Below are 545,963 nucleotides of genomic sequence, written 5' to 3'. Positions count from 1 at the left end.
CATGTCTCTTCATGGTATCCAGGGTAAAATCCAAACTCAGCACACCAAGCCCCATAGTGTGGCCCTGCCTACATCTTCCACCACTCCCATTTCCTCTGCCTCCTAGCAGGTGTCCTGTGTACTACAGAATCCAGTCTACCAGATGCTAACAGCCACCAGGCCATGAGGCCATCTGCCCCTTCTTCCCCTGGGCCTACAGTGCTCTCCACACTTTTAAGCTGTAGTGTCCAGGCACTCCAGAGGGCCTGACTGCTCTGTGCCATAATAAACACCCCTCGGGTCTCCTCCAGACCTCTGCTGCAGGGCCCAGGGCTGGAGGCTCTAGAGTCAGACCGCCTGGGTCCCAATTCTGCCCCTGTTACCAACTGTGTGGCCTCAGGCAACTCCTAACCTCTCAGAACCTTAGTTTCCCCATTTGTAAGCCAGGTGTAGTTCTTGCCTCACGGGGTTATTGGGTAGATCACTTGGCACAATGCCTATTAAACCAAAGGTTGAGCTCTTCATTATCAAATTTTTATAATTTTTGGTTTTCAAGCTTCTCTTCTCCACTAGCCTGTGGGCTTCTTGATAAGAGATTTGTTTTCAGCTCAGTAACTCCAACACTTAACATTGGTCAAACTCCAACACTTAGCATTGGTCAGCTCCACTCCTGCCCAGCCCCACCTGGTCATAGCCCTGACTGTTAGTTAAAATGAAATGAGGCTGCGGGTAGACCTTCCTTGGCAGGACCATTAACAAACCAACCTGCCTGGCTTTAGAATAAACCTGGGGAAGTGGGTTTGATTGTTGCTGTGTTTTAACATAGATCATAGATGAGTCTTCAGAGTAAGGCAAACAGGCTGGTCACGCATCTTCCAAGAGCAGTGGAACACCTTGCTCCCTGGTTCACAAACATTCTTGGGAGTAGGGTGGTGAACTGAGTACACAGATAACCAACAATCTGTCTTTTAAGGACCCCATTTCTATCGAGAGGAGATTCTACCTTCAATCCCATTTGCTAGAGTTCAGGCCCCATTATGAACCCCAAGAACTATTCCAGCCCCTCTGTTGTATCGGAATGCTGTCACAAAAAAAAATCTGTTGAATAGGAGAATTGACCAGGGCCCATAGGCTGTTAGGCAGGGATTTGGCCACAAGGCTGGGGAAATTGAGCAGGTTTTTTCTAACTTCGTCTTTGCATCAATTCACTCTTGCTCCTATTCTACTTAGAAATCTGCTGTCTGTTAACCTGGTCTTTAGCTGTAGGTTATTATTTTATATTCTATTTACTTTTGGAGCACAGTGTTTCTTAAGATGGCGATGGTCAGGCCAAGAGAAAATCAACCAGAAATACCTGTATTCTTTCCCTGGAGGAAAAAGGACTGTCTGGTTGGGGGAAACATTTACCGTTCAGTTCTGACACTGTTGTTTCTTTTTAACTCTGTTAATATTTTTTAAAAAGAAAACAAACAAACAGGTGATGACAAGGAAAATCTCCGAATAGTCCAGATGGTCAGCTGCCCCCCGGTGGGACCAACTGCCTCAAACACAAGCATCTGCTGAGGCACAGAAATGGGCTTTTCAAAGGACAGGTGACCCGGCCACAAATATTTTCCTAAGCATATTTGCTCTTTCCCAGATTGGATTTTTTTTTTAAAGGTCATATTTCACAGAGGTATTTCAAAAGTCTGTAAAAAGTGCCACAGATAATGATGGATAATACCTTAGATACGGGCAGCACTAGACTTTTTTCAGGGGAGTCAAGTTTATTACGGCATATTTTACATACAGTAAAATCCACCCTTTTTAAGTGTACAATTCAATGAATTTTGTTAAATGTGTAGTCATGTAACCACCACGACAATCAAGATATAAAATATCTATCACCCCAAAAAAGATCCCTCGCGAGACTTTAGAGTCAGTCCCCTCCCCTCACCCCCAGTGTTGGCAGCCACTGACCTGATTCCTAGCCCCAGTTTGCCTTTTCCAGAATGTTGTATAAATGGAATAATTCACTATATAGTCTTTTATGCTTAGCTTCTTCTCCTAAGCATAGTAATTATCTATGTTATTGACATGTCAGTAGTTTTTTTCCTTTTTAAGCCTGGCTTGTATTCTATAATATGGATACATCCCAGTTTTTGTTTTTTGTTTCATCTGTTTTTATAAAGATTTTAAAAAATATTTTATTTATTTTTAGAGAGAGGGGAAGAAAAGGAGAAAGAGAGGGAGAGCAACATCAATGTGTAGTTGCCTCTTGTGCACCCCCAACAAGGGACCTGGCCTGCAACCCAGGCACGTGCCCTGACTGGGTATCAAACTGGAGACCCTTTGGTTCACAGGCTGGCATTCAATCCACTGAACCACATTAGCCAGAGATATTTTCTTTAAGATTTTATTTATTTATTTTAGAGAGATGGGAAGGGAGAGAGGGAGAGAAACATTGATGTGCAAGAAATACATCAATCTATTGCCTCTCGCATGCCCCCAACTGGGGACCTGGCCTGCAAGCCAGGCATGTGCCCTGACTGGGAAATGAAACGGCGACCTTTTGGTTCAAAGGCCGGCACTCAGTCCACTGAGCTACACCAGCCAGGGCTTTCTGGTCTATTTACCAGTGTCCAATGGACTGGGTTGTTTCCTGCTTCGGTGATTATGACCAAAAAACAACTATAGTTTCTGGCATTCATCCCATCACATACATAATCTTGTTTGAAGATCAGGACACCCTGAGAGTTGGGTGGTGTCATACCAGTGTCTGAGAAAAAGGACACACCAAGGGTTACACTTGCATGAGGTCACATGACATTAATTGGAACTTTGGTCTTCTAACTCCCAACTGGAAAGGATATTGTTTGTTTTTTTACTAAGATGTAATCCACATTCCATAAAATTCCAGTAAGAAAGGTTTAATAGAACTTACATAAATTAGGAAGTATTACAAAGTATTACACCCCCATTGAAACATCTCCAAGAATATTTTATTTCTCATTCTGTGTTAAAGCAGGAGGTATCTTAAAATATCATCTCCTGATTCAAATGGGGCTCTTTTGAACCATGGGCAAGTCCACAATGAATAAAATCTAGTCCAAAATAAACTAAAATTTAGCAAATAATTGAAAACAATATAGTATCTGGCAATAGAGGTTTACTTATATACTTTATGGTATAGGTATATAATGGAACAAAATGCAACCACTGAAACTAATATTGAGGAAGACAATATTATGAAAAGGATAATGATCATGATGTGAGGCCTAAAAAGGTTACAAAGTAGTAAGATCAATATGAACCTACTCTTTTTTTAAAGATCATATTTATTTATCTTTAGAGAGAGGGAAATGGAGGGAGAAAGAGAAGGAGAGAAACATCCATGTGAGAAACATCAATCGGTTGCCTCTCATATGCCCCCAAACAGGAACCAGACCCACAACCCATGCATGTGCCGTGACCAGGAATTGAACTAGCAACCTTTCACTTTGCGGGATGACACTTAACAAACCAAGCCACACTGGTCAGGGCAAGGTGAACGTACTCTTGTAAAAAATGTTTACACTGATTAACTAAGTGGATATAAAGAAAAACATTATTAGTAGTTACTTCTGGGTCATGGACGTGCACATTTTTTTTTTCTTTTGCTTATTTGTAGTTTCCAACTTTTTCTTTTTAAAATTTTTTCTCTTTTTCTTGCTCTATTACAGTTGTCCCCATTTCCCCCACATTGTTCTCCCCTGCCCCATCCACCCCTGTCCCTCTTCCACTAAAATTTTCAACATAAGCATAAATTAGTGTGCTTTATTTATAGAGATAATACCTGAAGGGTACACAATAATACATTCAAACAGAACTGAAAAAGAGCCCTGGCTGGTGTGGTTCAGTGGATTGAATACTGGCCTGGGAACCAAAAGGTTGCCAGTTTGATTTCCAGTCAGGGTACATGTCTGTGTTGTGGGCCAGGTCACTGGTTGGGTGTGTGCGAGAAGCAACCATACATTGATGTTTCTCTCCCTTTCTTTCTCCCTCTCTTTTCTTCTCTCTAAAAATAAATAAAATATTTTTAAAAAGAACTGAAAGAAGATAAAAAGTTCAAACAACTTCCTTCCCTGCCCCCTAGATTGCTAAGAACATCTATTATATTTGTAAAAAATACATTTTTTCAAACCTAAACAATAGAATTTCCTCCACACCAACCACCTGAATTATTTCTAGGTGCCTTGTCCCTAACAAGGCCCTGATGATTCTCTAGGCCCATACCTGGGAGTCATCAGTCCCTCCAGCCGATGGTCCCACTTCTCTCTCAAGGACCCTCTGGAACAAGCTCCTTACCATTTCTTTGCATTGCCTGTCCCATCTTGACAGTCAACAGCAGATTCAGAAAAGCTTAGTCATAACACTATTTTCATAAAATCCAGCAGTTAGAAAAAGGGAAAGGAAAGCGAGGGGAGGAAAGGGGAGAAGGAAGGGAAGAAGGGAAGGAAAGAAGAGAGGAAAGAAGCTTTAATTCTTTCCTTCTCAGAGCTTGCATTACTTCTTTTATTTTTTTTAAGATTTTATTTACTTATTTTTAGAGAAAGGGGAAGGGAGAGAGAAGGAGGGAGAGAAACCTCAATGTGCCATGCTCCCAACTGGGGACCTGACTGGGAATCAAACCAGCGACGTTTTGGTTCGCAGACTGGTACCCAATCCACTAAACACCAGCCAGAGCTACGTTACTTCTTTTAATGCTTCCTGCTAATGTAGAATGAGTTTGAGTTTTGAAGTCAGACTTGGGTTCAAATCCACCTCTTACCACCTGTGTTCACAAATGCAGTCATTCAATGAGAATATTGGCCACTTGCTGTGTACCAGCTCCAGAGCTAAGCTGTGTGTGATATTTACTTCCCTGTACCTTTGAGGCTCATCTAAAAGGGAGAAAGTGTTTACCTTACAGGGTAATTGTGAGGATTGAATGAGGTGTCTCTGTAAACCACCAAGCCCAGTGCCTACTTCAGAGCGGAACTTCATCTATCTTTGGGTTGTTAGGTTTAAGCCACAGTATTTGGAGAAAAAGGAAAATGAAACATAATAAAAATTTTCACCTCAGGACTAAATGAATAGCTAAACCAGCAGTTTTTGACATGTGGTTTCTAGACCAACATCAACATTACCTGGGAACTTGTTAGAAATGCACATTCTTGGGCTCCACCCTAGACCTACTAAGTCGAGAACTCTGCAGGAGAGACACAGTGATCCGTTTTTTTAACTAGTCTTTGGAGGGTGATTTTGATGCATGCTCCAGTGTGAGAACCACTGGGCTACATACACCATCCCCTACCTTAGAGAGACCCCTGAATAGGTCTTTATCAATATACAATATGACCAGCCTATGGGACTCTGCCAAGAGATGCCTCTGGACTGTGGGCTGTGCAGCCTTGAAATAAACCTGAAGTTAGGGACATCCCTGAAAACACCCTGGTGTTCTCTGAGTTGCTCAACCAGTGTACAGCAGCCTCAGCATCAAATATTCTCAATATCACATATTCTGCCTCCTTGTCCCTTTGAGAACTCTTTTTTTTTTAAAGATATTATTTATTTATTTTCAGAGAAAGGGGAAGGGAGGGAGAAAGTGAGGGAGAGAAACATCGATGTGAGAGATAAACATCAGTTGGCTGCCTCTTGAAGGCTCCCAAATGGGGGACCTGGCCCACAACCCAGGCATGTGCCCTGACTGGAAATTGAACTGGCAACTTTATGGTTCACAGGCTGACACTCTATCCACTGAGCCACACCAGCCAGGGCCCTTTGAGAACTCTTATACTGGTTAGATCTTTTTCATGGGTTTTTGATTTGGAAATAATTGTCCTTGTAACTATGCGCAAGGCACGGTGCCAGGGCTATGGGGGCGCAGTGAATTAGGAGACTTGGCCTCTCATCGTTGAGGAACTTGGAAGTCAACTTCAAGAAACTAGAGCAACACACAGTAAATCGTCAATTCCTGTGGACGCACTGTGAGTGGTGAACGAGGAGGACGCTGGGGTACAGTGCCCAGTGAAGAGAAGGGGCGAGTTGTTGAGGGGGCCCCACTGCAGGCCCTGACAGCCCAGGAGAAGGGGGTCCTAGGGCCACACTTCCCTTCCACAGGGCCCCTGTGTAGAGGAGATCATGAAGCTGCCCCTGACCTCTTTGGAGAGCCCCGTTTACCTACTGTTGACTAAATAAAGGCTTAGAGAGGCTTATGGAATAAGGCAGCTTTCACATCAAAGGGCTCTTACAAAACAGCCTGGTGATGAGTTAAGTACAAATGAATCAGAAACAGATGGACTCAATTTCCTAGAAAATACCCCTGGGCTTCCACAAGAAGAGGGAAAGTGCTCAGCTGAAGGAATTGTGGGTTTTTGCTGATCCTAAAATATGCTCAGTGATTTTGCCTGAAACAGAGCCGAGATGTTGGGACTCCGTCAGGCTCCAAGTCATCAGAAACCCCAGGCTGGAATCCCGCCTGCCCATCAGCTGATTCCTAGCAGCCCCCTCACCAGCTCTCATCAGTGACTCTGATAGAGACCCCCATCAACTTCGTCCTGCTCTGGGTTTAAAAGGTTGGACAGAAGTGCCAGTGAGACTATCCTCTCTTCTGTGTTGGCTACCCGGCTATAAAATTCAGGAGTTAATTTAGATGATCTCTTAAGGCCTTTTCAGCATGCATGTTCCATGAGTAATAATAGCAAGAATTGCCAATATTTACTGGGTGATTCCTTATGCTAGGCACTGTCTTGAGTGCTTTGTATACAATTAAGGACTGCAGCGAGGGTGTCTTCATTCACACCAGATCCGATGGCAAGCTCTACAACCTGGCCCGTCTACGAGCCAAGAACAAAGTCAAAGAGGTGCTCATCCGTGAGATGCTCTTCGCCAACGACGCAGCTTTGACATCACACTCCGAAGAGGGACTCCAGCAGCTAGTCACTTGCCTTTCCCACGCATGCAAGGAGTTCGGACTAGCCATCAGCCTGACGAAGACGAATGTTATGGCTCAAGGCACGGGGACTCCCCCATGCATCACCATCGACGGGTACACCCTGGAGGTTGTCAACGACTTCACTTACCTCGGGTCCACCATCTCGAGCTCTCTGTCAGTCGACTTGGAGGTCAACCGGAGAATCGCCAGGGCAGCCACAGTTATGGCCAGACTGAACCGGCGAGCGTGGAACAATTCCAGCCTCACTGAGAAAACCAGACTGCGCATCTACCAAGCCTGCGTACTCAGCACTCTCCTCTATGGCAGCGAGACGTGGACCACCTACGCAAGGCACGAAAGGAAACTCAACAGCTTCCACATGAGGTGCCTGCGACGCGTCCTGCATGTCGCCTGGCAGGATAAGGTCCCCAACACCGAGGTGCTGAAGCGAGCCAACATGAGCAGTTTGCATGCAGTTCTTAGTGAGAGACGCCTCAGGTGGCTCGGCCATGTCAAAAGAATGGATGCAGGCCGTATCCCCAAAGACCTCCTCTACGGCAAGCTAGCAGAAGGCAAGAGGATGACAGGGCGCCCAAAACTGCGGTTCAAAGACATCTGCAAAAAGGACATGACACAATGCTCCATCAATCTCAACACATGGGAAGTTCAAGCAGACGACCGCCTAGCCTGGAGGCTCGCGGTCAGGCAAGGTACGTCAGGTGCAGAGGCTGCGCGCAACGAGGAGGCGGTCCAGAAAAGATCGAGGCGGAAGCAGCGTCAACAGCAGCAACAACGGCCATCTGCCTTCACCTGTAACAAGTGTGGCAGGGATTGTCACTCCCGAGTCGGACTGCACAGCCATTCTCGGCGGTGCAGATAGACTCTCAAGAAGCTACGCCATCGTCTCTCGAGACGGACGGCTGCCGACGACGACGACGACGACGATTCCTTATGCTAGGCACTGTCTTGAGTGCTTTGTATACAATAGCTTGCTTTACTGCTTTTAGCAACCCTGAGTCAGAACTATAATTATCTCCATTATACAGATGAGGAAACTGAGGCTCAGAGAGTAAATAACTTTCCCAAAGGCCCACATCTGGTGTACAGTATAATCTGGATTTTAACCAAGTGACAAGGCACCTCTTGCCAATTTCTAGACTGTCAATTCCTGGATTTGCATTCTTGTGACAACCTTCTAGTCCTTGGGTTGGTACTGAATAGTCAGTCCCCTCTCTGACTGCCCTGCCTAAGGCTCCTGTTCTCTCAAAAGGTTTTTGCACCTGGCCAAAGTCACCTGAAAATGCACCTTACCTTTGCTTACCCTCTGCTCCCCCAGATTCCTATGTGCTTGTGTTTAGATGCTGGGGACACACAGCTTTGCTCTCAGGGAGGGGACATCAACTCCAGGGCAGTGTGACAGATGCCCACTGGGGGAGGTGTGTGGGACACAACCTAGGAGCCCAGAAGGGACATGTCTGGCTGACTGGGGAGAGGCACCAACATGAGTGAGGTAAGCAGGCAAGATGGGGTGCTGGTGCCGCTGCGGTGGGGAGCGTTGCCTTGCAGGGGGGTGGGGAGGGGCATGGCACTTGTGGAAGAATTAGATGCAGAGTAAGATGACAGGGGCTGCCTGGGGTGAGTGTTAGGAAAAATGGCAGGAGAGGAGGTCAGGAAAAGAGTCAGGGGCCAGATTGTACCAGGAAAGCCTTAGGACTTGGTTCTTCTTTTTTTTTTTTAAGAATGGAAAAATGAGAAACTGATGGACAGTTCATTTCTTTAAAAAAAAATTATTTATTTATTTGTTTATTTATTTTATTTTACTTTTTGAGAGAGAGGGGAAAGGAGAAAGAGAGGCAGAGAAACATCACTGTGTGGTTGCCTCTCATTCGCGTCCCCAACTGGGGACCTGACGTGCAACCTAGTCATGTGCCCTGACTGGGAATCGAACCAGTGACACTTGGCGGACTTGGTTCTAAAAGGAATCATGGGCAGGCGTCAAACAGGAGAGTGACAGGAGCATCTGTGTCCTGCCTTCTGGTCTTGCCCCCCTTGCTGTCTCCCAGCTCAAGTGGGAGTGAAGGCATTAAGGGCAGGGGATGTGTCCAAAGCATTTCGTAAGAAGAGCTCAGGCAGGGTTCACTAACAGTGCTGGTGATGGCAGTTGGGTGGCCTTGACCCTGAACATCCACCTCCTGCAAGCTGACCCAGGTCCTCTGACTTGAGACAGCTAGAATAGTCCAGAAAGCAAGCATCTGGGCAGTGGTCCCTAACCCTGGCTGCACCGTAGAATCACCTGGGGAATGGTTGAAGAACACCAGTGTAGGATCTCTGCTAGCAGAAGGGTCTGGCATCAGCATTTTCAGAAGTTCCTCAGATCATTCCAGGGCATGGCCAGGGCTTGGAATCGCTGACCACCCCTGGTGTGGTGTGCATCAGAGTCTCCCTGGGCACTTGCTTTACTCCAGCTCAGACCTGTGAAATCAGCATGGAGTGGAATGGGGAGGGATCAGGGCAGCTGCGTTTTTAACATGCTCCCTAGGTGATTTTAATGTCTGTACAATATTGAGAACCCTTGATCCTATCATTTGGATATATTTGCTTTGGCTCCTAATGTCCTCTGAGTCCTGGTGGGTGCATGGTAAATGCTGATTAGAGATTGATCAGGAAGGTGACTCAGATTCAGTTTGAAACCCCTCTCATGAATCGGCAAGTGTTTGATGACTCCTCCACTCTTGGAGGCGCAAGTAGAAATAATGGCAGTTTGCGGAGTGTGTTACAGAATGCTCTCGTACGCCATCCACTGTCAGGGCGCTTATCTGAGTGGGTGGGGCAGAGTAGCCCTGTACCTGGGCTCCAAACTCCTGGCTCCACCCTGACCCTTTGTGTTGCTCTTCTGAGCCTCTCTCTCATGAAGAGAATGTGTTTGATCATTTTAACTGGTTGATTTGGTGGTTGCTATGGTCAGAGGACAGAGGAACCTGAGTGCCAGCCTCAGGGGTTCTGTTCATATACAGTGAGAAGTCATTCAGTTTTCATATAACGAATATTTACCGAGGGTGTGCTAGGCACCAGGCATGTGCTAGGCCTTGGGGGCACCATGTGAGAAAAATCAACATCATGGGATTACTCTACATGTGGAGACAGACAGTAGATAGGTAAAGAAGTACATAATTAACTTGCTATGGGCTAGGATAGGAACTATTTTCATGCAAGGATAGGGAATGTGTGAAGGGGGCTTCTTATGGTGGTCAGGGAAGGTCTCTTTGAGGAGGAACCTAGCCCTGCAGAATGATAGGAGCCTGACATGTAATGAATGGAAGAGAGACCAGGTGGCATGTGCAAAGGCCCTGAGGCATGCTTGGTGTAATTGAGAAACAAGGAGGCCAGAGTTGCTGGAGAAGAGGAGCATGGGGAAGTGTAAGGAGGGTGGAGGTTAGCAGGGTCCAGGCATGCAGGGCTGGTTAAGGAATTCATTCTTCAGCAGGAAAGCAGCCAGCATTTTATCTCCCAGGTAAGAGAGTCCATCAAGGGTTTAAATGATGGGGAATGAAAAGAACAACAGGGAATATCATCACAATTCAGGCACGTGTCTAGCAAGGTATCCTGAGAGCCTCTAGCCGTCCAACATAAACTGAAGATAAAGAAGTGCCACCACTGGCATGGCCATGACAGCGCAAACCTTTTGGAAGCCTTGTTGCTGCCATTTGTTCATAACTGAGTGAAGTCGTTGCTCTTCTTGACTCTGCCATTGTGCCCAGGGTAGACGACCAGTAAATTCTGATTTACCGAGGCTGAGCTGGCCTCATTTCATGGTGGTCTCATTCTTCTTTATTCCAGGAGAGAAGTGTCAAGTGGCTGGGGGAAAGGTGAGAGGGAGGGGGCTGGAGGCAGTGTGCTTGTGTGGTTGGCTGGGGACAGTGGTTGGGGTGAGACTGGGAGCTGGGTGCTGGGACGGTGTCATATTTTATGAATGATTTCCTGACAGGTAGAGAGGCTGACTCAGCTGGCAGCCTCCCGAGGGCTGGTGTGTGGGGCCTGCTTTTCCGGAGCCGAATACTAATCAGCCTGGGGCAGCTGGCTCAGGGAAGGAAGGGCCTCCAGCTCAGTGGGGAGGACAACCATGCATCCTTGGCGGTTTTTCTCCCCAGAGCTTTTCTTAGCTTTTCTGTGGTGGGCTGTGCGGGAGGGAGCAGGACCCACCTGCCCTCTCTCCTCCTCCTCCTCTTTCTTTCCCTTCTGGCTGCTGCTCCTCCCCACCACGCTCCTCCTCAGAGGCCTGCTGTCAGCAGCTTTCAGCTCCATCGCACCTCATACATAGCACACACACGGCACTGCCTTCAGCAGACCTGTGTCTATGGGAGAGGGTGAAGGCTGCTCTCCAAGAAGCCCTCTGCGCAGCTAGCCTCTGCCCTCAGGAGGCTCTGGGGGATGGGGCTGAGCTCTCAGCAACCTGGGAGGAGGAAGAGAGGAGGGATTCTGCTTTCTCCATCCCTGCACCAGCCCCTGGGAGTTCGCTCCCCAGAGAATTCCCTCTCTGACTGTGCCATCTCCCCCAGGTCAGAGGGGTCGTTCCAGAGAGAAGCCTGTGCTGGGGGGCAGGGTGGGAGGATTTCCAAGCCTGCCTCAGAGCCTGGGAAGAAGATGTGTGTTTCTGCGCATGGGTGTGTTTGCCACCAGAGAGGGAAGGGAATCTGTGGAATGACTGTCCAGCTACCCAGTACGTGTCAGCGAGGCCTGTCATCTCCTGCCAGAGGCCCAGGCAGAATTTTCCATTCTGTAGGGGTTTTTCATTGAGTTATTACTACAAAAGAAAGCAGCAGTTATTATTTTCCTCATTTTACAGATGAAGAAACAATCTCAGAGAGGTGACTCCCTAACTCCAGCTTTGCCTGGAAGAGTCTGCACGACCTTGGGAAAGTCACTGGCCTTCCTGGGCCTCAGAGAAAGAGGTCCACGACTCACATCCTGCCTCAGTCCTAAGGGCTCAGGGGAGATAAGGATGCCTCAGTCCTAAGGGCTCAGGGGAGATAAGGATGTCAGGGACACCCAGTTTCCTCCCTCTCAGGTGGTGATTAGACTGGGCCTGCTGTAATTATCAACACTCGGAAGCAATTTGCAGGCGACTGCAGGTGGTGGGAGCAGAGGGGAGGGGGACGCCTCTGGGACCCTAGGAAATCTAGTTGCTGTGGAGCATGTGGGTCAGGGTGTTGTCCAGGATTGTCTGCAGGCAGGGTCAGGCCTGCCCCCTCATCCTGCTCTTTGCGCCTCACCCCTGGGAACGGGCCCACCCTGCTGGCTGGGAGGGATCAGAAGTAGCAAGGGTGGCTGGTGATGCTAGAACTAAGAGGAAATAAGTTGGCAAAGGTACACACACTGGATCCCTGGAAGCCCCTGTCACTGCTACCTCGGAACCAGCATGTGGCCTTTCCTCTTTTCAGACCTACGCTTATGCCTGGGGGCCCATGGGCCAGTCACTCACCTCTCTGTGCCTCAGTTCCCCCATCTCTCAAACGGGAGCAATGTCAGCCCTGGGGCTGTTGGAGGAGTACATGAAGCTAGTCTGTGTCCTGGGCGCCTACAGTGAGCCAGTCAGTGACAGCCATCGCTGCTGGGTGGCTGTTATTGCCATTGGCCTTACACCACCTCACCTGACACACCTCTTGCATTATTTTGAATGCTGTGCTGGATGGCGGTGACTGTCTCCTTTGTCTCCTGACAGTACCCTGATGGGACTTCCATCTGAGCACCGGAACTGTACCTGAACTGTAGTTGCTTCTTTATGCACGTATCCCAACGAGGTGGTGGCCTCTTGGAATTCTAGGGCCATGCACACCACTGCAGACTCCAGTTATTGTAGATGGATGTTTTGTCAGTTGTAGCAGGTGGAAGAGGGGCAGCAGGGCTTCTCCTTTGGCCTGGTGTCTTGCCAGCTTCTCCATCACTTCTGCTGTGCTGGCCTCCTGTGGCCTCCCAGGCTAACTCCTCGTTCATCAGGCCTCAGCACAGATGTCGTGTCCTCCAAGAGGCTTCCCCTCAAATTCCCCACTGTTCTTTATGACAGCAGGTGCAACAGTATGCTTATGTGTTTCCCCCTTTAAAATTTTTTTAAATTTTTATTTATTTTAAAGAAAGAGAGGAAAGGAGAGAGAAAGAGAAATATCAACTTGTTCCACTCATTTATGCATTTATTGGTTGATTCTTATATGTGCCCTGACTAGGTATTGAACCCGCAACTTTGGTGTGTTGGGACGACGCTCTAACCAACTGAGCAACCTGGCCAGGGTGACCCCTTTAAAAAAAATTTTTTTTTAATTTATTGATTTTAGAGAGAGGGAGGAAGGGAGCGAGCGAAAGAGAGAGAGATAGAAACATCAGTTTGTTGTTCCAGTCACTTATGCACTCATTGGTTGATTCTTGTATGTGCCCTGACCAAGTATCAAACCCTCAACCTTGGCGTGTTGGGACCACACTCTAACCCCCTGTGCTACCCAGCCAGGGCTATGTATTAGCCCTTTTATCATCTGTCTCTCCTTAGCCCAGAGCTTGACACTGAATAATGATTGATGAGTGAATGAATGAATGAATGAATGAGTACTACAATTAGATGGATACAAACTGGAGGTGAAACTGATGTGAGGAGCCAGATCTCATGGGGCCTTGCTCCCCACAGCAAGCACCGCTCCTGGAGGGTGGGAAGGCCAGAAGGATCTTAAATGAGGCAACAACACCACAACCAGAATTGTGTTGTTAAAGGTCTTCCTGTCACCTCCCGAGGGTTGAGGAGAGAGAAAGGCTGGAGACCAGACTGGAGGCTGCTACAGTCTCTTTATTCCCTTCCTCCTTCCTCTCTAGGTCTCACCCTTTCTAGAAGGGTGTTTTGTCAGCTCAAAGCCCAGGTCCTCCTGAACTGTCATTCTAAACATCCCGGGGGCCAGGAAGATGGTTCTTTTTCATTCTCTTCTCCTCCTTGAAAACCTAGCTAAAAGGAAAACCACTGCACTGGGGATAGAGAAGGAGAAAGTGCAGCCGCCCAAGCCCAAGCCCAAGCGAGAGGGGAGTGTGGACCTTCTAGACTGGGGACCAAGGCCCAGAAGGAGGCATCCTGGTGCCTGGAGCAGCCCTGTGCACCTCAGGGTGGATAGGTGCTGATGCACCATGTGATTGGAAAGTAAGTGTAGTGTGTGTCCCTGCCCCAGAGCAGCCTGGCCCTGACCGGAAGGGAAGGGGCTGCAGGAAGCCCACAGGCTTTTGGGGGTGGGGAGCGGCGGGGGCAGGAAGAAAGCCTGGAAGAGACTGGGTCCTGTGAGGTGGCATCCTCACTTCCTGTCGCTGAGTGGGAGTCGGACTGATTCTCTGGGTGAGCCTTGGGTCCTGTCGTTAACTAGCTTTAGGCAAGCCCCTGCATACTCTGCACTGACCTCTGTGTCCTGGCCTTTAGCAGAGGCTGTGGGGGTGGGAATGGAACCTGTTGGTGGATGGTGCCATCTAAGCCCCTCCCATGGAGGTGAGGAACCCTTGCCTAGACTCTTTGAGGCAGAGACACAGTACTGTGTGTTGAGGGGTGGGGGTGGGGGCAAGGTGGCCCAATGGGAGGGCCCCAGACCTGAGGAAGACAGAGGACACAGAGACAGGGGCCTGAGGGGAAAGGATAAGTGGCAGACTCACAGGAGGTGGGAAGGAAAGACTGTGCTGAGAGGTGTGGAAACAGGTGAAGACCCAGAGAGCAGTGGAGGCAGCTGGAGAAGTTAGAGGCTGAGAACGCACCCTCAGTCTGAGGCCAGCACTTAATTCATTTATTCAGGTCACTCTGGGACCCAGGTTCTGCCATTGTCTATTTTATGGCCTTTGCTGTGCAGGACCTCAGCTTCCTCACCTGCTTATAGGGTTTGTAGGAATAATAAGATTTATAGCATCAGTTTGTTATGAAGCCCACAAAACACATTGTACAAGTCAAGTTTCAAATTCTAACAAACTGAATTTTGACTGAGGAGCTTTGAGAGATGAGGACCTGGACAGAAATAAGCCCAGCAGAACAATATAAGGATTTAAGAGTTAGAACTGCCTTATTTTGGTAAGGAGCATTATTTGTGAGAAAGGTCAGTGAGGATGTAAAATATGTAGATACTGTCTGTGACAAAAGCTTGGAGCCCTGGCTCGTGTGGCTCAGTGGGTTGAGCGTGGGCCTATGAACTGAAAGGTCGTCAGTTTGATTCCTGGTCCGGGCACCTGCCTGGGTTGTGGGCCAGGTCCCCAGTTGGGGGCACGTGAGAGGCAGTCAATTGTTTCTCTCGCTCATCGATATTTCTCTCCCTCCCTTTCTCTTTTTCTTCCTCTCTCTCTCTAAAAATAAATAAGTAAAATTTAAAAAAAATAAAAAGCTTGTGGAGAGCGGGATGATGTCCTTTGAGAAGGGCTGGATATTGTCATTTAAATCCAGGTATGCTGGGTTAACCTGACAGATCCCTGACCTAAAGGCGCCTCCTAGTGGTTAGTTCTAAAAATACTGAATGTTCTTTAGCTTGTTTTTTCTCTCCTAATAAAACAGTACATTGTACAACATATTTTCTGTAGGAAAAATTCCTAGAAGAACAAGGCTGGATTTGTGGACACAAGCATTTTACATATAGGCAGGTGACATCTAATTCTTTTTTCAAAAACGTTTGCACCAATCTGTGTTCCCGTTTTGGCTTATTTAAATGTTCATACCAAGATGAGACTGGATGGATCACTACCCCGCAGTGTCCTGTGCATAAATTGAAAGAGCTAGGTTAAAAAAAAAGAGAAAATGTTAGGGAGCCAATCTTTTCTAAGGAATATGGACCCTGCTTTGCACTCATAGAGGTGGGTGTGGTCAGACCCATCTACAGCTGGGCTGGCAAAGGCTCCGAGACAGCTGCTGGGAGACAGCCCGAGGTCACACAGCTAGTGGGTCTCAGCTGGCTTTGCTTCCCAAGCCTCTCTTATCTCCAAACCCTTTGCTGCCCCTACTCTCCCACTCCCATCCCCAGCTTCTTCATTCATTCCACCAACAAACAACTAAGTTGCTACTGTAGCCAGTCTCTCTTCTTCATGCTGGGGATGCCACAGGGAGCAAAAGTAGATGTGTCCCTGTGCACTTGAAGGATCTCACAGATAAACATGCAATTGCAAATGGAGCCGAATGGCCAGCTGAGGCAAGAGGTACAGATGAGTGCAGCATGGGGGATGTCTGCAGTTGGCCAGGCACAGCCCCTGTCTGCACCCCGAGAGCATAGAGTGGCCACGAGTTTTAAGCAGTTGGGGGGTGACCAAATGACAGATGGAGCAGAAAGATCAGAGCCTGCTTTTGAAGCTGCTAAGTCTCCCTGTCCCTCACAGGCCCCATATGGGCCTCCTGGCCCACAGGACCTGCTGTGGCTGGGGTTCCCCAAATGTGGGGAGCGGGCAGCCGTTATGCCCACCTCCAGCAGCTAAGTCTGAAGCACTGGCCACTTCCTCCCTTTGCTCTCCTTGCGGTTTGCTGGTGGGGCTGAGACATCTCAGGCATCTCAGTGTTGAAGGGAGTGGGAGGGGGCAGCCAGACTGTCTTAAGAGGGACGATGGATTTGTCCCTGGTTCTGAAGGCCCAGCTCAGCCTCTTCCTATCATTTGTCCCAGCCCTGGTCTTATCAGGAGGGAATCTTTCCAGAGCTTCTCCCTGTTTCCGTCCGTCCGCATCCTCCCCACAGGCTGTGAGGTGAGACAGAGAGATATCTGGCCTTCACTGCAGAGAGGTCTTGCAGCTGGGGGCTGGGAGCGTGAGAGCGCTTCTTACCAACACTCATTTTCAGCCCTGTTGTTTTTCCTGGTTTCTATTCTTCCCCTTCTGAAGTCCTGGGTCTCCCAGGCCTAATACATGCCTCAGTCAGAATCCATTTGCCACCCAGCAATATTTACTAGGCTCCTACCCCATGCCAGTTCTGGTTAGATTGGGGGAACAGAAGGGTGGGACACGCCCAGCCTTCTGAAGCTCACAGCCCAGTGGACAGACAGCAGAGCCAGGCCAAGATGGTGAGAGAAGTGTTTTTCGGGAACTGTGTGTTCCGCGCTGTGGCCTTGGGTGAAGGTGGGGAAGGAGGAGAGGCGGTCAGAGCAGAGTCCGTGGCTTTCTCCCCTGGACTTCCAAGGACGTGTCCTGGTGCAATGAGAAGTTAGGGAGAGGGAGAGAGAAAGGGAGCATGAGATAGAGAAACACACACTATGGTTAATATTTCCCCACAAAACCAAACTATTTAATTTGAAGGACTTTTCTTTACTCTAAGATGATGGCCTTCCTAAATTTCAGTGTTTTAATGTCCTTTCCAGAAAATATCTTGTTGTCTGTTTTTTATTGTGGTAAAAGCGTAACATCAGATCTGCCCTCTTAGCAAAATTTTATATGTGTGGTATAGTATTATTAACTAAATGCACCATGTTGTACAGCAGACCCTAGAACTTATTTATCTTGCATAACTGGAACTCTAGACCCAGTGAACAACAACTCCCCATTTCCTCCTCCCTCCAGCCCCTTGCAACCACCATTTTACTTCTGTTTCTATGAGTCTGACTACTTTATTTTTTAAAAATATTTTACTTATTTTTAGGGAAAGTGGGGAGGGAGAAAGAGAGGGAGAGAAACATTGATCGGGGTTGCCTCTTGCATGTCCACAAATGGGGATCTGCCCTGGAACCCAGACATACACCCTGCTTAGGAATCAAACCTGTGATCTTCTGGTTCACAGGCCAGCACTCAATCCACTGAGCCACACCAGCCAAGGCAAGTCTGGTTGCTTTAGATGCCTCATATGAATGGACTCATGGCTGAATAATATTCCACCATATGTATATACCCCGTTTTCTTTATCCATTCATCAGTTGATGGACATGTAAGTTGTTTCCATTCTTGGCTACTGTGAATAATGCTGCAATGAACATGAGAGTGCAGATAATCTCTTTAAGGTCCAGATTTGCTAAGATCAGAGAGGTCATCCACATCACTGAGCAGCCCAGGCAGAGGCAGGCCCAGCCCAGGGTCTCCCAGTTTTGGGGCCAGCACTGGTTTGACTGCCCTGTCATCAGCATGTGGCCCCCTGTCTTCACTAATAAAGCCTTCCTCCTGCTCTGGCCCAGAGTGGTTGAAATAGTGGTTTGAATCCATCTTGGTGGGGCTTCTACCATCTTAGTGTCTCCCTGAGCTGGCAGCTTGGTAGTGTCTGAAGGAAGGGATAACCATCAATTTCAATTGTAAGAGCCAGAAATTAGAAAATGTAGATTCTGCTTCCTGTTGTGCCTCAGGTTTGCTGCGTGACATTGGACAGGTCCTTTCCTGTCCCTAGGCTTTAATGATTTCATCTGTTAATAGTAACAATAATCGATAACACGTAATGAGTGCTTTCAATATGTCAGGCGCTGCTCTTAAGCACTTTTATAGGTAAAACCTCATTTATTTCTCCCAGTCACAACCAGATACAGAGATTATTAATGCCTCTAGTGTACAGATGAGGAAACAAAACAGAAGCCCAGACAGGTTAGGTATCTCATCCAAGGTCACACAGCTAGTTAGAGGGGCAGCAGGGATTCAAATGCAGGCAGGCTGGCCCCAGAGACCACTGAATGACTATATGATACTGAGCATCTAGAAGGTTTATTTTTTCTTGCTCAGAAGTGCTATGACTCTATGAGATGCAGAAAGTGGCAGCTGTTTCAGTTCTAGGCCCTTAGCAAAATGTTTCTGGTTGAGTTCCTTGAGGCTTTGTTAAATAGTAACCATGCAGCTCTCTTCCTAGAAGGAAGGCAACTGTTGGGACAGGGTTACTTGGGAGGAATTTTGGCAGAGGGGAAGAAAAAAAGCAGGAAAAAGGCACAAAGCCTGTCTCGCTGCCTCTCCACGGCCACTTCAGTGTTCCCTGTGGCTCCACTGGGACCACCCTCAATACTAGGTCCAGGCCACTTTGGCCTTCACCTGGGTGTCTCTGTGGGTAGCCAGTCTCAGGCTCTGAAGCATTCCAAGTGATGCCAGAGTCAGCCTCTCAAGACAGCAATCAGTCACATCAGACCCCTGTTAAAGTCCTCCCATGACTTTTTCAAGCTCCTGGAATAAAACCCAAGGTGACCCCTGCACACCTCTCAGCTCAGCTCACACCTCCTCTGCTGTGCAGTCCCAGCCAGTGGCCACTAACCATATGGGGCTGCTGAGCACTTGAAATGAGGCCAGTCTGAATTGAGATGTGCTCGTCCATCTAAAATGCACACCAGATCTCAACGCCGTAGTACCAAAACAAGGGATTGTAAAATATCTCAATAATTTACATATTGATTGTATGTTGAAATGACAATGTTTTAATATGTTGGGTTAAATAAAATCTATTATTAAAATTAATTTCATCTATATTATTGAAATTAATTGGTTACTAGAAAATTGTAAATTCCATGTGCAGACAGCACTAGGTGCATTGGCTTCCCTTCAGTTCCTGGACCACCAAGCTCTTCCCAGCCTCAGGCAGGGCTTTGCATCCCTATCCCTCTTCCCACTGCTCTTTCACCACCCCCTTTCAGACGCCCCTCCCTCCCCCTCCACCCCCCAGCAACTTCTTCTTCCTGACGTCATCACTGAGAATTCTACATACCCTTTGCATGTTTATTGTCTTCCCCATAGAATGGAGCCCCTGCCCTCATCCCTCCCAGCAGACGCTCTGCCCTTGGCCCAGCAACGTGCTCTAGGCTGGCAGTCAGTCAGAGACTGGTGTTGGGGCGGGGGTGGGGGGTGGAGTCAGGGGTCGTGGGGTCAGGGAGAAGGAAGGATGGGAACGAGCCTGAATTTCTCGGCCTGGATCTGTGGGAAGGAGTCTTCATAGCCAGAGGGCTCTCCCTGCTGCTGGTCAGGGTTTAGCGGAAGGAGGAACAGTGATCAACGGCTCTAAGCAGAACACACAGGCTATAAGAGAGAGACTTTGGGGTTTGCTGTGTCTTGCTCCCCAGTCCAGCTGAGGTGGACTTGGACTTTGCTGAGGCTCCCCAGGGTCCATCTCAGCGCTGCTGCTCACCTCATGGTGACCTTGGCTGGTCATCCAGCTCCACCCTAAATGAAGATTGGGTCCTTGCCTAGGGCGGGTGAGGACCAGAGGGAGGGCTGTGTGAGCCGGGGACACATAGCACCCCTCCCCTCTGTCAGCTGGGCACCGGCCACAATGGAGGCAGACGAATGCATGCCCTCGGTCCCTGAGCAAACGACCTCTCTGCAGGAGGACCTCCAAGTCACTGCCTTGGTCTCTGTTCTCACCCTGAGGACTCCAACTTCGGCAGGATCCGGAGGAGGGGGTGCCACCATTTCTGTGAAAAAAAGCCTGTGGGTTTTAATTGACTGCAAGCTCAGAGTGAGCCAGCGGTGACTGGATTGCTAAAGTAGCCCAGGAGAGCAGGAGCTTCCAGGACCAGGAGGGGCGGCTGGGATCGCCACTGGGAAGAAGTGAGGGCACTGTTCCGGAACTCACCTAATTTGATGACTGGCTCTAAAGATGAGGGAGCCCCTTCTCTGTAAACCTCTGCTGTGGTGCAGACCTGGAGGGTGAGAACAGGGTGGGGCAGGAGGAGGTGCCAGCCAGAGGCAGGGCTGGACCCTCTCTGAGTGTAGAGGAGAGCAAATGCTGTGTTCTGTCCTTCTCCGAACACTGACCTTAAATGGACCCAGGCAGCTTTTCTAAGACGGGGGGCCAGCACCCCTGGGCCTTTACCTCTCATGTTAGAAGAAACCCAGAACATTGGGGTTGGAAGAGCCCAGGGAGACCAGGTGGACTGGGTGCTCCCGTCCCACATCAGGAAGCTGAGAACTTGCCATGGTGAGAGGGGGTAAAGCTTAGCTCTGCTCCAGGCCTCCTGCTACACTCAGCAGCTTCAAAAGAAATGCAGGGAACCCAGAAGATGGCTTCTCTCATACAGTAGATAATGAATGTTCTGATCTCAGCTTCGTGAGGAAATTTACAGGCTCCAATTGACCCCTCCAGACGGCCTGGGAAGGCCTGGTCTCTGAGTGGGCAGTGACTGGTTGCTGGTTCCTCCGTGGGCAGAGATGGCCGGTGAATCCTCTGCGCCAGCCGCCCTCGGCTCCAGTGCCCGGGCCGGGTCTCCTGCAGCTCTGACTGGGTCTGGGCCAGCTCAGTGTGGACGGGGGTGGGGAAAGGCCGGGGGGAAGAGCTCCAGCAAGGGCAGCCCCTTACTCTGCTTTTTATTCTTTGTCTAATTATAAAAGCAATTTATACTCATCGTAAAATTTAGAAACTACAGAAAAGGAAGAAGGAAAAAATTAAAATCGTCTGTCATCCCACCACCCAGGTTTAACTGTGGTTGCTACTTTTTGTACTTCTCTCCAGTTCTTTTTTTCTATAAGGATCGTATATACGTATTTATGTGTATATCTTAATTGTAATCATACTCTATAACTGGCTTTTTCTTCCCCACATTACATTATACTGTGAGCACTTTCCCATAACATTAAAATTTTCTTTAAAGTTATTTAATGGCTATATCACAGTCTGTTAATAATTTATTTAGCCATTCTTTTTCTTTTTTTCATCTTGATCCTCTTTATTTTTAACCAAGGGAATTTGGCAGTTTTTAAAATTTTACTTAACAATGTAAGTCCAACATTTTTGGCTGCAGAGTCGGAGCAGTTCTGGGGTATCCTATCTGCCATTCACACTTAGGGGGACCCCCTCAGTTTAACATCTGGGGTGATGGCAAAGGTTGAACACTTGGAAAATCCTCAAAATAAAACCCATCCTCACTGGAGAGGTTTAAGGTCTGCCTGAGGCCATGCCAAGCCCTGACCGGAGTGCTGTCCAGCGTCACCTGCGTGGGTCTGAAGGTGCCTGTCCGCCTGGGCCGCATCCTGGGATGTGAGCTGCTGGAAAGGGCCGAGCAGTCCCCAGCTCACATTTTGCCTCTGCCACGAGTTGACAGTGTGATCTTGGGCAAGTCCTTTCACTGCTCTGCTTCTTCACTTCCTAGGCTATAAAGTGGGCCTTATGCTGGAGTGGCTGGAATCGAATGCCATAATACTGCCTCTGAGCCAGTATTCTGTCAGTGGGGAGCATGGGAACAGAGGCCTGGTGGGGGCTGGGTGTAAGAGCTGTGGAGCCCCTCCCAGGTCTGAGACTCTCTGATGTGTCCCGGCCCCTCGAGTCTGTGGCTACACCCTGAGTGACTGGCCCTTGTGGCCTTCCGTTGTCCAGACGCCAGACCCCTTTGACAGCTCCAGCCTCCCCAGGGCCTTGGTTTAGTCCCTGGGGAAGGCACTAATCAATTCCCACCCTTCCTGATCCCTGCTCCATAGCTTGGAACCAGGCTTGAGTGTGACTCATGGAGGACCCCTAGGTCTGCTGTGTCCCCTAATCCTTCCAGAGGAATTAATTCCCCACTGCATTCAGACTTAGGGCTGTGCATGCAGGGTTTCTGGAGGTTTGGGGCTGAACACAACTAGAATATATGCTCCAGGAGGTCAGGAGCCTTGTATTTCTTATTTACTTGGCACCATCAGTGCCTAGCACTGGGCCCAGCCTACGGTAGACCCTCAGTAAATACTAGCAGACCCAGGCAAGTGTTGGCCTCTGCCTACCTCAGTTTCCCTTTCCATTCTGCCTTGCTAGGCAGTAAACTCTGTGAGAGCAGAGATGTGCGTGGTTTACCTGAGGCCTCAATGCTCAGCATGTGGAGAGGGTCTATGAATTTTGTAAACGAACATAGAACAGATAGATTGAGGAGTAAGTCATGGCCCAAGAGAGTGAGAGCTCTCCCTTCTCCCCACCTCCCTTCACAGAGGTCCCTTCCTTCCCTCTGAAGGATTTTGGATGGTCCTTTCCTCTGTCCCTCCTTGGTTGAAACTGGCCACTGGGAACCTCTGAGGCTTCCTGGCTGTGTGACTTTGGAAAAGTCACTCAACCTCTCTGAGGCTACATTGCCTCCTCTGTGAAACAGGGCTGATATGACTCATTGAAAGGATTTTGTGAGGCTTGGCGCTGGATTGTCCAGCAAGGTCTGTGCCTGGCAGGTAGTGGGCACTTGGGCAGAAGCAGCTCCGCTTGTTGGCAGTGGTTGGCCCTCTGTCCATGGTAGGAGCTCTCTGGTGAACTGGCTGACTGATGGCCGGTTGACTGATGGAGGGGCATGGGTTGATCTTGGGCCAGGAGAGGAAGCAGTGAGGGGTTATGGTTCCCCTGAGGCCCTGGCAGCTGTCCCTGGCGCTTTGCCCTTGGCTGTGTCATTTGATGTCCTTTCCCCTGCTGGGAAGGCATAAACTGTGACTGGGCGGCTCGGCAGGGGGATGGGCGCAGCTCCCCAGGAGAGCTGCTCTCCTGTCTCCTCTGCACACCAGCCTGCACCGTACGGGACTGGACAGCAGCTGCATAATGCAGGCTGCCAGGCCCTCTTAGCCTGTCATTCTCTGGGCCTCCAGACTTTGAAATGGAGGAAATACAATCAAATTGAAGATTTACAAGACTGATGAGAGGAGCAAATGAGATAGTGTATATGAAAGCGCTTTGGCCTCTGTCATGCATACTCCCAAGGTAATAATACAATAACTCTATTAACATCACAAGGAGCCAATCCACAGTGGTGGGGGACATGCCCATGGCCCCTAGCAGCCCAGGAGGCCCTGACTGGCCCTGACACGGGGTTGCTGGGGGATGTGGACAAGTGACTTTCTTCTCTCAACCTCAGTGTTCTCATCTGCAAAATATGGCAGCCACCCTTTTGGGTGCCTGGAAGGACCCACTGAGGCCACAGGAGGGGTTTGGTCAAGTCCACTCTCAGAGATAGTGACTGTGCCAGGTGCCTCTGCTTTTGGAACCTCAGTTTGCCCACCTGTAATATGAAGATAATGATCCCACCCATCACTCAGGCCATTAGGAGGACTCAAGAAATTGAACCACATAATCTGTGTAGCATGAGTGCCAGGCATATAGAAAGCACTCATTTAGCCCTGGCTGGTGCAGCTCAGCAGATTGAGCGCCAGCCTGTGAGCCGGGGGGTCAATGGTTCGATTCCCAGTCAGGGCACATGCCTGTTACAGGCCAGGTCTGCAGTTGAGGGCATGTGAGAGGCAACCACCCATTGATGTTTCTCTCCTCTCTTTCTCCCTTTCTTCTCTTCTCCCTAAAAATAAATTTAAAAAATATTTTTAAAAAATTAAAAAGAAAAAAAGAAAAAGAAAGCACTCATTCAGCTATTATTTTTTGTTTGTTTGTTTTGTTTTTTTGCTGGTTGTAGCAAAGCCAGGCAGAATGAGAACCTGCTCCCACCCTTACCTTCTCCCTACCTAGGGTGTCTCCTCCTTGCTCATGATAGAGACTAATACAGATGGGAGCAGAGTGGCCCCCCATCAGGCTTACCAAGCCAGAAGTGCATTTCCAGCGTCTTTGAAGCACAAGGGCATGGGTGGGAAGGCTCTACAGCAGCTGCCACGAGCAGACTGAAGTGAATAGAGTCTCCAGGAAGCCACGATGGGGGCTGGACCTTGTGGTCTTCACCAGACCCTGGGGGCCTGAGCAGGCAGTGAACCTTGATCTTCTCCAAACATGCACCTGCGCCATCTCCCAGCTGCTCCAGCTGCTCACAATCCACCTTCCTGCTCACACAATGTCAGACCTCCAAGGGAACCCCTGAAACACAGCAATTAGCTTTATCTTTTTTTCTGGCTATAAAAGTAATTCCTAGTCATTGTAGAAAACTAATATGAAAGTTCAGAAAAATATACATTAAGAGCACCCTAAATCCCAAGCTTCCAGGTGATTTTGTGCATATACACATAGATATGTAATTCTATTTAACCTCTGGATGAACTGGACATTTCATACAAGAATGGAATCTTATAACACTTGGGTTTGTTTGTTTTTTTAGTATATGTCATTGATTATGTTATTAAGTTGTCTCACATTTTCCCTCTTTCCATTCCTCCTCCTGGTACCCCCTTTCCTCCAGCAATTCTCCACTTAGTTCCTGTCCATGGGTTGTGCGTATAAGTTCTTTGGCTTCTCCATTTCCTATAGTGTTCTTAACATTCCCCTGGCTATTCTGTACCTACCAATTATACTTCTTAATCCCTGCACCACTTCTCCATTTCTCCCCCTTCCCCCTTACAGCTGATAACCCTCCAACTGATTCCTATATCTATGATTCTGTTCCTATTCTGGTTGTTTGCTTAGTTAGTTTGATTTTTAGATTCAATTTTTGATAGCTGTGATTTCGTTGCCTTTTTAATGTTCATAGTTTTGATCTTCTTTTTCTTAAATAAATCCCTTTAACATTTCATGTAATAATGGCTTGGTGATGATGAACTCCTTTAGCTTTACCTTGTCTAGGAAGCACTTCATCTGGCCTTCCACTCTAAATGATAGCTTTGCTGGATAGAGTAGTCTTGGCTGTAGGTCCTTGCTTTTCATCACATTGAATACTTCTTGCCTGTCCCTTCTTGCCTGCAAAGTTTCTTTTGAGAAATCAACTGATAGTCTTATAGGCACCCCTTTGTAGGTAACTCTCTGCTTTTCTTTTGCTGCTTTTAAGATTCTCTCTTTCTCTCTAACCTTTAGCATTTTAATTATGATGTGTCTTGGTGTGGTCTTCTTTGGGTCTAGTTTGTTTGGGACTCTCTGTGCTTCCTGGACTTGTATGTCTATTTCCTTCCCCAAATTTTGGAAGTTTTTCTTCATTATTTTTTCACATAAGCTTTTGATTTCTTGCTCTTCTTCTCCTCTGGCACCTCTATGATTCAGATGTTGTCCCAGAGGTTCCTAAGCCTCTCCTCACTTTTTTTCAATTCTTGTTTCCTCATTTTGTACTGGTTGACTTTTTTTTCTTCCTTATATTCCAAATCATTGATTTGAACCCCAGTTTCCTTCTCTTCACCATTGGTTTTGTGTGGATTTTTCTTTGTTTCATTTAGCATAGCCTTCTCTTCTGCGTTTTTCATACTCAAGCATATATTTCAAGTCTGTGAGCATCTTTATCAACAGTGTTTTGAACTCTTCGTCTGTTAGGTTGGCTATCTCCTCGTTTATTAGGTTGACTATCTCCTCGTCGCTTAGTTCTCCAACTGGAACCTTGATCTATTCCCTCTTTTGGACCATACTTCTCTGTCTTCTCATTTTGACAGGCTCCTGTGTTTGTTTGCCTCTGTGTCTTAGGTAAAGCTGTCACACCTGTTATGTTGTAAGGGGCAGAGCCTTAGGAATTTGTCAATACAGGGTGACCCCGTTTCACCACGTTGTGGTGCTGTATGTGGGGGCGGGGTCTGAAAGGGAACAATGCCGCTTGCTCAGCACTCGCCCCTTTTCCAGGCACCTCTCCCACTTCCGTATGGGACTGGTGCCTCTTTAGCTGTTGTCCTGGCTGTCATTCCCAGAGTGGGTGGGTTGGCAGATGTTCTAGGACCATGGGGACCCTTTAAACAAGCAGATTCTCCTGAGAGACCAGCAGTTTCTTCCTCTGCCCCAACCCGCACTGGTTTGCACAGTCAAAAGCAGTGAGGCTTTATTGTCCCCAGCACTAGAACCATGAGCTGTGCAGTCTGGTCTGGTGCTGGGAGTGCTCCCCAGGTGTCCCTCTTGACTTTTTTTAAATGTTTGACTGCACTTTCTGCTGGCCTGCTGCTGCCGCCACCATGCTGCATCCTCTCTACCCTGGCTCCGCCCCTCCTATCTGTCTGGATGAGTATTTCTTTTTTATGTCTTTGTTTGTTGGACTTCCATGCAGCTTGGTTTTTCTGGAACTTCTGGTTGTCTCTAGTTTTGAGGTAGTTGTATTCCTTCTTAGTTTTGGAGGGAGATGCAGTGTGTCTGTCTAGGCCTCCATCTTGGCTGGAAGTCCAGATTTTTCATTGTTTCACTTAGTATAAACTTCATTTCTTCCTTTATGTTGTTCCCATACTCAATGAGTTCTCTGAGCATTCTTATCACCAGTGTTTTGAACTCTGTATCTGATAGGTTGGTTATTTCTGTTTTGTTTAGGTCTTTTTCTAGGGTTTTATTCTGTTCTTTCATTTGGGCCATATTTCTTTCTCTCCTCAATTTGGCAGCCTCTCTGTGTTTGTTTCTGTGTTTTAGGTAGAGCTGCTTTGACTTCCTGTAAAAAGGCACCTGTAAATTGTGTGAGGGTGAAGCCTTAGGTAATTGCCCAGGTGGGACAACATGCTTCACCACTTTATGACTCTGTGTGGGGAGAGGGCTCAGAGTAGGGACTGTGTTGCTGCCTGGCTTCTGGGGATTGGCCTGGCACTTGCCCCATTTCCAGTCATTTCACCTGCTCCCCGTATGCTACTGGCCCTTCAAACTATTTTCCCTGGTGTTGAATCCCAGAGTGGGTGGGTTTACATATGTTTTAAGACTGTGTGGGCCCTTTAAGTGAAGTTTTCTGAAAATCCAGTAGTTTTTTTTCCACTGCCCCAACTCCCACTTGTTTTTACAGCCAGAAGTTATGGCAATTTATCTTCTGGCGCTGGAACCCTGGGATGTGCAGTCTGGCCTGGGGCTGGGATCACTCACTCTCAAGGCATTCCTCCCAATTTTTATCCATCACACGTGAATGTGGGACCACCTGTGCCCTTCCGCAGCTGCCGCCGCCTCTCTGCACCATGCAGTGTCTCCTCCCCTCTCTGCCCCATCTCCACATCTGCCCCTCCTACCTGTCTGGATGAATGTGGCTTCTTTAAATCCTTGGTTGATGGACTTACATACAATTCCATTCTCTTAAAGTTCTGGGTGTTATTTGTTTTGAGATTTAGTTGCAATTCCTTTTTGTGGTTGAGTGAGGAGGCTAAGTGTGTCTACCTATGCCTTCATCTTGATTGGAAACCCAACACTTGGTTTTAAAAAATTGAAATGAGTGTACTTTATTTTTAAAACCTTTCTATTATAAAATATGACACATACAAAAGACCATATAAATTAATAATTCAGTTGATGAATTACTATAAGGCAAACACTCTTGTAACCACTGCCCCAGTGGAGAACTCTGATAGCCCCAAAGAAGCCCTCGGTGTGCCCCATCTCCCTACTGCCCCCCCCCAAATGTTACCATTATCCTAAATTTTAAGATAATCATTTTCACTCTGGTTAGTGTGACTCAGTATGTTGAGCACCAGCCTGTGAACCAAAGGGTGGCCAGTTCGATTCCCAGTCAGGGCATTTGCCTGGGTTGCAGGCCAGATCCCCAGTTGGGAGCATGTGAGAGGCAACCACACATTGATGTTTCTCTCCCTCGCTTTCTCCCTCCCTTCCCCCCTCTCTAAAAATAAATAAATAAAATCTTTAACAAAAAGGATAATCACTTTCTTGCTTATCAACCAAGTGTGCATCCCTAGATGCTATAATTTTGTCTTTTTTAAAAATATATTTTTTAATAAAGTTTTTTAAAAATTGATCTTGGAGAGATAGAGAAAGAGAGAGAGAGAGAGAGAGAGAAACATCAATTTGTTTTTCCACTTACTTGCCTATTCATTTTTTGCTTCTTGTGTGAACCCACAGTCTTGGTATATCGGGACAATGCTCTAATTGAGCTACTGAGCCAGTGCTAAGAAAATCTTTTATGTCCCTTTTAATTAATTAATGTTTATGGACTATTTTTGATTTGAGAGATATTTGTTGTTCCATTTATTTATGCATTCATTGATTCTTTTTTTAAAAAGATTTTATTTATTTATTTTTAGAGAGGGAAGTGAGGGAGAGAAACATCAATATGTGATTGCCTCTCGCATCCTCCCAACAGGGGACCTGGGCCACAACCCAGGCATATGCCCTGACTGGGAATTGAACTGGAGACTCTTTGGTTTGCAGGCTGACACTCAATCCACTGAGCCACACCAGTCAGGGCTGATTCTTTTTTTTTTTTTTTTCTTTAGATCATCACTTGAGGACATGCTTACTTCAATTGATTGCCTCTCACATGCACCTCAACTGGCACTGAACCTGCAGCCCAGACATGTGCCCTAACTGGGATCAAACCCACAGCCTTGGCATATCAGATGACAGTCTAACCAAGTGAGCTACCCAGCCAGGGCCAAAGTTTTTTATTTTGACGATGTCTAATTTATCTATTTTTTATTTTGTTGCTGTGTTTTCGGTGTCCATGTCATATTTAAAAAACTAATTCTAATGCTTATTCCTAGGTCATGAAAATTTATGCCTATCTTTTCTTTCAAGAGTTTTGTAGTTTTAACTGTTACATTTAGATCTGTCATCCATTTTGAATTAATTTTTGTGTAGGGTGTGAGGAAGGAGTCCAGCTTCCTTCTTTTGCATGTGTTTGACCAGATGCTCCTGTACCATTTGTTGAAAAGACTGTCCCTTCCTCATTGAATGGCCTTGGCACCCGGGTTGAAAACCAGTTACTGTAAATCTGAGGGTTTATTTTGGAATTTCAATTTAATCCCATTAATTTATTGGTCTATCTTTATGTCAGTACCACACTGTTCTGATTACTGTGGTTTTATAGAACATTTTGAAATCAGAAATGTGGGTCTTCCAACATTGTTCTTCTTTTTTCAATATTATATTGGCTATTGAGAGTCACTTGAATTTCCATATGAATTTTATGATCAGCTTGTCAGTGTCTACAAAGAAGCAGGTTGGACTTTTTTTTCAAATACTTTATTTTCAGAGAGACAAAAGGAGGGAGAAAGAGAGGGAGAGAAACACTGGTATGTGAGAGAAACATCAATTGGTTGCCTCTTGCATGCCCCCAAATTGGAACCTGGCCCCGACCCAGGCATGTGTCCTGACAGGGAATTGAAGTGGTGACCTTTTGGTTCTCAGGCCAGTGCTCAATCTGCTGAGCCACACTGGTCAGGTCCCTAAGCATTCTTTTTGATGCTAATGTAAATGGAATTATTTTATTAATTACACTTTGAAGTGTTCATTGCAATTGACTTTTGCGTGTTCATCTTGTATCTTGCAACCTTGCTGAACTCATTTATTGGTTCATATATATGAACTACACACACACACACACACACACACACACACACTAGATTCTTTAGGATTTCTTCTTCCTTTGCAATGTGGATCCCTTCTTTTTCAGCCTGAGTGCCCTGGCTGGAACCTCCAGTACTATGTTGAATAGAAATGGCCAGGACATCTTTGTCTTGTTCCTGATCTCAGGGAGAAAGCATCCAGTCTTTCATTATTAGATATGGTACTACTGTATAAGGCTTGTTTTTGTATTTCCTGAAAGGTTGGCTGTTTATAGCCTCATTACTAACTGCATATGAGAAGGAACCCTGTCCTTTCGCCCCTTGTAAGATGGTAGCCCCAAATTTTAGAGGTGAGAACCCAAGGTCAGGGAGGGGAAGTGCTGCATGCCTCGTCATACAGTTACTCAGCTCTCTTCCATCCAGGCACCATCTATCTGTCCATAGTCACTGGGTAATGAGCCTCCTGGAAACACAGCCTTCCCTTCTCTGGTGGGGATGCCTTGAGACCCACGGAGAGCAGCCACTGGTACAGAGGGAGGTCTGGGTTCTGTTCTGGGCTCCGTTCTGGGCTTGGCCACTGACTTGCTGTATTAACTTGGGCCTCCGTTTTCCCAGCTGTGCCGTGGAAGCGGTGGTATTGTATGATACATTTTGAAGTCCTCTAATCTTGACCACCCACGTTAAACCCACAGTTGCGTCTACCACTGCCCATAGTTGCCACCAGAGGGCGCCCCAGACCAGAATTTGGCCCTGCTCACAGCACAGGGGTCCTGGGGAAGCTGAAAGGCAGGGCATATTTTCCAGGGGCCACTAGTTTTGCTTGCATGGGCTTCCTTGTGGCTAGACCTGTCCAGGCCCTCTGGCTGCGTGCTGATCCCTAAGGAGGGAGGACGGAGACATTGTCGTCAATGCCAATGACCTTGCACTCATCCCTGCCTGCTTTGGGTTGGCTGCCTAAGGCCAGGCATCCCAGTGTCAGGACCAAAAGCCTTGAGTTTCTCTCAAAAGGTTTCCACTGTCTCTGGGCCTCTTACAGGCACTGCATTCTTTCCCTACTGTAGTGTCCGGAAGTAGAAAGCTCCCATCCTGGTGGGCGCCTGGTGTCCTGGAAAGGGCACATCAGAACACATTTCAGATGTGGACAGTGTAGCCTCTGAAACCGTAGTGTCCCAGATCCCTGGGTATCTTGTGTGACAGACCCCAGAATCACAAAAGCAGGCACCATGGACAACAGGGACCACCTGGCACTTATCAGAGCAGAGTATCTGACCCCACCAGTCTTCCCCAAGGCTGATTTTACCTTCCAAATAGAAGCAGAATTTTTGTTTTGCAAATCAAACTAACTCCAAGACAAAGTGGCATCTCTCAGTCCCTTGCTCAGAGGGTTACCTTGGCTGCCGAATCTGCCTTGCATTTTCACTGCTTGTATATATATATTTCTCTCCTCTTCCAGGCTGGGTTCCCTCAAAGGCAAAGTGGGTCTCACATTCCCTCAGTTCCTTCGATGGTGGCTGGTTCAGGACTTGGAGTCCAGTAGAAGGTCAACAAACCTTGGAAACACCACCAAACCCATCCTCTCCTCCCACTCAAGAGTTCCAGGCTGCTTCTGACCCTTACTTAGCTGTGTGACTTTGGCCCAGTCACTTAACCTCTCTGAGCATCCATTTTGTTTTCTTCTTTGATATTCTGCTTCCCTCCAAAGGTTGCTGACATCAGGGAGGATGTGAGAGCCTGTATACAAAAGGTGACATGCTCTCCCTGTTTTGGATCGGAGGGCTGGACTTGCAGCCAGGGAGGTCACATGGAGGAGAGGTGGGTGGTGGGCCATGCCTGTCGAATGCCCCAAGTTGTCAAATTATAACAGCCAACATTCCCTGGCTTGTATAGACCAGACACACTGTGCTGAGTACCTCACCTGGATTATCTTTCTTGATGCCCTCAGTGACCCTTTGAATAGACAGAATTATTGTCCCCAGCTTTGCAGGTGGGGAAACTGAGGCACAGAGCAATTATCTACCATGCTGTGGTCACACAGCTGGCAAACTGTGGGGCTGGGACTTGTACCCAGGCATCTGGTCCCTGGAGGCCATGCTTTTAGCCACTGAGACATTTGAGCTGATGCAGGGCAGAGACAGGTGGCTCTGGTTTTTTTGTTTTGTTTTGTTTTGTTTTAACATTTTATTTTATTTATTTTTAGAGTGAGGGGAAGGGAGGGAGACAGAGAGGGAGAGAAACACTGTACATGAGAAACACTGAGCAGTTGCCTCTCCCATGCCCCCAACTGGGGACCTGGCCTGCAACCTGGGCATGTGCCCTGACTAGGAATTGAACCAGTGACCTTTCTGTTCACGTAGGCCAGCACTCAATTCACTGATCCATACCAGCCTGGGCTTTCTGTCCTGGGGTCTTTCCGTCCACTATACAGGGATCTCCAGGGGTCAGAGACCGTTTGTTCTAATCTTCCCTTTTCCAGACTGCAGTGCTGAGGCCAGAAGCACAGTCTGTCTCACTCACACACACCAGGGCATCTGGGGCAAAGCGGGACCCTGACTAACATCAAGTGTTGTTACAGCAGAGAAATTGGGTGATGCCTAAAGCCCCCAAGTGTCTCAGAATCTACGGTTCTAAAAGTTGTCTCAGGGCCTCATTCCCACAGCCGGCCTCTGTCTTGGTTGAATTCATTGTCCAATTTGGGGTCTAGGGAGTGAGGTGGGAGGGAGTACCTCAAAGGCTCTAAATGATGCCCACCCTCCAGTCCAGACACTGGGCACCAATAGGCCCCTCCTCCCCAACACAGGACCCTTATCAGGAAAGCAATTTGGGTTGCTGGGGAGGGGGAAGTCCGAGGCCTCAGGCTCCGGCAAGGTGGGTAGAAGAGATAGGGAAGTGGGGAGGGGGCTGTGGGGCTCAGCTGGGAGGGCCTGAGGATGGAAGACATGCCCAGAGCCAACATGGTGGGGGGCTTTTGCCAAGTGCTGTCCTTGCTGGCCTGGCCCCTCAACATGGTTCCAGTGCTGCTCCTGCCTCCCATACTTGCCAGGCAAGACGCCCGCTTCTTTAATTAGCAAGCAGCAGCCTCTCCCGATTCATCACAGTCACTGTTTAATTAGCCGCGCACAAGGCGCCCCTACCCCCCAGCTCTGGGTCGAGCAGCCTGCCTCTCTCACGGATGCTGCTACCACCCCATGGTGTCCCCTGTCACCCCCCCATACTTATTCTGCTCCCCAGATGGGGGGATGGGGTGGGCACGCCTGGCTGAAACCTCAAGGAGATCTGGGCACTGATGCTTGTATTCAAGGCATCCAGCAAACATTATTAGGGCCTCCAGCCTGCACCAGGCTGGCGCTGGGCAGAACCCAGGCTGGACAGAGGCGTCTGGCCTCCGTCCTGTCTGACTACTCAGAAATGGCTTTTCCCTTTGGGAGGTGTGGGGATATCTCTTCGGCTGGTCCCAGGGTGTTGGAAAAAGACAGAAATGATCCTCTATGTCGCCCCCACCCAGAAAGGAACAACCATTTCTCCTCCCCCACCTTCTGTCCCAGAGGCCAGCAGGGTCCCCTGAGAAAGCTGCATCCTCTGGGATGGAGAGAGCCTATCCCCCAAGCCACCTCCTCCAGTGACCAGATCCTGGAGGCCAGGCCCGGACCACAGGCGAAGGGAGATGGTGGGGCTTTCACTTGGTCAGCCAGGGTCTTTGTCTGCACGTCCCTGGGGAGTCAAGGGCACAGGAAGGAGTGAGCCTCCGTCTGTCACTGAACTTGCTGCTTTCCATTTCCTGAAGCAGGGCGGTGTTGGTGGCCCTGGGAGAGGCCTCACACCCTTCCGGGCAGAGCTGGGGCAGCCACTGCCTGTGGCAGCCAGCTGGAGGCAGGAAGCTCAGGTTCCATCCCAGCCCTGTGCTCAGTTCTGTCCTGTGGCTTCAGGCAAATCAGCTGCACTGGGAGCTCAGTGTTCTGGCGAGAACAGCGCGCTGACCCTCCTGCTCCGCTGTGGACTGAGCACGGGGAAGGACCGGCAGTTATTCCGGTGCCCAAGGAAGGTGCTAGAGCCCATGCACTCCGGCACAGCTACCAAACTGCGCCGCACCTCAGGTTCCCTGCAGTTAGTAGCTATCTCGTGTATTCTCACGAGGAGTAAATGATTTACAATGTTGAATGCACTCAGAACAGTGCCTGGCGGAGGGAGTCCTCAGCGGTCATTGGCTGTTTTCACCATGATTTCCCCTCCTTTTACCCATCACCATTTACTGCCAGGTGTGAGGGAACGGGTGGTAAGAGAGGTAACGTCCTGGGAGTTTTTCTTCCAGTGGGGGAAGCAGCTGAAAACAAGTCAGTAAATAAAGAAAAGTGCAATTTCATCTGAAGAACATCTGTAGTTTAGTTCATGGTAATGCACGAGCGTTCATTTCTCGTTTGTGACAAAAGTACCACAGTTAGGCCCTGGGCCTTAGGGAAACTGGGTGAAGCATATATAGGAACCCCCTGGACTGTCTTTGCAAGTTTTCTGTGAATCTAAAACTATTCCATCAAAAAAGCTTATTTAAAAAAATATAATTTCAGGTAATGGTACAAACCATGAAGAAAATAAATGGTCAAGATAGAGAGAAGGGGGTGTGGGTCATTTCAGACAGGGTGATCTGGGAGGGCCTCTCTGAGGGGGCACCATTTGTGGGAAACTGAGTAATGGGAAGGAGCCAGCCTTAAGGAGATCAGGGAAGGGCCTGACCGGAGGAGGGAGCAGCAAGTACAAAGACCTGGAGGCAGGCGTGGCTGATGAGGTTTGATGTCCCCGGGCAGGGTAGGAGGGGGCTCAGGGGCTACAGATGAGCTCTGAGAAGCAGGCAGCTCTCCTTCAGTATCATTTGTCCTTTCAAAGGACAGGAAGGAGGAGGGACACTCTGGGCCGGAAACTGTATGTAGCACTTTCCGTGAATTAGTACCTCATCTTAGTCCTTAGAATTACTCTGTGGGGGAGATACCGTTATCTCATTTACAGGTGAGATGGTGGAGGAGCAGCCATCAGCCCATGTCACCTGGTAAATGACAGGCCTATGCTTGGAAGGAGGGACCTCACGGACCTGGAGGCTGCACCAGGGCTTGTTGCGAGATAGGGAGTGGGCTGCCCTGGCCAGTGTGGCTCAGTCAATTGGGCATCGTCCTGCAAAGCGAAAGGTCACTGTTTCAGTCCCTGGGTCAGGGCACATGCCTGGGTTGTGGCCTGGTACCCTGTTAGGTTGCATGCAAGGAGCAACTAATGGATGTCTCTCTCTCTCTCTTTGTTCCTTGCTTCCCCTCTTTCTAAAAATAAATAAACAAAATCATTAAAAACAAACAAACAAAGACAGGGAGTGGGCTAAAAGGCAGGGCCAGGACAAAGGCCTGGGTGTGGCTACAAACAGGTGGGAGCAGGGACACGGAGAGATGGGGGTCTCTGGCCAGCATGAGACACTGTGTCAGGGCAAGAGAGCATCTTTATACCAGTGACATCATTAACTTCAATAATGGTAACACTGCATGTATGTCATACAAAATTCTGAAGGTACAACATAACATATAGGGACCAGTTTGGTCCCCTGTCACCCACCTTTCCTCCCCAGTGATGCCCTCTGGGACCTGTCTCTTGTGCATCCTTTTGGAGCCAGTCTGGATGGCAGCATCTTGACTGGAACACCAGTAAACAGTTAGCAGGCCCCGGGGCCTGCCAGGCACCATCTGCCAGAAAGTCTGAGGGGCACTGAAATCTTAATCCTCTACCAACCCTTACCGTATGTGTGTCAGGCTCTCTGTTTTAAATTGAAGTAAATGGAGGCACAGACAGGTTAAGCCACTCACCGAAGGTCACACAGCTAATACAGGGTTTAGACTCAGGGACTCTCTAGTAGCACTGTATAGATGAGAAAACTAAGGCACAGCCCCAGGTGACCCAGCAAGGAGGTTGAGGAGCCATGACTTGAGTCGGGCAGTCTCATTCCAGAACCCACAACCGTGAGCACTGCACTGTACTGGGAGAAAGGACCCCCCAAAATTCAGTCAGCCGGACCTGGGAATGACGCCCATCACTGCCTAGGTGCACGGCTGTGGGCAACTCACTGACTTTCCTGCCTCCATCTTGCCCATCAGGATGGGGAAGAGGAAGATTGCCTCTCAGATGGCTTAGGAACGAACTAGAGCACTGGAAGGGCCTGCGGTGCACAGTGGTGTTCAGGACTGGCCCTCTCCCATGGCCACCTCCTGTGATGGGCAGGATGAAGGGTGCTGCCAGGAGGATGTTTCAGGGGGCCCAAAGCTCAAGGCGGGGCTTTTCTTCCCTTTGGCTATGCAGACAGAGTAGGTGAGGGGCCTCCCCAGGAGAGGAATGGCCTGAGCCCCACCTCTGCCTTGACCTCCTACCCAGCTAACAGCCATGGCACTGAACGAGAAATTCTTCAGAGTCAGAAGAGGGAAAGGGGTTTCCAAAGGCTTTCTCTAAAGGTGATGGACCCAGTCCTTAACCTCTACCCCCAGGATGAGTGCTGGGACCCTGCAAGGCTGGTGGGCGGGTGAGCGCATGGAGCAGGATGCAGGGAAGGAAGCTGCAGGCAGGAATCACACAGAAATAAGTGACCCAGTCCAGGGGCCCTCAGTCTGGGTTTCCAGGGAGGTCTTCACATCAGCAAGGTCCCCTCAGGCTGGTGGGCTGGCATTCAGCTCAGCAGACCCAGAAAAATGATTTGTCTACCTGTGCCTCCCCCCAACACACACTCGCCCGAGGGTGGTCAGATTAAGGGGTCTGAAACAGCCAGATTCTCAGAACATGGAGACAAACCCACATGTCAGTTTCATCTACAAGTGGGCCAGACCATGCAGAACCAAGCTACATTAGCCTTCCAGCTGATCCCCTTCTTTATACTCCATGCCCTGAGAACCTGGGTTAGTGATGAGCAGGGGCCTGGGGACCACACATGGAAGGGTCCTGGAGCATTTGTTGGCCACCTCAGCCAGGCTCTTGCAGAAGGCTCAGTGGAGTGGGGAAGCGCTGGGGCTGGGGAGGTAAAACCAGGCTTGCATTTGGATCCCAGCTCCGCTGTGTCCCCGGCCATATTAATGCACCCCTGTGAGCCTCAGTTTTCCCATCTGTAAAATGGGGTTGTTGCCAGAATTGAGATCTCCTCATAAACATAGAGCTGCTGCCACAGTGCAAGCTCTGTAGTAGGTGCTCAGTAAATGTCATCCCCCTCCACTGACTAGCTGATTAATCTTATTTTCCAAACTCCACAGGGCCTAGAGACAAACTTTGGCATGTACCCGTGTTCACGCAGCAGCCTGGGAGATGTACTTTTGTTGCCAAATGCTGGAATTGCTGAAACATTTAGAGAGAGATGGGAGAGACTGGGAGTGTTATTGGGCCTGGTGGCTCTACGGCCTCCCCTACAGGTGCCAAGAGACTCCTGATCCTGCATACACACCTCCTTTGCCAGAGGCTGGGCTGGCTCAGCCCACAAAGGCTCCTTTTTGGCAACTCTTTTTTTCTAGAAGGATCCTGGAATCCTGACAATGTTCTGGGTGTTCCCTCTGGTCTGTGGGAGCCAGAGATGGCTGCAGGGGGTGGAAGGAAGCATGGCCACGCCTCAGTGGATGTCCCTGAGGGGTCTTTCCTGCTCCCATCCTCTCTGACCCCTGGAGCAGAGCTGGGAGCCCATCACACGGACTGGTGCTCTCCTGTGGGTGTGTGTGAAAGTGCTTGAAAAATTAGAAGGGGCTTTTCAAAGGCAGAGATGATGATTTTTAGGAAAGCTTCCGTCTTTTCTGTGAGACAGAAACTACAAGCTAGAAATGACCTTGACTATCAGTGGTTTTCTAGGAGGATGTTAAATTGATATTGGGTAGAAAAAGGTGTTCACGGTCAAATAAATTTGGGAAACACCAGCTTAAGCATCTGAAGAGGTTCTCTGCAGGGCTTCTCAGAGCCTTTCCTGTGCGTTTGTGAAGTTCTAAAAGGCAGCGGCTCTGTCTACGCCAGCAGCCAGGCCTATTTGATGTGTACTTTCCGATTGTCCTGGAGCACCTTGTCAGTTCAGAGAGCTATAAAAACCACTTTGGGAAATGCCAAAATAGTTGAAAACCCCCAACCCCGCCCGCCCCCTGCCCCACGTACCACAGAAGGAAGAATCTTGGGGATGCTGATGGTCTCTGGGGGGAATATGGGGTTTAAATAAGTTTAAAGGATTCAGAGGATGCTTCAGCCTTTATTTTAAAGCTAAGACTTTAATTCTTAGTTTACCTATATTAACACATTTAATCTTCACAGCTACACACTGTTGTCCTGTCCACTTTCCACAGGGTAAACCAAGAGACAGGCAGCCCTGACCCACGGTTCACAGCTGGTAAGTGGCAGTGCTGGGGTTTGAACCCAGGCTGCTGGAGTGAGGGGCTGCATTCATAAGCATTGCACAGTCTGCCTTCACTATGGAGGGAGGCAAAACTGCTCCCCGATCCCCATCGGCAGTCGCACACTTAAGCTCCTGACTGAGGGTGAAGCTTCCTGCAAGTAGCTGGTTTCAAGTGTTCTCAGGAGAGTCTGTGGTTTCCATTTCACAGGGTGACAGTTTTCTAGCTCAGAGTTCAGGGCCTGGGGATGCCCCCTGGGTGAGTCCTGCTGGGCACAGCCTCCCTACCACCAGCCTGGGTCCCTCTAGGAGACTGTGTTATGGTCTCATTTCATCCTCACCCTGGTTATCTTTATTCCACAGGGGAGGCTCCAAAGGGAACCAACACTAGGAGAGGGCCCTGGCTGGTGTGGCTCAGTTGGCTGGGCGTTGTTCAATAAGCGAAAGGTCTCCGGTTTGGTTCCCAGTCAGGGCACATGCCTGGGTTGCAGGCCATGTCCCTGGATCGGGGTGTGTGAGAGGTAACTGATGTTTCTCTCATGCATCAATGTCTCTCTCCCTCTCTTTCTCCCTGCCTTCCTCTCTCTCTCTAAAAAACAAACAAAAAAACCACACCCACACCCACACCCACCCACCCACCCACCCACACACACACACACACACACACACACACAACCCAGAGAGGGGAATAACTTGCCCAGAGTGACGCAGCAAGGAGATGATGAGGCTGGAATTTGAACCCAGTGTGCTGGACTCCAGAGCTGTGTGCTCTTGGGGATGAAGCTGTGGATTTCTGGGATCAGGGCAGTGGCACAGCTGTAGGGCCACACTCCACCAGTCCTCTGTTCTCCTCTGACTAGCTGCCGCCCCTGCAGACCACTGCACTCCCCTCTCCCTACAGGTATGCTCTTGGGCTCCCTGCTAATCTCCCCAGGCCTCCCCTTCCCAGCCTCACGTGGGCCAACAGTCAGTAACATAAAAGCAAGAAGATAGGTCACCACTACTGCAGACGCAAGAAGCAGTTGTCATGGTGGCCTCTCAGCTTCTTGGGGCTTTATCTCTACCTGCTGGAGTACAGCCTTGGTTGTTTCCTCCTTTTGGGGTGAGGACTTTTAGTTCTGGGTGGGTTTTTTTTTTCCCCTTTGGCTCATTGGTTCCTAGAGATACACTTGTTTGCCATCTGTCCATCTGTAGACAGTAACCAGGCACCTCACTGAGCTTGTTTCTGTAGTGGCTATGCTGACCCTCACCTGCCCAGCAGGTGAGCGGGACTCGAGGGTGCTTCCAGATCCCATTAGAGGCAGGCTGCATGCCTGTTCATGCAGGATCTACTGTTTGATGGTAGTATAGGACCTGGTTCAAATTCTACTTCCAACAACTGAGTAATAAAGCCACAGCCCAGGTTTTAAAATGAACAAAGGATCTGACTAGACATTTCTCAAGGAAGGTATACAAATAGCCATCAAGCACACAAAAGATGCTCAACATCATTAGCCATCAGGGAAATGCAAATCAAACCCACAATGAGATATGACTTCACGCCCACTAGGATGGCTACAATTAGAAAGACAGATAATAGCAAGTGTTGGAGGATGTGGAGAAGTTGGGACCCTCATGCATTGCTGGCGGGAATAGAAAATGGTGTGATCATTTTGGAAAACAGTATGACAGTTCCTTAAAATGTTAAATATAAAATTACTGCATGACCCAGCAATTCCACTCCTAGGTATATATACCCAAGAGAGTTGAAAACACATGTCTACAGAAAAAGTACACATATGCTAACAGGAGCATTATTCTTAACAGCCAAAAAGTGGAAATAGCATGAATGTTTTTCAACTGATGAATTGATAAATGTAATATGGAATTTTATTCACCATAAAAAAGGAATGAAGTACTGATACATGCTAAAACATGTATGATACGGGATTGATGATAATAGTCAAAGTAGTGGTGATGGTTGCATAATTCTGTGAATATGCTAAAACCACTGGATTGGACACTAAATGAGTGAATTGTAGGATATGTAAATTTTATCTCCATAAAGTTGCTATAAAAAATTAGAAAATACACCCTGGCTGGGTAGCTCAATTGGTTACATTGTCGTCCTGATACCCCAAGGTTGTGGATTCAATCCCTGGTCAGGGAACATATAAGAATCAACCAATGAACGCATAAATAAGTGGAACAACAAATCAATACCTGCCTCAAATTGACAAATTAAGAAATTAGAAAATGCAAATAAGTATATGAAAAATGAAAAAAAAAATTGTGAGGCCCATAATCCTACCACCTAGAGACAACCACTATTACATTTTAATGATACTCTCCCAAATTATATTCTGTTGCCTATTACATTTTCATTTAATAATATATTGTAAACACTTTTCCATGTTAATAACTATACCTCTACGTAAAAACCAAATCCTGTTTCTATACTCACTGGCTATAGACCTTGGGGAAGCCACTTTGCCTCTCGGTCTCTTTATTTCTAAGGGAGGAGTAACTGAATGATCTGTCTCCAGAGGAAGTCGTGAGGACCGAAAGGAAGGAAGTCATACACCTACAGCACCTGGTACAGACCCCAGTCAGAGGAAAACCCTCTGAAAGGGGAGGTCCTGTGAGGATGACCTGTGTGCCAGCATTGAGTGCTCCAACCAGAGTCAGCTCATTTCTGTACCATTCTGTATATTTCAAACACAGACACACACAATGGAAAGAAACCACCCTTCTGAGCACCTACTGTGTGCCTAGCACTGGCTTCTGTTGTCTTCTCACAATGGCCATTATCAACTCCATGTGACGGGGGGAAACTGAGGCTGGGGGCCGTGCAGCGAATTGCCTTTGCAAACAGCTGTGCGTGGAGCTGGGGTTCACTTCCAGGTTTGCCTGGTTGAAAGCCAGTTTTCTTGTCACTTCTCTGTGCTCTGAGGAAAGGATGGCTTCGAAAAGGCTGGAGTCCTGTCCAAGTGAGGGACTCCGTTGTTATTCCCCAGGCCTGGAGGCTGGCATCCCAAGGGGAGAATCACTGCTCCTAGATTTTAAGTCAGAAGGATGTGTTCATGTGTGCCCCCTGGGCACTGAGCCTGCCACTGGGCTGTGGGGACACAGCGGGGGCTCGAGTGTGGTGTCTGCGTCCTGCACTGTGCGGGCTGGCAGTGTGGAAACCAGGCTGAGCCAGAGCCCCGTGTGCTGGTTGACATAGTGCATAGGCTCTGGAGTCAGTCGGGATGGCATCCCCTCCGCTGTGATGTGGACAGCTACCTCACTGCGTGAGCCGTCTATAAAAGGTGGCGAGAGAATTAAATAAGCCAGAGCACCTCATGTGGCCCAGCGCCACTGCCGACACGGGGTAAGCTATGCTGTCACCAAGGTGAGTCAGGTGGGTGGATGTAGGGAAGCCAGGAGGAGTGGCCAGAAATGGAGCTGCTGCTCAGTGGATGGGCAGCCAGCCCACATGAGGGGCTGGGAATGAGTCACTCATGACTTTCATACCCATTTATTGGGAGAGAGGAGGGAGGGGGGACACTTCCACCGAGAATTCTGCCCCCATGTCCCTCACCAGGCCAGATCCCTCATTCCTTCTCTGAAGAAAGGGTTCCAGAGATTAATTCTGACTCTGTTTACTCAGTGTGGCTCCCTGAGAAAGTTACTCAGCCTCACCAGCCTCAATCTCCTTATCTGCAAAGCAGGATGACAAATGCATCTTAGAGATGTGAGAATTAACTATATGTGGCCGTGGTTACTATGATCCTGGCCTTTTAGGGCTGTTGCAGCATGTATGGTTCTGCCCCAGAGGCCTCATCCCCAAACGCCAGGTCCTTGGCCTCACATACAACCAGGCATGATGACTGTTTGGGTCCTTATCCTGGCCCCTGCTTCTCCCACCATCAGGCCATCAGACTGGGCACGGGCACTCTGCTTTGCACAACCCCCTTCTCGCCATTTGACACAGTGGGTGCTAATGTCTGGTGAACAAACTAAACAAAAGACCAAATGCACAAGAAGGCTACCAGGCTCCACCTTTCCCAGGAAAATGAAGGGCTCACTTACTTGTTTATTGAACTAATAGCTGCTGAGCACCTACTGTTCTAGGCACTGGGGATATGGTGGGAAACAAACCATGCAGAACCTCTGCCCTGGTGGGAGAGATGGGTCCCAAAGGGAATGAACAATGACACGTGGAGAATGTCAGGTAGTGACAGGTGCTGGAGAAACATGTTCAGGGGAGGAAGTTGTCATTTGTGACAGCGAGACCAGGGAAGGCCCCCTGGACAAAGCGACATTTGAGCAAACATTCAAAGAGGTGACATTATTGTTCACTCATTCATTCATTCATTCATTCATTCATTCCTTTCTTCCTTCCTCCAGAGAATCAGCCAGCATCAGCAAACATTTCCTTTGGCCTTTTCTGTGGCCTTGGCAGGGCATGGGGAGGTGGACTCACCCAGAGTGGCTCACACACAGGTATCTCCCAGCACTGGGGCCAAAGCACATTCTGCCCACCCTGGAAGAGTCAACAGAAGCTAGGGTGTCCACCATCACAGTTTGCCCAGGACTAAAGGGCTCCTGAGAGGTGGCACTTTCAGTGCTAAACCAGAAAGTTCTGGGCAAACCGGGATGAGCGGTCACCCACAGAGAGGCTGATTGAGGATTGATCAGTCAAGGAAATGACCTTTTTGGAGGGATGTGGAAGGGGGAGGCCACGTGCCCTTGCCAAGTGAGTGAGGAGGGCAGAGGCTCCAAGGCCCAAATGCGAGAGCATGTGGACAGTGCAGGCCAGGGTCGGGACAAGGCTGTCTTCCGGGGATCTGTGGATGATGAGGCGGGAAGGGCAGGGCCCTCGAAGGGGCTGCACTGACAGCAGGCAGCCAGCCGTTGAGCAGAGGGGCTACTCAATTGCATCTGCATTTTAGAAAGAGCAATGCTTTATCCTGCAAGGTTATTTCCCAGGGCAGAGGACAGAGAAAGGAGCAACACCGTGTCCTTGTTCCTTTTTTCCTTCATTCCGGGGGGCACTGAGCACCTTCCAAGTCTCCAGCCCCAGCCAAGATGTCTGGTCTGCACTGGGTCAGTAAATGAATGAGAGAGAGGAAGCAGATAGTGGAGACTCTAAGTAGAGGCTGTATGGGTGTTTGTTGTATTATTTTCTGTAGGTTTAGGCATTTCAAAATACGATGTTGATGGGGAATAAATAAAAATAAATCCTGGGCCTCATGTGAAGCATCTGGCGAGTGTGGAGATATTGTAGGGTTCTTCTCCCAGCAGCTCAGGGTCCAGTGAAGAAACTGGGTGTGTAAACTCATCCTTCAGGGGCGTGAGGGCTCAGTGTGCATGAGGGCCTCACTGGAAGGACCCCGAGGCAGGTCTGCGACGCTGGGGGAAGTTTGCTGGATGGAGAGGGAAAGCGAAGGGCATTGGGACGGGAAAAAGGAACAGCAGAGGCAGCAGCACGGAGGCTGGAGGTACAGCGGTGTTGAGGCAAGAGATCATTCTCTGTGGATCAATGGAGGGCCCTTGGTGGGCCTGGAGGTGCGGTTCAGAGGAGGCTGGAAAGGGAAGTCAGGGCCTCATGGAGTTTGTCTCCTGGAATCGGTCCCTGAAAATAAAATGAGGCTGGTCCACTGTTACAAAATCAGAGAACACAGGAAATTATTTTTAAAAGGAAATACAACCCCTATGTTAGCCCATCATCAGAGATAACCACTGTGAAGCATTTGATACATTTCTCCCTAATATTATCATATATAGGTATATATATGCCTCCTTAGAGTTATAAAATAGGATGCATCTTGCTTTTGTTTTTTTTTTTTAACTTAAAATTACTTCAGATGCATTTTCCAGTACCATTAAATAGTCCCTAGCAACCTGAGTTTTAAGCCCTTTGGGGATCACTCCAGCCAGCGGTGGATCTTGGCTAAGTGGCCATTCCCATGGCTGGGCACTGAGGCTGTTTCCACTTGTTTGCTATAACAAAGACACGTGATAAACATCCTCCATACGTATGTAACCCCATGTTTCTTCTTGATCAATTCCTGGACACGAGATTCTTGGAAGCCCTGCTGGGCGCAGAGCTGGCTGGGTAACCAGGAGAAGGGGTGGGTCTCCCGGGACCACGTGTCCCCACTTGAGGACAGCCTGGGGCTCAGCTATAAGGAACAACTGGCACTTTCTGACTGTCTCACGCTCTCTCCTACCTCCAGGTCCATTTGTCTGGTGTTATAGTCCCCATCCCCAACCTTCTCTCTCTGCTCACTCTTCCTCATCTTCCCAGACTTCAGCATAACCTTCTCCGGGGAGCTCTCCTGGAGTCCCCAGGCTGGAAGCACTTGCTCCCACCCCCTTTGTAGCTGTGCCAGGCCACCTCCATCAGAGCTGCTTTCTTGCTGGGTTAGGAGTGCTGTTTCTTTGTCTGGTTTCTTTGTCTCCCGAGGACAAGGTCCAGGCTGGATTCATCTTTGAATTTTCAGTACCAGTGGCTGAGCTGGCTCATTTGGGTTTAAATAAATGTTTGCTGAGCAAAGGAGTGAAGAGTTGGGCAAGTGAATGAACAAATGAAACTGAGTCCATGAGGGAAGGCTGAAGCTCAGACATGGGGCTCTGGACGAGCATCCAGTCCAGGGGAGCACAGTGGGGTGCAGAGCAGGCCCCTGAGGCAGGAGTGGGAAGCAGGGAAGCCAAGGCTTCTGTGAAGGGGAGCTGGGACCAGGGGCACCTAGAGCTAACTGGGGGGCTGATCTGAGGAGTTAGAAGGAGGAGGCACCAATAGGTAATGCGGACAAGAACATTCCAGAAGAGGGAAAGGCATCATGGTCTCTAGAGCCTCGGCCTGGGTTCAAATCCTAACCCTGCTGCTTATGGACTGTGTGACCCTGACGGGTGATTGAGCTCTGTTCCCCCGTTTTTCCACCTATAAAATGAGGCTAATTAATGTTTATACTTCATTCATTTCCTTTTTTCACTTAACAAACACTTTCTGTGAGTCTTCCCTGGCCCCAGAGAGGACACTGACTGCCACAGCCACCCCTGCAGCAAGCCCTGTGGCTGAGATCAAACCCAGGCTTGCTGGTCACAGTTGTCTCCACGACGCCCTGCAGTCCATGTCCTGGGCTGTTGTGAGGACAAGATAAGGTGCTCACACAGAGGAAACGCTTGCTAAGCAGTAGATGCTGTCATTGTCCTCCTATGGTATCGTCCTCATCGGACAGAATTTAGTTGCAGTGTCAGGCCAGTGCTGACCAACCACAAGGTCATGGAGAATGTCCCTACCCCTCCGAGCTTCAGTTTCCTGTAAGGTGACCAACTTCCTGATTTGCCTGGGAATGAGGGTGTTCCCAGCATACAGGACTCTCAGCGCTAAAATGGGACAGTCCTGGGCAAACAGGGATTGTTGGACATCCTAGTTTCCCCATCTGTAACATGGTGAACCGCCTGCCTCCCAGGGCTCTAGTGCAGAACAGAAGTAAGCACACGAGAAAGGCAGGAAAACGTGGGACCAGAATTCTAGATTTGTGTCCATGAATATTAAAGAATTCTGAGTGCCATGGAAATCCAGGCATGAAACAGAATGAGCCAGCTCACAGGTACTACTATGGAAGATGCTCTGAGATACATATTTTTAGGGAAAAAAGCAAGGTACAGGATACTTAGTGTGGTGTGCTTCCGCTAGCGTCAGAGGAGGGGTGTCAACAGACACGTGCGTGCTGGTTCGTGTGAAAATTCTCCCAGGAGGGAACTGGGTAGCTGGGAGAAAAGGTGGGAAGAAGGTTTGCTTTTTACTCTATATCCTTTTGCATTTCATTGTTGGCATTATTTTAATGCTTTGTTTTCATTATCTGGCCAAAAAAACTTCCAATTTTTGTCATCACCACCCCCTCCCTGAACAAAATTAAAAGGTCAAAGTGACAGTGTAGGAAGCGGGCCTAGCTCAGGGCCCTGCACCCAGGAAATGCTCCATGAATGGCCTTCTCCCCCGTCCCAACCATGACCTCGTTGACCACTGGGCTGGGCGTGCAGGGGCACAAGTGGACTGCTGGCTCATCTAATGCAGTGTTTGCCAGGCTAAGGTACAAATGCAGTCTGGGAAGGCACCTGTAGACTCCATACATCATCCACACACAGATCTGGGGGCTCCTGGGGCCCCTCACCCGCTTCTCTGCCTGCATGTCCAAGATTGCCCTCTGCCAGGGTCTGAAGGCCTGCCCTGCCTGCAGGGGGAGAAGTGGCCTGTCTTGCAGAGTAAATGGTCCAGTTTCACAAACTTCCAGACTAGGGAAGCTGTGCCTGCTGTGGCTGCTGCCAAATCCTGTTCTCTCTGCCTCTGGCCTTCAGGAGAAGGAGTCACAGCTGGTTTAGGGAAAGGCTCCAGGCACAGCCGGAGACTACAAGCAGGCCGACCCCACAGACCATGGCTCCTGGGAGCTCTCAGTCCGGTCCTGCCTCAAGCTCCCAGTCATGTGGCCAGGCTCTTCTTTTTAAATTTTTAGCATCATGTACATATTTCAGGAAAATATTCTCTTTTCTTTTTGAAGATTTTATTTATTTATTTTTAGAGAGATGGGAAGGGAGGAAGAAAGAGAGGGAGAGAAACATCCATGTGCGAGAGAGACATTGATGGGTTGCCTCTCACATACCCCCAACTGGGGACCCAGCCTGCAACCCAGGCATGTGCCCTGACTGGGAATTGAACTGGAGACCATTTGGTTTGCAGTGTGGTGCTCAATCCACTGAGTCACACCAGCCAGGGCTCGGAAAAATATTCTTGTAATATCTCAAATGAATAAAATGTAGCAGGAAAAAAAAAACGCCCTAGTAATTCCCCAGCAATTCCTGACTCCCATTCCCCTCAAACATTCTTGTAAGTTGGTGGGTATCTTTTCAAATGTTTTACTGTCACATGTCTGTATTTATATCTATTCCCTACCTATATTTCTATTTATACCTCTGTCTCTACCTATACCTCTATTTATACCTATCCCTTTACCTGTATCCCTAGCATCTCTGCCTATAACTATGTATTACATAACCCTGGCTGGTTTGGCTCAGTGGATTGAGCGTTGGCCTGCGAGCTAAGTGTCGCTGGTTCGATCTTCCAGTCAGGGCACATCAGAGAAGGAAAACTCTGACTCCAAAAAACCTCTGCTGCCTTGTGGCATACCTCTTCAGGGGAAAGGCTAAGGGAGTAAACCCCGACAGAAAATCCGGAGCCGGAGTCCCTAAGGCGGTTTGACGTTGTAGTCAACACCGGCAACTCCTGCGGCGCACCTGAAGCCAAGCTGTATTGACTCCGTCTTTCCCTTGGATCCTTCAGCTGCGAAGAGAGGGGGGGTCTGCTGCATGGGCAACAGCAGACCCTCCATATCACCCTGCCCAGGCTCTGTAGCTTCAGTTTCACTGGAGAGGACACTCCAGTGTCATCACAAGATGTCGATTCAACACGGGAGGAGACAGATACCGTGTCACTCCCGAGTTGGACTGCATAGCCATTCTCGGCGGTGCAGATAGACTCTTAAGAAGCTACACCATCGTCTCTCGAGACGGACGGCTGCCGACGACGACGACGACATATGTGTGTAGTGTTTAAGTGTGTTTCTCATAGAAATGCTAACATTCTGCATGTTTTATTCTGCGAGATGCCTTATTGTTCACTGCCCATGTCACGGACATTGTTTGGGTCAGTACGTATACAACCACCTTCTTCCATAATGAGGCGCCTATCATTTCATGGTCTGTTCTCCTACTGATGAATATTTAAATCGTTCCATTGTTTCACTTTCACGCACAGACTTGGGCAGGCCTCATTGTGCACAAGAGTGATTTCTCCAGGACAGGTACCCGGCTAACCCTCTGGCACTACTGAAGGGGATGGGTACTGAATTTGTGACAGTTACTCACAAATTTCATTCCAGAAAGCCTGAGCCAAGCCCCGCAGGACATGAGCTACCCGTTTCTGTGCGTGTCGCCAACACTAAGTTGTCTAGTGTCACATTTTTTTGCATTAGGTCATCTTTCCCTAGCACAATCCTCACTCCACTGGATTGGCTTTGAGACCTGGGCCACAGAGAACTTTCCAGCCATCTTAGCTTGCTCTGCTGTTGAGTGGCCTCCTGCCTGGATGATTTCAGGGAGGAGGGGAGAATCCCCCAGCACCCAAATTTCTACCCCATCTAAAGGCCACCCCTCCTGAAATTCCTCCACGAGGTGGGCAGTTTGGTGAAGGCCCTGTCCCCTTTGGGAGCCCTTTGACCTAAGGCTTCCTACCACATAGGCAGTATGGGGCAAAGAAGGATGGGCTCAGGGGCTGGAAAACCCAGGTGGTACCAAGAGAAATAGAACCGTAATAATGGCCTGTTCCTTACAAACTATCTCCCCTGCGCCCGGCACCACACCAAGCTTGAGGCACACACTCTAGAGTGGGTGCTATAATCACCCACACCCTGCAAGTGAGGGAGTGGAGGCCCACTGGGAGGGGAACTCAGGATTTGAACTCAGGCCTATATCACCCCAGAACCGGGCCCTGTAATCACAAGGAGCTAAGACACGTGCTAGAAGATTGTGTTGACTCCTTCGAGAGCCTGAGATAAATGAAGGCTAGAGAAGTATGTGTTCACGAGGACGGGGGACTGGAGAGATGGGTGGGACTTGGGGAGGAAGGGAAGGGCCTTCCAGTGGGTAGAACAGCCCCAACAAGAGCCTGGGGTGGGAGTGAACCTGGCATGTTTATGGTGGAGCTGCCTGATCTGGGTCATGGTTCAACTTGGAGAGCTGGAAGCAGCGGGGACCAGGCCTGCACTGTGGGCTCAGAATGCTAGGCAGGGGATTAGTTCAAAACTAATTACCACCCTCATTATTATCTACGGTCAAGGAAACCTCCGTTACTAATGCAGTTGCAGTCACTCTGGGGCTTCCACACCCGTGAAACTTACTCTTCCAGGAATTCTAGGAGATGAACTCTGTGATGTCCATTTCACAGCTGAGGAAACTGACTAGACTGGGAGCCCCACGGGGGCTGTGACTCACCCTGTAGCACTGGGGCTGCCTTACAGGAGGAGTGGAATGAAGGGAGGGAGGGAGGGAGGGAGGAAAGAAGGAAGGAAGGAAGGAAGGAAGGAAGGAAGGAAGACGGGTGATGGGTGAATGGATGTATCTGAGCCTCCATTTCTTAGTCTCTAAAATAGAGAGAATACTAGAGCCTCCCTCAGAGTCTTTATGAGGATGAAGTGAGAAAAATCCAGGACAGGGACCTCGTGAAGAAGGACAACAACAATAACAACAATCATGGCGAGTGTATCCTGCAGCCTCATGCCATGCCAGGCGCTCTGTAGAGGGCCTCACTTTCACGTCCTCATTATGGTGACCAATGCACACCATCGTTGTCACTTGGGCCATTTCGATTCCTGCAGATGGCTGGCGCTGTCTGTGATGGGCCCGCCTCATCCCTCTTGATTCAAGTCGCTTTACCCAGTAACCCATGTGTCTCCAGGGCTGATGAGAACTGCAGGACTGGCCCAGAACCCTCTCTCCTGAATTTGCATTCAGAGTTCTTTCTCCCACATTCCAAATGAAAACCCATGTGTTGCTGGACAGCTGGACCCCACAGAGCTCTGGGGAGCAGTGGGGCTTACCGACCCAGACCTGGCTACTCCAGGATTGGGAAACAGAAGGCTCCTCGGGTCTGGACCTGGCCAGAGCCTCAGTTTCCCCATCTTGTAAGGTGGACGTGGACTGGATAACTCCTAAGGGCATTTCTGTTGGTCTTAGGCTCCCTGCCCCTCTGGCTTTTCGTCTCAGAAAACATGCTGCTAAAAGGAGTGGAGCCTGACCCAGCCTCAGGCCCCTGGGTGGCCTTTGTCTTGGGAGGACAGGGCTCCCCTGGACCAGGGGTCAACTGTGAGTTCAAGTTCTGTTCCTGACATGTTCTAGCTGTGTGCAAGATTCCTGCCACTTAGTGGGTACTTGACACTGTGACCCCTTTCTCCCTTTGCCTCCTGGGTAAATCAGCTTCCTTCTCTCTGAGCCTCAGTCTTCTTCCTGCCCAGCCCAGTCCAGGGCTGTTTGAAGCGAGTGGAAGATCCTAAGATGGGAAAGAGCTTTGCAGATGGAAAACTTTGGCCCATCAGGAAGATTTGTGCTGTATCTGTAAGTGTGAGGTCCAAAGGCCATCGGGGCTGCGCGGCCCCTACCCAGAAGGCCATACTGGAGCCCAGCCTGCTCTTTCTCCGTCAGCGGTGGAGGGGCAGACAACCTTCTTCCTGAGGTCCTGACATCTGGCAGCACCTTGGGGCTGGCCCTCTTTCAACAAACACTTCCCTTTCTACTTTAGTGTGCCTAGCCCCATGGGGGGCCTGGGCAGCACCTAGATGACGGAGGACTGGGGAGGGGCCCAGGCAGTCTGAATCCCTGGGTAAGTCTGGGGAGGCAGATCAAGTCCTCCCTCTCTCTCCCCGCCTAGTCCTATTACTTTCTTTCCTCTTCCCCTCTAACCTGCTGCCTCAGGGCCCTTGCCTCACCCACAGCCAGCTTCCCACCTCTGTCACACCCCCTCCGTTTCTACCCCAGCCACCAGGGACCTGTGGAAATCAAGGATCTGGCAGATCTCTCCTGCTGAGTGCTCTCCAGGTGCCCCCTGCCGTGTGTCAGCCTGTGTAGAGCCCCAAGGGTGACAGGGGCCAAAGGGAGGTAAAGGGATGCCCCTTGCTCTATGGCCTGCTGGAGTGGCCTCCCACTGCCCCTAAACCCTGTGTCCTGCCTGAGGTGCAACTCACACTCCTACCCACATAAGGCTGCCCCTCTGCCCGGTCACCCCCCTCCCCTTCCCTCAGTCCTGACATCTCACCTACATCAAGTCTCGCTCAGGCCCCTCTTCCCAGTCTGCTTGAGGGAGCCCTTTTTTATGTCCCCTCCACAGAGTGAGCTCCTGTGTCATAGCTATGTGTCTCTCTGAGGGGTCTGACAGCTCCTGGAAGGCAGAAGCACACCTGCTTCACTGCTGGGACTCTGAATGGTGCCCGGAACCAACAGCGGCTCCCAAAATGCCTGATGGACCCACAAGCAAACGTACACCATTCGCCGCCCTCCACATGGCCACCCCAGGCAGCTGGGAGTGTGTGTGACCTCAGACTCAGCCAGGCTGAGCTATATTTAGATGCAAGGGCCAGGGAGAGTTTCTGGGGCTGAGGAGGTGGCGGGGCCCACAGTGGGGCCCCAGGGGGAGCCTCTTATCTAGGGGGTCTGTGTGAGAGTCCAGAGCCCAGACGAGAGGCCCTTGGCTCCCTCTGTCCCCAAAAAAGCTGAGGAAAGAGTCCATCAGAACAAAGGAGGCTCTCTGGCTGGTTGTGTGTGTGGCGTGTGTGTTTATAGCTAGAAAAAATAAGTTCCGGGCTAGTTGGTCCACTCCCAGGGTGGGCCGGGGGTAGGGGGCAGGGGTGAAAGTGGGGGTCTCCTTGTCAACCCCGTGCTGGCCCCTGGAGGAGCTGGCCTGTCTGTCTGCTCCTGCTGTCTGCACGCTTTCCTCCCCTTCATACCTCTGGTGGGCACAGTGCCAAGCCAGGGTGTGGCCACCCGGCGGGTGAGGAGGGGCTACCCTGGCCTGGCTGCTCGCTCCCCTGCTCTCTGGGGCGGGCAGGAGGCAGGATGGATGTTCGCAATAATTACCCAGCTGCAGCTTCCCCAGAGCTGCCGCCATAGCAACGGTGCTGGGCGCCCCAGCAGAGCGGCCAAGTGGCAGGAGGGGGTGTGGGCGCTCTGGGCAGGTCGGAAAGGGGGGTGGCATGAGCCCCAAGCGCAGTCCCACTGGCTGTCTTTGTCAGCTCCCTCACCCACTCACCCCTCCCCAGAGGCCAGAGGGCAGGGGCTTGTTTAGGCACAGGGAGGTTGGCATGGCCCAGAGGAGGCTCCAGGGAGGCTCCAGCAGATGCCCTGTTCCCACTGCCAGGGCCCGTGGGGCGAGGGGAGCAGGTGTCAGGAGAGCTGGGGGCTCTCAGGGTCCCTGCGGCTCAGGGCCCAACTTGGGGCACGGTGGTACCCCCACCCGTTGCACACCGCAGGACCCCTGGGTGTAATCACTCTGATGCCGCCTTCCCTCTCCAGAGAGGGGCATGTCACTGGGGGCTTTCTGGGAAGGGTGTTTATAACTCCACTCACCCTGCCCTCCAAGGATCTTCTCGGAGCCAGGCATAGCCTTGGACAGGACTGGCTTTGGGTGGGGGAGGGGGTTTACTTGTCACAGAGGTCAGGGGTCCAGTGTCTAGGGACCCCCCCAGAATCCTGCCCTCCCGGCATCTATCTTTCTCTGTAGCAGAGGGCCCGTTGACTTCCCTCCTATACAATTCAGTCTAATGAAGGGGATTGTGTTCATCTCCACTTTACAGAGGCAGAAACTAAGGTCAGAGAGGTCATGTGACCTAAGGTCGCACAGCTAAAAAGGTGGAACCTCAACCCAGTTCAGTCTTGTTACTGCCCTACCGTTTATGTGGTATCCGATGTGGTTATTCCCATCCCTCTGTGACCTGGCAGTGTACCCGGTGGTTTGCTAAGAGTTTAGGCTCTGTGTCCTGGGGGCGGGGTGGTGAGTCAACCTCTCCCGGCCTCAGCGTTTCCCTCTGTAAAATGGGGATATAACTGAACCTCCCCTTCGGAGCTGTTGTGAGAAGTAAAGAAAACAGCATGAACAGTGTGGCACCTGGCACGTGGGAAGGGGTAGCTGTTGTTATTGTTGGAATTATGATTATTTTTATTATTGTTGTTACAACACGAGAAAACAGACCTCGATGCTCACCAAGGGCCCTTTGGCTCTGGCCCCAGGCAGCTTTCTGAAGGCGAGGCCTTTCCAGCAGGCGCGCCAGTCAGGATGGGCGAGCTGGGAAGTGGGGAGTTCACAGTCTGGTGAGGAGGCGGACGCTAATCGCCTAATCCCACAAGGGGGTCTGGGGTGTGGGCTGTGAGAGCGAGGGAGGAGATGAACATGAACACAAGGCCGATATGGAGCCGGGTCTGGCAGGGTGAGACCCCATTTACAAGAGAGGATCAGGGAGGGCCTCTTGGGGGAAGCAGCTGGCCTGGAAAGTCAGGAGAAGGACATTCTACAACATGGTATTGCTTGAGGAACCGAAAGGAGGCCAGAGCTTTAGAGCACAGAGGGGAACAGAGAGGGACAGGGAGACGAGGTGGGCGAGGTCACTTAGGATTGAATCTCCAAGGTTTTGTGGAACATGGAGGGGAGTTTTGAATGTAATTTTAAAAGCTGTGGAAAGTTAGCAAGTGGCTTTTGGTAGAGAATGAAGTCAATATATATTTGTTAAGTGAGTAAGTGAATGAATGAGTGATTAAATGAATGGACGGTTTATTCTGCACTGGCTCACCACAGAGCCCCCCTTCTTCTATCTCCCCCCTCCCCCATCACCGCAGCCCTCCCTGGCTGGTTCAGTTCAGTCATTTGTCAGCTGCTGCCCTGGGAGCCCACAGTCATATGCTGGAGATTCAACAAGTAAATGGAAAAATTCCAGATCAGCTGTTTGGTCAATGTGGAGAAATGTTCTGAGGAAAGAGAGATCACATTAGTCAGGGCGCTGCCCAAAAGGGGTGTTGAAGGATCAATAAGAGTTCACTAGGCTGCCACGGGAGAGGACACAGCACTGGCACAGGGTCAGAGATAGGAAATAGCACAGCATGGTGAGGTGTTTTGTTTTCTTTTTAAATTTGTTTCATAGGGCCATTGATAAATAAGGATAGCTACCTTTATTGAACATTGGCTGTATGCCCAGCCCCGGGCTACAGCTATGATCTTGGAATCACACAATTTAAATCCTGTTCCCTTTGTGGCAGAAGCCTATTTCATTTTTGTGAATGAGGAATTGCAGTTCAGATAAGTTAAGTAACTTGCCCACAATCACACAGCAACCATAGAGCCCATGCTCTCAAAACCCTGGAGTGGGGTCAAATAGGTAGTCCAAGTTGGGCCATGAAAGGCCCTGAAGGCCAAGCTAAAGGATCAGGACACAATCCTGGGGTGGCTGAAGGAAGAGCCATAGTAAGGTTTTGAGTGTGGGGAGGGAGATCAGAGCTGTGTTTGAGAGAGAAGACTCTGACCTCTGCGGAGGGTTGAAGGAGACCGGCTAGGGGACTACTCAACCGTCCAGGTGAGGGAGGCTGAGGGCTTGACTCCAGGGAGTGCCTGGGGAAGGGGAGAAAAGGATGCCTCTGAGGGGGGCCAAAAGGCAGAGGTGATGATAGAGGGAGCGGAGAGAAGCCACCATCGTATGGATCATGATTAGAATTCATGTCCAATGAGTCAAACAGGAAGTTGATGCTCTTTCTTCCCCTCTGCCTGGTTATTATTTTACTGATTTGGAAAAGACTTGGCATTTTCTCCCTTGTAAGATTATAGGAGACTTAAAACAAAAAAAAGAAGGTAGCTAGGTCAAGGCAAATTTTAATCCAAAATGATGGTGGCTGGGGGTGACATTTTAGGCACAGCGGCTCCACTGTGGTTTTTCCCCAGAGTCTCCAAGGCCCCTAACAAGCCAAAGGCAGAAAGCATCACTCTTGGTGGCAGCGTGTGTGCGTGAGGGAGTCGGCACTTGTGAGGGGGTCTGGGCAGAGGTCAAGCTGCCTGGGTCCATTCTCGAAGTTTCTGGGCCTGCAGAAATTGGAGAAGCTTCTGGAAGCCTGGCAGCAGCATTCCTGACCTCCCTCTTTGGACTTCCTAAGGCTGAGCCAGTGAACCAAAGCCTGCCTGCCTGCTGCTCTGGGAATATTGTAGCTGGCAGGCCAGGCAGGCAGTGGGTGGCTCAGGCTGCAGGTGCTGTGTCACCTTAGCTCGGGTCATGGCTGCTCCACGGGGAGGGAGCTATGTTCCCGCACAGCCTGGTGACTGGCCCTCTTCCTCACTGTCATCAGAACCTGGAATGAAGGGATTGCTTTGTCAACCCGCCACCCTGACTCCAAGCCCCTTCCAGGTATTTGGTGTCACCAAGAATTGGGATTTAGTAGAAAGTGCTGGTCTGGAACCCACCAGTCCCAGGTTTAAATCCTGGCTTTGCTTCTTAACACAGAGGTGGCCTTGGGCAAGCCACCATTTTCTCAGAGCCTCAGTTTTAGCACCTGTAAGGGGGGACAGAACGAGATGATGAATGTCAAGGCCAGCTCAATTCCTGCAGAGCAGACAGGAAGTGTGAGCGCCTTTCTCCCCGCCCTTTCTCTGTCAGTGCCACTGGAGAGGAGATGGGCCAGAAAAACAAAACAAAACAAAACAAAATCACTGGAAGCCTGATGAATCTGCGAATGATTGCTCGTAAGATGCCCTGCTTGAGCCGGATGTGCTGTCAGCTTGGTGTCCAGATGGGCACCCAGAGCAGGACACGCCTGGCCAGCCGCAGTGCACAGATGGCCAAAGCACAGGAGGCCAAACCCAGGTCTCCGGAGCCAGAGCCCTGACTGCGGTGGGAGAGCCAATGGAGGTAGCCGGGGGCTCCATCAGCCTCCAGGCCCTCTCTTCCTCCTGGGGGGCCTCAGCTGTCAGGGTCAGTCTCTACTGGGGGCAGTTGCACTGCTGATATTGGCGCTAAGTGTCACCAGCCTTTGGGAGCCCTTCTCCTTTTGTGACCTTGTGCCCCTGTGACAAAGCAGACAGCTGAAGCCCTGGGAGTGGACACCAGCTTCTGTCAGTGTGGCTAGGTCCTCTCCAGAAAGCCCCAGGATCCTCAAAGGATGGGACAGCTCCTCTTGGCCTCACCACTCAGGGATTTTCTCCTCCCAGAATCCTTTGCAAGGCAGCCAGTGCAGCTTAGGCCACTGTTGTCCCCATGCCATGAACAGTATAGAGGGGGCAGCCTTATTCATTTGAAACCTTACCTGGAGCATGTCAAGGCCCTGCTCAGAGCCCTCCAAAGTGTCTGTATCATCTCTGTAGTAATCCAGTGCCTGGCAGGCCTGTACGGCCCTGTCTGGCCGCCTCCCCCTCCACCCCCCAGCACTCTGCTCCACCCTTTGCCATCCCTCAAACCCCCCAAGCAGGATCCCGCCTCCTGCCTTTGCACCTACCGTTCCCTCTGCCTGCAATGGTCTTCCACTAGATCCCACAGCACCAGCTCCTATATTTCCTTGAAGCCTCTGCTCTAATGCCCCCTCCTCAGAGGAGCCCTCGCTGACCATCTACAGGCATTTCCCCCTCTCTTGTTACCCCTCTGCTTTGCTTTCATTTTCTTCGCAGCCCTTGAGTTATACGTATTTCAGTTCACATGTAACTATCGCCCCCTGAGAATGTGAGCACCATGAAAGTGGGGTTTCATCTTGTTCATGGCTAAATCCTGAGGCCTAGCACAGTGCCTGGCACAGAGAAAGCACTTGATACCATAGTTGAATGAATGAAAGATGAATGCGCAAACATACAAGTGAATGAATTCGTCACTCAGCAGACATTTATGAGCACCTACTGTGGGCAAGATCTTGCTGTTGGTACAGGGCCTGGGAACCAAATTCCCCACACTTGGGTCTCACTGGGCAGAAGATCCAAGGACACTGAGCAGAGAACAGAAGGGAGACAGTGAGAAACCTGGCAGGCCTGGGTTCTCTTTTGAGCCCCTTCTCCATTTTCTAGCTCTGTGGTTTGGGGCTCAGCACTTGCCCTCTCTGACCCCACAGTCTTCATTTGTAAACTGGAGCTAAAGACACTAACCAAGGAGCCCTAGCCTCCTTCCAATCACCCTACTGGCTGCTATCTTGGTGCGTCTAGAATCTATTATCCACATAGCAGCCAGAGGGGCCTTCTTTTCCTTTTCCTTTTCTTTCTTCTTTTGCTTCCAAAAAAGTATTTATTTATTTTTTAAATAAGTAACAAATTTGCACGGCTAAGATTCAAAAGGTACTACAAAAAATGTAAAAAGAAGAAAGTAGCCCTCCCACCCAGTCCCAGCCAGCCAGAACTCCTCCCCAGAGGCAAGCACTGTTTCCTCCTATTTTCATCTATCATGCCAAAGATAATTTTATGCATATACAAGCCAATGCATACCTTTATCTCTCTCTTTTTTTGAATAGGCAGTAGCACACTGTGCACATGGTTCTGCCCCATGTTTTTTTCACTTGACAATCTAATCTGGAGAATTTTCAGGGGGAGTCTTTTAAAAACATATACTATAACTGGTTCTTCCCCTGCAAACTAGCACTCTGGTGGGTCCCCAGCATTCTCAGAATAAAATCTAGAGTTCTACGGGGTCTTCTGTGATCTGGCCACTGCTGGATCTCTGGCTTTACCTCCTGGCTCTCTTGTACCAGTTCACTTCACTCCAGCCACGATGGCCTCCTCACTGCTCCTCCAAAACAGCAGGCACAGTCCAACCCCAGGGCCTTTGCACTTGCTGCTCCTTCTTCCCTCTTCCTCCAGAAATCCTCTTGGCTCCCTCTTTTGTTTTCAGGTCACTGCTCAACTCTCACCTACCTGGACAGGCTCTTCCTAAATATCTTAACGGAAGTATTCACTCTCCCACCCTGTCCCTTATTCTCTTTATCTTTCTTGATAGTATTGATTACTATTTTGGATGGGATGCATTTATTTGTTCATTGTTTGACTCTTCCACCAGACTGAGCTCCATGGAAATGAGCACTGGATCTGTCATAGTCACACTCCATTCCAACACCTGGATTTTAACAACTACTCCATAAATATGTGTTGTCTGAGTTAATAAACAGGTCCCCGTTTTCCTGATGAGAAAACTGAAGCACGGAGGAGGGGAATCCCTTGCCCAAAGTCAGGGTGGATTCATTACAATTCAATCACCCCAATATGGGTCCCCATGTGAGCCCCCTCCTCCGTTTATTAGCTGTGTGGTCTTGGGCTGTGCTCTTGCCCTCTCTGAGCCCCATAGTCCTCACCTCCCCACCACCGCCCGGGGACTGTGAGGAAAATGAGATGGGTGTCCATGGTGCTCTCCTGGGGAGCACAGCTTTCCTCACACACCACGATGGGTCACCGTGTCACCGCCCTTGGCCTTCCACCAGGAGCCCCACCCAGGCTGGCCCATTATGGTCTTCCAATGTGATGAGAAGGTTCCTGGCCATTAACAGTATTTTTAAACAACGAACCCATGGAAATATTTTTTTAAATCCCGCATTGTGCTGGAAAGCAGCTCTGAATTATTAACTATCCGGCAGCCCTGCTATATTTCTTGACAGTTTATTCCGACACACACAGTTTTCCTCCTGGTAATTTATGAAAAGCGTGTTCTCTTCTTCAGGAAATCACACTCCCTTCTGAGCACTGCCTCCCCACACCCCAGCTGAAATGTTTACTGGGTAAACTCAACAAACTTTTGTCTTAAAGAGTATCTGCTCGCTTGCCTGATGTCAGAGGACATTTCCTGGGAGACACTGCAACCGTGTTTTCCGAAATGCCCCACCTGGGGCTTTTTAGGAATTCAATAAAACCCTGTCAATTAGGGTGAATTAATCATCGGAAGGTTTTTGCTCACATCCCCCAGCAATGCCCCCTTCCCCTCAGCCTCACACTGTGACACCTGGTGAGGAGAGTGCATACCTGCCTCTCATCCAGGTGGTCACAGGTTCAAGTCCTGGAGGAATCCTGTTTCCTGGGATCCAGCTACTCTCCGTCTCCCTCTGCTTTGCCCATCCTGTCCCAGGGCTTGGCAGTCGAGGGCACAGAGTTAAATGAACCCAGATTTAGAGGCAGAAGCTCTAGGTTCTAGTCCTAGCGAAGTGACTTTGGGTAAGTCACCAAACCTCTCTGATCAAGTTTTTGGGTTTTTTTTCCTGACCCAGTTTTCTTACCTGTAAAGCAGGGAGTGGTGATCTGAATTCTAATGTGATGAGAAGGTTCCTGGTCATGAACAGTATTCTAATACAACCATTCATCAAATATATAGAGTGTCCTGTGCTGGGCACAGGGCATCCAAGCCAGTGCCCACCTTCATGGAGTTCCATCCAGGTGGGGAGTCAGAGCAGCTAAACATACCAGTGAACTAAGGAAATGTTGGATTCTGCTAAGGGAGAAAATAAAGCTGGAGGTGGGCACTGTGTTTCGTAGGAGGTCTAGGACAGACGTGGGAGGGGCAGAATGGGGAAGATTTGGTAGGGCAGTGCAGTGGTTTCTAATTCCCCACCCCGCCCCGGCAGGATTTTGCCCCCCTGTTCAAGAGACAGCCATGGCAGTGTCTGGAGAGCTTTGGTTGTCACAGCTGGGGGTGGGGTGCTGCTGGCATCTAGTGGGCAGAGCCCAGGGCTGCTGCTGCTGACACTCTGCAGCGCATAGCACAGCCCAGCAGTGAGAACCATCAGCAGTGTCACTAGCGTGAGGTGGGGAAGCCCTGTTGTAGGGCCTGGGGCCATTGCAAGGCCTTTGGCTTTTACTCCAAGAGATCCAGAAGCCACGGGAGGATTTTAAGCAGAGGGAGAACATGGCCTGACTGGGTAGAAAACGGGCCATACCAGGGAGAGGTATGGCAGGTGTCCCCTCAGGTCCCTGCAGAAGGACTACTCAGCCACTCCTCAAATCCATATATACTACTTTGAGTGGGCACCAGGTGCTCTGTATACAGCAGGAACAAGGCAGACTGGGGCCTGCCATCGCTGAGCATTTGTGCCACTTGGAAGAAGCCACTGCTCTGCTCAGAGCCCTTGAAAGACTCCTCCCATCTCACTTGGGACAAGCGCCAGGGTTCTCAGACCTGCCTGACCTCTCTCTGCCCTCTCCTGCTCTGTGCTCCTCCTCACTCTCTCCTGGGACCCATGGAGTCACTAGGTGTGCTGGCCCCTGTAGGTCTATGCAGTGCTCTTCCCTCTGCTTAGACAACCCCCCTTCATGACTCTTCTTAAATGTCCCCTCCTTACCCAGGGTCCCCAGCCCCCACCTCGCCCTTCCCCTTCTGGCTCCTTCCTCTGCTTCCTCCCATCCATCTGTCCTTCCATCTATTCATTTGTTCATTCATTCATTTAACAGATACTCAGTGAGTCCCGACTGTGTGTTGGACCCTGTGCTGGGTGCAAGGGACCTGGCAGGGAATGAGACAGACAGGGCCCTGGCCAGTGCAGATCCACATGGCCAGGAGGATAGAGCCTATTAGTCCACCAGCACAGGCCTAAAGCAGTAAGGAGAGCTATGCAAGAAAGGTCCAGGGGCCACGAGAGCACATAGTGGCAGTGCCTAGTACAGGTGAAGGAGGGCTTTTGTGAGGAAGTGGCCACTGGGCTGCAACCTCAAAGAGAGTAGGAGTTAAATGGGTAACGTGTGGGTGCTTCGGTCAGGGCTGCGGGGCTAGGAGAGGAAGTGTTCCGAGCCTCTGAGGTGGGCGAGAGTGTGATGCAGGTGAGGAACTGCAAGGAGACCAGTCCTTGTGGAGGTGACAGAGGGATTGGGAGGTGGGTGGGGGCAGGAAATGAGGTCCAGATGTAACTGGGGGCTTGATTGTGTGAGGTCTGTGGACTTGGGTAAGCAGGACCAGGGGAGACTTGAGGAAGGGGAAAGTGGGGGCTAACTAACATCCTAACTTCTCCTGTTTTCGGACAATGATCTGAAGGGGGGTGAGGGAAGCAGCAGGGAGCCCAGTGAGAGGAGTGCTTTGGTTGTCCAGGCAGAGGGTAGTGGCCTTAGTCAGGAGGTAGCAGGGGAGACAGAGAGAAAGTTAGAGGTAACATATACGGTCCTGAGGATGGAGGACATGTGAGGCTAACAGAAAGTCAAGGACCTCCTAATTGCCCCTTCCCACGTGGGCCCAGGCAGGCCCATTGCTGGGTACTGAGGAGTCCATCCATCCATCCATTTATCTAGCCATCCATCCATACTTCTTCTGTTCCTCAGCACCTACCGTGTATCAGGCTGAGTGCTGAAACCCAGGGCACAGGCTGTCACTGGGAATCCAGAAGTTTTGTTCACTTAAAGGATCTCAGCAAGGCTGGAAGGGGCCAGAGAGTTCAGAGAGGCCAGACGTCATTGCTCCAGGGACACTGAGGCCTGGGACCGGTGCAAGTCCCCATCCAAGGTAACGTGGCCAAGAAGCAAGAGAATGGGGCTTGGAATAAGACGGCCCCCATGCCTCCCACTGCAGCCCCTCTTGCAGGTCTCCTGGAAGTCCTGCCAAGGACCTGTCAATCCCCAAGGAGGCCTTGCAACCAGGAGGGGAGCAGCCTTCTGGGGCCCATAGGCCCCTCCTTGCAGATCTCCCTGTCCCACCTCCCCGCACCCATCCAACAGCAGCAGAAGGGGCCTGGCTGGGAAAATGCTTCTGTGCCACCAGGAGGGCCCCTGGGATGCTGATTCATAGCTCACAGGAGCTGCTTATTAAACATGCAGAGCTGGGCTGTGGCCTGTGCCTGTCACTTTAAGGAGGGCTTGGGCTTCCTTACCCAGTCAGCATTCCCTAGGGAACAGGAACTGAGCAGGCCTGGTGTCTCCTCTGGCAGAAACTACTGACTCCAACCTGTTAAGGCAGCCTGGGGTGGGGTCCACAGATCTCTGGGTGGGGCAGGAAGGAACATGGGCTCAGGGGGCCTTCCCTTTTTCAGGCTCACACCTCCAGGAAGGGAGGGATTCTGGATCCCAAACCAGGCTGCTGGACTCCAAAGCCTGGGTCTGTGGCACCTAGGAGGTCCTGAGTGAGGGTGACCGACTGCCTAGTTTGCCTGGGTCTGAGGGGAGCAAACCAGGTGGCTCTATAGTGAGCACTCCATTAAGGCCGAAGCCATCTCCATGCTGCTGACAGCTCTGTGGGGTTGGGGTGCAAAATCCTTGAATTCCCCCCACTGCTCCCTCCACACACACATAGAGGTGCGACCTTGGCCAGAGCCCCTAATCTCTGTGAACTTCATTTCCTCCCTTGTAACATGAGGGCGTGGCCACTGCCCTGCCTCCCTCAGGCCAGTGGGAGTGTCTGAGCTGCCAGAGTGACTTTGATCCTTCATTTGCATCCATCTCTGTGCGTTGGGGTCAGATGTCCTCAGGGACCTCTGGACTGGCCAATGTCAGGAGGGAATCCATTGCTTCACCCAGCTCAGAGCGTGGCATATAAGAGGCCTGGCTCAGGGCATGTTGGAAAAATGAATGTAAGCATGAATGAATGACCAGAAAGTTAGACGTGTCTGTGCCTCCTCTGCACAGAGCTGAAGGAGCAGGAGAACCAGACCTGTCTTGACATCAAGGTAGACCGGTCAATGTTCAGAGTAGCCCCTTCTGAGCTTTTGGGTTATACTACTTACCAGCCAGGGAACTCGGAAAGATCTGTGCCTGAGTAGTCCCCATCAACAACGGCCCCTTCCTCACAGGTTGTTGGAAGAAGTAAATAAGAGAATGCATGGAGAGCTCAGTAGCTGCACAGTGTCCGTGGTTATTGTTGCGATTGTTATGTGAGGGAAGTAGATGGCAGGAGGAGAGAAAAGTTGGCAGGAGGAGGGGGCAGTGTGTGGGGAGAGCCAGAAACCTGTAAGGGTGACCTTGGAGAAGGCCCCAGCATCTGTCTCTGGGCCATTGCAGAGGGAGTTGGGAGAAGCAGCTCTCAGGTCTCTGGGGTCTGCTGATTGGTGAGTTTGCATAGAACCTTCAGGAAGCTGAACTCCTGGCCTTGTGGGGCAGGGAATGGGTGGGAGGCGGGGAATCCTCTCAGGCACAAGCCAAGCCGCAAGCAAGCCCCTTGGCCCTGCCCACAGCTCAGCTGGCAGAGGTTGGATCCAAGGATAAACCATGTGATTGACCACAGTGCCAAGCAGCCGCCAGCCCTTCCGGGGACCACGCTTTGCAGGTTATGAATCCATGGCAGCTTGAGGTGCACCAGCTCTGAAGAGGAAGGGTGGGGCAACCATTTCCTGACCCAGAGCCACCTCTTCCCTGACCCTGTCCCACGCAGAACTCCTTCAGTGGTGCCAAGGAGACACTCTTATCCTGCATGGACGGATGGGGACTGAAGCTCTGGGGCCGGTGGGCCACCTGCGTTGCCCAGTGAACGGACAGACCAGAGAGGACAGAACTCAGGCAGTGAATCTCCACCTGCTGCCTCAGGGGCTCCATAGGACCCATGGAGGCAAGGAAGGGTGACCGGGCTTCTCCCTAGGGGAGGATGCAGAGGCACCAGGGCATTATCAGAGTCCACCACTCGTGCCACTGGCCCTCTGCCCTCAGGCTACGGTGCCCAAGGCTGCCAGTACCTACCCTGCTCTAGCGTTTCCAGGAGCCCCATAGGCAGGCCCATTCTTTGTGCAAAGGCCAAGGTGGCTACGGCTGACTCCCCGTCATAATGTCCAGGAGTTGAAGCCTGGGGATAGGGTCCTCGGTGAATCAGCCAGGTGAGGGGCCTGTGGCCTGCCACTGCACTGGGTGGACAAGGGTCCTGAGCCACTTCTGGGTACCGCTTACTCGCTCGACAGCATTTGCCATAATTATCCAGCCATCCCCTTCAAGTGTATGGCAACCATAGCAACAGACAGATGTTCTGTCCCAGCCACAGTCCACAGTGAGCCAGGAGCCAAGCACGAAATTTAACCCCTTCTAGCTCAGGCAGGCAAGGGCAAGCCTGAACTGTGCGCCTAGGAGCCCAGAGGCCCCAGACCAGGCACCCAACCTCTCTGGACCCCGTTAGATGGGACCAGGTGACTCCTGAGGACCCATCCGTCTCTGACACTCACTGTGTTTGCCCCCTTCCACTGTTTCTACCCACTTATTTCTTCTCCCCAGAACTGAAAGCTAGTGAGGAGCAGAGGTCTTATCTGAAAGGCTGAGGTGGGACTGGCTGAGCCCTGAGTGCTAGTTATGGTACAGGAGGAAGAGCACTGGACACAGTCAGGTGAGCTGAGCTGGACTGCTGCCCTGGTTCTGACTCTGGTTTTCTGTGTGACTTTAGGCAAGTGACTCACCCTCTCTGAACCTCAATAGCTACCTCTGAACAGTGAGAAGGTAGGCTCTCATGCCTTCACTCCACAGATATTTGTGGATCATCTACTGTGTGCCAGGCCCAGTGGTAGGCCCTGAGAAGACACTGACAACAGACAGGTATACAATGCATAGGCCTACTGTCACTTTTGTTAAATGCCACTAAAGCCCTGAAAGTGCTTTAAAAGTAAGAAGTGGTGGGGTGGGGGCTGACCTGCTTTAGACAGGTGGTCGGGGAAGCCCTCTGAGGAAGGTGACATTTGAGCTAAGGCCTGAGGCTAAGCAGGAAGCAGCCACGTGGTACTGGGGGAGGAGGGTACCTGGCAGAGGGATCAGCAAAGGCAAAAGTCCTGTTGGGGGTGGGGGGCGGTTGAGTGAGCGTGGCCTGCCTCACCGGCAGGGCATGAGCACAGAGGCCAGGGGAGGGAGAAAGCTGGAGAGGACAGATAGCCCCAGCCCCAGTGCCTCATGGGCCCACCTGCCCCAGGAAGGTTCTGAGCAGGAGCAACCTGGTCTGATTTCTCAAAGTCCCTAAGCCCTTGGCTCTGATTGGGCCTCTCTGAATGGTCATGGCTCAATTCAAGGGGGTAGGAGACAATGGCTTCAGCAGCTCCCCAGCAGGCCCCTTGCCACTCACTCACTCACTGGGTTTGCTCCAGAGGCCACAGGGCTGAGCCAATACCTGGAGGCTCCTGACCCAGCAGGGCCCCACCTGGGTTAGCTATTAATGAGCACAGCCTGGGTGAGTCCCAGAGAGCAGTGGGGTGGGCCCCACCAGGGGAGGGGAACCCTGAGTCTCTGGCCCCACATCCCCGCAGGCCCAAGTCCAGTCCCAGCCCAGCCACTTTCTTGTTTTGTGGCCTTCAACAAGTCACTTAGCTTCCCTAAGCCTCAGCTGACCCTCTGGAAAAGGGCCTAGGAAGACTTCTCCCCTTGCCCTCACCGCCCCCTCCTCACCTCTGGTTCAGTCAGCTCCACCCCAAGCTCGGCCCTGTCTCAGGGCCTTTGTAATTCACCGCTTCTTCCACCTGGAACATTCTTCTTCAGACTTAGTCTTCATTTCCTTAAGTCTGCTCAATGCCACCTCCTTGGAGAGGCCTCCGGAACCACCGCAGTCCAAATAGAGCCGCGCCCTCACCCTGCATCTCTGCTTTATGTACTCACAGGGCTGCTAGATTGCACCCCTTTAGTCAACACCTATTTCCTCAGTGCCTGGCACTGTCCTAGGTGCTGGGGAAAGAGCAGAGAATAGAACTGACCACCCCTGACTGCCCTTCCCAGAGGGCAGTGGGTGAGACAGAGGAAAACAAAGACGGGAGGGAGAGGGGAGAGGAGCTTACTGGGTCTGGGCCCCACAGCGACAGTGACATCGAAGCAGAGACCTGAAGAAGCAAAGAGGCAGAGGTGGGGGATCTGTGGGAAAGTAAGGCCTCCTCTTACTTTTGAGGACCAGGATTGTCTTCATTACGACTCCATTCTGGGCACCTGGCACATAGCAGGTGCTCAATAAGTCTGGTGTTGCCACAGTGGGCGGCTGGAGGACCAGGACCACCACAGAGTGTCTTGCGTGGGGCCTGCTCACAGAGGCCCTCAGGAAGCACACCCACCCTCACCGGGGTCTAATGACCAGCGTGAGGGAGCATGCTGGAGGGCCTTCCACAGGGAGACAGAGGAAGGGGTGGTGGCTGGGGCTGGTCTTCAGGGGTCACCCATGCCATGTAGGGAACTGGGACATTATACAGGGGGCCATGTGCAGCCCCCGAAGGGCTGGAGGTAGTGCACAACATGATTAGATCCAGGCTTTAAAATCCCTTCTGGCATCCATTGAGGAGAATAGAGTGGATTTGACTGGGGCTAAGGGACAGATTACGGGAGGCAGGGAACCAGTGAGAAGCAGGAAAGGGCCCTGGGAGAGAAGGAAGGCCTCGAGGAGGCCCCAGCGTGGCTGGGGTGGAAATTGGGTCACATTTATCATACACAGAGCTCAGGCTCCCACCTCCCACGTCCATCAGTGCTGTTCCCACTCACTCATTTCACCAAGTGCATCTGAGCCCCTGACTGCAGGCCAGGCCCTGTTGTAGACTGGGGGGAGGCCGCAGGAACCCTGGAGGGAAATCCCTGCCCTCCTGGGAGGGACCAACCATAATAAACATGATAAGTAAGAAGGTTTGTGAGAGTGTCAGTAAGTGCTAAGGGAAAATAAGAAAAATGGGAGAATAGGACAGGAAGTGTCAGGTGGTAGGTTGAAATTGTGGATAAGGTGCCAGGAAAGCCCAAGGAGACTTCTGCATGCATGTGTGCTGCTCCCTGAAAGCACTCCAGGAAGCCAGCACCCTGAGGCAGGAGCAGAGCGAGTGAACCTGGGGCAGGGGCTGCGACAGGAGGGGCGCGTGCCAGGATTCGGAGGTCTTTCTCAGGGCTCGGCTTCTCTGAGTGGCAGGAGGCTCTGTGGGACTCTCCTTGGAATAGGGTCCCTCTGGCTGCCACATGGAGAATAGACTGCAGGCAGCAGGGGCAGAAGCCTGAGAGCAGGTAGGCAGCTGGGGTGAAGATCTAGGCGAGAGATGAGATGAAGGAGGCTGGTCCAGGGGGAGGCTGAGGGGATGGTGAGGAGTGCTGGAAACTGTGATGAATTTAGAAGTTCGAGCTGGCAGGATTTGCTGATATTTCCCGAGTGGGCTATGAGACAGAGAGCGACAGAATCGGGGAGAGGGAGGGGGCCGGACAGCAGCAATGTCTTGGCACGGGCTTTGGGAAGAAGGCAGTTGCCATTCACAGGATGAGTAAGGTTGAGGGTGGAACAGGTCATTGTGCAAATATCAGGAGATCCGACTGGAAGAGAGTAAAGTGGAGAGGCCGCCAGGGGCTGTGGAGGAGGGCGGTGGGCACAGGCTTTGGAGCGCAGGGGAGATACCAGTGTGGGGGTGGCCCACAGGGAAGGCATCTTTAAAGTCAGGCATGGAGGAGGGTGGGTGGAAAGAAAGAGAGGACCAGAGACTGAGGCTGGGCCCCCAACTGAAGAGGGGGCTCCTGAGAGGTGGGGGCGAGATGGAGGAAGAAGCTTTCAGAAAAGGGACTGAGAAGGGGCAGTCAGAGAAGTAGGAGGAAAACCAGAGAGTTCTGACAGACAGCAAGGGGGGCAATGAAGGAGCAGGGAGAGATAACTACGCAGAACGCGCCTGATGAGGGCCACGAGGTGGCTTTGGGTTCAGCAACGTGGAGGTCCCTGGTTCCCTGGGCGGAGGAAGTAAAAAGCTCAGGGGGTGGGGTGGGGGAAGTGGGTTCAGGCAGGAGTGGGAACGCTAGGATAGACATGTTTTTAAGGAGCTCCTGTGAGGGCAGGAGAGAAAGGGGGCAGCAGGGGAGGCGTGTGGGCTCAGAGAAGCAGTTTTTTAAAGAGAGAAATCTGCAGTTTGTATGTTGTTAGGGTTGCTCAGGTAGATAGGAAAAGGCTGATGAGATCTAAGAGCTGGGGTGAGTTGCTTGAGCAATATTTTAGGGAAGACAGAGGGAAGAGGTCACTGAATCACCCTCATCACTCTAGGAGATGAGTGATGTTATTATTTCCACTTTGTGTGGAAACTGCAGCCCAGAGAAGTTGGTTCTCCTACCTGAGGTCACACAGCTGGGCAATGCTAGTGAATCTCCGTCACTGTACTGTACTCTTCGCAGGCCTGGCCTGTTATCCTGTTGGCTAGATAAGGCCCAGAAAGTCTCACAGAGCAATTGGGTAACCAGGTTAGGAGGTTGGTTTGACAGGATGTGGGGGCCACGAAGCCATGGGAGGGGGGCTGTCAGGAGTGACTCCTGCTCTCAGTCAGGGAGGTTGCCTGGGGGCATCAGGCGTCACTGCCTAGATGGAAACTGGGAGAGAAGCAGGTTTTCAGAAGACATTGAGCTCAGTCTGGGATGTGTGTGAGTTTTCCCATGTGTAAAATGGGGCTAATCATAGAGTTGACCTCAAGGAGTTATTGTGACTCAAAGGAGTTGATGTAAGTAAAGCCCTTAGAGCAGGCAGGGCCCAGTACCCAGTAAATGCCATGTAGGGTATCTGTTCTCATTATTCTGAGTCTGCCTAGTTGGATGCACGATAGGACTTCCAAATGTGCACCAGCAACAGGGTCATGGGTGAGCCAAGCAGGACAAGAGAGCTGATGGACACGGACCCTTCCAGGTCCTTTGTGGAGGAGCCTTAGCTCTGAGTTTAGTTCCTGGGTTTGAAGGTCCAGCCTTCAAGGAAACCCAGGTACTCCCACCCCTTATAAAGATTTTATTTATTTATTTCTAGAAAGAGAGGAAGGAAGGGAGAAAGAGAGGGAGAGAAACATGAATGTGTGGTTACCTCTTGCATGCCCCCAACTGGGGATCTGGCCCACAACCCAGGCATGTGCCCTGGCTGGGAATCGAACTGGTGACCCCTTGGTTGGTGCTCAACCTACTGAGCCACACCAGCCAGGGCCCAGGAACCCTTAAAAAGATCCAAGGGTAGGGACTTTGGAGAATGGCAAAGGTTCTGGGAAAGACACTTCTCTTCTCGAAGCCTGAGGTCTTCATCTGTACGACGGTGTCCTGATTCTCACTTTGTGCTGATGTGGTGACTGTAAGATGTGCTGAGGGAGCCCTGGGACTGCGAGTGAGAAGAACTGGGCACCCTACCTGCTCTGCCCTAATTTGCTCTGTGACCTTGAACAAGTAGCCTAACCTCTTTGAGCTTTATTTGTAAAACCTGGGTGATGTGAAGGCCCCTGCAGACTAATAACTATATCATTATTTATAATTTCTTGATTTTATTAGGTGGCAAATCCCCAGCTATACCTGAGAAGTTTTTCAGCTTTGGAGGTTAGTTTGTCATCAGGGCAGGACAAGGACTGGGGCAAGTAGAATGCAGGGCCACCTGGGTCTGAACGGTCCCACCTTGGGACAGTTTTGTTTCAGGCACACTCTGAGGTGTCTGGGTGGTATCTTGGGTGGCCCATGTCTTATTGATTTGGGACAGAGAAGCTGTGGGTTTCATTTTCCAAGTGTCCCCATTTTACAGATGAGTAAACGGAGGCTCAGAGGAGACAAAAATTACCTACCTTCAGAGCCTTCCTCTTGCCACAACTCCAGGCCACCCTGAGGAGTTGCCTCTTGGGGTGCAGACCTTAGACCCTCCAGAGCATACATCAGGCTCTGCCCTTGGTTCCCTTGTTCAGCCCCACTGTGTGCCATGTCTTAGCTGTCAGACTCTGTTCTGGGCACTGAGGACACTAAGAGTACTTGGATGGGGTCCTGGCTTCAGTTAGTGGAAAAGACACATGTGAACAGAAACAAAGAGAACTTGAAAGGGATTGGGGCACTGGGAAAGAGAGATTCATTCTGATTTAAGGATCTGGGGAGGCTTCCTGGAGGAGGAAGCACCTGAGATAGGTCTGGAACAGGAATAGTAACTATTACTATCTTTTGAGCAACAGTGCTGGGCTTCAGGGCATGGCTTATCACACCTCCCCAGCCCCCAGTGAGGTAGTTTACTACCCTTAGTCCCATTTTAAAGATGAGAAGACTGAGGGTCGGAGAAGTCAAGTGACATGTCCAGCATCACATGGCTTGTGAGAGAAAGAGGCCTGAGCTTACTTCCAAGACCCACCCTCCCCAGGCTGAGGAGACAGGGGAAGATACCCCCCCTCCAACAGCCTCAGCCCAGGAGGCCCAGGCCTTCCTCTGGCCCAGTGTCCCTAGCACCCACTTTCACTTCCCAAAACATAGACCTATTTTGGATTCTGCTAACTTCCTTTTTCACCCATAGCCGTTCAGACTCTGAGTACTGGGCAACCGTAGAATGGACCTGGTGCCCCTGGGCCTTTCCCAATGCCCCTCTTACACCACCGCCCAGGAGCCTTCTCCCTGCTCTGCTTGCCCTGCCCCTGGGAGGAGGGCACTGACAGCAGGGGGGCTGGTGGGAGCTCTTCCCCCCACCCCATGAGCCAGCTCAGAGGTCCAGCTCCTAGCCCATGCTCAGCCTGAAATGGTCAGTGTGGGAGGTGTGGCCCAGGATCCAAGTCCCACCCCCACTGTGTCCTGGCCTTGTGACCTCAAGCAAGTCATTTCCCTCCCTGAGCCTCAGTGCCCTTTTCTGGGACAGGGGACTAAGGCAGCCTCCCACCCAGAGTTGTTAGAACTGTGAGAGGATGAGTTGAGTTTAACTCCTCTGCGCCAGACCCTGTTCTAGGCACTGGCAATTCAAAGATTCTTGCCCTCAGGAAGCTGAAATCCTAATGCGGGGTGAGGGGACCCGAGGGAGCTGAGAATAAATAATATGAATAGGTCAGTTAAATAATGTATTAAATGTAAATTGTGGAGACAATGAAGCTGAGAAAGGGATGTGTGATGTGTGTTTCATGGGACGGGGGGTGTGATAGGTGGCAGTTGCTGTTTTAAATAGGGTTGTCACAGGAGACCTCCTGAGAAGGTGACGTCTGATGACTTGAAAGAGGTGATGGAGCTGGCCCTGCAGACATCTGGGGAAGGGCAGAGGGAACAGCATGTACGAATGCCTTGAGGCAAGGAGGAGAGTGTGCAGCAGCAGCAGAGTGAGGGTGAGAGATTCGAGTCAGAGGGCCAGAGCATGAGGGCCCCCTGGGCTGAGGTCAGGACTTCACTCTGAGGGAGGTGGGGAGCCACAAAAGGCTTCAGAGCAGGGCAGGGACATGATCTGACTTGTGTTTTACTGGTTTCCCTCTGGCTGCCTGACAGAGGGTATATTGCAGGGGTCAGGCTGGGGGCAGGGAGAGGCTGGTACAGCTGTCCTGCTGGTGACCAGGGGCAGCAGCAGGGTGGTGAGACGTGGTCAGATTCCAGTTATATTGTGAAGGTGCTGCCAAAGGGATTTACTGATGGATCAGGTACAGGGGGTGAGAGAAGGGGGGCAAGGATGACTCCCAGGTTTTTGGCCTGAGCAATAGGAGAATGGAGTTTGTGTTTACTGAGAAGGGGAGGCAGTGGGAGCAGCAGACATGGGGGTGGATATCAGGAACTCGGGCTTGGATACATTCCGCTGAGGTGTCCTCAGCTCACTAAGTGGGGTCCTGTCAGCAGGTAGGCAAGCAGATCTGGAGGCTGGGGAGAGGAGCAGACTGGGCACAGTGTCAGCCCCCCTCTTCTGGGTCTCTCTAGTCCCATCCCACCCTCCTGTAGGCCAGTCAGTCCCTGGCTGCCAGATGGGTCTCTTAAGAACTGAAGCCAGGTGGCAGATAGACCTTTCCAGTCCAATGACTTCCCACTGCTCTGGCCTAGAGGCCAACCTCCTAGCATGGCCCATCTCTCCAGCCTCCTCTCCCTTCTGCCTGCGGGGCCTTTGCATTTGCTCTGCTGGATTCTGCTCTGTCCCTTACCTGTTTGGTGGCCATGGATGTGACTCATCCTCTTCCTGGGTCTCAGTTTCCCCATCTGCAAAAGGGGGAGCTTGGACTTCTTGAACCCTAAAAACTGTCCTTAAATGTCCACATTTGGGGGGCTTTTGGAAGCCATGAAGAAGCTGCCCTTCTTTGCTCTGTTCGTACCTGATTAGACCTTGGGGCAAGGTGTGTCATGTTCCCCAAGCCCCTTGGTCTTACTTGCCTTCTGGGGTCTGTTGCAGGTGCTGATGGCTGGAGGAGGGGAAGCATGGTCCTTGGAAGAGAAAAGATTCCGACAGACCTGTGTGTCCCAGGGCAAGCTCCGTCCCTGCTCTGAGACTCAGCTTCCTCACCTTTAGAATGTTGCTCATGATTGCTGGGAGGTCTGACAACCGCAGTGCAGGGTGCCTGGAACTCACTGAACGCCTGCCCAGGGCCTGCACTGGGGGTCCTGACTGTGGGGAAGAGAGACTGGGCCCTTCCCTCGCTGCCAGGCTTGCCCAGTGAGCACCAGGCAGGTGGTGTGACTGCCAAACAGGCACACCCAGGATTCTGGTCAGGGCATGTGGGAGCTCTAGTAGCACCTTCCACCAGCAACCCCCGTCCAGTTTTCCTCAGCCTACAAGGCCCGCCCCAGGACCTCCCTCCAGGAGTTTGCTCCCTAGGCCAGCACATTTCTCTTCATCCTTTGGCCCCAGGCCCTTCCAAGCTGAGCTATCACCAGAGCAGGCTGTGGGCCTGAGCCCCCTTCTGCAGGTCACAAGCTGTGGAACTTGGACAAGTCACTTACCTAGGCCTTGATTTTCACATCTGTAAAATGGGATAATGTTAGAGTCTGCTTCCTAGGGGGGTTATGAGGATTCAGTGGGTTATAAAGTACGAAAGGACTAAAAACTGGTCCATATGATTATTGAAGCCCTTCTCATCCATTTCCTCTGGTGGACCTGAGGGCAAGAAACAGAAACCCCATTCCTTTGGTATGTAAAGGGGAATGAATCACTTCCTCCTTCTCTAGCCAGGTCAGCTCTACAGTTCACATGTATTAGAAATGGCCCCCTACCACTCCTTGCTTTGTTCTATTTATGTGCGTACCCAGATTTCCTCCATCTTACATATGAGGCACAGAGAAGTAAAGCGCCCCATCAAAGATCACACAGCTGGTGAGTGGTACAGCTTGGGTTCAAACCCAGGTAGCCTAATGCTGTGCCAGTACTCAAACCCTTAGGGTCCTTCTCGTCAGCACCATCTACTCCCAGAGGTCACCTTGTGGCATTATTCATCATCTGAAGCCACAACGTCACCTCAGGGTTAAACCCAGGGAAACTCTTCCTCAGCCCAGTGGGAGAAAGAGCTATGAGGTCAAGAACCACAATTCCCATCCCCACCTTGCTGCTGCCTGGCCAGGAAAACCTTGGGCGAAGCCCTTCCCACTCCATGCCTCAATTTCCACCACTGTCAAAAGGAGAATAGAAAAAAGTTAAAAAAAAGAATGGACTTCCAGTCAAGATTGTGGCATAGTTGAACATGGCGTACCTCCTCACACAACCACATCAAAATTACAACTAAAATATAGAACAACTGTCACTCAGAACCATCAGAAATTGAATTGAATGGAAAAGTCTGACAACTACGGAATTAAAGAAACCACATCCATCCAGACTGATAGGAGGAGCAGAGAGGCGGAGAAGCGGAGAGGCGGAGAAGCGGAGAAGCGGAGAGGCGGAATGGGCTAGTCCCACACCCATGTGTGGTGGATAAAAATTCGGAAGGGTTATCTCAGGAGCAAGGAGTCCCAGCCCCACACCAGGCCCCTCAGCCCAGTGTTTCCGTTCCAGGAAGATGAAGTCCCTATAACTTCTGGCTGCAAAAATCAGCAGGGATTGAGTTGGTGGAAGAAACTGCTGGAGTTGCAAGCAGTTCCCCTTAAAGAACTCACATGGGAACTTATTCAGATTCACTCCCTCTAAGCTGCAGCACTGAGGTAGGAGCTTGAAAGGCACCAGTGGCATACAGGGAGGAACTGAAGTGTCTAGTGGGAGCTGGGGGCAGCTTTCTCCCAGACAGAAAGGCAGAGGCCATTGTCCCTTTTCTGAACACTCCCCCAACAGAGCCACAGAGCTGGCAGGTGGGTGTCATATCTGAAACTCCATCAGCCTGGATAACCCTGAGACTCCCTCCCACCCAACTTATGGGCCCACCCAGACTGTTAACCATGACTTTTCCATATGAATGGCTGGTCTTGGTTCATGTTTCACAACTTCTAAATCCTATCAAACAAGCAACAGCCAGCCTCAGTAAACTCCAGACCCCAGAACTCTTGCTAAATGGCCCCAGGCCCAGTACTAGCAGCAGCTAGCCTGGATTCACACCTTGGCTTCGCTTGGAAATCTCCAAGCTTAGCACAAGTAGCAGCCATCTCAGATTGCTTTATAGCTCAGGCAGGCTGGCCTGGGGCAGAACACAGGTCAGGGCTGACCTTGACCTGCACCACCTGTGAAACCCCAGAGCCTGCGCACCCAGTGGACAGCTACATAACACACTGAAGCATGACCACCCTGCCTCTACACAGCTGATCCTCCACAGAGTGCAGATATTGGTGGTCAGTGGTCACAGCCAGTCCTTGCAGCTGACTGGCCTGGGTAAATCCCTTCCAATGACCTGCCAACAGCAGCCAAGGCTCAATTACAAGAGGAGGGTGACTTAGCTCACATGAAGGATGCACCTTGAATACCCTGTTTGGCTGAGGGGGGAGGCTGTGCCACTGGTCCCTACAGGACACCTACTACATTAAGTCATGATACCAAGACAGGGAGTCATAGAAGTCCAACCTAATACATAGAAACAAACACAAGGAGGCTGCCAAAATGAGAAGACAAAGAAACATGGCCCAAATAAAAGAAAAGGTCAAAACTCAAGAAAAAGAACTAAACAAAATGGAGATAAGCAATCTATCAGCTGCAGAGTTCAAAACACTGGTTATAAGGATGCTTAAGGAACTTAGTGAGGATCTCAAAAGCATAAAAGAGATCCAATCAGGAACAAAGGATACACTAATTGAAATAAAGAACAATTTATAGGAAAAAAAACAGTAGCGTGGATGAAGCTGAGAATCAAATCAATGATTTGGAACATAAGGAAGCAAAAAAACAAACAATTAGAACAAGAAGAAGAAAAAATAATTAAAATAAACTAGGATAGTGTAGCAGCCTCTGGGACAAATTCAAGTGTTCCAACATTTGCATCATAGGGGTATCGGGAGGAGAAGAGAAAGAACAAGAAATTGGAAATCTGTTTAAAGAAACAATGGAAGAAAACTTTCCTAATTTGGTGAAGGAAATAGACATGCAAGTCCAGGAAGCACTGAGAGTCAAAAACAAGATGGATGCAAAGAAGCCCACACCAAACACATCATAATTAAAATGCCAAAGGTTAGACGGGAGTAAAAAAAAAAAAAAAAGTGCCAAAGGTTAAAGACAGAGAGAGAATCTTAAAAGCAGTAAGAGAAAATAAGTTAGTTATCCGTAAGCAGGAATTCCCATAAGACTGTCAGCTGATTTCTCAAAAGAAATTTTGCAGGATAGAAAGGATTGACAAGAAATATTCCAAGTCATGAAAAGCAGGGACCTACAGCCAAGATTGCTCTACCCAGCAAAGCTATCCTTTAGTACAAAGGGCAGATACAGAGCTTCCCAAACAAGAAAAAACTAAAGGAGTTCATCATCACCAAACCATTATTATATGAAATGTTAAAGGGACTTATTTAAGAAAAAGAAGATCAAAACAATGAACAATAAAAAGGCAATAAATACATATCTATCAACAATTGAATCTAAAAAACAAGCTAAGCAAACAAGAAGAACAGAGACAGAATCATGGATATGGAGAGCATTTTGATGGTTGTCAGGTGGGAGGGAGTCTGAGGGAATGGGTGAGGGGATTAAGAAGTATAAATAGGTAGTTACAGAATAGCCATGGAGATGTAAAGTACAGTACAGGAAATGCAGTAGCTAAAGAACTTATACACATAACCCGTGGATATGGACAATGGTGGTGGGATTGTCTGAGGAAGTGGGGGTGCTGGGTGGAGGGAGGTAAAGGTAGAAAAATTGAGACAACTGTAATAGCATAATCAATAAAATATGATTTTTAAAAATAGGACCTTGGGGAAACATATCCCCCAAAATAAAATAAATGAATAAATAAATCAATAAAAATAACTTAAAAAAAAAAAAAAAGAAAAGAAAAAATGGAGAATAGAAAACCCTTCCAGCTTTGTAACCCTGGGGTGGGGTCCTTCCCCAGCCCTGTCACGTATTTGCTATGTGACCTTCCTCCAGCCAAAATGTCCCTTAGGGCTGCTTCCTTCATCTGCTACATGGAGCTGATGGTGACTGGTTTTTTGCAGCTCTCATGATGGCGGAAGAGCCCCTCTAGACCTGGGTGTGGGTGTGAACTGCAAACAGCTAACACCATCAAGGACTCCTGACATACCCTAGCCCATTTTCTGAAGGTAGGGTCTGTCGGTAGCTCAGCTCCTGATGGAGAATGGGGAGGTCATCCATCCAACCATCCACCCATCCATTTAATAATTGTTTGTTGAGCATCTATTCTGTGCCAGGCCCTGTGCTGGGCACTGGGGACATAATGGGACCAAGATAGATCCAGTCCCTGTCCTCATAGAATTCACGGTATTGGAGAGAACGGATATCAATAAGGAAATCACATAAATGTGAAATGCACAGGTGGCTACTAAGTATTACAAAGAAGGGTTATGAGGGAGTACCCCAGGAGAGGGAGTAGCCCAGGAGAGGGAGTCATGGAAGGGAAGTGATAATTCAGCTGAGAGCTGTTGGGCAAGTTGGAGTTAATTAGGTGAACTTGTGACAAGGGGAAAGGGTTTGAGCAAAGGTCCTAGGGAGGGAGGGAGTGACATGTCCAGGGTTGCATGGCTTGTGACAGGGGCCTGAGACCATTCTCAAGGCCCTGGCAAATTCAAGGAAACAAGGGAAGTTCCATGTATCTGAAACCAATGACTGGCGGAGAGGTGAGGGGGCTGTCGTCAGACTGTACTGGATCAGACATGGGTTTCAGTTTCAGGAGAGAAGGGATCTTGTAATCCGTCTACACTCATTATCATGCAGAAGGGGAAACTGAACTACAGTTGGGTAAGAGACAGGCCAAGGTCAAAGCAAGTTAGGGGCAGACCCAGGATTAGAACCTAGACTTCTTAACATCAGCCAAAGCTCTTTCTGCACTGGAGAGTGGCTCAAGAGAAGGGAGAGAAACTCAAACATGAATTTAGCTCCTATTATGTGACCTAGAGTCCTGCTCATGGGTGATGCGTGCACACGCACATTTTCCTGAGCCTAAGGCCAGGCCCATGGCCTGGGAATTCCTTCCAAAAAAGAGAGGAAAGGAACTGAGGGAGGTCATTTGATCCAGCCCGCTGTCACTGGCTTCAAGTCATCCCATTGTCTCATTTAAAATCCTCATGGTAAATAGAAATTATAACCCCTATTTTGTAGATGAGCAAACTAAGGGAAGGAGAAAGTAAGGCAGTGACTTAAAAAGTCCCACATTATTCATCAGCCAAAGCTGCCTTGACTCTTACTTTCATACTCTTTCTGAGAGCCTAGCCCAGGTGTGAGCCATGTGTCAAGGAGGAAGTTCTCCTGCTGGGTAATTGAAGTCTCTCCTGCTTTTCTTCCTTTTTTCTTTTCTTTTCTTTCTTTTTTTAAAAAAGATTTTTATTTATTTATTTTTAGAGAGAGGGGAAGGAGGGAGAAAGAGAGGAAGAGAAACATCAATGTGTGTTTGCCTCTTGCATGCCCCCAACTGGGAACCTGGTCTACAACCCACGCATGTGCCCTGACTGGGAATTGAACCAGTGACCCTTTGGTTCACATGCCAGTGCTCAATCCACCGAACCACACCAGCCAGGGCTCTCTTGCTTTTCTATATCAACTTCCCCTTTGTTTGAGTGGCTGAAGATGTGGAGAAGCACTGTGATCCTTCTCATGGTCTGTGATTAGCATTTTGAAGGAGATTGAGCTGGGAGAAGGATACTTAGAGACACTCCCCTCCACCATGCATCTGAAACCAGAGTGCTGGTTTGCTTGGTGAGGTGGGGAAGGTAGCCAGGTATTTGCCATTGGGGCCTTCCTTCTAAGGGAAGGTTCTGGGAAACCTCTAGAAAGAATTCCCTGGGGAAGAAGTCCTTCTGGATCACCCCAAGGACAAACCCTCTCCCCAGGATGTCATGTCCAAGGGCTGAGCTCAGGGCCAGCAACCAGCAGAACCCAAGGCCTCAGATCCAAGCCCGTGGCCAGAGGCAGCCTTGCGTTTCCTCCACACATGTGCCTGCTCGATTTGCTTGTCAGAAACCACTCCATAAAATCCAATATGAAATGGAAGAAAATCTCTCTAAACAAAAAGTCTTTTTTCCAATCAGGGAGGAGGAAAGCTTGATGGTTGGGCATCCAGATGGGCAGTCCCCATGAGGAGACCCAGATTCAAACCCTGTGGAGGGAAGCCGAGCCCAGACCTGGCATCTGGTTGGCATCCTTCTCCAGAAGGACCCATAGCTTCCCAAAGATATCAGGGTTCGGTGTGCCCAGTATGTCCTGAGAAAGGAAGGTCATAGAGATGCCTGCTTTGCGCTGGGCCCTGTGCACCATTAGCAAGTGAAAGGCTCTGAGAAGTCCTGAAGCACCCCCCCCCCCAAAAAAAAACCTCAGTGAGTGGTTAACTAGAAGAGTTGGTCAACAAAAATAGTTACCTAATGGCTCACAAGGCCTCAAGGCAGTATGACCTTGGGTTCAGCCCCAGTCAGTATATTAGTCAGTTGACAATTATTCATTGGCTCTTTGAGAGATAAGAAGTGAATAAGACCCTATCTTAGAGGTGCTCATCTGGGGAGAAGGTAGCCAAGCAGAAGATAATAACCATACCGTGTGGTCGTGGCTCTGAAGGAGACCATCTGGGGAGCCTGAGATGCCAGAGGGAAGAGACGTTTCACCTTGTCTGGGGGTCAAGAGAAGTACGGCAGACAGGGTGACAGTCGTATGGGGTTCCGAAGGATGAGTAGAAGTTCTCCAGGAAGAAAACTGGGGGAGAGATGGCAGTGCCAGTGAGGGAAACAGCATATGTAAATCATAGTCATGTAAAAAGTTTGTTGTTCAGAGAAATGAGGAGTTCAGTGTGGCTGGAAACAGAGAGGACTAGGCCGAAACATGATGGCGAAAGGCCTTGAATGCTAAGACTTTATTCTGGGGAAGAGTTGAAGTCATAATTAAGGGAAGTCATCATTGGGTTGGGGTGAAGGGGGAAACCTACAGGCCAGTGAGGTGGTTGGTGAAGCTGCCTGGGCCAGACCAGGTAGTGCATCTGACAAGGATCCTTAGTTTGCAAGATAGCCAAGCACGAAGAGACCTACCTGGAAATAAGAGCTATCAGGCACAACTAAATCCAGGGCCTCAAAGGGTATTGTCAGAAATCTGGCTGCCGTCATAGTGGTCAAGGGGATAAAGTGCTTTCAATGGCCAGGATTCAGGTCAGTCCTGCTTCAGCTATAGGCACTGAATACAGAAAAGGGACTGTTCCTCAAAGGAATTGCAGCCTACAGGAGTAGTGCTACCAGGCACCATCTGTGGATGGTGAGGGCTACAGCTTAGCAAAGGATGGGCCCTGCCCCAGCTGGGGCCTCTGAGGCAGAGGCGTGAAACTGAGGGCTTGTAGGGTCGTGGCAGGCTTCATGGGGGTTATGGGCTGGGAGGAGACCTGAGCAGTGGGTAGGATCTGGGCAGACGGAGGTCACTTGTGGGGAGGAATCTGTGAGAACAGAGGTATGGAGGTGAGCACGAGAGGTGTATTCTGGAGCCAGTGAACCTGCCAGGCCCAGAGGGCTGGTGAAGGGGAGTGGAGGGAGATGAGGCTGCAGCTGGACCTTAGAGCTCCTTGTGTGCCAGCCCCCCTGTGTCCTAACTGGCCGGTCAGGGGGAAACAGTGGCTTCATTGCTCAACAAATTCCCATGGCTCCCTGTAGCCCACCCAGTGAAGCCCAAAGCCTGGCCAGGCATTCGGGACCCCAGAATGCCCATTGTCCCCTTAGAGGGCCCCTTTGCTCTTCCAAGTGGGCATGTTTACCACACTCTAAACACCATTCCCATTCCGTTTTCCACCTTCAAGCCTTTACTTCAGCTGTTTCCCTGCCCTGAAATGCTCTCCCTCTCAGGCATTTTCACCTACCCTCTAAAGGCCAGGGAAAGTCCTCGGCTGCGAAAAACCTTCAGTGGGGTAGGCCTCCTCTCGCTTTTGAACTCCCAGAGCTCTTTATTTAGTTTGGGTTTTTGTTTATGTTTTTTTTACATGCTCCCTTAGTCCAGCCAGCCTGATGGGGGCAGGGTGTCAATAAGATGTGCCTGGGCTTTAGAACGAGTCAGATCTGGGTTCAGATCCTCCCTCAGCCACTCACTAGCTGTGTTACCTTGAGCACATTATCTTTTCAATGACATTTTATGACCTAAATATATGAACAAGACCTCACTGAGGCTTAAATGTGGTTACATGTACAAGCTTCCTGGAATGCAGTAAGTCCTGCTGCAGCTCTCACTGTTTTTGTGGTTGTTCAAATTGTGAATTATGTCCATCTCACCCTCTAGGAGCTCAGGCCAGGAGGCAGGGAATGCATCTTTTTTTCCCCTAGTCTTCCAGTGCCTGGCACATAGTAGGATACTTGTAAGGGCTGACCTATCAGTTTCCTGGGCCATGCAGACCCACTCTCCCCACTCCGCCCCACCTGGGTGAGGCTGGGGGTAGGCCCCAATAACCTGCATCTCCTCCCCTGAGGCTGACCCGGCAAGCTGCTAGATGCCAGCATTCAGCATCAATAAATTACTGGCGAGTTCAGGTGACGGGACAGATCCAGTGTCAGCTTCCTCTGTGTCCTGCAGGAAGGCTCAGGCCCTGGGGATCCCCCTCCAGAAGCTTCCCCAACCAAGGGTTCCATCAGAATAACAGAGCTGTCCACATGGCTCCTACTATGTGTCAGGTCCCATCTGGCACTTTGTACCACATCTGATTTATGTCTCACAATGATTCTACAAAGTCGGTACTAGTTCCATTTTACAAATGAGGAAACTGAGGCCCAGTGAAGGGAAGTGACTTGCAATAGACAAAATTAATAACAGACTATAGAGCCCCCTTCCTTTTCAATTTGACGTAAATGTTCCTGGATTTCAGTGCAATTTTAGTTATAACATGTGAACATACAGTCACATATACACTTGAGCTATATCCTCAATAAACTCATTCATTTATTCAACCAAATATGTATTGAACACCTACTGTGTGCCAGCTGTTCTGCCCTTTTAGAACATATATTCCAGTGCACGAGATGAACAGAAACAAGGAAACAAATAGATATTAAAATGGGAGGTGGTGCTGAGTCTGGGAAGGTAGATAAAGCAGGGCAGGGGATAGAGAGTGACTGGAGACTATTTTAAAAGGGCAGTCAAGGAGGGCACCTCTGGGGAGGTGATAAGTGAATGAAATCCTTGGTTTTCAGAAAGGAGAGATCCAGGACTCAAAGGGTTCTCAAACTCTGCGAGGTGAACCGAATGTTTTCCCACTTGGTTATGGTTTCATAGGCACCATGGGCCATTGTAGGTGCAGAGATATTTTTCTCCTTTCCCTTGTCTTTGCCCTGAGTGCCTCTGTCCAAGGAACCCTCAGGGTAGGGCTTCTCAAATGTATTCATCTAAGCCCCCATCATGTGATCTTCCAGCACCTTTTTGTTTCCCAATTTTCAACCCATTTGTCACAGTACTGTAAGTCAGCTAGTCCCTGAGCTTCACCAGGGGTGGGGCCAGGTCCCTCTTGTTTATGGCTATATTCCCAATACCAGACATGGATCTGACACACAGAGGATCCACAAACATCAGAATGAATAGTAGATGGACAGAGTGATAATAGGAGCTAACATTTATCGAGTGCTTATGCTTACAACAGCCCAGCGAGTTAAGAAAAATTATTATCCCCGGTTTACCGACATTGAAACTGAGGCTGGGAGAAACCAAGGGGCTCATCTAAGATCACTCAATGGCAGAGTCTGTTGGGACGAGCACACTAAATGCTGATAGACTGAGTAATTGGGAGGAGGCTCAGGAGTGTGGTGGAAAATTCTGTAGACCTCAGTCTGAGATGCGCATTTCGAGAGCCAGCTCATTCATTCATTCATTTGCTTGGTTATTCAGAATTATTAAACCTTAGCCCCTGCGCTGGGTACTGGTAGGTATAAGCAACCAGGTAATCATGATATTGTGTGGTCCAAGCTGGGATGGGAAAGGCCCAGGGGTCTGTGGGAACCACTGAAGTCCTTCAACCAAACGGAAGGGTCAGGAAGCCTTTTTTGGTGAGGTGGACCTGGAGCAGCAGGTTGGTGTGGCCAGGAAGACTGCAGAGGGAGATGCTCTGAAATGGGGGATGGCAGTGGCTGCACTAGCCCAGGATGGAGGTGGCACCAGTATCTGGCAGTGAAAACTGCCTCTCTGCAAGGCTCTGGGGCCTCCTCCCAGCCTTTGGTGGACAGGCCACAGTTGGTGCCTGGTCACTCTGCCCTACCCCAGGCCTGGAACTCTGCTCTATCTCAGGCCAGGCTGGGACAACCTCACCTCTGAGTTACAGTCGTTCCTGCTCATCTGGGCCCAGAGTCAGAGTTCAGTGAAAAGCAGGTAATTTAGGCCAAACCAGACAAAGGCCAGATGCTTCACTGATGCCTGTGGCCCTGAGCTTATTCCCTTCTATGGAACTCAGTTTACCCACCTGTAAAGCAGTTTAAACTATACACTCTGCAGACCCTTTATCACTTACTTCTTGAAGTGGACGTGAGCCCTGGGGGTCAGGACGCCTGCTTCAAACCCAGCCTCCATTGGACATCTGAACTAAAGGTTAAAAAAATATATCCAGGGGCTCCACTGACCTATGATTAATGAGGCAACCTACTATGCATGTCCTTTCAGCAGGCTTCTGGGATGGGAAGAAAGGAGGAACAGTTGTCCCCTTAGGATCACGATTGCCCACCCCACCCCCAAGCTGGCATTGTGAGAAGCTTACCTCCCACCCAGCATGCTCTGGGGCAGGACCTCTGCTAAAGGATGCCATTGACATGGACAAGCCAGAGGTCTAGGGATCCATTTCCACAGAAGTGGGGATGGGCTGCAGCAGGCTGTTCTCACTCCCTGATTCGGCCATCTCCACATGGGGCAAGAGGCTGAGATGTGGCTGGTGTAGAGTGAGGTGACACATGGGAGGAGAAACCAAGGCCTCTGACCTGCAAGCCCCTCAACCGCAGACACCTGGGCTACTGTAGCTGACCTCCACTTCTCATATCCTCTCTACTCCTCGGTCTTTCCTCTATTTAAAACTCACCAGTGGCTTCCCACCACATCTAGAATGCAATCCCAAGTTTTCCCCATGGTATTCTGCCTTCCAACCCCTCCTCACTCTAGCCACACTGGCTTACTTTCAGCTTCTGGAAAATGCTAGTCTCTTTCCCATTTCAGGGCCTTTGCACATGCTGTTCCCTCTGCCTCGAACGCTCTTCCCTCATAGCTGGCTCCTTTTCACTTAAGTCATTGCTCAAATCTACCTCCTCAGACGGGTCTGTCCTGATCCCCCTAAGAAAAGCAGTCCATCCCGTCCACTATTTGTTTGCACAGCTCTCCATTTCCTCCATGGTGCTTTCTCCAAGCTGTAATCATTGACAGCTGGTTTGTTCAATGGTCTTTTTCCCAACCCATCGGTTAGCTCCAAGAGGGCAAGGACCTTGGGATCCCATGGCTATATCTCAGCACCTGGTGCATAATGGCTGTTCAAGAAATGTTTCTTGAATGAATGAAACATGAAAAGTATCAACAACACTCACCTTCCTCCTTGAATACTCTGTAGCCTTTATGAAGGAGAAAATGGCATTTATTAGGTATCTGTTATATATAATGCTTTCTCACATATTTTATTTTGCTGAGTCTTTACATCCATGACATGCTGTCCATTGTCCAGAAGATGACGTTGGGGTTCAGTGGCCTGCCTGAGGTCACACAGCAAAGGGTGGACTGATGGGTTCATTCAGTTGGGAGGCATCCAATGGGCATGAAGGGCATGGAGAATGCCATGATAAATGGTGGGTCAGGATGTAATCCCAAGTCTGTTTGACTCTACCCAAAGCCTATGCTTTTTTTCACTATACCACGTGGGCCTTCTGCTACACTAGAACTCAGCCCAAGAATGACAACCAAGTTTTTAGATTCTGAAAGGCAGGGTAAGGCCCAGATTGCATGGAGAGGTGGTCTGACTTAATGGTTATTCAGGTGGGTCTTGGAATTGAACAGACACCTGGGCTCAAATGGGGACTCTACCATCTAGGCAGCAGGGCACCCTTGCTGGAAGTGACCATTAATATTGCTAGGCTAGAGCATCTTTGCTCTCAGGAAGGAAGTCAGCTGTGGGGGTGTCAAGGGGTATATTGGAAAACTCAAGGCATGGGCTTCCAAATCAGGTAGGAGTCCCTGCACCTCTGGAGTTGGGTGGCCTTTGGGTAGTGCCTTCTCCTCTCTGAGCCTCAGTGGTCATCTTTGAAAAATTGGCATGCCAGCATGGAATCAAAAAGAGTTCTTAGGAAGATAAAGAGGAAAAATGGCTGTGGAGTTGTTGGTGTATATAAATAAAGTAACATGGAAATGTAAATTATCTAAAAATAAGTCTATGTGAAATGCAGAGAGAGGTTGGGACTTGGACGACCTATTGGGTTCTTTCTGCACTTATTGGCACCTACTGTGTGCCAGGTGCTGTGCTAGGGCCTGGGCTATAGAAATGAGTCAGACATGGGCCCTAAGCCACCTATCTACTAGGGGAAGGAAGCTAGGCACATACAGTGTTGGGATTCCTCTCATCGGGATGGTAGGGGGAGACTTATAGTGCGATGTGGTGGCAAGAGCCAGACAGACCTGAGCTGAAATCTCCCCTCCTCCCTGCATGACCTTGAACAGGTCAGGCCACGTCTCCAAGCTCCAGGCCTTTATCTATAAAAATGGGCCAGTCCCCTTTACATCTCAGAGTTGCCAGGACATGGCACACTGTAAGTACCAGGATGGGAGACCTTGGGATGGAGGGGGGGGTAGCCATAGTTCCCAGGCAGAAAATGGCCCTACACTGGACACAATTTGAGCCTCAGGTTTGGGCAGTGACTTGCAGCAGAGGCCTGAGGACCTGCGGGCTAGGCCCCAGGGGGCAGCAGGGCAAGAAACATAACAATTCCTCACAACCTGTTAAGAAAGGAGGGCAGAAATTCTGGGAAATTGGCTTGTGCCTTTATTTATGTTGGTAATTTCATTAAGGGGGAGGGGGCTGGCTCTACCCAAGCTAAGTCCTGCCCCAGGAGGAGGTGGATGGCCAGCCACCTGAGTTTAACTCAGCAAGAGATTCTAGGCCAAGGTGCACCCACGAGGACAGAGTATTTTAGGCTGAATTTATGGGTGTGTTGAGTGTTGCCTGAAGCCTTGGTGGGGTTGGCCTGAGTGAGGCATAGGCCAATGTTGATGACTTCCCTGGGGCCTGGGGTTGTCCCAAAGCAGTGGGGCTGGCAGAAGCAAGGCTGGCCAAACTGGGGAATTTGGGGTGAGGCTGAGGGGAGAAAGTTGGGGGACCCCATGGACGGCCGTTCCCCCTAGGGGAACACTGCTCTTCTGTCTCAGGGCTCACACCACAGGTCAGGGCAGTTGCCGCGAGGGAAGGGGCCCTGTGTCGGGCTAAAATCGGGCGGGGACGCTAGTGGCCGAGCAGGGTCTGTGCCCTGCTCCCTGTGAGACTGCCAGGTCCGGTCGGAGCTCGGGCTGGGAGGCTTGGGCCAGGCCTGGCCAGAGGAAACTCAGTCCCTGGACTGAGCACTGCGCGCCTGCGGCTCCTGCCCTCTCAGTGGCTGCGGGCGCGGCAGCCTCCGCGCCCCCAGGGGCCTGGCCGGGGCGGAGGCTGGGCCCCGCGGGCGGGCGCGGGAGGGTGGGGGGGGACGGCGGCGGAGGCTGCGACGCTCTAACAGGTGGGATCCCGCGGCGTGGTGGAGGCGGGAGCGGGAGGAGGAGGAGGAGGAAGAGCGGCGGCAGCGGGAGCCTGAGCAAGAGCAGGCTGAGCCGCGCGAGCTGACAGCCGCCGCCGCCGCCGCCGCCCGCGCCCAGGCTCGGTCTCGCTCTCCGCGCCCGGGGCCGCTCCCCGCCTCCCGCCTCCCCCTGCCGCCCGCGGGGCGGCCCGCCCCCTCTGCACCTCCGGGCCCGGAGCTGCCTCCATCGCTCCTGCATCCCGGCCGGGGGGGAGGAGGAGGCGGAGCAGGAGGCGAGCCGGAGCCGCCGCCGCCAACGCCGCCGCCGCCGCCCGAGCAGGACAGAGCGCGCCGCAGCCCCGTGCGTCCGGCCGCCGCCCGTGCCCATCAGGCAGCCGCGCCGGAGCCACACCGCGGGACAGCCCGGGCCGCGGCGCGCCCCAGCCCGGCCCAGCCCAGCCCAGCCCAGCCCAGTCCCGGCACCGGGCCGCCCGGTGGCCGGCCCGCCCCCGAGGGCGCCGGGCGCGGCGGGAGGATGCCGAAGCCGACGCTGCTGCTGCGCGGGGGCTGGGAGCGCGAGCGCAGTCCCGGGGACTCGGAGCTGGGCCGCCAGTTCCGGGACTGGTGCTTGCGCACCTACGGCGACTCGGCCAAAACCAAGACGGTGACACGCAGCAAATACCAGCGGATCACCGAGGTCCTGCAGGGCGGCGGCGGGACGGGCGCGGGCAGCGGCCCGGCGGCCGGCGAGAAAGGCAAGTTCCAGTTCTGGGTGCGCTCCAAAGGCTTCCGCCTGGGCAGCAGCCGGGAACCCAAGATGGGCCAAGTGGTGTATGTGCCGGTCAAGACGGGCTCGGTGAGTGCGAGCGCGGCGGCCGCGGGCTGGTCCCGCCGCGGGGCTCGGGGCAGGCGGGGGCGGGGTGGGGGTGTGGATGTTGTCCGAACCTGTGTCCCTGAGGCTGTCCGTGTGTCTGGCTCGCCCGGGGCGCACGCGTCCCTGCTCACCCGCCCGCCCCGGCCCGCCCCGGCTGCGCTCCGGGTTCGGGGCGTCCCTGCCCCCCTCTGCGCCGCTGCCCGGGCCGGGGCCGTGCGGAGCGGGCTGTCCCGGGCTGCTCACCCCAGCATGTTCCGTCCTCCTGTCCCCTCCCCCCGCCAGCAGGCGGCTTCTCCGTAGCCCGAACCGCCAACCGCCCCCCCCCCCCGCCGCCGCCCGCCCCAGGGCTGCCTGTCCCGGGCGCCTCGCGCTCCCGCCCCCGGGCCGGCTGGGCGGTGTGTGTGTGTGTGTGTGTGTGTGTGTGCGCGCGCGCGCGTGTGTATGTGTGTGGAGGGTGGTGCCGCGGGAGCGGGGGGCAGGGGCAGCCACGGGACGGGGAGTCCACTCGCCTTCCCAGTGCCCGGGGAAGGGGCCCGCCCGGGCACTGTCTCCCCGACCCCACCCGGGGCTGGCCCGGGGAGGGGCAGCCCGAGCCGCAGCCTGGCGCAGGAGCAGCCTCCCGCGGGTGGGTGGGGCGCCCCCTCCGCCCTCCGGGCCCCAGCTCCCCCTCCCTGGGACGGGGGCGGCCTGACCTATCCATCCCTTCCCCTCCCCCGTCCTCGGGGCCGGCAGGGTCCGGGAGGGGTGGTGTAGGGGAGGGGGTGGGGAACCGCAGCAGCCCGGAGGGAGGAGGCAGGCTCCCGGGCGGGGGCGTCCCCTCCGGCCCGGGGCGCCCTGGAGAGGGCGTGCGGCGCGGGCCCCGCGGCTCCCCCGCCGGGACCTCATTGTTCTGCAGCGGGTGGGGGCTGGGGGGGGCAGCTGTTCCCGGGGCGCTGCTGAGCTTTGAACTTTCCGCCGCGGAGACCCTCCATTAGTGCGTTCAGCCCCTGGCCCGCTCGGGCCGGGCCAGCCTTCCTCCCTGCCCCCCTCACTCCCTCCCTGGCTTCGCCCGGCCGGAGCGAGCGAGCGGGGCCGCCCCGAGCCGGCCTCCCTCCCTCTCTCGCTCTCCTGCTCCCCCCTCTGTGCTCCTCCCCCGTCCGGCCCGCCCGCCCCGCGCTCAGCCCGGTCCCCGGCCAGAGCGGGCTCTTCACACACAATTGATTCGGTCGTTACGAAAAGTGCACTTGTCCCCTCCCCCTCCTCCTCCACCCCCGGCGGCCGCCGGGGCCGGCCCGCGGGGTGAGGGGGCCGCGAGGGAGGGAGGCGGGAGCCAGGGAGCGGATCCGGAGGCGCCTCCCCCCTCGCCCAGGGGACGGGGCTGCAGGCCGCGGGGAGTGGGGAGCCGCGAGCGCGGAGGGCGGGCGGCCCATCTGCGAGGAGCGCTGATAACCGCGCGGCTGCCACTGCGGCCGCCAGCAGCCCATCTGCGCCGCTGCCGCCTCGGGCCGGACCCAGAGCAGAGGGCCAGGCCGGGGGCGCGCCGGGGCCCAATTCCTGACGGGGAAGGCTGGGGCAGTGTCCCACCCAGCGAGAGTCAAGGACCCCCTTGCCCCGAACCTAAATCAGTGCTCTCCCCCAGACCCAGAGCGTCTGGGTCATTGTCCCCTTCCCCGATCGAGTCAGGGACCCATCCCCCAACCTAAATCAGTGCCCGTTTTCCCACGCGAGGAATATGGGTCATTGCCTCTCCCCAGCCTAGGTCAGCCCCTCCCACCCTGCCAGTTCCTACCCCTCTCGTTTCTCCCCTATCTTAGGCTCGTGTCCCTAGCCAAGGGTGGTTTTTGGAGGTCAGTGAGCCACCAGATGGTTGGCTGGGTCTGTGCCCCCTATCTTGGGTCATTGCCCTGAGCCATCTAGGCTTCCCAGATCACTTAGTGCCACCCCCCACCCACCACATCAGGGTTACCCCTCCCTAGGGAGCTGGGAGTTTTGCCCGAGTCTTCGTAGTCTGAGGCAGGAGCCCTTGCTGCACCCACTCCTGGAGTTGGGGGGCAGTGACCCTGAGACTTGGCAGCTGGTTCACTGGTTGGTTCTCTGTGTGGATCGACCTCTCTAGGGAGTGGGTATGATGGAGCAGTGCCTCTAACCCCTTAGCCTCATAGCTGTCTAGTTGGAGCAAGAACACACATGCCCATCCAGGCCACATGCAGAAATCGGGTGGTAGGTCTGGGCCCTTGGTCCGCCAGCCCAGCCAGTCTCTTCATAACCTTCCTGAGGCCCACAGTGACCCGCCCCAGGAGCAGAGGCCTCCCAAGCCTCCCCAACCAATAATAAGCCTTCCCCAGGGGACCACTTGCCTGGGAGGCAGAGAAAGGGGACCCAGGCCTCCCTGCCCAGGCTGCCAGAAGGATGACAAACACAACAGACATGCCCTCCTGTGACAACCCACCCCTCGAGCTCTCCATGCCCGCCTGCCTGGCCTGCTGGTCCCCAGAGAGCCTGTTAGTTACCTGCCACTTGCCCAGCCAACCGGAGCCAGCGGCAGGAGCTGCCCCTAGTCTTGCCAACCCCATCTTCAAGCACCTTCCTGGGGCTCGGTTATTATTTTTACATTTCCATTTTCCTTTTCACTGATCTAAGAGGAATGAATCCTGCTGGGAATTCAGGGGCAGCCATTGGCTCTTCCTGGGAGGGGCTGAATGGGACCTTCTTTGAAAGGGACATTCCCCACCTTCACTGGCCTACACACACACACACACACACACACACACACACACACACACACACACACTCACACACTCACAGTCACACACACTTAAAGTTACCATTGCCTCTGGTGGCAGTTGGGAGAGATCCTTTAGTTTTGTCCTGGGTGGGTTTTATGAAGGTCATTGGGCCATAAACCTTTGTCCAAGGCATTTGTTTAGCACCCACAGGCCTTGTGGGGGGGATGGGGGGCACTGGGACTTTGGGATGGGTTGGACTCTGTGCCTTCTCCTGGGGCACCCAGCTGGTGCGGGAGGTGGGAAGTGGAGAGGATATGATCAGGAAGCCAAGCAAAACAGTTTCAGGAGAGAGGAGGTGTGGGAGTTTGGTCATCCAGCAGCTGAACAAGGGTCCCCTGCATGGGCTCAGGCCCCAAGGGTAGCTGTGGTGTGTCTTCTGTCTTCCATGTTGCTCCCCTCTCCATGGGCCCCCTTTCCTCCTCCCACAGCCATATGTGGCGTTGTGGTCGGGGCCCTTCCCTGAGTCCCGGCCAGCAGCGGGTCGATGATCTGACACCACTTGTCCTGTCCCATCTGGCCCTGAGCTTTTCTGGGTGTGTGTGACAAAGGCTTAATCTGTCCGGACCGGCCGAGGGCTGAGAGGAGGGCAAGGGGAATTACACTCTGCCTGGGCCTCCTGCAGCTGGGGCCCTGGTGGGGGGCGGGGCAGGGCGGGGGTCGAGCAGAAGCCTGGGCGTGGGGGGGTAGGGGGAGAGGCAAGTTGGTCTTCAGTTTGCAGGTTGTCACAGGAAATAGAAGTGGAGGCGGAGGGCTGAGGGGAGGAGGGCGGAGTCCTCTGCACTGGGCACAGGGTGCTCATGGGGATAAGATCTTTTTATGACAAGAGCCAGCCAGGCCTCCTGGCTGGGCAGAGCCTGGGTAGGATTTATTATTTCTTGTGTTTGGACTGCTCTGGTCTCCATGGCCTGCCAAGCAGGGGAAGCAAACCCCTTTGCAGGCAAGACCCTAATTCCGTTCCAGTGTCAGCCACAAAGTGAACCAACCCCCTTTCCTCTTCCTCTGGTCTCTCAGAATGGGACTACCCCAGGGCCTGCAAGGGACACAGGTTATGTCTGGGGTGGGGCCCTGGGCCATCTGTCATCTCCCTGGACCGGAGAGCCCTAGGGCTTTCTTGGAGAAAGATGTTCTCAGCCCAACTCTACCATCTTCCAGATGGGAAAACTGAGGCCCTCAAGAGAGGAAGTTTCTGTTGCTAGGGAGCCAGAACTGGAACACAGATCTCTCTGCTCCACTGTGGCTTCTCTGTGGCCCATCACATGCCAGGATCCCCCCCCACCCAATTAGAGCCCCATTCCCTGAGGGGAAACTCCAGATTGCCAAACTCCATTCTCAACACCAGGCTCTTGCAAGCTGGACCCCAGGTGTTCTGCTGACCAAATTGACTAATGGTGGTCTTTTCCCAGTTTGTAGACAACGTTCATTTAGTGGAGAGCATTTTCACAGTCTTCAGTCTTTCTCCCCAGAGCTTTTGTGTAAACCTTTGGCACCTGCGGCCGCTGGTCTGGGCGGGAAATGGCCTCTGACTTAGCAAAGTGTAATATATTCTGTGACCTTCGATTGAATACCTTAATATTTCCTTCTTTTCTTCAAATTATCACCACAGTGACCCTTTCTGAGTTACTGCTCTGTGCCCATCACTGTGCTGAGACGCTGAGAAGCTGTGACTTACAGAATTCTCACAGCAGCCCAGATCAGTGCTGTTATTGTTGCCATCCTTCAGCTGAGTAAACTGAGGCTTAGGGAGGCTTAGAACTCCGAGCTTGTGTACTGCCTTCACACGTGTCCATCGGACCCTGTCTGAGGTGTCATGCATCCTGACCCAATTTGAAAGCCTAGGTTCATGACAAGCTTTTAGTCCATTACACTTTAATCTGAAGGAGTTTAGAAGAATCCCTCTGGTCAACATGTCTGTAATCATAGCCAGCTGCTTCAGGCAGGATTGGCTCTGTGTGAGGAGGTGTCTGAGGGCTTTGCTGGGGTTCACTAGGATGGGTATGGGGTAAGAAGAAGGGAGGAGGCTTCTGTTGTCCGGGGTCCTGCGGGACTTCGGGGAGAAGGTTGAGAATGGCGTCTGGCATGAACCCCATTTGGGTTTCTCATGGCAGACGTGGGCTATTTTGTTAATTAAGCCTCAGTAATTCTGGTGAATATGGTCTTGGGGATTTGGGGACTGTATTTTGGAGCTTGGGTGATGCTGGAGGATCAGGTTCTGCCTTCCTGGGACCTCCCTTCTGGGTCCTGGGTCACTGGCTGCTGGAAGTGGAGACAGCATGCTCCCTTCTCCTTTGGGTCGGACCTGGCATGAACATCCTCTTCCTCATGGTCCCCTGTGGGCAGCCTTCCCATCCCTGAGTATCTGGGAACCAGAAAGCCCATCTGGTGTCTTAAAAATGCTTCTGGGAGGACTGGGGCTTAGGAAGTCTGTGGCTTGGGGTGCCCAGGGACAGAGTGACGTGGCCTCAGGCAAATCTGGGTTTCTTCAAGCCAGCTCTTACCTTGGGGGTGGGGGGATTGAGTACTGTGCACGTGTGTGTGAACTCGTGGTAGAGCATGTGTGTGCACGTGGGTGCTGTGTGCATGTGCGGGCAGAAGTGTGACTGTGCGGGCGTGAGTGTGCATGTGCCTGTCCATGTGCAGGGTGGGGATGCTGTGTGCCTGGGGCAGTGTGTGTGTGTGTGTGTGTGTGTGTGTGTGTGTACAGGTGGAGGGGAGACTGTGCTTGTGAATGTGTGTGATTGTGAACGTCTGCATTGGCAGATGTGTAAGCACCTGGGGTGTGGGCATTGGCAGACCATGAGTGTAACTGTGTGTGCATGCACACATGTTCGGGATCCTATTGAAAAAACCCCATTAGTCTGGCAGTATCATGTTGACAGGGGTGTCCTTCATCATAACACAGCCAGCCTGAGCTGCTGCCCTGGCCGCTGCTGCCCCTGGGGTCTCAGCAGCTGCTGAAGCCAAGTGCGAGGGAGGAAGTGGAGAGAGGACAGTGGCCCAGGCACCCCCCTGTTCCTAGCCTTATTCCTCTTCCTCCCCTACACCCTGCCCTACAAGGCAGGGAAAAGCTTGTGACCTTTGCCATGGTGGCACTTAGTAAGCCCAAAGCCAGGCACCTTGGGGCGGGGGTGGGGTGGGGGATGTCCCTCTGGGAGAGAGGGCCAGGACCTGTGGCATCCCAGCTCAGCTACTTCCTTGCATGTGCTTGACCTCTCCAAGTCTCAGTTTTCTCATCTGGAAAACGGGCTCCAAAGCCCCACTCCCAGGAGACTTGGCAAACTGGAAAAGGCTCTACTGTCATTTGAGGAAGTCACTCTGCTTACTTGTGTCAGAACAGGCCTGGCCCCTGGCCCCTGAAGCAAGAGAGGGAGCAGAAGGAAGCTGGGTGCGGGCCCACCAAGACAGGCAGCTTATTAGAACAAGGGCCCCTGAGTCTGCTCTTTGTCCTGGCCCAGTTAGACATAGAGGGGAGGTCAAGGGCTTGGGGTTTCAAGCTGCAGGGCCCTGGTTTCAAATCCCAGCTCTGCCCTTTTACCAATTTCACCTTAGTGTTTGCATCAGTAAAATGGAGCTCATAATCCTGTCTCCTTCATAGGACAGGTGTGAAGCATGGGTGTGAAGATGAATGTGTGAATGCATATAGAGCCTGAGGCATGTAAATAAGAAGTCCTAGGACATGTTAGCTGCTCTGTGATCTCACTGAGCCTCACTTTTCTCATCTGGAAAATGGGGGTGGTGATTAAAGGCATCGTGGATATTAAATGGGACAGTGGAAATAAAGTACCCAGCAAAGTTCCCGGCACGTAGTAAGTGGGCAGCAACTGTTAGTTCACTAGAGATTGTGTCTCAGTCACTTCTTTATCTTCAATGCCATTGGGAGCCTGGTTGATGTTGTACTGAATTGCACAGAACCGCAGGGTAGTCTTGGTGAAGAACACAGGTTTGGCATAAGCCCCAGAGCTGGGGACATGAAGGCTCAGGGTCTCTCTCTGCCCTCGCTGGCTCCTGCCCTGCTCTGAGCCTCAGTTTCCCTAGTTACTGCACAGGGAAGTCTCCTGTGATTCCTTCTGTCTCCGGATCCCTTTCTGGTGCTGGAGGTGCCAGATCCCAGAGGTCAGGGTGCTACAGGGAAGAGGGTGGGGGCTTTACCAAGGTCTCTAGTCACTCGCCAGGTAGAAAGGTAGAAGGATAAGCCTCCTGGAGGCCTCTCACCCACACACCCATTCCCACCCCTGCCCCAGTACCTGCCCAGAAACCTGAGCTCTGGCCTCTGGGATCTTACAGAGAACACAGTGAGGCCGTTGTAACGATGACCTCCCTTGGACAGGGGTCTGAGCACATCTCCCATGTTTTCAAGCCCCTGACATGTGCCAGACACTTTTATTTCATTTACTGCCCCCTGGATTCTGTGAGGTAGATGAGAGAACCTGGGAGGGCGTGGGTTCCATGGCTGTTGAACACTCTACACCCCAGGCCGTGGAGGCAGGGGTCCACAGGTGCCGCAGCCCACCTCCCCACCCCAGCCTCGTGACCCCCCCCCCCCCTCATCTGAGGGCACTCCACAAAGGCTTCACAGAGCTCAAAGCAGTCCTCCCACTGGCCCAGACCCAGCCTGGTGGAAGACAGATGCCGCCCCTCCCCCTTGCCCCTTCCCTTCTCATCTCAACTGCAGCCTGGGCAGGCTGCCCAGGGTAGGGGGGAGAGGGGAGTTGGGAGGCTGGGCCTGTCCTCTCCCCACAAGGTCGTCGACCCCTCAGCTTCCAGTCCTCTTGGCCACCCTGGGACATGGGGCCTCTCAGCTGCAGATGGGGAAACTAGGGTTGAAAGTGGAGAGAACTCACTCACGGTCCCGCAGAGCACCAGTGCTGGGTGTGTGCTCATCTGGGCCATTCATTCATTCACTCGCTCACTCATTTGCATCTTCCACCGTCCTCCCCATCACAGCAGTTCCATCCTTCTTTCGCTCCGGTCATGCCTCGAGTCATTTCTGACTTTTTTCTCTTACCAACTGCACAGCCTCATCCAACCATTTTCAAATTTGTCGATTCTACCTTCTAAGTACATCTCACATTTCACCCTCTCACCACCGCCACTGCCACTGTCACCAGCCTTGTCCACGCCAGGAGATGCATCCACGTCCCCACTAGGCTTCCTGTGTCCACTCTAGCCCCACTGTAATCACCTCTGTAATACAGATGAAACTTCGCAAAACGCAAATCGGATTCTTTGCCTCCTTTGCTCAGAACCCTGCAAGGCTCCTCTCTCACTCAAAGCAAGAGCCAAAGTCTTTCCCGGAGCCTACAAGGCCCTGCCTAATCTGGCCCTGGCTGCCTGCCCCCTTCACCTCCTTTCTCTCTCTCCTTGCTCATTCAGGCTCAGCCACACTGGCCTCCTTGTTATCCTGCAAACCGCCAAACACAATCCTGCCCCAGGGTCCTTGCACTGGTTATTCTGCCAGCCTGGAACACTCTCCCCTAGATCTCTACCTGGCCGGGGTCTTTGCTCAAATGTTACCTCCTCCCTGATCACCTAGTCAAGACCACCTTAGGTAGCTTGGACCTTTCCCATCCACCCTTTTGTACTTAATTTTTCTCCTTTGCCCTTATCAACCTCTGATATCAGATAGATAGGTAGATAGATATAAATATTTTTACTAGTTTCTGTGTTTAGTACAGTATGTTTATTTCCACAAGGCTATGAGCTCCATCAGGGCAGACCTGTCTGTTTTGTTCACTCCTGTAGCCCCGAGGCCCAGAATAGCGCCTGCCCCTAGGGGGCTCCCTACTGGGGTGGGGTGGAGGGAACAGCAGTGCCAGCAGCTGTCTCAGAGCTGGAGTCTGAACCATTCATCCAGTTTCGCACTCAGAGGGCCTCAGGAGCCCCAGGGCCCACACTCATCCTCCTGCTCTAGGGTGTCCAGGGAGTCGTCTGGGAGGTGACATTTGAGCTGGACCTTGAGGGCCAAAACAAATTTGTCAGCAAGAGCAGAGCAGGGGCAGCTCATGCCATGGAGTGGAAATGCGAACAAGGGCTGGGACGTGGGACAGGTTCAGGCCGCGTTCCTGGAGAAGCCTGTTCTGTGGTACATTTTAAATGGGGTAGGGGTGGGTAACTGGTTAGATCAGCCTGGGAACCGCTGTGGGATACAGAAGAAATGAGCTGGTGAAATTGGTTCCAGCCAGATGGAAGAGAAGGATCTGGAAAGCCATTCAAAGGAGCTCATGTGTCGTCATCAAGGAGAGCAAGGAGTTCACAGGGGGTAGGAGGGGTTAAGTAGAGGGGAGATAAGGTCAGATATGGATTTTAGAAGAAATCTTCAAAATGCTGTGGCAAGAGGGAGATGTGTTCCAGAGCAGAGACAGGAGGCTGAGGAATAGGTGCAGAGAGAGGCCAGATGCAGAAGCTGGCGACAGAGCTGGGACCCAAATGCAGGTCTGTGGCTGGCCATGTCACCCTCTGGCCTTCCTGGTGGTTGCTCTGCCTGGCAGAGCCCCTGTTGCCTGGGCAGACCACTCTCCACACCCCCACGAAAACGAGAACCCCAGTTTAAGCCTTTCACATCATTCTCCACCTTGGGATGAAGAGAAGGGGCTGGTTTCCTCATAGGACAAGAGGTTGAGTGACTAGGCCTGGGTAACCTGGGAGGTGGGAGGCTAAAAAGGCTCAAGGGTCATGGTTGACCCTGTATTCTTGGGTGGAAAGAGAGGTGTTTATGACATCGTAACTGTAGACAGATGCACAGGTCTGGGCTGAAGGCATAGGGGCAGGGTTCAGTGGGCAAAATCCAGGTGCCACCCTCCAGGCTGGTAGGGTGTGGTATGGGAGAGCCTGGAGGGGACCCGGTGACTCAGGCCTCCAGGGGGCGGCTCGGGAGTCGTCATGTTCCTGGGGCCCCCTTCCCAGCTTGGAACCTTTCCCACCCTGGCTGGGACCTGATGCAGGCTCCTGGGAGGCCTGTGCTTGGGTGGATGACTCACAGTTTTCTCAACATCCCTGGGCAGAGGAAATGTTCAAGGAGACATGGGCCCTTCTTTTGGCAGACCAGGCCCTGACTGGATGCTGGTGGGTCGAAGAAAAAAGCACTCGGGCCTCGAGCTTGTCTGGGAGCATCCTGAGGGAGTGTCTCCAAGAGTCCCTGGCTTCACAATCTTGCATAGTCCTCAGTCACCCTGGGAGGCCATTATGACCCCCTTCTACAGGTTAGCAAACTGAGGCACAGCCTCTGCTAGGCACCCAGCTAAGGACCTACTTGGTGCTTCAGTTCCTTCATCTAAAAAATGGATCTGATGATTGTCCTATCCCTACAGGGTTGTTGGGAAAACCAAAGGAGAGGATTATGGGAAGTGCTTAAACAGTGGGGTTGTCATTTTTGTGGGGGCGTGGAGGGGGGTCTGCCCAGTCAACAGGGCCTCTGCCAGGTAGAGCAGCCATGGGAAAGGAAGGCCAGAGGGTGACATGACCAACAACAGACCCACATTTGAATCCCAGCTCTGCCACCAGCTTCCTGGTTCTGGGCAAATGGCTTGCCTGCTCTGATCCCCTGGCCCATTCTGTGTAAGTGGGGATCACTCACCTGCTGTGGGGTGCCTGGGAAGATGGCATAAAACCAAGCTGGCGAGGCAGGCCACAGAGAAGGATCCCCTCCCCACTGGTTAGGAGACCCTGTGTGGGGTGATAGGAAAGCCTGGGCCAAGGTGGGGAGAGGAGACTTCAGGCTGGGAAGCTATGTGGGGATCGGGCCTCCCTGGGAGACCGGGAGGCTGAGACAGGAGCAGGCTGGGGGGCAAAGGGTTTGATGTCGAAGGTGAGGATCCTGCACGTCTGCAGAGCAGGAGGGGAGTACGGAGGCAGAGGCTGGGTCCAGGCTCAGCCATTTACTGATGTGCAATCTCGGGCAAGTCTCTTCTTCACTCTGAGCCTATTTCCTCATCTGTAAGATGGGACTGTAATAGTTGTGGCTTCACTTATATCCTCCTTGTATTCTATATTCTATATATATACTACTGTAATCTGTAGTGTAGAAGCAGCTGTACTAGGGTGTGGACACATAGTCAAGCTCTCAAGAAAATGAAGCTATAATTAAGATTAGAATGAGGATTGTGATCAAATCAGTAACTCTAGAATCTATCACAAGGCCATGTGGAGCAGTGCTGCTGACTTGGGCTTTGGAGCTCAGACCGGTCCTGGGTTTGAACTGAGCTCCACAACTCACTAGCTGGATGACCTTGAAACAAGTAGTTTTTCCTTCCTGGGCCTCAGTTTCTTCCTCCATAAAATAGGCTCAGTATGAGTATTTCCCATCACACAGGGTTGCTACGAGGATGTGAAGAGATTCCATGTCGGTTGTTTAACACAGGAAACAGAAGTGTTCTCTGCTTGTGCCTGTGCTGTGACCAGTGGCATTAGATCTAAGGATGCAGAGTCTGGGCAGGACCAGGGGACACTGGAGCAGAGAACTGCAGAAGGGGCAGTGGACAGAGGTAGAAGAGAATGAAGGAGGGGTATGTGCAGGAAAACTGGAGGGGAAGGCTTCCAGGAGGAGGGGTAGTCAGCTGGGTCTGTTCCCGAGGATTGACAGACCTGTGCCCCCCAGATCTGGATGAGAGAAGATCTTGGTGGAAGCCAGGGGGCAGAGAGAAGGCACTGAGTCAAACAGGTGGGAAGGAGAGGCCAGAAGTCAGGCTGGTCCAATCAGAAGTTGGCTGTAAGGGAGGGAGGGCAAGGGGGAACTGGGCTTCAGGGTCCAGGCTGCCCATTATGGGACTACAAGTGGACATTCTTTCTGGCAGAGAGAGCCCTGGGTTCAAATCCTGCCTTACCGACCAGCTGTGAAAAACCATGGACACACTTCAACCTCTCTGAGGCTCCATTTCCACATCTGTAAAATGGGGATAATAGTATCAATTATGTTTTAGGGTTGTTGTGCGGATAATCTGACATACATAAAGCACTCAGTCAATGCCTGCTACCAAGTGAAAATGACAGTCATGACACAGCTAGTATTTGTTGAATGCTTACGAAGTGCCAGGCGCTCTGCTAAATCCTTTACGCCTATGACTCCATATGACTGTTCAAACATGGTTATCATTATGGTCCTCATCTTGCTGATGAGAATGTTGAGGCTCAGAGAGGTTAAGTAACATGCCCAAGGTCACATAGCTGGTAAGAACCAGAACAGGGACTTGAGCCCATGCAGCAGAGAAGTGTGTCCTCGGCTCCCTAAATCACCCAGCCTCTTGAGAGCAAGGCTCAGACCCGGGGGTCCCCTCTCAGATCTTGGACAATGGCTCTTCCCAGGATGGGGAGGCAGGCATGGGTCTGTCTGGCAGACAGTGCTGACAGTGGGACATGTTGCTTAGGCACAAACAGGATCTACTGGTGGGGTTGACGCTCGGGGATCACCAAGGGATTCTATGATTAAGGGAAGGCCAGGGAGTGGTGTAGAGCCCCACAGCCAGCCAGCCCCACTTCAGCTGATACTGGGGGAACCTTGTGCCCACCTTCATGAGACAAGGCTCAGCCTTACACCCAGGCCACAGCCAGCTGCCAGCAGTCCCAAAAAGAGTTGGGTGGTCAGTGCCTGCTCTGCATGGCACTGATGGGGCTCAGGGCAGGAAGAGGGTGCCACAGAAGCTGGGGAGGAACTAGGGAGGGCACTTATGAAGAGGGGAGATATGAAATGAGAGAGGAGGGGAGATAGGGCCTCCCAAGATGGGGCAAGAGGCACTGTGGACAAAGGAACACAAAGGAGCACAGAGGTTTGTTTTCAAGGTAACACATATGACTTAAAGCCACAACAACCACAAAATAGCAGCCCCAAGGGGGGTGAGAACTGCCCAGACCACCCATCCCCCTCCACCTAGGTCCTCTGTCAGAGGGGGTTCAGGGTTCAGTCCTTTATGTGTCAACCCCTCCCTGATATACATGGCCCTGGAGCTGGGCTGTCTGGGTTTGAATCCGGAATCCTTCATATACTTGCTGTGTGACTCACTCAACTTACTCAACTTCTCTGTGCTTCAGTTGCTGCATTTAGATAGTGGGGGTAATGATAGGACCCGCTTCTCTGGGTCATTGTGAGAATCAAGGGCTTCTAAAGCCTAGCAGAGGGCAGGGCCCTTGGTTAAGTGCTCTGTGCACACTGCCCCTTGTTACTGTTCCTGTGATTACTGTTGTGCATGTGTCCAGCCCTGCTTGCAGGTCCTAAAGCTCATTTTTTGTGGCTTCTGCCCTTTTAGGCAGAGGTAAGAGGTCAGCCTGTAGGTCAGCCCAGTGACCCCGGATCTTGAGACAGGTCTTTGGTATGGAGGGGTTTTTGATCATCAGCTGAGCCCCAGGAATTAGCCACTGCCTTGTCCAAGGCTCCTGACGTGGGGACTCAATCTGCTGGCCCTTTGTGGTGTTTTGGGGGCACAGGTAAGAGAGACTGAGCCTGGGGCCTGGCTCATGGTAAGGCTCTGTGAAGTGCAGCAGTTGCAATTATTTTAAGGAACTTGGACTAACAGGAGAAATTACCAGCAAACAATAGAAGGCTGCTGGCCATCCCTTCATTCACTGATTCGTTCAGCAAACTTTTGTTGGCACCTGCTCTGTATCAGGTCCTGCTCATACACGTCACAAAGATGTACTGAGCACCTGCTCTGGTAGCAGTGGTGAATAGGACACACTTGATCTCTGCCCCTCCAGAGCTGGGGGTCCCAGGTCCCCCACTGGCTGGTGGTCAGGGCACACTAGGGCCTGAGCGCCATCCAGCTAGTTGGCTCAGGCAGCCTGGCCCTTGTCTAGTTGTGCCAGGCTTGCTGAGCTCAAGGGGCCGGTTCTGCCCGGGCTCCCCAAGCTAGCTCTGCTACCCCCAGGTCCAGCTCCTCTGAGTCCCCCTTTCTCAGGGAAGTAGGACTCTGGGGGTGTGGGGAGTACAGGGCCCTTCCCATTAACTCCCCTCTCACCCCAGTTCTTGTCAATTCCTCCCCAGCAATAACACTCATTGTCCTTTCTCCTACTTTCTTCCCTTTTCACACAGCTGCCAAAGTGGTGTGTTAAAAAGTAAACCTGACCATATTCCTTCTCTGCTCAAAACCTTCTAGTGTATCCCCATTACCCCCTGAGAAAAAGCCACCAAGGCCCATGAGGCTCAGCTCTGGTCCCTCTCTCCACTTTCTGGGCTCCTGCTCACTGCCCTTCAGCCTTATTGGCCTCCAGGCCTGCTCCCCCAGCCCTCACTGGGCCTTGGTGAAATGTCACCTCCTCTGTGAGGCCTTCCCTGACTGCCTTTTAAAAATGCCCATCATTCTCAACCCTTTACTCTAACTTAAGAGCCCTATCAACCTCTGACAAAACTGTGATTTTGTATGTGTTCCTCATGGGTTCCACGAGGACAGGGATATTTACTGTCTTGCTAACGGCTGTGTTCCCAGCACCTGGGGCATAGTAGGCAGTCAGTAAATATTTATTCAATGAATGCCTCAAGCCTTTCCATTCTCCTTTTTGTGCCTCCATTTCCTCCTCTGAAAAATGGAGGCTCAGGGCTATTATGGGGATTACATGAGGGCTGTCTGACCTGTCCACCAAACAGGCACCTCTAGTCCGAAGGCTGAGAGAGCCAGAGGAGGCTGGTAGGTCAGCAGGTGGTTACAAAGGCCCCAAGCCCCTCGCAGAAGCAGCTGGACTCATTCCTGGCCAGATAGGAAGCCCAGGCAGGGCAGGGACACGGCTGTGGGAAGATGGGAAGAGAAGCTGGCTTGAAGGGAGCCCTGGGGCTGGGGAGATATGGTTAGGAGGTCCCTTAATGGGGCCTCAGAAAGCCCGATCTCAGGCAGTGAGAGCTGTGAGTATTGCAGAGCAGGGGAACACAGGGGTGGAGGCATTTAGAGGCTGAGTCTGGTCCATTGTGCGCAGAGCAGAGACTGGAGTCTGAGGCTCAGGGAGGCTCTAGGTCCTAGGGCACAACAGCGCAAATGGGGGCAGAAGCTGGAAAACTGAGGTGGAGAGGGCTGGGAATCCAAAGGACTGGATCTAACATTCCCCTTCTCCTCCTGTCAGCTGCTTTGTTCTCCATAAAAGTCTCTTAATCATTCATTCATTAATTCATTCAATCATCTATTCCTTCAACAACTTGACGAGAGCTTTCTAGCATACAGTGGTGAGCCCCACAGATGCGGGGTGTGAGGAGTGCAGGTCCTTTTCTACCATGTGGGGTAGAGCTCAGGATGTACTGTGAGGGACAGATGCTATGGGACATGGTGATGGTGGTGGTGGTGGTAATGATGGTAATTACGGTAGTGACAGTGATGACGATGGTAATTGTGATAGTAGTGATGGTGGTGGTGGTGGTGGTAGTGATGATGGGGATGGCGATGATGGTAATTACAGTAGTGACGGTGATGACGATGGTAATTGTGATGGTGATGGTGATGATGATGGTGGTGGTCATGGTGGTGGTGGTGGTGTGTCAGCTCACATTTATTGAGTGCTCACTAGGTGCTGGGCCTGCTCTAAGTGCTTCCTGTGTGTTTGCACAATGGGCTCCTGCAACAACCCTGTGAACCACTGAGATCTTAAGCAACTTACCCGAAACCCTCCTGTGAGCGAAGGGCAGCACCCGGATGTGAGCCCAGGCCGGCTGGCTGACCAGCAGCTGAGCCCGCCTCTGGCCACCTGCCACTTCAGCTGCAGCTCCCTCCCTCAGGTCCCTTTTTTGCCTCGTGGACCCCGCATGGGGCCCAGTGCAGGGGCAAGTGCATGAGTCTGACTTGCCTGGGCACGGTTTGAAGTCTGGCATTGCCCCAGCAAGCCTGGGCGATTGGCGCCCTCACTCCTCTGCCCTGAGAACCACCCTCCAGGGAGGTGACCAGCAAGGCAAGGAACCATCACCCACACTGTGGCAGTGGAGGCTGCCAGGGGGAGATCCCATTTTCTAAATCAGGATGCAAGAAAGAAAAGAAGGTGCTATTCTGAGCCCTGCCTCTGGCATCTGGGATGGGAGGGGGGGCAAGTGGGGAGCCAGGGTCTCCTAGATGGACAGCTGTACACACCGCCCCCCTTGCTGCTTCCCTTACACAAGCCCTGGGAAGGGGCTGCTCTCCCACCCCCCAACCCCCTGCTGACACCCATGCCTCTGGAAAGGGGAGGGAGGCAGGATCCAGGATCCTGCTCCCCCAGTTCTAGCAGACCCAAGCAGATCCTGTGCCAGTGAAGGGAGGAGACAGAAGGTGGGGGCCAGAGCAGAAGGCCTGAACACAAATGCTGCCTCTGGGCTCCCTGTGTGCCCTGGGGCCCACCACTTTCCTTTATGGGCTTCAGTTTTATTTAGTCCTACACATACAGAGGTGGGCAAAAGTCGGTTTACAGTTGTAAGTACACAAAACACAGAGTTTATTCTTGTATTATTATTTATTAATTATTGTATTATTTATTTGTATTGCAACTATAAAATGACTTTTGCCCACCTCTGTATTTATGAAGTGGCTGCTCTGTGGAGACACAAATGAAAATCTCTGCCCTCAGAGAACTGCTGGTCTAACAGGGGCAGATCCCTGGATAAGAACCAAGGAGAGCGCCCAGCTGTTCAGAGGCTGGTAAGTGCTGTGGGGAAAAAATCCAACAGAGTGAGGAGGGTTGAAGATACCGAGGTGGGAGGTAGGGGAATTTTTAAAAGAGTGTCAGAGAGGGTCTCCCTGGGGAGGTGACATTTTAAACAAAGCTCTGAAGGAGGTGTGGAGCAAGTTACGCAGGTATTTGGTGCAAAAGCATTCCAAGGAGTGGGAACAGTAGGTGCAAAGGCCCTGAGGCAGGAGTGTGTCTGGTGGGTTTGAGGAACAGCAAGGAGACCAGTGTCCCCACCCCCTGTATTTGGAAATCAAAAGGCCACATTTTACCCCTTGAGATCTCTTTAACAAAATTTTTATTTATTTATTTTTGGAGAGAGGGAGAAAAAGAGGTAGAGAAACATTGACATGTGACAAAAACATGGATTGGCTGCCTCTCACACATCCCCAACTGGGAACTGGGCCCACAACTCAGGCATGTGCCCTGACCAGGAATTGAACTGGTGATCTTTCAGTTCCAGGCCAGGACTCAATCCACTGAGCCACACCAGCCAGGGCTCTGCCTGGAGATCTTACTCCTTAGGACAAAATTCCTTCTGGGCCCTCATAGCCCATCCCAGTGAGAGCTGGTGATGCCAGCTTCCTGGATGGGGCTGGGGCAGGGGACCCAGCTGCCTGTTTCTCCAGCCAGTAGTGGAGATTTTAAGACCCACTGGGGCTTGGAAAGGAGGACACCATCATCCTGACTCCTTACTCCAAGTGGCTGATTCTCAAACAATTCTGGCTTCCAATCCTGGGTCCAACCACTTTCCGGCTGTGTGACCTTAGGCACATCATTCTCTGAGCCTCAGTGCCCTCATCCACAGAATGGGGATACAATGCCTCTATATTAGGTTGTAGCAAACATACCAGGAAGTGTATGTAAGTGCCCAGCCTTGTACCTGCCCGTGGGAGGTGCTCAGTAAATGTTTAAAACCGGAACCTAACATTTGTATGGCTTTGAATTGTTTTCACGACTATTGGGAATTTATCCTATCACTTGAGTCTTCTAAGAACTCCAGAGGAAGAGGGGTCTGGAAGTAATAGCCTGACTTACAGAGGGGGTAAACTGAGGCCTGGAGAGGGTGAGTGAGTTGCCCAAAGTCACAGTGAGGCAGGGCCGATGGAGGGCTAAGACATGGGTCTCCTAGCTCAGGGAACCCCGGGGATTCAGGGAGAGTGGAAATGGTCCAGAGCCTGCCCTCCCTCACGAGCACATGTGCACCCATGCACACGCATCACCATGCAATAAGAGCGACTTTCAGATTTGTGGTCCCCAAGCAGGTTTTGTAAGGCATGGCTCGGTGGGCTGGGAGGTCTGTTGTAAGGATGTTGCAAAGCTCAGAGGGTGAGGAAGCTCAGGCCGCAGGCAGGCAGAGTCTGGGGCAGGTCCCTGAGAAGAGGAAGAGGTCTGGGCTCATGTGATTGTCCACTCGGCCTTTTTGTCCATCCAGTGTCTGGCCCTGCTGAGCAGGTCAGTCTGGGTCTCCAGACTGGTCTCCCAGCAGCCTGGCCCCCAGTGTCTGTCGTCCAGATGACCGTCTCAATCAGCCTGCAGACCTCGGGACAGCCCTGGGGTGAGGGGCATTACCAATGAGGAAGCTGAGCGTCAGAGGGGAGCGTGCCCAGCGGACGTGGGGGCGGCCAGGGTTTGGATCCGGGTTTACCTGACCTCGCCCCAGCACTGGCCATTCCTCTGGGGGAGCTAGTCCATAGCCCAGCCAGGTGCTGGCAGGTGGGCTTTGTGCAGGAGGACTCCTTCCTCCCCTTGCCCACCCTCCTGGCCCTACCAGTTTTGGCTCCTTAGCTGCTGCAGCCTCAGCCCTCCTCTCACGGGCTCAGGGCCACGGGTTCGGGCCCCACCTAGCATCAGCCTGCTGTGGGCACAAGAAGTCAGAGAGTCCAGCCTTCTTCAGAGCCTTTGACCCTAGAGGGCCTTTCCCCAGTGTCCACACAGCTCTGGGGCTGCTAGGCTCATTTTCTAGATGAAGAAACTGAGGCACAAATGGGACAGGTCATGTCCTGAAGTACACAGGACCTGAGAGCGGGGCTGGATTCCGAAGCCCGTGCTCTTTCTGTAACATTGCCTCGTGCTCTCAGTTTCTTCAGCTGCGATACAGGAGGGTGGAACCGGGCGGACCCAGTTTTAGGGTGCAGTGGAGAGAGCACAAACTCTGCAGTGAGCCAGGCTGAGCTCACACCCTAGCTCCCGCACTTCCTAGCAGGGTGGCCTTGGGGAGTCACTTCGTGTCCCCGTGCCTCAGCTTTCTCACCTGTTCATGGGGCTGAAAGCCATATCAGCCCTTGAGCCACTATCAGGGAAATGATGGGACGCCTACGCGGTCATTAGTTTTGCAGTCACTGGGTTCCTTCTGTCCCTCCCTGAGGGGCTCGAGAGGATGGCAGGAGACATTTTCATGGGCCCTTTTGCTCTTCCTGGGGTGCGGCCCAGTGACTCAGACTGAATGGGGACTGTGCGTGGATGTGCCCTGTGGACAGACAGACATCTAGGGAGCCTGTCATGGTGGGTGGCAAGAGGCAGGTAGTTCTGTGACGTGGACACGATGCTGCACTGGGCAGCAAAGGGCGCCTTTGTCCCCTTTGTCTCCTCTCGTGCAAATTAGCAATTACCTTCTCTGCTCCTGCAAGCTTGGCCTTTCCTGGGAGAATTGCTCCAAAGCAGCCACTGAGCAAGCAGAGCCGCCTGGCTAATTAGCGGGTATCCACCGGGGACAGGCACAGGGCCTGGTGGCCAGAATTGGGGCTACAGATGCTTGCCGCTAGTGCCAGTTCAGCTGGGAGACTAGGCGATGTCCTGGGCTCCAGAACATCATTGATTTTCCATCATGGGGTTCAGATACTGGCTATGTGGCTTTTTAGCTGCAGGACCTAGGGAAGTCCCTTTCTGTCTCTGGGTGACAGTTTCTTCATCTTTAACTTCAAGACTGTGTGGGTTTGGAGCCCGGCACCTAAATGGTGTCCGTTATCAGCAGGTAGTGTTACTACCCCTGTTATTGTCACCACTGCCACAGCCTGTGCTGGCTCAGGTGGGAGAATACAAGAAACGCAAGCCCAGTGACGACTCTTGGGGACTCTGAATTGCTACCTTAGCATCACAGGCAGCAGAGCCCAGCTAGGCCTCAGGCCCTTAGGCAAGAGAGAGGCTTAATCTCTGCAACCAACCTTCCTTTTGCTCCCCTAAGGATGGAGTACGTAATCCAGATTCTGTGTAGTCAGGTGCCTAGAATAGGGCCTGATGTGGAATGAGTTCTAATAAACGTGGAGCTCCTCTGCCCCTCCTCCTGCCCCCTGCCCCAGTCTGTTCTTCCCACCCCAACCCCAGGCCTCAGGAACATACAAGAGGGAGGCAGCAGTAACTCCTGCAGGAAAAGCAGGTTGAAAGGCTACCTGTGGCTTGGGGTGGTCAGGAAAAGCCTCCAGAGAAGGGAAGATCTGAACTGGACTCGGCGGGACCTGGTGGAGGACAGTGTGGTGGGGATCCTGTGTGAACAGAGAAGAGGAGCATAAATGGTAGTCTGCTCGGGGGCCATGAGGCTATGAGGCTGGTGACCCAGGACAAAGGCCACAACCAGGCAGCTATGGCACATTAAGGTGGAGCAGAGATTCAGGATACAGGGTCTGGATGCCAGGCCAGGTGCATTTTCCACTTGGCCCAGAACCCCACGAAGGGGATCTTCCAGGGCCGGGGGAGGTAGGGCTTGGGGGGTGAACAGAGCTCCTGGAGCATAGGAGAAGGAATCCCTGGCTTGTCCTGGGGACCAATGAGCTGGGAAGTGAACCTGAAGGCTAAGAGTCTGCCAGGAGCTCAGCTAGGCTGGGCATCCAGGCAGAGGTGACAGCCTCGCAGAGGCACAAAGAATGGTTCAGAGCTCAGGTGAGCCGGGACACATTATAGAGGCCTCTAATGCCCACAAATGAGCCTGGATTTTATCCAGGTACTGGGGAGCCAAGGAAGGTTCAGGGCAGGCAGCATTAAGATCTGATTTTCAAAGTCAAAGAGCGGCTCCATTAGTTAGGGAGCGTGAGAAAGTGGTTGTGCAAACTGGAAACCTGACCGGGGGTAGAAGTCAGCTTGGCATCTTACCCTCCTGGGTGTCCCACCGGGATGACCCCTGTCCCTGTGCAGTCTCAGCTTCTGCATATGTCCAGCAAGTGGGCTGTAGATCTCCTGCCTCCCTGAGTGCCTGAGGCTAGAATGAAATCATCCTTATGAAACATCTGGGGCAGGGCACCCTGCGTCATCTCAGTGAAAAGGCACCCAAGATCTCTCCTGAAGCACTCACTGTGTGCTAGGCATTTTATAGGGATTACTGTATATTCCTTCCCTCCCCACACCCACTCCTTTAGGCAGGTACTCCCCATTGGTTGGGGAGGAAACCGAGGCACAGAGAAGAGACATGACTTGCCCAAGGGGCAGAGCTGGGATTTGAACCCAGGCTGGCCTGGCCCCAGAGTCCTTGCTGTTAGCCCCTCCATACACCTGTCCCCAAGCAGGGCGGCCCCGCTGGGGCATCGCCCCATCCCCAGCCAGTTCCCCAGGGCCCAGTTAATCACCTATCAGGGCCCCCGATCACAAGAGCCAATTAGTGCTTGCTGTGCACGGGGCGCCACGCCTGCCCCCCTGCCCTGGGCCCCCCAGAGGCCCCATCCTTCCCAGATATCTTTGGCACCACCCTCAGCTCCAAAAGCTGATACTATCTGTAATGCAGCATTAAGAAAAAGGACTAAGGCTAATTTTTGGTCAGAGAACCTGGGAGACATAAAGGCAGTGAGAGAAGCATCCCAGCGTCAGGATTTTTCTGAGCCTTGGCTGGGCCGCCCGGGGAGCCCTGTCTCCCCAGCTACAGGCTCCCTGTCTCTCCTGCATCTGCCTCCCTCTCCCCAGCCTGGGGCCAGGGACCCACTGTGGGCCGCCTGTGATGGGGCTGCTGGTAGCGTTGGCTGCACCTTCTCACCTGCATGCGGGGTCTGCCTCCAGTGAGAAAGGAGGAGGAGGAAAAAGGTCCTTGAGATGGTGACAAAGGTCTGAGTGTGGGCTGCCAGAGCAGCCTGTTTCCAGGCAACTGCTCTACCCCAGGCTCCCTGCGGCGGCGGGCACATCCGTCATGCCGCTGCTTGGCTCAGTGAGGGAGCTCGGGTGCCCCAGCAGCCTGGGCACACAGCCCAGGTCCCCCAAGCTCCAGCCCTGCCGTGGACACGAGGCCCCTTCAGCAGGAGCTCCAGGAGAAAACACAGCATCGTCATGGCTTCTGCCTGCCAAGCACCTACTGGGTGCCCAGCCATGGACTTGGTGCACACAGAGCAGAGCTCCCATTTATTAGTCAATCTGTTCGTCCATCCATCTGTCCGTCTATCCATTTATCTATCCATTCAGGATAGAATGGTAGCTTAGTGTGCCCACTCCGATGGCTGGGTTGAAATGGGTTGAAATCCCGCTTCATTACATACTCACTGTTTAGTCTTGATCAAGTTACTTTACCTTGCTGAGCCTCAGTTTCTTCATCTGTTCAATGGGCATGATAGTAGTTCTTATTATAAGGTTGTCTTGAGGTTTAAATGACTTAGTATAGGCAATGTCCTAGACACAGTGCCTGGCACATATTAAATACTCAATAAATATTAGTTGTTGTTTCTATTTTTATCATTAATCAATTATTTATAAAGAGGCAGTCAAGGCAGTGGGAAGCATTTGGTCTGTTATAATCAGATAGACCTGGGAGGGGTTCATGTTTTCCCGCTCCCAACTGTGTGACTTTAGGCAAATCACTTGGTCTCTCTGAACCTGTTTCCTCTTGGCTAAATTGGGGACATAATTAATAGATACCTCAATATCAGCTCTCTTTTGTGGAAGTCTGAAGCCCCATCTCTTGTGGGGAGGATCAGTACTGCTCAGTGCCGAGGTCCCCACCCCACCCCCACCTGCCAGCAGCACTCAGTACCCAGAGTGGTCATTATTCAGTAACCTTGATTGGCACCTGCTGGGTTCCCAGGTCGGGGCAGTCCTCGCCAGTCCCCACCCACCTGATTTCTGGGCTGCTCAGCCCTGCAGGACTGCCTTGCTCTTTCTAATTGCTTCATCCTCTGCCCTCGGGGCTGCCTGGCCGTGTCCCTCATTCTTTCATCCACCTGCTTTTTGAAAACAACCTCTGCTAGTGCCCCCAACACAGGCCCTGGAGGGAGAGGAGGAGGAGGCAGCCTGAGTGCCAGAGGGATGAGCACCACTGCACGCCTTTGTCTGGGCCGCCCAGCGGGCAGCAGAGGCTCAGTCCCCTGGGGCAGGCCACGTTGCCGGGCTGCTGGTGGTTCAGGGAACGCCATGTGGGCAGCAGAGCCCGGGCAGGCCTGGCCTGGCAGCATCTCCCTGGGGCAGCCTGGCCCCTCGAGTGGGAGAGAGTCCCAAGTCTTGGAGGTCAATGGGATCATACTGCGGCTCCCTATGGTAGCCGGGTTGGGGGTAACTCTGTCCTCCTGGGGCCCACTACAGACCAGTCTCAGCACCTAGTATGTGCCAGGAATTATGGTAACTGCTGGGCCCTCAGAACAGGGCACATACTCCAGTTCTGAAGCTTGACAGCCTGGGTTCAAATCCCTGCTCCTCTATTTGACAACTGTGTGGCCTAAGCAAATTCTCATACTTTTCTTGGCCTCCATTAGCTGGTCTAAAAAATAAACATAGTAGTCCTACCTCAAGTGCTTAGAGCAGTGCCAGCACCTAGTAGGTATTACTATTATTGTTGATTCTGCCCTTGAGAAGAAGGGGCTGTGTTAGATCTGCTGAAGAGACGATCCATTTTAAGAAACATGTACTGAGCACCTATACTCTATGCTAGTATCTGGACTGGGCATTGGGGATACCCAAATGAAAGACCTGTAAGAAGGGGTGTTGGGGAGAGAAGGAAAAGGAAAGGAGAGGAAGTGATGTATGAGGTCCTACTGTGTGCCAGTCTCTTTGCTGAGCACTGGGAATCCAGAAAGAAGAAAAGTGGCCCCTGTCTTCATGGTGGGGAAGGGCACAGAAATCTGGAAACCAACAGTTATGATCCAGGATAATCAGTGCTGTGATTGGGAACACCAAAGGGCTGCCAACCCAGCCTTTAGAGTCAGAGAAGGCTTCCTGGAGGAGGTGACATGGGATCTTGGCATTGTGATCCAATTTATCAAGTCCCTGCTGGAACAGTTCTGTCATGTAGTGGTCTGGGCTTGATTTAAACATGTCCATGGGCAAGGGACTCACTATCCAAGGAGGAATATAATTTTTCCATTTGCAATCAGCCGCCCCTCCCTTGGACGTATTCACTGCTCTGGTCCCCCCTCTGATTCAGGCTGCAGCTGCTCTGCATCGGTCTCCTGTTCCCTCTTATCCCTCCAGTCCATTCTTCACCCAGCAGCCAGAGCAATCTTCTGAAACATAAATCAGACAACATCAGTTCCTAGCCTAAAACCCTTCAGTGGCTCCCCAGGGGCTGTTAGGACAAAGACCAGACTCCATACCACAGCCTATAAGGTCCAGCCAGACCCTGCACAGCTGACCCTCCAACCTCTCTGGGCTGCAGACAGGGCCACGTCCAGCCCAGATGCTGCACCTGCCCATGCAGCCTGTCGAGGGTGCAAGGATGAATTTAGCACAGACCCCACCCCCTGACTGTGGCTGTCAGGGGATATAAGTGGTGCAGCATGATGGGGCGGTGATGTGCCTGGCCTGGCCGTGCCCTCTGGGCACTTCGTCCCTTTCCAGCTCCATGCCTCGGTTCCCCCATCAGAAAAGCAAGGGCGCTGGCTGCCTGGATGATGCCCTCAACAGTCTCATTCAGAGTGCTGGGCTACTTGGGCTTTCACGAGCCCCCCCCCCAACACACACACACACCATGGCTTCTGAGATGGAATGTTTCACACCTTTCCCACATCCGATCCAAAGAGGAGACTAACACGTCCAGGGTTCGATGGTGATGTGGATTTTGGTAGCTGTCTTGATCCTGTGGAGACACTGAGGCCCATGAAGTGAAATGAGCCTGATTGTGCTGACTCTGTATTAGCCCAGCCCCTCTGGCCAGTTGTCATTAATCTGTAGTGAGGACAGAAGGGTCATGCAGACTCCCTCCACCCAGAATCCTAGGTTCAGTTAATTTTAATTTTAATTTTGTTTTAAGTACACGATGCATTCACATAATTTGGAATTTGAAAATTTAAAAGCCATGGTAAAAAACCCCTTTCCCATTCCTTTTCTTTCCCCCAGTTGCTCAGTTCCCTTCTCTGAAGGCACCACTGTGACCAGCTTCTGTCTGTCTTTCCAAAGACCTCCGATGCACATGTAGGCAAATGTACAGAACCTGTTTTTAGAGCTAGAAAGAACTGGTCGGTGTCCAAGTTTGCCCCCATCCACTGGGAAGGGCTTGCCAGCGTTTAGCAGATCTTGGTAGGGTGCAGCGCCCGCTCTCCCCTGCCCAAGCGCTGGGCATGCCCAAGTGGGGAGATTCGGGAAGCTGCTGGGTTGCTCCTGACTCCCCTGCAAAGAGGCTAAGGATCCTGCTTTCAGAATGTGTCTCTTTGAGAGTAGGAAGTAGAGACCAAGGAGATGCTGAGAACATTCTGAGTAGCTAACCCAAGCATCTTCAGCACTATCCACAAAGCGAGTGGTGAGGAGAGTTAGTGCCATGACTCAGCAGCTGAGACCACAAGGAAGCTCAGCAGCAAGGGACCCGCTCACCCATGGGGTCAGCGGGGAGTGCGGATGGGGGTTGCAGAGGTGGACCCTGTTTTATGGAATAGGCTGAGCAAGTGGACCCAGAGGCGGATTTAATGGTGGACGCACTGGGCGCGCGCCCTGGGCCCCGACTTCTGAAGGGCCCCGCAAAACCCCAACTTTACACTTTTTTCTAATGACACCAAATTTGGTTTCATTACTACACTGCATAAAATATGGTTAACATGTATTTTTATTTTCCCCGTCTCTCTTTTTTTTAAGTGGCCCAATATTTTCTTCTGCACCCAGGGCCTCAACCAACCTTAAACTGCCTCTGAGTGGACTCCACTTTATGTGACAGACAGGCCCTATTTTAGTGACTTCACCCTTAACATTGACATTAATGAATGAATGTTAACTTAACATTGTCTCATTTAACCCTCACCACATCCCGACCAGGCAGATACCATTAACCCCATGTTACAGTTGTGGAAATACCACCAGACAGATGAGTCTCTTGCCTAAGATCACTTGGCTGGATTTGACTCAGGTCTGCCTGATTCCTAAGATTCCTTATCTGCTCTGCTTCGGGAGTTTGATCAATAGTACATAACCCAGTTCCTGGGAACGGGGTGGCTGTGTGGTCAGCGGCTCAGACTTCAGGGTTTCCAGTTCCGGCTCCACTATTTCCCAGCTGTGTGGCCTCGGGCAGGTCATGTTCTCTCTGTGCCCCAGGACCTTTGCTGCACCACCTGAGGTCAGCTCCTGTCAGTCCCTTCTCAGTCCAGATTGGATATGCTGAGTGGGGTAAATAAAGGGGTGGGGCAGTTTCCCCAGGGCTGATGACACTAGAGGCAGATGCCACAGCTGATGCCCCAAGGGACAGGACCGGGCCCTGAGCCAAGATTCACAGATACACCAGCCCCTGCGTGGCCGTGTGATTTCGGGCCACTCTCCTTTTCTGAGCCTCCACTTTACGTCTCCAGGCTCCTGAAGACGAGCTTTTCAGGGAGGGAAGCGTTTGGATGCAGCCTCAGGGAGTTGGCAGGATTTGGGCAGGGCTGAAACTGGGGAGCAGGAATAACAGGGCTGGGGGAAGACCAGGGACAGGTGGCAGAGGGTGAGGCACCTTTTCTTCTACTGACTCTGGGAATGAATTTTACATCTTTCAACAAGGATTTGATTTAAAGTTGCTGGGCAAACCTGAACCTGGCAGAGCCGAAGCCCCTCAAAAAGAAATATTTGCTTCGAAGAGGAATGAAGTGTGAAAGCTTCACAGGCCTTGGGTTTGCTGTTTCATGGCCAGGAAAGCAAACACTCAAAGGGAGGCAAGGAGTTCCCCAAGGCCATAGGCCTTTGCTTGTACCTTACTCCTTTATCTCCTTGCTCAGCATGTGTTTATTGAGTACCTACTATGTGCAGGCCCTGTGCTGGTCCTGGTAGAGACCTAACGATGCCCACTGTCAACCAGGGGAGATAACTGTTAACCAGTCATCCAAGTAAACAGAGCATTGCCACCATGAGAGTCACTATGAAGGAAATGGTGCTCACAAGGGCCTAATCTGGGTGTTAGGGTCAGAGAGGGCCTCTCTGAGACAAATTTTTTCATTTGTTAGGGCCACCATAGCAAACTACCACTGACTGGGGGCCTTATGAGGGCTCTTCCTTGGCTTCTCCCTGTGTCTTTACATGGTCTGCCCTCTTTGGGTCTCTCTGTCCTCATCCCCTCTTCTTATAACGGCACCAGTCATATTGGGCTAGGGCCTATCTCTGTGACCTCATTTAACCTTAGTTGCCTCTTTAAAGACCCGCTCTCCAAATACAGTGACATTCTGAGGTGCAGGGGTTAGGACTTCAACATAGGAATTTGTAGTGAGGGGAAACACACAATTTAGCCCATATCAGGCAGTAACACTTGAGCTGAGGCCTGAAGGTCAAGTAGAAGTTAACCTAGTCATAGGGAAGAAAGGGTGTTTCAGGCAGAGGGGAGAGCATGGGCAAAGGCAGGAGGAAGATATGGTACAGGTGTGCTTCTGAGAGGAGCCAGTGTAGCTAGAGTGCAGGGAGGGTATGGAGAGGGGTTCAAGATGAGGCCCAGGAGATCACACCTCAGTGCGGCTGCTTCGTCGCCGTGTAACTGCATCCCTTCCTGGTCACTGCTTTTCTCAGCAGTGAAATGGGAATAACCAAACCAGCCTTGGGGGGCTGAGAGCCCAGAATGAGGTCACAGAGGTCTAAAATGTCTTGCCATGTTCCAGATCCTTGTAGGTACTCAAGACAAATTGTCCCTTTTCTCTTGCCTTCCCAGACTACCCTTAGTCTCCTCTAGTCTCCTTCTTGTCCCCTACTTTGAGTTGTATGACCCAGCTTGAGATTCTGATCTACAGGGCCAAGAACCCTCGGCAAACAATATTATGAACTGGAGAGGCTATTTGGGCCTCCTGGGAGCCAAGGAGAAAAGGACAGGAATTCCTGGGGAGGTGCACGGGAGAGCATGCCTGACTTAGGAGCTCTACAGGACCAGGCGTGGATTCTCAATAGAAAGTCTGAGCCTCCTGTGATGTTTGGAAAGAAAAGCTCCGCCCTCCTCCAATACGACATTGCCCTTTATTGCAATGTAAATGGATCACCAGTGGCAGGGGCCTCCTTCTCTTGGGGATGTTTGCCAGGTCTCTCTGCCCATGAGCCACTGCTTTTCATTGGCTCTGTAGCCTGTGCTTTCACTCAAGACATTTTTAAAATTTAAATAAATGGTTCATTTTAGAACAATTTTAGATTTACTAATAAGTTACAAAGCTATCCCAGCGAGTTCCTATAGATCCCTTACCCTGTTTCCCCCATGTGAACCTTTGACATTATTGTGATGTGTTTGTCACAACGAAGGAGCTCACATGGGTATATCATTATTAGCCCACACTATTTTCAGATTTCACAAGGTTTTTCCTAATGTTCATTTTCTGTCCCAGGATCTCAGTCAAGATACCACATCACAGCGCTGGCCGGTGTGGCTCAGTTGGTTGGGCATCGTCCCGCAAACCAAAAGGTCATGAGATTGATTCCTGGTCAGGGCACAGGCCTGAGCTGTGGGTTTGGTTCCCGATGGGGATGGGTACAAGAGGCAACCTATCGATCTTTCTCTCTCTCTCTTTTTCCCACCCTTCCCCTCTCTCTGAAATCAATACAAGAGGGGGGAAAAAAGATACATTACATTTAGTCATCATGTCTCCATAACCCCTCCGGTCTGTGACAATTTCTTAGGATAATTTATTTTGACAACATTTTTTGAGGACCTATAAAGGGCATTGTTTTGGGTCCTTGAGAAAGAAACAGTATACTGCCTTTCATGGAGCCTACATTTGGGTGTGGGGAGACAGACAACAAACAAACAAATGTAAATATTTACTATGTCAGATGTTATACAAACAAATAAAGCAGGAAGGGAGATAGAGCTGGGGACTCGATAGGGAGGTCTGAGAAGGCCTCCTTCAGGGTCGGGATGGGGACAGGTGGGGACAGAGCAGAGATGTGTAGAAGGTGAGGAGGCCTCCATGCAGGTATCTGGTGGGAGAGTATTCCAGACAAAGGGCAGAGCAAGCATAATGCAAAGGTCCTGAGGGCAGGAAGTGCCTGGTAAGTCTGAAAAACAGGGAGGCCAGTGGGTTGGAGCCCATGGGGGTTGGGGAGCTTGGGGTGCAGGGAAGCAAGAGCAGATTTGTATGGAGAATAGACTGGAGGGTGGAAGTTGGGAGTAGGCTGGTGTGAGCCAGGTGAGTCAGGTGGAGGGTGAGAAAGGGGCAGATTCCAGGCCTGTTTTGAAGGAAGAGCCCCAGGATTTGCTGGTGGAAACAGGGTTGGTATTGAAACCTTCTGGCAGGGCTTGTGTGAGGAATAAAGAGGATGGACGGCTTAGAAAACTGTTAAGTTGGGTTTCTCTCTGGATCTCTCATGTCTCAGAACCACCTAGCCCAACATATCTTCTGGCTGAAGGCCAGTAATAAACCACTGGTTTATTTTATTTTTAAGTGTAATGCTTTGAAAAGGTAATAAAATCTTATTATTTTAAAAAAAATCATCAGTTACCAATGCATAGTGAAAAAAAGGTCTCCCTTGTAGCTCTGCCTGTCAGTCACGCAGTTCAACGTATGTTTTGGGTATCCTTCCAAGGGTATTTGATACATATATGAGCACATATGCACATATATTTGGGGATTTTGTTTCTATTTTTACACAAAATATGTTGTACACTGTTCTGTAGGTTGCTTTGTTTTCTTATAAAGGCTTTATTGAGATATAATTCACATACTACACAATTCACCCACTTAAAACACAATTAAGTGGATATTAGTATATTCACAGTTGTGCAGCCATCACCACAATCATTTTCATCACCCCCGAGAGAAACTCCATACCCATTAGGAGTCATTCCCCATTTCCCCTGACTGCCCCACCCCACCCCTAGGCAACCACCAATCTGCTTCTTTCTCTGTAGTTTTGCCTTCTCTGGACATTTCCTATAAATGGAATCATATAATATGTCGTCTTTGTGCCTGACTGCTTTCACTTAGTATACTTTTTTCAAGGTTTGTCTGTATTGTAGCATGTAATTAATTCCTTTTTATTACCAAATAATATTCCATTGTATAGATATACCATGATTTATTTATTTATTCAACAGTTGGTGGATATTTGAGTTGTTCCCACATTTTGACTGTTACAAGTAATGGTGCTTTGAACAGTCATGTCCTAGTTTTCATGTGGTTATGTTTTTTTCTTCTGTTCTACCTAGAAGTAGAATTCTGGGACATATGTAAACATGTTTAACCTTTTGAGGAACTGCCAAACTGTTTTCCCAAGTGGTTGTACCATTTACAATCCTACCAGCAGTGTATAAGGCTTCTGATTTCCCCACATCTTCACCAACACTTACTATGACCTGTCTTTTGATTAGAATTTAGTGTTTGTGAAGTCGTATCTCTTTGGTTTTGATTTGCATTTCCCTGATGGCTGATGGTGTTGAGCATCTTTTCATGTGCTTATTAGCCATTTGTATATCATCTTTGAAGAAATGTCTATTCACATCCTTTTATTATTTTTAATTGTGTTATTTTTTATTATTTAATTATAAGAGTTCTTTATATATTCTAGATATAAGTACCTTATGAGATGTATGATCTGCAAATATTTTCTTCCAGTCTGTCAGTTGCCTTTTCTTTCTTTCTTTTTTTTTTGATGATGTCCATTGGAGCACAAAAGTTTTTAATTTTGATGAAGTCCAATTTGTCTCTTTTTTCTGTTGCTGCTTGTACTTTTGGTATCATTATCTAAGAAACCATTGCTTAATCCAAGGTCATGAAGATTTTGCCTATGTTTTCTTTTAAGAGATTTCTAGTTTTAGCTCTTACATCCTGCAGGTTGTTTTTTCATTAAACAGTATATCTACCAGTCAATCTATGTGCTGTCAGTACATAAGTGTATCAGAACATAAAGAACTTTCTGATTCTTTGTTATAGCTGCATGAGCATTCCATTTTATGGATGTGCCATATCTTTTTAATTTTAAAAAAGACTTTATTATTTTTAAAGAGAAGGGAAGGGAGGGAGAAAGCGAGGGAGAGAAACATCAGTGTGAGAGAGAAACACTGATTGGTTGCCTCTCCTACGCGCCCTGTGCAGGGACCGAACCCAAAACTCAGGCACGTGCCCTGACCGAGAATCGAACCAGCGACCTTTCTCTTTGCAGAATGACGCCCAACCAACTGAGCCACACCGATCAGGGCTGGATGTACCATAATTTATTTACCTAGTTTTCTGTGGATGGACATTTAGGTTTCTTTCAATATTTCATTCTCATAACAAGATTTCAGTAAACATTCTTGAACATAGATGGCCATTTCATATACACGTGAGTGTATACCAGGGAGTAGAATTGCTGGGTCTGAGAAAATATACTTTTGGTCTTTAATAGATAATGCCAGATTGCCCTCCAATCCTGGCATCAATGTCTAGACTATGAACTATTAATTAATAACCAGGGTTACTGTATATCGAGTGCTCATTATATACTGGCACTGTTCACCCCTGCACAATGACCCTGAAGGTCAGAATTAAAATTTCCTCTTTACAGTGATCTTAGGTCATAGGGTTTGTCTGACTCCAGATCCTACAGACTTCCCATCATCCTATTCAGCTCCTATGCCTTCAGAGTAACTACAGAAAGAATGTAAATTCAGCATGTGATGCCTGGAAAGTCTCTTCCTAAGACCACACTCAATTTGAGGGCAGAGTCTATTCAGTCATGAAGGAATCTTGAAGGAGCACCTGTTGCATGCTTGGTTCCTCTGCTCTCAGGCTGCATCCTCTTAGTGAGGCAGCTAAAACCCAGACAGACTTCTGGAGACGTGGGCTGACTCCGCGGTTTGGAGATCTAGCTCTGGGTCAGTCCTGATTTTGTCCCATGTCATTTTGGGCAACTCACTTGCCTTCTTGGTGCCTCAGTTTTCTCATCTATAAAATGGCATTGTTAATAGTACCTACTGGGGTATCTCAAGACACATTAGTGATACCTTGTTGACAAAGTGCTATAGGAAATTGGAGGCAAGAAATATGGCTGGAGGTCAGGGAAGTCGTGTGGAAGGGCAGGTGGGGTGGGTGGGAGGACAGTGGAAGTTAGAGGGGGCAAGACTCAGAAGCCAGGTGATGGCATTCTAGGCAGAGGGAACAGAGGCAAGACAAGGCAGCCTCTGGGTTAATGGGGTAGAGAAGCAGCTAGGGCTGCTTGGGTGTCAGGCTTGTACTGAGGCCTGAGGGAGAAGGAGATGCAGCTGGAGCCACTTCCAGAGGACTCGAGTCCAGAGGGGGTTACCTGGTTGTTATTTGACTAGCAGTAGGGGGCCACAGAAGGATTGCTGCCACAGAAGGACTGTTGAGCTGGCAGTCCTGCCCAGCACATTCCCATCTGCAACTTGGGCTCCTTCTCAAAGCAGGCTTCTTCAAACCTCATTTCTTCTTGAAGGGCTGCCTGGAACAGTGTTTAAGAATGAGAGTTCTGGCCCTGGCTGGTATGGCTCAGTTGGTTGGAGTGTTGCCTATAACCTAAGGGTTGTAGGTTTGATTCCCAGTCAGAGCACACACTTGGGTTGCAGGTTTGATCCGCAGTCCAGGCGTGTACAAGAGGCAGCTAATCAGAGCTTCTCTCTCACATTACTGTTTCTGTCTCTCCCTTCATCTCTCTAAAAGCAATGGAAAAAATGTCCTCAGGTGAGGATTAAAAAAAAAGAATGAGAGTTCTGGGGCCAGGCTGGTTGGGTTGGTCTCTGGCTTAGGCATTTACAAGCTGTGTGACCTTGTTTATGTCACTTAACTTCTCTGGGTCTCAATTTTCTCAACCATAAAAGGGAATTGTGTTCCTGTTTCCTGGGGTTACGGTGAAGATTAAATGAGTTAATATATGTAAAGTGCTTAGACCAGTCCCTGGCACATAGTGTTGAATAAATGTTATGGTTACAGAGAAGGCAAGGCATTAGGTTATTCTGTTTCTCAGATGGGAAAATCAAGGCCCTCTGAAAGTGAGTGAATGCCCAGAGTCCCTTTGGAGGGCCTGGATAGTTTGTTCATTCATTCATTCATTCATTCATTCATTCAGTGTTTCCTAAGAACTATTCTATCTAGATATTGGGAATCCAGTCAGTGGTGAACAAGACAGGTTTATACCCCAGGGAGCTCCTGACCCCCATCCCACCCCCCCGGTTGTTAAAAATCATAACAATCATTGCCTCAGACACCCACACTCTCGTCCCATGTCCCACCTGTGTCCTGCCCAGGCCAGAAGGCAATGAGAATTTAAACATGAAGTACCTTGTGGCCCTCTTTGTCCCACCCTCTGTACAGATGAAGAAACTGAGACCTAAGGAGGAAGAGCAGGAGCCAGGCTCCAGGGCTCTCACGGCAGCATCTGCTCTGCCCTGTGCCCCGCAGGCCCTGGGCCAGAGGGCAGAGAAGGGGAAGTGGTAGAGTGCAGTCAGATTCTGGATACAGTTTAAAGGCGGAACCAACAGGATTTGCTGCTGGTCGGGATGGGCGTGGAGGGATGTGTAAGAAAGAGGAAGCAATCAAGATGGAGAGGCTTCTGGGGGGTGATATTTGGTGGCAATGACTGAGCCGTGGACGGGGTGGTGGTGGTCCACACACTTGAATAAATGGGTCCCTTTCCCTGGCCCTTTGACACACACCCACTTTCAGATATGTCCAGGCATTTGAATGGAGGAGAGGACCAGCTGGAGGCGTGGCCCTGGGGCCATGACACGAGATTCCAGGACAACAAGATCTGGCAATATCAGGAAGGTCCATCCAAAGTTCAGGTTTTCTTCTATGGAATGTCCCAACTTTTAAATATTAGCAATAAATTCAAATTTTAATAAACCTCTGTTTGCCCCTCAAAATATGTCCATAAGCCCATTTGGCTTATGGCCTGGTTGGACCTCTGGTGTGTGGGTCTGGAGGCAGACTTCCTCCAGAGCCTGGATCCCACTTCCCAGCTGGGTGCCCTTAGGCGAGTGACTCTCAGAGCCTTGGTTTCCTCGTTTATGAAATGGGAATGATAATAGCACCCACCTTCTGGGCTAAGGGTTCTGTAGCTGACAGTTATGATGAAACATGACTTATGGTGGATTTTGCTAGTGACCGAGACTTAATTTTTTTTGCTAGATCCCTAGGGTGGGATCTCTTCTCTGTCTTGACAAGCTCTGTGACCTGGGACTAATTTTTAGACCTCTCTGAGGGAGAAGTTGGTTGCTCTTGGAGTTGGGCAATGGCCAGGGTGCCTGTTGAGGCCTCTGAGTCCCCACAACCACTCTCCCTCCCTGCCTCCTTCCCTCTAGCCTCGCCCACCTGCCACCTGCAGCCCTTCCGCCCTGCAGCCAAAACGATCTTTGGAAAGCACAAATCCCAGCGTGGTCTTTCTCTACCTTGAGAAATATGGTGTTGGCTTCCTGCTGACTTCAAGAAAATGCCCAAGAGCCTCAGCCTGGTGTGGGGAGGTGGGAGGTGGCCCTCACCTCTCTCTGTCATCTCCCTCGACCAGCTCTGCTTAAGTACCAGCTGCACACAGCCCCTCATCAGGCTGAGAGCCCGTGTTCCTCTGCCTGCCCATCATCCATCTAACACATAACAAGCACTGCTATTTCTCTAACCCAGCTACCTACCTCCCCATGGTGATCCTGCTGCTTGCCTGTGGTCTTCCTGAGTTCCCTCTTATCCCTTCCTTTTTGCAGCCCATTTTCCACAAGCAACCAGAGGGATCCTTAGGAAATTAATTTGGATGGTGTCACCCACATGCTTAAATCCATCCATAGCTGCTCATTTCACTGTGAGTAAAGCCACAACCCTATCCCATCTCTCCAGCCACATCCCCCCCCAGATGCCACTGTCTGGCCTGCTCTCCTGAGGGCCTTTGCACATGCTGCTTCCCTTCGTAGATGCTTTCAACAAGCTCCTTCAGGAGGGTTTCCTTGACCACCCGCCCACAGATACAGATCACTTACTCGGGAGGTGTGGCCTGTGACTAGCAGCAGTGCCTGGCAAGTGCTATCCACCTTAACCTTGGCAAAAATGCCACTCATCCTTCAAAGCCCAGCCAAAAATGCCACCTACTCTGTGATGCCTTCTTTCTTTTACAGAGCCCCATGCCCTACCCTGTTCCCGAGGCCCTTCCTCCTGATCATTCCCTCCTGGGCAGCCCCTGACAGGGGGCACAGCTCCATCCTAGCTTCCTGGGAGTCTTTTTTTCTTCCCCTTCTGTCTCCCACACTCAGAACTATAATTATCACTGGATGGCGAGCTCCTCAAGGCCAAGGAGCACCTCAGTGAAGAGGGCTAATGTTTATGGAGCTTGTGCCGACTCTGTGCTAAGTACTTTCCTGCATCGTCTCCTTAAATATTCACAACCCTATGGTGTCGGTACTCCTCAAAGTCCCACCTTAAGGAGAAGCTAGTGGAAGTTTCAAGAGGTTAAGACACATGCCCACAGTCACCCAGCAAACCTGACACCAGAGAGCTGGAGCTTTTAATCAACAGTGGTAATAACTTACATACAGCACCTTCCACCTGCCAGGCCCTCTGCTGATCCCTGTTCAGGTGTTTCCTGCTCATAATAGCTTTTATTGCAACTCCATTTTGTGGCTGGGGAAACAGAGGCACAGGGAGTTAAACAGCTTGCTGAAGCCCTGGAAGCTAGTAAGGAGTGTGCTGCCTGGCTCTGAGTCATGTTCTCAGAACTCACGCTAGCGATTGTACCCGCTCCCTCTGATCTGCCTGGGAGGGTTCTCTGTTATCTCGGCATCCTCAACAACTGGAGTATTAGCCAGTCCTCAGGTGGCACTAGTTAGTGAGTGGTAGTGAATGAGGGAGTAGGGAAGCCAGTGGTCATGGGACTGTACCCCAGCCATCCCAGAGCCCTGTGTCTGGAAGCCCAAAGCTGTCGCGCAGCCCCTCTCCCAGGCTCTGTGCTCCCCACCACCGCCCAGTTGCCCAGACAGCCCCCAGGGAAGGACCAGATCCATAAACATGAGGCTCCACTTGGGCCCAGGAGGGGCTTTGGGCACTGTACAAGTCTTCAATATTATTGCTTTATTGTCATTTAAATGGAGCCTGCCTCAAACAGGCCACCCAGTTCTAGCCACCAGCACTGGACAAAACCCCCATTGAAAAGCCAATTACAATCACTCCATCTAAATTGTCATGGATTTGTATAGAAAATTACATCTCCATTTAGTCCTGAAGCGACATCCTGGGCATGGACAGAGGGGAGGCTGACTCATTTACCCTGCCGGCTCAGTGTGGGTGCCGCAGGCAGAGAGAAAGCCCAAGCTGCTAGGTCTTGGCCGGCCTGGGGAACAAAGGCCAGTTTGTGGGGGCCCAGAGAGAAGCTGGGCCTCTCAGGGCGGCTCAGATTCCAGGCCTGGGCCGATGGACCCTGCACCGCCAGCTGGTCTCCCCTGCTGGCGGCTGTGGCCAGACGAGCTCCTGACAGCCGGCTCAGGCGGCCCTCAACCCCAGCACCATCCAAGGTGGCTTGGCTCACATCCACACTGCCAGGAAATGAAGGCAGTTTGCCTAGGGAACACTAGACTGGGATCCTGAGATCTTGGTTTCATTCTTTCATTCATTCATTCACGAATTATTAAGTGCCTGCTGGTGGCCATGAGAATCGCGATAGGGTAGAAGTGAGCTCTGGCTTCTGAGTGCCCTGAGTTTGGTTCCAGACTCTTTTTTTCAGTGGGTATGAAGAGCAGGCCACTTCATTTATTCATGTTGTTCTGAAGTTGTTGAGCACCTATTATGTGCCAGCAGACAGGACAAAATGGTCCTGACTCTTGACCCGTAAAGTCCAGTGGAGACCCACTGTCTGGCAAATGGGAAGTGTTCTGAGGGAAGTGACATGGGCTTTTGGGAAGGGCTATGTAAGTAAGGAGGTAGTTTTGGAGCTGGTCACGACAACAGCAAGTGGCCAGGGCATTCCAGGCAGAGGCAACAGTGTGCGTGTGGGCGGGTAGTGAGGCAGACTGGAGCAACAGAGTGAGCATGTGGTGGGAGTCAAGGTCCATGGGCGCACCCTGAGGACTCTGTGGGCCTCCTCTCTGAGCCTCAGTTTCCTTATCTGCAAACACAGGACTGATGACCTTAGCCTCCGAGGGCTCAGGCCAGGACTCAGGGAGGTACTGTATGTAAGATCTTGGTGGGAGCTAGGCACAGGATGCTCCTGGCTAGCTAAGATAGCCTCACTCAGAGGGCACGCTCCATGAGCCAGACAGGGACAGGGGCTCTCCATGTTGTCGCTCATTAACCCTCCCAACAACGCTATGGGGTGGGGCTGTTATCCCTGTTTCACAGATAAGGAAACTGAGGGAACGGCACGGGTCAGCTAAATTATCTGTTGCAATTCCAATCATTGATACTCTCGGTTAGCCCAAGGCCTGACACAGAGCAGACCCTCTAACAGTATTTGTTCAATCAGTGACTACATCTGGAAGGGGGGTGCTGGGCGAGTGTGGGGAGCTCGGTTGCAGATTTCTATCTGTGTGCATATGTATGAGTGACTGAGACTGGGTGTATCTGACTGATGACTGTATGGTTGCATGTGCCTGAGCACAAGTGACTGTCTGACAATGTCACACACTTGACTTCTGGATCCCAAATACCCAGTGGCTGTGGGGACTGTCAGACCAAATGTGTGTGTGTGGCTGTGTCAGACTGTGTATCACCGTCTACACATGTCTGTCTGGGCCGAAAGGGCAGGATGGCTGGCAGGCCCAGAAGCTACTGAGGGGGCAGGATGGGCCGTTTCAGAGGTGAGCAGAGCAGAGTCCCTATCCACCCCCACCGATCACCACCAGGTATACAGACAAATGGAAAAAACGCTCACACCCAGAGCAGACGGGTGGCCGCCCCACCAGGGACTACTCTGTGCACAGAAAACAAGTTCTTCTGGTATCAGCTCAAGTTTGGCAGGAAGTGGCTTTTGGGTGGCAGGAAGTTGGATTCAGCTCATATCAGCCCCGGCCGAGGGGCAGGAGAGCAGTTATCTGGGGTTAAACAGAGTAACCGAGAAGCAGGGCCCCCACACCCCATACCCGATAGAGCTGAGGACACAGCCCACCTCTCCTGGTCATTTGGGATGGTGGGTGGGGAGGAGGGAGACCTTGTAAAGAAGAGCTACTATTCATCAAGTGGGTATTGGGCCCCAGACCCTGACAGAGCTCATCATCCACCTTCCATTACCTCCATTTAGCAGATGTGCAGACTGAGACTCAGAGGCAGTGACTTGCCTGAGGTCACCAAGACGAGTGGAGAGAAAGGGAGGAGAGAGACTTCAAGAAATTTACAACTATCTACAGACAAGAGAAAAACCAGCACTGAAAGCAAAGAGGAGAGGGGGGATGGGAATAGGATAAAGTAGTTAAATGAATGCAGAGAGCAATGAGGCTACACCAATGGGAAGACTTCTGGGGTGTGCCACTGCTTGCCAGGCCCTCACATGGAATCAAAGCTGACCTGGAGATCCTGAACCCATTTTCCAGATGAGGGGAGTGAGACCTACAGAGCCTTGATGGCGGATACTGTGTTCTTTCAGGCCATGCCCCTATGTGCTAAAACAGATGCCCAATTCTACTAGCCATTTGCCTGGGTACACTGTTGAGGAATTCACCCAGTTTGCCCATGGAGAGCCAGGGTTCAAACCTGGGCAAGGTGGCTCCAAAATTCACGTGCTTAACCATGTGACATGGTGTGCAAGCACTATGCCAGAGCAGGCAGAGAAAGCCATGGCTTTGCCCTCAGGCTGGAATCCAGAGGGACCAGCTGCTGATCCGAAGCCCCAAAGTTACACCTGGCAAGAAACCAAGTCTCCCAACTCCCAGCCCTGGACACCCTGAAACCCCCACCCAGCCCCCACTGGAGCCTCTGGGGAGTGGGCCACTTGTCCTTCTGTTCTCATCCCAAAAGCAGCACCCAAGCTGTTCCCTGGCTGAGATGCCGATTTGAAGCTCAGTTTGCATGTCGTTTGCACATTACTCAGTGCATGTCAGAAGGTACGAACATCTCCCTTTTGGGGGAGGGCTGCTGGGCCCCCTGCCCTCCTCCAGACAGCAAAAATGCCAGCCGGCTAGACAGGGAGCTGCGCCCTGGCCTCTGACAGCACCCGCCTGCTGCCACCTCCCCCATTCCCTCCTGGAGCCAAATTTAGGCAGCTCTGCTACTGAGAGATGGGGAAAGCGGAGGCAGTAAACTGTGAGGTTGGAGGCAGCTCAGCCTTGGCCCTTGAAGGGTGGGGCAGCCCCATGGGTGCCCCTGTCCCTAAAGCCTTTGGCCCAGCCTCCCCCCCATTCCTCCTCCCACAGGAATGCAGGCTGGGTTAGAGAACGCTGGGTTCTCAGTTGTAGCCCAGGGTGCTGGCTACTCTGGCTATGAGGGAGGAGGGAGAGATGGAGGGAGGGAGGAGGTCATGGCCAGGGCAGTGGGGAAGGGATCGGATAGCCTCCTCCTGTCCCAGACACCGCAGCCACTAGGGACAGGAGCCTGCTCTGCTTCTCAGTACTTCCTGCCCCTTCTCGTCATGCCCCCTCCCCCCAGGCCTGACTGTGGGGTGGGAGGTAGGAGGCACAGCTGGGCCTGTGGGGGCTGAACTCCCCACAAAAAGCCCTATCAGGCCATCTCCTCCTAGGGCTACCCTTTGGCCTTGGGGCCTTAGCCTACCTGGGAAGTGGAAAGGCTGGCCTAGAATGACTTCCAAGTGACTAACCACGCTAAGAGCAAGGGTTTTTGGGATTCCTGGCAGAAATTAGGGACATGGCAGTGGCTTAAGGCCTAGGAACTTCTTAGAAATCTAAGATTTCACAGGTGTGACTAAGAAAGGCATCCCTACTGTGACGCTGAGACAGGATGCGGTGGGCTGAATAGTGAAAAGAGAAGACCTGGACTGGATTCCAGCCACCATGAACCCAAGGTGAAGTTATTAGTGCCCAGTAGCTGGGACTATGGATCAAAGGGTCTGAATGCCTGGGTTTGACCTGCCCTGACTCTGTTCTTCGTGACTGTGGGCAAGTTGCTTCAGCTTTCTGTGCCTCAGTTTTCTCACCTGTAAAATGGGGGTTAACAAACCTCTCAGGACTGCTGGGAAAGTGAAATGAGGCAGTGAAGCCTTGGCGCACATGAAGTGCACCACGATACCGGCCACCAGTGTGATTGTTTTGTCCCTCTGAGCTGTTGAGAGGCCACCCGGAGCTATAACGGACGTGGACGCGATGGGAGGCGCTGTAGCTTGGTGGTTTAATGGGCTTCGGGATGGGAGTTCAAGTGTGCATGACCCTGGGCAAATGGCCACACCCCGCTGCGCCTTGGGCGGGGAACAGTAAAGGAGTCTACCACAGAGGGTCTGTGAGGATTACACAGATCAGGCTTTGGCACGGCGCCTGGTATAAAGCGGGCGCTCCCTGAAGGAGAGCTGGCCAGATCGAATGGTACCGCCCCGCACAAAGGACAGGTGGGCAGCGTCCCGGGGGTGGCGGGGCGAGAGCAGGGCAGGTGCGCCGGGAATACAGTAGGCGGGACCGAGAGAGGGGGAAACGCGAGGGCGGGCGGGCGCGCGCGCAGCAGGTGCGTGAGGAGTGGGCGGAGCCCCGCGCGGGCGGGGTCTCCAGGTGAGCGGGCGCGCGCCCGGAGGCCTGAGACTGGTGGAGGGGCGCCGCCCGTCCACCGCGGGAAAGCGTCCCTGTGTCTTTAACGCCCTCCTCCTCGCTTCCCCTCCACCCCTTTTGTGCGCCCCCCCAGCCAAGCTGCAGCCGAGGAGCCGTCCCCCCTGCACTGACAGCTGGTATCTAATTACTGTGTGAGAATGGAAAGTCAGGCTGTCCCAGCTCGGGGGAGAGGGGATTAACGTCTCCTGCAGAATACACTTCCTCTGGTGGGTTGCCATGGTTACTCTCATTACCTGCCTGCCCGCGAGGAGCCCGCGCGAGCCGCTCCAGCAGACCCTCCGATCCCGGGCCCGGCGCGCGCGCGCGCGCGCGTGTCACCGCCTTTCCCCGCCAAGGCGCACGCGCGTGCGTCGTTGGGGGAGTGCGAGCTACTTCACCCGGGACCCGCGCCGGGCGCCCCGCCCCTGGTCCCCGGTCCCCCGCCCAAGCAGCTGTCAGAGGCGCGCGCTGCCCGGTCGGCCCCAGCGCGCGCTGTCAACAGTCATTAGAGCGCGGGCCGCTCCCCTCCTCTTCCAGCCCCTCCTCCTCCCCCGCCCCTGAGTCCGGGGTGGGGCCCGCACCTGGGGCTCCTGCTCGTTAGCGCTCCCCGGCCGCCCGCCGCGGCCCCGGAGGGACCCGCCCACCGGGCCTGCTTGGCTCAGGGCAGCCTCCTTCCGCCTAGAACCCGCTCCCCCTCAGCGCCCCCATTACCTGTCCTTAGCCGCGGCGCCCAAAGGAGGCGGGTCCCCAGAGTCCTGGAGCGCGCCTCTTCGGAGTAGTGGTGACAGCGGTCATTTATAGGTGCCTCGCCCAGGGCGGGCGTTATTTATGTATCATTCGGGTTCCCACAGCCGTCTTGTGAGGTGGTGAAAGCCACTGTGCATATTTTGTCACCTCAACACAGGAGGAAAGTGAGGCTGAGGCAGACCAGCCCCTTGCCCAGGGTCAGGGCTGAATTGTCCTCAGGCCTGTGACTTCATCCCTAGAGCACCTCCTTCCTCCTGACATCCCTGAACTAGAATCCCTGAAGCCAGGCCCTGACCTTTTCCTGCCTGAGAGTGCCACTAGCTACTCCTTCCTTCCATTTCTTGACCCTGGCTCCTCTCCTGCTATTGGCCCGTTGCATCCCTTCTCTTCCTACTCCTTCCCTCCTCACCCTTTCCAGACAACTCAGAATTAGCAAAACCAAAAAAGGAAAAATATATTCAGAGCTGCTTGAAGGATATGGCATCTCTCAAAGGTAGTGCTGTTATTTGGGGGCTGATCCGACCCACCTTTCTCTGTGGCCCTAGCTGTACATTTGGGTCCCCCGCGTGATTTGAAAGAAGATGGAGATTCATCGAAGCAGAAAGGAGGTCTTGGAATATGCGAGGCCTGTTCCAGATGGCAGGTGCGACGCCGTGACGGCTCCACGCTAACAGTTGGAGATTGTGAACAGGGCTAGAGAAGAGGCAGGTGCTACACTGAGTCCTCAGAGCCTTGTTTATGTATTTATTTGTTTATTGGGGGGGGTCTCATCCCTCTGCCCCATACAGACCTACAGAGCTCAGTGCAACTACGGGTCATAAAATTTTGGTATGAATCTTAATTTTGGACTTTTTTTCCAGTCAACAGTAGGTAATATTCATGATCAAGAGAAATGCAAATACTGTCTTAGTCCCATTTAAGCATTACCCTCTTCTCAGTCATCTGATTGCCCGTTACAAATTATGACTGGCTTCTCTTGGGGATTATAAAGAGAGAATTCTGGAGATTTGGGTGAGGGTTTTCATCCTGGTTTCTATTCTTTTTGTTCTCTCCATTTTGTGTCATTTTAAAATTTCTCTCCACCCCTTTCCTTTTCATCTTAGGTCCCTTTGCAAGAAGCTGGCTCCTCCCCTCCAGTCTTCTTTCAGTCCTGCCAGTAGTTGAAACAGGACTTTCTAGGAACCCCTCAAAACTGCTACCCAAACTTCCAAAATGCTGGTCCTGCCTGATTTTTTTTCAAGTGTGGTTTGAATGACAGGAGGAGAAGTTAGGGGAGCATGCAGCTCATATTTACAAGAGCCTCTGCCCGTAATCTCAGCCACTTAGCTGGCTGGCCCAGATGGGATGGGGCAGCATACTCACATTTCCCTGTGCAATCAACCCCCTGCCACACAAGTGGTTGTCAGAGGTGTGTTTCCACTGGGATGGGTTCTGCTGACTGACCTTCTCCTCTGATGGCAATCTCATTGATTTTTACACCTTGTCGAGTGCTGGGTCTGAAATGCACCAAAAGCCACATCCTAAGAACTTTCTCTGTGGTTTCTTCCTCTATTGTAGGAACCCAGTTGAGACATGTCCCCACTATTTAGCAACATCCTCTCAACCATAGCTTCTTCATTGCTGGAAGACATATGCCACTAATATAGTGATGGTGGTGCACTAAATGGTACCCTGCTGGACTGAAACAGCCCACCTTGATAGGTATAAAACTTACTTTCAGCAAGTGGCTTGGAAGTTCTAATGGAAATGACAGAACTGCAATCCATTAGCATTTGGACCTCACCTGCCATAAAGGGCAGGGGTCCATTTAATTGAATTAATGGGAGACAGAGAAAACACAGTCAGATTCAGGAGCTCACCTGAGGGATGACCCGTGACAATAGCTCATGAGGTCACCCCGGCACAGGCCTGTCTAATGGCCTGGTAGGACACGCTGTCTGTCTCCCTTGTAGGTCTGCAGCCCTAGAGGTAACAACCTTCCTTGTGCTGAGGATTCAGATCATTTGAGGAAAGTGAGGAAGCCAGAAAAGATCTGTCAAGGGATGACCTGCTTAAGTATTAATTAACTGTGCCATAGAGGACTTGAAAATCTGATGCCAGGATGCTGGGCACTCCTGCCCTTTCTATTCATAAGTTTCCGGGGGGGGGGGGATATTCTTAGTTTCTACTAATGTTACCCAATACAATTCTTTTGTTCTCACCATTAGGAAAATTGGCCTTCACTGGAGAAGAAAATATTAATATGTTAGGCCTAGAAACACAGGAGCATGTCTGTATCTAATGAGCCAGTGCTGGTTTCCCAGTAGTTACCTTCCTGTCTCAGTCATGCACATTTCAGTCATCAATTCTCAAATCTGCTGTGCATCAAATTATTTGATGCCTTTTAAAACCACCCATATTTGATAGGTCTTGGTTGGGGCCTGAGAATTTGTGTTTCTAATGAGTTCCCAGATGATGCTGATGCTGGTGACCTAGGGACCACACTTTGAGGATCTCTGTTCTAAATACTCTGAAATATCAGTAATATTTAAGTAGACATTTGATGATTTCTTCAATGCCTTGCAATCTGGTCTTTAATTTAGAACCCAAATGGGCTGGGTTTAAGAAAGATAGTGTTGTCCAAGAAAATGAGTGGTGCCATAAATTAATAAAAACAATTGCCATGTTTGAGTTTGCGTTTGCCTGGGTCTGGCTAGCTGTTTGGAGGTGGCTTGTTCCAAAGGATGGAGTGTGTTACCATGGTGATAGCCTTCCCCATTTAGGAAGGCCCCAGAGGTCTGTCCTTTGCAAATGACCGTGTGTTTTTTCATGGCTTTTCCCGTGGGGTGCTGCAGGGTTCCATGCCATCACTTCTGGTTGGTGTTTCCAGGAAGCTGGGGCTAGTCAGGAGGCTCCAGGCCCCCTCTTCATCCAACCTGTAAATGAAGTGAGCTTCCTTTGTCAATCCAAGGCCCAGCGTGCTGAGGGCAGTGGATTAGATTAAGCTCATCTGGGTACAAAGCAGAAGTGGTTGGCAGGGGCATCCCAAGGCTATGGGGAAGGTGCTTTCCACTCCCTTAATTAGCAGCTCTTGCCCTGAAGAGCTGTGTCTAGATTCTCAGCTCGGGAAGGCATGCTTCTCCTTCAGCATTTAGCATGAAGGTTATTACCTCTATGGATGCCGGGCATGGCAGAGATGTCTGTGGCACGTGACTGCCATGGGATTTCTTTGTTCTCCTGCCAGCGTTCTCCTTGAAGGCCACACAGATATCCTGGTGTTCTTCCCTTAGGGTGTAGCACACATGGTGTCCAGGTGGCCACAGTCCAGCAGAGGACAGTTCAAGGTGTGGCTCTGCATACCTTGTGTGGGGTTGAATTCTGGTTGCTACAGGCCTCTTTTCCTGTGTACATCTCTGCAATTGAGATAGACCAATCACAGAACCCCGGTTTGAGCATCAGGGGACATCACAATCAATTTTTAAACAGAAGGCTACTAAAAATGTTCCCCTGAAGTGTTTCTCGGGTAATTTTATGGTCACATTAGACCAGGTGCAAAGCTGTTGGTTATTACCTGTGTCTACCGAAGAATGGAGGTGGAGGTGGAGGTGGAGGTGGAGGTGGGAAGCTGGGACAGGCACAGGATAGGCACTGGGCAGTGTTTTGCAGTTTAATCCGGTTGGCCAAATACACCTTGACTTTAGGAAAGCTTATCCCAAGTTTTATGACAGCCTTAGCATGCAATTAGGACTTACATATGACTATGCATCTCTTTTTGTTTTGGGTGTTACCTTAGGGGGACATGTTCTGTAGCCTGAATGGATGAGAGTGTCCAGAAATAAGAGCAGATTCCTAAACATAAAATGTTCAAACTCGGTGGGTCCAAAAGGAAAAGACAGACATTTACCAGCTTATATGTGACAAATGCCTGATGTACAAATTCTTACATGCTCTTTGGAACATCCAACTAGGACTTCTTAGGCTCATTTTGTAGGAGAGGAAACAGAGTTTCAAGAGGTCACCTGTCTAAAATACTGTTTTTCACCAGATTTTCTTTCTCCATTCCTTCCCACCAAATTTTATCTCCTTTTCCCAGGAGTATCTGTGGCCTAAAACAATTTTATGAGCAGAGAGGGCTATTTACATTTTTTTAAGATTATTTTTTTAGAGAGGGGGAAGGAAGGAAGAGAGGGAGAGAAACACCAAAGTGTGGTTGCCTCTTGTGCACCCCCAACTGGGGACCTGGCCCACAACCCAGGCATGTGCCCTGACTGGGAAAGGAATCGGCGACACTTTGGTTCATAGGCCGGTCGCTCAATCCACTGAACCACATCAGCCAGGGTGAGGGCTGTTTACTTTTCTTTTTTTTTTTTTAAGATTTTATTTATTTATTTTTAGAGAGAGGGGAAGGGAGGGAGAAAAAAGGGAGAGAAACATCACATGTGAGAGATCCATTGATCGGTCGCCTCTCACATGCTCCCAATTGGGGACCTGGCCCGCAACCCAGGCATGTGCCCTGACTGCGGGGAATCAAACAGGCAACCTTTTGGTTCGCAGGCCAGCGCTCAATCCACTGAGCCACACCAGGCAGGGCAGGACTATTTACTTTAAAGTAGCTAAATCCATCATTATGACTCTGGATTCAGATTATCAAAATGTTGTGGAACTACCCACTATACTTTTTTAATACACATTTTTAAAATCAAATTTTAACAGATATACAGAAAAGTACACAGATTATAAATGTTCAGATTAATGAATGGCTTTTTGTAGACTGAACTGACCTATATAATCACCACCAAATCAAGAAATGGAAACCCAGTTATATTTTCATTCTTAAGGTTCTTTTGTTTATTTTTGCCAATATGAACCTCTAGTTAGAAGTGTATCTTATTACTGACCTGTCATAATATTTGTCCCATCCAACTCTGTCACAGCAATATATGAAGATCCTCCAAATGCTAGGTAGTTAGAAGTCAGCTAGTGAATGAGTTAGACACTGATAAGCCCTGTTTTCAGGTGGTCCAGAACTTCAGAGGGGGCCTTCAGATACCCACAAGAAAGAGGGAACAGTAAGTCCTGAGAGAGCTTGAGAGCAGAAGAGTCATGGAATTTTACAGCTCATCTCATAAGTGGAGCTCAGGGAGGCTGAAGAGGTTGCCCACAGTCTTATAATAAGGAAGGAAGCGCGCGCGCACACACACACGTGCTGCTATCTGAGAAGTCCCCATTGAAATGGATCCTGACCAGGAAGGAAGCCATTGGCAAGACTGCTTGTACAGGACCAGTGAGGTCACCACCCACGGTCACCACTCACAAATGCTGCCCACTAGCTCTACGGTTTGGTACCCTATACCCCAGATGCCCAGGTGCCCTTCCTCCCCTATTTGCTCTCAAGTGGGTCACTGGCACAGAGACAACCCTGTTCGCCCATCAGGGCATGTTATGAAAGTTGCTGGATAAAAGTACACCCTGTCTGTGGCCAGAATGTGTTGTGAGCGAGGATCCATTCAGCAGTTTGTATTCTCCTCAGACTCCAAGCACCGAAGTACTAAGCCAGCAGTGCCACCAGCCACCATACCACAGACAGGTTCTGACACTAACCATCTCCCAGCCTTGCAATGTTTAGCTCTATCATAGCTAGGAGAAACTTGGCAAATGGCATAGCACTTCTTAATGACAATGTTTATCCAGCAGCTCCTGCGGGCTGGATTGGTGCTAAGTGCTGCACATGTATCTCATTTATTCCTCTTTGTAGCTCAAGGGAACGGTGCTGCTGTTATCCCCATTCCCAGATAAAGGATCTGAGGCTCAGAGAAGCAAATTAGCTGCTCAGGTCACACAATCACTTAAATGATGGGGCCTTATTCAAAGTAGGGAAGAGTGTGTCTAAACTACACTGCCTGGCTGCCGGTTATAACCAGTCAGTCATTCAGTAATTATAGATTGAGTCTGCTATGTGTCAGGCATTGTTCTAGGTGCTGGGGAGACAGCAGTGAGCTAATAGGTGAAGCCTACACCCTCACAAGGGCTGACTGTTTCTGACCTGAATCCTTTGAGGAAGAATTATCTTGCAAGTTTGTGTTTCAGGAACTTCTAGAGAAAAGCCTTTTTCTTAAATTCTGCCCCTAGCTTCCCCTTCATCTTTGAAGCCCCCCAAGTCTCCCCTTAGGGAGATGATAGCTGAGAGCCAGGTGTACCTGAGGCTGTGTATAGCCCTTGCCCTATGAGTAAGGAACTCACTTAGCAGTCTGCTCCCTTAAGGACCCTGCCCCATCCTTGCTCCCGCAGCCTCACGCCCTGCAATCTTCCCCCATCTCCATGCCAGCCCTACTGGTCAGGGAGGGCAGGTGTTGGCCCAGCAGCTCTTCTGTTGAAGGACCCAATCACAATCCTGGCACACCTTGTCAGGGCCAGCTGATAGCTCTCATGCCAGCCTGACAAGAGGGGGGGACGGCCACTCCGCTCACACGGCCCTGCCACCTCCACGTGGCCTTATGTCTGTTATTCTCTACATCACACACAAAGAGCCCGGGTGCTGTTGCTGGCGCTCAGCTGCTGGAGTGGGAAAGGCGAGCAGTGGTGGACAGCTTTTCTGAAAGGCCAGGGTGGAGGCAGGAGTCACCCAGGTGATCCAAGCTGGTCCCCTGGGACCCCAGCCCGGGACCACAGTGAAAGGTTGCTGCTAATTGGTGAGCTCCTGATGGGGCTGCATCTATTTAGCACTCCCCCCTCCCCAGAGACTTCTAGGATGGTCTTGGCACAGCGTGTGATTCGAGAGCTCCCGCCTGAGTCTGGCACAATCTGTCTGAAATTGTGAACATGGAGCCTCTTGGTTTTTTAATTTGTATTTTCGTTGTTGTCATTCTCTGCCCATTGTTTCCAGTAGATTTAGTAGCAGCAGCCATCCTGACTCTGGTACCCCCTCCCTGGGGCCCTCTCAGTGGGCTCCTTCGACCCCTAGCCCCTCCCCCCTCATTTACTATCAGAGCCCTCGCTGGAGTCAGGGAAAAGCACTGTCCTGCCCCGACTCCCGGCCTCAGGGCCAGCTCTCACCCCGCCATCATCCCTGACACTAACACAGCTTTCCACCCTGTCACAGGGGGCAGATGGCCTGTCGGAGCCGGAGGGCATCTCTCTGAAGCGGGTCGCTGTGGTGGAAGATTTCTTTGACATCATCTACTCGATGCATGTGGAGAGCTCAGCAGAGCCAGGCAAAGCCCCCAAGCACGCTGGGCAGAAGAAAACCTACCGAGCGGTGAGATTTCTGTCCCTTTGCCTCTGCTGGCAGCCCCAGGCCTTGGCAGGAGGCCATGGGCTCCGCACATGTTGGGCAGGGGCGGGGCAGGGAGCTGAGGCGTGATGAAACGGCCTTTGGGGACCCAGGGGGGCACAGGGCAAGGGCATGGCAGCCAGAGATGGCTCACAGGGCCAGGGGGCGGATTCTGTGGTCTGAGCACAAAGAAGAAGCAGGTTGAAGGGAGTGGGGGTGGGGGGCGGATGGGGCAGGAGGGAAGCCCTTCTCTCCCCGTTTCTGCTTCACTCATTTCCTCCCCAGCCCCTCGCAGCCTGCTCTGGGGCTGTGGGGGGCGGGGGGTGGCTAGATTATAATAATTGTAGGGGCAGATGCTTCCATGGCATTTACTGTGTGCCAGACCTGTCCTGAATGCTTGCTATGTGTGAGTTTTTTTGATCCCCTACTGCCTTGTGAAGTCAGAACTGGGAGTTCCCCAGGGGAAGTCTGAGGACCTGGTTCCCAGCCTCAAGGAAATCAGTTTGATTTGGGGTGGGGAGTTTTGAGAGCAAAACCAACACAGAAGAAACAGAAATGTCCCTTAAGACGATCTTTGAGGGAACAAGAACGTAGGTACCTGGGCATTCAGCAGAGGCACCCCCAGATACTGCACTAAGCCAGGGGGCTTCATGGAGAAGGTGGCGTGTAAGCCAGCATTCTAAATTTTGGGTAGGCAGAAGGTGCAGAGACAGCTGGATTGCTAGGGGCGGGAATGTCTCACATGGAGAGGTAGAGGGGATGGTGGCTTGAGCACAAGGGGCCTGACTGCATTCTGGTCCCATCTCCCTCTTGATCTCCATCGCCATGGCTTATGCACAGCTTTGAATCGTTTGTCCAGTGCCCACCACCAAGGCAATGAAGCCAAGCATTTAACATTCGTTGAAGCCCGACAGCCGTCCTGTGACAAACTCTGGTCCTGTTTCACAGTTAAGGACACTGAGACCCAGAGAGTTGAGATACTTGTCTAAGGTCACACAGCACCTGAGTGGCAGTCAGCCAGTGTCCCCGTGCCCCCTCTGTGTTGGCTTTTTCTTCGCCCTCCTAGAGGACCTTTCTCCCTGTGATTAGGCTTCCCCACCCCACGCTCTTTGTGTAACAGCCTTAGGCTGCAGTGCAGGTGGCCGGTGTAAGTCTCTAATTTCTACATATGGCCTGATTTTTTTAAAAAAGTCCAACAATCTCATGTGCCCTTGTCCTCAGGAGATGGCCTTTGCCATAAATGAGCCTTAAGGACGGACCCTTGTGCCAAGGACCTCAGAGAAATGAGGGGTCGGCTGAGGGAAGCAAATGATTATACCATCTGGCCCACCCTCCTGTTCTCAATACACATGGGAAACGACTTGTGGGAAGGGAGTTCTGAGGTTATTTCCACCAGTGGGACATGAGCGCAGGGAGGGACACCCAGGCTGGGGCCAACATGGGCCCTTTGGTATCAATGAGACCCAGCGCATTTGCTCAGTGTTAAATTTCTCAGAGCTGGCCAGGGAGCATGTTCCAGGCCCTGTGCTCAGCTTCCCATGCACCCACTCTCTGAGCCCTTACACATATGAAGGCTGTATGTATGAAGCAGTGCTGGTATCCCCGTTGTATATATAAGGAAAATGGAGCTCAGAGAGATGTATAATCTTCCTGAGGTCACCCAGCCTACATGCAAAGCCAGGCAGCTGGCCCCAGAGCCTGCACTGTGACCACTACATCTCCTGCCTTTCTATAAACCCCTGCGGTCAGCCAGTAAGGCCAATGACTTGCTCTGTTGTCCAGGTAGATGGGCTTGAGCCAGCCAGACCATGTGATTTCCCTGATCCCCTTGGTGCCCGGCACCAAGCCTCACCTGCAGGCACTCCCTGGATATTTATGAAGGCCAGGGGCCATGGCCTCCATGCTGTGAAGAGCGCAGAGCCGGGCTGGCCCTGGCAGCGTTTGCATGCCTGGACCCAGTGGACATCTAGCCCTTTGCTCTGCATTTCCTGGCTTCTCGTCCATATGCCCGCCGCGTGCCCCACTTCCCGCTGCCCAGCCTGGAGCTGGCACACGACTGGCGGCAAGCCAGCTGGGCTGCACACAGAGCTGGAATTTCAGCAGCAGGGCCAAGGCTGAGTGGAGCAGGCCAGGGCCATCCTGCAGTGGGTGTGAGGCCAGGGGGGCTGTTGCACCTCCCTCCCCCTGTATGTCTCCTCTCCCTCCCCGCTTTCTCCATCTGTCACCCTTTTCCATGCCACTCTTTTCCTTTCGGGGGGGGGGGGTTGGTACCTGGATGTTTTTGTCCCCCTCTTTTCATCTACTGCCGTTTCTTCAATCCAAGCCTAGCTCTTTAACCTCACTCATGGACATGCCCCACCTGACCTGGGCCTATGGAAAGGGAGCTGCCATGGAAACTCTGTGCTGATGGCTGCAGAAGGGCACAGCCTGGCTCCACAGGGTTTGCATTGGCTCCTGGATGAGGTGTTTGGCGACCTGTCTCTGTGTTTTGCCAAGCCTGAATCCTGGTACTGCCTCATCATCTCCAGGGCACCTGGGACTTTCAGATCCTTACAGGCCTGGGGTGCCTGTAGGAAGCAGGGGACTGGAAAGGAGACGGGTAAACTTGTTCAGGACCTTAAAGGAGGCACATTCTTCAATGGGAAAAAGAACTTTCTAGCATCTACCACTGTTCAGCAGTGGATCAGGATCCAGGTAATGAGCTTTCTGAAGCTGGAAATATATGAGCAAAGGGTAGATGGCCATTTATAATGGCTAATGCGGGGGGATTCCCATTTGGCATAGGAAGCCCCCCTGCCTTACTTTTTGTCTCTGATGCAGTGTGACCTGAGGGCTAGAGGATCCCAGGAGCTCTTGCCAATGCCAGGGTCTGGGAAGGGTTCCAAGTGGTTCTACAAAGTTCCCTGAACCTATATTGAGGGCTGGTCCTTTTTCAAGGGGTTTTTCTGGTGTGTGCACCCATCTGGGTTAGAGTGAGCTCATTTGCTTCCTCCCTCACTCCCAGGGTGCTGGTAGGCTGGATCAGGTTCCAGGGTCCGGATGTGGATGCCCAGACCCCTTTGGAGTTGGGGCCAGATGTGGTCAGCAGCTACTCCAGGCCCCACGTGCTAATCCCCTTGCAGGGCAGAAGGAGGATCTGTACGGTGGTGCAAATCCCCCCAATTGGCCTCATCTGTCTTTGTCGGCCTCTGAGTTGGGAAGCGAAATGGAGCCTTACAAGTCGGCGACTCTGCAAATAGCTTCTGCTCTTCCTGCCAGCAAAACCTCTCTCAGTTTTTACCACTAGGAAAAACATAAAAGGTGAATTCATGTATGGGTCCCAGGGTCCAGGCAGGAGGCCGCCCAGGGCAGCTGAGGAAAGCTGGTTGGAGAGGGGTCCTGGAGCTTCCCCTTCTTAAACACAGCAGCTCTATCTTTATCTGTTTCATGTTTTGGGCTTCAGCATAAGAGTCTATTTCCAGAACAGTGCCTGTAGCTCTAAAACTATCAGAAAACCACCATCCCACTTACTAGAGCATCCACTGGGATTGTCCTCCTCATTTTACCCCAGCCTGTGGTCCTGTGGCCTTGGGCGCTATGCAGGCAAAAAGAAATGGAACTTCCATTTCTCATGTGGACAGGCCAGGAGGGTAAACCAAAAGATACCGGCAAAAGGTTGCAGACCCCCGTGGGGGGGAGGCATCCTCCTCTGTGTCCGTCTCTATAGGTCCCTGCAGCCATGCAGAGCTAGCTGACTCCCCAGGGAGCTCTTAGCAAGGCTGCAGACATTCCAGCCATGCAGGGCAGGCCTTCCCTCCCTGGCCTTTGGACAGCTCCAAGGACTTCTCACCTATCTGCCTTTGGTCCACCCCTCCTGCCCCACTGTGGAGCTCTCAGGGCCAAAAGGGGATACACCCAGCACTCCCCCTGCATGTGGTACTCTAGCCAGCCTTTGCATACCGCCGGGCCTCTGCAAGGCCAGGAGAGCTGGGGCTACAGTTCTGGCCCCTGGTCAGGGCCCTCTCTGGGAATTACCCCTATACCCTCAGCGGACCAGTGGGCAGCCCTCAGCTGAACAGCCAGGCCAGGAAGACCCTCCCTGAGCTCTGTAAAAATGGTTTCTCCGCCCAGCGGCAGGTGAGCTCCTTGTAGAGAAGTAGGACTGTCCCTATGGTATGAATCTCCTTTCCTTTTCCCAGCAGGCTGTCATCCTCCTCCCCAAGTCCTCTGCTCAGCAATTCTGAGGCCTGACCTGGAATGCCGTGCCTCGGGGCACCTATGAGGCCATCTGTTGGTCCAAGTTAGCCATCGCCCTTCCCTTTGCTCAGCAGACGCCTTCTCTCCGCCTTCTCTCCTGCCCGTTTACTCCTACAGCCATTAGCCTTTCAGCAAGGCCCATCCCCCCGAACGCTGCAGGTCCGAGAGGGATGTTCTTCCCTTAAAACTTCCAGGAAGTTCTGGACTGGGATGAAGATGTGCATGTGGGTTGCAGGAAAGCCCCTGTCCCTCAGCCCTTACAGCCAAGGAGGACTGGTACATTGCTGACCATCACCTTCCCACCCACCAGTTCCAATCAGAAACTAGGGTTTTGCCCTTGTGTTTGACCTCCAAAAGGAGGCAGGGAATTTGGAAGGGAGATATCTCATTGAGGAGCCCGCCTGCTCCTCAGAGCATCAAATCAGCTGAGAAATAACAACTGTGCTACCAAAATTAACTGCAATTGCAGCCGGCTACCAGGCAGGAGTGGCCCCTGAAGCTCCACAGGCCCGTTGACCTGGGAGTACAGCCTGAGCTGATCCTCTGAGGGCTCAGCCACAGCCTGGGACATCCCAAGCCTCCTACATTCCTACCCCCAACCCCGCCCTGCCCTACCCAACCCCCTGGCCAAAACGGAGATGGAGCAGGGTGCTTGGGCATCCCTAAGGAGCCACAGGGCCAACTTTCCCAGCTGGGCTGCGGCGAGGACCATGGAATGCTGGGATGATGCTGCCCCTTAGTGGAGAGGAGTGGGAGGGCCCAGGCTCTGGGAAATGTGCAAAAACCAGCAGTTGGGTGGCTATTGGCCTCAGCCAGGGATCCTGGGCTTAAGGAGTCCCTCTGATCCCCTCAGGCAGCCAAACCAGAGCAAGAGGAAACCCAGAGCAAGAGGAAAGGGCTGGGCTTCAGGACCCACTCTCCCTCTTTCCCACTCCCCCACCCAGCCCCTTTCTTGTGTTCCCTCCCATGTCCCCCTTCTCTTCTCCCTAGCTAGAGGAGGCCCTCTAGAGGCAGGTATGGGGCAGTGTGATCTGGAACATGGGCTTTAGTGTGGTACTGCCTCTAAGGAGCTGTGTGACCTTGGGCAAAAGGGTTCACCTCTCTGGGCCTTGTGACCTAACCTGGAACGTCGTGGTCCTAAGAGCCTATCCAGTTTGAAAAATCTGATCCCTTGTCATCAGCCTTTCATAGCTCTCCCTTGATCTGTGAATTATTACAGGAAATAATTTATAGAACTTTTGGTTCAGTTTCCAGATCCAGAGCCTGTGGATTATATATAAGTGGATCTCAGTTTATCCATCTCTAGGAGGGAAAGTCATTTCATCATTTCCTAGAGCAATGTTTACAAGTTTATTTTTCAGTAACAGCAATAAAGTGTTCTGAATATTAGTTATTTGAATATAGGTTAAAGAGTAGATGATGTTTAAATGCTTTGCTTTTTTAATTTTTAAGCTCCTTTATTCAAAATTTTTTAAACAAATAGTTTTCTGCAAAAGTAATGACTCATTTCCATGGCTGAGAATCGAGGACACATGTCCCTTGTCTCTCAAATACCTGCCCTTCCTGGCAAAGGCCAAGTGCCTACCACCAAAGCACAGCCCTTGGTGACCCAGTGACTACGGCACCCCCGCCCCCCAGCACGGAGCCACATAACAAGCAACCTCCTCTCTCCTCCAGATTGCAGAGACCTACGCCTTCCTTCCACGAGAGGCTGTGACCCGGTTTCTGATGAGCTGCACCGAATGTCAGAAGAGGATGCACTTCAACTCCAACGGCCTGGAGCCCAAAGGTAGGGTTGGGGGTGGGCGGTGCTGGAGGCTCGCAGGGGAAGCTGTGCAGCGAGAGGCTCTCCCACCAGAAGGGCCTGCGCTTTGCAGGTGCAGACAGGACAGCGCATGTCCAGCAATTGTCACGATTCCCAGAGGCCAGTGTGGGTCCATGGGGCTACCCAGAGAGTCTCATTTGTTTTGTTTTGTTTTGTTTTGTTTTCTGTTTTTAAACTAACAGTACATTCCTACTGCACTTCAAGGCCTAGGCCACACCCTCTTCTCCCACTGAGGTTCTGGGCAGAAATGTCCACATCACCCCATTCCGTAAGCTCTGTAATTCTTGCCACCCAGGTCTCACTCTCACCCTCAGCGGTGTCCCTGTGGGTCTGGTCTTGCTGACCGTAATGTAAGCTCTTGAAGGACAGGAGCACAGCCTTCGAAGCATGCACCCTCCTACCCTGTAGCCACATAGTTGCCAGTAGTAGGTCCTCCTCCCTAAGTGTTTGGCCCTCCCTGTGCACAAATCAGAACACTAGAGGGATTGGTTAGAACTTAAAATGCCAAGAGCATGTATGACCAGCCAACATTGGTCCCTTGGGCCAACATCCATGCTCTCCAGCCCTGCCCTTCACAGTGAGATGCAGCAAAGACCCCCACTTTAGTCCCCCTACACCCATAACCTGAATGTCCCAGAGGCTTCCAGTAAATCTTGGGCCCATCTGTTCGCAGGTGGCTTTGGCACAGTGAGATGGGCCAGTACATTTGACTGGTGTGATATATATCTGCCCTGAGAAATGGTGCCCACGTGGGTGGTTTATCAGGGCTCCTAGGCTGCTCCTGGGCTTCAGGCCTGCAAAGGTTGCTGAAGTCCAGGGAATCAAGGATGAGCCTTTTACTCAGGTGGCATCGTCCAAATCTGGGGAAGGGAAAATCAGCAATGAAGCCTGAGGAGGTGACCACAGAGGAACTGGAGCACAGGAGTAGAGTGGGGCTTTCTTCTCATTTTGGTTATCTCTGATGCCCATGAGCACCTTTTGATGTCAGCCAATGCACCCGATCCAGAGACTTTCCTGCCCATGGAGGCCATTAGGCCTCAGCTGCTTCATCAGGTACACCAGAGAGCTTCTAAAGCTTGAGGGACAGGAACAGATCTAGTTATTCCCTTAAGTGCTGGATTCCTGGTTTATGAGCAGGTCTCTAGGGCCACACTGGATGAGTTCAAATCCCAGCTCTGCAGCTCAGTGGATGTGTGTCCTGAACAAGTGACTTCATCTCTCGGAGTCTTAGTCTCCTCATCTGTGAAATGGGGTTAATACTGGTAGCTACATCAGGGGCTGATGAGGTGTGAGAGTTAGTCCCTGTCCCTGGTGCAGGGCAGCCATGCAGGAGGGCTGACCTGCAGCTGTTGCAGTTAATGCGGTAATGCTGGATGCTAGAGTGAGGCCCCTGCCCTGCATAGCCTGGCCCTGACTGACCAGCTACCACCCCTGGGCCAAGATAGCATTTGTTACCTGCAGATGGGCCAGGAGGGCTTTCCCTGCTGCATTCCCCACCCTGCCTGGGTCTGGGTCCCAGGGGTACCCACCCATCCACCTGTCCCCTCCTGTTCTGTCCTAATCGTTTCCATAGCAACTGGGATAGTCAGACACAGAATCTGTTCACCTGGGAGAACAGAGGCAAGGCCAAGAAAGACCATGTTTGTGGGCTGCTCTGGGGTGTCTGCAGGCTCCATCTCTGCTGCCCCCTTGCTCCCTGCTGGCCTGGAGGACATTCTCACCTCCCCCACTCCTCTGAGAAGGCTGCGAAGTCTCCAGGGCTGCAGTTCCACGCTTCCTCATCTGTGGGCTTCCGCATGGCCGGGAGGGCGATGCCAGCACAGCAGCAGCCTGTTTCTTGTCTGTTTCTTCTTCTTGCTGCTGCTGCCACCCCAGGGTAGAAGGAGGGAGGAGGAAGAAGGGAGGGAGGTGGCGAGGGAGAGAGCACAGCCTGAAAGGAGCCGCCTAGAATATAAACCAGCTCTGTGGGCTCTGGGCTGAAGCCTCTCTTAACAGGGGCTTGCTCCAGGCAGGACAGAGGGCAGACAGAGGGAGGCTTTGCCTTGCCCATCCTTGCTTGTCCTTGGGTGGGATGCTACTTCTTTGTCCTCAGGAGCTGAGCTTTCCATGCAGGTAGAGGGGGAGACACTGAGGTAGCCAGAGACAGCGTGGCCCATGGAAGGTCAGGCAGGCCTGGGTGTGCCACCCTGTTCCCTGCTGTGTGTCCCTCAGCAGGTTAGAGGACCTCCCTGAACTTTGCCTGCTCATAGCAGCTCCTGAGAGCCTATGAGGTATCTGTCTTAGTTTACAGCTGAGGCAATGAGGCACAGAGTTGTTATGGTGAAATCACTTCCCCAAGGTCCCCAGAAGGCACTAGCATTAATCTCCTCATCAGCAAAATAGGAATAACACTTTCCTCTTGGAGCTGTTGTAAGGACACTTGGGTCAAAGAGCCTGTACCCCATGTGGTTATACGCGGAGCCTAGACACAAGGCTGCCAAAGTCCAGGTGGTCCCATGGGGAGACACACAGTGAGTCACCCCACCCAGGTGAGCACCCTGGGTGCACAACCTGGATGCTGGGCAAAGGGAAGAGTTTGGTTTCTGGCAGCTGCCTGTGGAGAGCCTCAGATTCTGAAAGGCTTGCCTGTCTGCTTAATGGCCAGAGGCATTGGCCGCCTGGACCACCCTCGCCAGCTGGCAGGCTCTCCCTTCTCCTGCCCCAGCTGAGAGCCTGGAGATCCTATCTCCGCCCGCCATGTTGCATCGCTGGATGCGGTCAGCTGCGCCTACCCCTTTTTCACAGGGACCCCTGCCATGCCAGCCCTCCCTGCTGCCTCTCCCACCCGCCCACCCGCCCGCCCACAGGGAAATCAGAGCCTGCATCTGGCCCCAGAGGCAGGCCCTGTGTTCCTGTCCCAGGAAGGTGGGGCAGGAGGGGGACAGGGAACAGGATGGAGACTTCTCGAGGGGCTTCTGGAAGAATGCCTCCCTTCCTGGCCGAGGGTTAAAAAGAAAGAAAGGAAGCAAAGCAGCCTCCCCTGCTCAGCAGTTTGTCCCCGGCAGAGTGTGGGGGCCTGGACAGTCCCAGGCCCTCCCCCAGCGCCAGGAGCACAAACAAAGGAGGCTGCTGAGGATCAGGAAGTCTGAGGATGGGAAATTCCAGGGCCTCCCGACTCCACATTCTTTTTCTACCAGCCCCTGAGCAAGTCCAGGTGGAGAGGAGACAGAAAATGAAAACCGGTGGGTCTTCAGTCCAGCCCTGGCTCCTGGGGAGAGGGGCCTCTGGGGGCATGATTCTTTTTCTCTGATGTGACAAAATATTGTTTATATGGCTGCAAACTAGGAGTTAGCAGTGCGCAATGCTAACTAGTTACCTCTAGAAAGGTTGCTTCCTCCACGACAGAGTCGTCCACTCAGATGGAGGCTGCTTTGCTACCAGGTCCAGACTCCTCTGTGTGGTTTCCAAGTCCCTCATGCCTGACTCTCCAGATCCCCTTCTTCCAGCCCGTTCCTTTGCCCCTGCAGAGGCTCTGTGTTGGTCTGCTTGCTGGCCTGTCCTCTCCCAGCTCCCATCCTCACTTGCCGGGTGGCATGTGAGGTTGCATCGCCTCCCCACATGCTGTTGACTCTTCTGTAAGGGGCATATTAATACTAGCACCCACCACATGGAATTCTTGGAAGCATCAAGCAGAAGGGTCTGTGTTGAACTCCTGGCAAGTGCTCAGTAGCTGTCAGCTGAGTGATTGAACACAAGTCCTGTTCAGATCCTCTCTCCACAGAGCTGCCTTGAGTTCTTTCCTCTGAGCTCTAATGGACTCGCCATCAGTCCCACCCTGCTGAGCACAGGGGCTGTTCCTACAGGGTTCCCCCACCTTCCCCTCCCTGAATGCATACACATCAGTACTCTCTGAAGACTTGCTGATCCACTGATTTACTTCCCTCTTAAAGAGGCGTTTTTCATCACCTTCTGAGTTGGCCCCAGGCCTTGATCTCTATTTCCAAATCTGAGACCCATGACAAGCCGGCTGGTCTCAGGGCTCCTCTGTGCCAGGCCTTCGTCACATGCACGTCCTTCAACACCCAGCTCTGCGAGAGACAGCTCTTGCCACTGGCATGCAGAACCAAGGGGCTCTTCCATTCTGTGGGTGAAGCTCATGAGAACTGCCACCTCGTGTTCCATCTGGAGGAATGAAGGCCACCACTTCAGCTGAAATTTGCATTGATTAATGGATGCCAGCGGAGCCCAGCTGTGGAGGTCAGCACTCGGCTCAGCCTGTGTGGCTTGGCCTGGGTAAAGCCTCTGCGTCACTGATTATTTTCAAGGCCTGTAAAACTAGGTCTTGTGCTTGGGCTGGTTTCAATTTTCCTTGGCAAAGAGGCGTTGAAACATTGCTTTGAGTGGTTCCTCTGCCTCTCTCACCAGCAGCCTGTCTGATTATTTCGGCCCCATGACCCTTGCTAGCTCCTAACTCACCGGTGGTATCCGGCTAGTTGTGGTGGTTTGAGCATGGCCACTCTATGTGTTGATCACAGCAGGGACCTGGCCTTTCAGCAAAGCCCAGGGAAGCCACTTTTCCGCATTCACGTGTCTATCTTAGCTCATCCCTCATCCTGGCATTTACCTCACCTGTGAGCACCTGACTCCTCCACGGAGCTCCCACTGGTCCCTGCTCCTTATCTCTTTCTCACTAAGCTGATCCACTCTGTGTGCAGCATTTATCACCTCCAGAGGCGTGGGGCTCCCCACTGCCAGAAAACCCCACCTGCCTTTCTCTTTGCTGTGCTGTGGCCGAGTCCCGACCTCCCACAGCCAGCTCTCTGGCGCATTCCCTCACCTGGAATGCCCCCTGCCCACCAAGGTCCTGCCTCCCTGACAGAACTCTCACTTCCGGAACTGCAGACGTGAGCATGTCACTGCACCCCGACCTCTGATGGGAGTGCGTGTGCTTCAGGATGTCCCATATTTTCCCGACAAGGGCTCCTACCCCCTCTTCTTGAGCCCTCTGGGCTCACCTCTGGGCACAAGGAGCGGTTCCTCCTCTGTGGACATGCTGCAGAGGGAACAGGCCAAGGAAGACCCCTTCTCCACCTTCTAAGAGTGCATCTCAGCCGCTGTTTGCTTTTTTCTAAACCAAGTTCTGCCTGGCTTTATTAAAGAGACTTTCACATAAGTAGCCGTGGCCTTTCAGGCAGGACATGGGTGACTGTCAGTACAAGAACACAGTGTCTGGCTTTTGTGAATAACCAGGTGCTGAGCCGCCATGACAGGAGAGAAGTCTTCGCTGGTGGCTCTGACTAGGGACCCTCTCACATACCATGTTGTCTAACAGTTTTTCACCAGAAGCCCCATCTGTGAGGAAATGAAATGGAAACGGCAGACTGCTCCATCTGAAGACCCAGGATCTGAAAACAGGAACCGTGGCTTTTTTGAGGGGCACCACGTCAGTGCCATTGCTGCAATGTCTGCCTCACATACCGCCTCCATCCCTGTTGATTTTGGGGGGCCAGGTCCCAACGTGCGCCTGGGATTTCAGAGGTCAAGTCTGGGTGCATGGAGGGGCAGCAAGGAGAAGAGGTCATAAGGACACTGGAACCCATTGTAGTTTCCCCACAGCACTGGGTGCATGGGCATTTGTGTCTGGTGGCCCTTCTGCCACCAAACCAAGGGGCATTCTGAGGCAGTCTTTATTAGCGACATTTACCTCTTCCTCAAGAACAACAATCTTCCTCAAAGAACACAAAAATTGTTTGTGTGACAACACAGCTTTAAAAAACTGAACAAAGGTCTGCACTTTTACACGTTTGGTAAGGAATGTTGTTCAGGCGGTGCAGTCCCAGCTGCACACCACCTCAGAATGGCGCCCCTAGTCCCGGGCCCTGTCTGCGCGCACCCCATTCTCTGCAGGGCTGTTTCCCTTCTTGCCAAGTGGGAGCTTCCCTTCTCCCCTTTGTGTAGTTTTCTCCCTCTTGTTTGCAGGGGACTTTTTTCCTTATTCTGGGGAAATATTTCTAACGTAAAACTTGCCATTTTAATAATTTTAAGTGTACGGTTCAGTGGCATTTGTTAGTTATATCCACATCATTGAGCAACGCTCACCACGGTCTGTTTCCAAAACCTTTTCATCACCCCAGACAGAGGCTGTGTATCCATGAAGCAATAACTTCCCATCCCCACTCCCCGGCCCTAACAACTCGATTCTCCTTCTTCCTCTGAATGCGTCTGTTCTAGAGATGCCATTTAAGCGGAATCCCATGGTATTTGTCCTTTTGTGTCTGGCTTCTTTCACTCTGCATAGTGTTTTTGAGGTTGCAGGGGCCTTCCTGACCCGGGCCCCAGTGCTTGAGTGGCGGGTTTTAGCAGATCATGTCTGATGTCCTCTGCATTCCTCCACTTCGGCCCTGTCGCTTGCTTCCCCTCCAGCCTGTCTCTTGGACATGGCAGTGGCGGTGGAAGGCCAGCTTTGGCTCCTCTAGGAGTTGCTCGTGCACTCAAGTCGCAGCTCATGCACAGAACTATGCACCAGGGAGAACTTTGGTTCAAAGCAGGAGAAAGGGCTAGAGAACAGATAACCAAGGTAGAGGGGGAAGCAGGGTCAAGTGACTAAATGACTAAAGGAGGAGGCTCCAGGGCTTCAAGCATGGTCACAGCTGGAGACATCCAAAGGGGAAGTTGGACTGAGGAGAAGTGACAGGCTCTCCTTTAATCATGCTCCCCATCTTCCTTATTCCTGTGCCACCAACAGTGGTACTTAAGATGCAGAACTATTGGCTGAGCAGTGTCCTTTGCAGAAGGCAGCTTGGCCAGAGATTCTAAGAGGTACCAAATATTCCTACCCTTCGACCCATGAATTCCATTTCTTGGACTCTGTTTTGAAATGGAGATTATCAGAAATTTGGATCAATAGCCACACACAAATATGTTCCTTGCAGTGTTGTTTATAATAACCAACAATGGGAAACAACATAAATAGCTATTCATAAGGAAATGTCTTATGTAAACTATGATCAAATAGCAAATAGTACATGGCTGTAAAAATTGTATTTGTAAAGCAAAACAAGATTTTTGATGGTGAAGGAAATGCTGATGACAAAATGTTAAGCCAAAAAAAATTGTTTTTAAAAGCAGACTACAATTTTCTGCATGCGTTATGATAGCAAGGACATAAAGAAGAGAAATCACAGGAAAAAAATAAACAGAAGCATATGCCAAGCTGCTTAGTGCAATTACGGGGTTTTTAATTTTTCTTTACATCTTTCCACACTTTGCAAATGCTTTACAAAAAGAACACACGTTACTTTGATCTTGAGGATGACAAAGCAATAAATGGGAGGAACAATGCTCCATGTGATTATTGGAGGAGCCAGAATTTTGGGGGTGGGGACCCAGAGCTGTGAGCCATATGGTACCTGACAGTACTTTTAGGGGATGCTGTGGGGGTAGGAGATGGGTGGGGTGGTGGCAGCATGTGTGCACCAGGAGGAGAGTTGCCTTAGCTCAGGGTTGGAAACATAAGTGCCTTCAAGGGCCTGGCCAGTATCAGAACTGAGTGAACGTGTACAGGACAATAGGGAGTGGTGGGGACTATGGCAAAACAGAGAACTCACACCCTATCGGAAAGAAGTGGCTGCTGCACTGCTGTCGTAGTTGTTTGCTATGTGGGATTACAGGCCCTGTGTGGTCAGACCTTCTGTTTTTTAAATGTGAACTCTCTTATGAAACACTGGCACCTAATTGAAAAATACTTTCAGTGCCATGCAGTCCACACCTACGGGCCAGATACGGTGGGCAAGTTGCCCATTTGTGACCTCTGGCCTGTTCTTTCCTGCTTTTAGGCTCTGTTGAGTTCTCCATGTGGGTGACAGGGTGTGCTGCCCCGTTGGTGGCCCACAGCACAGACTGAAAGGGATTCCTTTTGTTCTTTCTGCCAGAAAACGAGCCTCCTTCTCCTCTGGTCTCCGGGATTATTGATTACAACATGCCCCTCACCTCCACGTACCTGAAGCAGATGAAGTTGCGTGTGATGAATTCCCAGGAGCAGGTAAGGCATCCGTCCCCCCTCGCCCCACCTGGAGGTGTCTTAACTTGCCTGGATGTGGTTGATCCGTCCCAAGATGTGGGGCCACAGCCTGTGTAAACACGAAATCAAAGAGGCCCTTATCTGGTTATCTGGGCTGTGCAGTCCAGGCTGAGAGGGGAGGGTAGGAATGTGTTTCTAGTTAAAGGGTCTGCTTGGCAGACAGGCCTGCTAGGTCTTCAGTGAAACCCAGGGAGCTCCCGCTTCACAAAACTTTCCCCCAAGGGCAGGGACAAGGGAGGGGGAGGGTAGAGCTGCAGACCGTGGCTGTTGCGTGGCTCTGACTCTGCTCTGCCCTTTGTCTGCTACACCACTCACCTCCTTTCCCCAGGGAGAGGAAAGAGGAGGGGCCCTGGCTGCCAGCCTTGGCCTCTGTCACTCTTGGGGCCCAGACAGGACAGGAGGATGGGTGTTGGCGGGTGGCCCACGTAAGATAAGGCCCCTGGCTGTCCGAGGCTCCCAAGCCATGGGCTGCCAAGGGTTGTCAGGCACCGTGGAAACAGGCTATTAAAAGAAAACCACTCTCGCCTGCCTCCCAGCACAGTCCTGCCTCCCTCTAGCCCTTTGCAAAGCAAGTAGCCTGACTGTCTTTCAAAGGAGGACAAGAGAGTGCTACCTCCTTCCTCCAGCACTGCCTAAAACCAGGGTAACAAGCTCTCACTTTCAGCTTCAAGTGTTCCTGTTTGTTGTGACCTCTGAGCCCACAATGTTTTCATGGCCTGACCTGGGGAATGGGTTCTTTCAGGGAAAGTCTGACTTTTAGCCCTGGGTGCATGCTGCCTCGTTTAGGTTGGTCTCCTTGACAACCTGAGCATGCATTGTAAGGGAGTGGGGGATGGTGAAGGGGAGATGGCTCCAAAGCCAGCTCCGAGGGGATGTAGCAGGACGTGTTCAGGTGGTACCTGGGGCTATGGCACCCAGTTTGAGGATCTGAGCAGGTTGGCTTGAACATACCAAGTTTACACTCCCCTAAGGAGAAGGGATGGTATGCCCACCACAACCAGCTCTTAAAGGTTGAGTAAAGTAAGCTTTGCTCTGGGTGACAGAGCTGTTTGCACCCGTGTCACTTGCGTTTTCTCTCCTGAGGGTGTTCTGTGACAGTTGCCTCCCTAAGAAACTTCAAGGAATCAAAGATAACGGTGGGGAAAGTGGTGTTGGGGTTTTATACTCACAATGGCAATGTTGGTTCTATGCAGGAATGTTAGTAGTAAGGGTGGTAATAGTTAAAATCTGAACACTATGGCGGAAGTTGAGCATGAGAGCTCCTCTGACTGCCACTGAAGAGGAACTCAACGCCTTTCTTTCCTGTAACCATCCACACTGTCACGGGCACCTGGCTTCTCACATATTCTTACCCCCATTCTCACCCGTCCCCTTGAGGAGTGAAGGCATAGCCAACTTGAACAGCCCTTTGTCTGCTACAAAATGGTGTTAGACCCAGGCCTCCGCCGGGGCCCACAGTGGTCGGCATAGCCCACATGTGGCCTCTCATCAATGGATCCTGTTATGTCTCGTTTGGTTGTACAGATTCTTACTGTCTGTGGGGGATTAAGACTGTTGGCTCAGTGCATTAGCAAGGATGCAGGCATTCAACACAAATTTATGGAGCCCTACTCTGTGAGCTGTGGATGAGCAAAGAAAGCACAAAAATACCCGCTCATAGCAGGTAGCCATAAACAATTGAGGGAGAGGTTCGTCAGCCATCATGGTGCAGCAGTGACAAGTGCCATGCAGTGGGACACATGCTGCTGTGTCAGTATTTAGATGTGGATGGGGTGGATCGAGGCAGAGGTCAGGGAAGTTTGCCTCAGAAAGGGATGTTTTATCTGAGATCAAGATCTGAAGGGAACAGTGCTCCAAGCTGAGGGAACAGCTTATGCAAGGACCCTGTGGCTCGAGGGAAGTGGCTCCCATGAGACCCTGAGAGGCTGGTGTGGCCGTTGCATAAACTGAGGAGTTCTACGCTGAACAAAGGGGAAAGCACAGTGTTAGGCACTTGATGGACAGCTGTGAATGAACTGAGGTTCACGAGGTTGGGGCTCTCCCAAAGGAGGGGAGGATTGCGGGCAGGCCTCTATCCCCAGGGTGCTCTGAGAGTCCAGCTGGGGCCAAGGCCGAGAATGGGGTGGCCTCTGCCCACAGTGGAGTTGACTGTGTCTTCCTTGCCTTCACGCACAGCTTCCCCGATGGGGGGCCCTCTGAAAGTGGCCAACTTTCTCCTGTGTGCTGCTGGAGATCAAAGGGACAGACCCTCCTTGCACACCTGGCAGAAGCAGCATCCCGTCTCCTGCCTAGGGCCTTTCATCTGTCAGTCTCCAGCACTCTGTGCACAGCAATGAACTCTCAAGGCCTCAGCCTCTCAGGCAGTACTGTTATCCCCCTTTTGCCAGGCCCGTGGCAAAACAAAAAATCACATTGCTCACCAGATTATTTATCTGCAGCAGCAAGGAAGGGCCAAGGACCCAGAAGTCTTTGATTCTTCAGCTTGTAAAAATACATATATTTGAATTAGTTGCTTTTTTTCTGTAGCACAATCAGAGCAGAGCTCCCCTTGAGGTGGTGGGGGAGTGGCCCCCTAATTCAAACACAGCCTCGGGACTGGCTCCGCTGGTGTCAAATTCCATGTCCCAAGACCAGGTTCCGAAAGTGGTTTCATTCCTTGCTCATCACTCTGACACCTGTCGTGTTTGTAAATCACTCACACAGGCTACATGGGAAATAAACCAAATCTAAACTCATTGGGGGCCAGGATAAATGATATTTTATTAATGCTGCACAAAGTGGGGTGGGTGTTATTTCAGGGAGGTGGAAAAACAACCCAATAATTCATTTTTCATCTAGTATTAGATATCCAAGAGACAAACAGTAAAGCAAGTAGAACACCTCCCTTCACTTTGTTTTGAGCAGACAACAAACATGTGGTGGGTTTTTCTGTGAAATGGACAGAACCACGTTGCTGGCCCTGGCTTGGCGGCTCATTTGGTTAGAGCCACATCTTGACACTCCAAGGTTGTGGGTTCAGTCTCTGGTCAGGGCACATAAAACAATCAGCCAATGAATGCATAAATAAGTGGAACAACAAATTGATGTCTCTCAAATCAATAAAAAAAAGAACTTTCAAAAGAATCACATTGCTTATTGCCCAGTCATGTCAGATTAATAAGCTGGGAAATGGGTTCTTCTCCACGAGGGTATTAGGTGATATGAAAGTCCAATAGCAACATTCACACAAAGAGGAAAGATTCTTCTTGAAGTTGGATTCAGTGTGTCCAAACTTTATGGTGTCCTCAGTGTGCAAGATATTTTAGGGTCAGACTTCATGCACACAGGACCTCCATCCTAAGAGACAGACCCCCAGGAGCTGTCACCTTGGTGGCCACATTGAGCTGAAAATAGGAGAATGTACCCTGATAAAATCTTTTTTGTTGTTGTTCTTACGTGTGAAAATTCTTATAAAGATATAAAACTGACCTCACATCAGTTGTACTGAGAATGAATACATTTTCTTGCAGGGGCAGGGTAGGAAGCTTTCATGAATGTGAACTGGCTCCACGCAGTCTCTGATGAGATGAGGTTCTTCTAGAAGGGGTGCAGGTGGCACTCGTAGGGCTAGGGGTGGTCAGCGAGCACCACCCCTGCAGCTGGTCTTTCAAAGACCTTTCAGGGCTGTGTGCAGGATACATCCAGAGGAGTGCTGTGTCGGCGGCCACTAGTTTTGTTTTCTGTGTCATTCGTGTCCCCCCCCCCATACTTTTAAATTAACAAATAATACACAGCCTCAGTAGAAAAATTGGTAGCCAAAAAGGCAAAAGCGTGGTGACAAAAGTCACCATCACCCACCATTCAGATCACTGTGAATATTTCGGTGTCCACCCTTCCAGACCATTGAATGGAAAGAGGATTATCTTGTATACACCATTTTAAAACCTGCTGTGTTTTCCTGGTGATGAGTCTCCATATTATTTGGAGTCTCTTTGCTCTCTGGGTCTTGATGTTTCCACCTATCAGATTAGCTGGTTATGTAATTTTCCTTCCTTCACTCACTTCTTTGCCCATATCCATCCATCCATCCATCTGCCCATCCATTGTGTACCTGAGCCAGGTGCCAAGGAGACGGTGATGAACAGAGCCAAGTCTCTGCCCAGCCAGCTCTCACAGTTCAGTGAGAGAGACAAGGAGAACCAAAATCAATGCTTAGGTCCATAGGAAGAGCTTAGGGGAGCAGGGGACAAGGGAGCAAGCAGGGTGGGTGCTATTTCAGGCAGGTGGGTCATTAATGGGGCAACTCTTCTGTGTCCAGCACTTTACACACTTTGCCCTTCACCCTTACAATTCTGCAGGGTCCTGTTATTATCCTCATTTAACAGATGCCATAGCTGAAGCTCAAAGAGGGTCAGCACTTGCTCAAGGTCACACAATCACTAACATGAATTGAAACTCAGATCTTCTCCATCCCTGAACCTGTGCACCTGCCAGGGCCCCAAGCCCTGTTTCTCTTCACACTTCCTGGATGAGGATGTACTCATTAGGATAGAGTATCGCCCATGGCGCTGGTGGAGGGAGAACGTCCTTGGCAGAGATGCTGGCAGAGCAGGCTTTGTTTGGCCTCAGAACTGGAACCGCCTTAAATATACGATGCCTAAGAAAATACCCAAAGAGGAATCTGGCACGGGACTGGGGTTGAGGTGAGAAGGTCTCCCCAACCTTAGGAAGGCTCAGTTATCTGCTGTAGCACAAATGTAATTTGATATCCACATTATGGATGACGTTCTCCTGATTGTTCCTGAGATCGCAATGTTTGAACCCGTTGTAGAAATCAGATCCAGATCCGGAAAGAGAGAGACAAATCATCTGTGTTCCTTCCCGGATACATCCTTTCATTTTATAGATGCAGAGGCCAAGACTCCTGGAGGTTCGGCGACTTTCCCAGGGCACCCAACTCCTGGCTCTGCCCCAGAGTCGGGGGGCTGTCAGCACCTTCCTCCGCCTCCCCTCTCTCCTGCTCTTGGAGCAGCGCTAATGTCCTGCTAATGGTTTTAATGGTTCTCCCAGCAGCATGTGAAGTGGTGCACGGCTCCATTGTTTAAGCAAGCCGGGGTGATGGAGGCTCTTAACTTGCTTCCATTAACCTCTGCCTCCCTCTTCTCTGCCGCGTGCTCCTGGCCCAGAGTTTTCCTTGGCTTCTGGGGGGTTGGGGAGGAGAAGCAGAACTCCTCCCCCTGACACACATGTGAGGTCTATAGGGGTCCTGGAATTGCCAAAATATTGGCCCTCCTGCTCCTTTCAGGGGGCTAGTGTAGAGCAGCACTGCTCTCAGCCAGGTCCAGTGCTGAGCACAGTGCCAGGGACATTAGAAGCAGGGAGGAAGTTTCAATGACCTCTGCTGCTATTGACAGTAATATTATTATGCAACTTGTGTTTAATAGATACAGTGAATGACCTTGTACAAGAAACCAGGGCCATAAAAAGGAATAAGACAATGTGGTTGCTCTCAGGGAGCTCTTCTTAGTAGAGAGGACAAGACAGCAGCCATGAACTATGACCCAGGACAGAAACCAGAAACCAGAAGGGGCCGGGAACCTGCCAGGTGTTTCAGGGGACAGGGACTTATTTCAAGTGGGATTTGAACAGTCAAAGAGGGTCCAGGTGAGGGAAGCTGAGAGGTTAACACCTCTAGGAGGACCTGGGCTGGGGAAGGCCAGAACCAGTTTGTCAAAAGGAAGAGAGGCAGAGGAAAAAGAAAGAGGAGGAGGAGGAGACAGAGCATGGCCTTTCTGGTAAGTGAGGCCATGAAACAGCTCTTCCTCAGTCAGCACTGGGGAGCCAGGCAAGGATTTGGACAGGAAATGAGCACAATCAAGGGTGGAGCTTTCTCAGTCCCCCATCTCTCTAAATGGAGATGGAAGCCAGCCCACTTTGAAGATCTTGCCACATTCACTTTATTTTTAATTGTGGTAAAATATATGTAACATAAAATTAGCCGTTTTGACCATTTGAAATGTATAATTCAGTGGCAGTAAGTACATTCCCAGTGCTGTGCAACCATCACCGCTGTCTGTCTGTTTCCAAAATTTTTCCATCACCCCAAACAAACTCTGTAGCCATTAAGCAATAATTCCCCATTGTCCCCTTTCCCAGCCCCTGGTAACCACCATTTTACTTTCTGTTTCTATAAAGTTGACTGTCTAGGTACCTTTATAAGTGGAATCATACATTTGTCCTTCTTTGTCTGGCTTATTTCACTTAATGTTTCCAAGGTCCATGTGTGTTGTAGCATATGACAGAACTGTTCTTTTCATGGCTGAATAATATTCCATTGTATGACTGGATCACATTGTGTTTATCCATTCATTCATTGATGGACCTTTGGGTTATTTTCATATTTTTGGCTAACCACATTCACTTTTTTATCATTATCTTTTGGACCAGGAGTGGGACACAGATGGATTAAAGCAGGGTTCTGTTCCTTCTTCTGAGTCCTTACCTCTTTTTGTGACTTTCTTTTCTCATGGACACTGTTAACCTCTCGCCTGCTCAGAAGAGCCCCAAGAAAATGGGCATACCCAATGGAGACCACAGTTACCAGGTTTTATAGTGAAAACCTATCACTTACCTAAACAGTGCCTGACTCACAGAACTCTTAACCTGTAGAGAACCACTGTACCAGAGTGCTGACTCTGACACCCAGATTTTAGAGTTGGATAGCAACGATGATTTCCTCCTTCTCCGTCCTCAGACTGCCCTGCAGCTCAGGCAAGGTATGAGCTCACAGAAGAAACAGCAGAATGAAAACTTGGCTGTGTCCCCTGCTTCAGCTTAGTGTGTGTAAAGCTTTGGTGACCTCTTAAGAAAGCAGAGGCTCTGATGTGTTTCTTTAAAATTAAAGAGTAATCTTCATGGAACAGAAATAGAATGTAGAACTTCTAAACCACTAAAGAGAATTAAAAACAACAACAAAAAAAGAAAAAGAAAAATTGACCAGCCCAGCAAGAATAAGGAAATGGGGGGCCCTGGCTGCTGTGGCTCAGTGGATTGAGTGTTGGCCTGTGAGCCAAGTGTCGCTGGTTCGATTCCCAGTCAGGGCACATGACTAGGTTGCACATCAGGTCCCCAGTTGGGGGCGCGAGTGAGAGGCAACCACACAGTAATGTTTCTCTCCCTTTCTTTCTCCTTCCCTCTCTCTAAAAATAAATAAATAAATAAATAACCAAAAATAAAATAAATAAATAATTAAAAAAAAAAAAGAATAAGGAAATGGGGAGATGAAAGAAGAAAGAACCAAAAGAGATACTGAAGAGAAAACACAAGTAAGCTAACAGGAACAAGACCAAACACCAGTAAATCACAATAAATGTAAATGGGTTAAATTTTACTAGAGCCAAAAACATTCAGATGGGTTTTTTAAATGGCAAAATCAATTTGGTATTTATAAAAGACATATTTTTATAAGTAAATATTCAAGCCCCCCCCCCAAAGGCATTATACAGGGCAAAGAGAGATACTTTATGTTGATCAGAGGCATAGTTTCCCAGTATGATTTCAGAGCCTCTTGACCTTGGAGGTCTGTCCTTGGGGTGGTTAAGGAGGTCAGTTGGTCCTCTTGAACATAAAAAACATCTTAGACTTCACCATGAGAAGCAGCATCTTTCTTTCACAGCCCTCAGCATCTTCCCCATCATTCACAGTAGTAATTTTTACAACCGTCTTGCTGTAGTCTCTTCTCTAGACCAGTATCTTCAACATTGAGCATCTGTGTCTGATCCCTAGAAATGTTCATGGTGTGGACTCTGTAGGATTTGTGAGAATGTGGGGTCTGCTGCCTTAGCCACCTAGGCCCTCATCCTCTTCCCACCGAGGTATGCTGGGACCACTCTCAGTTTCCAGCCTCTTTATCTTCTTCCTGATTCCTAGCCTTTGTGCCTCTTAGACACTGTCAATACGCCTCTTGGGAACTACCTGCCTGTTACTTGTTTTTTCTTTTATTTTTTAATTTCTATTTATTGATTTTCTTTTTTAAGAGAGAGATGGTGAGAGGGAGAGAGGCATCAATTTGCTGTTCCACTTATTTATGCATTCATTGGGTGATTTTTGTATGTACCCTGACCAGGGATCAAGCCACAACCTTGGCATATCAGGACGATGCTGTAACCAATGGAGCTACTCGGCCAGGGTATATTTTTCATAGCTGAGCCAGTTAGCATACTGTGATTACAATTCCTTTCGTTTGATTCCCTGGAGTTGGCCATTGCCTCTTTTTTATTTTTTCAACTTTAGCCCTCTATCTGGTACTCTTGCTTATGGTATGCCTGTGTTTTGTCATTTTTACTTTTATATACTCAAATACATCAATTTTTTTTTCTTTAATGGATTCTGTATTTAAGTCTTTAAAGGGCTAACTTCTTCACCTCCATGTTTTCTTCTAGTATTATGGTTTCTTTTTTCTTAATAGACTGGGTTTTTTTAGAACAGTTTTAGATTTACAGAAAAATTGAGAAGATAGTACATAATTCTTATATTACCCATTCTCCCATTTTCCCCTATCATCAACATCTTACATTAGTATGATACATTTGTTACAACTAATGAACCCAATATTGCTACAGCCTTGTTACCTAAAGCCCATAGTTTACTTAGATTTCCTTAGTTTTCACCTAGTGTTCTTTTTCTGTTCCATAGTCCTATCTGGGATACAACATTGCACTTAGTTGTCATGTCTCCTTAGGCTCCTCTTGTCTGTGACAATTTCTCAGACTTTCTTTGTTTTTGATGACTTGGACAGTTATGAAGTGTACTGGTCAGGTATTTTATAGAATTTTGGGATTTGTCTGATGTTAGTCTCAATATATAAAATTGGAGTTATGGGTTATTAGGAGGAAGACCACAGACATAAAGTGCCATTTGTACCACTTCACATCAAGGGTACATAGTGTTAACGTGATTCATGACTATTGGGGCTGGCCTTTGTCAGACCTGACTGTGATAATGCCTGTCAGGTTTCATCCCTGTAAAGTTACTTGTTTCCCCCCATTCCATAATGTGTACTCTGGAAGGAAGTCACTGTGTGCAGCCCACACCTACGGAGTGGGGGCATTACGGTTTCTTTCCTTGAGGTGAGGTATCCACATACATTATTTGGAATTCTTGTGCATGGGAGAGTTCTCACTCCTTCCTCATTTATAAATTCATTCTATCATTTATTTACATGGTTACTTTATATTTGGGTTATAATTAAATACTTCTTCATTTTATTGCTCAAATTGTTTTATCTTTGGCCATTAGGAGTGCTTTCAGTTGGCTCCTGTGCTATTTTGACAACACCCTCACTGTTTTTTGGTTGGGGTTTTTTTTTTTTTTCTGTAGGATTTCATTTCATTTTATTTTGTTTTAATATTTTTTAACTTTCTGGCACTACACTCCAGGCTCATCTTATATATCTTCTGCCCCAATCCTAGACTCAGCCACCTCTCCAAGGAGCTCTGATTCCTTAAATTGGAGAGTCGTATTAAAAACCAAGATCTGGGTGTTAGGTGTGCTTATTGCTACTGGGGCGTCCTTTCGTTTAGACCCTCTCCGCTGACGGAGCAAAAAGTAAACATATTTTTATTTTTGACATTTAATCTTTGATCTATTTGGGTGTTATCCTGGTATATTCTGAGGTGTGGACCCTGCTTTACCCTTTTGTATCAGCAGCACCCATTAAAGAATCTATTTTCTTTCCACTGATTCAAGTTGCCATCTTTACAATTTACTAAATTCCCATCTGAAACAGAATCTACATCTATTCAGTCCATTGATCTCTTTGTCTATTCATGTGGTTTAATATTTAGTAGAAATGGTTTCCCTTTGTTGTCCTTCTTTTTGAAAGTTTTCTTGGCTTGAAAAAAAAAAAGTTATTTGGGAAAATTGTTTAATGCCTAAAAATGTCTGCATGTCCTTCTGATTGGAGAAAAAATGCTGTGTAGGCACCGTTGATCTGACCATATAAACAAGACACTTACTTTTACTGCAGGCCTTTCTGTTCATGCAAAAACGGGGGCCGGGGAGGGGGGCACTGTGAGCCAGGACCATCAGGAACCCAGTGTTGGAATCTGGGGGCTATAAATATTGACAGCCCAGTGTTCTCATCCTCCTAAAGATAGTGTCAAGCAAAACAGGGCATTTCTGAACTTGAGAGGGAATGTTTTCTTAGAGACCTCTATTTGGAGAAGACAAGAGAGGAGTGTGAAACCCATTTTTATATCAATATATATCACTGAGATTCTTCAGGTGCTTTCTGGAAACTTGCTGCGGCTTCCAAACACTCAAAGAAAACGAGCCTTGCCAGGGCAGCCTGGTTCAGAGAGGTCTGCAGCTCTTCCTCCTTCCTGCTTCCCTGAGGCTGTGGGGACAAAAGCAGAAAACAACTAGCATCCTGTCCTGAAAGCCAGTTGCCTGATGGAATTAGTAGCTACCCCCGCCCCCTGAACCTAAACAGCTCATTGTCCCCATCAGCTCCTAAAGACTCAGTCCCCTTCCAGACTGCCGACATCCACCCCCTACATGCAAGGATGCCGATGTGGCCTTTCAACTTCATTATCCAGGAAAAAAATGCACACAGTGCCCATAATTTACTGATGCAGGCAGGAGAGCTGCCTGGTGCCGTGAGCAGAATCCTGCATGCAGGGCTGGCCTGGGGATGCTTTATCTGTGTCAGGGGAAAAGCCAGGAGCAAGGTCAGGAGCTGCTTGCTACATGGGCCTCCATAAATGGGAGGCAGCAGCTCTTCTCGGATCTCTCACTGTAAACACCCCTGCGAGGCTCCCTGGGCAGCTGACTCCCTGCTCTGTCTCTAAGGATAAGAGAGATCCAACAGGAAAGGAGGTGTCTTTCCTGGGCTGAGCCAGGAAGGGGTGGCCTGAAACATCCAGATGGTCACTGAACCTACTGGGGACCTTGTGACCCACCCCCAACTCTGGGCCGGGCCTGACTGAAACCCAGAGGGGCCTCGGTGTGTTGTGGCTAAGTCCTGTTGGATTTTTGTTGATGTTTTTAATAACTAATCTTCTAACTCCAGTTTTCAGAATGTCTGCTTCATCTAGAGCAAGTGGGATGTTTTGGGCAGGGCAGTTTTTCTCGGTCTTCCTCATCTTTGTCACATATTTTCGAGGACAGGACCCTTAGTGGCTTTGAAGAGACTTAAGGCTCTGAAATACAGGCTGCTTGGCTCTGGCTGAGCATTCGTGTCGGTTGTGGCTTTTACACAGGTTCTTGACCTGCCCTGACTCTTCCCAGTCTGATGGTCCCTTCTCATGTGGGGCCCAGATGGTTCCCAGCACCCCAGCAAAGAGCTGCTCCGGGAGACCTGACCCCACTCGGTGGGTGGGTGGGCTGGGGCTTTGTAACCAGACCTGGAGGACACAGGAGGGTTTCAGAGGCTTCAGCAGCTGATGTCTGGAGATCAATTAGAGATAATGGCTTTGGGTAGACTCGAAGAAGCACAGCCAAGGTTTTTCCTGGTTGTGATTGTGTTTACCTCCTTAATGGGCCTTAGCTGGGCTTGTAGCTCCCCCGCCTCCACTCAGAAGGAGCAGACAGAGGCTTCTGCTCACAGTCCTCCAGACCCTTGCCCTCCTTGTGACCCAGTGTTTGTATAGTTTTAAAAAATTGTCCTCCTTCGTTCATTCAAAAATCATTTAAGTTCTTACTATGTCCTGGACACTGTTCTAAGCACTGAGGATTCAGCAGTGAGTGAGACAGATAAGAAACCTAGTCTCGGAGCTTACAGACTGTAGAGATGATAAACAGGTCAATCAGGAAAACACACACACACACACACAAAAGTGAAGAGTTTAGGACAGAGAATTAAAACAGGGTTAGTTGATAAATTGCACCTCCAGGTGAGAAGGCCTCTCTGAAGGGGTGGCTTCAAGCCCAGACCCCAATGATAAGAAGTGACAGGCCCTGTGGTGATGAAGGGGAAAGGGCTTTGCAGGTGGAGTAGACAGTGAGTGCAAAGGCCCTGGGGCAGGAACAACAAGAACAACAAGGGGACTAGGACAGAGGGAGTGAGGGGGTGGCAGGCTTGGGATAAGCTTGCGCAGTCTGCAGAGGACAGTGCGCTCAGGGCCTGCCAGCTGGGTACCAAGTTTGTATGTGCAATGTGAAGCCTTATGGGGCATCTTCCTCTGGCAGAGGAGAGCAGATGCATAACTCAGGGTGATTGCAAGTGGAGACGAGCACCCAAGAAGGAGTGTAGTGACTCTGGTTCGTTCTAGGTGAGGCCCTGCCCCTGACCAGCTGTCTAACTTTCATTTCTCCATGCTGCAGCTTCCCTGTTAGTGGAACAGCAGTTTGGGCTGGACTCTAGTGGTTTTCAAAGTTTGTTTTTTTGACAGAGGAACCCCTTTCTTCAAGGAACCTCTTCAGGGGAGGAAGTCCAGTGTATGAAGTGTCAGCAGCAGGCGGACATGTCACTGGCAGAGCTGAGAAAGGGGACCAGAGCTCCACCCATCTGCCCCTTCTACCCTCAGGCAGCCCCTCTTCAGCTTTCTTCAGTACCCCAATAACAGGGTCTGGATAGCCCTAAGCTTTGGGCTGGATACAGAAGACAGCCAGAGAGAGAGGCTCCGTCCGCCATGACCACAAACCGCCTGACATCAGGCTGGGCACTCCTCCCTCTCCCGCAGTTTTCTCCCTGGAAGAAATGAGTGACAGACCCCATGCCTTGCCAGGCCCATGGTCATTTTAAGGCTTGGATGTCTGGAATGGCTTTAAGTGTCTAAAGAAAAAGTAGGAGTGAAACAGAAGAAACTCTTTAATTGGAACATTGCTGTAGCTCAGGAAGTGCCCACGCATACCTGTGCAGTAGCATTGACATCTTTTGCTCCTGCGGAGTCCAGAGGTAATGGAAATAAGTGCTTGTCTCCCCCAAAGAACCACAGCATGCACAACAGGTGCCCAAACACAGCCCCCTTCTCAGTCTCTTCAAGAAGTTGACACTCTAGAGAAAAGGCCACCTGGTAGTGGGGTTTCTTGCTGTCCAGTTCATCCACAAATAGGAGGACTGCGAACCAGTCAGAGGTGATTTTGAGTAAAAAAGTACAAAATCCCAGTTGACTGCACAGCAAAACATGAAGGTTTTTTTCCTCTTAAAACAAGAATGAAGGGACCACTATTAGCACTAAGGTTGGCAATGTTGGGTTGGTGTCTCTGTGATATTGTTGGCCTTTTCCTCATGGTTGCAAGTTGGCTGCTATTGCTCCACCCATTTTGTCCACATTCAAGGTGAGAGGAAGATGGGAAGGGGTGGTATAAGCTTAGTCCAGCAAAGCGAAAGCTTTCCCAGAAAGTTGCCGATAGACTTTTGTTGACATCTCATTGGCCAGAACAGGGTCACATGGCTACCTCCAGCTGTAAGGGGGGCTGAGCAAGAAAGAAATGCATTTCCCGGCTCTCTGTAGTTGAGAAAGGAAAGGGAGAAGTGTTGAGTCTGGGTACCAGGTAAGTTAGTTCACAGTATCTGCATGACCTAGGCACCATGACCTGCGTTTGACGATGCCCATGGGTGTTAAGTTGCCAAGGCACCACAGGACAACACAACAGGTACCCAGACGCAGCAGGAAAAAGAACAGTAAAAGAAACAGAGGAAGTGGGAAGGACAGAGAATAGAGGACAGGGAGGCAAGGAAGAGAACAGGAACAACTGCTGAGGGCCTTCTGTGTATCAGGTCTCTCACAGAGAATATGCAGAAACAGAGGCTCAGTTTCAGAGAGCTTAAGTAACTTGTCCAAAGTCACAGAGTTAGCGAGAGAAAGAGCCCTATTCCCTCCAACATTAATGCTATTATTTCCCAAGGGAAGGGGAGGGAGAAGAGAAAGGAAAAAAAGTGCCAGCGAGGGTGGGGACAGGCCAAGGCTCTCAGCTGAGCCAGTGCCATCAGCGTCATGGGGACAGGCCCAGGTCTGCTTATCTTACCACCACAGTCCCTGCGCCTGGGCCAGGCCCCAGCACATAGTAGGGGCTCAATAAATGTTTGTGTTGACTGATGTCTGTAATGTTAATTACTTGTTTTTCACATTATCTTCATCATTAATGATAACTAAGTTTTGGACGGGTGCTCTGAGCTGGGTACCAGGCCAGCTCCCTGCAGGCATCACTGCATTTAAGCCTTACGGCAGCCTTTCAGAACCAAGTTCCTGTTGTTACCCCCTATTTTAGAGATGAGAAACCCAAGGCTTGGAGCGGTTAAGTCACCACCTGCCTGAGGTCACACTGAGGAAAGGGCTGAATGCAAACAAAGCACATCCCCAGTCACCTGCTCCCTACTCTGCTCCCCCACCGGAGCTGCTGACCACCTGTCACATGACTCCAGGCACCAGCAGCTCTGGCTCCAGAACCCTTAGCCATTACCCACCCACCCACACATCACCTGTGGGTTCCGTCATAACCGGATTTCAGCCGAAATGGGAAGTGCTGCCTGTCCCTTTCTCTTGGTAGCCTGCTCCCATTCCCCAGCATGTCTTTCTTGAAGCAGCAGATTAATTTAGCATTTTCCAGCCTGCAGAGGGGCCCTCTTCTGGCCCCCAGCCACCTGCCGAAGAGCCAGCTAGCATTTCCCCAGCAGACTTCCCGGTCCCAGCCTCCCTCTGGGGTTGCCCAGAGTAGCCTGGGGGTCTGGCCAGAGGTTGAAGGCCTCCAGCAGCCCAGCCCACCCCAATTCCAGCCTGAGGGGAACCTCTGGCTGTGCTGTGGGCCCAGACTGGCTCTGGAGACTTCCTCTCCCTGCTCTGCTAGAGGTCAGTGAGGCGCAGCGTCACACAGTTCAGCTCAGTGGTCCCACCTTAGCAGGGCCCACCGCGAGCTCCCACCTAGCATGGCCACTAGCTCCCAGTGTTGTGACTGTGGGCGTGTCCCCAGAGTGCTGTATCCTCGCTATTGGGTGACTGGATGAGTCATTTAATCTCCCTCAAAGAGCCCCTACTCCAGGTATAAAATGGCAATTAATATAGACCTTGTTATTTGGCTGATTAAATAAGGTAACATACTACCATCCAGCATGGGTCCTGGTGCAGTTATTGATTATGCTGAGCTCTAAGCTGCTCAGCTGTGGTAACTAGCCTTGGCTTTTTTTTTTCTTCAAACTTTTATTGAAGTATAACACAAGTACAGAAGAGAGCATGTATCATTAAGTGGATATCTCAGTAAGTTTTTACAAACCGAATCCACCTCCTGTGACCAATTCTTGGATCAAGAAATAGAACAGCCCTGGCCGGTATGGCTCAGTTGGTTGAAGCATTGTCCTGTAAATTGAGAGGTCGAGGGTTCAATTCCCGGTCAGTGCACGTAGCTGGGTTGCAGGTTCAGTCCCCAGTTGGGGCTCCTGTGAGAGGCAGCCAATCAACATTTCTCTCACATTGATGTTTTTCTTCTTATCTTTCTCCCGTCCTTCCTCTCTCTCTAAAATCTATAAGCATATCCTCAGGTGAGGATTAAAGAAAAGGAAATAGAACATTTGTCAGTACCTCGAAGACCCTTTGTGCACCCCTTCTAGTCAGTACCCCTCAGCCTGGGTGACCACTGTCCTGACCTCTAATAGCATAGATTCATGTGGTGTGTGCGCTTTTTTGCTCACAAGGATAAGTTTGTGAGAGTCTTCTGTGTTGAGGTGTGCAGAGCTAGTCTGTGCTTTTCTATTGCTGAGTAGTATTCCATGGTGTAGATGTACCACAATTATCCATTCCCTGTTGATAGACAATGGGGGCTGCTGTGAATAGTGCTGCTATGATCGTTCGAAATGTATTCTTTGGGAACCACCAGTACTTGTTTCTGTTGTGTGTACATGTAGGAGTGGGAGTGCTAGTTTGTGTCTGGTCTTGGAGTTTTGGCTGGGCCTCTTGCAAAGTGTTAGAAAGGAAGGAAGGAAAAGAGAAGAGGTAGGAGTGCACTTTGTGGGAGTTACCAAGTGTGGCCCATGTTGAGGGTGGTATGATTAATTCAGAGCTCTGTCGCAGACCTCAGGGCTGTGCTGGGCAGTGGGCAAGACCGGGTCCTGAGTCATGCAGTGTGGGATGCCACAGGGACTTTGCCACCTAAGAGCCTGTCCCAGCCCAAGAGCTCACTTCCGTTGGGGAAATGAGGTGTAACACAGAAAATGGGAAGAACCACAGTGATTAAGTGACAGAAGACTAAGAGAAGCCCATTACCAGAGCCAGCTGGTGGTCTGTGAGATTGACATTGCGAGTTCAGGGGGCATAGTTTGGCAGGGTTGAAGGGTGTCTTTGCCAACTGCCCAAAGCATCTTTCCACATAGTGAATACCTGTGCATTCCTCAGTGCCCAACTTACGTGTCACAGCTTCAAGGGAACCCTCCAGGATCCACTATGTCCTTCTCACATGCTGGGTACTTCCTTCCTAGCAGGTCCCACAACTCTCAAGTACAAACTTAGTATATATCCTGTGACCAGAAACTGTATGGTCATTTGTTTAATCTCTTTCCTGCTGGCCTGCAGGCTCCAAGTGGGCAGACCTGTGTCTGTATTGTTCATTGCTTCATTCATACTTATGGTGCCTGGCATGTGGTGGTGGGTTGATACATATTTGGGGAAAGAACATGGGCCTGAAAGCATGCATGATCAAAGGCATGGAGAGGGTCACTCACGCATGGGTGACTGAGGGGCAGAAGAAGGTGAGTCTGTTTGAAGCCCAGGTCACTGTTTGAAACAGAAGGATATACAGCCAGCAGAGCTGTGGAAGGCCTCGAACACCAGGCCAGAGAACTATAATTTGATTCTGCCAGCAACTGGGAACTGTTGAAGGTTTTGGAGTAGGAGAGTGACATGAACAGAGACTAATTGATGACATTTTAAAGCAACACAAAAGATAGATGAAACTAATTTGACTATTGTTGTGGCTGTTAGGAGAGTGCATTTCAACAAGTCAGGCTCTTTTAGTTGTATTCATTGTGGGAAATTATCTAAATAGAATAGAAATGAGGAAACAGTATTGGACAGGGTCTCCTAATTTCAGCAAAGGTATCAAAGTAGGAGATTGCAGCTACCTGCGCAAAAATCAGCAAATACGAAGCATAAATGGATAAGCTTGAGCTACAACCCAGCCTGCAGACCAAGTATTTTGAATCAGGCACACGTGAAACCATTGGTGCTTCTATCCAGGCTCCTCTTTCTGCCTGGCCACCTGCCCCACTTGCCACCTGTCACATTCCTCCTGCCTTCTTTTGGTTCAGAGTAGATGTCACCTCCCTTTTCCCCAGCCCCTCAGGTGGAAACATCCCTCCTTTCTCCATAATTGTGCCTCACCTAGAGTGTCTCTCTGCTGTGGCATGGGTTTAATTGTCTTTATTATGCTGGGGTAGAGACAGTTCATTGGGGTAGATATTAAAATATATTCTAGAGCTATACTATTGGGACAGGAGTAGATAAATAGAATAGAATAGACAATTCCAAAAATAATGTGAAATTAATGTAGTATAAAGATGGCATTTTCAATCAGTGGGTAAAGATGAGTTATTTCAAGGGTGGTATTGGGACAACTTGGATAGCCATTAAAAATATAAGCTAGATCCTCACCTCACTACTTATATGGAGATAAATAACAGATGGAATAAAGATTTAACTGTAATGAAGCTATAAATGCTCTAGAAGAAAATATGGGTGAATTACTTTTATCATCTTAAAGTGGAAAAAGAAAACGTTCATTTTGACCAGAAGCCCTAAAGTCCTAAAGGAAAAAAATTAATGGGATGATATAAAATTTCCATATGGCAAAAAATCCCTTCATAAACAAAATAAAAAGACAACAAAAGGAAAACATATTTGTAAAATATATGACAAAAGGTTCATTTCCAAGGACATCTTACAAAAATTTTTAAAGATAGGACTGCTAACCCAAGTACCCAAGTAGAGAAATGGACGAAGAATATGAACAGGTTGTTAGAAAGAAAGAGAGAAAGAAAGTGTAAGAGGGGTAGGGTGGGGGAAGGAAGGAAAATACAAGTGACCAATAAACATGAAACACATAAACATTTGCTCACATTCCCAAATGAAAGAGGCAAAGGAAAATAAGAGATGCCATTTTTCACCTTTCAGATGGGTAGAGATAAAAGAAATTGCACTGACAAGTGTGTAGTGAAATGAGAACTGCCAGATATTGCTGGTGGCTGAGTAAACGACTTTGTGGAGAGGGATATGACCATCATAGTGAAAATCTAGAATCCTGGTGATGACAAAAGTTCCCATTTACCAAGTACTTCTTCTGGGGAAAAGATCAAGCTGTATCTTATGACCTAACTTCAGAAGGCATACACCCGCATTTTCAAGCTATTCCATTGGTTTCACAGCCCCGTTCATTGAGACAGGGTCTAGGGTGTGACACCAGGAAGTGAGGATCATTAGGGACCCTCTTGGAGGCTGGCTACTACAGTTTCTAATTTCAAAGGGGACACTTTGGTGTCAAATGCTACCTTAAACACACTACTCTATTATCCACTTTGTATGTGAGGAAATTGAGGCTTACAGAGGTTTAAGTATGGTGCCCAAGGTCACTTGTCTGGTGTCAGAGCCAGAATTTGAACCGATTCCATTTGGCTAGACTCTCTAGACTCTTGGCTAGACCTCCTTACTGGTCTCCCCACTGCCACTCTTGCTTCCTTATAATCTCATTCTCCTCTGATCTAAAAACAATTCATATTGCATCATTTCCTCACTCTTAGAATAAAATCCACACACCTCACAGTGGTGTACGAGGCTCTGTGTGCCGGGCCCTGTGTGCCTTCTCAGCTGCATCTGCCCCCATCCTCCTCTTTGCCCACTGCCATCGGTCATTTTCCTATTCCTCAAGCATGCCAAGCCCCTTCCCACCTCAGAGTCTTTACACTAGCTGTTCTCTCTGCCTGAAAGATTGTACCCCAGCCCTTCACCCAGTTGTCCACTTCGGCCATCCCAGGGGCAGGGCACATGTTGGACTCCCCTGACCACTGAGCCCGGAGTTCACACTTGTCTCCCCCCTCAATCCCTGTCTCTACTCTGTCCCTCATTCCTCCATCCTCTGCCTCTCCTTGACGCCGTCTGTACCTCAATCCTTCTGTCTCAGATACAACCAAGATTCCAACTTAGCATTTAGCTGCTATTTCTCTTTAGTCTCGTAATTTAGAACAGCCAGATTAATGACAGTGGATCTTTTGAAGAGTTCAGGACAAATCCAGGTTAAGCATTTTGGGGGAGAACACAACAGAAGTGATGCTCTGTCCTCCTACTGCATCCCTTCAGGAGGTGAGCACATCATGTCTGGTGGCCCCACTTGGCTCAATTTGATCACTTGGTTGGGGCATGTCTGGCACATCTCTCCATTGTGCAGGTACATGTTTCCTTCTGTCGTTAATAAGTAATTTCTAGGGATAAGTGGGGTTTTGTTTTTTTTTTAATGCTTTGAGATGCTTAAACAGCATCTGCTCTGGTCACACTAAGATCCTGTTATTCCCAATAATAATGACCTGGTTCCCATGGCCAGGTCCCCACTTGTGGAGCAGGCCCATTTCATATAGGAAGCTACAAGGAGGGGCTGCTGCTTAAAAAGCACCATAGGGCAAATGCCCCACCAGCTGTTTATTTACAAAAGCACCCACTGTTTGCAGAGCCTGGAGGAGACATGAAGGCAGTACTGCCCCCTTAAGCAGATGGTAACAGCCTTCTCTGCCATGATCTCCCACCAGACTGGGACACATCATTGGGAGAATTAGTGGTCAGAAAACTAGGCCATGCCATTCCTTGTTAGGACCCCGTGCTGTGGCCACTTTAAGGATGGAGGGAGCTGTCTAGAGGCACAAGGACACTAAAAGCAACCTATACAAGGTTACTCAAGGAGTGGCAGGCAGCTCCTGCAGGAGATTTCTGCAGGCTTCAGCACACATAAAACTTGCCTAATTCCCGGTGCTACTAAACAGCCAGGTTATTCCAGGGTTCCCAACTGCTTTGGTGGATTGAGTGGGGCTGGGGCTGTTTTATCGCAAGGATGGTAGATGAGTTCACATTTCATGCTTAGAGAAAATCACTGCTCTGCCCTTTTGGGCAGCGCTATCTCTCTTTTATTAGTCAGAGAAGAACTGGGTTATCTGGGTTCAATTCCACCTTTGAACTTCAGTTGGATTTGGCATTATATTTCAAGCTCAAACGTCCACCACTGCTGTGAAATAGTGACTCAGGCCAGCAGAAGTCAAAGGTCTCTGGAAATGTGGTGGGAAGAGATGGGAAATCCTGGGCCTGAATTACCTCACTTTCAGTGTGGAAGGACACTTTCCGTGTTTGAAACACCTACGTTTCTCTGGATGAGCTGAAGAGCTGTGGCTACTAATTCTAAAAATCATTACTGGGCACCAACATGTGTGGACTTTCAGGTAATGAAGCCTCCAAACTGGCTCCCACCGCAGAGGATGCAAAGTCAAGATCTCACAGAGAAAACTGGTAAGAGTGAATTGGTTTGAAAACGCACTTGATTTCAGGGATAAAAGGTGCTAGTGAGTAACATGGGAGTGGTATACTGACACGAAAGTCTTCGGCGTGTGAGGAAGGAAGTCTATGTGCCTTAATTTGATGTGTTGTCATCTTTTCATTTTTCTAGTGGGTGAAATATACTGAGCTCTGAACCTGTACTGTTGCACTTCCAAGTCTCACCTGTAGAGGGAGCCTTGTTTACCTCGGGTTGTTCACAATGCAAAGGTTCAGTGGAAGAAAGAAAAGGATTTTTACAAAAAAAAAAAAGTTGTAAGGTTAAAGGCAGTCTGTTTCAAAATTGCAAACAATTGCAGTAGCTGTCTCGCTTTCTCTTCTTTGTTGGTTCCACTGTGAATAAGTTGTAGCGTAAAGTCAGTAGAAATTGCCCTTCCTCCTCGGATGCGACCAGAGGAACCGGGAGGTGGGATCGTTATTAGGTTTTGTTTTGGTGTTTGGCCATTTCCTTATAGAATTTCACGAGAGCAGCTCCCCATCCCTGTTAATGCACAAGATTTTTCTGAAGGCTGATCTGATGTAACGGAGACTGTGAATTTGGGGAGGGGGGTATCTGCCCTGACCCATCTTCTCTGTCGGCTCCAATTCTGCTGTTTGGGGAAGAGCGTGTTATGTTTCAAGGCGGAATTTGAGGTTAGCTCGGAGATCCGAGGCCCCCCACCCTCACCCCGCGACGCCCCATGCCGCCTTCTCCAGCACCCCAGGCTGACGAGGTGTGTCCGCGCGGAGGACGGCGTCTCTGATCCGCGTGGATCATTCCCCGCCTGCGATGCTGTGTCTCCGCGTACAGTGCGCGCCCAGGTCTGAGATAGAGCTGCATTCTTGATATTATCCCATTACTTTACAACTGTAGCTGGCGCTCAGTTAGGAGCCCGCACGGTGTGGTCTAGAGGAAGCACAATGACGGGTGGGAGGGAGCCGGGAGGGAGCCGGGAGCGAGCCCGTGGCAAGCTCTCGGGATCGCTGAAATGTTTGAGTCGGACAGGTGAACCCAGCTTGGACTCTTAGGCGCCCGCCTGGAGGAAGGAGGGGTGCAAGGGTGGGTGTAAAATAAGTGGTGGGAAAGAGACAAAGGAAGAGTGAAGAGGCGAGGTGGTGCGGAATAGAGGGAGGGGGAGGGGAGTGAGCAGCGAGCCGAGGAGCCCGAGCTTGAACTTGATCAAGAAAAGGGGGCCCTGAGGTGGGATGGGGGGCCCGGCAGAGAGCCAGACACGTGCCTGGCTTTTCCAGACCTGAGTCTCGCTCCCACAGCCCAGGGACCCAGCCCCTGGCCCAGCAGCCCCGCCCAGCGAGGGCCCACGTCCCCCGGGAACCGGGAGACTCGCCGGGATCGAGGGCTGCCCGAAGGCCCCGGGGGCGCCGAGTTCCTAAAGGTGCCTGAGTCACTTTCTTTGGGCGAAGTCTCTCCTCTCCTGGCCTGAACGCGGAGAGCCGGCTGTGTGCCCTCCAACCCCCGCCCGAGACTCGAAGACTGCGGCCTCCGGGAGCAAGGGGAGGGCACAGACCCCACAGCCTTCTTTCCCGGGCTCAGACCCCGGCTGGGATCTTCCTCGAAGCGCTTCCCCCTTAAGAGCGCTTTCGCCCCAGAAGCGCACGGCGGTGCGTCCAGTGCGCCCTCATCACCACCTCCCTACCTGGCCTAGCACCCCCTCCTTTCTCTTCTTTTCCCCCCACCCGCCTCTCCCTCCTTTCTCCTCTCCCGGGGTGCCTTCTTTTCCTCTCCCCCTCCCCCCGTGCCCACTCCTCCGTCTCGCCCGCCCCTCCACCTCCTCTTCCTGCTGCTCCTCCTACTCCCCTAGCGTGCGCCCTCCCGGCGCTCCCCTCCCCCGGCCCCCGCCCCGTGCCGGGTCCCGCCCCCCTCCCCCGCCTCCCCGTGCCCGGTGCCCCCCTCCCCCTTCCTCCCTCTCGGCCTCGGCGCCGCCGCTGCCGCCGCCGCTTGCCTGGGCCCTCCTCCTGGCCACCCCCGCCCCCGGGCCGGGCAGTGACGCGCCGCGGCGGTGCCAGCCCCTCTCTCCGGGCGGCCGCGGCGGCAGCAGCAGCAGCAGCAGCAGCTGGAGCTGTGGGGCTGTCACCGCCGCTCACTCGCGGAGCCCGACCGCCCGTCTCCGCCTCGCCTCGCCTCCCGCCCAGGTACGGAGTCCGGCCCAGATCGCCGAGATAGGGCAGTTTCTGGGCCCCTGGCCACCGCCGCCCTCCTCCCACCGCTGCCGCCGGCCGTTGAGCTGCGGTTAAGGGGGCGGGGGTTGGGGGGGTTCCGGGGAGGGGGCCGCGGGGGAGCTTCCTGCGCCAAGGCTGAGCAGAGGGGCGTAGGGAAGCGGCTGCGCCCTGGGCGGAGTGCGCTGGGGCGGGGGGCGGGTGAGTGTGACCGAGTGGCGGGGGCAGCGGAGGCTGCACTCCGTGAGGTGCCCGAGAGGTGTGCCCAGCCCGGAGTGCCGGGGGTCGCCGGGCGCACTGCACTTCTGGGCTGCGCGCGCCGCCGGTCCTGGGGGGCGGTGATTGTGTGCGCCGCGCCGCGGTATTGTGCGGCGGCCACACCGTTTGCAGCGAGCCGGGCACCGCGTCCCGGGGAGGAAGGCGTCCTCGGGCGGCGGCGTGGGGGCCGGGCTCGGGTTGCCGCCGCCGCGGCCGCGAGAAGGGAAGTGGACTGTGTTTAGGGATGTGAGGACGGGAAGCGTTAAGTGGCAGGGAGGGGCTCCCTGCCTGGGCGCGGGGAGTTGGGACTAGGTTCGCAGAGTTGGACCCACTTCGGCAGGCCCCTCCCTGTCCGTGCTCGGAACGAGCGGACCCGGTGTCCCGCTCAGGTGTAGGTGGGAGCGAGAGCCGGGGGCGTCGGCGGCCCTCGCTGAAGGGGCAGTTCCTTCGTGAAGGGGGCACATGGGGCGGGGGCAGCCGTCCGGAGTGAGGGCGCGCGCCCGGGCTAAGTTAGGTTTTTACGCCGCCGCTCGCCGCTCTTCACCTAGTCCTCCAGGGCTCCCGACACTTTGTCGTGGGGCGGGTTGGCGAGTGCCATTTGCATTTTCATTACAGCTGCTGGGGTTCAGAAGTGACCTCCCCTCCCGTCCTCCGCTACTCCCACCTGGAGCTGCGTTTGCCTGAGCCTGGTCGCCCCTACCGGGCGGTGCTTCCTGAGGGAAGTTCTCATTAAGCCTCGCTAATTAGCGTTATTCCTGGAGAAAGGTTAAGGTTAGACTGTCCTTTTCCTTCTCGGGAGCCCCCCCCCCATTCCCTTCTCCCTCCTTCCTCCCCAAGAACACAAAAGCACAAAAAGAAAGTGTGAAAAGGCGCAGATCAATTGAGAAGCCACAAACCCATTAATTCAAATAGAATCTTTTTTTCCCCCTCTAAAACATTGATTTTTCTTTCTGTCTGCTCTGAGGGGAGATTAATAACCTCCTGATTTCACCTGAAATGGTGTTTGGACTCTGTGATTTCCTCCTCTTTCTGAGAAGGATTGTGGCTTGAAATAGATTCTCCCTTGAGATAAAGCCCTACTTATCCCAGAATCAGCTGGAAACCCCAGCCTGGGCCCCACCAGGTGGGGCTTGTGACAGGGAGTTGAGGGGGCCGGAGGAGGGGCTCACCCAACTCTGGGAAAGCCATCTGTAGATGAGACCAGGGGCCCCATCTTGCCCCCTGCTTCTGGGCTTTGGATTGGTGTGGAGGGAAGGCCTCTTTATGGCCCAGGCCCCAGTGGTAGTTTAACCCCCAGGTAGTAAATTACCCCTTCATTGGAAAACCATTAGGGCCTAAATGTGCCCTTGAATAATATCAAGCTTCTGTCTAATCCCACCTCAAGCTGTGCTTGTCTTACAGAGTAAGGTTTTAGGGCACCACCTCCTCCTACACCCTCTGCACCAAGGCTGGGTGATGCCCCATTCAGCACCTTCCTGTTTCTGAAGCTGGAGTTAGGGCACCCCAGGACCTTTCTCCCAGCTGAGAAGGCTGACTTTGGGGAACTTCCCCAGCCTGGGCCACCCTGGGGCCATGTGGAGCTGGACTGCCCCTGAGTTGCTTAAGAACTTTTTTGTTTCGTCTGGGCTCTTTTCTTGGAAAGAAACTCCCGCAGGGCATTGTGTCAGAGTGGTTCCTCTGCAGCCCTCCTTTCGGCTGGAAGAACCTTGTCTGCTAGAGCCCATTTCTCCAACCTCCTTTTAAAGAGACCCCTGTTAATGGCAGGGCCTGGGGTATCAGTGAGGCCCTAGTGGTGAGGAGTGCTGGGAAAACAGCCAGTTGCCTTTACTGAGGAAACAAAAGCCTGTTTTACACTTGATACACTAGTAGGAAGGTGTTGAAAATGCTCACTCCCAGCATCCAGCGTCCATGACAGCAAGGACAACAGAGCATTCCCATGTATATGTGAATATGTTTCTGGCAGACCCTGTGTGTTTGAGAGAGAGAGACAAGAGGATACCTCAGATGTGGTAGGTGATTGGCTACGTCTCAGCCCTCCCCACTTCACATTTCCCAGAAGAGCTGTGCCTGTAAGCACAGGAGCTATGTGAGCAGGAAGGAGTAGAATTGTGCAGGGTGTGTCCCTGGAAGGCTGGCCTCCTCCCCTGGTGGCCAGATGGGCTTGGGATGTAGCATAAAGCAGCAGTCTTGGGACCCCACAGCTCCCAGGAGCAGTGGGTGACTCAGACCACCCTAAGATTTCATTTGTGCAGTCCTTTCACAACGGGGATTTGAACCCTGGTTCCTTTAGATCCTGAAAGGGGGTGTCGGCGGGGTTGTCTCCCATTAATAAGCCATCTGATGAACTGAAGTGGTTAAGTTGGGGTCAAATGTGGTTCAGTACCTTCTTGGCATGCTGAGAAGGCTGTGTGTGTAATGCTTGCTGACATGAAGACAAGGGGAGGAATTGCCTCGTCCTAAAGAATTTCCAGGGCTGGGGAGGGCCTGCTCACTTTCTACATCTTAGTGCCTGCCTGCTTGGCTAGAGCTGGTGCTGGAGCAACTGCCCAGCCTGGTGGGCTTTTGGCAGGAGCTTCAGCCTCTCATCAAATAGACCCAGAGGCTGGACAGAGAGGGGTCTGTTTCATGCCCGGCCCAGAAACAGCCCCTGCATGTCCGTACCCACTACCCCTCTTCTGAAATACATACCCAAGGCTCCTGGTCAGGGCTTGTGGCTTACAATTGTACGAAATTCTCAGCAAATCCTCCTCCTTTTCTTTCTCAAAGCAAGTGGTAGAGATAGAGTTACAAGCTCTGGGGAAAGGCCTGGAAAATGTTGTGTGAGGCACGCCCCAGGATCCCTGTCCTGGAGGATGCAAATGGCTCAACTTCAGAGACACCAGGAACCCAGTTCCAGAGAAATTGACCCCAGTTGTAAAATAATCAGGTTACTGATAGCACCTGCCCATAGTTACATGCCATGGATACAGGCGCGCTTCCACCATTTCCCCTCTGGTCTCCCATTTTCTCCTCCTCCTGGGCTGGGCAGTGGTTGGTGCTAGTTTGCTTGCAAAGGAGGAAGGGCATCAGAACCTGGGTGGAGAGAAACTGAATCTGCCCATGAATTTTGGACTGCAGATAAGAGCAGGGCAGGCTCCTCTCTTTCTGCCCAGATTGGGGTGTGTCCCAGGGGCTGGCTGGGTACTGCCCGCCTGCCCCCCCCCCCCCACTCCTGAGTTCCCTTTTCAGAAGGGCAGTTGGCTGTATCATTCTGTGAACCACCATGGCTCAGGCCCTTTGGTGCCGAATAAATGGTGGACTTCACCGATATGTGGGCAAGGCTGCAGGCTTCAGGGTGTCTGAGGGCAGAGGTAAGAGGAGTCAGGGGCAGCTAGCCAGCCAGTCACATGGCGTCTGGAGAGAGGGGCCCAGAAGCAATGGATTGTACATGCATTTTCTAATGAAAGTTTCACTGAAGTTTGTTTACAGAAAGAGAGAAATTAGTAGACCCAAATCCCTTGAAATTCCAGGAGGGGAAAGCAAGAAGCACCTGACCTGTGAGTTATGACCTCTGGGTGAGCGTGGGGAGCACTCTAGGTCTATGCACAGGCCCGGGGCTCTGCCGCTTGCAAACCTGCGCTACCCACCTTCTACAGGTCCCTCTGGACTTGGGTGTATTTTGCCCCTCTGCACAGTTGTTGATGGGCTCTGAACTGTGTGTGCTGGTAATTGCCTGTGTAATTAGCTTGCTCCTGGAGCCTTGGCTCAGTGTAAGTGGGTGAAGTTACAGACTACCCATTGCAGCTGGGGGTTCTGCTCTAGCAGATGCATTGCAAAGGGATCTTGGGAAGGCTTCTCTCCTAGGTCAGCCCTGAAGGTGAAGGTGTGGAAACTAAGGTTGATTGGAACTTACTCTTAATGGACTTGATTGCTCACTTTAAAAAATTGCTGTAGCAGTAGTGTCAAAATCTTAGAACAAGCACTTAGAAAATAGGGAGTCATGTGGCAAAACCCTGGGGGCCATGAGAAAACTTGCTGGGGACAGCGAGGCTGTCAGTAGATAACCGTGGAGGGGGTTCCACAGCCCCCTTCTCCTTCCCTAGATAACAAGTCCTGGAGGAAAGGAGCCCTGCCTCAGTTGTCTTTGTCCCTAGCACCACCCCAGCACATAGTGTATGCTTGGTAAGTGTGTGTCAACTCTGAAGAGAGACAGTGAGCTTGTGGGTGAGTGTGTGTAATTGTAGCTTTATCTCCCATGAGTTCCCTTTGGGCCTCATCTTGAGAAACATTGTTAAGGAATTGGTTCTCTCCACTGAAGGGAGGAAGTGTGGTGAGGCAGCCTCTTGGTGTGGGCACGCTGTGATGTGGGCTCTCGGTGGACGCCCTGGCTTCGGGTCTCAGCTCTCCCTCCAGCTATGGAGCACTCAGGCAGCTGGGGCAGGTACCAGATCTGGAGCTAGGCCTGGCATGGGTGCTGGTTTTTTGAAGGGGGGCTGTTACAAAGAAATCTCCTAAGACCCTTGCCCTGAAACCCTTTGTGTGTGGGCACTGGCTGCCCTTCATTATTAGGTAATTGCAATGTCAATGTAAAATGTAGCCCATCTCTTCCCAATTTGAGCTGCCAGAGCAGGGGGAGAATGGAGGGGGATCATTTGGGTACATAGTTAAGTGAATTTGAGCCAGTGAACCCCTAGGTTCTGCTGTAGGAAGGAGACCTTGCAAGGCAGCTCTGCTGCTAGCTCGCCCGCCCACTAGGGTCTGGGTTTCATATGGTCTCCACTCGAGAACTGTGTGCGATGGGACCAAGTCCTTAATTGTCAAACTAATGCCACACTGTCATTAAATACCAGTATCGTGCCAGGCAATTCAGCCAATTCAGTGAGTCTCCCTGGCTTTGCAGGGGTTCCAGAAACATACAGCCTAGTCCCCACTTTTGAAAGGACTTAAGGTTTTCTGGAGAAAGACAGGGCAGAGATCCATAGTGTGTTGACATGCTACAGCTGAGGGCTGTGTGCCTGACTAACTGCTGGGGCTAATGGTACAGGGAGACAGACTGTGTAAAAGAGTAACAATGGAGATTGAGCTGGAGTTGATGGAGAGGCGGGGTGTGTTTAGAATTTGGGTCATGGAGCACCACGGTAGTATGGGCATTCCAGGTGAGAGGGGCAGTGAGCAGAGGTTTGAAAGCAGGAAAGTGTGTGTCTGGGCCTTCAGGATCGTACACATCTGGCTCTGCCTCTTGTTAGCTCCTGACCTTGGGCGAGTGCCTTAACCTCTTGGAGCCTCAGTTTTCTCACCTGTAGAATGGGTCTGGTAACTACCTACCTGGTCAGCTGTGATAAGGGTGAAATGAGATAATCCAAGGGGAGCACTTGGCACGTGATAAACTTTGGCTTCTGTTGTTACTATTTTAAACTGGCTGAGGGGAGGTAGAGTGTGGGAGCGCCTCCGTGCTGCACCTAGGGGTTCTGACTTTGTCCTGCTCCTCGGTGAGAACCCTGTGTGTTGAGTGGAACACTCTGCAAGCCTGCCCAAGGTCAATGCACCTTGGGAGGGGACACTCCTGTGTGGCTACTCCTCAAAGCCACCAGCATGTGCTGGGGCCTGGAATGCTCCCCGTGTGGACCACCACACAGTCACCTTCCTCACTTCCCACAGGCCTCTGCGCAATGTTCCCTGGCCATGGGGGGGGCCTCCTTGGCCACCCAGGCAGACTGCCCTGCAGCTACCTCTCCCCTCTCAGTTGGCTTCATTTTGGTATGTAACCCTCATCACCACCAACATTATGTGTTTTTCCTGTTGATTGTCCATCTCCCCAGCGGGCACTGAGCACCAGGAAGATCAGGATTTGCCTTGTCCACAGCTGAATTTCCCAGCACCTGGAAAGGTGCTTGGTGTATACTAGGTATCCAGTAAATGCTGTTGAATGAATGGATGGAGCCTTTTGTGGAGGTGGTGCTTCCAGATATTCATAGAATACTCAATCTTTTAAAAATAATGAGTGTTTCAACAATACCCAGAGCCAGGAGAGGGCTTTCCTCCCTCAACCATGACTTCAGGTCCTACCCTGACCACAGTGTCCCTTAGGCAGCAAGGAAGGAGCAGGGGGCCCAAGCAAGGATGCCCCTCTGGTCCTGACTCCCAGAGCCTGGAATGGGCTCTATCTCTAAAGGTCCTTCTCCCCTACCTAACAGCCTCCCTTCTCACTCTTGGGTTTTATCCAGTTGACATAGGGGAGAGTTTTGTTGTCTCTTTGGACTCTTTGTGCAGAGAGAGCTATATATATATATATATATATATTTAGATTTGTTTATTTACTTTTAGAAAGAGAGGAAGAAAGAGCGAAAGACAGGGAGAGAAACATCGAAGATTGGTTGCCTCTCTCTACGCGCCCCAGCAACCCTTCTGTTTGCAGGATGATGCCCAACCAATGGAGCCACACCGGTCAGGGCCAGAGAGAGATTTTTCAATGTGTGTGTGTGTCCCTCCGGGTGTAAGAACACTGTCAGAGCAAATATGAGTGAGCGTGTTTTCACCCAAGGAAAAATGTGGGTGGATGTGCTTGTGTATAAGGACCAGGGTGGCCTGTGGTGGTGGTGGTGGGGGGGGATGTAGGCAGAGTAAGTGTGCGCGGCACACGGGGAGAGGGGGCACAGGGACCACATGGTTTCTATCCCTGGAGACTCTGAGTGTGCTGTGTGGGGACCCCTGAGCTGGGCAGAGCTGGTGTCCTGGCCCAACTTGCGTCCTCTGGATTCAGCCACAGAGGGTACACACTTGTTCGTGCTGCACAGAAGCTGTAAATTCCAGGAAACTCCCAGCCAGCCCTGCTTTGTGGGGGAGGGACTGGAGGCTAAGCCACGCTGGTTCCCTAGCACTTGGGGAGCAGATGTGTCTGCCTCTGGGACAGCAGCAGAAGAAAGTTCAAACTGAAGTGTGTTTGCTCACTATAAAAGAGATGTTTGTGAGGAGGCCCTGGAGGGGAGGCTTTGGTGGGGGGGGGGTGCTCTGCCAGAAGTCCTTACTGGGGGCCCACAGAGGACATTGTATCTTGCTGGAGGGGACAAGGGAGGGGGCAAAGCCAGAGATCTGGGGTGTGGGAACCACTGGGTCATCGTCCTTGCATTTTACAGCCAGCTCCCAAACGCAGTTGCTTGTTGCTCCTGAAAGAGGCTGGGCCAGAAGGAGGTGGGGTCCTTTCCCACTGGAAGGCTGGATTGAAGGGGGCCCCGCCCTGAGGGTTCCCGGATGACTGGCCAAGGGCTCACTGAAGCCAGTAGGGGAGAGGAGGCAGGCGTGGTCCTCTCTAGCAGGCCCTACGGCTGTTTGGAAGGCCCTGGCGGCCCCCCAGGCCCTTGAGCCGAACCCCCTTTGCGGTCTGATCTGAACCCTTGCCTGCCCCACCCCCTTCCGTCTCTAGACTTCTGGGGCTGGCCTTTTCAGCTCTGGAAGCTGCCCAAGAGCATATCTTTGAAGCACAGCAAAGGTTAGGAAGAAGGAAGACAGAAATGTCCTCTGGGCTGGGGGAGTGGGAGAAAGGAATTCCATGCATGCTCCATGGGAGTCAGGGCGGCAGGCCTGGCGGGCCGGTTGGCTTGGCCTAGGAGGTGCCTGGCATGTCCTGCTCCCCACTGCTGGCTGGCTGGCCCTGTGCACAGTGAGCCCTCTTTCCCAGGCTGTGGGTAGGGAGCAGGGAGCCATGGCCCTTGTTTACAGAGCTTGTCTCAACCTTGGCTCACAAGGGTAAGAGCCAGGCTCTGCCATCCGCCCCTCCAGGATGCAAGACCTCGTAATTGTCTTCAATTACAGAGTGCCGGCCCTCAGCTCTGGCTTCCGACAGGAACCAGAGCCTGAGCCACTTCCATGGGGGGCAGGGGAGCAGCTCAGTGCCTTCTGCAAGGTTTGGGGGCTTCCTCTGGTCCCCAGGGCACTTCCAAGTGCCCACAGGCCCTAGGGCTCACCCATAAGGCAGCCTGGGGGCTGCGGAGAACCTGTCCGTGTTCAACACCCACCTTCTTTGTCCCTGATCAGGATGAAACTTCTGTGAGCAGTGAAGATTTTGATATGAACGACTCCACATGGATGTCAGCTGACCCACACCTGGCCTCCAGCCTGAGTCCCAGCCAGGAAGAGAGGATGCGGAGCCCGCAGAACCTCCACAGCCAAGAGGACGGTGAGTGACCCTCCGTGGCTGGCGGGGGAGGGGACACGCAAGACCACAGGGGCCTAAGAATCTGGGGTGTTGGAATCTGGGCTAGAGGCCCTGGGGGTGGCCCAGGCTTATTCCTGCCCCTCACCCAGTGTTCTCCGCACCTCCGTGGGCCCCACTTCCCAGCTCCTGGTTCCATGGAGACCAAGTCATTTCTCCCAAAGATAAATGAATGGAGCTCTCAGGTACTGGCAGCTGGACGGGCATCATGCTGGTTTGTTTGCCCTGATGCTCATGGGCTGATGTGATATGGATTTTGAAGTGATCATGACTTGGGTCTGGGAAGGTTAACAGTGTGCCTGACCCGGAACAGTTCAGCTGTCCAGCAGTGAAAACGAGAGATGGGCTTCTGCAGCTCTGATGGAAGGCTGTAGGGACTGGGTCCCTGCTTATCACCTGGTGGTCGAGCAGTCAGTGCACTTGTTTGGGTGCCCCCAGCCCCTCGGGATGCGATGCGGCCCAGGGTGAGAAGCTGTTGGGCTTTCCCCTACTCCAGGGCCTGCCCAGCAAGGCTCCAGCCTCCTTGAGAGCAGGGACTTCCTTTTTGGGGTGGGAGAGTTGGGGTCAGAAGTTACACTCCAGAAATCTACTCCAGAGCTCTCTTGTGGAGGCCCCGGGGTGCTGCGCTTTGGGGCTCCAGTTCCTACCTCAGCCAGGTGCATTTGTTGGCCTCAGGTAGCACCTATGGCCCGAGTGTTCTGGCCAGGCTCTGTTTTCCTGGGTGGAGGTGACTGGGGAGAGGGGATGAGCCACACCAGGCCTCAGAGAACTGGGGTGTAGAGCTGGCAATTAGGAGAGGTCAAAGGTCGGGGCCTGGAATGTGAGAGGGAGGTAAAGGGTTAAAAGGGGGTGTAGTGTTAACTCTGAAATGGGTTAGCCTTAAAGAGTAAATAAGGGGAAGGAGCCTTGCAGTTTGGGTCAAAGTTCATCTCCATGGCAGAACGGCACACCTCTGACTGTCCTCTTGGGCCTGAATCCGGCTTTGTCTGAGAGGAGTCCCAGCCTGGAGGCAGCTGGGGTGGCTGGGCCAGGGGCTGGGGATCCCAGAGGGTGGTTCTTTGAGAGTGGGTGCAAGACTACTGGGAAAGAAAAGGCTTTTGTGCCTTGCTGCCTTGTGCTTGGAGCCTCCCAGACCAATACTGCCTTTCAGCCATCCCACCAGGTGGGGACCTGGGGCAGAGGCAGCCACATGCTGCTGGTGGCTCTGGGGCTGGGAAGTGCCCAACAGCTGACCTCTCTCATCTGAGCTGATTGAGAGCCACACCCAAAGGCTGAACCGAGGGCCCCTACAGCAGAACTCAGCCAAGGGTGTCCATTCTGCCTTCCCAAGAAGGATCCAGAACTTTTTTTTTTTTTTTTTAAATTCAGAATAGTGGGACTGAATGGGGGCCTTATTCCCCCAACTCATTCTCCAAAAACTGTTGTGGTATTGTTCCTCACAACCACCCTTTGGGGGTCTGGCCTCTGTTGGAGACACTTCCCGGGAGACTTGGTGATGTGGGGGGCCTCCAGGATCAGGGAGCAGAAGAGTATTTCCGTGGGGGTCACGGGGCTTCCTCAGCATCGTTGGCCGACTGCCCGGAGGTGGGCCGAACATGAAGATGAAGTGGAGAGAAGCAAAGAGGCTGGTAGGGTCAGCATGCCCTGCAGCTGGTCCCATGGGAGCCTTGAGGGGGTGGCGCAGCCTGGGTGTAGTCATGAATACTGCCCCCGCCTCACCCTGCCACTCAGCTCCCTCCCAGCTCTGGTGCTGGGGCCGAGGCAGGCTGGCCTGCTGACAGGACAGGGGTGTTTATCAGGGCGGGCAGCCAGAGCTGGAGACGGGGAGGATGGTGTTGACCATGATACCATCAATTTAATTATTTAATCAGAGGCTGTGTCTGGAGGCTGTGGGCTGATGTGCTGGCCAGAGGCCAGCCAAGACCCAATGCAGGGGGTCGCAGGCCTTGAGAATGCCCAGCCTGCTGGCCTGGTCTCTGCTGCCCCTTCTGGTCCCAGGTCTGCTGGTGACTGCCATGTCTGACCAGAGCAGTGGGTTCCCAAAAGGCTTTGGCTGGGCACAGACCCAGCCCGGAGTCCTCGTCCAGCCCCCCAGTTCCCATAGTGGCATGCAGCCAGCTTCCTTCTCTGAAGGTACTTAGAGTGCAGACACCGGCTGAGATCCTGCTCCCGTCATTGAGTCAGTGGGAGACCATTGGGGGCTGCAGGGTGTTCTCCTGCCCCTTCTTGTTAACGAGGGAGGACGAGGTGGGGACAGCCCAAACAGGAGCTCTAGTTGGCCCAGCCACAGCCCTGCACAGCCTCCACTCCCCGCTTTGGTGCCTTCATCCGGAAGCTTCCCCTGCCCCATTGACGCCCCAGGATGGCTTAGTGTGTAGTCTCTGACCCTGGGTCCTTCATGGAAGTGGCAGGCTGGAAAGCTGAACTGTGAGCTCTGTGAGATGTGGCTCATGTCAGTACTGCTCTCTGTTCTGCCCGGCATGCTGAGCAGGGCCTGCTGAATATATGTGGCTCACGTGAATAGACGAGCAACAACTGTTTAATGAGCCCGACCCTCGAGCACACCATCCAGAAAGGGTGTAGGTCTGCCCCGTGTTAGGTACAAGTTAGGTTTTTGTTCCTGGGGGCACCCCGAAGTTGAGCATCTGAGTATTTTCTCTTAGCTAGGAAGTGTGGGTACCCCAAGGCTGCGCTGCTGGCCGGTGATGCAGCCCTGAAGCAATTCAAGAAGCCAGGCGGTTTGCACAGATTCTCATCTGTTGATGGATGTGTGGGGGCCACTGCTGCCCTCCTCCTCCTCTTTCTTTTTTCAAGTTTTAACAAAGGCAGATGAAGGCAGGGCCTTGGCAGGGCAGGTCCCAGGGCTGAGATTAGGAATGAGTGATCAACAGGCCCACACACCCCCACCGCCACCACCAGCTTGTCTCCGAGGTTTGCCAGCCAGTGGGAGAGTGCCTGCAGTGAAACAAGCCTAGTTTCCTTCCCCCAAGCCCGCCACCGCCTGCAGGGCCCCACTTCCCTGATCTCTCTTACAGCCCACTCCCAGCTCCCTGAAATTGCAGCAGCTTAGCCAGGGAGCCCCACCTGCAAGGCACCTCCTCACGGGGGGCTGTAGCTGCCATGGCGAGCCCATCACCCTTGTCTCATGTCACGAGAGGTAACAGGATCAGGGAGCGGATTTGGGCCATCTGGCCGCAGTCAGGAGGTACTGAGGCTGCAGTCTTCCTCTTTGGCAGGTGTCAAAGCCATGTGTGAGGTTCCAGGGACCCGTCTCAATAAACAGTTGTCCCTGTATTCCCCAGAAATGGGCAGGGAAGTCTGGGAACCAGAGGAGGCTCCCCCCACATTCTCAAGCATGGCCTTTTCAGGGGCCCAGAGTGATCCGCTCCTGTGCTGCCCACACACAGCCAAGTCCCCTCCAGACCCACTTCTCAGCTGGCTGAGACTTTGGGCTTCTGAGACTCTGGTCTCATCACAGCTGCCTGGAAAAACACTCTGGCCCAGGGGCTGCCTCTTGGGGGTGGAGAGAGGATGCCTGGGAGAAGTCAGCTGTGGAGACTTGACCCGCAGACACGAGCCTGGTGCTGACTGGGGACTGCGCAGCACAGCGGTCTGTAATTACGCCGCCGGTGGGTTATCTGATGGCCCTCTCTTCCCCAGATACCATGAGCACCCTGAGAGCCAGGACTGCAGCGCCCTGCATAGGGCCTGGCCCAGAGCGGGCAGGTTGACGTGTCGGTTGAATGAATGAGTGAATGAAAAGGTGAAGGAGGGCAGGCACACAGGCAGGTGAGCCAGCCGGCCTCCTGACCGTCAGATATGAGGCTAGGCCAAGGTCCTGACTACAGCAGGCAGCGCCACTCCTGTCATTTCCCCTTGGTGTGCTTCACCAGGCCTCTTGCTCTCCCCCTTCCTGAACGGAAAATGTGAGGCCTGGCCTCCAGAAGGGACGCATGGGGGTGGGGAGCGGACATTACTCACCTCTTGGGCAGACAGGAAACCAGCACCAGGGAGAGCCGAGGGTCCTGCTTCCTTTTTCCTGCAGGGTCATCAGGAGTTGCTGGGCTCTGTGGCGCCCTGGGGCATTTTGGTGTCTCTTGTTTGAGTCTCTCAGATGAGACCCTCCTCCAGCTGGGGCCTCTGGGATCCACTGGGCCTTGGAGCTTCCCTGTCTCTGGGGATATGGTGCCAGCACTTTCTGCCTGCTGCTAGGAGGCTGGACAAAGGCATGGAGGGTCCCGGCTGAAGCCTTTGCTTCTTTCAGGGCTCTTGGTCAGGTTTGTCATGCAAATAGTGAACCACTGTCGATGACAAGCAAGGTTGGTGAGCCCACCCTTGCCTTCAAGGAGCCTGTGGTTTGGAAAGGGACGGACACACAGCACATGGTATCCCTGCTGGGCTATGAGCTTTCTGAGGGCAGAAGGGGTATCTCTGTAGAAATGTATCTTATGTTTCCCTTTATTTCAAAAGTATTATGTTCATTATAAAAAATTTAGAAAAAATAGAGGAGAAAAAAAAAAAGAAAATAAAAAATACCAATGTATGGGGCATATTTTTCCTTTAAAAAAATATTTTTATTTATTTATTTTTAGAGAGGGGGAGGGAGGAAGAGAGGGAGAGAAACATGCGAGAGAAACATCAGTTGCCCCGACTAGGGACTGAACCTACAACCCAGGCATGTGCCCTGACTGGGAATCAAAGCGGTAGCCTTTTGCTTTGCAGAACAACACACAACCAACTGAGCCAAACCAGTCAGGGTCAGGCTTTTTTTTTTTTTTTTTTCTTTCTTTTTAAAAAATCTTTTTGGGAATAATAAGTCTCATTTTCTTAAAAATCAGAGGAAGGAATTGTGTAGTGTTGCAACCACCTGTTTTCATCACTTAATGTGACTTGCGCCTGCCACTGAAGTGGTGTTTTTAAAAGGTGTTCCAGTGACTAGGGGCCCCTTCTGGGCCCACTGTGTGCTTGGTCCCAAGCTGGTGACAGGTTGGGACACTGTGAGCTCAGGGCTATGACTATGCCTTTCCTGCAGAAAAGAAAGGAACTTGCCCAGACCATAGGGGTCTCTGTGACTCCAGAGCCAAGGTTTGGGCCACTTATGGGGAAGGACATTGAAGTCCCTCTTTTATGTCATTAAAAGCACTGCCACGGGGAGCATCCTCAGGGCTAAGTTGCTCAACAACAGCGGCTGTTGAATAAATGGGGTCAGAGACAGGGCCCAGTGAAAGCCTCTTGGAGCAGCAGTCCATGTTGAGTGTGATGTTGAAGGCAGATGGAGCGGGTCCACGGCGTGCCTGGGAAGCTCAGGCAGCATGTCAGGAGGAGGCTAGGAAGGGAGGAAGGGGCTGGGTGCCAGGGCTGAGGGTCTCCTAGGTCCCATGTCTCTAGAAACTTCCTACAATCCCCAGCTCCAACCAGGAGAGATGGGGCAGGGAGGCTACAGCCTGGCAAGAGTCTGGCCTGCGAGGAATCTGGAAGTATGGAGAGAGGTGGGCTCAACCCTGTGGGCCTGGGGTCTCAGCTGGAAACGCTGTAGGCAGGCCCCTAAAACTCTGCTGTGGATCTCCTGAGCGGGCCCTGGCCTGCCCTGTCCCTGCACCATGGTCTTAAGCTAGTTACTCACCCTCTGATCCCTAGTTTGGCCTTAGTGACTGTGACTATTAATCCTCATGTGTCCTCAGGAGCTCTTTGTGAGAAGTCCAAGGCTTCCTGCCTCCTGGCTCTTGCTACTCTCGGGTGGGGTATGGGGCCCTCCCCTGCCCAGAAATGCAAAATGGGCGGCAGGGCAGTCACCTGGGGAGCAGGTGTGTGACTTGCTTGTTCAGGGCTGCCTCTCCTCTCCTTGGTGGCAGGGCTTCTGCTCCCCACTGTGACCTTTCCCCTGGTCTCCGCAGAGTGGTCTGCGGGAGGTGTGCAGGCCCTAGCCACATTGCCCAGCTCCTGCCTCTACTCCCCCCTCACTCTGTGGCCCAGGGCAAATCACATCCTCTTACTGGGTGGCAAGTGAGGACTGGATGCTGTGTGGACAGGGCTCAGCACACACCTGGTGCAGGGGAAGGCTCAGTGAATGGTTCTGGGGTCATTACCTCTGAGGTGGCCAGGCCGGTGCAAGGGGCAGTGCTGAGGTCCAGGGCCACAGGCTGAGGGGCCATAGGTGGGTCATGGGCCTCCCTTGAAGGACCAAGGAATCGTCCTCCTTACCTCTCCCACTTTGGTCCAGTCCTGTTTCCTCATCCGTTCAGGTCTCTCTTGGTGTCCTCTCCCCACTGAGCCCTGTGGGGTCCTGATCACAGCTTTCTTTTCAACACTCATACCATGCCCTGTGCCCCTGTTCTCAGTCTCCAAGAGCCTTACCCTCTTTGGAAAGGGAGCTGGGCTTGGAGGGCCTGGGCACAGTTTGTCTTCATTTCTCCCGAGTTCCTGTCCCACTCCTCACCTACACGTGCCAGAGCCTGTTGGGGGACCCTGAGTCCCCCAAGACCCTGTTGCGTGATCTGCAAACCCCAGACCTGTCCCAAGCTCCTGTGCTGGCAGACAGCTCACTCGTTCTGCTGTCCATGGAGAAGGCATGTGGGCAATCACTGCTGGGCACCAAGGATATCATAGGAATGTTCTCGGCCGGTGGTGGAACGTTTGGTGTGAGGGAGCAGGCAGGGGAACACATTGCTAGTGTGAAAGGGGCGAGCAGGAATTGGGACCAGGCCCTTCGGACTCAGAGACAGCCACTGGCGTTAGCCCTGAGCCCTGGCTCCACCTGGTGCTCTCTGCAGATGTGCCCACCCTCCCACATGCTCACCATGCAGCTGCCTCCCCACCAGGGGCTGCAGGGTTCCATGGCCCTTACAGCCAGCTCCCCACGGACTGAACACTCGTGGTGGGGCATCCACCCTGGTCATTGTCACATGGGGGGAACATTCTGGCCCCCTCACCACAGCCACCCTGAGATGTCTTCTGAGGTACTTTGCCTGCAGTGGGCCTTTAGTCTAAGTCTTCTCTCCCTCACACCTGCAGATGTTGTCCCCCTCCTTGCCCCTGACCCTACTTGTCTGAGATGAGGCTGGAAACTGGGTCTGGGCCACCTCCTCTGGTTCCAGGTCACCCCCCCCCCCTCATTCCAGAGCAAGAGCTATTGCTCCTGCTTAAGGCTCTAAATATTCACACCGGATGGAGAGCCGGTGGCCTCCTGCCCTCCCATCCCCCCAGGAGCAGAGAACCGGGGGCCCAAGCCTTTCCGGCAATTGGCTGTAGGCCACCCTGGCAGCCCTGGGTCACAGGAAAGTGCCCGTCATCAGCTGGGCTGCAGGCGGCACAGACAATGCTGGACTGTCCTGGCCTCTGGCCACTGAAGACTGAGAGAGGCTGGGAGACAGCACCGAGGGACCCCTTTATCCCAGGAGCAGGCTGGGCCGGCACAGCCCAGCCTTGTGCAGGCTGCCAGGGTCTCAGGCCCCTTCATGCTCCCAGACACCTGGTGAGGACTTTAGTGCAGAACAAGCTCCAGGACCGCAGAGGTCCTGATGATTTGTCTGGGTCTTCTAGGCCATTAGGTCATCAGACCCCTGCCATTCCCTGTGCTCCTTGGCCCAGGACACATGTGGACCCCAACTGCCTATTGACCCTCTCTGAAGGAAGGCCCTGCTGTGCTGGTGAGGAGGCTGGGGGAGGGATATGAAGAAGAGGCATTGCCACCCTGAGCCTGTCCAAGGGCAGTTTTCCCAGGAACCAGGAAGTAACCAGAGCCACGTTGGCGTCATCACTCTGACCTAAGGACTGGGATGCACCGAACCCAGACCGGCTTCCGGGGCCCTCAGACGCTGCGCATGTGCACACACGCGCGCACACACACACACACTCTTTCTCTCTCGGGCAGGGCCCTGCCCCATGAATCATTCACACATGGCTGCCCCAAGTAGCTTTGTTTGCTCTCAAAGCACATGATTTGTTTTGGGGTGGGAGGGTGCAGTGGGCATCTCATCTAGAGCTTTGCACACTGAATTAGCATTGATTTCCCACTGCTTGGCCCAGAGGGTGGGGCCAGGGAGACGCAGACCCAGGCAGTCTGTGCTGGGAGTGTTTCCTCCTGGGCACGTCGGGCCAGTGTATGGTGGGGGAGACGCTGCACTGCAGGACATGTGGTGGTGGCAGGGGTGGGGTCTGTCCCGTAGTATGGGGAGGCACACTGAGGCCTAGAAAAGAGGCCAGGGGCGAGTCAGGCAGTCAGTACTGAGGCCCATTGGCTCTGCTGCTCACTCAGTGGGACGGCCAGGGACTTCCCTCTGTGGGCTTCTGCTTCCTCCCTGATGCTGCTCTGGGGGGGTGGGAGGGGGTGGTCGTGCACATCAGGCATAATGAGTATGCTGGGCACCAGCACAGATGTGGCATCCACCTCACCAAAGGGGTGCCCATCCCACCCCCAATGCTTTGCCATCAGCTCTGCTCTGCTCAGGTCACCTGTCCCAAAGCCCAAACTCTGTCCTCTTCAGCTTGACACATCTTCAGGGGCCAGGTCCTGCACCAAGAGAAATAATTTTAGTTTTAGATTAAAATCAGAAAAATCTAGGTCTGCACTGTTCATTCAATACAGTAGCCACAGACGGCTATTGGAAAGGGCTCATGCAAAAAAATATACATGGAGTTTCAGAGTTAGTATGAGAAAAGAATGTAAACTATCAGTTTTAACACAGTATTGGTAACTTGTTGAAATGATGATGTTTTAGATGTATTGGGTTAAATAAAGTAGGTTATTAAAATTTCATTCTGTTTCTTTTGACTTTTTTAATGTGGCTACCAGGAAACTGAACACGCCCTAGCAGCAGGCTCTCCTGCTTCTGCTGGGCAGCACCGCTCCGGACTCTGAGAGCCCCAGGAGCTGGCACCTGTTTCAGGAATGAGTCACAAAAGCTCAGGCAGGAAGGCGGGTGCTGTGCAATAAAGGTGCTGGTGTCCCCGAGCTGGTGGCATTGGGTGAGAGTGAAGCCTTTGGAACCACAGGGATGGGGTAGGGTGCACAGGAGGGGCAAACAGGTGGGCAGCTGGGACCTGAAGGCCAGACGGCGGGGGCTGGCGCCCAGTGTGACCCCCTCACCCAAGATGCTGGCATCCCAGTGGCACTGCCTCACCCAGCCCGAGTGTCCCCCACCCTCCTTGAGCCCGGGGCCCTCCCCATTCCTTCCGGGAGGAACAGGATAGCCGGCCAGGAGCCCAGTGCTCCCGGGAACTATGCATCATATAAACACGGCCTAGGCCACTGGCCTTTGTCAGAGCAGGCAGAGGCCAGCCCTGTGAGGTGCACACCCCAGATTCAGAGCAAAGTCTGCCCAGACTGTGGCCCAAAGCCACAGTGGCTGAGGGAGGAGAAAGGGACCAGCTCTTCAGGCATCCAGCTGAGCCACCTGGTGTCCACGCATCCCGGGCCCATGGTGTGGCCGCTGGCTCCAGCGCTGTACGCCGCCCCCCCTTCTCCTTTGTGTGTGAATTATTGATGCCCCTGTTGTCCCCTGCCTGGCTGCTGTGACAGAGCCCATGAAGGAGGGAGGCACTACCTCCCGCGGCCGCACCTTGGCCCCCAGAAAGCGGCCTGCACCAGGCTTGCTGGGCTGGTGTGGCCATGTGCCTGGCCTGTGGTCCCAGGGAAGGCGGACCATCCCGCCTTTCCCCTGCCTGCCTTGAGAGCCAGCGTGGGTCAGCCACCGGGAGAGGGTGCCACTGGCTGTGGCCCCAGAGCCTGGTGTGGCGATTGGTGGCTTGCACAGAGCTGGGCTTGTGCGGCTGCAGGGCGCTGGCGCCCACATAAGGGCATTGTTTGCCGAGGTAAAAGGGGTTTTTGTCTTCTTCTGGAGACGGGACAGAGGGAGAAACAATTTCCCCCATTCATCACTAATTCCCCCATTTGAATAGCAGCACATCGCCCCACGTTAAATAGATGTGGACGGCAGCCCTCTGCCCGCAGGCATTCCGGGCACAGGTGGTGGGCTGTGTCTTGCCGGAGTGCAGCTAGGGACCCCTGGCCTGGTGGGGATGCCCAGAAGTGGAAATTCCCTGGCTGCTTTCCTGCATCCCTCAGCGCGCCCTTCTCTCTGTGGCTCGGACAGTCACAGGTTGGGGGCACTCTTGTCCTGCTGGCATTGTTCTGGGCTCTACAAGCTGGCCTCAGTGGAGTGTCCATCCCAGAAGGGCCTTCTGGCACTGCAGCACAGGTGGGGACAGGAGGGTCACCTCCAGCTCCAGGTCTGGGGCGGACCTAACCAGAACACCTGCCTGCCCCAAGATCCCTGAGGCTGGAGGCCTGCACCCCTGGGAGACCCGCACCCCTGGGAGACCCGACTCCTGCACCCTAGCTCCCGGCCCTCAGTGCGTGCGGGGCCAGCTGGGTTCTTTCACAGGGTCATAAAGTGTCAGAGCCCAATAGGGCGTCAGTGGTAACTCCCTAGACTGCAGATAAGAGTTGCCAAGGAGGCGGCTGTGCCCAAGGTCGGGAGGCAGCAAGGCCCGCACCTGCCCCCTGCCTGCGCAGCTGCATTTCCTTGGGGCACGGGCTTGGGTGTGTATCTGTGTTTCCCTTAAATCACTTTTTTTGTAGAGGGGGGTTAGGATGAGGAAAGAATTAGGAATGGGCTGGAACCCAGTTTGTCCAGCCTGCGATACTGACAGTTCTCTTTGTTCCTTCTGTCCCCACACAGTGACAGGCCAGCTGTCCATGCTGGGTGTTGTGCTGGGTGCTGTGCTAGGTGCTGTGGGAGGGGTCCTGAAGCTGCCCCTTCTGGAGGTGCCAGCCACCTCAGGACTGAGCTGGGGAGGTGGGCCGGAGCCGTGGTGGGCCGCAATAAGGAGAGAGCCTGCTCGGGCTCTAGGCCCTCAGCCCTTGGGGGTGGGGGTGAGGGGCATGAATTACTCAAGAGACCAAACCAGACACGTGACAAAAACCTGCCTTCACCTGGCTCCAGCCTTAAGGACATTACTGGCTCCCATAACTGAACAGTCTAGGGCGTCCTTTGGCTTTGGGCACAGATGGGTTTGAGGGATTATTTGCCCATGCCAGCCTGTCAGCCCTGCCTTCCAGGTGTGGGCCAAGTGGGTTCAGCTCCGATGAGAGCAGCCCCTCTTCCCAGCCATTTCAGGAGAAGCCCCAAGACTGACGTCCTGGGCTGAGACCGGCTGTGCCGAGTGGACAGGCCTGGAACACCAGGGACCCCTGACCAGATGGGGAGGGGCATGGTTTCTGGAGAGGCAGGGATGACCCAGGCTCCCCAGGACAGCCCTGCCACCCTTGGGTCTGACCGTGGACACAGTACATGAGGAGGTGATGAACGCTCTAGGAAACATAGGTAAAGGGGTCAGCATGTCAGAGTGAGTGCAGGGGGCTAGGCGGGGGAGGTCTTACTGAGAAGGTGACCTTTAAGCAAAGCCCTGGAGGGGAGGGAATGCACAGAGAGAAGGAGAGAGCAGGTGAGCTGGGGACAGTGTCAGGAGGAGCAGGGACAGTGTCAGGAGGAGCGGGGACAGCGAGTGCAAAGGCCCCGAGCACGTGGAGCTGGGGTGGAAGAATGGACCAGAGCTCTCAGCATTCCTTCGCAGCCCGGTGTCCTTTAGGACCCTTACATTTGGCCTCTTGCTTACTAAAGCATGAGTCCCCAGGACGGTGGCCCCCACTGTCTTTTCATCACTGGAAGAGACCAGGGTGGAAGCAGCATCTTCCAGGTGGTGTTCTCTCCCACCTCCCCTCACTGTGCCCTCCTCAAATTTGGCACCGGCTCTGAGAGGTCCTCAGAAGCCCACGTTCCAGTCTGGGAAAGATGTGTGTATAGGAAGGAGGTCAGTTTTGAAGTGAGAAAGTGGGGTGTAGGGAATTCCTTTTTTTTTTTTTTTTTAGTGACTACTGTTTATACCAGGTATGTATATACCTTACAAATCCTATTTTACTAACATGACTCCCATTTGGAAAGGAAACTGAGGCTCAAGGAGATGAAGTAGTGCAGTGGAGCAGACCCAACCTGTGTCCACCCCCTTTGCCTTCTGCCTAAGACCCAGTTGGCAGCAAGAGGACCTGAGTTGTAGGCAGCCATGAGCAGGTGGCGCTGGGCAGGCAGGTGGTTAGCATTCCAGGTCGAGGGGCCCGAGCACCGTGATTGGGCAGCACCAGTTCTAGTGACTCTTGTCCCTCTGCTGTGGACTCTGTGCCGTGTGGAGGTAGGAGCGACTTGGCCTTTGGGTAAAGGGGGTGGGAGGAAATGGAGCTTATGAACCAGAGCCCACAAAAGATTTCTTTTGTTTGTTTTGGTGGGATTTTTCTTTGTGGTGAAATATGTAAAAAATTTTCTCTTTGAGCCATTTTTAAGCATCCATTTCAGCACCATTAAGTACATCGACAGTTGTGTATCCAGCACCATTATTTCCAAAATACAGCAGATCTAATAACATCCATCATTTTTCTCAATGTCATTTTTTTTACAATAGGAAAAAATCGATTCTGGGTCAGGGCCACTGTCTGCACAGGTTTGCTCTGGCCACTCACGACCCCTGAACTGGAATAAGTGGTTTCTTAAATGTATTTATAGCTCACATTTATTTGAGTGTTTAATGTTAGAAGTCTTTTGAGTCTTTAATTAGAAGCTTGGTGATTCTTTTTGTGACCAGAAATATGCAGTAGGAACTTAGCTCTTGTTCATATCAATTAGCCTATGGTATAATCAGTTTTTCTTATACATTGTTTTGAATCGGTTTTCTTATACATTGTTTCACTTAAAGTTCCAGTTTCCAAGAACCTAAAGATTACTGTAGAGTTAGTATCACTCTGAACAGAAACCCTGTATCCATTAAGCAGTCATTTTCATCCCCTCCCTCTTCCAGGCCTGGGTAACTGCTAATATATTTTTTGTCTCAATGAATATGCCTATTCTAGATACTGTACATAACTGGATTCATTTAGTTTTTGTGTTTTTTATGTCTGGCTTATTTTACTGAACATAATGCTTTGAGTTCATCCATATTGTAGCATATGTCAGAATTTCATTTCTTTTTAATGGTTAAATAATATTCCACTGCACAGGTAGATCACATTATTTTTATCTGGCAAACTTTTACAAAATGTAAACATTGTATGTCAGTCACCAATATTTTAAAATCTGGATATTTACATACTGTTTCTAGTTTCTTCTAAAAGCTTGCAATGTGTGGCCACATGAGGTCTGCGCTCCTGGAGTCTCACGGGTTCCATCTGCCCAGCTACTTTGCTTACCAGAGTGGGGTGACATCCAAGTAGTGGAGTGGGGGTGTGTGTGGCTGGGTAGCCCTGAGGTGCGGGGCATTGGCGGCTTAAGAGTCTGGGCGCCCATCCTGGGCTTCTGAGCTAGGAGTGCCTGCCCATGTATTCTTACAGCACCTGAGTCTCCTGCTCACTCAAGCCTGGGGAAGCATAGTTGGGCAAAAGGGGGTGCATATTCCTGGGAGAAAACCTGGTCAGGGAGGCAGGTTGTTGGGGTGTTGCCTCTGGACCCATACAGGGTGTGGCACTGCAGGGGGCCATGGGCCTCATCCTCATGCTGAGTGACAGCTCCCTGTGGACCAGATGTGGTACCTGCTGACCCTCCTAGCAACCCCCTCCTTCCAAAGGAGGAAGACAGTGCCCTCCAAGGTCAAGCAAGTGTCTTGTTGGGGATGGTACCAGGTTGTAAAGTGACACCCACAAGGTGGGCTAAGAATAGGCACCTGCCCAGAGCTCAGATCCTTGCCTGGCAGGGGGCCTCTCCAGCAGCATACACTGCCCTGGTGGGAGGAGGGCGGCTCTTGGGAGCAGTTCTGGACATGAAGGAGACAGGAAGTATCCCTAGGCAGGGGTCAGGGCTTGAGTACCTCCTTCCTGGGAATAGTGGAAGGGGGAGGGCAGCTTTGAGCCACGCCTGAAGGTTGACGGACATTTACTGAACTAGAAGCCACATGGCAGGCAGGCAGTAGCTCCCAAGCAAAGGTCTGGAAATGTGAGGTCCAGCAGTGGCCAGTGTAGTGGGACCCGGGCTGGGGACAGGCTGCAGAGGTCATGGGACCAAAAATACACTGGGCAGGAGTTTGTACCGTATTCAGCAGGCTGTGGGGAAGAGGAAGGTTACTGAACAGGGCAGTGATAACGATGCTAGTGCTGGAAAACTGGGGGGTGGAGACGCGCCTAAAGGAAAGAAGCTGGGGTGTTAGAGGGGGGCCACCGAGGATGTTGCATGGGGTGGGTGTGGTCTAGAAGTTGGAGGTGGTTGTGGCCCATTTTTATGTGGTTCAGTGACTCACATTTGCCCCCCTGGGAGGGCCCTCACCTTGGTTGTAGTCACTACTTTGTTTCCCAGCTGGGACAGGGCCAGCATGCAGGAGGTGCTCAGTAAATACTGCTGGGTAATTTGTTCGTTCCACAAACGTCTTGATGGGTGCTGGGGGTGCTGCCAGAAGACCAGACTGTCCCCTCTGTGATGGAGGAGTAGAGGATGGGTGGTGAGGTCCTAGAGGTAGCAGGACCAAAGGCCTGGGGACCCCCGGGGGTGTAGCTGAAGGAGGGGGAGCGGTGGGGTGGCTTTAAGCAGAAGCTGGATCTGCCCTGCAGAAGGATAGAGGGAGCTGTGGCTGCGCGGAAGAGGGCAGGCAGCCTGGCCCAGGGGACCTGCAGTAGCCGAGGGGGAGGGGTGCCACTGCGCCTAGGCCTTTCCCATCCCCCTCTGCCCAGGGCCCCGACTGCTTGATGGGCAGCCCGGCCCCGCCCCCGGGCTGCCGGGAGGCCAGCGATTGGTTGGGGCTCTAGAGCCTCTCGGTCGCCATGGGGACGCTCTGGCGGCGCGCGTGCCCAGCGCCCAGCACTGGGGACTAAATCTTCATAATCTGCCGGCTGGGAGGGTGGGGGTGGGGTCCTGCGCGACCCTGGCCTGGGGGAAGGGGTGGCCTGGGATTCGGTCAGGGCTCACTGTGGCCGCCCCTTTCCCAGCCACTCTGGGTGCAGGTACAGGTGTAGAGCCGCTCGGGCACCAGGGCACCATGGGGAACCACATGGTATTCACCTGACAGTGACCCTGGAGCCTTGGCCTCTTGTCGCCTCAGATCAGGCAGGAGACTGGGGCTGAGTGAGGAATAGGGACCTGGAATTGATCTGAAAATGTCTAGCCCATCAGTTAGTTTGTCCTTCCGAATCCCTAGGTAATGCTGTGCTCTCCGCAGCAGGGGGCGCCCACGACAGAGTTTTGTTGAGTTGTCACCTCTGAAAGCTGGGATGGCCCAATGAGGTGCAGGGCATGCAGACCCCATACCCTGGAGCCTGTGTCCTGTGTCCAAGGTTACTGGGCCATGCACAGAGGGCAAGTCTGGGGCGCGCAGTGTGACTTCTTCAGGCAGAGGAAGGAAAAACTCAAGGGCTGCTGTGCAGAAAAGGTCCGGGGTGGGGAGGGGGGGTGTAGGGTGTGAAGGGACAAGGGAGGGGAGAGCCAGAGGAAGAAAGGGGCACTGGCCAGAACCCACGCAGCACCTGGGATGTCCAAGGACCTCGGACAGGCATCAGGCTGGTCAGACCTGATGTCACAGCCACTCACTCCCAGACCCTTGAAGCTGGGCCTCCCATGAGCCTGGATGTGGCATTTATGGGTGTGGAATGCGGGAGACCACCACACCCTGCACACTCGTGGCCACTCTGGTTCTGTGGGCCCAAGTTTGTGCCAGAGGGATCCTGTCCCCACCTCCAGCAAGGGGACAGCAGTGCTTACCTCCTGCCCAGGAATGCTTGTGAGGACAATGCAGGCCAAGTCCTTCCTGGGGCTCTCTTGCCCACCATACACTGGTGCGGAGGTGTCTTAGGGGACAGTAGGTGCTGGGGTGGGGCCTCACACCCAGGCCTCTCATTTCAGATGATTCCTCCTCCGAGAGTGGCAGCGGCAACGGCTCCTCCACCCTGAACCCATCCACATCTAGCAGCACGCAGGGTGACCCTGCCTTCCCCGAGATGAATGGCAACGGTGCTGTGGCCCCCATGGACTTCACGGCCACAGCTGAGGATCAGCCCATCAACCTGTGTGATAAGCTCCCGCCAGGCACGACACTCGGCACACCCTCCTACCCTTCAGACAGCTGCAGCACAGATGGACTGCGGAGCCGCGTCAAGTACGGGGTGAAGACCACTCCTGAGGTTTGTGAGGCTGTGGGCCCACCTGAGCCAGAACCCTGCGGAGTGTGCGAGGCTGAAGTGAAATCGTGTGGATGCCAAGTCAGGGTGGTGGCCAGGGCTGCTGTGCCATCATTTTCCTGGGGAGGCTCTGGGAGACCACATTGGGTGCTCTCAGCAAGGCCCTCGCTTCTCTGAGCCTGTGTCCCCATGTGTGTAGCAGGGTTGACAGCCCCCACCTTGGAGGAGGTGGTGGGTGATGTGTGGTGTGTCCCCTTCCATTCAAGACAGAGTCTGCTGTGAAGAACAGCAGCAAGTGGCCACTGCCAGCAGAGCCCCAAGGCCTCATGTTTCCTGGCTACTCTGCTGGCCCATCCCCGATTTCACAGGTGGTATAGGACAAGGGCAAGGCCTTCGTTTGTGGCCCAAGGGATGCAGATATGCGTAACTCAGTAGACCCGGGCTGATGGAGGGTGGGGGAAGGGAGGGCAGGGCAGGTGCTCCCACCATTTGGCACACCCCCCACCCCCACCCCGCCCTTCTGCAAGCTGCCTCTGAGCACTAAGGGTTCCAGCAGTGTCGCAGTGCAGCGCCTGGTGCACAAGCTGTCCAGTAGCACCTTCTCCTGCCAGGGCTGCGGGCCAGAGGCGCCTTCTCAGAGCCCTGTGTATGTGGGCGCTGGCCGTGTACCCCTGCACAGGTTCCTTTCCTTCCCTCGGCCTGTTTTCTCTTCCGCAGGGGGATGGCGTGTCTCGTGGGAAAATTCTGTATGAATGGCTGGGTGTTTAGTTGTTGCTGTGTGTCTGAGCTCTGGCTGTGGAGCGGGTACTGGCCAGAGCATGGCCTTCCCTCTTTGACTGGGTCTAAGGAAAACGCATAGCTGCTGTCCCCAGTAGGCAAAGAGCTGAAGAGGGAGAGTTGTCGCCATAACCTCAGGCCACATGTTTGGGCCCAGGAAGTGAGATGTGAGCGTGAACACTGCCAGCAGCTCTGTCTTAGTCTCTCTGTCTCCTCTGACCCTGGCAGAGGATCGGCTAAGGAGCAGCCTGGGAATGTGACTTGCACAGGTCTTTTGAGTCTCCATTGCAAGTCTGGAATGAGAGCCAGCAGGAGGCCAGAGGACCTGCGTGTCCCTGTCCCTTTTAAGGTCTGTGCATGGATCAAGAGATGGGCACTAGGCCAGCAGCTCTGGGGAGGCTGCCCTCCGTGGAAATGGTCACAGGGAGGCCTGGTGGTGGCAGTTTCTGTGGGGCCCGGGAACCACTGTCCATTTTCTCCCCTTTGTTCATCAGCGAGAGTTGTGTTCCCCTTCTGGGTCTGACCTGCAGCTCTTTGTTTCCTGGGCCCAGCTCCCTGCTTGATGTCCATCTCCTTGAGGACAGGGACCGTGTTCCCAGGACACTGCTAGTCAGGAACCCAGTGAGTGAAGTCAGGACTCACCAAAGACACAGACTTTATAAAAGGCCAATGATAGTGGTCATCAGGTGGCAGCTGAGCTGCAGAGGGTGAAAAAGACGAAGAAAATCGGGAAGAGAATGGGGAGAGCATTCCAGGTGGGGCACGGTGGGAGTAGAGGGCTGGGTACCTTCTCTGTAGGACAGGGTGAACACCCCGGGGCTGCCCCTGGTTTCCTCTCCTGCCTTGTGTACTCGCACTCTGTATCGGGGCTCACAGCGTCTTCCTGGGATGGTGGCAGACAGGAGAACCCAGGACTGGGAGCTTTGGGAATGCGCTTTGCCTAATGGACCTGTAGCCTTGTCTGGTTCCCTCTCCCAGCCCATCTGTTCCTCCTCCTCAACAGACAGCACACTGGCTGCTCTTGTGACAGCTCGGTTGTCAGCTCAGGGTTGCAGCCCCTCGGGGGTCAGGGGAAAAAACCTTGAAGCCAGAACAGATCTTGGCACAACCGGAAGAGGCTGGCTGTCGGTGGGAGCGCTTTTTGTGTCTGCCTTTCCCTCCCACAAGGTGGCAGGCTATGGCATGAGCACTGTAACTTAGAAAAGTGTGGCGCCCGTCACCCGGTGCCTCCATGGTGCCAGGACTCCGTGTGAATTGTTGTCGGCAGTCCTTTGTACAGCCACCAGGGAGAGGGTGGCAGCATGGTTGTCCCCGGTTCACAGATGAAGGCAGTGGGGACAGAAGGTGACTTGCTCGGGGCCTCGCAGCTGTGCTTGCCATCCCAGGCCTCGTACCCTGTCGGAGGCCACGGGAAGGCCTAGCCTGACGCCCCGGCCCTCTCTCAGTCCCCCCCCTACAGCTCGGGGAGCTACGATTCTATCAAGACCGAGGTCAGTGGCTGCCCTGAGGACCTGACTGTGGGCCGGGCTCCCACTGCGGACGATGACGATGATGACCATGATGACCACGAGGACAATGACAAGATGAACGACTCTGAGGGCATGGACCCAGAGCGCCTCAAGGCCTTCAACGTGAGTGCCAGCGAGGGACCGGCGGGGCGGGGCGGCGCGGCAGCCACAGCCAGCCCTGCCGACAGCCTCTCTCTCCCGCAGATGTTTGTGCGTCTCTTTGTGGATGAGAACCTGGACCGCATGGTGCCCATCTCCAAGCAGCCCAAGGAGAAGATCCAGGCCATCATAGAGTCCTGCAGCCGGCAGTTCCCAGAGTTCCAGGAGCGGGCCCGCAAGCGCATCCGCACGTACCTCAAGTCCTGCCGGCGCATGAAGAAGAACGGCATGGAAATGGTGAGGCCCTCCTCCTGGCCCGGGCCTTCCCCTGCACCGCCACTGACCTCTGCCACACCAGGGTTATCAGGTGTCCCCCTGGCCCGACATTTTACCCATAACCATCCCAGTGTCCCAGAAGTAGGCCCCATGACCCCAGTTCCACAGAGTGGGGAAGTAAGGTCCAGAGAAATGGCTTAGCTCCATAGGAAACGGCACCAAAGCCTGAACCCCAGCCCTGCACCAGCCACCGCTAGGGCAGGGTCTCTGAGTCCAGCACTGCTCTGTTCCCACCCTGCCCGCAGACCAGACCCACACCCCCACACCTGACCTCAGCCATGGCAGAAAACATCCTGGCAGCTGCCTGCGAGAGCGAGACAAGAAAAGCAGCCAAGAGGATGCGCCTGGAAATCTACCAGTCCTCACAGGTATCTGCTCACTGCCGGCCACATCCTGGGGGTGCTCCCAGGCAGGTGAACATCAGTCATTACAGACACCGGGGCCCTGAGTGCAGAGGGACCGGGGAGAGCAGTCCTTGGGGGGCAGTGGAACTGCCAAGCAAGTAGCAGTGATGGAGTGGGGTGGGGAGGAGCCTGGCCCCCATGGCTCTGCAGACCCAGGAAGGACATCTGGACTTTGTCCCGAGCCCCAGGGCCCTGGGAGGGTCTTCGGTGGAGCAGAAACAGATCAAACCTGCTCCACAGAGAGAAACAGATGGGGAGGCCCTGGGCAAGAAGTGACCAGAGGGAGGAAGCAGTCCCGCAGGACACAGCACTGGGTTCCAGGAACTCAGGGGCCACAGTCTCCATCCACCCCGTCCAGGGCCAGGGGCCACGGGCCACGGCTTGCTGCCCCTCTGGTTCCCCAGCACCTCCTCCCCCCACAGGACGAGCCCATAGCCCTGGACAAGCAGCACTCCCGGGATTCCGCAGCCATCACCCACTCCACCTACTCACTGCCAGCCTCCTCCTACTCCCAGGACCCCGTGTATGTCAATGGCGGCCTCAACTACAGTTACCGCGGTTACGGGGCCTTGGGCAGCAACCTGCAGCCCCCAGCCTCCCTGCAAACAGGAAATCACAGTAATGGTGAGTGTGGGGGTTCTGCAGCCTTGGGAAGGGGAGAAGTGACTCCTCAGCTCAGGGACCCTCCCCATCTCATCCTCTCAGCCAATCCTCAGATTGGAAAGCAAGGAAAACTGCAGCCAATGAAGGGGGAAAGCCTCCTCCCTCCTCTCTGGTCTCTAAGGAGGCGCGCTTCGCTCATTGCACTGCTGGGCCTCTCTCTGGCTCTGCTCCCCCTCATGGCTACTGTGAGCTGAGCACTGAGTGCCACCCAGCCAAGGCCTTCCTGTTTACCTGCACCTTGTTTTACCCACACTGACCAAGCTCAGTGCAATGGTGGCGGGGCCAGGATTTGATCCAGATCAGGCTCGGGTCACTTGCAGCCTCAGCTCAGGAGCTCACGTGTGAGATGAAGATTCTCTTGCTTGGTTGCAGGGCCTCAGCCCTTGTCCCATCTAGGTCACCTGGAGCCGTGATCCCCCCATGTACTCCCTGGTAACTCTTCCCAAGTGACTGCTGCTGGCTATACATAGCGCAGTACTGGAGAAACAAGTGAGGTGCTGCCCTGAGCCAGAACTGGGGTGCAGACCTCAGGCCCGTTCAGGGGTTGGGGCAGGGGGACAGCAGGGCACCAGCAGGCCCCACGGGTGGAAAACAGGCTGGTGGCCTCAGGTAGCTGGCAGGGATGGCTGGGGTGACTTCTGGGGCCTGGCACTTGGATTCTGTTCTGTTTGCAGTGGGACGCGCGGATAGATTTTAAGCAAAGGAGGCTGTAACTTGTGCTCTGTCTGCCCCTGTGATGACAGGTGAATAGGGAGGGCAAAAGCAGTGCACTTTGGGGGGTGGGGGTCACTGGGAGGGGAGCCAAGGGTAGCACCAAGTTGCTACTTGAGTACATTGGAGGAAGGTACCACCCACAGGCCAGGGAACCCTGGTTCTAGGTCCTCAGAATTCCTCTTAAGCCCTCAGCTGCAGGAGACCCCTGGGTGTTCCTAGGCAGCGAGGGAGGGCACTGGTCCCTGCCCATAGCAGAAAGCCCAGGCGCGCTCCACTCGCCTGGACGCCTTCCCTGCACCAGGAAGTGTGTGCAGGCCCCTGGAAGAGTCCTGCCTGGGCTTAATTCCTCATCCCTTCCTAATGCCTCTTAACCTAAAAATAAGAGGCTGCCTGGGCCTAATCCCCAAGACTGGGGTGGAATGGCTGTCTGGGCAGGTTGCTTTCCTTCCAGAAAGAAAAGCCATCTGAGAGGCTGGCTTAATGGGGACCCTGTTAGTGTGTGTCTGAAGGGGTCCTGGGGTAGGGAGGCTAGGACCCCTCAGTATGCGTGGGGAGTCTGGGGCCCCGCCCTTCCCCGGCAGCAGGATGGGGAGGAGCCTCCGCCTGGCGCCATGGTGCAGGGCTGTCTAGGGGCTGCAGCTGTCAGGGTTGCTATGGCCGCTTAGGGGCACCGGGCCGGCGTGCTCCCGCCCTGCTCACACCTGCCAGGGGCTTGAGGGAGCCCTGGCTTTGCCCCTGCACGTCCCGAGCCTCGGTCTCCCGTCTGGGAGCACCCTTGTTCCTAGAAGGTGGGTGGTAACATCACCAAGCACATCTGCTCCTCCAGCCCCCGGCCCCAGCAGTGCGTCCTGTGGGCCCCGGGCTGGGGTCACCGAGTCAGAGAGAAGCAGCAGAGTGGCGGCAGCCTCTCCAGGGCTGCTCAGTCCGTGAGAGACGAGGCGGGGCAGCCACATGGGGGCTCAGCACCCGCGCGCTCCTCAGGCTACCATCCGGGGATGCGAATCAGTTTAGCAGGGGGCTTCGCTTTCCTTGCCTGGTGCGGGGACAGCTCAAGAGGTCCCTCCAGCAGCCACATGGCTCCTGGAGCCTGTAACCGGAGCCTGGGAGGACCGCTCCAGATCAGATTGGCGGCAGGAAACAGGGACATTCTCCTTTCTGGGCTGCAGTGAAAGCCCAGGGGGGATGAAGGACAGCTCTGGGCAGAGGGGTGAAAAGGAGGAGACCAGGGGTAGGGAGGAGAGGGGAAGCCCAGGATCCGTCATCACCTGCAGCAAGCGGCTCAGGCCCTCCTCTGCTGTCCCCAAGCATTGTCTGGTGGGGACTGGGAGCAGCCCCGACCCCCTGCCCCTCAGGGTCCAGCCCCTCAGCATCAGGGGGCTGGCGGAGGCAGCCAGTCTCCTGCCCCGCCCATCTCAGCCACAGCATGGGCGTCAGTCACCTGCTGGGCTGCTGTTCCCAGCCAGTCCCAGACCCACTTCTTCCCCCTGGTTTCATTTGAACAGATGCAACTGTTCCCTTGACTCACAGTTCCAGGGACCTCCTCCCGGACGTCCATGTTCTCTAGAGAGAAAATAATCCCATGTGACAAGTTGTCCCATCTTAGATTCCAACTTCCTTCCCCATTCAGGGTCTGCACCAGCTTCCCTTTAGCAGCAGCCCGGTTTCCATCATTTCTCTCAAGACGTTACCTCTGGTCTGTATGTCTCCAATGACAAGAGCTTGTCAGCGGCATAAAAACGGCTACTGTCAGTGCAATGACGTGCAGCCACTCAGAACCTGTGGGTGGCGGGCGATGGCGGGTGAGGGAGAGCAGCCTCGCTGGCTCGCTGTGAGAGAACCCGTCTTCAGGCCACGGGAGGGGACGGGGCCTGGACCAGCCTCGCTGGGCCAGAGTCGGCCTCCACAGGAAGCTGCAGCTCCCGCAGCCTCAGAGTCTCACTTCTTGGCTATTCTCTTACTGAACACCCCACAAAGGTGCTTCAGATTCCAGGAGCTTCCATGTCTCCCGAGAGCCCATTCAGAAGGCCTGACACCGTCTGAAAGCCCCTGCTGTGCTGAGGGTGTCACAGGCACAGCCGTCTCATGTTGTGCAAGTGGGGGACCTAGGCTCAGGGAAGTGAGATGACCTAAGTCCAGGCCCGCCCTGCCCCAAAGCCAGTGGCCCACCCCGCAGCACTGCTAGGGAAAGGCGGAGAGGAAACAGAGCCTGCTGGGCCTCTGGCAAGTTGCAGCAGCTTTCTGGCCTTCTCTTTACTGCAAAGGGGGTTTCCTGAGACAGCGCTTCTGGGTCCTGTCCTGACCATTCTGACCCTCACACACCCATCCCACACTCGGTCCTCGTCCCAGCATTAAACTTCCCCTCACAGGAGCACAAAAGACCTCCTCAGAGTACGGGGGTGCAAGGTGCCGTGGCCCCCAGAGACAGGCTTAACATTCCCAGCTCTCTCCCCTGTGGCTGCTCCCGCAGCCAAGCAGGGCAGTGGGCCTTTCCCCTCCTCTCCAGCGGGATAGAAGCCCCTTCCCTTTCTGAACACACATACACATGTACACACGCACACACACGTTTCTTTTCCTGGTCTTCTGTGGCTCCACGCTGGGCTCTGGGGACTGCACACTCATCCCTCCCAGGGGTCAGGCTCCTGCCTGCCTGCAGCACCTGGCCTACCACCTCTGCGGGACAGCCTCTGTGTTGGGGAAGGATCACACGCATGCTCGCATTCCACCAGACATGCCACTAGTTCCGTTGCAGCTCTGCTCACCACACTGGGGAGTTGGGAATTTCTTTGCTTCGAGGCTGTCTCCTCACTTGGAGACCAGAGCCCGGCTGCATGCCTGGTGGGGAAACAATGTCTACATGACGATCCTCAGAAAGCATCAGAGGGGTGATCGGTGCCAGGGAGCCCTGTTCCCCACCTGATGCCAGAGCCCATGCCCTTGTCACGTGTCATCCTGCCCTGAATGCAGAACCATGTGTACATGTGATCTTGGTTAAACCTCTCAACCGCTAGGCCTCAGCTTCTTCCACCCGTCACATGGTGACAACAGGTCTCCCTCCTGGAAGGACCACCCTGAAGGTTAATGAGAACCCCATGTCTCAGCCGCTGGTGCCAGGCCCCATTCTAGGCACTAGAGTACAACTGTCAAGATAGACAAGGACCTCAGGCCCAAGTGCCTCAGGACCACGGAAAGGATGACAGCACCTCCCAGGTGCCACACAAGGTGCCCACCACCCTCACCCTCCCTCTCCCTTTCCACAGGGCCCACGGACCTCAGCATGAAAGGCGGGGCCTCCGCCACCCCCACCACGCCCGCGCCCACGCCCCCCAGCAACAGCACCAGCAGGACCATGCCCACCGCCCAGCTCAGCCCCACAGAGATCAGCGCTGTGCGGCAGCTCATTGCCGGCTACCGGGAGTCCGCAGCCTTCCTGCTGCGCTCGGCAGATGAACTGGAAAACCTCATTTTGCAGCAGAACTGACCCCGCGGCACCTGGAGCGCACTGCCCTAGGGAAGGGGGCCGGCACGGCCTGGACTCCGCTCCCTGCCTCACCAGTTGGTACATTTTGGTTTTTGAAAGAGGTGGGATCCAAAAGCGCTGTTTCTAGCCACACTCCAAGCACCTGAGACTTTGGGCACAAGGACACTTTTTTTTTGGAATCTCACCACACGGGTGCTCTGACCTGCTTGGAAGAGGCTGATGGGGCAGCTTTGGAAGGGCTGGGCTCCCCTGACAGGGCGCTGGGGCCGCAGCTCTATTTAGTATCATCTTCGTGGACCCTGATGTTAGAATCCCACTCCCAGATAATTACCTTTCAAGTCTTAGGTGAGCAGAATTGCATATTTATTGAGAAAAACAAAGTGGACCCTTTCTTCCTCTCCCCTTAGTAATTTATTTTTCTGAAAATGGATTCTTTTGTGTTTGTACAGATTGCCAGTCTGTGTCTGTCTGATCAGGATATCTCCCTGTGACCTAACATTCCATATCACTACACAAGCGTGGGCGGGGGCTGCGGAGGGGCTGCTGTGGGCAGGGTGCCAGGCGGGCTGTGCCTCTTGAGTGCCCAGCACCACCGAGCAGGAGGACCTCACCCACACCCACTGCAAAGACAAACACACGCCCCTCCCCCATCCACCCCCCATTCCACGGCCACCTGTATTCTACCTCACACTCCAGCAGGGGCTTTTTCCAGGATGTGCCCCGAGCCTGTTCTGAATGGCTGTCTCCCAACTCCCCACGCAGTGTATCTGTCGGGAGGTAAGTCCAGATGGGTGGCAGGAGCAGCTGGAGCCCACAGAGGGATGCAGCCCTGGCCTGCCCAGCTGCTAGACAGGACAGAGCCCTGGGGGACAGCAGCCAGGGTCCTTGCCCTTGCCCTGCCTCCAGGGAGTTAGGCGGACCTTCTCCGCACAGACCCAGGGTTCTCTGACACCTGCTGGGGAGGGTTCTTCAGAGTGAGCCCCCGGGTGTCAGGCAGCCACTGGACAGGAAAGGCAGCTGTGAGCTCCTGGGCGGACTTGGGCTCCCATATCCTGCCCCCCTGGCTGAAATATAAAGGGACCATCAACAACCGGAGAAGCCCATTGGGTTCTCCTACGACCAGCCCTCCTGGAGGGACCAGTCCTGGAAGAAACCTATAATCCCTGGAGTGTGAAAAGGGGCAGAAAGTAAAGGCTGGCCTAGTTTCCTTCCTCCCGATAGGCACTTCCTCTTGCTCAGTGCAATACCTACCAGTGCTGCTAAAACCAGGGATTTGCCCAGACCTCAGAAGGCCCGAGGGGCCTCTCCGTGCAACACTCCGTAGCCATGGCAGCAGCCCTCTGCTGCCTGCCCCTGCCCAGAGCCAGCAGAAGCCCTCTGCTGCCTTTCCTCCCTCAGAGCAAAGAGGGCCCAGGGGAGCCAGGGCCGGGTGAGTACACCCTAGGATGGTTACTGAGAGCCACCTGACCCCAGAGCAGGCACCCCTTCTCAAACCAGCTTCTCTGCAGCCAGCTGCCTCCCCGCACTGTGGCAGACCACCCCCAGGAGGCCGGGGCCGGGGCTGCAGTGTGGCTGTCCTACCCTGCCTCAGGTCCAGAAACTGAAAGGTGGCATGCCCCACTCCGTGCTTAGGTCCAGCCCCTAGAGGTTGGGGGTGGTCGTTTTTTTTTTTTTTAAATCTCTCAAGTGGCCTCCAGCACCCCACCTCACTGCCCCACCCCTGCCTTCCATCTGACCCGCCCACAGGCCCCTGGTCAGGGCCAGGACACCCCAAACTCCCCCTCAGCACAGCACAAATTCCAGTGTCCAAGGCCTCTCCCACAGCTCCGCCACCCACACGCCCACCCTCCCCCTGCTCAGTACACTCCCTAAATTCGCGTTTGTGTAAATATTTTTTTGTGTGAACAATATTACAAAGTAATCAGTAGATCTTTTGCAAAATGTTACCCCAGGCAATTTGTGAAATCTTAATGTTAAAAACTGGCAGAGACAATCGCCGCCTTAGAATCCCTGGTATCAGTTGCTTAACATGTCATCTCTCCTCCCAGAGGCAGGACCGAGCCAGGCACGAAATGGTTCGCTTTTATTGACAGACAGGAGTGAGGACTGGGCAAGGGGCTCCCGCCACCACCACCAAGGGATCAGATCTCGAGATCACATAAGCTACAGTTTCCAGTCGCGTTTTTCTGAGTTCAGGCTGCCCTAGCTGACAACCTTCCACCCACCTAGTGCTGCGGTAAGAGCGGAGGTTCCATGTGTTCTAAAGAGAGGAAAGGAGTGTCAGTGTCCACGGGGCCCCCAGCAGCCCCTCCAGGATGCACTCTTGAGGCGCGGGCCTTCCCACTGAAGCTACGCCAGGAGCCCCTGGGGATGGCAGCATCAGGAGCAAGTTACTGTGTGGAAACAGGATTCCATTAGCTAGTTCAGTCAGGGAACTTGTTCTGTTTGGTTTTTTGTTTTAAAAGATGCAGCTTCAACCCAGTCCCTACCCCTCGACTTGTAGAGCACCCAAGGGCTGGTTCTGCTGACCCCAGGGATGGCCTTCTCCCAAAGCCCTGCCCCAAAACCATTTAAAACTCTTAAGGAGGGAGAGCCTAGGGCACAAATTAAGTCATTTGGGATCCAAAGTTTAAGAGGTGAGAGTAGAACACACAGATTCCAGAGTCTTTGCAGGGGCCTAACGGCGAGAGAACGGCAGAATCCAGAGAGCAGGGATTAGTCTCACTGCGGGTCATGTCGGAGACCAGCAACAGTGGGACCCATCTGAAGTCATTCACCCTCTCCACTCATACAGATGGACAGTGCACATCCAAGGCCGCACAGAAGTGGGGACAGGCAGGGGCTGGGAGGCTTTTAGAGCATTTCAAACAGGTGGATCCGGCCATCCCTATTCCCAAGGGCCACTTACGACTCCAGGGTGGTTACAGGATTAACTACCAGTTCATTTCAAAATGCTGCTTTGAACTCAGAGGGTTGATACATTTAATTTGTAATTTTTTGTAAAACTTTTTACAAGATAGTAAAGTATTTCACCAGAATACCAGTTTCAATCCGTCCATGGTCTGATTTTTATATAATTTAGTGGTGCTTTAGAAATGTTGTTTTTGTTGTTTCTGAGCTAAACAGCTCAATCTTTTTTCGCCTGTATCTACCTAAGACCAATGTGAACCTTTGTATTTTTGCTCCTAATTTTGGACTCAGTGAAAGTGTACTGTTTACATGTACAGATGCCCCAGCCCCTGTGTGTTCCGCAAGACTCGCTCTTGAGGAGGAAGGTTCACCTCACTAAGCTCACCTGCTTAGCAAAGCCACAAGACAAAACCTCTCACTTTTTACCTACGTTTCCACCTAAAAACAAAAACAACCAACCTACACCACACAGAAGTCAGATTTACTGAAAAACGCTTTTCTAAGCTCAGAAAAATCTCTGTGCAGCAGATGCCCGTGTGTCTACCACTGGTCCATGTAGAAGCAAAGGTCAGAGCAGAGACCTGCCATGGCCGTTGGTGGGAGGCTTCGTGGGCAGATGAAAAGTGAAAGCAAGACTTGACTGCAGAGCTGTGGGAGGGATCCAGTTCTCCCAGCAGCCTGGGGAGGGGAAGATCAAGGTGGCTCATGTGACCTTCAGGATCAAGCCACCCAGCTTTAGGGACAACCCAAGGTCGTCAGTCCTCTGGCATAACTCAGACAGGTTTTGGAAGAGCGTGAGTTCCCTGAGGCGAGATTTTAAGGCTCCCCAGTGCAGATGGCACCAGCCCTTCTGGGTTCCCCTGGAGGCAGCTCAGGCTGAGGCATCACCTCTGGGGAGGGGCAGGGGGTTCCAGACAGTAACCATATGGCACTTATGGCAAACAGTGGATGGCACCAACTTTTAAAGGTGACTCTTTAGCACTTAATCAATGGCTTCATCTCTAAATTATATTTTTACAGATATGCACCTATGCAACTTAATGTGGCTCTTCTAAGCAGGTGAGGACTTCCTCTTCAATGCTCTATAAAAATTGTGTTCTATATAGTGAGTTTTTCCAGTACATGTGGCTTAATACTTTAATTCTTAGACTGTGTCTTCTCTATGTGATGCAACTAAATTCTGTTTTGTGGAATGACTAGCACAGGCCAACTCCCTCTCCCTTCACTTAACAAAAGACCAATGAGCTGTTAATCGAGCTGTTATCTCCATGGTATTACTTGCTAAATGCACTGATTTCATAAGTATGTGGAATCCTTTTTCTTTTGGATCTGTATATCATATATAAGACTGAATCTACTTAATAAACACTGAATAACAAACCGAATCCTTTATATCCACTATGTCCTCTAAATAGCAGCATACGGGAGGTCCTTGGTAACTTTCCTTCAACCAATGAACTTGTCATTTCCTTCCTTGGCGTACACCAAGCACCAGCAGGCACCTCACCTAAATTCAGCCAGTAGCCCAGCCAGGTCTTAGACTCAGCTGTTTCCCTGTAAATAGCTCCCTTCCCACTCTCCTCGCCCAGTGCGCAGCTCTTCCATGGACAGAAACTAAACTTACCTACCAGCCCTCAAATGCTGGCTTGGAAAACTAAGGAAATGCCATCCCTGGTCCTGAACCTTCACTGCATGGCACCCACTGGGCCCAAAGCCTTAGATCCCTCCTTGAAGGAAACATAAGGGCTGCTTTTCCCAAAGACATTTACTCATGCACAGACTTCCTCATCCTATATATATCATTAAGGTTAAACTTTTAAAAGAAAACTTGCAGGAATATGGGTAGGAACAAAATTGTCACGAGTTTAAAAACAACTTTGACCATGTGGGTTAAATGCAAAAACACAAGTTTTACACACACACACACACACACTATATAGAAGTTATTTTGAAAACATTTAGTTTTTGTAATGGCAGAAGAATCTCTTTAAAATAGAAATTCTGTGCTGCTGCCAAATATATAGAAGGAGTGGGGCCAATAGTTTAAAGCCATTGTACCCATGGAGTGCACTCTGTGGCCAAGATTCATAAGGACAGTAGCAAGTGGGCACCCTATCTTTTCACATGCATGTGCCGATCACGTGCAGCAAACCCTCAGTACTACCATGAAAACTGATCCTACCGAATCTACTGCTGCTGAGAACCATCGAGGGACCATAAACCCCCACAACATGGGACAACACATCCAGAACCCAGAGCAGCCACGCGCAGACCGTGCTGGTGTACTGGGGCAGCACTCACCTCGGATGAAGCACTGTCGCTCTGAGAAGTGGCCGGAGGCCGGAGAAGCGCAGCTCAGTCCCCTCTGGCTTCTCTCATGGAGCTCCGGGCTGCTGCTGTTAACAGTGCACAGAACATCAAAATGGGAACGCCCCCTTAGAGCAGGGACATCAAATTTACACAGTGACCAAGCAGGCGACCCTCTCGTCACTCAGTGACAGACAGGGAAGATCATGCACGTCACCACAAAAATAATTTAAAATGCACTATGGAAGCTTAACAGTTACAGGAAATTTAAGAATCCTTTGCAGTCATCTCTCCCCTCCTTGGTCTTTTGTATAAACCCAGATTAGGTTTATCATTTTGTATAAACCCAGATTAGGTTTATCATCAGTCAGGGGGCTCTTCAATGAAGGGCCCCAGCTGCCTAAGCTCTCGCGCCATCTGAAATAGGCGTGCATGTGCATTCCTGCGGGGAGAGGGCCCAGACCTCCCGTAAGGCTCTCAAAGGAGCCTGTTCCCTGAAAGGCCAAGAGCCACTGCACTGACAGCTGTCTTTTTGTTACGTAGAAGAAAAAAAAAATAGAGCTTCTGTCTCCATCTTTTGGTACTTACAGATGTTCATTCCAGGCTTTCAAATTGATGCAAAGAGATGACAGGAAGCAAAGGGCACTGTCAAGGTTTGGTTTCAACTTTTAATCTCTAAGGTCACAAAGCCCACCCTCTGTCACAAGGTACCCACACACAAAGGCAACACAGCCTGTGCCCCCCCCTCTCAGGGGACAGGGCAGGCAGATGCTTGGCCCCTCATATGGCTCCAGGTGCAGGAGGGCTATTCTGTTACGCGCATACCCCCCCTCAAGCAAGGTCCGACTTCCTCAAGAGCAGGTTGGACAAAAAGCCAATGAGCACCTCAACAGGCTGGTAAGACATTCTTTTCATATTCTGAAACATTAGGTTTCCTCATCCTTTGGACCAGGAGTAAAAATGCCTCCCCTACCCCTCAGTCTCTGAACTCTGTGCTGTGCATTCAATAGCTGCAGCGCAAGGCCACAAGCCAGACATCCACCTTGAGGCCTGCAGCTCCCCTCTGGGGTAAGGGTCAAGCATGTGAGCTGACAGGAGCCCCACAGGTTTTCCCGTAAACTGATGTACTGATCGGCTGCTGGGTGCACGCCAACAGTGCAGAGGAAGTACTTCTATGCGCCAGGCCCTAACAACTTGGTGAAGTGGGAACCACTATCTCCATTCAGCAATGGAAAAGCTGGCAGAGGCCGAGTAACCCAACTACAGCAGTGGCGGCTGCCAGGGCCTGTCCTCGAACCCGCTGCACTACTCTGCCTCCCTGATGAAATTCACTCTGGATTCTAATGGATTCTGAACTCCCGCCGACATGCAGGCAGATTCTGTGACAGGAAGGCACGTGTACACGTCTTCACCACCAGGCAGCTGTCCAGTGACCACGGAGCCCAGCCAGAGCTTCTCCAACTGCACCTGTAATGCAGAACAAGACTGCAACTTGAACTGCCCCCAAAGATATTCCACCACACAAAGCCGATTTTCTCCAATTTGCAGGAAACAAATTAATGGATCCTTTTTTTTAGTTCATCTTTACTTCCTATCATTTTTTTTTTTTTTTACTTTTAGTGTATGTATATACCAAGATCCTGCCATGCAAAAAACCATGTATTTAAGTGCTTCATGTGTAAGTGTGAGGACTGAGAAGCGAACCCCTGCAGGATGGCACCCACTCAGCCTCACTTAAGCAGCATCAGACCCCACCTTGAGCCAGTGCCCACCTCTCTGCTGCCTGCTGCTGTTGTGCAGAGGCGCTGCGTTTATGGCCCTTCAAGGTTGAAACTGTTCACCCTCCCCACACATCATCAGCCATCAGGAAGCTCTTGGGCAATCCCAGTCTCATGGAAGCAGTGAGATGAGCACCCTCATCATTTTCATTACTTTCTGCTTCCCAGGGCACACGTGGGAAAGTTTGCCACATCATGCAGTCTCAAGACCAGTGAAACTGACAAGCTGTGCCTGTAGGTCTCACCGCACTGTAGAGCTCCTTCCAACATCACAAGCCCCAGAGCCGAGGTGAGCGAGCTGACATTTGCCCCTGCAATGCAGCTTCTACACTCCAGCCTGACCTTCCATCCCAACCCAGTGGGGCAGCCACAGATGACTTAGACCACAGTGCAGGTTGTACAGGTTTATTTTTCCAATACCACAGAGACATACAGGAGCAGCGCTTTCCCTGGGCAGCCCCTCGGACCAGACCAGTTTCAGACTGTGCCCTAGAGTGGCCCCAAAGGTCACAATGTTAGGAAGAAGAGGATCAAACACACTTGGGCCTCTGCTCCTTGTCTTTGGTAAACACTCTTGAAGTTCACAACTTGGATTTGGCCAATACTGCATTTAAATCACCACCACACCACTGCCAACTTCTCATTCACGCTTCAGATGACAAAAGTGCCACACTGGATGAAATGGGAGAAAAAAATAAAGACCTTCCAGATGAAATGAGATCTGCTGAAGTCACACCCATTTTATACTTCAGACGGAAGCGCTCACACAGGGAGACTAAAGTTAAACGAGGACTCAACTCTGCAACAAGTCGAGATACAAGGAATAAGGGAGCAGGGTGAGGAAAAACAACTATGGAGACATCTGTTTGTTAGAAATGTGTTAGGAGACAGGCAGGCAGCAGACCAGGCTGTTTCTTCCCCAATCTTCTGTCAAAAGGAGCCCTGTGGCCCCAGGAGAGCACGGTCCCAGGTACTGCTGACAGGCAGTGGCCCTGAGCTAAGTCTAGAAGGCCCATCTCGGGGCTGCCCAGGGCACTCACCCTTGAATTCAGAAGCACTTAACACTGGTGGTGGTGGTGGTGGTTTGTCACATATGGCAGTGAGCAGCCAGTAAAGGCTGGAGAAGAGATGTGAGGAGCAAGACGTAATTGCTCAGTAGTGGGCAGGCAGGCAGGTGACTATGGCTCTGCAGGCTAGAGCAGGTCCACCAGGTGACCCATGACAAGGCACCAGACCAACCTGGCAGATCACAAGTCAATCACTCCGCCCTCAGGTCGGGCAGCACAGCACGCAGTGGCTCTGACGCAGGTGGAGAGAGGTCTAATACACCATTTTAATGCAATGATGCCCAAGACATAAAATAAGAGAGAGACGTTCATGTTCTCTGTACATTACATCCATTTACAGAATCGGCCAGTACTGTGTACAACATATAAATACATGATAAAACATTAGAGGTGCATAGAGCATACTTACAGAAGCCAAAAATTTCACTTTATACATCCAAGGATAAAGAGTTAAAAATATAAAAATAAGAAACACACACTGCTTTGAAATGTAAAATGACTTTCACATATACAGGTGCGTGGAGATGCCCGCTCCCATGAGTCCAAAGTGACGAGGAGGGTGTCAGGCAGAGGCATTCACTTGCCAAACATCTGGACATCTGACTTACAAGGTCTACAGATGGCATTTGAAGACAGACAACCTTATGCCCGACCCCACTGTCCAAGCAGGTCTAGTCAAGGTTCCAAAAGCTTTTGTGGGTCAGTGGATTGTAACAAGACAGCGAAGTCCCAAATCTGCTTCATCAACAGAACCAAAGCTTAAAGGGCTCCTCAACTGGCATCAGAATGAACTCTGACCCTGAGGTCAGCAGGTGCTTGAGCCCCCTGGTGGGCACTGCTGGGAATTACCTAAACCCTGTGCTGGTTCTTCCCCCACCATCAGCTCCCCCAGTAGCATAAGGAAAGGTGGCAGGGAGGGAGCAATGGAAGACTGACATTTCTACTTAGTTCAGGTAGGTTCGTACCCTCCATGGGGAACACAACCTTCTTTCTTCAGTTCCAAGTCCCTCTGGCTTTCAGGCAGGCTCCCCACACCACACCAAGCTCTAACTGTCTACACGAGGGCTCGGCTGGCATGTTGGGCTCTAGAGAAAAGCCCAGTGAGTTGCCCTGTGGGAAACCCTTCCCGCAAGACAGGAAGGTTGGTAAGTGACACAGAGGGCCTTTAGCACTATAAATTTTAGGGAGAGGCAAGAGTGTTCCTGCCTAAAGAGACAGAGTCTATATATCAATGATATTCTGTATACAGATTTAAGATCAATCATTATCAAAATACACACACTAAATGTACAATTTTTCCCATGGCCATAATTTATTATCTCACCACAAGGCACAATACACAGAGCTTTGAGGGTCCAATACAGTCATCATGACAGAATGCACCACAGCCCTGGCACATGATCATGGCTTTCAGGCTGCACGCACACTGGAGCGAGATGCCCTCCACTGTGCTGCTGTCGGTGAACATCTGCAAGGAGAGTGATGCACTGTGGCGCGCACCGAAGTTAGCTTTGTGGCTCAGCTGCACCACACTTCCAGCAAGGCCTTTGGGAAAGGGGGGGGAGCTGGAGGAGTAATTAAAGCTGGTGGAACTTAGCTGGAGTTTGGAGAGCTTCCCATAAAATGCCTGTTTGATGTTGAATTGGGAGGGAATAGAAGAAGGCTCCAGAGGCTGACTGAGCCCTTTCCCAGGCTCTCGGGGCAACTTCCAGAAGGGCAGGTCAAGGACAAAGGGCATCGCTTGCAAGTGATCCACCAGATCCCGAGGACCAGGTCCAGCTGCGTTTCTGTTCTCTGTATTTGCCTTGAGAGGCACCCCCACAAAAGTCTTCTCACTCTTGATGCTGCCAACAGAGGCAGGCGGTGGCTTTGGAGCCCAGTCTTCCCTGGCAGTCTGTACTCCACCAGATCCAGAGTTTTTACTTGATCCTAGCTTCCTACTGGGAAAACCAGGAGGGGCATCAGCGGGCAACGGTGTTGGCTCCACAGGCCGGGGGCACTGAAGGGCTGCAGCCAGGTTTCTGGAGCCAAAGAGCTTCTTCCCTTGGCCCCCAGCACTGTTCTGATCACCCAGGGCCTGACCTGTCTGATCGGGACCCAAGGAAACCACGTTTGGAGATGAGGAACAAGGGGCTTTCGAGGTAGTGAGATTTCCTGGACTCCTGCCTGGGGCAGCGTTTGAATTACTGCACTGGGACATATCACAGCCTTCCTTGTGTCCTTCAAAACTAAAGGGGGAGAACTGCTCTTTGGAATCCACTTCTCCTTTCCCAAAGGCAGCAGTCAGGTTTGTCCCTGGGTATAGGGAGTCTAAACTTGGGACTGTCTTGGAAATCTTTTGGGGTGTTCCTGGAGTCTGGGTGGCCTCCAGCCTGGCAAGACCAGCGTTTGCTTCACGGCTGTCGAGGCTGCTCCTGCCAACCACGCAACTGTCACTCCCAGGCTCTTGCAAAGACCCTGCCCCCTGCTCTTTTGCCAGTGGGAGCCCTGGGCATTCGGGTTTGCTGCCAGAGAGGGCTGGAGGAAGAACCTTCTCTAGGGGCAAGTTTCCCTGCAGTAACTGCATCACGAGTGGATTAGTGGCCTCCACTGAGGACCCAGGCCTGCCCAGGGACACGGGTCTTGGCTGGTACTCTGTACTGGCCAGCAGCAGGGAATCTGGGATCTTTTGGGGGACCGCACATACACGAGATACCCAACTCTGAGGAGCAACTACCCTGTCTGTCCTTGTAACCAGACTCTGGTCACCACTCATCTTAGAGAGGGAGGCAGAGCAGTTCCGATCTAGCTTCTCCTCCTGATCCCCCACTGAGGGTCTCCTCATCACCGTGGCTTCACCAGGCTCAGCCTCACTGCTCTCCTCAGACAGGTGGCCTTCAAAGTCAGAGGCTGTGTCTGTGGACTCGCTGTGAGGACTTAGTGCTTCCGAGTCTCCATTGATTTTTAGCTTTTCAATTTCCACCTGTCTGCAGTCATTGCCTGTGCCATCTGTGCACCTGAGAGATGTCACTGCCCAGAGTGAAGGACGGCAGGGGAGATCTAGACCCTCTTCAGCTGTCGACCCCTCAGGCAATGAAGGAATGAGGGGAGCAGCCTCCTCCCACTCTTCTTCAACCTGGGGTTCAACAGGCGGAACGTTCTCTCTGGAGCCTGGTTCGGGCTGTCCTGCTGCCTCATCACTTGACAGGCCAGGCACCCAAGGAGCAGCACCATCGGAGACAAGAGCCTCAGTTTTCAAGTCTTCTTTTCTAGTAGCACTTTCCCTCAAGGGTGGGCATGAGTCACCAAGTCCTAATTCGTCATCAAATTGTCTGTCCTGTAGGCAACCAGCCAATAACTCAGGTGTGGAACTGGGGGTCACATACACATGATCCTTCATGGCTGGGTTACTGTCAATGTCCGGAGCCCGGCCAGTTCTGTCTTCTAATACAACATTCCCCACCAGAGACTGAACAGGACCATTGCTGGTTGGAAGAGCAGGTCCTTGCTCCTCATTATCTCTTTCCCAGGAAGTGGTATCAGCCTCACATTCAGTTCCGACATCGAGATGCAATGGAGACTGCTCAGCTAATTTCTCAGGTGCTGGGGTTTTGGAGGAGAGTGCGGGCAAAGCCTGGCACGGCTGGTCCCCAGTGGGAGCAGCTGGAAGCTGGGAGGCGTCTCCAGGCCCACTCACATCTGGCGCCCTCTGTAGTGGGCAGCTCTCTTCCTCTCCGAGAGAAGTCAGGTGTTCCCGCCTGGGCCTGGGCGCAGCGGTGCCAGCCTGCATGTGCTCCCCAGTTAGAGGATAAGGCGGCAGTAGTTGTGTTCGCTGTAGATCTGACGCACACTCTCCAGGGGTTCCTGGGGCTCCATCGGGCTCAGGGTGGCCACAGGCCTCACCACCATCACCACTGCTGCTGCCTCTGACACCTCCCTCATTGGTGGCCCTGCCGCCACCTCCACCCGGGCCACCCCCCCCTCCGATGGCAGTGGTGGCCGTCTCTCGATGGCAGTGGTGGCCTCTCGCCCCTCGGACCTGCAGAGCACGGGCTTTAATGTCTGCGAGGGTCCTGGCGCCAGTCCAGCCCCGGCAGGAGGACTCCGTGATGGGGACAATGCGGGGGCATATCTGGTAAGTGGGCTGACCTTTAACCACCCAGGGTGGTTTGATACGTGAAAGTTGTATCTGCAAGAGAAGAATTAGAAAAAAGTTTTAATTGACTGGGTGTTTAGAACTAGGCACTGTCAAACAAAATTGGGATTCTAGTAGCTTAGGGGCTATGGCCTAGACAAGCAAATAATTTTCCTTAAAAATTAAATCATGCCCTGGATGGTGTGGCTCAGTGGACTGAGCGCCGGCCTGTGAACCAAAGAGTGCCAGTTTGATTCCCAGTCAGGTAATATGCCCGAGTTGCAGGTCGGATCCCAAGTTGGGGGCACATGAGAGGCAAGCACACATTGATACTTCTCTCCCTTTCCCCCTCCCTTTCCCTCTCTCTAAAAATAATCTTAAAAATAAAATAAAATACATTAAATCATCATGGTAAAATGACTGACCACACCACCACACCATTTCAAAAAGGTTCTGCTCAAGGGCTGTTATATGCCATACTTCTAAATTTAGTTTCTGGTGGGACTATGCGAGTCACTATACAAAGAATCTAACACCACCTAATAAAAAACTTCAAAACCCCACAGAACTCTGACCTCTAGAGATAACGTCAACAGAGTGAACAAACAAGTGAAGCAGAAAAGGCCCTCATTCCCCTGATTGTCAAATCCATCTGCGGAATGACTCTCTTGTAGAGTGCGCTACACGCCCACATAATCAACACGAGGGCCCGGCAAAGGGGCTCCACTAATCTCCTGGCCCTCAAGGGGAAAGAGCCTCCTACCCGGATGGGCGGGACTTTGGGCTCCTCTTTGGTGGGCTGTGGCTTTTCGGAGTGAACACTTTCAATTGTGTTACGAAAGGACTGACGATCTTCAAGCCGGGGCTTCTTTTCGGGAAAGGATGCAGAGGCTGCCTCCTCAAAGGACTTCCTCTTCTGATCCTTGGGTTCCTGATCAACAGTCTCCTGGTGCAAGCTGGGAATTCTGTCTGAAGAGGGAGAGGCCCGTGCCAGGTCGTCCGGATCGGTCTGGATTCGAGAAGCCCCAGTTTCCACTGCGAATCTGGGACCCTCAGGGTCAGGTGCTGTAGAGGACGCGCTGGGCAGGTGGGGACTGCCCACCCCTGCGGAGTCAGTCTTAGCCTCCCCATCCTTACAGAGGGGAATGTCTGGGGTTATAGACTGTACATCTTTAACAACCCCTCCTTGGTCTAGCTCCTGCTTTTTGTACAGATTCCTTCTGGCTCTGGTTCGGAGATCTGGCCGAGAGCGTTTCTTGAAATGCCCATCTCGCTGCCGGGTGGCTGGACCACGCTGTGGCCGTGTTAATTCTCCTGGGACACACAAGTCACCCTTGATTCCAGCCTCCTCTTGGCCCACGTTCTGCTGCAACAAGTCCTCTCTGGTCAAACCCAATCTGCAAACCGAACGCACACCATCAGTTACAGGTCAGAGAAGGCATGTCTATTTTCTTTCTATGAATGACATACACCCAGATAGTATGTATCTCAGAACAAAAGAAATCTGCATGGTGTGTAACACATGTAACCATAGGAAAACCCTTGGTAGCTTCCTCGTGAATGGCATGAAGCTAAACGAGCCAATTCACTGCAGTCTCCACATTCCCACCCAACAGAGAAGCATGCGTGACTGAGAATACCCCCCAAAGCCCAGACCCACACCCACAGCCACCGAGTGCGCCTTACTTCTGTCCATAGTAGTCCTCGAAGAATTTTTCTTTCCATTGTTCCACTTTCTTTTCCTTCTCCATTTCCTGTCGTATCCTGACTTGCATTTCATGAGTGAATTCGCCTAGAGAGAAATATAACTTTCTGAGTACATGTGTTCAAGGGTATTGAGATGTCTTATGGGAAGCAGTTCTACCTTCTCAGTTTTCAAAATACATGTGACTTTGGTGAATTTAGAGATCTTTTCTTTACCCTCACTATCTTCATGCTGGTTCCCGTCTCCTCCAAAGAATCTCCAACAACATCATGCTCTTACTCAGGACAGAACTACCATGTCTGTTACAAGGAAAATTCATTCTTCCCTAGGGTGATTAGTCATAAAGCAGCAAGCAACACACTGTTCAAAAAAGCAAAACGAAAAACAAACAAACAAAAGAACCATTGTTGCTTTCTGTGCAGAAAGAAGTTAACCTAGCAGGCCTGACGACCACACACCCTTCCCTTGGCTGACACCTAGGAACCTGGATTTGGGGAGGGTTCCCACCCCCTAACTGATATGAATGGCTCACTGTGCCTAAACTGTTTCTGCCAACAAGATGGTTTATGACGAGCACCTGCTTTCCTTTGGGGACTCTGGAATTTGGGTCTGTGCCAGGCACAGGCATGCTCCATGATTAGCTCCCAATAAAATCCTGGGCACCAAGTCTTTAATGAGCTTCCCCGGCAGACGACATTTCACACGTGCTGTCTCAGCTTGTCGGTGAGGGAGCTGAGCGCAACCTGTGTGACTCCCCTGGGAGAGGGCCTTGGACGCTTGCTCCTGGCTCCTCTGGTCTTCACCCCAGGAGTCTTTTCCCCTTGCTGATTTTGTTCTGCATTCTTTTGCTGTAATAAACTACAGCTGTGAAGAGGACTCTATGTTGAGTGCTGTGAGTCCTCCTAATGAAACAATGAACCTGGAGGGGGTGCCAGGGACCTTCCAACACACTCCCCTTGTTGCTTCCCCACAAAATTATACTAAGAGAAGCTAACAATCACTCCAAGTGACAATGTCTAAAAATAGAGCATCTAGTGAAAATTAACGTGTAGGTCAATGCCACATTGCACTTTCTTCCACCCAACCAGACAACACGCTTACTGGAAAGAATAGGAGTGGACAGTTTTAACGATGAAGAGGCAAATGCAGATGGATATAGATACACACAAAATAGTGGAAGCCCCAATACTCTGAACCTTCTTGAGAGCTATGGAGTGAGCACATTTAAGAACCTGCCACATTTGTTAGTATTGTGAGAAAAGCCCGCCTTACACTAAATATCCCTTGGGAAAAAAGGAGCAATAGGTGAAAATGAGTGGCTGAGTTTTAAATACCAGGAGACGAGTGACAGCAAGCACAGCAGGCACCTCTGAAGCCGTCTGAGATGAGAACCTCTACTCACCATCAGCCAGGCGCTCACGCCAGCTCTGGGCTGCATGGGTGAAGAACTCATTATTCAGTGCACTGCTGCTGAGACGCGGCAGGCCATCTGTCCCCACCTAGAAGGATCAGGCAAATAAGCCAATAAATAAAAAACTTACTGAGACAACAGAAGCTCGCCCAGAGAGAAGCAAAGAGAAAGCCACCTATCCGTACCTGTCTGTCCACTTCAGGCAGGAGGAAGAGGAGTTGCTGCTGGAAGTGGGATGGCAGGGCATGAAAGGTCCGGGAGTTTATCAGGGCCCGGAGGTTGGTGTTGACAAGAATGGACCCAGGTGTCTCAAAATCTATCTCTTCCCCTCTGTTGCGCTTCATCTGACCTGTGATTTTTGAAGCAGTAAAAAGCAAGGTACAGATTTTCAGCTTCTTAAAGTAAAAAGCAAATGCTGACTGAGGGGGGAAACTTTGGTGGCAGCACCCAAGCTACCCAGAACTTATCAGCACACAACTTGCTCAACTATTCGGTCCATCCTAACCTGTATGTTACAATTATTCTTTCCAGGTTACTGTCATTGCCACCAAACCTAAGAGAACACTTGGGCCTGCATCCTCTCAGACAAGACTGTACCATGCTGTGTCACAGCCTGAAGAAGACACTCTTGTCACAGAAAACCAGGCGGGGGCAGGCTCTGATGTTCCCTCCAAAGCTGGAGAAAGACTCCACATGTCAACTGGTGAAATGATGGAAGCTGTCTAAAAGCACGGCCGGTGAGCAACCACAGGAAATCTGCAGAAGCCTTACTGTGACTGCACTGAAGAGGTATGATCTCCACGCAGGAAGGTACTAAGGGTTGTTTAAAGCCCACTGAAATGTCAATACCTCTCACAGAAGCCTCAGCAAATGTTACTTTTATTTTAAAAATCACTTAGAATAGAGACCTGTGAGACCTTAGATTTAGCACTGCTGATCAGCTGGAAAATCAGACTTACTTCCCACTTCGGCAATGGTTTATTCTAATCTTCACAAGTGTAGCTAGTCCTCTTAATGGTTTCTTGTCACCCATCTACAAAAAGCCAGCATGTGGGCTTTGAGATATAAATCCTGAAACAGCACATCCTGGCCTTGCAAGTAGCCCTACAAGTGTGGGAGGCGCACACTACTGAGTTTGTTTGCATCTCCCAGATCCAACTTAAGCTTCCATTCAACTTGCTGACTGGCTTGTAGAAAAGGGCATCTGACAGAGGCTAAATGTTGGAACACATGTGGCAGGATGCTGTCAAAGAAAGGAAATGGATGCTGGAATTCTTCACAGAGAAGCTCAGAAGCAGTTTTCACTCACTCCAACACTGACTAAGCAGTGCCACCAAGGCAAGCACAGACTAGGCCCTTACAGGGACATATAAGGAGCAATGTGACACCATCTCTGCCCACAACGAGCTCTCACAGTCTAGCAGAGAAGATCTATATATGGAATAAGCGAAATGCAAGGTGAAAAAAAAAAAAAAAAATAGAGGGCTACCCAAGATAGGCTGGTAAAAGAAGTGGAGTAGACTACATGTCACTTGGCTTGCAGGGGCCCCCTTTACAGGCAGAGAAACAAGTGCCAAGCCACTCACCTGTGGCTGGCTTCCGGAAGCCTCTCAGGAGCGGGGCAGGGTCCCGGGCGACCTCGGCCTGGCCACGAATAGCAGCGCTGCCCAGGGCCAGAGAGCCGCTGCTGCTGCTGGATGGGCTGCCGCTCTCGCCATCGGCGTGGCGGCCCGAGAACCCTGAAGGCACAGCATTCCTCTGGTCAAAAGTATCACCCACCACGCCCACATCTCTCAGACAAGCTTCCTTCTCCCAGCTCTCCCCGAGATGCTGCCAGCGACCCTGGGGCTTCCGCAGCCCACCTTGGGCTGTCACAACTCAGCACCCCATGCTCTGGCTGGCTTTACCACGTCACTAAGAATGCCACGCTGCCATCTCAGCGTGTACAGCACCGCACCTTTCACAGAGCACTGGCACACTCCTTCGTTGGACCCTCACGACCGCCCTGACAGGCCAATGGGAGGGCATGGCAGAGGCCAGCACTGGCACTGAGGCCACTGCCTGCCAGAGGAGGGTCTCCTGACGCTACTGGCACCGCACTACCCAGGGAACTGCTGCCGGAGGGAGGCCAGCGCCCAGGGCCTGAGGAAGGAGTGCCACAACCAGGAGTTTGCACATACCTGATGCCGATTCCACGTGGGCCCCGTTTACCTTCAGAGGAGTCAGGACAACGCGAGGCAGCATCACCCCAGTCTTCTTCTTCTGCTTGTTTGCCTATGTTCCCACAGGGAATACAGAAAGAGCCCGAGTCACCTGCAGGGCCAAAGGAGCCGCCCCTCGCGACTACGTCTCCTCTCACTGTCTTGTATGCGACCAGCTTGGCAGGTGATGCCGACAGCAGCACTGACTGTTGCTGGGCCAGGTGCCGGCCCCTGTGCCAAGCATCACCCGAGTGGAAAAGAACCTATCATCACCCCCATTTTACAGAGAAGGAAGTTGCCCAAGGTCCCAAAGCCAGTGAGTGAGCAAAAGGGCCGTTATTCAAACCACGGACTCCCAGGCTCGTGTCCACACCACTCTGCACCATGCTCTACTTCTCCCCGGATCACCCAGCCACAGTAAAACAAATCACTCTGCTCTCAGACCTATGACCCACTTTTTCTATGACCCACTTTTAAATGGTACTAACAGGTGGAGACCAAACTGACGTTCTCCGCTCTTCAAACGCGCTCTCGGTTAGCTGCAGGGGGGAGTCCTGCCTGTGCCTGACCTCACTTATCCCCCAACTGGTCACCAACTCGCCTCCCTACCTGGGAGGAAGCTCTGTAGCTGTCCCTGGGATTGGAAAGAGGCCGACTCTGAGATTCTGTAGAACAGGATGCATTCGAAGATGTTTCGTCAAGTGATACTGGAAGGGAGGGAAATAAAAGTTAGTTCCTGGCAACTGCTTGTGGCTCTTCACCCCCCTTGCTGAGGGCACTTACCATCATTTTCACCACTCACTGTGCTGGTCTCATTAGACCCGCAGCTCTCCACGTCAGCTGTGTCCTCTGGCTCTTCTCCCTCCCCCGCAGCCGGACTGCGAGACCACTGCAGGGCGTCCTTCTGTGACAGCCAAGGGAAACTCGGGTGGGCAAAACCCTCCAAGCACAGCAGTCACTTCTAGACGTGTCCTGCTTTCCCCCTTTCTCATCAACCATTTTCAGCAAGTTCTTTTCATACATATGTCAAGAAAGTTAAAGTTTGCATCCAATCATTCAACATGTATGAGGTGTCTCCTATAAGCTACACCACACTAGTGTCTGGGGGGTAGGGAGAATTATTAGGAGTGGGAAACAGGGCCCTGCCCTCAAGGAGCTGAACTGAGCAGAGGAGAAAATCAGATCTACTGTAGTACAAAGCACAGCTAGAGGTACGCAGAGAAAAGTAGCTCAGAGGAGGCGGCTTTTAAATCATTTAAGTTTGACCGAAGAGGGCATGGAGTACAGAAAAGAGGGAGCTGAGCTTTAAAAGATGTTAGCTAAAAAAAATTAAATTAAAAAATTGCTCTGGCTCATGTGGCTCACTGGATTGAGCGCCAGGCCTGAGAACCAAAAGGTCAGAGGTTTGATTCCCAGTCAGCGCACGTGCCTGGGTTGCAGGCCAGGTCCCCACTTGGGGGCCTACAAGAGGCAACCACACACTGATGCTTCTCTTCCTCTCCCCTTCTCTTCCCCTCTCTCTAGAAATAAATAAAAGTCTTTTCATTAGTTAAAAAAAATTAAAATGTAAATAGAAGACATTAACTAGTAGGCAAATGAGTTGGCAGTGGGGAGAAAGGAGGGAATTCTGGATAATGGGATGAGCAATGTGGAAGAACATTCCAAACTCAAAGAAGCCAGAGATTTCAGTAGGTGTGTGGGGAACTGGATATGTGAGGAGGCTACAGATCTCTCTAGCAAGAGGACAGATAAGACCCTGTGTGCTAGAGCAACAGGGGGAAAACTGGGACAACTGTAATAGAAAAACAATAAAAATAAATAAAATAAACTTAAAAAAATATATACCGTGTGCTGAGGGATTAAGATTTTGATTGTTCTGGAGTCTCTGTAGTCAGGGGAATGGGGTGAGTTTTAGGGATTTCATTCTGTTAAGCATGGGAAGTCTGGAGGCAGGAAGAAGAGTTAAGACTGACAGAAGTGAAAATAATGAAGATCCAAACTAAAGACAGATAGGGGGAACAAAACTAGAGAGTAGAGGAGGGCTCCATCCAAGCTGCATCTAACAAATGCTTCTTCCAACAGGCTCTGTTAGAGAGTCTCAGGATTAAATCCCACCCATTCCCAAGGAAAACTCAGGAGCTACCTCACACCTAGAAACTAGGAAGGAGTAGAAATGAATACTGGAGTTTGGAGAGAAGAGGCGCGGATAGAAGTTAGGATGGGTTGTCGTCTTCTTTAAATAAAAGTGTGTGGAAGAGGGTAAGTAAAATGATTGTCCCTCATAAATATATGAGAAATTTGTAAAGTGAATCACAAAATTCTAACTCATCCATTTCATGGGTCGCTTTATCTACTACATTAAGTTTTCATCAATTTATTTTTAAGTCCAAATCAGGCTGACTTAAATTTAAAAAGAAAATGGCTTTTTCCATCTTTATCTCTTTTCTCTACTGGCTGGAAATGTTCCTCAGAATCAAAAGCTAAAGAACATTTTTAGTATTAAGCTTGCAATTTTACTTATTAACTGTTACATTCTTGGAATGATGCAACAAATGTATCTTTGGTCCCACAGGCAAACTAACATTAGAGAAGGTCTACTCATGGGCAAAACTGACCCTAAGGCGCTCTGGCGAAAGCATGGGGCAATTGTGCATGTACTGTCGGTGAGTGAAAATGGTACCAACAGGTTCAGACACTGCCAGTGGGAAAGTAAACTGTAAGCAAAAATCTAAAAAAAGTACATACCTTTAAGCAACACTTCTATTTCTGAGACTTACACAGAATAATGTGTTTAAATATAATAAACTTTAAAAAATACTCCTTCAAAGAAGAAAATTAATCAACTGAACTACATTAAGATCCTCTGTTTGGCAAAAGACACCATTAAGGGAATAAAAAAGGGCAAGTTACCTATGGAGTTGGAGAAGGTATTTGCAACTCATATAACCAATAAACTTACATCTAGACCATATAAGTGAGTTTTAAAAAAGAAAAATAGGCAAAAGGTGTGAATTAGGCACTGTACCAAAGAGGATATGCAGAAGGCCAACATTCACATTAAAAGGCATTTACCCTAACAATGAGGAAGACACAAAATTATGCAAATTAAAACCATAATGAAGTATCATCACATCTTTAAGAACAGTTAAAATTAAAGTTTAACAATAGCAAGTAGCATTAGGGAGGATGTAAAACAGGTACAGTGAAAATGATCCAACCATTTGAGAATATAGTTTGGCATTATCTGGTCAAGTTGAAGATACACATCCTATGACCCAGCAATGTCAGTCCTAGGTTTGGATTCCCTAAGAGAAATACACATAAAATTCACATCCAGATGTTAATAGCAGCACCAAAGTGCCCATCATCAATAGAATCAATACATGGTTAGTATACTCAATAAGTGGACATTATAAAATAAAAAATGAATGAACTACAGCTACTTAGAACAATATGGATGATTCTTAAAAACAAAATACGGCAGAATAGAACAAAAGAATGCATACTGTAATAATTCCATCTATAAAAATTTCACAGGCAGACAAACGTACACTATAGTGTTGGGGGATGCAAATACAAATGGGAAACAATAAAGAAAAACAAGAAAATAGCCTCCATAAAGTCAGGATAGCAGTTACCTTTACGGGGACGAAGGGAGCTATAATTAGAAAAAGACATGCAGTGGCTCCTGACTACTGGCCATGTTAGATGTCCTGATCTGAGTAGCAGTTACAAAGGTGTTTTACAGGCATACCTCAGAGATATTGCAGGTTCACAGTTCCAGACCACCACAATAAAGCAATAAAAAGTCATGTGAACTTTTTGGCTTCCAAACAATATAAAAGTTATGTTTACACTATATTGTAGTCTATTAAGTATGCAATAAATAGCACTGCCTAAAAAAAAATGTACATGCCTTAATTACAAAACATTTTATTGCTAAAAAATGCTAACCATCACCTGAGCCTTCAGCAAGCCATAATCTTTTTTGCTGATAGAGGGCCTTACTGACTGACTAGGGTAGTGGCTGCTGAAGGGTGGCGTGGCCGTTGCAATTTTTTAAGACAACAATGAAGTCTGTGGTATCAACCAATTCTTCCTTTCATGGACTATTTCTCTGTAGCATAAGATGCTATTTGATAGCCTTTTACCCACAGCAGAACTTTTTACAAAATTGGAGCCAATCCTCTCAAAACTCTGCAACTGCTTTATCAACTAAGTTTATATAATATTCTAAATCCTTTGTCGTCACGGGGAGTAGATTCTATCTCAAGAAACCACTTTCTTTGCCCATCCTGGAGAAACAACTTCTCATCTGTTAAAGTTTTGGCAAGAGATTACAGCAATTCGGTCACATCTTCAGGTTCTGTTTCTTATTCTAGTTCTCTTGCTGTTTCCACCATATCTGTAGGTACTTTCTCCACTGAAGTTTTGAACTTATCCATGAAGTTATCCATGAGGGTGGAAATCAACTTCTTCCAAAGTCCTGTTAACGTGGGTATTTTGACCTCTTCCCATGAATCACCTAAGTCTTAATGGCATCTGGGATGATGAATTCTTTCCAGAAGGTTTTCAATTTATGTTGCCCGGACCCATTAGAGGAATCACTCTCTACAACAGCTATTGCTTTACCAAATGTATTGCTTAAATAACAAGACTTGAAAGTCGAAATTGCCCCTTGATCCATGGGCTGCAGAATGGATGTTGTGTTGGTAGGCATGGAAACAACATTAATCTCGCTATACCTCTCCATCAGAGCTCTTGGGTAATCAGGTGCACTGTCACTGAACAGTAATATTTTGAAAAGAATCTTTTTTTCCGAGCAATAGGTCTCAACAGTGGGCTTAAAATATTCAGTTAACCAAGATAAACAGATGTGCTGTCATCCAGGCTTTGTCATTCCATTTATAGAACACAAGCAGAGTAGATTTAGCATAATTCTTAAGGGTCCTAGGATTTCTGGAATGGCATTATCAGCATTGGCTTCAACTTCAAGTCACCAGCCATGTTAGCCCCTACTAAGAGTCAGCCTGTCCTCTGAAGCTTTGAGGCCAGGCACTGACTTCTCTCTAGCTGTGAAAGTCCTAGATGGCATCTCCTTCTAATATACGGCTGTTGCATCCACATTGAAAACCTGTTGTTTAGTGTCGCCACCTTCAATCATTAACTTAGCTAGATCTTCTGAATAACTTGCTGCAGCTTCTTATATCAGCTGCTTCATTTTATACTTTAATGTTACAGAGACAGATTCTTTTCTTAAACCTCACAAACCAACCTCTGCCAGCTTCAGACTTTTCTTCTGAAGTTTTCTCATCTCTCTCAGCCTTCACAGAATTGAAGAGAAGGCCTTGCTCTGGATAAGGCACTGGCGTAAGGAGTGCTGTGGCTGGTCTGATCTTCTATCCAGACGACTGGAAGTTTCTCTATACTAACAGTAAGGCTGTTTGCTCCCTTATCATTTGTGCTTTTAATCTCCTTCAAGAACTTCTCCTTTGCATTCACAACATGGCTAACTGGAACAAGAGGCCCAGCTTTTGGTCTACCTATGCTTTCAATAAGCCTTCCTCAATAAGCTTAATCATATCTAGTTTCTGATTTAAAGTGAGAGATGTGCATCTCTTCCTTTCCCTTGAACATTTAAGAGGCCATTGTAGTCACAAATTGGCCCAATTTCAATTATTCTTGTGTCACAAGGACCAGGGAGGCCCAAGGAGGAGGAGAGAGATGGGGTAACAGCCATTTGGAACAGTCAGAACATACACAACATTTATCAATTAAGTTTGCCATCTTATATGATGAATGCAGTTCATGACACCTCAAAACTATGACAATAGTATAGCATCAAAGATCACCTTAACAAGTATAATAATAAAGTCTGAAATATCGTTGAGAATTACCAAAATGTGACAAAGAGACACAAAATGAGCAAATGCTGTTGGAAAAATGGCACTGACTTGCTAGATGTGAGGCTGTCATAAACCTCCGTTTAAAAAAAAAAAAGCATGTCTGTGAAGTGCAAGAAAGCAAAGCACGAAATATGCCTGTACAGTAGTATTTCCATCAAGCAACACTGCCATACAGTCATTTGACAAAAAGTTGCAGAATATTTAATAAGAGAAGTGTTGATGAAGCAAGTGAACTAAGCAATTAAATTCATACAGTACGATTCCATCATGTCTTTAAAAATAAAAATTGTGTGAATGCATTTGCACAGACAAAAGACAAAAGAAATATAACTAAGGTGTTAACCATCACCACCTCTAAGTGGTGGAGTTGTGAGTACTTCACTTTCTTCTTGACTTTGGGTATTTCCTACAATTAACTTGGTTTTTGTTTGTTTGTTTTTTGGTGTTCAAGAAAATAACACTTAAAAAAAAAAAATTAGGATGCTAAGCACCCGACCACCAGCTCAGCCCAATTTCCTTCCTCTAGATCCCAGAATCTAGGGGGCACCCAGTGGTGATTACAAATCTCATTAATTAAAGAAACAGAAATACTGTCCACTTGTTTGTAATTCAAACTACCTAAAGTTTTTAAAGTCATGCATTTCCAGTAAAAAGCAAACAGGAGAACAACACTTTTTTAAAAGATTTCATTGATTTTACTTTTTAGAGAGAAGGGAAGGGAGGGAGAAAGAGAGGGAGAGAAACAGCAATGTGCAAGAGATACATCAATTGGTTGTCTCTTGTACACCCCCAACTGGGGCATGGCCTGCAACACAGGCATGTGCCCTGACTGGGAATGGAACCAGCAACCTTTCAGCGCCTTTCAGTTCACAGGCTGGTGCTCAATCCACTGAGCCACACCAGCCAGGGCAGGAACAAAACTTTTATGAAAATAAAAGCAAGATGTGCTATTCTATTTCTACATTTTAAAATTGTTAATCTTAAGTTTGATACAATTAACTTTCCAAGCCTGAATATAAAAAATAATATAAAAGGCAACATTGGGACATTTCAACGTGAACCTCATAGCAGATGGCAGGCTGGCACTGATGTTAAATTTCCTGAGTGCAGTAACCATACTGTGCTGTGTAGGAGCATGCCCTTGGATTCATGTATGCCCCTGTGTCCTTTGCTTCATTTAAAAAAAATGAGGTATAATTTTTACAGAGTGAAATGCAGAATTTAAGTATACTATCTGATAAGTTTTGACAAACACACATCAAGCTACAGAACATATCCAACATCCCTAAAAGTTCCTTTGTGCCTCCTCCTAGTCAACCAATCCACATTCTACACTGCACCTTCCACCCACTGAGACAATGGTGGTTCTCATTTCTATCTCAAAAATTTGTCTCGCCTGTTCTTGGTCTTCATGTGAATGAAATCATACAGCATGTACTGCTCTGTGTACGGCTTCTTTCACTCCGTCTAACGTCTCTATCTAATGTTTATAAGACTCATCTGTGCTGTTGCTGCCTCTATGGTTCATTGTTTCTTATTACAGGGTGGTACTCATATATAACCTTTTATTTCTTCTCTGTTGAAGGACATCTGGGTTATTTCCAGATTTTGGCTATTATGAATAAAGCTACTATGAACATTCTTGTACACAACTTCTTATGGAAATGTTTTTCATTTCTTGTGGGTTAGTATCTAATAGTAGAATTGTTGGGTATAGGATAAACGTTTCACTTGATTTTTTTAAATCGCCAGACATTTCTAAAAAGTTAACACTCCCAAAAGCACTGCATGGAGTTCTAAATGCTCCACATCCTCACCAACACTTGGTGTTGTCAGTCTTATTCTGGACATTCTAGAGGGGGTGCAGTGGTACCTGACTGTGGTTTTAATTTTCCTTTTCCTGATGACAAAAGATACTGAGCACTTTTTCATGGGCTTATTGGCCATTCTCATCTCTTCCTTTAAGTATCTATTCAAGTCTTCTGCTAATTTTTTGAGTTGTCTTTTTTTATTATACTTGTAAGAATTCTTTATTCTAATTGATCATGGGCATGTATTATGTTCACAATCACACTTTAGAAACTTTTATTTAGAAGTAATTATGCAGTACAAAGAATACTTGCCATACACTTTTTACCTATATTCACCTATTAACACAAACAAATGTTTTAAAATACATAAAGTAGGACTTCCGGCCAGGATGGAGGCTTAGACTGACACGCTCTGTCTCCCTCCACAATTGAGTAGGACTACAACTACCGCACAACCAGAAATAACCACAAATTCCAGAAAATAAAACTCCATGGAAGCCCAACATATGAAGTTATAAGCCAGCGGTGCTCGTCAGGACGGGTAGGAGGGGCGACCGGAGCGGGAAAGTCGGGCGGTGCCGTCTGTGCTGGCAGCGGGGATGGCGCGGGACTGCGAGAAACGCCAGGGGAGCGGTCCCGGCTGCAGTCGAGACCCCTCAGCTCCCGATTCCAGATTCCAACGCTGGGGGAGGCTGACTCCCATTGCACCCAACTGTGAGGCCCAGAGGGCAAGGGGACAGAGGAGAAGACTCCTGGTCTCTCAGAGGAGTGTAACGGCAGGAATCCATCTTGGACCCCTGCCCCTGCACAAAGCGCCACAGAGCAGTGAAAAAGGTCGCGGGTTGCTGGGTAGTGACGAGTGCACGGGGCTCTGCCCCCTACAGCCCTCACAGGAAGCAAAGGCAAACAAAAAACTGTCAGAATGAAGCAGACATTGAAATCCCAGTGACGCAGCTCACCAGGCAGCAGATGAGGGACCTAACGGATGAGCAAATAGGAAATCTTTCTGAGGCTCAGTTCAGAGCTATAGTCATAAGGTGGCTTACAGAATTAACAAAAGATTTGGAACAAGACGGGGAAGGAATGAAAGCTAGTCACACTGAAACGAACGAAAACACATACGAGACAAGTGGTGAGGAAATAAAAACCAGAGATCAAATCAACAAATTGGAACATAGGAGAGGAACAGTCAACCAGTGCAGAGAGAGGAAACAAAAAGTGAGGAATACGAGGAGAGGCTCAGAAACCTCTGGGACAGCTATAAGCAAACGAACATTCGAATTATAGGATTGCCAGAGGGCGAAGAAGAACTAGAAATAGAAAAATTATGTGAAAAAAATAATGAAGCAGAACTTCCCGAACTTGGGGAAGGAAGGAAGACTTACAGGTCCAGGAAGCAGAGTTCCACAAAAACTGGACCCAGGGAGAACCACTCCAAGACACATTATAATCAAATTGTCAAAAATTAAAGATAAAGAGAGAATCTTAAAAGCAGCAAGAGAGAAGAAGAGAATATGTACAAAGGGGTCCCAATTAGACTGTCAGCTGATTTCTCAAAGGAGACCCTGCAGGCAAGAAGGGACTGGCAAGAAATATTCCAAGTAATGAAAATCAAAAACCTACAGCCACGAATACTCTATTCAGTGAAACTGTCATTCAGAATAGAAGGACAGAGAAAGTGCTTCCAGGACAAAGTAAAACAGAAGGAGTTCATTAGATCCAAACCACTGTTATATGAGATGTTAAAGGGACTTGTTTAGAAGGAGGATCAAACTATGAACATTAAAATGAAAACTGCATTACACCAACCAACAACAGAAGCTAAGGAATTGGAACAAAGGCAAACTAAGTAGGCAACGAGAGTGGAAAAAGAATTATAGGTAGGGGGAACATATTCGGGGAAGGTCAGCAGGGAGGGGGAATGGGGAAAGGGAAGGAGATGGTACAGGAATTAAGAAGCATAGTAGGAGGGAGTGGAGTAGACAGGAAGAGGTTGAGAAGAACTATATATGCACAACCAATGGGCATGGACTAAGTGGGGGGACAACTGGAGAGGGGGTGGTCACGGGATGGAGGGGAGCAGAGGGATAAAATATTGGGATAACTGTAACAGTATAATCAATAAAACATATTAAAAATAAAAATAAAATACATAAAGTATTTTAATTTGGCAAGTCAACTGGAAAAGACACTAGTAATGGGGGATAAAAAGCAACCAGTAGTAATAAATAAACCTCAACAAAACATTTCTCCAAAAGTCAAATGTTTTTAAAAACAAAGGGCACTGTGAATTTAACAAGCCCCAAATATGAACAACACTAAAATTTAAACTAATTAAGTTTAAACTGCTGCTATTAGGTAGGTTCTCAAGTTAAAAAAAAAAAAAAAAAAGACAAGCAAATCTCAGGTATGTCTTTTCTTTCTTTATGGGTCTCATTCCTGAGCAAGGAATGAGTACTGTTTCTTAGGGAAGGCTGGTCTGAGGGCTATTTAACATAAACTGTTAAAAACTAAAAACATACTGACCATTCAACAGTATACTAAAGTTCCTAACCAATGCATAAGTTAAAAAAAAAAAAAAAAGAATTACAAAAGTGTCTTAATTTCCAGAAAGCATAATTACTAACATTGAAGATCCAAGAGATTCAGACCTAGTAAGAAATTCAGCAAGGTTGTGAGATTCAAGATCATATTAAAAACTTAAGTCATCCTAACATCAGCGATATCACCAATTAGAAAATGTAATTTAAGACCACAAAGAACATAAGTTACTCAGGAATAAATTTAACAAAACAAATACAGTCATCTTACGAAGAGAACAAAATTTCACCAAGAAAGCCCAAATAAATGGAGAGCTACAACATGTCCTTGATTAAAAAGACTCAACGCATTGTAAAAATGTCAAACCTCTCAAACTGATTTGTAAATTCAATGAAATTGCAATAAAACAAGGCTTTTTTTTAAAAAAACTTGGAATATGTGGAATACCAAGGGCCACAAATGGACAACACTCCTGAAGAAGGATAAGATGGGAGGACCTGCTTTTTAAAAAAGCTCTAGTAATTAAGTAAGTAGATCAGCAGTTACTAGGGGACAGGAAGAGAGAACAGAAAGACTGCTAAAGGGGATAGGGTTTCTTTGGGGCAATGAAAATGTTCTGGCATTATGTAATGATAAGGGTTGTGTAATTTTATAAATTACTCAAAGGCACTGAACTGTACACGTTATTTTTATTTTATTTTATTTAGAGAGAGGACACGAGAGGGAGAAAGAGGAGAGAAACATCAAAGTGAGAGAGAAACATGGATCACTTGCCTCTCATCCACTGCCCCCCATCCTCCGCAGGGCACCAAACCCACAACCTAGGCATGTACCAGGAAGTTGAACTAGCAACTTTTGGTTTGTGGGACGACGCCCAACCAGCTGAGCCACACTGGTCAAAGTTGAACTGTACACTTTAAATGGCAGAATTGTATGATTTGTGAGTTATATTCCAATTAAACTAGATAAAAAATGGCTTACTCAATTTAACAACAGTTCTGAAAACATAAGTGAATTTAATCAAAATTTGTAAAAACATTACAAACATGTATGTATACAGAAGTTTATAGATCAAAAGTTAAAATTCAACATTAGACAATGGAGGCTAAAATGGTCTATTAGTGATGTTTTAATTTTGTTATATGAATCCCAAAGAATTAAAACTAGTAAAGCAACCTCTGTGTATACTTGAGAAAAGGCTTCAGCATTTTTTGAAATACTTTACATAGAAGAAAAGTTCCATTGAATTTAAAATCCATTTGCATTATCACAAGCACTTTCACTATTACAGCTATCACAGAAAATAACTGTTATTTAAAAATAAACACTCTTGGCACACAATTTAAAGAGAAGAAATTGAGTTCTCATTAATGACAAAAACGTTTCCATCAACTATAAATAAAACAAATTTTTATCTGTGATTTGGCACTCACACCTGCCAACACAGCTTCTAGTCAATGGTGACCACAGGCCCATGACTCCTCCTCTGAAACCCCTGGGTCTAGATGTGTTTTAAAATTCAGGATTTCTTGAATTTTAGAATGGCAATAAAGCGATACAGTTTTAATATATCATAAATCAACACCACCAGCAATCCATTAATATTTTTGAAATAACATATATATACACATACCAAGTGAAATAAATAGGTTTAAATTAGCGCTGTCAGTCTAGGTCAGAGTTTTGCCACCAAAACTGAAAAGATTTGGAATAATTCTCCTTTTCTCATCATAGGCATAAAATCTAAAGAAAATTTAATGCAATGTTTTCCTCAAGTCTCAGAGAGAGCCTTGAGATAACCTCCACTGTACCCATTAAAAGGTAAAGAAGTAGTCTCCTGGGAAAATTCTCTGGCATTTGCACATGAAACCACAAAAATAAAAGGATGATTACTGCCACAGTGAAAAACTGGGAAAATAGTGGAAAATGTCCACAACAGAGGACTGGATAAAATGAGGTACACTGATATGGTACATTACTAAACAGTAGTTAGAAGGAATAAAAATACACATTCTTCATGGATACATGTGAATAGGAAGGATTCACATTAAATTAATGACAGTGGTTGCTACTGTAAAGCAACAAGGGTTACAGGCCTGGGTGGCAGGTGGGGTTATAGGGGTGGGTTTGGTGTAGAAATCGGCGCATTTCCCACGTTCTCTGCACAAAGGCTAGGCTTCCATTTCAAACGGCAAAATAGACACACTGTTCTTTGCATCCTCCCGAAGCCTCATTATAATGGCTATAAGGAAGTAACAAAAGTATAAATGCACAAAGACAAAGAGAAAGGAGGAGGAAAAGGCAGCAGATGAGAAATGTCAACAGAACTCTGGCAGATGGATTGCAGGAAGACAAGAAGTAACTGACTCAGCAGGAGAAGAAAGCTGAAGTCTAAAAGCTAAAGGAAAAAGCCACAAACAAGCAAGCCAGTTAGTACGACAAAACCCTGAGGGCGCAGGGACTAAGAGGAGCCGCACAGACAGAGAATGAGGCATGAGAATGGAAACAGGACAACTGACTGTAAGTCTGAACAAGAAATTGGTCCCCTTCAGGTCCCCTCTCTGTCCCCAACAAAAACCAGATTTCTATTCTGGTTGGACCAAAGGTCCTGGAATAGAAGACACCAGGCACAGTTCAAAGAGCTGAGGGAGGAGTGTGGTGCCACTCGGAATGGGAGCAGTGAGTCAGAGACAAGGTACGAAGCTCCCTCCCCAGACTTGACTCCTAAAGCCCTGCAAACAGTGGCAGTCCAACAACTCCAGCCCCAGCCTACTCCCAGCTAGCTGGCATGAGATGAGAGGACTTCTCCTTCTGGAAAAAATGACCAGACTAAAAAGAAAACCTTCAGGCACAGATAATTGGGGGATTCCAAAGAAGCATCTGGGACCCCACTCTGCATCACAGCCAGCAGACCCCACCAACACTGAGTCCGCCAGTTCTCTCACTGAGAATGACCTAACAAGGACCAACATATATTTGAGCACAACTGTTATATGAGAGATAGCAACTGAAAGAAGAGGATTTAAAAGAAAACAGATAAAAGTTCATAGTAACTGTTTTCAGAGAGATAGCCCAAATGCCAGTACAGAACACTATATTTTAAAAGTAAAGGAATATCAGAGAACATGAGCAATCTGCTAGAAATTAGAAATGAAATAAGAAAAAACCCCACACACAAACCAGCAACAACAAATAGGTTATTTCCCATAGATCTGATTCAAAGAAAAAGAAAGCTGGAGGCACCAAGAAAATCCCACATCCAACAAACAGAAGTTCCAGAAAGAGAAACCGGGAAAAGACGGAACTTATGTTTTTCCAAAATGAAAAGACCCAAGTTTTCAGGTTGAATAAGCCAAAATGCCCAGCACGATGGTATGAAAAAGACCCATCCCACAGTACCACACCATGACATTTTGTAACACAGGGCTGAAACCGAGATCCTAAGATCTTCCAGCCAGAGGAAACATCACAAAGAAATAAGAACAGCCTCCCTCTTCCCCAGGGCAGTTCTGGACAATGTAGTAGATTACTTACAATCTTCTGGAATTGAGTCAAACCAATAATCCAGCATAGGATTTAGGATTAAGACATGTAAGATTCTCAATTTACCTGCTATGCACCTTTTCTCAGGAAGCAACTGGAGAATGTGTGTTACATATATAAAGAAGTAACAACAAAACCAAAAACAACAAAACAAAAACCAAGTTCCACATGAGGCATGGGAAAGAGAGGATGTAACAGGAGAAAAGATAAAAAAGAAATCCCAAGGTGAGGAATTCTGGGAAAAGAGTTATATTCATGTCAAACAGGCCAACCAACTTGCCTCAGCCTGCCTGGGACTTCCCTGGTTTTAGCAACAGACATCCTGTGCCCTAAGAAATTTATCAGTCCTGGGCAAAACCTACCAAGAGTCCATACTGGGCTGGGAACAGAAGAAAGGACAGCTCCAGGACTGACCTTCAAAGAATTTTAGTTAAGCATTAGGCTTTATCTTTTCTGTTTGTAATCCATTTTGTTTTTCGTTTCTCATCTTCATCATTTTACATATTTATTTTTAAGAATGTAAAACATAACAGGATTATAAAAGTTAAATCTATATAAAAGGTTATACTCCAAGAATTGACACTGACCCCCATTCTTTCTCTTCCCACTGTCTCCCAACTTTTCCACTCCATTCTACCCACCTTGTTAGGTAACCAATCATATTATCTCTGGTTTATTCTTGTGTTTCTTTTTCCACCGATGATAAAATACACATCTATGTTATTTCCCCTCCATCCTTAGGGGGAAAATTGCATGCCGTGTAGTATTTTGCACTTTGCTTTTTTTACTTCACAATACATCCTGGAAGTCACTGCCATTTCATAGACAGTCTTTCTCATTCACTTCTCAGCTGCACATCCATGATGCAGATACATACCCAAGTTCATTTATATAACCACGCCCCCAGCATTTAGATGGTTTTTAATATCGTGCATATAGAAACACTACTGCCTCGAATAACCTTGTGAATTTGTATCTTTGTATTGCTGAAGGTATATCTTCAGGGTAAATCCTTGGAGTGGAAATGGTAAATTAAAAGATAGATGCAAGTGTAATTTTGTTAATAATGCCGAATTCCCCTTTTAAAAAAGTTGTACTGATTTGTGTTCCTAATGGCTATGTATGAGTGCCTGTTTCCCCACAGCCATTAAAAGAAAAACTGTAATGATACCTTAACATTTTTTTGCTAATATGTATTTCAAATGACTAACAACCACACAGAAGTGGGGCAGGGATGGATCTAATCCAAGTAACTCTTGAACACAGTATTTTAACTATGTACATTTAAGCTAAAGAACTAAATGAACTATAAACAAATACTGAGCTGTGAGCTCTGGTTAGTAGATTTGTTTTTCCACAGTGGAATGGGTTGGCAATTCTGACACTATTAAATGTTTATTCTAGAACTAAGCAAATAAGTAGATAATGGGAGGCAGGTTTCTCACTGTTTTGAGTAGCACATTACTATGTAAAGGGGTAAAGCCAGAATAAGTCTTATAGTAAGAGACTGGAATTGAAACTATCAGTAAGAACCGAGATATGTAGAGACAAATGCAGGAATAGACAGAGATGTGTACACGCACACTGTTCTAAACTAAAAGGACCTAGAGTTCCCTGGGAAACAGCTGATTCCAGAGCGGGGGCTGTGAAAATACAAGCTAAACCCAGACATCTTATTGGGCCAGAAAGCAAGTAAAAATTTTTAAATAATGTTCAGAATGGGGGACTTGTTAGAAGGACACAAAAACTAGAGTGAAAGGAGACCCACTGGGCAACTCTGTACACTTCGTATATTTAAGTTAAAAATGATAGCAACAGATAACTCAACAATAAAATAAGAACCCATTAGTCCATAATGAATAAACAAATGGGGAAGAAATGAAGGCTCTTCCTTACTGCTGAATGTCAGTTAATAAATGTCAAATGAATGGTGGAATTTTAAAAAGCACCACTTGACCGCCACTACAGTAATAATGATTGTTTCAGGAAAGAATCATTCATCACTGAAACTAGTGAATGGAAGTTTGACGAGAGCATCTATATCTCACACGTAATTGTATTTATAGTGGAGAAACAGGACAGACACTTACTTAACCAAGTGACTCAAGTTATCATTATCAGAAATCAGACAAATAGAAATCATTTGTCTCCTGATACAATTCACTGAGAAGAAACATCACTTCTGAAATTGTCCTGTCAAAACACTACCTAAATATGATAATGAAAAAACATCAGATAAACCCAAACCGGGGAACTTTCTAAAAAACAAATGGCCTGTACCCTTGAAAAAATGTTAAGGTCACAATAATACTGTAATAACTATGCATGGTGGGTACTTTTGTAAGTTATATAAATGTCTAATCACTATGTCATACACATGAAATTAATGGTATTTAATGCCACATGTAACTGAAAAATGAAAAAAAAAATGTAATATTAAGGTCACGAAAAAATTGTGGGAACTTTTCCAGATTAGAAGAAATGAGCCCTGTCTGGTGTGGCTCAGTGGACTGGGCATCATCCCACAAGCCCAAAGGTCTGATTTGATTCCCGTGGTCGGGGCACAGGCCTGGGTTGCAGGCTGGCCCACTGGTGGGTGCGTGAGAGAGGCAACCGATTAACGGGCAAAACGACGTTTCCCTCGCTTTCTCTCTCTCTTGCCCTCTCTCTATAAAGAAATAAAATATATATTTTTTAAATGAAAAGAAAGGAAGGAAAATAAATGCGCCTTTCTGGTTGGTGGGGAAGCAAAAGAACCTGCATGCTGGTGAAGGAAGACTCTGGGTGGGACAACAGTTGAACTCTAACGTAAAAACCATGCTGGTCCAAGTTGTCCTGCAGGCTATAACATACAGTTTAATCAAGAGTGCTATTTTTTTGTCATTAAAATTATTTTAATTACTAGAATGCACAATTTTTAACATGTAAATAGTTTTAAAACCTGAAAAAATAAAATGAAAGAGACTTGACAACCACACCATATGATCCAGATTTTTATTTAATTTTATAATTAGCATCAGTAAAATAGTAGGCACATTTTGACTAAAGTATGCAGATTAGAGAGCAAGCAGTACTGTGTCAATGTTAATTCTTTGATTTTGATAACTGCAATGGGGTTATTAAAGAGAATTTCCTTGTTTATTAAGTATTTAGTGATAGAGGGGCAGTAATACCTACAACTTTACTCTGGTACAAAACATAATATGTAGAGAGAAGAATGATAAAGCAAATATGATGTCAGAAATTATATAAAAATTAAGTTAAAGAAATCAACTATGTATATGCTAAAGCAAAAAAAAAAGAAAAACTATTTCCACTTTCAATAGTATCAAAATTTAAAAATACTATGGAACTATAAAACACTGCTAATAAAAAGTAAAGACCTACACAAATGAAGAGATGTACCATATTCATGAATTAGAAAAATCAATTTTGTTAAGATTAATATTCCCCAAACAGATCTATGGATTCAACACAACTCCCAATCAAAACCTCAAACAGACATTGTTTTTGGTAAAAAGTCACAAGATGATTTTAAATTTTATATAACAATATAAAGTCTTGAACAGTCAAAACAATCTTGAAAAGGAAGAACAAAGAAGACTCAAACTACTAGCACTATTTGATTTAATGACCTAAACATATCCACACAAGTACAGTCAACTGATTTTTGACAATGGTGTCAAGACTACTCATTAGGGAAAGCACAAGTCATTTCCACAAAGAATGCTGGAACCAGATAAACAAACACACAAACCCGAATCACTACCTCAAACTACACACAAAAATTAAATATGAACCAAAAAAACATAGGGGTCAGAGATATAAAGCTTCTAGAAGATTTCTAAAAACATTAACAATATATATTTTTAATTTAATAAAATGGACTTTCTCAAAATCAAACACTTCTAATCAAAGACACCTTAATGAAAACTGAAAACGCAGTTAACAGGTTGAGAAAAATGTTTGTAATACATATATCTGACAAAGGACTTGTATCCAGAGTATATATTTTTAAAAAGTCAACAAATTAGAAACAAAAAACAAACAAACTACTTTTTTAATAAAGGGAGGAGCCGCCATTTTCTTCCCCAAACGAATCTTTCCTTCCAATGGGAGAGTAGGATGTGGTGTGACGGCAGCAGCAGGCCAGCGGAAACCATAGTCACATGTTTTTAAAAGTCAGGAGGGACATCTGGGGAGCAATCCCAGCCCCAGACCAGACCACGCAGCTATGGGTCCCAGCACCAGGGAAAATCAAGCCTCGTTGCTTCTGACTGTGCAAACCAGTGGGGGCTGGGGTGGAGGCAGAAACTGCCGATCTGTCAGCAGAGTCCACCTGTTTAAAGGGCCCCCACGGTCCTACAAGGTCCGCAGACCCACCCACACTGGGAACAATGGCCAGTGCAACAGCTAGGGAGGCACCAGTCCCATAAAGAAGGGGGAGATATGCCTGGAAAAGGGGTGAGTGCTGAGCAAGCGACATTGTTTCCTCTCAGACCCCTTCCCTACATACAGCGCCACAACGTGGTGAAACGGGTCACCCTGTACTGACAAATCCCTAAGGCTCCGCCCCTTACAATGTCACAGGTGCAACAGCTCTACCTAAGATATAGAGGCAAACACAGGAGCCTGTCCAGTTGAGGATACAGAGAAGTATGGCCCAAAAGAAAGAACAGATCAAGGTTCCAGTGGGAGAACTAAGGGATGAGGAGATAGCCAACCTAACAGATGCAGAATTCAAGACACTGGTGATGAAGATGCTCACAGACTTGACAGACATGCTTCAATGCGGCAAACGTGTAAGGGAAGAAGTGAAGGCTATGCTAACTGAAATGAAGCAAAATTCACACAAAACCAATGGTGAAGGAAAGGAAACTGGGGTTCAAATCAATGATTTGGAACATAAAGAAGAAAAAACAGTCAACCAGTACAGAATGAGGAAACAAGAATTGAAAAAAGTGAGGAGAGGCTTGGGAACCTCTGGGACGACTTTAAATGTGCCAATATCCGAATCATACGGGTTCCAGAAGAAGAGGACGAGCAAGAAATTGAAAACTTATGTGAAAAAATAATGAAGTAAAACTTTCCAAATCTGGTGAAGGAAATAGACTTACAAGTCCAGGAAGCTCAGAGTCCCAAATAAGCTAGACCCAAGAGGACTACATCAGGACACGTCATAATTAAAATGCCAGTGGTTCAAGATAAAGAGAGAATCTTAAAAGCAGCAAGAGAAAAGCAGAGTTACCTACAAAGGGGTGCCTATAAGACTATCAGTTCATTTCTCAAAGGAAACTTTGCAGGCAGGAAGAGACTGGCAAGAAGTATTTAATGTGATGAAAAGCAAGGACCTACAACCAAGATTGCTCTATCCAGCAAAGCTCTCACTTAGAATGAAAAGGTAGATGAAGAGCTCCCGAGACAAGGTAAAGCTAAAGGAGTTCATCATCACCAAGCCATTATTATATGAAATGTTAAAGTGACTTATTTAAATGGGACTACTGTAACAACATAATCAATAAAGTATACTTAAAGAAAAAGAAATAATACAATATGACTGTACATTAAAAGCACCAAGGCTCTGTGGAGAAATGGAACAGTAAAGGCTAAGGCAGGGAAAGTACACAGTGAGTCTAGATCACCAGAAAGTGCTAGCACTTCCGGAATGATGGGAGTATGTCAGAGAAACAAAGAAGCCAGACTCACAAAAGTCCTACAAGCTCAATCAGGAACAATCTGAACATCTAAATAAGCAATAATAATAGACTATAATTTACTGAATAAAACAGAAAACTGTGATTTCATACAGATATAAATAAGTAAACCAAAATTTAGGAGAATGAGATGATCACACAACTTCAAAGCCCCTCCCCACAAAATAGTTATTAAAAGGGGTTGGAAAAAGGTGTTTTACAGTAATAAAGTCTCTCAGATGCTACTTAACCAGGTGATGATAAAGTGGACATTATTAGTAACAGGACAAATTGAAATAATGAGTCAGGTGACAGGATGCACTAAGAATATAGCATCACTTCTTTGATATATGACAAGAATGCATAATCTGAATCTAATCATGAGAAAACCCAAACTCAACAACCTTCTATGAAATAACTGATCTGTAATCTTTAATCAAGGTCCTGAAAGTCAAGGAAAAATGTAAGAATTGTTCTAGACTGGAGATCAAAGACTTATGAAACTACAGGAAATGTGTAATTCTGAACAGGATCCTTTAGGCATAAAGAACATTACAGAAACAATAGTAAAACTTTAATAGAATCTAAAGATTAGATAATAAAAATACCTCAATGTAATGTTTTGAATTTGATGGATGTATTTTGGACAAGTAACGTATGTCCTAAATTGTAACACATACTAAAGTATTAAGGTGTAATGGGGCATTAAAATGGTCTGGGAAAAGAGAAGTTCTTTGTACTGTACTAAAACTTTTCTGAAAGTTTGTCAATGTTACAAAATAAAAACAAAATAATCAATGAGCACATGAAAGGGTATTTATCACCATTTATTATCAAAGAAACGTAAATTAAAACAATGAGATATGAAGAAAAAAAGATCACATTCATTAATGCGAAAAATATGACAAAATTTAACACATGTTCATGATAAAAATTTCAACAAACTAGTAATAGAAGGAAACTTCCTAAACTTGAAAAATACCTACACAAAATATTTATAGCTAACATCATACTAATGTTGAAAGACTGAATGCTTTTCCTCTAAGACTGTGAAAGAAGGTAAGGCTGTCTCGGCACTCATCACTCCTACTCAACATAGCACCTGAATCCTAGCCAGTGAGATTAGTCAAAAAAAAGGAAATAAAAGACAAACAGATCAAAGGAATATCTATAACAGGATAGGAGGGAGGGCATCCCCAAAATCCCCACAGCCCGTGGTTTTGGGGATGGGGGAGGGAGACAGTACAGCTTTTAAGGTACTTTGAATCTCTATGGCAGGCTTGTAGCTAGGGCTGGTAAAATGGAGGGTGATACTGTTTAAGGTACTTTGCATATCAATGACAAGAAGATAGGAGAGCCATAAGGGCAGGCCATGCAGTTTAAAAGGATGTAGAAGGACACTGTCCGTCATGAGAAGAAGAAGCACGATGGAAGGAACATGATGGAGCAGGTTGTAGCAGCTCTGTGAGAAGCAGCAAGCAGCTATGCAGTTCGTAGGGATGATTCGGCCATGCGGCCTGGGCTAGTAAGGAAGCTGACACGCTCCAGCTAACTCCAGAGCCACTAAGGACTCTGCCTTGCAGACCTGGACTCTATTTGGACTCTGGGAAGTCAACACATATGGAGAGGACACTCTCTTAGGATTTGTGCCTTACCTGGACTCCACCATGATCCAGTGTAACATGGCACATGCTTTCCTGGACTATAATACAGAGGCCTAAGACAATGTACCCCAGATCCTGAAGGAGGGAGCTGATAGATAAGGGATGGGGAACTACTGGGCTTGATTTTGGCTTATAGCCTTTTGAGGAGCAAGGGAAGTGCTGGGTCTTGTGGGAAAGCAGGGCTCCAAGCTGAAGTGCTCACTGCCCTCCCCAAGCTGGTATACTGTAAATAAAGACCTGTTTTTCTCAACACTAACTGTTGAGTCTTACACCGAGGTGCCACATGAATGAGCCCCACTTTGCTTGGTAACATATATAAAACTGGCCCTATTAACAGATGACATGACAGTTTACAGTGAAAAGCCCCAAGGAATTCAGAGAAAAAAACTTCTAGGAATAATGAGTTTATCAAGTTAACAGAATATAGTGAACAGACAAAAATCAATAAGTACACTATGTGCTAGCAACCAACACTTAAAAACAAAGTTAAAAGCACAATACCATTTATAATAACTTCCCCCAAAATTAAATACTAAGGTATAGCTCTAACAAAACATGCAGAATCTGTATACTAAGAACTACAAAATGCCGATCAAATGTGAGAAGTATCACCCGGGCTACTTTGCGAAAGTTGGTATGAGGCATTACCACTTAAAGAGGAACCAGAGCTTCTGCCCCACTGCCATCCTTGATAAACTGTGGACCTTGGTCAGTGAGCAGACATTGGTGAATACTGCCAAAAACAAGACTAGAGCTGTTCCTCTCACTGATGTGGTGTGATCGGCTACTACAAACTTCTGAGGAAGGGAAAGCTCCCAAAGCAGCCTGTCATTGTAAAGGCCAAATTCTTCAGCAGAAGAGCTGAGAAGAAGATTAAGGTGTTGGGGGGGCCAGTGTCCTGATAGCTTGAAAAGCCACACAGAGAGGAGTTCATTAAATACAAGTACTTTTGTCCTCTGGTCTGAGTGTAGGTTCTTTGGCACCTCTACCTCCCTACCTGTGTGTCAAAAACCTGCCTGACAGGTTCTAGGATTTAAGGGTATGAGGGCCTGGGATCCTCTGCCAACTCCCCTGCACGTGTGCAAGAGACAGCACCAACACCTAAGAGGCCTTGGTCCATCACCTGACTTGAACGTTTCATTTATAAAGTGAGATTGATAAAAAACAGTTTTTTAAAAATAGTGCTGATACACAGCTTGGACACATCTCAAAGGTATTACACTAAGTGGAAAAAAAGCCAATCTCAAAGGGTAAACATACTGCATGGTTTTTATTTATATGACATTCTGAAAAGGATATTATAGTGACCATCCTACACCATCCAGTATTTTTCTATACTTGTATAGCAAATTACCACAAACTTAGTGGCTTAAAACACATTTATTATCTCAAGTTTCCAGGGGTGAGGAGTATGGGTGTGGTTTGGCTGGCTCTGCTCAGGGGCTCAGAAGGTTCACATCGAAGTGTCAACTTAGCTCTTTTTATGGAGCTCAGTGTCCTTTGCCAAGTTCACATTGTTATTGGCAGAAAACAATTTCTTGTGGTTCTAAGACTAAGGTCACTTTCTTGCTGGCTGTCAACTGGGGTCTGAACTCAGGGATCACTGCAGTTCTTGCCATATGGCCCTCTCACAAAATGACAGCTTGCTTCTTCAAAGCCAGTACAACTGCTCACTTCTTTCATCTCTGACCTTCAGGTCCTCTTTTAAAGGGCTTGCCTGACTGGGCCAAGCCAACTCAAGATAACCTCTTTGGTTTAACTTAAAGTCAACTGACCTTAAGATCTGCTAAATCTCTTCACTTTTGCCACATCCAATTGTAAGAAGCAAATTACAGCTCTCATCCCATGCCAGAGAGATTATAGAAAGACATGTGTTATTAGGGATCACCTGAGAATTCTGCCTAACATATCTAGCTTCTAGCCATCCCTCCAGCTGACAAGTTATTGTACACGAGAGAACCCAGCACAGATAATCTCATATAATTTGGGCCAGGCCAGACCAGAAAAATTGCCCATCCAACCCCCAGGGAACTGTTAGTTAAATATACAATTGTTATTTTAAGTCACCAAGTTTTGGGACCATCTGTTACACTGCAAAAGCTAACTGATACAAAACACATAAAATAATCAGCCATCCAGAATAATCAGGAAAGGCTCAAGGATCAGGCAGGTGTATCTATTAATAGGTCAGTCAAAATTAAATGTATATATACACAAATTTCTAATCTAAAGATAAAACAAGAAATTAAGCTTCAACCATTTAGTATATGGTTTGACACTGGCCCTTCTGCAATTCCTGCATCAGTCCTACATCATATTCAGTATTCTTAAATTCACTTATTTGTTTTCAGAATGTTTCTTAAGGCTAGTCAGGTGGATTAACAGACTTTACCTGGTTTTAATAAGGCTTAAAAACATTACTATAAAGAAAAGGCAGTCTGGAGAAAATACTGATAATGCAAGTACAAGAGACATTAAGAAAAGAACATTTTTACACCGAGTCTATATAAACTCTTCATCAGATACGTTATCAGGTAAAAATCAACAAAAGAGCATCCAAAATTAGATAGAACTAGTTGAAATGTAATATATCCTCTATCATTTAATAATTTCATTTTAATGTTAACTATTATCTTTTTAAAAAGTATAATTTAAAAAGTTTTATATTTGAGAGTATTTCATAATGGACATATTATAAAAGAATATATGCTAACTTACATCTAGCAGTATGTATATATAACGTATAAATAAACATGTGTGTATATGTGTACACACACTGAGGATATGAACTCAAAAAATTTTTAAAGATTTTATTTATTTACTTTTAGAGAGGGGAAGGGAAAGAGAAAGAGAGGGAGAGAAACCTCAATGTGCAAGACATACATCGATTGTTGCCTCTCACACGCCTTCACCTGAGGACCTGGTCCACAATCCAGGTATGTGCTCTGACTGGGTATCGAACCAGTGACCTTTAGGTTCGCAAGCCAGAGCTCAATCCACTGAACCACAGCAGTCAAGGATAAACTCAAAATTTTTTTACCACCACTAGGGGAATAATTTTAAAAATGTGAATCCCACTACTATAGGTTTTGAAAAGCTATGTAGTGACTTGATCAGAGATGTGCTTTAGAATCATTCTGACAGCAATTTGAACGCTGCATTAGTGATGGAAAGAGTCTGAAAACTAGAATACTAATTAAGAGACTACTGCGATATTCAGGCCACAGGTAATTACTGCCAGAGTAAGAATGTAAGAACTATAAAAAGCTAAGTAGCATTAAATAAAAATGAAAGAAAAGAACATATAGGCTATTTGTTTAAAAAAATAAAATAAATCATATTGTATAGCTTTACAAAATTAAACACAGTAGGATAAACCCCACCTAACAACTGAAAAGCAAGACTCAAAAGGAAACATTTCCAAGTAACTTTATCCACATTCCAGAACAAAGCTCAAAAGTACTGAGATGAATACAAAAATGTTCAGAACCCAAAATATAATTCACAATGTCTGTCACCCAATCAAAAAATTTTAACAATGCAGAGAATAAGAGAAATTTGACCCATGATGACAAAAAAAAATTTAATAGAAACTCAAAAATGGTATAGTAAATAAAAGTTATTATAACTATAACGTTAGATATTAAAATCACCCAAACAGAACTTCTAGAAATAAAAAAGACAATGTCTGCATTAACAGTAGATTTAACATTGCAGGAGAAAAGATTAATGAACGTGAAGGTATGCCAGTATAGACTACCCAAAACGAAGGGAGTAAAAAGGCTGAAAAAAATATGAACAGTTCATTAGTAAGTTGCAGGACAACCTCAAGTGGTCAAATAGACATGAAATTAAAGTCCCCCAAGAGGAAGTGGAGGTGTAGGAGAAAAATATTTGAAGAAATAATGCTGAATATGTACCAAATTTGATCCAAAAGCTTAGCAAAATCCAGGCACAAGAAACATGAAACAAACCACACCAAAGCACATCTTAATCAAACTGCTAGAAAGCAGTGATAAAAAGAAAACATTAAAATTAAACCAAAGGAGGACGATAAGATACATTCCCCACTGAGGAACAAAGATTAAAACAACAGAAGTCTCATCAGAAATAATGCAAGCCAGACACAACGTGGAGGGAATCTTTAAAGTACAGAATGAAAAAACTATCAACCTAGAATTCTGCATCAATGAAAATATCTTTTAAAATAGAAAATAAGCCCTGGCTGGGGAGCTCAGTTGGTTAGAGCACTGTCATCCCCATATGCCAAGGTTGTGGGTTCGATTCCCAGTTAGGGCACATATAGGAACCAACTGAGTGCACAGATTAGTGGAACAATAAGCCAGTATTTCTCTCTCCCCTCTTCTGCTCTAAAATCAATACATTTTTGAAAATTATAAAATTAAAAATAAAATAAGTACTACAACATTAAAGGAAGTCCTGGCAGAATGAAAATGATACCAGATGGGAATCTGGATCTGCACATAAGAAATAAAGAACACCAGGAATGAAAAACATGTAAATGCAAATAAGATTTTTAAAATTTCTTAAATCTCTTAAAAAGACAATTGACTATTTAAATGAAAAGCAGTACCAATGTACTGTGGGATTTACTACATATGTGTAGGTGGCATGTACAACAACAGCACAAGGACTGAGGGGGGTGGAAGTATACTGTTGTAAAGGTTCTTAAAATACAGGTAAAGTGGTGTAATATTACTTGAAGGCAGACTGTGATAAATTACTGTATTTTTCGCACTATAAGACACACCTGACCATAAGACACACCTAGGTTTAGAGGAAAACAAGAAAAAAAATATTCTGAACCAAATGGTGTACTAAAGTATTTCATATAATAGAATATTTCAACCATGTAAAGTGAACAGCAGTCAACAGTGGTAGTAAGAACCATCATCACTGTCATTAACAAATGAGGAGAGACTTTAAGGTTCAACTACTCGTCTAGTTTTCTGGGAACCCCAAGAACTCATCATCGCCAGTGTCAGAATTTATGAAGTTCAGTTGTTCACAACCACTGATATCACTTTCTTCACTATCTTCATACTGCCCAGAAGCCCTGAGATTCAGCAGTAAAGTCGGACATTTTAAGCATCTCCAGGGCTTTCGCATGGGCCACCGCTTCCTCTTCTAACAGCTGTCGCCACCACTGACAGGTCAGGTAATACACATCACAGTCTGTGACGCAATATTTGCTCCATAAGATGCACAGACATTCCCCCCCTTCTGGGGAAAAGAACCTGCGTCTTATGGAGTGAAAAATACAGTAAGTATCTAATAAACACTAAAGCAACCTCTAAAACAATAAAATAAAGTTATGACTAAGACAAAAAGATGTATACAAACTCCTGAGAGAATAGTAGTGGCCACTGCAACAATTCTTTCGCTTAAGAACTGACGAAGAGAAAGAACTGCACTATAGCACAAGACAATCAAAGGCACTCTTACCAATCAAGGCGCAGCATTAGTGATGTCAACCGACATGCCCCTTCAGCCTGATAATGCTTTATAGACAAAATGAAACAATCTCAGCAGTTCCACTGCTGTATCACCAGTAGCATATGAATTCTGACAGAACTCAGAAACTTGTATACTTCAGTGAGTTACACCTGTTTTACAGTCTATATCTACAAATCAGCAATTTGTCATAAGAGCTTCCAGTGAATATACAGGCCTGACATAAAAACACTCATTTCCCAATCCAAATACATAGAAAAGCTGTATAAAATGTAACACATATACACAGGCAATCTCAAAAGCAAGAAAGAAAAATTCCCTGATGCTATAAACAATGAAGCTACTCAAAGCCAAATAACTCACAGGGCTACTAAAATGAGATACAGGTCTTAGGGCTTAGGACAGGTATTTTAATGCCTACAGAAGACTAACAGATAAGAAACTGAAAATCAGTTAGATGCATCAGATACCAAGACGCAAAGAACTACACGAAATAATATGAATTCCAATTTCCAGATCATGAAAGAGACATTTGTCATTTGACAGAAGTCAGAAGTGAAAGTCACCTTTGAGAAACTGAAACTCCATGCCCCAAGTATAGGTTCCAAAATCACTCCATCCAAGTAGTCCAGGAACCCCAATCTAAGAAACTAGCCTAAGAACAGATAGGGCACTAAGGAAACCCGTCGGTTCAGCAGGAACTCACAACTACCCTAGAAGGGCATCCTCTACCACATGACTCACATAAAATATAAATCCCTTCAACAGAAAAAGATCAATACTATGAACATTAAAATGACAACAAATTGCCCTGGCTGGTGTGGCTCAGTGGATTGAGCGCCAGCCTGCGAACCAAAGGGTCACCAGTTCGATTCCCAGTCAGGGCACGTGCCTGGGTTCCAGGTCAGGTTCCCAGTTAGGGGCATGAGAGAGGCAACCACACATTGATGATTTTCTCCCTCTCTTTCTCCCTCCATTCTCCTCTCTCTAAAAATAAAGAAGTAAAATATTTTTAAAATAAATAAAAAATAAAACGACAACAAACTCACAACTATCAACTGAATCTAAAATATAAAAACAAAAACAAACTAATCAAACAACGAGAACAGGAACAGAATCATAATCATAGATAAGGAGATCATTTGGAGGGTCATCAGCTGGGAGGCAGAAGGGGGAGAAATGGGGAAAAGGTGCAGGGATCAAGAAGCATAATTGGTTGGTACAAAATAGACAGGGGGAAGTTAAGAATAATATAGGAAAGGGTGAAGCCGAAGAACTTACATGCACGACCCATGGACATGAACTAAGGAGGGTGGGATTGCTGGAGGGAATGGGGGTACTGGGCAGAGGGGGGCAAAGGGAAAAAAATTGGGACAACTCTAACAGCATAATCAATAAAATGTACTTAAAAAAAATAAACCCCACAGATGATAAGCAGTAGTCAATATTTTCAAATTAATAAAGAAATGAACCAGCAAAGCAGGGGGGGGTTTTCAGCAGATACAACGAAGCTGCAAATTTAGACATCAAGATCTAGGAAGAATAGAATAAAGAGGCTTTAAAATGTACAGAGATAAAAAAAGTAAAAACCACAAGACAAGAACAGGACAGAATGAGAAAAATAGTCAAATTTCAAAAAAGAATCAGGTAGAAAAATCTAGAAATAAAAATGTCATAAAAAGCTGAATCTTCAGTCAAAACTGAAGAATTATTGAACTATATTATTGATGTGAAATAATCACAAAGAATGTAGCACAAAAAGAGATGGAAACTATGTAAATCTCAGAAGCGCAAACAGGAAAGATATTCCAAAACATACTGGCCATAATTAAAGAAATGAGTCTTCAGATTGCCAGGGTAATTTACTGAAATATACACTACAGCAAAACTGCAGAATAAAGACAAACAAAAAACAGTAACAGCAATCAAAAAGAAAAGAGTAACAATAAAGCAAAAATTAAATACCAGACTCCTCAAATGTAACAATAGATGCCAGAAAACAAACAAGCAATGACATCTTCCCCTGAGGGAAAACAAGGCAGTGGGAAATCACTGCAGAGCTAAAATACCATCTAATAGTAAGGGCATAATAGAAGCCTTAAGATAGACAAAGGTAATTTATTACTTACAGATCCTTACTGAGTGAACTTGATAAATGATGTACATTAATTCAAAAGAAATTAAACAACAGAATAAAGGAGCGGGATGCAAGGAGCAATAGTTAGCCAAGAAATCTGAAATATCTCAACATAAATACTAACTTTGAAATTTTTTAATTAATGCCTAGCTTTAAGAGATCTAAATGTAAGGTGAAGCCGCAAAATTAGACAAGAGCATGGAAGATAAAGTGAAACGTTTAGAATTAAAACATTTTGAAATGCAAGTATTGTTCATGAGTTATTCACTTTAGAATGCCAAATTCCATGCTGAAAAATATAAAGGTGACCAGTATTATAATAGAATAAATACATAACTTCCAAGCCAGCAGAGGGTAAAAAGAAAATTTAAAAAATGACTCCGTTCTATAACAGGATGAACACCAAAGACATTATGCTAAGTGAAACAGCCAGTCATGAAAGGACAAATATTATATGATTTCACTTAAGTGAGGAACCTAGAGTAGTTAAATTAATAAAGAAATTGTAGAAAGTAGAATGGTGCTTGCCAGGAGCTCGGTGGAAGAGAGAATAGGAAGTTAGTGTTTAATGGGTACCAAGTTACAGCTGGAGAAGGTTCTGGAAATGGATGATTGGTGATAACTGCACAACACCAATGTACTTGTCAACACCACAAAACTGCACACTTAAAAATAGTTAAAATGGTGAATCTTATGTATATTAGTTTTTTAAAAGGTGGTAATTTTTAAAAAAGAAACAAGTCCAATAAAAACTATAAAAGGATCAACATAAGATAAAGCATGGCTAATTATTAAAACAAAACAAAGCAGACAAAAATAATTAACCACTTCTTTAAAAAACATATTAATCACAATCAAAGTAAATAGACTTAATTCACTTACTAAATCCAGCTATAACCTATTCATAAGCAACAAAAACAGCAACATGAAGTTTAAAAAGTTGAAAGACTTAAGGATCATATGGCAACCATATCCCACCCAAAAGATAAAAAGAATTTAAAGCAAAATCCATTAATATAAAAAGGAATTTTTTTAAACAATAAAGAAGCAATCCAAAATCTGTAATAAAAAACCTGAATGCTTGTTGTAGTAGCTAGTCTCCAAAAATGACCCCAATGAATGCCTCATATTTCTGTCCTTTAATAACCCCTCTAACACTGAATTTGGGCTGACTCCTTGATTTGCTTTACACGAAACAATGTGGTACAAGTAGTTCTGTGCCAGTTCTGGGCTTGACACTTAAGAATGTCTGGCAACTTCTGCTTTCCCACTTTGGAGAGCCCTGATCTGCCCTATAAGAAAGTTGGATATCCCTGCTAGAAAAACAGCATAGAAAGGACTGTGGGAAAGGGAAAAGCCCGGGACCCCATAGAAAGCAAGACCAGCCGTCTCAGCATCCAAGCTAAGCCCTGCCTTCCAGTCATCCCTGGCTGCCAAACCTGTGAAATGTCATGTACATTTCAATCTAAAGAGGTGCTATGTCTGCAACTTCAGTCAATCGCAGATAGAGGAGGCAAGATAAAAAGGTTATTGTTTTAAGATACTAAGATTTGGTGTGGTTTACTACACCATAATACGTATCTAAAAGCATCAATAGTACCGCCTCAAAATATATAAAGGAAGAACTGTCTGACCTCAAGAAGAAATATACAAATCCACAATAAAACGGACATTTCAAGTTGATACATAAAGCAGATTAAAAATTAAAAGAAAATTTAAAACAATGTAAAATCTTGACTGATAATACATATACAGAATACTGTGATAAAGAAAGACAAGTAGAAAATACACATACTATTAAAGCATGCCTTAAACATTCAAAAACCTGACTGCATATTAAGAGAGAAAAGAAGTCTCAACAAAATCCAAACACACATCCCAGTTCTTTAACATTGACTTAATAAAAACAGGTAAAATGGAAGGAAGGAGATACACCATGTATTGGGAAACTTAAAAACAAAACAAAACAAACCACTTAATTCATAAATTAAATTTCCTAATAGAAATCTCAAAATATCTAGAACTGAAGAAACATAAAAGCATACGTCAAAACTTGTGGGGTCATGTCTACCAACAGGGTAATTCAGCGTAAATACACTCCTCTCAATCCATCTGGGGTAAAGGACCAGTTTTGGTTTTCTCTCCAACCCATCAAAAGCCAGTATGTGATCCAACCTACCACATGTGACTTGTACAATGTTTGTGCCACATGTGTCTTGTACAATGTTTGTGCCACATGTGTATCACTGTGTGATCTTGAAAACACATAAGCTGATCTATACTCTCTTCTAGAGTAAGGAATAAGTCCATTGATCATCCTCAGGCATGTGGCAATGTCAAAATGGCAACAGAAGTTTCTAGCCCTGGCTGGTGTGGCTCAGTGGATTGAGTCCCGGCCTGCGAACCAAGTATGATTCCTAGTCTTGGCACAAGCCTCAGTTGCAGGTCAGGTCCCCACTTGCGGACATGCAAAAGGCAACCACATGTTGATGTTCCTCTCCTTCTCTTTTGCCATCCTTTCCCCTCTCTCTAAAAGTAAATAAAATCTTTAAATAAAAAATAAAAGTTTCAAAACACTCCCAATTTCTGTCCTGACCAGAGAAAGGTCACCTGTTCAATTCCCGGTCAGGGCATATGCCTGCATTGCAGGTTTGATTCCTGGTTGGAGTGCATTCAAGAGACAATGGATTGATATTTCTCTCTCACACTGATGTTTCTCTCCCTCTCTTTACCTCTAAAAATAAAATTTTTAAAAATAAACAAATACTCCCAATTTCTGTACTTAAATCATCACAGACTGGAGCAACAGTTCACAAACTGACACTGGTCTGTGGATCTCACTCTGATTAGCACTGACAATGGTAAATCCACAAAATACAGTACTATATTCCTGCAAAGAGGAATCAAGGACATCTCTACGTATGGCTATGGAGTAATCTCTTAAGACATATTAAGTAAAAAAAGTAGAGCGCGGAAAAGTGTGCATGACGCCATTCTAAGAAAGGAGGAAGATACAAATATGTTAGGAAAGAAGGAAAAGAATTTTAAAAAATGAAATGCTTACCCATGGGGAGGTGATTTTCAACTTGTTTCATCTTACAGCACACACAAACTAAAGTTCTCAGCATACCAAAAATATATGTATTTTGTTGATCTGACAAAAAATAGGTATAATTTCGAGTGACTTACTACTACGGCTGCTGCTGCTGCTACTACTACTACTACTACTACTACTACTACTACTACTACTACTACTACGAATACTGGGTTTGCCAAAAAGTCTATTATGTTTTTTTCCATACGATGGCTCTAGTAAGTGCTTGGTTGTCTTTAACTTCATTTGAAAATTTTTTCTTAGATTGTACTGTAGCAGCTGTCCTAACAGCGTGCATTTAAAAAATAAATCAAAATTTGTGAATTTTTGTGCGGCCATTTTAATATTGAAGATTGAAGAAAATCTGCAACATTTTCAGCATATTATGATTATTTCAAGAAAGGTAAGAAATCAACTGAAACACAAAAAAAGATTTGTGCAGTGTATGGACTGTGGCTGACTGAACATTTCTAAAGTGGTTTGAGAAATTTCCTAGTACTGTTGACATTTTGGCCAAATAATTATTTTCTGTGGGCCTATCCTTATGCATTGGAAGATGTTTAGCAGCACCCCTGGCCTCTACCGACCCACTATAAGCCAATAAGGGAGAAATAAGCCAACATACTCAAATACCAAAATCAAGTCATTGGTGAGAATGAAGAACGTGTATGCAATTTTACAGAAAACACCATATGAACTTTTTTGGCCAACCCAATAATAATAACCTACCCATTTTGCTCCAGAGTGACTTTTTAAAAAATCAGATGCCTATATCTGTATATAAGGATTTCTGGTACCAAGAATTAACCAATCAGATTTATGCAACATGACTGCAAGATGCAACTCTGTTATATGACCTATATATTTATGGTTCAAGGCAGGGCATTCACACCAAATGGCTATTATCGTTGGCTGATGTCATTTTTTAATCTGACAATCTAAGGGAAAAGAGGTCAGTGCCCCTGACTAGTCAGATATTGCATGGGGCACACTGGTTGAAAATCGCTGCCATAGGGAAAAGAGACAGGTGGAAGGGACTAGATATGAGCTAGACTTCACTGAATAAATGTTGTACTGTGTATTTAAACATAAACAAATATCTTACATCATTATAAAGCAAATTTAAATTTATAGAAGCACTCCATAAAAAAAAACAAGTGGATAAAATGAATAAACCAAACTGTATCAACTGGATGGCACAACCATGTACAAGTAAATTATTTCAAGTGACTTTAAGTTGCAGTAATGTGTAAACCCTAATGAGATATACCCTAAGACCAACAAAAACAACCCTTTAGAGTAATCATATTGTTGGTGATAGCATGCTATTTTCATTCTGAGGCTGTTGAAAAAAGCAAATGAGTAATTATGTGGCTTCACTGGGAAGCAGAACTTTCACATGAGAGAAAGGAGGCACACATGTAAGACTGAGAAAAGGTCAAACAAAAACTCTAGTCTTAAATTTAAATCAGTACTACAATAAGAAGTCCTGAAATAGTTTCTTAAAATACTAGTACATACAGAGGCTTCCAATCAAGATGGCAGAGTAGGTAAATGCAGTATGTACTTGCATCCTCCCACGAGCACCTCAAAATTACAACTGAACTACAGAACCACCACCACTGAGAACCACCTGAAGTCCAGCTGAACAGAAGTCCTATAACCAAGGATATACAAAAGCAGCCACATCAAGACTGGTAAAAAAAACAGAGACTCGGAATGGGCTGGTCCCACACACACTGTGTGGCTGTTAAAAATCAGGAGGGATATCACTGCTGTAGAGATTCCTCCCCTCCCCACCACAAGGATCAAGGAGGAGTCCCAGCCCCAAACCAGGCTGTCCAGCTCCTATTTCCAGTGCTGGAAAGACAAGTTCCCATAACTTCTGGCAGTCAAAGGCAGAAGAGATTGTGGGTGAGTGAGATGGCGGGCTTCTAGAGTCCCAGGCTTTCCTCTTAAAGGGCCCTTTGCAAGGACTTCCTCGAACTCACTGTGAGCTCTAGCACTGGGGCTGCGGCTCCAAAGATGCCAGGGACTAGAATTATACGGCTTCAGGGCAGCTTTCTCCCAGACAGAAAAGTGCCAGCAGGGGCCACTGCTCCTTTGCTGAGCCCTCCCCCCACAGAACAAGCAGACAGATGCCATATTTGAATCTCCACCAGCCTGGCTAACACCATTTGCCCTGCCCCGGTGATTCCAAGCCATTTCCCCACCCAGTTTGCAGGCCCTCCCAAGCAGCTTCCAGTGCTGTTTCCTACGAAGGCCTGTCTTGGCTCATGCTGCAGTCTCCTAAAATCTCTCAAAGATCCATGAACCCCAACAAGCAGCATCTGGCTTCAGTGTGCCCATACCTCTTACTAAGAAAGCCACAAGCCCGATATTAGCAGCAGCTGAACTTGGTTTAAAGCCTGGACTATCCCAGGCACCTCTAAGCCCAGCACAAGTGGCAACCATCTGCAGATCACTTTGTAGATCATGCCGGGGGACCACAGGCAGGGCACAGGCAGCAGCTGACCTTAACCTGCACTTCCCAAGAGGCCCCAGAGCCAGCACACCCAGCAGATAGCTTCAGACCAGGCCAGAGCACCACCCAACCATCTCTACCAATGACGCAGTTAAGAAGTAGACTCGGCAGGCACCAGAGCCCTGCAGCTCTTCCAGCGTAGATGCAGCAGTACTTGCAACTGATAGGCCTAGAGGTCAATCCCTTCCATTGACATGCCAACAGAAGTCAAGGCTCAACTACAACAGGAGGGTGCACACAGCCCACATGGAGGGGGAGGGGGCACCTGAAGTGCCCTGCTGGGGTGACAGGGGAGACTATACAAGACACCTACTACATAAGGCCACTCTACCAAGACTGGGAGCCGTAGCCGCTCTACCTAATACATAGAAAGAAACACAGGGAAACAGCCAAAATGAGGAGACAAAGAAACATGTCCCAAATGAAAGAACAGGACAAAGCTCCAGAATGGAGTTTAAACAAAATAGAGACAAGCAATCTACCAGATGCAAAGCTGAAAACACTGGTTATAAGGATGCTCAATAAACTCAGGGGAAGATAAGATTCACTCAGTGAGAACTTCAGCAGAAAGAAAACAAAAATGAAGATAGAAAACATAAAGAAGGACCATTCAGAATTGCAGAATACAATAACTGAAATAAATACACTAGAAAGAATTAGATGAAGCAGAGGATCGAATTAGCAATTTGGAAAATAAGGAACAGAAAACAGCCCATCACAACAGCAAAAAGAAAAAAGAATACCCCCCCCCCAAATATAGGAGGATAGGTTAAGGGGTTTCTCGGACAATATTCTCATTATGGGGGTACCAGAAGGAAAAGAGAGCAAGGAATTAAAAATCTATTTGAGACACACTGGAGACTCCCAGCCAAGATGGAGGCCTAGACTGACATGCTCCATCTCCCTCCACAACTAAGAAGGACCACAACTACCGCAAAACCAGAAATAACCAGAAGTTCCAGAAAATAAACGGAAGTCCAACGTATAAAGTTATAAAGAAGTGGTGCTTGTCTGGATGGGTAGGAGGGGCAAAGCCGGAGCAGAGAGGTCCAGCTGTGCTGGCGGCAGCGGCAGCAGCAGCAATAGCAATGGTGGCGGGACTGCAGTAAGCACTGACACCGTATTTAAGGGGAGGCGAGAAGCCCCTGGGGAGCACCCCTGGCTGCAGACCAGACCCATCAGTTTGCAATTCCAATGCCAGGGAAGGCAGACCCCCATTGTCTTGGACTGTGAGGCCCAGAGGGAGTGGGGATGAAGGAGGAGGCTCCTGGTCTCTTGGTGGAGAGTGAACGGCAGGAATCCATCTTGGACCCCCACCCCCACAAAAAATGCCACAGTGTGGTGAAAGGGTCGCCCAGCTGTGAGAGTGCATGGGGCTCAGCCCCCTATAGTATAGGAGGTGTGACAGGAGGTGTGCCCAGGAAGCAAAGGTAATCACAAAACTGTCAGGATGGCACAGATCATAATAGAGATCCCAATCACGCAGCTGACCAGACAGGAAATATCTAATCTAACAAAGCAGCAGATAGGAAATCTTTCTGAGGCACAGTTCAGAGCTTTGGTTATAAAAATGCTTACAGACCTAACAGCAGATCTTAAACAAGATGGGGAAGGAATGAAGGCTAGTCCTCCTGAAATGAACAAAAACACATACAAAACTAGGCGAGACAAAGAAAACCAGGGATCAAATCAACAAATCGGAACACAGTTAACCAGTGTAGAAAGAGGAAACAAAAAGTGAGAAAAATGAGGAGAGGCTCAGAAACCTACGGGACAGCTATAAGCAGGCCAACATCCAAATCATAGGGTTGCCAGAAGGTGAAGAAGCACTAGAAATTGAAAAATTATGTGAAAAAATAATGAAGCAGAACTTCCCAAACTTGGGGAAGGAAATACTTACAAGTCCAGGAAGCACAGAGTTCCAAAAAAACTGGACCCAGGGAGAACCACACCAAGACACATTGTAATCAAAATGTCAAATATTAAGGGTAAAGAGAGAATCTTAAAAGCAGCAAGAGAGAAGAAGAGAATTATGTACAAAGGGGTCCCAATAAGACTATCAGCTGATTTCTCAAAGGAGACCCTGCAGGCAAGAAGGGACTGGCAAGAAATATTCAAAATAATGAAAAGCAAAAACCTACAACCATGATTACTCTATCCAGTGAAGCTGTCATTCAGAATAGAAGGGCAGAGAAAGTGCTTCCAGGACAAAGTAAAACTGAAGGCATTCATCAGATCCAAACCACTGTTATATGAGATGTTAAAGGGACTTCTTTAGGAGAAAGAGGGTCAAAACTATGAACATTAAAATTAAAACTATCACAACAACCAACAACAGAAGCTAGGGAACTGAGACAAAGGCAAACTATGCAACGAGAGTGGGAAAAGAATTACAAGGTATGGGGAACATTATGGGGGGAGGTCAGCAGGGAAGGGGAAGGGGGAAAGGAAGGGAGATGGTACAGGAATTAAGAAGCATAGTAAAAGGGAGTGGAGTAGACAGGAAGAGAGAGGGTGAGAAGAACTATATGCACAACCAATGGGCATGGACTAAGGCGGGGGACAACTGGAGGGAGGGTGGTCACTGGGTGGAGGGGAAAAAAGGGAAAATAAATTGGGACAACTGTAACAACATAACCAATAAAGCATATTTAAAAAATCTATTTGAAAATAATAATGACAAAATTTTTCTCACTTGACATAGGAAATAAGACACCCAAGTCCAGGAAGTGCAGTCCCAAACAAGATGAACCACTCAAAGAGGCCCAAGACCAAGACACATCATAATTAAAATGAAAAAGATTAAAGAAAAGAATCTTACAAGCAGCAAGAGAAATACAGTTAAGTTACCTAAAAGGGAGCTCCCATAAGACTGACAGCTGTTTTCTCAACAGAAACTCTGCAGGCCAGAAGGGACTGGCACAAAATATTCAGAGTGATAAAAAGCCAAGGACCTACAACCAAGATTACTCTGCCCAGCAAGCTATCATTTAGAATCAAAGGACAGAGAAATAGTTCCCCAGAAAAGAAAAAGCTGAAACAACTCATCACCACCAAACCAGTATTACAAGGATTTTTAAAGGGTCTTCTTTAAGAAGAAGAAGAAAAAAAAAAAGAGAGACAAAGAAGGGCCCAGCAATTCCACTTCTGGTCATTCATCCAAAGAAACCCAAAACACTAATTCAAAAAGAAACATGCATCCATATAGTCACTGCAGCATTATTTACAACAGCCAAGATATGGAAGCAACCTAAGTGCCCATCAATAGACAAATGGATAAGGAAGATGTGGTACATATACAAGTATATGATGGAATATTACTTGGCCATAAAAAAGAACAAAATCTTAACATCTGTGATAACATGGGTGACCTAGAAGGTATTATGCTTAGTGAAGTCAGACAGAAAAAGACAAATACCGTATGATTTCACTAATATGTGGAAATCTAAAGAACAAATAAATTAGAAACAAACTCATAGATATAGAGAACATTTTGATGGTTGCCAGGGAGGGAGGTTAGGGAACTGGGTGCAAAAGTGAAGGGATTAACTACAAATTGGTAGTTACAAAATAGCCATGGGGATGTAAAATATAGCATAGGGAACATAGTCAATAATGTAAAAATTATATATGGTGCCAGATGGGTACTAGATTTAAAGAGGTGATCAATTCATGGTTATATATATGTCTAATCTTGCCCTGGCTGGTTTGGCTCAGTGGATTGAGCGTCGGCCTGCGAGCTAAGTGTCGCTGGTTCGATCTTCCAGTCAGGGTACATCAGAGAAGGAAAACTCTGACTCCAAAAAACCTCCGCTGCCTTGCGGCATACCTCTTCAGGGGAAAGGCTAAGGGAGTAAACCCCGACAGAAAATCCGGAGCCGGAGTCCCTAAGGCGGTTTGACGCTGTAGTCAACACCGGCAACTCCTGCGGCGCACCTGAAGCCAAGCTGTATTGACTCCGTCTTTCCCTTGGACCCTTCAGCTGCGAAGAGAGGAGGGGTCCGCTGCATGGGCAACAGCAGACCCTCCATATCACCCTGCCCAGGCTCTGTAGCTTCAGCTTCACTGGAGAGGACACTCCAGCGTCATCGCAAGATGTCGATTCAACACGGGAGGAGGCAGATACCGTGTCACTCCCGAGTCGGACTGCACAACCATTCTCGGCGGTGCAGATAGACTCTTAAGAAGCTACACCATCCTCTCTCGAGACGGACGGCTGCCGACGATATGTCTAATCACTTGGTCATACACCTGAAACTAATATAATATTGTACGTAAACTGTAATTGTAAAGTTGAAAATTACTGAAATATATATACACTCACAGAGATGCTCCTTGATGAACCCATTATAAGTTAAAAATACTGTTAAGTCAAAAATGCATTTAATACCTAAGCTACCGAACATCACAGATTAAATACTCATCTCTCAAACATGCTTATTACATTTACATTAGCCTACAGTTGGACAAAATCAAACTGCTGCTGCTGCTCAGCATCACAAGAGTATCATACCACACATATCACTGACCCAAGAGAAGATAAAAATTCAAAGTACAATTTCCATTGAAAAGTTGAAAAATTGTTAAGTTCGGGACTGTTTACATAGATATAGATACACATACACGTATATGTGTGTAGCAACTTCTGTTTTAGGACATGATAGACTAACAGTTGTCGAATTTATCCTCCCACCATAAACTAAGAAAATGGGCAAAATACATGAAGCAACTGTTTTCAACATTTGAAAACAGGCAGCCCAAGACTGTGATCCGAAAGATAAGAAAAACAAATAATCTGAATCCTGTTGTTCGTTGTCCTGGGTTTCTGCTTGGAGATACAATCCAGGCTACAGAGAAGGGGGGAATCCCAAGCAGAGCACAATTTTCCTAAATTGAGACAGAGACCAAAGTTCTGGGAGGCTGAGGGGGCTGAAGCTGCACAGCAGAATTCCAAAGAGGAGGAAGCTATGCAGAAAAAGGACCGTCAGAACTCTGCAGGGGGTCTCTGCATATGTCTAGGGTGAAATTCCACAAGGCCGGCAATGAATGAATGGCTGAATAATTCCCAGAGCAGAAGGCCAGGAAGCAAAGAATTAATTACAACCAGCCACCGTGGAAAGACATTGTTAAACATCTGAGGCATTTAGTAGAGACCCTAGAAGGGAATATCTTAGTAGTAAAACTATCCTTAGAGGTAGACTTGCCCTAACAAAGCTTAAAAATGAAGTCTCCAAGGTGAGTAAAGTCCATGGTCAGGTGTTCAGTTGGTTAGAGAGTTGTCCCAATACGCCAAGGTTGAGTACTCGATTGCCAGTCAAGGGCACATACAAGAATTAACCAGTGAATGCATACATAAGTGTAACAACAAATGGGTGTTTTTCTTTCTCTATGCACCCCTCCTACTTCTCTCTCTCTAAAATTAGTAAATAAAAAACTTTTTTTAAGGGAATAAAGGAATCCATATGTAACAAGCTACCAAAATAAAGCCCAACACTCTTGAAAGAAAAATAAATTATAACACTAAAATGTAAAATTCACATTGTTGAGCATGCAAACAAAAACTACTAGATATGCCAAGAAGCAGGAATGTTTGAATCATAAGCAGAACAATCGGTCAATAGCAACAGACCCAGAAATGAGAGATGGAATTAAAACAGCTACTATAAATGCATACACTATGATCAAGTATTAAAGGAAAGAATGAACATGAGGAGAAAAATGAAAGGTAAAGTAAAAAACAAATGGAACCTCTTTTTCTTTTTTATTGAGTCCACTGGGGTGACACTGGTTACAAAGTTATATAGGTTTCAGGTGTACAGTTCTATAACACATCATCTGTATATTGTATTGTGTGTTCACCACCCCATGTCAAGTCTCCCTGGAAACTCTAAAGATAAAAATGCAACGTCTGTAATGAAAAATTCACTGGATGAGACTAACAGCAAATTAGACACTACAGAAGGTCAGCAGCAACTGAAAGTATCCAAAGTGACTGGAAGTAATTAAGAGCATCAGTGATTTATGGGGCAATAAAAAGTGGTCAAACATATATATCGTCCAAAAAGAAACAGGACAACAGAAAAAATAAAAGATGGAATAATGGCTGAAAATATTTCAAATTTGACCCACAGATTTGAGAAGTTCACCAACATACATCATATTCATACTGTCAAAATCTATGATACTGAAAAAAAATTTAAAACATGCAACAGAAAAGAGAAATATAAGAAAACAGAATTATCCTCGGAAACTACGGTATCTTTAAAATGCTGAATGAAAAAAAAAGTATCAACCTACAATTCAGTACCTAGCAAAAATATCCTTCAATACAAAATACTTTTTCTTAAAAGCTAAGAAATTTGTCAAAGGAAGTGTTAAAGAATGTGCTTCAGAAAGGAAAACGGTAACAAATGAAAACTTGGGCCTCCACAAAGGAATAAAGAATACCAGAAATGGTAAATACGTAGATAAAAATAAGACCTCTGCCATTTTAAAATTACTTTAAAAGAACTGTTTAAAGCAAAAGTAGTAATAACCTAAGTAGAAATAGAGGTATGAAAAAAGAATAGCACAAAGGTTAGGAGAGAGAAAATGGAAGACTAGTATCAAAAGGATCTTACATTTTAGGTGAAATGGTATAATAATATTTAAAGGTGGTCTCTTAACAAGTTAAAGATGCATTTTGTAATAAAATTGTATCTCCCTGGGGGAAGGAGAGATACAATTAAGCCAATCATGGTGATAAAAGGAAATGCTAAAAAAAAAATCCAAAAGGCTGCAGAAAAAGAAAAAAGGAAAGAAAGCAGGACAAATAGAAAACATTCAATTTTTATTTCTTTTTTTCTGAATGAGGTTGAGCTTCTTTTCAGGTTAAAGAGCTACTTGTATAATTTAATATATATACAAGATCTGTCCATAAAGTCAAACCACTGTCAATATAACAAGAACAGTTTGTGTGACATCGATGTAACCTGGCAGCCAAGGAGAGTGGACTGGAATGCGCATGCATGAACAACAATGACTTCAATGTGTAGTCAGTGGGAGCAGTAGACACCACTGAGTGAGCATGTGTACTGTGTGGCCATTGCATTCAAAAGACTGAGTGAGTAGAGCAATGAATCTGCATCAAATTTTGCGTTAAGCTTGAACATTCTTCCACGGAAACTATTCAAACAGTTCAGAAGGCCACTGCTATGGGCAACTGGTAACTAGCAGCTTCATCATGACAACGTGCCTGCTCACAAATGATGTCTCATGCACAGTTTTTTGACAAAACATCAAATCATCCAGGTGACTCAGCCCCACTACAGCCCAGATTTCTGGCTTTTCCCAAACCTAAAATCACCTTTGAAAGGGAAGAAACTTCAGACAATCGAGATTCAGGAAAATACAACAGGGTGGCTGATGACAAATGGGAGAACTATGTGAGGTTCCAAGGTGCCTACTTTGAGGGGGACTGAGGCGTCACTGTCCTCTGTACAATGTTTCTTGTATCGTGTATCTTCTTCAATAAATGTCTATTTGTCATAGTACATGGTGGGTACTTTCTGGATAGACCTTGTATATGCCTAGTTTGCTACTGGGTTATTGACCTTTTTTATTATTAATTTGGGCTACTTATGTTTTTTTTAAATATTTACTTATTTATTTATAGAGAGAGGGGAAAGGAGGGAGAGAAACATCGATGTGCAAAAGAATACATCAATCGGATGCTTCGCGCACACCCCCAACTGGGGACTGGATGCAAACCAGTTTGATGCCCTCACCAGGAATCAAACTAGGGACCTTTTGGTTTGCAGGCCAGCACTCAATCAACTGAGCCACACCAGCCAGGGCTGGGCTATTTATGTATTAAAGAAATGAGCATTTTTGTCAATGATATGAGTTACAAAATTTTCCCCAGATTATGACTGTATTTGATTTTATGGTTCACCTAACTGAGCCATTTTTACTTTATGAAATTGAATTAAATATTAATGTTTTCTTTAAAAAAAAAAAAAAAGGAAACAAAGAGCTAGATGGCCAACTAAATCCAACCATATCAGGAATTAAAAGCAATAGTCAACCAGAAATATAAAGAAACCTTAAATAAAAAGACAGATTAACAATAAAAAAATAGAAAAACTACACCATGAAAAAACTAATTGTAAGACAGCAGGATCAGCTATATCAATATCAAAGTAGATATCAAGGGAGGGAAGTAGTGGGGGGGATAATATTCGCCAGGGAGAAAAAGGATATATTTTATTGAAGAACAAAAAACTTGAGTGTAAGATGGTATAACCACTTTGGAAAACAGCTGGGCTGTTTCTTAGAGAAGTTAAATAAAAATTATGACACAATTCAGCAATTCCATTCCCAGGTATCTCAAGAGAAATAAAAATGTAAGTCTACACACACATAGCCTTGTGTGAAAATATTGACAGCATTACTCTTAATAGTCAAAAGGAAGAAACAGCCCTTGATGGGTAGCTCAGCTGGTTAGAGCATGGTCCTGATATATCAAAGTTGTGGGTTCAATCCCAGGTCAGGGCACATAGAAGAAGCAACCAATGAATGCATAAATAAGTGGAACAACAAATTGATGTTTCTCTCCGCCCCCCGCCCCCATCAAAAAAAAAAAAAAAACCCTTAAAAAAAATTATTTTAAAGGAAGAATAATCAATCCAAATATCTATCAACCGAGGAATGGATAAGTGTGGTAGATCCATGCAATGAGATGCTGCTCAGCAATAAAAAGGAATGAACATTATTACAAGATGGCTAAATCTCAGATAACTCACACTAAGTAAAGGAAGCCAGACTCAGAGGGCTACATAATATATGATTCCATTAATAGGACATTCTGAAAAAAGCAGAACTGCAAGAATAGAAAACAGATCCAGGACTGCCAGGAGCTGGTGTGGGGAGAATAGCTGACTACAAAAAGGCATATGGGAAGTTTCTGGGGTGATAGAACTATTCTATATCTTAATGATGGTAGGAATTACACATCTGTATGTATTTGTCAAAACTCAAAGGATTATAATCTACGAAGGATGAATTTTACAGTATGTAAATGTAAAACTGAATTTAGGGGAGGGAGAAGCATGTTAGCACCAACATTTACCATAGTAACTGCATTCAAGCCATAGATGGCATACCTTTAAATAGCACTGTAAAACCGCCAAATAAAGTGTCAAACAAATGTGAACCCTAAAAAAAAAAAAAAAAAAGTCAAACACATTTTTAAAAAAGCCCATAGAACTGCTCTGGCCGGGTGGCTCAGTTAGTTGGAGCATCATCCTGCACATCAAAAGGCTACAGGTTCGATCCCCAGTTAAGGCACATAACTAGGTGGCGGTTCAATCTCTGGTCAGGGTGTGTGTGGGAGGCAACTGACTGATGTCTGTCTCTCTCTCTCTCAAATCATACACACATCCTCGGGTGAGAATTAAAAAAAAAAAAGCCTTCATAGAACTGTCCACTGTGTGCAAATAATGCCATAATTTAAATATAGGGGGAATAAACAAACACACAAAATACTGTTTTACACCTACAATCCTCAGGCCGAGGAGCAACAGGAATTCCCATATACCACGGAAGGAGTATAAATTCATACGCTCATTTTGAAAAACAGCTGTACTACCTAATAATGATGACCAGGTGCAAAACCTACTAGTCAGTCCCATTCCCAGCAATACAGACACCCTAGGGAAGCTGCTGCACACATGCACCAGGAGACATGTACAAGAGTACTCAATGCAGCCTTGTTACAGTGAGAACTGGAAACAACCCAAATGCACACCAAGTGCAGAATGGACAAATAAATCAAGGTATAGTCATACCATAAGATAGCATATAGCAGAAAATACAATGTATTTCAATTAAATGCACCAACATAGACCAAGCTCAGAAATAATAAGCAAAAGCAGCAAGTCAAAGAAAACTACACACAGTATCACACAGTACGATTCCTTCACATAAAGATATTTGTATAAAGAATGTTCAGCAATACATACATGTAGGTAAACCTGGAAATAAAAGCAAGGGAATGATTAATATGAAAATCAGAATAGTGGTTACCTTCAGCAGGGAAAGAAAGGGATATGCTCAGACTTCAAAGAGTGTAAAGGATGTTCTGTTCTTGAGCTGGCTGCTGGATACAAGAGTGTGCAGTTCATTTTTTAGCTATTATTATTTAAAATAACACAAACTTGGTATATGCTCCTCTTGTATAAATTACGTATTTCACAATTTTAAAAAGTAAAAACAATATATTCTCAAAATAAAACACACCATGCCCAGCAGGTTTTATACGTATGTTTTATGAAAAAGAACAAATAATCTCTTTCTTAAAGAGACTGCTGCAGAATCCAAAGAAGGAAAACAGCACAGCTTGTTTTGATGCCAAAACAGGGTAAGGTTTGAAATAGAAATATCACAGATATGTCACTTATGAATACAAATGTAAAAATCCTAAATAAAGTATTCACACTCTAAATCCAGCAATATGTATTTAAAAAGAAAACCAAGTCAAAGTGACATTTATCCTAGGAATACAAGGATGCTTGAGCCCTGGCAAAAGATATCTATTAACATAATTCACATTACCAAATTAAAATAAATAACTGATTCATCACATTACCAAATTAAAAGAAATAAACTGTGATTCATTTACTCACAAATATTTGAGTGCCTACTCTTCTCCTAGAGCTGGAGAGACAACAGTAACTAAAATTAAAAACCCCTCTCCTAGTGGAGCTTCTGTTACAGTCAAAGGAGACAGACAACAATAAACAAAACATATGCATAATATAGTATACCAAACAGCAGTAAATCCTGGAAAGGAAAACCGTAAGGTAGGAAACAGGGATTAGGAGTGCTATGGGGTATGGAGTGGTCAGGGTGCAATCTGAGCAAAGACTCAAAGCAAGGCATGCAGGTATTAATTGGGGGGAAATTGTTTCAGACAGCTGAAACAGCAAGGGCAAAAGGCCCGTGAGAAGTAATTGAGGCATGTTTACGGATCATGAAGGAGGCCACTGTGTTTACCAAGCAAAGTGAACCAGGGGAAAGACTAAGAAAAAAAGGCATGGAGTGAGGGTGGAAAGCAGATCCCATAAGGGTGTGCAAGCAACTCAGGATTTTGGCCCTTACCCTGAGTGAAGAGGGGCGGGGGTTAGGATGGGGGATAGTGGAAAGTTTTAAGCATAGGAATGACATGTTCTGATTGATGTTTTTTTGTTTTCATTTTTAAATCTTCCTAGCTCCAGTACTGAGGAGCATGGCAGGAACGAAAGCAAGGGAAACAGTTAGGAAGCTACAATAACCCAGGAGAAAGATAATGGTGGCTTAAACCGGGGTGGGGGGGTGGGGGTGGGGTGGGGTGAAACGGGATATATTCTGAAAGTTAAGCCAATAGGATCTATTGATGATTACATGTGCCATGAGAGCAAAAGAAAGGAATCAAAGAAAATTCCAAGGTTTCTAACCTAAGCAACTTAAAAAGTGGAATTCCCACTAATTAATACATATAGGGAAGTGAAGGGTAAAACAGGTTTGAGGTGGGAAACTCATGAGATTGTTTTGTACATGTAAATTGTGAGACATCCTTAGCATCCAAATAAAGATAATGAATAGGCAATTGAATACATGCAAGTTTGATGCTCAGGGAGGAATATCCAGAGTAGGAATATAATTTGGAAGTTGTCAGTGACATAGAAACAGAGAAGCAAAGAAGACGAATTAGCAAAACAAAGGAAGGTGAAATCTAAGTGTTGCAAAGAGAGATACTAAAAAGAACCGAGTATTCATCTCCTAAATTCCAGACAGGATCAGAACTTAAATTAGGTATTGGACAAGGATTGAGATAGGATGAGTTATGGAGTAGAGAAGCCACAAAACGACAACGCACTGAATTTCCCACTAGTGACCCTGGCAGGGTAGCTCAGTTGGTTAGAGCATTGTTCCAATACGCCAAGGCTGTGGGTTCTATCCTAGTCAGGGCACATACAAGCAGCAAATGATGAATGCATAAGTAAGTGGGACAACAAATCAAAATTCTCTTTCTCTCTCAAATCAATAAAATTTTTTTAAAAAATTCCACTAGTATTTAAGATCCTAACTCTCAAGACAGGCCCCTCAATCAAGGATAATTAAACATTTGAGTAAGGCACATGGGATGTAAAAATACCCACACTAAAGTATATAATCATGGAAAAGAACAGAGAAGCTATTAGGGAGAGGCAGTTAAAAAAAAATGGAGGGGCACATATAGAAGATCAGGAATCAATATGACACTAGATTTCGAAAGCTACATTGGACATTATTTTTTTTCTTTGGAGAAAATAAAGCCTACACTTTGGAGGTTTTCAAATACTCCATTCCTTGGAAAAGAGATCTTGATAAACACTCTATACTATATAATTCAATTTTAATACTAAAAATTACTATCCTGAATCAATTAAACTGTTTGGCATAGATAACTGCTACCAATCAGGTTATAATAATCTCTTTCTATATATTTGTCCACTGCACTTATCCAGCAAACATTTACTGAACACCTACTATGATAGATGTTGAGGATATAGCCAAAAACAAAATAATACAGATTTTCTGCCCCTAAGGCTTAGTCCCAGACACTTCAAATGATTAAGCAAATAATTATATAATTATAAATCTATAAGTGATAAGAAGTAAAGTTCAGGGCACCACAAGAAAATCCAATTTAGAGATAAGGCTCTGCTAAGGAACTGATATTTAAGTTGAGACCAGGCAAAAGTGGAAGGAAGAGAGTTCCAAATGGAGACCCTAAAACTGGAAAGAGCTCCAGGAATTCAAACAATTGAAAGAACAATATGGGAGCAAGGTTTGGATTTTGGGGATATATGCCATAGGAAACCATCAACAGGTATCAAAACAGAAATGTGTTATGATCAAGTTGTTGTTGTTTTTAAATCTCTCTTGCCCTGGCTGGTGTGGCTCAGTTGGTTGGAATGTCACATCATTCATAAACTGAAAGGTCATGAGTTCGATTCCCAATCAGGGCACATGCTTGGGTTATGGGGTCAGTTGCTAGTTGGGGCACATGTGAGAGACAATCGATCATCTCTCTCACACCGATGTTTCTCTCCCTCTCTCCCTCCTTTCCCCTCTCTAAAAATTAATAAGCATGTCCTCTTAGAGGATAAACAACAACAACAATAATAAAATATAAAACTAAAAAATTCCTCTTGTTGCTGTGTGGATTACAAAGGAGCAAAATGGATTCTTGAGGGGCAAAAGTGAAAGAAAGCAAGTAGACCAAGCAGGAGCTAGTTCATATCCAGTACATGGGGATAACTTAGACTAAGGTAGTGACAATGAAAATGGAAACAAAAAAAAAAAAGAAGTTCTAAAAGGACTATTGCCAGGGACTCATTTACCAAAGAATAACTGACAGCAAGAGTCAAAGAGAAGTCTAAAACAAAAGGACTAGCCGACACTTACAGGCATACATTTCAAAGTCCATCTAGTACAACTGAATCGAAGAAGACAGAAGCTTCACAAACAGAAAAAAAGACATCTTTTTTTTGCTCCATATTCTCTTCCAACCCATGGTGAACAAAGAACTTAAAAAGTTATTTGTTCAAAATCTTGAGTCTGAGAACCAACTCATTTAGTTGAAACTTAAAACCTCCAAACTTGTCCTCCATGTGTTAAATTCAAATCACTCAAAGAACCAAAAATGTGACTTTGTACCATTTATTTAAACTCTCCTGGGCTGTTTCCCCATTAGCAGACGTAGAAAACATATTTATGCTTCTAAAAGACTAATGTGAAGACCATGATGCCTGGCTGGAATCTAGTTAAAACTCAAACATGAGTTTCCATCTTTTCTTCCAGATTTAGCTATGCTAGATTAAAAAGCAACTTTCTTAGACTAAACAAGTTCCTCAAATAACTCTCCCAAAAAGTCTGATCTGAAGGACTGAAGAGATCAAATGCAGTTTTCATTTTGGCTGACCTAAAGAAAAGTATTTTTCAAATACAGTCGCAAGGAAGCCTGCAGCATGTAGTCTCTTCATCTTCCTAGAACCCTGGTCCTTTAATATCAGACTTTAAAAATGTTTATATCTTTGTTTTAAAAAATGCTCTAGCAACCCTAAAATTATCATCCTGCCACACACACCCTCCCCCCAGCTGTGACAAAATCATCCCAGTTGGTAGTGCTCTCCAAGTCTGCTACCTGACCGTTACCAATTTGTTCTTACAGGTCTTTGAACTTCAAGACAAAAGGCAGTTCATCTCTTAGGAATAGAACTCGAGTCTGACCAGGGCCCCCAAAACAATCAAGTTCTCTCTTCTCTCTGAGCTGGTTTGGAACCCTGTCAGATAATGGAATATCCCTTTTATCAAAGGCAGTTCTAGACATCCCTTGAGAATCACTCCAACAAATAAGGGAAAACTTTTATTGATGAGAGCTCAAAGCCTTCATCAAAACTCAACTGTTGCCACCACTATCCAGAGCAAATGGCACTGTCCTACTCACCAGGCCTCCTGTGCAATGAAGCAGTCAGCCTCCAGTACATACCAAGTGCATTACAAAAGAACAGGAGAGAAAAACATCCAGGGCTGCCTTACTTTTCACGCAAAATAGTCAAGATATGAGAATGTGAGTGCAATGAGTATCTTGACTGAATGTTTACTCTAGGAGATTGTCAACAGAGCTCCTGGTCCAGGAAAGATGCCTGGGGCACTTGGCTCATGGGGTGGGAATGGCAGAACCCAGAGATGGAGAAGCAGGGCCCTCAAGCTTGTTGCAGGCAGCGCAGTTTCAGTCATCTATATTTCGCAGTTCCACTTTATGAGATAAAAAGGTCTTTTACTTGATGTATTTAAATAACCAATTTAAATCAATTTCAGTTCCTTAACGTTAAGGAAAAAGTCATATAAATGGAGATATCTGGTAAGACGTGAGGCGCTGTGCTTGGAGCCTTGACTCCTGGAGTCCAGGTGCTCTGACTACCACCATGTATCACTCATTCTGCCATAGGAAAGAACACCTGTGGTCAGGAATGCCCCAGTATAATTAATGCAGAGTGCAGACATTCAAACTAACCAGCCATAATAACTCAAGAGTTTATACCTAAGGATATGAAACACTGCTTTTGCTGAACAAGAATTTTCATTACAGAGAGTAAAACGAACATTTTGAGAAATACCAAGCAACTCAACTCACAAGATGCCTCAAAAAGGTGACGTGGCCAAAGGTCATGAAACCTGAAGAAAAACTTTTTATTCTAAATTGGCATAATGAAGAGAAATCAAATTCAAAACGTGGGGCCCTGGGTTTTAATCCCAACTCAGCCACCTGTTATTTGTCACACAATGTATGATCACAGATAAATTATTTGATTTGTTTGTTACAAGCTCAGTTTTCAACCTGCACAATAAAGATGATTTGAGAGCCCCTGCTACACTAAAATTCTAGGATTCTAAGCATTTAAAAGATCATATAGTTAATAAGGCTAACATAGATTATAAAAGATATTGTCTAAGAATGTCACTACCATTTTAAGTGAAACTAGAAATTCATTTTTCTAACAAACAATATAAAAGTTCAAAACTCTAAAAGGAATAACAACATGATAACTAAAATATGCATAGCCCTGGCTGGTGTGGCTCAGTGGATTGAGCGCTGGCCTGGGAACAGAAAGGTTGCTGATTTAATTTCTAGTCAGGACACATGTCTGGACTGTGGGCCAGGTCCCCAGGTGCGAGTGTTTGAGAGGCAACTAATCGATGTATCTCTTGCACACTGATGTTTCTTTCCCTTTCTCCCTCCCTTCCTCCCTCTCTAAAATAAGTAAAATCTTTAAAAAATAAAAATAAATAAAACATACCTAAAATTTCAAATTTTATCTAATGATTCAGTTTCTGCCTTCAGCAATTAAGAGGAACCAGATTATGGCCACAGCCTGGGAAAGATTTGTTTCTAATGTCAGGTTTTTCCAGATTTATGTGGAACTGCTCAAACAGGGCAAGGAAAAAAAGGGTTTTTCAAAGACAACTTGCCAAGTGGAAGAAAAAATAACCCAAAAATACGCACATTCTATAATAAAAGTGATATAAAAGGTGAGTTACAAGAACTAGCTGGCTAAAGATTTTGATGATGCCATCTTCTACTTTCCATTCAGCCAGTATATGTTAAGTACCTATTATGTGCCAGACAGGAGACACAGTGAAAACAAGTTCCCTGCACTTACATTCTAATGAGGGAAGCTCAGGATAACCAAGTAAGCAAACAAATGAGGTAATTCCTGATACTGATATGAAACACGTTTAAAAACCTCATAATGTTGTGGAATTAGATTGTAGATTGATAGTATCTGAGAAGATACTTGTGGACAAAGAACCAAATGAGAAGAAGTTACCACAGAGCTTTCCAGGTAGAGAGGCTAGCAAGTGCAAGGGCTGAAATAGGGAAACAAATTTTGGATATTTGAGAAACAGAGTAAAGGCCAGGTGGCTGAAGTATAATAACCAAGGAGAAAATGCTAGGAGAGCAGATCAGAGAGATAGGCCAAGGGCCAGTCAGGATAGTGGCATGATGTGAATTGCATTCTTAAAAGACTACTCACTATGTTTGCTGTGTACCTATCAAAAATCAAAATGCATTCTGTTACAGCCTTTCAAATGATAGACTGTAATTTTACTGTATCTAAGTCTAGGATTACTCCATTTGTTCTCAGTATTTAATGGAAATATAAATAGTTTTGAAACTGCCATAAATGTGGAGTTACACATGAATATTTTAATTGTAGTTCTATAAATAACAGTGTGAGACTGCAATAATTATTTCCCTCTCTTCCTCCAATTGCTTTTCCCTTTCTTTTGTTTGCAAACTATGGATTTTAATGGATGAACATTTCAAATGCAGTTTTCTATTTATCAAAAAGATGTTTTTTATTTTTTTTAATTCTATATTATATATTAAAAAGCTTCAACTGAGCTTGACAAGTGACTTAAAAGACCTTGAATGCTCAACCCTATTATCCCCACATGAGGTATAATAGTGCAAATAGCCTTAAGTGACCTAAGTGACATTTTGATTTCAGCAACATCCCACAATAAAACTGAACAATGTTCAGGTGACTGCCGCAATGCCTGACAGTGGGCGCTAGAATGACTCTGCACCAATACAGGTTAAACTCACCAGTGACACAACCACCAGGTCACAAAAGCACAGTAGTTCAACATGAAGGTCCTAAAAATGTAGAACACTATGAAGAACTCACAGCGGTTTTATAGGAGAGTAAATCCCAACTGTAAAAAATGATATAAATCCTACCTCTAACCAAGCAATGATGGGCACCGACAGCTGACTTCAGGAACAGTTTAAGGAAAACAACTCAAATCAAGAATTCCAAGCATGGATAGACTGCATCTACCCCATGCAACCCTGAGGACTAGCTCTGTGGACTGATGCAAGCATCTACAACAGACTCACAGAGACAGAGAAGAGACTGACAGCTGTCAAAGGGGAAGCAGGTTAGGGAGCTGAGTAAAAAAGTGAAGGGATTAAGGGAAAAAACGTTCACAGACACAGACAACAGTATAGTGATTACCACAGGGAAAGGAGGGATAATGGTGACGGAAGGAGACTCGACTTGGAATGGCGAACACACAGTACAATATACAGATGATGTATTACAGAACTGTACACATGAAACCTATACAATTTTATTAACCAATGTCACCCCAATAAGTTCAATAAAAATTTAAAATAAATAACTAAATAAATAATAAAACAAAGTGCCAAACGTACCATCGCATTATCCAGGACAACTTTTATCAGACAAGGAACCCGTGGCATGCCTTAAAAAGCCTGCAGCTTATCAGAAAACCTTTGTTAATCATGACCAAGGCTACACAAATGTACCCAAACTGAAAAAACTCCCATTTTCAACTAAGTAGCAAAACCATATAGATAAATATAATTCTGACCTCGATGGCCCACTGGAAGAGGGTGGGGCAAGACTACCAAGCCATTCTGGCCGTGCTTTTTTCCTTAACACACAAGAGAAAACTTAGACCAAAGAAAAAGAAAAAAGCCACGAGATTTCAGAGGTGTCACTACCACCTTCAAAAGGAAAAATGAGAAATAGGAGTTAAATAATCTGTGTTTTCTTGTCCCTCATTACAGGCAAGAACCTGACCCTTAAGTAGACCACCCCACAAAATATTCCATCACTTCCATCCTTCACTGCTTAGTGGCTCTGGGCGACAACCTAGAACAACAGACTTGAACTAGCAATACAAACATAAAGGAGTCTGGAAATAACCAAGACCTCTACACTTTCATTAGTCTTTTAAAAACGTATTTACTTCTACAAGACAACTGACCTGGACTATTCAAAAATATCAATGCCATGAAAGACAGAAACAGCAAGGGAACTGTCCTACGTTAAAGGAGATTAAAGAGACATGAAAACCAAATGCAATACATGAGTTTGACAATGCTAGAGTTAATAAGCTATGAAGAATATTTTTAGAACCAGAAAAAATCTGAATACAGACTATATATTATATTCTACTGTATCAATGTTAAGTCTCTTTTTTTTTCTTTTTATTGGGGTGACACTGGTTAACAAAATTATACAGGTTTCAGGTACACAACTCCACAGCACATCATCTGTACTGTATTTTATGTTTACTACCCCAAGTCTCCATCCATTCAATTTTGTTTCTTGAATGTCATACTGATATTGTGGTTATGTAGGATAATATCCTTGCTCTTAAAACATACTTTCTAAAATATTTAGGGGTGAAGTACTAGTACTAGTTAACACTTCCAAATGGTTCTGATTAAAACAAACAAACAAAAAATACCCTATGTAGAGAGGGATAAAACAAATGTGGCAAATTTGTACCAATCAGTAAGAAACTTAGATAGGTGGGGTATTCACTGTAGTGCACCCTCCATTTTACTGTAGGTTTGAAAGTTTTTCAAAATAATAAAATGAAGGATAAAAAATGTTTAGAAAGTACTTAACACCGCCTTGAACTTGAGTGCTTTTTGGGCAGGCCTGGGTTCTCAGATGACCAGCATGGTAATCAGCTGGATCAGATTTTTGGTACCTTTCTCATTTACTCTTGAATAATAATAATAAATACCTGTACAAGTTTTGGGAGATAATGTGGTGATAATAAGGCATTTAACAAGAACTAGTAATTAACACATACTCATAACCTGAAATCTAGAATCCTACAAGAGTTTTTAATAATAATAAGGCATCTCTACAAGTATCAACATGGCAAATATACTAACAGAATAAAGGAAACAGCAAAACTTAAGAAAAGTATGATCCATTTTTTCAAATATTAATACAAATTATTACTTAAGTTGCAGACAGCAGAATTTATGGGTTATTTTTATTTTTTCTGTTGCTTTTGCATATATTGCTTTTATAACAGATTAAAATCAAAAGACACACACAGATAATTAATCAAACAAAAGTTCTACCAAGCCATTAACAGTAAAACCTTTCATTTTAGCTGAGATATGAGCCAGATGCCAAAGGCAGATCTAGGAATAGTTTCATCAAAATTATGAGCTGTATTAACGTCAAATGTCAAAACAAAAGGATAATAAAGTATAAGAATATAGCCATTATGTACTAATTCATTCATTAAATATGATTTGGCAGCTTCTAGTGGACACTGAAATGAGTAAGAACTAGTCTCTGCCCTCAAGGAGTTTAGTCTCCCTAGGGAAACCAGACAAGCAAACCATTAGCCAAGAAAGAGCACAAAGAATATCAGAGGGGTGATAGTCAACAATCAAGACACTATGAAGACTAACCAACAAACCCAAAGGCCAATGAGAGGACATGCTGAGCACATGTTCAATCAACTCATCTCAGACAGGGTGCTGCAGACCAACAGAACACCCCCAAGCTTACAGCAGATTCATACAATGTTTATTCAGATACATTAAAATTAAAATGAAAAATTTAATTCAGTTCAAATATTTATCAAGTATGGACTATGCCAAGAATTCTGCCAAGAGACAAATGACAAAGACAGATAAAACTCAGTTCCTACCCTTCATAGAAAAAGGTATTTCCCCTCCCTCTTAAAATAAAAACATGCCATTAACAAGCATACTGCAATATATATAATATGGATAATTATAATTATACATAATTACATCATATATAACAACATGTAATAAAAAACTGCCATTAATAAGCAATTATGGTTGAAGAACTTGTATAAAGACATAAAAGCTACCATTTATTAAGAACTGATCCTAAAAAAAAAAAAAAAAAAAAAAAAGAACCTGATTCTGTGTCAGGAATGTATATACTACCATAAGAGGGACTAAATTGTCCCGGGTTACAAACTGAGGTTTTGAACTCAAGGCTGTCTCTCCCAAAGCTCAGTTCCTACCATTATATTGGGTTGGGCAAAAAGTCTGTATGGTTTTTACCATAACATTAAAGGCACATTTTTCATTTTCACCAATAACTTGATTGATTTGGATATTTTGAGTATGGTGACTATCTCCTGCTATTGGCTTCTAGTGGTAGAGGCCAAGGGTGCTGTTAAACAACTTCTAATGCATAAGACAGCCCCACAGCAAAGAATTATTTGGCCAAAATGTCAACAGTACCAAGAAACTTCACAAACCACTTTGACACATGCAATCAGTCACAGCACCTTCTCCGTAACACTGCACAAATTTCTTTGTGTTCCAGTGGATTTTTACCTTTCTTAAAATAACAAAAAGCACTATATGCCGAAAATGTCCCACATTTTCTTCCATCTTCAATATTAAAATAGTTGCACAAAAATTCACCAATTTTGGTAAATTTTTTTAAATGTATACTGATGTAACAGCTGTCACAATACAATCTAACAACATTGTTTGGAATGAAGTTAAAGCCAACTAAGCACGACTAGAGCCATCATACGGAAAAAACTTAAAAGACTTTTTAGCCAACCCAATATTATACTGCCTCTTAACAAAAAAAAAAGTCCAAAATATTAGAAATAAAAATATAGAAAACATCACAGATATCCACAGACACACTTGATGTGACATTAAAGATCAAGTTTTATGACTACAGGTTATATAGTTGATATTTGCTCGTTTTTAACTTTGAATTCAAGAAAAGTCACGAAAACAATCTGGAAGAGAAAAGGTTATAGACTACTGCAATTTATAACTACATTATGGAAGAGCATAAGGGTCAGCATCCAATTTTCAGTTTCCTCACCATCAACAGGTCATCTTATGTCTACACCAGGAGTCAGGAAACTAGAGCCCTATGCCAAATCTGTCCTGTTGCTGTTTTTGTAAGTAAAGTTTTTTGGGAACACAGCCCGGCCCATTCATTGGTGCACTGTCTATGGCTGCTTTCCTGCTGCAGGGACAGAGCTGAATAGTTATGATAGAGATAGTATGGTCCATAAAATCGAACATATTTATTATCTGGCCCTCCACAGAAAAAGTTTGCCAACTCCTTTTTTAAATGATAGCTATCTATATCACAAACAGTTGAAAAATACAGAGGCTGCTCATTTCAGCTTTATTATGAACTCTACCTGATTTAAATTCTCTTCCTTTGTAATTAATTAGTGTCACTTAGTAAATGCTAACGAGTTTTTGAAAATCTACATGTTCACATTTCAGTTATTTTCCACAGAGTAGGTCTTCCTTTAGCTGCCCAGTAATTTATCCTTCACAATATTATTACAAACAAAATACTAATTAAGGCACATTTGCAATTACCCCACACGTACTTATCCCTCTATTGCATACAACCTACAAAGACATAGTCAAGGAAAAGCTGAATATAGTCATAACAGCTGATATGACTAAATGTTTCCTAATATCCTGTTCATACTAGAACATCTCAGTCAACTGCCATTTAGGACCAACAGCATCAGCCATCACCTGCTTGCTTATTAGAAATGCAAATTCCTGGGCCTCATTCCAGACCTACCAGGTGATTCTTATGTACACTAAAAGCTTAAGAATCACTGCACTAAAATAGAGTTTATATTACTTACCTTGAGTGTGAAAAGGCTGATTCGGCCAGGCAGTTTATAAAATAGCCCCTCCCCTCCTCTTGAATTGGAATGTAGCATAGCATTGAGACATGCGAGAGGGGATGTCCCGCTGTAAAAACATACAAGGATGAGTGAGTCACATAAATCCATACATCTACTTACTCAAAGATCTAAGACCCTCTGACTCATTCTTAAATCAGTAAGAACCAGAGCAAGAAATACAGAAAAAAAAAGATCCCATAGTAACAATTCCACTTTAAAAGCAGCAAAAGAGTGCCCTGGACAGTGTGGCTCAGTTGATTGAGCACCATCCTATAAACCGAAGGGTCGCCAGTTTAATTCCCGATTTAGGGCGCATGCCTAGGTTCCAGGTTTGGTCCCAGGTCAGGGTGCATGTAAAGGGCAACCAATTGATGTTTCTCTCCCTCTCTTTCTCCCCAACTTCCCCCCTCTCTAAAAACAAAAAGAAAAAAAGGGGGGCAGGTAGTGGAAAGAGTAACAGATGAAATTCACATAAATCACACCCAGAGAACTCAGAGGAGTTTTGAAAAAACCCATTACCCTATATTTAAATTAAAATTTTTAAATTAAAATTTAATAGTAATTAAAAACAATACCAAATGTGTCCTAGCCTCTATATCTCAACCAGCATCTGATGCCTGGAAACTGCCACATGACATAAACACAAAGACCACAGAATCAATGGTGCTGTCCTAAGAAAACAAGCACACCTGTTTTCCCCCTCAGTTAAATATTTTCTAATAAGCACACAAAAGAACATTATTTCATATGCTTTTTCTCCGTTGGGAAGAGGGAAGGAGGTGTTTTATTCTACACTTACCCAGGAGCAATCGTTTAAATTCAAATATAAAAAGAAAAGTCAAATGGATTTGTTACCCAATAGCACTCAAACATTAAACCAGAAAAAGTTATTTCATGGTCCTGCTATAACAATAGGCAGCAAAACAATGACAATTCAGTGAATCTGAGGCTACTTACTGGATCTTAAAATAGAAAAGCTGTCAAAAATACAGACCACTGCCCGTTATTAATGGTAACTGAGCTTGGCACTATAATGTGCTTAGTGGCAGGGTTCACCTGTGCATTTTTTCTTCCCTCTCCTCAGCATGTTAAATATATATATAAATGTATTAAGTAAAGCCTCTTAGCGTTTTTCAGAACTAGAGGCCCTAATTTATACAGAGTGTTAAAAATAATTTCTGAATCTAAAAAAGCCATTACAAAATCTATTACTTATTCAGCTTTGGAACACACTGGATACTAAAAAAATTTCCACCAAGAAACCAATCTCTAAAAGGAACCTTGAGCAGAATCTGGAGTATCAAGTGGGTGTGCTAAAATCTCTGTTACAAGGGGGAACAGCATGCTGGCAGAATCCTTCTGCGAACAGTGTGACTCCTACACACTATACCCCTGTCTACAAATGACAGAGCTGCTCACTCATCACAGCCACCATGACTGCTTTCAGAATTCCTATAAGAGCAAGAAGCAGAAACAAGTTAAGGTTCTTAATGCCATTTGTCCCAAAGGGACTAATTTACCTTCTATAGGCATAGTGGTCCAACAGCAGTGCAGACAGCAGCATGATGGGAAATAGCCCATAAAAACAAAAATAAAGCACAATTATAACACGACACAGTGCACAATCTTCCCTCCCCACAAAATGTCAATTTAAGAATGTCTGAACTGACAACTGGAAAGTGACCCTATAAAAGGTCATTTCCAAGAAGCTAAAGCTTAACCAGTGAAAACATATGCTGTTTATTCTGAGGCCCAAGAAGTGACTGTGTTGAACTCTCCTCTTTCATTAAAAAACAAACAAACAAACAAAAAAAAAACCAGTTACTGGTTTTCATGACTGCAATTCTTTTTGTGTTTCTAACTTGTTGCTTCTCCAGGAAAACTACCTCATAGGATAACAAAATCAAGGTCACCCCAGAATTTACTATATCATGAATGGCTAGAATCAGTAAGAGGAAAAAAAAAGGTTTTATGATGATGAGATCACCCTTCTTTGATTCTAAAACAAAGAACTTCAGAGATACAATATAAAGAGAAAGGTAACTTTTAATAAAGCCTATCAGAGTCCACCCCTTCTCTATTACCGAAACTTATAAAACAGTACAAGAGAAAATGTGCAGACTCTTACACAAACACACACACACACACACACACACACACACACACACAAAAGCTCTATGTCAAGATTTAAGGAAGAGCAAGGATGGGGAAAGCCACTGGACCTCTGATGAAAACAAAGGGATGTTCACACTCCCACCCTATACTTGGGAGGACACACAACCTGAGAAATTCCACATCACCACTAGATACAAGTGAGAGTATGTGTGTGTCTGTGTGTGTACCTGTATGCACGTGTGAACTTATCACTACATAACTACAGAAAGACACATGTACTATGAAACCCTCACATTAAGCAACAAAAGCAATACAAACCTCATTTCCTTTAGTCCTTCTGCTTCTATGACCTGCAGAATCTGTTTTGGTGTCATTGGAGCATCTGAGTAGTTTTCTAGTACCTGAAGAAATATAAATGTTCTGAATTCAGTATACTATTTCCATTTATAGCCATCAATCTATATCCTGGGCTACAGTTCTGCTATGAGGTATCACTGATGACAACTTAGATATTTCCAGTTAAAATTACTTCAAAAACCCAATTACACAGTTGCTGAAAATGACTGCAATTAGCTGAAAGATTCTAATTCTCAATTCTAAAAACATACATCTTAGCACACTTGTTAAGGTATGTAGGGTCTTAGTAATGTTGGTTACTGCTTAAGTTGATAATGTTAATATGACTAAACCAAAGAATACATAGTACTACACAATAATTTATAAGACAGAAATGCATTCAGATTTTAATTCCCAAGGAAGTTTGATTAGTACCCACATTTTTAAATGGTTTTTGCCACCGAGTTGTGAAATTCTGGTGTAAACTGCCATAACACAATTTGCCAGCCGGCAACATGAAGCTATGTTTCTACATGATTGGTGGGAGCAGAACAATGAGAGCTAGAACATCCCATTTATGTTAGAAGCATCTATAAGTCACGGTAGTAATTTCTCAGGGAGCAACTGCAGCTCTCGCTCAGACTTGAAGAGGTTCAGTTGTTTTAGAAATGTTGTCCTTCTCAGTGTCTCTGTACTGTCTACCCACGCAGGTGCTAAGGTTACTCCAAACCATGCTAACATCCCGCAGTCCTTCAGCAACTGTAACGAAGTGCTGCTCTGTCACAAATGCTGAGACAGCGTCAAACAGACCGACAGGACTGCTGGTCCAGGTTCCCACTGTGGAGAACGTGCGCCCTCAGCACAAAAAAAGTCACGTTTTGAAGAAGTAGGTGCTCAGATAAAACCCCTGTTCTTTGTTTCTCTCTTTCTTATTTTTATTCTTCTTGAGTAATATTATCATCTCTCACAATTTCAACTACTACCTAAACTCTGATAACTCCCAAATACTCTAGCCCGGATTTCTCCCCAAACTCTACGCTCACATCTTCAGTTCTGTACTGAGCACCCCACCTGGACTGTCTTCTCTAATTCCCCAGCCCTCTTCTTCCAATATTCCCCACCTAAGGCAGAAACCCAAGTGTCACCTGTCCTTCCATTCCCACAGCTAGTTTCACGCCAGACCCACCTCAACAGCCTCTTCGCTGGTGTCCCTGTAACCAGGCCTGCTTTCCTCAAATCCATTCTTACTCTGCTGCCATCCTTCATTCAATAAATACACAAATACTTTGTGCCAGGAACAATTCTAGGAATTCATCAGCAAACAAGACCAAATCCCTGTTCCAGCAGAACTCACCTGCTGTAGCCGGAGGGCAACCCAACAAAACAAACATGCCCTCACCACTTTCCTGCTTTAAAATCCCTCAGCAGCAGCCTAGCTTCCGGAGGACCCACTGGCCCACCAGAAAAACAGAACTGAAGTCAACTTCTGGCCTTCTGAACTGCGGAAGTAAGCTACCCAATCTCAGCCAAAGGTCCCTCATTTATAAAGGAAGGACACTGATGTTTTCCTCTCAAGAGTTCTAAACATCAGAGTTAATATAAGTGCCTACAGTGCCTGGCACAAAGTGGGTGGCCACTGGCCTGGCATACAAGGCCCTAATAATATGGTCTCTTTGCCAAACATGCTACACAAACTTTATGTTCCAATAACGACATGTCGTTCCACCCAACTCCCATACTCCCGACCCTGCAAATTCTCTCATTTTCCCTCTCTCTCATCTCTGTGATGGGACTAACTCCTACTCATCCTTCAAGATTCAGTTTGGAAAGCACCTTCCTCCAGGAAGCCTTTTCTAATCTCTGCCAGGCAGAGGTAAATTGTCTTTTCAGTGTCCCCATAGTTCCACAACTAATTTATCTTCCAAAGCAGGGCACTTGGAAGTGAAAGGAGGAACGGTTCAAAATGATGCCTGGACAATAAGCAAGAACCAGGATGTCTGTTTACCTGTATACATCTATCATGGCATTTATCATGCCTGCAGTAAAATTCTATTCATGTATCTGGATCTCCCCCATACACAGGGGACCATAAGCTCCTCAGGAGCAAGTCTTACACATCTTTGTATTCCAAGAACCTAACTAAGTACCAAGTCAGGCGCTGTTGACTAAACCCACAACACATCCTGGGACAAACTATCATGTACAATGCCACAGACAGAGTTCTTTGCTACTAATTAAAGTGTGAGCTGAGCCAGTGAATTTTTGTAGGATAACTTTTTTTAAAGAAGCACGAATCTGAAAAATCAATTACCAATTATTTAAACAATAATTAAGAAGAACCTGAGAATCTAAGACAGAGGAAACAAAATCTCTAAGGGGAAGTTGCATGAAAAGGTACAAAGTATTCACTTTTCTCAAAACTGTATATGCCTCCAGCTTTTAGTATAAGAACAATCCAGCAGTGTTCTATTCCTAGTCTGTCTTTCTAGAGGACACTTTAAAGAAAAGGGGAAAAAAACCTCTCTCCTCCTACTTCAAAGGGGAAAAAAAATGTTTGATGTAAGAATGGTCAGTCATGAATCAAAGTGAAAGATAAAGCCCTGCAATGAAGAGTTTCTCAAAGCCAGGGGAATCCATTTAAGGGCATTCAATCTAAAGGGAAATCCCCTTGGCCATTTTTCCCAAACAAATTGTCCCTAAGAAGCAGGAGGATTTACACCCACCCAACCCCCTAATGTCTACCTCTTAGTCTAAGAAAGACAATACTAAAAAAATGTTTGCAAGAAGAACAACTACCTCTCAGCAACATAATTAACATTTGCTAAAATCAGTCCCCTGGGGCACACTGCTCCACGGAAATTCTCCAGAAGTCTTTTCTTTCCTACCAAAATACTTGTCTAAAGAGATCCCAGGATCATGCTCTCCACACTTGAGCAAGGTCAGAAGCAGGTTGCAACGCTCCCAGGCAAGTGCACTGATTGCCCCGTTAGGCACTGCACCTTCACCTGTCCCAAGAGTAATTGAATCTACTGTCCTCCTGTGTGAGCTTACTCTAGTCAAGTTTCTCTGTCCTGTGTGAGCTCCCGCAAACTCTCCAGCACTCATTTAGTTACAGCGTTTTTTTTTTTTTTATGGGGAGGACTCTGAAAGTTCTCCCTCACCCACCAACAAAAATTCTAAAACGAAAAACAGCAAGATATGCAAAATTACGAACCACGTTCTCACGCGTTGTCTCCCATTTTTAGGTGCACCACAAAGTCATTTCTATTTGTATTATTATTTTTTAATAAAAAGTCACAGAAGAAAAAGAAGAGAAAGAAGTTATTCAGATAACCCGGCATAAAGTTGAGCTAATGATAAAACAGAAATAGCAACCTGGATACTGAAGTTCAGATCACAGTCAACTGAAGAACCTAAATAAAGAAGCTTAATAGGTCAGTGGACCCCAAATTCCTAAAATCTTTCAACTATAAGAGCCAAACCAGCAGAGCTTTGAGACAAACAGACTTCAGAATTTTGTCAGAACATAAATAACAGGATTTAAAGGTACTTTCACCTACTGCTAACAAGTAAAACTCTGGCAAGCAAATTTCCTTTTGGTGCCCAGGGCCTTAAACACCTGCATAACAGAAACTCAGAGGAGAATTTCAGTGAACACCCAACCTGGAGGGGAAAGAGAGCACCTCCTTTTGGCTCTCCTCTACTCTCCTTTAGGCCTAAATCTGTTTTTTGGTGGAGCAAAACTGGCAAAATCCTGAAAGCTAGCAAAGCTTTCCGTTTTGATTCAATCAGAAAAAAATAACTCAGGAACTTTCAACTTCATATGCCAAAACAAATGAACTGAAGCACAGAACTTCAGCATTCAAACAATTAATTATTTGTTTCGTGGGCAACAAATGCCCAGGGAAAATGACCAGGAACACCAGTGAATATTCTCCTATAAACCAGACAGCTTTAATTCTTGCAAGTCAATAACTGAGTTTTACAGGCTTCAAGCAAGAAAAAGGTGTACCACAGGTTTGTAACAACCCCCAACACATCTTGCATGCACACCTTTGAGGCAGGAACCACACTTCCCAATAAAATACATGATTAGAAGGTTAAGCTTCATTCACCACTGAAAGTGAACGATAGTAATTAATATAAACTACAGGATGGCAATGTCAAGAGACAAGTAATGCCTATCTGCACTATAACCCTGCTCTGTGACAGTTCTGAAGAGGTGACATCTCTGGGAGAAGTAAAACCCGTTACTACTGTCATCAGCAAGATTTTCTTACGAACATGTCCCAGAGTGTTGGATTTTTGGGTGCAAATTCAAAAGGAAGACTTTTCACTCACAAGGCCTCTGAGACTTTGAAAACAGAAAATGCACAACTCTCCTCACCAGGCAGCTTTCCTCAAACGACTCTCTCCCTTGCTAAATCCTCCACGAGCAGTGTCTTCAAACAGACACTTGGTCTTTGTCCAACACTTCATGTATACATGCACCAGGACACGAAGGAATAGAGAACACACAGATACATTCCTTGCAAAATGTAGTCAGTCCTCTGTCTACCTCGTCTGGTTTATGAAGTAAAACACCCTGGTGAGCGTTTCTCAAAGTGCGGGCCGTGCGCCACCTTCCTTAGAAATCCACCTGGGCAGATGGTTACAATGAAGATAGGCAGGCAGGACTCCAGAACCTCACACTCAGGTCTTAAGCAGGCCTTTGAACGAGCATTCCTAACCACCTCCCCAGGTGTCCCCACAAAGCACTCAAGTTTAAGGACCACTGCTCAGGGTTCAAGCTGGGAGTCAACACTTGCTTCCTTCCACACACCTGGTTTAGATTGTGAAAGCTCAAAATGCCACTCGCGTCCTTGCAACTGGGGGCGCTTCCCCACCCCTGGAGTCAAACGCACCACCCCACAGCCCACCAGGAAGCAAGGGAGGAGCTTCCGACCCTTCCCGGAAACCTAACTCCCCCGGAGTCCATAAACCAAGCTTCCCCAGACCCCCAGACGCTGCCAAATAATGGGGGAGGGGAAGCTGGGGCCTCACCGCCCAGAGGGGGAGGAGCCAGCCTGCCAGCTCGCCCCTCCGCAGGAATTTAGAGGTGGGGGGGTCGTGCAGAAAAAGGCGCGACATCCAACCCGGCGGGGGACCTTTCCCCACCCAACGCTTTTGGGGGTTGTCGAGTTCTTGAGGATAACCCCGCCCATTTTGCGGTGGGCAGGGCTTCGCCCTTCCCCCTCCCGATGGGGGTGCGCGGCAGGATCACCCCCACGCCCTCAACCGAGCCCCCTTGGGCGTCCCGCCTCACCAAGCGCGCGGCCTCGGCCCACGTGCGCTCCTTCTTCCTCTTCTGTTTGTCCTTCATCCTCCTCCTCCTCCTCCCTGGCGGCGGCAGCAGCGGCTCCACGCGGGACCTCCGGGCGGGGCGGACTGGGGGGGCGACGGTGCGGGGCGGCGGCGGGGGGCGCGTGGCGGCGGCGGCGCGCGCGAGAACTCGGGTGCGGCCGGGGATAGGGGACGGGTGCGCGGGGACCGGCTGGAGCAAGACCCGGCGCCAAGAGCGGTGATGGGGGAGGGGTGGCGGCGGCGACTCCACGCGCCCGCGCTGCGTCAGTCACCCACGGCGGCGGCGGCGGCAGCAGCAGCAGCCCCACGATCGCTAAGGAATGCGGCGGCTCTGCATAACCACGGGGTCAGAGGTCACTGCTCCGGCCTCCGCTTTCCCGCTCTGCTGAGGTGCCAAGACAAGACTGGCGGCGGAGCAGGAAGGCGAGACGCGGCTTTCCTTTCGGCGCCCGGGTGTGTGAGTGTCTGCTGTGGGTGTGTGTGAGTGTGTGTGAAGAGTGAGGCGGGCGGGGGGGAGTGTGGGGTTTTTTTTTTTGAACAAAAACAAACCGAAAGGGCTACTGGGAATCGTAGTGCCGGCTGCCTCTCTGGCCTCCTCCGCTCCGGAAGAATATGGCTGCACGAAACGCTTTGGACCACACTTCCCAGCGTGCCTTGCGCTTTCCCTTTCCGCCCTCCCCTCCTTTAGTCGGCCTCTCAGAGCTCGGTAAGGAAAAGAGACCGGCAGACGTTCGGGGAAGGCTGGGCGGAGTCTCGCGAGGTGCGGGAATTGGCTGGGGGCCTAAGGCATTCTGGGAGGCGATGCTGGGAAGAGGCGGTGGCTGGGCTCCCCCAGCCACGTTTAACCCCTTCGGTGTGTTTCGCTACCAAGCCGCTGGGCGTGTTAGGGTATGGATCGAGAGTTTATAGCTCCACTCCCCAGCATCCACTTTGTGTCTGTATCCGCCTAAGTGGTTCTCACTGACATTTCTCTTCGCTGACATGAGGCAGGACTTTTTTTCCCTTATGGTCCTCCCATAAATGACTCACTGCTGCATAATAATGAGACAAAAACATTCATATCAGTAAAACGGTTATTCCACAATTGAGGGACCTAAACAGTCCCCCATTTTTTCCTGTACCTTCCTGTTGCTGTTTGCAGAAGCTGCCCTCAGCAGCCTAGAGCGTTGGTGAATTCGGTGATATGGTGACAAGTAAAGAACTCGGATTTGGGTGCCATACTGCACAGAATGCGCCTGAGGCCTTTTTCGAGGTGGTACCCTAGAGAGTAGAAGGTCCTGGAGTCAAACACCTAGACTGAATCCTGGCTAAGCCATTCCCTGGCTATCGGCCTAAAATTAGGGGCTTAACCTCTCTGAGCCTCAATTTTATAGTCTACATAAGTCTAATACCTCAGCACTATTTGTATTAAAATTAACATAAACTTAACTGTCTGATTGGAAGAGGATGTGAAGGGGAACCTTGATCTTAGGTCCACATAACTTGGCTGCTGGCATAGAACAAGTGTTTAATCATTGGTAGCAGCTGAGAGACAATGGGCAATGGTACTTCGCCTCTTCGAGCCTTGGTCAAAGCATGAAATGAAATGCGGTAACCAACACATCCGTTTTCTGTTCCTATTCGTTGAATCAATGTCCAGAAACATGCCTAGCATCAGTCCTAAACTGGATTTATGACCAGCTCTTAAGTAATAGGGAGGCAGAGTCAATGGCCACATTTTAAAGGTTTTTCTGAGTGAGGAAACACGCCCTCTACTCCCTAGTGTCAGCACAGGGGAGAGTCAGTGCAGAGAAAAGGCATCCTGCATGGCCCAACACCACAGAGTTCCATGCTCTTGCTTCTAATGCTTGTCACACAGGCTTCCATAAAATCCTGCAAAGTGAATAGACTGTAGAAGGTGAAATAAGGCATATTTTTAAGTCTTCTCTCCCTATCTAACTTGACCCCAAGATGGAGGAAAGGAAGAACAACCAAACCCTCTCCCCCCACCCCAGCCATCAAAAAATGGTTAGCCTAATTTTTTACAAAGAGTTTTTGTTTTTAATTTACATCTGACACAGTAACCCAATTTGACAAGTCATTAGGCTTGTTTCAAACATTTTCTTCTTGAGTAGCTTCCCTGCCTCTAACTTCCAGGGAGTAACAAGATTCACCCTAAAATGTACATGTTTACTACAGGCTCTGGTAGAATAATGTCCCCCCTCACCCCACCCAAAACTATCTATGCCCTAGTCCCTGGAACCTGTAAATGTGTTACATTCCATGGCAAAAGGGGCTTTGCAGATGGAATTAAGGACCTTAAGATTGGGTGATGATCCTGGATTATCTGGGTAAACCCAAAGTAACCATATGGACCCTTAAAAGCAGAAGAGGAAGGCAGAGAAGAATCAGATTCCAAGTTTAAGAGGAACTCAACCCACTGTTCTGACTTTGAAGGAGGCCATGAGCCTGGCAATGTAGGCAGCCTCAGCAGCTGACAACAAACCCTGCCAACAAGTAATAAATAGGACCTCAGTCCTACAACCTCTTGGAACTGAATTATGACAACCTGAATGAGCAGGAAGTAGGCTCTCCCACACTATCTAGAGTCTGCAGAAAGGAACACAATCCTGCCAACACCTTGATTTTAACCTTTTCTGACTCAAAGCAGTGAACCAACTGAGTAGCACTGTGGTCAACTTCTGGCCCACAGAAAGTGTAAGATGTAAATGGATGTTGTTTTAAGCCCCTCTATTCGTGGTAACTCAAAATAGCTAAGGAAAGCTAATAAAGGCACTGTGAAAAACGCCTTTATCTAATTTGCAGCCAACACTGCCTAGTTTTCATAGTTGAGAGACAAGCAATGGTAGAATCCAGGTGTGAATATTTCAAGGTTTCTGTCCTTGCAGAATCAAACAGAAACTAATGACGACATCATAGTTTAAAAACAGTCTGTTGAGAAGACTGTACAAGATGTGTTGAAAAATTGGCTTTAGTCATTAAACCTTAAATAGCTGGGGGGTTTTCTTTATTTTTTTAAAGCCAATGACACTAGTGAGACTTGTCTGAAGCACCAAAAAACAAACCTATATATTTTTTGGTGTCTGTTTTTCCATTTTTATCACAGTGCTTTTATTACAAAGTATCTTTGAAGTCAAACAGGTGTCACAGGACAGTAAGATAAACAGGGCTGATATTCAACCCTGTTCCGTTTGGGGATGAGTCACTTCAAACTGCAGTTATGAGCAAAGCACACACTGAGGAATCTGAATAACAAATACACCACCAGCAGACACCTAAGAATTCCCAAGAGGACACATCCCCTCCCAACCTCACTATGAGATAATGTATTGCCACTATGAGATAATGAACTCCAGCAAGCCTAGGTTTCAATCTTGCAGTCATTGCCCAGTTGTGTGGCCTTGGTCAAGTTATGAAACCTCTTATTGACTCAGTGCCATCATTTAGACAACAGGGTATATCACAACTCAAAGGATGGAACTGGGATTAAATGGGATCTTTGTAAAGCGTTTTTGCACACAGTAGACTCAATAAATGCCAGTCCTCTTTGATTCGGAGAAGGTTTAGTGTCTGAAGTGTAAAAAGTGCTTCATTTTTTAAAAAAAATATGTATTTTTTTAGAGAGGGGAAGGCAGGGAGAAATACATCAATGTATGAGAGAAACATCAATGGGTTGCCTCTCGCATGCCCCCAACCGGAGACTTGGTCTGAAACCCAAGCATGTGCCCTGACCAGGAACTGAACCAGGGACCTTTCAGTTTGCAGGCTGGCGCTCAACCCACTGAGCCACACCAGTGGGGGGCAAAAAGTGCCTTATTTACATATCTCAGTGAACCAAGCCCCAGAACAGTTTGCCACCCTAACAATGTTCTCTCTCAATAATTCCACTTTGAAATGAAGGTGAAGTTCAGAGAGGTCAACTTATCTCCCTTAGGTCCAAGATGATTAAATGAGATCACATTTACTAAACTTCCAGCATAGCAGATGATCAACAAATGCGTATCTCTTCTGGTCCCTCCCTTACTTCATTTCTTTGTATGATCTTTGGTTTGGTGTCCGTGCTCTTGCTTTCATCTCATCACACTCCCAACATCTGGCACAGTCTTGGTGTAAGGTGAGCACTCAGTTGTGGAATGAATGACCTTACTCAATAATTAGTGCACAAATTCCCAGGGGACTAATTCCCCATTGAATGAGCCCTAAACAGTATTTAGAACCTGCCCAAAAAGAATTGGGAAAGAATAAGGCAAGATTACGCCCAAATACATTTATGCAAGTTGTAAAGGTGCTCAGTAATAGAGACTTCATGACTCCTTTGTCTTTAAGCACTGTGTCTGCTCCTGTAATGGACGGCCCTAACTCAGCTTACCTGCTATTCATCATTTAAATCCACTCCTGTTTTTCAGTCTCCCATTTTACTCCTTCAAAATGTTAATCATGGTTATTTCTGGGCCGTAAGACTATTGTTGATTTTTTTTTTCCTACAAAGGATTACATTTTTTAATTTAAAAAATTATTTTTCCATTGACCCACAAAACAGCATTCAGAATAAGCTAGTAGATGCAATGTTTTTTGCTTCTTTACACTTGTCTTTATTTTTCAGATCTTCTAGAATGAGTATGTGCTACTCATACTCATGTGACGAAAAAATAAAAATTTTAATGCTCAACAGTGTGTGAATGTTTTTAATAATAAATTATTTTCATTTTACTTTAAAGAATTTGTGAGAGCACCCCCACAAAGTGGCCACAAAGGATGACCTGAGCGAGTTTTCAACAAAACTGTGGAAAATTACAGCCCCCACTTGATTCTTTAAGGTGTTCAGGTGGAGATTTCAGGACTTGACTAAGGAGCTTATCCCAATTTTTAATCTCTCCTAATACCAGAGATAAAGATGTACTCGTGTCTACCACAAACCTTACTGGCCTCAGTTTAAGCCAGTTTCTCTATTCTTTCTCCGTGAAGAAGGAAAAGAAACTTTAAATTGCATTTTAACACCAGAATTCTAAAAGTGATGGTGCTAATGTAATAAGATTGTTAGATGGGTTATTTCTTCATTTTTAATGTTCTATTATGAAAATATTAACTTATACCCTGCCCCTAATGGCTTTTCTTCCTCCTCTTCTTTGATTGCTAATGTCTGAATGGGAAGTTAAGGGTTTTTGCAGGCCCTAACTCTTGAATGCCACAACCACCATGTGAGGGGAGTGAGAAAACTGGCAGGACCAGTAAAGCGAAGGAAGTTACCCAAGATTACACATTTTGTTGCTGGAATCAAGATTCCAACCCAAAATTCATTCCAAATTCTTCCTAAAGGCACTGCGGTCAGAAGCCAGCCTTCAAAACAGGCCTTGACATCTACATCCTTTCTAGTCCCCCCCACCCCCACTTCAAATTGGGCTGAATTGTGGAAGCAACAAATATTGTGGAAGTGACCATGTGAGGCTTCTCTGGGGCTAAGTCATCAAAGTCATTGCAGCTTCTGCTTTGTTCTGTGGATCCCATACTCTGGGGGAAGCCAGCCACAATGTCATAAGGACACTTAAGAAGTCCTGTGGAGAAGTCCACAGGGCAGTAAATTTAATCACTCCACCCTACTGCTGAGAAAACTTTGAAGAAGAGTAATGAGTTGGGACTTGTTCTAGATATTAAAATGCACTAGGTAGCTACACCAACTGAAACAGTGCAATTTTGACAAAGGTACAAACAACATATTAAACCTAACAGTACAGAAATAGGGCCAAGCATGTAAGGAATTGTAACATGATAAAGCTAACATTTCAGACTGGTGGAGAAAAAATGTAAGTTAATGAACAGAACAGGACCACTTAGTAGCCATCTGGAGAAAAATTAAGTTGGCATTCCACCTCCCTCTTTAAACCTAAATTTCACCTAGATCAAAGATTTATATGTGATACAAAAAGCAATAAAAGTATTGGAAGAAAAAAAAAACAAGTGAATATTTTTATAATACTGGAAGGTTTTCTTAAGCATAACAGTTTTTAAAAATCCAACAAGTTGGCCCTGACCAATGTGGCTCAGCTGATTGGGTGTCATCCTGCACATGCTTAGGTTGCAGGTTCCATCCCCAGTCGGTGCGTGTGAGAGGCAACCAATCGATGTTTCCCTCTCGTATCGATATTTCTCTCCCTCTCTTTCTCCTTACTCCTCTCTATAAAAAAAATAAATAAACAAACAAATAAATAAATAAAATCCAACAAGTTGCCCAAGAGTTAAGATTCCTAATAGAGTTCTTGAAAATCAATATGAAACACCTAAATAGGAAAATGGCCAAATAACAATGGCCTAACCAGGCAATTAACAAAAGAAGAAACACAAATGGAAATGCTTGAAAAGATTTTCAACCTCATGAGTAATCTGGGAACTACAGATAAAAACAAAATTAAGATTCCATTTTTCAATAGATCAGGCTGGCAAAAGTGGAAAAGATTGGCAGAACCCACTGTTGGCAAAGGTGTAAGGAAACAGACCCAACTTACACCCTGTTGGTGGGAATGCAAATTTATAGTTATTTTGAGAGGCAGTTTAGTAATATGTAATAAAATTATAAAGGGAAAACCCTTTAATAATTCTTTAAATGTTTCTGTACTGTTTCAATGTTCTGTCAGAATATAGAATTTTTATAATCAGAATATTCACTATCTTAAGTAAAAATAGCACTTAACTGAACACCTATTATACAAGCCTAGAAACTTTATTATCACTTTTATTCTCTGCCTCAACCCTACAAGGAAGGTATTATTCATTCATTCATTTTACAGGAAAGAAGACAATCCAAGCCTCAGAAAGGTTAAGCAACTTGCACAGGATGGATCAGAATTTGAACACAGGTCTAGCTCTTCCCATAATGCTGCACTGTTACTCATAATTGCTATTTCTATGAATATTTAATATACACCTTTTATTGAGTCCCTAGTAAGTGCCAAGTACTTGACAGATATGTCCTTTAATCCTTTCAGCAACTCTGAAAGCAGCAGCGTCAGTATTAACCCTCCCTTCCAGGTGCAACACCTTGCTGCGGGTAGTAGCTGCTAACCTAGGTTTGTCTAGCTCCAAAACTCCCTCCTCCATTTTGCCACATTTCCTGCTAATCTAGTATCGTGCTGTCTTCACCTTGAGACATTATTTGCCCTGAGGCCTTTGCTTGTCTACATGTCTTCCCATCTTCCTCTTGTAACTCTCTGGGTTTGATTGTAGTGCTTAAATACAGATTATGCACGTGGCCATAATACAAATGTTTACTTTCACCATGTAGTATTTAAACAAGAATGTTATGAAGTCTTACTTTATCATCCAGCTCAGAATCCTTCAGGTTCTCCCCTGGCAGAGTAAAACCAAGACAGCCAGGCTCCTTCATTCTGGCTCTAATCTGTCTGGCCTGGAGGTTCCCAGAGTGCCCTGGGCTCCCTCTGTTGATGATCACACTCCTCCTGGGTTTTCCAGCTTAAGAACCCCAGTATCCAGCAGGATGCCTAGCCAAAGTGGTCTTCAGTAAATATCAGCTGACGGGAAGAAAGAAGAAAGCTATACCTTAAGACACACAGATTTCAACCAGGCAATGTGACAGGGACCTTGGAGGCTGAGTGAAATGTAATTGAGCGGAAATGAAGTAAGGCTTAAATGAGGCAACGTGCTTGCACAGTCACCTAGAGACCTACCTCTATGCTGTGCTGGCCAGCGCTACAACATGCTTTCACATAATAATCATCATAGCAGCCACCGTTTATGGCATGCTCACCACATGCCAAGCACCAGATGCTTTACATATATTTTTTTATTTATCTTTTTTTATTTAGTATGATCCTTACGATTATTATTTACTTTCTGTCTCCATCAGCTCCATGCAAGATCTAGGAAGGCAAGGCTTTTTTTCCCTGTTATGTTCAAAACAGTGCCTGGCACACAGGCACTCTGTCGGTCACTGAATCTGCCAGAGCCCCATGAAGTAAGGTTGACATTAACCCCCACTTTACAGATAAGCAACTTGAGGCTTAGGGGAAACAAATGACTTTTGCAAAGGTACAGATCCAACAAGAGGACAACGTTAGAAATTGATCTGTGGTCCCTCTCTCTCTCCATTACCCTGGCAACCACCTGGATTCAAAAATGTCCGTTCCTGGCCTTGAAGCTGGAGTCACCACCTGTCTGTAGGACTCCTTACTTGACTACTAATGGCAACAGCACTGCAGCAATGACCCTTCACTGAGCACTTGCTACATACCAGGCACTGTTCCCAGTGCTCCACACATCTGGATTCACAGCAGCTTAGGAAGTACTTGCTATGGTCCCCTTTTGACCATTGAGGATTCTGAGGCCCCAGGAGGTTAAGAATCTGCTGTCATGACAAAACTAGTAAATGGAACTCACAACCCAGCAGTCTGGGTCCAGTGCCCACACTCATCGCCACGGCCCACACTACCAGAGTAATTTGGCAAATTGAGTCAGAGCAGTGGGAAAGGGCTGGCATTTCCAGAGCACTTATTAAGGCCAAGGCCAATCTGTGTGGCCCATTAGGCATACTCTCGAGTTTTCATATTCTCTTTTAAGCCTCATAATCACCCTGTGAAGTTACAGATGAGGAAACTAGGATCCCAAGACCGTCAAAGAGCCAAATGTAGACAGAAGAAACAGAAAGTAGATTAGTGGTTGCCTAGGGCTGGGCGGTTGGTAGAAAATTGGGAGTGGCCGCTAATGGGTACGTTTGGGGATGATGAAATGCTTTAAAATTGACGGTGGTGATGGTTGCACAACTCTGTGAACATAGTAAAAAACCAATGAATTATACACCTTAAGTGGGTGAATTGTATGGTAGGTAAATTATATCGTAATAAAAACCTCAACAAAAACAAACCAAAAAAAGAAAACCCTCTGCCTGCACCTAGATGGGTTTAAGGACCAGGGTCCCCCATCTTCTCAGGTGGCTCGCACTTGAATAAAAACCTTTTATTTTAAAAGGGGGTGGGTACATGGAAGGAAGTAGCAGAGGCAAAATTTCCACAGGCTTCATAGAAAACCTTGGGGCCATTGTTCCCTCTTCTTTTTATCTCACCCACAATTCCATTTTCAGCAATAAACATATCCTAGAGCAAGTTACCACTTCTCTCCTTTCCTACTGCTTGGACCAAGTCACCACCTCTGGTCCAAACTACTGCACCCCTTCTAAGCAATCTCCTTGCCTGATCCATATGCTCTGTCCTCCACAGAGCAGCTAGAGTGACCCTTTTAAAACATTCCTGCCAGATTTCCCCCTTTTGCTTAAAATCCTTTAATGGTTTTTCAAGGAACAAGTATAAAGGACCCATGGACATGGACAACAGAGTGGGGACTGACTGTGGGAATGGGGGTTGGGGGGTGGGGGAGGAAGAACAGGGCACTGGAAACCAAAGAGGGAACAATTGGGACAACAGTAATTGAACAACAATAAAATAAAATAAAACAGGGAAAAAAATTCTCTAATTGGTTTAAAAATAAAATGCACTTATAATTCAGAGTTGGCCCTGGTCACCTTTCCATTCTCACTTGTCCCCTAGCCACACTTGCCTCCTTGCTATCCCAACACACTCCCACCTCCAGACCTCTACACTGTGATTCCATTGCTCTGGAATACTCTTCCTCCAAATCCCAGATACCCACATGCTTGCTCCCTAATGTCACTGAGGACTCTGCTCAAATGTAACATGTCACTGTTGCAGAGAAGCCTTCCCTGACCTCCCACTCTAACCCAAGTTACCACCTCCCCAGCTTGTCACTTTAACCCTTGACCTCCCTTGTTTCCCTTCAGATACTGCACATACTTCTTTGTTAATTATCTTTCTCCACCACTAGAATGTAACAACCCTGGGGACGGGGACTTAATCTGGATCTCTAGGACTAAAACAGAGCCAGAATATTGTAGATCCTCAAAGAAAGAAAGAAATGAATCTGATGCCAAAGGCCGGGCTCCTCTTGCTGCCCCCGGGATAGCCTGGCGAAGAGACTGATCATTGCATTTAACATGCCCCTTACTGAAATCTGCGACTCCCTCTGCCCTCGCCAGTGCCATTTCTGTACTGATCACCTTGATTTGTACAGAATCACCTTATTTGTGAAGGGCGGTGATTCCCTACCAGGCTGGCCATTCTGTGAAGGGCAGGGCTCTGAGCTGTAGCCCATGACACCTAGCACAGAGTCTTGAACAACATATGTAAATCTTTTTTTTTTTTTTTTTAATTCTCACTGGAGGACATTTTCACATTGCTTTCAGAGAGAGAGGAAGGGAGAGAAAGAGAAACATTGATGTGAGAAACATTGATTGGTTGCCTCCTGTATGTGCCCCAACGGGGGATATGCGCCTCAACCAGGGATGTGCGCCCCAACCGGGGATCAAACCCACAACCTTTCAGTTTACCGGCCAACACTCCAACCAGCTGAGCCACACCGCCAGGGCTGTCAATCTTTTGTAGACTGGATGAGGAAGATAAAAGTTCAAAACCAATGGCAGGAGTTTTAATTTCTCTGTTCCTAAACACAATAAAGGGACCACCCCCCAGACCACTGCCCTGAAAAATCCCTCGGCCCCATTCTTGGGGAACCTTGAAGTCAAGTTCAAGTGCTCACTGGAATTCCTTGGTAGTGAGCTGTGCCAGGCAAAGCTTGCAGAATGGAATTTGCCAACTGAACCCAGGAAACCTGTGTCAGGCAAACTTAAAGCGGCACTTAGTGAAATTGCTTTCTTTTATCTCAAAGAGTAATAATCGCATGTGAGGCTGGCTTAAGGAGAAAATGCTAAACAGAGGTGTGCTTCACTCCCACAATGAAAAAAAAAAAAAAAAAGGCTTCAGGGGGTCTCCTATCTGAAGGATGTGCCAGGGAGTCAAGATTCCTCCCAGCCTAGTTCACATTCTCCACTCCCATCACCAGCAAGTTCCCTTGTGCTCAGTCACATTGTTCTTTGTCTGGCATGCTCTTCCCTCCTTCCCAAGTGGGTGAAACCCTACCTGCTCTTACAGAACACAACTCAAATGCTTTACAAAGCCTTTCTCCACCTCTCCTGGCACCTCACTCCTTCCTCTGACAGAAAACACTCTGTGCTGAGCTGTAGGTGTCAGCACCTGTCCAACCTTCCAACTCCTTTAAGTGTCAAACTTGGAGAGGACAATAGGACATGCCCTCAGGGAACTTAAGAGTCCAGTGGGGGAGACCAAAGCAAAGGAAACACAATTTTAAGCTGGGAAAAGGAGTAAGAAGGAAACAAGGTAAGGTAAGAGACACCATACCGCCGCCGGGTAGAGATGGCAGAAAACCAGAATGGATGGCTGGAAAAGGCTTCTTGGAAGAGGTGACATTTAACTGCTACCTGAAGGATGAGGAGGAATTAGCAAAGAGTGAGGACAAGCTTCCAGAATGAGGACATAACACATGTGAAGATGCCCAGGAATGAAGCTGCCAGCATAACCCAAAGGCAGCCTGTGCAGCCCTGGCCTCAGAGGGCTTGGAGAGAGTTAAGGAGAGGGGGCAGGCCTTCTGGTGGATCCTAATCACTCTGAATTCACCATCAATGGGTGTTTTGTCTCTTCTGTCCTCAGAAGGGCTGGAGTGCACTTTACTCCTCTCCATCCCCAGAGTAGAGCGAGACACCTGGTGCACAACAGGCACTCAACAAGTTCCTATGGGCTATACTGTCCCCAGAGGTGCAGGTGAATGATCTCTCGCCCTGCCCATTTCTCCCACCCTAAAAGCAAGCCCCCAGTTGGCTTGCCTAACTGAAGCACCCGGGGACGGTTAACCACAAGACTGGTGATGGAAACAAAGGATGAAACGGGAGCAGCTGTGAGAGCTACAGTTATTTGTCCTTGACAAATGCCACTGGCAGATGTGACCACAGCATAGTCCTTGGAGACCATTCTGGGGGTAACTTCAATCAGATGGCAATTCTAGTATGAGGACCTACCAAAATCACATGCCCCCAAACTAAACTATCTTTGTGGGATTCAAAATATAGTTTCCAAGGTCAACTGTTTTTATTCACAACACTTCTGACAGCCAAATGTATGGGTTTTCCTTTCTACCCAACGACCAATTCACTGAGTCTCCAGACATCACCTGGGTACCCTACAAATCTGACACTACCTGGAGTTAGCACAGACCCATCGGTTAAGGACTCATTCCCACAAGACTGCCACCACTTCAGATGCCAGTCGAAGTCTCAGGTTGCTACTTGTACTTCTGATCAACTATAAATCAGGGTTTCCTCAACCCTCTCCTTGGTTTTGATAATTACTAGAAGGCTCACAGAACTCAGGAAAGGGCTTTAGTTACTATTACCGATTTATTATAAAGGACGGAACTCCCAGGAACAGCCAAATGGAAGAATGCACAGAAGGTGGGGGTGGGCAGGAGCAGGAAGCCTCCATGTCCTCTGTGGGCATATTATCCCCCCTGCACCTCCATGTGCTGACCAGCCTGGGAGCTCTCCAAACCCCCATTGTTTAGGGGTTCTTATGGAGGTTCCATCACAGAGTCATGATTAACTCATTGGCTCCTGGTGATTAACTTGATCTTCAGTTCCTCTCCCCTCCCCTCCCTAGAGGTCAGGGGGTGACTTAAAGTTCCAAACCTCTAATCACATGATCATTTCCTCTGGCAACCAGCCCCCCATCCTGAAGCTATCTAGGGGCCCACCTAGAGTCACTTTATTAGCATTAGCTGAAAGGGGCTTCTTAGAAATACCCACAGATACTGCTATCACTCAAATTCCAAAAGTTGTAGAAGCTCTTCAGGGACAAAGGCCACATATATTTATTACAGAATCATACAAGGTTTGAATAATTTCTTGATTTTTCCTTTTTTAAAACACTCTAGAAGATGAGAAAACAACTTGGTGAGTGGCAGGAATTTCCAAGTTGCATGGCTGCCCTGCCCTGTACCACCTGCACAAATTAGCCCCTGGCCCACCCCAGAATTCTGTCACTTTAAAGAACACACTTGTAATTCTTCAAATCACACTTTGAACTCTTGTTTTCTGGCTAATGAATTTTGACTAATTCTAAACTAATAATTATTTAGGCTAAGCCAAACTATTGTTTTTAACTCTTTTTTTGGATGAAAAGGGGGGTATAGGGGTATTACACATAGTCTGAGGGCATCTTATGAAGAAACACAATTAAGAATCATTTGCCTTTGGCAGGGGGAGAAAATACGTGTTTTGGGGTGTTTTAGAAGGAGTGGGACATAATGGTAGAAACCCACTGTTATTCTGAATCTGTAAAACTTTTAAATAAACCCCCTTTCCTCTCCCACCAAAAAAAAAAAAAAAAAAGGATTATTTGCCTAAGTCACATAGGTCACTGTCCTTTCTGTGCTCTTTTAAATATCTTGTTGGTATTTTTAAAAGCCCTGTCCTGTAATCTTTTCTACAGTGGTTCTCCATGCTTCCCTCTGGTTATACAAGGCCTTCACTAACGTTCATTTTCAAAATTCCTTTCCCTCTTCTCTTGCCCGGCCAACTCTTTGTTCTCTCAATCTCACTGTAAATGCCATTTCTTCAGAAAGCCCTTCCCTTATTTACTCACGCAATCCCAATCGGGCTTCTATTGTTCTCTTATAATAACCTGTATTGTCACTTCATGGCCTTTGCCATAATTTGTAATTGTACATTTGTGTGTGTTTGGTTAACACTCCCCCTGCCTCCTTCCCCATTAAAGTACAGGCTCTGTGTCAGCACAGATGTCAGTGTTGCTCACGCCTGTACATCCAGTGCCCAGAACAAGGCACACAGGCACTCGACATATATTCGTTTAATAATTAGCAGCCTTTCTATAGAGGCCTAGGACTTTCTAAATGTAGTACGCCCAGTCCTAACGTCTAGTGTCTCAGGATACAAACTGTTCTTGGTATCTTCAGAACACAGGGCCCTGTCACAGCCATAAGCACGTTTTTAAATGTCTGCTCTAGTCCACACATCATGTGCTTGTTGCTTTAAATAATTGCTTAGCCTCACAATGGTCCTGCAAGGTAGGGATTATCACCCCTTTTTACAGACAAGGACCCCAAGATTCAGAGAGCTAAATTAAATTCTTCATGGTCTCATGGTTAGTAAGCAAAGGCACAACCAAAATTCAGATGTAGCTCAGAGGCCAGGGTCTGTGCTTTTCTACTCAGTGCCCACTTCTCAGCCAGGAAGCACCAATGCCCAGGGGTCCACTTCAGCAGGCCTGAAGCTATGAGAAGCCACAAGACCAACATTTGGCCTATGTCTGGTTTTTCTTTTCTTCCCAGTGGTAAATAGCATAAAATTTTTTTGTGTTAAAAAATACACATTTTAAAGTATAACATGTAATAAATTTAAAGAAAATTAAAAAAGCAATACATAAAAGGTAAAAGCCATTTCATGCCTGTTGTCCAGGCTGGTCCTAGGGACCTCCAAAGAAGAACATGACAAGCGCTTGTCTGTCACTCTGTCTTGTTTCATTTTATGTCCCTTTACCTTGTTGCTATATTTTTTTAAATACCAGCATTCCAACTCAATCTTCATTTCCACTCCCATCCTCCTTTCACTAGAAAAAATGTTTAAAGAGGGTGGCAGTGTGTCAGCCACAGGCATGCCATTTTCAAAAGTGTTAGTCATTTATGAGGACACCTTATGTAGGTACAATAAATCTGATTTTTATTACACATCTTAGTTTAGAATCACTTTTACATTCCTAGACAAAGAGATGATACAAATAAATATCAACTGTAAAATTCAGAGTCCCAAGTACTGGCATAGTCTTTGTCTAAAGGTAACCAAAGAGAAGGTCAAGATCAATAGTAACTCTAAGGAGCCATAAAGCCCACTGCCTCCTTCCTGCACCAGGATTACTCCTTTCATAAATAACCTCAAAAGCGTTTCACTCAAGAAACAAGGGCAGAGAGAAACGTGGCAGATTTCTGAACAGTCTAAGACAAAACCTTGCGAGATAGACAATAGCCAGGCCCACTCTTCCTATCCAGTTCCCTCTGAGCATTGTGATTATGGCTTTTAGAGTATATTAATAGCCCCCATTTTCAACCGCTGATGGTGTTCAGATGGCCCAAGGTGTTGCTTGCAGTAAGCCTTGACCTCAAGTGGGAAATATGAGGCAGAACTGATACCCGCTGTTAACAACAGGGAATCGACACTTCTCAGCATTGGCAACAATTTTACATTCAGTGAGGGAGGACTTACAAGAGTCAGACAGGAAAAGCAGAGAGCGGCCCACACCTGAGCTGCAGAACTCTCTGAAGCACTTGGTCATTGGAGGTGTGGGTGGTGCAATTCAAGCAGCATGCAGGCAGGCATTCAACAGGGAACAATCCAATGCTAGATCAGTCTTCAGAAAGTGCTTCATGCCTATGATTTCTGGCCTTGGGTTCTGAATCTGGGGGTCTGGGAGACATGTGACTTTAAAATATGAAGCCAAATACATTCCTACTGATTAGAGCAAAAAGAGGCCCGGTGAGGGTTGCACACACAGTCTCAAACTCCTTCTCCAGATGATCTTCTTAGACACTGTTAGGCTTGCTTCCAGACCTCACTAACTGCTGCTGGCACGAAGGCCCTCAGGGGGCTTGGAACATTCAAGCATGACTACAGACAGGAAAACCTGGTCCCTCGATGGGCTTGGGGGTGTCCTCACACATTTGGCTCCATTCAGAGCCCAAAACAGCAGCTTTCTGGCAGTAGTAAGACATTCTACTGTCCGCTCTATCCAAATACTAATCGGATCCACTTTGAGAGAAGAAAAGCACCAGAGACTGCTTGAGAAGCTTCACCTCCACACAGGTGTTCTTCCACTTTCTTCACAGACCACCACATGGACACAGCTGAGTAGCACAAGGCAAGCTTGTTTTACTAACCCTTGCTTGTCAACTTGGCTTTCTTCTTTTGCCTTCTTAGAAAAGTTCTACGGTCATTCAACCACCCTTGGTCAGAACAGCCACCTCAAAGACATCGATAATAAGGTATTGTGTTATCTGCAGTGTTCAGTTCTTAGATTTGCCGGATGAATATTTTCAGCCTACCAAATTCATACTAGCTTTGAAAAAATGTGGTGCAAGAGACAGGTATAACCAGCAGATAATCTTAGGCTATCACCTTGTCATTTGGTTCCTAGTCAAACAGGTAGTCTTACTAAATAACAGAGAAGCAGGGTTTGATCCCAGGAAAGATGAGGGAAGGCTCCATTATGCTCTGGGAATTACTGAAAAGGGCCCTGGGATCAGAAAGAACAGTAACGAAAAAAGAGATCAGCTGCCAGATGACAGATCTCCACTTGTAGAATGCTGAGACATTGCACTTGGTACCTCCTCTTTCCCACAGGTTCTGATCCAGAAATGTGCCCTGGGAACTGAGCAGCTGAGTTAAAATACAACTCAAGGCCCACCTGGGTCACCACGTTCCTGAGGCACCATGCCAGCAAGGTACACCAGTGTGGCAGACCTGGGGACTTACACTGTCCCCTCAGGCTTGGCTCATGGACTCAGACACTCACATGGGAGCGCTTCCAGCCTGCATTAGTCATTCAATGGGCCTTTAATGCAGACCAAGGCAACAACTATATATTAGTGTAGTTCTAAAACTGGGCAAGTTCTTGGTCTCTATCTCTCTCTTACAGACGCACATGGATATACTCAAAGAACACAGGCACCGTTGCGCTTGCACACCCACACACACCTATGAGCTTCTCTTGGGGGGAAAGGAGTAACATTCACTTAATGACCAACATAAAAATGAAGCTTTAAATTTCAATAATACAAAGAACTAAAACTTATAAACCAAACTAGTTTATGTAAACGGGAATTTCTAACTCTCTCCTCTGAGCCTATTCAATCACATAGCCACTCCTCACCACCGCTTTTGGTTCTACCTGGGGGGAGCTGCAATTCTAGGATTAGGTGACTTTCAGCTGAAGGCAAGCAGAGTTCCTATGCTTTCATCTGTTATGACTTACCTTCCCACTGTACTGAGCCTCATGTCTCTGCCTCTGCATCTGCCCTGTCACCCTTATGCTCTCTATGCAAATACGGAACAAATTCGGAATTCAAAAGTGCCACCATATGTCTCATCCCTCCGACTCTTGTTCCATCAGAGAAGGCAGAGCCAGCCTCCCCTCTCCCACAAAGCAGGCCCACTGCAGAGCATGCCCTGCAGGCAGACAGGCCTCGGAAGGGATGCTCAGAGTACGCGCGCTTGGCTAAAGATGGCGACAAATGAAGGGCAAAGTGACACGGTGTATGGACATGGCATCGGCTTACAGACTTACGTCTTTGACAGGATGGTCATGGTTTTGAGGTTTTAAAGATGCTGTTTCCCTAAACTCTCCAAGAAGGCAAAGGGAATGTGATTTCTATTGCTTCCAACATGAACCCTTCAGGAGCAGAAAGTGGCAACTTCCTTGGAAAACATTTCCTTATTCAGCAGATCACAAAGGCAGATCCACTTTTTACTGAGAAGCATGGATCACGCCCACTGGAGGCTTGGATCCAAATGAGATTCTCATTTCAACCTACAAGAACAGCACCTACTCACGTTCTAGGGCTTTCATTTTACAACTTCACTGTCACTCCAAAGACTTGGTCCCACTAAGGTGACTCCTGATTCTGCCCTATTGCTCAACAAGGGAGCCCAGTGTAAAGAACAGGCTAGAAAAGGAGAGGGGAGAGGAAGGAAGGCAAGGGGAGGGAGAGGAGAAGGAGGCAAGGGAGAAGGGAAGCAAGGTCACTGGTCATTCTCTTGCTTTCCACTTTGACTATCGAACTTTACCTTACCCATGCATTTCTGAGATGCTAATTAAAGGACGTTGCTGAGAGCCAGATTAGGACCAGCACCTTTCAGCCAGATTAAATTGGTTAATCTGCAAAGAGGCCATCACTTCTCCCCAGGGGAATGGTTCTGAGTTTGGGCTGGAGTCCTCTCTGCAGGTATTTGCTCATCTCTTCTCTCAGAAGGCAAATGCTGCTTAAACCCTGGGAGAGGAGAAACTGGCTTTACTTTGGAACCAGCCCTCGAGACTGTGGATAAAGCTGAGATGCAGGCGTTCCTGAGGAAGAAGAGGAGGATCCCGACTTCCTTCCGCTTTTAGGCCTGCAAAAGTCAAGCACACGTTCACGTTACACGTCCCATCTCAGATTCCTTTCTTATCAAGTGCCATGAACATTTCAAGGTGGCCTTTCCTCAATGGCCCAAAAGCCAGTGCCCTTTCAGCCATAAAACCATCAAACTGGCACAGCCTGACCCTTGGCACATGACCAACACGACCTGCCAACCAAGGTGCGAAACCTCAGGGAACAGACTCTGATTCTCAGCAATTATTTTTCACTGTCTTCTCCAAATTGGCAAAAAATAATAAGTTTCCAGGAAGAGTTTCTTCCATTTTTGGGTTTTCACCCAGTTTTCTTGTAATTTCTAATCCAGATTTTAATATGATAGAATTTCTAATTTAGCACCAAATTAAGTCTCTGGTGCATGGTCAGAACCAAAGACCATCCCTTGTTCCACTAGAACACATTTTCCTTAGAGTAGGACCTGGGCACACCAGTCATTCTGGTGTTCAGTCTACCTGGCATAATGCCTGAACCATAAATATTTGTGTAATAAATGAATAAACATAGGAGTAATACAGCAATGTTTTCTGGCATGTCCTGTAAAGCATTCTACGATAAACAAGCACTCTTGGCACCTTCTACCTTCATTTGTCCTTGTGCACACATGTTCCATTCAAACACAGGTCATCAAGAGCCACTCACCTGGCCTTGGATTTCTTATTTGCAGTACTTTCAAAGGATGACGCGTCCACCTGTATCTCATCTTCATCCTGCAGAGCTGCATCCAATGCAGCCTGGACTTTGGGGGCGATGGCGGGGCCCTCGTAGTCTCTGGTGGTCCGGCTGGGCATATCCAGCTCTAACAGTACAATGTTTTCTGCCTGTAGAAGCACAGCCATTACCAGCTAGGCTGGTTCCAAGTCAGAAACAGAAAGTACAGGCAGTGTAGACCCCTTCCGAAAACAGAACTGCAAACTGCTTCTCAGAGCCTACTAAGAACCTGCCTAGAAGAAGTGATGTAGTTTTATAACCTTTTTCCTAGTGAGATTACAGATGACTTTTATCTTCTTCTCTAAGCTATTCACTATTTTCCTTTTTAAAAAATAAAAAAATCTGCCCTGGCTATTGTGGCAATGGCCTGCAAACCAAAGGGTCACCAGTTCCATTCCCAGTCAGGGCATATACCTGGGTTGGGGCCAGGTCCCTAGTTGGGGGTGTGGGAGAGGCAACCACACACTGATGTTTCCCTCCCACACGTTCTCCCTCCCTTCCCCTCTCTCTAAAAATAAGTAAAATCTTTAAAAGAATAAATTTAAGAAATAATAATAAATAAATCTTTAACAATGAGCACGTATTACACCCTAACGGAAATAACAATAAATTAAGTAAAACCCACTTACTGCAGACAATGTAAAAATATAAAAGGTATAAGGAAGAAAATAGCAATCAGAAATAATCTCACTAACCACAGCAGCTCTGATGAACGTTTTGGTTGCCAAGGGAAGGAGACAGGTCTGGTGCACATGTGCGGAGGATGTGTGTGGCAGTGCATGTGCTTGTAACCACATTTTGAAAATCATAATTGGCCTTGTGGATGGATTCCTTCACTTGATAGCCTGTGGCAGGCCTCTACCTAGCTTCTACATACTGAGGCAAGTGCGTCCTTGGGGAAGAGGATTGTTTAAATATCTTGTCCTCTGGCTCCTCCCACTCGGTGGCATTCAGGCCCCAGTGCTCAGCCGGCAGGAGGGGAGGCACTGGCTCTGTTTATCAATTTTACCTACAGAGATACTGCTTAAAATTTATCTTAATGGAGTGGGTCTATGGCTAAAAAATCTGAGAGCCACTGCTTCAAATTCTACCTCTGAATCAGGTGAGCCCCCTGGAAACACACGTATTTGATTTGTAGGCTTTAAAAGCATGTTTTTGGATTACGACTGAAATAACCGGCAAGATATGCACCCTCTGAAACGGCTAGAAAAATGCTTCTGAGGACTCTGACACCTCACTCATCTTCCACTATACAAAATCCCATCTAATGCATCTCCTTTGCTTTTGTTTTCTTTAAATAACTCAGTGCCAGGAAGAACAGCACCTGAGGAGCTAACTAATCCTAGTCTGTTTTGCTCTGGCTGCCAAGGGAGACTCAAAAACATTTTAAATGAAAATCTTTCACTATAAAAATAATACAGAATCCCCACTGATAGTTAGAAAATACAAATAAGCAAAAAAGAAAAAAGAAAGAAAATTTAAATTGAGTGCTCTTCCATTAACCAGGGATAACCAGTTCATATTTTGGTATATTTTGTCCTCAGTTTTTTAAATTCATATATACACTTGCAGTACCAATTGTTTTATAACTTAACAATATATTGTGTCTCCTGGTTCATCCACTTACCCGCTACCTACTTAAGCCACAGGACTACTGCACAGAGTATGTGGGAGGGTTCAGGTAGAGAAAGCAATAAAGCACCAAGTACAGTGCCTGGCACACAGCAAGTACTTATCAATAGAAGCTCACCAGTACTATCATATGTTTGGGTCATTAAACAGGCCTTAATTATGGCATTCTAAGTAACTACATGACTGACCACATTATGTTAAAAACAAGTACTGTACCTTCTTTAACACATTGCCATCTCCTGTCACTGACACTTAATTTCTCCCAGTCTTCCCACAGAGCCATTCTAAAGCTTGGTGTCAATGTTTGTTGACCATTATGGACAGGATGCTTGTGCTTCCTCCTCCTCATCCTGATTTTCTAAATCTCATTCTATTTTACTGTTTTATGTATATGTGTTCTTATTCTTTCTGTTACTTATTATTTGTTAAAATCGTTATATTAATTTCTTCAGGTGCCTCTGTGACTTTGCAGAACGGTGCCCAAGAGTTTACATGAATCTGATCTCCTCTGTAAGAGAGAGGAGAGGAACACAAGAACAATCTTCTCACCCTGTATCGGGCCTCTGGACGAATCATCATGGACATTCTTGCATGCTGGCTCAATGGTCTCTTATATCCCACAGCTGAGACTGGCCGCTTCATCATCTGCTGGTTCCTGGAAATGCACTGCAGTGGTTAAAGCGCTGGCTGGCGTGTGTTCCACCGTCCTAGTGTCGGTCCTGTGGAACCAGCACTCACAAGACTCTGAGCCTGCTTACATAGCGCCTGAGGCAAGTGACTTCCTGGACTGCGGGCTGACTTGGAAATGACGCAGGAGCTGCTAATACTTTCTGCTTGAGCTGCTTTCTGATTCAGACATGAGCATCATGCATCTTTTAAGCTGGAAGAGATCTGAGTCATCTTCCAGTTCTTAGACTGCAGGCATGAAGCACACCTGTCAACACTCCCCACCCCTGCGTCCTTGGCAGACATCTCCCATTTTTCCAGGAGGACCCAGGCTTATACTGGGAGTCCTTCTCAACACTGTGTCAGACTGACATGCAAGATAACACCTGTATACCTCCCCTCATCTGGCCTAGCGTGCTTCACTTGACAGCCAGGGAAGCTGAAATGCAGGAACTTGGGAAAGGTCATTAGTTCACTGTGAGAAAGTCTCCCAGTTCCTAATACCATATTCATCATCAAACTTTCGTCTTGTGGAACTATACCATCACAAAATCAGGGATGCAATTGGGCCCAACTTTAAATGAATCAAACTGCGTGCTTATCATACCCCCCAGGCCAAGTCCAGCTTATCAACATTCTTTCCCTCCTCCCCACCTCCAAGTCTATTTAAAGTCAATAGTGACTTACTCCAGTCTGGTTATAGGATGTAATTTCCAATGATCTTCCTCTTCATCAAAGAAGGATCTGTTCATAATTTTACTTTTTTCTTCCAGTGGGATAAAGTTTTCTATAATAAGATGCCTGTAAGAGGACATATACAGGTGTCAATACAGAGAGAGAAAGAATACAGGTGGTCTCACATGTAATGACTAATCAGATAAAGTCATTCAGCAAGCATTTACTAAGCAGGTCCCACGGGCCTACCATCAGTCACAGAACTGAGATACAGACATGAATGATATTTGGTCCCTGCCTGAGACAGAAGAGTGTAGCACTCTTAGGTATGACAGGTACTGACAGGAGTCTGCCCTAGGAATATGGAGAGGTCACTTCTGCCCAAGGAGGAGCTGCTTAAGGAGGTGAAAGAACTGAAGAGGGAGGTGATGCCTGGGCCACACTGGAGTGAATCTGTGCTATTTGAAGTACCTTTCGGGGCACCATTGGTACTGCTAACGCAGCTCATTAATTTCCAACATGCTAAAAACAGGTTAGAAATTAAACTGCCTTCCTCCAAAGCCCTGGACTGTTGCCAGAGATGGAAAATTTCACATTCTGATCGCCAAGACAAAGAACAGCACCAAAAGGATTTCAGTCCCTTAGACTTCTGAGAATGAAGACCATTCCTGAGAAGAGGCTGCATGAGAAGCGCCCAGGGAACATGGCAAACAATGAAACTGGAACCCACTGGTTTGTGTCTAGCCATAGTGATGACTGTCTCCTGCCACCTCTCTGCATCTACTCTTTCAAAACCTCAGGGCAGAACAATGCCAAAGGGGTGTTAACGTGAGAGAAAACAAAACGCACAGCAAACACCAGACAAGACGGGTACTGACTATTAAGAAACAGATTGACTCACTGTTTATTTAAAAGATATAAGAGCTATAACAATAAAAATGTCTTCTTTAGGGGAAAAAATATTTTGGAGAGATGAAATTTTCTCTTCATTTTATTTGACATCTAAGAAATTATTTTTCATAACATACATTTGGTTTTTTCTTATTTCAAAGGTTCTATTTACATATTAGGAAATTGGAAAAATATAATTACACACAATTTCACTATCCAGAGATAGCTTTATTATTAATATTTTGGCACATTCTGGTCTGATCTTTTTTCCAGATGTGCATACCTAGAAAGAGGACTGATACATTTAACTTTAAAGGCTCTTTTCAAAATTTAAAACTTGGTCATTAAAAGAATCCCTTTGAAAAGTTCTTTAAAGAAAAATTCCAGCTAATGCTGTGGAAGAACTGATACAGAAAAACATCATTTTGTAGCCCCTAATGAAATGAAAGATCCAGACAAAGATCATTATTGGTTGAAACAATCAGCTCAATGGTTCTCAAGCCAAGCTGTACCTTAATATCATTTATAGAGTTCTGAAAAATATCTTTTGCAGACTTCATGACAGATCAATGGTTCTCAAAGTATGGTCACTGAACCAGCAGGAGCAACAACTGGAACTTGTTAGAAATGCAAATTCTCAGGCCCCAACCCAGACATACCAAATCAGACTCTGGGTAATGGGGCCCTACCATCTATGTTTTAAAAGCCTTTCAGATGATTTGGTGCCTGCTAAAGTTTAAAGACCACTGCCCTAGACCAATTAATCAAAATCTCTAGGGTAGGGCCCAAGCCTCATTATTTTAAAAAATTCCTGAGATGATTTCTGTGTGCAGCCAAGGTTGAGAACCAGTGCTTCAGGGTTAGCTTGCAGTTAAAGGAAAATAGGGGAGATAGAGACACAAATTAAATTGCACCATGAAGAAGTAGATCAAGAAATTCAGAATGAGATATTTCTACAGGCTAAAAGGACCCTATTTTTTTCAACAAGTCAACTAGTAAAAGGTTCTTAAGAGGAAAAGGGATTACTTCAGATTGAAATAGAGACATAATAACCAAATGCAGTATGTAGTCCACATACAGATCTTTCTAAACTATATTTTGTTGATTATGCCATTATAGTTGTCCCAATTTTTCCCCCTTTACCCCCCTCTACCTAGTACCTCCATTCCCTCTAGCAATCCCCCCGCTTAGTTCATGTCCATGGGTCATGTATATAAGTTCTTTGGTTTCTCCATTTCCTATATTATTTTTAACATCCCCCTGTCTATTTTGTACCAACCAATTATGCTTCTTAATCTCTGCACCTTTTTCCCCATTCTCCCCCTTTCCAGCTGATAATCCTCCAAATGATTTCCATATCTGATTCTGTTCCTGTTTTGGTTATTTGCTTAGTTTGTTTTTTCAGATTCAGTTGTTGATAGTTGTGAATTTGCTGCCATTTTAATGTTCACAGTTTTGATCTTCTTTTTCTTAAGTCCCTTTAACATTTCATGTAATAATGGCTTGGTGATGATGAACTCTTTTAGCACTTTATCTGCCCTTCCATTCTAAACCACAGCTTTGCTGGACAGAGTAATCTAGGTTGTAGGCCCTTGCTTTTCATCACTCTGAAAACTTCTTGCCAGCCCCTTCTTGCCTGCAAAGTTTCTTTTGAGAAATTAGCTGATAGTCTTTCTTATGGGAACTCCTTTGTAGGTAACTCTCTGCTTCTCTCTTGCTGCTTTTAAGATTCTCTCTTTACCTTGAACCTTTGGCATTTTAATTATGATGTGTCTTGGTGTGGTCCTCTTTGGGTCCAACTTGTTTGGGACTCTGTGCTTCCTGGACTTGTATGTCTATTTCTTTCACCAAATTAGGGAAGTTTTTCTTTCACTATTTTTTTCAAATAAGCTTTCAATTTCTTGCCCTTCCTCTTCTCCTTTTAGCATCCCTATGATTCGGATGTTGGTACATTTGGAGATGTTCCAGAGGCTCCTTATACTATCTTTGTTTTTTGAATTCTTTTTTCTTCTTGCTGTTCTGGTTGAATGCTTATTTCTTCCTTATGTTCCAAATCATTGATCTGAGTCCCAGCTTCATCCCCTCCACTGTTGGTTCCCTGTAGATTTTTCTTTATTTCACTTAGTGTAACCTTCATTTCTTCCTGGATCTTTTTTACGTTGTTGCCGTACTCAATGAGTTATTTGAGCATCCTGATCACCAGTGTTTGAAACTCTGTATCTGATAGGCTGGGTATCTCCATTTTGTTTAATTCTTTTTCTGGGGTTTTGTTCTGTTTCTTTCTTTTGGGCCATATTTCTTTGTCTCCTCAATTTGGCAGCCTCCCTGTGTTTGTTTCTGTGTATTAGGTGGAGCTGCTTTGACTCCTTGTCTTAGTAGCATGCCTGTTATAGAAAAGGATCCTGTAAATTGTGTGGGGTGGAGCCTTAGGTAATCTCCAGGGTGGGGCCGCCCACATCACTGATTTGTACTTCTGTGTGCAGAGAAAGTTTAGAGAGGGGACAATGCCTCTGCCTGACTTTCGGAGGTTTGCCCAGGACCTGCCCCGTTCCAAGTCACTTCACTTACTTCCTGTATGCAACTGGTGTCCTTCCAGCTGTTGCTCTGGTGCTGAATCCCAGAGGGGGTGTGTCTGCATATGTTCTAAGTCCCTGTGGGCCGTTTATATGGGGTCTCTTGAAAATCTAGCAGTTTCTTTTGCTGCCCCAAACCCCACTGGTTTTTATAGCTTGAAGTTATGGGGACTTATCTTTCTGGCACTGGAACCCTGGGGTTGTGCGGTCTGGCCTGGGGCTGGGATTGCTTGCTCCCAAGGTATCCCTCCTGAATTTTATCCACGTGTGGATGTAGGACCGCACATTCCACCACCGCTGCTTCTTTATGCCACACCACCTCTCTGCCCATCTCTGCATCTCCATCCCTACTACCCGTCTGGATGAATGTGGCTTCTTTAAATCCTTGGTTGTTGGACTTCCATACAGCTCGATTTTCTGATGGTTCTGGGTGTTATTTGTTTTTGAGGTCTACTTGTAATTCTTTCTGTGGTTGTGCGAAGAGGTAAAGTGTGTTTACCTATGCCTCCATTTTAACTGGACGTGTCCATATACAGACCTTAATATGGACAAACCAAGAAATCGGAATATGAACAGAGTATGAGGAAATACTAAGAAACTTAATGTTAATTTTGTTAGGTGGGAAGATATTGTGTTTTATACAAAAATCAACTGTATTTCTATATACTAGCAATAGCATTCGGAAAGAAAATTTAAAAAACAATTCCATATACAAGAGCATAAAAAATAGATTACTTAGGTGTAACTTTAACAAAAGAAGTGCAAGTAGTTGTGCACTGAAAGCTATAAATGCGACTCGATTGAAATTAAAGATCTAAATAAATGAAATGACATACTATGTTCAAAGACAAGAATACAACATTGTTAAGATAACAATACTCTCCAAATTGATCTACATATTCAACACAGTCCCTATTAAAACCACAGCTGGATTTTTTTTTTTTTAAGAAATTGACAAGCTGATCTTAAAATTTATACAAAAATGCAAAGTACCCTGAAATAGCCAAAAACACTTGAAAAAGAACAACAAAGTTGGATGACTCACATGTCCTCATTTCAACACTTACTGTAAAGCTATGGTAATCAAGAGTATGGCACTGGCATAAGGACAGACATGTAGCTCGAAAGAACAGCACTGAGGTTTAGAAATAAATCCTTGTATTTATTGTCACTGATTTTCAACAAGGATGCAAAGAAAATGAGAGAAGATCTTTTCCAACAAATGGTGCTGGGCCAACTGGATATCCACATGCAAAATAATGCATCTGAAACCCTACTTCAGATCATGCACAAAAATTAACTCAAAATAGATCATAGACCTAAATGTAAGACCTAAAACTATAAGACTCTTATATGATACAACAAGGATTGCCAGCCTGTGAAACCAACTGACTTGGAGTCTACACGATCCTTCCCCATGTGGGAAGGCCACCCTCCCCTCCACACCCCCACTCTTATTAGGGATTTCTGGACCCAAGGGTAGGTAGGACGATGATCATGTCCAGCTTGAAGCAGCTAGAGGAGCTCGAGACCTTCACCCATTGTCCTCTATAAGATTATAAAGGGTCTTAAGTCTGAGAAGGGGGATTGTTATTTTTTATTGTTAAAATAACTAAATAAATAAATAATTGTTTAAAAAAAAAAGAAAAGAATATAGAAAAGGGTGAATCCAGAGAACTTGTATGTACAACCCATGGACATGAACTAAGGGGGGTGGGATTGCTGGGGGAGGGGTGGTGCTGGGCAGAGGGGAGCAAAGGGGAAAAAATTGGAACTATTGTAACAATATAATCAATAAAATATACTTAAAAAAAAGACTCTTAGATAAACCGAAGACAATTAAAAACATAAGTCCATAATAAAACTCATAAACAAATGTTCATAGCAACATTATTCATAATAGCAAAAAAAGTAGAAACTACCCAAATGTCCATCAACTGATGAATGGATAAATAAAATGTGGTATACTCATACAATATTATTCAACAATATAAAAGAATGAAGTATTGAAACATGCAACATGAATGATCCTTGAAAGCATCATTCTAAGTTAAAGAAACCAGTCGCAAAAGACCACGTGTCATATGATTCCATGTATATGAAAAGTCGAGAACAGCACATTTACAGAGGCAGAAAGTAGATCAGGACTAGGGTGGGGAGAGGGGATAATGGAGGGTGACTGTTCATTTGTCTAGGGCTTCTCCTGGGGGAAAACAAAATGTTCTCAAATTAGACTGTGTTGATGGTTTTATAACACTATAAATATATATTTTTTAAAAACTGATGTGTACAATTTAAATAGGTGAACTGTACGGTATGAGAATTATATTTCAATAAAGCTTTTTATATATAGCATTGTAGTCATATATGTAAATATGCACGAATGCGATAACATGAAATACAATTTGCTTTAAAATATGCTTATAAAAGACATGACAAAAGATGGTTTAGAACTGCATCTAGGTGATGGGTATTTAGGTGTTCACTATACCATTCAGAAAATTCTAGTTAATAAAAGATTTCTTCTTATCAATAAATAACTTCAAAGGCTTTAGGAAGACAGAGTAGAAGGAAACTTGGAGATCATGGGGTGAAATCATTCAGTTAACAGACGAAGCCCAGAGACAGAGGGACTCTCTCAACAATAAGAGATGCCAGACAAAATGGCAGGAGGTGAGCTGGAGAGAAAGGGCCCTGTCCTCAGGGAAGTGTTGCTTACTTAACAACCACCCAGCAAGTAGCTGGAGGCGCAATGGAAGGCCCAGTACTTACTTGAGTTTCAGCTCCCTAGTGAGCTCATTCTGAGTCTGCTCCAGCTCCTGCCGCTCCTTGATGTGCTCTTCTTGGAGGTCATGGATCTCTGCCTTCACTGCCTGAAGCTTGGAGAAGAGCTGGAACGCAGAGGAGAGGCAGATGAGGAGGGCAGCCCTCCAGACAATGAGCTCTTCCTTTCCCCCACATCTCCAGACACCTCTGCCTGGCCTCGTTCCTTTTATATACCTTTTTGAGTTTTTTGGTCTTGATGTCCACCTCTTGCTGCAAAGAGCTGTATGTTTCTTTAAGTTCCAAAGTCTCCTCATCTCGACTTTCCATCTGTTGCTGGATTTCTCTTTCTCGACGTTTCTGGGCAACATTACAAAATTCATCAGCTTGCCTAGAGACAATGTCTGGACATGAATAAAAGGCAGGGCTGCTCCAGATCAGAGTCTCCCACTAGGAAGGGGCTAGCACAGCTTGTTTCCATTTCCTTTGAAGAGTCTAATACAAGAGATACTTGCTTTGTAGCATTAACACACCTTACCCCATCACATTCTCCCAAAAAAGGAATGAAAAGTTACCTGCTCGGCAATTTCCTGCCGTTTTTGCTCCAGGATTTTCTGCTGTTCGTTTGTATGATCTACTATATTTTTCCCTCCAACAAGCAGCTTACTTTCCATGGCCTGAGTGAGAAAAAAGTAGAATCCATCTTGCGAATGGTCTCTCTCAGAATACAGTAGTCCCTCTCTATATCACGGTTCACTTATCACGGCCTCACTGTACCATGGGATTTTAAAAAATATTATATTTAATTATTTATTGAGGATTTTTCACTATATCACGGGATTTTGTGGTATTGTATACGTATGTTGTTAAAGTTACGTAGGTTTAAGAGTGCAGAATAAATGTAAGGTTCCTACTTTGAAGTGGGTCTAGAACGCAATACCCGCAATAAGTGAGGGAATACTGTATAAGTCCTTATAGGCAGCTCAGAACTGAGCCAAAGGGGGTGAACTCTGGGGGAAAATTGTGTTCAGCTGTGTCCTGCCCATTACTGGGGTGAGGGCTGAGGTGGCTCCACTGCGGGGGGAGGGCAGACACTTTACCTTGGAAACAATGAAGATATAGCTTCTCTAGACATACATGAACTTCAGCTTTCTTTAATAAACAATGTTTTTGGTTTGTTTGTACAAAGTATTTCCTCTACTTAGAACATATTAAGCACCTCCTATATGCTAGGTAGTGGGGACACACATGTGAATATAAATCACAAAGCTGAGAGTCCACTGAAGGCCACAGGCAAGTAAGCACGCTCTAACCGTAAGGATCAGAAGCCATCAGGAGGAAAAGACTGAGTAATAATGAGGGAGGCACACTGGAGGGAGAGAATTCAGGCTTTTGGAGGGAGTTAGGGGAAGCTTCCTGTCTCAAGTGACAGTTGCACAGAAGGCTGAAGTAAAAATAGGAATCAGCTAACAAAAAAATTTTGTGTGACAGGGAAGGGTAGGTTGTAGTGATACATAAAAGTTGGCAGAGCGATCAGGGGTCAGTTCAACAATCTCAAAGCTCTGTTACGGGAAACTAAACTTGATCCTGAGAACTGCAGCGCCCACTGACGTGTTCTTTGAGCATGACGATACACAATCAGATTTATGTTTCAGAAACATTACTCCCATGTCACAAGGAGAAAGACTGGAAAAGGGCACGCTGAGTGCAGGGAGACCAGATACGTGGCTGTGTTGAGGGTCCAGGCCTGGGCTAGGGCAGTAGTGGTGGGGGAGAGCAAGGGGGTTGGGGTCCAAGAGGTCGTGGGACTGACTGGGCCCTGAGAGAGGGGGAGAGGCAGCTTCTAGGGAGTCTGACTTGACTAAGAAAAGGAAAGCAGGAATAGCCCCTGGGTGGCTGGGGGCATCTCCCTGGAAATGTCCAGAAGGTAGGGGCTAGCGGCTTGGATGTTAGGAGACAGCTCTGGGTCAGTTATAGACTGGGAGCCTTCAACATTTAGATGATGGTTGAAGCCACTGGAGTGGTTCGTACCCAAAATGCATGGAATCCAAAAGCTCCACAACCTTGCTTTTAAGAAACCTATAAACATTAACTGTAGCCCTGCTGGCATCTTTCAGTGAGCCCTTGAGACTGTTTCCTCTCTTAAAACAAAGGGGCTAGGCTGATTGTTACCCTGCAACCCAACACCCTCCCCTGCCCTCCACACACACACACACACACCTCCAGCAATAAATTCTTTCTCCTATGATTTTACCACAGTCAGGAATTGGGAAAGACAGAAGTAATGTCATTCTCCCATCAACAAAGCGTGTTAAGAGTTTCAGTGACCTTGAGGGAAGGATAAGTGTTGCCACACTTGGCTTCTGAGAGTTGCCGAAACACACCAGGTTGCTTAGAGTCTAGGTGTTCCTGGGCCTGAATAACAGATGTAATCCTAAAACACAGCATGCAAATCAAACATGGGCACACCCAGTTACACTTCAAGTGCAGGAGTGAGGGGTGATATGGTATTTGACATAATGGAATCCCATAGTAAGCCCCTCCCTGGAAGAAAGTTACCTCCTAATTGTGTTGTATATGAATCCATTTTCACATTAGGTCTTGAAAGTCCTGCAAAGGACCCCTCTCTCTGAAGTAAACTAGTGCCCAGCTCTGAGAAAGGGCCACTATGAAGCCATAGATAAAGTACAGCTTCATGTATTGAAGGAAAGGAAGGTGAGAAAGAGGTCACTTATCATTTGTAAACTAATAAATGTTCATACATTTTAGAATAGTAATCGAGTCTGCATAAATTCAAAGGCACTTTGGCTGGTGGTCAGGCAGTGGCCATCTAGGCCTGCAGGGCTAGCTTTGCACTCGGCTCAGCCACTAAAGCCCTATGGCAGCCCAGCGTCCGGGCACCTAATGGAACATACACTGCCCCAGAAAAGATTCGGTACAGGGGAGACTCCTTGCTCTACAATACTATTCAGCAGCTGGCGCGTAAGGGTTGGAGGCTGGGGGCCGGGGTTGACCACAAAGGAGCATTTGGGGGGTGATGAAACTGCACTGTATCATGTGTAATCACTGCACTGCATATTAAAGCCACAATGAGTTACTGTTTTATAGAGACTAGACATACAAAAAATTGAAGTATGATAATTACAAGTGTTGGTAAGGATAAGAAGCAACCTGAACTCATATGTTAGTTGTAGAAGCTTCAAATCACAGGGCCACTTTAGAAAACAACTTGTCATCACCTAGCAAAGTTGAAGCTGCACATACTCTGGGACCTAGCGTGCCAGACAAGAAATTCTTGTGCATACCTGTACTCCTGGAGCTGAGAACAAGAACGTTCATAGCAGAAAATGAAAACAACCCACACTCTCAGGAGACTGGAATACTATGAAATTCTCAGAACAGTAATAATGAATGAATCACAGCTACAGACATCAATATGGATAAATTTCAATAAAAGAAAATTGTAGCAGTGAGTCCATTTATATAAAAGTAAAAAATGATGTGAAACTAAAACTGTCTTTTATTTAGAGATATAATGTGTATATACGGGAAACTATAAAGAAAAGCAAGGAAATGGTAAACCACCAAATTCAAGATAATGGTTACATGTTGTTTATTTCTTACACTAGGTAGGTGGGGGGTAACATGGGTGTTAGTTTTATTGCTGCTTTTATACCTTTCATACATGTAATAATTATTCTTACTATAAATTCAATATTTAATTTTTTTTAATTTGAAAAAATTGTTTTTCTTCATTCAATACAATTCGATAAATGTTTACTGGGCACTGGATATCATGGAACTATTGGAATGCAAACCCAAAAGGGACATCATCCCTTATTTCTTTTTTTTTTTTTTTTCGTGATAAAACAAAAAGATATGAAAGGGCCCAAGGAAGAGTACAGTACCTTGATTTTGGCACCCAGCATCTCGGCAGCATCCTTCTCCCGCCGCAGGTCCTCCATCTTTTTCTCCTTCTCTTTCAGCAGCTTCATCTTCTCCTCTGCAACCAAGCTGTGGTCCTCTACAATGGCCCGCTTCTCAATCTCCAGTTTTTCTTGCTGTTCCCGCCAGTAATCATCCTTATCATCCCCTTCCTCCTCACCCTCTTCTCCCTCCTCCTCCTCCTCTTCCCCAAGCCCACCACTGCCACCACCTTCCCTTCGCTTCTCTCTCCTCTTTCTCCTGCCAATGGACCGTTTTTCTAGCTGGGCCTTGAGCCGAGCAATCTCTTCCTGGAATTCTCGAAGGAGGGCATCCTTAGGGTCCTCGTTGACCCTTGGCTTGTTCTTAATGTTTTTGGCACGGTTGGCATATCTCAGAGTGGTCAGAGTCTCTTCTACGTTGTAAGAGGCAGGCCCCACATTGGCCACCATCACAGTTTTAGCATTGCCACCAAGAGAATCTTGGAGGAGCCTGGTAAGCTTTGAGTCCCGATAAGGAATGTGAGTGCTTTTGCCATCCACCAGGGCAGAGATGACATTACCCAGTGCAGAAAGGGACAGGTTAATCTTGGTCGCTTCCTTCAGTCTCTCCCCTTGTGCACCGGTCTTGGCTTGCCGTTCGCTGCCAGCAAGATCTACAAGGTTCAATTTCCCGACACGAATATGGTTTTCTCCATCAAGGCCCACCTCACTGCACTCGATGGTGATAACAAAAATTGCATGAGAACGTGAACTGTGCTCATTCATGTTGGTAGCACCGACAGAACGGTTCTGGTTCCCCACATTCATCACGTGCTCTATTTCCTTCACACTCTTGGTGACAAAGGAAGACAGGTCTTTCACATACACTCCAGTGTCAGGCCTCTCTTTGAGCTCAAGCCTTTTGGTCTGATCCTTTGACAGCAGATCTCGGATCTCCTCTTGGTAGATCTCTAAGTAAGAAGCCCTAACCAGGTACTGCTGATTCTGGGATCGAGAGATATGGGTGAAGATGTGATCAAATGAGTTAGGGATGACCCCTCTTTTTTCAGGGTCACCACGGACTCCTTCCATTGTGTAGGTTTTCCCAGTCCCAGTTTGTCCATAGGCAAAAATTGTCCCATTGAAACCCTGCAGAACGGAGTCCACGAGCGGTCGGAATGTCTCATCGTAGAGTTCAAACTGCTTGGCATTCCAGTCATAGACCGCATCAAAGGTGAAGGTCTTGGGCATCTCATGGGCCACTCCTCTAGGGTTCTTCACAGATACTTGCCCCAGCTTCACATCCACATCTACCACCTTGTCGTATGAAGCAGCCTTTTCCTTGACATTCATGGGCCGACAGCGAACCACCACCCTGACTGACTCTGAGCTTTTTAACTTGGACATGCTGAACTCTGACCAGGTCAACCTAGAAGACTATGAATCCAAAATGTCTCAGGATGCTAAGGTCCTAGAAAAAAAGCAGAAGTAAGTAAGGACAGTAGGGTTGTCATGGGGGATGCTCAACAGCAGCTGACACACCCAAGTCACCTTCATCTTGCTAACCCTCTGAGAGCTACTTTAAAAATTAATTTATTTTTAAAAATTTCAACTAGTTTACTTTCAGTATTATTTTATATTGGTTCCAGGTGTACAAGAGACCAGTTAGACAATCATATGCTTTACAAAATGTTCCTCCTGGTATTTCCAGTACCCACCTGGCACCATACATAGTTATTACAATATCATTGACTATATCTGATAACTACGTTTAATAACTTTACTACACCATGTATTTCCTTAACCAGCTTCAGTGGGAAAAATAAAATGCTAGTCCACCAATAGTGTTAACTAGCTTGCCCTCCCTTCAACCAATATTTTATCTTACACTACAGGGAGAGGCAGCTGGGAACCTTTTAAAATTTGAGTAATCTCATATCCTATTGACCTACTACAACCTCTTCATAGAGTAGTCTGAAACTGTCTATCAAAATTTTAAATGCACAAACCTTTGACCTAGCAGTTGTATTTCTAAGACTATATCTGATAAGATACAAGGATATTTGTTGTGGCATTAGTTTATTTTTTTAAGAGAGAGGGGAAGGGAGGGAGAAAGAGAAGGAGAGAAACATTGATCAGTTGTCTTTCATATGTGCCCCAACTGAGGACCGAACCCACAACCTAGGCATGTGCCCTGACTGGGAATCGAACCAGTGCCAACCCACTGAGCCACTTCAACCAGGGCTGTTATACCACCATTTTGTGGCAGTGATAGACTGTGGAAAACCCCAATTCCCTTCAAGACGGGGCTGATTAAATAAATTATTTAACATATGTAGTGGAATCCTATGTGTTTATGCTTGATATGTATACCATATTATTAGAAGTATACATGTGAAAATGCCAACAGTAGCAGCCTCATCAAGGGAATTATGGGCATAAGGGACTCAGAAGTCTACAGAGATAAAAAAAATAAAATAAAAAACAAACAACTTTCTATTATATACTTGTTTGTACTTTTGAAATTCCTATCTTGTCCTGATAATACTTTCCCATTTTAAAATCATAAACTATGGCTTGTGCAAAATCTATTAAAATAAATGAGGATGTGATGTAATGCATAACACAGAAAGCATTTACCCAATCAATATGTTTAATATAATTTGAATGCAAATAAGAAAATAGGTGTGAACATTTTTTAAGTTAAAACAAAAAAAAGAGAACTTCATTTGGTGCCAGAAAACTCAGGGAGCAGAAGAAAGGGTGATTAAATGAGTCCTTTGGGAAGGAGTAGGGAACAAGGACCTCAGACTCTTGAAAAACTCAGTGCAGGATTAAAAAAAAAAAAAAATAGGTAACTCACACAGTTCTCGATTCAAAAGGTCCTTTGGTGACAGGTCCCTCTACCTGACCTGTTCTCCCTAACCCAGTTTCCGACCCACAAGGCAAGTGTTACTAGATTTTAATCTTCCTGAACTAGTTAATGCAAAACAAGCAAATATGTATTAATACATACTTCCCCCTCCCATTTTACACAAGCACAGTAAGTTATACACAGCAATACACAGTGCCCTGCACCCTCTTTTTCTCACCAAACCAAGTATCCCGGAGCTTGCTCCTTCAGTAAATGTAGAGCTGCCTCGTTCTTTGTGAAAGCAGCCACATCTCTCACTGTATGGAAGCATCATAATTTATTTAACCACTAACCTAGCACTTAAGCTGTTTCTGATATTTTACTATGAAGAACATAGGATCTTTCATGTGTAGGAAAGTATACCTGTAAGGATACATTTCTAGAAGTGCAATTCCTAGATCACAGGACATATGCATTTGTAATTTTAATAGATACTGAGAGCAGTGATAACAAAATATTTTTTTAGCTGTGAGAATGACCTATTCCCTGCCAACAAAAGGGAGGGAGAATGGCCCTGGTTCGGGGGCTCAGTTGGCACGTCATCCCATACACCAAAAAGGTTGTAGGTTTGATTCCAGTCAGGGCACATACAAGAGGCAACCAATCAATGTTTTTCTCTCACACTGATGTGTCTTTCTCTCATTCTCTCTCCCTTCCCCTCTGCCTAAAAGTCAATAAACATATCCTCAGGTGAGGATAAAAATAAAAAAAAAAAAGGGCAGGAGAATGTGAAACAGTAGTGGGCCACTCTAAGCGTATACGCTAAAGCTTAATAAATATAGAAAATCAGTATGTCCCTCCATTGAACTTTCATAAAAAATAAAAAAAAACAAAACGGTTCCACTGCTAAGTATGTGGAAACATAAAAAGTTTTCATACTTTTTCTAGTAAGTAATGTCTAGAATGAAGAACTGGAAGTCCTCTTACCCCCTCTGGACACTTTCTCTGTAGTATCTGTAAAATAGGAGTCATTCTTTTTCCTTTATATAATTGTGAGACTAATAGGCATTAGAAAGGTAGAAGTGCTTTGTGAACTAATATACAGCTAAATTAAAAATAATACATATCCATCCAAGAGATTCATCAAAGGGTCATTACTGAGATTACCTGTCCACTCTAATTTTAGACATTAAACATCACTAGACCAACATTTTCTCTTCTTTGATTGGCAGTCATCATCCTAAAAAAATCAGATTAAATTGAGGTCCAAATACCTAACCAATGTTCAATTAGAAGTAAATCTCAAGCCTTTTAAAGAAAACTATGTAAAAGGCAGCTCCTTCATTCACCATCTTCTAGATGCTATTAAAATTCTGCCAGATGAGAAGGAACCAGATGTTAGAATGGCCAGTATGTTTACTGCTTCTTTTCCAGGGAAATAGCCCCCAGGCTATAGCTGTGGCTGATCCCTTGCCTGTATCCTTCCATTTTAACAAAATATCTAGGTGCCAAGCTCACACCCCAGGTCCTTAAGCCTCCTTTGGGGAGGTCTCTGCTGCAGTGTTGTGGGACAGTTAGACAAGATCCCAGACTTGATGGAGTAACAGAAACGTCAGGGGGTGGATGTGGAACGGGGTCAGTGAACATGACCCATTCTTCTGCATTACATACTCCTGAAGAGGCAGAGCTGTCTAGCTTTTACCTATCAAAACAATGTGTCCTCAAGCCTGTTAAAGAGAAAAAAAAGAAAGCCTGCAGCAGGCTGACTTTGATGTTTAGCTGCTTCTGTTACAGCCCCATATATTTTTTGAGCTCTCCAAAACAATAAAAACAAATGAATGATAATGACCTACAATCATCTTAAAAATCTTTTTAAAAGAAAGAATTCCCAAAGCCTGAGTCCCTTAATTAAATCTCAACTCAGAACACAGAACACCATTTCTTTTCTGAACTCACTAAGCTCAACTGAACTAGCCATGTTTTATTGATGTATTATTTCAGGAAGATGGACTAATTTAATTTCCTGCCACCAGGGCTTAAAATCTTGCTCCGGGTCTGCCTCAAAGGAGAGAGTTTTCTTGGAAGGATGCCCTGATACTCTTTCTTTACTTTATTACCTTCCTTATTCTTCTTCTAGCGGGTCTAATTACAGTGATAAATCTTTAAAGGAACTCACAGAATTGTCAGGAAAGATGGGAGCACAGGTCAGCAGCTCATCACTTTCATCCTGAATACTTTTTCTGTTAGAACTTATTCTGATGTTAACAAGTATCATTTTAATGACTACAACACATGAAATACTGAGGTTTTTCCCCCAACCTCATCTTTTGTCCTCTGAGGAAATCAGGTGCACATTTCTCAGGGCAGCCACGTTCGCCCAGACCATTCTCCAACTCTTTGCTGTTGGGATTCACCCACCCTCACCTTTGCTAAGCTCTCATGCAGTCTTACCTCAAGAGATTCTAGGATAGAGGTCAGAAACTGATCACATTCTACCTGAAGCATTTTATTTGGCCCACCTGTTGTTAAAATAGAAAAGAAGAAAACCTTCAGCAATCCCACTTGTACATATGTGTGTGTCTTGGTGAACCACCTTTGCACAGGCGCACAGGAGGCTTCCTGAAGCACTGCTAAAATAATAGAAAAACTGAAAACAACCTAAACATGCATTTATAGAGGACTCGAAACATAAAATATGGTACATTCATATTATAGATAGTATACTGTTCAGTAGTTAAAAGGAATGAATTAGAGCAGGGGTCAGCAAACTACAGCCCACAGGCCAAATCCAGCCCACAGCCTGTTTTGTAAATAAAGTTTTATTGGAACACAGCTATAACCCTTTGTTTACATATTATCTATGGCTGTGTTAGCTATAAAATAGCAGAGTTGAATAGCTGCAGCAGAGACAGTATGGCCCACAAAACCTAAAATACTTACTACCTGATCTTTTACAGAAAAAGTCTGCCAACACTGAATTAGTTATACAGGGCAGGCAAAAGCAGGTTTATAGTTGTGAGTATGTGAAACACAGTGTTTATTCTTGTAGTATTTATTAATTATTGTATTGTTTCCCATAAGAACAACTGTAAACCTACTTTTGCCCCACCCTGTATACATTTACATAGATAAACAGGTTGAGTATGAAAGCAAGCTGTACAGTAATAATTATGATTAAAAACAAAACACTTTGGTGCTCATGTCCATATAAGTATTAAAAAGGAGGAGAGAAGGATATACAATGATTTATGCCATTGGGTAGGGTGAACAGGAGAATGTTGGAGAAAGGGGCTAGAAATGAGAGAGATATTTCAATTTTATCCAAAAGAACAAAAGAGGGAGGGAATGAGGCTCGAAGCAAATAAGAAAAAAATGCTGTCAACTCTGGCTGTTTCATATTTACTCTCTGAATGTTTAAAATTTCTCAATAAAAAAAGAGAAAACCCTACCAATTTTACATTTAAAAATAAAAAATAAAAAGCAGATTTTCTGCTTCTCCGGAAGAATGGGTATATCTGACAGCCCTGGCCCGTGCTCCAACTGGCAGCAATGGGAGCTGAGCAACAGGTGCCTATTAGGTGGTCCTGCCCTCTCCATACCTACTGTCTCATACCCAGCCTGCCTTGCTCATTTACACTTCCTGCCTGGCTCCTGTAGACAATCTCTGTCTACGACCAAATTCATGTACACATGACATGATTAAGAAAGGTCCACCATGCTAGTCCATCTTTTAAAACCATATTTACCAAGGCTCTGCAATGACATGGAAAATGTTTACCATAACTGAAAAAGCAGTTTACAAAATTGAAGGCATGCGATCACAACTGTAGAAAAATAAAACACATCAAAACATCAATAGTGGTCCACTTTGGATGATGGACTAGAGGTGGTTTCCTGTTTTCAATACTTCTGTACTTTCCAACTTTTCTGTAAAGAGCATGTGGTATCTTCAAATGAGGGGGAGAAAAGGCCTGGCAATTCATCAGAAACAGCCCTGCAAGAAGGAACAATCTGCGGCACACAGAGTGCATACTAACGCATCTTTAATCAATGCATTCCAACGCAATGTCCTCTAAGATCAGACCAGGCAACCACCTGCCAACTGCCTGGCGTGGAGTTCAAGGACTCCGAGTGCCTGAAAGGCAGCCCAAACCATAGATCACATGGGCCATCAAATAAGCACTGCAACACTGGGACAAGGAGATAAAAGTGACTCCCTATTAACCAGTCCAAACCAATGCCCTGTGCAGCTTTCTCTCAGGGGAAACAGCTGTTTCTACTCTGTATCCACCTCATCACCAAAAACACTACTGTCTTTCACAATGGTTGCTAATTGTTTTGAAGTATCCCAGAACCACACAGGACAGCAAGTCAACTATGAATCCCTGGTTCCCAAGATGGCCAGTTATCACAATAGGAGTTAACACAACGTTCAAAACAAGATTATTAATATCCAGTTGAAAAATAACATCACTGCCCTGCAGGATTTTAAAAGGACTTAAGGTGTGTGTGGAGGGAATAGTTCCAGATGTGCATAAAATACATCTGGAGGGTTATACAAGAGCCAGATAAAACACTGGTGGACTGCAGGGAGTGCTGGGTGGCTGAGGGCCAAGAGTGGAACAGAGACTTTTCATTGTATACACTTCGCACCATCTTGAGTTTTGAATCATGAATATATTACCTAGTCAGAAAAACAAAAAAGGCATGGAAAAGTTTTGTGAAATTAAGTCAACTAATATCCAGGTGTTAAAAGTCATTATTTTCCTCTTTTCATCTGTCCATTTTTACTGACCACCATGAAAATAAGGTAATAAAAAATGTTTTAAATGATGAACAAAGAAAACCACCATGGGACATTTACACAATGGAATACTAGTCAGCCATAAAAAAATAAAATTTACCCTTTGCAACAGTACAGACGGGCCTGGAGAACATTATGCTAAGTGAAATAAGCCAGTCAAAGAAAGACAAGTACCATATGATTTCACTCATGTGTGGAATCTAATGAACACACTGAACTAACAAGGAAAATGGGGACAGACTCATAGATGGAGAACAGGGTGACAGCGAGTCGGGGAGTGGTGAGGGGCGGAGGGATTGAGCAAAAAGGAAAAAGGACTCATGGGCGTGGACAACTGTGGTGATTGCTGGGGGGAGGGGGGATATATGGGGTTAAATGGTAATGGAAAAATACAATAAGATTAAATTTTTTAAAAAAAGATGAACAAAGGACCCTAGGAGTAAAACTACTTGTCTCAACTTTATGGTGAAGCTTCAAAAAAAGAGTTTCGATGAGGCCTACAGCAATGGAATCTTCATCTCTCTAATACCAATGTAGCATGTCATATAGCCTCAGTCTGAGAAGGTGCTCAGAGTGAATATCTCAAAATAACATTCTGTTATTATTACAGGTACTGCTTATAAACATAAAGTCATCTTTTTTTGTAAGCCAAACAGTTGTATAACGTCTAAAGACTTTCAAACCATGCCTTACAATACATACAAGGTACACAGCATCTCAAACTTTAAGTCATCTTTTTTGTAAGCCAAACAGTTGTGTAAATTGTCTAAAAACTTTCAAATTGTCCCTTACAAGAACCATAGCATCCCAAACTGGTACAAATTATTCGAAGGCAATTGGGTAGAGTGATACTAAAATAAATCATGTATAATACTTGAAATATAATTACTCCCTTGAAACAGCAAAGCCATTTCTTGGAATTATTTTAAGGACATCATTGAATAACTGAATCGTCGGCAGCCGTCCGTCTCGAGAGACGATGGTGTAGCTTCTTAAGAGTCTATCTGCATCGCCGAGAATGGTTGTGCAGTCCGACTCGGGAGTGACACAGTATCTGTCTCCTCCCGTGTTGAATCGACATCTTCTGATGACGCTGGAGTGTCCTCTCCAGTGAAGCTGAAGCTACAGAGCCTGGGCAGGGTGATATGGAGGGTCTGCTGTTGCCCATGCAGCAGACCCCCCCTCTCTTCGCAGCTGAAGGGTCCAAGGGAAAGACGGAGTCAATACAGCTTGGCTTCAGGTGCGCCGCAGGAGTTGCCGGTGTTGACTACAACGTCGAACCGCCTTAGGGACTCCGGCTCCGGATTTTCTGTCGGGGTTTACTCCCTTAGCCTTTCCCCTGAAGAGGTATGCCGCAAGGCAGCGGAGGTTTTTTGGAGTCAGAGTTTTCCTTCTCTGATGTGCCCTGACTGGAAGATCGAACCAGCGACACTTAGCTCGCAGGCCGACGCTCAATCCACTGAGCCAAACCAGCCAGGGTTTGAATAACTGAATATATGTGCAAAATGTATGTACATGTTTATGTTTATCACAGCACCATCTCTAACCACTTAAATACTCATCAATAAGGGACCAGTTAGATTATGACATATCTCTACAATGTGAATTTAGGCAGTCATTAGAACAGCAATACACCTCTGGGTATTTACATATGGGAAGATGTTCATGACATTTTTGTTGAGTGAAAAAAAAGCAGGCTACCAAGTAAAGTTACTATGGTGAAATCTGCAGAGAAAGATGTGGGAGAGACAGTGTAAAGTCAAGGTTGATGCACAAGTTTTAGTGTTCAACAGGTCAGTGTTTGAATTTCTGTTCTGCCACTTGGCTATAGAATTTTGAGAAAGTTACCTAAGTCATAACTTCGATAAAATGGGGTTAATAATAACAGCTACTTTTAAGAACCAATGGCTAAATAAGCTAATAAATGTTCAATGCTTAGCCTAGCACAAAATGTGTAATAAACTCAGGAAATGCAAGCAATACTAATCTCTGGGAGTAAGCCCAAGTGATTTTTTTGTTTTCTCTAGCCTTTTTATTAGGTGCGTATATTTTGTTTCTCAATGTGGGGGGATGGAAATAAAGCTATTTTTTCTCTGGGGAAAATGTCTAGCAGCTTGATTTCGGCTTAAGGGTCCTAGGAAGACAGGCTACTTATCTGGAAAGAAACCTAGAAAGGTCACAGACAAGAAACATGAACAAATAAATGCCTGCCCTGAATTCAAATTGACGCCATGCCCTGTCATTTGATGACTGAAGCAGGCAAACAAAGAAAGCATTTATCACAGAGGAAAAAGAGGGAAAGAAATCCCTTTTTGTATCCAGTTGTTAAACATTCATAGATTACACTCATAAAAAACATATTCAAGTCTAGAAGACAATTCTCATTCAGAAGCAATGTGGGTCTGGGGTTTTGTTGTATTTAATAGTCATAATTCACAGTTTAGCAAGAGCTTAATGTGGATTCCTTTTATCCTCCCAATCACCTTATGAGGAAAAGGTATTAGCTCTATTTTGAAAATAAGCATGGGAGGTTCGAAGAAATTAATTTGCCCAAGGTCACACAGCAATTAAGTAGAACAGTCAGGATTCAAAACCAGGTTTGCCTTATTTAAAACCCACATATAAACTTACTTTAAAAACACATTCATCTGCATATATACATTGAATATCAATATATTCATAGATTAAAACAATTCAAGCTGTATGGGTGAGTCTACAGTGAACGAGCACATCTTCCCCCTGCCCGTGGGAGAAAGTCAATGCTTATGTAAGCATTAATGCGTCCGTACTGCCCCTGCACACTTCTAGCTCAGATGGAAGTATCCCATGCACCATTCTCCATTTTGCTTCATAGATCTTGGAGACAGCTCCACTCCCCTTTAAAACAGTTGCCCATATGGAATCACAGGAGATCTCAAAAGGCCAAAACTCTTTTTCTTTTAACTAATAGGTTTTATTATATCTGAAGTCATATATGTTAACTACATAATCAGAAGCAGTTTCACTTAGAAATTATATTTTCTGCTGAATAGAGTCTGCAAAAATCCCGTTTGGTACAAATTAACCTTAAGAGTATTCAAACATTTCACTATAGGTCTTACACAATGAAAAGTAGATTGAAGACTAAAAGTAAACTGTTCTAGACACACACACAAAAAAAAAATAAAATAAAATAACAGTTGCCCAGATGCCATAGTATGGTTCTCTTATAATGTATTTAATTAGTCCCCTGCTGAGGGATCTTCTGATGGTTTCCAGTATTTTGCTACTACAAACAATGCTTCAGTGAATAACTTAAACATAACCCTTTAGCTACAGGTGGGAGTAATTAGTAGGATCCATTCCTAGACATGTAAATGCATGCATGTTCCTTCTTGACGGAGGGCACCATCTTCCCCCCTCCCCAGGCTGTACCATTGATCCTCTTGCTAACAGTGTACCCTGTTGTCCACACAACGCTGACATACAGAGCTCTCGCTCTGAACCACCACTAAGCTTTGAAGCTGGAAGAGCCTTCCTGACAGGAACTTCTCATTCCATGTACTAATCCAGGAAAGAAATGAAGTTGTTTCTCTGCTAAAAAATTATACTCTGATTAAGACGATTAATCAATCAAATACAACATTTGGCCCTAGATTGGGACCCTTTTTTGGATCTTGATTCAAATAAACCAACTATTAAAACAATGTTATGAGGCCTTGGCTGGGTATCTCAGTTGGTTAGAGCCTCATCCTGATACTCCAAGGTTGTAGATTCAATTTCTGGTCAGGGCACATACAAGAATCAACCAATGAATGCACAAATAAGTGGAACAACAAACTGATCTCTCTCTCTCTCAAATTAATAAATAAATAAAATTTTAAATGTGTGACACAATCAAGGAAATTTGAATGCTGGCTACTACATGGTGTGAAGGAATTGTTACTTTTTAAGGTGTGAAAATTGTATTTTTAAAAGAAGGTTCTTTTTTAGATATTATTTGTATTTATTTTTAGAGAGAGAGGAAGGGAGGGAGAAGGAGAGGAAGAGAAAGAAACATAGATGTGTGAAAGAAATATCGACTGGACCTGGCCAGCAACCCAGGCCTGTACCCTGACCAGAAACTGAACCGGTGACCTTTTGGTTTGCAGTACAATGCCCAACCCATTAAGCCATGCCAGGTCAGGGCTAAAAGACGGTTCTTACTTTAGATTCTCACAGAAGTATTTTCAGATAAAAGTTATATGATGTCTGGGATCAACATAATCAGGGGTAGGGTGGGGTGGGGTGATGGAAGGTTACAGGTCAAACAATTACCACACGCTGATAACTGCTGGAGCAGGGTAATGGGTTCACAGCTCATTCTACTATTCTACTTTCACGTATGGCTGAGATTTTCCATAATGAAAAAAAAGAAATTGCCCCAACCAATGGCTTTCCTTTTCTTTGTTAACTTTTATTTATATATATATTTTTGCTTCTTATTTTATTCCATCATTTATTGACATGTTTAATTGTAGTAAAAAACCCACATAATATAAAAGGTACCCTCGTAACCATTTTTAAGTATACAGTTCAGCAGTGTTAACTATATCCATATTGTTGTATGGTAGATACCTAGAACCTTTTCATCTTGACAAACTGAAACTCTATACCTATCAAATAACAATTCCCTATTTTCCCTTCACCAGGCCCTGGAAACATTATTCTACTCATGGTTCATTCATGTTATAGCAAGTGACAAGATCTCTCTCTCTCTCTCTCTCTCTCTCATAAATAATATCCCATTGTATGTATACACCACATTTCCTTTATCCACTGACCTGCCCGTAAATATTTGGGCTGCTTCCACCTCTTGGCTACTGTGAATTACGCTGTAGTGAACATGGGTGTGTGTAATGACTTTTCATTTTAATTAGACTACCATTCACCTGGGTAGAGAGTCATAGCAAAGCCTATATTTAAAAGAGGGAGGTGGCCTAGAATAATGAAAAAAGATTCAAGACACACCTGGGATTGAAACCCAGTCCTAGTAGTCCTAGTTCTACAACTCCATGCAAGTTCACTCCTCTGCTTCCATTTCCTCCCCTGCAAAGCTAGAACACCAACACACTGCACTTTGGAGCTGTGTGAGGAGCAGACCAGGACAAGCATTACAGTGCCTGGCCCACAGGAGGTGCTTCTGCCCTGACTCAATTTACAGGAGTGAAAAATAACAAACCTCAGACTTGGAGAGGGAAGTAACATGACACACTGAGTTAATAAGTGGCAAAGCAAGCAGAAACCAGGTCTCACCGGCTCCAAAGTTCATGGCCTTTTTTTCTACACCAGCATGTCCTAAATATCAGCCATAGGATTGTCACAGTGTTTGTCATATTCCTGCACCACCTGTACTATTTATTTACTTGACGTTCTTCTTGAAAGCTATTTTCTTTTATCACAAATTTATTTTTTTAAAAGTAACTTTATATCCCTACTGTGACTAGAAAATCAATATCACTTGTTGCAAATGGAAGGTAACTGTGAAAATAAAAACAAGGACACACAACAAAGTCACTAAAGTCTAGCTAGACACTGTAGCTTCCCTAAGGCTGAGACCTGATCTCTCCTGCTTAGAAATCCAGCTTAGCAAGTGTTAAGAAACAGACTGGAACTAAACAAATATTCTCTCTGACATAGTCAGAAGAACCAAAAGAATTTAAAAGGAAATAACTCTTACCATGTCACTCAACATAATTCAGGGTGCTGTGTCTGGATGTCACCTAAAATTTTCTGTCCCACCTTGTTTAGTTCTGCATATTCTAACTCCATCCAGACCCCCTAAATCAAAATCCCAGTTTATCAAGATCCCTGGAGCCCTGACTGGTGTGGTTCCGTGGGTTGAGCATCAACATCAGCACACAAACCGAGAGATCGCTGGTTTGATTCCTGGTCAGGGCATCTGCCTGGGTTGCAGGTTAGCCTCCAGCTGGGGGCGTGTGAGAGGCAACTGATCAATGTTTCTCTTGCACATTGATGTTTCTCTCCCTCTTTTTCTCCCTCCCTTTCCTACTCTAAAAATAAATAAAATCTTGAAGAAATACTTAAAATGTAAATCAAAATAAATATTTTTTAAAAAAGGATCCCTAGAGATCTGCGTGTACAGTAATGCTGGAGAAACTCTGTCTACGTATGCCACCTCTATAGTAAACAGTTCCCAAAGTTGATCAAGTAGAATTCCCTATAAATCACGTAATTTATTTCAGTAATATAATGAGTTAAATACTTAAAAAGAAAACCCTCTCCAAAAGTCCACCAGAGCTATCATGTATCATGGTTCACTGTCCAATTCCATAATGACATGCTTGCTCTCAGAGCTCCTACAGTGCCCCAAACCAAGAATGTACATATAGTATTTCTGGTTAATGTTGCCAACCAACAGCCTGTTCAGAGAATGAAGGGCTTAAATGTTAAAGGCCCATGTTCTGGCGCCCACTCATAGTGCATTCTGTATCAAAAGAAAAACAGTTTAAGGAGAAGCAATAGGAAGGCTGAGAAAGACTACTGAAAGATAACTTCTTTGAGTTATAGCTCAAGAAAGCTGTGTTTTTAAAGATACTTTTAGAAAATCCAAATCAAATTTTAAGAAGGAAAATGTATAGTTTTTGTTTAGAACTTTTGAAAATTCTAACTTTTCCCAAACCATTTACTTAGAATTGTTCTCTTATGAGGTTGAGAGGGAAGCAAAGATGTTCACTATAGCACTCTATGATTGTAAGAAGCTGGAAACAACTTTAATGCCCAACACTACAGAAAGTTTACTAGTTCATAATTACTAAACATCGAAACATGGGAAACAGTTACGAAATGTTAAGTAAACGTTTACAATGCAAGAATGGAAGTTACACTTTGAGTACATTTATCTAAAAATATATCTGCAGGTTGTTAATAAAGCTTGAAAAAAAAAATAAATAAAAATAAAAATATATCTGCAAATAAACAAGTCCACTGAAATTGAATCAGGATACCATTTTCATAGGTAATCTTTCCCCACAAAATTGTAATACTGTCTGCCTTTTCAACCTTAGACACTGCTTTATTCAAAACATTATTTAAGGGGGCTGCCTTTGTAATTAAAAATTTTTAACAATTAAAGAATCTAGTTTAAAGAAATCATCAGAAATGTAGACAAAGTTTTATGCAAAGATAACTATCAAGATACTCTCTATAGCATTATCGATAATATTTAAATATTGAAAGCAGCCTAAAGGACAACAAAAAGGGAAATAAGAACTGTACATCCATGAGATAAAATACATTTAAGAATGTATTTGTCTTTGGACTGTAAGATGTTAACAGTGGTTATTTCTGGGTGCTGGGACTTAAAAGTGAATCTTTCTCTTTTTTTGTTAGGTTTTATTTATTTATTTCTAGAGAGAAGGGAGAAAGAGAGGGAGAGAAACATCAATGTGTGAGAGACACATCATTGATCTGTTGTCTCTTGCACGCCCCCAACTGGCCCGCAACCCAGGTATGTGCCCCGACTGGGAATCGAACTGGCAACCTTTTGGTCTGCAGGCTGGCACTCAATCCACTGAGCAAGACCACCAGGGCCTTGAAGTGAATCTTATTTAATCTTCTCAGAATTTTCTTCAAAGGAAGTTCATTGTTTTTATAAACCGGAAAATAAATTGTATTAAAAAATTCTGGCAATTGAAATAAGGAAGGAAAAACACTATGTATTTCTTAGTCTAGAATCTGACTCGTTATTGCAGATCTTGCAAAACCAGTAAGTAGTTCCACCAAAAACTATCTTCTTGTGGTTATCTTAAGTAACTTGAGCTGATATTTTATCTTACCTGGATGGAATCTTTTATGATTTACTAGCTAGAATTTTTTTGCTTAGGTTATTGAAATGTCTTCTAAAGTAATGACTTCTGCAATCCACTAAGCTGCCTCAGCCCATGCTATGAGCTTTTAGTTTCTGTTTATGTTACCCACAAAAGCCCCAAGGCAAGCCCTTCCTGAAACCACTGAAGGTGATATGAAGGACTCCCCAGTAGGTAATAACAGATTGTCAAATCTCAACTCCCAATAATTTATTACAATTTCTTTTTTACTAGGACCCACTTCCATTTATACACTACTCATATGTTCAAATATGACAAAATGCAAGTGCTGCAAATATCTTGCCAAAAACTTAAAAAATAAAACCATACCTACTTCAGTGATCACCAGTGCTCTCTAATGCAAACTATGATTTAAATAAATCATCATGCTGGAGAGAGATCTGCCTATGTGTGAAGAGCTCAATGTCTGCCACCAGTGTAACAAAGTGAGGAGACACAATGTGTCACCATGATTAAGTGGAACTTAAATTCTAACATCCCAATCTTCAGTGCAGATGTGTGATGATGGAAAGATGAACTGATTGTAATGATCTCAGACTGCCAAGAAATATGCTCTAAAAGCCTCACCCTTGAAGGTCTGGGAGAAAGCTCAGCATGAGGTCACCAAGGAAGAAGACATTATCACCCAATTCAAAGCTCAATTTTTCATGCAGAACTAGAAGAACTTGGAAGACTGGCCCATGTCCTGATTTTGTGTATACAGAGTCAAGGGCCAGAACGGTTGAGTTACTTGCCCCAGATCACACAGCAAGTGGCCGAATTGCTATCAGAATTCACGCCTCCACCCATTCCCACTGCCTTTTCACACCAGAATCCCGGATGGCATAGGCCTTGACCAAGAAACCTTTCGAAGACTCTGAAGACATATGGAGACATTGAAAGGAAAACAATGAGCCCACAGGGCTGAAGTCACTTTTTAATCAGCATTTCAAATTTGTTACCCAACCCTGACTGGTGTGGCTGTGGGATGGGAATCATCCTGCAAACCAAAGAATGGGTCACTGGTTCGATTCCTGGTCAGGGCACATGCCTGGGCTGTGGGCCAGGTCCCCAGTTGGGGGCATGAGAGAGGCAACTAATTGATGTTTCCTTTTTCTCCCTTCCCCCTCTTAAAAATCAATAAAATCTTTTAAAATGTGTTACCCATGTACAGAAGAGAAAGGCTTTTAGCAACACATCAGGAATGTACTTTCCACCTGGAAAATAGATGAATAAGTGAGTGGCAGAAAGAACAATGGACTTGGGGTGGGCAGATCTGGGGAAATTATTTGACGTTTGTGTACCTCTACTTTCCTCTTCTGGAAAGGGGGAAATCATAACAGTACCCATGTTACAGGGTTGCTGTGAGGACTAAATGAGACATGTGTAAAGTGCTTAGAACAGTGCTTGGTTCAATGTTACCTATTCCCATTACATTTATTATCATAGTTTTGCTACTTACTACCAAACAATTGCATCTGAAGCTTTAATGCACACAGGAAACACTTGGGGGAGGGGGATCCTTGGTAAAATGCAGACTGGTTTATTAGATCTAGGCTTAGATTCTGCATTTCAAATAAGCACCCAGGAGACATGGGTATCTCTGTCATGCAGAACACTTTGAGCAGCAAAGATTTACTTACCCCAGCACCTAGTAGGTGCTTAATATTATCGATAAAAATGAATAACCTTTTAGCATCTAAATGTTTCATCTGTAAACTGAGGATAATACATATTGCACATGATCTCAATTGACTGGACATTAGTAAATGAGAATGCAGATGAAAGAGCATTCTAAGTCACAAACAAAGCTATACAAGTTGGATTATTAGTCTTACAATTCACAATGCAGAAATTACAATATTAGAAAGCCTAAATTTACACATGGAAGTATTAGCATATATGAAAAGAAAGCTTGAATTCCCTTGGTCCATTCAAAAATCCTCTAGGAATTCTGGCAGGACACAACTGCTTTTCAAGGGATTCTCAAATCAAGAGTTCTGAAACTTTAGAAATGTCATTTGATGGCCAAGGAAAGAACTGCTTTGGCAGGGAGCGTATGGCCATTTGAGGCACTGACAGTGAGCTTCACTTGTGGTTCCATTTTCTCTCCCAGAGCTGGCCAGCCTCCTTCCAGCCTCCATTAGCCAAGATCTCAAGTCAGCACAGCAACGCCAACAGCACGAGACAGATGGACACAGGCCTGGCAAAGCCCACACCTGCCACTCCACACGCTGGCAAAGAACCAGACTGTGAGAGAAGAAGGGCTTACGGATGTCCAAGGTGGAGGCTTCAAAGAGAAGCACCTGGCTATCTTCCTGCAATGGAATCTGGGATCTCCTCCCCACAGACTAAAAGATATGATGTTTATTATACCTTGTGACTCTCCTCCAAGGAGTTCAGAGTGAATCATAGCTAATTCTTCCTCACAGGGCACCTTACCAAAAAGTCCTGTCATCATTTTAGAGGCAGGTGGCACCACCAGCATATACCTAATTGCTCAGGCCAAAAACCCAGCAGTCATTCTTGATTCCTTTAGCTCATCACTCCCAACCACCATCCTACTGGTTCTACCTCCAAAACACATCCACTTATACTCTCTCCACTGCCACCACCCAAGAAGGCCACAATCATCTCTCACCTTGCTTCCTAATGACTCTCCTGGCTGCCATTCTTATGACCCTTAAAATTCATTGGCCACGAAGAGGCCAAAGTGATTTTAAAAAACAAAAAATAGATGATGTCATTACCCTTCTTAAAGCCTTCAATGGCTTCCCATTGCTTTTCCTCTAGCCTACAAGGCCCCAGCCCCGACATCAGCTCACCTCTTCATTCTCCCACATGCCCTCCCCGCTCACCTGTTCCAGCTCCTCTGAGCCTTCTTTCAGTTCCCAGAACTTAATCGAGCTTGTTCCCACTTCAGAGCCTTTAACCTTGCTGTTTCTTCAGCTACATTTTCAAATGGTTGGGCTCTTCCCGGCAGTAAATCTCAGCAAAAATGTCACCACCTTAAGAGAGGCCTTCTCTGACCACCCAACTAAAATAGCAGCCCCCCAATCTCTTTGAGATGTTATTCTCTGTGACATCACTGTTGTATTTTTTCACAGTACTTATTCCTACCAAAATTCCCCTATTCATTCATTCGTTTATTTTTCTGTTGCTGCTAGTAGAATGTATTCTGCCTGAGAGCAAGGACCTCATCTACCTTGCTACCATCTACCATCACATCCCCAGGCTAGAACAGGGCCTGACACACACCAGGTGCTCTGCCAATACGGAGTAAATAAAATTAAGGCAGCATAGGGGCGAGAATACTGAACTTGGAGTCTAAAGACCTGGACTCCAATGTGAAATGGGCCACTTTCTAGCAGCATGTCTTTTCTTATCTCCTGTCCTTTGACCGTAAAATGGGGACCTCAATCTGCACCTTACCTTCCTTGCTTGGTTACTGATAAAACCAAATGAGTAAAGGCATGTTTAAGCATTTTCGGAAACCATCAGGCACCATAATCAGAGTGTTGTATTGTTTTTATTTTCTTAATCCTCACCTGAGGATGTTTTTATTGATTTTAGAGAAAGGAGAAGTGGGCGGGGGTGGGGGAGAGACAGAGAGAAGCATTGAAGTGAAAAAGAAACATTGATCAGTTGCCTCCAGTACATACCCTGACCAGGGATCGAACTCACAATCTGTTCGTGTAGGGGACAACACTCCAACCAACAGAGCCACCCAGCCAGGGCAACCAGCACAAGAGAAGGCTCTTTCTCAGGGACCCAGGCATCAGTGGATGAAAGGGCTTAAGAGAGAAAACTGAGACTTCTAATCCATGCACCCAACATAAACCCAGGGACACAAAAGAAGAGATCTGAACCAGCTTTACTTTGCAGTAGGGGCAAATACAAGATATGAAATCATTTAAAGAAATCAAATCATTCTGACTGGTGTAGCTCAGGTGGCTGGACGTCATCCTGCAAAGCGAAAGGTCGCCAGTTTAATTCCCAGTGAGAGCACATGGCTGCGTTAGGCCCAGTCCCCAGTTGGGATGTGTGCAAGAGGCAGCTGATCAGTGTTTCTCTCTTATATTGATATTTCTCACCCTCACTATCTCCCTCCCTTCCCCTCTCTCTAGAAATAAATAAAATCTTTAAAAAGAAAAAAAAAAAGAAGTCAAATCATTTCAAATGTTAGTCATTTGCAAATAAGGCTCTGAGGTCCCTGAAGGATAGGGAGATGGGGCTTATTTCCACATCCTCCACGTACTTGGCATACAGGGATTAAAGAAACATTTACTGAATTGGAAGTCAAGCTACCAATCCAGGATGGCACCCTACAAACAGCTCTTATTTTCCTCTGCAACTCCAACCCGGCATGGGATTGCAGGTTTCTGGGACAACCCTATCATATTACTGACATTTGTATAATACTGTAATAACCACTATTTCAAGCTTGCAATGACCTTGTGAGGTTGACCAGAGCTGGTATTCCTAGCACATACTTTCATTTATTCATTCTCTAACCATAAATAGAATATACAGGTACTATGTTAAGCCTACATAACAATAGCTAACATTTACCAAAATTGCCAGGCATTTTACCTCTATTAGGCTCAAATATATCCTTACAATAGCCCTACATGGTGGATACTATTATTCCCATTTTACAGATGAGGAAACTGCAGCACAAAGAGGTGAAGTGAACTGCTCAGTGGCACACAGTTTGGAAGTGACAGTGCCAAGATCTGAACCCAGGCAGCCTGATACTATGCTTTAAACCACAAGCATGCAACCGGATTTGTGTAACAGCACTGAAAGGGCCTTCAGATATCATCTAGCTTGCTCCTCTCATTAAAGAGGAGGAGACTGAGGGTCAGAGAAGGCCCCTTTTAAACATTCCAGCTCTTTTTGAGGTTTACACTTTGGATGGTATCTATTTAAATGAAGCTTTGTGTAAGATCTTATTTCTTTGCCACTAGCAGACAAGCCTATAGCCACAGCAATCAGAGTTAACAAAAGAATACCCTTGTGGCTTGGTGATAGCTACTGTTGAGAAATCAGAGACATAAGGATATGGGGGAGAAAATACAGGATTTACCTGGAAATGTGTCCTGCTCCATCACTCAAGAGGTATAAAATTCTTAGGCAAGCCATTCACTTTTCTGAGCCTCAGTTTCCTCATCTGTGAAATGGAAATAACATCACCACCTACCTGGCAATGCCTATGTGGAGATTATATGAGATAATGTAACTGAAAGGTTCTTAATCAAACTTGTAAATAGGTATTACATGTTCGACACTTTCCCAAAGACATAAGATACCATTTTTCTTCTGGAAGAGTCAATAAGACCCAAGTAGATAGTAAGACCATAACCTCGGCCATCTACAAGGACTTGACCTCAGGGTTTCCTCTGTCAGGGCTACTTGCAGACGTCCACATCGCCTTCCTTGCTCTGAGCAGAATGAAGAAGTAAAACTGGGAATGGGGGATGTCAACAAGGGTGGGAGGAATACCCATACAAGCTGGCACTCTAAAAATCCAAATCCTACCTGTCTCAAAATCATCTCCTGGAAGCCTTCCCAAACCAACCCACATGCCTCCTAATAGCTTGTTGAGCACTCACTATGTGCCAAGCTACTTGAGTTAATCTGTCTCACTGGATTCGCAGTGGTTCATTAACACATTTTACAGATACAGAAAAGGTTGGGAGATTAACTTGCCCAAGGCTACACAATTACTAAGTAGAAATGCAGAGTCTCAAACTCAGACACTCAAGACTTCAAACTGGACACTTGGCCCTCATACTAGGATGTCCTAAGAATTCTCCCTCTTCCCATTTAGGGCACTTTCTACATACACACCTCATCATCTTAACTACCCTGAGCAGCAGGTGTTAGGGTGTCTTTGGCCAAACAGGTCAACGGAGGCCACGGAGGGGAAGGGTACTTGCCCAAGGTCACGGAGTGAGCCGGGGCAGTGCCGAGGTTCGGACCACAGGCTTTTGCTTCCCCACCTCCCTCCGAAGATGGGTCCCTGGCTACAGCCCCAGATGCCCAGGTAGACCCCACCCCCTGCTGCGGGGGTCTGTCTGCACCTCAACCAGGGGAAGGAGGGGCGAGGCCGCCCAGCGGCAGGAGGATGCCCCGGAGGCATAGCAGAAGATGCTCCCGCTCGGGGCTCGGGGAGCAGCGAGGCCGGGCTGCGGCGCCCGTGTGAGCCTCCGGGAAGATCCCACGCGGCAGCAGGGATCGGCCCTGCCCCGCGGGCTCTTGGGCTCCTCCCCGACTCACCTGCGGCTGCAGCCAAAAGCGGGCGGCGGCGGCGACGGCGGGAGAGGCGGCGAATCCCGGGCTCAGCCATTCCCGGCTGCCCCGGATGGGGAGAGACCTCAGTCGCTCACTTCCTTAGCAACCGGGCTCCGCGACCCACTTCCTTAGCAACCAGTGTCAATTTCAATAACTTTATTTGTATACCAACCGCGGACAGGGAAAGCTGGCGGGGCGGGGTGGGGCGGGGCAGACTCGGTATTGGCCCAACACACCTTGGTCTTGCACCCATCTAAGGAGTGTGAGGAGAGAGCAATGTGACCTAAGTCCACCAGTGCCTCAGTTTCCCCATCTGTAAAATGGAACGAACGCACTGCCGTGGTCCCCGCACACGACTTCGGCTGCAGTTTGACCCTTCCTAAAGAGCTTTCGCATCAGTTATCTGACTGGGGTCTCAAATTGCTACTAAGATCCCATTTAAGTTCTACCCGGTCAGTCAAACCAAAAACTTAGGAATCATTATTGCCCCTTCCCTCTCCCTCTCCCTCTACCCCACATCCAGTCAGTCAGCATATCGTCAGCATATCCCTTAGTCTACCTCTCAAATATTGCACCTGTCTACCCACCTTTCCCCATCTTCAGTGCCACCGCACCAGGCCAGGCCAGCTACCACCATCTCTAGACTGCCTGCAGTATCTACCAATTCTTATGACCTTGGACAAGTCACTTTTCCTCTGAGTCTCAGTTTCTTCATCCACAAATTGGGTGTGAGTCCTGCTGGATGACCTCACAGTGTTCTTGTGGGAGAGTTGATAATGTAGTGAAATACAGTATTCCCTCACTCATCGCGGGTATTACGTTCTAGACACACACCCCTACAATAGGTGAAAATCCACGAAGCAGGAATCTTACATTTATTTTAGTATTTATATATATTTCAAGGCTTTATAAACCCTTCCCACACACTTATAAACCATTCCCAGTCCCTTATTAACCTTTCCCACTCCCTTATTAACCTTTTCCACACTTTTATAAACACTACTTATGTTCTTAAACATATTCTACACTCTTAAACCTACGCGTAACTTTAACAACATACGTATACAATACCGCAAAATCCCGCGATATAGCGAAAAATCCGCAATAAATAATTAAATATAATATTTTTTTAAATCCCGCGATACAGTGAGGCCACGATAAGTGAGCCGCGATATAGAGAGGGACTACTGTAGAGTGAAATGTAGGGGAATCGCCATGTGGGAGAAGCACAGTGATTATACTGAAGGGCAACTACAGATTTCATATGGGGGTTGGGGAATGTGAGGTAAGGGAGCCAGGCAGGTCTGGGCTTGGATCTCACCCCTGCCACTAATGGCTGTGGGGTGGTGGGCAAGACACTTGCTTTCTCACAGCCAGCAAGTACTGGGCCCAAGAAGCACAGTGTGGTTTCCAAATTCATGAACCTAAGACAGTCAGACCTGGACTGAGATCCAACTCTGCCATTTACCAGCCATGTGTGATCTTTTGATCTTCTGGCTTTTTCCAAGGAACATCGAAAGTAAAGAAATTCAGAGGCACATTCTTGACTAGTAGGAAAGTGTGATCCAGGGACAGAGAGAGAGAGCAAATGCGTGTGGGAGGGAGACAGATACTCCACAGGTATAAGGTGGTGGTCTAGGGTAAGGAGACCAAGAGGAAAGCCACGGGAGAGCTGAAAGTCACAGAAAGAACATTTATGGAGTACTACAATGAGTTAACAGCACACCAATCCTTACAATCACTGATTATGAAGCTACTATTATCCCACCCTACAGATGGGAAAATTGGCCAAGGTTATGTCATCACCACATGAATCCAGAGCCCACATTCTCACCTCTGCCTACAGTCAGGTGGCCCCAGCTCAGTCCCTTCATATCTCTCAACTCCTCTGCAAATATTCAGTGTGTCTCTAGAGCAGTAAGACAAAAAAAAAAAATCTCTTCTCCATCTCTCCAGAGGCTCCCAGATTCATGAAGAGGAGACACAAACTCAACTTTGACTTAAGATGAGGCCTGTGGAAGCATGTTCAGCACATCAGTGACTGGTAGAAAACATCATTTTTTGTTATCCCTGTCCATGTCCACAACTCTCTGACAGCTCTCCATCATCGTGAGGAACAGGCTGGAGGCTCCTCCTGCCCACACGGGTCCACCTCTTAGTTAGCTGTATGGTACTTCCCTTTTCTCTCTGGCTGGGCTCCATGAGCTTGCTAGACTCTCTGAGCCTTTGTTCCAGGGGTTCTCCCCACCTGGAACTCTCTCTCCCCTGGACCCCTCTCTCCACGCACACATGACGTACCTCTGTTCATATCCATTCATCACCCCCTACCCAAAAGCAAGATCCTGCAGACTTCCTCTGTCAGCTGAGTTTTGTCTCAGTCCTGAACAAAGGAAAATGCTGTGTGTTCTGGCACCTAATGGGACGTGACCTGCACTTCTATCAATTCAGAATAAACTCCCCAAACCTTGGAATGTAACTCAACCACTCTTCAAAAGTTGCCTTCGTAGGCAGAGCTGGAATTAGTGGATGGAAGCCCCAGAGAGGCCCTCGTGATAGTTGTTATTTTATTTATTGCATTTATTTAGGATTGCATATGTTATTTATAAATATTAGTCCACTGTTTATTTATTATTTATAAATTATTTATTTATAGCACTGTATTTATTGGTGCGTTGTGTGTGCCAGGCACTGTGATGCTTGACAGCTATCACATAGCTACCTCTTTATGAGATAAAAACTATTACTATCCCCATTTCACAGAGGAGAACTGAGGCTCTAAATAATTACCCAATGAGTAAGTGGCAGAGCCAGAGTCAAATCTGCTCTAACTCAACTTCAAAGCCTGTGGCCTTGGCATCTTCTGGGCTCACAAACTGGTAGTCTGTGAGCAGCATCTAATGGCAGTTGTGATTTATTTGACCTGCTATGTTTTATAAAACAGAGAATTGCCAACAATTAAAAAACCAGATTTACCATATAAATTGGGATTTCCAGCTTCTCTTGAAGTAAAAGAGTTGGGAGTTCTCACATGGTAATAATTGCCTGGAAGGAGTAGCAGTTGCCCCTGTTGACTGGATGTTTGAGTTTCACTTTGCCATATGCTCCCCAGCTTCACCGCAACCTGGCTCATGCATTTTTCTTGCCTCCCTGGCCCTTGGAAGCATTGAAGTTCATGATTCCTGGGTCCACAATTTCTAATACTTGGAATTGCCTTGCAATGTAGCGAGCTCCCCACCACTGGAGATGTGCAAATTGAGACTAGCTGACTACTAGGTAGGGTGTTGGAAGGGGATTTCAAGAGGCAGTTGCGGAACTGGACCAGATAACGTATATAATCCCTTCCAACCCTGCAGTGCCAAATATTTATTTAAGACTTTTCAGTATATATTATTAACTAACTTCCCCTCTGGTCTCCATTACTACTTCAACCTTGCCTTTGCATTCACCTTGGTTCCTTGATCTGTTTATATATTTTTAATCGTATGATTATGCTGTATGAATTCTTGTAAGCTTCTTCAAATCCTTTTTGGAGCAAGGCATGAGGAAAAAATAAACCCATAAATAAATATTTCCATAAAGGGCTTGGTTCCAGGTAAAGAAAAGAAATAAAAAGGAATTATAAGTTGTAACTGCCAAGCTATCTCAGGTTCCCTGAGATGCTCAGGCTCTAGGAGATAAAGAACAGAAAGACCACCCTGGCTGGTGTGGTTCAGTTGGTTGAAGTGTCGTTCTGTAACCAAAAGGTTGCGGGTTCGGTCCCCAGTCCAAGCACATATGGGAGTCAACCAGTTGATGTTTCTCTCTCACATCGATGCTTCTGTCTTTCTCTACCTCTCTCCCTCAAAGCAATGGAAAAATCTCCTCAGGTGAGGATAAAATGAAAAAAAAAAATGAACAGAAGGACCTAAGAGTCTGGGAGGTAGCAGCTATGAGCATGTGCGGAGGTGCTCCCAATCCACTGTTTCAGGAAAGGCAGCCTCAAAGTTTTATTTCCCATTCTTTATTTAAAATAGATTTTAAAATCATATAACTAACTGTGATTTTAATTGGTCACAGGTTCCTTGACACCCCTCCCATTGGGAGGGAGAAGTTATGTATCCTTTCCTTAAATCTGAGTAGGCTGGTGGCTGATTTACCAATAGAATATGGCAGAAATGATGTTACATGACTTCAGATATTGGGTCTTTAAAAGCATGCAGCTTTGCCTGGTCCTCTCTCCAGACCCTTCCTCCTGCGACCCTTCTTGGAACACAGCTTCCATGCTGTGAGGAAGACCAAGCCACACTGAGAGGCTATTAGCAGGTGTTCCCGTTGATGGCCCTATCTGAGCCCAGGTGCCACAACTGTAGTCACCCAAGCTATTTTAGTCTCCCAGTTTAGGCCCCATACATCACGAAGCAGAGACAAATCAATTCTACCATGTCCTATCCAAATTCCCAACTCAGTGAATCCGTGAGCAAAATTAAAAAGTTGTTGCTTTATACCACTAAGTTTGGAATGGTTTGCTATCTAGCAACAGAAAATTAGAACAGTGACCCAATGATTCAAACCACAAAGAAAGTATAGTGCAAAAGTGGTTTCCTTTCACAACATTTCATTCCATTTCCTCCCCAGAGGTAATACTGCTAACAGTGTATCCTTTTATACCTTTTTCTACACATTTACATATGTATGTACAATAGAAATATATAGGTTTTGTATTTCTTTTTTATTTAAGTGAGATTCTAGAAAAGGGTAACTTGCTTATTTTTATTAATAACATATCAGTGACTTCCAGCCAAGATGGAGGTGTAGACAGACACGCTGCATCTCCCTCCACAACTAAGAAGAAATACAACTACCTCAAAAACTAGAAACAACCAAAAGTTCCAGAAAATCAAACTACATGGAAGTCCAGCAAACAAAGAAATAAAGAAGAAACACACATCCAGACAGGTAGGAGGGGTAGAGCCGGGGCGGAGGGGACGCAGTGTGGTGGCGGTAGCAGTGACAGCAGTGGCAGGCCAGCAGAAAGCGCAGTCACACGTTTTAAGAAGTTGGGAGGCACACCTGGGGAGTGTTCCCAGCTCCTCACCAGACCTTGCAGCTCATGGTCTCAGCACCGGGGAAAATCAAGCCTCATTGCTTCTAACTGTGCAGACCACTGGGAGTTGGGGCGGAGGCAGAAACTGCCAGTCTTTCATCAGAGTCCACTTGTTTAAAGGGCCCCCACGATCCTAGAACATCCACAGACTCTCCCACTCTGGGAATGACAGCCAGGGCAGCAGCTACAGAGATGCCAGTCCAGTGCAGAAGTGGGAGAGGTGCCTGGAAAAGGGGCGAGTGCTGGGCAGGCGGCATTGTTCCCTCTCAGATCCCTCCCCCACATACAGCACCACAAAGAGGTGAAACAGGTCGTTCTGTACTGATGAATCCCTAAGGCTCCGCCCCTTACAATGTAACAGGAGTGACAGCTCTGCCTGGGACGCTGGGGCAAACAAACACAGGAGCCTGTCAGAATGAGGAGACAGAGAAGTATGGCCCAAAATGGGGAACGGATCAAGGTTCCAGTGGGAGAACTAAGTGACGAGGAGATAGCCAACCTCACAGATGAGGAGAAAGACAACCTAATAGACGCAGAATTCAAAACACTGGCGATAAAGATGCTCACAGGTTTGACAAACATGCTTGAGTATGGCGAATGCATAAGGGAAGAAGTGAAGGCTATGCTAAGTGAAACGAAGGAAAATCCACACAAAACCAATGGTGAAGGGAAGGAAACCGGGGTTCAAATCAATTATTTGGAACATAAGGAAGAAAAAAACAGTCAATCAGTGCAGAATGAGGAAGCAAGAATTGGAAAAAATGAGAAAAACTTCCCAAATTTTGCAAAGAAGATGGACATACAGGTCTGGGAAGCACGGAGGGTCCCGGGCAAGCTGGACCCAGAGGGGACCACACCAGGACACATCATGATTGAGATGCCAAAGGTAAAAGATAAAGAAAGAGTCCTGGGGGCAAAAAGAGAGAGGCGGAGAGTTGCCTACAGGGGGGTGCCTATAGGACTATCAGCTGATTTCTCAGAGGACACTTTGCAGGCAGGAAGGGACTGGCAAGCAATATTCAATGTGATGAAAGACAACCTCCAACCAGGATTACTTTATCCAGCAAAGCTATCATTTAGAATGGAAGGGCAGATGAAGTGCTTCCCAGACAAGGTAAAGCTGAAGGAGTTCATCATCACCAAGCCATTATTATATGAAATGTCAAAGGGACTTACTTAAGAAAAAGATCAAAACTATGAACACTAAAATGACAACAAACTCACAACTATCAACAACTGAATCTAAAAAATAAAAACAAAATCCAACTAAGCAAACCAGAACAGGAACAGAATCATAGGTATGGGGATCATTCGGAAGGTTATCAGCTGGGAAGGGGGAGGGAGAGAAATGGGGAAATGGTGCAGGGACTAAGAAGCATAATCGGTTGGTACAAAATAGAGAGGGGGAAGTTAAGAATAATATAGGAAAGGGTAAAGCCAAATAACTTATATGCACGACCCATAGACATGAACTAAAGGGCGTGGAATTGCTGGAGGGAAGGTGGGTACTGACAGGGGAGCAAAGGGGAAAAAAATTGGAACTACTGTAACAACATAATCAATAAAATATACTTAGAAAATAATATATCACAGTGATCTCTTTAAATTGACAAAATACTGTAACTTGAATTGTTAATCCTTTCACATTCTATGGCAGCCAGCCTCCAAGATGACCCTCAATGGCTCCCACTGTATTCAAATCCTTGTATAGTCTCCTCTCACACTGAACCAGCAATGGCTTATGTGACTGAAAAGGTTCCTAAACCCAATTTCAAGGTGTGTGTATGTGTGTGTGTGTGTGTATGTGTGTGTATGTGTGAAGCCTTCCTTATACCAACAAGCAATTCTCAAATATCAGGAGGTGTTCAAGAATTCCACGCAATTCTGACACTGTCTACCCAGAGATAGAATCGGATTCTACAGGTAAAGGACTCAGTCCCACAAAACCACCCTCCACTTCAGATGCTACTACTGGGAGGTTCCAACAACCTTCTCCTTGGGTTCAATTAATTTGCTAGAACAGATCAAAGAACTCAGGAAAACTGGTTTACTCATTAGATTACCAATTTATTACAAAAGATATGAATCAACAGCCAGATGAAGTGACGAAGTAAGGTCCGAAATAAAGATTTTGTCCTCGTGGAGTCTGGGGCCCTGAAAGGTAGCACACAGAACCATTCTGGTTCCCCAAACCAGAAGCACTCTGAATCCCCTCCTGTTGGGTTTTTGTAGAGGATTCATTACATAGGCATGATTGATTAACTCACTGGTCATTAGTGATTGAGTCAACCTCTAGCCCTCTCTCCCCTCCCTGGAATCAGGGGGTGGGATTAGAAGTTCCAAACTTCTATTCACAGATGGTTTCCCTGGCAACAAGCCCACATCCTAAGGTGCTTTCCCAAAATCATCTTTCCTTAATATGAATATGAAAAGGAGTTTGTTATGAATATCAACACACCCATTTCACCTTTGTGGCTTTGAAGGGATTTCAAGAACTTAGAAAAAGAGACCAAATATTATATCAAAAGATGCTCCCATTGCTCTTATCCCTTGGGAAATTTCAAGGGTGTTGGGAGCTTTGAGCCAGGAACTGTGGATGAAGACCAAATATACCTTAGAAATATATTTTGGTCATCTTAATGGCTAATTTTACACCTTTTTGTAAGTCACACTATCTCAGCGATATCTGAGATTAGGTTATAAAAGGCACTGCAGTTTTCTCTTTGATCTCTTGCTTTCTCTCTCAGATCCCTCGTTATGGGGGAAACAGCTGCTATATCAAGAATTGCCCTGTGGAGATGCCCACAAGATGACTAGCTGAAGCCTCCTGCCAACAGCCATGTAAGTGAGCCATCTCGAAAGCAGACCCTCTAACCCCAGTCAAGCCTTCAGATGAGTGCAGCCCTGGTCAACAACTGTAACCCATGAAAGACCTTGGGCCTGAACCACCCAGCTAAGCTGATTTCTGATTCTTGACTCCCAGAAATGGCATGAGGTAATAAATGTGGGTTGTTTTCAGCTTCTGAGTTTCAGGGTCATTTATTTGAATACACATGGTTTGAAATTTTGTAAAAAAAAATTTAAAGAATATAATGAAAGCTCTTTGTCAGTCCTACCTCAAAACACATGGTCCCCCAGCCTCTCCTACTTCTCCCCCTCATTTACAGAAAGCCCTTGGGAAATGTTAGATTTATTATCTTGGGTACAGAAGTAGACAAGCGCATGGCCCCCTCCTAGATCAGACCCAAGGAACACTGTGGCAATAAACTTGTGCTCTTCTTTCTCTACAGGAACTGGGCCATTGGCCTTTTTTAACCTATTTGCTACCTTTCCCTGCCAAAGCCCCAGACACCCACGAGCATCTCCACATCCTGTCACAGGTCTGGGGGTGGGGGCTTCCCTTCTGCATACACTAGTGGAAAACATTACCTGGCCTTTTTCTTTGGCCCACAGAAATCAGAAATCAACCACTCCCTTCTTGACAGGTAGTCCCAGCCCAGGCCCTGGCCTCCCCTCCCACAGTGATCCTGCCCCAGTCTGGCACCCGTCACTCCAGACCTCCCAATCTGCTCTGATACCCCTCCAAGACACTGCTCATGCCGACCCCTCTGCCCTGAATGCTCTGCCCCAGGCTACCCTTTAGGAAACAATCACCTATCTTTTACTTTTTTTATCCTCACCAAAGGATATATTTATTGAAATTTTTAGAGGCAGGAAGGGAGAGAGAGAGAGAGAGAGAGAGAGAGAGAGAGAGAGAGAGAGAGAGAGAGAGAGAGAGAGAGAGAGGGAGAGAGAGAGAGATGAGAGATGAGAGAGAAACATTGATGTGAGAGAGAAACATGGATTGGTTGCCTCCCGTATGCACTCCAACCCAGACCAAACATGCAACCTAGGTATGTGTCCTGAATGGCAATTGAACCCGCAATCCCTTGGTGCATATGATGATGCTCCAACCAACTGAGACAGCCAGCCAGGGCACAATCACCTATCTTTTATTTATTTATTTATTTTTAATTTACTTTTAGAGAGAGGGGAAGGGAGGAAGAAAGAGAGGGAGAGAAACATCAGTTGCCTCTCACATGCCCCCAACTGGGGACCTGGCCTGCAATGCAGGCATGTGCCCTGACTGGGAATCGAACTGGTGACCTTTCTGTTCAAAGGCCAGCACTCAATTCACTGAGCCATACCAGCCAGGGCACGATCACCTATCTTTTAGACTCAGCCCCCAAACATCCTCATAGGTCTTCTTACTACCAACCTGACCCCCAGCAGTCTACTGTCCCCTCCACTGTCCAGAGGGATTGTTGGGAAACCTGGGTTAGTGCTTTCCATTTTTCTAAAATGGAGTAAGCAGTCTCCACCCTACCTCTGCTGCTGAACACAGCTACAAACCCTGGACAGAGAGCACAGAGCAGCTAACTGAGGGCTCTGAAAATTCAACAGCAGCAGGCAGACTAGTAATTGAGGTACCACCAGTCAGGAAGTGAGTTTTCACTTCTTTTTTCCTGATAGTCCCTGGCCTGGTCTCAATGCAGCCCCAAACCGAGAAGTGTGCATCAATGTGAACAGAGGAAGTGTCAGGAGAAACCCTTCAATATGGTTCTGGAAAGCAGGAAAGAGTTGTCCTAACACTTGGAGAGTCTGGGGAGATCCCTATTTCTTTTCTTTTGTCTATTCTCTTGTGTCCTAGCCCTCAGGCCATCCCATGGTGGCAGAGGTGGAGGCAAGTGCCTGCACGAGCTTGAAACTATGAGGAAGGGGAAACTTCTTCTGTAACTGGAGGAGCTGTGGGATGAACCCCTGTTGTTTTGACCCCAGACGTGGTTGCAGTTGTGGGAAATGCACATCAGAGTTGGGTAAATAAAGCCTCAGGGAACTGGAAAGTCCCTGGGAAATCTCAGTGCAGGCAGTTAGGGAAAGCAGCCCCACAACGTTATTTATGGACTCCTGGGCTCACCCCCTAGTGGTGCATGAGTAGATCTACCCTACACAGCTTACCAGATATAGAGATGAATAAGAAGCCACGCGCCACTGTGAGAGTTCCAGACTGACCATGAGTGACATGCACATGAGACAGATGCACATGGCATCGCAGAGCATTTGAAAACAGGATTGACATTGGAACCCACAGGAGGCAGGTGGAGTTTGCAACCTGAACCCACTTTGCCAATTGCCTGCTAAGAGAAAAATATCAGTATTTCTCCGTGGATTTAAATGAGACCCAGAGTTCATACCATTATATTAAAAAATGTCCAGGACAAATTACTCACAATACAAAGAAACAGGAAAATCTCAGTTCTCATGGGAGAAGGCAATAAAAAGATGCCTACACCAAAGACACTGAATGATTTGAAAAAGACCTTCAAGCAGCTGTGATTTAAAAAAATTTTTTTTTTTCAAGGAGCCCTGGCTGGTGTGGCTCAGTGGATTGAGCGCCAGCCTGTGAACCAAGGGGTGGCCAGTTCAATTCCCAGTCAGGGCACGTGCCTGGGTTGCAGGCCAGGTCCCCAGTTGGGGGTGTGTGAGAGGCAGCCAATCATTGATGTTTCTCTCCATCTCTTTCTCCCTCCCTTCTCCTTTCTCTATAAATAGATAAATAAATAAAACCTAAAGAACATATACTCCAAGGAAAAAACGGGAGTTAGTGTTTACTTGGTATGGAGTTTTAGTTTGGAAGGAAGAAGTTCAGGATGTGGCTGTGGTGACGGCTCACAACAATGTGAGTGTAGTTAGTGCCCCTGAACCATACACTTAAAATTCATTTAAATGGTAGATTTTATGTTATCGTGTTTTACCAAAATTTTAAAAAATACTCCAAGTAAGGATGAAGACTCTGGACTTTCTTCACCTTTTTTATAAATAGAAGATATAGATATACCAAATGGAAAGTTTTGAACTGAAAAATACAATAACTAAAATTAAGTTAAATAAAAAACTAAATGGATGGGCTAAACAGTACAATGGAGATGTCACAGGAAGGAATCTGTGAACTTAAAGGTAGATCAATAGAAATTACCCAATCTGAACAACAGAGAGAAGAACTTGGAAAAAAAAATGTATAAAGGATTTCTGGTACAATATCAAAAAATCTAACACACATATCATTAAAATGGCAGAAACTACAAGAAAGAGAGCTCAATGCACTAATGTTTATAGCAGCTCTATTCATAATTTCCCCAAGTAGGAAATAACCCCTTTAATGGGTAAACCCTTAAACAAACTATGTTATATCTATACAGGATAGAAAAAGGAATGGACTGTTGATATCTGCAACCACCTAGATGAGTCTCAGTGACATTATTCTTAGTGAAAGGAGCCCATTTCAAAAGGTGATATACTATATGATTTCATTTATGTAACATTCTCAAAAAGATAAAACTATAGTGATAGATGGGTGGTTACTACAGAGTAAGGGTGGGAAGAGTGTCACTACAAAGGGAAATGAGGGTTTTTTGAGGGTTGATGAAACTCTTCTGTATCCTGTTTGTGGTGTGGTTACACAGATCTACATGTCTTAAAGTTCATAGAACTATAGACAAAAAAAACTTACTATGTTAATTAAAACAAGCAAACAAAAAAACTTGTGGTAGTCACTCTCCAAGACAGCCCACAGTGATCCTCACTTCCTTGTACTCATGCCCTTGCATAGTCCCCTCTCACGTTGAATAAGGCTGGCCTGTGTGATCAATATAAATGTCAGAAGTGAGGGTGTATGACTCCTGAGGCTAGGTTATAAAGGACATCAGAGCTTCTGTCTTGGTCTCTTAAATCACTCACTCTGGGAGAAGCCCGCCAAAAGTTGTGAGGTCACCCACAATCCTGTGAGATGAGCTGAGGCCTCCCACCAACAGCCACCCCCAACTTGCCAGCCACTTTGGAAATGGAGCCTCCAGCCACAGTCAAGCCTTCAGATGAGTGCAGCCCGGACCAATATCTGACTGCAACCTTGTGAGAGACCAGAACTGCCCTGGCAAGCTGCCCCCAAATTCCTGACCCAGACGGAAGGTCTGAGAAATATGTGACTATTCTTTTTTTTTTTTTTTAAGATTTTATTTATTTATTTTTAAAGAGAGGGGAAGGGAGGGAGAAAGAGAGGGAGAGAAATATCGATATGCGAGGGAGACATCGACTCATTGCCTCCTGCATGCCACCACCAGGGACCTGGTCCACAACCCAGGCATATGCCCTGACCAAGAATCAAACCGGCGACCTTTTGGTTCACAGGCTGGCACTCAATCCACTGAGCCACACATGCCAGGGTTATCCTTCCTCCCTCCCTCCCTCCTTCCCTCCCTCCCTCCCTTCCTTCCTTTAAATCCTTACCTGAAGACATGCTAATGGATTTTAGACAGCAGGGAAGGGAGGGAGAGAGAGGGAGAGAAACATTGACATGAGAGAGAAACATCAATCGGTTGCCTATCCCACATGCCCTGACTGGGGACCGAACCTGCAACTTAGGTATGTGCCCTAACCAGGAATCAAACCTGCGACCCTTTGGTTTACAGGATGACACTGCTCCCTCTCATACTTCACCCCCTATCCCTACTCCTTAACCCTTAAATGTGCTAGGCTAATCTGCACTCCAGTCCTTCTGTACTTGCTGTTCCTTCTGCTGGAATGCTCTCCCCTACACAGCTTATTCACTCACTTCCTGCAGGTCTCTGCTCAGATGTCATCCAGACACAGAGCCCTTCCCTGACCACCCCAGTCACTCCCTTTCATAGTCTTAATCACCTCCTCACACATTATATATTTATTTCTTATCTGTTTCTCCCCCAATTGAGAGCAAGTTCCATGGGGGAAGAGAAACTCGATTCATAAGATTTCAATGGTTGAATCTGCATTCCTATTTCACAGTTGAGGGCACTGAGTCCCAGTGATCCACACTGGATAAATGTAAAACCCAAGCCTTTGGACTCCAAACCTAGCACCCCTTCCAAAAGGTCACCCACTCCAAAGCCCTCATTTTATAGTTGAAGAGGGGCAAAGAGTTCAGAGAGAACCTGGGCCTTTTGTGCCACAAAGATTATCTTTCCTGACTCCCCCCATGCACCTTCGGGCTCCCTGGCTCCCTCCAGGCCCGACTTCTCAGAAGCCACATTTTCTAAAGGCAGAACTCACTCCCACAAGCCCATCTCCCCAGCAGGCTGAGCGCTCAAGGTTCCTGTTTGCTCACTGGCAACAACTGAAGGAAATGGCCTCACTGTGAACAAAGACAACACTGAAAAACCAGGGAGAGAACTAAAGGAAGCTTATAGCAGGCAGTGCCTAGCAGGGCTTCCAGAGTCCCAATAAAGCTCAATCCCCCATATGTGGGGTTCTCCTAACAGTTGCAAAACATTTTTATGTATTTTGGAATCTCTCTGGCAGCCCCATGCCAAACATAGGTTTAGAGCTAAAAAAGCTGAGCCTGAGAAAGATTTTGCAGTTTCACGAAATAATAATACTATTATCATCAAACATCTACTACGTGGCAGATACCATTTCTGGTCAAGATGGAGGTCTACACAGACATGCTGCATCTCCCTCCACAACTAAGAAGAAATACAACTACCTCAAAACTGGAGACAACCAGAAGTTCCAGAAAACTCAGCTGCATGGAAGTCCAACAAACAAGGATATAAAGAAGAAATATTCATCCAGACAGGTAGGAGGAGCAGAACCAGGGTAGAGAGGATGCGGTGTGGTGGTGGCAGCCGTGGCTGCAGCAGCAGGCCAGTGGAAAGCTGAGTCACATATTTTAAAAAGTAGGGAGGGACACTGGGGGAGCACTCCCAGAATCAGACCAGACCACGCAGCTCACAGTTCCAGCCCAGGGAATATAAAGCCTCATTGCTTCTGACTGTGAAAGCCAGTAGGAATTGGGGTTGAGGAAGAAGCTGCCAGTCTCTCAGCAGAATCTGTTTAGAGAGTCCCCACAGTCCTAGAACATCCACAGACCCATCCACTCTGGGAACCAAGGTCAGGGCAACAGCAAGAGAGGCATCAGTCACACATGGGAAGAGGGAGAAGTGCCTGGAAAAGGGTGAGTGCTGAGCAAGCGGCATTGTTCCCTCTCAGACCCCTCCCCCACATACAGAGCCACAACTAGGTGAAACGGGTTGCCCTGTACTGATGAATACTTAAGGTTCCGCCCCTTACAACTTAACAGGTACAACAGCTCTACCTAAGATACAGAGGCAAATAAATACAGGAGTCTGTCAAGATGATGGGACAGAGAAGTATGGCCCAAAAGGGGGAACAGATCAAGGTTCCAGTGGGAGAACTAAGAGACCAGGAGATAATCAACCTAACAGATGAGAAGACAGCCAACCCAACAGGCACAGAGTACAAAACACTGGTGATAAAGATGATCACAGGCTTGACAGATATGCTTGAGTATGGCAAACGCATAAGGGAAGAAGTGAAGGCTATGTGAAGTGAAATGAAGGAAAATCCACAAGAAACCAATGGTGAAGGGAAGAAAACCAGGGTTCAAATCAATGATTTGGAACATAAGGAAGAAAAAAACAGTCAACCAGTACAAAATGAAGAAACAAGAACTGAAAAAAATGTAGATAAGCTTAGGAACCTCTGGGACAACTATAAACATACCAATGTCTGAATCATAAGGGTGCCAGAAGGAAAAGAGGATGAGCAAGAAATTGAAAACTTAAGTGAAAAAATAATGAAGGAAAACTTTCCAAATTTGGCAAAGGAAATAGACTTACAAGTCCAGGAAACTCAGAGTCCCAAACAAGCTAGACCCAAAAAGGACCACACCAAGACACATCATCATTAAAATGCCAAAGGTTCAAGATAAAGAGAGAATCTTAAAAGCAGTAAAAGGAGAGAAGAGAGTTACCTACAAAGGGGTGCCTATAAGACTATTAGCTGACTTCTCAAAAGAAACTTTGCAGGCAAGAAAGGGCCAGCAAGAAGTATTCAATGTGATGAAAAGCAAGGACCTACAACCAAGATTACTCTACCCAGCAAAGCTGTTACCTAGAATGGAAGGGCAGATAAAGTGTTTCCCAGACAAGGTAAAGCTAAAGGAGTTCATCATCATCAAGCCATTATTATATGAAATGTTAAAGGGACTTATTTAAGAAAAAGAGGATCAAAACTGTGAACATTAAAATAACAACAAACTCATAATTATCTACAACAGAATCTAAAAACCAAAAACAAAAACAAGCTAAGCAAACAACCAGAATAGGAACAGAATCATGGGTATGGGGATCGTTTGGAGGGTTATCAGCTGGGAGGGGGAAGGGGAAGAAATGGGGAAGTGGTGCAAGAATTAAGAAGCATAATCAGTTAGTACAAAATAGACAGGGAGAAGTTAAGAATAATATAGGAAAGGGTGAAGCCAAAGAACTTATATGCACGACCCATGGACATGAACTAAGGGGGGTGGGATTGCTGGAGGGCAGGAAGGTACTGGCCAGAGGGGAGCAAGGGAAAAGAAATTGAGACAACTGCATAGTCAATAAAATATATTAAAAAAAAAATTCTCACAACAGTTTCTGGCCACTATGGAGGCATAGGGAGACAACCTGACCAAGTAGAATGGAGTTATGTCACATACAGGTTTAACAAATTAGGGCAGAAAGAGAATAAATTTTGTCTTTCTACTTTAGGATCTAACTTTAAAGTAAGATGAAACTTGAATGAAGACGGTGTTTCCTTTTACAGATGTAAACAACTAGGTTCAAATAGGCTACTCACTTGTTTGAGTCACACATAATTTAGTGGCTGAGCTGGAATCTGAACCAAAGTCTCCTAGGCTGTGTACAGCCAGCACACTGCAGCCTCAGGACAGAAATCAAAGTGTTCAGACCCCAAGACCAGTGGCTTCTCCCTGAGCCACATGAAAAACCAATGAAGCCAGACAGCATCAGGAACAGGTACTATGCCTGGCAGGATCGATTAGCACAAGTTCGTTGGAGGGCAATAGCCACGCCAATCAAAATTACAAATGCACAAACCCATTTAGCCCACCAATTCCACCAGCAGAAATATATCTGACTGATGTATTCGCACACATGGGAAATAGCATGTTTTAGGTTCTTCGTTGCAGCTTTGCTCGTGATGGGCAAAAACATCAAACTTAAATGTCTCGCAGTAGGTTAAATAAATTATAGTCCATTCATATTATAGAATATGGAGGGTAAAAAAAAAAGATCTACATATCTGATACGGTAAAAGCTCCAAGGTATGTTATGTGAAAAATGCAAGAGCAAGACAGTATAATTTTGTGTTTTGTTTAAAATATATATATACACATAGATGTATGCTTATGGATAGCATGAACATTTTCTGGAAGGCTTACAAGAAACGTTAGCAGTGTTTGCCTCTGGGGAGGGTTCTGGGGTAGAGATGGGCACTTTTTTTTTTTTTTAAGATTTTATTTATTTTTTAGAGAGATGGGCAGGGAGGGATTGGATTGGCTGCCTCTCACACACACCCAACCAGGGACCTGGCCCGCAACCCAGGCAATCGTACTGGTGACCCTTTGGTTCACAGGCCGGCACGCAATCCATTGAGTCACACCAGCCAGGGCATGGGCATTTATTTTCACTGTACAGATACATTGTTCTGTACTTTTTGAATTTTTTACTTTGTGCATGAATTTATTTTCAATAAAAATTATGAATGATTTACACAGTTAGAGCTTTGCCTTTTGGTGCTGCCTTCAAAGGGCACCACAGGGGCCCCTTCACTCAAAGATAGTTCAGGTTGCCCCTTAGAGAGCCCTGAAAGGCCACGTCACTCCTCCCACCCTCACCCCACTTACTTGCCTTTGACCCAGAGACAAGCCCTGAGTAAGATCCGATCAAGCACCCCCACTTTGAAACCTTCCTCTGTTCCCCCGACAAAGGAAAGGGCCAGACCCTAGGTTTGGCATACCAGGCCCTTTACTTGTTGCTCAGACCTTCGTCTGTTGCCTCATTTCCAGTCTCTACCTCTTCAGATGCACACATGGCACTGCTCACTGCTCCCCACAAACTTAGTTTTTCATTTGGTTTTCACCATATAGTCGTTCCCCTCAGTCATTTTAAAGCCACGGTCATATTTACAGCCCTAACACCCAGTTTTGATTGGGCACTTCCCTCACATCATAGCCTTCATTGGCCCCCCACTGCTCCTAGGAATACAAACTCTTTACTCTGCCATCCCAGGTATCACCCACTGTCATGTTCTGACACCCGTGAACTTTCTAAACTCTTCCCCCAATCCAGCTATATCAGACATTATGGCCCCCAATTTGGACCTTTGCTCATATTGTTTTCTTCACCCAGGATTCAGTTTTTTCTTCCCCATGAGTACCTGTTGAGATCATACCCATCATTCAACTTGACCAACCTCCTCCATGAATGTTCCATGATGCCAGAAGTCATCTCACCTTCCCAGATCACTTTCTCTGCATATCCATTCATTCAACCAACCCATATACAGTGGGCACTCTTAGAAGCCAAGCAATCAATGGGTTAGGTGCTGGAAGAGGGAGATCTATCACACATGGTCCTTGTTCCTGGGAAGCTCTGATCTGGCTGGGGAAACTAGGAAGCAAAGGTCCTTTGATAAGTAATATTAGAAACAGCACAGCACAGGGGTTAAGGGCACTGAAATCGGTCCCATACTCACAAGGTGTACGACCTTGAGCTAGCTGTTTCCCTTCTCTGTGCCTCAGAGCCCTTATTTATAAAATGGAGTTAATTAGATCAATAGTGTTATTCTGTGACTTTGATGAGTTAACTTAAGTAAAGTGTTTAGAACACAGCCATGGCACATGGCAAACAATATATGTTGGTTATTATTGCAGTTTCAAGGTGCTGCAGGAGCTCAGAAGAGGAAAATTTCTAGAATAAGATCTTGAAACATTAATGAGTATGATACAAGGAAACAAAAAGTCTTGACAATAGCATGGAGATGTTAAGAGTAAGGACAAGTTTCTCTTTTAAATTAATTTCAGTACTTGCCCCTCCCCCTTAACAGTCCTACGGGTCTTGTTCTGAGGGTCTCCAGGGCCTGGCATAAAAATAAGGCTGAATGACGGTCTCCCAAACTTAATCTTCATAAGCCACATGTCATCATTTAGTTATTATTTTTCTGTACACCAACTCAGTTTTTGTTACCTAAATGAATTTCTTAAAAGGAAACTTTAAACCACATCTGTAAGTGAAAAATATGCAAATATAAAGTATCCAAAAATAAATACAGTATTAGGAAAGCAAAACAGTGTTACTAAATTCTAGCTAGCTAATGTCTGACTTAGGTCTGAGCTCTTAAAAATGTGTTGGCACAGAACTGAAGCTTTCTCTTCGGAATTGTTAGTAAAACTGAAAAGATGCTAAAAAGCTCGTTCTCTTCTTTTGTACCTCTTGGATGCTGTTAAGAGAGGGAAAGTAGTTCCCATACTGGAGAGAATGAATGAAAGTCACCAATTTTTTTTTAAAGAGAGGACAGAGAGGGCTGGGGTCTCCTCCCAGGTTTTCTCTCTGCCACCCCTGGGTAGGCATTGTTCCCCATTTCTACTGAGTCACTGAACAGGGGGGAAGAGGTGGTTTCTGGAAAATGCCTTTTGTTCTTTTCCTTCCCCTGTTTACCTGGTTGAGCTTGGCATTCTGGGCTAACAATAAATGTAGAAACAAATCAAAGCTGCTTGCCCTTAAATACAGGGAAAGGTCCCACACCTGAAATGAACCAGGTTTCAAGTAAGACTCTGAATTAATTCTAACAACATAATCCAGAACACAGGATTTGCCTTCATGCTATGGGTTTTTTTCTGTCAATTCCACTAAGGATAGAAAACGAAGAAGAGAAGGGATCTTTATTTCTGGGCCTGGGAATGGTTATTATTATTAGTAGTAGTAGTGGTAGTAGTAATTATTTATTTTTAGAGAGAGGAGAAGGGAGAAAGAGAGGGAAACATCAATGGGTGGTTGCCTCTCGTGCACTTAACCGAGGAGCTGGCCTGCACCGCAGGCATGTGCCCTGACTGGGAATTGAACTGGCAGCCCTTTGGTTCTCGGGGCCAGTGCTCAGTCCACTGAGCCACACCAGCCAGGGCTAGTAGTAGTTGTCATTGTCACGGTCATTGTCACTAAACTTTTTTGAAGTGAACAGAACATGAAAATGAGAGTTCAACTCTTCCTTCCTCTATTCTGTCTCTTCTTCCTTACTCCCTCTCCACTCCCTTCCATATTTTTGGAGGATTTATGATGTATCAGGACAGTGTTTCCCAGCTTTTGATTCCTGTGAACACCAGCTTCTCCATTTCTGCTTAATCTACAACCCATCTCTATTAGAAGTTACTTTTTTTAAAAGTATATTTTATTGAGTATGTTGTTACAGTAGTTCCAACATTTTTCCCTTTGCTCCCCTCTGCCCAGTACCCCCCTTCCCTCCAGCAATCCCACCCCCCTTAGTTCATGTCCATGGGTTGTGCATGTAAGTTCTTTGGCTTCACCCTTTCCTATATTATTCTTAACTTCCCCCTCTCTATTTTGTACCAACCGATTATGCTTCTTAATCCCTGCACCATATCCCCATTTCTCCCTCTCCCCCCTCCCAGCTGATAACCCTCCAAATGATCCCCATACCTAGGATTCTGTTCCTATTCTATTGCTTAGTTGGATTTTGTTTTTATTTTTTAGATTCAGTTGTTGATAGTTGTGAGTTTGTTGTCATTTTAGTGTTCATAGTTTTGATCTTTTTCTTAAGTCCCTTTGACATTTCATATAATAATGGCTTGGTGATGATGAACTCCTTTAGCTTTACTTTGTCTGGGAAGCACTTCATCTGCTCTTCCATTCCAAATGATAGCTTTGCTGGATAGAGTAGTCCTGATTGCAGGTTGCCTTTCATCACATTGAATACTGTTTGCCAGTCCCTTCCTGCCTGCAAAGTGTCCTCTGAGAAATCAGCTGATAGTCCTATAGGCAACCCCCTGTAGGCAACTCTCCGCCTCTCTCTTGCTGCCCCAAGGATTCTCTTTTATCTTTCACCTTTAGTATCTCAATCATGATGTGTTCTGGCGTGGTCCCCTCTGGGTTCAGCTCGCCTGGGACCCTCCGTGTTTCCTGGACCTGTATGTTCATCTCCTTCACAAAATTTGGGAAGTTTTCCTCATTTTTTTCAATTCTTGTTTCCTCATTCTGCACTGGTTGACTGTTTTTTTCTTCCTTATGTTCCAAATCACAAATTTGAACCCCGGCTTCCTTCCCTTCACCATTGGTTTTGTATGGATTTTCCTTCGTTTCACTTAGCATAGCCTTTACTTCTCTTGTATGTGGGGGAGGGATCTGAGAGGGAACAATGCTGCCTGCCCAGCACTGCCCCTTTTCCAGGCACCTCTCCCACTTCCACACCGGACTGGCACCTCTCTAGCTGCTGCCCTGGCCGTCGTTCCCAGAGTGGGTGGGTCTGCGGATGTTCTAGGACCATGGGGGCCCTTTAAACAAGCGGACTCTGTTGAGACCAGCAGTTTCTGCCTCCACCCCAACCCCCAGTGGTCTGCACAGTCAGAAGCAATGAGGCTTAATTTTCCCCAGTGCTGGGATCGTGAGATGCATGGTCTGGTGAGGGGCTGGGAACGCTCCCCAGGTGTCCCTCCTGACTTTTTAAAACATATGACTGTGCTTTCCACCGGCCTGCTGCCGCCGCCACCACTGCTGCCACCACCACACCTCATCCTCTCCGCCTCGGCTCTACCCCTCCTACCTGTCTGGATGAGTATTTCTTCTTTATATCTGTTTGCTGGACTTCCATGCAGTTTGATTTTCTGGAATTTCTGGTTGTTTCTGGTTTTGAGGTAGTTGTATTCCTTCTTAGTTGTGGAGGGAGACACAGCGTGTTTGTCTACGCCTCCATCTTGGCCAGAAGTCTCTGAAGTTACTTATTTTTTAAAAAATGTAATTCCCATTGTTTTGCTTATAACAAGGTGAACCCATTTCTAAAACAATAAAATCAATTAAATCAAGGGTTTGGTGATCTGGTTGTATACTTCCTTCAATGCACAACAGATAAATCAGTCAATGTTACAACATGACCTGAGCACTACTCGCACCTCCTAAAGCCACCTGGTTGATCACGGTGTGGTGGAAAGCGGCGAGCTTGTCAGGGAGAGGCCTACAGAGCAGGCCCTCCAACAGCGCTTGCTGGCTGACCACAGTCTTCTGACCAGTGTTGCTCAAACTTGAGCTCCTGGAGACCTTAAGGTTTCCGGAGCTTCTGATTCAGGAAGTCTGGGGGTGTGGGGCAGCTGGGAGCCTGCATTTTCCCTTTTCTTTTTTTTAAAGATCCCATTATACATTTATTTTTTATAAAAGACAAATTAGGATCAGAAGGTTTGAGTAACTTGATAAGGCAGTTATTGAGAGGTGAGTATAAGAATTTGAGTCCAGACCCTTATGAATTTGAAATCTAATAGGTTAACCTCTTAAAAATATCTAGTCATATTTTCATCAGGGTAAAGCACCACTTATATGGGAATTTGGTCTTAGTGGAAGTCTGCACTTTTGACAAGCTGTCCAGGCGATGTTCACACTGCTGGTTTGAGCACAGCTGAAGTAGGTCTCAAGCCTCTGGGCATCAAAATTATTTGTAGGTGCTTGAGTTGCAGATTCCTGGGCACAACCCACCAGACATTCAGATTGTTCAGGTCTGGGTGAGTTCCTGGAATCTGACTTACTAACCAGCATTCCAAGGAACCTCTGGAGACCACCTTGAGAAGCATAGCTGGAACCACCGTTAGCGCCTGGAACTCAGAGGCGAGGGAGAGAGGTGAATGACCTGCCTCAGGGTCACTCTGCAAGTCAGGGACAGCTCCTTCTCCCTGCTGCTTGGGTCTTAAGCCTCAGAGCATCCTGGACTACCCTTTCCCTCCTCCCCACATTCAGTGTCAGTGAACCCTGCTGGCTCTTCTTCAAAACAGTCAGCTTTCTTTAAAATCTGGACTTGAGGCTGAGACTGTAAATGAAACAAGATTAGTAAAATTGTTACAGAAGCTGGGAATTTATTGTATTACTTATGATTTATATTTGAATTTTTCCACAATGAAAGTTTTTATGTTTAAGTCTGTGACCTAACAAATCCACTTCTGAAAATGTATCTTAAAGAATATTTTAAGTATGAAAAAAACTTACAAATAACAAAAATAAACAAATAAAAAGAAAAAACTTACAAATAAAAATATTTTTCAAATAGTGAAAAATTGGGAACATACTAGGTTCTCATAACAGGACAATAATAAACTATGGGACACCTCTCAGTGGAACTTCATATCATTAAAAACATTTATTCAGGCCATGTACCAACATGGAGAATATGATATACAATCAAGTGAAGAAGAGAACATTAAATTGTATATACTGCATGATGAAAACTGTGCAAAGACTTATACCTTTTTAAAAAACATTGAAATTTAAAAATAATTTTATATATCCAGAATCTGACCACTTCCCACCACCTTTAGTGCAGTAACTTTTGCCTGACCTACAGCCTATCTTTCTTGCCTTCATTTTTGCAACAGCCCTGCATTGGTCTCCCTGCTTCCACTCTTCCTTCCTCCCACTGCTTCTCCATGTGGCAAAGAGGTCTTCCAAAAACATAAATCAGACCATGACCCTCCTCTGCTCAGACCCTACAAAGGTTTTCCATATCTTTCCAAACAAAAGCCAAGTCTCACCTTATCACCGCTCTCCAGGCTGCGGGATGAGTGAACTCGCCTGCTGTAATCCACGGCTCTGCTTCTTGCCTCCCTTCTGCCACTGTGGCCACATGGGCCTCCTTGCTATTCTTCACTCACTGACTCCAGCTTCAGAGCCTTTGTACTTGCCATTTCCTCTGCTTTCTGCTGGAATGCACTACCTCCAGATACTGGAGTCAGTGCCCCTCCCTTCTTCATGGCAGTTCTTCAGAGGCCTTACATGAGCTCTTACTTAAAAACAGCACTGCTCCCCCATTTCATCCCTCATGACCTTTATTTTCCTTTATGGCACTTAATCAACAATTCCCATAGTACACTTCTTTTCTGTGTCTACTTACTAGAATGCAAATTCCTTGAGAACAAAGACTTTTGTGTCTGATTCCCTGCTGAATCCCTAGTACCTAGCCCAGAACCCGGCACATAATATTTGATCAATAAATACCTGTTACTAAAAGGATGTGGAATAATCAGCCAAGGGAACTATAAGTTTCATGTGGCTTTCTGTTTCTTGGGTGATCTCCCCCTCCCTGAACCCTCCTGGCAGTGGCCAACCCACTGCAGAAACCCAATGGGAATCAAGTGCATCCTGTGAACTAGGGGCAGCAGAGCATGGTGGCTACCAATACTGGCTTCGGGAGGTCAGATCCTGCCTTACCACCACCAGCTGTGTGGCCTTAGGAAAACTGAGAATAGTTTTCCCTTGTGCAGAATGAGGATAATAAAAGCAGTTCCCACTTCCCAGGGCTGGGGGAAGGGGAGAGAAGGACTAAATCAGAGACTGCACATAAATCACTTAACAAGCACAGTACCTGCACAGAGTAGGTGTGTGGCAAGAGGCAGTCAAATTAATCAGCCGTCACAGATGTGCCTTTGTCTATTTCAAGTTTACAATGGGCTCTTGTACATGCTTTATCTGATTTGAGCCTTTCAACAACCCAGTCAGTTTTATCACCATTTTATAAGTGACAAAACTGGGTCAAAGAGGAATAACATGCTTCCTACAGAACACACTGATCTAACTACAACTCTGGTGCCCTCTCCCCCAGAAACACAGCTATTATTACAGCTGATGTTAACCAACATGACTTGGATGGCCCTTTAGAGCCCAGACTCAAATGCATGTGTCTAGTATGAGGCTGTGATGGGCAACTGAATCCAGCAAATGAAATCGGTCAGTGAGCTATGCTTTCCTACGCAGCCAATGGAGGCAGAGGCTCCATGTCTCTGAATGAGGCTTGTGAACAAATCTGAATAGATAAACCATCTCTCAGAGTCCACTTAGGATGTACAACATTTCACTGGGCAGCAGCTCTAAGCAATACATGTCACCTTTGGTGTTCGACACCCCTGTTACCCCACAACCTCTGACCCAGTCTACACTGACAAAAAAATGTATCTCTTCCCAAAGGTAACCCAAGGAAGAAGCTCCTGACAGAAGCTCTGGGCCTGGATCTTATGAGTGTCTCTCCACCTTTATGGGATCAAAGACCAAGAGAAGACACAGCAGGTGTTAGACTTGAATTTTAGAGCCACAAGGCCAAAAAGCTTGACTCTTGTGAGTCATGGGTTACTACACCACAGCATCTGAGAGAAAAAGATATGACTGTAACACTTTAAACCTCATAGGGTGAGAAACTACACTGGATAGGAAGGGGCAAAAGTTGCTTCCAAACTGGGACTCCAATGACTTCTGGGTCTGGGGCATCTAGTTTGGTCAGAGGCTTAGCAAACCTCCCTTGTGAGCAGATGGTCTTAGGGCTCCAGCTGCAGAAGAGAGGCTGGGAGGACAGGCCTCGGATACCAACTCAATGGAAAAATTCTACAAGGCCCCTGAGACAAGAGATCAGAAGAGGAGATGGCAGCCTTCAGGAGGATCCCACCAGGCCAGTGAGCCCTGGTCCCTGGTGGTGTGTTGTAAGACCCTGATGGTGCCAGGTTTGTGACAGGCCATCAACTACCGAGAGGCTCTAGGACCAGTGCCACAGTGATCTGGCTTGACGGTGTGTGCTCCTTGCAGGGAATGTGCTGTGTGAGCAGCACTCAGCTGTCTATGGAGCTCTGTACAGCACCATGACTAAGAACTTCTATTTGCATAGTGTTTACAATGGAGGACAGTGTTCATGCCTCAAGCCCTGGAAAGGGACCAAGAAGCGGGGTCGACAGTGGCTCTGGTTAGGTAGTGGGGATGAGTCTGAGGGCCACTCTGGGGTCATATGGAAAAGTGGTAAATACCCCCACCCACCCCTGGTCTCATCTACATTTAGTTAAGGTCACTTTAGGTACCTACATTAATGAACTTCACTGATTTCTTTAAAATAAGGGAGAGTTCTAGGGTAGTCATGACCTTGTACCAAAACTATAAAAATCTCTCTTGATATATGAAATCTCTTTGAAAAGTTCAGCATCCTGGGCTGCTCAGAGCAGGGTAGACCGAGACAGTGGTTGGTCTGCTTTGCTGGTGTGAGAAACTCCCAGGAGAAACATAAGCAGGGGAGATGGTCTGGCTCCTAAGAGCTTGGAAGTCCTGTACCCTGGGAGATGGACCATAGTCCTCCTCCAGGAAGTCCTGGGTACTTTTTTCTGTCCTTGGCAGCCAAAAAGAGAAGCTTGCTCTTTTGGGCATCAATGCTGGGAGCAGCTCAGACTCCCTGATCTGGCTGGAAGGACCAGCTGGAGGGACCAGCTGGGACTGGTGATGTGCTCCAGCCAGGGTCAGAACTCGTCCCGTAGCTGCGGGGGGCTGTCCATGCCAAAGAAAGAGGACGGCCTCCCCTGGAGGTCCCGTTCTCGCTTCACGAACGCAGTGAAGGAGGAGACACAGTTGCCAATAAAGTGGTCAGCTTGGCCAAGGATGTACAGGTCGATCTGGGCCACCTCAGGCTTCAGGCTCACCACCTTTACCTGCAGGAGGAAGGGCAGAGTATTTTAGCTGTGTGTAGGCCAAGGTGGCCAGCCCAGTCAACAACTCCAGCCATATTCCCAGTTTTCCTCCTCTGGGCTGAAGTTACAGACCCAGAAGGAGGTACAGAGAGGAGTAAGAGGTACAGTCGGCCTCTGAGAGAAGTGCTGCCCAGCAGCTGCCCTGGCCCACCCGACATGGAACTACAGCCTCAGTACTCTTTTCCTACTGCCAGCATCAGCTCCAAACACACCACATTCACTTGCTTCTGCCTGTTAGCTTCCCCTGCCTGGAATACCTTTTAACTAACTACCCATTAAAATCCCCACCATATTCTTCAAGTCTCGGCTCAAGTTCTGCTTTTCTCATGAAGCCCTAGCCTGAGGGGGGCTTGGTTTCCCCTACCAAACTGTGATTTAACCAAAGAGCGCTCCACCTATCCAGTTCTGCTGTCTGATGCTTCCGAGCCTAAAGTCCTGTCCAATCTATTTCCCAAAGGTGAACCCTTCTCTTGATGGATTACCACTTGCTGGCCAGCCACCATCCTCTCTCTTCGCTTCCTCTCTTCCTGGCCTGGTGACCACAGAGCAGCCAGAGAAAACTTTTTTAGGTACCTCTAACCCATCATTCTCTCCACCCCAAACTGAACACTCTTAAAAGGTGTTTGTCAGATAAAGATGACAAATCTTGATTGTGGCCTATAAAGCCCTGTTCAGGCCACCTCTCCACCTCCTCTCATACCTCCAGCCACTACACATCAGGCTCCCACTTTTCATATGCTCTTCCCTCCATACGAGGTGCTTGTAACTTTGCCTGGTTAACTCCTACTTAACCTTCACTCTGCAGCTCAAGTCTCACCTCCTTGGGGAAGGCTTCCCTGGCCCCGCAGTCCTCTGAGGTTCTACACTGTCACAGAACCACATTCCTTTACTTCAGAGCACATGTCTCTGTAGTTTTTACTCTTTAGTGATTCTCTGATTAATGTCAGTCTCTTGCACCTGACCAGGGGTGGGCTGTGTCAGCCTGCCTCCAGTAACGTCTGTTGACTGGGCAAGTGAATGAATGAGCTCCCCACCCCCACCGCGTGGCATGTATCTCTGCAAAGTTTCTTTTCTTGAGTCTAAACTGTGAGCCCTGGAGGGTGACACCACCTCTTATTTATCAGTATCCTGAGTTCAGCACTGGCCAGGCTTAATGGAGAAGCAAGGCTTAGTTCAGGAGGTAGGGGGGCTCTGAGCCCATGTAGCTGAGGGGTGGGAAAGGGCAAGAACAGTGGTGCAGAAACAGGAAATAGGAAACGGCAAGAGGCTCAAGGTGTAACAAGTATGTCAACTCTAAAAACTCACAAAAACTCCCTGGGGCTCTCCACATGCTTCAACTTAGTACCTACGTGGCGGTGTGGGCAGAGCTGGGATGGAAAGTGCTTTGCTGTCACACAGAGATTTCTGATGTAACAAAAATCATCGTCTTGCTATTTGGACAGTAGCAAAGAAATAATATGAATTTAATCATGGCCAAAAGCCCCTGAACAATTTCACTCATTCCCTGAAACTTACCGGCTCTATGTCACACCCACTATAATGAACTTGACAACCCTCTTGGGTAAATTCTACTCCTTCTTGGGACTTTGGTTTCTTCAGCAATAAAATGCAGGGGTTGGGTTAGATGTGCTCCGAGGTCTCCCATCTCTGATATTCTTCTATAAAGTCGGTGGGTGGGAGACCAGGGTACATGGACTCAACACTTTCTTTACAAGCCTGTGTCTAGGGTAAAGGAAAGGGAGTCCCTTGGTGTAAAGCCAAGGGCATTCACCGCTAGAAAGTGAGGACACTCACTGCCTTTTAAGGTCTGTACAAGCATTTAGGTCTTTTATTCATTCAACAAAGTCTCATTGAATGCTTACTACTAATTTAGTACTAATACATGCTCTTCATGCATACAGTACCAAGCACATTCTACTGCTTATTCATATACTGAATAGCTACTATTCACAGCTTCCTTAAGCATTAACTAAGCACAAAAGACCCTTTCCTTTATTCATCAACCACCAACTTCTACTGTCAATGACAGCTAACTTTACTGAGCACTTATTTTGTACCAGACAGCTTTAGTTTCTTTAGAATCTTTGATCTTCACAATCACCCTATGAGATGGGTATCACTCTCAGTCCCAATTTATAGACAAGGAAACAGAAGCACAGAAAGGCAGCATGAGGCTGCACTGTGAGTAGAGCCCAAGTTCTCTGGCTCCAGAGTCCATGCTCTTGATCCCTCTGCTACACTGGATCTCTACCATGGGCCCGCTTATTCAGCAAACATTTATCGACTGTCCACTATGTGTTAGCCACTATCCTAGACACTGGTGATGGCAAGGTGGGGTCTCAGACCTGGAGGAGGTCAAAGCACCTGGCTAGAAACCAAGGAACAGGACAGTGAGTCAGTCTTGGATCCTGCCTTCAAAGAGCCATAACTCGTGGGAAGGAATAAGACACTTTTCCACACTAGTCTCATACAGTCTAGAAAGTATCTCAGAGAAGACTTGATCAAGTTCTGTGACAGCTCCCAGTCGAGACACGTTTGCTGCAGGAGTAGAGGGAAAACTGGAGAGAATCTGCAGAGGTGTGCGAGCTGGTGTTTGAAAAAAGGGTAAGAATTGAAGAACAGAATGTCCAAGCAAAAGCCTGGTGGCAGGAGGACATGAAGCGTGTAGCAGGAATGGTGAGGAGACCCTAGCGCTTTCCCAGATTCCCTTCCTGCTGCACTCCCACAGGACCCATGCATACCTTCCCCTTGAAGAGTTGTTGGATCTCAGGCACATAACTCTCAGAATCCGTGGCGATGTACACAGACTGGGCGTTGAGAGCCCTCACCCAGAGCTTCATGGCCCGCTTGATCTCCTTCAGGTCAGGGAGGCACATAGTCATGGTGAGAGGGGCAGCTGTGCTTCGGCTGTAGCCCACACACTGCGGAGAGGCCATGAAGTGGGAGCCCGCAGTCCCATCTTTCAGCATGGCACAGGCATTCTTCTACGGGGTGGGGTGGGGACACAGAGTTAAAGACAGCAACTGGCCTGGAACCCCAGAAGCCAGAGCCGGTGGTATGTGGGAGAAGGCAGGCAATATGGGAGGAGCTCAACAATGTTTGTTTTTTTAAAGAAAGCATTGAAGGAAGAGGGAAATGGATCAAAAAGAGTAACAGTAGTTATTTCTGGGTAGTGGGATGTTAGCTTTTTCAAAGCTTTTTTTTTTACTGGTTTTACTGCATTATCTGGGACTCCCAGTAGAATTCTGAACTGTGGTGGTGATAATGGGCAGCCTTATCTGATATCTGACTTCAGTGGGAACACTTCTGATAGTTCCCATGAAGTACATGTTTGCCGTGAGTTTCAGAGAGATAGCCTTTATCAAGTTAAGGTGGGTCCCTTCTATTCCTGCTTGGTTAGCAGTCTTTTTTAAAAAATCATAAATGGGTGTTGACTTTTCTCAAATGCTTTCTTGGCCTGTATTGAGATGATTATATGATTTTTCTTCCTTGAGTATTAATATAGTTAACATAATTTCATTGCATTCCTGGGATAAATTTCAATTGTTTGTGTTATATGTTCTTTAATATTAATTTTACTTGCTAATAATATCTTACTTAGGATCTGTACATCTATGTTCATAAGAGAATGGGCTATATACTTTTCTGAGTCGATCTTATCTGAGTTTAGTATTATGCTATGCTTTATAAAAAATAGCATCTTATATCTTTTTATGTTTTAAGAAAGTACAGATGAGAACCATCTGTTCCTTGAAGGTCTGGCTGTAACCACTCATTAACACATTCTGGGCCTGGCTCCTTTTCTTTGTGCAGTGGAGACAGGAAGGGAGTCTAGTGGGTAAATGTGTCATTACTTTCTCAATGGATTCTCAATGAATTTTGATCTATTTTCTATATTCAAGTCTTCAACAATGAGCATACATACATTCATATATATATATAATCTTCTTACATAAATTAAGGAGACTGTCTACTGTCTACATTGCTCCAGTTACTTTCACAAAGAGGATAATCTGATGAGGTTTCTGCACATTTAAGTGGCCTCCAAATTTAGAAGATGACATCTTCATTTCTTGGGAGCCCCACCCAATCTCCAGAACTTGTTTTTCAGCAATTAAGTCTATTGACTAAACACTGAGCTGGGACAGAGGACTCCTGGCCTGTGGGTCTGAGCTCTCTGGCTTGCTGCCTGACCTGGAATCTAGCTTGATACCTCAGTTTATCCATCTGCAAAATGAAGATAAAAAGGCAACTGTTAAAATAAGAGCTGGCAAGTAAGCACTTTGGAGCCACATATTTGATGTGTCTCTGGTGGGATCATGATATACAGTGGACTCTTATGTGGGAACTCAACGGACTTGGCTGAGCAAGAACTCTCTGGCATGGCTGGGACTTTGTGCAATGGGTTCGCTGTTCAACTCCCACAGGCATGGGCCCTGTTCAGGGACATGTCCGACTCAGCCAGGAGAGGAAGGAGGAAGTTACCCAGTCAGAGCCGATGCGCAGGTGAACACCAACGTAGGGTCGGATGAGGTGGGCAAGGATCTGGGCCTCTCCTGTCCTTACCATCTCGTCTGACCATACCATGTACTTCTGCAGTGGCCTATGCTCCTCCAGGACGGGGAACTGGGCTGGGGCCCCTGGCAGAGCCAGCACTGGATGTTCTCTTGGAGAAAATCTAGACATAAGACAGAATGAGGGGAAGTCAGAGAATGCACAGACAGCCTGGCTACCACTCCCACGGGAAAAAGGATGGTGTTGCACCATGTCCTAGAGACTCTACAGAGGGAGGGGCCCCTGTAATATGCAAGAAGCACGAGAGGTTGTGAAACCCCAACGGACTGATAAGAAACCGCAGTGGCGGCAACAGGTACAATATGCAATATTGTCCTACCGCCTGGAATTTAAAACCTTCTTTGTTTGTTCAACAATTAAAAATTTCCAGTAGAGCTGGCTTCTAATCTGTGGTGTGGTAATTCACTCCAGGGTGTGGTGTCTGGACAGAGCCTTGCCCTTTTACCCACATGGCAGGATTGGGAAGCACAGCCGCTTCCAGAGGGCCATGGACAGAACACAGTCTCAGGGAGTGTGCACACTGGATAAGCTCATCCACTCAACACTTCACACGTATTTACTGATTGCCTACTATGTGCTGGAGCCCAGGGGACAAAGGGATAGGCGTGGTCCCTGCACTCATGGAAAGCACCAGAGTTCTACAGATGTCCACCATCAGACCTCCCACAAAGGCTGTTGTCCCCCCTCTACCTATGCACCTTACAATTATTTCACCCCTGTCTTTTCTGCTAAACTCATGCTTCTGACAAGCAGTGCCTCCATGTGCTCAGAACAGTGCCTGACACACGTAGGAGCTCAGTAAAGATTTGCTGACGGAAAGGATGAGGAGCAAACTTGTGTTCCATCTTGAGCTAAGCCCAGAGTCTGTCCCGGCAACATGAAACACCCTGCGGTCCCATAAACTTTCAAATGTCAATCTCTACAGACTTCTCCCCTCTATCTGTAATGCCTTCCTTTGCCAGCCAAAATCCTGTTCTTAAAATTATGAAATAGGCACAGTACTCTGGAAAATGGTTTGGCAGTTTCTGATAAAACTAGATATGCAACTACCATTTGGCTCAGAAATGAAAGCCTATGTTCAAGAACCAGGAGATGAATGTTCACAGCAGCTTTATTCATAAAAGCCAAAAACTTAGATGTTGTTCAACAAGTGAATGCTTAAACACTGTGGTGCAGCCAACCAATGGAATACTACAGCAACGGAAAGAAACAAACTATTGATTCAGGCAACAACTTGAATGGATACTAAGGGAATTATACTGAGTGAAAAAAGCCAATCCCAAAAGATTACATACTGTATGACTCCATTTATATAACATTTTTGAAATGACAAAATGGAGAACAGAAATAAAGACCAGATTAGTGGTTGCCAGGGGCTAGGGTTGTGTGTGTGCATGTGTTTGCATGTGTGCATGTGCACACGCATGCACATTCAGGGATGTGGGGTGGTTATAAACTGGCTACACAGGATCTTTTAATGTTAGAACTGTTTGATACCTTGATTGTGGTAGTGAATACATGAACCTATACATGGGACAAAATTGAATAGAACTAAATACACACACATATACACAAACACAGAAGTGAGTACAAGTAAAACTGGGGATATCTGAGTAAGATGGGTGGACTGTATTAATGTCAACTTCCTGGTTGTAATATTTTACTATAGTTCTGAAAAATGTTACCACTGGAAGAAACTGGGCAAAGGGTACATGAGATACCTCTATATTATTTCTTATTACTACCTATGAATCTACAATTAAGTCAATAAAAATTTCAGTTAAAAATTATAGAATATTTAAACAATACAAGAAAATACAAAAAATAATCCACATACCTGGGACCCAAATTAGCAAATATTAATACTTGGCTTTAGATTAAAAATATATATACACCTAAATAAAAGCTCTATCCTATTATCTCTTTCCATTCTTCCTCTGCCCAGAAGATACTGAGATTTTATGCATGATCACACTTTTACTATTGATATAAAAAGGTATTATATTGTGTGCTTTTACACAGTGTAATGGTAAAAGCATGGGGTGTCGAGATGACCTTGTTCTAGAATGCTGACTATACCACTTATTAACTTGCACAGGTGATTAACTATTTTATGCCTCAGTTTCCTCATCTGTGTAACAGAGTTGATAACAGTTCCTACCTCATAGGGCTGTTGAGAAGATTAAATGAATTAATATAAACAAAGCATTTATAACAGTGTTTAGCACATAGAAAGCTCCAAGAAAATTCTATCACTATCATCACATCACCAGATTGCAGGCAACCTATTTCAACTTTTTCAAAATTCAACTTTATGTTTTAGAGATTTGGCCTTATTGATCATGTGGATCATGTGATCCTGTTAGCCTCTCCTGAAGTTTCCTATTTTGCGCTAATAAACCATGATGTACCCATCTAGTCCCTCCTGCCAGACAATGCTACAATGAACATGCCACTTTCTTCATGCCCAACCCAAACTCCTCGCTCCACAAACACTTTCCAAACCTCCAAGACCTTCAAGACTTGCCACCACTGCCAAGCTTCAGCTCCTCAGAAGGGCTCCCTGTTCCCTCTTCTCCTTTGCTGCCTTCTGCACACTGATGTGCTCAACAACTGTTTTACCTGCTCCACCGTCAGCCCATGAGGATAGGGGCCCAAATAGTCTTGTTCGCCAAGATTTCCACACACCCTGGTGCAGGGCCAGTGCCAAGGAATGAACATGCAAGTATTCATTAATAGCCTCATCTTGTCAGAATTTAATTTTATATGTATGGATACTCCTCGACTTACCATGGGGTTATATTCCAACAAACACACTGTAAGTTGAAAATATTGTAAGTTGAAAATGCATTTAATATACCTAACCTACCGGACATCATAGCTTAGCCTAGCCTACCTTAAGTATGCTCAGAACACTTACATTAGCCTATAATTGGGTGAAAACATCTAACACAAAGCCTATTTTATAACAAAGTGTTGAACAGCTCATGTAATTTATTATGCATGTCACTTTCACACCATTGTAAAGTCAAAAACTCCTAAGTCAAGCCATTGTAACTGGAAACAATACATACATGTGAATCATTTGTTAGTCTTATTATGTGACAATGTTCCAATTGCTTTGTGTATATTAATTCATTTTATTCTAATATGAGGCCTGTGAGGTAAGTAGTATTGTTATTCTTATTTTATAGATGAGGAAATTGAGGCACAGAAAGGTTAAGTAATGTGCCCATGGTTACACAGCTGGAATTGTTGGTGCTGGAATTTAAATGCAGGCAGTCTGCTCCAGAATCTATACTTTTTCTTTTTTTTTAATCCTCACCCAAGGACATTTTTTTCATTGTTTTTAGAGAGACAGGAAGGGAGAGAGGAAGGGAGAGAAGTATCGATTGGTTGCCTCCTGTCCATGCTCAGACTAGGGATTGCATGTGCCTATGCCTGAACTGGGGATCGAACCCACAATCTAGGTATATACTCTGACTGGGAATTGAACATACAACCTTTCAGTTATGGGAAGACGCTCCAAGCAACCAAGCCACACTGGCCAGGGTCAGAACTTATATTCTTAACTACTATATTCTTCATTTTCATCTCTCCCACCTTGGTCAATGAGCACCTCAAAAGCTGAGTCTGGCTGTATTCTCTCTTTTTGATTCCCAGCCGCTAGCACAGGCCTCAAAACACAATAGGTACAATAAACATTTTTAGAATTAATGAATGAGAAGGATTCAGGAATCTCACCAGAAAGACTAGATCAGGTTGTCAGAGGTTAGAGAAAGAAGTAATATTAACTAAGCACCTATTATATTTTGGGTCAGGCCCTCAGCTAAGCTCCTTTCAGATGCCACCTCAAAGGATTTCAAAAGGAAAGCAAGAGATTGTGATCTCCCTGAGGGCTGGAACATTAGGCTAAAGTCAGGATCCGCACTCACCCTGCCCTCTTGGAAAGACCCTGCTGCTGACACTTGGTGAATTCCAGATTTGAAATGTCCATCCTTTCAACAGCTCCCAGCTGTTCCAGTGGGATATCACGTCTGACCTGACAAGCAGCAAGAGGCCAAGACTGATGTGATCATTTGCTCCCAGTGAGGGAGGAGAGTGTTATTTAGAAGAGAAAAGTTGGCCACTCCATTTGCCCCGACTGCTCGCCCCAGGTCAGGCCCTTAAGCCTGGTTCACTGTCCAGCTAAAGGAGGTTCACTTTCCTGCTGTTGGGTGCAGTGACCCTTTGGGGTTTCCCTATGCACAGCATCCACTTATGTGCCTGTACACTAGTGGATGTTCGTCACGCTGAGTAGAGGATGCAGGGATACAAATGAGGCAGAGCCTTACTCTTGGTGTCCCTGCTATGAAGAACAACCTTTTCTTCCAGCTGTTCATATGGCTGGCTCCTTCTTATTTTCAGGTCTCAGCCCTGCTAATTACATATCACCTGTTTATGCTATTTCAGGGAGACTGCAGCCAGGGAGAATGATAAGCCACGTGCTCAAATACGTTATCTTCATGCCACAAGAATGATCTGGCTTGATGGAACATAGCCTTCCAACAGCAAATGTGCAATAAAGGTCTGTGAAATTAAATCTACACCAGGGTATTCACTGTGTCAGAACCAATAGAGCTGGAAGGATCCTCAGAAATCACTTAGTGGGAAAGAAATACCTCTTATCTTCCTCTCTTAGAACCCAACTTTCAGCTAGACAGACACACACACAGCAGCCCAAAATAAAGACATTTTTCAGTACTTCTTGTAGGTAGGTATGGCCATGTGCTTAAGTACTGGCTAATGAGTTGTAAGCAAGCTATAAGGAAGGCTACTTAAGAAGGTGAGGCTGCCCTTTTTCTGACCCTTCTGTCCTTCTGGCTGACTGGAGCAAGGATGTGATGGCTGAAGCTTAGCCTATGAGGTGACACTCAGGATAAAGGCCAGTACTGGGACAGCGGAGCAGAGAGATAGGAGCCTGATTCCTGATGACACAATGGAGCTGCCATCCAGCCAGGGTTGCATACTCCAGTCCTTTTTTTTTTTTACTGAAGAAAATAAACTCTGTCTCTTTAACTTGCTGTTATTGTGGATTTTCTGTTAAGTGTCGTCTAAGTGAAGCCTGAAACACCTAGACCGGTGGCCATCCTCACCCAAGGTGAGGGAGGAGAACAGAACCCTCTCACTTGCCCCCCATTGTGGCCCCCATAGCACTATAGGCACTTCTCAAAAATTCTGAGGGATAGTTTGAAAACCACTGACCCCGCTCACCCCTTTATTTTACAGATGGAGTACTGCAGTCAAGAGAGGGAAAGCAATCTGCTGAGTCGCACAGTGAGCTGGGGAAGAGCCTGACACTTTCGAACGCCATTCTCCCTGTACCCGTATCCTTGCCCCTGAAGGATACTGCTACAGCAAGCAAGTGTCCACTATCTTAGAAGGTGTTGAAAATCCATATACCCTTAAAAGCACTCACAGGTTTCCCATCAGATTGCTTCTCCAGGGCCTACAAAGCCCTGCTCGGTTTGGCCCTGCCCACTTCCCCAATCTTCTGTCCTGTGCGGCAGAGTAATTCTTCAAATCTTCTCCCTCGGGGTGGGCTCTATGCCCCTTGCCAATAGCATTTGGCAGTAGTGACACTGTCCTGGTTGCCAGGCCCAGCCTTTAGGGGACCAGCAGCTTCCACCTTTTTTCTTGGAGCACTCACTCATTGGATGGACTCTCTCAGAGCCTGAATGCCATGCTGTCAGAGGCCAAGTCGCACACAGAGGTCAAGTGTATGCATGCCAGCCCACTGCCCCAGCTGAGCTCCCAGGTGATAGCCACATGTGAGCCCTCTTGGACATGCAGCCCAGTCGAGCCTTCAGATGATGCTAGCCCCAGCCGATAGCGAGAGTCACATGAGACCATAAGTTAAGATGGGCCCAGCTAACCCAAGTGCCTATCAATACATAAATCAATAAAGAAAATGTGGTCTATACATACAATGGACTACTGTTTAGTCTCAAAAGGGCTAAAATTGTGGCACATGCTACAACATAGGTGAACTCTGAAGACATTATGCTATCTGAGACAGGCCAGACGCAAATGGACAAATATTGTATGATTCCACTTACATTAGGTACCCAGAAGAGGCAAATTCATAGAGACAGGAAACTAGAAAAGAGGCTATCAGGGCCTGGGGAAGAATGGTGAGTCATTGTTTAACGGGTTGAGTTTCTGTTGGGATGATGAAAAAGTTCTGGAGATAGACAGTGGTGATGGTTGCATAACACTGATATCCTTAATGTCACTGAATTGTACACTTAAAAATATTAAATAAACAAACACGCACATTCCATTGGCATATATGCACCCCAGTGCTATTATTTTTTATCCTTACCTGAGGATATGTTTATTGATTTTAGAGAGGGAGGGAGAGAGAGAAACATCAATGTGAGAGAGCAACATCGATCAGTTGACTCCTGTATGTGCTCTGACCGTGGATAGAACCCATGACCTATGTATGTGCCGTGACTGGGAATGGAACTCATGAACTTTTTGGTGTAGGGATGACATACCAATCAACTAAACCACCTGGCCAGGACACCATTTTTTGAAATCCCATATTTTTATATGTTTAAAACTCATCTTGTCAGTAATATTTACTATCCAGGTAACTATTAATATTACTCCTCAGAAAAGATAATTAAATATTTGATTACAAACTATATATAATAACTTCAAGTTAGAAGATGTAGGTACATATATGTGTATGAAAATGTCTGGAGGATAGAAGTATATACCTCAAAATGCTAGTAGTGGCTTTTGGAAGGGTGATGGGATTACGAGTAAATTTTGTTTAATTTAAAAAGAAAAGCGGACTTCCAGCGAAGATGGAGACTTAGACTGACACGCTCTGTCTCCCTCCACAACTAAGAAGGACTACAAATACCACAAAATTAGAAATAACCAGAAGTTCCAGAAAATAAAGCTACATGGAAGTCCAATATATGAAGTTATAAACAAGTGATGCTCGTCCGGACGGGTAGGATGGGCAAAGCCGGGGTGAAGAGGTCAAGCTGTGCTGGTGGCAGCAGCTTCAGTGACAGGTGGCAAGACTGCGATAAGCACAGACACCCATATTTAAGGGGAGGCAAGAAGCCCAGGGGAGCACCCCCGGCTGCAGTCCAGACCTGTCAGCTTGCGATTCCAATGCCGGGGAAGGCAGACCCCCATTGCCTCGGACTCTGAGGACCAGAGGGTGTGGGGACAGAGGAGGAGGCTCCCAGTCTCTCAGCGGAGAGTAACAGCAGGAATACATCTTGGACCCCGGCCCCCACACAAAGCGCCACAGTGTGGTGAGAAGGGTCACCCAGTAGTGACGAGTGCACAGGGCTCTGCACCCAATAGCGTAGAAGGTGTGACAGCCCCACTCAAGAAGGAAAGATAAACGAAAACAGTCGGGATGGCAGGAATCATGATTGAAATACCAATCACGCAGCTGACCAAAAAGTAAATACATGAATTAACTGATAAACAAATAGATGATCTTTCTGAGGCTCAGTTCAGAGCTATAGTCATAAGGCAGCTTACAGAATTAACAAAAGATATTGAACAAGACATGGAATGAAGGCTAGTCATGCTGAAATGAACAAAAACACATATGAGACAAGTGGTGAGGAAATGAAAACCAGGGATCAAATCAACAAATCGGAACATAGGGAAGGAACAGTCAACGAGTACAGAAAGAGGAAACAAAAAGTGAGGAATATGAGGAGAGGCTCAGAAACCTCTGGGACAGCTATAAGCGAATGAACATCTGAATTATAGGATTGCCAGAAGGTGAAGAAGAACTAGAAATTGAAAAATTATGTGAAAAAATAATGAAGCAGAACTTCCCAAACTTGGGGAAGGAAATAGACTTACACGTCCAGGAAGCACAAAGAGTTCCAGAAAAACTGGACCCAGGGAGAACTACACCAAGACACATTATAATCAAAATGTTAAAAATTAAAGATAAAGAGAGAATCTTAAAAGCAGCAAGAGAGAAGAAGAGAATTATGTACAAAGGGGTCCCAATTAGACTATCAGCTGATTTCTCAAAGGAGACTCTGCAGGCAAGAAGGGACTGGCAAGAAGTATTCAAAGTAATGAAAATCAAAAACCTACAGCCACGAATACTCTATTCAGTAAAGCTGTCATTCAGAATAGAAGGACAGAGAAAGTGCTTCCAGGGCAAAGTAAAACTGACGGAGTTCTTTAGATCCAAACCACTGTTATATGAGATGTTAAAGGGACTTGTTTAGAAGAAGGAGGATCAAAACTATGAACATTAAAATGAAAACTGTATCACAACAACCAACAACAGAAGCTAGGGAATCGAAATAAAGGCAAGCTAAGTAGGCAATGAGAGTGGAAAAGGAATTATAGGTATGGGGAACATATTGGGGGGAGGTCAGTGGGGAGGGGGAAGGGGGAAAGGGAAGGAGATGGTACAGGAATTAAGAAGCATAGTAGGAGGGAATGGAATAGACAGGAAGACGTTGAGAAGAACTGTATGAACAACCAATGGGCATGGACTAAGGTGGGGGGGAAACTGGAGGAAGTGGGGGTTACCGGGTGGAGGGGAACAAAGGGAAAAGAAATTGGGACAACTGTAACATCATAATCAATAAAACTATTTAAAAAAAAAAGAAAAGCAATCTCCCACCAAATCTGTGGAGGACATTCTAATGGGTATTCATTCCAAGAAATCAGAGATGTTTAATATGGATTGAAACTTTGTGCAGTTAGGATTCCATAAAGAAAATGGAAAAACAAACAAAAGAATTGCCTGGCTAAGCCTAGTCCACCCACAGAACTCTGAGAAATAATAAACTGTTGTTGAGCACTGAGTTTGAGAGTGGTTTATTATGCAGCAACAGACAATGGGAACATCCTACCATTCTCCGCCTCATGCGCTCCACACCAGCCACATTGGCCTTCTTCCTGCCCCTTGACCATATCAGGCTTATCCCTGCCTCAGAGCTTCTGCCATCCCTGTCCCCACATGAAGAACTTCCTTTTCCTCCATTTCTTTGCATGGGTAGCTCTTCATCCTTCAAGTCTGTTATAGATTGAATGTTTGCGTCCCCCCAAATTCCTATGTTGAAGCTCCAATCCCCAATGTATTAGGAGGTGGGGCCTTTGGGAGGTGGTTATGTTTAGATGAGGTCACAAGGGTGGAGTTCCCCATGATGGGAATTGTACTCTTAGACCAGAGAGCTTGTTCTCTCTCTCTCCAATATGGTTGGGCGTGACAAGAAGGCAGTGCCTGCAAGCCAAGAAGTCCTCACCAGAAGCTGACCATGTTGGCACTCTGATCTTAGAATTCTCAGCCTCCAGAACAGTGAGAAATAAACGTCTGTTGTTTAAGCCTCCCAGTCTGTGGTATTTTGTTAGAGCAGCCCAAGCTGACAAAGACAAGGTCTCAGCCCTGCCAATCACACATCATCTGTTTGTCTTATGTAAAAGTATTCACTGTCTCCCCCATTAGACTCACCTCCATCAGGGCAAGGGCCTTAAATGCCTTATTCTTGCCTGTGTGCCCAGCATCCAGACCAGTGCTTGACACTCAGGGGGTGCTTCTTAAGTATGTTTGGAATGAAGACACAAAGGAAGGCAGCTGCCCAGGTGGCCCTAACGCCCTCAGACTGCCTCCATGGACCTCACCTTCTCTGTTAGTCTTCCTTTCCTAAAATTCGGCTGTAAGGCACAAGCTTCCCCAAGCCCTCATGCAATTCCTACAACTCAGTGAATTCCAGAAAGACTGGGGTAATAAAAAGGTGTTTCAGCAACACCCCTTGACTGGTGATGCATCTAGGCAGGGCTGTCCCTTCTTTTCCAACCAGGATGGTTTGCTTTTTCTGGCTTTCTGGAATCTGCTTTTGGGGCTGCTTTTAGAGCTGGTGCCCTTTTTTTTTTCCTGGCATTTTGTAATAAAGGACAAATCTCTATCCCTTCAGGGCAGGTCTGCCTTCTAGTAATAGCTCCAAGTCATTCAGAGCCAAATGGGGAGAAGCAAGTAGGTGATTAAATGGGACTGCCCTGTTTGGAATCAACAATGAGGGGGCTTAGAATTTACCACGACTGAGTATCTTCAGTAGCGCATGAACTAGCTCTGAAGGCAATTCCCAAATAGGAATTGGCAGTGTTAAATGCACAGCTGTTTTCTCCGCAGTGATTAAGTATGGGGGTGCTCTGGAATCAGGCTGCCTGGGTTCAAATCTCAGACTGCCACTTCAGGTTGTGCAATCTTGGGCAAGTGACTTTACTCCTCTCTTCTTCGATTTCTTTACCTGTGAAGCACACAATAACAACACCTGTCCCCAGAGACTTGTGGAAGGATTAAATGAGTTATTGCCTTAAAAGACAGCACAGTGTATGGCATATAGTAGGCACTAAATATAATTCTTATTATCTATTAAAGGCTTACATACAGACCCCAGATGTCCACTCAATGTCTGCATTACCTTGGGCAAGTTATTTAACCTCATTGAGCTCAGTTTTCTCACCTCTCAAATGGAAATTAATAATAACCACTTCATGAAATTTCTCAAAGGCTTAAATGAAATAAAGCTTGTGAACAAAAAGAGTAATAGCTAACAATATTTGGACCCCTACAATGTGCTGTATGCTTTATATACTAGAAGGCAGATACCATTGTGCTCTATTAAACCGAGGAGGAAACTCCGGCCAGATAGCTAGAGTGGTTTCCTCAGTCACCTGAGAAAGAGGCGGGGCTGGTTGGAGCTCAGGCCTGTTTGTGCTTGTTTCTCTACTCAGTCTATCCTTGGCCTACTAAATGCCAAGTGCTATGACCTCACATAAATTCATGAGCTCCTTATAGCTCCTAACCCAAGTCTGACTTCTAAGCCCACATTCTTTCTTGCCACCTATAGCAACAAAGGCAAGTACATTAGGTTAGTTATCATCATTATAACCAGAGAGTAGCTAGCTGAAGGCTGAGGCTGGGTCTTCCCCATTTTTATATGTCACCTCTGGCCTTTGAGTACTATGTCTCATACATGACAGACGTTCTATAAATAATTCACGACCTGTCCCTATGACCTGCTAACCTATTTTTTTTTAAATAGGGCCAACTGGAGCGCAACTAATAAGACACATCCGATTATTATCAGGATGACATCATTTCTCAGTCTGCACCTAAACTTGTCTTCTCTGGAAGCTGCTTCCAATTTTCACCTTGTTAAGAGGACGGTAACAGGGGAGTGATTCTCACACCTAGAGGAGGAAATCGACACTCATGTGACTGACTGTACAATATTCTTTTTATAACATCCTTTATCTACTGATAAACTCTCGCTCAACCTCGTGGCAGGTCAATGTCCCCTGTGTCAGGCGTTAAGATGGAAACAGATCACACAGGATCCCAAGTTCAGCAGACAGAACAGCCGCACCTTTGGTCTCATATATCAGGGTGTGGCAGATGGGGAAAGGGCCAGGAAGGTGACCATGGGCCCCATACCCCTCCCCAAACCCAGCAATGCTGCCCCTCCAAGTACCTCTGGATCCACTGGTCTTTGTAGGACGCACTGAAAGAAATGCCTGCAAAGAGCTCCGACTTGTTGAAAGCCACATGAAACTGATCCCAAAATGGGCCAAAAGGGTTTCCTTCCTGTAGAAAGAGAGTGGTCAAAGGCTTACTGAGGGAGAAGGAAAGCCAACTGGGATGGGGCCAAGGAACTGTGGGTAGGGGAACTCTGGGTGATTTGACTCAGGCTGAAACACCCTCACAGGATGACCCAGTAGGAACGTCACTTTCTAATTCTTTGTCTGGGGCCTGAGGAAGGCAATTCCACCTCCAGCCTGGTTTCCATCAGGAGATGTTCACCAGTGTCTGAAGGAGTCCTTCCCACTCCCAAGCCATATCCCACTGACCCTGCAGCATGGACTTGGGTCTGGGGAAGAAATGGACCTTGGATATGGGGCCATGGGTTAGAGAGCTTCAGGAGACTTTCAAGACCAGCTAACCCAATGCCATTACTTCCAATACAGAAACGAGGGCCACACAGACTAAGACACCTGCCAAGCTCACACAGCAAGTGAGAGCACTGTTAGGACGGCAAGCTGTCTCCTTTCTCACATTTCGTGGCTTCTCCGTCCACCCTCCCTAGACTTTAGCTTAAGCACTGAAAGATATATTGAAGACTGTTGTATTCCCAAAGTGCCAGAAATTTACAAATTTACAAATTTGTACTGATAAAATACAAAGCCTCATTTATCTGCTGAAGGCAGGAAAGTACACAAGTTAGGAGAGTGGATAATGGAGTCAAATTACCTAGGATTGAATCATGGCTCCACCACTTGTTTGCTATGAAACCTTGGGCAAAATATTGAACATCTCTATGTTGTACTCAGTGGCCTCTCTATAAAATGGGGATGTTAACAGTACTTTCCTCACAGAGCAGTCTAAAGATTGAGCGGGTTAATAGGTGTAAAGTTCTAAGCATGGCACGGCATATAGGAAGTGCTATGTGAGCATTACTTGTAATTACTGATGTGGCACTTTATAGTTTACAAGCACTCTTACACCCTGGCCCTCGTAATGGTTTATGAGTGAGATAGAGCAAGGACCGGAATCTTTATTTTGTAGGTAGAAATAAAGGCTCAGAGGAAGCGAATGCCTCATCCAAAGTGACACCACTGGCAAATGCCAGAAATGGGACTTAAATCTCCATCTGTCTATTTTACACCCTTCTGGTCCTTCCCCAACATAATGCCATCATGCAGTGTCTCAGGGACCTAGATACCATGGAACAGGCAGAAAGGGCCCCCATAGATCCACAGGAATCACCTTCATTGGGCATGTCTTCTTATCAGGGCTTCTCTGGGCCGCCACTTCAAAGCAGTATGCCACCCGCTTCTCAGGGGGCCAGTGGGTGGGTGCCAGCTTCTCCATGAAGTCCTCTAGGCTGATGACCCGATGGTAGGCTTGGAGGGGATCCAGCTTGAAGTATTTCTGATAGGACACATGGATCTATAAAAAAGGAGGGGAACGGAAGGGCAGGGGTTTCTCCTCAGTATCCTAGAAGCTGTTTTATAGACATTTATTAAAACTATCCACTCCAAGACACAGCTTGGACTGCATGCCAATGAAAAACTTTTGGCAAGGGACAACAAATTAGGACAGAGACAGACTAAGACAAGGTATCTGTAAAGAACAAAGAGCAATTTCCCTTGGGTTAGAAAATGCCTACTGATCAATAAGAAAAAACAAAGATGATACAAGAGAAAATATGAGCAAAGGATAGGAGCGAACAACTCACAGCAAAGAAAACCCAAATAGCCAATACACACAAAAGATGTGCAACCTCACTAGTAATTAGGAAAAAGCAAATTACAATTATAAGGCATCACTTCTCACCCACGAGAGCAGCAAAATTTAAAAGCTCAACTCTAATTGTTGGAAGGGATGTGGAAAAAAAGGGGCATTTTCGTACTTCGCCGGAGTAGAAGTGTACCTTCTGGAACAACCACTTTGGAATGTAATCTTGCAGCGTCCAATAGAGTTCAAAATGCTCCTTCCACCACCTCTAGGCATCTGCCCTAGAGAAGTTCTTGCACTTTGTACCAGAGATGGGTACAAGGACTTTCAAATATATAAAAGAATTTGGAAGGAGTCACATGGAAGGCTATGATATCTATGATAGTGGTTGTCTCTGGGGGTGGAGGGAAAGATTAGGATTAGCCTCAGGAGCCAGAAGAGATTTTATCTTTTAACAAGTTTATCTGTAGCAAAAACGAGAAACTGTTAATGATTATCACTTCCGGTTCTCCATACGGTGATTGTATTAATCTCTGTATTTTTCTAGATTAAAAAGAATTTCTTGGAACACCATGGAATAAAATTTAGACTTTATCCTATAGAACAGGGTTCCCAAGCATGTTCCACTGATTCGGGTGGATAAAGGGTTCTGCAATAAAGACTCCAGAGTTACACAGGCTAGAAAAACTTTGTGTTAAGCTGGTTTCTTTCCTACAGGACTTCTCAGGGCCTTTAATATACTAATGTGCATTCTGAATCCCCAATTTTGGGGTAATGAAAATTGACAATATAATTTCCCAAAATGATTTAACCACTGCACACTTCTTAAGTCACTGGTCTTCCAAAGATCAGATTTTGGGAAACTTAACTATTAGCAACAAGGTCTTGCTGAAGGATTTGAAGCAGAAATAACATGAGATTTGCCTTTTTGAAAGATCACTCTGGTGGAGGAGGAGAGAATGTATTGATGGTAAGATTAAAGGGAGGAAATAAGAGACTACTGCAGTAATCCTTCTATTTGTTTAAGTATTCATTCAGCATGTATTTTTTAAATTGTTTCTTTTTTTTTAATTTTATTTATTTATTTATTTTTAGAGAGAAGGAAAGAGAGGGAGAAAGAGAGAGAGAGAAACACCAATGTGTGGTTGTCTTTCCCATGCCCCCAACTGGGGACCTGGCCCGCAACCCAGGCATGTGGCCTGACTTGGAATCGAACTGATCCTTTAGTTCGCAGGCCAGTGCTCAACCCACTGGGCCTTACCAGCCAGGGCATTTTTTGTGTTTTGTTTTGTTTTTTAATTTAAAAAAATCTATTTATTTTAGAGAGAGTGGAAGAAAGAGAAGGAGAGAAACATCAATGTAAGAGAGAAACACCGATCAGTTGTTTCTTGAATGGGCCCTGACTGGGACTGAACCCACAACCTAGGCATGTGCCCTACCCAGAAATCAAACTGGCGACCTTTTGCTTTGCGGGATGATGCCCAGCCAACTAAGCCACAACAACAAGGGCTCAAGATGTATTTATGAACATCACCCATAAGTCCATATAAAGATGCAGAAGCATGCTAGAAGATATAAAAGAAGGTGAGGTAGAGAGTAAAGGGAGGCATTTAGGATGACTTGTAGATTCCTGGTTTGGTATTCAGGTGAATGAAGGTGACATACACTAAAGATGGGAATATAGAAGGTAACACAAGTTCAGGGAACAGATGCCAAGTTCTGGCTTTGAGCATTTGAGGTGTCTGGGGAACATCCAAGCAGACTCAAGGGCCTCGAAGTTAGAAACAGAGACCTATGGTCAGAGAAGAGTCTGGGCCACAGATACATTTGGGAGGTATGTGGAGAACAGTGAAAGTCACAAGAGTCAACAGAAATTTTTTAAAAATATATTTTATTGATTATGTTGTTACAGTAGTTCCAGTTTTTTTCCCTTTGCTCCCCTCTGGCCAGTATCCCCTTTCCCTCCAGCAATTCCACCCCCCTTAGTTCACATCCATGAGTCGTGCATATAAGTTCTTTGGCTTCACCCTTTCCTATATTATTCTTAACTTCCCCCTGTCTATATTGTACTAACCAATTATGCTTCTTAGTCCCTGCACCATATCTCCATTTCTCCCCCTTCCCCTCCCAGCTGATAACCCTCCAAATGATCCCCATACCTATGATTCTGTTCCTATTCTGGTTTGTTTAGTTGGGTTTTGTTTTCATTTTTTAGATTAAATTGTTGATAGTTGTGAGTTTGTTGTCATTTTAATGTTCGTAGTTCTGATCCTCTTTTTCTTCAACATTTCATGTAATAAGGGCTTGGTGATGATGAACCCCTTTAACTCTATCTTGTCTGGGAAGCACTTTATCTGCCCTTCCATTCTAAATGACAGCTTTGCTGTGTAGTAATCTTGATTGTAGGTCCTTGCTTTTCATCACATTGAATACTTCTTGCCAGTCCCTTCTTGCCTACGCAGTTTCTTCTGAGAAATCAGCTGACAGTCTTATAGGCACCCCTTTGTAGGTAACTCTCTGCTTTTCTCTTGTTGCTTTTAAGATTCTCTCTTTGTCTTTAACCTTTGGCATTTTAATGATGATGTGTCTAGGTGTGGTCATCTTTGGGTCTAGCTTGTTTGGGACTCTCTGTGCTTCCTGGACTTGTATGTCTATTTCCTTTTCCAAATTAAGGAATTTTTTTTTCATTACTTTTTAACATAAGTTTTCAATTTCTTGCTCTTCCTCTTCTCCTTCTGGCACCCATATGATTCAGATGTTGGCATGTTTAAAGTAGTCCCAGAGGTTCCTAAGCCTCTCCCCATTTTTTTCAATTCTTGTTTCCTCATTCTGTACTGGTTGACTGTTTTTTCTTCCTATGTTTCAAATCATTGATTTGAACTCCAGTTTCCTTCCCTTCACCATCTGTTTTGTATGGAGTTTCCTTCATTTCATTTAGCACAGTCTTCACTTCTTCCCTTATGTGTTTGCCATACTCAAGCATATCTGTAAAGCCTGTGAGTATCTTTATCACGAGTGTTTTGAACTGTGCATCTTTATCACCAGTGTTTTGAACTCTGCATCTGTTAGGTTGGCTAACTCCTCATCTGTTAGGTTGGCTATCTCCTGGTCACTTAGTTCTCCCACTGGACCTTGGTCCATTCCCTCTTTTGGGCCATACTTATCTGTCTCCTCATCTTGACAGGCTCCTGTGTTTGGCTCTGTGTCAGGTAGAGCTGTCTCGCCTGTTATGTTTTAATGGGCGGAGCCTTAGGTATTTGTCAGTACCAGTGACCCATTTCACCACATTGTGGCGCTGTATGTGCGGGAGGGGTCTGCGATAGAACAATGCCACTTGTCCAGCACTCACCCCTTTTCTAGGCACTTCTCCCACTTCCGTATGGGACTGGTGCCTCTCTAGCTGTTGCCCTGGCCATTGTTCCCAGAGTGCATGGGTCTGTGGATGTTCTAGGACTGTGTGGACCCTTTAAATAAGCACACTCTACTGAGAGACTGGCAGTTTCTTCCTCCGCCCCAACCCCCACTGATTTGCACAGTCAGAAGCAGTGAGGCTTTATTTTCCCTGGAGCTGGAACCGTGAGCTGTGCAGTCTGGTCTGGTGCTGGGAGCACTCCCCAGGTGTCCCTCCCTACTTTTTAAAACAGGTGACTGTGCTTTCCACCGGCCTGCCACTGCTGCCGCTGCCGCTGCTTCCACCACACCAAGTCCTCTCTGCCCCGGCTCTGCCCCTCCTACCTGTCCGGATGAGTATTTCTTCTTTATATCTTTGTTTGTTGGACTTCCATGCAGCTCAATTTTCTGGAACTTCTGGTTTTTTCTAGCTCTGAGGTAGTTTTATTCCTTCTTAGTTGTGGAGGGAGACACAGCATGTCTCTCTATGCCTCCATCCTGGCCAGAAGTCCCAGAGTCAACAGAAATTTGTAGTAAAGCAAATAACAGTAATAATAGCAACTAATATTGCCCTGGCTGGACAGCTCAGTTGGTAAAAGCGTCATTCCAATATGCCAAAGTTGCAGCCCTGGTCATGGCACATACAAGAAGCAACCAATGAATGCATAAGTAAGTGGAGCAACAAATTGATGTTTCTCTCTCCCTCTCTCTCCAAAAGTAATAAACAACAACAAAAAAAAATAGCAACTAATATTTATTGAGTTCTGACTTAGCACCAGGTGCTGTAGTCGTCACATTTCATGGACTTGCTCTTCTAATTCTAAGAGGAGGAACACAACCACCTCCAGTTTACTTATGAAGAAACGCAGGTGGACAGAATCTAGATAACTCATCTGAGATCACATAGTTAATAGCAAACAGAAAGAGAAGACATACCAACATTACAACAGTGGGTAGGTAAAGAGCAGCCTCCAATGCAGTGCGAAGAAGAAATTGTTGAGAGGTCAGGATTGAGGCAGGAACAGGCTGTGTCTTGGAAGCTAGGGGATTAGGGAAGTTCAGGAAGAAGAGAGGTGTCACCAGGAGATTAGTTGAGATAAAAACTAAAAATGACCCCTGAATTTGGTAACTCTGATGTCCCTGATGACCTCTGTGAGAACAGTGGCAGCAGGAAAGAAAAGCCTAACTGGGATGGGTTAAGTAACCTGTAGAAAGCATGGAGTGAAGACTCCAAAAGACCTGGCTGAGAAGGTAAGGTGAGAAAAAGCAAACCAGAGGGAGATGAATGGGCAATGTCTAAATTATAACAGCGAGTGCAAAAAAATTAGAACATCAATGCCTCCCGGTTACTGAGGACTTCTTGTGTCCTAAGCACTTTATGCTGATGAGCTCAGCTGATTCTAAGAGACATACATCGTTCAAGGCATGTCATAATCACTAACTCATGGTAGGAGATAGCTACCATTATTACCAGCCTATTTTAGAGATGAGGAAACCAAGACACAAAGAGATCAAGTACCCTGCCCAGACTACCCAGCTAGTAAGTGGCCAAGACAGGCAGGTACTCTGGCTTTTAACCTTTTTTAAAAACCTCTCTAGCCCTGGCCGCTGTGGCTCAGTGGATTGAGTGCTGGCCTGCAAACCAAAGGGTCACCAGTTCAATTCCCCATCACAGCACATGCCTGGGTTGCCAGTCAGATTCCCTGTTTGGAGCATGTGAGAGGCAACCAATCCATGTTTCTCTCCTTCTCTTCCCCCCTCCTTTCCCCTCTCTCTAAAAATATATAAATAAAAACTAAAAAACAAAACAAAACCTCCCTAAATAAGGCATATGAATGAAAAAATAAATCTCATGCAGAGAAAAGACTATAAAAATGAAATATAATATTTTATACTTCCTAAGTATAATTTTTTAATGTTTACTGAAAACTTTTTTCTAGAAAAAGATTTTATTCATTTATTTTTAGGGAGAGGTGAAGAGAAGGAGAGAGAGAGGAAGAGAAACACTGACGTGTGATGTGCAAGAGAAAGAAATATGGATCAGTTGCCTCTTGTACTCCCCTAACCAGGGACATGGCCCACAACCCAGGCATGTGCCTTAACTGAGAATTGAACCAGCAACCTTTTGGTTTGTGGGATGACACCCAAACCACTGAGCCACACCAGTCAGGGCTTATTGAAAACTTTTAGTCAATCCATTAAATATTAATTCAGTTACTACTGCCAGGCCCCTGGGGATACAGTGTGAACAAACACAGACACAGGACCAATGGAAGACACAAAGAATAAGCAAGGAATTAGAGGATGCTGAGTATCACTATGCTCAGGGAGCCCCTTAATGGGACAAGAGGTGGTGTTGGAGCCTGGGTTTGTGGCCTTGGACACATTTAACTAACTTGTGCTTCAGATAATCTTTCAAAACTGATAATAGCACCCATTATCCTTTGACCAATGGGATGCACAAAGGGTGAGATCAACCAGGGCTGGAAATGAATGGGGCTTTAGGTTCAGGTCACAGGCCCTAGAGTCAGACAGCACTGGCTAGAATTCCAGCTCTATTATGCTCAAGCTGTGTGACCTAGGAAAAATTACCTAACCTCTCTAAATCAGTTTCCTCACTGGGATTCGATGAGGGAGAAAGGAGCTAATCTTCATGCAGTGCTCGGAACAGTACCTGACAGACAACAGGTGCAGGACAGATATTAGTTGCTTTATTCCAGGGAAGACAGTTCTGGGTGGGGGTAGGGCAAGCACAGAGGAATGGAAGGTAAAGCCCAGAAGACTTGGGGTCAAGAAGCAAACTGGGGAAGAGTGGACAAGGGCCAAGGTCAGCAGGGGGTACTCACATTGGTAAAGGGAGGCTTGTGATGCTGGTATTCAATCCAAGGAGGTACAGCCAGGGTGCGGTTCAACAGCTTTGCGAATGCCAGGGAGCCCAAGAAGTGATCAGCCTGGTTCCCGAAGCGCCCTGGATAGTACATTGAAGAGGTGAGGCCTGGGACATTGAGGGCATGGGGAATGTGGGGCTCATAAAGGACGCAGAGCCAGGATTGGGGAAAGCCAGGGGAGCTGGTAGCGTGGGATCAAGTCCTGACTCCTGGGTCTAATAGTCCCTTCAGGCCTAGTCCTTTCTGCCTCAGCCACTCCAGGTTCCATGCTGTTTCCCAAACACACTACACATACTTAACCCAAGCCTTTGCTTTTTTTTTTTTCTTTTTTTAAAATCTTCACCCGATTTTTTCATTGTTTTCAGAGAGAGAAGGGAGAGGGGAAGGGAGAGAAACATTGATTCGATAGAGAGGCATTGATTGGTTGCCTCACATACATGCCCAAACCAGGGACTGCATGTGCCCAGACAGTGGATTGTACCTGCAACCCAGGTATGTGCCCTGACCAGGAATCTAACCTGAACCTTTTGGTTACGGGATGACGCTCCAACCGAGACACACTGGCCAGGGCCCAAGCCTTTGCTTTTCGATGTTCCTTCCAGAAGTGCCTTTCCACCTCTATCTCTACTTATCTGCACAAGAAGAGGCAACTCTGATGCTTCCTTCACTGGGATCTTTTCAACAACCTGCTGCCACTACTCAGTCCCCCTCCTCAGCTTCCCAGCTTGGATTTGAGTTACTAATCGTTCTTCACTTATCCTATAATGTCCTTTCCCACTTCTTGGCCTTTGTACTGGTTGTGTCCTCAGGCTATAAATGCCTCAGGACAAGGACCCTGATTCTCTTTTTTATCCCTAGGGTGGCATCCATTCATTCATCCCACAAATATTGAGAGACCACAGTGTGCCAGGATCCCTGCTAGGTGCTGGAATACAGGAATGATCAGGGAGGATAAGGTCTCTGCCCTTAAGTCACTGCAGCCAAGGAGATATTAAACATGTAAATAAATTTACAATGATAAATTCTGGTAATCTCAAGGATGAAATGAAAAAGAAATTTGGTGATGGAGAATAAAGAGATTATTTGTCAGTGAAGTCCTTTCTGGTGACATTTAAGCTGTGCTTTGAGGATGGGAAGGAGTTGCTGTGGCAGAAGAGGCGGGTGTTCCAGGCAGAGGAATAGCATACGCAATAGCACAGGCTTCAGGACCTGAGGATGTGGGAATAACAGAAAGGGGATAAGTGTGCAGCTGGAGAATCTAGGAAAGGAGAAGGGTGTGGTGAAGATGGGCAGAGGTCCAAATCATCATGGTTTGGGGTCTGGAGGATTTAAAGAAATGCATGATTTTTACGATGATCCACCACTCATTTATATCGCATCCCTCAGCGGGCCATTAGGTTCTCCCTTATCTTTCTCTACTTTATTTTCCTGTAAGTAATAATATGTAGTTACTTATTGTTTATGCTTATCTTTTTTTTTTTTTTGTGCTTATCTTTTATTGACTGACTTTCCCAACTAAAAATGGAAGCTCTACAAGGCCATGGAGTTTTCTGTATCATCACTGCCGAATCCCCAGAGCAGTGCCCAGGGCTGGGCACAGAGTAAGCGCCATGTAAACATTTTTCAAATGAATGATAGAATCGCCCAGAGTCAGCGTTGGGTCGGTGGCATCAAGTCCTGCCCCACTAACTCCATTTACTGTGCTCCGGGGTAGCTTAGACCTTGAGCAAGACATGTAACCTCTCCGGTCTCAGTTTTCTCATCTGTTGCCAAATGGAAGGTTGGACACGAGGCCTCTCATTGCCCATGATGGGATTCTCTCCTGGACCTGTCAAGGTGTCTCGGGCGCCTCAGAGGAGTGGCTTCGCTTCTCTGGGCCTCAGTTTCCTCATTTGAACAGAGGGCTCGGGAGGCCTTACCCATGCATGGGCAGTAGAGCAGGTAACCGGCCGGATCCCAGGAGCCCGCGGGCAACCCCGGGAGCGACTGAAGCAGCAGCAGGAGAGACGCACACAGCGGTAAGGGCAGCCATGCCCACGCGGCGGCGCCCATCTCGGCTCCGAAGCCTAAGCGTCCTGCGCCTTGGAGGCGGAAAGGAAAGGGCGTGAGCGCCCGCCCCGCTCCCGGCTGTCCCCGCGCGCCGCCCGCGCACCGCCCCGGCCGCTCTAGCAGGCAGGCGGGCGGGAGCATAGAGAGGCCGCGGCACCGCCCCCTCCACGGCCCGAGCACCCGCTCGCGCGGCTCCCACAATGCACCGTACAATGGCCCGACCGCCGCCACTACCGGGGCCTGAACGGGCCTGGCGGGGCCCGGAGCGCGGTGAGTGCCGGCAATGGCCCCGGGGGACGGCGGGGAGCGGGGCGGGAGGCCGTCTCGCTGTGCCCGCGCGCTCGGCACCCAGAGCAGCGGAGCTCCTCTTCTCGGGCCCCTCAGCGCGGTCGTCCACACCCCCAACCGGGGCCCCCTCTGGGTCAGCCCGGGCCCAGATAGGCCCCAGGGTGACGAAAACTCTCCCCGGACCCGATACCTGGGGTCTGGGGGGCGCTAAGAAACCCCACTGCCCCCTCCCTTCCGAGACCTGGAGACGCAGCCGTAAGGGTCCCCAACCCCCCCGACCCTGAGGGTCCCTAGAGACCCAGATAAGCTGCACCTGCTCCCTCCCCTCAGACACGCCTACCCAGACCCACAGAGCCCCCTTCCCTGTTCCAAATAGTTCGTTTTTTACCCTTTTTCATATTCTGGAATCTCACAATCCTTTTTTGAGGCTTCCCTCAAATAAATGGCTCTGGTGAACCCAAAGACCTATAATTCTCTCCTTAGCGACTGTACTCCCTAATCTAAAAAGTATACTGTATCTTCCATCCGGATACCCATTGCCGGGCTCTTGAAATTTGGGGAATACACTTGTCGCTATCTGGAACCTTCCAATCCCTATAATCCCCTAATCTCTTTTTTTGGGGGGGGGGGCGGGGGTCCCTTAGAGATCCATTAGCTTGCTCATGATTCCTTGCCATACTTGCCCTTTCCTCCCATCCCTGAGATCTCCAGACCCACCCCCAAATTTGTTCCTTCCCGGCAGCGGTCCACTCCCATCTCTCCCAGCCCCGGGGGAAATGTAACCTTTCCCACCGCACAGTGGGGTGGTCTAGAAGTTGCTGGAGGAACCAGGCCGCTCCCTGCAAATCCAGTCCCACACTATGGCCCCAGCTTGGTGGGGGAAAGGGAGTTACTGGGGCTTTCACCTGCCAGTGTAGTTTGTCTCCTGGCTTGGGTGTTTTTCCATCTGTCAGTTTAGGACTGTGATAGAGGCTGGCCTTGGGTTTCTAATCTGCACCCCCCACCCCCAACTCCCGAAGGCGAGGCCACCAGATTGGGGCAGAGGTGGGGGTGTGTGTATCAGGTTTCCTCTTCATGGAAGTGGGTCTGTAGTGAGTTGCAGGCCTTTTCTCAAGGCCTCCTCAGGAGTGGGAGGCAGTGGGAAGGAGAGGAAGCAGCGAATGAAAGGGACTCCAGAGAGGGCCCATCTAGACTGACAGAACTAGCAGCCCAAGAGAAAATCCAGCCCCTGTTAATCCGGCGTGATGGCTCCCGGAATGGTGCCGGGACCGAGGCGCTCCAGCCTCTCTCGGACTGAGTTCTCCGACCACGCTGGAGTGTGTGAGAGAGGGCGCAGGGGCAGCTGTTCTCATTCTCCGCTCCTCGCCGCTTTCCAAACAGTCAGTGTGTCTTTTGGGTTTGTTTCTGGTGCTCAGGTCAAGACTTGGCTTTTTTTCTGTAAATCTATTTATAATTTCCCTGTTGCTATTTTTGGTTCTGCTTAGGGGAAGATTCTGTCCACCCCAAGGAATGAGCTCCAGGGTGTGTTTCCTCCTAGGCAGGTGTTGAATTAAGTTCTTCAGATCCCCAAGTAGCTCTTGGGCAGGAGGGATAAAAGCTATTTTAGGGTAGTCACTGAAGTGGAGCTGTTAATCCTCTGTGGGTCTCCCTAGTTAAGAACACTTAGAGATTAACCCTTTCCTTGCTGCAGGAGGGCTATTTCTCAGCAGTGTTTTGAGAGGGTTCGGAGAATTCAAGTGTGGCAGCAGAAGGTGGGAACGTGCAACTCAATACAAAGGCAAAGATAATAGCTGCCTTTTGTTGGGTATTTACAGCGAGCCGAGCCCTATGCTGAGCGCTTTGCATACCTGACTAACATAATCCTTACAACAAGCCTGTGAGGTAAGTATTTTTAGCTTTACAGATGAGGAAACAGGCTAATAATGGAGAAAGAACGCAGTTTCTATAGAGATGATGTAACACCATAAAAACCAGTTGCGTCAGAAGGCAGCAGGAATCATGGCTCACAACAGGACAGACAGACTAGGGAGCAATTTGTCTCCTTTCAGCTTCCAAAGATGACCATACAGAGTTTTTATGTAGCAAGCCTTTGTATTTGGGGTTTGGAGACTTAATAATAGAAGAGATTCCTAAGTGAGAGAACTCTGGCCCAGGATATGGTGCTGTCAGAAGGTAAAGAGGGACTGGTGAGAGGGGATGTCTGAGGGTTAATTGTGAGGGGGAAAAGGGGAAGGTTGCCTTCTGGGGCGATGTTGAGGAGGGAAGGAAGCTGAGGTCTGAAAAGTAACATTAAAGGGTGGGGTGTGGGGGGTAACGCCTGGCAGCAGCAGAAGTACTACTCAGGCCCCATGTGGAAAAGAGGCAGACACAACTGAGATGTCACAGGTGATGCTGCATGTATTCACACCTTTTTTATATATATATCAGAAACTTTCAAGAGTATTATTTCACTTAATCCTTCATCAGAATATTATAGATACGGACAATAAATCTCTATTTTATTTTATGTTGAATTTTCGTAAGCATTTATTTGAGCCAAACAGTGTTGGGAAGCAAGATCTCAAATGCTCCCAGCAAATCTGTCTGGTAGAAATTGAGGGAACTGAGGTTCGGAGGGACAAAATAATCTGCCGATAGTGTCCCAGCCAGTAAGTGGCAGCTCTTCTGATTGCAAGTCCAAGGTTCTTTCCATGCTACCTCCTTCTTTAGATCAGGCGCCGGAAGGAATCTTAGGATGAAAATACACTGAGCGAGTTACCCCAGTCACTGGGAGGGATTGATGGTGTTTGTTTTATGGGAACAGGTTCTGTCAGCTTCTCTATAGTTAAGGTTAGCGTGTGAGACCAGAAGAGCAGCTTTGAAAGAGAAGCAGAATTCTTTGACAGTTTTGCTGAGGAAGGAGTCTGAAGGAATAGGCCTGATAATGTGAGAGAACCCTGGAATCTTTCTGGATGAGAGGAATTTGCAAACAAAGGACAGAGGGAGAGACATCAAAGATTCCCAAAAGGTTTCCTAAGGTAACAGTAGCAGCTTTGGTTATCCAGTAGCCTTTCAGTGGCTGTAGGTAAGGACTTGTGCTGGGCCTTTTTAAAAGCGTCAGGGAATAGGATCAAGGCGTTGGCTGTTTTCTTTTTAAAGCCATAGCCCCATTAAATGCAGATCAAGGCGAGCACATGGCTGCTGCCTTCCTCCTTTGGTTCCGAGTACAACCTCCTGAGCTCTTCTTAGCCACCACCGACCTGTTTCCTAGAAGCCCATTACTCACTCTTTCAGTAGCAGCATACTGAACTACTGTGTCTTGTTTGTGCTTGTTCAGGAGAACAGATGAGGTGGACGTGTGGGAGGCGGGGGATGTACTGTTCTCTTTCTGAGTTTGTGCGGAATTTCCAGGGCTAGGCTCCCCTCTCATATTAGCCAGAGATGCAGCATGCTTCCCTCTGGCTGCCTGCCATTCCCGACTTTCCAGAGGCTGAGGGTGCATGATTTCAGATATCAAGGGGAGCAGAATTTGACTTTGAAGGTAGAGGAAATCCCCTCCAAACTAGACTTTGAAGCTTGTGCTTGTTAGCTACTCAATTCCAAGGTGCATAGTAATCGCTAGTGTTAGAAGCAGGTAATTCCACCCTTGTGAAGAAGGAGGATACTTAAACAATGAAGGCCCGACGTCAGAGGCCTTTGAGGTTTATAGTGAAGCAGGTAAATATGCCTTGGCTGGAAGGCTTAAGTGGGACTAGTGTTTAGTGCTACCTATGCCTCGCCAGCATGTGACTTATGCAAAATGCAGTTACCTTTGTGCAGATCTTTCTAGGCAAATCTCCACTTATGATGGGGAAATGTTTGTCAAATTACATTGCGCTGTTTCTTCAACAAGTGGAATGGTTCCTGAACAGGGCGTAGCTCATGTTAATGATGAGCAAAGCTCTCTAGGGCATGAACCCGCTGATCCTATCATCTCGTTCACAGCCAGTCTGTTGGATGAATGGCCACTGTGAGCAGCAGGTGCTGATGAGCTGAGCAAGCATTCTGTGGCCCACAGCTAGTTTATGTTGTTGGAGCCCTCCCCAGATTCTCATGACAGTTCCCAGATATCCCCTTTGCTCCCTTCACGTGGAAAAGTCTCATGACCATATTTTGGCATGACCTCTTTCTTCAAGGGGAGGCCCTGCTGTAGCAAGTTGTATTGTGATAGGTAATCTGTGATGAGTTTGTGAGTGTGAATGTGGGTCTGTAGTCCAACTTTTGAGAGTCAGTTTGGTAACTCCCATCCTATTCTTCTTGAGCTGATGTCAGGAAGAAGTAGTGTCACCTTGCTCCAGCTCCCCCACCTCCTCTCCCCTTTTACTCAACAAAAGAAGGGATTAGGCTTCAGGATACTGGCTCCACACTTCGGAAGTGCTGTTAACCCAGTTTAAACCAGAACTTCTTGAGTATTAGTTAAGCCTATGAGAATCAACTTACATACAACGAATAATACACTCATCTAAAAGAAAGTCAGGGGTCCTTTTTTGGATGCTAGGTGTATGGAGATGAAAGAGATGTGATCTGAGCCCTCAAAGAATCAGAGTTCAGTGGAAGAGACTAAGTCCTAATGCAAGTGTGTTGTTACCTGTTTGTAATGGATAAATGCAAGTGCACTGTGAAGCTCTGTGGTAGGGGCCACTCAGCAGCTTGGGGTATTAGACAGGCTTTGCTAAAGAAGCGGAGTCTGGACCTGAGACCAAGAGACTCAGAGAGATGTTGGAGGGCAGGGTGGGACCAGAACTGATTCAGGGGAAATGCTTAGTGTGCTGTTGGCTTCTCAGATAAAACCTCTTGATGTTGTGCTGCTAAGAAACACATCTGGCATAGGGGCTGACTTTTCAGGGTGTAAATTTGCTAAATAAAGGCTTCTTCTTTTTCTCTTTTGCCTTTTGGGCATTTTATTGCTCCTTAGCACCTCCATGAGGAGTAGAATTGTGGAAAATAGTGGGTGAGGGGAAGTTAGGGTATAGAGGAGGAGGAAGAGGAGGCGGAGGAGCTGCTGTCTCTAAGTTTAGTGGAAAGGATGTAAAAGAAGTTAGGAGAGAAAGTTTGGAGTTCAGGGCTTTTATTTCCTCAGATTATCTTGTTTCCTATTAGCCTTCGTGGTACTAGTAATAATGGTTATCACTAAGCACTTAATAGGTGACCAGCCATCTACTGAATGCTTTATATTCATTATCTCATTTAATCCTCAAAATGTTCTTACGATTTAGGAGATTATTAAGCTTATTTTGTCAATGAGGAAACAGCTCTGAGAAGTAATTGGAAGGGCTGGGATTGGAATGGGGCTCTGTTTGCCTCCAGAGCCTCTGTTTGCATGGTATTGGGCTCCCTAACACCAGGTGTTCTGATATTTCAGGTGAAGAGATTGTTTTCTGAAGGCTGCGTTGGAGGCTGTGACAGAGCAGAGAGCCAGTGTGGAGCCGATGGGAAGGCTTTCTGAGTAACATGGCCCTTCGCCATTAGCCTTGCCATGACCACATTTTTCACCAGCGTCCCCCCCTGGATTCAAGATGCAAAGCAGGAGGAGGAAGTGGGCTGGAAACTAGTTCCCAGACCTCGGGGCCGGGAAGCGGAGAGTCAAGTGAAGTGCCAATGTGAAATCTCGGGGACACCCTTCTCAAATGGGGAGAAGCTGAGACCTCACAGCCTCCCCCATCCAGAGCAGAGACCGTATAGCTGCCCTCAGCTGCACTGTGGCAAGGCTTTTGCCTCCAAGTATAAGCTGTATAGGTAGGTGACACTTCCATACCTCTTCCTGTCTTGCAGTTCCAGAAGGACAAACCAGAGAGACTCCACTGAATGTGGCAGAAGAATAGAGGTTAATTTGTCCCATAAGTATGCTCTCAATGCCAGCGATTTGGGGAGTCACACAGTAAAAAATAATGGTGGTGTGTGGTTTTTTTTTTTTTTTAATCTTCACCTGAGGACATTTTTTCATTGCATTTAGAGAGAGAGGAAGGAAGAAAGAAACATCGATGTGAGAAACATCAATCAGTTGCCTTCTTGTATGCGCCCCAACCGGGGATTGAACCAGCAGCCTGGGTATGTGCCCTGACCAGGAATCAGACCCATGACCTTTTGGTTTACGGGATGATACTCTTAACCAACTGAACCATACTGGCCAGGACAATCGTGGTGGTTTTTATTCATACACTAGAATAAGATGGGTACAATATCAGATAGCCATGAACAAACTAGATTGAACAATTTTTTCTATACTACTTTCCCCACTCCTGTAAGGTAATGGTGAAAATCTTGGCTAGAAATGAGGAATCAATCTTAGAACTTTAGAAGGAAAAGGAGACATAGTGGTCCTATGTATAAATTTTAAAGTGGAGGCTCAGAATGGGGAAGTAACTTACCCAAGGTCACATAGCTTCTTAGGTCCTGTAATGCCACTTTTGCTGAACCAGCCTGTCACTCAGATGATTACTTCTGTGTCTGTAGATTCCCTGGTATCCTGTGGGTCAGCAGCCTTCATGAAACTTGTAAGACCAAGAACCCTTGCTGAAGTGAAATAGAATGTGAAAGCCCTGGTGTAAAAAAGCTATGGCAGAGCAGCTCTGAAGGGAGGGGGGCCTGCTTAAAAGCAATTTTGATTTATCCTTGCTCTTCTATCAGAAGAACATGAACATGCCCTTTATAAATGAGATAGACACCTGATGCACAGTCTTTCATCTATTCATCTATCAAACTATGATTTATTGAGCTCCTACTACATACTGTGCACAGATAGATGAGAGTGCTGGCCTTCCTTGAATTTACTGTCTTGTAAGTAAATATATGAACAAGATGACCACAGAAAGCCTCAGTTCCTTGTCTGGAAAACAGTTGATAGGAAGGAACTAAAACAGGTAGCAGGGTATGTGACCAAGACTGTCCTCATGACAATTCTGTGGGCCTCAGGAATGTTTTGATTCTGTGTGCTCCTGTGTCTTAGGTGGACTCCATTTGGGGCTGTCCTCTTAGACCATCTTTTTTTTTCTTGTTTGAGAATTTTTATGTGTTTATTTGAGCCAAACTGATGATATATGCTGGGGAGCATGCTCTTAGATGATGTTAGTGACAGTCTGGGTGTCAGTGAGAGGCTGCAAGAAAGATCCTAGTCCAGGAGGCAGGAGCCCTGACTCCACCCATAGTCATTGTGTGATCTTAGGTGAGGTACAGAACCTCTTTGGGCTTTCATTTCTTCACCTGCAAAATGAGGGAAGTGAACTGTGGATCCCTCAGTACTTCCCTCTCACACATTATCACATCAGTTATGTCACAGGAGGTCAACAGTAACCTCATAGATGTGAGCACAAGAGTAGCATGAGAGTAATGGTAGGGTCTGATGCCCTTCAGATAGAAAGGATCACTGGGTGCTAAACTATAGAGACAGCAGTGTTATACCTACGTGAACCCAGGTCTCAATGTCCGTGTTTAAGTTTAGCTCCTGCCACTTACTAATTGGTGTGTGGGACTGCTCTATGCTTCAGCCTCTTATGGAGAACAAGGTTAATGACTCAGCTCACACAGGGCCTGGCAAATGGTGGGCCCTCAAAGTCTCGCGGAGTCAATTGTGAGTGTATTATGGAGTTCTGGATTGTAATCCTAGACTCTGAGCTGCTTTCTAGCCAGATGGGAGCAGGTAAACCAAGGGACACTGACGTGCCATACCATGAAAATGTTTTTTAAATGTTGCTAGTTTACATGGCAAACAGTTTAAATGGTACAAACAGGCATGCAGTAAAAAAGGAATTGTCCTCATACTTGAAGTCACTGTTCTCCCCAAAGGCAGCTGGGGTTAAGGGTGGGAGAGTCAGTTTCTTATGTGCCCTTGTTGAGATATTCAAACATGTATTCCCTTTTTATTTTCATAAGGGATTGTATTACATACATTGTACTGAACTTCCTTTTTCGACTCAGCCCCAGATCAGGAAGTTTAAATATATTTCACTTTCCCTTTATTTTGCCATTTAAAAATTTTAAATATAATCTTTTGAAAAGGAAATACATTCACATAATTTAAAATTAAAAAGATGCCAAAAGATATGCAATGAAAATGCCCCATCACACCCATAAGCTGCATATTTCTTCTCCCCAAAGACAACCAATGTTGTCAGTTTCTTTTATATCCTTCCAGAAATATTTTAAGTACATACACACAAATTTACATATGTTTTCCTCTTTTTATATGCATAGTACCAATCTATATGGACTCTTCTGTTTCACTGCTATCTTATACTTACTGTGTTTTAGGAGCTTGTTGCCTGTAGGTATATAGAAAGCTGCCTTATTTTCTTTTTTAAGATTTTATTTATTTTTAGAGAGGGGGGAAGGGAGGGAGAACAAAAAAAAACATTGATGAGAGAGCGAAACATCAATTGGTAGCCTCTTGTATGCACCCTGACTAGGAACCAGACCTTCAACCCAGGCATGTACGACCAGGTATCAAACTGGCAACCTTTCACTTTGTGGGATGACACTCAGCCAACAGAGCCACACTGGTCAGGGCTGCCTTTTTTAAAAAATGGTTGAGTCATAAAAGAAGACCCTTAAAAAAAAAAAGTTGAGTCATTTTATGAATTTATCATAATTCATTTAACTGGTCTCCTGTTGGTGAACATTTAGATTGTTCCTGATGTTTTGCTGCTGTACAGAATGCTGCAAAGAATAGCAATACATACAGGGTGGGGCAAAAGTAGGTTTACAGTTGGGAGTACCTGAAACAGTTTACTCTTGTCTTACTGTTTATTAATTATTATATTATTTTTCCATATGAACAACTGTAAACTTACTTTTGCTCCACACTATGTGCGATTCTGCAGGTGGGCAAGGATATCTAGAATATAGTTGGCATGCTATTCCATGCATTCCATTGCATGGCCCTACCATAATTTTTATATCTAGTTCCCTATTAATGGTTACCTCAGTTGTCTGGCCAGCCCTTGGGAGCTCATCTTTCTCCTTTGTCTTCCATCTCCACCCCAGGCACATGGCTACCCACTCAGCCCAAAAACCACACCAGTGCATGTACTGTGATAAGATGTTTCACCGCAAGGACCATCTCCGGAACCACCTGCAGACCCATGACCCCAACAAAGAGGCTCTCCACTGTTCCGAGTGCGGTAAGAATTACAATACAAAGCTGGGCTACCGGCGCCATCTGGCCATGCATGCCGCTAGCAGTGGTGACCTCAGCTGTAAGGTGTGCCTACAGACCTTTGAGAGCACCCAGGCTCTGTTAGAGCATCTGAAGGCCCATTCACGCCGGGTAGCAGGGGGTGCCAAAGAGAAGAAGCACCCCTGTGACCACTGTGACCGGCGGTTCTATACTCGTAAGGATGTGCGGCGGCATCTGGTGGTGCACACAGGCCGGAAGGACTTCCTGTGTCAGTACTGTGCCCAGCGGTTTGGCCGCAAGGACCACCTGACACGGCATGTCAAGAAGAGCCACTCGCAAGAGCTGCTCAAGATTAAGACAGAGCCAGTGGACATGTTAGGCCTCCTCAGTTGCAGCTCCACAGTCAGCGTGAAGGAAGAGCTGAGCCCTGTGCTGTGCATGGCCTCTCGGGACATGATGGGGGCCAAGGCCTTTCCTAGTATGTTACCCATGGGCATGTATGGCACCCACATCCCTACCATGCCCAGTGCGGGCATGCCACACTCCCTGGTGCACAACACGCTGCCCATGGGTATGAGCTACCCTCTGGAATCCTCTCCTATCTCTTCTCCAGCTCAGCTTCCTCCAAAATACCAGCTTGGATCTACCTCATACTTGCCTGACAAATTGCCCAAAGTGGAGGTGGATAGTTTCCTGGCGGAGCTTCCTGGAAGCCTGTCTCTCTCATCCGCTGAACCCCAGCCCGCCTCACCTCAGCCGGCGGCAGCTGCGGCCCTCCTAGATGAAGCACTGCTCACCAAGAGCCCCGCCAACCTCTCTGAGGCCCTCTGCGCTGCTAATGTGGACTTCTCCCACTTACTGGGCTTTCTTCCACTCAACCTGCCCTCGTGTAACCCACCCGGGGCCACTGGAGGCCTGGTCATGGGCTACTCCCAGGCTGAGGCGCAGCCCCTGCTCACCACATTGCAAGCTCAGCCTCAGGATTCCCCGGGAGCTGGGGGACCTCTGAACTTTGGGCCTCTGCACTCCTTGCCTCCCGTCTTCACCTCTGGCCTGAGCACCACCACCCTGCCTCGTTTCCACCAGGCATTCCAGTAGCCCTCAAGGAGGCCCTCAGCTCAGTCTTGGATTCTGTCAGGGAGCTTCAGTACCCATCCCATATGCATCCCCCATAAACGCAGCTGAGCTTTCAGAGCTGGGTTTAAACAGAAAAAATTCCAGTATCTGTATGGAGCACTTGGTTTAGGGGCTCAGTCTCCAGGATCAGTTCCAGGAGGAGCCTTGAGCCCCAACCTCACGGAAAGGTTGCATACTATAGGACTTCAGGTATTTTTACTTTTTTTTTTTTTTTTTTAATCTGAATCGGGAGCCACACTTAGTCCTCTCTTTCTCCGGTGTCAGAACCTCCTTCTCTTTGGAGAATGGAGAAACCCCTGTTGGAGACAGAGGGTTTCACTTTGGATGACCTTGAGAAAAATAGCCGAAGAAGCCAGCCTTCTGGTCCCAACCTGCAGACTCCATAGCAGCTGCTCAGGCCCTGCTGCAGAGGGTCATTTGGCTCCATCACCTGCTTCCAACAAACGGGCAGGCGAGAGGGCCTCTATTCTTCCTCACCACCCCATCCCTCCTTCACCAGCACCTACATTTTCAGTCAGTGTTGTCCAGCAACAGTACTGTTTACACAGTCGCTTCAGACACACCATTTCACCTCTCTTGCCGAGCTGTTTAGCCTTAGAATGATTGCAGTGAACATTGTTTACACACCGTGAATTCATTCCCACCAGTCCATTCCAGTTGGCACCAGCTGGAACCTTTTGGTACCTGGTGTTAACCGGAGCCCTGTTTACAAGGCGGAGTCGGGTCTCGCTGACTTCTCTTCACTTGAGGTCATATTTTTCCCCTGTGGGGAAATAAACTGACTTTGGACTGCTTCAGTCTCCGCCATCTTCCATGACTGTGTCGTGCCTGCTTTCCTCAGCAGCATCTGCAGGAGACAGGCAAGAAGATTGGAGCAGTTTCTCACAGGTCTGCAATTCTGTTTTTCTCCAAGTATATATCATGACCCCCTCATCCTCCTTTTGAACTGGGGAGGGGAAGAAATGAAAGACATGCCCACTTCCATCACCTCATTCCTTGACCCCCATCCTGAACATCATGAGCTGTTATCATTAGTCTTAGGCGGGACTTGGGTTCTAGGCTGGTGTGAATAGCAAAGGAGAGGGTGTGAACCCCTCATCTGTCTCTCTTCTACTTGTCCGTTTTCCAGGAAGTTATGGAATTTGTAGGAAGAAGAGTTTTCAGAAAGTTAGGACTGGGCAGATAAGTTGAGTCCTAATCTGGGTGCATCATTGCCTCCCACACCAAACCCTTCCTACCGACAATGTCCCTCCTCTCTCCTCCACTTGGCAGTTCCCTTGGACTCAGGGCCACTGTAAATAGGCTTTTCTGCTCTCCATCAAAGAACTTCCACTTTCCTCTTGTGGCTTCCCTCAGTTTTGCCCCCAATACTTAGCAAGGTTTCTTGCAACAAATGATTAGTTCTTACTTTTGGGGCTCTGCCACAGACAGCACAGTCCTTGCCCAGCCAAACCCCGTCCTTGCTTCATCTCAGTTCTGCATGGGCACTCTTCCCATACATGGAAGGGAGGTAGCTCAGGGCCCACCAATGTGGGCCCTTTTGAGATATCTCCACTCTGATTCAGAAACACACTTCTACCTCTTTACTGTTAACTCCTACAGATGCAGCCAGCAGTTTCTGGGCATTTCCATCAGTGGGTGCCTCATGCTGGCTTCTCCACTAGGGTTTCAGGACAAACTACTGAGGAACTGCCTCAGCCTCCTCCCAGTCCTCCCTTTCTCACCCTTCTGTCTGGAAATAACTTTGGTCTATCGTCAGAAACTGAGCAGGTGCAAGACCCAGGCTTCTGCTTCAGACCAGCCCAGTACTCTGAGGTGAAAGCCTTAAAATGTAGCTCCCTAGCCCTTGATTGGAAGCAATGTGGAGTGAGTAAGCATGTTTTTAATTTAGGCAGGGTAGCTTGGGGTACCTTTAAAAAAACAAAACCAGATATAAAAATGTCTGGCAAGGTTAGAATCAGACTAGGTGATTTGCTTCTAAAAATTAGTTTCAGTGAGTCCCAGGGACTGATTAAGGTATATTTTTTAAAGCGTCCATCTTGGTACGCAGCCACCTCCTGCATGCTGTGCATGTTATTGGGACTCGTATTACAGGAAATGGTATGTGAGGATCCAGGCAGGACTCAATGCACCATTCTCCTTGTCTCTGGTCTTCATCACTAGACCCAGCAATCCTCCCCCTCCCTGCCACCTTCCCAGCACCCTTTGTTTAGAGGCAAATGGGCCTCTGGCCATAGAATATAGTCTCAGGCTGTTAGAGGAGACCCCTCCTCTCTGCCTGCTTTTCCCTGTCCCTTCCTTGGATCCTCTCCCCCATTAGTGATGCTGGGAACCTCATAGGACAGGCAAAGCAACTATTTAAAATCTTGTAACTGGAGCCTTGCCCTTCCTCTCTCCTTCCTTCCATCCTGACCCATTACCTCTTCCTTCAGTGCCCTTCCCACCCACAAGGAATTTCCCTGTCACTGTGAACTTTGCTGGTGCAGAGGAACATCTGCCTTCACCTTTTTCTTCACCTTTGTGTTGTTTTTTTTTTTTGGACCATAGCCACCCAGCTGTTTCTTAAACCTCCCTTTCCATAATTAAAAAACAAACAAACAAACAAAAAAGCCTTATTGGCCTGGTTGTTCAAAGGGTAAGAATATCTTTATCCTGCACTCAGTACCAAACCCATGTCAGGACCCTTACTGAGGCCATGAGAGCCTGACAGGTATGTGCCCAGGACAGGAGCCATGGCATGTGGCAGAGACCAAATAGGGACCAGGAAAAAAGGGGTGTGATGTCCCCCTTTCCCCACCATCTCTTCTAACTTCTGTCAGCAAAGAGCTGCCCTGAATGGGGGCAGGCACCTCCCACCCTGCACAGTAGCTGGTCATGGTTGAGTGCAGTTTTGGAGGCCGGGGGATGACATGCCCAGCTATGTCAGCACAAAGGATCTGTGCACATCTTAAAGAGGTGAGAGGTAGGGAAAGAAGCACCAATGAGTTTTTCCCTCCACCTTTTTCAAACGGCATTTTGTTAATGGAAATCCGGGAAGCAGGTGTGATTACTTTTTTGCTCGTAGATATTGTCCTAAGTTGAAATTCTCCCACTGCCCTAAACTTTCCTCTAGTAGCCCTTTAAATCCTCCCTCCCTTCTTTTTGGTAGCTGTTTTGTCCACCCCCCTTTCCACCTCCCTTCTTATCTAGGAGCTGTTTGTAAGCACGAGATTTTTTTAACAGTTTATATTGTACAGGATCAATATTTTGCTTTTTAACAAGGATATTTATGTAATAAACTTTGCCTTAGGCAGGTGTTGGCCAGAAAAATCCAGATTCCTCTGGGATCCCACCCTGGCCTCTCCTGGAGCTCTGAACCTGCTGTGGAAGGAATTGGCTGTGACCTTCACCACTGGAGAAGTAGGGTCTGTGGGTAGGGAAAAGGGTGTTCTAGTTCTGACAGGAGAAGGAGTCACCATGATAACCTAGTGCCTCTATGGAGGGGTTTGGAGGAAGTATTCCAGTCCGATTCTTTGTATGTAAGCTGACTTCCTTAGCTTACCTCTCCACCTCTGAATATTTGGCACTAGAGCTCCTGAAACACCACTTCTCCCCCCCTCCCTCCCTCCTAGTGGTCAAGGCTTTGGAGCCACTCTTTCAAAACGCCAGATTATTTAAAGAGAAAAATACAAGACAAAAACCTTCTAGCACTTTGTAAACACAGTGAATAACCTCTTGGAGTATTTTTGGCTTTATATAAAACAAGGTTTTTAATTGTAAAATATAAGTGCCATTAGAAAATGCACAGGGCGTATCTTTGTTAAAGTAGATTTTTCAATGTTTTACAAAATTACATTTTCAAAAATTTTATAATGAAGTTGTTTATTAAAAACTTCTGAATGATGTGTTTGGAAGTTGTGAAGCTATCTGATTGGGAAAGGGTTGGAGAGAGCCTGGGGAAGAATTGGAATCTACAAACATCTTAGCATCCAAGAGGATGGTTAGTGTAAGTAACAACCTACACATTGGCACCTAGAAACTGCACTTTGAAATAAAAGATCTTAATAGGATGCCTTTGAGGTAAGTGGCATCATACTAGCATTTAATCTTGGATGCAGCAGTCAGAAAAATCAAATTGGCTTAATGAAATTTCATGTTAACTAAATATGCCAGATATATAGGTTAGTCTAATTTAGGTTAGGATTCATCCAGCAGTTAAATGATTGGTGTTAGCATTCCAAGTTCTCTCTGCCCTATCTTGTGCAGTTGTGACTTCATCCTCCGGGCCTACAAAGTGGCTTGTCCCTTTGTGTAGGAGTAGAATGCTGCTGTGATTCCAAACTTGTCATTCTCACAATGCTGACAAGGGAGAAAAGGGAACCTTTACAGGCTCTCGGAGAGAGGAATCCTTTTAGTCATAGAAGCCCCAGTAAGTATCTCTGGTCTCATTGGCCTTGGTGGGGTTCTGCATGATCCCTAAACCACTCACTATAAGCCAGTGATGACAGGGCTGTGACGGGAAAATTGGTTTCTCAAAGGAAATTTGGGGTACTATTGGGAAGAGGAATGGATGCTGGCTGTCCAAGAAAAATGTCATCCACTGCTCACTATGCACAGATGGTAAGTGACAGAGCTAGGACCTGACCTTGCCCATATTTGTGCCTCTCCATTAGTTTCAGACAAACTGTTGAGAGGCTGACATGGCTTGGCCAGTCTAATAAAGGTATGTAGTTATCACTATCCTGGGCCCTGTCCCGTGTACTGAGATCATCCATCCCATCCAGGGCTCAGGTTGAGCTTGAGTTTCTGTGGTCTGGAGCCAGTGTCCATAGCCAAGCAGTACAACTCTGGAGTCCAGCCCAGGAATCCATGGGGTATTAATAAGTGTTAATGTAACAGGTATTTTGTGTAAAAAAAGGCAGTGGGCTGGCCCTTCATCTTTTTGGCCTTCCATTTACTTGACTAATATGTTCACTGTCCATCCCAGTGGGTCAGATCTCTGGCTAGGGCCCTAAGGGAATCCACCTTGGCCTCTAGGGGGTGCATGCCCCTGGAAGGGTCTGGGGGTTCAGCGCTATCTTATGCATTGAGCCAGAGGAAGCTGAAGGCCTTCTGTAGGAGGTGGCAAGGACTTCAGGGCAGAACAGGGGCCTAGGCGTACTGACCTCCACAGGCCACAAGTTTGGAAGGCAAGAGCACAGGGATGAAGATGCATTTGTAGGATCAGGGCTGCAGGGGCTGGTCCATCCAGTCTCACCCATCCAAGGAGAGCCTGTGCACTTGAGATACCAGTTCACATTCATGAAATGTCTGGTACAGAGAGCCAAGGGGAAGCCCCTGGGCCTAGGACAAAGTGTCTACCTTTCAGCCTACCAGCCCAGAAAGGCCCAGCTGGGTTGAGGGGCGATGCACCTTTGCTCCCTGGTAGGCAGTTTTTGAGACCTTACCTTAACCCAGATCCTTTTACTCTGACCTGTTTCTCTTTTCTTTACATATTTTGAGCACTTCCTGTGCTCAAAATTCCCATCAGCTGCGGCTCCCAGTTTGAGTCTGGTTAGTCTTTGCATGGGCTACCTCTTAAGGCCCTCTGCATTTGCCTGAGTAATTTAGTGCAAAGCTGCAGATGTCCTACAACTGCCCCAAAGCCGCAGACGACGGTGGGCACCGGAGACGCCCACCGGCTAACCGCAGATGCAGGAACGGTAATCACCTGGAATGGTAGCTGTGATGGTTCTGTCTGTGCCCGGGGGTTGGGCCTGATGATCCCTGGTGTCCGCTCTGCGCTGCTCCTTGCTTGGTACACCCCTGTACCTCACCGCCAGCACCCTACTAATCTGGAGCCAGTTCTGCCAGGTTCCCCACTAGTAAGCTCCCTGCTCCTCCTGGCTGCCTCCCGCAGCGGGGCGACCCTAGCGAATCACATCCGTAATGAGGGGGCGCGAGGGGCGGAGCGCGCCCCGGAGGAGACCGTGCCTCCCTGCCTCCCGGTCGCGGCGCTCCGGCGCTGCCAGCCGCCGAGCTGCCCCTGTGTCGAAACCCACGGTGTCGCCTGCGCGCCCCGAGCCTCTTCAGGCCAGAGGCTTCCGTAGGTGATGGCGGACGAGGGTGCGGGGATCCTGGAAACCGCCGCGCTCCTGCCGCCTGGCGTCGCACAAGAGGGGGGCTCGCACCCAGCCCCGGTGGCTTGGGCCCGAGAAGGCGGGGGATGTGGGCACACCGACCCCTCGGCGGGCCCCGGGGCCGCCCCGCCTGCCCTCGGGCGCCGGGAAGCGTCCTCTGTGGCCACTCATCGTAGCCTGGAAAACAGCCTTATCGGGGGCGAAGCCCCAGAAACCTGTGGCGCAGTGGGATTGGGGGCTCAGGCTGAAGCTTGCGAGAAAGCCGAGGAAGTGACGACTGAGGAGGGCGCCATCTTCTTGGAGGAGGCGGAGGGGAAGGTGCAAAAGCAGCAGGTGGGCGAGGAGATGGAGGTGGCTGAGGAGCTGGTTGAGGAGAAGCTGGGGGTGGGAACGGAGGCGCAGGAGGACCCGGGGCCCCTAATCCTTGATGGCCCAGTTGTGGACCCATTGGAGGCCATCCAATGGGAGCTGGAGGCCGTGAGTGCCCAGGCAGACAGGGCCTACCTGCAGCTGGAGCGCAGGTTTGGGCGCATGCACCGCTTGCACCTAGCCCGTAGGAGCTTCATCATCCAGAATATTCCTGGCTTCTGGGTCACTGCCTTCCTGAACCACCCGCAGCTGTCAGCCATGATCAGCCCCCGAGATGAAGACATGCTCGGCTACCTGGTGAACTTGGAGGTGAGGGAGCTCAGGCATGCCAGGACAGGCTGCAAGTTCAAGTTCCGTTTTTGGAGCAACCCCTACTTCCGGAACAAGGTGATCGTGAAGGAGTATGAATGCAGATCCTCCGGCCGGGTGGTGTCTATTGCAACTCGGATCCGATGGCACAGGGGCCAGGAACCCCCTGCTCTGGTGCACAGGAACCGGGAGACTGTCCGCAGCTTCTTCAGCTGGTTCTCACAGCACAGCCTCCCAGAGGCTGACAGGGTTGCCCAAATTATTAAAGAGGATCTGTGGCCCAACCCCCTGCAGTACTACCTGCTGGGGGATAGGCCCCACAGAGTCAGGAGAGGCCTAGCAAGGTGGCCCACAGAGCCCCCTTCTAGGCCCTATGGGTTCCAGTCTGGCTAAGTCCTGCCCTGGGACCTAGCCCCTACCTACAGAAGTCTCCCTTCTACCTCCTGTGGATCTCTGTTTAGGCCAACATTGGCACTCTCGTCATTTGCTTTCTCCTCCATGCACTCTGGTCCCTCTGGACATTCAGTGGACACAGCTCCAAGATTGAGGCCTTCATGACCAAGCTCTTCTGTTTCCATGTGGCTTTCAGTGTCTATCCAGGCACCCAGCGCTGTAGACATGTACTGCCATCATCTTCATGGCCCATCTTTGATCATGGCCTTCCCACCCATTCTGAGATGGGCATTCACAAGTCATTGCTAGAAGGACAAGTGCTTCTTCAAGGCCCCAACATGCTGGGCTTCGTATTTATGCTGGCTCTGAACATTGACTGGCAAGCTGAGTCTCATCACTCATGCTGAAGTGGGTGCATTGTGCTGGCTGTCAACCAGACTTGGACATTCTAGGACCTCAGAGCTTCAGGATGACAGGCCTGGCTACTGGACTGTTGGGCATCTGGTAGAATGGGCACACAGACAGCAGATGGCTGTTGAGCATGGAGTGAGGTCAAGGACATGAAGCAGTGGGCAGCACATTCTTTGTGATCACACTGCTCTTACCCATGTTGATCCTCCTTCGCAGCCTGCTATCCACATAGGTCTGTGCAGTATCTTACTAATGTCTGCCCATCACCCTTGTGAGTTTTGCCCAGGTTGCCACCAGCCCTTTTGCCTGCTCCCAGGTCTATAAGGACCTCAAGAACTGCTGGTGGACCCAGGTTGGCCACCTGCAAATGCACGAGATCCCCCAAGCCCCAAAGAGCTCTGCTCATGGCAGGGGCAATGACTGGGTCTCTTCCAGAAGCCTGCCGTCCTGAACCCCTGTCACTGGAACTCCCACAGAATCCAGCTTCCCTTGTTTCTGCCTGTTTTTAGGCTGCCACGTTGGAGGTGCTAAGGAAGAGGGGTGTTTCTGGTCATGGGGCCTACACTTCCCAGAGCTCACATCTTTATTTTCTTTAAAGCAACAGCTCAGAAACAAACAACTGAAGAAGAAAGGTTTTTTATAAATAGCTGAGGCGACGGGCTTTCTTGTTTAATTTGCCTCCTTTTGTCTCCTCTGCTCCCATGCCCTTCCCCCTTCAGCAAGGTCTAGAATCTTCAAAGGGGGACAGTGCAGGGCTGCTAACCAGAGAGATCTGGAGTTAGAGCCCCCAGAGGTAAGGACAGCTCATTGTTTTGTTTATGCTGTTTTCTTCTAGACTAACTTTAGCCCAACTCTTTCTTCTACCAGGTCCAGTCCCCTTGTACCTGTAGGTACAAGAGCTTACTGCACCCCATCCCCACCCCGGTTCCTCTTCCCAGGCCTTCACGGCTGTTTCCATCTTATTTTAGGGGTGACAATACCCAGTCCCCTTTTCATGAAAGGCCTTGTCTTCTACTCCCCAGGACTTGGGGAGGTCTTGACACAAAATAATGGGGGTGTATTCTTGCTAAGGGAGTGCAACAGAAGCCAGAGCCACCTGGAAAGACAGATGCCTGAGAGCTGGTGGAATGGAAGGGAGCCCCTACTCTTCCTAACTTTTTTGATTCACCAATATGTGTTTTATATTAAAAACTATTAACAGAACACAGCAACTTTAGAGGTTCTCTCCATCCAGGTAAAAGCTTGTTTGTGGAAAGTTAATGCTGTTTTTCATTTCACTGCTTTTAAGCAAGAACCTTATGTATCCCTTTCTTCATTTTCACTGGGGAAATTGAGTTGTCAAGGCCTGTGTGTTGCTTTTAGTTGAGAATATTTACAAGAATATCACTAATTTTTTGATGCTATTTAGGCACTTATGTGGCTATTCATGGTTGTTATCAAATTGTTGTGGTCTGATAATATATAATCTTGTACTTAGGAATAGTTTGAATATGATGGTTTTGTAGGACGTCAGAATGGAAATTGTTACCATGTTGTGAGGATAACCTCCAAAAAGAAACCTATTAACTGGTGATTTTGATGATTCTGTGCTCCAGTTGCCATGGTGTAATCAACATCACTGTAACTGACATTTCTGCTTTTAAACAAATATTCATGAGGTGGCTTTGTCTAATCAGAATAGGATTCATGGCACTTTTATCTTTGATATGCATGATGAAAAAATAAAAACCTTTCAGTCTGGGGAAAAAATAACTCAGATCATGTTACTCTCCCATCCAAAACCCTCCATTGGCAGGAAAAAAAACCAACCTTAATTCCTTATTGTGGCTGAAAAAGCTCACTCAGCATTTTCCGGTCCTTGCCAACATCGTTCGTCAATTGTCTCTACACTCCCAGCACTTGCCTCTCTGCTCCTTAAATAATACCAAGCATGTTCCAACCTCAGGGTTTTTGCACATGCTTTTCTCTCTGGGATTTTCCTTCTGCAGATATTCTCTGGCTCCGTCAATTCACTTGAGAGGCCTTCCCTGCCTAGGCTGTCTGAAGTCATCCTCTACCCCTTCTCATCTCTCCTTCCCTCCCTGTGAGTCTGCTGCTTTTCCCCATGTGCACCTCGAAAATTACTGCAAGTGAATGACTTCTCAGATGTGTCTGAGTGTTGTGCTGGGTTCTGACAACATGGTTCCTACCCAGCGGGGCAGAGAAGGGTGGGGGCAATGAAGGGTGACTATAATTTGTCATCTAGCTGGAACACATCAGGGAGTGAAAAGGACACTACTAATAATTACACCGGGACAAGAGGACTAAGTGGCACATAATGGTCACCCCAAAGAGACAGAACCCAGTTAAGTGCACCTTGGCATGTAGCTCATCCCAACGGTGTGTGATGTGTGTGGTCAGAGGGTGGAAACTTCTATGAAGCTGGGCACTAAAGCTGGGCTTTGAAGAATGAATGGGCAGTAAGTGGTTTAGAAAGTGGGGCTGGAGAAGGGAATTCCTGACAGTAAACAGCATGACCACAGGCGCTGAGATAGACAATGCATGATGTGTTCAGGCCACAGCGTGTGCCCTGGGTGTGGCTGTTTGGGAGAGGCAAGGCTAGATGGGTAGTTTAAGGCCATTTTCTGGAAATAGAAACTGAATGCAAAAACTAAGGCTAATGGTGGCGAGGATCAAATGTGGTTCAGAGTGGGAGAGCATACAAGGCAGCTGGAGGCAAGAGGAGAGCATACCAGCTCTGTAGTATCTTCAGTTTGAATCTTGCCCATCTTCCAGGAGGTCCTCCTAGATTGCCCTAATCCACAATAATCTGCCACACCAGTGCCAGGCTGGGCTCTACCCTCTGGGTTTCTCTTGTGCCAGACACCTTCCAGGGGAATCAGGGTGAGCCTCAAAGCATCCTGGCGGTCCTGGAAGCTGTTGCCCCGTGTGCTTTGCCTGCCCTGCACCTATCTGGTGGTTGGCAGATGCACTTTGGCTCCTGCAGCCCAAATATAGGCCAAGCTGCATCCTGCATGTCCTCAGGCCCAAGACAATGGTGGCTTACCAAAACAGGTGCTTACCTGATCTTTCTGCTGCAGGACCAGGGATATGCTTCCTTCACACAGTGGGTATATCCCAGCCATGCTTCTGGAGCATTAGTCTTGTCCTCGGGACCCACCTCTGCCTGCTTACTCATTCAGGTCCTGAGTCACTCATGTGTTTATCCACACATCTTACCACCCCCTCTGTACTCAGCACTGGGGAAATAAGATTATTCAGGTATCTGCCCTCAATGGGCTCAGAGTTCAACAAGGCTGAAAACAATGATAACTGCTGACATTTAGTTAGCACCCCCTATGTGCCAAGGCTTACAAGGATACCGCACCCAGAGTGGCTCTCTAAACCTGCTCCTCATGGCCTGCAAGACCCTTGTGATCTGACCTCCTCAGCTCCTCTCTGATGCCTCTCCTCCTCCTTCCAGTGACAGTAGCCTTTTGCTAGTCTTCAAATCTGTCTCAGGATGTTCCTTGCTCTTCCCTCCACTTGGAACCTTCTACAGGTGTTTGCATGGCAGGCTTCTCGTTTCAGTAAGTTCTAAGCTCATCTTTTGCGATTTCATCTCTTCAGGCGATCCTTCCCTGACCACCCTTCCTAAAAAACATGTCCTCCTTTCCCTTTCTCTGATTTGGATTTTGTTATAGCACTTACAACCATTTGACTTTATACTATATATTTATTTATCTGCCTGTTTCTCTACACTCGTGGGGGCTTTGTTTTATTCACTGCAGAACACCCCTCACCTAAAACAGCGCCCAGCACAGTGCAGGGCTCAGAAACTGGAATGAATGAATGTGTCACAGCCTTGAGGTTCAGGAGGGTCTTCAGGTGGGCACAGAGACTATCTCTAGAGATAAGAACTCGTGTGGCCAAAGGCAAATCTTTTCCATGCAGTCTCTGGAATTGCAGCAATGTCTTTGGGCTCATTCCCAGTCCCTTCTATGAGAGATGGCCGCCTGGCTTACCCATACTCCCAGAATGGAGGAAAGCCAGGACGAGGAGGGGCTTCCTGCTCCCGTGTGGAGAGCAAACATGAGCCTCTGATGCCAGAGTTTTGCTCTCCTCTGCTCCAAGAGGTCCACCTTGTTCTGTTGGCCTGGGAAGGATTTTTGGACAAGTTCTTTTTAATCAGAAAAATAGATAGCAATTAGTTGTTACCTGTAACTGTGCTGATTACAGCTTGGGGGACTTTGATATTTTCCTACCTGGACAAAATTTCAGCACAAAAATTAAAGGAATTCTCTGGTATCTGCTTGCCTTTGCTCAGCAGAACTAAACATTGGTTTGGGCTGGTGAACTTTGAGGACTCCAGCATCAGAGCTGACTCGGGATCTCAAAGGCACAGGGCTATGGTGGAGCAGACACTGGCTGGAAGGCTGATGGGCCTGCGTGCTCCCAATTCCCCACTGGAGGCCCTTAGACATGCCTTTTGACAGCTCTCAGCCCACTTCTCCTCTAAAGGAAAACTTGGAATTCCTTAGCAGGAAGAAAAAATTCCCTTTAAGTTGTCTTCTCTTCCACATAGGCCTTCAGCCCTCCAGGTGGCTGGCTCAGTGATAATACTTTTGACTTTTTTTTTTTTTTTTTTTTTTTTACGTGAACATCCAGGTGAGATGGGCTTTGGGGCTGTTTGATTCAGCAGCTCAATGTCTTCAAGAACTTGAGCCTTCTCTGATCTGCCATCCTTCCTGTTGTCTACCCTCAGGTTGGTGCCAAGATGGTGGCAGTAGCTCCAAGAGTCACTCTAAGACATGGCTACTCCAGAGAAGGCTGATTGTGTCTTCCCATGACACTCAAAATCGAGGAAACCTTTCCTAGAAGCCACTCTAGACTTGCAACGTCTTGCATCTAATTGGCTAGAATGGGGTGACGTGTCCACTTGGGGAACACGGTACCGTGACTTGCTTGGACCAAGCATCAGGGTGAAATGTATGTCTGCCCGCAATGTCTAGTGGGATAACTAAGACCATCATCTCTGGGAGCTCATAGTCATAATTCAGCCCTTCTATGGGACCCCTAAGACAGCACTTTCATGCTGTAATGGTCCTCAGGGTTAGAGGGTATTGACTTCTGGGCTAGCATAGGGCCAAGAGCAAGGTTTCTGGTCTTAAAGAGTTCCTTAAGTCAAGCCAAGTCACTGCCATGCTCAGATTCCTAGGAGTCAGGCCCTTTAGACTCATATTTGGTGGGTGAGCAGGGAGTAACTGATTGAGCACCCATTACAGTTCTGCACAGAGACTTTGTGGTCTTACAGGTGAAAAAGTTGGCAGTAGAGACTTCTGCTTTTAGCCAAGATGGAATTACAAGGGTCAGATTGATCCTTCCACCTGAAGCAACCAGAAGAAACAGATCAAATACATGAAACAGTGGTTTTGAAAGCTCTGAAACAGTGGTTTTGAAGGCTCTGGATGTTGACCAGTAAAGGACAGTGATCCCAGACAGACAGAAAACGAGCAAGGGAAGCGCTGTGAGTGCCCTAGCTCACTGCCCTGAGAGCGTTTCAGGCTGCAGCATTAAGGAGGGAGGGCTGGGGTGAGCCCAGTGCATGGAGCTGAGGAGATGGTGACGGGAGTCTGGGCAGACCCAGGTAATGCGTTCCTAGGACAGGATCCAGAGAACAAGAGCTGCACAGAGAGAAACCCCTGGAGTTCTGCAGAGGGTCCCCTTGAGTGTTCATCAGAAAACTGATCAGCACAGCCTGTGGGGAAATGATCTCAGGGTAGATAAAGAACCATCAGGAAGGATTAAAGAGACCAGAATAGTATCTCTTCCCACCAGCAATGGCACTGGGGACAGTATCATCATGGGGTATTAAGGAGAATACTTAGGAAGCTCTTGCTTCAGTAGTGGCTAATAATTAGCCATAGAATGAACACTGCTCTGGAATTGCCTAAAAAAAAAAAAAAAACCTTATGAGCAAGGAGAACCAACAAGATTTAAACTGTTTCTAGTAACTTTACTGTCCCAGAAGAAAGCTCAAAAGGATTGACAGGATTACAAATATACTCAGCACCTAACAAGGTAAAACTCATGTCTGCCAACCAAAGACTATCAGGCTTTTAAATTCATAAGCGACATAATCCACAATGAGGAAAATAAGCAATCAAAACCAACCTACAACTGAAACAGAGGTAAAAATGAGTAGATAAGAACATTAAAAATTATGGTTGTATTCCACAGCTTCAAAAAGCCTCACATATACAGTCAAATGATTTTTGACAAAGGTGCCAAAACTAATGGAGAAAGGAGTCTTTTTTCAATAAATCATGCTGGGAAAACTGGATTTCTACAGAGAAAAACATAAAGTCAACTCTGCTGGGTAGCTCTGTTGGTTAGTGTCATCGCAGTACTCCAAGATTGTGGGTTTGATTCCTGGTCAGAGCACATACAAGAATCAACCAATGAATGCACCAGTAAGTGGAACAATAAATTGATGTTTCCGTCTCTCTCTTCCCTTCCTTTCGTTTCTCTCTCTAAAATCAATAAATTTAAAAAAAGCAAAGTCAAAACCTTACCTTATACTACATACAAAAATTAAATTAGATCGAAGACTTAAATGTAATACCTAAAACTATAAAATTCTTGAAAGGAAACAGGGAAAGAGCTTCATGACAGTGACTTGGCAATGATTTATCAGATGACACCAAAAGCAGAGGCAACAAAAGAAACAAATCAAAATTACATCAAAGGACACTTATCAACAGCATGAACAGGCAACCCACAGAATGGGATAAAATATTTTGCAAATCATATATCTGATAAGGTATTTATATCCAGGATATATAAAGAACTTCTACAAATCAGTAACAACAACAACAACAAAAAACCCTCAATTTTAAAAAGGGCAAAGGACTTGAATAGATATTACTTCAAAGAAGACATACAAATGGTCAATACACATGTGAAAAGATGTTCAATATCGCTAATCACTAATACAAATCAAAAACACAAGATACCACTTTACATTCACTAGGATGGGTATTATAAAAAAAACAACAACTACAAAAAGTATTTCTTTTTAAAGATTTTACTTTTAGAGGGGAAAGGAGGGAGAAAGAGAGGGAGAGAAACATTCAAGAGATACACTGATTGGTTGCCTCTCACACACCCCCAACTGGGGACCAGGCCTACAACCCAGGCATGTGCCCTGACTGGGAATCGAACCACCAGCTTCAATTTGCAGGCTGGCACTCAAGGCCCTGACCCACACCAGCCAGGGTGAAAATAACAAGTATTGACAAGAATATACAACTGGAACTTTCATGCATTGCTGGTGGGGCTGTAAAATGGTACAGCCACTCTAGAAAACAGTATGGCAGTTTCTCAAAAAAATTAAACACAGAATTACCACACGACCTAGCAATTTCACTCCCATGTATATAGTAGTCCTTCTCTATATCACAGTTCACTTATTGTGGCCTCACTGTATCACGGGATTTTTAAAAAATATTATATTTATTGCAGATTTTTCGCTATATTGCGGGATTTTGCAGTATGGTATACGTATGTTGTTAAGGTTACATAGGCTTAAGAGTGTAGAATATGTTTAAGAACATAAGTAGTGTTTATAAACATGTGGAAAAGGTTAATAAGGGACTGGGAACAGTTTATAAGTGTGTGGGAAGGGTTTATAAAGCCTTAAAATATATATAAATACTAAAATAAATGTAAGGTTCCTACTTCGCAGATTTTCACCTAATGCAGGGGGGTCTAGAACGTAACACCCGTGATAAGTGAGGGAATACTGTACACCAGAATAACTGAAAGCAGAGACTCAAACAGATATTTCTACACCAATGTTCACAACAGCATCATCCACAACAGCCAAAAGATGAAAACCACCCAATGTCCACAGGTGGATGAATAAACAAAATGTGATATATACATATAATGGAATATTAAGCCTTAAAAAGGAGGAAAGTTCTGACACGTTACAATGTGGATAAATCTTGAAGACATGCTAACTAAAATAAACCAACCACAAAAGGACAAATATTGTATGATTCCACTACAGTAGTCAAATCCACAGACAGAAAGTAGAACAGTGGTTGCCAGAGGCTAAGGGGAGGAGTTAGTATTTAATGAGTACAGAGTTTCAGTTTGGGATGATGTAAAGTTCTGGAAGTGGCTAGCTGTGAGGGTTGCACAACATTGTGAATGTACTCAATGCCACTAAATTGTACACTTTAAAATGGTAAATTTTATGTTATACATATTTTACCCAATAAAAAGTTAAGTAGAGATGGGGAGGATATGAAAAAAAGACTTAGCCCTGGTTGGTGTGGCTCAGTGGATTGAGTGCTGGCCTGTGAACCAAAAGGTCACTGGTTCAATTCCCAGTCAGGTCACATGCCTGGGTTGCAGGCCAGGTTCCCAACTGGGGGCTTGCGAGAGACAACTGATAGATGTTTCTCCCACACATCGATGTTTTTCTTCCTCTCCTTCTCCCTCCCTTCCCCTCTCTCTTAAAAATAAATAACCACAGCAATCAGACAAGAAAGAGAAATAAAAGGCATCCAAATTGGAAAAGAGGAAGTAAAACTGTCATTATTCACAGGTGACATGATAGTGTACATAGAAAACCCTATAGACTCCATAAAAAAACTGCTCGACCTAATAAGTGAATTTGGCAAAATAGCAGGGTACAAAGTCAATATTCAGAAATCGAAGGCATTTCTGTACACCAGCAATAAAGTCTCAGAGATAGAAACTAAAAGAAAAATCCCATTTACCATAGCAACAAGAAAAATAAAGTACCTAGGAATAAACTTAACCAAGGAGGTAAAAGACCTGTACTCAGAAAACTACATAACACTGAAGAAAAATAAAAAATAAAAATAAATAAATAAAATCTTAAAGAAAAAAAGACCTAGATCAAATTTCTAGAGATGAAAACCACACTGGACATGATTAATGGCAGAGTACATATGGCAGAAGACTAGTGAATTTAAACGCACAGCAATAGAAACTATTCAAAATGAAACACAGAGAAAACACTTTAAAAAAAAAGAAAAGAAAAAGAGCATCAGTGGGTGGTACCTCAGTGGTGGGACAACTTGAAGCAGCCTAATACATGAGTAATCAGAATGGGTGCAAGAAAGGAGAAAGATGGGAGAACAGAAAAATATATTTGAAGAAATAATGGCCTAAAACTTTTCAAACCTACTGAAAACAATAAACACACAGTTCCAAGAAGCTCAATGTACTTGAAACATAAATGTGAAGAAAACTATACCAAGGCATCCATAATCTATAGCTCAAAACCAATGACAAAGAAAAAGCAGTCAGAGAGAAGACTCATTACATATAGAGAGGACAAAGAGAAGGACATCAGATCTGTTTTTGGAAGCAATGCAAGTGATAAGATTAAATAGAGTAACAACTTTAAAGTACTAGGTAAGAAAAGACTTGTCAACCTAGAATTCTATACCCAGCAGAAATAAATCTTTCAGTAACAAAGGTAAAATTAAGATGTTTTAGGCTTATAAAAACTGAGAGAATTCATCATCAGCAGACCTACACTACAAAAAATGTTAAAGAATGTCTTTCAGGCAGATGGACAATGATACCAGATGGAAACTGGATCTACACAAAGGAATGACCAGTGGAAATGGTAACTACCTGGATACATATATGTAAGATTTTTTCTTATTTAAGTTCTTTTAAGGCAATTGTTTAGATAAAAATAGCAAAAGTATATTGTGATGTTTATAATACATGCAAAAAGTAAAAAGAAACAACCATATTATAAAGGCTGGGAAGGTATTGTAGAAATGGAAGTATACTCTTTAAAAGGTTCTTATACTATATGTGAAGTTGTAAAATGTCACTTAAAGGTAGACTGTAATAAGTTAAAGACATATACTCTAAAGCCTAAAGTAATCACTAAAATATTCAAAATATTATAGATAATAAACCAAGGAGACTAAAATGTAAAGTGTCCTTGATTTATCCAAAAGGCAGAAAAAGAGGAAAAAGCAAACAACAGGACAAATAGGAAACAAATGGCAAGATTATAGACTTAAACCTAACCAAATCAATATTCCCATTAAATGTAAACAGTCTGCCCAGGCTGGTGTGGTTCAGTGGATTGAGTGCAGGCCTGCGACCCAAAAGGTCACCGGTTCGGTTCCCGGTCAGGGTACATGCCTGGGTTGTGGGCCAGGCTCACACTTGGGGGTGCACAAGAGGCAACCACACATTGATATTTTCACTCCCTCTCTTCCTCCCTTCCCCGCTCTCTAAAAATAAATAAATAAAACCTAAAAAATAATAATAATAAAATAAATGTAAACGGTCTAAACACTCCAATTAAAAAGCAGAGATCGTAAGATTGGATAAAAAAGCAAAACCAAACTTTATACTGCCTATAAGAAACACACTTTAAATATAAAAGCGCAAATAGGCTCAAAGTAGAAGGATGGAAAAAGATACACTGTGCTAACATTAGCCAAAAGAAAGTGGGATTGGCTATATTAATATCAAAATAGATTTCAGAGCAAAGACTATTACTATGGATAAACTGATCCAAAGAACAATATGTACCTAACAGAGTTCCAAAATACATATAGTAAAAACAACACTGCAAGGAGAAATATGCAAATCTACAATTATAGTCAAAGATTTCAATACCCCACTTTCAATCATTTATATAACAGGCACAAAAATTAGTGAGAATATAACTGACTTGAACAACACTATTAACCAGCTTGACCTGACATTTATAAAATACTCCACTCAAACAGAATACCCAAGTTTTTCATGTGTACATTGAACATTACCAAGATAGACCACATTTTGGGCCACAAAGTCTCAATAAATTCAAAAGAGTTAAGTCATACTGTTCAATACATGTCTCTGTCCATTATGGTCTCTGCCCACAACAGAATTACAAATCAATAATAGCAAGATCCCTGGGGAAAAAAAAAAAGTCCCCCAATACTTGGAAAGTAAATAACAAATGAATTAAAAAAAAAATATTATAAAGTATCTTGAACTGAAAGGCATTGAAACATACCAGAATTTCTGGTATGGTGCTAAAGCAGTATTTAGGAGGCAATTTATAGCTTTGAATACCTATATTAGAAAAAAAAGGCCTCGAATAAATGACCTGTTTCCACCTTAAGAAACTAGTATAGAGCAATTTAACTGAGGAAAGGAGTTGGAGGGAGTGGAGTGTAATAGGCAACTTTTGCTTTTGTTGCTTTATATCCCTTAACTATGGGAAGTCGTTCTTCCCTCACCACCCATTCCAAGTGATTCTGGTGGGGCTGAAATTCACAATGGCCAATACTGTTGCGAGTATGTAGCCCATAATGGTATTCTATTCCCCGGGATTTAGAGACTGGTCCAAGGATTACTGGTGCAAACAGTAATCCAAGCTGGGCTCATCGGAGACCTTCCTGGGATTTATCTATATTAAATATACTAAAGTAGGGAAAATGTCTTTTTTCCCAGGCTTTCCCAACTGGCTAATATAAGCCTTAAGTGATGTGTGGCACGCCCTTCCTACCTCTCTCATAGGGGAGAAGACTCCTGACTACGGGACAGAATGGGCCAGAGAGAAGCAGAGTGGAAACAGGAAGAATCCTAAGGCTATCCCTTGAGCCCCTGGATCTATCCAGACCTGAAACCAAACCATTCCTTTCCTTGGTGACTTATAAGCCAATCAGTTCCTCTTGAGGCTTAAGCCAATTAGACCTGTTTCTACTGCTTGCAGTTGAAGGAATCTTACATGACAGGTGAAGTGAGCTGGAAGTAAAATAGCGGGAATCTAAAACCAGATCTCACTGCTACCAAAGCTCAATAGTTAAATACCATTTCCTGCTTGTGGGATCAAGAGGGGCAAATGCCCGGGATTCATGATGCAGGGGCTGAGCAGATGAGGGCTGCTACGGACTTGCACCAGGCAGGGGAACAACAGTGGCCTTAACCCCAGAAAGCATGACATGAGACAGCTTTGAGGGAAACCATTTAGCCAGCTCAACCCATTTGGAGAAGTTGCCGCACCTCAGACCCCTGACCTTTGCAAGAGGTTAAAGAAACATGACAACAGGACAATGGCATATTTATTTACATTTGGACCAAAAAAGGCATACAGGCATTTTTTAATTAAAAATAATAATGATGATGATTTAAAAAGTCAGAAAAATTGATGATGTTTAAATTCTTTATGAGTCCATTTCCCTACTCCCCCCAAAAAGAGAATCTCTTAGGAAAAAAATCCAAGATTTGAATAAACAAGACTCCATTATCCTTTTCCACTGCTTGGGTTCCCTTTTCTGCAACCTGATTCTCGGTGGCTGCCACTTGGCACTGTGGAGTCACTGTGAGGCAAGGTTGAGTAGTTCACTGGTTTGATTGGTGGAGCTGGGAGGGGCTGCTGGAAGAATCTGGGATGGGGGGAAGAGGGAAGGGTGTGTTCCTAGCTTAACCAGCATCCTGAGGTTTGTCTTGCGGTGGGAGTCCCAAAGGGGCTGGAGCAAGGGTGAGTGACTTGTTACTTAAACCCTAATCCCAGGGTGGGTTCGGTTTCTTGTAGTTTAAGAGCAAGTGTGACATGCACAGAGTAGGTGCTTGGCCCCCAGAGTGCTGATAAAAGGAGCCAGACCTGCCGTGTTAGGTTCTTCTAACTCGGGGGAACTAGGCTCCTTGCCTAGTGCTGGGAACTGGGGAAGAAATGACAGAACTTACCTTCCATCTCTATTCTCACCCGCAGTTTTCTGGATGTCCCCAAAAGGAGACACGAAATCAGATGGGGGGATGGGAAGGGAGGACGGGTTTGGCTCAAAGAGCTGTGCGTGGGCACCGAGGCTGGGGATGTCAGCGAGGAAACGCCCCTTCCCAGCCGCCTAAAGGGGCGGGGGGACTGAGGTCTCCAGGCCTTGCTCTGCCCTGGAAGTGGGGGAGGAAAGGCCCTACCACCAGCGCACTTTGCAAAGAACAGCAACCTTCTCAGGATAGGGCTGGGGAAGCAATCCTGAGGGGTGAGAACCCTCAGCCCAGACACAGACACGTGGATACTTGGCATGGTTCTGGAAATACCTGGCCCTGGATCCAGGGTTTCTTGGCACGAAAATAGTTCACTGCAAGTCTCTTCTCTGGTCCAGCAAATTTCTGTTGCTCCCCAGTACTTCTGGGGATTTCCTTATAGCAATCAAGACTGGGCTGGCTCCTGGTGACAAGATGACCGAGAGGCCTGACTGGAAGCTTTGCCATGGGCAGCCCTGGGAGGAGGCTGAGGAGGTGAGAAGAGGGAGGCCAGTGGCTGGTGGAGGCTGGATGGCACTGAGGACGCATGTCCGGCTAGAGCTGTGCTTGTCGCAGCAGCATCAGTGGTGAGGATGGGCGGTGAGAGGCTCGGAAACCTCACTGAAGCCCTAGAAGGTCCGGTTTTTCCTCTTCCAGTTAGTTGTGGGGTGGCCAACAGCCCTGAGAAACTGAGGTGGAGACAGTAACCAAAACCCGGGGTCTGGTGGATTGATCCATGCTGGGTCCATTGTTTAAAAAAAAAAAAAAAATTGCCTAAGGAAAAAAACCCTAATCAAAAATAAACCCGAACAGGTCCGAGAGTTCCTGCTGGAGGAAACTTTCTTAGCACTGAAGAGAAAACAACCCACCAAAAAACTCATCCCCCACAGAACTGGAGTAAGATGATGAAGAAAAATGCGAGATTTATCTACAGGCCCTCCCACCACCCCACACAGCCAGCCCTGGGGTCCAGGAACATCGTGCCAGGAGTTACATTCCAAACGAGCAGGAGTTACTTTATTTTGCGTGCCTGCAGTTCCCCACGCAGGGCGGCTTCCTGTCCGTGGACGGAGTGGGCCTGGCCATGGTCCACCCCCATCAGTCTATCTTCACAGCAGCGTAGATCTTTCGGACAAACATGTAGGCTGCATAGAAGCCGATGGTGCCCGTGAGGAGCCAGAAGGACAGGACCATGAGGGCCGTGTAGCCAAAGTAGAGGAGAGAGGGAATGAACTCAACGATGTCCAGCTGTGGCACGAGTGGGAGAGAGAAGAGAGGGGTGGACGTTTAGTGCCAGCCTGCCATGGCCAACTGCCCCCTCCCCTCATTGATCTCATGGCAAAGTTGAAGCCTGATAGAAGGGACTTGCTCCAGATGGGCAACGAGGGCGGCCACAGCGAACCTTCTTCAGTACCAGGGCCTGCGCACTGCCTTGGATTCTTAAGACCACCATGGTAGGTTATTAGACCATGTTATATCTGGGGCACAGAGAGGTTTAACAACACCCACAGTTACACAGCTAGGAAGTAGAAGAGAGCTGGGATTTGAACTTGGGGGCTAGAGGGCTTGGAGTGAAAGGCTCAAGTCATCTGACCCAGGCCTTTTCTGGCTGGAGTAAGAGGGGGTGGGAGTCCTTCCAGGGAAAGGCCTAGGAGCTCACTGGAAGACCGTATAACCTCAGAGGTGAGGGCCAGAATGCAGTAGGTAGGAAGAGCCACAGCTGTGTCATTTCTTTACCCTCCACAGTCCTCAGAACAGTCCAGTGACACTCCTGGGTGGCTGGAGCAGCAGACAGGGAATGGGGGAGGAGACGGGCACCTAAGATGCCCAGCTTAAGGACCAGAGAGCCACCATGTGCCTGCCCAGCCTACAGCTCTCTTCCTCATATGTTTCCATAGCTTTTTGTTAACATCTCACAGGGAGTTCACCTCAGGGCGTCTTGGACTCCTCCGTAGAGCACAGATGCCGGGGCGGGGAGGCCAAGGATCCGTGTTGTATGGAACCTTGGTATCAAGACCTTCCCAGCACACGAGGGCCTGAGTGGGGCCCGTTCCAGGGCTCATGGCAGACACATGGTCACACAATGCGAGAAGCCCAGAAGAAAACAATAAACATCACTGGTCTAAGACCTTCTCCCTGAGGTCAAAGAGTCTCAGACCGGAGTGAAGGCCATGTTTTCAGAGTCTACCCCCCCATCTCTCCTTTTATAAGCTTTCTTGTGGTTGGAGATAGAGTAAGGGTGATGGAGGTGCGTGTAGGGGACAGGGCAGGGGTAAATCCAGTGGTAAAACCAGGAAAGGGATGAGGCAAAAAGGCAGTACTGGAAAGGCCCTTTGAATTCACAGGCCAAGGAAGGCTCTGGGGATGGAGGAAGAGGTTTTTAGGACAGGGAAGAATGGGGCAGAGGGAGGATGAACAGGAGACTGTGATGTGACTCCAGGGGACCAGGTAGTTAGGATTTGTCTGCCAAGCACCATCCCCGTCTTCCTTCTGCCCAGCACTTTGGAGTATCCACTCCCCACTTTGTGGTCCTGTTGGGACTGTCATACTAGTATAAAACTTAAGCTAGTCAATCAAGAGTACGCCATCCTATTGGACCCAAGAACAGTGAGGGATGGCATGTAACCTGGGCCAATAATAGTCTGCCCTGGGATTGATAATATAATGGTAAAAGACAAATGCTCTTTTAGCGCTAAGGCTGCAAAGCTGAAAAAAGGAGACTCCAGGGCTGCCAGGGGCCAACTTTCCACTTCGTGGAACGATCTGGCCAGCAGATTGAAACCAAGAAAACACACACAGAACAGAGGCATAGACACAGAGCCCTGACATCATCTGAGATGCTGGATCTAACCATGCCTGAAGCTCGAACTCCAGCTTCTTAAACTTTTCAGTTATATCAGCCAATACATTCTCTTTTTGCTTGAGCCAAATGGAATTGGGTTTTGGTCACTTTCTACTCAGAACAGTTCTGATTAATACAAGCTATAGAGGAGAGACATTAGATTTGTTCTGGATGATTCCAGGAATTCTATGGTCTGAAGACAGAAGATACAGGGAGGTAGATTTCAGTGGGCATCAAGAAAAAACTTGATAATGACAGAAGCTGTCCAAAGAGAGGATGGGAGTGTCAGGAGGGAGTTTCTTCTGTCACTAGATTTGCTAGGGCAGGGGTGAGCAAACTTTTTCTTAAAGGGCCATATTATAAATAGTTTAGGTCTTGCAGGCCATATGCCCTCTGCTGAACTACTCAACTCTGCCATGGTGGCTGACATAGATGATATATAAATGAAGGAGCATGGCTGTGTTCCAATAAAACTTTATTTACATAAATAGGCCCATGGGTTATAGTTTGCTGACCCCTGAGCTAGACAATTACTTATTAGAATCATTGGAAAAGAGGGGCAAGGTCATACTGGAAGCAGGGGTAGAGCACCACATTAAATGATTCTTACAGTCCTTTCCAACCTGATCTTTTTGGGGAGGAACATTCTAAGCTTCAACCAACTGACCTATGATCCTTGTTTGGGAATACACCCTGGTTGCAAGCAGAGACCTGCTTGCTTTTGGGCTCTGGGGACCCAAAGTACAGCTGGTGAGACCAAGTGTTCAGTGTCAGCCTTGGAGCTAAGGGTCCAGCAGAGTGCCCAGACCCCTCTCAGTGGCCTGTTCTGTTTGTGTCATGCATGAATCTACCAAAACTTTTGTGGGGCTGTTTGTGTTTTTACTCAGGCCACTTTCTGGGGACTAAAAGCTCTGTGAACACGGCTGAGCAGGGGTGACTCAGGCTCCCTTTCATGCACCCACACGTTACCTATGTGGCTCACACAGCACGAGCAATCCAGATGCAGGCAAAACCCTGGCCCATCCTGTCCTTATTGTGAAGGACTGAATGGTACTAGAATGAACAAGGGAAGGAAGCATCCAGACAGATGCCAGAGGTCCTAAACTTGGGTGTTAAAGGCTATTTCAACATCTTTATTAATTCTTTATTTACCTTATTTATCCTTTTGTGTTCTTTTTTCCTAGCTTCTTGAGGTATTCTCAGTGTCTCTTATTTCCTATTAAAAGCAGTGTAAGGTAGCTTATTTCCTTTAAGTCCCCCTTTGGCTGTATCTCACAGGTTTTGCATGCAATATTCTCATGGTTATATATTCTGAACACTTTTGTCTCCCAAACATACAGAACACAGATTCTCTCTTTCCTAAAAACACACATGTTCTAGAGCAGAGACAGTCCTATACTGTCATTAGTCCCTGCGGTGGTGGGAAAGTAAGATTCAGACACTGGCGTTTTTCCCTAGCACCCTCCTCTCCACCATCCTGCCCTGGAAGGACTAAGGAGCCTTGTTAACAAAATAAAGGTGGTACCTTGTTAACAAAATAAAAGATGGCATAGACCAGGACATAGAATGCAGATCCCCCGGAGACTAGGAAGTTCCTCCACCACCAGCGATAATCCTGAGGAGGAAACAAAAGGGTCAGAACTTCTTCCCCAAGTTTTGCAGTTGTCCAAGGGGCTAAAGACTCTGTGTAAGAACAGTAATATTTGGGGTGAGGGGAATGATTTCTATTTTGACTGAAATTGGTGGTTTCACAACTGTATGCATTTTGAAAAACACACTAAAAAGGGTAAACTTTACTGTTTATAAAATATATCTCCATTTAAGAAAATCAACAACAAAAGAACAGTAATAACAACATGCTGTAAACAAATGCTCCGCACATGCCAGGTACCATCCTATGTGCGATATGTGAATCAGCCGGGTTAATCACTGTAGCTGCCCTCTGAGTCTGGTACTCCTGCTATCCTTATCACATGAGGAAAGCACAGAGACATTAAGCAACTGCCAACCAGAGCTACTAATGAAGGAGCCCGCTGAATAAATGGAGGCTGGGAGAGAGGAAGTGATGTACCTGCCCAAGGCCTCATGGCCGGAAGGAGACCACATGGGAAACTCAGCTTCACTGAGCAATTCAGTGCTGGGCCCAGGCCCCCACCCCCAACTCCCAGCCCTGGCCCCCTTACCTCTGCGCACAGCTGGAAGTACACCATGACGATGCTGATTTGCGAGCAGGACACCACCAAGATGATGAAGACGAGGAACAGGAAGCCAAAAAGGTAATAGAACTGATTCTCCCAGATTGCCTGTGGGCACATTACAGCTGGCCTTCAGCTGGCCTGCCTCTACCCAGTGGCCCTCTGCTGCCATACCCTACCTGTCCTTAGGACACCAGCGCTTTTGTCACCAGGGCAAGAATGGAGACGCCATCAGGATGCCACTGGGGCCTTTGGGCCTGGCATGTGGCTCTGGCTGGTCCCTCCTCCCTGGAGCAGAGGGCAAGCCAGGCTATTCTTAGAAGTGGCTGGGGCATGGCTGACGCTACAATGGGTGGGCCACAGACTGAGGATGGCAGCTTGCCGAAAGCAACAAACCCCACCCCCATCAAAACTACACAGCAGCCACTACCACCCAGGGGCAGCCCACCACATGCCTGCATGCCAGGCAAGCACCATGCTTCATGGGCATTCCCCATGTGAACCTATGCAAGTGTGGACTTTTACAGCTGAACAAGTCGAGGCTCAGTGAGGCTAGTGACTGGCCCAGGGTCATACAAAGAGAATTGAGGTGGTTTCCCTGGGAGGGCAGCCAACGCATCCTCTGACCCTTCTCCTAGGCAGGGCTGGGTGGGTGAGGAGGTCTCAGCAAGGAGGGGCTGGGCCACTCCAGAGCAGCGAATACTTGTCCAGCACTGACTCAGTGTAGGCATTCTCTGTGTTGGGCACTGAGTTAGGTCAGAGAGACTTCAATGGCTGTGAGGAGCCTTACTGCCAGCTTTTGTCTTTGCAGGCAGGCCTGGGATAGGAGCAATTATCATCACAACCACAGCTGTGATTTTTTTTTTTGATCCTCACCTGAGGACATTTCTTTATTGCTTTTAGAGACAGAGAGAGAGAGAAAGGGGGAGGGAGAAACATCAACGCAAGAGAAGCACTGATTGGTTGCCTCTCGTACACACCTGGACCAGGGACTGAGCCCGCAACCGAGGTATGAGCCCCGACTGGGAATTGAACCCGCAACCCTTTGGTTAGAGGACAATGATCCAACCAACTGAGCCACACCGGCCAGGGCCACAGCTACAATTTAACAAGCATTTCCTGAATGCCAGGCACTATGCCTTTTATAGATATCATGCTGCAGCCTCACAATGATCCTAATAATTAGGCCCCATTCCTCCTACTTTCCTGAGAGTTTTGAGTAACTCAAGTAGAGATGTGGAGGAACTTGGAAATAAAAGTGGATGTGACAATATTAGTAATAGTGGTGACTGACCGCAGTATTACTGAAGCAGCTTCTACTTACTGAGCCCTCCCACACCAGACCTTGCACACATGCCACATCTCATTTGACCTTCCAAGCCATCCTGAGAGGCAGGACTCTTACCCCGTGTCAGGGTGAAAAATGGGGGCTCCAAGAAGTTAAATGGCCCATCTGAAATTTCACAGGCAGTAAGAGGCAGGGCACCTAAGTGAAGGGGTAGGGACCAAGCTAGCAGGGCTGAAGGCGGCGTGTGCGGGGGGTGGGGAGCAGACAGCACTACTCACACTGAAGATGAAGAAAAGCTCGATGAACATGGCACCGAAGGGCAGGATCCCGGCCATGAGAATGCTGCAGAACAGGAGGGTTAACGCTGCGAGGAAGCCCGGCCACAGGAGGCCCGAGGCTCCCCACCCAGCCACCCTGGCTGAGAATGCTCCCACAGTGTGGTGGTTCTAATTCTTTCAGCATGCTTTTCTATCATGATAGCCTCTTGAGAGGTAAGTAGGGTCGGCATCGTTCTCTCCATTTAAAAAAATATATATTTTTTATTTATTTACTTTTAGAGAGAGGGGAAGGGAGGGAGAAAGAGAGGGAGAGAAACATCAATCATTTGCCTCTCGCACACTCCCAACCCAGGCATGTGCCCTGACTGGGACTCGAACTGGTGACCTTTCAGTTCTCAGGCTGGCGCTCAGTCCACTGAGGCACACCTACCAGGGCTGTTCTCTCCATTTTATAGATGGGGAAACTGAGGCACGGATAGGCGGGGTGACTCGCGTGAGGTCCAAGTGATGGTTTAACCTATGATACCGCATCTGTCCCCACCCCTCCCCTGTCCTAGTTCCTAGGCCACCACCAAAACTGGCAATAACTCAGTCCTCTTTATCATGAAGTCTATTAGAGCCAGCTGAGCTGCAGAATGCCAGTCACAGCATCCTCGGGTGGAGGGCACCTTCTTCCACATCTTCCTAAGGAGATAGCTCAGAGCAGTGTTGGCCTCACCCACTCCAGAAGGCCCCTGCTGGAGACTCACCCCACAAATCGGTTCATGTACCACCGCTGTTCAGGGATCTGCCGGGGAATCTGGTTGGTGCGCACAGGGTTGTCATAGGGCTGCTTGCGGAAGCCGAAGTAGTAGCCCAGGTAGACGAGGGGCAGGGAGATCCCGAACCACATGCACAGCAGGGCCACCATGGTGGGAAAGGGCACCTGAGGACACAGCACCACAAGGCCCCAGTGAGGTCCTGATGCCCAGGCTGGGGGCTGTGCAGGCAGGAGGAGGACATTCCGGGCTCCCGGGAAGCAGGGGTACAGCAGGGCCACCATGGTGGGGAAGGTCCTACAGACACACCCCCACAGGGCTCCTGGCCAAAACCTCCTGGAGCTGATGCCAGCCATGGGAAAAAGTGGAGTGGCACATGGTGGACCATTTGGGCTCTGAAGGTGGAACCCCAGCATCCCAGATGTTGTCATCCAGGGAGGAAGTGGGGAAAGAACAGGGAAGTAGGGAACTGAGAACATGAAGGGACACTATGTGTTTGGTATGTTACGTGAAGGAAAAAAAACCCTGCACAAATAGTGTGTTCCCATTTTGTTAAAATAAAACCCTACAACATACTACTAAGTAATGAAGCAGGTTATAGAACTGTATGTCTAGAACTCCATTTTAATAAAAACACCCACTATTTGTACGTGTAAGTGCTTAAAAAGACCTATGCCAGAAAGTTAATAGTACTTCCTCAGCTGGAATATGGAGGATTAGAACTGATTTTCATTTTCTTTTTCATCCTCTTCTCTAAAGTCTTATGTTTTTATAAGAATCATGCAAAAAAAGAAGAAATGAATTAATATACGTCAACTATTTAGAATAGGACTTATTCTAAAGAAAGCACCATGTAAATGTCTATTATTTTATAATTTTAAATAACATCATTCGATTTAAATAAATCTTAAAAAAAAGGGAAATGACTGAAAAAACACAGTAAAGATCTACACAGTATTTATCTCTGAGTGGTAGGATTATGGGTTATTTTTGACTTCTTCCTTAACTTCTCTGTACTTTCCAAAATTTCTACAATGAATGCTGGTAATGAGCAGTTGGTAATGGGGAGAAAAATGTTGAAAGACAGAAGGAACACAGGTATAAAAAAAGGGAAGTGAGAGGAAGAGCACAACTCTGTTTTTCCCAAGGGCAGCCTCCGGAACTGGAAGCCTCGCCCAAGGACCTTTCATGAGCCCCTGCAGGTTGAGGGGAGGGGGCTCCATCTGCTGTGGCTGGGAAGGCCAAATGCCTGCCCTACCTCTACCACAGCCTTACATCTGGATCAAGACCCCATCTCCTGACGTTCAGCTGAGTTCATAGTCCTACTCAATGAGTCCTGGGCAGCTGTTAACGACGACTGGGACTGGCAGGATTTCCCTGAGGACAGGACGACCCGAAGGGGCTGGTGTTGAGGCACAGGGACTCCTGGAGGAGAGTGCTGTTTGGAATACTGACCTAATCAACTCACACCAAGCAGCTTTCCCTTGGTTGGGGCAAAGGGAAATTCCCCAGATGGCCCCTGGACTGTGGAAACCTCGGCATAGAGAAGTAAGCTTTGGCTAGCAGTCTGAAAAAGCTCACAGGAAGGCCAGGGCTTGGGCAAAAAGATGGGCAGGGCTGGGGAAACCCCAGACAGCCCTCAGCCCCTAGGGCTGGAAACAGAACTTTGGAGACTCAGAAAAGGGAAGGGAACAACAGGAAGTGAGCTGCGGGAGCAGAGCTGAGCACAGCTGGCCCTCCCTTGGTGGGGAGGGCACTTACCGCTCCTGACGAGTGCTTTCCCCAGATGAAGCAATTCAATATGAAGCAAATGCCGAAAACCACGCCAGGGTACAGCGTTGCTGTCTGGAAGCAAGAGGGACCAAGTTGGGGAGCTTCACTTAGGCCCCCACCCTAGAGGTTCTCAACCCCTCCTTGTCCTCCAGGACTCAAGAATCATTCCCCCTAGAAGGCAATCCCTGATCCCCAGGCTAGGCAGGACTGCTGTTCTCCGTCCAGTTTGTAATTCCATATTGTTGCTACCTAATCAGTGTCTGCCTACCCCACAGATCGGGCAAGAGTGGGCCCTCCTGGTCACTGATGTACTCCTAGACTTAAGAATGCAGCAGCTGCTCAATAAATATTTGTTGAATAAGGAATAAATTAATAACCTTTTTTTTTTTTTTAAGAGAGAAGGAAAGGGAGGGAGAAAGAGAGGGACAGAAACATCGATCAGGGACCAAGTCTGCAACCTAGGCATGAGCCAAAACAGATATCGACCCAGCAACCTTTTGCTTTGCAGGACGATGCCCAACAGGTTAGGACTGAATGAATAACTTACAAACATGTATGTCTGGGTGCCAGCCCAAACTGCCCAGACAGGTGATTAAGCTTTGAGTCTTAGAGGTGCAGGTGCTAAGCTCTACACATGCACCATGCCACCTAATTCTCACTATAGGCCTAGATGGGGACTGAGGACACTGAGGCCCAGCCATGCTAAATACAAACCCCCCTGCCCCCCCCCCCCCCCACAGTCAGTTACGGGTGGAACTCAGGTTCAAACCTAGGCAGTCTGACTTTGGAGCCCGTGCTCCTGCCGCCCTGTGCTGTACCCTATTCAGTCAGAATCTCTTAGGTTGGAGCCTTGGCACGTAGAACCAAAGCCCCAGAACTGCAGTCGCGCCTCCTTCACCGCTGTGGCGCCTGAGCGTCCAGGAGGGTCACTGACCTCAATGCCTGAAGCCCTCTGCAATCTGGCACTCAAGCTCCAGTGCCAGTGTCATCTCTGACCCATAGTCCCCCCAATCCAATAACTGGTCACTGCTCGGGCATGTCCCTGTCCCTTTATGTAGTAGAGTTATCAACGCAGCAGGGTCCCTGCCTCCTGAGTGCTAACGTACCAAGAACCTTTCATGCTCAGTCTCTTCCATCCACACAACCCCCAGAGGCAGGTGCAGCCACCCCCACTGGAGAGATGGGAAAACAGGCTCAGAGGGCTGTTCAAGGTTACCAACCAGGGAAAGAACAGAGCCAGGACTAGGATCTAGATTCCAGAACCTGAGAACTCCCTGCTGGCCACCTTCATCTATCTGAAACCCTCAAGGCCTAGCTCAAATGTCATTTCCTCCCTTCCTGTATATTCCCGCTTTACTCTGCCATGTAGCAGGGAATTACTAATCTGCCTTCCTGGCTGATATTTACGACTGGACACTGACTGATACCAGGGGCAAGAACAGGAAGAGTTCCTGGAGGAAAGACAGATCCACAGATAAGAAATAACATACATGGTGCTACTTGTAGGCACAGATCTATGCAGGCTCCTCTGGGGCACAGAAGAGCACACAGAAAGAGGAGGGGGAGGCAGGCTCCTAAAGGAGTGATGCTGGAACTAGTAAGGATTAAAAAATGAAGTGAGAGAATGGGGAGTGGGGTATGCCCGGGTAGAGTCGATGGCAGAGGCTGGAGGAGAGAAGAGCAATCATACACCCGCACTGCTGCGGGCTGTAGGGGATGCCCACCTGTGAGGGAGTCAGAGCACCAGGGAAGGGTCAGACACTTGCATGGAGACCAGGGAAGCCTAGGATAGCCAAGGGTTGAGGCGAGAGGTGAAGATGCCTAAACTTGGGCAAGAATCCTAGACACGGAGATGGGAGGGAATTCATGGACTATCTGGCAGGAAAACTCTTAACACTTGGTATCAGAGGAGGCGGTGGGGCATGAGGAAGTAGAAGGAGCAAAGGAAGCTATGCAGGTGTCTGGACTGGGGGCCTGGGTGAATGACAGTGCCACCAGATTCAAAGAGCGGGCTTGGGGAAAGACTAGGTCTGTGGGAGACCCACTGGGGAGATCCTGGAGGGCATCTGGTGGGAAACCTTACCAGGGAAGTCTCACCAGGGGAGGAGAAGACAGGGTTTTATGCCTCTGTAGATCACACACAATGTCTTGAGAAAAATGCTTGATGTATCAAGAATTCTGGAACCTTTTTTGATCCTTCCAGAATAATCACTGTTACTTCTCTTCTATACTGAGGGTTTACTGTGTGCCAGGGCTGTGGCAGCCAGAGCTGAGACAGTCTGAGTTTAAGCTCCCCTCCCCCAGGCTTTCTACATAATTTCAGAATGCTGGGACTAAAGGCTCCTCCAAGTTTGGCCCCAAGGGACTCCCTGGTCCTCTAAAGGCCTCACAGCTCCCTGGGAGGTCGGGTTAGCTCCTGGCATCCTTTAATTTCTATGGCCTGATGGAAGATAGAGGGAAGGAGAATAGAGGCAACACAGTCTGGAAAATAGGCTGATGGTGACAAAGGGCCTCCTCTCTTCTGCGCCTTGCTATTGGGCAGGGTGTACCACTCCCAGCAGCCCTGATCAGTTTATGACCTTTTAATTTTCACACTTGGGCTTGGTGGTTAAATTCTATTATTCTGAATCCTCTATTTCTTCTCTTGATTAAGACATCAGACTATGTAGGCTAAATATCACATAAACTCAATCCCCTCACTTTATGGTTGTGGCAACTAAGGCCCTATGAGGTCCTGCGTGCCTGTGGCTAAGAGCCCAGCATTCCTGACCCTCAGGATGTACTCTTCCCTGTCCATCATGCTGCTGCTCGGCCTCTGGCCCTAAAACTCTCCCAGAGCTGGCCCACACTGTTCCTGAGGAGCCCAGGAAGAAGCTTCTCTGCTTCCCACCAAAACTGGGAGGAGGCTGAGGACACTTACACAGAAGGCTCCTTTCTTCCACCGATGGCCTTTTAGAGTGCGGTACAGACGGCCAGCGGAAAATCCACCGAACACCCTGTGGGAAATGGCAGGGATCCACACCAAGGGACCTGTTAGCTGGAGCGCAGCTGCTGAGTGCCAACCCCTGGAGCCCGCTTCGACACACCTACCCCATGAACATGAAGAGGAAGCACGCAGTGGTCATGAGAGCTCCCCGGCTGGAGGGTGACAGCATCCCAAGCATGGCCACAACTATGGAGGGCAGGGAGGGAGAAGAAAGTCAGAGTGGCTGATCACCAGGCCCCATCCCCCATCCCGGGAGGGCTGACATGTCCTGGGCAGATGGGGTAAGATAAGTATACTCCCGTCCTCTCTTCAGAAGACTAGGTCGTAGCTGGGGTTCTGAGGCGCGGCAGGTGCTGGGCCTTGGCTGGCTGCATCTTAACTGCAGCTTGCAACGCACACGGCACTTGCAACCAACCAGGCATTGTGCTGAGAGCATGACGAACACCAGCTCACTGCTCTGCCTTATCAACCCTGAGGTGGAGGTTCATGTCCCCATTTCTTAGATGGGAAAACTGACGCTCACAGGGGTTAAGGTCACAAAGCTTGGAGTTGAGATACAAATTTAGGCATATTAGTTGGTACGAGCTTAGATCTTAAAAGTTCTCATCCCAAGGAAAAAAAAGGGACCAGATGAGGTGACAGATGTTAACTAAACTTATTATGGTGATCATTTCACAATATATACATGCATCAAATCATTTTGTTGTACACCTTATACTAATACAATGTTATAATATGTCAATAAAAAGATGGATAAAATGGTTATTAAAGAATTTTTAGGCAGACTGACTTCAGAATGTAACTATTATGTATTAGTTTCTGGAGGGTTGTTTTGAGAAAAAAAAGATCTGATTTCAGCCCGCATCCTGGTGCTGACTCGGTAAATCACTTAATGCCTGACAGCAAAAGGAAGCCAACCTCACAGCACTGAGTGGCTTCACTGACAGGTGGACATGGGGGGACATCAGCAATGCTGGAAGGCTCTGAGGAGGATCGAGTTACCAGAGCCCAGGGTGGAGAGGACCCACTCTCTGCTGGGATGGACAGCCCAGAGATCCAGACATGCCTCCATCTCCGGGAAGGAAAGCCCACCCTCTCTGACTCAGGCCCAGGCTGCTCGGTGACAGCCTCCCACACCAGGCCACCAGGCCCACTCACAGATGACGATGAGGATCATACAGAAGAGCTGAATGCCTGAGCCCAGCAGGGAGCTGAGGATCATGGGGTACTGGGGTGGCCTGAAGACGTCACCATGCACCAACTTCCACCCAGACTCTTCCATGGTGTCTTCCTACAGCGAAGGGCCAGAAAATGAGGCTGCTTCTTTGGCTCTGGAGAAGTTAGCTCCTATGTACGGACCACGCAAGGGCCTACTCTGACTATGGCTGATGGTTCCCCAGGTGTCAGTCAGCTCTGCTCTGACACAGAAGTGTTAAGAGAACTGTCACATGGGTCAGGGAGGGCACAAACATGAAACTTAGAGCTACATAAAGGGAAAACTCCTCCCCAAATTCCACAAACCTAATGCATGGAAAAATAATGTAAGCATCAACATACTAAAATGTTAACTATGATAGTTTTTGGATGGTGAGATTTAGAAGCAATTTATTTTATTATTTTTATTTTTATCCTCATCTAAGGGCATTTTTTTATTGCTTTTTTAGAAAGAGAGAAAGTGAGGAAGAAAGAGAGGGAGAGAAACATCGATGTGAGAGAGAAAGATCGATTGGTTGTCTTTCGTATGCTCCTTGACTGGGGACTGAACCCACAACCTAGGCATGTGCCCTGACCAAAAATCAAACCCACGACCTTTCCGTCTGTGGGACGATACCCAACCAACTGAGCCACACTGGGCCAGGGCAAAGCAATTTATTTTTTTTAAGATTATAAAAATAATATGTGCTCTTAGCTATATAAAAAAAGTAAAAAAATGTTGGTATATGGCACAATATTCAAATGATCAAAAAGCAGTGTTTACTATAGAAAAATTTTTAAAAATCTACAAAAAATGAACGATATAAAACTCATAAATACTCAAAGATTTCAAAAAGATATAGAAAATAAAATGATTTATATACAATGATACCATTGTTTTCATATATTTCCTTTAGTCCTTTGTGTATGTACATGTGGGAACCGCTTCTTGAGGTTTCTGGAATTGTAACCCCAGCTGTGAACCAGACTTGCCACCCCCAGGTTGTCTTTAAGTTGCAACAGAACACTGGAAGGCTATGCGGGAGACATGGCCAAAGGCCATTCAGAGGGTTTCCATGGCAATTGGATTTAAAGAATGCTTATGCTTTGGAGCTTGCTCTGCTTTTCTTATCTCCTAGTTAACTATAAACAATCTCTAGCAAGGAGTATATGAAACCTTGCACCTAATGCCAGTGTGGCATCAAGATGTTTAATAGACCCTAACACAGACTGGCCACTGTGCCCTCTATATTGATATCTATAATCTGTAACTGTCAACTGTAATCCAGGCGCCTAAAAGCTATTGATGATTTATGAATTTTGACCTTGTACCTCCCATGCATACCCTTCTCAATAAAAAGCATGAGGAATGGAGGTCTTACGCTTTCTCCACTAGAGAGAACAGCCGCCTCCCTACCCCCCAGACAAAATACAGTGTCCTGGATATATTTGTTCCGCCGTGGCCGTGAAACCTCTGCTGGACAGAGTAGTTTCCAACCGAGCTGGGGCGTTGGAGGCAGCTCAGTCTCACCTGGCGCCTGAACGTGGGGCAGGTCAGCCTCATGTATACGTGTATATGTGTATATAATTTGTAAACAATGAAGTTGGTACATTTACTATGTACTTGTTATTTTCAGTTGATGTTTGTGAACATTTTCTTATGCCAACAAATACTCTTTAGAAGTACTATTTTAATGTTTGTATACTTTTTCATTATATAGCCATACCATAATATAACCAATCCATCAGTATAAAATATTGGGCAATATCCAGTGTTTTAAATTATAAATATTTCTAGACCAGGTCTTTGTGTTTCTGATGCTTCCCTTAGAAACATTCTAAGAGTTACTGGGTCAAAACAAGCTATTTTACAGTATGTACTGTATTATATGTACTGCCAATTAATTACTTTTCAGAGAACTATCACTTTACACTTGCATGGGTGGCACAGAAAAGTGTTTATCTTATGTTAACTTGCAAAAGTTAGTTATACCTAAAAATAAAAGTTGATACTATTTTGAATGTCCAAAACTGTCTTCTCATGATTTTTTGAATCTGCAGTTTTGAGGGTTTATCTCTGAGGTGATCAGTTTTCCATGTTTACTAGCCATGTACAGTTCCTGATCTATAAATTCTTTGTTCATTATCACATTAGAGACTTCAGATTTTTTTAAAAGAACAAGATGGGTTTTATAACAATTCTTTTAACTGTGTAACCTTTTATCAGTTTTAAAATATTTAATGTCAATTTCATCAAGGTTTTTTTTTTCTTCTGTGATTTCTTTCATTGTTTTATGCATAGAAGTTAGAAAGCCTATCCTCATCATTTTGGGTCATTAAACATTTTTTTCCTGTTAAACATTTTACTCTATAAGTAACACACACACACACACACACACACACACACACACACACACACCCCTTTCTGGTCTGGCAGACCTAGAGCCCTACTGCTAACTGCCCTCCCTCTCCAAGTCCATTCCTCCCCAGCCAAGACCTCGTACAATGTCATCCTCTTTGTTATAGTTGGCGATATCCTTTCGGAGGGTGCGGATGATAATCATGCTCAGGATGCCTGAAACAAACAGGAGAGGGAGAGTCGTCAGCACTACCAATCAAGTCTCCTGTGCTGTATGTTCTCCTGGGATTGGCACTTCACTGAGGGATGACTGGCATGTGTGGCTTCCTCCAGTGAGAACTGGCTATACAGCTGCCTTGGATCCACTCCTGGGCATAGCTCCACTCCAGCTACTCTGGCAGCAGTTCACAAAGAGCTCCCCCCTAGTTAGGGGAAGGAAAGAGCTGCTGGAATGGGTACAGGCAGCCATAGGACATTGCTTTTTATTCCAGGGAGAACAGGATCACAGCTACTCCATGGCCTGGTCCTACCAGCTTCTCCAGCCTCATCTCCTCCCAGGCTCCCCTCCTCTACTCGCCCCTGATTCTTTGCTGCTTTTGTTATCAGTTCACAGCTGCATTGCCCTCTCACCTCCATGCCTTTACCCAGGCTATCGTTTGCCTGGAATGCCCCACTCTGCCCTGACTGACTCCTACCCAGGCTTTAAGACTCACCCCAGCCATTCAGAGCTCCCTCCCCCGCCTCAACTTGTATTTTCACACCCCCGTTTACCTCTTCAGGCAGCACAACATAGTGGTTAAGACAATGGGTTGTATGACCTCAAACTAACTTAACTCATGGGACTTCAAGGATTGACATGCTTATAAAGTGTATATTAGCACAGCAGCTGAGCCCTGGGTTAAATGTTTATTATATTAAACAGTAACTAGTATTACCTTTACTTCTTATATGACACTGAAATGATCGGTTTCACTTTACCTCTACCCATCACCCTGCCCCCTGCTCACCACCCTCTTGCCATCCCACTGCAGGGCAGAGACCCTTGCTGGACCAGTCTTTCCCTGGTTCTTCAAATGGTGGCTCCTCCTCATTCAGAGAGGTATTCTCTAAAGTAGCCTTCACCTTTTCCTCAGGGCTATGTATTGGCCACCTTGTTTATCTGCTTCATAGTACTGACCTCTCCACTAGTTCTTTGTTTTTTTCTCTCTCTCCCACCACCAGAATAGACTCTGAGGGCAGAAACTGGGCTGGGTCTGCTCACCACCATACCCCAGCATGTGGCATGGTGCCTGCACAGAATGTGCAACAACAAAGTCTTGCTGACTGAACGTGTACATGAGGGGTACCCATCCCCTCTAGGAGTTCTCCAGAGGAGAGACCCAATATTGTTCACCTTTGTGTACCTGACGCTTGCCGCAGGGCCCTGAGGCCTGTTTCTGACCCATGCTTGGCCCCAAGAACACCTGAGAAGTCCTGTAAGTGATGTGATGCCTCAGGCCCTTATCCCTCACTCCCTTGTCCTCTCCACCCTCCAACCCACAGATCTCTCACCTGATAGGAAGAAGACCACAACTACGGAGTTAATGATAGAAAACCAGTGGATCTGCACGTCACTCATAGTCAGGTAAGTGTCCCAGCGAGAGGCCCATTTGATGTCACTTTCCTGGTGGGGGGAGTAAGCACTTAGAAGTCCTGCTAGACCGCTCCTGCCAAGACCAGAACCCTCCCCCCCTGCTGTGGGCTTCAGCCCCTTCTCACCTCCCAGTGTACAGAGTAGGTGAAGTACAGCTGATTTTCCTTGGTGGGGTCAATTTCTTGGGGCGAGGAGTTGGTACCCTCAGGCAGGGTGCATGAACTCTTCTCATCTACTTTGAGGTCTGTGAGAGACAGAGACTCAGTCTGTTCCTGTGGGGGCCATTGCTACCACCCAGGGCTGTTCTGCAGGGTGCCTTCAGGAGCTGCCTGAGGGGATGGCATGCTGCTGGACCCGGGGTCTGAGTGCAGACTGGGAGAACAGCTTCGCAGAGTCCTGACCTTCCAAAGGGTCTTAGGGGCTGCAGAGGTGAGTGTCGGGGAGGGATCTGAGTCCCTCATTTAACCAATCAATCTTCCTTCACTCAATTCAAACATTCACTTACCATCCCATCAGTCCCATTCAACATGCAAAACAACATGGACTCATTCTGTCAGATGTTTACTCATTCACTTAGTCCCCAAAGTTCTGGTACTTTAGTCATCCACTCACTCAGATGCCTCCTTCATTCATACTGTTATCTGTCCATTTATTCAATGCAGATACTGTGCTGGAAATAAAATGATGGGAAAAGCAAAGTCTCTAACCTCAAATAGCCATGGAGGAGAGAGAATGTCAAAATATTCACATAATAAATGTAAAGCTGTGCTCATGACACTCACAGCGGAGAGGCAGTATGGAGCTCTGAAAGTCTAGGATGTTTTATATGAGACTTTCGTGTATGATTTTATTTGAAAACTAGGTTCCACAGCTTAAAAACAAACCAAGAACCCCAACCCCAACACCCACAACCACTGTGGACAAAAGGCCAGGCCTCCCAAATCAAAGTGCATCCTGTGGTAAGCAAGTGCTAACACGTGAGCCTGGACCAAGTCTGCTGACCCTGGGCCAATTTCGGTCCACACCAATCACTTACACAGAGGATGAGAAATACAGAAACTGGTTGCTTGATAACTCTGTATAGTCCATTGCCCCTTTTTCTTCAACCCAGGCGGAGCTGGCTGGTTCTTATGAGAGGCCTAAGCAAGCCTCAAGTGGTTATTTGGTCACGGCCAAGTCACCAACCTCTCGGAGCCTCTGCTTCCTCACCTATAATCATTAATATATCGGGGGGCTGCCAGTGGTGGTAAATTGGTAAGGTGCCAGGCAAGGATACAACAGATACCAGTTCTCCCCTGGTCCCCCATCTTCTCTAATGAGAATGCAGTGACCCTACCTTGGCTGGGCCACAATGCCACATTGGGGGCTATCAGCTATTTAAGGAATCAAGTAGGAGAAGACCCTGGGTGTAAAAGCCCAGGCCCATCCACCAGCCCTGCCCCTCTGGCCACACCTCCCCACTCACCCTCCAGCCTGATGCTCTGGGGAATCACCTCGAAGCGGACGACACGGTATGTGTGCTCCTGGTCCTCTTCCAGGTCCTCTCGGTGGTAGTAAAGGATGAACGAGAGGTGATTGTGCAGGTAGATCTGGAACAGACCAACGAGAAAACAAAATAACCAGGAGCCAAGAGACAACCAGGAAATCACTCTGGGAGACGCCCCTAGGTATCAGGTCACTCCCCCTGTCCAACAGACCAGTTGTCCCAACCTTCCAAAAACAATGCTCTCACAGCTCTCCTGTGCTCAGAAACCCTCCAGGGCTCCCTAGGGTTTACCAGACGCAAGCCATCTCTAAGCCTGGCATTCAAGGCCTTCCAGCAACTGATTATCATCATTTCACCTTGTCTCCCCAATCCCCCCTGCCCCATGAACAGTCTCCACACCACAGCTCTGTTCATGGCATTTGCTTCGATTAGAATGCTGCCCTGACCCCATTGAGCTCAAGCCTACCTGTGTTTTAAGGCCCATGTCCTCAGTGAAAACCTGAATGCACACTGAGCTCCCTGTGAACTGCTCTGGCATCAACAGTCATGGCAGCGGCATGGGCAGTGAATGGTACGGGACTTAAGATTCAGGGCCATACACTGTCAGTTCTCTTCCCAATTATGACAGAAGCCCTTTGAGGGCAGGAGCTGTACCTCAAAAGAAATGTTTTTGTCCTTAGATATTTTTGGAGGGGTTTAATCTTATATGTATGGAATCTCGAGTTTTTAGGGACTGTGCCTTCCACCTCCTGGGTACTATCTGCCAGAGCCTTGCCCAAAGGGCCGGGAGCAACCTGCCTCAGCCAGCACCAACTTTTCTATCAACATTATAAGCCTAGAGCTAAATATTTCCCTCTCCTTTGTGGTCCCAACTGCTCGTGACTTTGGGGAATGGCTTCCAAGTCCTCTGAGCACACCGAGACACTCTACCTTGTTGCCTTCTGTGAAGCCAAGTCGGTAGCCATGTTCAAACTGCACCTCTTTCTCCTTCTTGTCATCACCGTTGCGGCTGGAATAGAGCTCCAGTCGGGTGGCCACAGGCAGGTTGTCGGCAATGCTGGAAACCCAAGGCCTCACTCAGTCCTCTGAACCACCTCTCCCGTCAGTGCCCTCCCCAGTGCGAACTGAGGCTGGCAGGGAGCAGGGGACGACTTACAGGTGGACATAGTAGTCCTCTGTGATCCGCTCTGCCACAAGCCGGCTCTTTTCCCGGTTTAGGGTCACTGGTTTGTTGGACTCGCTGCACAGAACCTCACACTTCTTTTCGCTATTCATGAGAACCTGGAAAGGGGTGTTGACAATCCGGTCCCCTCTCAGCACCTCTCCTGCCGTAAGAGAGACAGATGGAGCTCAGAGCTTCAGCCCTGAGGATGCTGAGGTCAGCAGCACCACGGAGACCCAGGACTGACTTGCAGGGCCATCATCGGCACCGCAGCCCGGCACTCCATGCTCTGCGCCACTTGTTCAGGCTCAGCTGGCACCTCGGACTCCCACTCATTGCCCTCTCCTCCCTTTCTGTGCTCTAGCACCACCAGACTCTTCTGAGCTCATCAAACATGCCATTTCGTTCCATGCCTCTGAGCCTCAGGTCACTTCCTTTGCCTTGGAGTGCCACTGCCCACCCCAAGTTTCTGAGAAACTACTCCTCACTCTTCCAGCTCAGCTTCTCTCTCACCGGTGGAAAGCCCTTCCTGACTTCTTCAGGACAGAGCCCCTCACTCCCTCCTCTGATTTCCCTCTGCACCGAGGACGTATCACACAGCGGTGAGGAGAGAGGGCCGCCTGCTCCTGAACGCTGGCTCTGCCACTTACTCACTTACCAGTCTTGGTAAGTCATTTAACCCTACTGAGCTTCAATTTCCTCACCTGTAAAATGAGGACAATAACAGCGCCCACCTCTCACAGGATTACAGAGAAATAAAGTACCAGTCATAGAGTGCACAGGCAACAAATACTATTTTTTAAAAGATTTTATTAATTTATTTTTAGAGAGAGGGGAAGGGAGGGAGGAAGAGAGGGAGAGAAACATCGATGTGAGACAGAAACATCAATTGGTTGCCCCTTGTACACACCCCAGTCGCAACCCAGGCATGTGCCCTGACCAGGAACCGCACCAGTGGCCTTTTGCTTTGCAGAACAACACCCAGCCAACTGAGCCACACCTGTCAGGGCAACAGATATTATTTTCATCAGCAACATCACCTCTGTGCCTTTTCTTATGTCAATAAATGTGACTTTGCATAGTGTTGCTATATCAAGTTTCTGTCTCCCTACCTGACTGTGAGTTTTTAAAGGCAGACAGTGTTTCTTATTTATCTCTGTGTCTGCAGATCCAGATTCAGGCATGGAAGGAATCTGGGTAAAATCCAGCCCCTGAGATATTTAGCTAAAGCATCTTTTTACTTAATAACTGGCACACCCCTTGAGTACTGGCTTCAGAGTAACCTGCTGCCAGATGTCATGCTCACAGGCACCACATAGTTAGGGACTGTAGCTAAACTCAATGGTGTTTACATTCTGTGCCATTCTAGCAATGCTGCTGTGATGCCATGAAACGGGGCAGGCCAAAGGAGGCTGACTAAAGCCAACAGGCAGGACTGACACTCGCCTACCATGTGGACTCACTTGATCTGGCGGTCTCTGCCTAGTCATTTACTTGCTCATTCATTTCCAAACAGGTACCGGGTATTGGCTATGTCCTAGGCCACACAGACATAATGTTGAACAGGCACACACAAGGCTTCAGGTCTAATGGGAAGACAAACTTGATCACATATTCAGGATAACGAGAACATATTGTACAACAAGAGGAACTTGCTCTAGATATGGGGGAATGGGTCTAGGAAAGTTTCCCTGAGGAAGTGATGCCTGATCTGAACTATAAAGGAAAAGAAGCGTTAACTAGGTAGAAAGATGAGGGAAGAATATTCTAGACAGAAGGAACGGTATGTGCAAAGGCCACTTGGCAGGGGGAAGCATGTAAAATCAAGAGACCTATGTGGTTGCAATGTAGAGAGCAACGCGAGGTAAGTTGGAGAGATGGGCCAGAGCTGGGTCTGAGGGGCTGTGGACCACACTGGAAGTCTGAACTTCCAGAGAGCAATGAAAGCCAATGAAAGGTTTCTAACAGGGGTAAAGGAAGACATTGTCTCATTCTGGTTACAGAAAAATCACTCTGGATGTTTTGTGAAGAAAACAAAGAAGATGGAAGGGCTGACGGCAGTCTGTCATGCAAGTGAGCAGTGACGATGGCTGGATGAGAGGGTGTGGGAGGGTGGAGACAAGCTGACAGGCCCAGGAGCTACTGAGGAGGTGCACCCTAGGGGGCCTGGTCCTGACTGATACAAGGGATGGGTGAGGAGTGGTGTGTATCAGAAAGACGGAGGTTTCTACAACCAGGTGCTAGGTGAGAAGACAGGAAGTATAGCAAATTTAGACTGAAGGCATTTTTCGTTTGTCAGTAAGGCGCAGAGCAGAGGTCAGCACTGATGCAAGCTGTGAGTTGTTAGCAAAGAGACGGCAGGGCCACAAGTTGAGGAAGAACTTCCTGATATTTAGAAATTTAATTTAAACCAAGAAAGAAGACATACTGGTCCTCTTTCTAATATGGGAGTATTCCTTTTACCTTTAAAACCATGAGCAGGTAGCCAGCCAGGGTAAATGAGCAACAAGCTGTGAACGTGGACCCTCTAAGAGTCTGAGGTTGTACTCCAGGACATCTGCCACAGATGCTCCAACACACACACCAGCGTGAGGATAATCATGAGTACAACTCTCAGAAAGCCCACGGAGCCTTTCTGGAGAAGACAGCCTGGGACAACAGAAAGAATCTGGCCTTAAGAGTTTAAAAAAAAAGACAACCAAAAAACTTGGGCTAATACCTCAGTTTCTCTACCAACTGACCACACGACCCTGAGCAAGTCTTTCAAACTCTTGAAGCTGCCGTTCCTTTTCCTATGGTATACGGCATCATATTTGATTTTGGAGTTATTATAGGAATAAACTAAGATAATGTACAGAGTAAAGTACCTAAGGGTATGGCCAGAGTTCCTGCGTTCTGCCACTACTAGGTGAGGGACCTAGGGCAAGTGACTTCACCTCCTTGTGCCTCAGTCCCCTTATCTATGATAAGGGAAAAGTAAGAGTAGCTACCTAATAGATTTGTTGTGAGAATTAACTAAGTTAAAACACAAAAGTGTTTAGAAGAGTGCCCAGCTCATAGGAAAAAACCCTGTACGTATTAACAGCGATGATGATGATAATGTAGAGTACAAGGCTTATAATCCAACAGGCTTTCAATCAAGGATGTTTCTGTTCCATTCAGTAGGACACTAGGTCAGAAGGGGCAGAGAGGGGACCGTAAGATCTGACCCTCTGCTCAAAGATCCCCTAGGCCATGAAGGGAGTCACGACACAAAGACACAAAGACAGAATGAAATACAATATGGCAGGATAACTTCTGTACACAAAAGTTTCTATTTCTAGGAGGGAGGACCATTTCCCCAGCTTCATGGAAGATGAGGCAGAAGCTCAGAAAGGTTAAGGTCACCTAGTATCACACTGAAGTGGGCACAACTGCAGAGCCTGGGCTGCTAACAAATCCACACCAGCCCACCAGGGAAGAGAGGGGCTGCTGCGAGGGGCCTGGTGTCAGGAAGCCTGGCAGAGCAAGCTGGTCAGGCTTCCCAGGTAGACAGACAAGATGGCCAGAGCACGGTATGGTGTGGAGAGAAAAGCCAAGGGTTAGAAGCGGGCAGGAGGAGGAGCCCAGACAGCCAGTGGAAGTCAGCCCAGGCCGCAAGACCAATTTCTCTTCAACAGTATAAGGCAAGACTTAAAGACAGGCGGTGCTGCCCGCTTTTGGTTCAACAGGCTCCAAGGCCTGCCTCCCACTGACCTGGGACACCCAATACCTGGCAGTAGATACACTTGTCAGTGAGGGGTTCTGGAAACATCTGAGCCATGGGTAGCCCTGACAGAGAAGGCAGCCCTTTCATGGGCCTGCTCAAGAACCAGTTCTCTCCTTTTTCCTTTCTAAGATCTAAGAGAATAGTTAAGTCTCTTATGCTCTTTGAAGTCAGGGAGAACATCTTTCCCTATTTTCATCTCCAGGCCTTATCACTGAGACAGGCACAGAAATAAGTACTCATAGGCGTGTCCCGAATAGATGCCTCCAAATATCTTTTCCTTTAAGCCTGAAATTATGCCAAATAGAGAATTATCTGAACTAGAATAAAACAGCTGCTACTTATGGAACACCTGTGCCAGACGCTGCCCTGGGTGCCTCACACGTTATTTGAGGTGAGTCTTGCACAGCATAACAAGAGCGATGGTGATGTCTCTGCTTCCTTTAGGGCCAGAGGCGATCACTCACGCTTTTGATTAGCCGCAGAGCAGGTTACAGAAACCACGAGAGAGAAAAAGGTATGATTATTTAGAAATCAAGGGAGAACCAATCTGAACAGTAGAAGCCAAGGGCTCCAAGTCTGAAGCCTGACTACCTGATTCTAAGCCTAGCTTACATGTTGATTCAGTTTAACCAGAGGCAAGTCACTTCACCTATAACATGGGGATAAAAATAAAAGCTACCTCCCTAGGGCTGTTATGAGGATTGAATGAGCTAATATGTATGTAAACTATGCAGAACATGTCCAGCACATAGTGTTACATAAGCGTAGTTATTGTCATTAGGAAAAGATCGGGTTTCCATTGGGACAGGTTGACAGTAGTGAGAGAAGAACTTACCCAGATTCTCTGCTTTGTAGGTTATTTTTAAGGGCTGGCAGAAGGGCAGTGAGTAGTACTCATAAGGTAGCTGGGTTCGAGAGCTGGTGAGCTTCACCGCCTAGTGGGAGAAGAGAGGCCATTATTCCTCAATCCAGACTGTTTTAATAATCCTCCCTGGTACCCACACATCTTTGGCATACTTGGTAATATTATCTAAGAGGCAAATGAACTTCTGCAGACATATCTGAAGTATACGATATACTCTACTGCCCTCAATTATGAATTATTTCACATTTCATTAGGCTTACTAGACTACATAACAGACTGTGTTTAAATCACAAGCAAATTCAATATATACTGCGGGTTTTCAACATGCTGATATCCTATGACCCTATTAATTTCACTTCTGGGCATCCATCCTTCCTAAGGAAATAACTCCAAATGAGGAAGACATTTAGGAACAAAGAGGTTTACTTCTTATTCATAATCATAGTGGTCTTTGACTTCCAGTTCCTTGAGCCCGTCATGCTGCTTGTAAATGATGCCACAAATGAGAATGCTCTGTAGCAATTTGAAATTTTGATAATACCTAAAATTTGGTGGCAAACAAAGGCACACGTACATGAGAATATGTCATGTGGATGGCCCTTTGTGACTTTGTCTTCTGCTTCTCCTTTTGAATGATATGATGCTCAGGACAGAATAACAACTTCATTTTCACGCAATCTCACTGCTTTACTTTTGCATAGAGCAGTAAAAATGTGGTTCACATCAACATGGTAATGAAGCAAGAAATGTAGATTTATTTTAATAGCAGAATTTATTTTAACTTTATATGTTCTGCTAGCTCTCTTTATAGCATCATTAAGAATATGAAGGATGACTCAAAAATTTCAACTATACGTTATTTTGTCTATGGGGGACTGATGGAGGTGTGAGAAGGCGGAGTATTCTCTACTGTAAACACCTCACAAAAAAAGACTAACAGACCAAAATATTAAGAATGTATACTTGGGTGATGGTAGAGGGCAGTACATTTAAGTGGGAGTCCTTTTACAAGGTTACACCCTTTCCCTGGTAGCAATCCGTATCCAATGACTGGTCCATGGGGGGGATAGAGAGCTGGTCCTCTTGCTTCAACTTGGAACCACTCCGAAGGGCCAGCCATTCCAGTTCCAGAGCTTCCCACAGGCCTCAGTTGTACCACAGCTCAACGTCTCCCTCTGCCCAGTCCCACTTCCCTCCCTCTCGCCAAGGTGCTGACCCTCAATACGCTTTTTTCTTTTTTAACAGATACATAGGTTGGTCAAAGTCTTAAAAACAATATATCCACAAAATGTATTTCCCCCTGACGTTGCGAACATTTATAAGTAACTGCCATCTAATGTTCATTATGAAATATGAAATCAGAGTCTCCCCAATACATCTCCTGCACCAAATCTCCACCTTAAGAGTTTGTTTCCTAGGAAACCAGATCCAATAAGATCGACCAACTGCCAGCCTTTCTTGGGGCTCTGGGAATGCCACCAACAGTCCACCGTTCTGGAGACATAATCAAGAACCCAGCCTGCCCACGGCCCCTGGTCAACCATTTTTAAGTGATTCTCTTCTACTCTCCATCCCTGCCACAGCTGACTGACCCACAAATGGGGATCTAGCCTGAGAAAGTGAGGGAGCCCAACTGGAAAGCCTCTCTCTGGATTCTGATTTAGGACAATTCTTCTTAAATTCTTATCACTCATGTACCAACTTGCCCTATCTACTTACCATTTATTCTACTATTTACTTGGATCTGAGTCATTTTTCAGTAAATACATTTGAGAAGCAAACATTATATCAGTATTAAAAACAGAAAATCAACAACCACAGCCATGAAATTATGAGTTGAAGTGCTAGCTATATTTTCTAATATACATTAAAAAAAGTTATTAAGATAAAATATATTTGTCAACCACTTAAAATCATCTCATATACCACCACTTAGATATGCAGCACACAGTTTGAAGATACTGAACTGAAGAATGTAGCTGGTGGCAGAAGCTAAAATTGTAAAAAGAGGTCATAATAAGCTGTATATATACAGATGATATAAGTTATGCAGGGTAAGCTGGTAAGAGAGGAAACGGAGCAGATGAAAGAGGAAGGCAGAGATGTCATAGAGGCGGCAGGCTGAGAGAGACACAGACACAGAAAGAAATGGAGATGAGAGAGGGAGGGGGCAGGGAAGGAAGACATGTGAGAGTGAAAGTGAGCGGAAAAACAGAGACACAGACAATGAAGATTGGGGGGAGGGGGGCGGCACACATGGAGAGAACACACTCACACAGGCAGAGATGCCCAGCTCCTGAGGCACTTGACTTCCAGCCTGTGCAGCTCGCAGTGAACCTCTTAACCCTGATTCCCAGGCTAACTGGCACTGGTCTTTGTTTTCTGCAACCACAGGAGCGATATGAGCAGCTCACTATGGTCCTCCAGCCACTGTCCAGCAGAAGCTCCAGCAGCCCAGGATACACTTACCTTGATTTCTACAGGGTCATTCTGGTGGAAGTTCATTGGTGCGACCCCAGGAACATAGAAGGCTCTTGTTTCACACATGAGGGAGAGAAGTAGCAGGGACCACGGCAACCAATCCTGCTTGGAAAAAGAGAAGCTGAGGCTGGACTGAGTGAAAGAAGTGAACATGCCCCTGGGGCAGGCCAAGTCACAGTACCTTTATGTCTGCTTTAACGGACCCAGTCTTGTCCCTACTCTGGGAAGCCTGAGACCCTTCTAAGTGCTGCCTCCTAAATGAGTGAAGTAATTAACTGGGGCAGAAGGGAAGACTGTAATACCGGAGCCACATTTCCCCACTTCTGGAGCAATGTTCTTGTAACCATTTCATATTGTATTACTCTCCCGTGGAGATGGTGGGGAATAAAGCTCCAGTGTTCCATTAATTCCCATTTTTCTATAGAGCAACAGGCTTGCTTTGCCAGGAAGCTCCTCCGTTACCAATATATTTTCCCATAAGCCTGACAGCAAGCCCTTCTCTACCGCTCAAGGCCATCGTCTCTACTGTTGCCTCAGCCAGAACCCCCTCCCTCAGATACCTGCATGGTTCATCTCATTCTCTCTCAAATGTAACTTCCTCAAAGAAGCCTTCACTGACTATCCTACCTAAAATAGCATCCTCAGGGCTCCTATTACCCCTTTCTCCAACTCCCTACTCCGTTTCTCCCCACAGACTTATCTACTTGACACGTACAATATGTATTTGTTCGTCTGTGTATAATCTGTCCCCTTCGCTTGAATGTAATCTCTGTGGGAGCAGGGGGACTGTGTCCCCAGCACCTGGCATGGAGGAGGCACTCAGTAAATAATCTGCATGCAGCGTAGTCACCTGGGGATCAAAGGCAAGAAAGACCAATTACTGGCCTCAAGAAATGCACCCAATCAAAGCATGCTTCCACCCCTTGATGAACTAAAGAGCTTCCTAATTCTCTCTACCTGGTCTGAACAAGGAACTTTTTGTCATCCACACTTGGGTCACCAACTCAACCTTTTTTTCCCTTCTTTTTCTTGGTGTCTGTAACCAAATTTATCCCTGAGGCCCGGCAGGGGCGATCAGGGCCCATGAGTCACAGTGTTTCTATGGCAGCCTTCTGGGCCAGTGCCTACCATGGGTGGGGCAGGCACCGAATTTGACATGGCTGCAGGCCAACTCAACCTTGTTTCTGCATCTGCCTTCTCTCTCCACTCCTTTACTGCAGCAGTATTTCAGACCTTCTTTTCCTCCCACCTGAACACTGGCCACAGCCTCCTGATCACCTTGCCTTGGCAGCCCCTCCATACTTCAAGTTATTCCCCCACCCCTCACACGCGCAGATGATTCTTTCTGAAACTTAGGAACCAGAATCCCTCAGGGGGCTTGACTAACATGTAGACTTGTCTGCATTTTTACCAGGAGCACAATTTGGGAAAAAGGGCTTTAAAAGTTCAAGGTTCTGAGCTCAATATACTTTTTTTTTAAAAAACAGATACATAGTTTGGTTAGTCTTAAAAACATATCTACTGAATGGTCTCCCCCTGATGTTGTGAACATTTATAAGTATCTGCTAGCTAATGTTTATTATGAAATAATAGTCTGCCCCCAATAAACAGTGAAAAATGGCTAAGAGAGCTGTACTGTATTTGGTAATTAAAGGTCAGCAGAATTAGGGATGAGAGGAGGAAAATCTTTAAAGGAAGGTAGAAAATTGACTAATAGGGCAGGATTCTGTAGAGAAAGACAGTATTCACCACCCCACCCTTGTCCTTTTTAAAAAATTTATTTTTTAATAAATTTAAATTCACAGGAGATAAGAGTTGCAAAGATACTATGACAGTTCCCATATACTCTTCACCCAGTTTCCTATAATGTTAACATTTGACATAATCATGAGTGAAAAGGCTTTTAAAAAATAACTACCTTTCAAAAGTTTTGAGCCCTGGCCGGTGTGGTTCAGTTGGTTAGAGCATCCTCCCGTAACCAAAGGTTGCGGGTTTGATTCCCAGTCAGGGCACAGTCACATGTGACACCCACTCCGGACAGGGACGACCCCTGATCCGGGCATATAGGGGTGGCAACCAATTGATGTTTCTCTCACATCGATGTTTCTCTCTCTCCCTTCCTCTCTCTCTAAAAGCAATAAAAAATGTCCTCAGATGAGGATTTTTAAAAAAGTTTTGGAAAAGTAAAAAAAATCTATAGTAAATCATTGAAACTGTACCATGAAAAAGAAGTCTTCTTCCCACTTCAGCTCCCCATAGACAACTGCTCTCACAGTTCTTGAAAATCCCTCTAGTCATTCTATGCATGCACAAGAGGAAGGTTTAGTGGTATGGGTTTGCCTTGAACACAACAACAAACTAATTTTTATTCTCTCTTTCTGTGATGGAAAGCCTTCTGACTGTGGGCTGGTCACAGCACCCAGTTTCCTCTTGATCAGAGGATTTCCTCCATCTGACCAGTCACCAGAAGATTTGGGCCCTCCGTCTCTGGAACCCTCTGCTAGGCCTCCCTGGTCAGGCCTTGGAATGTGAGTGCTTCATGTGAGAGACATAAACCCTGTCCTCTTTTTTTCCTCTAATTCCTCTTTGTACTTGAATTCCAGTTAATCAAAATGCAAGGAAGACAAATTCTGGGTTACTGGCATAAACTGTCATTCAAAAGTTGTTTAATTTTTTTTTAATTTATTGATTTGAGAGAGAGAAATCTCAAGTTGTTGTTCCAGTCAGTTGTGAATTCATTGGTTGCTTTTCGTATGTGCCCTGACTGGGGATCAAACCTGCAACCTTGACATATTGGGACAATGCTCTAATCAACTGAGCTTACCTGGCCAAAGCCTAAAAGTTGTTTTAAAATAAAAGTAACCCACCCCAAATTTTTGAAAAAAGATACAGAAAACAGACAATGCTCACCCTGACTTGTATGGTTCATTTGGTTGGGCATCTCACAGCAAAGCGAAATTCCAGTCAGGGCACATGCCTGGGCTGTGGTTCAGTTCCCAGTCAGGCACATATGAGAGGCAACTGATCGATGTTTCTCGCATTGATGTTTCCCTCCCTCTCTCTCCCTTCCTTCCCCTTTCTCTAAAATTAAATAAATAAAATCTTTAAAAAAAAAAAAGACAATCCTCACACAAAGATACTATCAACCTCAAATCAATTTATCTTAGAGGAAGGACCAACAGATAAAAAAAATGGCAAATATTTCCAAATATGCTAGAATCTTTGAATAACATAAATTGGCAACCAAAAGCAATTTAGAAGTTCAGGTTAGAATTAATGATTGCACAAAGATGACACTGTTAATTTTAGATATTAAATAGTCACTTTTAAAAAAGATTTCATTTATTTATTTTTAGAGAGGGGGGGAAGGAGAGAGAAAGAGAGGGAGAGAAACATCGAAGTGAGAGAGAAACATCGATCAGCTGCCTCTCGTATGTGCCTCAACCGGGGACCAAACACGCAACCCAGGTATGTGCCCTGACAAAATCGAACCAGCGATTCTTCCCTTTGCAGGACAACAACCAACCAACTGAGCCACACCAGTCAGGGCTAAAACGTCACCATTTTAATATTCTCACATGCTGGAAGGATTACAAACAAGAACATGTTTAAGGGGCAGTTTGGCACTCTGTATCAAAAGCCCCCCAAAAGTGCTTTTCATGTTGAATATGTTCACATAAGCATCTGCCATCTCTCCAGCCATTGCTTGTCTAGCTTTGTTGACAGGGGTACTCAATAAATTCTTATTAAACAAATTAATAAGCACCAACCAATTTCAGATCTATAAAATATAAAACCATCCACTCACATAAAGGTTGAATATTATGGTTCTTAATCTTTGCTGTATGCTCTCTAGATCTTAATTTTTTTTTAAGTCTCAAATTTTAGGAGTTCTTGACACTTTCCACCATTCCACCTGTCCAAGGACCTAGTTTAAGAATCCCTAAGTATATCTATTATGCCTACACCCTATCTGTATATAAAGAATAGTGGTTCTCAATGCTGATGCATATGAGAATAGCCTGGGGAGCAAATGGATTAAATTCCCAATCAAAAGTCATAATGGCTGATAAACAGACAATCAAGCAAAGAAAAAACCCACCAAGATCCAGAGATATGTTGTATATAAGAGATTCATTTGAGATCTAAAGATACACATAAGGCTAAAACTGAAGGTATAGAGAAAGATATTCCATGTAAAAGGCAACCCCCCCCCCAAAAAAAAGCAGAGATGGCTCCTTATTATTATACAAAACAGATTTTCAGTAAAAAAAAAACTGCCTAGAGACAAAGGTCATTATATATAATGACAAAAGGGCCAATTCAATAGGAAGATATAATGATTAAAGATATATATGCACCCAACATCAGAGCACCTAAACAGAAGAGCAAATATTGACAGGTCTGAAGGGAAAAATTGAAAACAATACAATAATAGCAGGGGACTTCAATATCCCATTTACAATAATGGATAGAACATCCACACAGAAAAGCCAGTAACAGCTGAATGGAACAACACTACAAACTAAATGGACCTAACAAGTGTAATATAAAACCTCCCACCCAACAGCAGAATATACATTCTACAAGTGCACATGGAACATTCTCCAAGATAGATGCCATGTTAGGTTACAAAACAAGTCTTAAATTTAAGAAGCTTGAAATCATTCCGTGTATCTTTCCTGACCACAATGGAATGAAACTAGAAACCAGTAACAGCAAAAACAGGAAAATCCACAAATACGTGAAAATTAAACAACACACTTTGGAACACTCTTCCTCTTTGGGTCAAAGAGGAAATAAAATGAGCATTTAGCCCTGGCTGGTGTGGCTCAGTGGATTGAGCACCGGCCTGCAAACTGAAAGGTCACTTGGTTGATTCCCAGTCAGGGCACCTGCCTGGGTTGCAGGCTGGGTCCCCAGTTGGGGTCTTGTGAGAAGCAACCCATTGATGTTTCTCTCCCTCTCTTTCTCCCTCCCTTCCCCTCTCTCTGAAAGTAAAGTAAATAAATAAAATTGTTAAAAAGAAAAAAAAAAGAACCCCCCCCAAATGAACATTTAAAAAGTACCTCAGACAAAAGAAAATGAAAATACAACATACCAAAACTTATGGAGTGTAATAAAAGCAGTACTAAGAGGGAAATTTATAGTGATAAATGCCTACATTAAAAAAAAAAAAAAAATCTGGGAAAAAACTCCCTAACTGTACGCCTCTCAAGGAACTAGAAAAGAACAAACTAAGCCCAAAGTTAGCAGAGGTAAGGAAATAGTAAAGATTAGAGCAGAAATAAATAAAAGAATTTAAAAAATAGAAGAAACGCAACAGAACCAAGAGTTGGTTGTTTGAAAGATAAACTCAACAAACACTAAGCAACACTAATTAAAGGAAAAAAAAAAGAGAAGACAAATAAAGAGTTTCAGAAATGAAAGAGGGAACAGTACAATAGATGCCTCAGAAATAAGCAGGATCATAAGGGATTATAATGAATAATTATATGTCAAATATTGGATAACTCAGAAGAAGTAAATCCCAGAAATACACACCCTACCAAAACTGAATCAAGAAACAGAAAGCCTACAGAAACCATTTTTTTTTAAAAGGAGATTTAGTCAGTAATCAAAAACCTCCCAACAAAGCAAAGTCCAGGATCAGATGGCTTCACAGGTGCATTCTACCAAACATTCAAAAAGGATTAATATCAATATTTAAATTCTTCTAAAAAACAGAAGAGGGAATACTTTCAAACTCATTTTATGAGACCAGAACCATTCTGATACCAAAATAAAGATACTACAAGAAAACAACAGGTCAATATCCTTGATGAATACAGATATAAAAATCCCCAATAAAATACCAGCAAATCAAATTTAGCAGCATATCAAAAGGATCATACACCAAAGTCAAGTGGGCTTTACCCCTGGAATGTAAATATGGTTCAACATATAAAAAAATCAATCAATGTGGCACACCACATTAAATGAGAAAAAAACCCCACATGATCATTTTGACACAGAAAAAGCATATGACAAAGTTCAATGTCTATTCATGATTAAAATTCTCAACAAAATAAGTATAAAAGGAATTTACCTCAACACAATAAAGGCCGTATACGAAAAGTATATAGTTAACATTATTTCTTTTTTAAAATTTATTGAATTTATTGGGATGACTTTAGTTAATAATATTAACATTATTATATCTTGCTAATCAAAAATTTATGTGTTCTGAATTTCCCCACCTAGGAAACCAGATACCATAATTTTTTTTTTTAATTTACCTTATCTGATATGTGAATTGAAGTCAGGACAGAGGATTACAATCTCCTAGATCATCAAGCCAATTAAATCTAAGAAGTCACCCTAGTTCTACCTTCTTTTGAAACCAGAATCCTCCAATCTTAGCAGAGAGACACCACTCTTGGGAACTCAGGGGCTCCCTGAGAGCTCATGTTGTGTTGCAGAGGAATAAAAAGCAAATCCTCAAAGATGTCAATACATTTCTGTTCTAAAGTCTCAAATCAATGGAGCATGTACACATGCAAAAACCAAAAATAAACAAAAAGGACACAACAAGGAGGATAATACTCACCTTGGTGGAAAACAACACTAAAAGGCAACAGGAAGCCACAGAATCACTGAGCCCCCACAAAGTAAGGTAAGTACAGGGCACTGTGGCAGACACAGTCCCTTCCTTCCATTTACCAAGTCCCTGTTTTGTGCTAAGCACTTCAAAAACATCAATTTGTGCCATCCTCACAACTACAACTACCTGGGGACTTCTGTCCTCATTTCAGATGATTGCTAGTTAACTCGAGACCCAGAGATGAAATAACTTGCCCAAGGTCAGAATGTAGAGAAACAGGTATGCTCTTTTTAGGCAGGTGAATTGCATTAAAAGATGATGAGCATGCAATGATGATACTGATAACATCTGCAGCTAATAGTTACTGAATGCTGATTGTTGGCCCAGCATAGTTCTAGGTTCTTTTCATGCAATAACCCAATTAATTTTCACAACAATCCTGCAAGGCAGAGACTCATTATTCTCATTTCACAGATCAGGAAACCGAGGCTCAGAGAAACGACATAACACTGAGTCAGGACTTACACCCAGGCAGTCTGATCCCATAGTTCACTATTTACTGAGCAGCTGCTATGTGTCAGGCACTGTGCCAGCCTCACAGAATGCATGCCCACTAGGAGTCTTCAGCCAGTTAGGGGACAGACCAGTCATTGGCCAATCACAGTAACTAGGTTTCAGATGCTATAGAGGATTAAGAGGCTAAGCAGTGTGTTGGGGAGTACACAGGAGTAGCAACATACCCAGTCTTGGTGGGGAGGGGGGCAGATCTAAGAACTTCAGTCTACTCAAAGGCCAAAAGGAAGGAAGAGGGAAGAGAAAAGTGTTCCAGAAAGAGCAAATCTCAAGCACAAAAACCTGGGGGAAACCATAAGGAGGTTTTGGCAGGTGAAGTGTAGGCTGGTGCTTCTCAAACTTTAATGTGCATACAGATCACCTAGAGACCTTATTAAAATGCAGATTCTGATGCAGCAGATCTGGGGTGGATCCTGACATTCTGCATTTCTAACAAGCTCCCAGACAATGATGACACTTCTAGTCCTTGGACCACCCTTTGAATGGCAAGCATGAATAAGTCTCTGCAGACAGGAAGCTGAAAAACAGGTAAGGGACACATCCCACAAAGGCCACATTGATGAGTCTGGGCTTTGTCCTTAGTGCAGTGGGAAGGAACTTTAGGTAGGAAACGGATAAATCATATCTTCAGTTTTAAAGATTACTCTTGGGGGGTTGTGTGTGTGTGTGTCACTGTGTAGCACATTTCTGCCCGAGACATAGTATTTTCCAGTTCTAAGTTTGACATCTAAAAAGTATAAATGAAATCACCTATAAATTCTTGGTCAGATGTGAAGAGAAGCAGCAGCCAGGTAGGGAAGCAGAATGGTAGGAAGTGGTTCTGAAATTTGAGCGTGCAAGAAAATCACCATGAGGACTTATTAAAACAGATTCCTGGGTCCAACTCCCACAGCGTCTTCTTCAGTAGACCTGAAGCAGGGCTGGAAAATTTCTGGCTGCTTTCCAGGATATATGATTATTGCTGGTCTAGTCTTGGGATCACACTTTGAGAACCACTGGAGCAGTAGAAAAAGCACAGGCTTTGGGGACCATGTTAACATGAGTTCAAAACCTAGACCCACCACTTTCTAGCTGTGTGACTTCGGGCAAAATTTTTCTTTTTAAACTCTGAGTTTTGGGCTTATTTGTAAAATAGGAATATAATACTTAACTCATGGCAGGGTGGCGGTGTAGTGATGGTGGAAAAGATTAAATGAAGTACACATAAAGCACTTGGCGCATAACAGGTGCTTGATAAGGCAGAGTGGCCTTGTTCTGGTTGCAATGGAAGGCAGGACCAATGAATGCACTGAAAGGAGGGAGATATAGGCTCAATCTAAGGAACTTTCAAACAGAAGAGCAAGATCCAGCCAAGGAAAAGGCTATCACCATGAGTGAATCAGACCACGGAAGGAGGTGAAAGATGATATTCATCTTATCCTAGTGAGAAAGGTAAACCAGAAGCCTTATGACTGCCCTTGAAACTCAAGAAATTCATGATATTCTTGAAAATATGGGGCACTGCCCTGGCTGGTGTTGCTCAATGGACTGAGCGCCAGCCTGTGAACTAAAGGGTTGCCGGTTTGATTCCCAGTCAGGGCACATGCCTGGGGTGTGGGCCAGGTCCCCAGCTGGGGGTGTAGGAGAGGCAACCACACACTGATGTTTCTCTCCATCTCTTTCCCCCTTCTCTGAAAATACATAAATAAGAGCTTTTTTTTAAAGGGGGATATTATATCAACCCTAGAAGCCTAAAGGTAGAACAAAACAAGGGCAAAGCTCCACCCAGAGTTGGTCTGATAAGACATTTTTTGAAAAACCTCAGGGTTCAAGTAATCCAGGAGTCCAGAAAGAGGAAGTGACATACCCGTGGCCACAGAGCAAGTTATTTGCAGTGAACAAAGGCCAGCTGCCCCAAACGTGGCACAGCAGAATGATCAGAGGTTTGTCAACACGGTGTGAGCTATGGGACACTGGGACAATTTGAGGTCATGATTAGAGGTGTCCAAAGAAAAACTGTGCTGCCAGAGATTAATTGCTTTTTGTCTCCCTTTAGTCCCCCTTTCTAATTCTTGTCTCCTCTGATCTTTTGTCTACCTTGTCCCTTCAATTCAATGCTTTTTTACTAATAAACAAACCACTGTAATCAGTCTGCTATTTATCCTTTACTTCAGGATTACTTTGAAAAGAAGAATGAAAGTAGTCTAGTACTGAGCTATCCAAACTGTTTGGACTGGAGAAGATAAATAAGACTTAAATGTAAAAACTGAAACAGAAATGGTATTGGAAGAAAATATTAATATATACTTTTTAAAAATCTTGACACTAAAAGTTTTCTAAGAATGAAACAAGCATGTACCAAAGTCACAAAAAGACATCACACAAAAAAGAAACTACAAATAAATACTGTTCATGAACACAGTTTTTAAAAAACCTTAACAAAATATTAGCAAATCAAATCCAGCAACATATAAAAAATGACCAAATAGGGTTTATCCCAGGAATGCAAGGTTAGCTTAGTAACTAAAAACTCATTAATGTAATATATCATATAAATAGAAAAAAGGACACAATTATCACAATCAATGAAGTAAAAGTACTTGGTACACTCCAACACATTCGTGATAAAAACTCAACAAACTAGAAAGGAACTTCCTCAATCAGAAAAAGGGCAGCTATGAAAAACTCACAGCCAAAATCATACTTAATGGTAGAAGACTGAATGTTTCTGCCTAAAATGAGGAACAAAGCAAGGATGTTCACTCTTGCCATTTCTATTGAACATTGTTTATAAATGCAACTAGTATGCACTAAAGCAAATAATTAATCAAAGACATCCAGATTTAAAGTAAGTAAAAGTGCTTTTATTTGTAGATTACATATCTTGTATCTAGAAAAGCCTAAGGAATCCACAAAACTACTAGAACAAATAAGGTGAGCAAGATCATAGACTACAAGAGCAATATATAAAAAGTATTTGTATTTCTACATACTAACAACAAACAATACAAAAATAAAATTAAGAAAATAGTTCCATTTATAATAGTTTCAAAAAGAATAAAACATTTAAGAATAACAATTTTTAAAGGACTTGTATACTTATTGTTACAAAAACATTTCTAAGAGAAATGAAAGGTCATCGAAATTGGAGAGATGTTCCATGTTCATGGACTGGAAGACTCAGTATTGTTAGTATGGCAATTCTCCCTAACCTGATCTACAGTTTCAATGCAATCCTCATCGAAATTCCAGCAGCCTTTTTTGGTAGAAACTTACAAGTTGACTCTAAAATTTACATGTAAATTCAAAGGATCCAGAGGATTTATACTTCCCAATTTCTAAGCTTATTATAAATCTACAGTAATCAAGACAGTGTGGTAAGGATAAGCGTAAGATCAATGGAACAGAATTAAAAGTCCAGAAATAAGTCTTTACATTTAAAGTAAATTGACTTTCAACAAAGTTGCCAAGGCAATTCAACTGGAAAAGGACAGTCTTCAACAAATGGCTGAAGACACAACTGGTAGCCATATACAAAAGAAACCTCATACCACACACAAAAATTAACTCAAAATGCAGCATAGACCTAAATGGAAACGCTAAAACTATAAAACTTCTAGAAGAAAAGCTAGGAGAAAATCTTTATGAACTTGGATTAGGTAAAGATGTCTGAGATACAACACCAAAAGCACAATGTATATTTTTTTAATTGATAAATTGGATTGCATCAAAATTTAAAATGAAAAGAGAGGCCACAGACTAGGAGGAAAATCTTTGTAATTATATATCTGATAATGGACTTGTATCCAAAATATATTTTAAAAAAAACTCTTACAACATAAGACAAACAATCCACTTTTAAAATGGGCAAGAGACTTGTACAGATATTTCACCAAAGAAGATATAGGAATGGCTAACAAGCACACGAGAAGATATTCAGTAGCATTTGTCACAGGGGAAATGCAAACCAAAACCACAATGTAGTATCACCACACACTCACTAGAATGGCTAAACTCAAAAACAGAGACAAGTGTGGAAGAAGATGCAGGGAAACCAAACCCTCACATATTGGTGGGAATGTAAAACGGTAGAACCACTTTGGAAAGTTTGGCAGTATCTTTAAAAAGTTAGACATAAACTCACCACACTACCCAGCAAGTCCAATCTTAGGCATTTACCCAAGAGTAAAAGAAATACATGTCTGTCCATACAAAGACTTATACGTGAGCGTTCCTAACAGCTTTGTTCATAATAGTCCAAAGTTGGAAACAATCTGAACACCCCTCAATTGGTGAACAGCTAAACAAAATGTGGTATAGTCACGGAATGAAATACTATTCAACAATAAAAAGGAGTAAACTACCAACTCATGTTACAACATGGATGACCCTAAGTACAAGCCAGAAGTAGAAGTCTATATATTGTATGATTCCACTTATGTGAAATGTCTAGAAAAGGTAAATCTACAGAGACATAAAGTGGATCAGTGGTTGGCTGGTTGTGGGAAAAGGGATTGACCCCAAGTGTCAATACATTGACTGTAGAGGAACTTGTTGGGGTTACAACAGAAATGTCCTAAAACTTTGTGTCATTGTGATCATGGTTGAACAAGTCTACACATTTCCTAAAAATCATTCTACTATACACTTGAAATGGTAATTTTATGCTGTTAAATGATAACTTCATACACCTGAAGAAAAAAACAACAGCTAAGGAAAGTATAGATGAAACAAGTTTAGCAATATAGTGGTAATTCTTAAAAGTTGGGCAATGGGGTGGGGGCAGGAGTTAATTACACCATTTCTTCTACTTTCGTGTATGCTAGAAATTTTTACAATTTAAGTTTTTTAAATAGGCATTTTTATGCATAAAAATAGTCTGGAAAAAATTTTTTTAAAGATTTTATTTATTTATTTTTAGAGAGAGGGGAAGGGAGGGAGAAAGAGGGAGAGAAAGATCGATGTGCGAGAGATATATCAATCGAATGCCTCTCCCAAGCCCCCAACTGGGGACCTGGCCCACAACCCAGGCAGGTGCCCTGACTGGGAATCACACTGGTGTCCTTACAGTTCGCAGGCTAGCACTCAATCCACGGAGCCACAACAGCCAGGGCTGGAGAAATTTTTTTTTTTAAATCAAAATTACTTACCTCTCTTGAATGAACTGGGGATAGCCAAGTGACTTTCTTTTCATTTATAGCTTTTTTGTATACTAAATTTTATCCATGTACATGGATTACTCATATTCAAAATAAATATTTACATTTTAAGAAGGTGAAGAAAATGAATTGCCTCCAAAAATATTTAGGCGAAAATATACAGAAAATGGAAGTTACAAGGTTAAAAACAATGCAGAGGGGATTCTACCAGGTGCGTGGGAAACCAGATCAGATCACAGCAATTCTTAACCTTGGGTACGGTGTTGCAAACCCCTCTGACAATTTCATAAAATCCACAGAGTCTGCTCCCAGGAAAAATGCTACAAAATGCAGAATCTGGTGTACCAATCCAGGAGGACCGAGGACTTAGAAATTCATGGGCCCCTGCTAAGACGCCTGTACTGGATACCATTTCAACTTTTTGTAATTCTTTACCCTTTGCAGCCTGATAGATGATGTTTGACTCACAGTTCATTTCTGTAAGGAAGCTAGGGAGTAGCAAAGTACCTGTTTCTTGGGAAATTCCATTGCATTTGCCTTTACTCTTTCATTGATCACTATAACTCTCATGTGAAATTCAGTGTGAAAAGTCAATTAAGTATTGAGCAAACATCTTTTGTATGTTCAGAGCCCTGAAAAGAGTGGGATGCCTAAGAGATGTGAACCAACCCATTCAACATTATTTTCTTTACTTGGTTTCCAAGTCACGAGATGGCAAAGGTAGCATGAAAAGGAACAAGGTGATGGCAATCTAGAAGCTCTTTGTGCCGGAATCTGACACCCCACCACTGGCAAAGATATGGGCGACCTGAAAAGTTATAAAGCTCCAGAGACCCAAGAATCAAGGTTTTGCCTTCCTTATCTATTTTATTCTTGGGAGCCAGGCATGCAAAAAACCCTCTCCCAAAGAGCCCAGTGAAGAAGTATTAGGACAAAGAGTATCCATCACTCCCCCAAATTTGCACCACCGAGTTTGAAAGGTGTGAACCATTAACTTCTTCCAAAGAAAATAGGAAGTATTCCCTGAGAACTGAAAAATATTTCATTCACTTACGTTCCTCTGTGGCCAGAAGTTAACCTTTCCTTTCTGGAGCCCTCTACCTCGCATCCTCCTTTCCCATAAGTAGCATTACCTAGAGTCTGACCAGTGTGAACAGCCTTTCTGGTTGCAGCATGGATGCACTTCCTGCTGAAAAGCACCACTTTTCTTAACAGTAAGCTGGAGTCTTCTTTTTTCTTCTCAAAGATACAGTTGCCATTTTAAAATCACTCAGTAATCTCTCCCCGCATTAAGGGAAAAAAAAAAAAAACCTCAAAGAAAAAGGCTTTGGGGCACAGTTTGCCAACAGTTAACTGAAATCAATTACCCAATCAGCTACAGCTCCCTAAGAAATCAACCCACATGCAACATGGTCAATGACAACTACAGAACACTTACCAAGCAGCCCATGGAGCTAAAGAACTCACAGAAGGAAAAACAAACAAACAAACAAACAAAAAGAATCAAATTAGCCACAGGAGAGTCTGAAAATATAGCCTTTATTTCAGAGCCAACAGACACAGAGTAGCTGTGAGCAAATACATAAAACTGTTCTTTGGGGGTAGAGAAAAACCTGCAGCAGGCTGTGGAAATTCAATGAAACAAATAATTACCCTCACCAAGCAACAGACAACCAGACCTAAACCTTGAGGCCAGAAAGTACAGAAATAAAACTTAAGAAATGCATTGACCTTCCCACTCTGCCTTATTTTTTTTTTTTTTTATTTTTATTTTTTCTGTGGCTGGTCACATAGTCCCACATACCTCTCCAGCACCATTCTCCTGGAGAAGCTGCTATGGCTGCCAGCTACTATTTTCTCTCCCTTCCCAAACAGATACAGCTTGATCTATAGCTGCACTGCCCCATAATAAGGAGATTGCCTTAAGTATTTATAAAAGAAACTCTCAGTCCAAACAATAGGCTTAAATAGTTTGCTTCTGAAAGAGTTCAAACCTCAGAGTACAAAAGTTAGAATTTCATCTCATATTTCATTTAATCATCAACCCTTTGAGGAGAGTATCATCCTCATTTTAAAAATAAAAAAACTCCCTGGACAAGTAGCTCAGTTGGTTAGAGCACAGTCCGATCAAGGTTGCAGGTTCAATCCCCGGTCAGGGCACACACAAGAATCAACCAATTAATGCCTAAATAAGTGGAACAACAAAATGATCTCTCTCTCTCTCTCACTCAAATCAATCAGTCAATAAAAAATTTAGAAAAAAATAAAAATAAGGAAACTGATTCAATAAGGGATGATAAAAATAGCCCTGAAGCTGGATGGGGGTGACGGCTGCACCATAATGTGAAGGTACTTAACGCCACTGAACAGTACACTTAAAATAGTTAAAATGGTAGGTTTTATGTAATGTATATTTTACAATTAGAAAAAAGATGTAAAAAAAAAACAAAAAGGTAGCTGGGGTTTGAAGAAAATCAATCAGTGTCAAATTCTAGGCCAGGTCCTTAGACCAAGCCTCAGTCTCTTCCGTAAAATGGACTTTTGTAAGATGGAATGTGGTTAATCAACTGACATGTACTATGTGAGTAGAAAGTTTTCCCTCAAAGTCAAGCAACATAGGGGATTACCACAAACTTTTAATAGCCTCTGAATCAGAATGTCAGAGTAGGGAAAACTTTATATAGAGACCATCTCATTTTGGGGTTGCCAATTCAACCACTAGAGGCAAGTGACTTAAATGGTGAAGCGGCTCAGGAGGAAGACAAGAGGGAATTGAGAAGATGACAAACTGGGTTCTTCATGGGGAATGCTCCTGATGGGGAATTTGGGCCCAAATTTTCAAGAGAAATGAAAATCTAGAATTGTGAAATCTCCCAATCATTAAACATTGACAACTAACTTGAAAATTCTTTAAGTGCTGTGCCAGTCTACCCCACTCCTCCAATTAAGTCCATGTGAAGATGTGGCCCACGGACTGCCAATTATAGCGTCTAATCTACTTCAAGTAGAAACCAAGGCACCAAAATATTAAGGGCACCGAGACCCCCTTCTGAACAGCCTTAAGAATTCAGTTCCAACTTGTGATTTAATTTTTTTAAATAAATTTATTGTTTTATGTATAGTTGGTATATAATCTTATATTGGTTATATTAGTTTCAGGTGTACAATATAGTGACATTTGACATTTTTATGCCTTACAATGGGATCAGCCCACTAATTCTAGTAACTACTAGTAGCATTTAACATACCTTCTGAATACAAAACCTCAAGACATTAAACCCTGGGAGGTCTCTCAGCTTAATGCTCAGGCATAGGTGAGATATCATGGTAGGAAGGCAGAGAAGGAAGCAATGAAGAGGAATGAGACAGAATCGAGAAGTCCCGCGTGTCCCTAACCACGCCCCATTAGGGAAACACTAGTCAGCAAATGGTTCAGAGATCAAAGCAGGTTTGGGGGCGGTAGGTGGCTCCTATGGTTGTCTGTGGCCAGATGGCCCTGCTCATCCTGGGTCCTTCCCACCTTCCTGCCAGTGCCAGAGATCAAAACTCAACCTCCTCAAGCATTCTGTGACCTGCACCTTTAATGATGAGATCAAAGGGGAACTTCTGTCAAGCTGTAAAAAAGAAACCAAGAGACAACTTAATGCTCTCGGCCTCCTCTGTACTTCCTAAGGGGATTAAGGGCACTTCTTTAAAGGGATTCCGCAGAGAAACACATCTGAACCAAGTCCTGGTGTCTGCACCAGCTCCAAAGACACAGTGGTTCTGGCAGAATATGTGCCAGTGGAGCAACTCAAGGGTCCAGACAGACAACACAACCAACAGACAAAAGCTTGGAAAGACCACAGAAACTATTATCACGGGGGGGGGGGGGGGCATCCACCTGATTTTATAGGCATATTGGAAAAAGTCACCTTAAATGCAAGTATTCTAAACAACAAAGTTTTCAACCTGGAATTTAAAAATCATCAAGTCCAAACCTTGTGTGGTGATTGCAGGTAGGGCAGGAGGTGGGTGGATATGGAAGAGGGTGTATAAGGGTGGTAAATAGTAATAAAAAAAAAATACAAAAAAAATGAACTATTAAAAGAAACAAAAGAAGTTTCTGTTCTTTTTTAAAAGTCCCAACCTTAATTTCACATGCCAGACTGACTTGCCCCCCAACACACGGGAGATCAGTGGCAGTGCTGGGTCTAAACAGGCTGCTGACTCCTTCCTCGTTGGCTAATGCCCACCACACACATGAGGCCCGGAGGAGACAGCAATTTTCCACACATGGGACTGGTGGCAGAGTCCAGGTCTCTTGCCTCCTGTTCTAGGACTCTGCCATCCAGGTTCCACCACTAAAAACACTTCCTGTGCTTCTGACTGAGCTGGGGGGACTGGCTAGCACTACCTCCATCTGCTCAAAGGAAACTTGAGGTCATTCAGTCCATTCCCCCACCTCTGGACTGGATCAATCCAAGTAAGCTCAAAACAGTGTGAATCGATACAGCAATTCCACTCCTAGGTATAAACCCAAGAAAACTAAAAATACAAAAACTGCCACATTATTCATAATAGCAAAAAAGTGGAAGCAATCCCATCAACTGATAAAGGGATAAAGAAAATGTGGTCTAGTCATACAGTGAAATATTATTTGGCCATAAAAAGGAATGGGGTACTAATAAGTGCTACAAAATTAACTACCTTTGAAAACATCATGCTATGTAAAAAAAGAAAAGAAAGCCATATACTAAGCACCACATAGTGTTCGATTCCATTTATAGGAAATTTTCAGAACTGGCAAATGTATACACAGAAAGTAAATTAGTGGTGGTGGTGGAGAGGGGTGGGGGAGTGCAGGAAGTGACTTGCTAATGGGTTTCTCTTGGGAATGAAAATGTTCTGGAAGAAGACAGTGATGAAGTTTGCGCAACTTTGTGACTATATTGAAAACCACCGAACTGTATACTTTAAAAGGGCAAATTTTATGGTATATGAATGATATCCAATAAAAAAGGAAAAAGATGAAACTCAAAACAGTATGAACAATGATATGTGAGAGAAGTACACAGAGTTTATTCTCCTGAGATGTCTACAAATGTACTCAATGGACATTTCCCAAGTTCCACCACAATAATATTCTCAAAAGTATATTCCATATGCTCACTATTTCCATAAAGGGTGAGATACAAGCCTGCCTCTCACCTCAGACCCAGCTAGATCAATTTGGTATCCTGTAACTTCATAGTCATCTGAACCCAGAGCAGGAGGACGGCAAGAAAACCAGAGAGAACTTCAGTTTACACCAACCATACTCTTATGGCTCCTATGGTGGGAGAACTCTAGGCCTGCAGGTTCAGGAAACACCCACTGTGCTAACATAGACTGGGGAGGTAGCAGCCCAACCCTTGGGAAGAAGAGCCATTCACTAAAAAGAAAGGGAGAGGGAAAAGCCCACAGACTTGTACCCACAACCCTACTTTCAAAACAAAAGAACAAACCAAAAACCCAGCCCATTTCCACGGTCACTGAGTCCACTAGCTCAGTTCCTCTTTCTTTGTATGACTTTCCTCAGAAACCCATGCACCCCAAAGCAGACCCACACGTTTATATCCCCAATGGTTGTGAAACAGCCTACGTATCAGAGGGTGTGGGGACTATTCTGACTTCCGTGTAAGCAAGTGTTTGACACAGACCAAACTCAAGTCTATCTGTGACCCCACGTGACATGTTACACATATTCCCCTGTAATAAAACTTGCTTCCACACTTTTTCACTATTGCATCAAACATGAAGTTTCTTGTGTGCACTCTTTACACTGACCTCTGTGGGTCACTGTGTACATTACATCCTCAAGTTTCTTGAAACCAGTTTCTATATTTACAGCACTTACCACTGACATTATCTTGTTCATGTATTTGTTTACTTGTTCTCTTTCCTCAGATTAGAAAAGCTCCACAAGGATGGACCTTGACCCTCTAATTCATAACTACATCCCTAGGCCTTGGCACAGAGCAGGCACACAAACAGTTGTTGATTATATAAATGTGTTCAGAAACAAGTACTGCTAACTTATTGCCTCTTTAAAACCCCTGAACAGGACAGGAATTTCCCAGGGCAATTCTATAAATGCCTCTTTATTGAACTTTTTCTCTATGGTGAGAAGGTGTGACTTTTCCTAAGTTCTTACATCATCTTTGTTCTGAATGTGGTTTCAACATACCACTTTTTAGAATTTTCTCCAGTCGTGGTTAAGACTGGTCTGACAGCACAGAAATCAGGCAAGATTGTGAAATCTCTTTCACCTGACCTGTCCTAAATAAGGAATACTTCATTCAACACAAAGGATAAGTTATCAGGTGGTTAACAGAAGGAGGGAAACTCGTTATCGGCCAATAACCTACCCTTGTTTGGAGAAAACTAACACCAAAGAACTTAAACAAGAATTTTCCTTTGTTAAGGTCAAATGTCACTTCCTTCTCTCTGTGCTTTCCTTTGCATTCACGCCCAGAATATAATTATCAGCTAACGAAGCAAAATATAGGAAGACCTAAAAAAATCACTCTGGATTAAATGACTTCAATTTTGACAAGGAGAATGTGAACTGAGGTTCTGGAAGAAAGGCCATTCCTTCAGAGATCTACTTCCAGAGTTTTGTACAAGGAGCAAACAAGTTCTGACCCGCTTTTCAGGCACACTGCACCTTTATCCACACTCCTGCATCCTGAAGAGCATTCCTTCATCCTAAAGAGCTCCATGCTAATAAACTTTTATCCCTAACAGGCCCTGCAGGGGCATGAAAAGGGAAGGCAGTAAGGCGGGGATAGTATAGTGTTTTTTAAAACGTACCACCTCCATCATAATCACTGGAGTGCTTATAAAACCGCGGGTTCATGGGCATCACCTAGCTTTAGGAGTGGGGTTCAGGAAACTGCATTTTCAACATACCTAAGCCCCCACCCCCAGTCTTATGCACACTGAACTTTGAGAACCAGTGAAGAGGCAGGGAGTGTACAGAGGAGACAGGAAAAATAGGGAAAGGTCTGGGGATGGGGGGTGGGGGTGGATAAGGGCATGCTCCGGGATAACGGCAGTCGAGATGGGTGCGCGGTGGAAGCAGGTGAAGGTGGGGGTGAAGACGGGGCTCTGGAAAGGATCTCAAACAGGTCTTGGACTGGGAGGCTGGTCAGTGGTGAGACTGCATCCAGGGACTGGTCAAGACAGTGGGGAGGTGGAGAGCAGGGTCTGGTCGTGATGGGGAGAAGCGAGGGCAGGAATAATGGGGGCCTCTTAATAGGGGTAAAGCCTGGGAAGTGAAAATTGGAAAATGGGGCCACAGAAGGCAGAGACCAAAGCAGGAATAGGAACCGACGGAGGCAGTAGCAGAAATCTTTCCTCCGACCCAGTGCCTCCCCCAAAACTCCAGGCCTTGACAAGCCTGAGTGCGGGGCCGAGGCCGGAGAGGGTCGGGATTTTGGACGAGACAAGCCCAGTTAGGGACGTCCCTCAGGCAAGAGCTAGGGGTTCCGGCGGTGGGTCGGGCAGGCATGGGGGTGCCGGAAGGTCCTGGGATCCCCCGGAGAACCCCGCTCCGGCTACGGAACCCGGAGTCTCCTTCACTCACCATCGTTGTCGCCATCTTGGATCCACGTGTCGCCGTGATGACGTCGGCGGAAGTGGTGTTTCCCTAGTTACGGACTTCAACTCTGCGAGGTGCCGCCCAGCTTCAGTAGCTCCTGTAGTTGCGGTCAAGAGGGGCAAAGTAGACTTAGGTCCTGATCCGTACCCTGGTGTGGGCAGTCAAATCGCTGATAAGGAGAAGAGAGAAGATGGTTTAACTATGGGAGCCATATTAGGTCCTGGCAGAGACTGCACCGCCCCTCCCCCCACTGCATTGTGGGAAATGAGAGTTGTGCGTAAACGCGCTTGCTCTTTCGGCGCCATCTTTACTATTGGCCGGAAAACCCGTTGCCAGGGTTACTTGAGGTCTTGATTTAGGTGAGTAGTGCAGCTACCAGGACTCCAATAGCAGCCCGACTCCGAGAATAATTTGTACTTATATATTTAATTACTTGCTTGACTATTCTATTTCCTCTCCAATAGATTGTAATACCTATTAAGATAAGATCCTGTTTTTTATTTTACCTTGTTCTGCTTAATTTTCATCCCTAAAATGGGGAGAGGATTGTTTTAACACCTTGATTGTAGTTTTATGATGAGGATCCAGTGACATAATGTTACCTAGTTGTCATATTCTTACGTATACTCCTTCGGACATATGACAGTTGCCCAATACACTATTTGTTAAATGAATGAATGAAAGTAGTATATTTGGTGGAGGAAGACATCTTTGAATGTGGTGTTTACCATGTGCTAGTTAGGTAAGTGTGTCACTCAACATTCCTAAGCCTCAGTTTCCATTATCTCGAGAAGGAAACTCAAAGTAGCCATGATGTTAAAATTAGGAGAGACCCGAAAATTCATTTGGTCCATGTATCATTGTAAAATGGATACAACACCTACTGTCAGCAACTGTTTCAAAAAGTTAAAAATAATAATAATCAGCACTTACCATTTGCAGTGTACTGCAGCATTTAACGTTATGCAAAAATCATTCACAAAACTCTCTTATCTAATCCTACCTCCTGGCAGGGGACATGTGGTAGATTGTCTACAAAGATGGTTGCCAAGAAGTCTTCCCATCTTTGCATGAGCATGCTGTTTTTCCCATCAAGAGGCAGATTTTATTTCTCCTTCCTTTGAATCTGGCTGGTCATGTCATTTGCTTTGACCAATAAAACGTGGTACAAATGATTGCCAATTCTGGGTCTTAGCCTTAAGAGGCTTGGCAGCTTCTGCTTATACCGTCTTGGGTCTAAAGAAAACTGGCTACCCTGCTGGAAAGCCACATGGAAAGGGCGGGAGGTCAGCCAAATCCTCCAGACATTCTAAAAACTCTGGCTGAGCACTAGAATTGTGAATGAAGTCATTTTGGACCTGTCCACACCAGCTGAACTGCTGAATGCAGCCACATGTATAACCCCCATCCAACACCGTGTGTAACAGAAAGACTGTCAGCTGAGCCCAGTTGGTCTAGATTTTGAAGTGGTTTCTCATGCAGCAATAGATGATTAAAACACACAACCATTAACTCTTGTGATCCACACAACCATCCTGAAGAGTAGCTGAACAGTTATTATTCCCAAGGGGGAGAAAGCTTGGGAGACTAGGAGGACTTGCCTGGAGTCTCATAGCTAGTAAGGCAGATAATACAAACTTGCAACCAGTTCTCCTGGAGCTTGAATCCTGGGTGTTTCTGCCATTTCTGGATGCCTGAAGAGGAATGACTGATATGGGGAAAAGCTCCATAAATGGCATATTATTCCTCAGTATTTCCATTTTTCCCCTCCTCATACTTTTTGTTTTTCCCAAAGGATTTTCATATCCCATTTTCTTCTAGTAACATACACCAGAATCCTGGAACTCGATGGCCTGAGTTCAGATCCAGTCCCTACCTCTTACTAGCTCTATCACATGATACATTTCTTTTTCTTTCCCTTAAAAAACCCTAACTCTCCATTATATTATACCCCACCCCCACCATGGCCCCTGATAACCACTATTCTACTTTTTGTCTCCATGAATCATCTAATTCTAGATACTTCATATAAACGGAATTGTGCAACATTTGTCCTTTTGTGTCTGGTTTGTTTCACTTCGCATAATGTTTTCAAGTTTTCATCCAGGGAGAATGAGAGTGTGGGGTTGGACTTAGAGGATGCAAATCTAATCCTTAGGTGTCTCCAAGGAGAATGGTAGGATGTACTAATCTGTGTCCTTCTCACACTGCTTTCAGTTATCTATTGCTGCATAACTCACCACTCTAGAACTTAGCAGCTCAAAACAATGATTTGTTATTTCTCTTGCTTTTGTGGGTTGGCAATCTGGGCAGTTCCAAAGATCTCACCTGGAATCTCTCATGCATTCTCATCTGATGGCTCCACTGGGGCTGGAGGGTACAAGGTAACCTCATATGTCTAGGTGGTTGGTGCTGGTTATTAGATGGGCCTGTCTACGTGGTCTCTGATCTGCAAGGGCGACAGCCTAGGCTTCTCATTGTGGTCTCACGGGTTCTATGGAGGTAGGAGTAAAAGTTGCAAGGCTGTTCTAGGGCCTAATCTTCAAAACTCCCATAGCATCAATTCTGCCACATTTTATTGGTCAAAACAAGTCACAAGGTCAGTACAGAGTCAAAGTGGGAGGAGAACCACACAAGGGCATGAGTTTAAGGAGGAATGATTCATTGGGGGTTGTTTTGTAACAATTCACTGTGTCATCCAGGCCTAGGCCACCCTCCTCCCTCACCTAAGCCTCTGTGGCAGCCTTCTCCCTGGTTTTCCTATGCTTACTCTTTTCAGCTCTCATCTCTACTTTGCATTTAACAGCCAAAGAAGTCTTTTAAAAACAAGAATCAGATGGTATTTTTCCCCTGTTTAAAACTCACAAGGGTTTCCCATTGCAATTCACATAAAATCCTAAGTCCTCACCATGGCCTGCAAAGCACTGCATGATCTGGCCTTGTCTCTTGCCATTCTTCCCTTCACTTACCTGGCTGCAGCCACACAGACCTCATCAGAACTTGATGAGCTCAGCTCCACCCCAGGGTCTTTGCACTTGCAGTTCCTTCTGTTTGGAATCCTCTTTTCCCAAATTGTGTATGGCTAACTCCTTTTCATGTTTAGCTCTCAGCTCAACGGTCACCTCCCCAGAGAGGTCATCCCTGGCCACACACATATATGTAGGTATAATTTGGTTATTTATTATTGTCCATCTCCCATAAAGGCTTGGGCAGAGTCTATGTTGTTCCCAACTGTGTCCCTATTAAATACATGCTATATATATATATATTTGTTGAATGCTTGCATTACAAATGAATCTCAAGCTTCACTCTATCAGTTGGGAATAGATCCAACTATAAGGAAGCCCCGCCCCCACAATAATAGGGGCTTGACAAGATGGAAGCTTACTTCCCTCTTAGTTTAGTTTCCCCCCAGAACCAACTCTGAGACAAGGATACAAGAAAAAGTAGTTTATTTGGGAAATGAAGGGACCTCAGAGGGCACTGGTCTGTAGGAGCTGGATTATACTTCTTGCAAGAGCTGATAGTGAAATTTTCCATAATTTGTAATTGTTGAACTTAGGCATTATTGAAACTTAAATTATCTAAATTTAAAATTAAAGGATATTAAAAATGAAACAGTCTATATTTAAAATTCATAACTTCTGAATCATTTTACTGTATCTTACTATTATAAATGCTCTTGAGTTATTTACATCTACTTTATGTTTAATACTGTCCAATGGTATGCTACTGCATATCCCTTCCCAGCTCTGCATTCAGTGGCGTTGGGTTGGTAGCAGAGCCAATTTATCCATTAACGCAGTAGGCATAGTGCACAAGGCCCACCATACTTTTAGTGACCACCAAAATGTTAAAAAAAAAATTAAACATTTTGAAATCAGTAGGAAAAAAATGAACTTTGGGGTTGAAGAAAATGTTTTCATATATAATATTAATATGTTCATCTTGGTATCAATGCAGTTGTCAACTTTAATTTATATTTAATTTAATATATTTGTAAATAGAATATACATTTTATGAAAGAAGGTTCCAACAAAGGCAGAAGCGCCAAAGGCCCATGAACGTCATAATGCCGTTCTGGTTGGTAGTTTGAAATTGGCCATGGTAGTACTGTTTACAACACAAAAATCAGCACATGCTACAAATCAGGACTTGAATCATTGTTTCACTAGCAAAGTTTTTCTGTACAGGGCCACATAATAAATATTTAAGGCTTTGAAGACCATGTGATTGGGTCACAACTACTCAACTCTGCCTTGTGGTACAAAAACCACTACAGACAATAAATAATGATGTGGCTGTGTTCCAACGCAAAACACTCACCTCAGTTATCCCAACCAAGAGGCAAGAGAGCAGGGGTATTTATATACAAACTCCCAAAATCATTAGTTAAGGACTGATCCTAGAGGGTGTTAATTCCTTAGCACTTTTGGCCTTCTTAGAACACTGGCAGCTGAGGGTTTTTGTTTGTTTGTTTGTTTGCAGTTTTAGAAAAAGACCCCTCAGGCACAATGATGCAGATAATGTTTAAGGGATACTACAGTATATGCCACACCCCCTGAGGTAAAAATCTGTAGGACCATCCTAGCTATACGGCGGCTATGCCTCAAATGCCTTCAGAGATCCAGGCTCCATCCAGCTTTGCCATCCCTATAGTTAATTCATCTTCCTCAGGGTCCAAGATGGCAGCTAGCTCTAGTCTTCACATGCACATTCTAGACAGTATGACAGAGGAAGAGATAAAAAATAAGAGGCCAAGAGTTCAAATCAGTTGTCCTTTTTTTTTTTTTTTGAGAATAAGAGAGAGAGAGAAACATTGATTTGTTGTTCCACTTATTGATGCATTCATTGGTTGCTTCCTGTACGTGCCCTGACCAGGGATCGAACCCACAACCTTGGTGTATCGGGATGATGCTCTAACCTACTGAACTACCCAGCCAGCACTCACATCAATTAGTTGTCTTTTTAAAAAAGGCTGCTAAAAGGTGCTATACCACACTGCCACTTACAACCCATTAATCATAACTTAATCACATCGCCACACTTTGTTGCAAAAGGAAGCGGGAAGTGTAGCATTCATTCTGGGTAGTCACATGCCCCTGATACAAATTCTGTTTCTCTAGAAGAAGGGGGAACGTGGATATGGGGACAACTAGCAGTCATTGTGAACCCCAAAAGGGAAGGAATGCAAATTGTTACAGCCTTAAACATGACAAAATTGAGGGCCCAGGCTGGGGAATAAGGAGGCAGTTTTATTCCAAATCACAGGGAATCAGTGCTTTCTCCATACTTAAACTCAAAGGCAGAGCTAGAGGCTAGACTGAAGCAAGTCATTAACATGGAGCATTGTGTCCATGCCTTCCTTTGCCACCTTCCAGGGGAGGACCACACACAGTTTTCCCGTAGAATTGGTGGCACAAAATTTATCTCCATGTTTTGGTTTGTCTGTTTGTTTGTTAGACTTTATATTTTAGAGCAATTTTAGATCTACAGAAAAATGAGTATAAGTTCAAAGTTCCCATACACCTCTTCATCTGCCCCATTTCCCCTGTTATTAACATCTTGCCTTAATATGGTATATATGTTAAAGCTAATGAGCCAATATTGATAACATTATTATTAATCAAAGTCCATAGTTTACATTGTTCACTCTGTGCTGTACATTCTATGAGTTGTTTTCTTTTGGGGGGGGGGCGGTTGCTGCAAAAAGCTTTATTGTTTCCATTTGGTCCAATGCATGGGAGAGGGTTCCAGGTGGTTAAAGGGGTGTCTTGTCGTTTCAGGGAGAGGCTTGGGCAAAAGGCAGACACCAGGGAAATGCAGAGAGGCCCCTTAGAGGTCTCTGGGCTCCAAAGGCTTCCTTCCTAGTTGTGCTTGAGGGTGAGCCTTTCAAAGAGATACTCGGCACCCCAGCCTGGGGGCCAGCCAGCTGGGGATGTTAGTCAGGTGGTCACCCCTCTTCTTGATGATTTTCACCTCCTCATCCAGGAAATGGTTCTCCAGGAAGTCACAGAGATGAGGGTCTGTGTGGGCAGAACCCAGGGCATGCATATCCATGCAGATCCAAAAGGGCCTGGTTCAGGTTCTTCTCCAAGGCCAAGGCGGCTTCCATGGCATCCTGGATTTTACCTCACTCATCCTGGGGAGGCTTCACCACGTCCTGGAAGAGAATGCGGCTACCATGCTGGTTTTGCAGCTTTAAGAGACACTCGGCACCCTCGCACTTCTCCTTGGCCAACTCTCAGAAAAAGTGGCCCACGCCCTGCAGAGCCACATCGTCCCGGTTGAAAAAGAAGCCCAGAGAGAGGTAGGGTAGGAGGCCTGCAGCTGCAGGTTGGCCAGGCAGTTCACGGAGGCCTCCACCTGGGTGGAATAATTCTGACGAACTTGGGAGCTCATGGTCGTTCGGCAATGAAGATTTAAGGCCGAAAAAAAAAAAACAAAAAAAAAAAATGGTGTTGGCTGGTCTCGGAGGCTGAGGATCGCTGAGGTGGTTCCAAAGGTGGTGACTAAAAAAGATGTTGGAGGATAGTTAAAAAGAAAGCGCGACCCTAGGTCTGTTTCGTCCAAACCCTGTTGAAGCAACAGACAGATCCCAGGACCGCGGAGGGTACTGTCTCTATGAGTTTTAATATATATATATATATAATAATATGTGTCTACCATTAAGAGTATCATACAGAATAGTTTCATTGCCCTAAAAATCCCCTATGTTCTACCTATTCATCCCATCCTCCCTCCCCACCACTCCTGGCAATTGCTGGTTTTTAACTGTCTCTATATTTTACCTTTCCCAGAATGCCCTATGGTTGGAATATACAGTATGCAGCCTTTTCAGATTGGCTTCTTTCACTCAGCAATATGCATTTAACTTTCTTCCTGTCTTGATAGCCCATTTCCTTTTATCACTGAACAGTGTTGCATTATATGAATGTACCAGTTTGTTTCTCCATTCACCCATTGAAGGACATCTTAGTTGCTTCCAAGTTTGACAGTTATACATAAAGCTACTACAAACATTAGTGTGTAGGTTTTTGTGTGGATATAAGTTTTTAACTCATTTGGGTAAATACCAAGAAGTGTATTACTGAATTGTATAGTAAGAGTATATTTAGTTTTATGAGAAACTGTCAGATGTCTTCCAAAGTGGCTGCAGCATTTTGCATTCCCTCCAGCAATGAATGAATAAGAGTTCCTGTTGCTTCACATCCTCACCAGCGTTTGATGTCAGTGTTCTAGGTTTTGACCATCCTGATAGGTGGGTAGTGGTATCTTGTTGTTTTAATTTGCATTTCTCTTAATGACATTTGCTATTGAGCAGCTTTTCATATGCTTATTTGTCATCTGTGTATTTTCTTTTGTGAGGTGTCTGTTCAGGTCTTTTGCCCATTTTTTAATTGGGTTCTTATTGTTGAGTTTTAAGAGTTTTCTGTATGCTTTGGACATCATGTCTTTAACAGATATGTGTTTTGCAAATATGTTCTCCCATATAAGAGCTTGTCTTTTCCTTCATTTTCATTTCTCTGTATTTCTCAGAGCAGTTTTTAATTTTAAAGGAGTCCAAATTATCAGTTTTTTTCTTTCATGGATCATGCTTTTGATGTTGTATCTATCCCCATGTTTTCACCTATCTTTTCTATGGCCAGAGGAATCAATCAGAGTGTAGAGTAGTGTAAACTGAAAGAGCAGGAGGGAATGAATTGACTTCTTGATCTTGGTCACATCACAATAGGCTGCAACTCTCAGTCAGCTATTTCTATAATAATGCTATGTAACAAAACAACCCACAAACTCAAAGGCTTATAAGATTAAACATGTACTTCTCTCTCACATGTCCACAGGTCAGGTAGAGTTCAGTTGATTGAGGCTGGGATCAGCTGGGTTTAACATCAAGCTGCAGGTTGTGTTCAAATCTGCACATGTCATTCATCTTTCTTGGACTATGCTCTTTTCAGGGCAAAAGACTGGAGGACAAGCCAACCCCACAAGCACATTTTAAGCCTCTGCTTATATCACATTTTCTAATATACCATTGGCTAAAGTAAGTCTCATGGCCAAGCTCAACATTAGCGGGGCTGGAAAGTGTACTCCTCCTATGTATTACTGAATAGCAATTCGGTGTATTAATACCACAATCATGAGTGCAAATTCCTATCACAGAGCTCTGTGTTCAGATACCCAAAGACACATCTCAAACCAGAAAGCAAAGAAAAATTCAGTTACCAACTAGGTAAATTGAAACACCAATAGCTTTATTTCCCACTGTTCTTATACTCAGTTTCTAAGGTTAAGACTGTGCTACTAAGGGGCACAGAATAAATTCATATAGGGTTCCACAGGACCCCAGTGAGTACTGTGATATAGATCATTCAAGGAATGCAATAATACAGAAAGGTGTCATTTGCTCCCTATCCCACTGTCACCTCTTCTCATTTCTCCCCTTACAACAAAAGCTAACTGCCAGGGACTTACAAGTGAGACCACATGTCTCAATGGCTTCTCTCCTTCCTTCCCGGGTCCCTCCCCTCCACTGAGAGCTCCCCGCACAGCAAACCAGATACTTCTCAGCAGCCATAACTCCAGATCCCAGGATTGCTGCAATCATGGATATCATTTTAACAACCACAAGGGCTCCTTGGCCATGGGAAATGCCCCCAATGCTGGCAGAGACCCACCAGCTCATGTAGCCATGTGGCTTGGCAGGAGAGTCAGGGTCCCAGAGTATGTAAAATCATTCCCGTCAGACCCAGCTCCTTGGAGACAAAACCCATCCAGAGTCCCAGCACCAGTGTGAGAAGCAGAATAATGCCCCAGCACCCACAAAAATCCCTATTCTAATCCCCAGAACGTGTAAAGATGGTGCCTTACATGGCAAAGGGGACTTCACTGATGTGATAAGGATCTAGACATGGAAGATTAGTCTGGATTATCCAGGTGGGTCCAGTATCATTACAGGGTCCTTGATAAGTGAAAGAGGGAGGCAGAAGACTCAGAGCCAGGGAAAGAGATGTGATGACCGAAGCAGAGCTTGGAGTAATGAGTGGAAAGGAGCCAAGCAGCAGCCTCTAGAAGCTGGAAAAGGCAGGGAGACGGATTCTCCCCGAGCGCCTGCAAAAGGCATGTAGCCCTGCCAACCCATTTCAGACTTCTGATCTCTGGAACTGTAAGATAATAGATTTGGGTTGTTAAAGCCACCAAGTTGTTACAGCAGCAATAGGGAACTAACACAGTCAGCAACTATTTTGAGGCAGTTTGAGTTTTAAACCCCTTCTCCTTGTACTCCTGGTCTCAGGAGGGGCCTTCCCCATTTCTGACTTGTTCAGCAAAGAGTCAAATAGATATTAAGGAACTGGAAGGAAAGCTCACCTGTCAGTAAAGCCTATAGCATATGTACCGTTTATTTAAATATTTAAGTTTCCCATTCAAACCACAGCTGTAACTGGAATACAGATGTCCCAAGCAATAGAAATAGGAACTTGGGGCCTCCTGAGAATGGCAGATTGTGGATTGCTAGAGTCAAAAAGAGATTGTCCAGTTCAACCCAGACACTTGACAGATGGGGAACCATGGCTGGAGCGAGGGTGGGCATCTGGGAGTGGAAAGGGTGAGTGGGCATCTGGCCGATGGTGCTAGAGACACCCCCCAGGCCTTGCCTCAGAGCCTGGCCCTGCCTTGGTCCCCCCTGTCACGGCTGCTGTTGGTACTGGCTCTCGGTGGCCGTGTAGAAGTCGTCCAGCACACTCTGGATGTATTCGAAGGTGGGCCGCTCCTCAGGGCGGTTCTGCCAGCAGTGCGTCATGATGTTGTAGAACTCCACGGGGCAGTGCTCTGGCCGGGGCATCCGGTATCCACGTTCCAGTGACCGGATCACCTCAGGGTTTGACATCCCTGAAAAGGAGTCATGGAGTTAAAAAGGGAGGGATTGGGGATGGGAGTCCAGGGGTGGCCGGCTGACGTGCTGGCCGCCCAGCAGCCATCACTCCTCACCTCCTGTGGGAGCTGAGCCCCTCCCACTGCAAAGTCCAGAGACTCCCCTGAGTGAGGGCTGGGGCATGACCCCCAGTTTTGGCCAATGGGAGCTGAGAAGGAGTCTGCAGGGAGACTTCAGGAAAGGTTTTTGTCCCTGACAAAAAGAGACTTTGAAGGACACACACTTCCTCCTTTCTCCGGATGCTCAGACAATGTGATCCTTGCAGCTGCAGCTGCCATCTGAGCACATGAGGAAGACAATCACAAGCCAGCAGAGTCCTGAGAGCTGCCGAGCAGCTGAATGACTGGATAGTGGGTGCAGCAAAAAGTGAAACCAGAGAAGTAGGCAGGGGCTGGATCATGCCAGACCTGCAGGCATACTTAGAAGTTTGGGATTTTGTCCTAATATGATGGGAGACCATAAAAGAGTTAGAGGTGGAGAAGGGGCAAGCTCTGACTCACAATTTTAGGAAAATTGCTCTGGCTGCCGGGGGAGGATGGCCTGTAGGAGAGCGGGGAGAAAGCAGGGTGGCGGTTAGGCGGCCACTGCACCGTTGAGGTGAGATGATGTCAGGATGGATGTGGGTGGAGGCTGTGGAGTTAGAAGGGGGGCGGCTTGGAATGTGTTTTGGAGTCAGAGAACCAGAACCTGTGACTTGGATGTGGTAAGGGGAAGAGAAAAGGAAGGACAGAGGAAGCCCCCAGATTTCAGGCTTAAGAAACTGGGTGGACGGTGGTGCAATTAACCGAGGTGGGGCAGGCAAGGGAGGTTGAAGGTGAGGACCAAGAACTCAGTCTGAATGGACGCACTGACAAGAGAAGAGAGCCCGGCTGGGCCCCGGGAGCAGCTCCAAGCTGATGCCACCTTCGCTACCTGGGTATGGGATCCGGCCATAGGTGACCATCTCCATCAGCAGGATACCAAAGGACCAGACGTCTGACTTGATGGTGAAAGAGCCAAAGTTGATGGCTTCAGGAGCTGTCCACTTGATGGGGAATTTGGCCCCTGCAGGGTTGGAAGAAGCAGAGTCAGGGAGAACGTGGGGAGCAGGCAGGGCTGGGTCTCCGCTAGGGTGAGGGAACAGGATGGCACAGCTGCCCACATCTGCCCCCTGCAGAACTTCGATTTCCCCAAACCTGGCCTCTGTGGAGGCAGGAAACATCTATGCTGAGGAACAATGGCTAAAGTGGGGAGGAGTGCGCAGAGGGGTCTGCGGTGTGGCAGGGGGCTTCACTCCCCAAGACCACTTTGTTGATTCAGCTATTACCCCGGCGACCTACGACTCCTCAAGAGGGGAGTCCTAGAGGTCACACAATACTCGGGGCCAGCAGGACTTCAGGGGGCCTCAAGTCCAGGTGGTAGCTAATGCCTCACCGTCCTCACACTGGGCAGTGGGAAGAGGGAAGACTTTGTCCTTGGCCTCTAAGGTCTCCACCAGTCATGGTGTCTCCCCCTGTACTCCTCCTCTCCTCTGCCTGGTCGGGATGGGTTTAGTTAACCTCTGGTTACTGATATCTATCTTCGTTCCATTGTGGTCGGTGAATGTGATCTATAAGGAAACAGGTCCTCTTGGCAGCATCCCCTACCTTCCCGGGCCGTGTACTCGTTGTCCTCGATGACCCTCGCGAGACCGAAGTCGGCGATCTTGCACACCAGGGACGCAGAGACCAGGATGTTGGCGGCTCGGAGGTCTCGGTGAATGTAGTTCCTCCGCTCGATGAAGGCCATGCCTTCCGCAATCTCCACCCAAAACAGAGAGACCCTCATCCTCAGATCTGGCCCAGCCCAAGGTAGGTCCCACCCAAAAGCAGAAGAGGAGTGTCCAAGTGTGAGGAAATAGAACACGTGTGTGCCAGCTCCCCCCTTTTTTGTGAGAGGGTCCTGAGTTCAGGCTGGCATTTCTCTGCCTACCCCTCCAGGTTGGGAGGATCCTCAGGGCCTGGGTCAGTGAGGGGGCTTCTCTACAGTTCCAGGACTCCCAGAGAACACTTTGAGGAAAAAGCAATGAATGGTATTATTCCCCAGGACCTATACACCCACACCAGGATGCTATGAAGGGCATTCATCCCCCAGCCCCTTTCTGGGACAACGTAGGCTGAGATCATATTCTGCTGTTTCTCTCTTATATCTTCTTATCTCCAAACCTGTATAGGAAAATTTCATTTATTTATGAATACTTAAACTAAGTGTCTTGTGGGTGCCAGACCTGTGACCTGAACAGGTGCTGAGCCAGGCAAAGCCCCTGCAGGTGGTAATGAGTACCATAAAGAAAGGGTAAAGACAGGTACCAGGAAATAAAAATCCAGAAGGCTTTTTGGATTGAATGGTCAGGGAAGGCTGAATTGAGGAGGCGAAATTTAAGCAAAGATCTCAGTGATGACAATAAATGTATCAAATAAGAACGTTCCTGGAAGAGAAAACATCAGGTGCAAAGGCCCGGAGGTAGAAATGAGCTTGGGTGTTTGTGGAGCAGGTGGCCAAGCAGAAGTTGCCACAGGGACAGTGGGGGAGTTGAGAGGGAGGCGGCTGATTGTGAAGGACTTCGTAGGCTAGAAGAGGAGGTCGGACTGTATTCAGAGTGTGCTGGGAAGATAACAGAAGTCTTCGAGTAGGAATGTGACATTGTCTGATGTGTATTTTAATGTCTTTGTGGCTGCTGAGTGAATAATAGGCTCTGTTGAGGATTCTTATAATGAGGCCCTAGACGCCTCTGATGGAAAGATGTGGGATTTTTCCTTAGAGACATTTTTTACTTAGAAGGGTTTGTGCATTAACCTTTATAAAGGAGTTTATCATTAACCATCAGGCATCCGGTGAACAGCACTTATAATTTACAAATTGGCCTTCAGGCTCTGTGAGTCAGGTGTTCTCCCAGTCTGTTTTACAGAGGAAGGGACACCAAGGAATTCTGAATGTCAGACTCAAACCAGTCTGTGCGTGTTCAATCCCAGTGCACCATGCTGCCTCTAAGGACTGCAGCTGGGTGCAATCTGGTGAGATTATTTGGAGGACTAACTAGGGCCTTTCTGCCCAGACAGACCAAACCAAGACCCAAACTGGCTCAAGTGGGTGGTGCACCTACAGAAAGTGGCCAGCAGAGGGCACCCATGACCATCGAAACTGAGGTTTGAGGCAGCAGACTTTCCAATAAAAACTTGAGACTTCTGATTTTGTTTGGGGTAGCAGACTAAGGGTTAAGTAAGACAGGTCTTGGCCTTGGCCTGGCGGGTGTATAAGGAGTCGTTAGAGGCACAGTTAAGGATGGTTATTACCTTAGTGGCAGACATTGTAGCTTATTCATTTATTATAAAATGGTACTTTAAAAATAGTATTTACTCTCTGCTTTGGGGAACGTAGTGTTGCTATCAGCCCTATTTCACAAATGAGAAAGCTAAAGGCCAGAGAAGTAAGTAACTGGTCCAGGTGAGGACCAGGATTAGAACTCCAACACCCATGCTCAGGGTCCATGCACTTACCCATTACTCTACCTGAAATTTTGGCCACCTATTTGGCACAGAGCGGGCACTAATGCTGGTAGTTACCATTTTCAGTACCCATTGGCAAACACTTGTGTTTATGATTTTCAATGAGCTCAGTGGGGCAACCGAGACTAGCCCCACGTAGAACAGAGGGGGTGATGCCTAAGTGACTCTGGAGTAGGGGCTTGAGCCCCTACTTCAACCTTCTATGCCTCACTTTTCTTCTCTGTAAAATGGGGACAACAATAGAACCCGCTTCTGAGGGGCTATGTGAGCATTAATCCGGTAAGCCTACATCAAGGAGTAAGCATGGGGTCTGGCATGTAAGGATTCACTTCAGTGGTAGCTACTAGTGCTCCCCGTTGAGGAAGGTGGCACTTAGAGAGGTTAACCGACTTGCTCAAAGCTTCGCTGGCAGAGCTGGGATCAAAACCAAAATTCTGTACAACTCCTAAGCCCAGTACACATACAGAGCGTTGCTTCTCAAGGTTTTGTCAGCTGAGTGAATTAATGGATAGGTTTACTGGGCTCAGGGTTGGTCTAACAACTGGGGGTTGATCAGGTGGTGAGATTTCATGACCCCCGAATGGGCTGCCATGATGGCAACACTGGAACTTAGGTTTCCTCCAGGGGTATCAGGGAATCACAGGATCAGAGCTGGAAGAGGCTGAAGGAATATTCCAGCTTTTCAAACCAAATCCTGCTGATACTTCAAGGTTGCCTCAGGGGTGGGGGACAAAAGAAGGGCCACACACGAGGCCCCCCTTTTAATCAGAGCAGCTTTGTTTTGACCAATTTTAAAATATTCAGCTACTATTTAATATTTCATTGACCAATAGAGTTATGCCTTTAAAAAAAAAAGGCTTCTGAACTTGAAAACCACACATATGGTCCATCTCCCTCATTTGACAAATGGAGAGACTGAGATCCAAACAGGTCTGGGGTGTGCCAATCTGCCTCCAGGGCTGGAGGCAAAGACAGGTCCCTAGGTTGGCTCCTTCTTGTCCCTGGGCCTTGAGTTCACCTCTGCTCCTGGATGCACAGGGCCTGGCACCTCTTTTTCTCCCTTGGCTTATTTTCCCATCTGGGAAATGGGGAGAGTGGCTCTAGCTCCAGTCCACGATTCTTCACCCAGCAAGGTTTGACAGTTTGATGTTTGTAATTTAGCAACAGGCTAGACTATTATTTCTCTAGGGACAGAGCCCATTAAAGTCAAAATACCAGGCCTTGATTTCCATTTGTCTCTGGCATTCTAGGCTCTGTTTGCAACCCCCAGCACCCCCTCAGGATTTGCATACTCAAATGGGCACTACTTTAGACTTCTTTAGAAGGCCCAGCCCTCTGCCCTGGTGCAGGCCTCCCTTAATACCCTCCAGGCTGCAGACCACACCCCCTTCATCTTTACCAGCCCCAGGCACTGGTCGACCAGGCCCAGCTCTTTTGTTTTTCCCCTCTGGGCTCTGGCACAGGCCATTTCTTTGGTCTAGAACACTCTTTCCTCTCCTCTTCATCAGACTAACTTCTACTCATTCTTCAGGGCTCAACCTAGAAGGCACTTCCTCTGGGAACTCATCTTGGATTGCTCCTAGGCCAGGCTAAGTGCTCCAGCTGTGTATTCCCAGAGCACCCCTTTCCTACTTGTTTTCCCACAAATAGGAGAGAATGAGAGAGGATAGAAATAAAAGCACTTAGACTGAGGGTGAGAGGAGCTGCAGAGAGTGAAGGGAAGATGATAAATAAAGAAAACGGCATTTTAAGAAGTGTTTCTGTGACTTGTGGATGTTATTATTTTGCTGGATACTGCGTTCCTTTGACACTGAGCCAGGCCTCTTCGGTCATAGCTCTTGAAGAGATTCAGTTATATACTATCTGTCTTCCCATCTGGACTATGCGCTTTGTGAGGACAGCAATACTTCCCATTTTATTCCCTGCTGTATCCCCCAAAATGAACACAGTAACTTAAGCAAGCTACTTAAACTCACTGGGCCTCAGTTTCCTCATCTGTACTTATCTTCTTGTCTATGCCTAAAGTTTCTGTTATGGAAACTGGGATGGCAATTTCCTTCCTGTGGTCAGACTAACACTGGTGACTCCCAGTGGACCATGCCTCCTGGACTCAGGCTGTTGGCCAAGCCCCTCCCACACCGCCTCTGGGCTGGGCCCTGTGACGTGCTTTAGCCAATGGGACGTTTGTGAGCATGATGCAAGCAGAGGTGTCATTAGCACTTGCACATTAGGGCTTGGCCCCTTTGCATACTCCCTCTTGCAACTTCACTGCCACGCCATAAAGAAGCTCTGGCTGGACTACTCAGTGATGTGGAGCCACAAGGAGCAAGAGCGCAGAGGATGAGACACCATCATGGACATTCCAGTCCCAGGCAAGCTCCCAGCAGGACGCAGCCATGTGAGTGACCTCAGCTTCACCACGTGGAGCAGAAGCACCCAGCCAACTCCAGTCAACCCACAGAATCATGAGAAATAACAAATTGTTGTTTCCACCTCCTAAGCTTTGGGGTGGTTGGTTACATAAGAGTAGGTAACAAAAATCCCACCGCAGAATGCTGATGGGAGGACTGACTGAGTTAGTACACGGAAGGCACATTCTCAAAGCATATTTTATACAGAGCTCTCACATGTTAACCAGCACTGCATCATTGCTATTATGACAGCACGTGGTCGATAAGTATGTGCTGAATAAAACATTGAATTCTTGTCTCCCCCGGCCCCTAGCTTCCCCATCAGCCTCTCACCTGGGCTGAGAAGTCAATGAGTTTTGGCAATGGCTGCTTGCTGCCCTCTTCACTTTTCAGGAAGTCCAGCAGGCTTCCTGTGGAGGAAGGGGAAACGACACTGACTGTTCTTGCCACGTAGGTTACAATTGTTCATAGTAATGGATTTAAATAAAAATACTTATTTACCAGTCCTAGCGATCGAGAAAAACGATCTGAGTGTTTTTAAATGACTTTGTGATGGCTGCCCTGGTTCTGAGGCAGCTTTCTGAGTCCAAATGACCAGGGCTGTGGTTTTACAAGGCTGGCCTTAACTGTGTATTTAGAAAATGGAAAAAAAGTTTTGAGATTTTAAATTACACTCAGTGAGATTGGGTGAGATGTTTCTGTTAATCGAAAATGGGAAGAAATTGAAAATGGTTGTGAAATGGTGGCCTTAAAAAAAAATCCCTGAGAAATTCTGGATCATGGGTGAGCAGGGTGGGGACGGCCTAGAATGGGGGCTCCCTCGAATCTCTTTTCCAGAGCATCAGTCCACACGGGGAATGTGACTGACAGGGAGGGCTGCCCCTGGCCTTTAAGGCTCACAGTAAATCCATAAGCCTTTTCTCCCATCACCCGACAGGGTTCTGCCCTACTCCCCTGTCCCTGCAGCTTCGTGTGCTGCCCTTCCCCTGGCATCCCCTTAACATGATTTCACCCCATTAACCTGGGCTGCATATTAAGGTGCTCAATGAGTACTTGTGGGATGAGTTCCTGGCCAGACTGGGGGCATCTCGAGGGCAAGAACCAGGTCAGAGTCACCACTGAGTCTTCAGTTGACTTGTAGCAGCCACAACCTACATCCCCAGCCCCCAGAACACAGCACCTTTGGCCATGAACTCTGTAATGATGTAGATGGGCTCCTCTGTGACCACTGCATGCAGCTTCACCAGCTTGTCATGCTGCAGAGTTTTCATCAGGTTGGCCTCTGCCAGGAAGGCCTCCACAGACATGCTCCCTGGCTTCATCGTCTTCACGGCTACCTTGGTGTGCTTGTTGTAGGTGGCTGGAGTGGGAGAGGAAGCAGGAAAGGTGATCAGAACCCACTGCTCTTTCCCACAGCCCAGGAAGGCCCAGCTTCAGACCTGCCTCCTACAGAAAGCCTTTCGTACCCATCTCAGCCCTTAGAGAGGGATGGGCATCAGCTCAGACAGATTGGGAAGCTGGTTCACCACGTCCTAGCTGTGCGCCCTTGGGCAAGTCACTTAACCTCCCTCAACTGTGGTTTCCTTGTTTGCAAAGTAGAAGTGATCAGCACTGATTTTGACGGGCTGTTGTAAGGATTAAAGAATAACCTCAAAACATCGTTCAGATTATGTCACTCACACAGACCACCTTTGCTTTGTCACTCTCACACACACCATCTTTCCTTAAAACGCCTTAATCTTGACACTGCACTCAAAATAAATACCAGCCTTATTATGGTCTGCAAGACCCATGATCTGGTCTTGCCCACCTGGCCAGCTTCATCATCCACCAAAGCCCCCTTCCCTCCTGCACCCAACCACCTCTCCCACCACAGGAACTTTGTACACGGTGTTCCCTCACCCCACCCCTACTGCATCTTGTCAGTGAGCTCACAAATCTCATAACTGCTTGTGTTTGCATTTTTGCCTTGGCTACCAGGAAGCTCTAATCCAAACCTGAGGTCTTCCTGAAGAGTTTAAAGCCTTATATATTTTATTGTTTTCTAACTCATTGCTCCAGTCTATCTCACCTTCTTCTCCATAATTTCTCCACCACATTCTCTTATTCAGTGCCTGGCATATACAGCCTCTCACTAATATATATAGTTGAAATATGTGGATTTTAAACTTTTTTTCTGGCTCAATTGTTTGCAACTCTGTAAGTTGTCTTCACTCCCAAATGAAACATGTTGGGTATAAACACAATGAGGTGCCCCAGGCACTGGGTCAGACATTGCATGTACCCCAAATTTGGCACTGCTGTTCTCGAGTTGTTAGGGGGCAGGACAGCAGGGGCGGGACATACCTACTGGAGCGAGCCCCACAATGCCTTGGCACAGCGTTAGGCACACGGCAGGTGCTCAGAACGGCTTGTTCATCAGTGCCAACACTGAACTCGCCTAGAAATATCCAAGCTACATTTCCCCATTTTTAATTTTCATCATCCTAAGAGGTCCCTGGTAATCTCAACCCCAGACTGGTAGACTGTCCTGGCTTCAGGTCAGGAAGCCAGTTCCTCATCCAGGACTCTTGCTTCCCAGAAGGAAATTTTTGACCCCAACAGGCCTGGCCTTAAAGGTAAAGCAGTGTTTGCATGGCACGACAATTTGTTTTGCTAACTGAGGAATTACTCCTTTATGGTTAATATTCAAATCTCCCCTTCAGCCCCAGGTGGCATTCCCACTTTGCCCCAGGCTATTCCTGGAAGCAGTGGCCTCCTTCCTCTCTCCTTCTTGCCACCCTCTGGCCCTGGGTCCTTACCCATCCAGACTTCCCCGAATTGCCCAGCTCCGAGCTTTTTCTCCAGCTTGAGGGATTCCCGGGGGATCTCCCAGGCATCTTTCTCCCACGGCTTCTGGGGCATGGAGGACACGCAGGGCAGTGTCAGCTTCTGGCAGAGTCCATCGCTCCCTTCTGGAACAGAGATGCTGGGCAGTCAAGGGCAGCCAGCTCTGAGCCAGCCAGAGGCTTCCCCTCAAAGGCCTCCCTGCCTGGTCCACTGCATCTGGCCAGTGTTCCAGTGGTTTGCCATGATCAGGGACATTCCCAGGAGAGAAGAGCACGATGAGATACCACTTCTGCCCCTTCTCAATAGGCCTAAGATTTCAGGAGGATCCAAAGCAACTGTTTGTCTGCGGAGGGTCAGAAAGGGTCAGAAAGCGCTCAGCAGGCCTCAGAGGGCACCGTGCACCCTTGACTAGGATTCCCAGGAGAGAAGCCCACACTGGTGGGGATGAAGCCCTGGGCAGGACTTACTCTTGTAGTGGGCTACCAGCTCCTGCAGGGTGCTGAAGGTGTTCCGTGGGGAGATGTAGAATCCCCCGTTGTCCAGGGTCCGGATCTTATAATGTTTCACTGTGTCCCTGTGCTGGGGGTCATAGTCTCGCACGGACAAAGAGTAGCTCCCTGCATTGGCCAGAGAGCAACACTCAGGAGAGGGACCTCAGAGGCCTGTCACTTTATGTCACTACCCTGACATCCCTTCTTAACACCCCAGTAAGACCACCGCTGGCACCATCCTGGCACCCGGGCTGTGAAGTCAGGCTGTCTGGGTTCTTGTCCTGGCTCCTTCTTGTCCAGCTGTGAGACCTTGGAAAAGTGAGTACATCACCTCTCTGTGCCTCAGTTTCCTCATCATCTGTAAAGTGGGATTGGTCATGAGACCTTCCTATCTTATCACATGGCCTGATAATTAAAAGAAGTAATGCTTCTAACCCAGGTTGGTGTGGCTCAGTGGATTGAGCGTTGGCCTGCGAACCAAGTGTTGCTGGTTCGATTCCCAGTCAGGGCACATAACTAGGTTGCACATCAGGTCCCCAGTTGGGGGCATGAGTGAGAAGCAACCACACAGTGATGTTTCTCTCCCTCTCTTTCTCCTTTCCCTCTCTTTAAAAATAAATAAATAAACAAATAAACAAATAAATTTAAAATAAAAAAAAAGTAATGCTTCTAAAGTAGTCAGGATGTAAACACCCAGTAAATGGCTGGCTGTCATTATCACCGTCATTATTATCTATCCATCTATCTAGTGTGGAGAAGGCTGGGTCACCTTTGGTGGTCTCACTGTCCCGGATCATGAAGGAGCCCAGCACATTGCCAGGGACCAGGAGTAGGCGCTCTGCATCTTTCCGGCTGACGCCCTTGAAGAACCACCTGGTGGAAAGGGGAGGAGACAGCATGTGAACCCCCTGTGGGCAGTCCTGTCCCACTGACAAGGGGCACCAGGCTTCCCACAACATCGATTTTCCTCAAAGATTTGGGGAAAACAATGATTCTTTTGATATTAAAACAGACATGTTAACAGGATTGAATCCAGTTTGCCGAGACCGAAACTCATGCATGTTGGGGAGCTTTCTTTAAGAAAAATAACAGCATTACAAACACAAAATGCCCAGGGGTCATTCCAACGCCACCCAAAAGAGAGGTAAGGTGCTGGACAGAAAGACTGTGTGTGAAGATACAGCAGTCTTAACCAACTGTGGTCCAAGGTTTACTTTTGCAAATTTCACAAGAACACATGACATTCCTCTGAGGGCCTCGAAGGCCCAGGTGAGCGAAGGTCTGAGCTTTATCACCTTCAAAGTTTATCCTTCTCTGTGCATACAAAGTCACATATAAAATCAGCACGAACTTCTAAGCAAGAATGTGAGATTTTAAATAATTTTATACTTGGGACCATATCCTTGGGCCTTTTCTTCATTCTCCCAGAATACTCTGGATATTGGGTGGGAATGTTCTAGCAGCAGCAACCAAATCTAGTCCCACCCTCAGCAGGGTAAGGAGCGAGTGGTTCATGTGCTGTGAGGAAAAATGCCCCAGAATGGAGGTCAGCAGGCTGGCCCTGCTATAAACCGGCTGTGTGAGTTTGAGCAAGTTGCTTTTCCTCTCTAGGTCTCTGTGTCCTCTGTATCAAATGGGGAGAAAGACAGCTAACCTTCATCCACCCAACAACTCTTTGGAATTGTTGCCCTTATTATCTTCATTTTATAGATGGAGAAACTGAGGAACAGAGAGTGGAAGGAACTTGCCCGGTATCATGCAGCTATGAAGTAGTGGAGACAAACGTCAAATCCAGACAGTCTTAACTCTAGAGCCCAAGTTCTTAATCACCATGCTACACTGCTCCCTCCACCCGCACCGCCTTCTTTGATTTCAGTTTGTAAAATGATTCATGCCATGGTAACACAGTCCAGCAATGTCACAGGGTGCACAGTAAGAACTGTCTGCCTGGCAATTCCACTCCTAGCACGTTATCCCACAAATCTTGCACAAGGAAGAAATGCTAGTGAGACGTGTTCAAAAGGAAATAAGAGAGTCACAAAGGGGATCCACTTGACATAGGGTGGTCAGGGAAGGCCTCTCAAGGGCCTAAAGGATGAGAAGTCAGCCAGGCAAAGAGCCCTAGGAAGAGTGTGCCAGGTAGGGGAGACAGGGAGTGCAAGGGCCCCGAGGTGAGGACAAGGCTGGCTTTGCTCATGCTTCCTTCTGGAGGGCAGGAACATGGAATACTTACTCCTCTGTCTCCAGAGAGTTAACGCGTGCGACGTAGTTGCTTGGAATGTAGCCCTCCTTCTGGGTGGCCAGGGACCGAGCCTTCCACCACTCCCCAGACCTAAGGAACAGGAAGGAGCAAAGAAATCAAGGGGCAGAAGGACTCCCCCCGCCAGTCCTCTTGGGCCCCTCAGCCTTGGCCTAGAGTACCCCCTGCATGCACCCCAGGATTAGGGTAAGGTAGGGTATGGATCTTTACAACGGTCCCCACTGTGCATCCGAGGCCTGTCCCTGCACTCACAGCCCGCAGACCTCGGTCTTTGGCTCCACTCTTTATTCCCGGACTTGCGGCCTTGGCCTTCCTAGCGATACCCAAGGTGGGGCCCTGTGCCCATGGTAGACTCATAGGGGTCCACCTGCACCGAGAGCCAGAGGGAGGGGGCTCAGGGGTCTGACCAAGCATAACCGCTGTCATTTTTGGGCCGCACACATGCTGGACACTACACCCACTGATGGTGAAGACTGGAGGAGATTGGAGGTAGCTACTCGGAGATCCAAGGGTCTCTGAATGCAAAGTCACCTCCGCAGGGTCTGGTCCATAGGCAAGCCTGCAGCTTGGTCGCAGGGGTCCGAGGAATGCTTCCTTGGGAAAGTGCTTTGAGCTACTCATCCTTGCCTGGATGTGCACCATTAGTGAGTACGCAAGCCCCTTTATTGTGGCTTTCACCCAGGTTAACGGCCAACCCTTTCTCCACTGTTATGATCAGGTTGTCATCTGTCATTTACACCCTGGTATAGGTCGCTTGCCAGGTTCTTTATTAAAGCACAAGAGAGAGTATAATCGAGTATGGAGGTAGGTATGTCTTAGAGGGGAATGGGGACTCACTCCTCCAGGATCACCATCTGGTCTCCCTTCTGGAAACTGAGGTCTTCACGGTAAACAGCCTCGTAGCCATACAGGGCAACCACAACGACGTCTTCAGAATCTGCCAGGACGAGAGACACGCGGGATAGTGAGGCTTTATCTGAGCCCCCCACAGCCCTGGCCGTTTCCGCGCCCAGAACCTGGCCCCCAGCCCCGGACCCACGGATGGGTCTGGCTCTGTGTAAGTAAGCATCTTTGCCATGCTGGGTGTGATTCCACAGTTTAAAGCTAACATTTTTTGTTGTTGTTGTTGTTCATGTTATTAAACAGTGTTATAGAAACAAAATACCTGTAGCCTATATGAAATACTTGGGGGGAGATTTTAGGGAATTTTCAAGGGTGGTTTTAACTGTTTGGAACTTTTGCCTCAAGCTCTGACTGAGAACCTAACCTAACCCTCTACATCGCACAAGACGCCACTGCACGTGTTTGCCAGATACTCACCCTCCGTGGACCCTGCGGAGTTGCCATGGCTGGTGTCAGGCCGCTGTCGGGGAGAAATAGAAGGGGATGAATCCAGTCGTGTGTGGGGAGCCACAGAAGTTCTGTGCCAAAAAGGGGACACCCAAAGGCCTTTCAGCCCATCCCTGGGTGCCATGGGAGAAGGCCCAGAGAGGGCGGGGAACATGCCTGAGGGGCACATTAGGGGCACAGCCACAACAAGGATCCAGGTCTCTTGGGTGATGGGCTCTGCATGTGGCCTTGGACATGCTGGGGGACCCTGGCTTGTCTCTCCCCCTTGTAACATACAGTGAGGGGGTTGGTCCAGATCTGTGTTTCCCAAGGTATGTTTGAAGAAACCCTGGGTCCATCAACAGGTTCTATGACTAAAGGCTCCATGAGGAATGTGAGAGAACCTACGTGTCCATCTCAAGAGGAATTGGCACCCACACTTTGGTGCTCTAAGTAGTCCTTATACGAGGGAGGTCGAGCTTCATTCTTGACGCAGCTAGACCTCAGAGATATCTTGCTGAGTGAACAAAGCTAATTTTCTAGAATATGATACATTTACATAAAATGCATACACACACAGCCTAAATGCTTTCTGTGAACACACACTATACATGTGTGAGTGTACATTCATGGCAAAAGTCTGCAAGCGTCCTCACCAAACCGACAACAGTTGATGCCTCTGGGAAGGGGGGTGAGAACTCTGGGGAGGAGTCATTGGTGAGAAAAAAACCATAGGTTTTTAAAATATATATTTATAAATTTATTTTTAGAGTGAGGGAGGAGGGAGAAAGAGGGAGAGAAAGATGAATTGGTTGCCTCTCGTGCACTGACTGGGAATTGAACCGGCAACCTTTCAGTTCACAGGCCACACTGCTCAATTCACTGAGCCACACCAGCCAGGGCTGTAGCCTTAACTGTAATTTGTGACTTTCCAAGGGAATGTATTTGTGTGTCATACACTTAAATAAGCAGTAACTTAAAGAAACAGGTTTGGGAAACACTGTGAAGTACATTCTTTTCTGGGAGAGTCAGAAGCCCACTGCAAAGATTCATAAAGGCTCCGAATAGTTCTCCAGGGAAGGAGCCTATTTTACCCAGAGTTTCACAGACTGGTTTGACCTGAGAACCCTTTCTCCGAGGAACACTTACTACCTTACCACCACACTTGTGTCCTGCAGGAGGGGAACAATGAATGGCTGAATATAGAATCCCTTAAATGCAATGCTCAGGAAGAATGACCAAAAACTAGTGGGAGGAACCCCTCTACCTCCCAAGCTAGAGGTGACCAGCTAGAGGGTCTCAGAGAACCTAAGAACCTGGGTCCTTAGCTACAGAGAGGGTGCAGGGGTCATGCAGGTTAGGAGAGAAGCAGAGTCAGGAGTCACTGAGGTTTCAGATGTCGGCTCAGGACATCACCGGTGTGAGAAGCTCATGTAATCTCGGGCCATATTAAATGAAGTAGAGTGTCAGAGGGAAGGAGGTGACTTCCACTATTCTCCCATTTCCAGAATTAGCCCTGTTCTAGACATCATGCCTGGAGAAGGGCAAGCAGGATGGAGAGAAGTCAGGAAACCATGTTATGAGCAAGATGATTTGGAAGAAATAAGTGGGTTGGGATAAGATCTTTGCCTTCAACCTCTATAAGCTGTCATGGGGCAAAGGGAGTGGATGTGTTTGGAGCAGGTTAAAAGGTAGGTTTAGGAACATGTGTTACGGGGTAATAGGCCATCCTTCAATACAAGGAAGACCTTTCTAAGGGGCACCAGGAAGAGGAGTACATATCTGCCTCTGGAGGCAGCAAGCAGGGCTGTGCTTCTTAGACCCCCTCAGATAAGGGGATGGACTCAAGGATCCCAGAAAGGAGAGAGAATCAGCCTTGCAGGTAGAAAGATCTGGCTCTACCTCTTCCCAGTCGTGTGACCCCAGGGAGCCAATGAACCACTTCAGGCCTTAGTTACCTTGGCTGTAAAGTGGCAGAACCTCCTCACAGCTTTTGGTGAGAATTAGTGATGCAGAAATACCTCACTCCACTGCCTGGAACATCGTGGATGTTTAAAAATGGCATTGATTATTGCTACTGTTACTGCTGCTATTAGTAGTGCCATCACCATTACTAGTACTGTTATTGTTACCACCACAATCACTACTGTGACTGCTCTCTATCACTATCACAACTACCGTTACTAGCAGTGTTACTACTATGACTTCCTCTTCCACCACCACCACTACTATTACCACCATTACTGCTGCTCTGACCATTAGCATTCAGCTTCTGCCTGTTACTCTTGCTCCTACCACTGGTACTTTGGAACTTACACTACTTGAGTTTGAATCCTGTCTCTGCCCTTTACTAACCATGTGGTGTTTGGCAAGTTATTTAATGTGTGTCTCACTTGTAAAATGGGTATAATAAAAATTGTGACCAACAATAAGATTATTGTGGGGATTGATGGTGTTAATAACCATAGAGCGCTTAGCAGAATGCTTGGTTCATTGTAAACTCTGGATAAACATAAGTTAGTAAATACCTCTACCAGTATTACACCTCTCTTTTTAAAAAAAGAGTTTATGTATTTAGCTTTAGAGAGAGGAAAGGGAAGGAGAGAGAGAGGAAGAAAAACATTGATGCAAGAGAGAAACATCACTTGGTTGCCTCTCGTAGGCACCCAGACCAGGGACTGAAGCCACAACCCAGGCATGTTCCCTGGCTGGAATCAAACCAGCAACCTTTTGCTTTGTGGGATGATGCTCAACCAACTGAGCCACACCGGTCAGGGACAGTATTACACTTCTCTTATTGCTGCTATACTCCTACTAGTATTGTTACTGTTACTATAGTTAATGCTATGGACCTGACAGTATCATAATCACTGTCATTATTCCAACTGCTGTTGTTATTCATATGGTCACTCGTTATGCTCAGCACTGCTCCTGCTACTGTCCAGGCTTGAGACCTGCCATGCTCACTGGGACCTGATCACTGGACCCAGGCTGACGGGCCAATGCCTGGGTGGCAGGACAGAAGTGACATCCTTGTCCTGGGTACTTAGTGCAGATGTATGCTGAAGAGTTAGGATGCTGCTGCATTTCACCCCCAACAGACCTGCTCACCTTTGGGAAAACAGGAGGTTGTTAGGGCATTTTGGGGCATCATGCAGCACCCACCATTCCTGCCCGCCCCTCCCCACCAACTTCCCCAACTCACCCGCTTGCCTGGGGATGTGGGATCCGGCACATACACAGGGCTGTGTGGGTTGGCACTGGACTTGGATTTTGAGACCTTGCCTCTGTTCTGGAGGAACCTGGACTTCATGCACCCCATCCTGCAGCAGAGAGAAGGGAGGTGAGCCCTGCCGGCCCTGAGCCCTGCACAGGGGAGTCTTTGATGCTGCACTCCAGGCACTCTGTCCCAAGAGGGGGCTCTCCCTCGCCTTCTCCATCTTACCTCCCCTGTCAGACCCACTCCCCGACCCTTGCCACACGGAGCTCACTCTGCCCTTGCCTGCTCTGGGCTTCCCCACATCCATGTCAACCACACAACCACACGGAGCTGACAAATTGTTTTAGTCATGCTACCAAGGACCCTTGCCATGGGGAGTTCATTCAGAGAATAAGTCATAAGGATCATCGACTGCCCAGAGCATCCCAGAAGAGTGGGTGCTGGGCACAGCTGGCTCACAGGCCAGAAAGACTGACTGACACTTGGCCACTCCACCATTCCCACATCATTCATCACTGTCCCTGCTCCCCAGTCCCAGTTCCTCATCACCAAAAGGGGGGCGATAATACAACCTACTCGCAAGATGTTGGAAAGATGACAGAAAGCATGTGGGCGGGGAGATAGTCAACACAGTATCAAGTTCAAAGCAAACAGGAGAGTAAAACTATACTATTATTATCTAATAAATTACCATTTATATTAAATGACAAAATGAGCTCACATAATGAAGCTCAAAGAATCTAGCTAAATAATAGTCAAGGCATCATATTCCCCCTATATAACAGCTTTCTCTTTCACTTTTTCCTTCTTTGTCTCATTGATTTATTTGATCATTCATTCACTCAGCAAACATTTATTGAGCACTTTTTTAAACCACAAATAAGACAAGCAGGTTCATGCCCTTACGGAATTCAAACTGGAGATGATGAGGAGACACAGGCAATAAACAGTGAAACAAATCAATAACAAGATAAATTAAGTTACTGAAAAGTGTGAGGACAATAAAAAAGGATAAGACAGGGAACATTTCTGTGGGGCCTCTTTAGATATGGTGGTTGCGGGTGGCCTCTCTGAGGAGGTGATGTTGGACCTGGGGCCTGAATGCCACAAAGGAGCCAGTCATGTAACATTCTGAGGGAACAGCGTTCCAGGCAGAGGGAACAGTAAATGCAAAGGTCCTGAGCTTGGAATGTGCTTTGAGAGAATGAGGCACTGCAAGGACACTAGTGTGGCTGGAAGTCACGGGCAGGGGAAATGGGGGTACGCGATGAGACTGCCACATCTTGTACAGCTAGTGAGGAATTTGGATTTGATTCTAAGGCTGATGGGAAAACATGGAAAGTTTTAGGCAGAATGACGGGATTCAATTTAAATAATCCCAGTGGCTGCTGGGTTGAGGATGGACTGTAGGGAGCAGGGCAGGGAACCCTGTCCACTGCTGTTGTCCAGGCATGAGGTCCTGATGGCCTGGCTCAGGGTGGTGGCTACTGAGGAGATAAGAGGCAGACAGACTTGGCTGGTGTGGCTCAGTGGATTGAGTGCTGGTCTGTGAACCAAGGGGTTGCTGGTCCTATTCCCAGTCAGGGCACATGCCTAGGTTGTGGGCCAGATCCCCAGTTGGGAGTGAGTGAGACTCTTGCACATTGATGTGTCTTTCCCTTTCTTTCTCCATCCTCTCCTCTCTCTCTAAAAGTAAATAAATAAAATCTTAAAAAAAAAAAAAAAGAAGCCTACAGATTCAGGGCCACTGTGGAGGAAGTGCTGACAGACTGTGCTGATGGACTTATTAATTTAACGACATTTAAAGAAAACACGTTTACCTGATCAGAGTCTAACTTCACTGTAAAAGTGGCAGAAATATTTCATTTCTTTTCTCAAAATGTACATATGCATTTGCTGAGGAGACAGGCTGTGAACAGCCACATAAAGAAGTAATTGTTTTTCTCTTCTCTGCACAATTGAAAATTTCTCCTAAAACAGAACTCAATTATACTTATCTTGTTAAAATAAACATGTGGTAGTGGTTTATGAAAACAAATTCCAAATCCTTAGGTTTAGGGGACTTACTTGAAAAAAAATATTTTTATTTACAAGGATGTTTTTGTCTGCCCTTGTGGGAATTGGGAACAGTTTACGTCCTCATGATTTAAGCAGTTTGAGCTTCATTTGCCTTTTGTGAATAAAGGAAGGAGTTCAGACTCCAGGAGTGCTGGATCATTGACTTGAAAAATTATTACCATTAGTCACCGCTTTATAATGTACTTGTATGCATTTAAAATGGAAACAAAACAGCACCTCTTTGATTTGTGATTAATATCACATTTCTGTAAAATAAAACAGCCTATTATGTATTTTTGTATGGCATAACATTATATTACATTTCATATATTTTGATTAACAAGAGAATGTCTGGAAAGAGCACCACTGTGTGATATAGAGCAGCTCCCTCCTCCTCTCTGAGCAACTAGTAAAGTGGTGGTAACATCACAATTTACATATTCATGGTGGCCGCAGGGTCCTAGGGATGGGTCTCCAAAGGCCCTGTGTTCATGCCTGATCCAAGGCCACCTCTGAGAAAGGATGGTGGGGTTTTACCTCAGAGGATGCTGGTGAGCGTGGAGTAAGTTATAAGTATAAAGGTGTCCGGCACACAGTAGGTGCTTAGAAATGTTAACCATAATCATCTCTGTGTACTAGCACCATGGCTCAGCCCTGGAGCAAAAAGAAGCACAGATTGCAATTCCTTTGGCCCATAAGCTTAGAGATCCACAACACTTAACTTTTTAAAATAAAAATTCCCATTAATTGTTTTTGCACCATAAACTATGATTTTTAAAAAGTGATATACCAGCAGGATGTGATTGTCCCCTAAACCAAGAGAACTAATTCCACTTCCTAGTGTGGGGTAGCCTCAGAAATGCTCTTTTTCACATCTGCTAGACCTAAAAATGTAATGTGAGCAACGTATATAATTTAAATTTTCTGCAGCCATATTCTTCAAAGTAAAAAGAAAAAAGTAGATTAATTTTTAGATATATTTATTTTCCCCAACATGTCAAAATTCTTAACAGCTAAATCAATATAAGATATCAAGTGGTTACTTTACATTCTTTTTTTTCATGTTAAGACTTTGCATCCCCAGCACATAGGAGGAGCATAAAGAATGGTGAGTGAATAAATGCACGCCCAGAGCCTGTGTTCTACGTAGTCAGCCCTACGTAAAGATGTCAGTCAGGACATGGGCCCTGACCCAAGGACTGAGTTGAGAAGGGAAAACTGGACCTAGAAAATTACATTCGAAAGCCACATGCACAGAAGCAGGTACTGTTTGGCACAGACAGTAAGAGCCATACAAAGATGGCTAAGATACTTAGCCAAAAAAACAAACCTGCAATAACATATATACTATCAAGCCATTTTTGTAAAATGTGTTTATATCTTGGTTCTGCCACTAATGTGTGTATGTTAGTGTATACAGAAAAAGCAAACTGTTTATAATAATTGAGCAGCAGGATAATGACAAGCTGAGTTTTGAAGACTGTGGAGGATTTCAATAAAGATCTGGGGAAAGTCAAGCATTTTCCAAAGAAACACTGACTTCCAAAAAGGATTTGAGAGACTTCCGGCCAAGATGGAGGCCCAGACAGACATGCTGAGTCTCTCTCCACAACTAAGAAGGAATACAACTACCTCAAAACTAGAGACAACCATAAGGTCCAGAAAATCGAGCTGCATGGAAGTCCAACAAACAAAGATATAAAGAAGAAATACTCATCCAGACAGGTAGGAGGGGCGGAGCTGGGGCAAAGAGGACACGGTGTGGTAACAGCAGCAGCAGCAGTGGCGGCAGTGGCAGGCCAGCAGAAAGCGCAGTCACATGTTTTAAAAAGTGGGGAGGGACACCTGGGGAGTGCTCCCAACACCAGACCAGACCATGTAGCTCAAGGTCCCAGCGCTGAGTGAAAATAAAGCCTCATTGCTTCTGACTATGCAGACCAGTGGGGGTTAGGGTGGAGGAAGAAACTGCCGGTCTGTCAGCAGAGTCCACTTGTTTAAAAGGCCCCCATGGCCCTAGAACATCTGCAGACCTACCCACTCTGGGGACGATAGCCAGGGCAATAGCTAGAGAAGCACCAGTCCCATACAGAAGTGGGAGAAGTGCCTGGAAAAGGGGTGAGTGCTGAGCAGGCAGTGTTGTTCCCTCTCGGACCCCTCTCCTACATGCAGTGCCACAACGTGGTGAAACGGGTCGCCCTGTACTGATGAATCCCTAAGACTCTGCCCCTTAAATGTAACAGGTGCAACAGCTCTACCTAAGACACAGAGGCAAAGAAACACAGGAGACTGTCAAAATGAGGAGACAGAGAAGTATGGCCCAAAAAGGAGAATGTATCAAGGTTCCACTGGGAGAACTAAGCGATGAGGAAATAGCCAACCTAACAGGCGAGGAGATAGCCAACCTAACAGACACAGAGTTCAAAACAACTGGTGATAAAGATGCTCACAGACTTGACAGATATGCTTAAATATGGAAAACGCATAAAGGAAGAAGTGAAGGCTATGCTAAATGAAACAAAGGAAAATCCACACAAAACCAATAATGAAGGGAAGGAAACTGGGGTTCAAATCAATGATTAGGAACATAAGGAAGAAAAAAACAGTCAACCAGTACAGAATGAGGAAACAAGAATTGAAAAAAATGAGAAGCTTAGGAACCTCTGGAACAACTTTAAACATGCCAACATCTGAATCATATGGTTGCCAGTAGTAGAAGAGGAAGAGCAAGAAATTGAAAGCTTATGTGAAAAAATAATGAAGAAAAACTTCCCAAATTTGGCAAAGAAAATAGACATACAAGTCCAGGAAGCACAGAGAGTCCCAAACAAGCTAGACCCAAAGAGGACCACACCAAGACACATCATCATTAAAATTTCAACGGTTAAAGATAAAGAGAGAATTTAAAAGCAGCAAGAGAAAAGCAGAGAGTTACCTACAAAGGGTTACCTATAAGACTATCAGCTGATTTCTCAAAAGAAACTTTGCAAGCAAGAAGGGACTGGCAAGAAGTATTCAATGTGATGAAAAGCAAGGACCTACAACCAAGATTACTCTATCCAGCAAAGCTATCATTTAGATGGAAGGGCAGATAAAGTGCTTCCCGGACAAGGTAAAGCTAAAGGAGTTCATCATCACCAAGCCATTATTATATGAAATCTTAAAGGGACTTATTTAAGAAAAAGAAGATCAAAGCTATGAACATTAAATTGACAACAAACTCACAACTATCAACAACTGAATCTAAAAAATAAAAATAAAATCCAACTAAGCAAACCAGAATGGAAACAGATCATAGATCATTTGGAGGGTTATCAGCTTGGAGGGGGAAGGGGGAGAAATGGGGAAATGGTTCAGGGATTAAGCATAATTGGCTGGTACAAAACAGACAGGGGGAAGTTAAGAATAGTATAGGAAAGGGTGAAGCCAAAGAACTTATATGCACAACCCATGGACATGAACTAAGTGGGGGGGGGGGTTGCTAGAGGGAAGGGAGGTACTGGGTGGAGGGGAGCAAAGAGCAAAAAAAGCTGAGACTACTGTAACAACATAATAAAATATACTTTAAAAAAAGAAAAGGATTTGAGAGAACTTACAATATTACACCATATACAGAGCACTTAAAAGCTCACAAAGGGTTATGCTACACCATTTAGAAAGGAAATATTACTGAACTGAATACCTCGGGTGTGACTGCTACTGCCGCTGGGTACTAGATTTACCTCTGAGCTTCCTAGTGGCCAAGATAAGAAGGGGAACTTGTACATTGTCACCATGAAATCCCAGGAAGCATGGCAATTGGTGACAGAAATAAGTATTTTTGAGCACTAATTCGGAAGTAAATTTATTAATGGGATCTTCATATAAAGGTCACTAAAAGAAACAGCAGACAGATTGTCCAACTGTGATTTGGCAGCAGAGTCAGCAATATGTTGATGAGTGGTTCCCAAATAGATGGTGTTGATGTTTGGGTTTGGGTGCATTGGGAACTGTGGGATGGGGTGAGGGTGGGGAGGGGATGAGGGAAGAGGTTTACATAGTCCAGAAACCTCTCTGCAGGGTGGTGACTGCAAAAATCCTGTGACAGGGTGTCTTGAAGTGACTTGAGAAATGTGACAGAGTGTGCAGCTACTCCGGGTGTGGCCAGCGTGAGGACCAGCAGCATTATCATACAAGAGCTGTTAGAAATGCAGAATTTCAGGCCCCACCTCCCAAATCAGAATGTGTATTTTTACAAGGCCCAGGTGATTTGTGTGCTCATTCTCGCTGGGAAGCCCTTGTAAGGGGAATCTCTTCTGCAATTGCTGCCTTGGCATCCATCCCTCTTCTGATAACCGCACCTGGATTTTCCTTTGAAAACCAGCCCTCTCCCACTTAATGCATAGAGTGTCAGGGGCTAATTCCATCCTTAAATTCAGGAATTCACAGCTTGATACAGGCCTGGCCAATCAGAGAATTCTATGTCTCCCTGGCAACCAAGAGTGGCTGGTTTGCTTATTGGCCTGTATATGAACCTGATGGAGGCAATCAGAATCTGCCCTGGGATTTTGCTGGAAAAATTCGGGAAAAGGCACTCTCTATAAGGGTAGATGTAGATGTAGAAACCTGGAGCTCTTGGGAGCCATCCTGAAATCATGAAGGAAGGGGCTGCCTGGAGTGAAGCCACCACAGAGGACAGAGAACTGAGCAATGGACACAAACTGATTCCTGATCATGTTTGGACACCTGAATCTAGCTATGCCTGAAGCTTTCTAACCTCAGGATTTTTTCAGATCATGAGCAAATAAATGTTCAATATTGCCTAAGCCAGTTCGAGTTGGATTTCTGCCACTTGCACCTAAACAGTCCTCACTGATTCTTGAATATTCCCAGGCTACACTGGATGGAATGAACCAGAGTCTCTGGAGATGAGGGCCTAGAATCTGCATTTCTAACCATTTTTTTCAGGAGATTCTTGTGCACTAAAATTTGAAACCCACCAATGTGGTAAAATGAGGACTAAACTTGGGGTCAGAACTGAGATTTGGGTCCTGGTTCTGACATTGACTGGCTATGTGACCTTGGGTAAGTCACTTCCCCTCTATAAGCCTCATTTTCTTTCCTATAACATAGAAGGCACTTGTTTCTCAGGCTTGGCCTGAGGTCTTTTGTGACAGGGATGTGAAAAGCTTTATAAAACCCCTGAGAATACACATGTTCTTGTCTCACGCAGTTCAAAACCAGGCTGTAAGAGCAGAAGTGGCCCCTTTGGCCCCAATCTAGTTTAGAACTGCTGACCTCTGGCAAAGACACTTCCTCAAGTTACTGTCAAACTCCTGGAACCTGAAACCCATTCTTCATCCCCTCAGCTCCTGCTGGGGCTGCATGGGAGGGAAATGAGAGATGTCAGCTTAGTTGCCCCAGCTGCTTCTCACGGCCACCATGCTAGCTGCGTGGGCTCAGAGACTCCCCCTGCACTCTCAGAGTCAAGCCCCAGGGGCAGAGAGCAGAGCCCTGCCCGAGCATCCTGTGGAGTGAGCAGCAGCTGGTCTTGTGGGAACTTTTAGGTTCAAGCAGAAACTGAGAGGGCTGAGGGTAAGGAGCCCTGGATTCTGGTTGCACCTCAGCCACAAGCTCATTGTGTGAACACCTCAGGCAAGTCCCAACCTCTCTGGGCCCCAGTTTCTCCAAATACGAAGTGAGATATTGGATGAGAAGTTCTCTGAAGGGGACAGCTGCAGTTTTTTCCTGCATAGCATCTGTTTTCCTTTATTCTGACAACAGTTCCCCAGTTTTCCTTTGGGAACCATCTCTCCCTCATTCTCAATTCATGGATTGGGGCAGAGCTGACTTCAACCCTTGGCAGTAGGGGTGGTTCTGTGACCAAGTCTGGCCAATCAGAGTTGCAGTTAATAGAAGCAGAGGTGGGCATTTGACTCACCCTGGCCAATGAGAGTTCTACATTGGCTTTTGGCTGGAAAAGAATCTTGCAGTTGCAAAGCTGAGTCAAGAAATTGAGAAATACGGATTCTCAAGCCCTTGGATCCAGCCCTGCCTGAAGCTGATGTGCTCACTGGCTTTCCAGTAATCCTTTTCTTCTGCTTGATTCACTCTGAATTGCCTTTTTGTCCCTTAAACCTCGAAGAATCCTGCCTGGTGCAGAGGAAATTCTTACAAAGGATTGTAATTCATATTCAAGTGTAAATGGCTTATGCCAGACTTCCTTTTGAAAATTTTTTAATTTATGATTTGAGAGAGAGAGAAACATCTGTTTGTTGTTCCACTTATTGATGCATTCATTGGTTGATTCTTGTATGTGCCTTGACTAGAGATTGAGCCCACAACTTTGGTGTATTGGGATGACACTCTAACCAACAGAGTTACCTAACCAGGGCTTGGCAAAGACTTTCTAGATGACATGTTTTGATAGAAGAGAAATAGAGGATACAAGAGCCACTAGAGTAGATGAGGATGTATGGAATATGAGCCTCATAAAGCTGATGGCAATGAAGCCATGCCTAAACAGTGTCCGGCAGGTATTAGGCCCTTCAAATACCTTTGTGACATGACTGTATTATGTTCAGCCCTCTACAAGGTTTACCATACTTGGCTGAATTCAAGAGAACCAGAATTATGAACCCATTTTTTAAATGGGGAAATGGAGGCCCATGCAGAGAGAGATCCTAGGTGGTCAGTAGGAGGTAGAATGAGAGCCCAGTTCTGTCTCTCATCCTCCACTGGGGTCTCAGAGACTGCAGGGGGTTGGAGTGGGGAGAGGAATATGGGATGAGGAACCCAAAGAGGAAGCTCAGAAAGGCAGATTGCTAGAGGCCCAGGGCTCAAGACCGTCCAGTTAGAGGAACTTTATCTTCTCGGAACAGCTCAGCCTTGGGGGTGGGGGCAAGTCTTCCCCCATTAAAGAGCCAATTCCCTAAGGAGTTTCCAGGGGTTCAGAGTCCTACAGCTCCCTCTCTTCATGGTCCCTGTCTTCTTAATGAACCATCCAAACCCCCACGTGACTGTTGTCCCTAATGGACACTTGGGGGGTCACCCCTGATTTCCTCATCTCTCCCCTTTTCTGATCCTCAGCTTCTTTCTGATCAAAGAGCTCAAAACTTTGACTTTGCACACAGGAAGGGATGGAAGAGACCTCCATTATTCAGGTGGGAGCAGCAGCCCCAGAGAGGGTGAGTGTTATCTTAATGTGTGTTACAACAGCAAGTGACAGAGCAACACACTGAAGAGGAACTCGGGGCCTGCGGTCATTTGCCTGACTCCACTGGAGGGTTAGCTCTCTGATGCCTATGTCCCAATTCCTTGTTTCAGACATGCAGTAAATTCTTAGCATGCTCAGTGTTACCTCCAGGTCACCTGGCCAGCTCCAGAATTCACGGGCAGTTGTGAACTTCCTGAGAAGGGGGCAGGGAAGTTTGGGAAAAATGCAGAATGGGATTTGAAGTCAGAAAAACTTGGGTTTGAATCCTCATTCTGTCTTTTACAGATAAGCAAGGAAGCCTTTTAAAATATAAACCAGGTTGCATCCCTCCTCTGCTCAAAACCTGGGGTTCCCATCTCACTTGGAATAAAAGTCTAAATTCCCTCTGTGGTTGGCAAGGTTCAGCCTCACAGTCCTGTATCTTACTGGCCCTCCCTTGATTCTTCCTTTCCAGTCACATTAGCCTCTTGCTATTCCTCAACTTGCCAACCATACTTTCACCTCAGGGCCATTGCACTTGCTGCTTTCTGTAGTATTCTTCACCCAGAAAGCCTTTTCACTTCACCCAGGTCTCTTCACAGATCTCACTTTCCCAGAGAAGTCTTCCCTCAGCACCCTGGCTAAGACAGGAACACCTGCCCCCAACTTCTATCACCTTCTAGCCCCTCCCCAGCTCTATCCTTCATGGCTTTAACCACCACCTAATGTGCGACCACCAGGATGAGCCTCTCAGTTCTCACCTGCTTCTGCAGAGAGTGGAATTGACCAATGGCCCCAGGTGCTGTGCTTTGAAGTCCATCACTGTTGCCGCGGGCTGCTCCCAGCCAATGGCTGAGTGTGGCAGGGATACTGAGGCAGGCCTGGGCCAGCGGGACCCGTGATGGGAGACTTTGGTTAAGGGCTCCTTGACAGCCTTCTCAGGCTTTCCTTAGAACTGCACTGCAGTCTAAGACACTTCCACTTTCCCTTCCTTCCTTCCTTCCCTCCTTTCCTTTCTTCTTCATTTGGAGTCAGACCTGCCTGGCCTCTGACAGCTCTCTCAGCTACACCTCGTTTCTCCCAGAGGCATCCCTCCAGCAAATTTCTTGTATACTAATATCTCTGAGAGTCTGCCTCTCAATGGACCTGAACTAATGTACCTATATACTACCTATAGATTTGTTTACCATTTCTCCCTCCCTCATAGACTGTGAGACAGGTGGGGGTAATGCTTGTTTCATACACTGCTGTATCTGCCTTTCTGGGATAGTCTTACAAGGATACAGTAGATGCTCAATAAATTCTTGAATAATTGCATGAAGTCTCCTTCAGCTTCCTGGGTGCCTCGGTTTTTCCTGTTTAAACTGAGAACAGCTGTCTGTGATTGATCATCTCTGCTTGGAAAGGAACAAAGCCTTTCACCGACTTGATCTGAGTGGAGGTTGTCCCCTTCAGCCAGGACATGGTGGCCAGTTTGCCCCAGGAGCAACTTTTCACTCTAATCTCCCACCATGGTCCAAGGACAGCTGCCTCCTAAATCTGTCCCTCGCAAAGGAAAACCTCATAGCCACAGTAACACATGCTCTGACCCTTTTTTAAGGGTTGAAAAGTAATAAAGCCTCAGTTTGATTTTATTGTTTAGAGGGTATGTGTTGTTTTTAAAATTAGCTTTCATCACCTAGTAGAACAGTACAGTATCCTTGTTAAAAATGAAAACATTACAGATAAATCTAAGACGCCCTTGGATTCCTCCCTGTACAGGCCCTCCATGGCCATCTTTCCCCCCTCCAGGTAGCCTCGGCCTCTGCACTTACATACCTATGTATTGAAGCAGATGCTGCTCATGGCCTGCCCCATCACCCTGCCCTTTACCATTTCGGACCACTCTCGCTGAACTTTCAACTGTCAGCACCTGCATCTCTTTGCTCCAGAGATTTCTCTGTGGCCACTGGTACCTGCTGTGCCCATGAGCTTGACAATCTGAAGTGCTAGAGAAATATCACCCCCATCCCCAGGAAGAGCCCTCAACCACTGATTGACAGAAGCAGTTGCCTCACTTCTTGAGCTTGTTCACAGCCTCCCAGAGCTCCTAGTGGAACTGAGCTCTGGGTGCCCACAGGGCTGACTGTCCTGATAACACACTGCTTTGTAGGCTGCCTTCTCTCTCTCTGTCTCACTCCCCAATTCCTCTACCAGGATTTTCTAGGATCAGTTCATAAATAAACTAAATAGTAAATGCATTTGAAGTCTTCTCTAGGATCTGCTTTGAGGGAAACTCAAGCTTAGACATATATATATCCATGGAAAATATGGAGTATTTTTTGTGTATTAACATCAAAGGAACTGTACTGCATGAATTGTAAGGTAGTACCCCTCTATTCCCATTTGTCAGGTGAGAAAACTGAGACTCAGAGAGGGAAGGAATTTGCTCCATGCATCGTAACCTGTATGAGGCAATGTCGGCACTCGAACTCAAGTCTTCTCTGCTCTGTCTACTGTTCTTCATTTTTCCGGTAGTGATGAGGGAGGGTCTCCTGTTCTCTTGGCTGCACCTAAGTCTCCTGGCCAAAGGATTTCAGGGTGACGGTGGGAGCTCAGGCACGTGTCTTAGGGAAGAATTAGGAATGCAAGTGCCATCCAGAGAGTGCAGTGACATGCAAAGAGTGCAGCATGTGTGGCCACATGCACAGGACAAGAACAAAGGCACATTTTACATTCAAGGAAGTGTATCTTCTGTGTCACTACCCATGCCTCTGAAAAAGTACACTGGAACTTTCAGTCCTGGGGTGAAGAAAACTGGAGAAATGGGATAAAGATCAAAGTGTTGTGGGGATTTGTCAAGAAAAAAGGAGGCTAAGAGAGATTGTGCCACTAACTAGCTGTGTGGCTTTGGGAAAGTTACTTACCCTCTCTGGGCATGACATTCCTTTTCTATAAAAAGCCTTGCCCTGACTGGTGTGACTCAGTCGGGTGGGCATCGGCCTGCAAGGTGAAAGGTTGCTGGTTTGATTTCTGGTCAGGGAGCATGCCTAGGTTGGTTGTGGGTTCGGTCTCCAGTTGGGGCACGTACGAGGGGCACCCAGTCAATGTTTCTCTCTCACATCGATGTTTCTCTCCCTCTCTTTCTCCCTCCCTTCTCTGCTCTTAAATAAATAAATAAATAAATAAATAAATAAATAAATAAATTTTTAAAAAGGGAAGCCCTGTCATGATCGGAGGGCAGAGCTTGAAGACTCGAATGGCTGTAGGAGCCCACAGGACCAGCCACGTGAGGAAGGTGTCCAGGCTAGGGTGGTGCAAACAGGGTGCTCAGGGGCAGTGCAGGGCAGCCCTGCTCAGCTTCACCAGTGCTGCCATGAGCAAAAAACAGAGAAGCATGGGAGACAGAGGTCTTAGCCTCAGGACTGCTAACTCGTCCAGGTTTTCAAGAGAAGGTGGAAACCCAGATTTATGTGTGCTGCCTCAACTTTATTTATTTATATTTTTTTGATAAAGGAAAGGGGTCTTTATTCATAAGTTTCCTCAACTTTCAATGCTGGCAACTAATTAAAAAGAATCGCTGTGTAGGGTCAGATGACATACACCTCTGTGCTCAAATATCCTAGGCAAAGGGGAGAGGTTGTTTAAAATTCCTACATTCAATGTTTTTGAGGCCCTACTATTTGCCAGGTGCCAGGGGTTAAAGATACAGTGGTTCAGGAGACAGCACATCTGTGCCCAGCTGGGGCTTACTTTCTAGAAGAGTTTAAAATCCAAGCCCTGGCCAGTCCCCTGAATGAAAATAACTTTCTCCTCTATCTCTGGGGCAATGGCTCCAGACAGCAGCCTGCCTGGTTGGCATGAGATTAAGATTTATGCTTCCATACCCACTGGGATGCCTGTAATAATAATATTTTTAAAAGGAAAATAGTGAGTGTTGGCAAGGATGTGGAGAAATTGGAATCCTCGTAGATTGCTGAAAAATGGTGGAAAACAATTTGGGGGTTCCTCAGTAAATTAAATGTGGAATTACTATATGACCCAGCAAATCCAGTCCTAGGTTTCTACCTGAGGGAACCGAAAACAGGGGCTCAGACAAATACATGTACATGCATGTTTATGGAAGCATCATTCACAACAGCCAAAAGGTGGGAACAATACAAATTTCCATCTACAGATGAATGGATAAACAAAATGTGTCCTATACATACAATGAAATATTATTCAGCCACAAAGTGAAATGAAATACTGATACATGCTACAGTGTGGATGAACTTTGAAAATGTTATGTCAAGTGAAAGAAGCCAGACACCAAAGGTCACATATTGTATAATTCCATTTATATGAAGTGTCCAAAAGAAATTAATCCATAGATACTAAAAGCAGGCTGGTAGCTGCATGGGAATAACTGCTTAATGAGTATGGTGTATCATTTTGTGGGGATGAAAGTGTTTTGGAACTACAGAAAGGTGGTGGTTGCATAGCATGTGAATGTACTAAAGTCACTGATTTGTCCGCTTTAAAATACAGTGGTACCTCGGCACTCATCTGTAATGCGTTCTGGAACTCGTGACGAGCGCTGAAACCAGTGAGTCCTGAACAATGAAGCATTTTCTCTTCCGGTGCGGCATTGTGACTCATACAAGTTCTAGCAAGGGTGACAAGTCCCATGCAAGCGCTGAGTGATGAAACTTCTTTTTTTTCATCAAAATGAAATAAGTGCAGGGTTTGATGAATTCTGAAGCCAACAAGTACCAAAGAATGACTGTAGTTAATTTTATAATGTTATGTAAATTTTACCTAAAAGTATTACTACATAAAAGTGCTTTGCTAGGATGATTAAAATATGGTACATCGAAACAGTGGAATATTATGCAGCCCTGAAAAAATTCAAGGATGTTTTCATGACACAGAAAAATGTTTACAATGTAATTCTAAATGAGCAAGTAAGATACAAATTGTATACGCAGCATTTTACTAATTATATTTTAATAAAAGACTATATAAAAATAAACTAAAATGTTTGCTAACCAAATTTTAAAAAATTCATGCTTCCGTGGTTTGAGTGTCTACTAAGTGTCAGGCACATGGAGGCTGATGAAGATCTTTGCCCTCCTGCAGTAGAGAACAGGGGACTTAGTACAGTGGCCCTGTGTCTAGAGAGAGCAGGGAGGTCAGCAGAGCTAGGTTATTCTCTCTTCTCTGTCCCAGAGTCCCTGAGTGACCCTTTCAGGTCTCAGTCCTTCTCTCCCACAAAAGAAGAGGACCACAGGTGTCCTTTCTGGAGAACCATCCAGCGTCTTGGCATTTTCCCCAACAAACACCTGCCCATGTGCCCAAGGACATGTATCCAGGATGGTCCCAGCAGTATTGTTTGTTGTAGAGAACACTTGGGACAATCTGAATGTTTATCAACAGGGGAATGATAAATAAGGTAGGGTGGTCACCTGCCAGGACACTCCACTTAGAAGGAATGAACCAGACCTCTTTTTCATCCTGACTAGATCCTGGCAACTTAATGATGAGAAGGTGGGTGAAAAGGAAATTGCAGAAGAACCTCAGTTAGGTAGTATTTATGTAGATCTTTAAACTACAGAAAACAATTCTGCATATTGTTTATGTAATACATTTACAAAGGAATAGACTGGAAGAACTGTACTTCATGACGGTGGTTGCTTCTAAAGAGGGGGAGAAACATAACCGAAAGGGATACAGACAAGGTAGGGAGGCTTCAATTTTATCTCTTTAAAATATTTATTCATTTATTTTTAGGGAGATGGGTAAATGAGGGAGAAAGAGAGGAAGAGAAGCATCGATTGGTTGCCTCTCACACGCCCCCAGCTGGGGACCTGGCCTGCAACCCAGGCGTGTGCCCTGACTGGGAATCAAACCAGTGACCTTTTAGTCCACAAGCCAGCACTCAATCCACTGGAGCACACCAGCCAGGGCTCAATTTTATCTCTTACTTTCAGTAATTTTATTTTATTTTTTAAATCTGAAGCAAACATAACAACACACTAACATTTGTTAATTCTGGGTGGTGGGCCTCTAGAATATTTAATCTGTTATGCTTTTCATTGTTCTGTATTTTAAGCCACCCCTGCTTCCCCAAGACAGTGAAGAGCAAGCCATGAGATTAGGGAACTGATGCTTATTGAGGCCTTTCTCTGCGTCGCCCACAGGTTACACCAGCGGTTCTCTAGTGTCGTCTCTGGACCAGTGGCACCGGTGTCCCCAGGGAACGTGTTAGAAATGCAAATTCTTGGGGTCCTGCTCCAGACCTACTGAATCAGAACCTCTGGGGTCAGGGTCCAGAAGTCTGTGTTTTAACAAGACTTTCAGGGTGATTCTGGTGTACCCCTAAAGTTGAGGACAAGAGTTAGACTGTAATAACCATGCCGGTGGGGTAGTTAACATGTATTAAGAATGTATACCTGTCGGGCAGTCCTCTAAGAGTTTTCTTTCAATTACTCAACCCAGCCTTCAAAACAACCCCATTATTTTTATTATTATTCCCATCCTACAGTTCTGGAAATGGAGGCCCTGAAAAGCCAAATTCCCTGCCCAAAATCCCACAGGCAGGTTGCTCCCAGAAGCCCCCTTCCTTACCCAGGACGCGAAACTGTCTTACCTGCAGGACCTCTGACCTACGCTAGCTCACTGCAGCCTTGGAGGAGAGAATCAATAGCCCCACTGGGCAGACGAGGAAACTGCAATTCAGAAATGAGCGTGAACTGCCCACTGTTTCACGAACAGGAAAGTGAAGAGGCAGACATCCTGCGGTCAGGTCAGTCCAGGAGGTTTTGGGGTTTGACCTCGACCTGGGAGGGATCAGGGCCCCGCGGAGGAGGAGGGAGTGCAGCGAGCGCTCTCAGCTGCAGCTCCGCCTGGGTGTGGCTCGCAGACCAGCTGCCCCTTCCCCACGACCGCTGCCAACCACTGTGACCCGTCACCCGCCCCCACCAGGAACCATAGGGCTTCCCCTCTTAGGCTTCGTGAAGTCCCATCCCTTCCTTCTCGTTTTTTTGTTTTTTGTTTTTCTTTTGCAGAAGGGGAACCTGGACGGCGAAGGAAAACTGCAGCTCCAGCATGAAGGCACTCGGCGGCCCGAGCTTCCCCTGCGCTCCAGCTTTCCCAGGGCGGCAGCGAAGCAATTCCGCGCCTCACCTGGGTACCCGCTTCCCGCGGCCTGTCCGCAGCTCCCCCGACGGTCCCTTCCCGCCGCACGGCAGCCTGCCCTGCCACAGCCCAGACACCCTCAGGCCGACCTCACGGGCCGGTGTCCCAGGTCCCCGCGTCCGCGACACTCACCTGGGCGCCCGCTCCTCGTCCCGCGGGCAGCCCGGATCCTCGCAGCTCGAGCGCCCCCCCAGCTCAGCAGTCCCCGGAGTCCCGGGGCGCCCGTACCCGAAGAAAAACGGACTGACTTCGAAGAAGAGTCTCGGGCGACCCTCCGAGCGGCTTCCGTGCCGCAGGTCTCTTGAAGGGTCTCTGGAGCTGACCTGCCTTGAGTCCCCCTCCCACCAGCCTCGAAGGCTGGGCGGTCCGCCCGCGGTAAAACCAGGGACTCACTCGGAGGCGCCCGCAGGCCATCTGGGCGACTTCGCAGCCCCAAGAACGAGACTAACCCCTCCCCGAATCATTCTAACTCCGCCCCCGGAAGATTCTAACCCCGCCCCAGGGATCCCAATCTCCTCCGCCCCCACCTCCCGGGGTCCTAATCCCGCCACCTAAGGATTTAACACCATCCATCCGAAGCTTCTAACTCCGCCCGCAAGGATTCTAGCCGAGTCTTGATGGGTGATAACCCCGCTCCCAAGGACTTTAACCTCTCCCCCAAGGATCCTGAGCCCATCACCACCCCATATCCTAACACCTCTCCTAATGAATTCTAATTCCACTAACCTTGTCCCCAAAGGGTTCAACCCCACTCCCAGGATTTTAATTCCTCCCCCGCAAGAACCCAAACACCCCCATCTCCTCCTCCCAAGATCCTAACTCTGCACCAATGAGTCTGAATCCCACATTTGAAGGACCTTTAACTTCGCCCACCGAAGGTTTCTAATCCGGCCACAAGGATACTAATCCGACCAACGGAAGGATCCCAGCCCTCCCGTCCAAGGATTCTTCTAACCCAGCCCTCAAGAGCTATAACCCTAACGCCGGAACTTTAGACCCGCTCCTAAGTGATCCCAGCCTCGCTCCCAAACGGTGTGAGGCCGCCCCTCAGGATTCTAATCCGTCCATCCGCAGAGCCCAGCCCTGTCCTCCAGGGAGCCTACCCGTCCCCTCCGCGCCATGGAAGGCTTCTAACCCCATTCTGACAGGGTTCTAGTCGCCCCTTCCCCCAGCATGCTGATATGTCCTCCCGCCCCCTTCCAATCGCGTCCTTCTAGCCCGGCCCCTCCCCCGTGCCGCGTCCCAAAGCTTCCAGGCCCTTTGGTTTCTGCTCCAGAGTCCCGGCGCTATGCAAACGTCGTGCAAAGTTCCTCACCCGCGGGAACCGCCCTGACTCCTTTCTTCCTGGCAGGTTTCCCCGCAGTTCAAAGGACTTGGAATATTGAGGTGCGAGAAGTCCCGCCTCCAAAAACAGAGATGCGGGTTCTGGGGACATGAGAGGGTCAACGCCGGCATCAGCTATATCTTTTCCCACAAGTTTGCCATTGTGATGGCAAAGGACCGCAGATAGCTGAAACATTATCCTGTTAACAGCCAGTCCCCTCCCTCTTCCCGCATTTTTTGTTTGTTTGCTATTAATGTTGCAATATAAATCCTCGTACATGTTCCCAAAGCTACTATCAGTTTTAATGTAGAATGCTTTTATAAATAAAACACACCATTATAAATATTCAGCTTGATGAGTTTTGGCAAATGTGTACCCCTGTGTAACCACCACCACACATTAACATCAATTACAAATTATAAATTTTATTGTAAAACCCTGCCTTACCAGTACTTGGGGTGGCAAACGTTTCATCTATTCATTCATTCATTCATTGTTGTTGGGAATACCGCTGATCGCAAGAAGTGGTGCTAAATGCTGCACGTTTGGAGTCAGAGATCAAACCCTGGCACTACCATGTATCAACTGAATGATCATGCATAAATCACATCACCCCTCTGACTTCAGTTTCCTCATTTTTCAAATGAGAATAATGATATTTACTTCAGTAAGTCACTGTGAGAATCACTAGCACCTTATGTTCAAGTGTGATAAGAATTACAAGAAAAATAAAGCAGGGCAAGGAGAGGAGTAGTGGGCATGGGGGAGAGTGATGGCATGACCTGAGACAGTGGTCATGGAAGACCTCTCTAAAGAAGGGTTCTTCTGTAAGGAGAGACCTGCTGAATTGAGAGAGTAAGTCATGTGATAATCTCAGGGAACTGTGTTCCAAGCAGAAGGAATGGTTATAGCAAAGATCCTGAGGTGCCACCGTACTTGGTTTATTTAAGAAATACAAGGACACTGGTGTAGCTGAAACACAGTGGGTGCCTGGGAGAGTAATGGAGATGATGTTGGAGAGATAGCGGGGCCAGATTGTGAGGCCATAAATGTCTTGGTATTGATAATATGCTTTAATTGACACAAGATGGAAGCCATTGGAGGGTTTTGAGCAGAGGCGTAAACCACAGTGGCCTGTGTTTTAATGGGATCTCTGCTGGGTGGAGAATGGATTGGAGGGGGCAGTGAACACAGTGAGCAGGCTGAGGTTGTCATCCAAGAGCAAGATGATGGTGGCATCAGCCAGGATGGTGGCAACTGATAATTGTAGGAGGTTGGAGAGAGAGAAAAGATCAGAATACCTGAGACTTCATGAGTATGTACAAGAAGAGTCATTGCAGCACTGGTTTTATTAGGAAGGGGCTGGAAATAGTCTAAATATCCATCACTTGGGGATTGGGGAAATAATGATAATACAATAATGGGGTACCAAGCACTTGTCAAAAATACAAGGGTGAATAAAAACTACTTGTATTTCTAAACTAGCAATGAACAGTCTGAAAATAAACTTAAGACAACAATTTCATTTACAATTTCACCAAAAAGAACAAAATCCTTGAGAATAAGTCAAACAAAAAGAAACGCAAGGTACTCTGAAAACTAAAAAACATTCTTGAAAATTAAGAAGACCAAACTAAAGTCATCTCATGGGATAGGAAAGGTGTCGGTGTCGGCAGCCGTCCGTCTCGAGAGACGATGGTGTAGCTTCTTAAGAGTCTATCTGCACCGCCGAGAATGGCTGTGCAGTCCGACTCGGGAGTGACACGGTATCTGTCTCCTCCCGTGTTGAATCGACATCTTGCGATGAAGCTACAGAGCCTGGGCAGGGTGATATGGAGGGTCTGCTGTTGCCCATGCAGCAAATCCCCCCTCTCTTCGCAGCTGAAGGGTCCAAGGGAAAGACGGAGTCAATACAGCTTGGCTTCAGGTGCGCCGCAGGAGTTGCCGGTGTTGACTACAACGTCAAACCGCCTTAGGGACTCCGGCTCCGGATTTTCTGTCGGGGTTTACTCCCTTAGCCTTTCCCCTGAAGAGGTATGCCGCAAGGCAGCGGAGGTTTTTTGGAATCAGAGTTTTCCTTCTCTGGAAGGAAAGGTATCTCATGGAAAAAGACATCCCTTCATGGATTGGAAGGCTTAATACTGGTAAGATGATGATACTTTCCCAATTGATCAACATAATTCCTATCAAAACCCCAGATATATATTTTTGTAAAAATGAACAAGCATATCCTAAAATTCATATGGAAATTCAGGGAACCCAAAACAGCCAAAACAATCTTGAAAAAACTAAAATAAAGCTGAAGGACTCACACTTCCTAACTTCAAAACGTACTTCAAAACTACAGGAATCAAGATAGAGTGATACTGGCATAAGGACAGATATATAGATCAATGGAACAGAATTGAGAGTTCAAACATAAATCCTCATATTCATGGCCAGTTGAATTTCACAATAAGACTGTCAAGGCAATTCAGAGAGGGAACGAATAGTCTTTTCAAAAAATGGGGCTGGCACAACTGCATATTCCATGTAAAATAATGACATTGGACCCCTATCTCACACCCTTCACAAAAATTAACTCAAAATAGATTATAAACCTAAATGTGTGAGCTAAAACTATAAAACTCTTAGAAAGAAATTTTCATGACCTTGAGTTAGACAAAGCTTTCTTAGCTGTGACATGGATGGCAAAGGAAAAATAGATAAACTGGACTTCATCAGAACTAAAAACCTGTGATGTGAGGGACACAATCAAGAAAATGAAAAGACCCAAAGAATAAGAGAAAATATTTGCAAATCATAGATCTGATAAGGGACTGGAATCCAGGATATATAAGGAACACAACTCAATAATAAAAAGACAATATAATTGAACATTAGGCAAAAGATCTGAATAGGCACTTATCCAAAGAAGCTGTACTAATAGCCAATAAGCACATGAAAAGATGTTTAATATCATTAGTCATTAGGGAAATACAAATTAAAACCACAATGAAATGCTACTTCACATCTATTAGAATGGCGATAATAAGAAAGTCAGATAATAACTAGTGTTGAGGAGAATATGAAGAAATTAGAACCCTCATACACAGCTGGTGGGAATATGAACTAGTGCAGCCCCACTGGAAAAATTTGGTGGTCAAACACAGAATTACCAAACAACCCAGCAATCCCACTCCTAGGTATATACCCCAAAGAATTGAAAATATATGTCTACAAAAAATTTGTATGTGTCCCTCACCTGTGGGGCTCACTGGGTTGGGCATTGCTCTGCAGACTGAAGGATCGCTGGTTGGATTCCCAGTCCGGGCACATGCCTGGGTATCAGGCCAGGTCCCCGGTTGGGGGCATGTGAGAGGCAACCGATCCATGCTTGTCTCACACATTGATATTTCTCTCCTTCTCTTTCTCCCTCCCTTCCCCTCTCTCTAAAAATAAATAAACAAATACATCTTTAAAAGAATCTGTGTGTAAAAATGTCATAGTAGCATTATTCATTAATAACCAAAAAGTGGAAACAACTCTAATGTTCATCAATGAATAAGTAAAATACGGTTCATCCATACAATGGAATATTATTTGACAATAAAGAGTTATGAGGTACTGATACATGCTACAACATGAACATTAAAAATGTTATGTTAAATGAAAGAAACCAGTCACAAAAGACTATATATTGTATGATTCCATTTATATGAAATGTCCATAATAGGCAAGTCTACAGAAACAGAAAGTAGATTAGTGGTTGCTTAGGGCTGGGGATTGGGAAGAAATAAGAAGTGGATATGAATAATGGATATGAATTGTGGGGGGGAGGTGGTAATAAAAATGTCCTAAAATTGATTGTGATAATGGTTGCACAACTCTGTAAATATACTAAAAGTCACTGAATTGTACATTTTAAATGATAAATGTATGCTATGTAAATTATAATTCAATAAAAATGTTTTTAGAAAAAGAATAAAGAAACTCCGTATGTACTAATAGTGAGGTAAGTGGATGGGGGTGCACAGTATCTTCTAGTGTACTTTAACATTTACGTAGAACAAGATTACAAACATGTGTGGGAATTTACCAGCACATGCCTGGGCTGAGTCAGGAAGGGCACACAGAGTGGTCCCCAATGAAGCAGTCCCCATGGAGGGGAGCTGTGTAGACAGAGGAGGGAGAGAGACTTCTTGGTGCTAGTATGCCCTTTGTACTCTTGCACTTTAAGCCACCTGGATATATTAATTATTCAAAGATAAAGTCAATTTTTAAAAATCATAGACTTCATGGACAAGATAGAATTGAGGTTGGGTAGGAATTTTAGAGAATGAAAAGTCAGGGTCTCGGTGTCCACTTGACAGAGGGTCAGGGGTGGAGGAATAATGGAAGCAAAGGTATTGAGGCTGGAATGACGGCCTCTCACTAGCTGTGGCTTTGTTTTCTCATTTGCAAAGTCAAAACACCTCACCAGATCACTGAACTATTGCACAAAAAGCTCTTATTATTGTGCCCTCACATCAACTCATTGAACCTCTTTGAGACAGAGAGGAGTATAAATGGATGGCTCAGAGAGGTATAAACATTTGCCCAAGGTCACACAGCCAGCAAGCAGTAGAGCTGGGGTTCAAACCCAGGTCTATGAGCCTCCAGTGTGTCTCCAAAGGCTGTGCTTGTAATGACTACGCACATTTTATGAGGGCTCTGGAAATTGAGAGAGAGAGATGCTCAATAAAGGACACAATAGAGGGCTCAGTCATGGAGGGAGGGCAGGAGCTAAGAAACAATACAGGGGTGATTGGGTATAAGGGAACTAAATGATAATGGGGAAAAAATACAATAAAAATTAAATAGCAGATAAATAAATAAATAAATTCTAAAAAAAAAAGGAAACAATGCAGACTTCACTTTACAGTGGATTAGATGCTGGCTCCTTCAAAAATACAGGGGTGAGTTGACCATTATAATACAAATAAATGATACAATAATTAATAATAATACAATAATAAACTATGTTTCATCTATTCACAACTGTAAACCTACTTTTGCTCACTCCTGTATATTCCCACTTCCAGGGGCATTTGCATTTCATATTTCAAATTCTTTGGGACCACTGTTGATTGTTCTCTATTCAAAACAGAATGGGGGATGAGGAAGAGAGCCACAACCACTATTTCAGGGCTTAGATATTTCCCCTTTTATTTGCAAAGTAGCCAGTGTTTATTTCATAGCTTTACCCTTCCAGGCAGGAAGTCACTGCTGCCCTCATTTTCCAAGAGAGGCAAATGAAAATCTAAGAAGAGGAGCTCTTGAGAAACTCCCAGCAGTCACTCCCCAGTTAGGTCCTTGACCCTGCTTCTTATAAAGCTCCTGTCCTCCATCTTCTCTAGCCCCTCCTCCTGCCTTATTTTTCTCCCTATAGCGCATGTTTACATGTTAATCTGTTTATTGCTTCTTCGACATTTTTCGAGTTCCCATTTTACAAATGAAAAAGAAAATGAAGCTCAAGGTTTATGAACAGCCAGTGAAGGATAGTGCTGAGAGCCAAACCCCTCATTTTTTAAATTAATTTTATTAATATTTATTAAGGGCTTACTATGTGCATCTCTGCTAGGGGCTGGGAATATGTCACCAGAAACAAACAAGATAGTCTTGGCTTTCAAGCAACGTTCAATCCAATTAAGAGGATAAAACCTTAAACCAATAACTTAGATACAGAACGGAAAATGCTGTAGTATTGTAGGACCATGTAGGACGGACACTGGTCCAGCCTGAAGTGCATCAAGGAGGACTTCTTGAAGGAGGTGATCAGTTGAAGTTTAAAGGATGCTAGTAGAAGATCATGGCAAAGGGTATTTCAAACAGAAGAGAGAGCTTGACAAAGTCTTGAGGGAGGAACAGCTTGGCCTTTCTGAAGAACCACAAAACACCTCTGCGTTGCTGGCGCCTGAAATCAGGGACACAGGCAGAAGGAAGATGAGGATGGAGATGGCAGCAGCTGCTGACAAGGAGCTGGGGTTTTCTGCAGTAGGTAACGGGGGAAATTTGCCTACAAGTGTCTAGGAAGCTTACCTACCCAGGTACCATCCAAAAGGCAGCTAACCTCCTTCTCAGAGGTGTGGTGGGATTGGGCAGGGGTTGGGGGTGCCAATGAAGTTGTTTTTCTGCCCCCTGCTGCGTGGCCACCTCCAGCTGATGGGTCTCCCCAGGTGGTGGGGGACGGTTCAGTTTCACAACTCCCCTCCCTCCCCGCAGTCTCCCCAGAGGCCAAGAAAAGAGGAAGTTCTTTAGAGGACTTCCTCTTGAGTCCGGGTGCCCTGGAGCCCAGGCAGGTGGGGGGAAGGGGTAAGAGAGGGCAGGTCAGAGTGGGACTTGCCCACCCTCCAGCATACCCAAAAATAAAAAGGCCTGGGCCCTAGCCCCGCCCCACCACCATTCAGCGGTGGGCCAAGCTCCAGCAGGGTGCAGCCAGGCCTTGGCTCTAGAAGAACAGCTTTGTGTCCCAGCAATTCTAAGTTACTGTCAGTTCCTGGGCAAGACCTCTTCTCCTAGCCTTGCATCTTGAATAAGAAGGCACATCCTTACTCAGCAATTTAAAACTGAGGCGATGTGCATGAATTGACATGGAGAGATCCCCAAGATTACGTGCATAATAGTACAGAGAGTATATTCATTTTTTAAAAATAACATGAGTTTGTATTTACCTACATCTCTACGTAAAGGCATAGAGAAAGGTCCGGAAACTACACAGCCAACAAGGACAGAAGTTGCCATTGAAGAAGAAATGAGGGAGAAAGAGATGGTGGCTTTTTCTCTATTTGTTTAAAAACTTTTTAAACTAGACTATATCCAGTTTTATTTGTGTCGTTAAATAATAATAAAGAGGATTGTTATATATGGTTATCGAGGGTCCTCTTCTTGAAATATTTTATCATGAAAATATCCAAACATACAACAAAATTGAAAGACTTTTAAAATAGAACCCCATGCTTACCACCTACATTCTACCATTAACATATTACTTGCTTTATCACTGTCTGTCCTTCCATCTACTCATCAATTCACCATTTAAAAATACATTTCAAAGTGAATTACTTCAGCACACATATTATTAACTAGAGCCCATTGTTTGTTTACAGGATTTTTAATGTAAAATTTGCAAACGAAAAAATTCCCAAGATTAAGTGTTCATTTGCTGAAATTTTACAAATGCATATACATCTATGTAACTTCAACCCCAGTAAGATATACATTTCCATCAATCCAGAAAGTTCCCTCTTGTCCTACAGTGTATTTTAATTGCCAACGTTCTATGAGTTCAGCATTCAACAGAGGGCTAGGTATATAATAAGTGCTCAATATATGTCGGTTGAAGGAATAAATAAGTCTAGGAATGGATGTGCTCATGGACTGCTCCTCTGGGGACAGGACCATGAGTTTTTCTCTTGCATTCCCCACAGAATTGATATACAATAAATGCTTACCAATGATTTATTGATTATATTAGTTATACATTGCTGTGTGACAAATTACCCAAAATTTAGAAGCTTAAAACATTATAAAGAGCTATTATCTCACAGAGTTTCCATGGGTTAGGAATCTGGGAGCAGCCTTAGTTCAGTGGTTCTGGCTTGGAGTCTCTCATGAGGCTGCAGTCAAGGTCAGCCTGGTCTGCAGCCATCAGAAGGACTGGCTGGGGCCGGAGAATCCTTTTCCAAGGTGACCCACTCACATAACTGTTGGATGAGGCCTCAGGTTCTCACCATGTGAACCTTCCCAGAAGGCTCCCGATTGTGCTCATGACATAGAGGCTGGCTGCCTCCAGAGTGTGTGATTCAGGATAACAAGGCAAAACATCACATGGGTTACACAGGTCATCCTTATTCAGGATGGGAAGGGTCTATGCAAGAGCATGAATACCAGAAGGTGACACTAACTGGGGACTTTGTAGAGAAGGTAGTCATTATGAATATGTCTTCAGCTTTTCTGAGAACTTGCTTTGTGCTGGGTGCTGTGTTGGGTTCCACAGAGTATAGGAATGAGTCAGAACCAGCTCTCCCCATTCCCATCACCAGATGTGTGCATGTGTGTATATTAGGGTGGGGATGGGGAAGTCAGACAGACATGAAAACATATGGTCTTATAGGGCACAACAAATATCAAATGGCATTTTCTTTAAAATTGCTTTTCTGTGATTTATATTCATGGCACGACATTTAAGACATATTATGAAATGAAGTTTCCTTCTATCCTTGTTATACTCTACACACCTCCAGCTCAGAGGCAACAACCATCACCTGTTTTGTGTACCCTTCCAGAAATATTCCATGCATATAGACAAAAAGATCGTCCTCCGTCTTTAAACAGAGAAAAGGTACTATCCAAAGTGCCTTGCTCTGCACCTTACTTTTTTTTTTTTCTCTTACTCTAACTTGGAAATAATTTCATATCAGCACCTAGAGAGCTACCTTGTTCTTATTTATGGCTGCATGGTATTCTATTGTCTGCATGAGCCACAGTTTATTTAACCAGTCCCCTGTCACTGAACATGTCATTTATTTCTAATCTCTTGTTATTAGAAACAAAGCCATGACATCCATCATTTCCCCTTATGTCAGTATAAACGTAGGAGAAAGTCCTGGGGGTGGAATTCTTGGATCAAAGGGTCTGTGCATTTAAATATCGGTAGATGTTGCTAAATAGGGTCTTACCCACATACCCTCTCACCTACAATGTATTAGTGTGCCTGCTTCCTCACACCTATACCTCCATGGTAAGTTATCAAACTTTCCAAATTTTGCCAGTCTAGTAACTGAAAAATGGTTTCTCAATGTAGTACTGATTTGCATTTTTCTTATTATGAGTAAAGCTGCACATCTTGTCACATGCTTCAGAGTCATTTGTATTTTGTTTTCTGTGTACTGCACAATAAACGTGCCTATATTTCTTTTGGGCTATGAGTCTTTATTATTTATTTGAATGTCTTCTTTACACATCAAAGGCACTATCCCTTTGTCTACATGATAAGCTGCAAAAACAACTTTTTTAACAAGTTGCTTTTAGACAAAAATGAGAAGTTTATGCAGTTCACATCATTTTTCGTGCATCACTGCAGGGCCGCGCAAGGGCCGAGGGAACAGCTGTGCTGTGCAGAGTTCTAGCAGGCAATGCTAGGGCCTGGCAGTGGGAAGGAGGTTGGGGGGGCGAGGGGAGGAGCTGCGGTGGGCAAGGAGGAAGTTGTCAGCTCTTGCATTTGATGGAAAGGGCTGACACAGAAGACAGTAAAGTTCCCATCACAGAAAGTGGGCAAGACCGATTAGCCTGGCGCTAAGAGCCTTTGCCCTTCATCTAAAATAGCTGAGGGTGGACAAGTCAGAAATGAGAGGACATGCCACTAGGGCTGTCAATTTCTGATCATTTAGGCCTGTCTGGGTGGTTACTGCATCTCGAAGCACTGAATACATTATTTAGTAGTGATATAAACCCCTTAGAATGTAAGCTCCATGAGACCAGGGTTCACGTGCTAAAAAAACAGTTGTGGAATGAATAAATGAATGAATGGATGGATGGATGAATCTAATCAAAGGATGTGAGAGGCTGCTGTTTCTGAGCCAGGAGGGAGCCGTCTTTCCCTCCTTTCCCTCTGGAACCTGCCATCTCCTCTTTTTCCTCTTAGGCCATCTGAGCCAGCATCTCTCATCTGGTCACTGGTCATTGTCCTGGCCTCCTCCCCCGTTCTCCAGCACCCAGCTCTCCTCTGTCCTTCAATCAACCCTCCTCTCCAAACAGTTAAACTCATTTTTGGAAGATGTAAGATCATTAGGTCACTCCACATTGCGTACTCTTCTTTGTCCCTAAAGGGCTTTATCAATATGCCTACTCCTCTGGTTTCCTCTCAGAAGCCCCTCACCTTGTTCCCCCACCTCATACACCCCAATGTTCCTCCAGCAATAATAATGGTCACATTTACTGAACACTTACTATATATACTTTTACATGGATTATCTTGTTTAAGCCTCACAACAATCTATGAGACCTATTAGGGTGATGCTATTATTATTCCCATTTTATACATGAGAAAGCTAAGACCCAGAAGCATTCAGGGGTTTACCCAAAGTCACCCAACTGGCAGATGCCATAGTTGGTATTCAAAACTTAGTCTTACCTGCAGAGCAGAGCGTCTAAACCCCTGCACTGTGCTAACTGGTCACTAGACACTAATCTTAGAGTGTGCCATGCTCCTTTGAGGTCCCTGGCCTTTGCCCATGTTGGCCCTGGAAAGCACCCCAGACACACACCTTGTATTGTCTGTCTGCTCCAAATCTTGCTCATCCTTCAAAGTCTCACTCATAAGTCATTTTCTCTGCAAAGCCTTTTCAATCTGCCCCAGAAACAGCTGTGTTCTCACTCTCTGATTTCACAATTGGGAACCTTCTGCTGTGGTAGGTGAGGACTTTCCTTCCCTATCAGGCCCAGAGCCGTCCAGTGGGCAGGGACTCTCCTATTTCTTCCTCCACTTTTTTGCACAGTGTATAGCACAGAGTGGGTGCTTTCTAAATGTTTGATGACCATCCCTGTCTGGTGTGGCTCAGTGGACTGAGCGCCGGCCTGTGAACCAAAAGGTCTCTGGTTCAATTCCCAGTCAGGGCACATGCCGGGTTGCGGGCCCAGGTCCGCAATTAGGGGCGCACAAGAGGCAATCACACATTGATGTTCTTCTCCCTCTCTTTCTCCCTCCCTTACCCTCCCTCTAAAAATAAATAAATAAAACATTTCAATAAATACATGAATGTTTGGTGACCAATGACAGTGGCCCCAGGACTCCTCCCTGACACACAGTTGTGAAGGACTACTAGGGTCTTCAATTGGAAGCTGGGAGGGAGTAGGGGGTTGCAGGGACCCAAAAGAGGAGGGGCTCAGTTTAGGGGTAAAGACAATTTCACTGATGTCACCACTTGTCCATGGCGCAGTTCTGTCCCTAGGGGATCCGGCTGGTAGGGAAGTTCCATCCTTACACCACCCCTAGAGGTCTTTGAGAATCAGCTGTCCCACCCCCAGAGGGTTTTCCCCCTCGTGCAGTGCCAGGAAATGAACCATGACGGGAAGTGATCCTGGCTGGGTCTCTGGACGCTATAGGAGGAAGTGTGGCCAAGTTCACATGCCCAGAGCCTGGGCTGCCCCAGCCAGGGTCCTTTGGACTTCAGTAACTATGGGTTACAGGGCTTTGGTAACGGTAGTTCCGGGGTGGCGGGGATTTCCTCGGGGTGTGAGGGAAATTGCTCCATTGCTGGAGCTGTGGGGTAAGAACTGTCCCAGTGCCTCTCAGCAGCCCTGTCACTATGCCCTGGCTAGGGCTACGGGCAACTTCTGAGCTTGATCCTCTTGCAAAGGCCTTAGGCCTTTAAGAGGGACCTATAGCTCTTAGGCCGTCTGCTTGACGACCGCCTAGCCTGGAGGCTCGCAGTCAGGCAAGGGACGTCACGTGCAGAGGCTGCGCGCAACGAGGAGACGGTCCAGAAAAGATCGAGGCGGAAGCAGCGTCAACAGCAGCAACAACAGCCATCTGCCTTCACCTGTAACAAGTGCGGCAGGGATTGTCACTCCCGAGTCAGACTGCACAGCCATTCTCGGCGGTGCAGATAGACTCTCAGGAAGCTACGCCATCGTCTCTCGAGACGGACGGCTGCCGACGACGACGACGACGACGACAACGACGATAGCTCTTAGGCCTCAGTCCCTATGGCTGCCTCATTTAGGAACTTACTAAGTCTCTCAGTAGCCTCAGGTCCAAATGCCTCAGCCTGAGATCACTACATCCCAAAGTCTGGTAGACAGGATAGCTGGGCAACTAGGAGCATGGCCTCTGGGGTTAGTAAGATATGAGTCCAAAGGCCAGCTCACTGTGTGACCTTGGGTCATTTACTTCGCCTCCTTGAGCTCCCGTTCCCTCCTATGTAAAATGAGGATAAATAGACTTGAAAACATCACAATTAAGGATTTGTTCAATAGAACAAATTTGTTCCAAGGAAAGTACCCTAGACCAGTGGTTCTCAAAGTGTGATCCCTGGACCACCAGCATCGCCTGAATACTTGTTAAAAATGCAAATTCTTGTCTCACCCTTGCTCTATTGAGCCAGAACTTCAGGGTGGGGTTTAGCAATTTGTGTTTTAGCAAACCTTCTAGGAGATTCTAATGCAAGCTAAAGTTTGAGAACCACTGCCATAGATAAACTTAATAGATGTGCAACATATTGGGAGAGGATATTTGGAACATCAACAGCCAACAAAGGATTAATATCTAAAATGCATAAGCTACTCCTGCAAGTCAAGAAGAAAAAGACAAGAAACCTAATAAATAACAGGCAAAAGATCTGAATGGGCAATTCACTGAAGAGGAAATCCAAATGCCTGACAAGTATAGGAGGAAGTTCTGTACTTCTAAATTAATAGAGGAATACAAGTTAAAACAATGAGATGTCATCTTACCACCCAATCTGCAGGCAAAAATTATAAAGTCAGATAATGTAAAAGCTGATGAAAGTGTGGGGAGAGAGCATCCTTCACAGGTGGCTACTGGAGCCATTTTAGCAGAATTCCATAGCATTTAAAATCTATATGCCCTGTGATCTAATAATTCTACTCTTGAGTATAGAGCCCAAAGAAATTTTCATGTAGCCTCATGAGGATCATACACAAAGATGTTCATCACAGTGTTGTTTATGGTAAGAGAGTGGGAAACAACCTGAGTGTCCATCACTGGGAGAATGGATACATAAAACATAAAACAGTGGGCCATGGCTGGTGTGGCTCAGTGGACTGAGCACCAGCCTGTGAACCAAAAGGGTTTCTGGTTCGATTCTCAGGGCACATGCCTAGGTTGCGGGCCAGGTCCCCGGTTGGGGGAGTAAGAAAGGCAGCTGATTGATGTATCTCTCACACATCAATGTTCTCTCCCTCTCTTTCTCTCTCCCTCACCTCTCTAAAAGTGAGTTTAAAAAAATCTTAAAACAAATGAACAGTGGATGCTCAGCTTGGAATGAATATATATATAGTTGTTATTGTTGTTATCCTCACCTGAGGACAAGCTTATTGATTCTGGAGAAAGGGGAAGGGAGGAAGAGAGAAAGAGGGAGAGAAATATTGATGTGAGAGAGAAACATTGATCAGTTGCCTCCTGCGTGTGCCCTGACTGGAAATTGAACCCTGCAACGCTTTGATTTAGGGGAAAATGCTCGAACCGACTGAGCCATACTGGCCAGGGCTCAGCTTGGAATATTTGGAAATAAGCTAGATTTTCCAACAGCAACATGGGTAGATCTTGAAAACATATTATGAAGTGCAAAAGAAGCAACAAAAGGAGATCTTTACCCAATGCCATTTAAGCAGTGCAAACATACACACCAAAGCATTGTGTATTTTATGTGCAGGGACATATATCAACACATAGCAGTGGGGGAATGTGTAGATGCAGGGGAGAAATAAAACATGGCAAAATATCAAAAGGGCCTTGCACAGACCGAAAATGATGGAATGCTCACTTGCCACAAACTGTGTATGAATAATGGAACTCTCTGGACCTAAAGCCCAAATAATAACAATAATACTTTAAAATAAGCAATAATAGCCCTGGCCGGGTATCTCAGTTGGTTATAGTGTCATCCTGATACACCAAAGTTTTGGGTTTGATCCCCAGTCAGGATGCAAGATTCAACCAGTGAATGCATAGATAACTGGAACAATAAAAATCAATGTTTCTCTCCTGTGCGCACATGCGTGCTCTTTCTCTCTCTCCCTCTTCCTGTCTCTCTCTGAAATTAAAAAAAAAAGGTGATAATAGTAGTTACCTCACGGTAAGTACCATGCGTGATGACATGGAGGGCTCTCTAATGTTTTACAAATAAACTTGCCTAGTTCTTCAGGCAAGTCTCCGGTCTCCTCTCAGGGCTCATTTCTTTTGGCTTCCAAGCCTTTTCTCGGGCTGTGCTGCATCCTGTCCTTATGCTGACTTCTCTTTCTCTCCAAACTGGCCTTTCTTTCTTTTTTTTTTTTTTTCAAACTGGCCTTTCGATTTCTTTAGCTGCCTAAGACCCCTGAGATGGCTCTGTGGAGTCTCTGGTACTTTTTTTTTCCAGCTCAAGCATGAAGCCAGGCTGTATCGGAGCTGTCAGGGGCGAGTCCTATTTTCTCTTCCCAAATTCTGCTCCCTAAGGGTCTTCTTACATCCCACCCCCACCTCGGTTTCCATCCTGCTGCACACAGGGTAAAGACAGGCAAACCAAGTCAGAAAGTGTTAGATGTGGAAGGGAACAGCATTTATTGAGCGTCTATCATGTGGCAGACTCAGCACTAAAGTCTTGACCTTTGTTAATCCCCATGAGCGCCCTGTGAGGCAGGTGGGGCCCCCTCCTCTAACAGATGAGGAGAGGGGAGGCACAGATGCGAGGACACTGACCAGACAACAGCCCTACATCTGACTGGCCCCAAATCCAAGATCTGAACAAGCAACTTGTTTGGAGTCTTAGGACCAGGACTGGGATCCAGGTTACCCTCCTCTGAGTCAGCTCTCAGTAGAGAAGAACCTTTACTCTATAACGATGATCCAATGAGGCGGGGGTGGGGGGGCGGGGGGGGGTGTAGTCCCTGCCATTTAGAGCCTTAAAAAGACTCTACATAATGTAGTATGGTCGGTTTGAGGTAACAGCGCAAGAGAATCAGGAGATTCCCTGAAGTCCCTTTCCCTCTTTTAAACCTTAATTTCTCAAACTATAGAGTAGGAGAAACTCGGGGAATTCTTTTCTCAGTCCGTCAGCAGGTGGAGCCCGCTCATCATCCCTCCTTTGGCCTTCAGAAAGCTGCGCAGTCCAGGGAGGAGGGGGTGTCCTAGTGAGGAGCTCCTGGGCTAAGGGGACAAAGGATGACGCTGTCCATCCTCGGGGGGCAGAGGGGTCCGATGAGCCCCATGCCACTGCCCCGGACTTTAGGGCCCTGTCCCCTGCAGGGCATTCTCCGTACTGCAGGCACCGGAGCCCTAAGGGCAGAATCTGAAAAGAGAAATGAAGGCTTCCAGTAGGAGGTGAGGAGGGGCCTTGGGAACGGCTAGTGGCCAGGCCAGGGTGAGTGAGATTCAAAGGCGAGGCGGCGGGATCACCCCTTCCCCGCCTTCCGCTGGGCATCCCCGACAGGCTACAGGTAGTTGTCTTCGGAGGCCTCGTTCCCACCCGGAGAGCCCCGGGCCTCCTCATCCGTGCTGTCGTCGTCATCGGGGGCCAGCGCCTCGATGTCGTGCGTGATGTCTGCCAGCAGTCGGTGGAAGGTCTGCTCCTCCGGCCGCTGAGCCGCGCCGTCGTAGCTGCGCATGGCCGATGCCGACGTGGAGCTCATGTTGCGCTTGATACGGCCAAAGCTGTCAGTGAGGATGCCGCCCTCGCGGATGCCCACGCCCTCCAGGAAACCTTCGAAGTAGCCAATGTCCTGGTCCAAGATGAAGGGCCGCATCCCTGCAGGCCAAGGGGCAGGTGACTCCCCAGGGTTCAGCCCCTTCCTCTCCCACAGAGGGATCACCTTCGTTGGAGATCTGAGTTCAAATCCCTGGCCTGCCACTCACTGGCTGTGTGGCCTTCCACAAATTCTTTGACTCTCTGAGCCAGAGAATAATGACACATTGTCTTGGTACATGATACATGCTCATTACATGTTAGCCTATTATTGTTATCATCATCATCATCATTAAATAACTACTCTGAGCATTACTTTCCTCCCATGTAAAATTGAGATAGACGTTTCTCAGTAGGGATATCAAGATTAAATAAGTTACTTAGCACACACTGAGTGCCCTATAAAAGTTAGCTCATTTCACTCCAGTCACGACGTATTATGTGACTTCAATACTTTACTTCTCTGAGCCTCAGTTTCCTCATCTGCAAAATGGGGGCAAATAACAGTTTCTACTTCCCAGAACTTAGGCCATTCAATCAGATAATACTTGGCACATGGTAACAGACAAATACATGTTAACTTATTATCATTCCCACTGTTGTTTTATTAGTCCTCCTTACTAGCTGTGTGACCTTGAATAAGTTCCTTAGCCTTTCTGAGTCTCAGCTTCCTCATGGGGTAAGATAGGAAGAATCATTCCCTCTCCCAGCTTTGCCATGAAGATGAAATGGCTAAACCAGTGCTCTGTTCTTATCACGTCTGTGACTGCAGGTAAGTCCCTTCTCCTCTCTGCACCTTGGTCTCCTCATATGCTCCATGGATCTCATGATCTTGGCCTTATCAGAGGCTGAGAGATAAGGAATAAACACTCCCAGCCTGGAGACTGACCAGGAATGTCATGGACCATGTAGTGGCATTGGCTGACCCCTGGGGCATGGGGCAGGGGGCTCACCAAGGAGGAAGAACTTGCGTCGGTCTCCATAGAGCTTCAGCAGGCCTGAGCAATAGTCCTGGATGGGCAGTCCCAGCCGATACTCCCGCAGCAGCAACGCAAACTGCTGGATCTCAAGGGGCCCCAGCTTACTCCGCAACTGTGGGGACACCATTCAAGATCAATCCTAGGGAGCCACCCTCATCCAACTGCTGCCCGAAAGGCCCAGAACCCTCTCTGAGGGCACCTTTGGCCCAGCCCTCCTCTGAAAACACTAGTTTAGGCCTTTCAACAAGCTGGCCTCAGTGTGCTCTCCTAACGCCACGCCCCACTCCTGACCTCTGGGGTCTTATTCTTCAGCCCCGTCCAGGATTATTCATGATTCCCAAAATACCCCATGTTTTCTCCAATTTCAAGGCCTTTGTCGGTGCTATTTGCACTGGTGCCCCAGCTCACCGTGACCATGTAATCCTGCAACTGCTCAAAGCCCAGGCCGCTGTGGTCGCTGCCGCTGCAGTGGGAGTCGTGGAAAGAGGGTGTGGACGTGCCGCTGTAACACGCTTCAAAGGTGTCCTGGGAGCCATTGCTGCAGGGACAGGCAGAAAAGGGCCCTCACTCACCTCTCTCCAACTCCTCCCCTATGGCAGGTGTAATGTGGGAGGGCACAGCTACCAGAGCTCTGGGCCTGAGGCCTCATCCTATGTCCCACTTTCTCCTTCAAGACCCTGGATTATCTGGCCCCAAATTATCTGGGCCCTAGCTGCCTCGCAAACCTCTTCTCACCCTTGCTGTTTGTGCTCAGGCCACCCTGCCTTCTCTCTTTTCTTCTAATACTCCAAGTAGCTCTTCACCTCTGGGCCTTTGCACATGCTGTTCCCTCAGCTTCGACCATCTATCTCCCCCTATCTTTTGCTCAGCTAATTTTTATTCGTTATTGGATTTTAAATGTCACTTCACCTTCTCAGGAAAAATTTCATTATCCTCTCAGACTGGGTTAGACGCTCTGTCAAATGCGTTCACAAAGTCTACAAGTCTGCTCATGACATGCAAAGACTTTCCAGATCTCCCCACCAAACACTCTCTCCAATCATTTTGTTCCTTACAGCCTCTGCTGCAGTCACAGTGGTCTCCTGGCTCATCGTCAAACACACCCAGCTTTATCCTGCTTTGGAATCCTTGCACTTGCTCTTCCCTCCACCCAGAATGCTCTTTCTCCAGGTCTCAGTTCAAGCGTCATCACCTCTCAGAGGCCTTCCTGACTCCCACAGCCCCTCTCTTGGCACTCTGAACTTCTCTTAGTTCTTATTATCAATGCTTATTACTATTAAATAATGACTTCATTGTCACCTGTGCTAGATTGTGAACCATGCAAGAGCAAGGACCTTAGTTTTCTTCATTTGTTGTTTATCTACTATGTGTTAAGCATGGGTTTTGTCCTTGTCTTGTTCCCCACTGAAACGTTAGCACACAGCACAGTACCTGACATAGGGTAAGCACTCAATAAATATTGCTTAATACAAAGTCAACCTGCCTCCTAGTCTTGACAGTGTCACAGAACCATTTTCCATTACCTACAGAGAAGCAGTGTAGCTTAGAGGTGAGATTTTTTTTTTTTTTAATTTAATCCTACATTTTCCAGCCTTGCTAGTTGTGGCCTTGTGACCTAATTCTGATCAATGAAATATAAGCAAAAGCTGTCAGTGGGAATTCCAGCAAAGCTCTTTAAAGAGGCCCCTGGCATGCTACCCTGACGACTGGAGCTATACCCACCATCTCGCGGCATGTGGTGGCCTTGAGGATGGAAGTAAGTGCTGAGGAGGGAGGAAAAGAGAAGCCTACGTCCCTAACAACCATGAGATCATGCATGAAGTCTTGGTTTACACATTTTACGTAACAGACAGGGGAAATAAAACCTTCATCTTGTTTAAGCTACTCTTCTTTAAGGTTTTCTATTCCATGGAGCCAAAACTAAAGTAAACCAAAGTGATATTTTGGCATTATCTAGGATTTTGGGCCCTGCGGGACTGGGAGAGAACCCCAGGCCCATGTGGGCCCACTTCTGGGTTCTGGGTGCACCGTCGGTCTCTCAAGGGTATGGATCCTACGAGCTCTTCAGAGCTCAGTTTACCTCCCACCCTCAATGCCCAGTGTCTCAGCACAAATCAAAGTGGGGTCACTTTCTCCCACACTTTCTTGCCCACAGGGGCCTCAAGAATGCCTAGAAGAGCAACCCTATTTATGCACAGGTAGGGGGGCAAGAGTGGAGACCCAGCAAGTAAGTACCCACAAGGAGCTGCAGCAGCTGAAGTCGGCGTCATAGGCGTAAGTCCCGTCAGTTCGGCAGCTCTCACCTGGGACAAGCAGATAGAGGGCCTGTCAGAAGCACCCCCGGCTCCTGAGGCCACAACCTCAGTCCCACCCTGGGGCTGGGATGGTGGCTGGCACACAGATGGCCTTATAAGCAATCGTCAGGATGTTAGCTTTTACTCGGAAATGGGCAACTAGCTACTGGAAGCTTCTGACCATGATTTCTGCCCCTCTCCCACCCCACTGACACACAGACCTCGGGCAATTCACCTCCTGTCTCCTGGTTCTCAACTTACCCAACATTGGGACACTACCTTCCTGTCTACCTCAGGGGGGTCTTGGGTGTAACAGATGCGGGAATAGGTAGGTGACAGAGTATTGTGTAAACTGTATGTGCTTGAGATGAAACAAAAAAGAACTTTGAGAGGAAAGGAACTCAAAATCTTGAGAGGAAAGAAGCACCATTTACAAAGAGTTTGCTCTGTACCTAACCCTGTTATCTCATTGACTCCAGGTACCAGCCTCACCTTCTGATCTTGGCTCACCTGGTGTCACTTCCTTGGGACACTCCCCTGACTCCCCTCGACAATGCTGGTTTCTCATTATATGTTTTCATAGCACAGCATATGGTTACACTGTAATTTTGTAACTATTCAGTTACTGTCACACTACCTCAGCGATGCAAGCCTCCTGAGGGCAGGACCACACCTGGTTCTGCTCAGCAATATATCCTGGTGATCAGCAGAATCCAACACATAGTAGGTGCTCAATAAATATTTGTTGAAGAAATGAATTTCTTGAAATATTTGTTGCATTATCCCATTTATTTGCCTATCATCCCGGTGACAGTTAATAAATTATCCCAGCTTCCCCAAACCACAGTTCCTACAGATGGGAGTGCCTCCAGAAGTAAACAGCCAGTTCTTTTTTGCTGGAATAATACAAACAGGAACCACGCTGAGTAGACTGTGACTGAGGAAAGTCACTTAATGGCCTTAAAGGCATCAGAAGTGAAGCTGTTGCATGCAGACAGAAGTTTTAGAGTCAGACACACTGGGTTTGAATCCTGACTCTGCCACTTACTAGCTGTGTGTACTTGACTAATTTATTAATGACTCAGCCTTAATGTCCTCATTTGTAGAACTGGAATTGTAAAGCCTCGGAAAGTTCTTTCATCTATTCTGAAAATACTTCTTGAGCATCTGTGATGTCCCTGGTCCCAGACTAGGGACATGGGATGCAGTGGCAAACAGGTTGCTATAAGGATTAAATGAGACTTGGCACATGGATACGGTGCTTGGCACATAGTTTGTGCTCAGTAAGTGCCTCTGAGGGTCTCATTCTCATTCCATCCCTTGATTGAATTCAAGAACTGGTCTGGAAATCTTAGTTTCAATCTATGTCCTAGTTGGGCTAGTAAATAGACAATGCACAATCGTAGGTTTCTGCAAAAGTAGGGACACCAAAAGCAAAAGGGAGAGCCCTGGCTGGTGTGGCTCAGTTGATTGGGTGTTGTCCTGCAAAGTAAAAGGTTGCCAGTAGGATTCCTGGCCAGGGCACATGCCTCGGTTGTGGTTTCGGTCCCCAGTTGGGGTGTGTATGAGAGGCAACCAATCGATGTTTCTCTCCCTCTCTCTCTCCCTCCCTTCCCCTCTCTCTAAAACCAATAAGCATGTCCTTGGATAAAGATAAAAATATTTAAAAATACACACCCCTCAACAAAAACACAAAAGGGAGAGAGACAAGTTCAGCTCTGAGGGGCTTGTTCTGAATCTGACAACCAGAACATCTATGAAGAAGCTAGGTTTGAGGTCATCATGAAAACTGACATTTAAAGAAAACTCTATATTGGGTACGCTGTAATTGCAGGAGAGATCAGAACCCATAATGGCTTTCATTGGCCCTAGGTCTTGAAGCATCCCCCTTCCCCTGGCCTTTTGGGATGTTTCACAGGATTGGAGGCCAGGAGTCCAAGTACTCACTGCGGCTGCAGAGCCAGGGTCGTTCGGGCGTGGACGTATAGTGGTAGCCAGCCCGGTCCACGCACTCGATGGTCTGGTCCCCATAGATGATCTGGAAGACCTGACAGATGAGGGCGCAAGACTCCTCAGCAGCATCCTAGCCAAGGGAGGAGGATAGAGCTCAGGCTCTCTTCTGGGACCAGGATGCTTCTGCTTCCTAAAACAGGCCTTTAATATATTTGCTTTGAGGATATTTCCCACCAAAATGGCTACTCTCTAGGTATTGAACCCCTTTAAAGAATACAGTGGTGATTCTAACCCTTCTACCCTGAAAAATGCATACATGTACTCCCATGGGGAATTCATGGGTCCTCCTGAAGCTTATCTAAAATAAGCCCTAATTTGTTTCAGTTTACAGATAGGAAGCTGAAACCCAAAGATAAAGTGATTAACCAGGACTAGAGCAGAGATCTCCTAATACCTAGTAGGAGGAGGAATTAAGTGTATAAAAATTTTAGGCTCAACATAGTGATTACACTACCAGATGCCATATTTAGATATGAGCTCCCTGGCACCCAGAGCAAAAATGGAAGCAGGATGAATACATAAAGTTCAGTCTCTGGTAGAAGGAAGGAATTTGAGTTCTTGGGTGAAAATTTTTTGGAGACTGAAAATCTGCAGAAGAATTTGCTTCTGTAATCAACCTCTTTATTTCTTCAAGCAAGAGACACAGAAAGATCATAAATGATGAAGAGACCATCTCCATGAAGGCATTTTCTATTTTTTGTCTCTAAATAATACTCAGGTGTAAATTAAAATGTAACCCAGGATAGGCATTTTGGGATGGAGAGTGTACTAATCATTAAACCAGCATTGAGCCCTAGAATAACCCCAAAAAATGGACAGGGAAGAGAGGATTCTTATTTTATAATTAAAGGCACTGAGGCTTAGACTGGTTAAATGCCTTGCCCAGGCTCACAGAGCAGGCTCATGGCATTAGTTAATATTAGCACCCAGGTTTTTTGGCTCTAACTCCTGTATCCTCCTTCAGACCACAATGTTTCAGATAGGAGGCAGAGACTAAAATACTCCTGGAAAATAGCTTTTCATTTATTTATTTATTCCACAAATTCTCACTTAGTCCTATTGTGTGGCAGGTACTGGGTCAGGCTGTGGGGTCCTAAAGGTGAATGAGTTGAAGTCTATACCCTAAAACCCTCACCATTCACTAAGATAAATAGGACACAACTCACTTTCCTCTCTGCTTATTTTCTTGTTGGTCCCTATCACAAGGTATAATAATAAAATATGATTTAATTGACCCATTCGTTCAATATTTATTGAGTACCTATTATGTGCCAGGCACTATTCTAGGAGCCAGAGATAACACAGTGAACTACCCCAAACCCACAGGTCTCTTGCTCTCTACAAGGAGACCAGTCTGTCTATAGTGGAGTAAAGAGATGAGGCCAGAGAGGAAATGGTGATGGTGTCTGGAGCCACTTTTATAAGGTAGATGGCCTTAACAGCAATTGTAAGGACATTAGCTTTTATTCTGAGTGAAATGGGAAGTCACTGAAAGATTTTGAGCACTGACATCATGTGACTTAAGTGTTACTAGAATTGCTCTGACTGTGTGGGGGAACAGATTGTAAGCAAAGGCCAAATCAGTGAGAGGTGACAGCATAATTCAGATTATGGATGGGGCCTGAATCTAGGTGGGGACAGTGGAGGGTGGGGAAAAATAGACAGGTCTTGGTTATATTTAAAAATAGGACCAAGAGGATTTGTTGACAGAGTGGATATGGGTTGTGTGAAAAAGAATGGGGAGCCAAGGATCACTGCAAGGTTTTGGCATGAGCAACTGAAGGACATAGCTGCCATTAATCAAGACAGGGAGACCAAGGTGGGAGCAGGTTTGGGAGAAAAGATTGGGACTCAGTTTTTCATGTCATAGACCTTCAAATGAAGAAGCAGAGTGGAAAAACGTGTCTGGATATATGATGATGAGAGTATGATGATGAGAGAGTAACTTTGGGGATTTCTCGGTATTTTAAATGCTCCAAGACTAGAGGGAACCATTTAGAAATGGGTGTAAGAGGGAAGAGAATCAAGAACTAAACCTGGAACACTCCGAATATAAGAGACTGAAGAGACGACGAGGAAGCAGCTCTTGAGAAGGAGCAGCAAGGGATATAAGAGGAAAACCAGAAGAACGGGGAACGCTGGAAGCCATGTGAGAAAGTGTTTCAAGGAAGAGCGAGTCAGCTCCAGAGTCCAGTTTACTGATTAGTATCCATCTCTCTCTCTGGACAGGCACCATGTCTGCTTTGTTCACCATGGTTCATATACAGAGGGAATTGGGGACCTGGGTCAGAGAAAAAGCTTAGAAGCCTTAGGGCTTGAAGGTGTTTGCTAGACTGTGAGCTCCCTAAGGGAGGACACCAAATATGTCTTTTATCTCTGTATCCACAGCACCTAGCCCAATACCTAGCACAGGCTGGTGCTCAATATATATGGTCAAATGAATAAAAGCAAGGGTGAATGTGGAGGATAGGCAAGGAAAGAATGGCAGAAAGGCTTTTCCCTTGGGTGACCAACTAGTCACCAAGACTACAGGCTCTGAACATCCTGGGTCCCAATGTTGAAATCACCACCTGCTTCCTGTGTGACCTTACACAAGGTAGTCTCTGGACCGAGATTTCCTTCTCCATAGAATGGGAATCATTGAAATATTTGCCTCTACCTTACTGTTAGAATGAAATAAATTCATGCTAGTTCTGTGTTCAGCATGGGTTGACAACTCGATTCATGCCAGTGATTAGTGTCCTCATGATTGTTACTGTGGTAGTGCAGACATTGACGACATTCGACAAAAAATAGGGTTGGAGTAGGGCTTAATTAGATCAAGTCTATTCTGGTCACTTTAAGTTTTCATTCCATTGGAGCAGCAAAGGGGAAGTGTCCTGGAGGGGCCCAGGGCTAGGGTTTAGAAGCCTTTTGGCGTCGTGGGCACACAGGTAGTACCTGGGGTGAGATGAGGGAGAAGGAAAGAAGCCAGGGTAAAGCCCAGCAACCTCATGAATGGGGCGGGGTGCTGGTGGGGAGCGCCGCCCTCCCATCCCGACCCGACCCGGAGGCAGAGCTCAGGGGCGCGGGGTGCCCTCGGGCTCACCCTGTTGGCTACAGCCAGGATGACAAGGTTACAGTAGGCGTCGGGGCTGGGGTCCTGCGGGTCCAGAGGGTTGGAGCCCGGGTGGCGCCGCTCCCAGCTGCCGCCGCCGCCGCCTGCCTGCCTCCTCTCCCAGCTGCCACCCGGCTTGCCAGCGCCGCCGCCGCCGCCACCGTGCCGCCGCTCCCAGCTGCCGCTGAACGTCTGCCGCCGCTCCCAGCTGCCCGACGCCCGCGCCCCGGCGCGCTGCCGCTCTAGGCTGCCGCCGCCGCCGCCGCCCCCGGCCCGGGCCTCCGCGCCCGCGCCCCCGCCCCACCCCATCCGCCAGTCTAGGCTGCAGATGGTGTGGCGCCGCTCTGTGGTGCCCACCCGCCGCTTTTCGGGAGCAGCGCCCAGCGGGCCAGTGTCGCGCCCGGCCCCGCCGGGGTTGGCGTCTACACCGGCTGGCACCGGGTCCACGCCCAGACCTAGGAGAGGCCGGGTGGCTCTTAGCCGCAGGGACTCGGGCTAAGAGCGCCCCCTGGAGGCCACCTGGGGGACCTGAGGGCGCCGCGGGGGTGTCCTGCCCCGCCTGGCCCCGCCCCTGGCCTCAGGCCCCACCCATAATTTAAAAGTCCTGAGGCCAGGCCAGCCTTCACTTACTATCGGGCCCCGCCCTCGGTCTCAGGCTCCACCCCTGCCTTTGGCTCCACAGAGCGTTCCCACCCGCTCCACCTCACCTCAGCGCCCTTAGCCTCAGACCTTGCCAAGGGGCCTAAGGGTGCTCAAGCTGTTTCTTCCCTTTGTACACTTAACTTGGACTCTGTCCCCGGTTTCAAGGCCCTCTCCTTAGATCCGGCTTCCCCCCCCCAACCCCGCCCCTGGCCTGAGGCCCTGCCCCTAAATTGTCGATGTGTGACATCTCCCATAGGCTACCTTATCTTCGAGCTCCGCCCCCTGCGTATGGTCCCGCCTCTAGATCAGACTCCTCCCCTCGTTCGAAGTTCCACCCTATTCTCAGAGCGCTGCGTCCACGCCCCCATCACCACGCCCTTTAAGTCCTTGCCATTCCCAGCAGGATTCTGGCTTCTCCATCCTTCCAGGCTTCACCACTTTGTCTCAGGATGGTGGGTTAGGCCGCCTACTCTTCACCCTCAACCTTGGGTTCGGTCTTACTACATACGGCCATGGCCTGACCCAGTCATAGGATAGGGTGGTCAGGCCTTTTCCATCAACCCATCATTCCAGCCTCAAGACTCATTCCTGCCCTAGGTCACACACATTCCTAAAACAAGTCGTTGAGACTTCCTCCTCTCCTTCTCCTTGTGGCCCTGTCCCTTGGCAGGCTCCACCCTCTGTACCTGTCTTAAGCACCAGTAAGTGCAGCGCGTCGTCCTGCAGGTAGGAGGCGGCGGCGATCTCGTGCGTGGGGATACGCAGGATGAGCTCCTCATTGTCGCGCCAGGTGAGCAGCAGGCAGCGAGCCGAGAGGCTCAGGATGCTGTCCTGCTCCGGCGTAGTCTTCAGCGGCAGCTCCTTCAGTTGCTGTGGGGTGGGTCGGATCTCCTGAGTACTCAGGGGCCTCGGGTGGGAGAGGGAGAGGAGACAGATCTTGCCCTCTCCCCTCTCCAGAGCCTCACCCTGGCGGTGTCCAGCAGCTGCAGGAGCTCATCCCGGCTGGAGGGGTTCAGTGAGGAGTTTACCCAGGTGAGGTGGCCCATGAACTGGATGGCAAACGGGGATGGGATAGGAAGAGTGGTGGGAGAAGAGCAGAAAGAGGTCACTCTGGAGCCTTGGAGGACCCTGACCTCCTCACTAACACAGTGAAATAGACTGAGATAGAAATATCTGAATTAACAATAAGAACCTAATAATAACTATTATTGAGCCAGTCGTAGGAGCTAGACACAGTCCTGAGAGCTTTGTGAACATTCACTCATTTATCCTTACTTTAAGGATGAGAAAACCAAGGCACAGCAAAGGTAAATGACCTACCCAATTTACAAGTAGATCGCTAGAAATGGCAAAACGACTCCACACACCAGAGCCCACACTCTCACTGCTAGCTTTTATTGCCTGAACACAGTTCTTTAGCTATGACAAAATCAAAAGTCAACATAATAGCTTGAAAGAAATGACTACCTCTGAATTATCGCTTGGCCTGAGTGACTCTGTCCACCCCAAGCGCCAGGATCAAGTGACTGCAAGCCACTCACCCTCTGTGATCTTGTTGCAGAAGTCAAATGGAATGAATGTTGTCAGGAAAACAATGCCCCAGATCAATAAATTGATTTTTCATTCTTAGTTATAACTTAATGCTATCAGTTAACTTATATTATTCCATCAATGTAAGGATTAACTTTTTCATTATTTTAAGTTTTATTCTTCTAGGTGAATTTCACTAATCAAACCTTTTCTTTTTATTCTGTATGAAATTTTAGTCCCCGAATTTTAAGTGGATATATTTGTTAGCATTTCCCTCCATATGGGATTTCCAGATAAAATACAAGATGCCAGTTAAATTTGAATTTCACATAAACAACAAATATGTTTAAAATGTTTTGTTTGTTTGTTTTTTGTTTGTCCCATTCAGTGTTTAGGACATATATTAGTACCAAAAAAGTATTCATCCCTGACTGGTATGGCTCAGTGTGATGGGCGCTGTTCCGGGAACCAAAAGGTCAGCAGTTGATTCTGCGTCAGGGCACATGCCTGGGTTGTGGGCCAGGTCCCCAGTTTGGGGCTTGTGAGGAGGCAGCCAACTGATGTTTCTCTTAGTCGTTGATGTTTCTCTCCTTTTGTTTCTCCCTCCCTTCCTCTATCTCTAAGAATAAATAAATAAAATCTTTAAACAGAGTATTCACTGCTTATCTGAAATTCAAATTTAACAGTTTTTGCTAAATCTGACACTCTTAACCCCATATCAATCTTCCTTAGGTAATGAGGATTCTTCACTGCTTCATGGCATTCATGAAATAGAAGCCCTTGATCCCATCAGGGCACATATAAGAAAAGCAGCCAATAAATACATGAATAAGTGGAATTACAAATTAATGTTGTTCTCTCTCTCTCTCTCACCAGTAAAAAAAATTAAGAAGAAAGAGAGAAAGAAAGAACCAAAGGAAAAAGAAAGAAAGAAAGAAAGAAAGAAAGAAAGAAAGAAAGAAAGAAAGAAAAGGGAAGCTCTTGAGTTGTTTAAGTCCGCTGTGACTAACAGAACTGAGATAGTTCCTTTAACCTGGACACAGAGTAGCAACATCATCACTGCAGTGAAATCTCACAGGAAGGTGTGGCTTTTTAGTACACAGAGCTCTTTCCCATTGGCTCTAACCTGGAGGTAGGTACTGAGCCCCATGTTCAGATGGGAACACTGAGATTGAGCAAGTAGAGGTCACTTGCTGAGAGTCCACAGCATAAGGCAAGGGCAAGGCTGCTCAGACCTTTTCTCTCTGAGTCTCCTTTGTATGAGACGGGGCTGGTCAAGGATAGGTGAGGTGGGGCGGGGGAGAGGTGAGGTCTCTTTTGATGGGATTCAGGACATACTGCCCCCAGATACGGCACCTTGTTAAAAGTATCTCAAGCTGAAGGAGTTTGTGAAAAACACTCTGACCTCCCCACTCACTCTTCCCTGAGAGCAGGAGATAAATCTGTGTGAAAGGTACCCTCTTTATACAGGAAGAAGGGAGACATCCTTATCACCGAAGACTGGGGTTAGGCCTGAGAAGGCTACATACACAAACCTTGTTACTTCATCGCCCTTTACTCCCCCTGGCCCAAGCCCCTCTGCCTTGTCAATTCTTCACACATTTATTGTTTCTTTGTCAAAAAGGTATAAAAGCCTACTGTTTTGGTCACTCTTGGGATTTTCATTCTCTTGTGAAGGCTCCCAGGCCCAAGTAAAAACTTTTTCCTCCCCTACACTCCTCACACCAAGGCTGGACCCACCCCTTCTCCTCATTGTACACGCACCTTGACCTCTTTCTCCAGGTAGTCACAGAGCAGAATCTGGGGGTCGATGAGGTAGTCAGGGGGATAAAGGGGCATCGAGTGGAGTGGCCGGCGGCTCACACTGCTCCGAAGGGCTGCTCGGCGCCCAGCCTTTGGGAACATAAGCCTTAGGAGCGGGGCCTGTGTAAAGATGGAGAGGGGCAGGCGAGATTGGAGCCCAGCAGGAGAGCAGGTGGGTGTCTCTAGCCTTATAGCACAGAATTGCTCTGGCTGAGGTCCTTCTGTCTCGTGAGGTAAGGAGCAGGGTTGGTGTCTGTCTGACCCTCAGTCTGAGCAGCTGCAGGAGGGATTCCCCCAGGAATACCAGGGAAGAAGGTTGGGAGTATCTCTAAAATAAATTTGTCTGGCTGGATTTCCTTGGAAGGTGCCTGCCTGTCTGTATATTCCAGGGGTGGCAAAGGCCACTGAGGACAGGGAAGACACGTTAGGGAGTTTGGAACCCAAATGTCTGGCTGCCCATGGGTGTGGAGGGTGGTCCTTCTAAATGAGAAGAAAGGCCCTACCTACACCCCTCGCTGCCCATCACTCCCGCCCCAGGCTTCCCACTTTGCCAGCTCCAGGGACATTTCTCGGCCCTGCATCCCTCCCAACCTCCCACCTACCTTTTTCCCTTTCTTGACTTCATATTCCATGGTGAAGCATTCTACTCCTGCTGTTCTCCTGGCCACCCCCTCCACCACCCACTCCACCCTCTCCCCCACCCCAGCGCAGTTCCTTTGTTCTTTTTCCTGCCTGGTCGGAAACTCCACCAGCCCTGGAGTTCCTGCCCCTCCTGAGTGATAGTGAGCAGAGGTGGAGGGGGCAGGATGCAGCCTTGAGACCCTTCAGCTGAACAGTGGGAGCCCAGCCAGAGTAACTGACCTGGGGAGACAGCTTCAAGGCCTCCTGCCAGAGGCTGGCTGTTGAGGGGGCATAGGAGTTGAGTCAGGCTGCGGAAGGGCCCCCTCAATTTGAAATCAGAAAATCCCAGATTCCACCCTGACTTCTACCACTGACCTTGCTGTGTGACCTTGGCAAGGCAAGTCTGTTCCCCCTTCCACAGCCTCAGTTCCCCCCCACCACCCGCTTTAAATTGGGAGTAAATATTGCCTCCCTCTCTGGGCTGCTGTGGTGAGAACCAAATGAAAGAATGGGTAGGAAAGTGCTCCATAAACTGTAGAATACTATGTCCAAGCAAGTTATAATTAAAAAAATTAATCATTATGATTAAGGGAGGCAGTATTGCACAGGCTTCAGAGACAGGCTGCCTGAGTTTGAGTCCTGGCTTTGCCACTTACTAGGGTTATGACCTTGGGCAAGTCCCTTAACCTTGTGTGCTTCATTTCCCGCATCTATAAAATGGGCATATACCAGTCTGACCTCATAGTACCCTTGAAAGAATTACATGCACTTAGAAGCGCTCCCAGCACATATGAAGTGCTCAGTAAATATTAAGTATTTACTTATCTTTGTGTCTGTGTGTCCTGGGCTATTTTACCATCTCTTGGGAGAGAGTAAAAGGCTCCCTTTGTGGTTCTGTGCTGAGCACTTTAAGTATTTCATCTCACTTATTCCTCACAATGTTGCGTTGCATTATTATACTCATTATACACATTTCTTTTTTTTTTTTTTTAAGGTTCAACTGCAGATGCTGATCCAAGGAGATCAGAGTAAATAAGAGGAGGATCTGGCACTTCTGCCTGATCTTAATCTGAAGCCTAGTTCCTTATCTCTAGGGCCTATTCACTCTGCAAGCCCCACCCAGGGCAGTTGGAAAGGTTCTGATTGACCCATTCTCCCCTTGCCATGCGCTTGGGTCCTGGGGACCCAGCTCTGGAACTGGTTTGCTGTAATGATGTAGGGAAGGTTGCTTATTATAACCTCTCAGGCCCTCAGCTTCCTCATCTTTCCAATGGGAACAATAATCCCAAAGCCCTGCTCTGCGGTTAGAGATGTAGCAAGAATGGTATCAGGCCCTGGATAAGTATGTGGTTGGAAATTGTGACACACAGGGGCCAAACAATGCACAGGACTGTTTTGAAAGATTTTCTGAAAGCATGGGTGTGCCCGGTCAGTGCCCCTTGGAGAGAGGGTCAGAGCTCCACTGCCTCTGAGTGTGAAGGCCACAGGAGACTGCCAGCTACCAACCTTCCCCCTTCCATTCCGCCCCTTTTCCAGGGAGGGGAAATGGCCCAGGCTGCAAGCTCACACAGCCACATCCTCCTGCTCCCCTACATCCTGCCAGTCACCTCCTAGCAGCAGGAAGAAAGATCTCCATTAGTCTGCTGACCAACAGAAAGAGGCCAGGCTGTGCAATCCAATTCTTGACTGCTCCTGACATCAAAACTCCCACTTAACTCCCTGAGCAAGCCCTAAATTCCCACCCTCAAAGCGGCAGCAGGGAATGAAAGGTGGTTTTTTGTTCTGGCAACTCCATGGCTGACTTTTGCAAATCTTTTCCTCTCTCTGAGCCTCAATTTCACTTATCTGTAAAATGGGGACATCTATTATTCCTGGACTAACTGCTGGGAATCTCAGATAGGACAAGAAATGTTCTGAGTGCCACTGGAAGCAGTAAACTATCTGTATTATTCCCTGCAGTGCCCACCCCAGGGCCATAAACAGATGAAGTGCTTAGAAAATATTAGTGGAAGTAGGTGGAGACAGGTGGACCTAGGTTTAAATGTGTATGATCTTGAACAGGTAGTTAGTTTATCTCTGGGAGCCCAGAATCATCATGTGTCAAAAACAGGATAATGTTGGTGCTTGCCTCAGAAGACTGCTGCAAGGATTCAACAGAAACAGGAGAATACAATAGTAACATTTATTATTAAAATTAGTTTGTGAATCATAAAAGAGATGAGTAAAATGAAGTCCCCTGCTCTCAAAGACTTAGCAGTTGTGACAAATAGTATTCATCTCTTTTGAGGCATCTCCAGTTGATTGGCAGGGGCTGCCTGGAGCTCTGCGTAGAGGATTATAAAGAACAGATCTACTCCCAGCATGAAAAAGGGATTGATTATCAATGCCTGCCATGGGACAGGAGGGGGGACTGTGACACTGGTGTTCAATGCATATGCTGACCCTTACCTGGTGGGAGAGAAAGACACATAGGTAAGGAACTCTGATATAAAGCAAGTGACTAGTTTGGGGAAGGCAGAATCAGGAGCCGTTCAACAAGCCCATGGCATTCAAGCCAAGCCTTACAGGTCATATGGAAGGAAGGTCACTCTAGACATAGGGACCAGCTTGAACAAACACACATTGCACCTGAACTGTGATGCTTTTGTCTGCTAAAAAAACAGACTACTCTATCAAAGGTGATTTAGACAATAAGGCCAGGAAGTTCAATGGTAAGTGATTTCAGGGCTGGTAAATTGAGCAGCTCAAAAAATGGCAGAAATTTTCTTATATTTCTTCTTTGCTGGTGTTATGGGCAGGATTGTGTCTCCCAAATTTATATGTTGAAGCACTAAAAACCCAATACTTATGAATGTGACTTTTTAGAGATAAGTTAAAATGAGGCTGGAAAGGGGGGGCTCTAACCTAATCTGACTGGTTCCTATAACATGTGTCAAAAGCAGGATAAAATTTGTCACACACAGAGACACCAGGGAGATGCACACACAGAGGGAAGACCAAGTAAAGACACCACGAGAAGGAGGCCATCTGCAAGCCAAGGCCAGAGGTCTCAAGAGAATCCAATGCTGCTGACACCTTGATCTTGGATTTCTAGCCTCCAGAGTTGTGAGAAAATGAATTTCTGCTGTTTAAGTCACCCAGTGTGTGGTAATTTGTTTTGGCAGCAAGATGGCTGTGTGGGTTTAGAAGTAATATTCTCTGGCTTTTGATGCCTTCACCCATGAGACCAAGGGTTTTTCCTTTTTGTGTGTTTTTATCATGAGGGAAAATATTTCCCAGAAATTCTTCAAAAGACTTCTCTTAGGAATCTAGGGCCAGATATACTAGCCAGCATATATTTCAGCTGCAACAAAGACCTAAATAACTGGCTTAGACATGATAGAGGCTCATCTCTTCTATCACAAAAGTAGTCCAGCACAGGTGTGGGAGCTCCGTGTATGCAGGACCCAGCTTGCTGCCCCATACTAGGGTTTTACTCTCAGCTTCCAGATGGCTCTCCACACAGCTGCAGCCCGGCCAGTGGAAGGGTAAACAGACCCAGGGAGAGCACAACTCCTCCTTTGAAGGACATGACCTGAAAGTAGCCCAAAGTTCTACTGCTCATCTACCATTGGCCGGAACTTGTTTTTGTAACAACACCTATTTGCAAAGGAGGCTGGGAAATGTAGTCTCTTCTGGTTGGACACGTGTCCCGCTAAAAATTCCTTTGTAGAAAAAGGGGTGGATCATGGAGGACACATGGTGGTCTTTGCCTCACAGAACTGGGTCACATGCCCCAAATCCCATCAACTCTCCATCATGGGAATTATCTTGGACCAATGGTTCTCAATCTTGAGTGTGCATCAAAATCACCTGGAAGGCTTATACGAACATGTGGCTACCCACCGCACAGTGGCTAATTCGGTAGGTCTAGGGCGGGGCCTGGGAATTAGCATTTCCAACAAATTCCCTGGTGCTGCTGGTCTGGGAACCACACTTTGAGAACCCTGTCTTAGGCCAATCGTGGCTTTCTTTTGGGGATAGGTAGGGGAGTACATTCCCTGAACACTTGGGATGGGGCCTCCTAGGAAAGTGGGGCTCTACCTGCGTGAAAGAATGGTGAGAGAGGCCGTTGGTGGCTAGTAGGAGAGTCTCACAGAAACAGGAAGATGGGTGGTAGATGCTATGGGGGACCCGACAGAGTAATGTTGGAGATGAGGTGCAGGAAGTAATCTGGGCTCAGGCTGTGAAAAAGTCATCAGGATTTCATCCTGAAAGTCCTAGGGAGTCATGAGAGGTGCTAAAGCAAGGAAGTGTAATGATCCAGCAGCGGTCCACTTACTGGTTATGGAGATCGCAATCTGCATTTAAAACAAACCCCCTCTACTCCAAGTGATTCTGATGCATTTTGAAGTTTGAGAACCACTGGATTAGAGGATGAAAACCCTGAGGCAGGAAGACCTTATGGAAACTCCACAATGGCAGGGACCATGTCTGTTTTACGTTTTTCTCTTCACTGTGCCTGAAAGAGCGCCTGGCTTATA

General features: G+C 47.0%; 10 protein-coding genes and 1 non-coding gene across 19 annotated transcripts; 4 read left to right on the top strand and 7 right to left on the bottom strand.

Moving 5' to 3' along the window:
- The first annotated feature begins 12,432 nt into the window (after positions 1 to 12,432).
- LOC150003413 (uncharacterized protein C20orf203) lies at positions 12,433 to 32,977 on the top strand. Its single transcript, XM_090285040.1, is given in 6 exon segments — positions 12,433 to 12,501; positions 32,645 to 32,725; positions 32,727 to 32,787; positions 32,790 to 32,860; positions 32,862 to 32,946; positions 32,949 to 32,977. Coding segments are annotated over 6 exon segments (396 nt in total).
- A 53,110-nt stretch (positions 32,978 to 86,087) lies between these two features.
- Positions 86,088 to 204,471, top strand: NOL4L (nucleolar protein 4 like). Of its 3 annotated transcripts, XM_090286219.1 has the most exons (11): positions 86,088 to 86,408; positions 134,521 to 134,676; positions 140,605 to 140,716; positions 148,663 to 148,772; positions 179,729 to 179,870; positions 195,773 to 196,050; positions 198,270 to 198,455; positions 198,537 to 198,728; positions 199,013 to 199,135; positions 199,594 to 199,795; positions 203,806 to 204,471. In XM_090286219.1, the coding sequence occupies exons 1-11, from the start codon at positions 86,088 to 86,090 to the stop codon at positions 204,024 to 204,026; spliced, it is 2,043 nt and encodes a 680-aa protein (XP_090142345.1). In that variant the 3' UTR covers positions 204,027 to 204,471. The 3 variants fall into 3 exon arrangements, with proteins under 3 accessions (XP_090142345.1, XP_090142347.1, XP_090142346.1); XM_090286221.1 differs by lacking the exons at positions 86,088 to 86,408; positions 134,521 to 134,676; positions 140,605 to 140,716; positions 148,663 to 148,772 and adding an exon at positions 171,299 to 171,436; XM_090286220.1 differs by lacking the exons at positions 86,088 to 86,408; positions 134,521 to 134,676; positions 140,605 to 140,716; positions 148,663 to 148,772 and adding an exon at positions 175,002 to 175,068.
- Positions 204,472 to 211,410: 6,939 nt separating this feature from the next.
- Positions 211,411 to 285,884, bottom strand: ASXL1 (ASXL transcriptional regulator 1). Its single transcript, XM_090286218.1, has 13 exons — positions 285,750 to 285,884; positions 280,427 to 280,509; positions 279,514 to 279,516; positions 277,952 to 278,060; positions 222,303 to 222,423; positions 222,129 to 222,226; positions 221,499 to 221,592; positions 220,905 to 221,057; positions 219,504 to 219,667; positions 219,310 to 219,406; positions 217,889 to 217,994; positions 216,966 to 217,599; positions 211,411 to 216,256 (listed from the first exon to the last, which is right to left on the bottom strand). Exons 1-13 carry the CDS (start codon positions 285,804 to 285,806, stop codon positions 213,404 to 213,406), a joined length of 4,572 nt encoding a protein of 1,523 aa, XP_090142344.1. The 5' UTR covers positions 285,807 to 285,884; the 3' UTR covers positions 211,411 to 213,403.
- A 14,520-nt stretch (positions 285,885 to 300,404) lies between these two features.
- KIF3B (kinesin family member 3B) lies at positions 300,405 to 339,609 on the bottom strand. The gene is made up of 9 exons (XM_090286217.1): positions 339,514 to 339,609; positions 317,730 to 319,197; positions 314,397 to 314,498; positions 314,059 to 314,181; positions 313,831 to 313,949; positions 307,607 to 307,720; positions 306,803 to 306,908; positions 304,553 to 304,731; positions 300,405 to 303,890 (listed from the first exon to the last, which is right to left on the bottom strand). The coding sequence occupies exons 2-9, from the start codon at positions 319,131 to 319,133 to the stop codon at positions 303,794 to 303,796; spliced, it is 2,244 nt and encodes a 747-aa protein (XP_090142343.1). The 5' UTR covers positions 319,134 to 319,197; positions 339,514 to 339,609; the 3' UTR covers positions 300,405 to 303,793.
- A 22,270-nt stretch (positions 339,610 to 361,879) lies between these two features.
- POFUT1 (protein O-fucosyltransferase 1) lies at positions 361,880 to 391,488 on the bottom strand. Its single transcript, XM_090286216.1, has 7 exons — positions 391,310 to 391,488; positions 389,349 to 389,470; positions 382,642 to 382,824; positions 381,350 to 381,462; positions 369,732 to 369,924; positions 367,988 to 368,230; positions 361,880 to 365,207 (listed from the first exon to the last, which is right to left on the bottom strand). Exons 1-7 carry the CDS (start codon positions 391,440 to 391,442, stop codon positions 365,019 to 365,021), a joined length of 1,176 nt encoding a protein of 391 aa, XP_090142342.1. The 5' UTR covers positions 391,443 to 391,488; the 3' UTR covers positions 361,880 to 365,018.
- A 137-nt stretch (positions 391,489 to 391,625) lies between these two features.
- Positions 391,626 to 402,791, top strand: PLAGL2 (PLAG1 like zinc finger 2). 2 transcript variants are annotated; one of them, XM_090286214.1, is made up of 4 exons: positions 391,626 to 391,709; positions 397,108 to 397,481; positions 400,148 to 400,240; positions 400,725 to 402,791. In XM_090286214.1, the coding sequence occupies exons 2-4, from the start codon at positions 397,222 to 397,224 to the stop codon at positions 401,953 to 401,955; spliced, it is 1,584 nt and encodes a 527-aa protein (XP_090142340.1). In that variant the 5' UTR covers positions 391,626 to 391,709; positions 397,108 to 397,221; the 3' UTR covers positions 401,956 to 402,791. The 2 variants fall into 2 exon arrangements, with proteins under 2 accessions (XP_090142340.1, XP_090142339.1); XM_090286213.1 differs by lacking the exon at positions 400,148 to 400,240.
- Positions 402,792 to 407,980: 5,189 nt separating this feature from the next.
- On the top strand, positions 407,981 to 409,819 carry LOC150003407 (putative testis-specific Y-encoded-like protein 3). The gene has a single exon (XM_090286215.1). The coding sequence runs from the start codon at positions 408,066 to 408,068 to the stop codon at positions 409,161 to 409,163; it is 1,098 nt and encodes a 365-aa protein (XP_090142341.1). The 5' UTR covers positions 407,981 to 408,065; the 3' UTR covers positions 409,164 to 409,819.
- Positions 409,820 to 423,111: 13,292 nt separating this feature from the next.
- Positions 423,112 to 456,128, bottom strand: TM9SF4 (transmembrane 9 superfamily member 4). Its single transcript, XM_090286212.1, has 18 exons — positions 456,001 to 456,128; positions 449,400 to 449,513; positions 446,901 to 447,000; positions 442,312 to 442,480; positions 442,086 to 442,212; positions 441,135 to 441,258; positions 439,795 to 439,913; positions 439,588 to 439,699; positions 438,182 to 438,252; positions 435,642 to 435,774; positions 434,588 to 434,669; positions 434,418 to 434,493; positions 431,486 to 431,569; positions 429,716 to 429,891; positions 428,967 to 429,030; positions 427,389 to 427,508; positions 426,731 to 426,820; positions 423,112 to 423,611 (listed from the first exon to the last, which is right to left on the bottom strand). The coding sequence occupies exons 2-18, from the start codon at positions 449,475 to 449,477 to the stop codon at positions 423,462 to 423,464; spliced, it is 1,875 nt and encodes a 624-aa protein (XP_090142338.1). The 5' UTR covers positions 449,478 to 449,513; positions 456,001 to 456,128; the 3' UTR covers positions 423,112 to 423,461.
- LOC150003406 (small nucleolar RNA SNORA5) lies at positions 450,442 to 450,576 on the bottom strand. The gene has a single exon (XR_016512870.1). It is a non-coding gene; the product is annotated as a small nucleolar RNA SNORA5 (small nucleolar RNA).
- Positions 456,129 to 478,854: 22,726 nt separating the features above from the next.
- On the bottom strand, positions 478,855 to 512,097 carry HCK (HCK proto-oncogene, Src family tyrosine kinase). 2 transcript variants are annotated; one of them, XM_090286211.1, is made up of 13 exons: positions 511,847 to 512,097; positions 495,313 to 495,430; positions 492,099 to 492,141; positions 491,616 to 491,715; positions 490,752 to 490,850; positions 489,288 to 489,391; positions 488,495 to 488,644; positions 488,000 to 488,152; positions 486,379 to 486,558; positions 485,532 to 485,608; positions 480,889 to 481,042; positions 480,176 to 480,307; positions 478,855 to 479,220 (listed from the first exon to the last, which is right to left on the bottom strand). In XM_090286211.1, the coding sequence occupies exons 2-13, from the start codon at positions 495,427 to 495,429 to the stop codon at positions 479,018 to 479,020; spliced, it is 1,512 nt and encodes a 503-aa protein (XP_090142337.1). In that variant the 5' UTR covers position 495,430; positions 511,847 to 512,097; the 3' UTR covers positions 478,855 to 479,017. The 2 variants fall into 2 exon arrangements, with proteins under 2 accessions (XP_090142337.1, XP_090142336.1); XM_090286210.1 differs by having other exon boundaries at positions 488,000 to 488,149; positions 511,847 to 511,905.
- A 6,816-nt stretch (positions 512,098 to 518,913) lies between these two features.
- CCM2L (CCM2 like scaffold protein) lies at positions 518,914 to 541,489 on the bottom strand. 5 transcript variants are annotated; one of them, XM_090286205.1, is made up of 10 exons: positions 541,422 to 541,489; positions 540,781 to 540,939; positions 538,452 to 538,535; positions 538,173 to 538,356; positions 536,836 to 537,299; positions 533,682 to 533,817; positions 531,680 to 531,743; positions 529,849 to 529,978; positions 529,414 to 529,552; positions 527,317 to 528,523 (listed from the first exon to the last, which is right to left on the bottom strand). In XM_090286205.1, the coding sequence occupies exons 1-10, from the start codon at positions 541,449 to 541,451 to the stop codon at positions 528,210 to 528,212; spliced, it is 1,704 nt and encodes a 567-aa protein (XP_090142331.1). In that variant the 5' UTR covers positions 541,452 to 541,489; the 3' UTR covers positions 527,317 to 528,209. The 5 variants fall into 5 exon arrangements, with proteins under 5 accessions (XP_090142335.1, XP_090142331.1, XP_090142332.1 ...); XM_090286209.1 differs by lacking the exons at positions 527,317 to 528,523; positions 531,680 to 531,743 and adding an exon at positions 518,914 to 518,973; XM_090286206.1 differs by lacking the exon at positions 531,680 to 531,743 and having other exon boundaries at positions 528,459 to 528,523.
- Between the last annotated feature and the right edge of the window lie 4,474 nt (positions 541,490 to 545,963).

Source organism: Furipterus horrens, unplaced genomic scaffold, assembly GCF_987537825.1.
Source record: "Furipterus horrens unplaced genomic scaffold, mFurHor1.1.pri manual_scaffold_8, whole genome shotgun sequence".
Classification (NCBI taxonomy): domain Eukaryota; kingdom Metazoa; phylum Chordata; class Mammalia; order Chiroptera; family Furipteridae; genus Furipterus; species Furipterus horrens.
The sequence above is the reverse complement of the archived record's forward strand: the minus strand, read 5'-3'. Positions and strand labels throughout refer to the sequence as shown.

Bases quoted from the DNA above. Each gene is read 5' to 3' on its own strand.
- NOL4L (XM_090286219.1), top strand. From the start codon at position 86,088: ATGCCGAAGCCGACGCTGCTGCTGCGCGGGGGCTGGGAGCGCGAGCGC. The intron at 140,717-148,662 runs GTAGGGTTGGGG...TCTTTCTGCCAG, and splicing joins CAACGGCCTGGAGCCCAAAG to AAAACGAGCCTCCTTCTCCT. The intron at 148,773-179,728 runs GTAAGGCATCCG...GTCCCTGATCAG, and splicing joins TGATGAATTCCCAGGAGCAG to GATGAAACTTCTGTGAGCAG.
- ASXL1 (XM_090286218.1), bottom strand. From the start codon at position 285,806: ATGAAGGACAAACAGAAGAGGAAGAAGGAGCGCACGTGGGCCGAGGCC. The intron at 221,058-221,498 runs GTATGTGCAAAC...CTGTGCCTTCAG, and splicing joins CCACGTGGAATCGGCATCAG to GGTTCTCGGGCCGCCACGCC. The intron at 217,600-217,888 runs GTAAGGCGCACT...TTCGGTTTGCAG, and splicing joins GAGGACTACTATGGACAGAA to ATTGGGTTTGACCAGAGAGG.
- KIF3B (XM_090286217.1), bottom strand. From the start codon at position 319,133: ATGTCCAAGTTAAAAAGCTCAGAGTCAGTCAGGGTGGTGGTTCGCTGT. The intron at 313,950-314,058 runs GTATATAAAAGG...TCTGCGTTCCAG, and splicing joins AGACCAAAAAACTCAAAAAG to CTCTTCTCCAAGCTTCAGGC. The intron at 304,732-306,802 runs GTGAGAAGATTG...GTGCTTCTACAG, and splicing joins GTCCAGAGGCCCGATACAGG to GCAGAAAACATTGTACTGTT.
- POFUT1 (XM_090286216.1), bottom strand. From the start codon at position 391,442: ATGGGCGCCGCCGCGTGGGCATGGCTGCCCTTACCGCTGTGTGCGTCT. The intron at 389,471-391,309 runs GTAAGGCCTCCC...TGTACTATCCAG, and splicing joins GCTCTACTGCCCATGCATGG to GGCGCTTCGGGAACCAGGCT. The intron at 382,825-389,348 runs GTGAGTACCCCC...CCTTTTTTATAG, and splicing joins ACAAGCCTCCCTTTACCAAT to ATCCATGTGTCCTATCAGAA.
- PLAGL2 (XM_090286214.1), top strand. From the start codon at position 397,222: ATGACCACATTTTTCACCAGCGTCCCCCCCTGGATTCAAGATGCAAAG. The intron at 397,482-400,147 runs GTAGGTGACACT...CACCCTGACTAG, and splicing joins TCCAAGTATAAGCTGTATAG to GAACCAGACCTTCAACCCAG. The intron at 400,241-400,724 runs GTCAGGGCTGCC...TCTCCACCCCAG, and splicing joins CAGCCAACAGAGCCACACTG to GCACATGGCTACCCACTCAG.
- LOC150003407 (XM_090286215.1), top strand. From the start codon at position 408,066: ATGGCGGACGAGGGTGCGGGGATCCTGGAAACCGCCGCGCTCCTGCCG.
- TM9SF4 (XM_090286212.1), bottom strand. From the start codon at position 449,477: ATGTGTGAAACAAGAGCCTTCTATGTTCCTGGGGTCGCACCAATGAAC. The intron at 439,700-439,794 runs GTGAGAAGGGGC...TCCCCCCACCAG, and splicing joins CCTACTCTGTACACTGGGAG to GAAAGTGACATCAAATGGGC. The intron at 423,612-426,730 runs GTACCACCTTTA...CTCGTGCCACAG, and splicing joins TCTTTTATTTTGTTAACAAG to CTGGACATCGTTGAGTTCAT.
- HCK (XM_090286211.1), bottom strand. From the start codon at position 495,429: ATGGGGTGCATGAAGTCCAGGTTCCTCCAGAACAGAGGCAAGGTCTCA. The intron at 491,716-492,098 runs GTGAGTATCTGG...TCGTCCTGGCAG, and splicing joins CTCCGCAGGGTCCACGGAGG to ATTCTGAAGACGTCGTTGTG. The intron at 488,153-488,494 runs GTAAGTCCTGCC...TCTCTGTTCCAG, and splicing joins GCTGGTAGCCCACTACAAGA to AAGGGAGCGATGGACTCTGC.
- CCM2L (XM_090286205.1), bottom strand. From the start codon at position 541,451: ATGGAATATGAAGTCAAGAAAGGGAAAAAG. The intron at 538,536-540,780 runs GTGCGTGTACAA...TTTGCCATCCAG, and splicing joins ACCTGGAGAAAGAGGTCAAG to TTCATGGGCCACCTCACCTG. The intron at 529,553-529,848 runs GTGAGCTGGGGC...GTGTCCCCACAG, and splicing joins TGCAGGATTACATGGTCACG to TTGCGGAGTAAGCTGGGGCC.